We start from the raw sequence: 576,716 nt of genomic DNA on the forward strand, positions 1-576,716 counted from the left end.
CCAGCACACAGGATGGAGCCACCCCAGTGTGGGATTTCTCTGGTCCTTCCTGGCTGTATTTCACAGTCTGGTTCAGGGCTCCCCATGGTTTCCCCCTTCCAACCTCGAGGCTGCACCTCCAGCCCCACCAAGGAGATCCAAGAAACAACAGAGGGAATTCTTGTTCCATCTCCCCTGTGCCATCCCTCAGGATATTCCTGATGGACACCAGCCCTTCCCCCAGCAGAAATCCAGCTGCTGGAACATCCACAAGAGGGGTATAATGTGGGATAACCCACACTAGGAGCTGCCAGCCCCTGGCTTCAATCCATGGCAGCATGCAGCCGCAAACATCAACTTCCCATCCCTTCTTCTTTGTGGGTGCCCAAACTCAGCAGCCCACCCCAGATTGATCAAATAAGGCGCTTCTAACTTCATCCTTGGGCAGAAAAGCTCCAAAGAGCTGACAGGGCTGGTGTTTAAAACCCCCTCATCTCTGCTCTCATGCACAGGGAAACTAATTTGGGTAATTCTGCCCTCAATCTTGCCGACAGCAGAGCCCTCCTCTGCACACCAGGGCTGACAGCAGGGCTGGGGTGATGGAAGGAGCACATTTCAGGAGGATGTAAGCAAGCCCATTAACTCATATTTCAGCAGCTTCACTGCAATCTCAACAGCAGAGCAAGAGCAGCTGACTGGCAGCATCCATCTCTGGGGCACAGCGAGGGTGCTGAGCTTCCACACACCTCCAGGTTTGGCCAGATAGGTACCAGTTTATGGGGAAAAAACAACAAAAAATAAAATTAACCAAACCAAACCAAACAAAAACCAACCAACCAAACTAAAAATTAAAAAAAAACAAACAAACCAAAACAAACAAAAAAAAACCAAACAAAAAACACAACAAAAAACACCCCCAAAAATCCCTAAAAAAAAAAACCACAGAAACCCCCAACCCTCCCCTAAAAACTCCCCCCAAAAAACAAAAATAAACCCAGAACAAACCCAAAACCCACCAAAAAACTCCCCCAATCCCCCCCAAAAAAACCCAAGAAAAAAAAAAACCAAGAAAACCCCAAAACCCACCGAAAGACTCCCCCCTACCACCCCAAAAAACCCCAAAGCCCCAAAAACTGCCCCCAAAAACAAAAAAAAACCACCAAAAACCAACCAAACAAAAAAAAAACCAAATCCCCCAAAAAATCCCCCCAAACCCCCACAAAAAAAACTTCCAAAACCAAACAAAAAAAAACCCAAAACCAAAACAAAACAAAAAACCAAAACCAAAAAAACTCCCCCCACCACCAGCCCCCCCCAAAAAACCCACTAAAGCACCAAAAAACCCAAATAAAACCAAGAAATAAAAGGAGAGAATGTCTCCTTTAGGTGTAGCTTGCACTGGTGGCTGCTTGCATTTCTTTCTCTCTGAGAGGATCCAGAAGCCCCAGCTGGTTTAACAAACAGCTCCAGGGGTGCAGGAGGTGACAAAGGGATGGGGAAGTGTTCCAGGCCAGGCTGGATAAGGCTGGGAACAACTTGGGACCCTGGAAGACGTCCCTGCCCATGGCACAGCGTGGAACTGGATGAGATTTAGGGTCCCCTCAACCCAAGCCATCCCATAAAGCAGAAAAGCTCTGCCCCCTCCTCTTGTCACTGTAACAGTTTCTGAAAAATCCCTTTGCCAGGATTTCTTCTCCTGGGAAGCTGAGAAGCCTCAAAGAAAAAGGAAAGCAGTATTTTCTCATTTGCTTCTCCTGTGTTTTGCTGCTTTGGGATGTGGTTGGAGATTGTTTATCTAACAGGTGAATTGTTTGATTGGTGTAATGTGAATTGTTTTGACTCAATGACCAATCACAGCCAGCTGTGTCAGGACTCTGGCGAGTCACAGGTTTTTTATTATTATCTTGTTAAGCCTTCTGTAAGTATCCTTTCTCTATTCTTTAGTATAGTTTAGCATAACAATATAATAAAATAAAATAAAATAAATAAGATAAATAAAAAATAATAATGAAATAAAAAATAAAATAAAGAAAATAAAACATTAATAATAAAATAAATAAATAATATAAAATTAAAAATAATAAAATAAAATAAAATAAAATAAATAATGAAATGAAAAATAAAATAAAAATGGAATAATAAAATACTGAAATGTAAATAATAAAATATAAATAATTAAATAAAATAATAATAAAATAAAATAAATTTTATTGTATTTTATTACATAAAATTAATATCTTATCATATAGTATCCTTCTAAGAACCTAGAGTCAGATTCATTCCTTCCTGCCACGAGAAACCCCAGAAAACATCACAAAAGGGGAGCTCTGGGGGACAGCAAAGAGGGGCCAGGCTGCTGTGCCTGCTGGTGTGGAGGTGGCAGCAATGCAGCAGCAGCAAAGCTGAGAGGAGAAGCTGTCATGCTCATTTATATATGGAAGTGATCTAGAGAATGATCAGCTAAATTATTTAAATGTCCCATTACTATTAAATTACTGGGCATTCATTGTAAGAACAGTCATAATACAGTAACTAATTTGGTATTAATGTGAATGTCAGCATTTCATTGCAGTTATTTTGTACTTCATCATCAGATAATTTACCAATAAATTAATTGCCTTAATTGCTTCCTGCAAACTCGGGAGAACTACATATGACATGACTTTTAGAAAAGTCTTGATGCTCATTCCCCCACCCTCTAATTTTAACCACACCAAGCAGGAACCCTTCTTTGGAACACCTGGGAATTTCCTGCCCTGTAGATTTTAATGTGCTTAAAATGCAGCCCCCAAGACCATGCCTGGAGTAGGACACAGGGAATGGCTCCCACTGCCAGAGGGCAGGGCTAGGTGGGATATTGGGGAGGAATTGTTCCCTGGGAGAGTGGGGAGGCCATGGAATGGAATTCCCAAAGAAGCTGTGGCTGCCCCACCTCTGGAAGAGTCCAAGGCCAGGTTGGGGCTTGGAACTCCCTGGGACAGTGGAAGGTGGCCCTGCCCATGGAAAGGGCTGGAAATAGAAGAACATGAGCTGCTCTGCCTACTCACCTGTGCCAGCCCAGAGATGGAATCATTGGGATTGCCCCTGCCTGCCTAACAGACACAGCCCTGGGGTTTTGCTACTAGGATATTTTCTGAACAATCCCTTAGCCAAGATTTTCCTCCTGAGAAGCTGAGAAGCCTCAGAAAAGAAACATAAACAACAATTATCTGATTGATTGGAATGTAGTCTAGAAGTTACTTACCATAAGTTACTTCCCAACAGGTGCATCTTTGATTGGTTCCATGTGAATAGTTTTTACTTAATGATCAATCACAGTCCAGCTGTGTCAGACTCTCTGATCAGTCACAGGTTTTTGTTATTCATTCCTTTCCAGCCTTCTGATGTCTCCTTTCTCTTTCTTTAGTATATAATTTATTTAATATAGTATCATAATATAATAAATCAACCTCCTGAGAACATGGAGTCAAATTCTCATCTCTCACCTCGTCCTGGGGACCCTCACAACACCACAACAGGGATTCACCAGCAGCACTGAAACTCTGTTCTAACAGAGCTGCCACCCTCCTTCCCCCAGGAGCTCACAAAAAGTTTTCTGCTGTTTTCTTCTCCAGGAGATGAGGGGGAAAGCCTGCACTGGGAGCACAGTGGGGAAGGACAGCTCCTTTCCCTGTTTCTGGCTGTAAATGTTTGAAATGAGTGCTCAGGGCTCCTCTGCAGAGTGCAGCAGGCTCAGAGCTCCGGCACCACCAGGGATGGATCAAAGGGACTGCAAAGCACTAAATCTTCATTGATGCTGATTTCCCTGTTTCTGCAGCACACCAGGCTGGCAGCTCCAGGTGGGAACAAGCAGGGAACACATCCCAGCCTGCCTGAGCCCAGGCTCACAGCACCCGTGGCAGCCCGGGATTGAAGCTGCCATCAGAATTAAAAACAAGCCGAGGTTTCTCAGCAAAACCCCCCAAATCCGGTAACACAAAGTGAAGCTGACTGTTCTATTAACTCCCATCCTGCATCAGCAATTTTCTAAAGTGTGGAAACATTATAATTGACTTTTCTGCTAGTAGCAAAATGTCATTTTTCCTTAATACTCCCCAAGTCAGTAACGCATTTCAAAAGCCTCCGATGCCACTACCACAACAGGACTTACAAATTAGCACATTTTTAGCTTTTCATTAAACACAATGCCCCCAAAAAAAAAAAAAAGAAAGAAAGGGAAAAGTCTTCTGGTATTAGGGTTTCTCTCCTCATTATTGAAAGTACTGCGACTTTGGAACTTCTGGCAGCAAATTATAATGCACTCAGCCTGGGGCCATTGTAAATCAGGGCTTCAAAAAAGGTGTCATGTAGTCGGACCCTCTTCAAGCACTGAAAATATCAGAGTCTATTTGAAAACACCTTCTGTAGTCTCTCACTAGCCTTGCAAATCAGCACAGCACTGGGTAGAGCTGCCTTTTATTTTTTTTTTAATTTTTTTTTTGTGCCTCGTGGCATCAAGCCATTTCTATTCCGACCAGAAAAAGAGGATTATTTCGTGCTGGGATTTCAAATTAAAAAAAAAAATAAAAAACCTTACACCTAAGATAACAAGCTGCACAAAATCCCCAAATGGTTTGGGGCTCTTGTTGGGGTTTGGACAGTGCCCTGGGCTGAAATCCCTTTTTTGGTATAGTAGGGAAAGCCCCAGGGGATGTACCAGCATGGAGAGACCGCCATCCCACCCCAAACCCCCCAGAGCAGGTGCCACCCTGGGGCAGGGCACTGCCAGGCTCTGCACACACCTGCCCAACAGCCTTAAAGCCAAAGGAGGGAAATGCCAACCCCAAACCCTTCCCAGCTTCCCCCAGTCCTCTGGAAAACTACTTATCCCACCCCTAACCTCCTCTGAGCATCCCCAAACAAACCCACTCAGCTTCCTAAGGCTGGAATCTCCTCTCCTGACAAGTGTGAAGCTTCATGTTGCTCCAATTAGCAAAAAAATCATCTTTAATGACACAACTAAAGCAAAGGGGGAGAGAAGCCCAAAATAAAGCTGCTCCCTTCCAGGAGGCTGTGGGGTTTTCTGAGACCCCTATGGAAGGGAGGAATGATGAATCTGACTCCATGTTCTTAGAAGGATAATTTATTATTTTATGATATTATATTAAAGGATACTAAACTAAAACTATACTAAAGAATAGAGAAAGTATACAGACAGAAGGCTGAAAAGATAATAATGAAAAACTCATGACACTTGCCAGTGTCCTGACACAGCTTGGCCCTGGTTGGTCATTAAATCAAAATAATTCACATGGAAACAATCAAACAATCACGTGTGGATAAACAAGCTGCAACCACATTCCAAAGCAGCAAAACACAGGAGAAGCAAATGGGATAATATTGTTTTCATTTTTCTCTGAGGCTTCTCAGCTTCCCAGGGGAAGGATCCTGGGCAAAGAGGATTTTTCCAGAAAATGTGACAGTAACAGGAGGGCAGCTCCAAACCAGCATTCCCTAACAGCCTTTCCCACTTTCCTTGCTTTAGGATGACCCTAAATCAGTTTTTCCAACCAGGAAAAGGCAACCAGGAGTGATGGAAACGTGGGAAGGGGGGAAGGCACCCACAGCAGCACAAAACAAGGAATGGAGCAAGGAGAGCCTGGAGAAGACAGCCAGGTGCCAGCAACATGGAAAAACACACTCCAGGAACTCCCCTTGTCCTGGAACTCATCTTCTGCATGGAGAGAGCTGGGCTGTGGTTGAAAAGGATTTCCAGTGCTGCTTCAGCCACCAGAAACCAACAAAACCCAAGGAATTCTGGCTCCAAGGCTGTTATCCTCTCCCTCAGGGTGGTGGGAAGGTCACTGGTGTGGGCACACCTGGCCCCAAAAGCTGCCCCATCCTCTCACAGGTCCTGCCCTGAGCCACCATTGCATTTTATGGAATGGCTCAGTGGATCACGAGCAAATGGGAAGCCCAAACCACCTGCTGCCCCCACAGGACAGACATTCCCACATTCCCACCCCAGGCACAGCACTGTCTGTGGGATTCTGGGGAGCAAGGAGAAGCCACCGTGCCTGCCCACCCACGGAGGGGGATGCTGGCTTTCTGAGTCAAGATAACTCAAGTTCAAACTCCGGGAATCAAAAAACACACACAAAAAAAAAATCAAAAAAACCCAAAACCAACCAAACAAAAAAAAAACCCCAAAAAACCTCCAAAGAACAAACTCAAAAACCCACCAAAAAAAACCGACACAAAAAAAATACAAAAAGAAAACAAAAATCCACAAAAAATCCAAAACAAACAAAAAAAATAAAAAAAAACCCCAAAAACCCACAAAAAAACCTGACACAAAAAAAACCCAAAAAGGAAACAAAAAAAACACAGAAAAAAACAACACAAAAAACCCCAAAACAAACAAAGCAAAACAGAAAACAAAAAAAAAATACTAAATAAAAAAAAAAGAAAACCAGGGGGGAAAGAGAATGGGGTGAAATGATGAAAAAATCCACCAAGAAATTCTGTTTGGACAGTAAGGGAAGTCATCAGTCGGTAGGACTGGCCTGGGCATGGAGGGCTCTAAGCCCCAGTGAAGGCTTAAGGAGAGGTCAAGGCCTGGGTACAGCCCTGGGCTCTCTTTAGCAATAATTGGAGCAGTGAAAGGGCTGGGGGATCAGCAGGAGATGGGAACGGTGCCAACGAGCCATTGGCACCTCTCAACACAAAGTTCGGGAAGTGACACTCGTAATTACCCTAATTACTCCCATCCCCATCCCAAATGCCGCCACTCTTCCCAAAAAGCTTCTCGGGGAGGGAGGGGCTGCTGGGCAGGGAGAAACAGGGCACGGGTTGGACTCGATGGTCTTGGAGGGCTCTTCCAACCTCATTATTCTGGAATTCTGTGCAGTGCTAACAGGTATCAGGCCCGCCTGGAATTTGGGGGTTTGGTGGGCTTGGAATGGAAGCCTCACATCACCTCCTCTCCCTGGGGGTGGTTTGGGACACACGCACGTGGCCCCAAAACCTCCCCACCCTCACTGGGTCATTTCTGACCCTAAAGCAGGTCCTGCCCCTTTTCCCACTTTTCCCAAAATTTGATATTTCCAACCCCATCCCTGCTCCCTCCAATCCCCCAGCCCTGGGATGTCACTGCCCTGCTGGTGACACCACATTGCAGCCATCAGGGACACCCCAAAGCCCTGTCCCCCCATACCCACAGTGGGGTCAGCTCAGGGGTGGCACTGGGGACAATGCGCTGTGACACATGAGCCCAGGAGCAGCTGCTCTGCACAGCACAGCACAACCAAACCTGTAATTTGCAGCCCTTGCCCCACCGGTGACGGGAATGAATGGGGACAGAACCAGGTGCTTCCCTCCTGGAGCCCCAAGGAGAGGTGGGAGCCCTGATGAACCTGGCCAAGGCCCCACTAATTAACCCTGACAGGCCCAGCTCTGGTGGTGTGTCCAGTGGGAAGGGATAAATCAATCCCCCAGAAACGGGTGTGGGATGGATGGCCGGGTTTGTTCTCCTGCACCCCAGAGGGCAAGCAATTATCTCAGGAACTTTCTGTTGAGGCTGTGCTTGGGAAACACATCCCCCAGCCCATAAATAACCCCCACAGCTGCCTGGCACTTCCAGGTGTCAAACTCTAATTGTGCTCAGGGGTGACACGCCACCAAGGGAAGGACTTGTTGGAGCTCGTGGTGGCCTTGCACCTCCCAGGCCATGGCAGTGCTGGAATTCCCTTGGGTTTTGTGTTGCTGAAATGGGATAAAAGAGGTACTAAAGAGTCTCTTTTTCTCCCAGCTCCACGCTCGAAGAAGTCAGGATTCCTCAGTTCTGCTTTCCAAGGTTGTTTATTTTCTCTTATCTGTAAAATTCTTTCTCTGACCTGCTGAGGTCTGTCCAGCAGGTCGGGTCGTGGCACAGTGACCACTCTCAGGGTGGTGTTAGCTTTTTATACTAAAAACTACATGTACAATATTTACAATTACTTTCCAAGACCTATCACCTACGTTAGACAGTGAGCTTCTACTCTAAACCAATCCAGAAGTGTCGCCATTCCAGTAGAAGATGGAGGACAAGAAGAAGAAGAAGAAGAAGAAGAAGAAGAAGAAGAAGGGCAGGACACACCCAGATTCCTCCATCTTGCCCCTTGAACCCCCATTCTAAATCCCCAAAATTCTACATTTTCACCCTGTGACAAATTCACTATCATTCTACTCAAACTCTGGTGGTTTGTAACTCCTCACACAAGGTTGGTAATTGTTTTTTCCAAGGGCTCAATCAAAGGTACAGGGATCCTGGGCTCTGTGCCAAGGTCTCTGAGCCCCCTGCCAGGGTCTGGAATCACCCAGGGCAGCCAGAGGAATGTCCTGGGTTCTGACAGAATTCCAGCTGGGAATGGGGTGAACCTGCTTCAGATTCCACAAGCTGGGGGGAAAGAGCTGGGCTCTGAGTCCTGCAGTGCCCAGTGCTGTGTCCTCACCCTGTCACCCTTCCCAAAACCCTTTTTGGTGGCAGTCCATGAGGGGTGAGGGTGCCACACAAATCACAGATTCGGTGTCTCCCATCCCAGGAGGAAATCCCACATTTTGGACCCCACAAGGAGCCTCCAGTCCTGAGCCTGGGTGGGGGGACACGTGATGAGGGTCAGCCCAGCTGGTTTTCCAGGCTGGCACCCAGGGTGACATTCCATGAGCACATAACTCAGGGGGTAAATAACTGGGAGGGCTCCACCTTGCACAGAGGATGTGCCCCAGGACTGAATTCCCAGGGGATAATTAACAGCTCTTCGGCAGGGAGGTGGGGACAAATTGCATTTTTACTTAAGCTAAGAGCAATTATTTTTTATTATTATTCCTGTAATTGATGGGGAAAAGGGAAAAAAATAAAAGGAAAACTCTGCAGTTATAATTGGAAAGAGTTTGGAGAGGGGTTTATTGAATTATTTACACCTGACAAAGATGAGCCACTATAAACCAACTGTAGCACGAGACCTTTCCATGTTATATAGAGCTGTTAAAGGGAAATGCTTAAATATCATCTCATTTCCAATAAAAACTGCACAAAATCAATGCAGCCTTGGGACGAGTTTATATTTCACCAGGCAGCAGCTCCTAAAGAGGAGCAGCAGCATCTGCAGAAGTGTTTTGGGGGGAGTTAAAGGCATGTCCCCTCCCCAGGCACAGGGACAGGGACAGGGACAGGGACAGGGACACGTGTGTTGGCACAGGCACATAGCTGGGCAGTGCTGTCACATGGAGAGCTGCAAATATAAACGTGGGGACGTGCTGGGCACGGGGTGGCCCTTGGCAAGGTGGCACCATTGGAGCTCACCCCTCGCTGTGCCCGGGCAGGGATGGGGACACAGGGGGAATGAGGGAGCAGCAGCCAGCAGAGCCCCCCTCCCATGGCCCCAAGGTAGGTGTGGGGCACTGGGGGCATTGCCAGGGGGTGCTGGGGGGATCCTGCCATCACAGGGACCCCGTTTGAGCTGTTTGGGGGGGCTGGGAGGGGATGCAAGGTTTAAATCAGCCCCTGTGCAATGCAGGAGGCAGTGCTGCAGGCCCCTGCGCCACGCTGGAAACCTCCCTGCAATAATAATGATAATAATGATAGCAATGATAATGATAATGATAACAATGATAATGATAGCAATGCCATGCCTGCTGCCAGGGGCCAGCTGTAAATCGGGGTGGTGGTGGCAGGGGCTCTGCACATCTGGGTGTTTGACCACAGCCTCAGCAGGGCCGAGGTGTCCCCAGAGTGAGGGCTGAGCGCTGTGGCAGCAGCACACCTGGGACAGGCTCTCTGCAAACCCTCCTGCTGCTTGTGCCAGGAATGAGTTTTGCCAGGGATGGGGAGCTGGAGCAGGCAGTGGAAGCTGTTATTAATGGGGAAGGGAAATGCAGCATGTTTTGTTCAGAGAGAAGGGGCTGGAGATCCATGAGGGGGAGGCTGCAGGGGCTCCCTGTCACCCTTTTGGGCTCTGGGGTGTGCAGGGGCATCCCTGCTTGTGGAAAATCACTTGGTCTTTTTAAATTTTAAAAGTTTAATAGTAATAAAATGGTTATGAAAATAGCAATATAATTAGACTAATAAAAAATTGGGACAATTTGGATTAGGACAATATGAGACAATAAAAACAAAGATTTAAGGACGGTCCAAGGACCTTTTCTGGGCAAAATAAGCCCGAAAAAGGACCCACATTAACAGAGGATTAACCCTTAAAAAGCAACAGCCTGTTGCATATCCATACACCTCATACATGGTGCATAAATTCCAATCAAACACAGGATTCTGTCTGGGCAGTGCCGGCTTCTTCCTCTGAATCCTGACAGCATCTTCAGGGCTGAGCGAGGTGAGAAGAAGTTCATTTCTTCTGATAATGGAGCAATAAATTCTCTTCCTCTGAAAGATTTGGGTGGCTGCTATGCCAGTGCAAGTCCTTTCTTATATCTTACATAGCATAGTTTCTATTTTAACATTATGCTATAACCCAAAACTATATTTAACACACTACTTAAGAGAATTAATACAGCATCACTTTCTAACACAACACATGTAATTTTCATTTTAATATTTGCAGAAAGCCAATAGTAAAATACATGCATTTTTCACACTGCTGAAGTAAGGCCACAGCAGGATGATCCCAGGCTTGATTTTGGCAGGGCCCGGCCCTCAGGGATCACAGAGCTGTGCTGGCAGGGATGTGCCCCAGGCACACAGCAGTGACATAGTGCAGGCTGTGGGGTTTCCTCCAGCACCCAAACTCGCTGCCTGAAGGCAGCAAGTGCTCTATAAGCTGTTGGAACCCCCTTGTTTTCCTTCCACACCCCACCAGGGGGTTCTGCCCCTGCTCTGGGCAGCCCCAGGCTGTGCCCAGCTCTCCTGGCCCCTCTCTGCAGTGAGCCCCACCTTGTGCAGCCGCATTCCCTTAAACCCACAGCAGCATCCCCACAGCGCTCTCCACATCTCACAGCTCTCAGCTGGGCTGGCAGGAGCCCAGCCCCAGGGTCTGCGTGCCAAGGGTCCCTTTTCTCTCCTCTCCTGCTGTCCCAGGGTATTTTTAACCCTGGCACAGGCTTCCAGTGTTTATATGCAAATAGATGCAGATTGAGAGGGGTCACGGGGAATTAGAGCCCACAGTGTCTGCCCTGCCTGCTAAATTTACCCAGGGAGGCAATCCCTGCCCGGGGAAGGTGATCCCTGCCCTGGCTGTGAGGCAGGATTGTCACCACAGAAATATGTGACAGGGTCACCAGAGAGAGGAGAGGGACAGGAGCCAGGGCAGCTCTGGGAATGCCAACCCAGGGTGAATGATCCCTGGCTGTGCCTCTCCCTGCATCTCCAAACCCTCTGCTGGGCTGGCTGGAGGAGCCCAGGGATGCCCAGGGGGGTTTTCATGTTTTCAAATGAGGGCTTTGGAGGCTCCAAACCAACACAGAGGATGGGCACAGCAAGGTGTCCCCAACCAGCCTTGAGACCAAGGGGAAAAGAAGGACAAAATAGGAAAAACCACATAGGATGGTCTGAAATTATCTCCCAGTGCTGCTCCCATGAGCAGGGGCCATAAGGGGAGTCCTTCACCAGGAACCCCATCCCTCATGTGTGATGGTGTTTGCAGGGGTCCCAGGACGAGGGGAGAGATGAGAATCTTGACTCCATGTTTCAGAAGGCTGATTTATTATTTTATGATATATATAATATTAAAATAAAATGATACATTAAAACTATACTAAAAGACTAGAAGAAAGGATTTCATCAGAAGGCTAGAAAAGAAAGGAATGATAATGGAAATCTTGTTACTGACCAGAGAGTCTGAGCCAGCTGATTGTGATTGGCCATTAATTAAAAACAACCAGCCAAAGATGCACCTGTTGCATTCCACAGCAGCAGATAATCAATGCTTACATTCTGTTCCTGAGGCCTCTCAGCTTCTCAGGAGGAAAGATACTAGCAAAAGAAATTTTCATAAAACATGTCTGTGACACTGATGGACACACCAGGGAGTTTTTGGGGCTCCAGGGCCAGAGCTGGGTGTCACCACAGCCATGCTGGGGACACACACACACACAGAGGGGACCCTCAGGTGACTCTGGCAGCACGGGGGGTGCTGGCTCAGGGATGCTCAGGATCCCCAGGAAGGTCCCAAAATGTTCTCCCAGCCTCAGGTTGGCTCCACACAGAGGCAGTTCCAGCTGTGGTGTAACATCCCAAAATGTGCTCTGAGCAGGTTTATCCCCACAGAGCTGGGTGGCAGGGCTGGGAAGGGCAGGTTTTGTCACCCAGAGCCTCCCAGTCACGAGATGCCAGTCTCTATTCTTGTCCCCAGCACAGATCTCTCCGGTGACCTTGGGGAAAGGGGAAGTGGGAGCAGGGAATGCTCTGCTGGCATCCAGGGCAGCTTTCTGTCTGCTATACAAGGCACTGTCTGGGAGTGCCAAAGCCCCAGGAGCATTTGTACCTTGCTGCAAGGGCCATCCCAGCGTTCCAGGCTGGGCCAGCAACACGTAGCCCAGATTTTTCCACACTGCAACCACAGGACTGGAATCTCGTATGAGCACCTTCATGAAAAAAAAGAATGTAGAGGGTGGAAAATAAAATCCTCCCAGAGCTCAGAGGACACAAATAAGGTTATTGGGTGAGAGGACACAAATAAGGTTATTGGGGATGGACAGACAGCATGACTAAATTTTTTAATATTTTATTTTTCTTTTTTTTTTTTTTAGTTTCCTAAACATTAGGCACCGTTTTCCTCCCAGCCTAAACACTTCTGTCTCAAGTTGGACCCTCCAAAAATCCAGCAATTTTATTCAAGAGGTGCTGCTGCAGCACAGCCCAGTGACCACCTGACCCTCATTGTAGCCCGTGTCCATCATGCTCCAGCCCCTCTGGAGTTATAAATACTCCACAACAGAGCCTCTACTGGATTATAATTAGACAATGAGCCAAGAGGATGGAACCAATGGGCTATAAAAGCCTGGCCATTGCCCCAGGCAGGACCTGCACACCAGGAAGCACTGGCATGAGCCAGGCACCAGGAGCTGGGACAGGAAAGCTGAGGATTTCCTCCAAGTTGGACCTGGAGCATCCCTTGGGACCTCGTGCTCCCATCGCCAGGTTCTACACAGCCCTGGTCACAGGGGACCTGAGGAGCCTGCAGCTCCTGACTGAGAGGTACCACCAAGATGTCAACCTGGTCTTTGAGATCAGTAAGAACCAGCTGGAGTGGCAGGTGAAAAGCCAAGCCTCCTATGGACTCTCAGGTACTTTTCCTTTGAAGGAAATGAAAATGAAGTCAGTGGGTATTTACTAACGCTGAACAGGAGAGGTGCAGTGCATCTTGGTGCCTTAGGTGTGCCCAAGGTTTCTGGTTAGCCCACAGTTCTGGCCATTAATATTCATCACTTTTAATATTTTCTTCTCTTCTGCTCCCACTAACCCAGTGGAAGTGTAAAATCTGTGCATCCACAAGATTTCTTCAGGCTGGGGTTATGCATTCTGTGTTTTGGGAATGCTCTCAGGAGGGCTCACAGCCCAAATTCCTCATGGTTCTATCAGGAGGGATAAGATGCCCTGAGGTGATGCTCCCCATGGCTCCAGGTGCTCAGGAGATGGTCCAGGAGGTCCTGGAGCTGCAGGGAAATTCCTCTCTCTGGCTCATCCCAAACCCAGCACATCCCAAACCCAGCCCTCCATCACCCTCCCACCTGCTTGAGTGCCTTCACTCCCAGCAAAGTCAGCTTTTCCTTTCCTGGGGAATTCCTGAGCTCCCTTTAGCTCCTGCCAGCCACTTGGACATGGGGCTCGGTGCCCTGATGGCCAGCAGGGCATTGGCTTGCCCACCTGATTCCACCTGGAATGCCACTCCTGGATGAGCACACGCTGAGGGGGTTTTGTTTCCCCTCCTGCCAACTGCAGTCAGAGCCACTGAGCACAACCAGCCCCTACAGCTGCCAGAGAAAAATGGGAAAAGAGGAGTCAGGAGCTGCTTTGGGCACCAGGCTGCTGAGCAGGAGAGGGAATGCAGGGGCGGGACTGGACCAGGTGCCATCAGAGCCCCATTTATTGTATTTGCTGGGAATGTCCCAATGAGGGCAGGAATGATGAATCTGACTCCATGTTCTCGGAAGGCTAATTTATTACTTTATAATATATATTATATTACAGAATGATATACTACACTAAAGAATGCAGAAGGGATACTTACTGAAGGCTAAAAAGATAACAATGAAAACTCCTGACTCAGTCCAGAGTCTGACACAGCTTGTCCCTGATTGGCCAAAGAGCCAAAACAACTTACCGCAGAACCCAATGGAACAATCACCTGTGGGTGAACAATCTCCAAACACATTCCACATCAGCACAGCACAGGAGAAGCAAATGGGATAAGAATTGTTTTCCTTTTCTCTGAGGCTTCTCAGCTTCCCAGGAGAAAAATCCTGAGCAAAGGGATTTTCAGAGAGTGTGCATGCCACACCCATTCAAGGGTGTGACACCCCATTCAGAGGGGTGAATGCCATTCAGGGCTGTGAGTGCCACACCCATTCAGAGATGTGAGTCCCACCCCCATTCAGAGGGTGTGAGTGCCACGCCCATTCAGAGGTGTGAGTGCCACACCCATTCAGAGGTGCGAGTGCCACACCCCTTCAGAGGGTGTGAGTGCCACGCCCATCCAGGGCTGTGAGTGCCACACCCATTCCCGTGTCCCGCAGGGCTGTGGGCTCTGGAGGAGCGCCTGGAGCTGAGCTCCCCTCTGTGCCTGGCCGCCCGCCACGGCCACCCCGACTGCCTGCGGCACCTGCTGCGCCACGGGGCCGACCCCAACCTGGCCCCGGGGGGAGAGGCCCCCCTGCACCAGGCCTGCCTGGGGGCGCACAGCGACTGCGTGGAGCTGCTGCTGGAGTACAGGGCCCAGCCCAACCTGCTCAGCGAGCGCGGCACGGCCCCGCTGCACCTCTGCACCTCGCAGGACTCCCTGCGGTAAGCACGGCACCCACCCGCTGCTGGGGCTGCCCTGCTGGGGCTGGCATGGGGCTGGGACAATGGGAGGTGTCCCTGCCCTGGAATGAGGTGGGATGGGTTTGGATTTGAGGTCCCTTCTGTTGTAGTTGAGATGGAGACAGATGGAGATGCTCTGTACTAAAGCAGGCAGCCCCGATGATGAGGAGGAGTGATGCATCTGACTCCATTGATACCAGAAAGCTAATTAATTACTTTATTATCAGAAGGCTAATTAATTACTTTATTACACTATATTATTCTCTACAATATTATTCTATACTATATTTCATTGCATCCAAACTGAATCTGCACAAGCACCCGACTCAACTGCCCAGAATCTCGCAACTGTCAGCCAGCAGTCCCAACACACACATGTGGATTCAATTGGCCAAGGAATCCAAACACACCAGAATCCAATCACCAATTGCCTTCAGGTAAACAATCTTCCACAATACATTCCACTTGTGAACAACAGGAGGAGCAGCAAATAAGATAAGAATTGTTTTTTTCTTTCTCTGAGGTTCAGAGAATGTGAATTCCAGAGATATGCTTGGGAAACTGGGCCTTGCTTTTCTCTGTGAAGAGAAATGAGGGCACCACACTCCATTTCCAGATGGCTTCAAACTGGTTTTATTCTAGCAGGCATGCTTTTTAGACATTCTTACAAAGCTCAGAACTTTACACTTTACTCATTGGTTAGAAGAGACAAACAAAGGGATTATTTATTGTATTTGTGGGGTTCCCAGATGAAGGAATGAATGATGAATCTGACTCCATGTTCTCAGAAAAGTAATTTTTATTATACTATATTATATTAAAGAATACTAAACTAACTAAAGAATACAGAAAGGATACTGAATGCTAAAAAGCTAATAATGAAAACTCCTGACTCAGTCCAGAGTCTGACACAGCTTGGCCCTGACTGGCCAAAGAGCCAAAACAACTCACAGCAGAACCCAATGGAACAATCACCTGTGGGTGAACAATCTCCAAACACATTCCACATGAGCACAACACAGGAGAAGCAAATGAGAGAAGAATTGTTTTCCTTTCCTCTGAGGCTTCTCATCTTCCCAAGACAAAAATCCTGGGCAAAGAGATTTTATCAGAGAATGTGAATGCCACAATTATTGGAATAGGCAGTTGCAGGTTTCTCTTATTTATTGTCTTATTTATTCTCTCATTTATTCTCCTATTTATCTTTCTTTCTTTCTTGGTTTCTATGCCAGTGACCTTGGTAGGAAATTCTTTCAGGGGTAAACATGGATCCTCTTATCAAACATGGATCCTCTTATCAAACATGGATCCTCTTCTCAAGCTTCTCCCTGGCTCACAGAAGTTGCTGTAAAACCTCTTCCACCCAAACCTTCCAACCCAAACAGTTCTGACATTCCGTGATAACCTCTCTGTGCATCCCCTGTGCACACAGCCCAGGAGCTCTGCCTGTTGGAGGCAAAAAAGATGAAGCACAAAAAGGTGCCATGATCCATGGCAAGGCTTCCCACACACTCCCACATCTCCCCACTGCCACAGCAGAGACAAAAGGGGCATTTTGGTGCCAGGCACATTGCACAGCCTAAGTCTTCTTCCAATGGACAGCCCAGCCTCAGCCTTTCCTTCCTCCTCTTTCCTGACTATTTCCCCTAAAATCAGTGTGTCCTGCAGCCCAGATCCAGCACACTTCCCCAGGAGATGCTCAGGATGGGTTTATGGGATGTGGACCAGTGCTCCCACCCTCTCACCACACACAAGCCACAGAGGGATCCCCCTTGGTTCACAGGCAGGGCTGAGCTCCTCCAGGTGCACCCACATCCCACCCTGGATCAACATCACACAGATGAGCATAAAAATTGCCTGGAAAAATATGGAAAAGCACAGAAAAATATGTTTCTGTAGGACTTTAGGTGCCTGGATAGCTAGACACATGGAACCAGGATATTTTGCTCTTTTTCTTTTATTTCTTTTTTTTTTTTCTTTTTTTTTTTAATAAAGAGCTCAGCCACTTGATATTATCCTGATGAAATTGCTCAGGGCCACAGTGAATTCCACCACTTGTCAGCTTCCGTGGAAAGCCAGCTTGTCTTCCATCCTCTGCCCTCCAGGCAGGCAAGATTACCTGGAAGCAGGTGGTGAAAGCAAGGTTCCAGCATATCATGGGCAGGGAGAGAGTTCTGGAGAAGGGAAGCAGCCAGAGAGGGAAAGGTTTGATCCCTGCTCATCAATAACAGCCTCTGCAGGATGTCCAAAACTCAGCTATTAATCAACTCCTGGTTCAGCCAAAAACATCCAGGGATGAATCCAACACATCCTTGGTGCCATGAGGGATGGAAGGAGTGGGATGGGAGAGGGAGAATGCTGCAAGCACCTCTGGCTTTAATTCCTTCACCTGAGCTCCCTTTCCACCTCCAACCTCATCCTAAAACCCTAGTGCTTCCCTGATTTTGGGCTTCTCTCCCTAAAGAGATGGAGCCACCAAACCACCCCAGGGTGTGCAGAGGATCTTCTGGACCACAGAGGTCTTTGCTTCCAAGCTTGGAAAAAAAATAATACTATTTTATATAGATGCACTAAAAACCGGATCTGCTCTCACTGATTTGCATGTTCCATTCCCTTGGAAGGCAGAGGGGGATGGCAGCACAGCCACCAAGGGGATCAGACAGCCCCGAGGTGGCAACAACTGAGTTGTAAGGCCTGGAATATTGGGGCTTTATAATGGAAATGCTGCGAGCCCCTTAACTGCGGCGCCCGGCGCTACGGGGGCTTCTACAATAACTGAGCCAACTCCCTTGAAAGATCAAAAATTAATAGACATTTCAGACAGGGTTTGAGGTTTCGACCACTGCTTTTTCAATAGCAAAGACTTTGCTAAAGTTAGAGACTGAGGAGGTCAAGCTTTGGGTAACACAAACATTTCCTCTTTGATTAGGGGGAGACTACTTTACCTCGCCTCCTTTTTTTTTATTTTATTATTTTTTTCGTCGAGTAGTAGATTTTAGGTCATCCTTAATTTTTTACTGACAACAAAGAGCAGGTCATTGACCTACATAGAGAGCTATTTTATTTTTCTCCCTCTCGATAACAATGGCCAGAACACCTATGTGCCAGGTTCCTCTGTATTCCCATATACTCGGCAATTCACCATGGGGGCAGGACTTAAAACCTTTGAGCCTCTCAGTGACTGGGATAAAAAAAAATTATCTGGGCTTCCTTCCAGCCATTTGAGCTTCAGAATCCATGAGATTTCAACAAAAAGGATATCAGAGCTTTAATCTAGGAGCTTTTTGAAGAGATGGAAAAAAAAAAGTTCCAGTAAAGTTCAGTCTTGCCTTCTTCACTTTAGGAGCTGTTCATGCCAACGTCGGCCTATTTAGTAGAGTTCCTCTCCTTGACCTCTTTTTTACAGCCGAGATAATTAACATGGTGGGGTAAGATGAGTCTCTAAATTCACTGCACTCTCTCCCTGGCGCTCTCCCTTTTCCCTCTTAAAGCTGGGGATGATTAAAGGAGCCTGCCTTTATTGGCACCCCGAAAAAAAAAATAAAATAAAAATAATTGAGGGGGAGAGGAAGAGCCTCGGCGGCAGAGAGGGGAGGGGAGAGCGGGCGTGGGCCTGGCAGGGATGCAGGACACGGCTCCTGCCTCCCATCACGGCAGGGAGGGATGCTGAACATCTGCAGAGCCCTCCTCCAGAGCTCCCTGGATGTCCCAGGCTCCCCTCGAGGCCAGGGAGAGCCTGCCTGGAGAGGAATTTCCCCTCTCCAGCCTCACACGGGAGGACAGAGCTCGGCAAGGAAGGAGCTCTGGGAAGCCAAGGGATGGGACATGAAGGCGTCACCCCGATTTCCAGCAGAGCAATTCCCTTCTCCGAGCCTTCCCCCCACCCTGGGAGCTGGAATCAGAGCTCTCCAGCTCCTGCAAGCCCCCAGAGGTGAGGGGTGGGGGATGAAGGGTGGGATGACTCCATGCAGGAGCTCAGGGGCTCCACGCGAGGAGCACCGGGATGGGGAGCAAACACCAGGGACGGGGGGAATGGGAGGAAGGAGCAGGAAACAGGAGCTGAGCAGGAAGGCAGGAGCCTGAAAAGGCCAAATCAAGGCTCCCAAACACCAGGAGATGGGGACTCACCCAGAGGAGCCCGCTCCAGACACTTTCCAGCTGTTCCAGCATCATCCTGGGCATCTGTGGGAATGCCCGGGGCTGTGGGAATGAGCAGCACTGCAAGGGAATAAAAGCCCAGGGATATGAAAAGCCAGCATTTAGCATCATCTAGTGCTAAACCTCATCCTCTGCTGTGTTCAGCCTTGCTAAATACAGCACTCGGAGCGTTTGGGGCCATCGTTTTGGGAACCTGGGCAAGAGCAGCTCCTGGCTGGGTCCTGACAGAGAAATGAAGAGCCCAGAAGCAGCCACAGGGCTGGCCCTGCCCTCTGAGATGTGACAAAATGGGGGCTTTCACAGATAAACCTCGGGGATGGGAGGGAAGATCAAACAGGAGGTTTTTCCTTAAGGAAGCTGGAGCCTGAGCGGGGTTTTGGGACTTTGGGAATTTCCCTGCAGCCTCCGCTGCCCCAAGCTCCTGCTCCTCCTGCTGGCTGTTCTTCACATCCCATTTCTAACAAATCCCACTTTCCCAGCCTGGTGGTTTTCATCCCACCCAGTGGGAGCCATAAGGAGGGAAATGGGCACATCCTGCCCTGACTCTGTGATGGGTGAAGAGATTAAAAAAAATCAATCCCAAATCATTTTCTCCCATTCCATTTGATCCAGGAGCTCAGAGCAGGGAGCACCAGCACCACTCACCCCAAATTTAATTTACCTTAAGAGGTGACTTGTCTGGCAAGGGGATGTCACCCATCACCTGCAAATTACTTGGAAGTGAATTTAAATTAGTCAAAATTAAGCACCAGGCTGGATGGAAAACAAACTTACCTATTTTGCCATGGAATTTCTGCTGAGATAAACAGAAAGCTGAACTCAGTGTGCTCTTTCAGTATCCCCAGAAAATTGTAGAGGAGTCCTTGAAAAAGCAGCAAGCCATTGCTGGGCCTTATTTAATGGGATTTTAGTCCAATCTGGTGGCAACAACCAGGCTGAGAGTGAAAATACAGGAAGCCAGAAATGCTGGGGAAGTGTTGGAGCTCATGAATTCATCAATAGAGATTTTAGAGTTTAACCAGAGCATCTACCCAGAACCTGCTGATGCCCAGATATCCAAACAGGAGGAAAATGATCCTCCCAGGCTCCCACCTTTTCCATTCACTGGAAGAGATCACTCCTTGCTCATAAATCCCAAGAGAATAATCATAATCAGGGCCTCAAATTCCCTGCTGACAAGGATAGCCAAGACCAATAAAAGAGACCAAGAGTCTGAGTGATCCCCTCAACAGCAGCCAGAAAGCCCCAAAAAAGCCTCAGGGAGACAAAACACTCCTGAAGAAAGGGATTCAGCATCCTCGTGCAAAAAATGAAATTGGAAAGTGGGGGCCTGAGGATTTGGGAATGGCACAACCCCACCTAAATCCACTCTCAGGCAACCACAGCCCAAGCAGAGCATTTGTGCTGGAGCCTCTGGTGAGGGCTGGCACCCCTGGGAGGTGCAGAAAAAGATCCTGAAGGGATTTTTCCTGGTATCTCAGGCTTGAGGTGCACAGGAAAAGCAGCTCAGGGAGGTGTTTGTAGGTTCTGCTCTGCCAAGGACAGTGAAAATCCTCCCAGCAAACCCTTGTGGAGGTGATGAGGCAGGTCCACAAAAAGTCGAGTATGTTGTTACTAGTATTAGCATTATTAGCATTATCTCATTATTTTATTATTGATATTTTCCCCACATTCATTAGCATTCCCCTGGGCCAGGAAAAACAAGCAATATCCCGGTGCTATCCTTCCTCCCTGAGGTTCCTCTTTTCCCCATTCCTGCTGCTGGAAGGGTCAGGCTGGGACTTCTCTCTCTCTCATGCTGCTTCTGTGTCAGCCCAGACCCTCCCCCAGGGCTCCAGTGGCACCTGAGCTGACAGAAAAGATGAAAATTAGAGAGGCAGGAGGGGGTTAAAGGTTGGTGCTTCTCCCTTGGACTCCATGATCCTCGTGGGTCCCTCCCAGCTCGGGATATTCTGTGATCCTGTGAAAACACAATCCTCTGGAGCAGGAGCACAGCACAGGTGTGAGGTCCCTCTGAGGGAGAGGGAAAATCCATTTTTATATCCAAGCAAGTGAGGCTAGGGTGGTCAAGGGGTTCAGAAATGGTCAGGGATGGTCAAGGATGGACCAGGACACTCAGGATGGTGAGGGGTGATCAAGGTGGTGAGGGATGGCCAAAAACGGTTGAGGATGGTCAGGGTGGCCAAGGAGAGTTGAAGGCAGTCAAGGATGGTTGAGAATGGTCAAGGTATTCAAGGATGGTCAAGGCATTCAAGGATGGTCAAGGCAAAGGACAGTCAAGGATGGTCAAGGATGGTCAAGATGGCTAAGGACAGTCCAGGATGGGCAAGGATGACCATCCATGCATGACCCTGGTCAAGGGGCAGAGGGAGATACTGCCGAAACCACCACTGCCCTCACTGTTGAGGGCACCAGGGCACAGTGCCACCCTCCCAAAAATCCCACCTCCAGCATGACTTCCCCCCTCACCCCCCCCCACCATCCCTCATGGCTCACCCCACACCACCCCAAACCCCTTCCCACAGGTGTGCCAAGCTCCTGCTGCTGCACGGAGCGGCCGTGGAGCTGCCGAGCGAGGTGGGAGGTGACACTGCCCTGCACGTGGCCGCCAGGCACCGTCTCTGCCACCACGCCCGCCTCTACCTGCGACGCTGCGCCCACGTCGACGCCCGCAACGCGCGCCAGGAGACGGCGCTGGGCGTGCTCTGCGGGCAGGCCCCGGCCCAGGACGACCCTTCCCTGCAGCTTTTCCAGCTGCTGCTCAACCACGGCGCCGATGTGGAGGCACGGGACGAGAGTTGGAGGCGGCCCCTGCACCGGGCCTGCGGGGTGGCCAACGCCGAGCTGGTGCGGCTGCTGCTGCGGCGCGGCGCCGACGCCAACGCCATCGACTACGACGGCGTGTCCCCGCTGGGCTGGGCCCTGCAGGCCGCGGCCTCCCGCCCCGAGCTGCGGCCACACCGCACCGTGCAGCTGCTGCTCAACCACGGATCCCAGAGGATTTGGCCATCGGCCTTCAGAAAGGTACAGGCCCCAAAAGGGCTCCCAGAGGATTTGGCCCTCAGCCTTCAGCAAGGCACAGGCCCCAAAATGGTGCCCAGAAAATTTGGCCCTTGGCCTTCAGAAAGGTACAGGCCCCAAAATGGCTCCCACAGGATTTGGCCCCAGGTCTTCAGCAACATACTGGTCCAAAAAATGGCTCCTGGAAAATTCGGCCCTCGGCCTTCAGAAAGGTACTGGCTCCAAATGACTCCCAGAAAATTTGGCCCCAGGCCTTCAGAAAGGTACAGGCCCCAAAAGGGCTCCCAGAAAATTCATCCCTCGGCCTTCATCAAGGTACAGGCCCCAAAATGGCTCCCAGAGGATTTGGCCCTCAGCCTTCAGCAAGGTACTGGCCCCAAAATGAGTCCTAGAGGATTTGGCCCTCAGCTGTCATCAAGGTACAGGCCTCAAAATGGCTCCCACAGGATTTGGCCCCAGGTCTTCAGCAACATACTGGCCCAAAAATGGCTCCTGGAAAATTTGGTCCTTGGCCTTCAAGGTACCGGTCCCAAAAGGGCTCCCAGAGGATTTGGCCCCAGGTCTTCATCAAGGTACCAGCCCCAAAATGGCTCCCAAAGAGCGGCTGGCATCCAGGGGGTTGAGGTTGGATGTAGTTGTTAATTGCTGTGGTGTTGTTGAGGGTCCCCAGGAGAAGGTGAGAGATGAGAATTGACTCCAAGTTCTCAGAAGGCTGATAAATATGATATGATATGATATGATATGATATGATATGATATGATATGGTATGGTATGGTATGGTATGGTATGGTATGGAATGGTATGGTATGATATGATATGATATGATATGATATGAGATGATGATATTATTATATGAAAATTATATACTAAAACTACACTAAAAAAAAGAGAGACATCAGAAGGCTAAAACAGGAATGATAATAAAAAAACCCAAGACTGACCAGAGTCCCGACACAGCTGGACTGGGATTGGTCATTAAGTTAAAGCAATTCACGTGCTGGGTAAACAATTCTCCAAATCACATTTGCTCCATGGAGAAAATCCATGGAGCACAGGAGCATCCGTGTCTGTCGGGGTCACTGCTCACCATGGTGGATGGATGGCTCCATTTTTAGTCCTGGTTTTCCCAGGACTGAATTGTGCTTTTGACTGGAAATTTGTATAGGTTTATTTTTTTCCCCCTTCTAATTGTGCTTTAAGTATTGCAGTCCAGAGGACCAACACATGGAGAAGCTGAAGCTTCCCAGCTTCCCAGGAGAAGAAATCCTGCCAAAGTGATTTTTCATAAAATATGACAGTGACAGTTGGGAGATTTGGGACATCTGAAGGTGGCAGGGTGGGAGAATTTGGGAGAGCTTCCCAGTCTGGGCAGGGGTTGGGGAGTGATGGAAGTCAAGGCCCAGCAGAAGGGCAGGATGGAGCCAGTGTGGCTCAGAGGGGTTTTTCCCTGCCTAGAGAATATCAGAGACAGGCTTGGCACATCAGCTGCCTCGTGGCTCTGCGTTCCATTGGTTTTACACCAAACCATAAAGAAAATATTATCCTGCCTTGTCAGGCACAAGCCAAAAATGTAAATAAGGAGCAAGGGCTGCATCCAGAGGAAAAAATGCCTCAGCGGGGTGGGAATTCCCACTGCTGCAAAAGGCACCAGGAGAAACTCCACACCTGCCCCATCCCAACACGGGGCTGTCCCAGCCTGGAGCAGGGTGGGGTGGGACAAACCCCAGCTGTTGCAGGTGAGTGTTGTCCTCTCTGGCCCTGCCTCTCTGTCTGAGCCCTCCCACCATCCCTGGACAGGTGCTGAGATCCTGTGCAGCCGTGCCAGAGGTCATCGAGGTGCTCTTCAACTCCTACTCCCAAATCCCGGTGTCCCAGGAGTGGAGAGAGGCCGTGCCACAGGAGGTATTCCAGGTGAGGCAGCCCTGCTGCTTTGAGACCCTAGGAGAGGGTTTTCCCCACAGAATTAGGGTTTATTTTCCCACAGACTTGTTTTTCCCCCCCCCACCCAGACTTCACTGGGATGGAAGAGAAACAAAAGAAATTTTCCCTAGAGCAGCACCACACACCTGATCCCTCCAGGCTTGCATCCCTCCACCTTCACCATGCTCAGACCCCACATCCCTGCCCCAGCCTGCCATAAAATCCACTCTCAGCCTCTGGAAGTGAGCCTGGAGCCAGAGCACTTCCCAGCAGGAGCCCACATCTCTCCTATTGGTTGGAAAAGCTCCTCCTTGGATGTGCAACAGGTACAGGCAGCCCACTCTGGGGTGATTTGGGATGACTCCTGGCCCCACAGGCTGTAAGGAATGGCTGGAATGCTAACAAAGCCTTCACCATGCTCTGAGGAATGGGACAAAGGATTTTATCCCCCCAGATTAAGGAAAGGGTGAGGCTGCACAGCCCAATCCTGCTTTGTTTCCCAGTTCCCTCAGGGGCAGGCTCTCTTCTCCATCAGCTTTCTGTGGGATGCTGCTGCACCCTCTCCGAGACTGGCTTCCCCCAAGGTGCTCCCAAAGGAGAACTGATGTCCACAAGGTCCCAATTCCACAGGAGAATTGCAGTCCAAAAGGCCCCAGTTCCACAGGAGAATTCCAGTCCACAGGGTCCCAGTTCCACAGGAGAATTCCAGTCCACAAGGCCCCAGTTCCACAGGAGAATTCCAGTCCACAGGGTCCCAGTTCCACAGGAGAATTCCAGTACAAAAGGTCCCAATTCCACAGGAGAATTCCAACCCACAAGGTCGCAGTTCCACAGGAGAATTCCAGTCCAAAAGGCCCCAATTCCACAGGAGAATTCCAACCCACAAGGCCCCAATTCCACAGGAGAATTCCAGTCCAAAAGGCCCAATTCCACAGGAGAATTCCAACCCACAAGGCCCCAATACCACAAGAGAATTGCAATCCAAAAGGCCCCAGTTCCACAGGAGAATTCCAGTCCCCAAGGTCCCAGTTCCATAGGAGAATTCCAGTCCAAAATGCCCCAATTCCACAGGAGAATTGCAGTCCACAAGGCCCCAATTCCACAGGAGAATTCCAGAACCCCTCACCCACCCTTTCCCTGTTGCCCGTTCCCCATACCCACAGCCACACCTGAGCTCCTTCCCTCCAACCTTCATCCCTGAACACCTCCAGCTCCTCTGGCAGCCAGGAGAGGTGTGACCCCGGGTGGCAGAGCCCCTGTGGGTGGCACTGTCCCCGTTGTCCCCTCTCTGCAGCAGCACCAGGCATTCTACGAGTCGCTGCTGGGGCTGGCGGGCACGGCGCGGAGCCTGCAGCACCTGTGCCGTGCCACCATCCGGGCACACCTTGGGGACAAGTGCCACTGCCTCATCCCCCTGCTGCCCCTGCCCAGGGGCCTGCAGGAATTCCTGCTGCTGGAGCCCCAGGGAGTGGTGCTGTGAGGGGGCACAGCCAGGAGCACATCCAGGAGCATCCGTGTCTGTCGGGGTCACCGTGGTGAGTGAATGGCTCCATTTGTAGTCCTGGTTTTCCCAGGAATAAAATGTGCTTTTGGCTGGAAATTTGTAGAAGTTGATTTTTTTCCCCCCTTCTAATTGTGCTTTAAGAAGATTACAAAGAGTGATAAAATTATTAGTGGCTGGTAAGAATAATGCTGATCGTAGGGGATCCCTGCAAAGCAGCGGGGGCTGCTCGGGTGTGGGAAGGGAGGGACAGGGCAGGGGACACAAAATCAGCCCAGGGGACACAAATCAGCCCAGGGGACCCAAAACAGCTCAGGGGACCCAAAACAAACCAAGAGACCCAAATCAGCTCAGGGGACAGAAATCAGCTCAGGGGATCCAAATTAGCTCAGGGGACCCAAATCAGCCCAGGGGACCTAACCCAGCTCAGAGGAACCAAACCAGCCCAGGGGACCCAAAGCAGCTCTGGGGATCCAAAACAGGGGATCCAAATCACCTCAGGGGACTCAAATCAGCCCAGGAGACCCAAAAGAGCTCAGGGGACCCAAATCAGCTCAGGGGACCCAAATCAGGCTAGGAGACACAAATCAGCCCAGGGGACCCAAATCAGCCCAGGGGACCCAAACCAGCCCAGGTGAGCATCAAATCCCCTGGGATAAATCTCCCCTGCGAGTGGTGCAAGCAGAGGGGCTGTGTAGAAGCCCTCAGCATGTTGCAAAGTCTAGCAGCATTAATAAAGACCCTAAAATTGATTTAAATTCGATTTTTTAAAAAAATGTAGGAGCCACCTAGAATGTTGTGGCTGCTCCATGCAGCAGGGTGACACAGCTCCCTGTATGTCCCAGACCCTCCCATACCCCTTGTGCCTGTCACTGTCCCCAGGCTGGCACGGAAGGGGGCTGGAAAACCCAAATTTGTGCAGGTTGGGCTTTCATTTCCCACAGTCACCTGGCCAAAGGGAGCAGGACAAGCCAGGATTTACCCTCAGGCTCGCCAGGTTAATTCCTGCACACGTGCATCCCTTGGGAGAACAGCTGTCCTCCTGCCACAGTGCTCCCCAAAATTCTTCCAGCGCTCAATTACACCTGGGTTTGGTGTGGTTTAAAAAAAAAAAAGAAAACCACACAAAATTATATGTATTGTATTTTTAATATATGAATATACATAGTAGACATAATTGTGTGTGTATAAATTCATATATATACATATATACACATACATACACATATATACATACATACACACATATACACATATAAATAAAAATATATATTAGATATAATTGTGTGTATATATTCACATATGTATACATACACATACATGCATATATTTGTAAATAATTATAGAGAAATATATAAATTTCTATTTTGCTATATTTATATATTTATAAATATAGATATAAGTTTATATAGAAATGGATATTTTTATATAAAATTTTCAGTATTTATTTGTATATATTATCTATTTTTTATTATATATATAATATATATACATTATATAAAATAAAATTTACATATATTATATATAAAAATTTTTTATATATTTATATATATGTTAAAATATTTATATATATTATAAATTAATTTATATTTTTCTATTATTATTATTTATATCTTTATATAAAATTTTGTATATCATATTCTATATAGAATTTTTATTTATTTATATATAAGTAATATATAAAAATTATTGTAATATAATTTTTATAATTTTATGTGAATTTATATCTAAATAAATATTTTATATTAAAATTTATGTTTATTTATATATAAAAATTAAATATATTTTGTATATAACTATTTATATTTTATATGCAATATTTATATATAAATTTTAATATAAATTTCTATATTTATTTATATTTTAAATTTTTTTTTTTAATATGGATAATTCATTTTTCCTGTCTGGCTGGACTTTGCATCCCTGGCTCACAGAGATGCGGCCCTTGGAGCATGGAAATGAGGAGGAGAAGGAATTAAACAATTCTTTCCCTCTCCCATCTCCCACCTGCTGCTTCCACAGCGTCCCTGTCCCTCCATGGACAGCCCGAGCGCTGCCAGCCCTGCCCCGCGCTGTGTCCCCAACATTTTGTGCCTCCCGGGTGCCCCCATCCCAAACCGCCGTGCCTGGGGGACTCCGGGATTTGTTTGGGTGGGAATTGTCAGGGATTCAGGCAAATCCCATCCTGGCTGAGCCGTCACCCTCATCTGAACCAAGCCAAGCTCAATGTCGCTGCTCTTTGTCACCTCTGTCACCTTTTACCTCCGTGTGGGATGAGGGGGACACGGAGAGCGCCAGCAGGACACCCAAAAACCCCCAAAACCCAAAAACCACAGGGGTGGAACGGGGAATGCACCTCAGAGGGGACACTAGGGGACAGAGGGAGATAAGGGGGGACAAGACGGGGACAGGAGGGGATGGGGAGGGACAGGGGGTGACAGGAGGGGACAGCAAGGGACAGGGCGTGACAGGAGGACAGGAGGGGACAAAAGGGGACAGGAGGGGACGGGGAAGACAGGAGGGCACAGGGGGGGGAACAGGGGAGGACAGGAGGGGACAGGAGGTGACAGGGAGGACAGGAGGGGACAAGAGAGGACAGGAGGACACGGGGGTGACACTAGCGGGGGGTGCATTGCTCCCCGCGGCCGGCAGGGGGCGCGCTTTGCTCGGCCGTCGGGGGCAGCCGCGACGCCCCAAAAAGAGCCGAAAAATGAGATTTAGAGGCCAAAAAAACCCCTAAAAAAACGGACTCCGAGCCCCCGGGGCTGGCGAGGGAGGTTCTGCCCTCGGTTCGAGCCCTTCTGCCCGCGGCGGGGGCAGCGCGGCGGCCGGAGGATGCTCCGGGCGGGATGGTGCTGGTGCTGGGGATGATGGTGATGATGCTCCGGGTGGGATGATGATGATGATGATGATGATGATGATGAGGCTGATGATGATGATGCTCCGAGTGGGATGATGCTCCAGGCTGGGGTTGATAAGTTTGGCGGGTGTTGTATATATATATATATATATATATGTATATGTATATATATATATATACTCTAAATTATATATACTCCAAATACAGATTTTTAGATTTTTTTTTCCTTCCTGTCAGCGCCTTGTTTTGATGCAGATGTTGTCGGTTTTTCGGTTTTTTTGGAGGTTTTTATTATTATTGTTATTATTATTATATTTTTGGCTATTATTATTATTATTTTCCAGCAGCTAAAGACGGGAGGTCACATTAACTTCTAATACGGAGACACATAAAAATGCGATTATGCCTGCTAAACAGAACACAGTAGGCTGCTAGTTAAGACAATGAGATTTCCAGGAAGCGATGCATAAATTCTTCAAAAAATGACACATTTTTCACGTTTCATTCCAATTAAATTACTGAGGCAGCTAACACAGCGCTGCGCACGCCATACATTTGGGGGAAATGAAGGCTTTCTGTGTTTTTTCTCTTCTTCTTTTTTTTCTCCTTTTTTTTTTTTTTTCTTTTTAAGTAGATCTGGATGTGCGTGTTTTATGAAAGACGTTTAATATTAAGCTGCTATTAAGGCAAAAAATGTCAGAGACCTTCCTCTCTCCTCGAGGATTTTATTTTTTATTTTTTTTTCCCCTCTGTGTGTGTGTGTGTGTGGTTGGGCTGCTCCTGCTCGTTTTCCCACCCTGCGGTATTAAAGCACCGATGGTCCAGCTGCAAAACAATTTCCAAATAATGGGAATTCCCCGCCCTGCTGCACACACCTCTCTGATTGCGAGGAGCTGGGGAGAATTAAGGAGCGATGCGCGCCCTCCCACCGGAAAATACAAATAAAATCACATAAAAATAATAAAAATAATTTGAAAAAAAAGAAGGTTTTGCCGTCCCGTCGGGTGTTTTGTCCCCTCTGGAGCAGGATGGAGCCCCCCCCGGGATGCAGGGGGTGGTGATCCCGGTGGGAAGCCGAGTTTGCCTCTCACCATCCGAGCAGGGGCTCGTCAGGGCGATAATCAAACCCCGAAGTGGCCCCGGTAATGAAACAGCGTTTGATTTCCTTTATTAATTTATTTATTTATTTATTTCAATTTTTTTTATTTTGATTTTTAAAGCTCGGGCTGCGCCGGGCGATCCGCAAAGCGCAGATACGAATCAGAAATGAGATTTCTTTTTCTTTTTTTTTTTTTTTTTTGAAGTCCTAATGAACCTGATTGCAGGAACATTTATAATCCCCCATGGCTTTAAATGAAATCAGATATAATCAGGAGCTATGGGGAAAGGGAGTGTTTACAGGCAGAGATTGGGAAGTGCTGCTGTATTAGCAAAGATGCTGCTCCTTCTATTGATGTCTAAAATGATGGATAATGTGAGAATGGCAAATATACTATTTGTCTAATGGCTCTGCAATTAAATTCCCCTGTAAATGACCCATGCCTCATTTCATCCTAATCTATGGAATTTTGATTGAATTCGTCAGCTCTAATTGAAAAATACTGCACTTTAATGTCTGCACTGCAGTTTCAGGACCGCGCTGGTTTTAATGAGACGGTGCCCCTCTGACCCGGGAATATTTTAGACTTTTAGTCGGGATTTTTTTTTTTATTTTTTTTTTTTTTTCTTTTTAACCCGGCCGATTTCTCAGCTGGATTCCACGAAAAGCCGGGATCGAGAGGGTGCGTGGGGTTCGCCAGCACTGAACTCTCCGTGGCGATGTGTTTGGTTAAGATCTCCTGTAAGGCTCTTAAAATACTCGGACTCCGCTAGTTTAAATATGTATCCATTTAAAATAATTTTTTAAAGAGCCTATTTGCCATTATCCGAACGAATTTCGGGATGAGAGCCGGGATTATGGAAGTCAAATTTCTATTTTTTTTTTTTTTTTTTACCTGCACCGTCTTATTTTTTACCCTTTTAGCCTCTTTTTTTCCCCTTACCCGAAAATCCCGAGCACCCTCAAGTTTGTTAAAAAGGGAAGAGGGAGGAGGGAAGGGGGAAAAAAATTTAAAAATAAAACCAGAAAAAATAAGAAGCGCGGAGTGAAAATTGGGGAACCCGCGGGAGGGGCTGGAAGGAGTTCAAAGGGGAACACGCGAGGGAGTTAATGGGATTAGGCGGGGAATGAGGGGTTTGGGGACTGTTTTGGGGTTTGTTTTGCCTTTTTTCCCTTTCCCCTGTGCAGGGCAGGGGGGAGCAAGGAGGGGGTTCCACGCATCCCTCCGTGCACAGCCAGGGGCAAATCCTGAAATCCCTGAAATCCTGCCCTCCCACCCTCCGGCTGGCAGCTCCCAAAACTCTCCCAAAATTCCGGAACAACCCCGGGAGCTGCCTCCATTCCCCGCGGGAGGAGGAGTGCGAGCCGCGGCCGCATCCCTGATTTTGGCTCGCACCTGCATCACTGATAAGAACTCGCTGATTTTGGGGGGTAATTCTGCTAATTCTGCTCAGGTTCTCCTCTCGTGCTCACCTCCCTTTCCTAGGGGGGGAAAAAAATATAAAAAAAGACTTTAAAAGCGCCGCAGGGTGATGCGGTTTGGGTGATTTTAGGGACGTTTCCCACGCCATTAAAATTTCCCCGGCAAACGCAAGAATGAGCTGGAGAGAGGCTCTGGGAGCCCGGGTTTCGCCTTGGAGAAGACCAGCAGCTGGAAATGGCAGCTGGGGGTGCCAGGGCAGGGTGGGCAGCGATCCCTTGGCACGGCAGGCGGGATGTGCCAGGCTGGGGATGCTGTGCCCATGTTGGGGATTCTGTGCCCGGCTGGGGATGCTGTGCCCGTGTTGGGGATTCTGTGCCCGGCTGGGGATGCTGTGCCCATTTTGGGGATGCTGTGCCCATTTTGGGGATGCTGTGCCAGGCTGGGGATGCTGTGCCCGGGTTGGGGATGCTGTGCCCATTTTGGGGATGCTGTGCCCGCATTGGGGATGCTGTGCCAGGCTGGGGATGCTGTGCCCGGGTTGGGGATGCCGTGCCCATTTTGGGGATGCTGTGCCCGCATTGGGGATGCTGTGCCCGGTTTGGGGATGCTGTGCCAGGCTGGGGATGCTGTGCCCGTGTTGGGGATTCTGTGCCCGGCTGGGGATGCTGTGCACGGCTGGGGATGCTGTGCCCATTTTGGGGATGCTGTGCCCGGTTTGGGGATGCTGTGCCAGGCTGGGGATGCTGTGCCCGTGTTGGGGATTCTGTGCCCGGCTGGGGATGCTGTGCACGGCTGGGGATGCTGTGCCCATTTTGGGGATGCTGTGCCCATTTTGGGGATGCTGTGCCCGTGTTGGGGATTCTGTGCCCGGTTGGGGATGCTGTGCACGGCTGGGGATGCTGTGCCCATTTTGGGGATGCTGTGCCCATTTTGGGGATGCTGTGCCAGGCTGGGGATGCTGTGCCCGGGTTGGGGATGCTGTGCCCGGTTTGGGGATGCTGTGCCCACATTGGGGATGCTGTGCCAGGCTGGGGATGCTGTGCCCGCATTGGGAACGCTGTGCCCGGGTTGGGGATGCTGTGCCAGGCTGGGGATGCTGTGCCAGGCTGGGGATGCTGTGCCCGGGTTGGGGATGCTGTGCCAGGCCGGGGATGTTGTGCCCGGGCTGGGGATGCTGTGCCCGGGTTGGGGATGCTGTGCCAGGCTGGGGATGTTGTGCCCATTTTGGGGATGCTGTGCCAGGTTGGCGATGCTGTGCCCGTGCTGGGGATGCTGTGCCTGGTTGGAGATGCTGTGCCCGGGGCATTCCCACCTGGAGAGGTTCCAGCACATCCCAGCGCTCCCTTCTCTCCAAACTGCGTCTCCTCCCTGCAAGGAATTGGGGTTAAAACCCCAGGAGGGGTCACACCCACCCCACAAACTCCCAGCATCGCTGCTGCTCCTCCCCTGCGAGGTTTTTTGGGGACAAACTCTGCCCGAAGCCTCCTGCTCCATCCCGGGTACCGCATTCCCTGCTGGAGCTGGGGCTGCTCCCTCCCCACGGCCCAGCCTGGGGGAAAAGCGCTCCCCCAACCCACCCCGACCCTCTGGAGCGCTCATTCCCCCCAAATCTTTGGGGTTCGCCCCCTTTTTTTGCCTTTTTTCCCCCTCGCTCCTGCTCCACTCCCTGCCACAATCGTGCCCCGCTTGCTCCTGCCACAATCAGGGATCGCCGAGTTTGGTTGGGTTTTTTTGGCTTTTTTTTTTCCTTCGGGAGAAAAAGAAAATCAGCTAATTATGTGCCGAACAAAAAGCCCATTCTTGCCCGAAATAATGCTGCCGTCCTGCAAAGGCACTTGTTTGTGGGCAAATTTTGAAGGGGGCTGACAATAAAAACAGCTGCAGGAGCTGCCTGTTGGTACACATTGCCATTCCTAATTATCCCTGCCCTTCCCGCAATCCTGAAAAAAAAATGGGAATTTTTTTTTCTTTTTTATCTTTTCTCCCAGCTAGAATTCCCAGGTTTTGGGGGGTTTTTTAGCATGGTGTAAAGGGAGGGAGGAAGGAGAGGGATGAGATGCCGGGTGGAGCGCGGGGAAAAGGGGGAAAAAAAATGGGAGAGGAAGAATCCACGAAGCATCCACGGGGGAAACGGGCAATCTCCGGAGCTGCTGCACATATGGTGGCCTCCGCAAGACGGAGCCAGGACATATGGAAATGAGCTGGGAAATCCAACTTTTCCCACTCCCTTCAAGTCGGAGCTGGGCCCCAAAAGTGTTTGTGCACGCACATCACACAAACCCCCCTGCCCATCCCCGGCCCAGCTGCTCCCCTGGCCGGGGAAAATCCTTCCCGCAAAAACCCCAAAATCCTGATGGTGTCAGCACCCCAAAAACTGCAGGGTAGGGAGGGGGATGCAGCAAAAAAATGCGCCGAGACCTTCAAGAAATAACCTGCCCCCCTGCTTTAATTGCAAAGAACGTTTTCAGATGGTGGCTGGGGGATAAACTGACCCAGATATCCGGGCAGGGGCCGGGGGCGATCCCACCCCCACACACTGAGCGGGATTTGGGATGGGAACCTGCGGGAAGGGGGATTTGGGATATTGGGGGGCTGGGAGGGAGCAGCAGGGCATTCCCCAGCGGGATCTCCCGCTGATCCCGGGGTTTTGGGGAGCCTTCCCAAGCGGGATCTCCCGCTGATCCCGGGGTTTTGGGGAGCCTTCCCAAGGGGGATTTCCCACTGATCCCGGGGTTTTGGGGAGCATTCCCAAGCGGGATCTCCCGCTGATCCCGGGGTTTTGGGGAGCCTTCCCAAGCGGGATCTCCCGCTGATCCCGGGGTTTTGGGGAGCAGTCCCAAGCGGGATCTCCCGCTGATCCCGGGGTTTTGGGGAGCCTTCCCAAGCGGGATTTCCCGCTGATCCCGGGGTTTTGGGGAGCCTTCCCAAGCGGGATTTCCCGCTGATCCCGGGGTTTTGGGGAGCAGTCCCAAGCGGGATTTCCCGCTGATCCCGGGGTTTTGGGGAGCCTCCCTCCTGCCACAGCCGCTTTGAGGCGGGGTCTGCCCGCAGAGCCCCCCAGAGCCAAGCGCAGGGGCACAGCCAGCGCCATTGTCCCATTGGGAAATCTTCAACTTGCCAAAGGCAGGAGGGATCCCACCCACCCCCAGGCAAGTCCCCTCCTTTCTCTTTTTTTTTTTTTTCCCTCTCCTTCTTTTATTCTTTTTTTTTTCCCTGCATTTAATTTTATTTTCCAAACCACTTGATCTTTGCTTGGGAACCTCCATTAATTGCCTGGGTTTGCCTCTTCGCCTGGTCCCTTTATCATTATTTATGGCCTTTGAAATTGTGTAAAGTTCCCTTGACGTTCAATTTACAAGTTTGGGGGCTTTTTTTTTTTTTCCTTTTTCCCCCCTTTTTTTTTTCCTTTTTTTTTGTTCCAGCTTTTGTCCTCGCCAAAGACGTCGTGTTGGAAAAGGCTTTGAGCCGGCCAACATGAGAAGCTCGCCGGAGAAAAAGGGAGCAGCCCCTCCATCGCTTTTAATTCCGCCGTGTTGCTGAATGGCTCTTTTACATAATTGCAGAAGCAATTTCAAAGCCAAGCCAGGGGCTGACTTTACCCAGAACCACATGGAGCCTATTTGGGGGCTTTTCAAAAAAAAAAAAAAAAAAAAAAAAAAAAAAAAGAGGGAAAAAAAAAAGAGAGAAGAGAAAGAGAAAAAAAAAAAAAAAAGAAAGAAAGGGGGGAAAAAAAGAAGGGACGGGGAAAAAGAGGAGGTGAGCGTGAATTAAAATAAAAAAATTTTTAAAAAAGGGGGGAAAGGGGGAAAATAGGAAAAAAGGGAAAAAAGTGGAAAAAGCGAAAAAAGGAAAAAAGGGGAAAAAAGAAAAAAAGGGAAAAAAGGGGAAAAAAGGGAAAAAAGGGGGAATAAGGAAAAAAAGGAGAAAAAAGGGAAAAAATGGGAAAAATGGGGGAAAAAAGGAGAAAAAAAGGGGAAAAAATGAAAGAAAAAGAGTAAAGGAAAAGGTTTAGGGAAAGCAGTGCTCCGGGGTTCGGGAGGCAGCGCGGGGCTGTCCCGGTGTCCCGGCCGGAGCCGCGGAGGTTCCGCGGGCGGTCCCGCGTGGGCCGCGCCGTCCGGGGCGCCGTGAATGGGGCGTGCCATCGGGGGCGTGGCCTCGCCGCCAAGCCCCGCCCCCTACCCCTCTCCACCAATGGGAGACGGCGGCGGCGGCCACGTGGGGCGGGCCGGGTTCCCAGGCGGCCAAAATGTGAATGGGCGCGGGGCAGCGCGGGCGGGCAGAGCGGCGGCGGCGGCTCCGCGGGGGCGCAGCGCGGGCGGGGCGGCCCCGAGGTGCGGGAGCTGCCGGGCCGCGGCCCCGCTCCGCCCCGGCTCGGCCCAGCGGCCAGCACGCCGCCGCCGCCGCCGCCGCCGAGCAGCGGCAGCAGCCTCGGGACGAGCGGGAGGAAGAGGAGGAGGAGGAAGGTGCCGGCTCTCCCGCTCGCTGCCGCCGCCGCCGCCGCTCCGGCATGAGCGCAGCTTTCCAGCCCTCGCTGATGATGATGCAGCGCCCGCTGGGAAGCAGCACGGCCTTCAGCATCGACTCTCTGATCGGCAGCCCCCCGCCGCCCGCCCCCGGGCACTTCGTGTACACCGGCTACCCCATGTTCATGCCCTACCGGCCCGTGGTGCTGCCGCCGCCGCCGCCGCCGCCGCCCGCGCTGCCGCCCGCGCTGCCGCCCGCGCACCCGCAGCACCACCCGCTGCCCAGCCTGCCCTCCGGCTTCTGCTCCAGCCTGGCGCAGGGCATGGCGCTCACCTCCACGCTCATGGCCACGCTGCCCGGCACCTTCCCCGCGTCCCCGCAGCACCAGGAGGCCGCCAGGAAGTTCGCGCCGCCGCCGGGCAACTTCGAGAAAGCCGAGGGCATCCCCCCGGACGGCGGAGGCGACGATGGAAAAGCTTTCCTGGGCAAGGACGGAGCGCTGCTGCCCTTCCCCGCCGCCGACGCCGTGCAGGCTTCCCTCGGTGAGTGATGGAGCGGGGATAACGGGGGGCAGCGGGCGGCAGCGAGGGCTGAGCTCTCGGTAGCATCGGAGCGAGCGGAAGGTAGGGGAAAAAAAAAAGAGGGAAAATACAAACTAAAAAAGGGGGTGGTCAGAGCGTGGTTTTTGGGGCGCCGGGACGCTAACGCGAGGCCTCTGCTCCCTTGCAGCCGGGGCTCTCCGCGGCCAGGGCAAGGAGGACGCCAAGGCGGAGGAGGAGGCGAAAGGCAAGGAGGAAAGTTTCTCCATGGACAGCGATCTCGATTACAGCTCGGACGACAACATCGCCGGGCAGGCGGCTCACAAGGAGGAGGACTCGGGCGCGGCGCTGGAGGAGAGCCCGCAGAGCGCGCCCGGCGCCGGCAGCACCACGGCCACGGGCAAGAACCGGCGGCGGCGAACGGCCTTCACCAGCGAGCAGCTGCTGGAGCTGGAGAAGGAGTTCCACTGCAAAAAGTACCTGTCCCTCACCGAGCGCTCCCAGATCGCGCACGCCCTCAAACTCAGCGAGGTGCAGGTGAAAATCTGGTTCCAGAACAGGCGGGCCAAGTGGAAACGGGTCAAGGCGGGCAACGCCAACTCCAAGACGGGGGAGCCCTCGCGGAACCCCAAGATCGTGGTGCCCATCCCGGTGCACGTCAGCAGGTTCGCCATCAGGAGTCAGCACCAGCAGCTGGAGCAAGCCCGACCCTGATCGCTCTCCATCCCTCCCTCCCTCCCTCCCTCCCGCGCTCCGTTTTTCACGGGAAAACTTCCCAAACCCGGGGTTTGAAGGCGACCCGCCCGCATAAAAACAAAAACGAGAGAAGCAGAAAAAACCCCAAACCCACAAAACCCAACAACAACAAAAACGCACCGCAAAAAACAGCACGAAAAAATAAGAACCCCGCGTTGTGAGCGCCCGGCGAGTCCCCAGCACGGGCGAACTTTAAAGCGAAACTTTGCGCTCGCGAGGGGAAGAGGCTCGGGAAGTGTTTGGGAAATGTCGGAGCGGGGATATCCCGGCTGGAAGAGGCGCACAGAGCCCTCCCCGCCCCAGAACAGAGATATTTATTATTGCCAGGCCGCCCTGGATCCCCCGGCCGGAGCGTCCCCAGCGAGCCCCGCCGCGCCTTTTGGCACCTTTGGGGTTTTCTTTCTTATTCGGGGGCGAAAGGTAAAAAAACATAAGCAAAAACAAACCGACAAAAAGACGAGAGAACAAACAGACAGACAAAAAAAAAAAACGGAGAGAAAACTCAGAGTTTCATTTCATGCCTTTTTTATTGTTTGGTTTTATTGCCGATGGCTGAGTGGCAGGCACTGGGGAATGAGTTTTTAAAATCTTTTCTTTTTTCTTCTTTTTTCTTTTTTTTTTTTTGCCTGGCTTTCTGTCGATTTGGTTTGCCTATTCTACCAAGCCATGTTTAAAGGAGAGAAGGGGAGGGAGGGTGGGAAAAAGGCAAAAAAAAAAAAAAAAAAAGAAAAAAGAGAGAAAAAAAAAAGCAGCACGATCTTCACTATTGTGTTTAATTTATTTCAATGTAGCTTATTTCCTTATAAGTTATGAAATTTAAAAGCAAACTAAGTCTTGTGAATAAAAACCGACAAAGAAACAAAAAAAGACTTTAAAAGGAAAAAAAAAGAGCCAAAAACGCCCTCCAGCCCCCGGCTGCTCTGCCCAGGATTTGGCGCTGAGCTGATTTTCCTTTCCCCTCCTGCGCTGCCGGAGCGGAGCAATAGCTGCTCTCGCCTCTATTTCCGATTTTCTGCTTTTGTGGTTGTTTTTCATATTTTCCTAGCCGCGTTTATTGCCGGGGAGGGGGGAGCCGGGTGGAAAACTTTCTCTTTTTTGTTGTTTTTTTTTTTTTTCCTATTCCCCTTATTTTGAGGGTTGAGAAAGCTCCAAAAAAAACCCCCAAAAATCTGTTTGGCAGTGCCTGCTCGGGACTGGGGGGCAGAGCTCCCCGCACCCTCCCGGCTCTGACCCTGCCCGCGTTTTGGGGGTGCCGCTTCTCCCTCCCGCCCCCAGCCGGGGTTTGGGGTCCCTTTGCTCCCCCAGCCTCGTTTTTGGGGATTTTTTGGGGGGTGCAGCCGCTGCCCCAAACCCCGCGCCCGCTTTCGTTGCGGCGGGGCTGGGAGGGCTCGGGGCCGAAGGGTCCCGCGTCTCCCCTTCCCTTCCCTTCCCTTATCCTTTTCCCTTTTCATCGCTTATTGTTTTTTCCCCTTCCCCATTATCCCGGCTCCATCCGTGCCGGTGCCGCCGTGACATCGGCGGCGGCGATTTGGGATTAAAAATGAAATTTTCCCCAGGAAAACGGAGCGGCGAGGGGGGGTTTTGGTGGGAGGTGAGGTCTATTCAAATGAAACAATTAAATCTGGGGATGGGGGGGGGTTCGCTCTGTCCCGGGACAGGCTCCCAGGCTCGGCCGCGCCACGCCGCTCGCGCTTCATCACTAATTTATTATAATGATTATAATTAATGCTGTTATTTGATGTTGTTTGGGTCGGAGGGGGTTTGGCCGTGGCTCCGGGGGTGCACGGGGGTGAATGGATCCGTTTCCATCCCCACCAGCCGCTCCCCAAAAAAGCCAAACCCCGGCCAGCATCGCCCCACGGGCAGCGCGGACACGCGGGGAAACGCGCGCCGTTCCAGCCTGCTTTAAAAAGCTTCAAAACGCTCTAAAAAGCTTTTTTAAAAGCGGAATATTCATGATAATGAAGATCATATTTTCGGGGGTTCGCCGGGAGCCGCGGGAAAACACGCGTGGGACCAACCCCCCGCAACACCCCCGGCGCTGCTGCTGCTGCTGCTGCTGCTAAAAACAAAAATAATCATTCTGGAATTGCTGGGATTGATCCCGGCCGGATCTCGGGGCTGCCCGGGCAGCGCGGAGCCTGCAGAACTCCGGGCTGTGCCCCCAAACCGGAGGATGCGCCCCGAAACCGGGGCTGCATCCACAAAGTAGGGAATGCACCCCAAAACCGGGGGATGCATCCACAAACCGGGGATGCACCCCAAAACCGGGGGATACACCCCAAACCGGGGTGCGCTCCCAAAACCGGGGCATGACCCCAAACTAGGGAATACATCCCCAAACTAGGGGATGCACCCCAAAACGGGGTGTCCCAAACCGGGCGATGCACCCCAGAGGCGGGCCGTGCACCCCAAATCTGGCTGTGCCCCCTGAAAGCGGGGGATGCACCCCAAATCTGGCTGTGCCCCCTGAAAGCGGGGGATGCACCCCAAATCGGGCTGGATTCCCCAAACGGGGCTGTGCTCCCCAAAACTGGGGGATGCGCCCCAAACCGAGATGTGCTTCCCAAACCGGGCTTGACTCATTAAACCGGGGTACGACACCAAACTGGGCTGTGCTCCCCAAACCGGGCTGTGCCCCCCAAATTGAGCCGTGCCCCCAAACCCGGCTGTGCCCCCCAAATTGAGCCGTGCCCCCCAAACCGGGCCGTGCCCCCAAACGGGGCTGCCGGTGCTGGGTTTTGGGGAGGAGCGGCCGCCGCTCAGCCCCGTTGCCCCGGGGATCCCCCCGGTCTCCGGGAGTCTCCGGGTCCCCCCAAGCCGGAGCGGGGCCGGAGGGGAAGCCCCGGGCCGGGGGCCGGAGGAGAAGGAGATAAACAAGCGAGGGGGTTGATAGCTGTCATCATCACCATCATCATGGCTTTCATTTGGCTGCCTAATGAGTCAGATCACAGGCAGAGAGAAAAATTGTCAATCGCCCGGGCTCTAATGAATTTTTTTGCAAATTGTAATCAAGCCAGGCCGTCTCAGCTCGCTGATTAATGAGACCCAGGAGGCCCGGCCAGCACCTCAGCTTTTTATTCCATCCCGTCCTCCCCGCACTAAATTAACAGCAACTTGTCTGAGCTTCAAATTAACTCCCAATGATTAATTCTGATGGGGGGGTCTGAAGAATAGCTCGTCCTAATAGGCGCTGGCCTCTGATGCTGTTTGAAATTAATACACTTCCCCTTTGGCTGCCGGCTTTAATCCAAGGCTGGGCTTTGACATCACTATATTTGTTGTTACAATAAATTCCTCTTACATCTGCAGATCAAATAATCGCGGGGCTCGGGGAGCAGCGGCGGCAAACCCGAGCTCGGAGGGGACGGGGAGCTTTCTCCTCTCTCTGCTGCAAACCCGGCTTTGCGTTTAGCCACAAATGGGGATTTTTAAGGCAGCGGGGCTGGGATGGCGCTGGGATGTTAAATGAGACATCATCGCCTTTAAATCCCCCCCGCACCCAGCGCGGCTCGGTTCTGTGTGTCCCGCATTAATTGCTCTCATTATCCCAGCCCGGTCCGGCTTTTCCTGCCTTTTCCCTGCCCCGGGAATGTGCCAGGACCCGGCCGGGGCTGCGGAGAGGGACGGGGGCTGCGCTCCCTTGGGAATGCCCTGCCGAGGGACCGAGCGTCCCCCGGTGCCCCCCGGCACTGCCCCCACCCCCGAGGTGTCCCGGGGCCGTGTCCCCTCCGTCCCGCACGGAATCGCATCCCGGTGCCACAAAGCACCGCCCGAGCAGCGCCGCACGCACGGAGACAACCTGTGTGAATCCGTAAAAATGGATCGCTCATCCCAAAGCCTCGGGCAGCGCGGAGATCCCGCCGGGTCCGTGTCCCCCCGTGTCCCCCCGTGTCCCCCCTGTCCCCTCGGGGGTGCCGGGTCCCTTCCGTGCCCCGCTCGCCCGCCCCTCGCTTGCTCTTTTCTCCCTCCCGCTACGCCCGGCCCATAGAGAGCCTTAATCTGTTTATTTCGAGCCACTTCATCCTCCTGGCCGCCTTTGTGCCTCTGGCTTTGTGGCAGCACCGCGGAGGCTTGAAAAGCGCCTTCCCCTAAAGCCCGAGGTCTCCTTGGCTGCCGGCGTGACAATGGCTGAAACAGGATTACACTGACCTGATCCCATTAAACTCGCCCGTGCATCGGGGCCGCCCTCGCTCCCTCCCTCCCTCCCTCCGGCCCCAACTTCGCTCGCACAACTTTCCCCGGGCCGGAGGGGAAGCCAAAAGCCGTCCCCCGAGCAGCCCCGATGATGGAGCAAGGATGGAGGGATGCAGGGACGGAGGCTGCTCCTGTTTTCTTGGCTTGTTGCTCTTTTTTTTTTTTTAATTTTTTTTTCCCTGAACCACGTGGATTTTAAACCTCAGCTTCATCTCCCAGGGCTCATAACTAAAAGGCGGCGTTTCCTCGGCTGCCGGTACTGGCAGGAGATCGAGTTAAACCCGCACAGGGCGATTTTAGCAATAACCAAAACCTACAGAATTCCGTGCAATTCCTACAGATTTAAACCCTGCCGTGAGGGGCGTGTGGGGCACCGCGTTCCGCTTTTTCCAGCCTGGGGGAAACCCTGGGGATGCTCATCCCGCATCCCTGGGGGCATCCCCGGAGCATCCCCGGGCACGGAGCGAGTCCCGGCTGCTCCCAGGATGCTCCCAGGATGCTCCGAACGGGAATTCATCCCCCGGGGCAATAATCGCCAGGCAGGGGGATCGGGCGGTGGAACCGGGAGTGTTTTAAGCTGAGCTGCCCTGAGTCAGAGCCCTAAAACCACGCTGGAAATGGGAATTTCAGCCCCGAGTGGCAAAGGGCCCACGGCCGGCTTTTAGTGCTCACATCTATTAATGAACCCAGCAAAAGACAACCCGGGGATTCCCGGTGATCATTTTCATCATACCACTCTCCTGTGTGGTGCCACCTGCCTGGGGCTCCCAAGTTTCTCTAAAAGAGCCCAAAAATGGCCTCCCCAACAGGGCCATTTCGGGTGATTTAGGGATTTTTTTGGTTTTTGTTTTTTTTTTTTTTTTATTTATTATTTTTAAGTTAGCACGTCTTGATGGTACCTGAAGTGATAAAAATTGCAACTTCTTGAGTATAAACAGAATTTTTATAAACAGAAATTTTTACTGTTTTCCTCCCCATTTTCATCCTCTTCAGGATTTTCGGTTTTGCTGCAAAAGCGTCCCTACTTGGGAATGTTATGTGAAAAAGGTGAGTTTGGCCCCAAAAGCGCTTTAAGAAGAATCTGCATCCCTTGCTGGCATTCCCAGAACAGCCAGAAGAAGCCATGGGAATGGGTTATACAAATCACCCATGCAGAGAGTTCCCCAGTGGGAGCAGCTTTCTGTCCCATCCCCTCTGAATCAGGCTCATGGCCATTTTTAAAACACACATCTGTATTTTTTCCCAGCCAGATGTTGGGCTCCTAAGCCCACAGCTGCCGTTTCTGCCCCCTCCCCAATTATTTTCAGATTTCCCCATTTCCAGAGAGGCAATAAGTCCCCGCCAGAGGAGGGTAATGGGAAGGCTCTCTCCGAGAGAAATTGTTAATTTGGGATTTATAAAGGACTTTCCTTAATGAATAATAGTTGAGATCGATCTGTCTTCCTGCCTGGTGCTGCAGAGTAACATTTGTAAAGTGAGGTGATCCCAATTACTCCCTCTAATGACCCTTTCCAGGAGAGATTCCAGAGCTGCAGCCAGGAACCCGCTGCTCCCCTGGTGCCAGGAGCATCCCCTGATCATTTCAGGGGTCTCTGGATTTACCCAGCTCCCAATCCCCTCATTTCCCTGGATCCATCCAGCTCCCAATCCCTCATCTCCCTGGATTTATCCAGCTCCCAGTCCTTCACCTCCGTGGATTTATTCAGCTCCCAGTGCCCAAATTTTCTGGATTTATCCAGCTCCCAATCCTTCATCTCCCTGGATCTATCCAGCTCCCAATCCCTCATTTTCCTGGATTTATCCAGCTCCCAATCCCTCATTTTCCTGGGTCCATCTAGCTCGCAATCCCCACCTCCCTGGATTTATCCAGCTCCAATCGCTCATCTCCTTGGATCCATTCATCTCCCAATCCCCATCTCCCTGGATCCATCCATCTCCTAATCCCTCATCTCCCTGGATTTATTCAGCTCCCAATCCCCATTTTCCCTGGATTTATCCATCTCACAATCCCCAATTTCCCTGGATCCATCCAGCTCCCAGTCCCTCATCTCCCTGGATTTATCCAGCTCCCAGTCCCTCATCTCCCTGGATTTATCCAGCTCCCAATCCTTCACCTCCGTGGATTTATTCAGCTCCCAGTGCCCAAATTTTCTGGATTTATCCAGCTCCCAATCCCCCATTTCTCTGGATTTATCCAGCTCCTAATCCCTCATCTCCCTGGATTTATCCAGCTCCCAATCCCCACCTCCCTGGATTCATCCAGCTCCCAATTTCCCATTTCCCTGGATCCATCCAGCTCCCAATCCCTATTTCCCTGGATTTATCCAGCTCCCAGTCCTTCACTTCCCTGGATCCATCCAGCTCCCAATCCCCATTTCCCTGGTTTATCCAGCCCCACCTCCCTGCCTGCCGTGGCTCAGCTCCAGGATGTGCTGCAGGATCCTGCAGGACCCACAGGAATGTTTGGGTGGGGAGACCCCTCCAAGCTCATCCCATTCCCAACTCCCACCAGCCCAGGTGGCTCCAGGTGTCCTGGCCTGGGACCCTTCCAGGGATGAGCTTGGCATCCCAGAGGGGAGGGAAGGATGGGGAGTCCCCCCTGCCATTGTTACCCCTTGTCCCCAAGGTGCCAGGCCCTGACCCCCACCCACCTCCTGCCTTGGCAGAGAGGGGGGAAATTGGCTCAATTATTACTAATTAACTCAATTATTACTAATTACTGCCCAAAAGTGTCCTCTTGGGAGAAAACACCGGCACTGAAGGGCCCTGGGACCAACAGGAGGGGAATGGATCCAGCAGCTCGAGCCTGGCAGGCTCCAGTGAGCAGCAAGGCCTTTTCTCCTTCATTCTTTTTGCTTAAAATATGGATCCGTGACAGATCAGAGCCAGCCAACGAGGTGTGTGGGGTCTCTCCATCTTCTCCAGGGCTTCAGCTGGAGACTGGGTGCCTTCAGGGCATTGCTGGGTGGAGTCTTGCCCTTGCAGGTGCCTTCTCCAGATGTTTCCTCCCTTTCCATCCTTCCTCTCTTCCCTTTGCTTCCTCTCTGCAGCAGGGAAGGAAGGTGTGGAAATCCCATTCCCTTCCCTCCTTTTCTTGCTGTCCTGCCACATCCAGAGGCTGGTGGGGCATCTGGAGGGCCAGGAGCCAAGGATGGGAGTTTTTTCCCATCTCTGCTTCCCCGCTCCCCAACTCTTGGGACAGAGGTTCTGTCTGGATTCCGCCTGCCCCACCAGCAGAGCTCCCTTTCCTCCTCCTTTGCCTCCACCCCAAGAACATCAGCCCAGAGATGTCCCAGCACCCAGGGAACACCGATGCCACTTTCCCAGTCATTCCAGTGGAAAAGGAAAATCCAGGAAAAAAATTACCTCTTAGAAAAAAAAAAAAAAAAGCAAAATAAATTTCTCTTTCCTCACCTGGCACAAAAGCTCGGGGATGCCAGCGTGAACTGGCCGGGCCGATTAAAGTGGCAGCAGCCACCAGCCAATAAATAAATTGGAAGCATCTCCAGAGCTGATTAGCTCGCTAATTAAGCTCAGTTACGGGGAAATCTGCGGTCAATGAGCCCGGCCGTTACCAGTTGGATCCGCAGAGCGGGAGATGGGGATGGTGCTGCTCCTCTCTCTGCTGGGGAGAGCAGGAGCAGGAGGAGGAGGAGGGTGGGGACGAAGGTGCTGCCCAATCCGCTTTCCCCGGCAGCAGTCCGAGAGGCTCATCCATCCCGGGTGGGGGAATCCTGAAAATCAGAGGGTTTTGGGAAAGCTACACAAGGCAGGCCTCAGAGTCAGCCAAAGTGAGATTAGACTTAAGCTGGAGCCATAAAATTTGTCAGCAGAAAGTTTTTATAAGAAGTAGAAAAGTAAGGACAAATAGAACAATGGCCTGTGTACTAATGCTTGGCTAGAATACCTCCCTAAGCTACAGAAAAGTTTATCTACCAAGATATTAAGAAGTTTTAAGCTTAATTATGGAGCCCTGTGGATTGTATTTTAATGCTTACAAGCAGGTATTATATTCAAAATAAGCGAGCATTGTTTGAAGGTACGTGTGCTTACAGTCAGATAGAACTCTTGTCAGTATGCTTTTGCTTTGTGTGATTGGTCAAAAACTTTTAAATTGTAACTTGAAGTTCTTTGTCTGCTGGTGGGGCTGTGAGCTGCTGGCATCTTCCCACTGCCATAACCATGGAATGAGACTGATGCTGGAAGATAAACAGCTCGAGACGTGTTCCCCAGCAGTCCCGTCCCATTGGTGATTTGTGCAGAGACCCCCAGGCAGCGATACTGGGGATGCCCCACAGCTCCCCAAAACTGCAGGGTGCCCCCAAAGAGAAGGGTAGAACCAGGGCTGGGGGGTTTAGTCGATTTTCTGGCTGGGACAAGTCTGTTCCCCATGGGAATTTGCAGTTCTATCACCTCCCTTGGCTCCCAGCTCTTGCCAGGCAGCAGCTGGGGACCCTCAGGAGATGCTGAGGAACATCTCCACCCCCTCTGGGGGGTTCATTTACCTCCATCTCGGGGGTCTCCGTGGTCAGAGTGACCCTAAGATGTGTCAGAGTCTCTTTTCCCAGCCTGGCAACCGAAGAAGGAGTCAGGACTCTTCTGTTCTTCTTTTCAAGGTTGTTTATTTGCTGTTATCTATAGCATTTGTTATCTATAACATTCTTTTCCTGACCTGCTGAGATCCATCCAGCAGGTCAGGCCATGGCACTCTGCCCACCCTCAGGGTGGTGTTATCTTTTTGTACTAAAAGCAACTACATGTACAATATTTACAATTACTTTCCAATACCTATCACCTACGTTAGACAGTGAGCTTCTACTCTAAACCAATCTAAAAGTGCCAACATCACAGCAGAAGATGGAGGCCAAGAAGAAGGAGAAGAAGGACAGGGCACACCCAAATTCCTCCAGCTTGGCCTCTGAACCCCCATTCTGAAAACCCCAAAATTCTGTTTTTCCACCCTGTGACAAGCTAACTATCATTCTACCTAAACTTTCATGGCTTGTAATTCCTCATATAAAGGTGGTAATTTGCTCCATGGGTCAAAATCAAAGGCACAGGTGTCCTGGGCTCTGTGCCAAGGCCTCTGAGCCCCTGGCAGGGGTTGGAGACATCCAGGACAGCCAGAGGAATTTCCTGGGTTCATTTCCCTCCAAGGCAGCCCCAGCCTGCTCGGGCTGCCCCAAAGCTGAGCTGGGATTTCCAATCTGGGGTCCCTCCAGAGCTGGCAGCACTGCAGGGTGAGGTGCTCTGGTGCGATAGATGAGGAATGCCACGACTGACTCTCATCATTAATCGACAAATATCATGTATATGGGTTAAGAAAAGTTTTATAGATTTATAGTTATGCTGTACTGCCTCGTGTGGTTAACAAGGGACAGCTGGGGTTGGGACTGGCTTGTCACTGTGGAACGCCTGAGCTCCAATCAGGATTTGGGGGAGAGATCTCCACCACTGGACAGCAAAGAAGGGGTTGATGGACAGAACTTTGGGAGGGGTTGAAAGGGTTAAAAAGGGAAAACCCCCATTGTGAGGGGGCTGAGCGCATGGCGGGAAAATCTTTTGCTCCCTGCACCGTAACCTTTTTTCTTCTGTTGTGTTTTTGATAAGGTTTAATAAAACTTCCTAAACTATGAGAAGTGAGGAGCTATTTCTCACATTTGGCATTTGGGAAGCCCTTGGAGCTCTTCTCTCCTCCTCCTCCTTCCCCTGGCCCTGGCAGCCTGGGGCTGCTGCAGATCCCAGCCTTTCCCTCCTTAGATCCACATTCCCGGCCTTGGATTCACACTCATCCTCCATCAGTGTTTGCTCCTGCACCAAATCAGCAATAAATGGGTATTTTTTACTGTAAAAGGTGATCAGGAGATTCTCTTCAGCTGAGCAAGGAGCCCTCGGTGGCAGCAGCACCAATTCCTGACAGGCTGGAGCCAGCTCCAGGGATTTTTGTGCATTCCCTGGAAGCCCAAGGTCAATCCCTGAGCAGCAGCAAAGCTCTGTGGAATGGCATTGTGAAAAATGTGTATTTTATGATTGGCTTCTGGCAAATATTCAAATGAATATTATTTGTGTTTTGTTAGAAAGTGATGCTGTACTAATTTTCTTAAGTAGTGTGTTAAATATAGTTTTAGGTTATAACAAAATGTTAAAATAGAAACGATGCTATGTAGGATACTTATTTTTTTCTAAAGAGAGGACTCGCACCAAGATAGCAGCCACAGGACACCCAAATCTTTCAGAGAAAGAGAATTTATTGCTCCATTATCAGAGGAAATGAACTTCTTCCCACCTTGCTCAGCCCTGAAGATGCTGTCAGGATTCAGAGGAAGAAGCTGACACTGCCCAGACAGAATCCTGTGTTTGAATGGAATTTATGCACCATGTATGAGGTGTATGAAAGTGCAACAGGCTGTTGCTTTTAAGGGTTAATCCTCTGGTAACGTGGGTCCTTTTTCAGGCTTATTTTGCCCAGAAAAGGTACCCAGACCATCCTTAACTCTTTGTTTTTATTGTCTCGTATTCTCCTAATCCAAATTGTCCGAATTATTATTACTCTAATTATATTGCTATTTTTATGACCATTTTATTATTATTAAACTTTTAAAATTTTAAAAACCGAGTGATTGGCGTTTTTCACATCATCACCGCACCAGAGCTCTTCATCCTCCCCCTGACCCCAGGGAATCTCCAAACAATCCCATCTGGGAGTTGGGAGATCGGTGCGGGCAGGGCACAAATAAATAAGAGCAATAATAAATAAGTGCTAATTGCTGGCGCTGGGCTTCAAATGGTTACTGCCCGCTCATTTATTGGGCAATTAAAGGCTTTACTGGGCATTCGGAGAGATCAATGACTGCTTTTCCCTCTGCACTTGGAGTGTTCCACCAGGAATGGCCACGTTTCCCTCCTGGTCACCCTCACAGGCTGTGCTTTCCTTTAGGGTTGGATTTGGGCCAAACCTGAAAGGTTTTTCCCAGCCTAAATGGTTCTGCAAAGTCACCTGGGTGGAAATTGTGAGGTTTCATGTGGAAAAAGCAAAATTCCTGCCTGAGATCCATCCCAGAAACAGAAGGAAAAGGGATGAGCTCAAAACCCAGGCTCAGAAGAGCTCCAATTTCAGCTGGGCTTCTCCTCCCAGCCATGCTAACACCAAATTCCAGTGGCAGGTGGGAACCAGAGGAGCTTCCAGGTCCCTTCCAAGCCAAGCCAACCCACATCCCATGGCTGGGATGTGGATGCTGTGGGGGCTCAGAGCTTTCCAGGGGTTCTGACATCAGCCAAAACGATGGGAGAGATGACACCCACTGAAGACTGAGAAACTGATGGAAGAGATGAAACCCACTGAAGACTGAGAAACTGATGGAACATAAATCCACCGAGGATTGAGAAACTGATGGAAGAAAAATCCACTGAGGATTGAGAAACTGATGGAAGAAAAGTCCACTAAGGTTACTAAACTCACTGGAAACAGGTGACTCAGAAGTTCCTGCATTTTCAACTCCCAGGCTGGAAATCCACAGCGAAACCTCCACAAAATCAGATTTCAGACACCTCCAGCTCTGGCTTTTGGCCACTGGTGGAGAAATAAAGACCTGGCTCTTTAAGGTCACTCCTAGCTGACCTCCACGGAGCATAAAATGTTTTTGTTTAAACACCAGATGGATCTGGGTCTCTTCTGGAAAACAAAGCTGGTGGTCAGGAGACTCAGCCCCATCCCACCAGCTCTGAGCTTCCTGTGCTCATCCCCTCACCAGAAATCAGGAATTCTGAGCAGGCTAAAGGAGAAGTCAAGCGGGAGGTGATGGAGAGGGAAGCAGGAGGTGATGGGTTTCCACCAGGCCAGACTGGGAACTCACTGGAAGAGTCCCTGCAGGAAAAAATGTGCCCATCCCATGGCTCCTCTCACCAGAAATCAGGAACCTACTGATTTTATAATACACACCCAAACCAGTTTGGATTTGTATTAAAAAAAACACAAATAAAAGCCAGCAGAAGTGCCCAGGGAATGTCCTGGATGTGGTGCCTACAGAGTGAGAATCTTCTGGGCCACGGAGGAGCTTCCCTCAGCTGGTGCCACCAGGGTGAATCCTTTGGAGGCCAGGGTGGAAATGCACAGCAAGGCCCTGATGGCAGAGCATCACTTTGGGCTCTTTAGGAATTATTTTTTCTCTTAAAAAAAAAGCAAAAAAAGGGGATGTTTCCCCCACTCCCATTATGGGAATCAAGAGTTTTCCTTCCCAACCTCTTCCTGCCCCCCGTTGCTTTGCTGAAGGATTATTTTCTTTTTTCCCCAGGCATCAGTGAGTGCCACCAGCTGGGAGCGTTCCAGGGGGACACAGGGGTGGGCTGGGGGTAAGGTGAGGAAGGTGGGCATGAAAGGCATCCTTAAATCTGCTCCTGCATCCCTGAGCACCTGGATCTTGCAGGAGAAGCCAGATCTTAGGAGGGTTGTGAGGGAGAGAGAGCAGCCAGCCGTGCCCATCTCGAAATCAAAACCCACATCCCTTCAGGAGAGCAAAGGAGGGGAGGGACGGATGGCTACGAAAAAGAGGAGCTCTACTACGGCTGTACACCCAGGGGGAAGCCAAACAGAGTTCTGCCAGGCTGGGAGTTCACATTTCAAATCCAGGAGGGGCGAGCACAAAGCAGCACCTCCTGCCTGGGTGCTGGGGGTTCAGCAGGGTGGGGAAACCTCGCAGGAACAAAGGGGAGCGGCTGCTGCCTGGCAAACCAGCCATGTGAGCCCAAAAAAGGGGGGAAAAGGAACATCCACAGCAGCCCTGCAGCTTCTCATCCCTCACAGTGCTGCTGGAGCACTTGGAGAGGAAGAGCAGGGAAGGAAACAGCAAAGTTCCCCAAATCCCAGCGGGACAGGAGAGCTGGGAGGCTGGATGGGCAATGGCAGATTTAGGTCAGGGCACAGCAGGCTGAGAGGAAAAACCTCAAACCTCAAATCCCAGGCTGTGGCAGCCCCACTCACACCATGAGGACACAATTTCACCTCTCCAGCCCTGGCCAGGTTTTCTCTGGAGCAGGATCTGCACTGGTGCCCTCTGGGGCATCTTGTCCCTCCTGGTTGGCTTTGAGGTCACCGGGACTGCAAGGTTGGGAAAATCCAACCCCAATCTGCTGCTTCTCCCTCTTTTTGAGGGAAATCCCCCACTTTTCCTCATCTCTGAGCACCCCTGATTTCTCTGTGAGACCAGCACAGACTGGGCAAACCACAGCACTGGTTCTGTCTCTGTGGTGCCCTTGTAGATCCTAAATGTCTCATTTCATTCTTCACTCCAGGGTGGTTTAAATCATCCTTAAATCATCATTTCCCCCCTTTCCATGCACTTCTATGGAATCTTGCCTGCTGCTCTCCAAGGACCACACAGCTCTCCCAACTTTATGTCATTTTTTTCCTGCAGGGATTCTTCCAGTGGGTTCCCAGTCTGGCCTGGTGGAAACCTCATCACCTCCTGCTTCCCTCTCCATCACCTCCTGTTTCCCTCTCTATCACCTCCTTCTTCCCTCTCCATCACCTCCTGCTTGGCTTCTCCCTGAGCCTGCTCAGACTCCTGATTTCTCCTGGGGCTGTACTCAGGACAAGACCTCTAAAGCCGTAAATAAATGTCAAATACCTGCCCATTGCTCAGGGATTTGAGCTGTTTCAGAGGAGCCTCATGGAGAGCCACCATTTCCCTCCAAAGCAGGGATTAGGCCGTGCCACATGCTGACCTCAGAGATGTTTCATTATTCTTACTTTAAATGATCATTTGGAGCAATTTAGCAGATACAGATGTAACCATTCCCAGCCTAATTCCTTGGATCCCCTCCAGAGAGCCTTAAAGCCAAGGTGCAACACTTAGAGCTCCCTTCCTGGGGGAGAAGAGCTGTTTTTAATGGAAGTTCCCATATTTTTGGCTGGCAGATCTGTCACTCACTCCACGTGCACTCTTAGATACACACCCATGATGGCCTGGCTGACTTATTGCTTTTTAATTTATCAATTTGCACCATTACTGGCTCCTCTGCCATCCCAGCTCCTGGACCATCCCTCATCTTTATGGCTGGCAAAGAGTGACAGGAGCTGGAAAAGGAAGCAGTGGAACCACGAAGACTCAGGCAAAGAACAAGCTGCAACCAACAAGTTTTCTTGTCTTTATTAGAAAGAGACCTATACAATATAGCAGCCTCTCTCTGCAGTACTTTACAGCTTTTTTGTTCCTTTTTTTTTTAATTTTTACTTTTATTTTTAATTATTCAGAATACTGTACAGCTGACACAAAAAATCTCGACGTGTAGAGAGAGAGAGAGAGAGAGAGAGAGAGGAAGGGGGAACATAATACAAACTGGCATACTTAATCAAACCCAAATAATAGGAAACAACAAGCAAAGTGAAATGTTTGTCAATTGGTTTAATTACAGTACAAACAATATAAATAAAGCATCATCGAGTCATTGTAAAACAAACTTGCTGGATGAGGTAATATAAAAACAACAACAAAAGACCTTTTTTTTTTTTTGCCTTTTTTTCTTTTTTTTTTTTAGAATTTCCACACTGTCTCATCATCATTTATACATTATTATTTACAGAAACAGAAAACAAACAAAAATAAACCCAAACCCCAACAACCCAAACCTTGCTTTGAAGCCTGCCATGTGCCGGGTCCCTCCTGCTTCTGCCCCAGGCAGGTGCTCCCTGCTCACCTGGGCTCCCTCCCTGCTCAGCTGGACAGACAAACACCACAAAGCACAAGGACCTGGAGGATTTGGGGGCTGAACACAAAATCTGCTGCTCAGGGCTGGGCCAAGCTCTTGGGAGATGCTCAACTCCTGCTGAAGCTCGGGGGTTTTAAGGCAGCAGGAGCTGCAGATCCGAGCTCTTGGCTGTTCCAAGAGTCAGGAACATCACCAAAGGAGTCCCTGGTGTTTTGGGGGACACTCCTGCCCCAAACCCCCCTCAGCCTGTGCACCCACATGCAGCCACCAGTGAAAGGGGCTCCTGACAGTGACACAGCAAGAGGGACACCTGGAACTAGCAGAGGATGGGCACATCCTCTTCTCCTCAGCAGATTCCATGGAGAATCCAGCTGAGCCCCTGCTTACCTCAGGAAAAAACACTGGGGGGGAGGTTTCAACAGCACTTCCAAGGAACTGAAGGAGTGGGAAGGGCAAGATCCTCCCATTGTTTCCAAGATCCTCTAATTTTTCCCCACAGCTCCTTCCTGCCCTCTCCCTGTGGAAGGACAAGACAGCACAGCCAGGGCAGAGGTGGTGGCAGCAAGGCTGGCTCAGCTCCTCCCAGCCTGCACACCCCAGGTTTGTGGCACCCCCACTGCAAAATTCTGGGGCCAGTCACAGCCAAGGACACCTGGAGGGAGGGATGAGGAGCTGGAGACAGCTCTTAGAACATCTCCCTTGGAAACATCTCCCCAACAGCCCCAGAAGGCAGCAGGACCCCAAGGGCTGCTCAATCCCTGACAGCTCACTGGTCCCACAGCCAGGTTCAGCCAGAAAGATGAGTCTCAAGCAAATTGGTATTTAAAACAGCCTCTGAAATGCCAGACTCTGTCCCTTCTACCTTCAGGATCTCCTTCCCTGGAGCTTCCCACCCTAGGGCTGGCCAGAGGGATTTCCCCTCTCCAGCAAGGGAGGATGTCTCCCCTCCAGCCCTGCAGGCCAAGCTCAAGGCTTTCTCAAGCTGAGTGCTGCTGCCTGAAGGAATTGGATTTTTGGAAAATCCCTGAGGCGGCAGCAAGCCTGGAGCTCATCTCCCTGCACCTCCCCATGCCTCCAGCCAGTGGCTGGTGTGACTCCAGCTGGGACAAACTCCCATCCAGAGGCTGGCTCCAGCTCCTGGTGGTGATTAGGGCATTCCCACAGTCCCTGACAGCACTGTGGCACCAGCACACACACACAGCAAGTGCAAAGTGACCTCCAGGTGACACCTGAGGGCTCAGGACACCCTGGCTGCACTTCACCCACCAGTTCAACTCAGCTCAACCCCTACATTTGGGATGCAGATGCCAAAACCCCCACACTCAGCACCAAAACCCTTCTTGGGCCCTGCAGGAGGAGTCTGGGCTTTGGGGCACGGAGGAGATGTGCATAAACTCTCTCTGTGAGGGGTTTTCCTCCTTGTACCCTGCAATTCCTGAACACCAGGGAAGTGTTTTCAGCTACTTCAGGAAGCACAAAACCCCCACATGGATCAGTTCTGGAAAGAGGGGAGGAGCAGGGAGCATTCAGTGCCAGCAAGCAGGGTGCCACCGTCCCCAAGGCATGCCATGAGACCTCTGAGGTGTCCCCCACCCACCCCCCTCACATCCTGTACACAACACACAGATGGAAAAATGAGTAGCTCTGAAGCACTGCAAACCAGCCAGGCCTTAGCACTGGAAGCTAAAATAAACCACATCCAGAAAATCCATGGCTGAGGGGAAGCTGAGGCTCTGCCTGCCAACAGAACCCCATGTGCCACGGGGGTTTGGGGTGCAGGCAGGCACGGGGAGATGAAGAGGTTAAAACTGCTGAAATGCACAAAGACAGCTTTATTTTATCCACCCACAAGCAAAATCCTCCCCCCTGAACATGGCAGGAAACAATGGGATTTCATTCACCCACATCTTGCTGTCACCCTGAAATGAAACATGGGGCCAGAAACATGCTTGGCAATTTGGGGCTGAAGATGGCCCTAAAAAAAACCCCGGACTGATCTTTTACTTTTCAGAAATCATGCAATTCCCCTCTCTAAATGTGAACTATTCACAGCTCATGACAATCCTGGCCAAAAGCCCTCAAACCTCCCTTTAAAGTGTGGGACAGAGTCACTCAACTCAAGGTAAACCGTCCCAATATTTACTGTAAAAACTGGCCCATGCTAAACAACAAAGCAAAACCTACAAATATCCTAAACCAACAAATCCACCCATCTACAGCTCTGGATGTTTTACTCTACGACCTCTATTATTATTTTCCAATAAAACCATTCAAGCCAACCTTCCTTTTTTTTGGTAGCTTAGAACTCAAAACTCACTGCAGAACCTCTTGATTTGGGGTAGTTCAGTGTTTATTTTTTGCCTTGAAAAGAACTTTACTCCGGAGCAGTTTTGGGTTTTTTTCCCTCTCGTGCAGCAAACACAAGAACATCCAAACCTGGCTATTCTGTGCAGTAAATGTTACCCACAAACCATCCAGAATGGAAGGTGTGGAACTGAGGGTCCACAGGCAGAGATCCCACCTAAGGACAGGATTGCTGCAGCAGCCCCCGGAGGGGGAAGGAAGATGCCTGACAGTGAGATGAGGATGGGGAAGTTGTCTCCTCTCCAGCCAAGCTGCCCCAAAGTTCGGTCCCCAACGCTGCCCTCAAGTCCCCCCTCTGACAAGAACCACGTAACCAAACATGAAATGACCATTTCACCAACAACAAACCCCACAAACCATCCCTGTTAAGGTGCAAAGGCGGCTCCCCGAGACGTTTGGGAAGGGCCCCTTGGGGACCCCCTTGTGAAATCTGTGCTTGTCTCCACTACCACTACTCTGAACTAGAAACTACAAATTACTTCATTTCTCCCGATCTCCATACAAATATAAAAGCTGAAGCTATTCCAACCCCATAGACTCTAATTTTTCTACATTACAGTGCCGGAGATCACTTCCAAACCCGGACCTGCGCTCCCACCTCCGCTCCTCTCCCCACATGACTCTGCCTTCTCTGGCCCAGGCAAATCTCCAAGTGCAGCTAAAGCTTCTTCTTGCACTAACACACATAATTTAAGGGAAGGGGGACAAGACAGTGAATTAAACAATGTTTACACAGTTATTTTACACTGCACCCAAATGCTTCAAAATCCTCTCCACCTTCCAGGAGATCACCCGGCTTTCCCAGCAGCACCAAGGTTCTCCAAGCTTTCCTTTCTTTTCCCTGCTCCTTTTTTTAACCACCAAAATTGGAAATCTGGCAATGGGAGCCCTTGGCCCAATCTCTGCATTCAGGGCAGAATTTTCCCATGGTTGGGTCTTTTTCCTTCATGAAGAGCAAGGAGAAAGAAGGGAACTGTCCTGGCCATATCCAGGTTCAGCTGTGACACATCCAACTGAATTCCACAGCAATTAGCCAAAGGGAGGAAGAAATATGGAAACACCAGTGGCTGACCTGCTCATAGTGTTTTAGTCATGGATAAAGTGCAGAGGAAGGGGGATTGCAAGGAATCTGGGATGAGGGGAAGGGTTTGGAGGTGCAATGCCCACCACTGCCACAGCCTCCAGAGAAAACAGCTCTGGCTGCTGGGTTTCTGCTGGGATTTATCATGGACTGGGTCACAGCTAGGGCTTGTTTTGTTCCCAACATGCTCCAAGGGTGTGAGGGTTCCAAACAAGCAACAAGAGTGGCTAAACACGAGCCAAGGAGCGGCAAAGGGGTGGAGAATGGAGTGAAAGCATCTGGAACCACGATTCCTGTGGGATCTCCAAGTGCCAGGGGGCCTTGCTTGATTCCGCACCTGGATGGCTCCAGGAGCAGCCTCTGCAAAGTGCAAACACATCCCCTGACAAGCCTGGGAGCTCTCCAAGCCAAGCCCCACCAGGATCCAGCCAAGGAGAGCTTCCTCCACCCCCTGCCTTTCCCCCCTGCCAGGAGTGACTGGGTGACAACAGCCCTGGGTGACCTCAGCCAGCAGGTCCCTTCCAGCTCAGGATATTCTGGGATCTCCTGACCTTCCAAGGGAGCTCTGCCAACTGCAGGGCTGGGAATTCTCCCCACAGACCCACAGTCCACAATACCTCAACACAGTTATGCCAACACTTAGGGGGAAAACCACATTTAGGTTAAAAGCAACCACGCTACCACTTAATTAAAGCAGCACTTGGCTTGCCTGGATGCATAATTTTTCCTGTAATAGACTGGAATTTCCTCTCCTAAAAATATTCTGTGCTTTTTCAAGGGCTGGCCTCAGAAGATTTTTAGGAAAGGACCATGAAATTTGTCCTCCTGCAATCTGCCTGGTTGCCCTTGTTTCTCAAACATCACCCTCAGCCTTGTCAGAGGAAGGTGGCCCAAAGAGAGCATTAAACAATCTACAGAAAATCATCTCAATTAAGGAAAAAAAAAAAAGCCAGCTCTGAAAAGGAATGTGCACTTTGAACCCTGGGTTTGAAACACTGGACTTGTTTTTTGGGATACAAATGCCCTGGATGCTCCTGGGGGGAGCTCTAGCACCTCTGGGATTGCCATTCCCGAATCCCTGCTGCGGCAAAGCTCCTGAGCACCAGCACACAGAGGGGGCTTCACAGCATCCCACATCAGCTGGGCTGTCCCCTCCCTGAGGGACCACCTCCAAGTACCAAATGTCAGGAATGGTGGAGAAGTGGCAGTTCAGACAGACACCTTTTCTGAATTAAAAAAAAAATAAAAAACCTCAAATATTTAGAAGTATCCCAGGGGGAAGGGAATCAGCTGTGTCTGGTGCAGTCAGCCTTGGCTGGCTGGAGAAAGATTCCCTCCCCCAGATACTCAAAGGTCTAGAATACAACAAAGTACAAAAGGACAACACCACCAAAGAGGAGAAGTTGGTCAATATCCCTGTGGTTCCACCTCAAGGCTTGTTTTTCAGCCACAATTTTGCCTCAAATCCATAATTTTTAATTTTTTTGGTTTTCCTTAAGATAACCACGTGGCATTTCTTCTTTTGCATTTTGTCCACATTCAGTTTATTTAGCAACACCTCCTCCCATTTGTGTGCGGAGTGAAACCCAGAGCCCTGAGGAAGAGCACCACCAAAGGTTTGGGAAATACACAGGAGCAGGCAGATCTGCAAATTATTCTGCTGTGTGCACCTCCCTGCCTTCACATAATTGCTCCTTTGCCATCCAATTCAGTTGAGTTTTCAACTTTCTCCATGATAAACCATGCCCCCATCGCCACACTGCCATAAGCCACTTCTAACGAAAAACAACAAAAAAAAAATCACTTTTCTGCCTGCCAAAACCTCTGCTTCCCCACGCCAGAATGCTGCTAGTGGGAGGCAGGAGAAGCTGGGATGCAAGACCAAAATGGCCCAATCAGGTATTAAAAGTTGGAATTGAAAGGAACTGTCCAGGACACTTGCACAAGCCATTTTTCTCGCCGAAAGCAGCCCTGCCCGCCGTGCTGAAGGCTATCAATTCTGAACTTAATCAAATCTGATCTTTCCCCAGCCAGAATGGGCCTTTTTGTCTTGGCTTGTGAAAGCTTCCTGACTTCTGGAGTAAAATATATTTACAGTGCTGAGGAACAGCCTCTTTTCTCCTTCCTAAATGCTTTTTTTTTCTTTCCCTGATCTCCTTCTGATATGTTGTTCCTCACAGGCTTTGGAAAGAAGAGTTCACTGCTGGGAATATTATCAATGTACAATAATGATCTGTAACCCACAGATCCTACCTAGTTGCACATTATTTAGTTCACATCCATTACAGTTTATAAATTAACAGAGATGTAATTTTCTGTACAAAAAAAAAAAAATCAATGTATATTTACGGTCCTTTTTTTTATTCAAATAGATTTTAAATACATAGAATCTAGAGACACAATACAAAAATCTGTATAAGTTAGGCAATGCATCACAGGAGTGACCAAAAAACTCAACACAATTTACCTTGGCAAAATGACAGAACCTATTTCTGCTGGCTGAAAACATAAAAAAAAAAATTTAAAAAAAATTAGCCTTTATGCATTTATTAATTTCACCAAACGCACTTGAAATGTTGTTTTCCACAGCGGTATTCATTATTCCTTTTTGTGTTTCAGGCTTACCCTTATTTATTTTTTCCATTTTGTTTTTACACCAAGGAGACTGCAGTCAAATAACACTCAGCAACTCATTTCCTCTCTTTGGACTGAAAAATTAAACAGATACTAAATTATGACAGTGAATTTAGAAAGGAGGGCTCCAAGGGCTCGAAAGAACATGTCTGAGATAATATGATGCTTCTAAGAATATTGCAATCACATCCAAGCAATCACCGAAGCGTGCCATGTAACTACCTCCTCAGCTAATATGCTTTTTTCTCCGTGATGACTAATCATGTTCTATTAAACAGCAGTAATGCTGGAAGAACTCAACTATACAAGTGTAATGAAGCCAGTATTCTCCCCGGACAGATTAGCTACAACTGATTTGACACATACCATCATAGGAGCTTCAAACCTGACAAACTCTGTGCTTGCTTCTGATTTATGCCGTCAAGCTCTTCGGGAGAAGAGAATGGAAATCCAGGCGCCGCAGAGGTGAAATGTTCTGATGTGCTTCACTGTCACTTAGGGAAAGTCACCGTCTCTCCTTCCTTCTTTCCTTCTTTCTTTCCTTCCTTCCGCTCCGGCTCGCCTCTCCCTGCGGTGCCGGTGCCACCCGGCACGGCCCCCAAACCCAGGGCCTGCCCGGCACGGCCCCCAAACCCAGGGCCTGCCCGCAGCCCCCGCGCTCCTCCCGGGCCCCCCGCGCTCCGCTGGCACTTGGGATGGACGCAGGGAAAAGGGAGGAGGAGGAGGAGAGGCAGCGGACTCACAGAGCGGAGCTGCGATGGTGATGGAGGAATGTGAGGCTGCGGCCGCCGCCGGGCTCAGCCAAAGCGCTCCCCTCAGATGATGGTGGGCATCCTCCCGCCGCTGTTGTTGCGGTTGTTGTTCTTCCTGGACAGGTTTGGGGTGGCCATGAGGGCGAAGCGCTCGTCGGGGCAGCCGTACTGCAGCAGCACGTCGATGCACTCCTGGCTGGAGGCCTGGCGGGCGTAGGCCAGCGCCGTGTTCCCGTGGGCGTCGCGCGCCATCACGTCCACGCCGTACTGCGGGGTGACAAGAGGGGGAATCACAAACCACAAATGTCACCTGAGCTTTGGGAGCTGGGGTGTGACAATTTGGGGAGGGGGTCTGGGATTGGAGGTGAGGGAGGGTGAGGGAGCAGCCTGGCAACAAGAGCACGGCAGCGCTGAGCCACATACGGAAAAAATGTTTCTGAGGGAGGGATAAAATCTGCCCTAGCAGACTCCAAGCTAAGGGAATCTCTCCTTCCTCCTTTCCCATGCTCTCCTTCGCTTTCCAACAAGCAGCAGAGAGGCAGAAATGTGCTTTTCTACCACCCTCTGAAAGCATGCAGTGAGGAACACCCACCCCGAGGCCATGGTGCCCTGAACCCCTCCAGGAGCATCTCTGGCCCATCCTGCTGAGGGACACAGTCCCTAGCAGGAGTCCTTACCCACATGAGGAGGCCATGAAGCCCTCCAGGAGCAGCCCTGGCCCATCCTGATAGAGGGCAGCAAGTCCTTACCCAGATGAGGAGCTTCAGCAGCTCCACCCTGAGGCCATGGTGCCCTGAAGCCCTCCAGGAGCAGCTCCAGCCCATCCTCCTGAGGGAGGGCAACGAGTCCCTACCCATGTGAAAAATGCATATTTTGTGATTGGCTTTTCACAAGTATTAAAATGACTATTATACGTCTTGTGTTAGAAAGTGATGCTGTATTAATTCTCTTAAGTAGTGTGTTAAATATAGTTTTAGGTTATAAAAGATGTTAAAATAGAAACAATGCTATGTAGGATACTTTTTTTAAAGAAAGGACTCGCAGCAAGATAGCAGCCACAGGACATCTGAATCTTTCAGAGAAAGAGAATTTATTGCCCTCTTATCAGAAGAAACGAACTTCTTCCCACCTCGAAGGCACCGTTAGGATTCAGAGGAAGAAGTTGAGGATGACCAGACGGAATCCTGTGTTTGAATGGAATTTATGCATCATGTATGAAGTGTATGTATATGCAACATATAAGGTTTTTTTTTTTTAAGGGTTAATGCTCTGTTAACGTGGGTCCTTTTTCGGGTTAGTGCTTGTACCGGGACGTCCATAACTCTTTGGTTCTATTGTCTCCTATTGTCCTAATTCAAATTGTCCAAATTATCATTGCTCTAATTGCATGACTATTTTCACAACCATTTTATTACTATTAAACTTCTAAAATTTAAAAAAAACAAGCGATTGGCGTTTTTCACACCCACAGGAGGAGCTGCAGCAGCACCACCCTGAGGCCATGGTGTCATGAACCCCTCCAGGAGCAGCTCTGGCCCATCCTCCTGAGGGACACAGCCCCTGGCAGGAGTCCTCACCCACATGAGGAGGCCGTGAAGCTCTCCAGGAGCAGCTCTGGCCCATCCTGCTAAGGGAGGGCAGCGAGTCCTTGCCCACATGAGGAGGCCATGAATCCCTTCAGGAGCAGCCCTGGCCCACCCTCCCGAGGGCCCCAGCCCTGGCAGGAGCCCTTACCCAGATGAGGAGCTGCAGCAGCACCACGTTGCCCTTGCGGCAGGCCAGGTGCAGGGCCGTGCGCCCGTCGCCGTCGCCGCAGGTCTCGTTGACCTCGTCGCGCGTGCCGTGGGCCAGCAGCAGGATCACCGTCCTCAAGTCCTCCTCAGCCGTGGCCCTCAGGAGGTGCTGGCCCAGAGAGAGCTCCAGGCACTGCAGAGGGGCGAGGAAAAGCTTCTGCTCGTACTTGGCGCGTATCCAGAGCTCTTTTTCTTCCCTAGGGGAGCCAGAGGGGACAGGTCACTCTCAGCTGGTGTTGCAGCCCACAGTGCTCAAGCAACAAGGAGGTTGTTTCCCCTTTCAAATTTATGTCAAGAAAGCCCTCACAGGAACAGTTCAGCCAAACCTTAGGAGCAGTTCACCCAAACCTTGTATTTTTAGCAATATTTGTGTTGTCCACCTTGCTGTTCCAGCGCTCAGGACCCTCCTTGATGGATGCTGTGCCAGCATCCATGGGGTTGGAAGATCACAACAGCCAGGAGGTCTTAAAAAGCCCTGGGCCAGCAAGAGTTCAGGGCAAGAGCTCTCACTTTGGTCACAAAGACACGACAAGGTTCCACTTCAAGGCTGGAAAACACAGTGCAAAAAAAATGCACCCAATTTCTGTAACCCAGACCAGAAGTAACCAAATGGGGGCTTTGTCCCCCTCCAAACTGAGTAATGCTCCCAAAGGCATAAGGATGATTCCTCTTGTTTTGCCAAAATTCAAACCAGTGCTTTGAAGCACCTTTTCCTCCTGATATATCAAAGAGCCATGAGAAGCTTTCTGGTGCTATCAGGTTACAGCAGAACAAGGACTACAAACAAGGCCCTCCACTCGCCCCATTTCAAAAATTACCATACAATTACATGATCTGAGAACAGCAGCCCCAGACAAAAAAGTCCCATTTAGAGGTCCCTCAGGTAATCTGCTCAGCCTGTGAAAACCACAAACATCACCTGAGCCAGGCAACTGGGTCCTGGTGACAGATTCTCTCCTCTGGAGTACAAAAGGCCAAGCTCTGTTTACGCCTTTCAGCCGTGTTTACACTGCTCCCAGTAATCTAGTGTCAGGTTAGCCCTAATCTGTTTTTAAATACTTATGTAAACATCTCCTTCCACCAGCAAATCTGGATTAGTTTTGCATCATTTCCTGGGACATGTGGAGTGACCTTGCTGTGACCTGCCTGGATGCTTTCAGGCACAGCTTCCCAAAGCAGGCACAGCTTCCCTGCTCTGGCCACAGTTTGCCCCACTAAGAGGGCCAGGCCTTTTCTTCAGAGCAAAAGTGCAAACAGAAAATTAGCACAGAGAGTGCTTCTTTTACCTCAAGCCTCTGAATGGCTCCTGCAAAACTAAAAGACACACGAAAAAAAAAAAGCCCCCCCACAACCCATTTGGGCAGTTGCAAATTAACCTTTGATGGCAGGATCTGATAAATGGAGTATGGCTGCAGGTATTCCAGATGGAGAGGAGGAAGAAAAGGAGTTCTGTTATCAGAATCTTTAATTCATGGTTTTTCTAATTACATTTTTTTAAGGTAAAAAGCTGAACTGGAACCAGTGCCATGAAAGGGATAAACTAACACATAATTATCTACAATAAAATGGGCATTCTTGCAACAACTCTGCTCCCAATATCCAGCTAGATTATCTTCAAGGATGTTAGCAAAGATCTCAGATGATTTTTAAACTCACACAGAGGTACTGAGAGTATAACCAACACATCCACTCCATGTTTAAAAAGTGCCAGACTGGAAAATGAGGTGACTCAACCTGCGCTGTTCACCCACAATAATGCATACCAGGGCTCTGGAAATTTGTTTTTCATATGTCCATACATCCTAAAGGCAAAATACTCCTCAGATATGTAAGCAATATATTTTTTTTAGCTTAGTGAAGGGTCTGCAAATGAAACTCCCTCTCCCCCAGACCATCTTTGGAGTGAGAGAAACTTTTGACTCCTATCAGAGCACGGGTGGCTCAAGAAAAAGTCCCTTCCTATCGAGAAAAAAAGCTGTTTGACACAAATCTCCCACTTCCAATCGCCATTCAGCCTAAACTGTAACAGTGAGGCTAAAAGGAGAGAATAACTGCTTAGTTCAGGCAGAGGCTCTCCAAGCTTGAGGCTGGCAGGTTCAAAAACCTATCAGCACCAATTTCACATTTGCTGTGTGTTGTGTGGGCAACCCTGATGCTCCTGGAAGGATGCAAGAAAGAGAGACAGGGATATCCCAGTCCTGTTCAGCTTTGTCCTACTGCCTCAAAAGGCTGGGGAAAGAAGAGGAACCTCTTTAAAAGCCAATGTCACAGGAAGGGGAATGTGCTGCCACCTGCCTCAGTGCTGGGCACCAAATGAATTCACTCAGTAAGGTCCAGTTCCACCTCTGGAGCCACATCAAGGATTGTGGTGGAATTATAAATCAAAATAAAGGTGTTTCAGAGGCCCCAGACATTTGGGGCAGCACATCACTGACATCAGTATGGAGTGGGATTCAGGTCTTTTTCAGCAGTACTAACTGGGCACGAGGAAGATTTGGATGTTAGGGATGAAAACAAAACCTCATCAGAGGTGGGAGGAAAAGTACACTGGACTACACCTCATGGACAGCCACAACACACAGGGATTGCTCTCCAACGAGCATGTCCACAATCATCCTGCCTCCATCTCTGGCACAAACCCCTTCATTTAGATGGGAAGTCCTGGGGACTTTCCTGCTCCACTGCTTGCATTCATCTCAGAAACCCTGACAACAAGACATAAATACTGCAATTGTTACTCTGATGCCCCAGTTTCACTTCTGGGATCCACAGCTTGTCTTGGTTGAGGTCTCATTTCCCCCAAGGAAGGCCAGTCCAAGAGCAGAGTTGTCAGCAGTAGATCACTTAACCTCATTGCAGTTCCCTGGAGGACCACTGCTCACATCCCCTGTTAGTTAATGAGCTAAAAAATGAATTATTGGAGCGGTCAGCAATAAGCAGGAAGAGGAGGCACAGTGTTTCATTTCAGCCAGCACTGACATACCTTTAAATAAATCAACTGAAGAAGAGCATGAGGAAGTGTGAGGGAGAGCAACTCATCAGGAGAAAGACACTGAACCAGTCCCTAAAATAAAGGCTAGTAAATATTGCCCTCTTTTCCTCCCTTAATTGCAAGCCTGGCAATTCTAAAGGACCCTCTCCGTACCAGGCACTTCCAGCTGTAGTAGTCAAAGCCAAACCAGGACTCTTTCAGTAAACTTTCACCAGTGGAGTCCTTGTCTCAGGAGCAAATCAAAGCTGCTGTGCTGTAGAGGGAACATATTCATGTGCTCTGATGGTCCCAATGACACCAAACACTGGAGGAGGTCTGAGCTGCCTCTTCCTCATATTCAGAAAAACGAATACATTATGAGCTCCTTGATAAACTTAGAGAAATGAGCAACAGAGCCCTAAGGTCAGAAGTTCTTTGAGCCTTTTCTCTCTAAATATCTGTGTTCAAACCCTGATCTGTATCTGCTGGTGCAGACTCCAAACCTCACTGAGCTTGCCCCTCACACAAGGGGCACATACAGCAGAAAATCACTGCAAAACACCCCACAGAACCAGGAATGAGTCACCAATGTTGTCCAGAAAGTGCCACCAAGCTCTCTGCTCCTGCAGGAGCCTCCATCACTCGTGAACCCCAAGAACACACAGTGGTGTGAACAACAAAATCCCTGCTGCAGCAGCAGCACTGTACACAGGTAAAAGGTTATTAGAAACAGATGAAAATTTCAGTTCTCCGTTTATTTTGATCTAATTAGGTGCTTGCTTCTCAAGATAATGTCCAATTATTTAAATTACTCTGCCAGCCACATCACATCATTATTATGTGGAAACATAAATACTGGGCACTGGAAGGGGGGAAGGTAAGCAGGGAGCATCAGAGAAGAGGAAAAGCAGATTTGCTTCCAGCACAGCCTCGCTCCAGGAGCTGCCCTGTGCTCCCCAGCTGTGGGCTTGCACTGGAGATGCTCCTTGAGGAGCCCACATCCCACACAGCTCAGCCCCATCATGTGCTGCACTGGGTTTTCCACCCTACCAATGCCATCAGAAGCCTCATCCTGCTGGTACCCACCCTCCATCCCGACTCCTCCTCGCTCCCATTCACCTCTGCCTTCACCTCCACTTGCCCCTCACAGATATTTGGTGGAGTCACATCAGCAGGCAAACAAGAAGAGGATGTGCAGGGTGGGAAAAGAAGTGGTGCTCATGCAGCGACCCAGAACTGCCTGAGTGGGCAACAGCACGTGGCTGGAGAGCCTGGGAATTGGCCATCAGAATTCCACAGCTCCAGAGCAAGAGCAGCCTTGCTCTTCCCAAAGCATGACTAAAAGAATGACTAAAATGTCATGTCGTTATCCAGAGTTACTCACCACTTGTTAAAAAGCTGGAAAAAATTCTGAAGGTTGAATTTAGAAAGACAGTGGACAGCAGGTATTTACCATGGCCCAGCATTGATTTCCCACCACCAGAAATGAGAGCAGGCTCCTTACAGGTGCTTTGAAGTGAAGTTTTATCCTCCACACCTCTGACAACACTGAAAAGCTCCTGATTTTTTTTCATCCTTTCTTCTCTCCTGCTACAGGAACTAATTCTGTAAGGGAAGAGGCCTCTCAGTGGTGTCTCCACGGTGGCTGTGCAGGTGCTGTGCCCGTGTGTTGCCATTTCTGGTTGCTCACTGAAGTACAACCCTTTAACGCCGTGGTAACCTGGCCAGCTCAGCAAGAGCTCTGCCAAATTTCCTCTCCTGTTGGCCAGCTGACAAGGTTAATGTGTCTCTTCCAAGAAAATGAAGTAAATCTAAGCCACTGCACCTCCCAAACTCCTGGAAGAGCCCCAGGATGTGTCATTAGCTTCGTGGTCCAGCACACAAGGAGCACATATCACCTAATGACCAGCTGCATGTGTGGGGCTTCCCCATTAAACATGATCCCAAAAAATGGCACTGCTTTGGACAGGGCTGGCGATGCAGGCTTGGGATGGGTAAAAGGAAAACACTGAGGGTGGGGGCAGGATTGCAATGTTGGAGAAAGGTTAAACGCAATTAAAATGATGCTTTTAATTGCAACAGCAAAAGCGGGGAGGAGAAGAAGAGAGGGCGAGAAGAAAGGGGCTAGCAGCAAGGAATTTCCAAAGTGCCTTCCTGCCCCGAGCAAAGCAGGAACTGGGAGGAGAGGCATGGAAGAGGGGCTGGGAACAATGTGCTGAGAAAACACAGGGGCTTCCTCTCTCTCTGCAGGACAAGACCCCTCTGCTGCATTGCAAAGGCAGCGCTGGGCAGCTGAGCGGCTCCGCGCCCCGCATGCCTCCCCGCCCCGCCGCGTTGCTAAGGGGGAAGGCACGAGCCCACCGGGAATATCCAGGTCCCTGGCAAACAAGAGGGCTCCAGACAGCAAACAAAGACCGATGGGTATTTATCCCTTAATTACTGAGAGCTTTGAAGAAACCCACTGTAAATCCCGCCCGACCGGGGAACGGAGCGCAATTTATGCGCGCCGGGGCAAAGAGGAAATAAATATCTCTCTGGCTCCTGATCAATATTATGAGTGTTTTGCCAACCTACAGGGTGTTTTATGAGCTGTAAGGACAGAAAGGGATCATTAATAATTAAATAAAGTCTATCTATTAAGCTTATTACTTCTCACAAGTTAAACATCCCTGATGGACGAAGGGCAGCCCCATAGGAAAGCGTGGATCAGCCAGCCCGTGTCCTGCCTTGGACTCTGGTCCAAGTGAGCAGTGTGGTAACCCAGCCTGGAAATGATTTAGGTGCTGTCTGATGGGCAACTTATCTGCCTGAGGACTGTGTTCAACACACTCTTCAAATTTTGGTCCAGGAGACAGACAATTCAGTGCTGCAAAGTCATGCCAAATTCAGGTTACTTCTACTCTCAGTCCTTTTCAACCAAACCAAATGGCACAAATCCCTGAAAGAGTTCAAGGCTAGGATCTGAGCCCCCTGGGATGCTGGAAGCTGTCCCTACCCATGGCAGGAGGTTGGAAGGAGATGATCTTGGTCCTTTCCAACCCTCACCATTCCAGGATCCTGTGAAATGAGGGCGGTTTCCCACCAGCAGCACCTCGCACTGTCAGGGACTCGTTTCCTGCAGCCCCCAGCTCTGGACCTTCTCCACCATTAACTCTCCTATTCAATTTTTCAGTTTTCCTTTCACAGCTGTGTGTTTCAGGGAAAAAAAAAAAGCAAGCCCTGCTGTGTGTGAGGGACAGAGATCACTCATTTGTGCAGAGCTCAACGTGCTTCTCAAATTAATCACGGCTTGCCTGCCACTTACCAGGATCATCATTACTTGGATTTGGAGGAGTTCCTCCACCTTTTTCCTTCTCTCCTGACAGCATTCCCCTACACAGGGCTCCAAACCAGCTGCTATTTCTGCACTTGTGGGTTACCCCTCCATGGAGTAAGCAGCAGCACTCCTTGAAGCATTAATACACCCACAGGATTTATCACTGCCCAACATTAACGACCAGCCTGGCCAAGACATCAAGGTTTACTGACTTCAGGCCTTTCAGATAAATACCCTTCAATTGTGGGCTCTGATTTATCACAGAAAATTGCAGCCAACTTCTGTTTTCATTGCATGACACTCCATCTAATAATTTTTAAGGTTTCCTCGATAAAATATATCACACCTGAGGTTTACTCCGTGTAAAGTTAAGGAAAAACTGTGACATACAACAGCAGGGGATACTGTGGGTACTAAGATAAGGCTTATTAAGTTGAGAATAAAGATCCTAAGGGTGACAACTCTAAGCCCAGCAAGTTGTTTAAATCTTTTCTTAATAAAATACCAGGTTTTTCCTTTGTTCTGTACCATTATGTGAAATGAAAACAGTCCCTAGAGATTTAATAAAAACCTTGAAGAAGCCACAAGTTGTCCTTTTCCTCTAACCGCAAAAGCCCTAGAATTTTTTGAAACAGCATTGCCAGTGACATTTCAGAGGGAAAACCCTAACAATGGTAAACTCTAAGGATTTAGAGCTCACCCCAGTCCTGAGATCACAAAGACTATTAGAAGTCTGGAACACCTCTGCTATGAGGAGAGGCTGAGAGGATTGGGAATGTTTCCATTTACTGGTTAGTCAACCTCAACACTTGGGCACACCACAAATATTACCTAAAAAAAGCCAAAAGCTGCAACAGTTGCACAGAAATGCTAAAACCAAGGAGTATATTTGCTTCTTGCCTGTTTTCAGTAATAAATATATATATATATATATATATATATATATATATGCAGGGAATAGTAATTGGAAACACGTACCTAATGCATTTCATTACTCGTGTGTAACCACACTTAACCTGATGTCTTAAGTGTATAAATCAAACTGCATTGTGCCAGTACCTAAACACAGACTGGAAATTTCAATTTGCCATTTGATTTACAGTCACTCAGGTCAGAAGATTCCATTAATCTCCAATTTGTTAACACTAATTTTCTCCTACAGCAAGGCCTTGCTCAATGCAGCAGTGTTTTAAGTGGAGCTCAGGAAACCATTACTTACTAAAAAAAAAAAAAAAAGAAAGAAAAAAGAAAAAGGAAATTACCTTCTCTTTTGTGTTTTTGGGGTGCCCTGACGTTGGAAGGAAATGATGAATTGATGAATCTGACTCCATGCTGTTAAAAGGCTAATTTATTATTTTATTATCTATATTATATTAAAGATTGCTGTAATAAAACTATACTAAAGAATACAGAAAGGATACAGACAGAAGGCTAAAAGATAATAATGAAAAACCCATGACTCTCTCCTCAGAGTCCAACACAGCTTGGCCATAATTGGCCAATAAGTAAAAACAATTCACAGGAGAAACCAATGAAACAACCACCTGTTGGTAAACCATGTCCAAAGCAGCAAAGCACAGGAGAAGCAAATCAGATAATTCTTGTTTTCATTAATTCTTGTTTTCACTTTTCTCTGAGGCTTCTGAGCTTCCCAGAAGAAGAATCCTGGGCAAAGAGATTTTTCCAGAAATTATGGCGGTGACACTTCTCCAAGGCGGCGGATGGGGAATGACACACAAATACTGCAAGGCATAAATCTCAATAGTGTGTGCCAGGAGGGAGATGGAGCGAGGTGGCTGTGTGAGTGTCCCCATGGCTGAGCAGTGTGGCATGCAGCAGGGCTGTGCTCCTGCCATCACACAGCATTAGGGATACCACAACAGTGCCTGATGTGAGCGGCTCCGGAACGCGGCCCGCGGCAAACACGGCGAGGAAGAGAAATGGAGCTCCTCCTCTGCTCGCCCTGCTGGGAAGTGGAGGAGCAGCAGAACTGAGAGTGCCTTAAAAATAATGAGGGAAGGGGGAAAAAAACACTTGGAGGGGGTTGACAGACTTGCAGAGCAGAAAGATGTGGGAATCCATAAAATCAGGGCATTTTGGGAAAGCTACAAAAGGCAGGCCTCAGAGACAGCAGAAGTGTGATTACAGTTAAGCAGTAGCCATGAGATTTGTCAGCAGAAAAATTATGTAAAAAGTAGAATAGTAAGGACAAAAAGTAGAAAAGTAAGAAAAGTATAACAATGGTCTATGTATTACCGCTTGGCTAGAGTAACTCCCTAAGCTACAGAAAAGTTTATCTACCAAGATATTAGGAAGTTCTAAGCTTAATAATGGAGCCCTGTGGATTGTGTTTTAATGCTTACAAGGAGGTATTGTATTCAAAATAAGGAAGCATTGTTTCACTGAAGGTATGTGTGCTTACAGTGGTTGGATAGAACTACTGTCAATATGCTTTTGCTTTCTGTGATTGGTCAAAAAATTTTTAAAGTAAGTTGTAACTTAAGGTTCTTTGTCTGCTGGTGGGGCTGTGAGCTGCTGGCATCTTCCCATTGCCATAACCATGGAATGAAACTGGTGCTGGAAGATAAACAGCTCGAGACGTGTTCCCCAGCAGTCCCGTCCCATTGGTGATTTGTGCAGAGACCCCGGCCAGCAATAGAAAGAGGTCTCAAATTAACATTTGCTTGAGGCTTCCATCATAGAATCAATAAGGTGAGAAAAGACCTCTAGGATCATTGAGTCCAACTGATCCAAAATGGTAAAAACACGCTGTGGGCTCCAGGAGAAGCCAATCTTTACCAGAGGATCAAAAACTGGTCTAATTGCAATGCCTCAGGAAGACCTTCAGAAATGTTTCTTGATCCTTGGTTAACAGTAACTCCTACAGTTTGATTTGCAAGGAGAAACAAAAGTCCTTTCACTGGGCTTTAATGGCATCTTAATTCCAGTAGAAGCAGTAAGATGATGCTCTTTGGAGTATTTGGGAAAGAAGAACACCCTCCAACCATTACACTGAATTTATGTAAGACATAAAAGAGAAAATACAAGTAATAAACATTGTATTTGAGCACAGACTCTGAAGAAAAACACATTTGGAGCAGCAAGGAAATAAAACCAACTGCTTGCTCTGCACAAGTCAGCAGTGGGAGGCAGGCAAGCTTGGAGGGGAAGGTCCAGGGGCTGGGAAGCAGCTGGACAATCCCTGTGGGCAGCATTTCTGGGATCCACATTCCAGAGATGCTGCAGGGACCTCTCTGCTGTTCAACTCTTCCCAAGTGACTTGGAGCTCTCCCTTCTGCTCCCCTCACCTTCTGATGTCTCCCCATTTGCATCCCAAGTCCCACAGAATCCTGAAGTTTGGAAAAGACCTCCAAAATTGACTACAACCTTCAACCAAACACCATGGTGCCCAAGGCACTTATTTCTGTGTCTGCTCATTCCTTGAACAGTTTTCCAAGGATGGTGGCTCCTCCACCTCCCTGGGCAGCCCTTCCAATGCTTAACCACTCTCTCTGTGAAGAAATTTCCCTAACATCCAACCTGAACCATCTCACTGATGCCAAGGACTCTACAGAAATTGTTGGTGTCATCAGATCCTTCCATCAGTCTCCTTTATTAATGGCTGTTTTTATTTAGGAAAATGATGTCTTTTTTGGCAAGGCAGAGATCCCAAAGTATTCCCACTGTTCAGCAAGTGATGGGACTTCCCTCCACCTCTGTTTTAGTGGGTTGCAGGTGTTTGACGCCCGTCTCAAACCATAAATCACAATTAGTTAAAAAAAGGCCATTGGTAGACCTGCTCATGTTTCTGGAAAAGCCAAGGGGATGAAGAATTTCCTTGGAATAAAAAGGGATGAAGCCTTGAGAATCCTCCACAGTTAACACCCAGAGAAATCCATGAGGTTCCTCTGACTAAAAACCTGAAATCTCCTGACTAAAAACCTGAAATCTCAATGATTTCTCTTTGTTTGTTTGTGTATTTCCAACAATGGGATGCACAACACAGGGGTCATCCAAATGTGTCCCAAAAAGATGAGACTAGAGATGGATGTGGCTTTCAGAAGACATGGAACTGCTCAGGTCCTGCTGAAGTTTCCCCAATGCACCTCAGCCTATTAATCACTTGCAAAGCTTTGGGCTTTCATGATTTACAAGCCATAAGATGGATGTTTGACGGTGGGAAACCCACAGAAATCCTGACAGCAAAGAAAATCCACACCGGGGACACCTGCCAAAAGTGACAGCAAGTTCCACTTGGAGAGCAACTCAGAGAGTGCTGTGCAGGGATCTAAAGGCTGAATTAAAGCCAGAATTGAGGAATTAAAGCCTCTTGCCCAAGTATTCCTGGTGCATAAGTGCTCTCTCTCTCTCCCCCAGCTACCTCCCTGCAAATCCCTCTTCAGGCCACATTTGGAAATTATTTAAAAAAAGATAAAGTATCCCTAATCTGTTACCAATTAGAAGAAACATGTGAATATTATTTTCTAATTTGTGACTCAGTCGTAAAAGTGAACTCACTGAAATAATTACACTGGCTCCTGAATATTCCTATTGTGCTCCTGAAAAAAAAAAAAATCCAAAAATGAACAGTGGGTATATCCTCTACTTCTCCAGATACCCTGGGGCTGAATGTATCAATAAGAACCATCAAAGCCCTGGACATGGACTGCTAAAAACCTGTAATTTCTGCTCCCAGGCCAGGGGTTGCCAAACAGACTCATTTCCCCCTAATGGTCTTTGTGCACCTTGGGCTTGTGGCGAGTCGGGACGAGCCAAGGAGGCCCGAGCTGAGTGGCCAACACAAGGTGTCCAAGCTGTCCACTGCACAAGTGACCCCTTCCAGCTGCAGGAGCTCTGAGCCAGGATTTATGAGAGAGCAGCAATGGAGATTTCTTTGTAAAACCCAGACACAGCACGACTTGAGTGAGTAACTCCTGAAAATTGGTAATTTCCTGGTGGTTAGCAGGAGAAGGCCCACCAATGGCGAAGCAGAGGCTGCTAATAAATTTATAGTGCGTTATATGCCAATTAGACCCCCTCAGCCCTTCAAGAGGCAGCACCACCAATCAGGTTATCACTCCACAAATGTACTCTTTAGGGCTGAGCTCATCACAAATCAATCCTGCATTTCAAGTGCAATTTTCATTAGCGTTACCCGGGACCGCACTGGTGAAACAATGCAGGCAGGTATTCTCCTTCTCCCCTCAGAGCACCCTTCCCTGATGCCTTGTGCTCAGCTATTTTGCTCCTCCTGGTGCACAGCCACGTCTCAACTTCAAATGGTAAATAATCACTTTGAATAGCACATTAATCGTGCGCTGGAGCAGATTTATTACACGCGTCACACGCGGGAGTTTCGCCGTCACTCGCAAGCCAGCCGTGAACCCCGTGCTTAAATTACATCCTTGTACCTGACCATGCACCATGCAAGGCTCTGTCAATACCAGCAATCAGCAGCTCCCTCAGCTTCCCACCCTGTGACATCCACAAGTGTCATTTGGGAATTCAGAGAGAGAAAAAATACACCAATAAATACTCTAAGGTTTAGCATCTGCTTTAAACCTCTGGTCACAGCTTGAATCACAGCTTCTCCTCTGTGCAAGCAACGCTGCATTTTGGATGCTCTTCTTTGCTTCGTTTTTGCTGAACAAGGCCAGAAACAGCCTTTAGTTTTAGCTTTGTAAGCTATGGCAGCACGGAGTGCCTCCTGCTCAGGAACACAAGTCACCAGGAATGTATTTTCCTTTTCTTTCGCTTCTCAAGCTGGGTACAAACCTTGAAGAAGCACATGCAGAAACCTATCAGAGAATATCCTGAGTTGGAAGGGACCCACAAGGATCATCAAGTCACCCCAACAATCCCACCCTGTGCCCTGAGTGTGATATCCAAATGTTCCTTGAGCTCCTGCAGGCTTGGGACCATGACCAACCCAACCTGACCCAAGCCTAGGTGGGGTTACAGATGTAACATCCATGTTGGGTGGACTTAAAGAACAAGGATCTCCTAATGCAAGAATCCCCAAAGCAACCTTCACTTCCCTGATTCTCAGCCAGGCAAGGTCCCCTTGAGTCATGGCAGGACCAAAATTTACTTCCTAAACCTCCCCTGCCCCCAGTCATTCTAAATTTTTATGGAGTCTCTTCACAAAAATACCTCAACCTAGGAAGAGCAGTGCCTGATGCCCCAAGCCTTGGGCTGTCACCTGCATCTTATTTCTACTTAACCTCTTAAATAACATTGGAATTCACTTTGTCCCCTGATGGGCTCTGTAATGAGAACCTCCTGTCAATCAGGGCTCCATTAGCCGGGACAGACTCCCACTTCCTGAAACAATTTATTGCATTCCCAGCAGCGAACGGGCCTGGCTCCTTTTGAGCCCTTTGGGTTTTTTGGGGAGCTATTCACTGGGAGCGGGTGTCCCTTGTGTCCCTGCTGAGCGGGGCATTGTTCCCCCCATTGTGGCTCCTGGAAACGGCTTCCTGAGCTGACCCACCTCTCCTTGTCCTGCCCAGGCCCAGGGTTTGCCAAAAACTTCCTTGGGCTGCTCAGTTCAGCGGCCCAACACAAAACCCACCAGCTGTTTCCAGCCACTGGGGCAGGGGGAGAAGCCAATCCTGCTGTTAACCCCTTCCCAACAAAAGCCCGGGGACCTGAAGCCCGTAGCTCCCTCTTCCTTAAAGAGCAGGATCTGCTCTCATTTAGCATGAAACTAAAGGCAATTTTGTTTTCCTCTTCCTCTCTCTTGGTTACAAACTCAAATTGCAGCTCGAAGGAAAAAAAATGTTACTAATAGAGGCTAAAACCACTTTGGTTGGAACATTATCTTGAGAGGAGAATTTCCATTTCCCTAAGTGTGTGCAGTCCTTACGAGGTTCATTTGCAATGAGTCTATCTGTTTTGATGAGATAATAAAATGCATTTTATTTAAAAATATCTCCATTTCCACAACCCCCCCCCCAAAGGAATTTAAATGGTCAGTTAATCTTTCTGCTTCAGAGTAGAAGCAGAGTAAATAAAAGAGGGCTGAAGATTATATAAACCAAGATTTTTTTCCTATTCTAACACTGGTCTCAAAGACTAAAATACAGATGTACCTGGGCATTGGCTGTGTGTCTTTTTAGTATAAATCAGTTTAACTTTTAGCCTGGGAAAGGGAAAAAAAATGGAAACAAGATGATAGTTATCTCCAGCCTTCTGTGATTCTCGAGTCAATAGTAAATGGGGGGACTCGTTAGTGCCATAGTGATCCAATCAGGATGAAATTATGCAGTCATGTAAGAAATAATATCTATTAGGCTAATTTAATCAACGAATACTTTACAGATGAATTAGAATGCAGAATCCAATTATTTCAAACATTTGGACTGTCAGCCGCTGTGTTTTTGAAGCGGTGCAGGGGGGGAAAGGGAAGGCTTGAGGATCCTTTCAAGGCCAGGGTGGCAGGGCTGTGTTTGTGGCAGGAGGGCTGAAAACAGCAGAGGAACTGACAACCACAATCAGCACCTTCCCTGGCTCCTGGGGCATCTTCCTCTGGGATATTGGCAGGGACAGCTCCATCTGCTCTTTGCACTGGGTCTCCAGTCTTGGTGATTCCCCTGGCCAGCCACCCTTTAAAATGAAAGTTCACCCTCTAATGCCAAGGGGTGTTTTGTTACTTGGAAAGGAAGGTGTGCCCCTGGTTGGTGCACAACACCCTGGTGCTGCCCAGCTCCATGGATGGCACGTGGCATTTATTCCCTTGGAAAACCAAGGTGCTGCTTTGTGGCACCATGCAAAGGGAAATGGGACAGACACAACTACTGTCAGAAGGGGAAACTGGCTTAAAACAGCACTTGACTCAAAAAGGAGTCATATTTTTAATTAAAATGCATTTTATTATCTCATCGAAACAGACTCATTGCAAATGAACCTCATAAGGACCTGCTCTTTGCACTGGCTCACAATGACTGTCTCCAGTCCTGGTGATTCCCCTGGCCAGCCACCCTTTAAAAGGAAGGTTCACACTCTAATGCCAAGGGTGTTTTGTTACTGGGAAGGGAAGATGTGCCCCTGGTTGGGGCCCAGCTCCATGGATGCCACGTGGCATTTATTCCCTTGGAAAACCAAGGTGCTGCTTTGTGGCACCGTGCAAAGAGAAATGGGACAGACACAACTACTGCCAGAAGGGGAAACTGGTTTAAAAACTGGTTTAAAACAGCACTTGACTCAAAAAGGAGGGGACAAAACTGGGGGCTGTGAGTACACAAACCATGATCCAGTCTGATTCAACATCTGCTCTGCTGATGCTCTGTCAAACCACGACAGGACCATGAAGCTTGCCAGAAAACCATCACTGCTCCACCAAGGAGACTCAGGGATTGGCTGCTTGCTGTAGAATAAAGGCACATCCCACCCTCTCTGTGTGGAGAATTTTCTCCCCAATCCACTGGAATTGCTGTTTCATAAAGAAACAAGAGCAGCCACCCTCTGCATTTTGAATATCAGAATGGCTTGGGCTGGAAGGGACCTTCAAGACCATCTCATTCCAACCCCTCTGCCCTGGGCAGGGACACCTCCCACCATCCCAGGCTGCCCAGAGCCCTGTGGAACAGCTCACACACACAGAGATGGTTTGATGATCCCATTTATCATCAGAGCAGCTATTTCAAGAGCTGCAGATGGCAAAGGTGCATGCTTTAGTGTCAAGCCTACAGCACAAAGTGACATTTTCTCCCCCTCTCTTGTTATTAGTAGATGTTACTTGTTTGTACAGAGAAAAACACAGAAGTGATGGATACTTTAACCGTAATAAACTGAAAAAATCCCTTTCATTCTCTGGGCTCCAGCATTTCTTTTGACTATTTGAGAGATATCATGAGGAGCAGAGCAACCCTGGTGCCTGCTGCAGAGCATGGATGCCCCGCACTGCTCCGTGAGCTCTGCGTGCCATTCCCAACGTACCTGGGATCCAAACATTTCTCTGCCCTGTCATCTGGAGCAGTAAATGGACTTTCTTGCTTATTTATACATTTAATGCTCTTCTGATGCCCAAATTATGCCTGTTTCCCATGATGGATTAGCACAGGATACAGCAGTGACAATTTTCTGCAATCTGTGGAATATCAAATTTTGATTACTTCAGGAGGAAAAAGTAAAGTTATAAGCAAACTGATTGATAAGGAGCAGAGGAATCCTTCATGTGGTGGCTCATTGGGAGCCTTGATGAATGCCTGGCAGGACTGTGATGAGTCCCCACAGACGACATGCAATAACTCTGAGGAGATTTAAGGTATTTATTGCTCAAATAAAACAAAACCAAGTGACACGAGTAGGTGAAACAGCACAGGGTGATTACAATCTGCTGATCAAGACCAAGTGCAATTCTAATTTTTTTTGCAGAGTAAAAAAACAAACCAATTCTCCAGCTTGCCTACAGAACACTGATGGTTATTTTGGGAATTTTGGATGCTGGCTTTCTTCAGTGAGCAATGGGGTTGTTTCAGTGCCAGGTCTTTATGAAGGATTATCATCCAGTAAATGCTGGCAGCTGTTCTACTTCTGGATGTCAAATTATTTAGCAGTACCTTCATAAGATAAAGTGATAATAGATATATTTTTATCTATCTATCTATCTATCTATCTATCTATCTATCTATCTATCCATCCATCCATCCATCCATCCATCCATCCATCCATCCATCCCATAAAGCTGCAATACATATAAAATATATAAGGTGTGACTTGGTGATCATGGAGGTTCTTCCCAACCTTAACAATTCTATGATTTTCTCTCTCTCTACATGCACACACATTCCCTGGGCCCCATTCCCTTTCCAGCTGTGAGACTGAGGAGTTCCCAAAGGAGCGTCCCTAACACAGTGCTCCTCAGCAAGGTGTAGAGAGAGCTCCTCTGAAGGAAGAACTGCTCTCTCCTCAATCACAAATCTCTCTTCCAAGGCTTCCCCAGCAATGTTATTGCCAACAATCCCCCAGTGCTGGCAGAGGCAGATGTGACCCTTTCACTCTGGAACTCTGCTGAGCTGTGTCTCTGTGAGAATCCCTAAAGCTCTCCCTGAGTGTGAAGGGGCTTTGTACTAAAAGCATCTTCCCCAAAACAGTTCAGACTGAGGGAACTTTCTGAGAGAGACAAGGGAGGGAAAAAGCCACCAGAGGAGAGCAGGATGCATTTGAGTGGAGGGTTGGACCAGCAGCACCTTCTCCTTCAGAGAGGGGAGCTCATCTGAGCCCACAGGGCTGTTCTGCTATTTGAAAAGGCACTTGCAGTTAAGCAGTGAGGAGAACAGATTTTTTTATTTTCAGTTTGCTATTTCTGGGCGGGGTTGATGGATGTTTCAGACAGAAGAGGCTGAAAGGAGGCTTTGTGAGCCAGCATGATTAAAACAGTTGTCTTGAGCTGAGTTTGTCTATTGTGAAAAGAAGTGGGGGAGACTCCAGCCAATCCATCAGCAATGCACTGCTGGCAGACAGAGGCACTGATCAGACACGACAGCTTTGCAACAGGTCTGAAACCCAAGTGCAGTAAAACCTCCCTGCCTGTCTGTGTCTGTGTTTGCTACAAGCATCCTGAAGATTTTCAGCTTTTCCAGCTCCAGGAGCCAGCATGGGAACACCAGTGGCTTTGGTGGCACTCCAAGGAGGACAAGGAAGATCCTGGTGGTAAAACAAAGGGTGCTTAAAGCTCCCAGTGTGAAACATGGCAGATTTGGAGGATTCTTTGATGTGGTATTTAGGGACCTGGCAGTGCTGGGTCAAGGGCTGCACTCCATGATCTTGGAGGGCTTTCCCAACTTTAGCCATTCCATGAATTTATGATATTTTAGATGCAAAGGACAACCCTAAGGCAGGCTGTGTATTTCCAGTTATACAAACAGAACAAACACCAAGGATCTGCTACCTTCTCTGAAAAATGCTTGGACTTTCCAGGGCCATCCCATATCCCAAATCACTTGCCCTCTGCTGATCATTCTTAGGATGAGACTCCTAAGCTGTATCAACCCATTTTGTTTCCTGTAAAATATTCTTCCACCCTGAAGGAAAAGGAATTAATGATTATTCTGAAATCTAAACAATGTGACCGACTTTGCTGGGTATTTTGCACAGCTTTTATAATGGGAAAAAAATATTGCTAGCGCTGATGTGACCTGGCCATTAAAATATCTTCCATCTGACAAACACCAGCAGTCAGAAGGAGCTCTGTAGAATTCCTGAGCACTTGTTTTTTAGCTCCTGGATGAGACCAGAATGAGAACTGCTGGGTGAGCCCCTAAATTACATCTTGGTGGGCATCTGATCCCAGTCCCTGCAATGCTGACGTTTGCTTATGCTCTGTCTTTTGGGGACGGCTTCTGAGGGATCCAACAAGCTGGCAGCCCCCTCCAATCCTGCCTGGATGCTTGGAAAAAAAGCTGCAGCTCCCTCAGAGCTGAAGTGGGCAGCAGCCCCTTCACAGGAACTGGTCTGTGAGCTACCACCACATGTCTAATTAATGACCCTGCCGGTCGCAGCTGGAAGAGCTGAGCTGGGGGTGATTAATTAAATTAGCTGGCAGAGGAAATTACAGTGGAAAAGCCAAAGTTTGATTGCTCCATAATTAACCACAGTGCAAATAATATCTGCATCTATAACTTCCAGCCATGAGATCAGAAGCCAATTGAATTTGGCACTGATTGAAGCTGTAAATATCCTGTGGTGAAAAATGATGGGTTTGTTCTGAAGGGAAAACTTACAGAAATGGACATCCAGCAATGCAGGAGGGGAGCAGGGCACAGGGAGGAAAGAGCACTGGAATGAGATCCTGAGCTCAGCTGATTTCTGCAGTGCTAACAGGACTCAAGGTGAAACAGGAGGAAATATTTTAAAGTTGGAATGGTGTGAGATTCCTTAGCAGAGCTTTGGTGAATCCAGAAAGCAAAAAAGGCACTGAGATCATTCCATCCCCTGCTCTGCTCCACAGCCTGTGGTGGGAATCACTGCTTTGCTTGGGAAAAGACTGCACAGCTGAAGAAATACCCAGTCCTAACAGCTCCTCCCTGCTCCTGCATCCTCCATCCCCCACTCCTGCTCTTAGGAGCACTTTGTTGAACTACAAGACCCCATTTTTCCAGGGAGATCACCTCCAAATGCCTGCCAACCCCTCCATCCCCATCTAAATCATTAACACTTTCTTAACCCCCTTAAGCATCTCCTGCTACTCACTGAATTCTTATCATTCTTATAATATATTCTTATCATTCTTCTCCAAAATTCTCTATTTTGCCAAGTTATGTACCCATCTCAATCCTGCATCATGTTGGATTGCTGGGAGTCTCATCCCTGTTCCACTGCAGCTCAGTTCTGGCTTAAAGAAAGCTCAGATTTTTAAACTGTGGCCTGAAATGCAACCCCTCAAACCCCAAAATGAGCCAAGATTTATTTCCATGCTTTTCAAACTGCTGTCCAATGTACTCTTTCACAAAAACTGCATGATCCAGGAAATATTTAATTTTCATTTCTTTAAAGCAGTGAAACCAATTTTCCTGAGTGTTAAGTGCACTATATTCACATACAAAATAGTATTTCATATTTTGTGTGTTTTATTTATATTTTTACATTAGATATAAAAATATTATATTTATATTTTTACATTATCTTGAATTTATCAAGGATATTATGCTTGATAAATCCTTGATAAATATGAAATATATGCCCGACCATATGATATTTACCTGATAATTATGTTTCTCCAAAGGGAATCCCCTTTGTGTGGACCAGAATCATCCCCTGAACCAAATTTGTGCCTTCTCCTGCCCCAGACCTGAACACTCCTGTGGATATTGGCACCTACCTGGCCATCAAACCCTCCTCACCAGGGCACACCAGTACAAAAACATTTACAATTCCACAAAAACAGCACAATATTTAATTGTGAACACACAAGTCCTGCTCTGCTTTGCCCTTTCTTTCTGAAAATGTGGGGAAATCACAAAACCAGCTCATTTTTATGTACTTCATCACTCCTGGCTGACAACACAATTTTTGGAGTGCCCTGAGAGCCTTCCCTGTAAGCTGGGCTGGTTCCCGCATGTCCCATTATTGGTGTGGCTGTAAAAAATGCAAACCAAACCTCTGCCCCCAGAGCACTTTGCCCTCACAAAACACCACATTTGATGGTGGAGGCTATTTTCCTTCTACTTCTGAGGCATCCCATGTTCTCCCCTGCCTCTTGTTCCACATCTTAACACACACACTGGTGTCAAACGAGCTGTGTGACTCCACAAAAATGCAAATGCGGCAACAAAGACCAGCTAAAAATCAGCTTTGGACATGTATGAAGGTCAGGAGTCCCAAAACTCTGTCAGAAGAGCCATTCTCATCTCTCATTTCACTTGGAGCATTCCCACCATGCATCCTGCACATCCCTAAGCCTTGTCTGCTCCTCACACCTCCCAAACACCCCTTGCAAAACATACCATGACTTAAAAAAACCCCATTTAAAATGTTAGTGACTCATTTTTAACAAAAAAAACCTCTGCATTTCAAAGGGTCCTGCAATTGCTGAGTTTATCCAACCTCCAAAGGAATTTTGTGTGATGGTGTCCACAGCTGGAAGCAGAGCTGGGAGCACCAACATCAACTCAAACTGGAGTTCCACCACTCAAAATTGCAATTGCAGCAGCATTTCAAATAATATTTACTTTAAACACTATTTTAAATAATAATATAATTTTAAAGAATAATTTAACTTTGACCACAAGTCCGAACAAGTAACGCTGATTATTTTCTGTGGTTGATTCTTTATTTTTCCCCTTTTTGCCTGAATGCAACAGGTGAACCCAAGCAAACCCAGGAATCCATTTAGGACTGGTGTGAGCTGTGGGAGGACGAGTGGCCAAAGCAGATGTGGTCTGGAAAGGCTCAGCCAGGAGCACACACATGACACTAGCAAAGGATAAGAGATGTAAATTTTGGCTTCTTGAGATGAACAAGTAAAAAAGTCAACTCCTGAATATCATCTTTTCATAAGAGAGCCCTCAGTTTTAGCATACAGTGACACAATCCTGCTCTTTCCACTTGCAGAGGAGCCTCAGAAGCATTCCTGGGCTTGTGATTTAATTCAGCTTCCCAAGCCTGGCTGCTGCTGCACAGACCAGTGAAAATAAAATCAAAACATCCCTTTGGAAATTGTGACCCGGATGAAGCCAGGCAAATGTAAATCTTTTGGAGGAAAAGCCAAGTTAGCAGGAAGATTTCTAGGCCATGACATAATCATCTGTGCAGCATGAAGGCTTTTTGAAGCTGGGCCCATGCACACCTTTGAGGCTCACCAATTACCAGGACAAGGCTTCTCCTCCCTCGCTCCCCAAATTCTCACACAAAAAATGCCTCAGCCACAGGACTTTGCTCTGTCTGCACAATCTGCTTAATGGGCACAGGCAGGGATTTCATCTCCCTCTAACTCCTCACCTGTGCTCCCCTCAGCACTTTAATTACTCCAGAGCTGCTCTGGTTTCTCCTGGTCACTCATTTCTGCTGGGGCTTGGCTGCTGCCCCCACTCCAGCACCCACACATGGAAAAATGCAGCTGGAAGAGCACGATCCCAGATGAACAGAGAATATTTGAGAGCTGTGGGGAACCTGCATTTGGGCTGCTGTGTATATCAAGTTTCAGTCCAGTCAAAAGCCAGCACCATCTTTTCACTGCTGCCCTTTTCATTTAGTTATCTTACTGAAGTCTTATCTCCCCAGTCCCTTGCCATAGGCTACCAGCTTCCTGCAGAGCCAGAAACAAAGCTCAGTCTTAAACAAAGGGGGGAAAAAAGGGAAAAAAGCACAAAAGAAAGTTGGTCACAGTTACTGTTAGGGAGCCCTGCGGGTTCTGTAGGCAGGACCAAAGCGAGGGGATGCTGCTGCCTCTGTGCCTCGTGTCACCGGCCAGCAAAGCCACCAGGAGCACACACAGGCACTGCCTGCCTTCAAAGCATCCCACCACCGCCTTCAGCCACGCTCTGCTGGCCCAGGAGCTGGAACAGATCCATCCAAATGGCTGGAAGAGGCAGAAAGCACAGGGGGAACACAGCCACCATCACCGGTGACAGCCGCCGAGAGCTCGTGTCACAGCCCCCCTGCGCCATCCCACCCATGGAAAACAGGATCCTGGGGAGCACCTCCCACCCTCCCTCTCCTCAGATTTACCCACAACCAGCTCATGCATCTCTTTAACAGCAGAAAATGCAGAAAGAGCAGAAGGAGTTTACACAGCAAAGCTCCCACAGCACAAACCAGGACTGAACTGGCTTTAGCTCAGAAAGGAATTGGAATTCTGTTTGGTTCAACTGTGCACAGAGGCAGATGGGAGCTCAGGGCAGGAGGAATGAAAGGAACAGGTTAAACGTCAACCACACAGAAAAGCTGCAAATAAGAAGAAAATATTTTGCATAAGATTTCTTTCTAACAGAATGGGTATTTTCCAATCTGCTGGGTGTTTCCCCACGTGCTTGACTCACAGCACTTCCAAAATTCTCACAGCCGAGCCTTTGCATCTGATCTGGGCACCTCATAATAGCTGATGCTTGGCATTGGACATTTTTTAACTCAATGGCTCTATTATTATTACATGTTTTTTATTAACATGTTTTTTAACTCAATGGCTCTACTATTATTGTTTTTATTAACATGTTTTTAATTATTACATGTTTTTTATTATTAAATGTTTTACTATTATTACAAGTTTCAGCCTTACAAACAGCTGAATTTCCAGAACAAACAAGTGTCCAGTGATTTTCCTTTAAGAAGTAACTGATAAAAAGAACCTTTGCCCAATGCTTCAGACAGCAAACTTCATTTTCCAGTTGCTTTTAGCTTGCCATATTTAAGATGAAACTCCCCACACGTATTCTCAGGTGCTGTGGAGTAGCAGATATGTGCATCCACACATGTGCTGTGCAATTTAATTCCAGTGTCAACGATGCCAAGGAATTTTCTGAGGGAAAACTAACCCACAGTGGTTTCCATCTGATTCCTTTTCAGTGACCCTGGCCATCAGCCTGATCTAAGCCATGTTTCCCCCCAAGTTATAAATTCACCATCCATTTTTCCCCATCTGAAATTAAAATTTTGTTCTAATTAGCCTCTTTCATTCCTCTGCTGTAGTTCCACACTGGCCTGAGCAGTTTCTAATAAACACAGTGATGTGGTTTTCTCTCTGTTAGTGAGCTCTGAGTTGACCTTTTCAAGTGGCTTTTTGGACAAGCAGATGTGAAGTCCACTGAAAACACATTGGTCTTCAACCTCTCTAGTCTGGTAGGTGTTTGGGAGAGAACTAACACAAAAATAGAAATAAACAGTCAGAATCCAAACAGAAAATTAAGCTTGAAGCCAAGATCCTACATAATTTTGAGACCTTCAGGACAGGCAATCACCCACCCACCAGATGGGTTCTTATTCCAGCAAACAAAAAACCAAACCAAACCAAAAACCAAAGCAAAAACTATTTTCTATTGCTGATTATCAACTTACAGACACTCTTTTCCCCAGAAAATCCCCCTTGTTTGAGTCCTGAACTCAAATCCTAGATTTCTCCAAGTTTAACAGCTCATTAGCTTCTTTTTTTCTGGGGAATTCCAGCTTAACTTGGTATTTTTCAGCACGGCAGGCAAATCCACAAAGAAAGAGAATCCAAATTTGTCAAGGATCTCACCAGAACAAAGGAACCTGGAGCTGAGTGTTGCTCCAAGCCCTGTCCAGCCTGGTCTTGGACACTTCCAGGGACTCAATGAAGTGGTACTGGTGCTATTTAGACTGAAAAGAAGAACAGCACTGTGGCTCTTTAATAAATGCTTTCCTAACCTGCAGAAGGAGACAGCAGCACTTCCTTTTCAGGTTTCTCTTTCCCCACCACCACCAAGGAGGAAAATAACAATTGTAATAATTATTACAAACCAGGCTCCTCTTTACCCAGAGGCTGAGCTTTTATCAGAGGCAGCCTTGCACACAGGAAAGGTGCAGCTGAGCCAGGGAGCATTTCATCTAAAGCACTCATTAACTTGGACAAGCAGGGTCGAGGGTGTTGTGGTTGTTTTGTTTTGATTTTTAATCATCCAGGCATCTCCCAGGCTGCCGTACAGGCACCGGTGTTGCACCGGATCAGCTCCTGGGTGACAAGGGCTGCCAAGCAGCTGCAAGGACAATAAAACACAGTATTACTACTACTGCTACCACCTTTCATCTTTGGAGTATTGTATCTGAGCTTCCAAGGCCTCCAAAGGGCTGAAGTCTGAGCAGCAGCCACCCAAGCTGATGTTCACTCACCTCACTCAGCTCTTCCTGTCAGAGGCATTTCCTGCAAGCTACTGCTGAGTGACAATTTCATTTTTTTTGCTTCAATTTAATTGCAAACCAGCCCAACATGGAAGCACACGAAGGGCTCACTCCTCCAGCTGTATCCCAGAGTTTCCTGGCAGCACTGAATCAGTCTCTTTATTTATGCCTGCGTTTGAGGATGCGATGCCGCCGCAACCAATAATTTATCCATTTTCCTCATTATCCCCGTGAAATATCTGCTGTCCAAAACACAGCTAATAGAACTGCAGCTCGCTGAGTGCTGCTCAGCGGAGTTCAGCCACCAGGAGTGAGGTTTTACTGATCCCCAGGTCCAAGCTGGAAACCTTAAGCCAAACCTTAAGGCAAACCTTAAGGCAAACCTTAAGCCTAAGCTGCAGTCCCGGAGCAGCTGTTGGGCCGGCAGCAGCCCAGCTGTCTAAACTTTATTGGCAGCAAATGTCATCCTCGCACACAGGAGCTGCCTGCCTGGCAGAGCCAAAGGCACATCTTGGGCTATCACATCCCATCACGTTCCCCTCCAGACGAGATGTGAAAACCGGAATGGGAAACGTCAACAGAGTCCGGAGCGGGGCACGGCCGCTGACAAGCACAGCACGCCGTGACAGAGATGGGCTTGGAGTTGCAATTAGTGGCACTGTCATTTTCGGGCCCTCCTGCCAATTAATTAAGCCTGTCAAATGGAAAAACAGCGGCATTCACATGATAATTTATATCGGGAGAGACTGGCCCGGCTTTGCCGCTGCTGCCGCTGCCGCCGCCAACAAAATCCCCTCCGAGCGCTTCAGGAAAAAAAAATAATAATAAAAAATATATATAAAGAAGTGGAAAGGGGAGGGGGGGGGGATAGAAAGAAAGAAAGTTAAACTGTCCTTGTTATAATTGTTAACTCTGATCGCTCAAGTAGAAGACGGGCTGATTAAAACTCCAAACGAGCCCCCAGCTCGCTTAAATCTCCGAGTCCGGAATGATAGAATCAGAGGAGTTTATTCATACCATTAAGCCCCAGAGAACTTAATTGAAAGAAGAGCATAGCCTGGACCTTGACAAGCGGGAGGTCACAGTAATTGCTGCCGGACATATTTAACATTAAGATAATCAGGCCATTAATTACCCTTTGGATCATTAAATCAGCCAGTTGCAAAATGAAATTTCTGCCTCTATTACTCACTTGAGAGACCACAGGGGTGGCTTTTAATTTATCAGTGAGCTTGAGATACAAAGGACCAGGCTTGGGGAGGAAGGAAAAGGGGGAGAAAGGAGGGGGTTTGCTTCAGCAGAGGCAGGAATATCAATCCGCCATGCTTGGTGATCGTGGCAAATTAACTAGGTAAGATAACCTCAGCTTCTAAAGGCAGAAGCTGGGGGTATGTAAATAGATGAGGGCAGACAGGGAGATCAGAGCCTGCACACCACTTAGCAGGATAATAAAGGAAATCATCCTTGATTATCAGTGCTAATTTGGACACTGCCGGTAGCTTGTTATGCGTGTTCTGAGTAGCATTTAATTAATTCAATTGCTTGTTAATGAGGGAAGTGACATGTGGGGAGCAGATGCCACCCAACTGCAGATGGGTTCTGGTCAGCCCTTCACAATAAAATCTTTTTTTTTTCCTTCTTCTTTCTTTCTTTTTTTTTTTTTTAATTTATTTTAAAAAGCCCCTTCCCCCAGCCCTGGAACTGGAAAGGTGTCAGGCGTGGAGGAGCACTGAAAAGGCACAAAACACTGACCTCATCAGGCCAAGATCTGCCACGGAGCCAGAGCTGATAATCAGGGCTGGAGAGGTACCTGTGCTCCCCCAGAGGCCCCATCCATTCCCTGTGCCAGGAATCAGGAGCAGCAGCAGCACAAACTGCTGGCCAAAAGGAGCAGGGGCTGAGCAGGAGGGGAACACAGCAGCCCTACAAGAGCCAGGGTGCACAGAGGGATCTGAGGGGCTCCATTTCCCTGGGTTCACCCTTCATCTGTGATGAAGGATTCATTATTTTTACCAAGAAAAGGATGAATATTTGCATGGAAGGCATGGGGTTTTATTTTCCATTTTGGTATTTTTCATCCAAGTCACTCCCAGTGACCAGCAGCACAAGCCAGGCTTTGGTGCAGCACTGTAAAACTCAGCTCAGTGCAGGGCAGCTGCAGAATGCTGTCCCTGACACCATTAGAGTGAGTTCATGATGAGCAAGGATCAAAGTGGATCTTCCCTGGGAAGGTGAGAGTCCATTCCCAGCACTGCCAGCTCCCAGCTCAGCCAGTGCTGGATTTTCCTGTAGCCCTTGGTACCCAGGATAAACAGAGAGTGCTGGGCAAACAGAGCTGAGCACAACTGCTGCTCCAAGCCCCACTTACAGAGCTTAAAACTGTGCCTGGACTTCTGCAACCCACTCACCCCTCAATTCAAAACCAGAGTTTTAACGGAGTTGGAAATTCCACCTGCTTGTGAATGCTCTCAAGGAGATGCTGGGATGGTGGAGCCCTGTCTGTGTGCAGCCAGTGCAGATATCTGGCATTGTCTGAGCAGCAGAACAACATCCCAGTGTGGCTGGGAAGGTGCCTGGACATGAGCCTGCCTTCCCCCAGCTTGCCTGGCAAGCTCCAGCTGGTGGAGGTGGCACATCCATCCCAACACTCCCAGAGAGATGGAGCTCAGGGAAGGAGGGTGAGGGAGCAGATAAACAACCATCTCCTGGAGGGGCAGAGGGATGGGGGCAGCTTGTCTCCTCTGGAAAAGGCCAACACCACCTTGAGAAGCCAAATGAGTCTGCAAACCAGAAGCCACAGGAACACGAGGACAAAGCAAAACAAGTGAGGCACGTCCAGAAAAAGCCAAATATCTGGTAGGGGATGGACACCCCAGTGCAACAGGCAAAGAATTCCCAAGCTGGCTTCCCCACATCTCCAACATTCCTCCACAGAGCTGCTGAGCCCCACAGGGCTCCTCCAGCGCTGCAGCACTCCAAAGCAGCCCTGTGAGAGTGTGCTCAAACAGTATCAATAGCAATTAGAGGGAAAATCCTGATCCCATCCCCAGCCCCAGTTAATTGTTGCAACATTGATTTACTCTAATTTGACTTCTCACTCCAAATTAAAGCTGCATTACCCAAGGAGGGACTGCAGGCAGGCTCCCCCTGCTCACCCCCTCCCCTCTGAGACAATAAATTTCATATTGAATACACTTGCAAAAAAAACCTGGCAGTTGTTGCAGGATCCATACCCAAAGATCTTTCTCCTTTTTTTTCGCTCTTTCTCTTTTTTTCTTCTTGCTGGGAGTAATTAAAAGATGCTTTTCTTGACTAATGATGCCCCTGTTTAGGAATGGGAAGTCGATACTCCTTCAGCAGCAGTCAGCTCCAATTTGTCACAGGCCTCCCCAAGTTGGAGCTGTGTTCTGGGGCTGCTGGTAATTGCTGGAACCAATTACTGACCTAATCAGGGACCCACGGACACCACAGCTCGGGCCAGCTGCTCCCTGCTCCCTCTCACACTCCAGTGTTTGGCTTTTCCACCATTTCCCCAACTTTCTGTGCTCAGCAGAGCTCGTGTTTGTTCCTCCTTCCTCCCAAAATCCCAGGAACACCCTCAGCCCTGCCTCAGCCACCTCCTTGGGGATCCCAGCACACCTGTGCTCCCAAAGCCTTCAGGTCAGTGCCAGAGGCCATCCTGGGGGCTGCTTTTCACTGACAGGGGCACTGAACACCCTGGACATCTGCCTGGAGAATCACAGGATGGTCTGGGTTGGAATGGGCCCTAAAGCCCATCTCATCCCACCCCTGCCATGGGACACCTTCCTCTAGACCAGGCTGCTTGCCTCTCCAGGTGGATGTGAGCTGGAAAATATCAATATCAGAGGATACAGCTGGGCAATACTCCTGCTCAGTGCAGGAGGGATAATGCCTTTTGCTGAAGGCTTTGATTTTACACACTCTCCCATCTCAGAAGGGAGATGGGAGAGTGTGTAAAATTTTCCCATGATTTGCTTGGATGAAGAATCTGAAGTGCATGTGAGTGGGCTAGAAAAGGACAGCAGCATTTCACACGGTTTAATCACAGAATATGCTGAGCTGGAAGGGACCCACAGGGATCATGGATCCAACCCCTGGCCCTGCACAGAATCCCAACAATCCCACCCTGGGCATTCCTGGGAGAGTTGTCCAAACCCTCCTGGAGCTCTGGCATTCCCTGGGCAGCCTGGGCAGTGCCCAGCACCCTCTGGGGGAAGAACCTTCCCCTAAAATCCAACCTAAACATCCCCAACACAGCTCCAGCCATTCCCTGGGTTCTGTCCCTGTCACATTGGAGCTGTCCCTTATGAGGGAGGTGCAGACCATAAAAAGCTCTTGAATTTGGTATCTTATTTGAGAGTGTGCAAAATGACTGAAGGCAAGCTCTACTCACAGCTCTGCTTTCAGAAATACTGGTGCCATTTTCCTGGGTAGGATTCCTTCATTATGCCACGATCTGGAGTAGCCATGTGGCAATTCCTCCTGTCAAAAACCATCTCCAGCAACCCCTCCATCCTTTCCTCCACTCCACAGAAACACACAGGATGCCACTGCCAGCACACAGTGATCAGTGCCAGCCTCTCCCAGGCTGAAGGGACTCCTTTGAAAGCCACATCAGGACTTTCAGGTTCCTTTTGGTCCAGCCTGTGAACACTCCTTGAGCCTCCCAGCTCAAGAATTCAGTATTTGTGGAGCAGCTCATTACTTCTTTATTTTTTGGTGTCCCTAGAAATCTATGGGTTTCCATTGATGGCTTTATCCACAACATGAACAGGTGAACCCCACCTGATCCCCTCTAAAAGTGTCTGTTGAGGGCCCATCACAGAATCAGAATCCCAGAATGGTTTGGGCTGGAAGGGACCTGCAGGACCACCCAGTGCCACCCCTGCCATGGGCAGGGACACCTTCCACTGTCCCAGGGTGCTCCAGCCTGGCCTGGGGCACTGCCAGGGATCCAGGGGCAGCCACAGCTGCTCTGGGCAGTGCCAGGGCCTGCCCACCCTCACTGGGAACAATTCCTAATTCCCAATATCCCATCCATCCCTGCCCTCTGGCAATGGGAGCCATTCCCTGTGTCCTGTCCCTCCATGCCTTGTCCCCACTCCCTCTGCAGCTCTCCTGGAGGTGCCTCTTCCCCCTTCAGTCCCTCCACAACAACAAAAGGAAGATTTATTTAACCCTCCTTTCAGGGCCATTTCACCTGCTTCCCATAGAATTCCTCATGCAAAACTCCAAGCAGCAGTGGGAACATGGGGAGCACAGCCTCTGCCTGAAGAACTTGAATTTATTTTCTCACCACAGCTTGGAGAGAAGGATTGTGATGCTAGCAGAGCCCAAAGAGAAGCACAAAAGCAGGCACACACTTGGAAAAAGCAGAACTCTCTTGTATTTATGTAAAAAATTGCATTTCAGTCCCTGCTGCAAAGAGCAGAGGAATGGGAGCAGCAAAGCAAGACTGCAATTGCTTTGTGGGAGAATTTCCACATCATCCTAATTCTGCTTTTTCTAGCACCTCTTCTATCACACAAGCGTGAACCTGGACACAGAGCTAGAAAATCCTATCTATAAAATGAATCTTTTTGTCCAAAAATGTTGCAGTGCAGGAGAGAAAGTGCAGTGATATCAGTGGCAATCAGAATCAGCTGAATATAACCATGAAGATGCACAGAAACAAAGTGGGAGAATTAAAATAAGCCCTGTGTATGAAATACTAAGAGAAAAATAGTTGATTTTCTAGAAGTAAAATTCAATCCTGAGTGAATTATTAATTGAAATGGATGGTGCTCTTTTCATCACAGTCACATGGATTTTAGATTTTTCCTGATGATTATTATATGACTACTGAAATAAAGTGATTTTTCTTTTTTTTTAATAGCATTCCAATTGAGTGCAAGCATTTTCCTTTCAGCTGTTTAGAACCACTCACTCAGCAGTAAGGAGCAACATATCTTTGTGAGGTGCAAGAATATAAAATCTCTGTACTGAAGTGATAGCAACGACTGAAAGTTCTTTTCAATCTACCTGATGAAATCATTGTGCCCAATAATACACAGGTATAGAGCAGCCACCCCATTTCTGCCTGAACAAAACCTCTCTTTGGGGCTCCCTGAGCACTTTTAGATGCACAGCCATTCATCTAAGCAGCCTGATTAATGCAGTGGCTTCATTCTCGAAGATGAACCAAAGGTGGCACCACAAATTCATTTTTCAGGGCTAACGAAATAATGCAAGAAGGAACAGTTGACTTTTCTACACTCAACAGCACAAACCCAGCCCTCTGCTGCAGGAGCTGGCCCAGGCACAGTGATCCTTCCACCTGGTCCAAAACTGGAATAAGTATTCTCAACACATCTGTCTCTGACACTGATCAGATTAATTCAGCATTAAAACCCCCCAGTTTTAGGTAGGACAGCACCTCACAGGAAGATTTTCACTGTGTGGGATATGAGAGGCAGGTAAAGAGCTGTTCTCAAAGGCGACACCCCCCCAGCAGCTCATGGTTTCACATAAATCACACACAAAAAAAGTCAACAAGTCCATGGCTGTCACCATCATATTTTCTGGAAAATCCCTTCACCAGGATTCCTTGTCCTGGGAAGCTGAGAAGTCTTAGAGAAAATGAAAACAATAATTATCTGGTTGCTTCTCCTGTGTTTGCTGCTTTGGAATGTGGTTGGAGACTGTTTATCCAACAGGTGAATTGTTTTTACTTAATGACCAATCCCGATCAGGCTGTGTCAGGACTCTGGAGAGTCACAGGTTTTTCATTATCTTGTTAAGCCTTCTGTCTGCATCCTTTAGTATAGTTTTAGTATAGCATTCTTTAATATAATATAATAAAATAATAAATCAGCCTTCTAAGAACATAGAATCAAATTCATCTTTCCTTCCTGCCACGGGAGACCCTGAAAACACCACACATGGCCAGCACGACTTGGAACACCCCTGAGCAGGACCAAGGACCTGACAGCCAGGTACAAATCCCCTGACACTCCGAAGGGACATTGTTAATGACAAACTGACAGGCCAAAAGGCAGGAACTTGGTGGCCCACTGAGACAAAGGAGCCCATGACAGGACAATTTGGATGGAGGAAGAAGCAGGTGGGAGGTTCCCATCTCCCACTGAACAGAAAACTGCAGAGCTGCCGAGCAAACTTTCACAAGAGCAAGAAATCAACGAGGTTACTCAACTTTTGCCACCTCCCGCTTTGGCACACGTTCTCCCTGGGCACACAGGGAGGTTACAAACAATGTGAGGTTATAAACAAGGTGAGGTTATACACAGTGTGAGGTTATAAACAAGGAGAGGTTATACACAAGGTGAGGTTATAAACCATGACTTTCCCACAAGGGAGAACTCCGAAGCGGCGGCGGCGTTGCGTGCCGGGCGAGGCGCGGCGAGCATGAACCCACCTGGTGGAGTCTGGGGAAGGCTTCACGTGGCCTTGGCTGCTCTCCTCCCACACACTGTTGGCCAGCTCGTTGCCAATGGCTGACATGACCTTGATGAGCTCGATGGGCCAGTCGTCCAGGTCCAGGGAGCGCACGCGGGACAGGTGCGTGCCGAGGTTGCGGTGGATACCTGAGCATTCGATGCAGATGAGGGCCCCCAGGTTGAGGCTGGCCCAGTCGGGGTCTGCAGGGCAAGGACACAGCAGTTAGTGCAAGGGAACATCCCACAGGACTTCCCAGCTGTGGTTGTGCATGAAGGTTTTGGTTCTGGAGGCGTCTTGTCCTAAAGAGCAGCTGGGAGGCCATCCAGGGTCAGTGGGGATGCCAATCCTTCAAGGGGTACAGAAAAATGAAATGTGGTGTCTCAAAGGATGCATCACTCCACCTCCAGCCAAAAAACCCCAATGAATTAGAGGGGAAAGGAGAAACAGAGGCAATATAACCATGGGGGTGGGTAAAGGATGATGGAGCAGTGAAGAAAGTCCCTCCCTGGGAACCCAGAGCTGCTCATAGTCAGCAGAAAGGGGAAAAGGAGAAAAAAACAAACCCTAGAAACAATTATCTCCTGCTAACTCCATCAAGCTATGTGTGGCTCTTCCATCTGACTCTTCTTACATCTCCAGCACCAGCGGGATAATAAACACCAAGGTGGAAATGTCCCACCTGGAATGTGCCTGGTCCCAGGGCATGAGCCAGAAGGATTGCACCCATCCCAAACAACCCCACAAACAGTGACACTGGGACAAACCTGGCACAGGATGGGAAATCCCATTTCCCAACATGGTTCAAAGCTCTTTTGCCACTGTCCTGTGTGATTCAAATCTAGATTTGTATGGATTGCCTCCTCTCCAACAAACATTCACCCTAACAAATGCAACTGAAGACACATGAAAGGAATTCTGGTTGGTTTTTCCTAACCCCCTGCTGTCAGATCTTTTTTTTGTGCCTCACTCTGTGCATCCCAAAGAACTACCCCAAATGCCATGCAGGAAAATGGGGATTAATTAAGAGGGCAGGCAATTCTTGTTCCTATCTAAATAAAATTTGGAGCTGACAGAAAATGAATTTCCAGTGTTTCCTTCTGTTGTGAAAAATCCATCCAAAGACTCGTCTCGACTTTGTGAAAAGCTATTTCTGGCAGCCAAAATATGTGCAAACAAAACATTTTCTAGTTCTTTCCCATGTCATGTTTGGACAAAAAATAGGAAAGGAAAGCTCATAATTTTAATTGTGAAGTCCCACATTTCACTGAAGGCACTGACTGACATTTTTCAACGAGTCCATTGAAATCTAAAAATGCAAGCAAGAAGAAAAATCCCCCATCTTATTCCACTTGAGCAGAAAAGCACACCTTTGTTTCAAAGTTCCTGTCCATAACAAGTCCTATGTTATACATAATTTAATATCCACATTATAAATATACAACATTTCAGATCTCCAAAAAATCAGGTGAGACAAAACTCCTGCCATGCTTTCCAAGCTTTTGGTACAACAACTACAACGAACTCTTTCAATTCCATAATTCTTCATATACCCCCACTGTTGTTTTGCCAGTGGGGGAACCAGTGGTGTACCAGAAACACACTAAAACCCCCTCAAAATCTCAATTTGTTGTTATAAATTTGAACACAGCAAGTAATAATTTGAAATTTGCAAACTGTGACTCGGATGAAACCCCTGACCTGCAAAGGTCAGGGTTATCCTCACAAAAATCCAAAGTGCAATGAGCTCCAAGAGGCATGAACTCGGAATGAAGCAGGAGAATGGAATAGCAACTCACATTATTCCAATTATTCTGACAGAACTGGAGTTAAGGACCTGACCTCCCTCCCAAACACCTCTCTACGTGATGCACGTGTAGAGCATCTCGTACTGAAAAAATTCTTTAAACACAGAATGGTTTGGGTTGGAAGAGCCTCTCAGTTGCCAGCACTGCTAGGATTGAAGCAGTCCCCCAAAAAAAAACAACAACCAGGAGGTTCCATGAAATTCTAGCAAGATATTATTTTCAATTTCAACAACCTGACAACACAGAGCTGGGTGGTAAAGTGGCAAACGAGGCAAGGCAAGGGCTGAACTCGTTACAGAAATAAAAATTGTTATCACCAATGCACACCACAAGTTACAGCTTTCCACCTGTAACTATTCAAGGTTGGTTTTTTTTTTTTACTTTAAAGATGATACAAACCCAGCTCCCTTTTCCTGCTGGTGGTGAGAGTAACTCTGAATTGGAGGATGTTCACAAACATGGGGCAGGCGTGGCCATCAAGGTTTGACAGCAAAAAGAAGAAAAAGCTCACTCAGTGCAGCTAGAGGTGCTTTACTTAGAATTGGTCAAACAAAAAATGAGCTTTTTAGCACCACTGAATACAACCAGATTACAATTTTCAGCTGTTCATAGCCTCAAAAACGCTCAGCTCACTCCTTCCCTGAAAATTCTTCCCCACTCTGACTCTCACTTCAATCAGCTTCACCATTTGGAGGTGAACACTCTCTTAGGGGAATAACCCCTCACCACTCCTTCATCCCTTTGGATTCTGATGAAAGGCTGAACCTTCCTGAGGTCAGCAGCTGTGAGATATCCCTGGGCTGAGCAGCAGGAATTGCTGGAAGGAGGAGCAGAAGAGCCAGGGAAAGAAGAAGCAGGGGTGAAGGCATGTCCAGTTGCTGCAGAAGGGGGAGAAAAGTTTGCAACTCTCCTATTCTTTCTTTTATCCTATTCTTTATGAAAAACTGAATTTTGTGATGGGTAGGACAAGATTGTCCAAATATTATTATCTCAGTGTTTGGCTTTCAAATACAAAATACACCACAGTATGTGATCAGACTCCTGGAATGGAAAGCTCATGATGAGAATCCATGTTTTTAAACCCTCCCTGTTGTCTTCTACAACAGCAAAGATCTGATGTTCCATGTTCTCCAGGTATCTTGGAAGAGGTGACTGCTATTTATCCTCTGCTGAGCCCAAATCCAGAATTCAGCTGGGTTTGCCTGAACTACTGGATCACCCTGGGTGGCTTTTCCAGAGTCAGTACCGGGACTCTGCTGCTTTGGGAAAAGGCAGCACCAGCTTCCTTTTGAAACATTTAATGAGATCCTGGGCACAAACTTCAGCTCCTAAAGAGTATTTTGCCTCTTTTCTTGCTCTGATATAGGAATGTTGGCAGGAGAATATGGAATAACTTTAGCTGGAGGCTGCCAAAGGGCCGGGATGCTGGTGGCACACAGCTGCTGGATCAGCATCCAACAAGGCAGAATTCCCTGGTGAAACAAAGTGCTCAAAAGGCAAAGAGCTCCAGAAAGAGGGAGAATGAGACTTCTGAAGTGGAAGATTGATGGCTCCTGAATAGAGCTGAGGGATGGCAACATCTCATACTCCTGTGCCCCCAAACATCTGGCTCTGTGGAGATGCAAACAGCGTGAGGCTTCCACGGAGTGCTGGGGTTTGTGATGTTAAATGCTCTGGGATAAGGACCTGCCCAGGCCAGGCAGCAAGGGAGGCAAGGGAATAAAGCAAAGCCCTGCAGAAAAAGCAGCAGGCTGAGGTTGACCTCCTCTGTGTGTGTTTACACTTTAAGATCCACAGCTTTGGAAATATCTCACATTTTTCCAAAGGAATGACAGCGGCCTTAAAATCAGGAAGGTCAAACAGCAAGAGGAGTCAAAGAGGGTATAAATCACCAGTGAGAATGCAAACAGGTCCAGCTGAGATTCCAAAATCATCCCCCATAAAAGCCACATGACAGAGTGTTGCCAGAATGGGCTGTCCCACTCTGCCCTCTCCCAGCAATGAGCTCCTGGCACATCCCTGCTTCTGGCACCAGGCACAGGGGCCAGCTTGACCCATGAGCAATCTGGCTGAGAACCAGATTGGGTGGGGGGGAAAAAAAAGCCCAAAAAGGGTAAAAAAATATGCTGTTTTCTTGTACAAGCATTTTCTTGATGAAGCATCCATCCTGGCTGCATAAATCCTGGGATATCTGCATGGCTGGGGAGAGAAACACCAGCCTTGGGGAAGTCTGGGCAGGGCTGAGGTGGATCAAAAGGATATCGTGGAAGCTGTCTGCACTGAAGGGATTGCATCTTATGGATATATAATATAACATCCCATAAATAAATAAATATAAATATAATTGTATATTTTATATATAAATATCTAGTTAGCAAGGCTAGGAGTGTGGAGTCTGGGTGGGGCTGAGGTGGATCAGAAGGATGTTGTGGAAATTGTCTGCACTGAAGGGATTGCATCTTATGGTTCTATAATATAACATCCCATAAATAAATAAATAAATAAATAAATACAAATAAAATATGTTTGTATATTTTATAAATAAGTATCTAGTTAGCAAGGCTAGCAGTGTGGAGTCTGGGTAGGGCTGAGGTGGATCAGAAGGATATTTTGGGTGTGGAAGTTGTCTGCACTGAAGAAACTGCATCTTATAGATACATAATATAACCTCCCATAAATATATATATATAAATAATAGAATATGTTTGTATATTTAATAAATAAGTATCTAGTTAGCAAGGGTAGGAGTGTGGAGTTTGGACAGGGCTGAGGTGGATCAGAAGGATGTTGTAGAAGTTGTCTGCACTGAAGGGATTGTATCTTATAGATACATAATATAACCTCCCATAAATATATATAAAAATATAATTGTATATTTTATAAATAAATATCTAGTTAGCAAGGCTAGAAGTGTGGAGCCTGGGTAGGGCTGAGGTGGATCAGAACGATGGTGTGGGTGTGAAAGTTGTCTGCACTGAAGGGATTGCATCTTACAGATACATAATATAGCCTCCCATAAAAAAAAAAAAAATAATATGTTTGTATATTTTATATGTAAATATGCAGTTAGCAAGGCTAGGAGTGTGGAGTGTGGGTAGGGCTGAGGTGGATCAGAAGGATGTTGGGCGTGAAAGCTGTCTGCACTGAAGGGATTGCATCTTATGGATATATAACCTCCCATTAAAAAAAAAATATATATATTTGTGTATTTTATAAATAAATATCTAGTTATCAAGGCTAGGAAAATGCCACCCCCAGTGGAGCAGGACCCAGCACCACTCCCCCCATGGGCTGCTCAGAGGCAGCAGTGAGTACTTCAAATGAGCTAAATATCCATGAATGAGCTAAATATCCATGCAGGTCACTCCCAGACCCCCTCCTCACCCACAGCACACACCCTTCCTGCCTTTTTCCTCCTCAGCTGCATCAGAGCTCTGGGGGAAATCTCAATGGCTGCCAGGTCACTGTGAAAGCACACCAATAAATAAGACTTGCTTTGGGCTCCAGGTGCTAAAACACCACTCAAACCAAGCTTTTCCCTGGTTTAGCTCATGCAGGATCACTTAGAGTGAAAGCAGGGACCAAATTATTGGTGCAAAAGCACCTGCACTTGTGTACAAATGTTCTTTTTACACTGGGGGGTCAGAATGGCTGAGACCAGGAGTCAGAATCCCGAGCAGCCAATCTTTAAAACTGAAAATCACACCTGAAGAAAAGTAAGCGAATATTTTTCCATTTTAAGCATGTGTCAAAATCGCAAGGAAAGTTCTGACTTCCAAATATCAAAGAAATAAAAATGCACAAGTTCTCAGTCCTTTAGCTCCTACAACTAATTGCTTTAGAGCAGGAGAACTTCCTTTCTGTGGCTTTGTTGCAAACCCCTGGAACTAAAGAGCACCAGAATAATGGCCTCAGTCGGGGTTAGTGAGGTGAAGCACAGCTCAAAGTATTCCTGAGAACACTCTTCTGAACACTAAGCATATGTTTCAAAAAATAAAAAAAAAAAAAAAACGGGGAAAGAAACACAAAGGGGAAGGAAAAAAAAATCCAAAATCAGTTTTCTAGTATCCAGATATAATGAGCAATGACTTTGGTTTCTTCTGACAAGCAAGCCTGAAAAACCAAACCAAAAAAGCAGCAATCAAGCTCTACCTCTTTGAAAATATTACCATGGCACGTGTGCTCTCACCACACAAAACAGGAGGGAAATGGAAGGGACTGGTGTCAAACAGCAAACTTTCTGCCTTTTCTTTGAAGGGAAGTACAGAAATGCTGACATTCAATGTGAAAGAACGAGGGGGAAAAATCAGGATGTGCTTGATGCGGCAGATATTGAGCATAAATTAAGTTCAAACAAGTCTGGTTAAGCAAATCCTTCACGAAGCAGAGATGTGCAAACAAGGGAGGGGATGCCACAGCAGGGAGCTGTGGAAACCCAGGGCACTGGGAATATTTCTCTGTGCGCTCTGGGGTGCCCTGACCCCCAGGGGAGCACTGACTTTGACCCTCATTCATGGAGAAAGTTTCCTAAAGATTGGAAGATAGACTAGATAGACTATTATCCACAAAAATGTGAAGTAGATTGTAGAAAGCAGTGTAGGTGTATGACTTGGTGAGAAATTGAGGTTTTTGGGATTTTTAGTATGTTGTGGATGGAAGCAAGATGGAGGGCACAGGGTGTCATCCTGGGTTTCTTCTTCATGCTGCTTCTTCCTCCTTCTCCATGGGTTTGGGTGGCATCTTGGGATCAGTTATTGGGTTAAAAGGGGAAATCTAAGTGTAAATTCCTAATTGAATAGTTTAGCTTCAAAAGACCTTGTAACAAGAGATTGTTGGCCATTTTGTGCCTTCTGATGAAAAGCTGCTGAACTCATGGTTGTGAGACTTTTACTGATAAGAAATAATAAACACCTGAGTCCAAGCAGGAATTACTGTCTCGAGTGCCTTCAGTCCAGACCCAGAGAAACAGAGAGCTGGTATCCCCCCAGGGAGGCAGGGCTGGGTGTTGCCAGGGCCTGGTGGCCAAGGGGAAGGGGTCAGAGGTGCAGTCAGGTGCTGTACTCACTCTGTGCCTCGCAGTCCACGCAGTGGGAGTTGCCTCTGATGTTCCTGATGGACTGCAGGGCCATGGCCTCGTTCTGGCTGGTCAGGCGCGACTGCGGGGAGCCAGAGACACCAGTGAGCAGCAGGAACCCAAAATAACCCCCACGACACCACTGTCAGCTGAACGAGCAGCCAACCCCACAGCCCAGACCAAGGTCAAATTAATACAGTCAAGGAACCTCAAGTCTTGATTTGCCCCTCAAGGAACAGTGCTCCTTTGGCACCTCCCAGACTTTTGGGGTCCCCAGCCTGGATTCTAACAGAGGGAAATGGAGCTTGGGAATGACCCCTTCTCTCCCCAAGAGCAGCAGCCACACTGTAGGCTTGCTTCTTGAGATAAATGAGACAAGAATATTATTTTGCAAGATCAATTTCTTTTATTGATGTGTGTGCTCGTGCTAATGAAGACTAAGGGATGGTTTGCAGAAGGGGCTGGAACTTTTTCATCATCCAAAGGTCAGATTTCACCCAGTGGCTCCCCTTTAAATGCTCCCCACGATGACCTGCCCATGACCTCTGCTGGGAGCAGACTCTCCTGATGTACAGGCAGATTAGCTCTAGCCAACTGGCTTAGGCTGGAAATGCAAGATGTGCCTGGGGGTGTGAATTCTATTCTGTATCTGTTAGAGCTGGGGCAGTTCTCTCCTCTTAATGGGGCAGTTTTCTTTATCTGTCCCACAGACCAGTCCTGCCTCAGGGAAATATCTTGTGTTCGTGGGCCATTGAGTGTCACTGCATGGCTGATAGAATTACATCATCCCATTGGGAGAAGCTGCGCCCAGGGGGAGGAGCCAAGCATTCCTTCCTGGATATAATCTGACAGTTGGAACACCACAGCACCTTTCCCACTGGATTCCCAGAGGAGCGGCCCTTTCCCACTGGATTCCCAGAGGAAGACCAGAACAATCCACACCACCACTGGATCTTCAGAGGAAAACTCCACTCTTCTACAGGATCCCTGCTTCAGCAGAACCACACCTGTCTCTGCAGGAGGACTGCAGCCACCCTTTAATGGGACTGCTACCAACACTCTGACACACAGGGAGTCAGGCCATATTCTCACTCTGTCACTGTTGTTTTGTATTACTGCTTTGGTTTGGTTTATTTTTTCCTTCCCTAATAAAGAACTGTTATCCCTGCTCCCATATCTTTGCCTGAGAGCCCCTTAATTTCAAAATTACAACAATTTGGGGGAAGGGGGTTCACATTTTCTATTTCAAGGGAGGCTCCTGCCTTCCTGAGCAGACACCTGTCTTTTCAAACCAAGACACCAAGTAGGACTTGTGGATGTCCACCTGGAAACACAACTTCCATGGGACACCTGCTAAACCTGTCTACCCAACTGCTCTTTGCTGTTCCAGCCAGTTCTTCTGACATGCTTTGGGAACCCAGTGAGAAAAACCTCTCTGAGCCATTGCCCAGCCACTCTCTATCCTTTTGTATTCATCTTTTTAGGCAGGTGTTAATGTACAAACTTCCCCTTCTGTGCTCTCATAACACACATTCATTTCAGAATGTGTGAACCCATGCTAAGCAAGAAACATGTAAGCTGTGATTTTCCTCCATCTCAGGAATATATGTTGGAAAAAACCCATTTTTAAACACAAAATGGGAAGTAAATTGTGTTATGATGATGGTAATTACTGGTGTTTGATCCAGTCTGTCACACCAGGGCAATGAAGGCAGCCATTCATTTAAAAATGAGTCTCCCTTGCAGTATAAAATCATGAAAGACAACTGTTAGGTGGGCAATATTAAAGGATCTACAGTTCTGGACTGAAATGATCAACAATCATTGGCCATTTCTGTCCTTCAATCACCACTCAGCACCTTGCTCTCTCCTCTGAAGTGTTTACAGACAATTGCCCTCAAGACACACAAGTTCTCCCAAAATGAGTGTTGGCTGAAGACTTCTCAGATTTTAAACATTTGTTTTGACAGGAAAGGTGAGCAGATTCCTTCTGTCACCAGAGGAAAGCACTCCAAGGGGGAAAGCTGCTCCTCCCAGGCCACGTTCAGAGAGCTCTGACCCTGCTCAGCTGTGGGGGGAGCACACACAGTTTGGGGGATAAGGGCTTAAAATCCAGAATTTGCTGTCATCCTAATGATCCCCTGATCCATTGCCAGCACTGCTCTGTGCCCCATACCTTGTTCTTGCTGCTCTCACAGGACTGTAAACTGGCCAGGATCTGGCTCTCTATGGCTTGGACCCACGCGTCCCTCTCTTCGTAGGTGGTTGCTTCAAAGTGCCAAGTCTGGCCCGTGAGAGAGACAATGATAAACTCAAAGTTCTCTTCTTGCTCTGGGAAAAAAAAAAAAAAAAGAAAAAAGAAAAAAATAAATGCAATAGGAAGAAAAGATTAAGTTAAGGACAGTGAAAAGAACAATCTTGGTTGGTAAGAACTTGTATTACTCAATGGTTTTAAGCTGAAGGAGGGTAGATTTGGATGAGATACTGGGGACAAATTCTCCCCTGTGAGGGTGGGCAGGCCCTGGCACAGGGCGCCCAGAGCAGCTGTGGCTGCCCCTGGACCCCTGGCAGTGCCCAAGGCCAGGCTGGACAGGGTTTGCATCAACCTGGGACAGTGGTGGAAGGTGTCCCTGCCCATAGCAAGGGTGGCACTGGATAATTTTGAAGGTCCCTTCCAATCCAAACCATTCTGGGATTGTGCAAATCCTGTAAGTGCAGGTGTGGGCCCTGCCCTGCACAGTGCACCAGGAAACAACCAGGATCCCCTCTTTTCTGTCCAAATGCTGTGCAGGTAAAGCAGTGGTTTGGGTAAATACTCAGTGCCTGTGTTTGTGAGCTTGGAATCGAGTCTGTGCCTTAATCAAACATAAAGTGGCCAACAAGCATCATTCAGATTTAAACCTGAGGTGCTAAAAGCTGCATAATGTAAAAATCAAAGGGTGCCACAAAATAAAAGATGAATGGACCACAAAGAGCTGACAATACAGAAAATGTAACAATTTACCCTCCTCTTTCAAGCAGTTTTTACAAGCACAGATATATTAAAGCAGATGTGGACATTTTCTCTTCTACAGCATAAATACTGGGATAATAATAATAATTACTGGGCTATAATACAGGATTAAAATCAGTTCAACCTATTCAACATCCACATCTGACATGGGAGATGAGAAAATGATCTGAGAAGCCAGGAGAGAGGGTCAGTGAAATATCCTTAGGGCTGCTGGAGGAGGAGGACAAGTATTCAGGCCAGAGGAGCAGCACATGGAAATACTAGCAGCACTGAAATAAATGGACACACACCCCACCTACACATGGGACACCAATGCCAAATTAAAAAAAATCAAGGAATCTGAAACACAGTAAAGTGCAATTGGGGCAGGCTGGCACGAAGCATGAAAGGAAAAGAATAATAGAGCACAAAATTCTGGTGAACATCAGCCCTAACGAGCTTCAGAAAGAACATTGTGTCTGATAATGACTGATTATATATTCAGAGCCATGGCACTACTGTGTTCCCTCATCATCCATAAACATGCAAAGATCAGGGACGAATCCAGCAGCAGAGTTAAGGACAGCACTGCTGGCAGCTCTGCTCCCAAACTGGGGACAAGGGCTGTTCTTGGATAAGCTCCATGTCATGCTGTAAGGATGCCTCAAAGGCAGCAGGAGGTGACTTGGCACCTCCAGGTGGGGATAAACACAGAGCTGAATGTCATTTGCAGGTGCAGGGAGGTACCTGAGGGTCCAGTTAATTTACTGGAAAACGGTGCATGGGGTAAGTGGGAAAAGAAATCATGGGATGTCCAGAGTTGGAAGGGATCCAGAAGGATCAGACCCCTAACAATCTCACCCTGTCCATCCCTGGGAGTGGTGTCCAAACATTCCTGGAGCTCTGGCAGCCCTGGGGCTGTGACCAAACCCTGTAAAGCCTGGGCAGCGCCCAGCATCCTCTGGGGGAAGAACCTTTTCCTAAAATCCAACCTAAACATCCCCTGGCACAGCTCCATGTCATTCACCTGGCTCAAAGATGAATGATGCACAAGTGTTCCACTTTAGCAGCACACTGTTCCAGACAAACAGGTAGAGACATTACCCAAAATGCCATGAATTAATCATGGCCAAAGGCTCGTTTATCAAGCAGAGCTTTCAGGGTTTCCTGAGGAAGATCCAAGAGGAACTACTCCACAAAAAACGAAGTCACATCCAGCCCTGTGCACAACACAGGAGGAGAACACAGCAGTTAAGGTCTCTGCAGCACCACTGACTCCTCTGATCTCCTCTTTAATGATGCTGATCACACACTTGGAGCTGATTTGCCCAGGAGAAATAAGCCCAGGTGAGCTGCTGCACCTTTTCAGGTGGGGCTGGAAGGACATTTTGAGGTCCAGAGAAGAAAACAGAGCTGGGAAGGGTCTGGAGCCCCAGGAGGGGCTGAGGGAGCTGGGCAGGGGCTCAGCCTGGAGCAAAGGAGGCTCAGGGGACCCTTGTGGCTCTGCACAGCTCCTGACAGGAGGGGACAGCTGGGGGGACAGGCTCAGGAGCAGAGGGAACGGCCTCAGGCAGGGCCAGGGCAGGCTCAGGGTGGGCACAGCAGGAATTTCCCCATGGAAAGGGGGGTCAGGGATTGAAGGGGCTGCCCAGGGAGGTTTGGAGTCTTTAAAAAATTTGTAAATGTGACACTTGGGGACATGGATTAGTGGTGAACATGGCAGTGCTGGATTAACTGCTGCACTTGATGATCTTGTAGGTCTTTTCTAACCTTAATAATTCCATGATTCCATATCCACTGAAGCTTCAGATTTACTCCCCAAAAAGCTGTGCTGGTTGAAGGCATCCTCCTTAATTTTTTCTACTTAATCACACCAATATATTTCCCCCCCCAAGCTCAAATGTGAAACAAAGCAGCAGAGCCTGCTCTACATCAGCCCCAGGGCAATTCCTTCAGAAGACAAGGAACAAACCTGTTCCTGTATGTCCTTAAGCACAGCACACAGGAACAGGAAAATCCAGGCAGGAGGATGAAGTTGTTCACTTTTTACTCTTCAGCCAAATTATAGCTTGTGCTATTTAAATCCCTGTGAGCCCAATCACAAAATTTTATTAAACAGTTTTCCATGTTTAACAGTTATTCATGGAAAGGTCCACTATAATAGTATTTTAGCACCATCAACCTGTCGAAATCAACCTGCCCAATTACTCCAAACTACATTAATAACACCGGATATTACACTAATTGTGTCCAGTTTCTATGCAGACGAGGTCCCACGGGGCTAATTTTGCATCCTCAGGGGCAAGCAACTCAGCCATCAGCCTGATTTCACCAGGAATCCCTCCTCATTACACAAGTCCAGGCTGTCAAACTTTTTTTTTTTTTTAAAGAAAAAAAGGTTAATGGGCCAATCAGTCATCAATTATTTCCTGGAAGGGCAGCAGAGGAAGGGTTAAAGTGTGAAGAACCAGCTGCCACTGACTTCCATTTGGAAGTTATTATCAACAGGAGATGTCTAAAATGCTGTTGTTGTTTGTTTTGCCTGTTTTTTTGAAGAGAGAAAAGTGGCTGGGGTGGGAAATGAGCCAAAACTGTGAGATTGTGATGATATGGAGGGAAAAGCACAAGGGGTTTTTTCTTTTAGTGGAAGCCCACATGGAATCAGTGAATTTTAGGGTGCCCAGATGTGGCTGCTCCATCCTTGGAAATGTTCCAGGCCAGGCTGGACAGGGCTTGGAGCAGCCTGGGATGGTGGGAGGTGTCCCTGCTCCTAACAGGGGTGGAATGGGATGGGCTTTAAGGTCCCTTGCAAATCAAATCATTCTGGGGTTCCAGGGACACTTCTCACCATCATCTTTTCACACCCAAGTTCACAATTTATTTTGCTCTGCCAAAAACCCAGGCACTGCCACAGCCCACCCACTTCTGGAAAACAGAGAGATACAATTTCTCAGGAGAAAGGGATTGTGGAAGGAAAAACAAATGTGCAGGGCATGGCCCCCCTGCCTTCCCCATGCCACGTGTTTGTGATGTGGGACTGGGATCAGGTTTAGAAACTCTGAAAATTACCACAGGATACAATTAGTCCATAACTTGTTCCAGAGAACTCCATTTTTAGTCTGTGGAATGCAGGGAAAACACATGTCCAGGAGCACTCCCACCTCCTGGTGTCTCAGGAGTGGCTCTGAATAATGTGCACAAATCACTTGGTCTCCATCCCCACTCCCCTCCTATTTTACTCTCACTATTAAGAACTGCATAAATAACACCTTGCACCAGTGAGGGGCACAATTCCAAGTCACAAAATCCTAGGAGATCAGGTTGGGAGGGACCTCAAGGATCACCTGGTCCAACCTTTCAGCAAGGCAAGGGCTCCTTTCTGCTGCGCAGGAATCACACCCATCCTGAAAGCTGCCCTTTAAATAAATACATACGAAGGTATATCTAAGAAGCATTTATGAGTATTTTGCCAGAATAAGACTGGATTTTCAGGCTTCCAGGCCCACCAGGCTGTGCACTTGTATCTCTGCCCAGCACAGCTGTCTGACAGCAGAGCATGCTGGTGCTGCTGCTAATTAACAGCACTCATCATGCACATCTGGAGGGTGGTGCCACTCACACAGGAAACACTTCCCAGCAAGAAGAAGTCAAGTGCAGCACCAGAACCCCTCGTGGGTGTGTTTCAAATGCTCCTGAAGCACCTTCAAGAGCTGAGGTTGCAGCCTGAATCCCAGCCAAGCCTGCCTCGAGTAACACCCACACCTATTTCAGCTCCTTTTTCATCTCTCCTGAAAATCTCTTCTGCTCAAGCACCACAACCCTTCACCATTTCAAAAGGAGGAGGGAAGAGCTGCTGGGGTGCTCTGGGAAGCAACAGGAGTTGTTTACAAGCACAATTTGTTTACAACAATTGTGTTATTTATGTCCCACGTGTGTTGGGTCAGTCACCTTTGCCACTCAGTGAGAATCACCCCCCTCACTTGGCAGATAAGTATGTTTATTAGCAGCCTCAATTAAGGAAATATTTGTGCCATGTCCCACTGGGCATGGCTATGCTAATACTTCTTTCCCCTTTCCAAACCCAGTGTCTAAATCTAATTAGTTTTGAAAATCAACCCCATCAGGACAAGGCAGCTCTGCTGTCACTTACCCACAGTTCTTGGTAAAGGTTGTGTTCCACTGGAAGAGTTTTATTCTGGTTTATAGCACATTTCTCTGAGTGGTGGGGAAAGGCTGAAGGCACTGAAGCCCTCTCCCTCTTGGGCTCGATGTTTTATTTGGATGCCAAGACAACCCAAGTTGAAAAATTTTTAAAAATTCAGCTTAGACAGAAAAAAAAATAAAAAATCCAGTTTACATGTAACTTCCTGCATGGCAGCAACAGCATGACTTTAAAACCAAAGGTAGCTTGGGGCTGCCAAGATGCTTGAGTACCCAAACAAAAAGGTTTTCCCTCAGTGCTCAGCAAATCCAACCAAAATCATGCAACAGTAAGGAGGGGGAAAATCAGGATTTAATAACTTTATCCACACAGAGTACAGGTTTTTAGTTCTTTGAAGATAATCCTTCCTGCTGTGCTGCAAAATCATAGAATCACAGAATGGTTTGAGCTGGAAGAGACCATAAAGCTCATCCAGCTCCACCCTCTGTCATGGGACACCTTCCACTATATCCCAGGATGCTCCAAGCCCTGTCCAACCTGGCCTGAAATCTGTTGGTACAGGAGAAACTATCCTGTATTTTAATGATACTACAGAAATACTACAGAAATTATTCTGTATTTTAATAATAATAATAATGCACCCATGATAACAGGTGCAAGGTACCCTTAAAACCAGAGTGGGGTTTGTTTGAATTAGAACTCACTGCTATTTATATACTATATAAATATTATATACTCACTGCTATTTATATAATATGCTATTATATACTGTATACTATTATATAATATTATATACTCACTGCTATTTATATACTATATAAATATTATATACTCCCTGTTATTTATATACTATATAAATATTGTATACTCTGCTATTTATACTCACTGCTATTTATATAATATACTATTATATGCTATATACTAGTATATAATATTATATACTCACTGCTATTCATATAATATACTATTATATGCTGTATACTAGTATATAATATTATATGCTCACTGCTATTTATATAATACACTACTATATAGTGTATACTAGTATATAATACTATATACTCACTGCTATTTATATAATATACTATTATATAATGTATACTAGTATATAATACTATATACTCACTGCTATTTATATAATATGCTATTACATACTGCATACTAGTATATAATATTATATATTCACTGCTATTGATATAATATACCATTATATACTGTGTACTAGTATGTAATATTATATACTCACTGCTATTGATATAATATACTATTACATACTGTGTACTAGTATATAATATTATATACTCACTGCTATTTATATAATATACTATTATATGCTGTATACTAGTATATGTTATTATACACTCACTGTTATTTATACAATACTACCTATTTTTCCCCCTAAAGAAGCAAAGGATTGCTTCAAGCCTGGCTGCCTGCAACAGGGAGCACGTGGGACTCTCTCATTTGGCTTCCTATGGAAAAGCACCCAAAATCTGACAGCTAAACTGTTCAGGCAAACTCTAACATGAATGAAAGTGAGATTTCTTGTAATGAGAGAGATCTGATGGAGGAGGTAACTCTGCAATTCTTGGGCAAGGCAGGGGTTGGGCTGTGCTCCAGGGAACAGGGACAGGAGGGGAGGGAATGGCCAAGGCTGGCCAGGGCAGGCTCAGGGTGGACAGCAGCAGGAATTTCTGCATGGAAAGGGTGCTCAGGGATTGGAGTGCAGTGCCCATCCCTGGAGGTGTCCAAGGAACAGCTGGAGGTGGCCCTCAGTGCTCTGGGCTGGGGACAAGGTGGGCATCAGGCACAGCCGGGCTCGATGGGCTGGGAGGGCCTTTCCAACCTCAGTGACTCTGTAACACCCTCAGAAGGCTGAGTCCTTCAGCTGGGATCCCACAGCTGGGGAAAATCCCACCCAAACCTTATTTTTGCTGTGAAACAGCCAGGAGTGAGCAGCCCCTCTGATGGGGAAGCCCAAGCACAGAGTCCCCCCATGCAGGGGATTATTGAGGCCTTACGATTTCAGCTCTTCTCTTTTTCCTGTAACTGTAATCCTGCAACTCTTTAGTGTATAACTCTGAACTCCATATAAAGTGTTCTCTACTGCTTTCCCATTTTGGTCAGACACAATTCCTCTCCAGGCCTGGGAATCAAGGACACCCTGAGAGATGTAAACAAAAGTGAGCTGGGAAAACAAACTTGGGGTAAATGATTTCATTACCTGCAGCTGTAATTGAGAGATTAACCCCCAATATGCAAATGGCCCAAACTTATAAAAGTATGAAAACCTTTGTCCATTTTTTGGCTGTAGCTCCTGAAGGCCCTTCAAGAAATAAAACTGCTTTTTATTCCCTTAATTCTGTCTGGCCTTTAGGTAGCACAAAAACCACCATCAGCTACCCAGAGCAGCACCTGGGCTGCAGCTTCCCCCAGCCCCAGCTGAGCTCTGCCCACCTGGCAGGGCACCTAAAAACACCAGCAGGGAGCTAAAAATGATTGGAGAGCTTTCCAAACCAGGGCTGAAGCTGAGGGAATTTTTTTTTTGGTGTGTGGATAGGTGTGAGTGGCACTGAGCAAGCGTGTGCCAAGGAGCAAAGCAGATTTGTTATTCTGGACTGTCATTTCCCATCATCGTTCTCTTTTTTGAAGGCATAATTATCCAAACATGTGGTTTTTAATACTTACAATGCTCATTAACTCCACATTTGCATGTCTCACCATTCCAGCTCTCTCACAGTACCAGCTCACAGCTGAGAACATTGAACCTCCAGCTTTTGGGGGGGGATAAAACATCCAAAAAATGATACATTTGCCCAATTTTACAATTTCATTTTGATGTTGTGTCTCAAAACTTTCTGGGCCATGGCCAGCACGACTGTGTTTCCATACCAAGGTGCCTTCAGTACTCAGTTTGCTCAGTAAGATAAAATTTCCTCAAATTAGACAGGCCCTACAAAACCTTGATCTGTAAAACACAAGGGAATTCCAGATATTTGTTCCTCTGCTGCAGTTTATGAACAGGTAAATAAAAACTCACAAGCTTCTCAAGCACTAAACCTGTAGCAACAAACACACCTGATCAGAGGAAAAATAGGGTTGGGAGGTATAAACAGCAAGTAGAAAATTGAAAATTATTAAAGTGTCTTTGTGGAAAAAAGACAACCCCAAGACTTATGAATATCTGACAGTCACTCTCTGTCTTTTCATATTTATTTGAAAAGACAATGAAAGGATCAAACCAGCCAGTTTAGCAGCTCTGAAAAGCAATGATTTTACACTTGGGCTGAGAAATGAAATAAAATTATAGTTAAAAAAAAAAAAAGCCGCCTTAACAAGCTGGAATAAAACCCCACTTTTGTTTCCTGTGCACACTTTGGCAGGGAGAGCCAGGCCCCCAGCAGCAGCCTGGGCTGTAATTGTGCAAAAAGAGGCTGGTGATATAAATCACCAAAGGTTAATGATCAGGATGTGAACAGAGGGACTTGTTTACAGAAATAGCATGCAATTTAAAATTTACAAGAGATTTAATGCCACCGCTTGGCAATCACTAAAATCAACAGCCCAGAAAACAGTGACATTAAGAAAAATATTACAGTTCTAATCATTCCAAAATAAGTCAATTAGTGTTAGGGCATGAGCTGGCGATTACTTGACCCATTTGGTTCGCACTTAAGTGAAGAGAAAAAAAAAATCCCCCTCCCTTATAGCGAGATTACTGAGTTGTGACCTATTTTGCATTCCCTGTTCCTTCCACCATCCCTCTTCCATGCTGCTGGAGATGCTGCTGGTGGGGTTTTTTCCTCCCCCTCCCCTCCTCCTTGCTTGGTTTGCGAGTTGTTCTGACCTTTGACATTTGTAATAATAATAAAAAAAAAAAATATATATATATATTAAAAAAAAAGGAAGTTTGTAATTGTGTTGTTTGAAGGTGGAGAGGGGAGGGGGGGGGAAATAAATACATAAAATTCCTTGTGCTATTATACAGAAGGCATGACTGGTGCCTTGGGTGGGGGAAAAAACCAGCAATGTAAGTCAATTTGTGAACTTTGGCACTGGGTGACCTTTAGAAATACAACAATATCCAGAATTTACAAGCAAGAGTAGCACATGCAAATGACCCGGCACTGTCTCGCCTCTGGATTAGAGCTGCAAAGAGCATTATGGAGAAGGCTTGCACAAAACAAATTAAGATTGTTACTTAAATGTCATGGCACACTATTGTATTTGGCTACAGATCATTACACCTGATACTAACACTTTTAAAAACCGTAATAACTTGGGAAATATTACATTGAGTGCCCACATGGAGAAAGGGAAAATATATATATATATGTATCTCTTAAAAAAAAATAAATAAAAGGAGAAAATGGGTTCCTGAAGTAATTTAAACATCACCACTCCACGACTAGAGGGAAAGGTCAAAATTTAAGTAAGCTGAAAGGAACATGAATGGCAAAACAAAAGGCACGAAGAGAAAGATGAAAAGACCAAGTGGAATGACTCTGCAAACACAGGGTGGAAACAAACACGCATGCTTGGGGCAAATCTCATCTCCAGGGGCACAGGGAGAGGGGCAGGGAGGGTGAAATTCTGCAGAGGTGGGTTAAAAAAAGGGGGGGAGAGAGGAGGTGTTTGGCTGGGACAGGTGGGGTTGTTACCTTCGGTGTTGGTGCTGCTGCTGCTGTAAATATTTCGCAGGCTACCAACACGGTTTAGTTTCCAAGCTTTGCGTTTGGCTGCGTCCAGAGAGCAGGAGGGGAAGAGAGAAAAAAAAATAATAATAAAAAAGAGAATAAAAATAAAGAAAAAAAGAAGGGGAAGGAAGAAAAAAATTTTTTTTTTTTTTTGTTTTTTCAATGAAAAAGGGGAGAAAAGAAACATCAAAAAGCATGTGAAGTAAAATCCAAGCACGAGCCTGTTCACACGTGAAGAGCTACACACAGAAAATGCACACAAGGACCACTCAGCCCCTGCAATCCATGGCTAGTGTGGAAAACCTCATATTCAGAGTGATTCTTCTTTCACTCACCACAACATGACACGATTTGACAAGATTAAATGGATCTGCTATTGGAATAGACAAAAACAGACCAGTAGAAGTCAAAAAAAAAAAAAAGAAAAAAAGGCAAAAAAGAAAAAAAAAGGCAGGAAGTGTTTGTGCAGAAGATACAGGACTGGACAAAACAGCTACTGTAAAATGTGATTTACTTCATGACAAAACACAGCCAGACAAGAGCTCCTTTTCCTCCAAAAGCCTGTGGGGATCACTTGGTGCCTGGAGTTCACCCTTAAACCTCCTTTTTACATCACCACCTTTGGAAACAGAGGTGATGATGTAATGACCTTAAACCCTCATCCCAGCAAATGTCCTTTGTAGCACTGAGCTCAGAGGAAGCAGAACCATAAAATAAATCCCAGAATGGTTTGGGTTGGAAGGGACCTCAAAGCCCATCCTGTTCCACCCCCTGCCATGGGCAGGAATACTTTCCACTATGCTAGGCTGCTCCAAAAATTCTCCCCCACTGCAAAATCAGAGTGTTTATTTGGAAAGGAGGGAAAAAAAAGCCTATTTTTTTACATAGAATAGCAGCATCCTTGTTTTATTAGAATTGACCCAAACTTTGAGATCCTCTGAGCTGCTGCTTCACAATGAACAGAAAATCTGGCTCAAAAGCACCCTGCTCCCAGGCTCATTAGGGACAGCACATTGTCACCCTCTTTAGAATCTTTAAGTTAGGCTGGGTTTCCTCACACAGGAACCAGATGAAACATCTGAGTAGACCAGGATACCTGAGAGCCACTGGAAGAGGGAAGTGCTTGAATTGCCCTGTCTGGAAGTGTGTAAATGGCATTTGGATGTGGGACAGGGTTTAGCAGTGATGAGCTGGTGGTTGGACTCAAGAAATCTCCTAAGGGACCTCAGACCCTTCTACCTCCCACCACAGATGTCCCTCACCCTTTAGGATGTCATCCACACCCCACAGCACAGCCAGTTCCAGGATACAATAATTTTAAAAAATTTCCTTTAATATTTATGGGGGAATTTCTGTAGTGCCTCGGGGAGCTCAGACCAGACAGCTGCTGACAGGGAGAAGGAACAGGACACAAAGTCATCCCAGGCTTTAACAGAAAGCTCCATTTTCAGCTGAAGAATTAAAGCTGGAAGAGCGCTGCCTGAACCCCCTGACTGTTAAGCCAGGTATGATTTGAATAAATCTGCAGGTTTCAATGCTCCATGCTGAAGAGGAGGACACATTCTCAGTGACATCACCAAATCTGAAAGTGCTTCCATCGGGTGCATCCTTCAAGCTGGAAGATCTTTCATTTAAACACCTGTTTAAGAAGTCTCTGCACTAGAGAGGCACAATTGCCCTGCAGAAAACTTGTTTTTCCTCTGAAGCATTTACATATAAATAGGCAAAATCGAGGTTTGGCACCCCTCTGAAAGGGAAGATGGTCTCCAGTGCACAGAGTCCCTTTCCCAGAGCCTTTCCCATTTTTCACACTTTAATGGCACGTTTTGTGTGCAGGAGTGATCCTGCAGCCTGCTTTTCTATTAACCTATTGATGAAATAATCCATTTTAATGTGTTAAGTGTCAGCCTTTCCCTTCCCTTTCAACAAATGGACTTTTCCCACCGAGATGCTGAGGTGCTGACACATCCACATGCATCCTCTGGCATCCACTGAGCTCCTGCCTGCTTCCTCCAGGTGCCTTTAAGGATTCAGTGATGCTTTGGACACTGCCAAGCAAAGGCTCTGCAGAGTGATTGATGTGCCAGGAGAGCAGAGCCATCCCAGCCTGCTGCCTCTGGAATGACACACTGCTGTTAGCCACAGCCAGGCTGCAACAGGCCCTGCAGCCCATTAGCTGCCTGCGTTGTCTTGGAATCATCTCCCAGGATATTCAGTTTGTCTGCTCTGCCTTCACTTCCTGGGCCCCAAAGGAAAGCCAACAAAAGCTCTGTTGCCAGCTCCAGAGATATCTATATCTATATCTATATCTATATCTATATCTATATCTATATCTATCTGAATCTATATCAGTATCTCTAATCTATATTTATATCTGCATCTATCCCTATATCTATATAATCTATATTTTATCTATATCTATCTATCTATCTATCTATCTATCTATCTATCTATATCTAATCTATATCTATACCTATCTCTATATCTATATCATCCATATAATCTATATATATGTACATATCTATGTCTATTAGCCAAATCGATTTTTATATAATATATATGATTGAGGTTGGGGTTGGAAACCAGTATATTTTATAAATAAATATATAAAAAGATATATCTATATCTATATATCTCTATCTATCTATCTATCTATCTATCTATCTATCTATCTATCTATTATCCAAATAATTTTCTATATCATATATATAGAAGATATGTATTTTCTATATATATGATATAGAATATAGACTTGGATATTTTTCATATATATATTATTGAAATATATATTTCATATATATATATATGATTGGTGTTGGAAACCAATATATGATCTATCTATCTATCTATCTCATATATCTATAGCTATGTCTATATCCCTATATCTATATAATCCATATAATCTATATATATACATATCCATATCTATTATTCAAATCTATTTTCTATATTATATATATATATATGATTTGAGTTGCAAACCAGTATATTTTATATATAAATATATATAAAAATATTATATCTATCTATCCCTATATCTATATAAACCATACTATATATAGCTACCTATCTCTATAGATATATATCTATATATCTATTATCCAAATAATTTCTTTTATTATACATATACAGAAAATATATATTTTCTATATATATTATATACAATATAGATTTTGATATATTTCATATATATATATATAACTGAAATATATATATTTCATATATATATATATATATGATTGGGGTTGGAAACCAATATATGATATATTTATCCATCTATCTCATATCTATCTATCTATCTATCTATCTATCTATCCATATATATATATATAAAATATGTATATTTTTATATATATATGCTTAATCAAAGAAACTCCAACTGGTCATCAATAAAATGCTGTAGGAAATACTTCATTATCTAACAGAAAAACTCAAATTAAAAATGTAAAAAAAAAATCTTTAATTTTTAAAGATTTTAATTAAGATTGATTTTTGAATTTAGATTGATTTTTGAATTAATTTCTGGAAGTGCGTTTTCCTCCAAAAATGCCACCAAGAAGTGTTTCTAACTAAAGATTCCAGGAAAAAACCCCAACCAGGCAAACCTTCTCAAACCTCAAACATCTGGAATGAAGCTAACAACCTCCCAGCATTTAATTTGACTTTTCCTGAGTGAGAAACAGCACTGGCCCTGGATATTGAGGATGCAGGGGAGCTGTGGCTGCCCCATGCAGACCAAGCCCAACACCGAAGCCAACACCTGCATGGCCACTGCGCCACACCCCAAAGTGCCCCATTTACCCCCATCCTGAACCCTCCAGGCATGGTGCCTGCAGCACTGCCCTGGGCACCTTTCAGAGCAGGAACTGTCCTTGTCCCTGGCAGGGGGGGTGGCAGCAGCTGCAGCTGGGGCAGGACACCCAGCAGGATGTGGGGACAGATCAGCCCTTGGCTGGTGCTTGAGTGCCCCCTGGGAGCTGAACTACCCCCATGGGTGTAGAAAAGCTTTTACACCTGCACATCGGGGGGAGAAGAGCTATGTTGGAACAGGAAGGAGGAAACCAAGGTCCAGGACAGCCTTTTGAAAAGATATGGAGGAACTGGGAATCAATTAAACTTAATCACTCCCAATTACCACCTCTCTGTATTTCCTCAGGACATAACTTTACAGCTGTGAGCAGCCAGAATTTCTGTGTTTGCCTTCTGTAATGGGGCTGCTGTTTATCCTCTGCTAATGCACCTGCTTGTCCTGGCCAGTTTTGATTAGCCAGGTTCTGCACTAAATGTGTTTAGTGCCACCACCATCCCCTGGCATTGCTCCCAAAGGCAGGAGGGGTTTGTGGCAAGGGTTTAAACCCAGGTGTGATCTGAGGACACATCTGTTTGTTACCTGGGAAGTTCCCTAAGGATGCTCAGGATGCTACAGCTAACAAACCCCTGCGTTAACCCTTTCCAACCTGCTCCAATATCACTGCCTGGGATCTCTGTATAAACCACAAATGGGACGGGACTGCTAGGAATGTTCCTTGAGCTGTTTATCTTCCAGCATCAATCTCATTCCATGGTTATGGCAATGGGAAGATGCCAGCAGCTCACAGCCCCACCAGCAGACAAAGAATTTCAAGTTATAACTTACTTTAAAAGTTTTTGACCAATCACAGAAAGCAAAAGCATATTGACAGTAGTTCTATCCAACCACTGTAAGCACACATACCTTCAGTCAAACAATATCGCTTATTTTGAATATAATACCTGCTTGTAAGCATTAAAATACAATGCACAGAGCTCCATTATTAAGCTTAGAACTTCCTAATATCTTGGTACATAAACTTTTCTGTAGCTTAGGGAGGTATTCTAGCCAAGCATTAGTACACAGATCATTGTTTTCTCTGTCCTTACTTTTCTAATTTTTACATAATTTTTCTGCTGCCAAATTTAAGGCTACTGCTTAACTCTAATCGCACTTCTGCTGACTCTGAGGCCTGCCTTTTGTAGCATTCCTAAAACCCTCTGATTTTTTGATTCCCCCAATTCCCCGTTCCCACCACCATCCCCTGGCATTGTTCCCAAAAGCAGGAGGGGTTTGTAGGAAGGGTTTAAATTTAAACCCAGGTCTCATCTGAGGACACATCTGTTTGTTACCTGGGAAGTTCTCTAAGGATGCTCAGGATGCTACAGTCAACAAAACCCTGCATTAACCCCTTCCAACCTGCTCCAATTCAGCTCTTTTCCCATTTTGACAAGCAGAAACACACTTTTATTCCTGGCAGAGTGCTCACATGCACAGACACCTCACTCCAGTGCTGCAGCCAGGCATTCCAGATGTGCTAATGTCACCTCTGGTGTGGCTGTGACAGATCAGACAAGCAGTCCTCAGCCAGCTGATGAAAAGCTGCTGGGCTGTGTGTCCGAGCCTGGGCAGCCATGGTGGAGGAGGAATTCCATGAGTTACATCCCTGGAGCGTGCTGAGCAGGGCTGATTAAATGAGGCACGCCACAGCCCTCAGCATCAATTATCAGAAATAATAGGATCTCTGCACCCAGGCTGGGGGAAGGGGGCTGCAGTGTCAGCTGCTTCCCACAGCATCCTCCCAGTGCCCAGTGCCAGGAATAAAACCAGCCAGGCACCCCAGCACTGCAATTCCACACTGGGGAATGGCAATGAGGAGAATCCACCTCCCACAGCACAGGGCAGCTGCTCCAGGTAACACCTGCCCAGCAAAATGGATTTCTGACAGGAGGATGGAGGCAAAGCTGAATATTTAGGGATGAACTTCATCCTTTCTCCTGCTCTTCCTGGAGTTTTCCTGCCCCACGTGTGGTTCCATCAGGGCAGGCTGGGGAGTCTCCTCTCTTCTGGGGGAGCAGCTTGTCCAACCAGACCCCACTGTGTGGCCAGAGGATTGAAATGATCTCACTGAGAGGCAGCTCAGGACATCCTCAGATCATCCCAATTTGCAAATTCTCAGGTGCAAATTTGCATGCAAATCTGTCTCTGTGGCTGTGAAGGGGCTGGACATTGTCTTACCCTATGTGAAAGCAGGAATAACAAAAATTCCTCAAAAAGGGTTAAAAAACCACCAAAACAAACCTCAGACCTATCTAATCTAGATCTATACATAAATATGAATGTCTAAGTAAAATGAACTGGATATATTGCCCTTCAAGATCTGTCCAATACTGCATTTAAAATGAAAAAATGCCACAAAGTGCATGGATCTTACACAAATGAAACGCTTTGGGTTGGATGGGACCTTGAAGACCCCTAAAGATCTGGTTTCAACCCCTATTTTAAAATATTATCATAAATATCATTATAAATATTATTATAAATATATCATAAATATTATTTTAAATATTATCATAAATATTATTATAAATATCATTTTAAATACTATTATATTAGCAAAATATTTTTATACTTATAAAATTCACTATTTTTCTATTTATTCAACCAGATTTCCACAATGAACCATCTTGAAACACCTGAATGTGATTCTGAAGTTTCCCAACGTTTCTGTTTGGATCAGGAGGGATTATCAAGATGCACATCCCAAAAGACAAAAAAAAAGGGGAGACAGAAGATATTTCATATGGCAACAGTTCTTACTATGCCCAGACTCCAGAACACTCAGAAAAAATAATCTGGTGTGAAGTAAATTAATAAAAGTGCTGAGTTACAGAAATTTCCCCAAATACAACTCAAACTGTGTGGTACAAAAAACCCCAACTCTTTCCTCTGCCACTGAAATCCTTTCCCATGCTCTATTTCAAACCCAGCAAACACTCTAAAAGCAATACTTCAAATCACATGAATAGTTAATTACGTTTGCCTTCTCCTCAGCTTTGAACATTTCAAATGAAGGGGGAAAAAAATGAAAACACATTCATACTTCTGCTGGTGACAGGGGAAAAAAGTTACTTTAATTAAACATTTCTAAAAAATTCTTTTTAGTTCTTTTTTTTTTCCCCCTTCTCTTGCAATATTTCTCCACCCAAACTTCTGCAGTAGGTAAAGGAGCCACTAAATGATTTCGGTGCCTTTCCAATGCACTACAAACATACAAGGTTCCAATTGACAAAAAGGAAATGGTAATTGGAAACATTTTTCTCAGTTTTTCATTATCTGAAGCAGAAAATTATGGCTCTTTTCTACACACACACACAAAAAAATCCTTTTCAACCACCTAGAAAAATTGTCTCTTAATAAAAGCTTTAAATTATACTATCATATTTCAAAGGCAATGAACAGTTAAAGCAGCTAATCAAAGGTATAATTATTTAATGACTCTGAGTGCTGCTATGTGGCAGGGCTGGGATGGCTTGGCTGTGATCAGCAGAGCCCCAGCTCCAGCTCTGGAGCATTCCAGCCTCCCATTCCCAGGGGAAGCTCCTCCAGTTTGGGGTGACTTCACCAGGCCAGCTGAGCTATTATGGAATTAAGGGAATTTCACTGCTTTTTTGTACACATCTGGACTAAAAAAAAACCAAACCAACCCACAAAACGACCATAAGAGATTTTCCTGCAGAGGAAACGAAAATATTTCCCTGACAAAATGGGATTTGTCAAGATCATAACTGATTTTTTTTCCTTTCACTTTTAATGCTACATGACAGTTTTCTGTAAAGCCCAGGTGCCCCACTCTAGTAATTCAAATGTAAAACACCCCCTCCCCAAAAGGTGCTTATTGAAAACCTGTCTTAAATGCATTTTAATATTTTTATTGAGAGGAATCTGTATTAATTTAAATATATAAAAATAATTTAAATATATTAAAAAAATTTACTCCAGGTGAGTGAAGCTGTGAGCAAGCAGAGCTTCTGACTCCATTCCATTGCTTTTCTCATGTATTTTACAACTGGAAATACGACTGGAGTAACATGCAATCATCAGGCATTAATTAACACAGCTATCCAGGAGTGTACAGTGTACCTTGGCTTATTTTTAATTTCCAACAGAGCAGTTTGTGCCATTACATCTGAGCCTTCACCCTAAATATTAACTTCTACTATACTTTTTTTTTGTTGTACTAAATTACTACTTTTTTTTTTTTGGCTACTCAGCTAGATTTCACAGAATCACAAAGGTTGGAAAAGACTTCCAAGATTATCAAGTCTCGACCAAATGTCACAAAGCCCAACAGCAAAGTGCCACAAATATTCATTTTTTGAGCACTTCCAGGGGTGGTGACTCCCACCACTACCCTGTAAGACACTGGAGCCTCTGGAATCTCAAGGATATTCACATTTCTCCCCAGTTGCCCTGATCCTGGGGTCAGTGTCATGCTTGTCACCAGGATCATGGGAGCTCAGGTGACACCAGCACTGGGGTGGCACTGGAAACCAGACACGGTGGGGGAGCTGCCCCTGCCAGCTCTGCCTTGGGGCACCCCGGGATCAAAGGGGACACCCAGGGACACCACACCTGGCACGAGTGGCACCTGTGACAGCAAACCCTGCTGGATGGGACACCAAAACCCGCTGGATTTGTGGGGAATGTTCCAACAAGGCAGGAATGATGGATTTGATTTTATGTTTTTAGAAGATTAATTTATTATTTTATGATATATTACATTATATTATAATATATTATATTATGCTATATTATATTATATTATGATATATTATATTATATATTATATAATATCATATTATATCATATTACATTATATCATATCATATTATATTACATTATAGAATATTATATCAAAGAATAAAGAAAGGATATGTATTTAATGTTAAAAAGTTAATCATGAAAACTCGTGACTCTTCTTAGAGTCTTGACACAGTTTGGTTTTGATTGGTTAAAGAGTTAAAACAACTCACATTAGAATTTAATTAAATAATGACTTGTGGGTAAACCATTTTTAAATATGTTTTTTATGAGTAAAACAGGGGAGAAGTAAATGAGGTAAGAATTTTTTTGAGGCTTTTTAGCTTTTTAGGAGAAAAATTTTGGGCAAAAGAATTTTTTCAGAGAATGTGAGTGCTACAAAAACCACCTGGGTTTGGAGAGCCCTCCTGGCATGGAATGGCTCTGGCTGGAAGGGTCACCCAGCCCAAGAACAGTTCTGGAACAAAAAAAAAAAAAAATGCACCTTCACTAAAGCCCTCTCAATGCACTTGAAGGAGATGAAGAAAAAAGGCTGAAGAGGAAGCAGAATTTGGGGGGAGAATCCAGGGAACTCCTGCCAAGGTGTCTTACAGAAAGCAAGCCAAGACTGAGCACCAATGTTTATGGAATTCTTCCAGCTCTCATTTCCTGGAGATCTTTTGTAGATTCAAGTGATGAAGAATTTGATTTTCCCAATGCCCAGGTTAGGCATCAGTGTCGCTTTGATATTCCAGCTCTGACTCACCCTGAAATGTGAACTACTGAACAGAAATCAGAATTATCATTACCACCTCCCACTTTGCTCACCTTTAATCCACATCATCCACCCTACTGCAGAAGGGAACTTCACACAAGGTAAATATTGGATTTGCAGGGAATGCCCTGACAAAGGCAGGAAGGATAATTTATTAGTTTATAATACTATATTATATTAAAGAATACTATACTAACTATACCAAAGAATAGAGAAAAGATACTTACTGAATGCTAATAATAACAAAAATTAATAAATATAAATAATAATATATAATAATAAATATTAAAAAGGTAATGATGAAAACTCCTGACTCTGTCCAGAGTCTGACACAGCTTGGCCCTGACTGGCCAAAGAGCCAAAACAACTCACAGCAGAACCCAATGGAACAATCACCTGTGGGTAAACAATCTCCAAACATATTCCACATGAGCACAGCACAGGAGAAGCAAATGAGAGAAGAATTGTTTTCCTTTTCTCTGAGGCTTCTCAGCTTCCCAGGAGAAAAATGCTGGGTCAAGGGATTTTTATCAGAGAATGTGAGTGCCACAGGTAAATGAAAACTGAGGAACAACCAACACACAACCCTCAAATTTGTGTATATCTAACATAAAAATGAGTCCTTTGTGACTTTGCACATATGTGAAAATGATCAGGAGCCAACCTGCCAGAGTTGGGTGTTAATTGTTCAGCATGTCACCCTTGTTAATTGTTCAGCATGGCCACCCTGCTTGTGGTGCAACTTCTGTGAGAGCGGGGATTCTTCATTGGAAAAATCCAGCTTGGAGAGATTCCCTGTGCTCACTTCCCCCACAAAGTGCTCAGCCACCTGTGATGATTATTTCTCTATAAACCTGAAGGATCATGCAAAGACAGGGGAATGATTTAGGCTGGAAAAGACCTTTGTGACCATCTCTCTTTGTGCCTGAGCTTCCACATCACCCTGCACTGACAGAGCAGGAGACTCCCAGTCCCTTGCCTTGGCTGAACTGGAAACCACAGACCTGCAGATGTTGGGCCCTTCAGTATGAGGAGGACAAGCTGAGCATGGAGGGTTCACTGGAACTCTGAGTTTGGCAGAAGCTCCTACCCAGGACTGCACCCACAGCACCCACAGGCTCGGCTGTGTCAGCAGGAAACTGGACAGGACATGGGAGAATGCTTAAAACAGAGGGAAATTGGCATATTGGGAAGGAATTGCTCCCTGTGAGGGTGGGCAGGCCCTGGCACAGGGTGCCCACAGAAGCTGTGGCTGTCCCTGGATCCCTGCAGTGCTCAAGGCTAGGCTGGGGCTTGGAGCAGCCTGGGACAGTGGAAGGTGTCCCTGCCATGGCAGGGGTGGCACTGGATGGGCTTTGAGCTCCCTTCCAAACCCAACCACTTTAGGCTAAATCTATTAATTTGCATTTTAGAACTCCTCCTCAGAGCCTGCACAGTTAAACAGCCAACTCAAATGGGACAAAGCAGCATGGAACTCTCACAAGGAGTTTACAAACTTCCAGTTGATCTTTCCAAGCAATGCTTACTGCACAGGTCTCCATCTCTTTGGGGAAGAGTCTTAACCCAGCTCTCTTCCTAGGGAGAAATTCAGTACTGAGACACCCCATGGGAACAGAAAAATTCTTTCCAAGGGCAGAGACAACATTTTGTCTCCTCTCCACAGCCTGCATTTCCAAGGGCTTCCCCCACAGGAGTTGCTACCACCTATGGCTGCCTTGGGTGGGCTCCTCAGATTTGGTGTTAATTTGCACAATACCAATGAAAAATGTAAAAATCATTAGGTTGAAGATGTTTGTGGCTTGCTACTCCCCAGCATCTGCCCACAACTTTGCACAAATCCATCCAGCTCAGGGCTGTGGCTGCTCTTACATGAAGGTTGTCATCCCTGTGATTTGACTTTTGTAAATTTGACTTTTTTCCCAAAAGCTGTGGTTGCTGGAAATCCCTCGGGAGCTGCTGTGGTTAGCTCTGGAATGAAGCTGAGAAAAGGAGGATGGGATTTGCTATTTGGATGTTTTGAACATTAGGCAGGGCCCACACAAACACCTCAAGGGACCAAACCATGAATTAAGAGATTTGTGCCAAAGTCGTGGTGCCTTTCACCTTTCCAGCAGAATCCTGAGTACCAACTCAGAGAGATATTAAAGAGAAATATGAAATCCTGAATTTACATCAGCTGCTGGTGTCCCAGGCTCCCTCCCAAGCCACAGCTCTGAGCTGTTCACCACTGACTGGCTCAACCACAGCGCCTGTTACTGATCACTTATTGAATAATGGAAGTGACACAACTGATAAAAGCTTTCAATCCTGGAAAAAAATGATTTATAGGATTTCACTCCACTGGCACTGTTATTTGTGTGACAAATGGTTGGACAGACACCAGTTAATCTCCACACAGCTCCAGCTCAGATGGAGCAGCCAAGTGATCAGGCCCTGCTGACAACAGAGCCACGCTGTGGGGAGGGGCTGAATGCTGGCATTGCACCCAGGCTGAGCCCCAGACCAATGCACCCAGAGGGTTTTGTTTTAGTTTTGGGGGTGGTGGGGCAGGCAGAGCATGGCTGGGATGAGGAGTATCCTGTAAAAGCAGGAAGGTGCAGCTGGGGAGAGCAGCCCCGCTCCTGCAGCACAGAGATGAAACCATCAACACCAGGGAGGCATCAGAGATCTCAGGAGGCTCCAGATCCTCCATGGATTCTTCCTGATGGCCAAAGCTGAGCTGCAGCATCACCCACAGCTGTCAAGGCTGCAATACTGCAGTGTAATATCAGTGAGAGCTGCAAACCCCACCTTGCTGTCAAGGCTGTTATGCTGCAGTGTAACATCACTGCAAATCCCACCTACCCTCAGCTGGGAGAGAGGGATGGGGCTGCTTTTGAGGCAGAATAGCCCAGGATTTCTCCCCCTTGAGGAATGAATGGAGTTTAAAATTTACAAGCAGCACATCACCAGCAGCTTTATCTCACTGGTGGCATCAGCAGCATCCTGCTCCCTGTAGAAGTCAGGCCTATTTTATCATCCACTCCTTCAGAAGCAGGAAACCCCTCAGAGTGCTGAGCTGCCACGAGTCTGCATTATTCTCTTGGGTTGCTTTTCAGCTTTGCAGCCCAAATCTGCCATTTCTCTCATTCAAAATAATCATTTCCATGTCTATAAAAATAATTTCCATGTCTATAAAAATCATGGGCAGGGACATCTTCCACTATCCCAGGCTGCTCCAACCTGGCCTTGGACACTTCCAGGGATCCAGGGGCAGCCCCAGCTGCTCTGGGCACCTGTGCCAGGGTCTCAGCACCCTCCCAGGGGAGATTTATTCCCAATATCCCACCTAAACCTGGGTAGAGAACAGAAAGCCCCAGCAGATGAATCTCTGGGTTGGCCACAGAAAGACAAGAGCTCGGTCTGCACACAGGAGAACATTCAAGAGAGGGGGATAAGAGGACCTGATAAAGAAGAAGCAGCAAGAATTTTCTTCAGAAGGCTAAAAGATCTCTGGAGTGGTAAAAAAACCCCACAGGCTGCACTGCCAGTAGCAGGAGAAATGCAGATGGAGTGTGAAGATGACTGATTCCATGGGAAGCAAGGAGAAAATCCCCCTTCACAGCTGCTTCTTGTGATCTCAGGCCTAACTCGGTGTATTTGCTCTTGAAAGACACTTGTGATAATGTGGCATTAAAAATTGCCCAGCTTTTTATCCCCTGACAATCTCCTGGGAGAGACTTGGACAGTTCTGTTACTGTGCCAATGGAAATTAAGTTTCTAGGCAGATCCCACATCAGCCTTCCCAGGATTTCACACTGGATCAGTGAGGTTAAATAACACACAGGTTCTTCAGGATCCCTTCCCTCTTTCCAAATTTCCAACTCCAGTAATATCCTTTTTGGATTTTTCCAGTCTTCTGCAACATTCTCACTGCTACAAGATCCCTTCAAAATTGTATAACCTTTCCAAATGGAGTTAACTTGGAGAAATGGCACAAAAAACCCTCACGAAACACCAATACAAAATGACTGCCAAAACACTGTGCAACCAAATGTAATAAAGCTTGATACAGATTATTTCCTTCACTGGGCATAGCTGGACTTGCTTGGAGGGCAAGAACAAATGGGTTTGGTAAAGAAAGTGAGTATGAAAAACCAGGTAAAACAAAGTGCAATCAAAAGAGAATTTTCATGAGAAAATCAGAGTTCTTAGCCAGACACTGCACCCCTGGGTTCCCCCAGAGTGGCAGAACTTTGTCCCCAGATGAGCTGTAATGTCACTGAGAGGATTAAAGCCCTTAAAAATGCTGTGCCAAATACAGGGAGCTTTTCCTGCTTGGGATGGGAGCAAGCTGGATGTGCTGAAAAACTCTGAATAATCAATTAATGCTCTGGAGTTACTGTGAGTGGCAAAGAGGAGATCCTCTCCTCATTATTGGTGCAGCACAGGGAAGCAAATTCACCCCAAAAATGGAGGGGAAACCATGAACCCTGTCCCCAGAGATGTACAGCTGGGACAGAAACAGGCCCTTGGGGGGAATTTCTTCCACCTCATCTCCCAGCATTCCCACAGCTCCCATTTCAGCCTTGTCCATCCCTTGCAGAAGTGGCTGGACTGCTGACTAAAATTGCCAGCATGGAGGTGTCTGGCAGTACCATTTACTGCAGATTAAAATCTCCATCATGCCTTTCCACAAAGCTCTTTAGGAAGAAAACAAAAATGAGACGATAAAAAGAAAAATAAATATATATATTCATGTTGAATTTGTCCATCAAACTGGAGTTGATGTGTTAGGACAGACCCACAAAAAATGAGCACCCAGTGGGGACTAAGAGCCAGGAGGTGACAATTCCACAATTCCAACATGTGTGATGTGGCACTACCTTGAAATGACAAAACCCTTTGTGTTTCACAGGGTGTCCAGGATTTGCTTCTCCCTGGAAGGATAAGTGGAATGAACAAGAATCCTCTGAATGTTCCTTGGATATTCAGCATCCTCCTCAAGCAGGAGCAAAGCCCAGCACAATTCTCAGAGAGATCCAACGTGCTGCCTCCTTTGCTGCTCACAAAACCATCTTGGATTTTATTCTGGCTCTGGGGGACAGTTTATGTCAATCTTTTCTTCGTTTCTTTTTTCTCCCCACAAGTGTTGCAGGTTAAACTTTGTGCCTAACAACCCTGACAGAGTCCCTTCACATTCTTTACATGAGCTATTGAGTAGCATTATGACAAATTATGGGGCCTGATGATATGGAAAAGGAACATCTCCTCCACTCAGAGGCTGTGGAGGAAATCAAAAGACTGAAAGAAATATTCCTGGCCAAAAAAAACCAACAAAAAACCTCAGAACCATGTGGGGAAGCAGCAAGGTTCATTATGAGCAGATTACTCATGACTCAGGAGTTCATTATTAATGGATTATTTACAAGAATTTCCAATGGGCTGTCAGCTGTTCCCCTGGGAATGGCTTTTCAATAATATCCACAACTTAGAGAAAGAATGATGGGCTGTATTGATATTTTTATTACTAAAGGCAGCAGGTAATCATCAATATGTTTTAAGAGAAAAGCAAAGACCTATTTCCAACCTCCTCCACAGTTATTTTTACATGTCATAACAGCTCTGGGCATATCCTGTACTCTTTAGTTAGCAATAAATGACAGGGCTGCACTTAAAACCTTGTGTACATGGTATTCTGTAGAAGCAGATCCTGAGGTTCTGTGACTCTGGGATTCTATGCAGACCTGCTCTGTTAGTACTCCCTTAAAAATAAAATAAAATAAAATAAAATAAAATAAAACCAAAAGTAAGTAATATAAAATAAAAAGAAAATAAAAAGAAAATATTTATTAAAAAGAAATAAAAATTAAAAAAAATAAAATAAAATAAAACTAAAAGTAAATAATATAAAATAAAAAGAAAATAAAAAGAAAATATTTATTAAAAATAAATAAAAATAAAAAAATAAAATAAAATAAAATAAAACCAAAAGTAAATAATATAAAATAAAAAGAAAATAAAAAGAAAATATTTATTAAAAATAAATAAAAATAAAAATAAAAATAAAATAAAATAAAATAAAATAAAATATAAATTAAAATAAAATAAAATAAAGTAAAATAAAATGACTTCATGTCTAAGATCACACCATAAATTGAAGCCCAGATCTCCTCTTTCACAGAGGGAAACCTCGCCATCATCCCATTCCTCCCCAGGTTACCAAAGCTCAGCTCCTCACTTCACATCTGGGATCCAAAGTTTAACCATAAGCAGTGGTGACCAAATTATTGACTTTGCCTGGACAAACCAGTGTCTAAGTGTACACAGAGAGACTGAGAAATAAAGATTACAGCTGACAGATCACTAAAAATTAATCAATTTTCACATTCTCCTTATAATCACTATGGATCCTCACACCAGAGTCTTCAGGTAATCTGGTGAGCATTAACTTACATTTTACCTTATTAAAAACACTAAGCACATATTAATCTATTATTTATTACAACTAGGTTTGTTCTAATTTAATTAAACACTCAGGCCTCTTAAGTATTGTATGAAGCTCAGGTATGTTGCCTGGCAAGTGGGGTCTTGCTGAGAATAATTTTTCAGGAATCCTCAGTGATATTTCAGGGATTTCCAAATGGGAACTATTACCCCAGATGAGAGCTCGGTTTCAGGATGAAAATGTACATTTAGTCACTGGTTAAGTGCTGCCAGACTTCCTTCCCCACCTCCACCTTTCCAGGCTCAGATTGCTGGGTCACTCCTGTGTGATAAACACCAGGTCTCACCATAAAATGGTGTTTATTTACAATAAAAAAAATAAAAGCAAGCAGTTATTTCTGACTGCCCACTCAGAGCCACCACTGAACGGTGGCCAGCCAACCAAGAAGTGATTATGTGTGTGACAATGCTGATGTGAGCCCAATTTTAAGGTTAAGGAAACCATGAACTGCCCTTTTATGTATAAATATGTTGGTTAAAGCTGGAAGTTGTCTGGAAAGGGACTGGATCCCTTTGGCGTTTTGTTTTTTGAAAAGCCCCAGTGTTTATGATCATCACAAACCAGCCAGCATCACCAACAACTTTCAGATGAGGATTTAAATACTAAAATATCCTTCTTTAAAACCATTTTCCCCTTGAAAAGCTTGCAGGACCCCTGCACACCGTGCATGCAGGCACTGGAGTCCCAAAGGGAGGAGCAGAAGGAAGAGGGAGCCAGAAGAGTCTTGGAGCTGCCAATTCCTTGTCAAGGGAAGCAGGGGCAGAACCTCTCCAGCCTGGCTGGGTCACCCACCCCCAGGGAGGGCAGGACATGGATTCAGGACATGGATTCAGGACATGGATTCAGGACATGAGATCTCTTTTTGCCTTCCTTTGGAAGAGAAGCTGCTCTGAGTCTGTGTTTGCTGAGCTGTGTGTGCTCATCCCTGTGCCTGCAGCCAGGCTTTGCCACCCTGAGAGAGGAGAGCTTTAACTCTGGGGCAGCTTTGGTGCCCAAGTCATAACAAACCTGAGGGGCAGCTCCACATTTTCCATCTTGGTCTCCATCAGGGAGGTGAAACCCTTGGAAAAGTCAACTTTGCAAGGGGAGGAGTTGTACTTGGTTGGTTCTGTTGGCTCTGTTGCAGTGGGAGCTCTGTTTGAGCTGCTGCCTGTGGGAATCTGTCTTGGAGCTGCCAATTCCTTGTCAAGGGAAGCAGGGACAGCACCATTCCAGCCTGGCTGGGTCATCCATCCCCAGGGAGGGCAGGACATGGACTGGGAGACGTGGGGAAAGAACCAAAGCCATGGCAGTGCCTGGAGGGCCCAGGGGATGAACCTCTCATGGGATGAACCTGCCTGGGGACAACCCAAAACATCCTTTCTGTAAAAATTCCCACATCCCATATCCAACATCCCACTCCCATGGGAGATCTGCCATGATTCACAGAGCTGTGATGTCCCTGCCATGTCCTTGTGTGTCCCTGCCATGTCCCTACTGAGCAGGGTGTGTCACCACAGAATCTCTTCCCTGATTGCCTCAGGTGAGCAAAACCAAGGATTCCCACAGGCAGCAGCTCAAACAGAGCCCACACTGCAACAGAGCCAATGAGGGAGAATTCCTCCCCTTGAAAAGTTGACTTTTCCAAGGGTTTCACCTCCCTGATGGAGACCAAGATGGAAAATGTGGAGCTGCCCCTCAGGTTTGTTATGATTTGGGCACCAAAGATGCCCCAGAGCCAAAGCTCCCCTCTCTCAGGGTGGGCAAAGCCTGGCTGCTGGCACAGGGATGAGCACACAGAGCTCAGCAAATACCTCAAAACAGGCACACATCCCCCCAAACCAGGATCTGGAATTTCAGACAACAGCTGAACCCAAATTCATTGGAACAAACTCCAACAGCTCTGTTTCAAAGAGAAAAAAACCAACATGACTTTTTTTTTGCTGTGATTTCTGGTCTGGCCCTTATGTGGGAGGTGAGAACTGATTTAAAGAAGACAAAGATTTTAAAAAAGAAATTAAAGTTGCTTTTTTAGGGGTGAGGCTGGTCAATTTGAGCTTAGTTTTAGGGAAAAAACCAAACCAAATAAACAATCCAAATAAAAGGGAAGCAGTAGAAGAGGGGCAGTACCATGAGGGGAGCAGAAACACCTTCAGGAAAGACTGGGAATTTACAGAACTGCAAGAATTCCAGGCAGATGGAGAAAAATTGTATTGATTAATGGCAATAAAAATTTGGGGTGATAGCAGAGCAGAGTTTTAACTGCATTTTTCCATCCCAAACATAAGCTCTTCATTTGATGCATGGATAATACAGCATTGTACTATAAAGTAAAAAGCTTTAAAGCTCATCTCTGAGCCACACATGCATCCAAAAATTAGGAATTGCAGGATATTCATGTGTGAGAAAGCAGAGTGGTGCCACTGAGCAAGGAGCATCACTGACAATCAATTCCCTCCTCTGGCACCTGGAGTTCGGCTTTAATGATTTTACTTTTATTTGAACGAAGGAAGATGTGACATTTTCATAGGGGAGAAATAAACAGCAGCCTAATCAGCCTCTGAGACACGAGGAGCTAAATGAAGGAGCTGGCCAGTGCCCCTCTGCCTGTTTTAAAGGCCAGGGATTTATCCTCATTATTGGGACAAAATTGGGATAAAACCAGCTCGGAACGTCGGCTTCGCACCTCGCGACGTCTGCTGGCACGGGTGCCAAACCAGAGCCACGTTCTGGCAGCCTGCAGGTTAAACTGCATGAATCCCTAAAAGCTGAATGCTGATCTGCTGTCATTTAGCATGTGCTCAACATGTGTGCTCAGCAGCAACTGGGAATGAAATATCTTAAATATTATCAAACGCTACATCATTAAATATAAATTAGATGGAAACAGGGGAAAGCTAAAAATTGACTAGGAGTTCAGCTCCTCTAAATGGCTAATACGGCCATTTTTCACCTGAAGCCCTCTCCAATCCAGTTTTGCCATTAAGCACAAACCCAAAGAAAGGTAATCAATTCCAACTAAAAAGCACTTCTCCCGCAATGACTGCACTTCAAACCCCTGGCTGGCTGCCAGCCTCCCCCTCGCCAGCCCCAGACAACAGCCATCAATGTTTCTGACTATCACAGGAGCACGAGGGGCCATGCATAATTGACTGGAAGATGGGCTAAAACTGTGCCCAATCAGTGTGTGATCAGAGCCTGTGGAATATTCAGCGCCACTTGATTACACGGCGGTGCGGCCTCGGCGCTCTCCTCATGAAATCTCTTCAAGGTCCAGAGTACTGTAATAAGATCATTACTGTCAAGCGCTACCAATCGCAGCCAATGAGTCTTGGGATAGGAAGTCATACTTCACAAGCTCCTCTGGTCTTCTTTTTTTTTATTTTTTTTTCCTCTCTCCCCTTCTCTCCCTCTCTTTTTTTATTTTTTTTTTTTTGTATTTTACTGCGTGTTGAGGCAGCAAGGCGACGAGGTGACAGATAATGATCACATCACTGTGTGGCAACTAGAAAGGCACTTTTAAGAAAGAGCACAGAGAAATCAGCTTAAGAGAAACTCAAACAATTTTTTTTTTTTTAAGGGCTTTTTCTTTTCCCCCCTCAAAAATTAAATAGAATTAAACTGTGCAGTATCCTCCTTTCATGAATTGTGATTTAATGTCATTGAATTTAATCATTTGATAGATTTTCATATTATCCCAAAGCCTATTACCTCACAGACAAATGGCCAATTTTCTCCAGCTCACGCTCACAAAAGAAACCTTTATTAATTTTTTTTTTTTCTTTTTTAGAGTCAGGGGGGAGAACTGGTGGAAAATGTCAATGATGAGGCCTGTTCAAGTTTCCCTTTTTACCTAGTGCTTCCTGGAGTTACACACCACATATGATGCATAACATCTGTCACAAGTAACTGGTCTGTAAAGAGAAAGGTGGAGGGACAGAAAACAGGAGATTAAAGCACAGGGTATAAAATAAACATAACAGCCAGCTCAGCACTGAAACCTCACACAGGGCATGCACATCTACAGCGAGGACTTAAGGCTTAAAACTTGACAGAACAACGTGGGTTTGAAATGACTGACAGGCCAGGGGCTGGAAATGAAGAGCTCAGCATTACTGCAGCAGGGATGACATCAGTACCACAAAGGATGGGGACTGGAACGGCTCCAGTCATGCCTTTGAGCTGGAGAAGGCTCCAGGGCTGGGACAATTGCTGAAGGGGAAGGGAGAGTCCACCCTGCCCACATCTCCAGCAACTCCCACCATCAGCACCTCCATCACCTCCTCCAGGCCTAGCAGCTCCCATCATCTCCAGCAGATTAAATCCCATTGCACAGCATTTCCCACTTGGTGTTCCTATGGAGAGCCCCATCCTCATGGATCTGTGCCCTTTCAAACACATTCCACTGGCACACTGCTCCTCAAACCCACCCTTTGCATGAAAAGTCTCCATTTCCACAGGATCCCAGAATGGTTTGGGCTGGAAGTGACCTCAAAGCCCATCCAGTGGCACCCCTGCCATGGCAGGGACACCTTCCACTGTCCCAGGGTGCTCCAAGCCCTGTCCAACACTTCCAGGGATTCAGGGGCAGCCCCAGCTGCTCATGGCACCCTTCTCCCCTCAGAGGGGAGAATTCCTTCCCAACATCTGACCTGAACTTACTCTTTCAGTCTCCAAGCCAATAAATGCATCTTCAGCCATATATTTAGTACAGTTGTTCATATTTATCACCACTCTCCTCAGTTTTGGACGTGTTTTTTAAAACATGTCACAAACACTTTGACAAAGAATCAAAACAATAAGGGGCACAAATATTTCTTGATTTCCAGGTTAATATTTCTTGATCTACAGGTTGCTATAAAATCCATAATTGACTAAAATGTAGGGGTTTGCAACTAAAAAACTGTTATTGTTCTGTGTGTACCTCTTGATTATGAGCTCTTATCAGCCAACAGTTGATATGTTTAATAAGCCTTGGGTAGATCAGACATGACACAATCCCCCTTGAATTCCAGGACTGAGCTATCCATGGCAATCCTCCACAAGCAGGGCTTCTGAAGGGAATTTTTAAGACTTGCACCCTTTAAAGAAAGCTGTTTCTCACTGGTGGGACAGTTCCAACAAGCTGATGAGCCCAAGTGCACAGGCATCCTTCAAAAACTAGATTTTCCTTCTACACCACAATACCCTGTTTATTGAAATTGTGACAATTTGCCTTGAGAGGTGAACAGGAGGACAAAGTTACACTGAGCACCCAATTTTAGCCTTTTCACTGGCTGTACCTTTGTCATACATAATCACCTAATTTTATGATATTTTAATTTAGGTATATAAGCTCATAACAAAATGAAGTTGCCCTACGCTCCAGAAAAACTGGAAGGCACTTGTAGAACAGATATTTTTCTTTAAGGAACAGAACTACCAACCTCTCTAGCAGGATTAACATTTTACAAACAAACTCATTGCTACCTCTATGTTGGTTCCTGATGTCCACAAGGTGATGTTTGCTACAAGGTGATTGCAAACATCACCTTGTGGACATCAGGAACCATTTTCATAACCAAAATCTCTGTGTCTAGCTGGCAGAACCTTGCTGAGGACACTAATTACCCAAAGCCAGTGAAATGCTAAGGTGTCACTTGTTTTTATTCAGTTACCAAGCTGCTCAAAACTTCCTCCTTCCCCAAAAAAATCAGGCCAAATCCCAGCATGGCACTGGATACCCAGCGGGCCCTTCCGCTGTCGCGGCGCTCAAAACGGGACTAATTTTTAGGGAAACTTTGAAAATAAAATAAAGTAAAATAAAATAAAAATAAATGTTCTTTCTCTCTAGATGTGCCAGTGTGTGCAACCAGCACCAATTCATCCCAGGCCTCATCCTCTCCAGAATCCCTTTTCCTGCTGACCACCACTGTGACACTTTTCCTTTCAACCAGGTGGGCGGAACCGGCCGCCTCCACCGACCCCGGCTTCTGAAGGGAAGCAGGAATCTTTCAACTTGTTTAGCCTGCAATGAAGTGGGTTAAAACAATAGATGAGCTTCACCTCCCTTGTCTTTCACTCCTCAGCATCAACATAAGTGCCTTGCAGCAGCAGCAGCCCTTTCATGTCAGGGAGGCTGTGGCAGCCGAGGCTCGAGGATTCCCAAGCACTGACCTTTCTGCCTTGGTTGAAAGCCAGGCTCTGAAGATTGGGGCTGGATTTTTTAATTTCTGCCCTCCTGCCTCCTCCTGCACAGGACTGAGCTTCCTTTGGTTGAGCTTCCTTTGGGTGAAGTCCCAGCTGATGGGTGGAATTAGAGCCCAGGAGTGTTTTGACAGGCAGAGGTGATAAACTCAGAGATGCCCAAACGAGCATCTGGCATTACAGATATGGGCACACACTGCTGGGGTTTCTTCTTGAAGCTCTCTTGCAGGCAGGAAAAATGCAGCTAGGCATTTTGCTTATTTTTAATGCCAACTAAACCCTAAGACTTTTTTTGTTTTGGGAGGTTTTTAAAGAAATTCTTTCCTAAAAAACAGCTAGAGCAGAGAATAGTTGGTCAGGGAGGCTTACAACTCTTCTGAGATAATCTACAAAATGAGGATGCAAATACCTAACTAAACACACTCCTAAAATCTCACTGATAGCAAACTCATTAAAGCCCAGGTTTAGAAAGTGGGTTTTTTTGTGTCCAATATGAAATTCTGCAAGATTTGCTGAAGTTCCTGAAATGTTTCATGTACAGGAAGACCACACAAATGACACAACAACCAACAAACTGTACACAAAGAGAATTCAGCAGTAGCCCTAAATGCTAAACCTATTTAACCCTAAAATACAAACCTATTTAAACCCTCCAACCTTCCTAGGAATCTGCTCATCCTGCCAACCCCTCCAGTTCCAAATAAATGCTTCTTCTCTTCATTCAGCATTGCACACAAAATGCCACTTTTGTATCCCTCTCTCCTTAAGCCCTGAATATTTTTTAAAACTATGAACATTTACTTCCTGAAACTTCAGGCACCTAAAGAGGCCAGAAATAGAAGCAAAACCTGCTGTCACTAAACCCTTTATCAGAAGGTGCACAGAAACACTGCACGACAGGATGGGAACATACTCCTCTTCTGTGTGATTTGGGATTTTAAATTTTACATTTATGTCTTTATTTTTTAGAGGGGAAAAGCTTAAGATACCTCTTATAATTTTAAGGAGGGTATAACTGAAAAAAAAATATAGGGTATTATTAAGGAATTACTGTTTTCCCCTCGTGATTCATGCCCAGACTTTGTGTTGTTGCTGTACCCCAATCACACAGCAGGCTGTAATTATTGATAGCTGATACATAGGGATCAGCTAAAATTATTAGGATGGCAAGATCACCAGGAATAATTTTTGTGGCATTCCTTCATGGGCAACACCTGTTTGCTGTACATTTAATTACCCTCCAATGGACTGCAAACTCTTTCCTTGAAGAAGTTTTGGTGGCAGCTCAGTTCTGGGCATCACTTCAAGCAACACAATCCATCCAAGGACCTCCACATCCAATGGATTGGATTCCAAAGGTTACAAACTCTTTAATAGGTGAGTGGCTTTGCCCTTGCTGCAGCTGCAGGTCAAGATATTACATTTCAGAGAAAAGGCAGTGACAACGCTGTGGCTTTTTGTGCTGGAAAGGTTTGTGAACATGCTGTCCTCTGACAATGTCAGACAGTTTCTTCCAGACCATAAAAAGCAAAAAAAAAATTAAATATATATCTAAGAGCAGCAAGTAAAAATACCTTCCTTCATCCTGGTGCTTAATTCAGTGCATGATAAGTAAGTATGGGCATTAAAAATGTCTAGTTCATCTGTCAAAGGAGGAATTTGCTCTCCCACTTTTGCTTCTTGAGTTGTTTCCACTTAACTTCCAAAAACCCCAGATGACATTTTTTTTTAACATGCTTAGAGAGAGAGAATTTTTTAGTTCAGTGTGGCCACCACACTTCCTAAAGGAAATGTTTGTTACAATTGTGTGGAGGACAGCACAATGTGGTACCAAGAACATTTAAATCACCTCAGGGTATGATGCCAGCAGGTAAATCACCAGGAAAGCTCAGGGTGGGAGGCTGCAGGGGAAATGCCCACAGCTTTTCCATGCATTTCTGTGACCCCTGTATTGCTTCTGGTTTTTTCACTTACAAGAAGCAAAATTTCAGGTGTTATACAGAGAACTGCATTTCTGTAATTCTCCTTGTCATTCTGGTTGTGGGGTGGCTGAAAGGGACACAGGGAGACACCAGCTGAAAGCACTGATGGTTTTGCTTATTGCTAAAAGAACAAATGAGAGGTGTTACTAAACCTTTGCCACAGAAAACAAATGAATATATTTTAATTTCCTGCTTAACCAGGGCTCATTTTCAACACACAGTGACACAAAATGTGTGTTTTAAAAAACAAGGGTTTTTTAAATAGCTTCACCAGTTTACCCCAAGAAAATAAAAAAAAATAGGGTTTTTCAGTAAAGTGGGGTTCATCCTTTAGCTAAAAGCCAGAAAGTGTAAACCTGGAGCTGGGTCTGGACTGCACAGAGCAGCAAAGCACCAGGAAAAGCAATTACTGCACAAAGGGCAGAGAACAAATATCTTTGTGCTAACAAAACAGTTCTGAGAAGAAACATGAAAGGTCCTTCTTTGTCCTTCAAAACCTCTTTAGAACCAAATGATGAAGAAGAACATGGCTTTCAGAGAGTTTGGAAAGTCTCCCTGCAGTTGGAGCTCACCCTTGCTGCTCCCCAGGCGCCGTTTCCCAGCCCCAGCTGCTTGTGCAGGGCAGAGCTGGGGGATTTGCCCCAGGATGCTGAGACAGGAGATGGTGAATTCTCTTCCCTGTGAGGGTGGGGAGAGGCTGGCTCAGGGTGCCCGGAGCAGCTGTGGCTGCCCCTGGATCCCTGGCAGTGCCCAAGGCCAGGCTGGATGGGGCTTGGAGCAGTGGAAGGCGTCCCTGCCCATGTCCCATCCCAGGGGGTGGCACTGGATGGGCTTTGAGGTCCCTTCCACCCCAGCGCAGTCCATGATCCTTTGGTTTTCCCAAGGGAAGGAGTGGATGTACCCATCCCACTGGGATGTGGTGGTGCTGGCCCTACAGCCCACACTGGCTGGATCTCCTGTTAATGAAAAACTTAAATGTACGTTTGATAAGGAGGTTAACACTGGGATGGTCCCAGTGCTGAAAGGCAGCTTGGGGCCTTCCTAAAATCCCAGAGATGGATGGAGGTGAGGCAGGCTCAAGCTGGCACAGCCATCAAGATTTAAACCAACAAGAGTAAGAAAAACACTGGGAAAGATCTTTCTGTGAAGAGCATTTCCAAGAAAGCTTTTTAATTTTTCTGCTTGTTTTCCAGCTGAAAAGCCTTCCTATTATCCCTGGCTGTTCCAGGAAGTGCAGCAGCACAAGGGGACCCAAACAGATGAGGCTCTGAGCAGCCATTCCTCTTTGAAACACAGCTCTGTCTAATCCTGCTCTGAGCAACTTCAGGCAGCGTGGTGGGGAAAAAACTGCTGCTTGCTGGCACCTTGCCTAATGTAAGCATTCCTGCTGCTACCCTCAAAAACACCAAGGGATTTTTTGTCAGTGACAAGTTCAGCACAGAGAACTGAAAAACTTCTCCCTGGGAAAAAAAAATTCACAAGAATCTGATTTTCTGAGATAGGAATGGAATTTTAATTTTCCTCCAAGCGCAGCGCAGGTGCTGCAGCATTTGTGTTGCTGTGAGCATTGTCTCAGAAAAGCTGCAGGAAGATAAACCAAGTGAGATGAAAGAACCCATCCCAGAAAGAGAGGGCTGTGCACGTGCAGATAGTGTGGAGAGAGAAGAATCAGCATGACCTTTATGGAAGGGCATAAAAGGGATGAGCACCAGGCCTTGGAATTGGTGAACCAGCCTGAGCTCAGTGTCCATCATCGTGATATCTGAATACTTGGGCAGAGGTCAATGATCAAAGCAGGCACGTTCAAGGAGGGGAAAAAAGCCCTGCAAAGTGCAGCAAAAATGCTCCAGTTTGCTGAAGACCAGATTTAAACCTCATTGAACACCTCAGCTTTGGTGCAGACGAAAATGAAGGAACTCAGAATTCCTGTTTGAAAGCTGACACTTGAAATGTGTCTGGAGCCAAAGGAAGGCAACACAAAATCTAGAATTACCCACACCATTTAACTCTGATCCATTGTACCTGCCTGGGAACAGCGACTGCAGGAGGATCCTCCTCCTCTGCACAGGGAGCCCAGGATTTCCAGGAGAAAGGAAGGAAGGAAGATCATGGTTGTCCCACAATTACCACCACAGGCTTCTGGAGCCAATTTGCAGCATCTCAAACACTTTGATCAAAGTGTTGGAATCTCCCAGAACACCTTTGATGGCCTAGTTTGGATTTGTGGTCTTCAAAAGTGCAGCAATCCTCTGAGGGTATAAATCTACGTTATGGTGGGGGGAGAAAAATCCCCAAGGGAATTTTTTAGGTCACTGGACAGATTTGTAGCCAAGCACTGGAGAACAGGGAAATAACTGGAAGTGAAAACAGCTTTGAAGTGCAAGACAGATGTGGAAACCATAGAATCATGGGATATCCAGAGCTGCAAGGCACCCACAAGGATCATTGATCCAACTGCTGGCCCTGCACAGACACCCCAACAATCTCACCCTGGGAGTGGTACCCAAACACTCCTGGAGCTCTGGCAGCCTTGGGGCTGTGCCCAATCCCTGCACCCTCTGGGGAATGAACCTTTCCCTGAGATCCAACCTAAACTCCTCTGACATTCAACTGCTTGGAGAAAACACCCAGCACAGCCTGAGCCTGGCTGGACTCGAGGATCCTTGAGGCCCTTTCCAACCTCAATGATTTGGTGGCTCTGCCTCACACCAACACAACTCCCAGAAAAGCCCAAAACTGCCAGGATTTGGGCAGAGCAGCCCCCCCAGCCTTTCTGAGTCTTGCTAGGACGTCCTTAGTGGCAATCTCCAGCCACTATCACTCTTTGTGAGATGCCCTTCTCCTAAAAGGACAGGAGCTGGAGCACGCCTCATTGCTTCTCCTTCAGTCGCGCTGACGGACGAGGCTGTCTGTCCTCGCTGTCAGCCATCCCCTCCCAGCCCTGCCAAGGATTCCAGGATTCAAGGACCAGCCAGATTAGCTGTCTGCTGAAGGATGCCCAGAGCCCTGGCATGCCCAGAGAGAACTCCTCATTCTGCTCTTGTGGCCAAAGTGCTGCTTTTCAGCAGCAGGGCTGTGAAAGAGGATGGTGTGAAATGAAAGAATTTAACAGCCACGGAGGCCTGCCTGTGTGGCATCCACATCCTCTGGAAAATCCCTTCACTCAGGGTTTTCTCCTAAGAAGGTGAAAAGCAGCAAGAGAGGCCTCAGGGAAAAGGAAAACAATTCTTCTCTCATTTGCTTTTCCTGTGCTGTGCTGATGTGGAATGTGTTTGGAGATTGTTCATCCACAGGTGATTGTTCCATTGGGCTCTGCTGTGAGTTGTTTTGGCTCTTTGGCCAGTCAGGGCCAAGCTGTGTCAGACTCTGGAGAGAGTCAGGAGTTTTCATTATTATCTTTTTAGCATTCAATAAGTGTCCTTTCTGTATTCTTTAGTATAGTACAGCATTCTTTAATATAATATAGTATTATAAAGTAATAAATGAGCCTTCTGAGAACATGGAGTCAGATTCATCATTCCTGCCTGGGGCCAGTCCCTTATGGGACCCCTTCCTGGATGTGCCAGTCCCTTAAATACCTGACTGCATTTTGTAACACACTTGCATGTTCAGCTCCACAGGAAGGTGGTGTGGTGGCTGTAACTGTAGAGTTTGAAATGTGCTCTTGACTTTAGTCTCATTTTTGAGTTGTTTTGGCTCTTTGGCCAATCAGGGCCAAGCTGTGTCAGACTCTGGAGAGAGTCAGGAGTTTTCATTATTCTCTTTTTAGCATTCAGTATCTTTTCTGTATTCTTCAGTATAGTATAATATTTTTTAATATAATATAGTGTAATAAAGTAATAATTAGCCTTCTAATAAGATGGAATCAGATGCATCAGATACATTCCTGCCCTTGTTGGTGGACCTGCATTTTATGATACTCCTGAGACACAACTGCTAAGTCCCAAACAGAACAGAACACTCTTCTCTCCACCCAGCAGAGTGAACCTTCTGCCTCAGAAGACATGTGAGAAGAGGCAGGTGACAGGAAGCTGATGGGCTCATGCAGAGGCACAAACACTGTAAAAGGAGGGGTTGGATTGTTGGAGAGTGTCCAGGGCAGGGAATGGAGCCCCAGGAGGGGCTGAGGGAGCTGGGCAGGGTCTCAGCCTGGAGCAAAGGAGGCTCAGGGGGCCCTTGTGGCTCTGCACAGCTCCTGACAGGAGGGGACAGCCAGGGGGACAGGGACAGGAGCAGAGGGAACGGCCTCAGGCTGGGCCAGGACAGGCTCAGGGTGGAAACTGGGGAATATTTCTTCACAGAAGGGGCTGTCCAGCCCTGGCATAGTGGTGGAATCCCCATCCCAGGAGGGATTTAGAAGATGTGAGGATGTGGCACCTGGGGACAGGGATGAGTGGTGGCCGTGGCAGTGCTGGGGAATGGCTGGACTGGAGGATCTCAGAGGGCTTTTCCACCCTAAATGATTCTACCCTTTGAGCTCCCTGGGTGTTACTGAGCTGCTGCTTGCCAACAACCTCCTGCCTTTCTGGGAGCACACTGATCCCATTTCCATGAGAGGGGACAGTTTTGTTGAGCTATTGCAAGAGGATTTCAGGTAACACAGTGTGATGCTGGAAGATGAGGAGAGGAAGAGGAGACCGAGGAGGATGAAGGATGGACTCTGCAATCAGAACAGGGACATCAGGGACAAGAGAGCCACGTGCAAACTGCTCCCTCTGGGTCTGTGCCTGCAGCCCAGGACCACACAGGCTCCAGTGCCTTGTGAAAACAATCTCCCCAGGAGAAAGAAAACATACACCTATTAACTGCTCAGAAAGAGATTTTTCAAAGGCTCTCGATATCCAGCTGGTCTTGATTCATTTTGACTTCAACAAAATATTCTTGGGCCAATGGTGAAAGCTCTGAAAAATCCCCTCTGTAATTTGCCATTGAGGTTTGAAAATAAGTGGTGTAAAAGGGTTTCTTTAAAAGAAAAATAAAAAGAAAAGGACAAATTAAAAATGAAAGGTTGAACTAAAATTTGGCTTCGGGCCATAAACTAGGGGGAAACTAACAGCAAAGATAGTTAAATGACTGGAAAGAGAACACAACAGGAGCTGTTATGAAAAAAAGCTGATGGCTTTTTAAAAAAGGATTTGTATAGATAGCTAGGGAAATAAATTCCGGATGTGATAGAAGTGCAATTGAGAAATTAAATAAATGGAAAATAAGGATGACTAAGTAGTAGTTAACATGCCCCTTCTCAGTTGTATACTATTATCACATCTATTTTTAATGTCTCTTCAGCTGTCTGCAATTGTCATCCTTTTTTCAGAACTTGTTCCAACATTCTTTGATACTGAATTAGCTGTTTTTTACTCTCCCATGCTTACAACCACATCTTTTTCTTACTCAACACTCCCCTTTTCCCACAATGTTATTCCATTGTCTCCCTTTTTCATCTCTCCTTATGTGTTGACTCCCCAGTTTCTGAGCCCTCCAACCACCCTTGTTCATCTTTCTTTTTCTGGAGCTCTTTTGGTTGAATCCTAGCATGTTTCTTTTCTTCTTTTCTAAAGCTGCAAGCATGTTTTATATCATACCTGGCTCCTGTACACATTGTTACCCCTTCAGAAGGGCATTGAACAGCTACAGCAGTGTGGAAATAGTAAGCTAAACTAAGGGAGAAAAAGAAGTTCTTTTTGGCTTTTGCTTTCTGGCTCGTAAAAAAAAGAACCCAAACATTTAAACTCTCCCCTTTTCCCTTTTATCCTCAAATAACACAAGCTTTTCCACAAGCAGCTGAATATTCAAACAATGAGAGGCATCAGAAGTGTTGGCCATTCTAGAGCTCAGGATGTGCCTGAGGAGATGTGATAACACAAGATTTAATAATACTGAAAAAAACACACAAGTTCTGACGTGATCCGTGGGCTGGGGAGTGAACCTGAATTTTTCCTCCTTGTGAACCTTCCAAGTGTGCCTCTTCCTTACCTCAACAGCTAAATGATGCTCCATACTAACTTGGGGACTCTGATTTATTAAAAAAAAGTTCTAAACACATTGCAGGCAGCTGAATTCACCACTGTGATGCCTCAGCTGCTTCAGCTCCATCCTCACAAGCTCACACTTTAATTTCTCACAATTCCCTTTCTCCTGTGCATTCAGAGCCGAGGTTGGTATTTGTCACCTTGGTTTTTAAAGATTTGCTAAGTCTTCTCATGTTTACATTCCTCCACCATAAAAGAATACAAAACAATAAGTTATTTACACTTTCTGTAAATAACTCATTGTTTTGCATTCTTTTATGAAGGAGGAGAAATTTTTGATGGACTGTTGGTTTGCCCAGTGTCAGTGGAGAGGTGGCACTGTGACCCTCCAATCCACTGTCACTTCTGGAAATCGATAAATCCTGGGGTCAGAAATAAAAAAATTCCCTTTTCACTTTGGAAGAGCTGTATGTGTGCGGTGTTATTTCGTGCCCTCCAGTGACAGGTGCTGAACTAACACCACTCCTTGGAAAGGCCCAATTTCCAGGATTCAGCCTGGGACTGGGATGGGGACCTACCCTCAGCCGTGCCCGAGATGCCGTCAGCTTTGAAGTTGCTTGTGCTTTTCTTCCGGCGGTGCTTCTTTCTGTTGGCGTGGGGGGAAGGAGGGGGGTCCAGCTTGGGGCTGGTGGTGCTGGAGATGCTGGGGCTGGAGCACACTGAATCTCCCAGGCCCGTGTCTGCAGCAGAAAAGATCAAAATGCTGTGAGATTGAAAGGAGGTGATGGTTACAGTCCAAGCTTACAACCCCTGGCTGCTGGCAGATACGTTCTTGAGCTGCTTCAGGAGATTCTCCAAACAATGTCCATTGTTTTTTCCAAAAAACGGATCCAAGTCCTCTTAGATTAACAGGACTCGGCAGCAATTTTAGGGGCAGGCCAGCTGGAATGCACAAAAACAATGGGAAAGCACTTTATTGCTTCTAGTTCCTCCAAAGATCCTCCCTAGCCTCAAATTAATTTGTGTAGCACTTGGACATTTTAATGCATAAACAGAGATATCCCTGGATCCTCTGGATGTTCTCTGCTGTCATTAATATCAGACAGACACTCACTGAAAAGCTGGTGATGGCAGTAAAGGTGGGAAATAAGGTAAGTAATGTGCACCTGGTACAGGTAAAAACTGTGTGATAAATTCCTACCTGCTCCACACTTCCTACCTGCTCCCAAGGAAAATAAATAATCCCACCTTACTCTGTTCACTTTCCTGCTTTATTAACTCCAACAATTTTAAGAACTTGGGTCCTTCCACATAGTAAATATTCAAGTAACCTTAATCCAGGATTTCCCCCCAAGGTTAGTAATGTGATTTTTGTTTAATTACTGGCTTGGTTTGGATTTTAATTATAAAATTCCACATAAAACCTACACTTAAAGGAAAGTGCTTGCTATTATGGAAAGTGAAGCCATTTCCAGAACCTTGCTTAAATACCATATTGCACCTTAGTGCAGTATCAGGACTGCATTTATGTGCCATATCCTTAAAATCTCCCAGACAGATATTCAGCAAATACCTTCCCATTATTGCCTTTTGGGGTTAAATACTTGGTGATTGGTTTCAGAACAGTAGACACAGGGAAAAAGAATAAAAATTCTTATTATAAAGCTTAAGTGTAATAACAGGAGTGCATTTAACTTAATATGTCAGAAAAATATCAAGCCAAAGATTATTAAAAAATTAGCTTTTGATTCTTTTTGCATAGTTAAATTCCCACAGAACTGCCTCTTTGAAAAAAGCCAACTTATTTTGCTTTCTTTTTCCTCCTAATAAAGTTTATTTACTAATTACCCCCTAAGCACAGTTGTGCTCTAAGTTATTAGTGGGGGATGAATTATGTAGCTAATTGCCTGGCAAGAGAGACCAAACCAAACATTAATCTTTATATTAAGGATTTCTGTTCTTTTCCCTGCATCCACTAGCTTGAAACCAGCTCCCAAGAATTTAACCCCAAAAGGGAATCATGGGGATGTATTTACCCTGTATCAGTGTAGGAGATTTTAAGGATTTGACCCACAACTGGTGCAAGTGGCAGAGTTTGCTGTCTCTGCAGGAGAGAAGGGAGATGAAAGTCAGGTGAAAATCCTGGTGGGAATTCTCTCAGAAAAGGGGACAGAGATCCCTTTGGATCCATGGCACAGGAGAAGGTGCAGAAGAGGGTGCCAGGAACACAAAGGCGTGAGCACAGCTGCACTGGGGTTTCTGCCAGCCCCAAGTAGTGACCTCCAGCTTGACTCTGCAGGTTTCCAGTGGTGAGACTTCAAAAGAAGGAGAAAACCCCCAGGTTGTCCAGAGAAACCGTGGCTGCCCCATCCCTGGGAGTGCCCAAAGCCCAGCTTGGAACAACCTGGGACAGTGGATGGTGTCCCTCTCTGAGGTGTCAGAACCAGGTGATGCTTGATATTCTTTCCAACCCAAACCTTTCTGGGATTCTAAGATTCCAAATGCTTCATTTCCCCCCCACCTCATTCCCAGCTTTCACTTTGAAACAATCACACCCATCCGAGTTCATCCCCTCCTGCACCCGCATGCACCTGGTGGAAAAACCCCCGCAATCCTGAGGCAGCAGCACAGAATACACCCTGTTAAAACCCATCAGGCTGCATCCACTCACTGGTGGCAGCTCTGTCTAATTTCCAGGCCGTAAATCCCCCCAACAAAACCTGCTGGAGAGCTCTGAAAAATGAGGGCCGTACGGGGCTGACGCCCGGCGTCGCGGAGCTGAAGAATTAACCTCCCGTGGTAAATCCTCGTCATCCCCAGCCCCTTCCAGGTAATCACCTGCTGTCCTTGGGTCAAACTGCTCTCAAGTGGGAGCCTGGAGCTCTCCCTCCCCCTCGAGCAGCAAGGAAGGTTGGTCCCTCACGAAGGGAGCCGAGTCAGTCGCGCCGCTGCCCCGGATCGCCGGATTGCGAGCCCACCCTTTGAGGATGGGAGTTATTTAACATTGCCCTGCTTTAAAATATGAGCAATCAAAAGGCACCGGGCTTCCACGCTGTGCTCTCCCATTTCCCACTCCTTCTCGTGCCTGACAAGGTATTCTTCAAATTGAAAAGAGGGCTCCTGAAAGCTCGGGCTTGGGGAAACTGTAAATGAGTTCAGGCTTCAGCCCGCTGAATGCAATTTCATCCTCCTGACTGAATACAAATAATGCATTTTATTTGGTATCAATTACCACGCCTGAGAACAGACGACCACTGCCAGCACTATTAAATATATATTTAAAAAAAATAAAAAAATAAAAAAAAAAAGAGGAGGGGGGATAAAAGGCAAGGATAAAGGCATGGCAAATTAAAAAAGCAAGCGCCTCATTACTCCCCATCTCAAGCAGCTTTGACAGAGGCACTGGAAGCCATAAGCTGCGTTCCACTGGGCCGGGATGGGCTGTTTTGCAGCCATCCCGCACGCTCAATGTCAGCCATTAGTTCTTCCCAATCGGGCATCAATGTTCAACACACACCCGAAAAAATATATAATACTGGTAATAATAATAACAATCTGCAGCCTCTCCGAGCTTCAATACTTGAAGTATGAGTCAAAGCAGCAGTTTCACTTTTCACTCGGGAAGCTGACAAGCATGACTAGAGGGGGAATAAAATAACATTCAGTTCGCATAAATATCAAGCGGGCTGCTTGAGACTGATGGGCCAGGAATGTATTCTTAGCCATCATTCTGGCAGACAGGCCCAAGGACACTCATAACTTATTTTACAATCATTTAGTTTCAGCTCAAGTGGAAAACGTGACAACTTATCTCTGCTGACAAGATGCCATATCGAACCTTACAATTAACTCTCCCCCGATTATCTGCCCAGCCCATCATTAGCTCTGTGCCTCTTGATGGACTGCAGGGGCACAGCTTCCCTTGATGATGGTCATCATTTGCAGGGTGCACAGCTCCATGACACCACAGCGAGGACAAAACTCTCCCCTTGCCACGGAGCTGGGCTTGTCCTGGCCGGCACAGCCTCGTTTTTTGTGACTGCTTTGAAGTGATGAGCAGCAAAGCGCTGCTGGAAAATGCCTTCTCCCCCCAAACGGAGCATGCTCGTGTTTCAGCCCACGCCTGCTGCTGCTGCAACCTCCAGGAGGGAGCCAGAGATGCCCACGCTGTGTCCCAGCTGCCAGGAGCCTTCCTCGTGCCCTCCATCCCTCCCCAGGGCCAGGATTAACTCCTTCAGCTGGAAGGGAGAGCTGACACAGCCACATCATGGAATTGTTTGGCTTGTGAAGGACCTTACACCCCAACTCCTGCCATGGGACACCTTTCCCTGTCCCAGGCTGCTCCAAGCCCTGCCCAGCCTGGCCTTGGACACTTCCAGGTTCATAAGTATGTGCAGTATCTCACTCCATGCCCAAAAGCAACAAGTGACCCTTGGTGACCAAACACCCCTCGAGTTATGCAGAGATGGGACATAAAAACCCCACTCCTCTGCTCTTCACATGGGGATTTTTCTCTGCAGGTGCAGGACAAGTGGATTAAGACAGAGACTGTTCTGCTTGTGCAAGTCCAGCCCTCATTTGTGAGAATTTACCAAACAAAACAAAAAAGCCAATGCAGCTTTTACTCCACAAGGCAAGTGCCATGTCTGCCTCTCTCCAAGATCCATTTTGCAATTATGGTCATGAGAGAAATTCCTTTCAAGTATGACAAACTGTGGTAGAAGAAAGGAGGGGTGGAACACAAGAAACACTTTGTCTACAACTACAACCCAGAGTCAAGAGACAGAACATTAAATGAAAACCAATCCTCAGAAGAGTCTCAAGAGCTGTGCTGTTGTACTGGGCTTTATTTGCTGTTTGAAACAATTTCATATCCTCTCCCAGTGTTAAAAATATTTTGTAAAAGGTAACAATTCTCACTTCCTATCTTTTCTATTATTTTGCTATTTGGGAGCTGCATGTGCTTGACAAATGGATCTCAAGAACAACTCCATTTGTGCCCCCTAAGGACTTTGTGAGTGTCCTCCTGGATTTGAAAAGAGTGGAAAATTAACAGAATCATCATTGAATCACAGGACTGGAAGTGACCCAATTGACCATCTCATCCCACCCCTGTCATGGGCAGGGATACTTTCCACTAGCCCAAGGTGCTCCAAGCTCCATCCAGCCTGGCCTTGGGCATTTCCAGGGATCCAGAGGCAGCCACAGCTGCTCTGGGCAGTGCCAGGGCCTGCCCACCCTCACAGGGAGCAATTCCCAATTCCCAATATCCCATCCATCCCTGCCCTCTGGCAGTGGGAGCCATTCCCTGTGTCCTGTCCCTCCATCCCTTGTCCCCAGTCCCTCTGCAGCTCTCCTGGAGCCCCTTTAGGCCCTGCAAGGGGCTCTGAGCTCTCCCTGGAGCCTTCCCCTCTCCAGATGAACACTCCCAATTCTGAGCTGTCTGAAACTCAATCCAAACCCAGACTGTGCTTCCTGGTGCCCCTAGAACAGAAAAACAACTTCCTTGCATCCAGAATTCCCAAGCCCCCTCACCAAACCCGTCCGAGATACGACTCCTTCAGCACCTGCAGCAGAGGTGCAGGAGATGCCAGCACAGGAACCAAGGAGGCCAAGGAAACGAGGGCCAATCAGCCAGGATGAGCACCCCAGGCCAGGGCAAAGGAGCTGGGGGTGGGAAAAGCAGGAGAAGAGGCAAGGTGTGAGGGACGGGAATAGCACAGCACAAAGGCTGGGACACAAAAGTCCCAGAGCGGAGCTTCGGCGTTGGCCCACGGCTGCTATTCTCTGTGTCACACACACAACCCTCTCTCCTGTGTAACCATCTGCAGAGGAACCAAGCGTATTCTGACCCCTTCTATCCCCGTGCCTTTTGATTTATTTCATATTTTTGTCAAATCACCTATTTACAAAAACTTGAAACAAACTCAACAGGTGACGCTATTCTCCGCAGACCAAAGTCGAGCTTGATCTGGTTTACATTTTTCTTGCATCTTCTTGTTAAAATTTTCCAACAGGCTTTCAAAGTGAAATTAGACTTTTTTGTCAAGCCCAGCTCCCCAACACGGCCTTATTCTCAAGTGGCTGGAGATTGATTAATTTGGGTTTTTGATTTGCCCAAGTGACAAGAAGTCAGACGTTACAAAAGCGGGAGCGGTGAATGGGATCAATTAAAGAGCAGAAGCAGCAACACAATTAATAGCACCGGGTTCAGGAGCAGAGAGAAAGGGCTGATGACGAAAACAACAGCAACAGCTCTGCCTGCAGCAGGAATCTTTGCTGAGACCCAAGGAAGGCTGAATCCAAAGAGGGTGTTTCAGAACTTTCACTGTGCCATTAGTGCTGAAATGAAATAAGGCAAAGATGTCGGTAGCTGGTGGACTGAATAATAAAAAAATAGCTGGACACTTTCATCTTCCACACATGTGTTTTAAATAAAGGTGAGAAAAGCAATCCTTTTATTTAAACAGAGACTATAACTATCTGTAGTTTGTATTTCAGACCCATTTCCCTGAGCTGAGATTTTTCTGGCTGTGAAATCCACTGCTCTCCAGCTTCCCTTTACAGCTATTACCATAAATGTTCTATCAAGTTCTTTATGTTCCTCCTCTGCCTCAGACCGAAGTGAAGGGATGCAGCAATCTCACAGTGCAGATGTACAGGACTGACATTAAAATCCTGTCAGAACTGCAGCTTGGCACAAGTCCCTGGATGTAATAAACACTTGGGAGTGGGGGAGAAGGGGTGGGCATGAGACTGCAGCCTCCAGGATGAAAAAGAAAAGGCAAATATTTGTCAGGTACAGAGAGCTCACATCTTTGGAGGAATTAGGTGCATCTGGTCATTGCTGAGCTGAGCCCAGCTCAGGCACTCAAGCTATGGAGGGCTTAAATTAACCTGCTGCACTGAAGGAAATTAAAGGAGGCTCTGGATGGACATCAAGGAGCCTTGGGAGCCTTCCCTTTCCATGGCATCTCCCATTTTTGCAGCCTTCTGCCCAGAGCCTGCAAATCTCAAAGCTGTCCTGTCATCCTCAGGAAGCCCCACTGAACCACTCCTTTCCTCTGAGAGCAACTTCAATTAAACAAGGAAAACAAAAGTTCCTTCTAGGCAGCAGGAGAGGGATCTGCCTGCTTTTGGAGGCTCTGGCTCTTGCACCTCCAGACCCCAGGGCACGAGCAACCCTTCTGCTCTGTGACAAGGGAGGGACAGCATGCACAGCCTTGGGAGAGACAATCAGCCTCAGGATGCTCAGGCACAGATATTGGAAAGCTTCAGTAATTTTGGAAAGACCCTCATTACCATCTCCCTTATCTAAAGGGAAGACACATCACCTCCAGCTCATTCCCTAGCAATGCACAATGTTGGGCCATCATAAAGGAAGCACGAGAGCAGAAAATGCAACAATAGAGCTTAAAAAAACCCCACAAAAGTACATTTTCCCTCCTAAGGAGCAACACATTAGAGTGCTGGCAAAACAGCATCCTGCTCCCTGGAAGTTGAAGGATGGCTAGGAAGAAAAGAAGCTCCCTTTCAAAGGCAGCTCCTCGTTTCCAGGAGGAATTCAGCAGCTCCCACAAGGAGAGCACACAACTGCTCCTACACAATTCTCTCCTGTGCTGCCAGGATGGTGACAAGCAAAGCAAAGACTGTGTTTTAGAGGACCTGCAACCTGAGAACGTGAACTGGGGATGAGATCCTAATCTTCCTCCACACATCTTGCCTGCAGCAGGTTTGGGTCAGGGGCAGGGATGATGCAAACTGCTCCCTGAGCGAGCAGGGATTGTTAATTTATCTCATCCCCCATTACACAGACACATCCCTGCTCTGGATGCCCTGTGGAAAGATCAAGCCTGACAAGTTGTTTGAACACATGAGGACAACAAAGCAGGAAAGAGAAGCCAGTCTGGGATGCTGCAGGATGCCACCACACCCTAGGCAAAGTAACTTGGTGGCTCCTGCTGAACAGACCTGCAGCTGAGATGTACAGAGAGTATCCCTAATTCTTGTGGCAGGAGGTTTTCACTGGGCAGCACCAGCCCTGTGAGCCCTGTGTGGTGTCACCCTGAATTGCTGCCAAGGGGGTGTGCAAGGCTGTGGGTGTCACTGCTTCCCCCAGCCATCAGCTGGGATGTGGAACAGAGAGGGGAAACAGCACAGAAGGCAGAAATTCTGGGGATTCACTGCAGGTACCTTACTCATTTCAGGGAATTTGCTCCCTCCCCACGAGGGAGAAAGGAGATGGGTGGTCCTTTTGAAGACACACCTCAGGGCAGAAGCTCCTGGTTCAATTCCAGGTCAGGTCTGGTCTGTCTGGGCCAGTCTGGATGGGGCTTGGAGCAGCCTGGTCCAAGTGGAAGTTGGACAGGAGGGTCTTTAGGGCCCTTCCAACCCAAACCACTTTGTTTGTGATTCAATTATTCACATTTCTGTGATTCTATTATTCATGTTGTAACTGGTTTCTATGTCCCCTTTCTGAAGCCAGGTAGATGATCAGGCACCTCAGGAACAGCTGCCAACTGCAGCACCCCGGATGTGGCAAATCCACCAGGACCATCCCCAGGAACGGTGACGGGGAACAAACAGACCCTTGGAGAACACTAAAAGAACACATTTTGGGTGAACAAGCTCCATCATGGTCAGACACATACAAATTCTATTTTAGATCAAAATGAGATGCATTTAAATTCACCTTAATTACACAGAGGGGGGCAGAGCTCCACCCTGATCTAACCATCAGCGCTGTCTTCTCATTGCATAAAAAAATATCCTCAATTAACAACATTTTGCTTTGAAATAGAGCCTGCAGGTCAGCAGGCACTTGGAAAATAATGAATCCATGGCTTACTGAATCACTTCCTACTAAAATATTTACCTTGTGTTTCAAGATAGGCAAAGTAAGACAGAGAGGAAGAACTGACTCTCTTCAAAGGATGCTCAGAGCCAGAAAGATGTCTCGTCTCTACTCCTGTACTTTAACCTTCCGTCTGTATAACCTGTGGATAACTTCAAGCTTCAAACCCACTCTGTGGTAATTGAGAAGAGGTTAGGAAACTCTCCACTGTCAGTCCACGAGACTTCAGTGACAAGCCCTAATATCAGTGTTTTGGAAGGGAAAAAAAAAATCAAGGGACTTTCACTATTAACATTTTCCAATTAAAGCTGAATAATTGCTGTATAGCAAATTGGCTGTTAATTGCATCATGCTAGGCAGGAAAAAGCTAAGGCTTTCCTGGTAATGTATGCCATGAGCAGCACTGTCAGAAAGGAAGAGATATAATGGCAGCAACACCAAGCCTGCTCTTAATCAAAGGCAAAATCAAACATTTTCCTATCGCAGACACCCAGAGCTGAAAAGCAAAGCTCTTAAAACACAAAGCTCTGTCTTTCAGAGGTGTCAGGTGGCGTAACTACCATCCACAAACTTTTTTTTTTTAATTTCCAATTTTAATCAAGCCTTCTTTCTAGCTCTGGGACAAATAAGTGGGGGCCCTTCCTCAGAGAAGCCCCCGGTGCACTGGATACTGCTCACAGCCCAGCTGCATGAAGGGATGAGATCAACTGTGACAAATGAAGGGCCAGGGCACTTGAAAGGGAGGGGAAGCTCTCCCACCTGCAGCAAGGGAAGCTCTGAGCTCCAGCTGGCCCCCAACAATCCCCAGGTTGTGGCCAGGGCCCTGCACAGAGGCTTCTTTCACTCCCCGAGCCGCGAGCGCTCTGAGGTGGCTTTGAAGTGTTGGGTTCCATAGGCAAGGAATACACAACATCCCTAAAAAACCCAAGCTTTGAAGTGTTGGGTTCCATGGGTAAGGAATACACAACATCCCTCAAAACCCACTGCTCTGATGTGGGCTGGGCAGAAACCCAGCCTGGCAGCAGCCACGCTTGAGGAGGCAACTGCTCTGCTCTTAATTGAAACAGAAACTTCATTAAGGCCCAACAAGGGATAAAAGCACTGAGTGTGTTTCTTGCACACTCTTCCTCCAGACCTCACAAAACAAAGCACTGCACTCCTGGCTGCACACTGAACAAGAATGTAACATTAAACATTAAACAAGGATGGGACTGTTAGAAGCATCTGCTGGAACTTGTGAAATGTGGATGTGCAAAGAAATCCTCAAATCAGGAATTACTCCCCTGGGACATGAACATTTCGCTTTCTCAGCTTCGTGTTTAAACCTTTACAGCACTTAAAATAAATTTAGAATTTACATTATTAAATAAACTGAGCTTATTTACACTAAGATAAAAAGATTAAGGAAAAATAAAAGCTTGCTGATTTGGGAAGCTTATTTATTTCCCTCCTTACGTCTTCCTTATAAAGTCCTTAAATACAGAATTCAGTGGGCTTATGAAATTTGTTAAGGCACACTACTTGAATCAAAGAGTTTATAAAATGTCACATTCTGCTCTTGCAGTATTATGTCTTTCCTCTATGTTTACTTGAGAGTGTGTCTCTCGATTTATAATGTTCTCTGCAAACGTGATTTTATTTTCCAAGTCCACAACCTCCTGCAGGATATTGTGTGAATCCAGCTCATGTATTTAATTCCCTGCAATTACTGCAAACATTTCAGATTAAAGCAGCCTTAAACTGCAAACATGCAAAATAAAAACCTTTAAAACTTACACTCTTCTAAATACAAATGAGATTACAGGACAGCCTCCCTGATGAAGAATTCCCTTGTCCAGAGCTGTGATCATCTCCAGTATTACATATTACATTAAAATGTTTTTATGCAATGATTCAAAATAATGGTTCTAATACAAAACCAGAGAAGAGAATGCATTTTTCAGACTCTAAGACTGTCAAATGTCTGAGCTACACAGAATCCATGCTGGGTATCCAGCTGCCTTCCTGGAGAAGCCCTGACTTTGGGAAGTCTTTCTTGGACAGGAGCTTGAAGAGCTGATGAAGACAACATTCACTCTCCTCACTATTCTGTCAGGTTAAAGCCTAAACTCCAGGAATAAAAGTAAAGTGCTTTTTCTTGAGGGCTTTTCCCTCTTTTTTAATCCTGAGTGGGGATAATAGAGAAGGTGTGACAACAGGCAGAAAAAGCACTGATTTACTGAACACTGCCAGATAATCAAACCAGAAATCAACATCAGTAACCCGGAATAAATCACCTTTTCCCCCTGTTATAAAGAACATGCTACTTGCATTTTTATCTCAGTGTAAATCCAAAATCTGTATTTAAACATCCATGAGTAAATGCTGGAAAAACCCAGAGCTTTATAGTTCAGTCAAGAAGTTCATTTAGTCCCACGAACAATTTACTGACAGACATTTGGCACTCCGGGCTGTGAGCAACATTAAGATCAGCATCAGGTTGCCAATGCCAAATTACCTGAGGATGCAAACTCATGTGTCTTGGAATCAAGAGCAGGATTTAATTGCTGAATGCAACAATTCTTTGTGTTTTAATGAGGGGGAGAGCAGAAAAAAGAAGATCTTCAACAAGAAAAGCAGATGGAAAATTGCAAAAAGGATTTAAGCAGCAGCACTGGATAAACAGAGGAGCTGCTGAAACTCAGCCAAGCTGTGCAGAAATGCCCAAAGTCCTCCCTAAACCAACATCATGGCAGAGTTCAAACCTCAGGGCGCTCTTGGTGCCGCCAGAGACACAAAGGGAAGAGCTGCTTCCACACCTTTCACTCTTTGATGCCACCTCTCTGCTGGACACCAGGCCCAGATGGCAACAGCTCATCTCCAGCTTGGTGTCACCGAGCTGCCACCATGGCCTGGGTGGGCAGGAGAGAGGCACAGCCCCACAGCATGGTTTGGGGTGGAAAAGCCCTCTGAGAGAGGCACAGCCCCACAGCATCATTCAAGGTGGAAAAGCCCTCTGAGACCCCTGGGTCCAGCCCCTGATCCAGCACAGGTTCCTAAGTGCCACAGAGTTTTCAACACTTCCAGGGATGGTGCCCCCAGGGTTTCCCACTGAGCTGAGATTCCCCATGGCTGCAGAACTGGAGGGGTGAGCACTGGGTGCTGCTGCTTCCAGAGGGTAACACATTCCCAAAAACCCCAGGCAGGCAGCACCAGCCCCTTTCCAGAGCATTTATTTATCAGCACTGCCCTCCAGGCCTTGCCTTACTTTGGGGAACCACAGGTTGCAAAACTCCATCGTCCCCTGCCTGAATTAAAACCAGTTTGAAACCTCAAGTCCTGCAGGATCAGCAAATCCAAAAAATTACCAGTTGCCTCTGCTACACAGAGTTTTTTCATATTTCTGGCTGACTGGGCTATTTCAGGTGAGAGCTTGTCAAGAATGCCAGGTAAATTTAAATACTGGAAGTTTCTCAGCACACAACCTCATGCTGAAAGGGGATGGCTTTGCAGAGATTGTTAGAAAATAGTGCTTTACAAGCCAAGTTTCCTCAAGGTATGCTGAGAAAACAAAGGAAATAATAAGTTGCTGCTAGCAGAGTTTACCCTGCTCAACTGCAATAGTTTCCCTCTGGAAACATTTTGCCAAAAGCAATCTGTGGATCACAAAAAGGTATGAAAAGGAGAAGAATGTTCCCTTTCCTGTCTTGTGTAAAATAATGTAAACTATGTGTACATATTATGCATGGTGAATTTTATTATATTAAGTAGTAAGAACTACAGAAAATCCCAGAGTAGCTCTAAAGCAGCTAGGAAAAAAAAAGGAGAAAATAAATCTGTATTTGCTTTTCAGTAACAATTTCCATATTTTAAAAAGAGGAAAAAGCTCTTCTGACCCACACCGTCTGTATACACCAACCAAAAACAATTCCAAAATTCTACAAATCTATTTGAAATTGTATAATTGATCCTGGTCAAGGGCTTGCCTATGGAATTCCAAGAGCTCTAAATGGCATTTTCTGATGTCAGGTTGAACCATTTCCTCTCCCAAGGCAGAGCAGAAGGCTCCATCATTTAATCATTCCCAGCACTTAGGATCAGACAAGGAAGGCAAGTTGCAAGGTCTGCATTAATATCAACACTCCAGCGACCTCTCACACCCCATGGCACAGTGAGAACTCAATTTTACATTAATAAACCCTAAGACCAAACTGTGAGGAACTCAGAAGACACCAGGTATTACAACTGCCATAAATTACAGCCCAGCTCAAATGGCCCGTACAAGCAATTGTACAGTGATAAAGCCTAAGTGGATGATATTTAAACAGATATTTGATTTACTGCAGAATTTTACATCATGCTGGAATTCAAATGACAATTTACAAGTGCAGGGAGCAGAAATCCCTGTCCCATGCAGAGTGCTGTTTGCAGGGCTCTGTCAGGAGAGCTGGATGCTGAATCCTTGCCTCTGATGGTCTCGGGGCACAGAAGCCAAATGATAAAGCAGGACATTGAAACAGAGAATGAGGCAAGCTGCTGCTTCATCCCCAGGTGGGAAATGACATCCTTGGTCTTCTCAGAGTGATGGCTCACAAACCTCACTTTTGCAAGGCACCACAAAAACTTCTGATGGCAAATGGGGGGTCTGTCTGTCTGTCGGGTTCCTCAGAGATGCACAAACTGTGAAGACTGGAGAGCACACAGACACAGCTCTTTAGGGACATCAGCACCACTAAAATCATGGAATTAGAAAAGCCTTCCAAGACCACAGAGTCCAACCTGTCACCGTCCCCAGCCCAAAGCTCTGAGTGCCACATCCAGGAGGTCCTTGGACACCTTCAGGGATGGGGATCCAAACCTCCCTGGGCAGTTCCAAGCCCTGAGCACCCTTTCCATGGGGAAATTCCTGCTGATGTCCAACCTGAGCCTCCCCAGCCCAGCCTGAGGCCGTTCCCTCTGCTCCTCCCTGTTCCTGGCTCCCCTCCTGGCAGGAAAATTTCCTCACTGGCACAGGGTGCCCAGGGAAAGGGTGGAACACTTCCATCATCCCTGGAAGTGTTCAAAGAATGTTTGGATTTGGCACTTAGGGACAAGGATTAGTGGTGGGCTTGGCAGTGCTGGGTTAAGGGTTGGACTTGATGATATTTGAGGGTTTTTCCAAGTAAAAATCACAATTTTCCAAGTTGTGATTTTATGCAAATAACAGCTGGATTTACAGAGGAGGAATTGTGGGATGAACAATCCAGAGCAGAACTTTAACACCCAAATGGGTCAAAAATATCTCTCCTGAGAGCAGAAACCCTCCTGTGCCCCAGCAATGAGCAATCACAGATAATTCTGGGTGATAAAAGGAAAAAAAAAAACCAACAAAACATCAAGGAGGAGATTTATCAGAGGAAAAAACATCGCAGGCTTCCAGTGGGATCCAGGAAAACCTCTGGGCCAATAGCTGGAGCAGCAGTAATTGTTCCAAATCTATCAATAAAGCTGAGCTGCTCCTTCATTGACTGCAAACACCAATTTCTTTCATGGGGGATTATAAGTTGATGTTCATGGTCTCTCTACCACCATTAGGGTGATAAACAGTTGAAACTACATCAGGATCTGACATGCAGATCAATTCTGGCTCCATAAAGAATCTACACAAGAGGTTCCTGGACAGGGATTTACTGCCCCCAGTTTTTATTCTCTCTTGCTGCTAAAATTACTTCTGTCAAGCACTTACAAGAGCATGGAGGAGAAGGGGGAAGGAAAAAAAAAAATAAAAAAGATGAAAAAAGGCAAAAAGAATTAATTTTTCATGTGCTGCTGGAACAGCCTTTTGAAATTTGGGGAGTTTTTAAGGCAAATATGTTCCTGCATTGGAAATGATGCTGAACAGCAGGTGGGAGTGAGCTAAATAGTGAGCCAGCAGCACGAGCTGCTCACTATCCAGCACGCAGCAATTTGAAACACCAAACTAAGCTGTCGAGATTTTCTCCCAGGGCAGGCACAGGCTTCATGTTACCAGCACCAAATTATATTAGACATTTAATTTTAAACCTCAGGTACTTAAATGTAAAACCTTACAACAGTAATAGTCATAAAGCAGTGGGGCATTCCATTTCAGAGAATGGATTTTTCTATTTTTCCCCTTTAATTTAACCAGCACCTCCTGTTTTGTGGCTCTGCCCACTACAAAGTAATTTATCTAATTAGGAGATGTTCACAGCTGCTTGAAAGACAGAAGCCCCAGGAAACCAAAGGTCTGGTTTGGAAGACTTTGAAAAGTTCTCTGGAGCCACACAAAGTATTAATTTAATGTGAAAAAAAGGTGCAGAGAAAAATTGAATCCCAATATGTTATTTTGTCTACAATAAAACCACGTGACAATAAGCAGGCATATTCTCCAGTACATTGGCATTTGAATTCCAAAAGATGCTTAGCTTCTTGCCATACCTGCTGCTTTCACAGTATTAGCTTTTTATGACTAAAATTCAAAAATCTTTTAATGGAGAAAAAACCCCCAGAAATTAAAAAGGGTTTTTCATGCGTCAACTTGCCAACATAAAGGCCACATCTCTGAGCTTACCCGAAGATGATACACTCAGAGCAATCAATTATTCTTGAGGTTTTGTAGGAGTTTTTGTGCGATACTTCTGAGTCTGCTGCCTAAAACTCGTTTTTAATCCAGTTTTCCCTCCATATTTATAAAAAAACAACCCCTCAAAAAATATTTTAAATATTAGAACCTCTGCAAGAAATTATTTGAGGTATGCTTCTTCAGAAGCACCCAGCAGTCACGTGCAATTTCAAAATAAGTATTTCATAGGTAATTCTGGCTGTCATCTCTTCTGAGCCAGAAGTAATCCCACATGAATGTCAAGTCAGAAACAGGTACTGCACATATGGGAGAGCGCAGGGCTGGGGTGGGAGAACAGGTTCCCTTCACCAGGAATTGCAAACCAGCTCAGGATCAGCAGCAGGAGCAAAAGGCAAGTCCAGCAACCCCAGCATTGTGAAGTCAAGGGGATGGCAAAGGCAGGAATTCAGGGGATATTTCTCATTTTTAAGATTCTATTTCCACTCCAGGGTAGGAGTTCACTGAATTTTGGAGGTTTTTCTCCCCTGCAGCCTCACTTGGGACATGTGGCACAGGGATGGCACCTACTCACCTGCCTGCAGGAGTGTCAGGGTGCACAGCACTGCAGCCTACAGCCCCTGCTTTCCCCTACAGCCAGCACCCAACAGTCCTCATCTTGCCTTAGAAAAGCCACAGGACAAAAGGCACAAAAAGCCCAAACTTTGGTCTAACCTTCCAGAAGGGAGGTGGAGCTGGGGTGGATTGAAATGACCAAGCAATTCAGGAAAAGGAGGCAGAAAATGTATGATTTAAAGATGGAAACCAGCTCGGCATCCATGCAGGGCAATGCTGCCTCCCCTAAAGCTTCACCACGAGTGGGTGAGCTGGGGGGACACAGAGCAGAACAGGGCTGGAGCATCTGTTTCACTGTGCTGCTTCATAACACCCCTGCCTTCCTGCAAGGCTCACTCAGAAAACTCTCAGGCAACATCTGGAGCATTTTAATGCCAATTCTCCTGGAGGTGCTGCCCCCATGTTTGCAGCTCCAGGAAAAGGTCTGTGCTGTGCTAAGTGTGAATTTGATAGTTAATGTCACTCTGAAACACGGTGGTCATGGTTTTAAACCCTCTGTTCTCCTAAGGCGGCACTAAAAACCTGCCCAGAGATGCTCTCAGGGCTATACTCAGGTTCAGATCCTCTATAGACACAGAGATATATGTGGGACATGTGAAACAGTTCCCATATTCCCCTCACTGCTCCCATTTTAGGGGCAGCCATCAGAAACAGCATTCCTCCCCTTTCTCCTGACCTGTTCACCCTGGTCTGGTAGCAAACATCACATCTACCCTTTAAAAACAATTATTGCTACAACCTAATAATTCCAAAACACCACCAGGAATAGTGCCTGCTCCTTTTAATGCTGTTCAATGCTCCACAGAGGAAACACTAAGAGTGTGGAGCAGGAGCACAGCAGAGAAAGGACACGCTGAGGAGAGGATCTGGAGGGTCATTTACTGCTAATATCCATCACACAGGGCAAGGAATCTGAGTTTCAAGCAAACAACACACATTAATTATGTGGCTGCTCCATCCCTGGGAGTGTCCAGGGCCAGGCTGGATGGGGCTTGGAGCAGCCTGGGATAGTGGAAAGTGTCCCTGCCCATGGCAGGGAAGATGGGTTTGAAGGTCCCTTCCAACCCAGACCATTCTGGGATCCTATGATTATGTACCTGAAATTAAAATTAAGCAGTATTGCAACTACATTATTGCACCTTAATGTTGAAAAGAGTACAGCAGAATTCTCTCAGGCTGCTCCAAGTCCCATCCAGCCTGGCCTTGGACACTCCCAGGGCAGCCACAGCTTCTCTGGGCAACCTCTGCAGGGCCTCACCATCCTCTCAGGGAAGGACTGCTCCCTAATAGCCAAGCTAAACCTCCTCTCTTTCTGTTTAAAGCCATTTCCCCTCGCCACATTAAAAAAAATTAACGTTTAAAGTTAATCCATTCCCCTTCTTTCTAATTCCAATTTTTCCCTCTGCAAGTTCAGTACCCAACAGCACAATGGGGTGGGCACCATTTTGTTTCCTTTTTTTTCCCCTTTTGGAAAAAACCAAGAGCACCAAAGTCCCCCTTCATCCCAAGGCACATGAACCCCTGAAAGCTGCAGGTTTCTTACCACTGCTAATGCCACCATCCTATCAAGGAAGGATTTCTCCCTAACAGCCAAGCTAAACCTCCTCTCTTTCCATTTAAAGCCATTCCCCCTTGCCCTGTCACACAAAAGTCAAAGTTAATCCATTCCCCTTCTTTGTAATTCCAATTTTTCCCTCTGCAAGTCCAGCACCCAACACCACAATGGGGTGGTACCATTTTGTTTCCTTTTTTTCCCTTTTGAAAAAAACAAAGAGCACCAAAGTCCCCCTTCACCCCCACAAAGCTCCAGGTTTCTTACTACTGCTAGTGCCACCATCCTCTCAGGGGAGGACTGCTCCCTAATATCCAAGCTAAACCTCCTCTCTTTCCGTTTAAAGCCATTCCCCCTTGCCCTGTCACACAAAAAATTCAATATTTAAAGTTAATCCATTCCTTTCTTTCTAATTCCAATTTCCCCCTCAGACTCTGCCAGTTCAGCACCCAACACCACAATGGTGTGGGCACCATTTCATTCCCTTTTTTTGCCCTTTTGGAAAAAGCCAAGAGCACCGGAGTCCCCTTTCACCCCAAGGCACGTGGGACCCCCAAAGCTCCAGGTTTCTTACCACTGCTAGTGCCACCATCCTCTCAGGGAAGGACTGCTCCCTAATATCCAAGCTAAACCACCTCTCTTTCCATTTAAAGCCATTCCCCCTTGCCCTGTCACACAAAAAAAAGTTAAAGTTAATCCATTCCCTTCTTTCTAATTCCAATTTCCCCCTCAGACTCTGCCAGTTCAGCACCCAACACCACAACGTGGTGGGCATCACTTCATTCCCTTTTTTTTCCCTTTTGGAAAAAACCAAGAGCACCAGAGTCCCCCTTCACCCCAAGGCACATGAACCCCCCAAGCTGCAGGTTTCTTACCACTGCTAATGCCAGAGTTGGCAATGACTGTGGCCTCACTCCACTGATCTGCACTGGAGACCGAGTAGGAGCGCTGGTGCAAACCGTCCGGGCGGCTGTTGAAGGACACCAGACTGATCCCACTGGCCATCTGAGACACAGATGTGCTAGTAGTCACGTTCCCTAGGCACAAAGGGAAAATAAATTGTGTCAATAGAGAGTACAGGAGGGATTTTGTGTCAGGATGGATGGGGGGTGCTTAATGAGCAGAAAGAAGGGGTTACTTCACCCACACAATGACCCTCCCTGTAGTGCCGGAGCTGACGGTCCTGAGACCAGCTCCAATCCAGCTAAGAAGACCAAAAAAGCCAAGTTTTTCATGCTATCACCTCATTCTGTTCATTCACCTTCTGGGAAACATGGTCTTCCACCACTCTGCTACCAAGCATTGTCTCTGCAGCTTCTCTGCTTGTTAGACTGGGCACAGAAAATCAATTTTATTGTATTTGCTGGGAATGCCCCAATGAAGGCAGGAATGATGAAACTGACTCCACGTTCTCAGAAAACTAATTTAGTACCTTATCATACTATATTATATTAAAGAATGATATACTGTACTAAAGAATACAGAAAGGACACAATGCTAAAAAGATAACAATGAAAACTCCTGACTCTCTCCACAGTCTGACACAGCTTGGCCCTGACTGGCCAAAGAGCCAAAACAACTCACAGCAGAACCCAATGGAACAATCACCTGTGGGTGAACAATCTCCAAACACATTCCACATGAGCACAGCACAGGAGAAACAAATGAGATAAGAATTGTTTTCCTTTTCTCTAAGGCTTCTCAGCTTCCCAGGAGAACAATCCTGGGCAAAGGGATATTATCAGAGAATATGAATGCTGCATCATTCATATTCATATCAAGTTTATTCCTAAAAGCCACTGTTTCTACAACTGAGCCAACTCCAAGAGTTTAAAACAATTTGCCTCTAAATAATACCTGACACAGGCAGAGCCCCAAGAACACACTGATGGGGAGCAAAGGACTGGCAGCAGTGAGAGACCAAGGGGGGGAAAAAAAAAAAATTCTTGGGCATTTAATCTTAAAACAACATTGTGACACAAAGCAGAACTCTGGACTGACTGCAAGTATCATTCCTGGGAATGGTCCCTGGAATGTGACACAAAAGGGGACACACAAAGAACAGCCTTTACCCAGCAAACACTTCTGTATTTTCACAATCACTGAGGCCTGGGACATTAAAATGCTGGGAGCTGTGTGCAAGGGGGAGTGACAGGGACGGGTTTCTCACCATAAAACAGGACAAGTGGGATCTGGTTGAATACATTTTAGAGCAGAAACAATTAAAACCTTTCCAGAAACTCAGGTTTCTGATGGTCTTACTCACAACTTGCTATGGGCCAAAACCTGCTCCACTGTTTTGGGTTCTGAGCACATTTTACTCCATCCCTAGCCACAGGCCTTGCATATCATAAAGCCACAAAGAATTTACAGTTTCATTCCTTGTGACAGGCTCTCTAAAGGTGCCCCACAGGTCCTCCCTGGATTGAAGAACACTCTTAAAAAACACATGCAAAGGGAAGGGAACAGACGCAGTGTTACAACGCACCCTCACACTTTGCATTTCCATTGCACCTTCTACTGATGAGTTCAGAAAAATTAATGAATTAATTTTCAATGCTCCTGTGAGGTTGTTAATTATCTGCTATCATTTCCCCCATTTTTCAGAGGTTAAATGACCCAGGGCCACAAAGGAAGATTGTGGCAGACTTGAAAATAAAACCCAGATCTCCTGACTCCCAGTTCTATCATTATGTCTTTTCCCAGAGCAGCCTTTGGGAAGACAGCACAGCTTAGTGAACTACTTTGTGTTTATTAGAGTTGGCATAATTGTCCCTTTCTCCCCTCCCCTTTCCCAAGACAAAATCTCCTCTTTAGTCCTTAGCACAGATCCATCACAGTATCTGTGTCTTCAATGAACTTACTCAGCCCTCCAGAATCTGCCTGGCAATTCCTGCTTTGCAGATATGAAATTTATAGACAGGAAAACTCATTTGTTTCTTTATGCAAAGTCTAAGGTGGGTTTTGGAACCTTGTTGGGACCTCCCAAGGCATGAGACTACAGAGCAGAGGACTAAACTGCAATTCAGTATTTTAAAACCACAACAGGAAATGAAAACATGAGCTGACCAAAGTTGTATTTTGGCTGCCTTAAAAGAAATCTCTCCTTCCAAATCAGCTTCTTTGATGCTCGCTGTGAAATCCTCTTTTCCTCTGCATTTCACAGTCCAGAAAAATGATGAATATTAATAAATTGTTTTGATGATCCACCAAATCAAAGGGAATGGCTGATGTGAGTGAGTGACAAGAGTTTGAGATTAAGTGGGTTCTACCAACTTGAGATTGAGGCCAGCACAGACACAACACAAGCAGTGATATTTTTGTGCTGACATCTCCTACCTAACCCACAAGCCTTTGAACACGAGTGTCCCGTCGCCTTCTGACAATGATGCAAAACCAACACCTTGAGAAGAGGCCATCAAGGTTTCTGTGCCATCGTGCCAGCACCAAGAGCTCTCCTCTCCCCTCAATGCCATCTGAGGCAGCTCCAGCCCCACACTGTGACATGAACCTGTTCAGAAGTGACTTGTTCTGGGAACCAAAGCAGAATTTTTCTTCCACTGCACCTCTCTCAAAGGTTGCTAGCACAAAACAGGTGCCAAGTGCATTCATGTGACACTTGAATGAACTCTGATGAACCCAGCCCAGCTCCCTCTTTCCTACTGCCACAGCCTGGGAACCTTTATCCTGCAACTTTTATGGTAATATTTATTCAGGATTAAATCCCACTTTGTTCAGGTGCTGCAAGGTGTGTATTTTCACGGCATATCAGACCATCAGGCCAGCATCCCTGAGCTGACATCAGAAGTGCCAGGCTACAGAAAATAGCGTGCCTTTCCTTTCCTTTCCTGTTCCCCTCCTTGATATGCTCAGCTCTAGCACAAACTTGTTATTTAAAACACTTGTTATTTAAATCATTATTTCCCAATCCAGCTCTGATTTTCCCACTTCTCAGTCCAACTGCACGACATGAACCCCACACCAGGCACTAAAGCTGCCACCCCAAAACAAGGACTGCTGCTCTGGCCAGAGCTTCTCCAACAGAGTCCCACAGCTCTTCCCGTCTACAATGGGCAAACCCCAAACCAGACCCGGCAAAACTCCTTTAATTTTCCTCAGGGATAAATCCTTGACAGAATTAAGACCAGTTCAGCCTTTCAGCAGCCAAGCAGGAGACAGTGAAGAAGAGGAGGCCAGCAGCATCAGTGGAAATGCTGCAGATGTCCCTACCCAGGGCAGGGCATTGGACCAGATGAGGTTTAAGGGTCCTTCCAGCCCAGACCATTCTGTGATTCCCTGATCCATGACCAGCAAAGCCTGTGTGTTGGGTCAGCCTTTACATCCTGCACCCCTTGTCCCCCAGCCAAGGACAGATTCCCATCTCCACACCGACCCCAGGCTCCTGCTCTGCTACCTGGCCCAGGCTGGAGCTGTGAAAGAGTTGCCTCTTCAAATGCATCCTGCATGCATCAGCTGGTAGCTTAAGTTGATTAGCAGGGGGCAGTTAAATTACTATGCTAATCCATGTATTCTCAGCACTGTTTCCTTGATATGGATATGTGTATATGCTTACTGGGAAGCCTTGATTAGTTCAAGCTTCAATGTGTCAAAGGCTCCAGATTCTTTCCAAAGAATAATTTTAGCTGTACTCACATCCCTAAAGTGTGGGAGCTGATTTGAAAAGGTACTTACCTCTACCATATGCTATTTTTCTTTAAACAATTTGCATTTCAAAGGGAATATGGCATTTATATTTGAATGAATATCAGTATGTTGCCAGAACTTGTCTCAAATGAGCAAAAAAAAAGATGCTGGTCTCCTATTGAACAAAAATGTTTTCATCTACCAAAGGAGCATCAAAGAAAGAGTTCCTCTTTCTAGCTCTAGACAGCTTTATTAAAACTATCTTTTCTGATGTTATAAAACACCCCGTTACGGCCGCGCTTACAAAACGTTCAAACAATTAAGCCCCACAAAACCCATCCAAATTAAGATTCAAGGTAATTTCCAGGTTTGGCCACTGCTCAGCAGAGCAGTCCCTAAGAAAAGCGAGCGTGCTCACACGAAATCCCATTTAAATGCCCATTTATTCAGTGTAAAATGCTGCAAAGAGCACGAGGAACGAAGGCAAGGAGAGTGGAGAAGCTGAGGGAAACACACATGGGGGCACAAGGAGAACAAGAGCAGAAATGCAAGACTTAGAAATGAAATTCAAATAACCAGGATCCACCCAATCAGGGGGCTTGACAAGATGTGAACAGTGTGAGTCTAACAGGTAAAAGCCAAAAGGTCTATTGTAAAAATGGGATTAAAATATGCACTTAAGGTTAATATAAATGCTGGGTTACATATGTGGAGTGACTTGTCCAACAAAAAATAAAGCACTCATGGTTTTGGTCTTGTTTGCTCCTGTAATGGAACAGTATGAGGGACAGCATGTCTGCAATCCCACATTTGATGGTTTTTAAGTTAATAATCCTGTGAATCATCACAGGTTAGTGGAACAGACACATCAGTTGAAGCCTTCACCAACTACACCACCCACTAATCCCAAATGCAGAAGGAATACAATTCACAAGCAGACCCTGAGAAGTGAGACACAAGATACTGGGCACAAATTATTTCCATTCCCTGCTGCAGACACATTTCCTCCAAACAAATCAGCTACCAGAAGTTACATTCACAAGTGCAACTAATACACTCCTGGATTGATGAGATGAGCAGCCAGAGCAGGAGTTGTGAAGCAGAACTGTATTTTTCCATGAGGCAGCAGCGTGTGAGACTCGCAGGGGGCTGCACAGAAAGACTGAATCACATAAACTGCAGCCCTACTGCTCTGCTTTCACCATGTTTCATTTGTGCCAAGCTCCTCGAGCTCATGACGAGTTTCTCTTCCAGAAAAAAAAGAGAAAGAGAAGGAAATAAACCTCTTAAGGCCAGAGGGCTGCGCTCACCAGCTGTTAGAACTAATGAAAAATACATTAGAGTTGTGGGTCAGGAAATCCTGACTCTTGATATCAGAGGGTTAATTGTTTCAAATCATGTTGGGTCAATTTGTGTTGCAGGAATTCTGCCTATTCTTGAAATGCCCTCTAATTCAGCACCAGGCACTCTCAAGTAGGTTAGATTGGCTGTGGATGCCCCTTCCAAACCCACACTGCTCCCTGGAGTCTCCTCAGGGTGGAAAGGGAGAAGCCCCACTGCTGGCTGCAGAAAGATGGGAAGCATTCCCTTCCCACCCTCAGCTCTGCAGCACACCCAGAATGAATTCCCAGAGCTGAGCAGAAACCTTTCCAGTGGTGGGCAAACCTTTCCTGGGAAGTGTGTCACCATCCCAGCATTCCCTTCCCGCCCTCAGCTCTGCACCATGCCCAGAATGAATTCCCAGAGCTGAGCAGAAACCTTTCCAGTGGTGGGCAAACCTTTCCTGGGAAGTGTCTGACCATCCCAGCTGTGCTTCCTGCCTCTCCCTCACCTACCAGGAATATTTGGGGATGCTCTCCTGGGTTCCATTAGTTTGCTGCCTCAGCACCCACCTTTTCCAGGTGCATCCTGTGCCCACTTTGGAGATTGTATGCTGCACTGAAACCTGAGCAAACATCTCCTTGCCTCTCCCACTGAGGAGAGCCCCACACTGGGAAGGGAGGCATTGCCCAGCTGTCTGGCTGTGTTCTCAGGAGACTGTGGGACCTGAAGAGCTCTAAATTTCATAGCCAGGTTCTTCAGGGGGGTGGAATTTCCTCAAGTACTGCCATGGATTCTGTTCTATCCCGACGGAAGAGTGCAAGCAGCACAAGGTCCCTGCCCTGCTTCATCAGGCACCTGAAATTACCTGAGGCTCCTCACACATGAAATAAGGAGGAGTGAGGGGCAGGGTTGGACACAGATGATTCTTCAGGTCCCTTCCAGCCCAAACCACTGTGACTCTGTGACAAAAATCTTTCCAAACCACGCTGGTTCCAGCACTGCAACTCTCCCCCAACACGCTGACAATCACTTTCAGCACTGCAGCAGCAAACTTGCTCATGAGTTTAACTTAGTTTTAAGACTTCTTTCTTCCAGAAGCATTTATTTACTCAACAGGATTCCTAAAGACAAGCAGCTATTCCTCCTAGAGGAAGCCCTTCCACGTCCATCCCTGCCGGACTGGCTCGATCAGCAGCACACAGACCGAGTGGGGTCAGCACTAATGAACAAACAAGGCAGTGCCAAGAAATATCCTGGCAGTGAAGGACGTGGTGCTGGGAGTATAACGAGGAAAGCTATTATTCTCAGAGCATGCCAAAGCAACACAGCAAGTGTGGAGGAAAATTAAGTCATCAGAGGAGACATCTCTTCTAAAAGAAAGTTAAACCCAAGATCTTCACCGCGGGCTTCTGCTCGAGATCCCCCACTATTTATTCTGCTGGGATCAAAGGCTGCTTTCCTTCCCTGGCAGGCAGATTATTATTATTTTTCTGTAGTTTTAACAAATAACAGTAATAAATAAGATATGCTTGACATCCTGGTTGAGGCTACCTGCTTGTTCAGGGACGGCAGCTTTAAGACCCAGAAGTGAGTGCTTTGCTGGCAAAAACTGCTTTTTGTTGCTCTTATTTGGCTGAATCCCGACAGGAGCAGTGGATTTAACTTTGTGAAAAATAACAGCAGAGATCCAAACCATTCTGAGGCAGGTACAGCAGAGCATGTGCAGGCCCTGAGGCAAAGGATGTAAAATGCTCCCCAATCCCTTCGACTGTCTGTGGAAATGATCAATGACGGGGCTGGAGAGGGGGTGGCAGGTCCTACCTGTGGGCTGGATCTAACTTTGGGAGCTTCCCACGGGCTGCAGCCCTCCCCAAGCCCTGCCAGAGCCTCCCGGGCTGGGGAGGGCTGGGGAGGGCCCACTGCTGGCATTCACCGCCTCCCCGGGAAACAGAACAAAGAAACTTTATTTTCGCAAAAGAGACAATAGATACCAACGCGAGATGACTTTTTCCCTTTTTTTTTTTTTTTTTCTCTCCCCCCTCTTTTTAATAGCTCTTGCCACTGTAACAGCAGCTAAGTGAATGCATGTCTGCAGTGTGAGCAGTTTTGATAAACAGCCTCTGCGGGCCACACAACGGGGATAATGTATCCTTAAGTACTGCCAATGAGCTGCCATTCTGCACAGCCAATTACTTCTGTGCGTCTGTCACTCAAAGGAAAAATGACTGAGCCCATTAGATCAAACCTTTGTCACTGTTCCTAATGCACTCTTAGGCCTCATTAATCTGAGGGAGCAGCAACACAGCCGCCGGTGCCTCATTGCCTCCCCCACAACAGGCCCACGTGAATCTTCTCATCTCTCCCCCAAGTGCACCACGTTAATCAAGCTCTCCTTATTACCCCGGTCCCTGTCACGCCGGAGAGCGCTCTCTCTCTTAAATGCTCTCATTATGGTCCATCTTTAGAGCCGGCTGAGTGGAAAAAAAAAAAAAAATTAAAAAAAAAAAATAGAGGGGAAAAAAAAGAAAAAAAAACAAACCCGAGCCAGAGAGAAAGAGAAGAGGAAAAAGCAAGTCCGATCACATTAATATTCATGACAATAATTAGTATTCTAGGTCACTGAATATTCATGCTATTAGTTTGGTTTTTTATGGGTTTGCTGGATGTCCTGATTGCTGGAGTGTGGAGGAAAACAGCATGGTTGGGACTTTAGATGTCAACGGCAGTTCAATACTCCAAACACATTTGTGAATTTATTTTTTTTTTCCTCCCCCGTTTGGTAAATCAGCTTCAACCCTCCCGATGGCTTTAATACCTTCAAATCACTGGGGGAACAGCACAGACATCACCTCTTTTTACTCATCACTTGCCAAGGTCTGAACACCCAACCAGCTCATGCTGCTCCCTGTGACCCTCAGGACACTGGGATGGCATCGGGTGCACAGGGCAGATCTGGGATTTTATATGGTCACAGAGCCATGAAAATCATCCAGAGGGAAAGAGGCACTGCCTGCAGGCTCCAGTCACCTCCCTGAAGCTCTGGGACACATCCCCACCCTTCATCCACCTCAGCAGCATCAGGAGTTTGCCCACCTCCAGAAAGGATCCTCACATAGCTCCTTTTTCCCATTTTTTATCCCTAAAGAGAAAAGTCTCAGCACACTAATTTTCCTCAATATTTAACTAATGCAGTTAATTTTATCCAATATTTATTTCATTATTGCTAACATGTGCCCTGCTCCTTTTCTCCCATTATTAAGGGATATAGCATACTAACTAAATGAAAGTTTGTATTTCTGTAGTTGTGGAAAGGGCAAATCCCAGTCCAGAGGAAGCAGAGAAAATGACCTTGAGGGATCCCCCTCTAGTGGGATGAAAGGGAAATCTCGGATGCACTTGAAATTGGGCTTTTTTCCTCTGAAACGAGCAAACTGCCAACTTCTCCTTCCCGTTGCTGCAGCTGTATATCACTGAGCCAACAGCAGAGCCACCCAGATGGAAAATTGACTGGGGTGATTGATGACAAAACGAAGTCCCAAACTTGCATTTGTGATCTGTGGCAAGTGCATAAAACCAGTGCTGGAGCTGGAGTGTAGAAAGTGTTCTGCACCCGACTGCAGAGTTAGTGACAGACAACTCCCAACAACCACACCAGGCCACCTCAGCCACCTCCAAGCAGGGAATTCAGTTTTTAGGGCTCAGTCCAGCATTTATTTGCAAAGGCACCCACAAGGCTTTGGGAAAACTGCCCATGCTTCTGAGCTCTTGGCTTGATAAATATTTTTACTCATCACCAGCCTGATCGTAACATCTGAATCCTCACAGTGACCCCCCAGTTGAAAAAGATGATTACATGACCTGCAAAAAGCACCAAAGATTTGATAGATGATCACAATTAATGACAGACAGGAAGCTCTCAGTGGTAAGAAGGTGGAGCTGCCATTCCTGCAGCATCTGAAATGTCACAAGCAGTTAGCAGATAACAACCTTCAGCACACTTAACGATGGCCCAGGCACTAACACATTTTGGGATACTTCACATACTGTACACTCACCATTTTAAGGAAATTTAATAGCACCAAATTATTTAAATGAAGTGTTAATCAGGAAACAATTTATCTCTACACCATAAGCTATTTTTAGTCGTGAACTTTCTACATCAGCGGCTCTTGCTACAGCTCGGGCTTTGGGTTGTTTGGAGAGGAGAAGAAATAAATGACTCCTGGGAGAGATTTCAGGAATAAGTTCACCTTCAGGTCAAGCACAGCAAATCCAACCCAATTCAGGAGTGATGAAACCTGGACCCACTCCTGGCTCCCAAGCCAGGCTGAGCCAGCTCCTAAAGGGCAGAGAGACTGGCCAGTGAGATGGACAGGACAGGACTCTGGCCCTGCTCCCAGCTCTTGGAGAAAGCTGGAACTGAGCAAGTCCAAGAATTACCCTTTTCTGAAGGACTTCCAACCGAGCTGCATCAACAGAATGATGCTCAGTGCCATGTAAATTCAATTTAAATTTCACTGTTTGTCAGCTTGGAGTGAAAATACCACAGAAGTGACATAATTTTGGATTGAAGGCAGTAAACATCCATTTCCCCCAGCTCAGTTTCCTACCAAGTTAGCTTACAAGTGTGAGCACCTTCCCTGAAGCCACAGTTACCAACCTGTTATTTAAAGTCTATACAACATAAATAACAACCCTGCACCTCTCTGTGTTTTCTGGGAGAAGCTGCCACACAGAATCCCAGTTCTTACACAATAAACCCCACACTGCACCTCCAAGAACCCAAGAAGGGACCAGATTTCAAATCAAAGTAAACCTTTTTCCAGGCAAGGTGCTTGGCTTTGCAACAGCAGGAGCAGCCCAACCTTCTACTCCTTTCCCTGCTTCCTGACAGCACAGAAAATATTCCTTTGTCCTGCTGCTGTTTCACTTCCAGTTTGTTCACTGTCCCGCCATGACTCTGACAATGGACTGTGACTTGATGTTAAGGGAAAATTGTTTTTTTTGTTTTTCCCAAGCCCTTGTGCCAGTGGAAACCCAGCAGGGAAGAGTAATCCAGACTTTTTAAAACTCATATATTTTCATAAAGGTGGGGATTTTTCTTTTTTCTTTTTTTTTTACATCTCTGAAATGGAAACTCTCAAGGACTGGAACTGAGTTTGTACTTCCCAAATTCCCAATATTGCCCTGATCAGCCTCATTCCCCCTATTCTGCTCACAGCACTGTTATGGGAAGCACCTTGGGAAAGACCCAAGGTGGGAGGAAATTCAAGGTGTCTGAGGCATCACTGAGGTCCAAAAAGGCTTCAGAGAGGGAAGGGGATGAGGAGGAGCTCGAGCTGCTCTGCTGCCTCACAGACTGTGGTGGGAGCAGAAAAGTGGTTGGATCATAATAAATCACACTCAGAGAAAACTATTTGCTGAAATATGAACTTAAAATATCAGTTACAGGCAATTGAATGGGCATTTTATCCATGGATTTCTTGGCAAAGTTGGCATGGAAATCCATCCTTAAGGGGCATCTTCCAAGCAGTGCTTAAGTGTCAAATGAAGGCACCAACCAAGCCAAGCAGCATTTAACATTTGGGGATGAGGTAATGTGAAGCAGAGAAAACAAAGTGAATTTACAGGCCTAAAAATCAAAATAGAAAGTGCTGATTTTTCCTGTTTGGTCCAAGCCTCCTCCACATGGCAGAGCTGTGTACAAAACCCTCCCAGTGTAACCAGTAAGTGACAAACTCAGCCCTGTGGTCCATTTTAAGGCACCACAAAGGCTTAAGACACCACTTTTCCACCAATACCAAGTGAGGGGAAGCTCTGAGGCAGCAGCACAGCCTGCAAGGGATGATTCCCAGGTGTTTTGAGCTGCGTGGGAGATAACCGCAGATATTCCAGGGTCCTCCTGCCCCTCCAGAACTCAGCCCCAAGAACCTCATCAGAGCTCAGATGAAGAAGGCAGGCACAGCTTGGGACAGTGCCCTTCTTTTCTTTATTTTCTTTCTTTCTAGTAATTATTAACTGATTAATCCTTTTTATGTTTGCTTTTAAGCCAGTAACAAGCAGCAGCTGCTGCCCAGACATCAACAGCAGCAAAGTCTTTCAGTATTTCTAAGCAAGAGGATGAGGAAGCCAAGAGGGAGGAGAGAAGCTCCAACTATTCCCACAGTGTTATTTGAAATTCACTACCTGAATTTCCCAGCATTTGGAATTTCTGGCATAATTGACTTCTTTCTGTGTGATCAAACCTCAGGCTGGCCAGGACACACACACACACAGAGTGAGAGCTGCCTGCTGCAAACTCTCAGGGAAAGTTTCCCTCTGACCTGGCAAACCAAGAAGATGCCAAAATATGTAAATTCCATGCTACAAACCTTAAATTCTTACATGTCTCTAAATATGTTTCCAGAAACTTGCTTTTCTGAAGCTATCAAGTAATTTTTGACTGAGTTCAAATGTGTTAAAAGCTGAAATCTATTTAAATGTCTTCCCTGCAGTTTATTGACTCAGCCCAGCACTTTGCTTCCCTAAATTAGGAAATATAGTGAAAACCAAAGCACACCCCACACCTGGTCATCTAAACTGTACAGAAAACTGGAAAAAAACAACACCAACCATAAATAATTTTCTCCTATGAGCTCTGCCAGGTCAAAACCTGAAGGGTTTGATGAAATCACGGCTTCAGACACCTCAGGGCCCAGCCTGGGCTCTCCAGGAGTTTCTGCTCAGTGGCACCACTTTAAAAACCCATCTCAAACAGCACCATTCAGAGTTGGAAGGAAAAAAAAAAACTTCTCAGTTTTCTCCTAATAAAGGGAAATGTCTCAAAAATGCAGGGAATTCCACCTTGGCTTGAAGGACTGAGGTTTGGAATTAGATGATGTTTAAGGTCCCTTCCAACCCAAACCAGCCTGATCCTATGAAGCATGAGGTAGATAATTATCATTATTATTGTCCAAGAGAAGACACCTGAATATCCAGGAATGCCAGGGCTGCTCACCCCAGTGGGTTTTGCACAGGGACAGGAGTGTGGGGATGGTTTTGCTGGCACATGCAGGAGGTGTCTGCATTACCCATAAATGCAGAAGGCACTTGGCACTTTTATGGATGTCATCCCAAACATGCTGACAGAACTTCCACTAGCCCATTATGAGTTTTGTACAAGCTGTGCATTTTACAAGATAAATTGTCTCCAATGTTTTCCCTTAATGCAATTTTTTAAAATCCACTTAGCTGTATGGACAAGTACTTCAGCAAACAATAAACATCTTTGTTTAGAGCTCAGAAGGAGCTATAAACCACTTCCACCAACAAACTAAAAAGCTTTCCACAGAAGAATCTTGCTGTTAGAAGAATGCATAATACTGAACTTTCCAAAAGTGGAAAGAAGGGCTGTGGGTCTCACCAGGAAGCCATAAAAAGCCCTTTCAGATCATACAGTGTTTGCTTTTCCTAAGAATTAGATAAGAGATCATAGATTCCTCCCATATGGTAACCACTGTGAAATTATGTAGGGCTTTGGCAAGTACAGGGTAACAAATACACAAAGACAGACACTGAAGGCTACCCAGAAACTCAGAATCTCTTGTGGGGGATAGATCAGCAGTCAGGGCTCAAAAACCTCCACATCAGTGGGTTTGTAAATCCCAGAATGGTTTGGGTTGGGAGGCATCCTACAGTTCAACTAATTCCACCCCTACCATGGGCAGGGAGACCTTCCACACCACCAGGCTGCTCTGAGCACCACCAGCCTGGCCTGGAACCCCTCCAGTGATGGAGAGATATCCATCCCTGTCCCAGCTGCTCATGCTAATTCCCTACAGACGCTGCAAATGCAGATTGTCTCCCATTTCCCCCCATGCCAGGCGCTCCCTTACCTGAATTTGGCGAGATGTGTAAACTGCTCATGTCTTTGGAGAGGCCGTTGGTTTTGGGGCTGGAGATGGGGGCACAGGCTGAGGTGGCTCGGGGCGGCCTCTTGCCAGGGACCTTCACAGTGGTTCTCAGCAAGTCAATCTCTTTGCCATGGACATTCTGCATGTAATCCTGCAGAGAGAGGAGAAAACCCCAAACACAGCATCAGACAGGGAGTTCTGGAGAATTAACAGAATTAACACAGCATCAGACAGGGAGTTCTGGAGAATTAACACAATTAACAAACCTGGTTTCACAAGGCTCTGACCCTACACCCTCTGCCAGCACCCACCATATGGTTTTCCCCTTCCTTCCATGCTCCTGATAATCCCTTCCACACTTCACATTAACCCTAAAAATCTGGAGCTTTCTCACAGACCCTCTAACTTCCAGCTGGGTAAGAGGTGATTCACAACACAGCCACGTGTGGGAATTCACCAGCTGAAGGTCCCAAACATGAGGAGCAGACCAGGCTGAGTGTCCCTCCTGAGCACATTCACTTGTGTCTCCTCTCTGCCAGTGTTTTATGCCCTCATCTCCTTCTCCCTCAAATTTAGCTGGAATGGGTCAGCAGGCACCAAAGTTACCAAAGGGCACCAACAGGGAAGGTTTCAGCAATTCCAACATTATTTCCTTACAATATGGACCCTTCCTGCACCTACACAAAACATCATCCAAGGGGAAAAAATCATGCAAATTACATCTGATTAGAGCAAACACTGGGAGCCAGAAGTGGAAAAGGATTTTGCTAATTCTTGCTTGGAAAGCCCACAAAGGGGAAATAAACAGAAAAGCAAATGGACATGGGTGTTTTTATCAGAGGGCAAATTGATCCTGGGATACACCAGCACAGCTATTTCCAGGAGAGATGGTGAATGTTAAAGGCAGCACACAAGACACCAGAGCTCCCATCTCCTGGTACACAGGGCTGTGGTCACTCACATTCCAGAAAAAAATAATTGAAACTGGGACAACTACAGTGACATGGAAAGCAACAAAAGAGACACTCTCCTAAAGAGGACATGCAAGAGGGGCAGCACAGGAGAGGAAAATCAGGGGTGAAAAGGGGCAAGGGCACTGCACAAAAAGCTACCTGGGCTGCCCAGAGAAGCTGGGGCTGCCCCTGGATCCCTGGAAGTGTCCAAGGCCAGGTTGGATGGGGCTTGAGATGGTGGAAGGTGTCCCTGGCCATGGCAGGGATGGAATGGGATGAGCTTTGAGGTCCCTTCCAACCCAGACCACTCAGGACTCTGGGATTAAGGACCCCGAGAGAAAAACAGCGATTTGAGGTGGCTGGGAGAAGATCTGGGCTCCCACTTTACAAGAGATTTCCTGAATTTACCCAAAATCTCTATCACTGCTGCCACAATCCAGGGAGCTGATTGCTCCCTCATCAAGATTCTTTCACCTTTGGCAGTTTTTATAGCACAAATTATTTATTCTGCTCAAAACCCATCAAAAACCTGTACCAGCAATAATTTCTTCATAGTTAACAGAAATCAGTGATAAAACCCTTGAAGTAAGCCATCACAGCAGCTTATTTTTCCCAAGCTGAGAATTACTAACAGGAAAAGGTGGTGTCTGAACAATTAGTGGGGAGAGGACACGGTGCTCTGCTGCCAAGAGAAAAACAAAAGCAATCCACTCAGGAAAATTCCTTTACTAGGTGCTGGAGAACACCTTTCATCCATAAATCATTAACTCAGTAGAACTTTCTTGTTCGGGTGTCACTTCTTCACAAATTAAAATACAATAAGCAAAAGATAAGTGAGCATTCATTGCTTGTGGGCTGTAAAGTGAGGTTTAATCAGGGAGTGACTAAACCTCAGCATGTGCCCTTTCCCAACAGTTTTATTTAACCTACAACCAACTTCAGCTGGAGAAGGGGGTTTTGGATGCAGCTCAGATGAAGGCTGGTGGTGATTTCCCAACTTGAGATGTGGCAGGGTGTTGTTAAAGGCCTTTTGGCTGGGTGCAAAGCAGGCTGAGGTGAGCCACAAAACCACTTGAGGAAGCAAACACAAAACCAATGAGTTGCCGCCGTGGGAGCGAAGCGCCCGAACCACAACAGATGCTGGGTAGGTATTAATGTCAGCTTAAATATTTATGGGGATATATCAAATGTAAATAATAAAGGCCCTTTCATCGTGGGCAGGGTGCAGGGCGATAATCTGCCGGTCTCCCCGAGGAGGGGAGGGCAAGGAGAGCGTTCCCAGCCCCCTCAGATCCTCGGCTCGCTCGGGGAATGAAAGTTCAAACTACAAAATGATGCCGGGGCTTCAGAGGAGCAATGGAGGGTTTGATCAGATTAGAACAGATGAGGGTCTTGCTGTCATCTGGAATATGCTGCGTTAAAGAGAAGACAGCAAGCTGGATTTTGATATGCAAATGGTACAGGGATAACTCCCCAAGATGTTAGTTGTAGAAAATGCTGATCCGAGAAAAAAGGGGAAAAAAAAAACCCTTTAACAAGGCATGAGGGTAATTCAAAGCCAAGTACTTTTAAACAGCACTTAACAAGTCCCTGGAGCCCACTCAACAGTGGGCCACCCCAGACGTGCCATCTTCTGCCCCTCAACAGCTTGAAAAAGTAGTAATTGCGAATCCATTTGCATTTTTCTTCTCAACTTGTCCGCGTTCATCATTCGGCAAGGCAGGGGGAAAAAAAAATAATAAAAAAATAGAAATTAAAGGCAGCAGCAAAGCAGAGGGACCCCTCCCCAAACACGTGGCGCAGAGGAGACGCGGGCGCCTCGATCCCCCACGCCCCGCGCTCGCACCTCCGCCGCCGCTTGTTTTTTACATTTCGCTCCTAATTATGTTGCATCTATTGCCATACACTTAATTAGCTGCATTAATGTGATTTCTTTTCACATAGTCAAGCAATTAAGAGCTATGATTGAGTTTCATTCAATTAGCCTCAACAAACATGCTAATTGATGTCCCAGATGCAAATGAGGTGCAGTGAGAGAAACCTGCTAGCAATTGAGAGTTGTGGCAGGGGGGACCCGGGGCTCGCAGCTCGCTGGCAGCAGCAGCACGGCTTAACGCGGCTCCCCCTGCTCCTCCCAGGGCAGGGGGGACACCAGCCATGTCCCAGAGAGATCCCTACAGGACTGAATGCAGGAAGCACAGGGCTGAATGCCGGAATCACAGGATTGAATGCAGGAAGCACGGGATTGAATCCAACGGGCGCCGTTCCATTGGATCCAACGGGCGCTGTCTGTGGTTCTGGCGGCTGGCGGAATGTTCTGCTGATCCCAGGATCCGAGGGCTACCCAAGGTCTCCATCCTGGCTCAGAGCTGTGAGACACCAGGCAGGCCATGGCCTGCAGTCAGCACTAACTGGCAGCTCCATCTTAGTCAGAGCAGGGCGATGCTGCCTCGGCATCCATCAATCCATAATCCCCAAATCGCGCTCCCCGCGTCGATCCCCATCCCTTCTCCTCCTCCCCAGGTTACCGCCCCGCTACGGCGCCACCGAGGTGTTAATTTGACTACTCAAGGCCATTGACCATTATCTACAGGACTAAATAAACTGTTAAAATATCAGGGGGAAATAAAAAAAGCTGCATTGACTGAAGATGACGCCAAACATTACTTGACAGCCCCACAAAATGAATTGCCTTGAGTAAGAAAGGAACGATGCGCCATGACACAGAATAATGTAAAGTAAAATTACTTTAGTCCTGCTCCTCATACAGCAGCTTTTTTTTCTGTTTACAAGAGCAGAAATTAATTTAACCAATTAACTGAGCAGGAGCCTTTCAGACATGCAAATTGAGCAAATGGGTATGATCATGTTTTCTAAACAAGCCTACCCAAAAAGTGACACCCCCGTTTTGGGGGGGGTCTCTGGATTTTGAATGCCAGCAGTTGTTGAATTTACAGCCGCACATCACAGTGATTTCAGAGACACTCCACCAAGGGCCACAAGCTGAACCCAGGCTATGTGTGGCGCCAGCTTGATGCCTATGTCCAACCTGGCCCTGAGCACTTCCAGGGATGAGGCAGCCACAGCTTCTCTGGGCAAGGGCCTCCCCACCCTCACAGGGAGGAATTCCTTCCCAATGTCCAATCTGAATCCACTCTCCTTCAACTTAAAGCCATTCCCCCTTGTCCTTGTGCTCTAGAGCCATCCTGAAGTTAAAGACATGGCTCAGATTATCAAAAACATGGATATAAAAAACGTTACAGAGTTTGAGGGTTTTCAAATAATACAAGAGTGGTGGAGAGGGAGAAAGCCCTTCACTGGGGTTACAGTTTTACCCTGGGCAAAGTGGTTTCCAAGCTCACATTGAAATCACTCACCTCGGGATAAGCCATGTGTCACAACACTAAAATGCAAAATAATATCTGCTCCTTCCTCGAGGTCTCCCCATCTTTCTTCCATCTGTCCCACTGCCATCCTTTTCCAGTGCACCACATATGAAATGAGAGACTCTCCAAGAGCAGTGACTTTCCAAGGCTATAATGGTATACAGGTATGAATATCACACTTTTTTGGTCCTTTTCAGCTATTCTGAGCTCTCAAAAGCCTGTTTTTCCATCACTAGGAACAGGTCCAGACTAAAAATCCTCCCCAGATCTCTGCCTGGTTTCCACTGAGAGATGATGAGCTTCTAACCTATCCCTGGTAGTGTCCCAGGCCAGGTTGGATGGGGCTGTGAACAACCTGGGATAGTGGAAGACATGGCAGGGAGGTGGAATGAGAAGAGCTTCAAGGTCCCTTCTAACCCAAACCATTCCATAAAAAACACCTTCATTTTGTGGCAGTTGTCCCCCACTGTTCAATCAGATGTAACACTCCTAAGGCTCCACTTACTGAGGTTGAAATAGTGTTTCCTGATCTGAGGCGTAATAAAAATTATTATGGAAAAGGAAGTTTATGGTTGCACCTCTGGATGACATTTCAAAGACTGTGTGCAGCGTATTTTTTGAAAGACAATTCCAATTTTGTGAGCTGACCTATTGGAGGCACAAAACCTATTGTTCACCCTCAGCAACAACCAAATCCTCTTCCCCCCAAACCAAGAGCAGCCCGGGAAATTGGATGGAGCCCTGACTTTTGTGCCTCTCCGTGGCAGTCAGACATTTTTATTGCAAAACGCCGTCTGGAAAAGATGCAAAACAAAATTGCTAAACTGCAAAAAGAAGAAAAGGGGAGGGGGGGGGGGAAAGGAGAAAAAAACAAAAGGCCCCCTTCCCTTTGCTTATTGAGTTCAAAGGCATAACATGCAGCACCCTGCAGCAAATGGGAAGCTACACTAATTTTAAAGCCATAAAATGCTATAAAGTGCCCTGCGGGGCAGGACTACACTGGAGCTAGTTGCACCTAAATAAGCCATGGTTCATTTACTTCGCAGCTTAGCCTAATGTAATCATCAGCAGATTCCTAGCCTAGAGTTGTAACAGGCGCGGAGCCGCGGCCGCCGAGGCGACACTCCCAGCCATGGAGGGGCCGCCGCCACATCGCCGTTGATTAGAAAATTTTTCAGTTTTGACAAGCCCTTAATGAACATAAATCGCTCCTTGATTGGTTTCCGTGTGGGGCCACGGGCACACCTAAGAAGGAACGGCAACAAAAAAAAACCCCACAAGTCTCCCCAAGTCCTGAGCCTCGCTGCTTTTCCCAGGAAGGGCCTGAGCTGTGGATGGAGCGTCGGGATGTGAGCCACAGTGGAATAAATTCATCAAATGGTCCTGGGGAATTAGCTGTCCCCCCCTCTCGCATATAAACACGGCCATAATGTCATTCAGCTTCATAATACACAGTTAATCTTAAGGAGAGCCATGAAATGTTATTTTCTGAGGAGAAGAGAGGAATGGGAATGCGTTCTGGAAAACACTGATCGCCCCAATGTGCTCTGTCCTGACAAAAGGAAGGGCATCATGAATCTGTTTGCTTCACGTTGGGAATCAAGAACATTAAATTTCAGTAATAAAAAGCACTGGCTATATCTATAGCGTGGTGTTAACCAGCTCCATCAGTGTTGCAGGAGCAGGGGAGGAAGTCAGGGCAAGACTTGGAACACAACAACAAAATGTTGGTCCTTCTGTAAATGGACCCCTTATTTGCATAACATTTTAAGAAAACTCTTCCCCTTGCACTTCACTTCTCATTCAGCCTTTGTAACGAGAGCTGCTGTAAAAGACAAACCAGAGTTTTACCATCCTGAGTAATTTATGAAGCATTTATACCCACAGCAGTTAGCTCGGCTGGACAGGAAGCTCTAATTTTATAAACCCCCCTGATTAATTATTAGCTTGGCTTTTGCCTTTTAAATTGCAACTTATTCTGACCCTCAGAATTTCCCTTGGCTTTCAGAAGGGGCAGACAGACACTGGAATGTGTGTTTGCTCCAGCCTGTGCAGCTCTGCCAAAGCACAATTGTGTTTGCCACACTACTGAGTGTCAACTCCCTCGGGGGCACAGAGGCCTGGACAGATCCTTGTGGGTCACTTCCCACCTAGGATATTCTGGGCTGCTGTGATCTTCAGTTTTATATTTTTCTCCCAAATTTATCTTCACTCCATTACATCTTTCAGATTAAGACAATAAAGAAGTTTTCCAAGAAGCTCGAAAGTGACTGAGTGATCTGTACAGCTACAGCACTTTATAAAAATCAGGAATTACTGTACTCATATTTAACTGTTCCTATCATTAATTTTCTTCTATCCTAACCAATGTTTTAGGCATGCTAGTTGATGCAACAGTAACTAAAATAAAGCTTCAGATTTATCTTCATCAATACTCAAGCTGCAGGATGTGTTTTTTTGATCACTGCTCTCTCAGGAGGGAGAGCCACATCACATATGAAAAGTACCACAGAATCCCAGAGTGGTTAGGGTTGGGGCAGACCTTAAAGCTCATCCTGTTCCACCCCCTGCCATGGACAGGCACCTTCCACTATCCCAGGTTGCTCCAAACCCTCTGCAGCCCAGCCTTGAGCACTTCCAGGGTCCTTTTGTCAGCCTAAAGACTGATTTGAGGATTAGCTGTTTTTAGGAAATGCCACTTGAAAGGCCCTTCAGAGCCAGCCAACATCCAACTTTACGTTCCTTCAGAGCAAAAACAGGGGGGAAAAAAATGGACATACATGATGGTATTTTAGAAATATGTGAGCATGAATATTTTTATTAAAGCAACACAAACAACACACTTCAGAGCTATTGAACTGCCTGAGGCAACAACCTGGAAATAAAGCTGAGCTGCAACGATAGCTGTGGGGGATATTCCTAATGGGAAGGGGAGCATGGTTCCTTCGCTGGAGTAGCACCAGGCTCTGGGGGCTGACTGACCACACAGGAGAGCACACTGCTCTCAAGGATGAGGGGAGATGGGATCCTGCATTTGCAAGCAGGCTTTCTGTTTCCAAACAGTTCAGGAAAATCACAAGAGCTGGTAGCAAAAATTTCAACTGCAGCTCTGAGAGAAATGCTGGGACCTGAGAAAAATGCATGGAGGTACAACACTTCCAGATACCAACACAGAGGACATTCTCTAAAGCCTCCTGCTTCTCACCATCTGCTTTTTCTGGAAGAAATGGCCAAGCAGAGAAAGCTCAAACAACACCTCAAGCCTTAAGGAATTTTAACTTGTTTGTAGGGTCTTCCCAGAGAATGTGTCCATATAATGTATTGCTGAAGGTCTTGTGCCAAGTTTAGCCTAGTGTTGGATCTGATTCTCCATCAGGCTGAAATGCTGCCTTTTTTTAAAAAAAAAATCCAATCTATTTGAGGATAGAACAACACTGCTAACGCTCACATGGGCTGCTCAGCCAGCCAGCACTGTATTTAGGGGAGAATTTGGAACTGTGGCTCCTGTCAGATGAATTGAGCAAACCAGGTGAATCCACACCTCCCTCATGGAGATAAAGCCAGATTTCCCCCCTCAATCACATTTGCAATCCCCAGGTGATCACACTAGACCAGTGAAGGCGAAGGTTAAAGGCTGCAGCCAGCAAACACCAACCCTGATGGGCACATGGGGTTTGTGTACCCGCTGTGTTCTAGGTGGGCATCACTAGGGGAATGGGCATTCCTTCTCATGTATTTAAGAAGCTCTTCTTCCCCCATAAGGTGCCCCAGCACTGAAATCAAATCTAGACCAAATTAAACATAAAAGGGGAGAACTCCCCTTACCAAAACATAGCTGTTTTCAGCCTTTTTTCCCTTTTTCCTTCTTTTCATAACCGAGGCGCAGCGATGGTGAAGACACGAGAGCAGAGAAGGGACATCCACAGCTAAAGCTGTGTCACGTGCTGACCCGTGGCACGCTGGCAGCCCTGTGGCAGGCAGCCAGTGGTGAAACATCATCAGCTATTCATCAGGAGAAGGCTCAGATAAAGCAAGGCTGCCCAGCAGGTATCCTGGTGAATGCATTCCGGGAGCATCCCGCCATTAAAAAGCCAGGAGATGCCTCGGCGAATTCCCCCGGGGCCCTTTGGGGAGGCTGACACGGAATTTGCCGGCCAGAATTTTAGTGATCCACTCCACAGCTCTGCTCCAGAAGCCCAAGATGAATAGGGAGCTCTGGTGAACTTTGAAGCCTGAGGGTCAAAGTTCTCTCTCATTATCCCCAACCATTTTCTATCGGCGCAGCTCCTCGGCGTCCCAAGGGACGGGAAGGTTTGAGGCTCTTGAAAAAACCTGACACGACCAAGTCAGGAAACAGTAGGGTGCTTATGTACACATATTTTTCTTCCCCCGTTTCCCTCTCCCCCCACTTTCTTGAAAAGAAACGAGAGGGATTTTGCTATTGTGTCAAACATCAACCTGGTGGCACCGGGAGTCGCTCGTGAGGCTGGCACAATGCCGCGCTCGTCTCAGCACGCTGCCCTGCCAAACAGCCTGACCCTCCCAGGGACACCTCCTCTGCAAAAAAGGGCCTCATTTGATTTTTCCCTCCCCACCCCAAAACCTTTCATTGTGCAGGCAATGCTTTCAAGGAGGATGTCAGGGCTGGATTCTGCAGTACCTATTTTCTGTGTTTAAACCACTGCTTCCTGCCTGAGCTGCTACCGAATGCATCTGGCAGAGACAACTGATGCACCTGTGGCCAAACCTCGAGCAATATTTAACACAGTGCTCACTATCAGCCACTAAACATTGTAATTGGCCCTTCAAATTGGCACCGGGTGTTAGGCTCTGACTCAAACCACAGGCCGGACAGACCAAATGATCCCCTAGATTTCCTTTTTCTGCCACCACCAGAGGCCAGCCCACCTTTCACTGCAATTAAAAATTCACTCCAGAATAAAAAAACCAACATTTTGATGAACTCAAATGATATACACATTTGAAGCAACCCAAATCTGATTAGAGCTAGGCTTTGCACAAGTTTGGGAAACTGACTTTACACAGCAAACAAAAGCTCTTTTCTTCACTGCTGCTTAATGGGAAACTTGGTAGGAATAAGGTCTGATTTTTCAAAACAATGTAAGAAATTATCCCAGACAGCAATGCAAGCACAGCATTAAAAATTCATCGCTTTCTTGTGAAAAAAAAAAGGAACAAAAAATTACTGACAAACAAAAACCAGCAAAACCAAACCAGAAACACAGTATCAGAGCTCTGGTTGGGGGAAGACCCTCTCACCTGACAATCCCAAAGAAGAAATTGTGATGCTCCTGCCAACAAAGTTTAGTACAAAGTGTACTGGGAGTGTGACTGAAAATATCTGTGGTTCCCCCACAAACCCTTCTGATCCACACAAGGAGGAGAAGGCAACACCGAGCCCAGCACCTTCTTCTTGGGGTGGGGGGGCACGGTGGAGGACAGAGGGAAACAATTACAGGCTGGTAATTACTTCTTCTTTAAATGGATTCCCTCTAATCTCCGATGGATTTACCTCTAATCTCAAAGTAATTACGTGTAACCTCAGTGGATTCTCACTCTGGGGGCGCCGCCGCCGCTCCGGGGGAGCCTGCACAGGAGAAGTTTCTCCATTGTCTGCCAGAGCAATGGAAAGCTCACACGTGCACGGCCCTGCCAGGAACAATAGAGCCTTTTCCAGCAGCCAGGAAGGGGCCAGGGCACACACAACAGCCTCATCCTTGCTTGGTGACCAGCACAATCTGAGGCACACTCAGGTGTGCTCCATGGAACATGCAGAATCCCTGCTTCCCTTCTGGGAGCAATGCCAACACACAAATCTGAGTGTTTCAGGGCTACTTCACAGCAGAATTAGTCACGTTTGGGCACTAAAATTGGGCAGAAAGACATGAGCTCCATCACACAAAGGAGCAGTGAAAACCCTGCTCCAGAACATCAGGGCTGAGGGACAAGGTTTTTGATGGGAAGCAGCAATGCCTGGAAGCTACTTGTCATCTCATTTACCACATAATGTGTAAGAGACATGGACATCACATCAGAAACCACAGCAAAGCATCATTATGGCAGGACCTGAGACCATAAAACCTTGTGTCAAGGCAGGGAAAAAGTGCTAATATTCCACAGACAGGGGCAAGCACAGCATCAGCGTGGCCAGACATGGATGTGGCACTTGGGGAGGGGGTTTAGTGCTGGGCTGGATGACCTTAGAGTGCTTTCCAACCTTAATGATTCTAGGGCTCCATGCTCCTCAGACACCACCCAGCTAAAGCAGAAGTTTCCTGCCAGTTCCAGGTGCAGGTTTGTAAACCCCAAAATTAATAGAAAATGCATCAAAACCTTAATTTTCACTCCTTAATAAAAACGTGACCAGGAGCTCAAGATGCCACCAACAGGTTTAGAAACAACTGGCCCTAAAAACATTACAAGTGGCAACCCTCTGATTTGCTTGTGTGGGATGATGATAAAATACAAGATCAGATATTATATAAAACCACACATACATGTGTATCTTTATATATATTTATATACTTGTATTTATTTTTATATATTTATATATGTAGGTAGATATTTCTATCTATATATCAAATATCCATATATCTCACATCTTTATCTTTATCTATCTATCTATCTATCTATCTATCTATTATATATGTATGTATGTATCTATCTATCTATCTATTATCTATCTATCATCTATCTATCATCTATCTATCTATCTATCTATCTATCTATCTATCATCTATCTGTCTGTCTATCTATCTATCTATCTATCTATCTATCTATCATCTATCTGTCTGTCTGTCTGTCTCTATTTTTATATATGTATAATACATATTCTACCTTGGTGAGGGTCACACCATGATTTCTGGGGTGGGCTAGTCGTGAGTGGGATCTCTGTGCTCCTTCCACCCCCGACTAGGAGTTGTGCCACACACTCTGAGGGACAGACAGCATCCTTGGGACAAGGATAGATGCCTCAACATGGAAAAGTTGTATAGTACAGTTTCTAATGGCTATGCAACTTCCAAAAAGCTGCTCAGAATTACTCCTGAATAAACCACAAGCCCTGCACACTGACAAAGACCTCTCCTCACTCTTTACTACCTCTAGGAAACTTTTTCTTGTGAAACCAGTTGGTTTTTAACCCTGGGATCAACAACAAGCCCATAAAAGAAAATAAAACAGAAAACAAAGCAGGAAATGAAGGCTTTAAACAGTTCCAGCAGGCTCTTGGGATGCAGGGAAGCCCCAGTCCCAGAGGAGTCAGAGGAACTGGGGCGCACTCAGACCTCAGGTGATGGTTCCCTGGGAGGGAGGGCAATGAGGAGAGGGCAGGAAGCTCCTGAGCACAGAGGTGCCACCAAGGCCTGGCTGAGGCTGCTGCCAGGGCTGGGGCTCCCAGGGCAGGGGTACTCACGTGCAGGCTGGGGTGGTAGGTCAGCACGCCGTTGTCACACAGCGTCACGTACTTCTTCTTCCACTCCTTGTTCAGGGACTTGCCACTCCGCTTCAGCAGCATCCCCTGGTGGGGCACAGAGAGGGAAAAGGTGAAATGGCAGCACAAACAACACACAACTGCCTAAGACACAGAGAGAAGAGGAACTGCCTTTCCAGATGAGCATTTTCAGACAGGCTTTCCCCTTCTTCTCCCACAATGCACATTCCCTCCACTGGCTTTGTCCAGTGGGTAGAAAAACCCTCTTTTTCCTTGAATTCCATGCCTCAGGAAAGCACACTGTGGTGTGACCCACATGGATTCCCAATGGATAAACACACCCTGCTCTGCATTTCCTAACCCTCTAAAATAAATGATGAGCCCAGGTTGAGGGATTACCCTGCTGTGTGGCCTCTTCCTCCAGCATCTCCTGGGGATTCCATGCCCACAGAAGAGCACACAGCTGTGTTCTCATTCCCTCTGCAAAAGGGGGACACCACCATGGAAACCCCTCACTCCAGCAAAAGAAACCCCAATCCCAGGCAAGAGTAACAAAACAGAACCAGAGCAAATACAAAGTGTTTCAAGTAAATCCTGGAAAATTTAATGACAGAGGAGTGACTAGAGAAGAAAGGAGGTGGGCAAAGTGAATCTCCTTTCCACAATATTCAATCAAGGATGAATGACAACAGTCACAGAATCCCCCCCAGAATGGTTTGGGTTGGAAGGGACATTAAAATTCAGTTCCAACCCTCAGCATGGGCAGGGACACATTCCACTGGATCAGATGGCTCCAAGCCCTGTCCAACCTGTCCTGGAACACTGCCAGGGATGGGGCAGCCACAACTTCTCATCAACAGCAAAGATTAAAAGTCATCATTGTGTTCCAACAGACAAACAGACAGGAACTGCTACTGTACATTGACCTGTTCTCAGCTGCAAAACCGAAATTCATTTTGAAAGATAAAATACCATGTGCTGTAGAACTCTCCAGGTAGTAAACGAAGGATGCGCTTCCTTAGGAAATTTTAATTTTCAACCCAAGCCAGAAGGCAGTTCCTAATGGATCCAGGCAGTGTTGTGGTTGTGCAAAGCCTTACTGGAGTGTCCAGTGGAGATCCCATGCTCAGTACCCACCACAGGGACACACTGGTGTCACAGATCAAGCTCTGAGCAAAGCAGACACATATCCATTTCAATAAATCCCAACCAGCAATCCACCCAACACAAACTTCAGCTCCCTAATCCCTATAAAACAAGTTTTCCCCTTCTCACTGTGCAAGGCAATTAAAACAAAGGGAAAACAGAACACAGAAAGATGCCCTATCAAGCACGGCGCTTCCAACTCCCGTGGAGTCATTAAAAGTGGTTTAAGCCTTGAAAACGAGTTCCACTGTTTGTTTCCCCATTAAACTTGCAGCTTTATGAAGTGATCCCTCTGCAGACCCTGTCCCAAAGCCAGGAGGGGACACAGGTCAGCTCCACTCAAGCAGAAGCCCTGCTCCTGGCCACACAGCTGGAGCAGAACTTCAGAGGAGAACCCTTCCCAACACACTCCATCCATGGTGGGACCATGAAGAAAAGCTCTGCTGGACACTGAACAGCACAGTGATCCAAACTCCCAACTTTCTGCCTGCCTCTGGGCCACACGTCTGTATTTTTTATTTTATTTTTTTTTTGTTCTGCTCCTTGCTAGAACTCAAACTTTTTCAAGGAGAACGGGGCTTCTGAAACGCCTCCTCACAAAAGCTCCCGCTCATCCCAATTACTGCCAGCCGGCGCCTGCAGCCGTTGTTTTCTTCTATTAAAAAATGAAAGCTTATTTCTGCCTTTGACTCTCCTGTTTGTCTATAGGAGGTGATCTGTCTCTTCACCTTTCCCATCTTTCATACCTCACCTGCAGCACAGCACTGGTGTTTAGGGGGACCCAATTCTAGTTAGTGCTGTGCCGTGGGGATCAAAAATTACTGTTTCTCTTCACTGGTTTGTTCTTCAGACCTTCTAATGGGGGAAAAGGACTAAGGATCACAATGGGGATTTTTTTTTCCCTTTGCCTTCTTTTTTCAAGTTTTGAAGCCAGTAAAATGTACATATTTCATAACTTTTTAACTGCCCCTTTGTTATACAGAAAACATGTTATTACTTACATAATTTTCAATTTGTGTCAATTATAGTCTCAATAAAGAGTAAAAAATCTATGACCGTCATGATTTTTACTACTTAAAGTTTTGCTGCTATCTAAGTAGGAATTATGACATTCTAGTTTTGGATCTAAATGAAGAAAATTACTCAAAATGAGGTTTTACCATGTTTTTAAAGCAGAACTCTGTGCTTTGATGTAAAAAAAACCAAACAAAAACCAACCCACCCAGCTCAGAACTGAATAGGGATGATGGACCTATTTGTGCCTAGCTCACAAACCAGACTTCCCAATCCATTTTCTTCAGGCATTCCTTTGGCAAACAGAATCATTTTCACATTATGTGATAATTAAAAGTATCTTGAAGTACCTGGAGAGCAAACTGCTGTGAATACAAGGAGCTAACTTAAAGTGCTATAAAGCAAAGCAGCCCATATAAACCACAGATTTTATCCCCAAGGCCACCACTTTGTGGTAATTTTATAGAATGGTCTGGAGAAATGGTCTTAGAATCAGAGTTTAGATCAGTTATAAATGCACTTTAACGTTAGCTACACGTAAAAAAAATGGCCCACATGACAGGAAATGTTATTTAAAAAAAAAAAAAAAAGTCCCTTGCTTCAGTCACATTGTGGCTATGTTTGAGTCACATCAGATCCTGTGCTGAGGAAATGAGATCCAGGGGTTCCTGCTGGCCCCTGGCACCTCCAAGGCAATTCAGAGGCAGCTTGGGCACGTCCCCAGTCACTGCCAAACACCCTGGAAAAATCCCATTGAGTCCCCAAGCTAGGCAGGAAGAGCCTACATAAATCTTCTACTCCAAATACCAATTTTTTGGGTCTAAATAGTCCCTGCCTCAAACAGTTATTAATTGGATGATGCTGTTTTCCCTAACTTCTAGGAAATCTTTAATTTCTCACAGCCCTCCACGGGCAGTTGGGTGCAGCTCCAGAGCCTCCAGACTCAACACTAAGGATTTAACACCTCTGATTTCCACACAAACCCACAAGAACTTCACACCTCCAATAGATTTTTAATTTTTTTTTTTTTTACCACCTTCCCTCCAAAACTACAACTCTGTGTTGAAGGGAGGAATGGTGAGTCCTCCAGCTTGTGGTTTGAAGGAGCTGGAGGAAAAAGGCTCCAAGTGGAGTGCATGGAGCTCAGTCCCTGGGTTTTGCTGGAGGATCCAGGGAGCGAACGGAGCCGGCTCTCCATTAGTAATGTGTGTGCTACATCTACTCCCAGGAGGTCATTGCAAGCCAAAAGCAATGTTAAGTGTACAAGCTTTAAATAACTTACAAAGTTAATGTAATGAATGCAAGTGTGATCTGAAATCCATCACTCAGTGGCTTGCTGTAGCCTCAAGCTGTGATAAAACACCACTCATAAATTTATATTAAAACTCTGTTCGATAGCAATTATTTACCAACAAAGATTTATTGATTGCATTTGCTGTTAGGGACTGGGGCCCTAACTGAGTCAATCAGCTTAGGCTGCTGAGCTCCAGGGCACCTGGGGAAGTTACAGACTGCCAGCAGGCTCTGCAATCCCAACATTACCGTGGGAGCAGCAGCAGCTAATGAAAAGCCGCCAGCCCCGGATTGATTGGAGCCAAGGTGGAAAGAAAACAACACACCCAGCGCTGGTGAAGGGACCAGGGCTTGTGGAGCACCCAGCTCACCTGAACACACAGCAACCAGCAAAATCTGCCTGCTCTGGGTGCCCTCTGTGAGCTCCAAACCTTGCCTGCTTCAGTAACGACTCAGTGGTGAAGCGATCATCAATTTGTTCTACTGAAATATTTTAGGTTTTAAATAGCAAATTATCAATGTTTCAAAAAGTGATCCCTTGAAGATGCTGGCAGGTGAGAAGCCTTAAAAATGGTTTTTGAAGTCAGCAGAGCCAAGATTGACCTTCTGGAAAAGGAAATATAGTACCTACGAGGCAGGGGTTGGAACTAGATGAGCTTCAGGATCCCATCCAACCCAACCATTCCATGATCTCACTTTGGTTTCTATTTCCTTTCAGACATTTACCCCACTGCCATGGCTGAGGTGCAAACTTCTGCCAGCCTTTTGTTCCTTCCCCTCCCTAATTTTTAGCTGACCCCATATTGTTTCCCTGATGCTGTTCTGACAGAATGAAACAGTCATCTCACACTTCATCATTAACAACAGAAATTCCTGATTTTCCACTCAGGGCTGTAGCTCCCATAGCCATGATTAGCAGCTAGCGCTGCTAGGAATTTTCTTCAGCTCCTGTGCATCCTGCTCAGAAAAGAAAAACTCTCAGCCATGAAAAACCACCTCCTCCAAATAACTCTGAAGGCAGCCACTCAGCCAGGATCACAAACTAATTGTTACACACAAATTCTGGCCAATAAAACACCAACACCCACTCCTGTGAATCTATTAACGTGGGGAACAAATGCTGGTGAAACACCCAGGATTCCGTGACCAGCCAGCTCTGCACAGTCTGTCCAACACCACTGAGGGCACCCGATAATAAACAAGGGATTCTTTTTTTTTGCCTCCTGAAGGTTTAGTTGTAACAGGTTTCTGGTGGTAAAGTCCATTCTTCAGCAGCTCAAACTGCTTCACCCCCAAACGATACCTGCATGCCAAAGGGAGATTTTGGTAATGACTGAATCATTGATCCACAGAGAGTCAGAGAATCCCAGAATGGTTTGGGCTGGAAGAGACTTTAAATTTCATCTCATTCTGTCCCTTATCATGGACAGGGACACCTTCCACTAGACCAGGTTGTTCTGTCTTTAAACCTAAAATCCTCTAGGGAATAAACTGTTGAAGATTCCCAGTGTATGTGGAATCCTTCCATAAAAATGTAACTTGTTTTGTCAGTTTCTTAAACTGAGATCTTTTTTCCCCCAGGAATTTAAGGGAATGCTGCTTGGTCTTTTGGTCAATGAGACATGAAGCTGGTTTAAGTTTTTATACTTGGAAACCTGTAGCAACCTCCTGATACTTAAAGGGAGCTTATAAAAAAGAGGGAGAGGGACTTTGGATAAGGGACTGGAGTGCCAGGACAAGGGGAATGGATTCACACTGCCAGAGGGAAATTGGGATAAATGGGATATTGGGAAGGAGTTGTTCCTGTTGGGGTGGGCAGGCCCTGGCACAGGTGCCCAGAGCAGCTGTGGCTGCCCCTGGATCCCTGGCAGTGCCCAAGGCCAGGCTGGACAGGGCTTGGAGCACCCTGGGACAGTGGGAGGTGTCCCTGCCATGGCAGGGGTGGGATGGGGTGAGCTGCGAGGTCCCTTCCACCCCAAACTATTTTGGGATTCTATGGCCTCTTACAGTAGCAGAGCACAACTGGGGACCAAATGAACCACAAAACAAACAAAAAAAAAAGGTTACAAGAGCATGGAGTGGCTCTGAAGAGTTCTGAAAACAGGAGAGCTCAAACATTCTCCACCTTCAGTATCTAACAATAACATTGCAAAAAACCCTCCAAAACCTTGTTCTTACTACTGTTGTGCACAAGGAAAACCCCTCCCACCTCCCTTCAAAACTGGCACAGCAGCAGCAGCAGAGTTTTGCTACAAAGCTGCTCCCACACTGCAGAAACTATTCAAATTTATGTTCTGCGCCTTTAGGAGAAAATGAAATCAGAACATTGCACCCAATTCTCTTGTAGCATTCCCTAAACACCAGGCAGTGAGTGCACAGCAGGTAATTACTCCATGAATGGTTACCTAATGCTGGGGCTCATCAGCCACGATTTCCATTTGAAGACCAAGAACAGAGAGGATCTATCACCTGACTTGGGGAGCAGAAGATAATGGCTTTGCTTAAACTTGAAGGACAATCAACCTGCAACTCGTTATTTTCCAAGCTCTCTGCACACAAGCTATGAAAGAAAATTAGAAAGATGTACTGAAAAAAACCCCAGTGCTGATGAAGCAACTCTTACAGTTCATCACAGCACCAAGGAAGACTGCCACCACAGGACAGCCCCCAAATTCCTGCAAGGAACAGCAGCTAAGGACAAACTCAACGGGAAGAACAAACTTAGCTGCATCTCACTGTCACTGCATCTTTATTTTTAATCCCAGAATAGTTGGAAGGGAGCTGAAAGACCATCTCATCCCACCCGCTGCCATGGGCAGGGATACCCTCCATGATCCCAGGCTGCTCCAAGCCCCATCCAACCTGGCTGCTCCAGTATTTCACCCTCTGGATCTTGCCAACACAGGTGATGCACGAGTTCCTCCAACTCTTCTCGAGTTCTCCTTCAGCGGCAGCTTTGGCACTCTTTGCTTAGCCCTGCTTTATGACTATTTCTAAAATGAGACTAAAGTCAAGAGCACATTGCAAACTCTACAGTTACAGCCACCACACATCCTTCCTGTGGAGCTGAACATGCAAGTGTGTTACAAAATGCAATCAGGTATAAGGGACTGGCACATCCATTGCATTCGCTGGGAATGTCCCAGGCAGGAATGATGCACCTGACTCCATGTTCTCAGAAGGCTCATTTATTACCTTATCATACTATATTATATTAAAGAATGCTATACTATACTAAAGAATACAGAAATAACACTTACTGAATTATAAAAATTAAAATAATAATAATAATGAAAACTCCTGACTCAGTCCAGAGTCTGACACAGCTTGGCCCTGATTGGCCAAAGAGCCAAAACAACTCACAGCAGAACCCAATGGAACAATCACCTGTAGGTGAACAATCTCCAAACACATTCCACATGAGCACAGCACAGGAGAAGCAAATGAGATCAGAATTGTTTTCCTTTTCTCTGAGGCTCCTCAGCTTCCCAGGAGAAAAATCCTGGGTGAAGGGATTTTATCAGAGAATGTGAATGCTACACACATCTTTCACTCTAACCCCAGTTTACCTCTCTGAACACGACACAGTACAAGAAAATCACATTATTTTCCTGCCTTGCAGTAGTTTATGCCTCTGTTGCCTTCCAAGACTTATTCTGCTTACTCTGGACTGCTAAAAAAATAGGAAAAAAAGGAATCCCAGCCCTTAATAATCTCCAGTAGTTGGTTTATTAACCCCTTGGCACTGGCAGCTGTGGTTTCCCTGACACCAGTGAAATGCACTTGGATGCAAATCATTACCTTGGGCAAAGGAAAAGCAGCATTGGGGAGAGAGCAAACACCACTGTGGGAAAGGCTCTGGCAATGGCTGAAGGGGCAGGCATGAAAAGGGAGCCCCAAAACACTGACTTCTCTCAAGAAACAAACAGCCTTGGGTGGGTGGAGGAAAACAAGGACTCCTCGTGCAGGCATGACCACTCCTAGGCGGAGGATCTGCTCTTCCTCGCAGGAGCACTCCCCAAAATTCTCTTTATCATGGTTTATATAAAGTAGGGATTTGGCTGGGGGAGCGGAAAAGGGAGAAAAGCCATGAAAAGCTTAAAACCCAATTTTAACTTTCTCTCCTGACACTATAGTGTTTCCATAGAAACATCAGGAAGACCACTTAAGAGCAGCTTTTTTTTTGCCTTTTTTTTTTTTTTTTTTTTTGTAGCCATGTTTGGCACCATACCCCTCCCCTGGCCAACCTATTATTTCACAAATGGATGCGTTCCGTGCAGGCTCCGATGGAAAAGGGGGGCAAAGAGAAAAAGAACCCGGGATCTTTAACCAGTTCCCTTGTGGTCCCCTCCCTTTTTTGTTGGTAATATTTCTGTCGTTCTGCCGGGGCTGTATGGTACAAAGGGTTACACTTTAATTGAGCTGTCAGCATCTCCAACAATCCTATAAAACTCCGATTATGCACGGCGGGGTTAGTGACACACTTGTTATTGTGGATGCCCTATTTGCTAAACCCGGCCCCCCCCCCACACAGGTCACCTCACCCAGGCGACCTTCCTGTCATTAGCCTCGTCTATTCCTACCTCACCGCTGTGAAAATCACACAAGGAAAGGCTTCAAAGCCCTTGCCAGGACTGAATTCGACCAGGAGCTAATCACCCACAAATCCAGCTCAAATGGCAATAATTGGCTAAACTGCTCACCTCTCCAGAGCTCAGCAGTAATTTGGGATAATAAAGAAAAGAATTATTCAGCTAACTGCCCTGAAATGTATGCTTTGTGACCGACACACTTCACATTTTAATAATGATGGACACAAAATCCAATTTAATACAGCATCGGCTGAATAACAAACCCAAGAATGCTGGCAGGAAAAAAAAAAAAGTGTGTGAGTGTGTGTTCCTTTTTTTTCCTTAAACTGTGTTCCATGTTATTGTACAGAAAGGATTCGCACTTCATGTCAGGAAATTTTGGGACCAAAAAGGCCTTCGACAACCAACCTCAGAAACTCTGCTCCATAATGGGATTTTGAAATTTAATTTAATTTTTTTTTGAACCCAAAAGAGCGTCCTCCTTGAAAAATAAATTTTGCTGAACAGTTAGTTATACCTCTGGTCCTCAAACTTTTGTAGGGGTAGGAGAATAAATATCCTTTTCAAAAAAAAAAAATCTGTATTAGAAGGCCACCTTCTTCATAACTCTGATTAACAATATTTCCTGATTGTTCCATTTTTCTACTTTTTGCTCCATTTTTCTACTTTTGTTCCATTTTTCTGCTTTTACACCTCGTCCTGTGGTCAAGGACCATCAGCATCAATGACCCCACCAAAGAAGGGTCTGCCAGGACACACTGAACTGGTTCAGCACTGCAGTGCTCACAGAATCCCAGAATGGTTTGGGTTGGAAGGAACCTTAAACCTCATTCTGTGCCTGCCATGGGCAGTGACACCTTGCACAGGACCAGGGTGGGTGAGCAGGGCCCATCAGGATGCTCCAGCACTCTTTCATGCACACACCCAGCTCCCTTTCCTCCAATCTCTCCCAAGACCAAGAGAAATAAAGGAAAACAGATGAAACAGGCATTCCTGGAGGTGTTCCTCGGATGTCCAGCTCAGCCAGAGGGGTGAAGGTGGTGATGTCCTTCAGAGATGCACTCAGTGTATGCTGGGCACTGTCCTCTCATCATTATAGCAGCAAACAAATCAGGAACGTAGCGAGGAAAAATGCTTTCCCTACTGGATCCTGTTTCCTGGAGTTCATGAAATCATGTTTCACATTCTCAGAAAAAGCTGTAAAAAATGTAAATTCCATCTACAACACGAGGGAAATACCTTAAGAAATGCAGAACTTGCCAAGACACACAGGACAAGTGCATAAAGAGAGCTCCAACCACATCTCCCTGCTGCTTGCTGAGTGTGTGAGCAGTCATGGAGCTAAAGAGCTCAGGAAAATGATGATTTACCTACTGCTGCAGCAGAGACACGGCTTTTTAAACAACCCTTTTCACAACATACACAACTGCCTGCTCTTTCTTCTTATGAATCAGTCTGTACTTTATCACCTGAAAACAAAATCATTTTGGCTCCAGCTGGGAATACATAAAAATGTGCAAATAATTCATTCAAAAACCTTCTGGTCTTGGCCAAGAACCATGACTTGAGTCCCACTGGGAGAAGATCTCTGACAGGGTGTAAAATTTGGCTCAAAATCCACCCCCACACCACCTCAGGTGGTTGGGGTGTCTGAGCAGGGTCAGGAGTTGGGCTGAATGATCCTCATGGATCCCTTCCAGCTCAGAATATTCTGGGATTTGATGCCTCTTTTACACCAAGGCATCTCCACATCTCCAACACCTCCCTGAACCCAGGGAAAACCTATCCAAGGCCATTTCCCAGGATTTAAGGGTACAGCCTAAAGGCAGCTTTCAAACACAGGTTCTTCACCCCTTGTTCTTAAATTGTGACAGCAAAAAGGCAAAGTGACTGCTGTGAGAAGCAGAACTCAGTTGTTATAGAAATTAGAGTTAATAAAATATGAGACATTGCCAGTGCCAGTCAACTGCAAGAACTTTTCTGAGAAATTATAAATCAATGGTCTTGACAAGGTAATTATTAGTAATAACCTGAGACACCCCAAAATTTGTTTTTTGTTATTTAATATTCCTCTTCTGAGAAGAAAAGGTTTTGTCCTGGCCTGCCTTGCTTTATACACAGCACTCACTCCTCCTTTCCCCCACTTCCCCAGCTTAGCATTAATCAGGGCAATTTCAAAATAAAGGATTCTGCATATTGTGTCAGCAAGTTAAGAATTGTAATATTGTTTTAATGTTAAAATCACTCCAGATACAATACTTCCTGTGTAGTGTATTTCACGGCTCATTTGCTTCAACAGATATTAAGCTTCAGTCAACAATTAACTACTGACACCTTTATTTATTTATTTTTTTAAACCGAGAAGATTTAGCAGAAGAGCTAAAAGCACAGCTTGGATTTATTAGATGGATGCTAATTTGATGTCACCAGTTTATTTCATTTCTATCAAGTATCCAATCTTGTGAATGATAGGGTCACTCAGCCCACATTGCAGATGAACTGAAACTCAGATTTGAGCACATCCTTCAGCCCAAGAATTGCTGCAGAAGGGCACCAGTTTAAAAGACCATTTGAACTGTTAATTGTTTATCACTTAGCACACGGGATCGTTCGCAAACACAGCCAATGTTTAAATGGGGTTTTGGACTCAGCACTTGTGGTTTTCTGCAAGGACCCCACTGGCACTGCCTTAGCCTGGCTCCACCTGCAGTTTCATGGTGCTGCCCCAGGGACAGAAGCCAAACCAGCCCATTCCTGAATCAAAAGGCATTTCCACGGTGACAGCAGCAAAATCAAGCTGTCATCAGAAGACTTCACCTCCCTCTGTCCAATCCCCATCAGAGGGATGCAGAATCCTGGAATGCTTTGGCTTGGAAGGGTCCTTAAACACCATCTACTTCCAACCCTTGCTAGAGATGTGAACCCAAGCCATATTTTACACTTCATGAGGCATTTCCATCTCTCAGAAGCCTTGGGACACGATTTTGGATCACTGGCTTGTACCCAAATGATGTCAGGAACACAATGTGACACCAGCCAGGGAGGTCTGGCATCAAGTCCAGAGCAGTACAATTAACAGGATGTTGTAAACATATTGTAAAGATCTTTGTCAAAAACTAAACCCTCTTGGAAATCTCTACTCCTAGAGAAAACCGAGCTATAGTTCCGTGGCCAAGTGTGATGCACCACAAAGAGTGACAGACCACGTTCCCCTCTGAGCATTCCTGGAAGGACACCTGGGAGATGTTTCTGGAAGAAATGTTTCCCTGATTTCCCCACATTTCTCCCTGCAAAGCCTTGAATTTCTTCATCTGTGATCTGTAAGGCAGAACACAGGTTGCCCTGGGAATTTAATGCACTGGTCACTCAGCTTTTTAATGTTTTGGAATACTCATGAGGGACAGCAGGTATGGCAAAGGTCATAAGGTTTATTAAGCCTTACTCACTTATTAAGACTTATTATGTGCTATCTGTTTATTAAGACTTATTCATCTATTTACTAAGACTATCTGTTTATTAAGATTTATTCCTCTGTTTATTAAGGCTTATCAAAAGGAGTCACAGAATCCCAGAATGGGATTAAAGCTCGCCCTGTCCCACCCCTGCCATGGGCAGGGACACCTTCCACTGTCCCAGGCTGCTCCCAGCCCCATCCAGCCTGGCCTTGGGCACTGCCAGGATCCAGGGGCAGCCACAGCTGCTCTGGGCACCCTGTGCCATTCTCTATGCCACCCTGCTCACCCTCACAGGGAACAATTCCTAATTCCCAATTTCCCCCCAACCCTGCCCTCCTTCAGCTTAAGGAGTCAATGCCTAAGTTGTTAAAGCAGAAACTCAAAAGATGCTTCCACAAACAAAGATATTTGTTCCTTCCCCAAATCATGTAAAGATGCACACTTTATTTCCCTTTAAAGAGTGGTCTCACACACATGTTGATCCCTCAGTTTGCACCTCATTAATATTTCAGAGGGAGAGACAACAGGAGCAGGAGCTGCTCCAGAGGCTACGATTGTTTTACGACAGAGTATCCCAGATCCAAGTGGCTTGCAGGCAACACAGACAAACACCACGTTCACAAAAGGTAATTTATAAAGCTCATTTATGGATTTCTCTCTGCAAGCTGTAAAGTGTTGGAGACAATCTCCCTCAAAAAAAACAACCCAATATAATCCATTATTTATTAAGTGATCAGCCATGGACCAGACAACACACTAATTTTTAACCACCTTTCCCAACTTCCTATAGATAAAGAACATGTTTGTAAAGACAAAAAAATTAAATAAATATATATAAAAATAAAAATGCAAGGTACCCAGAGTGCAGCTAATGGGATTTGACGCTGGCTTTAATTTTAATGAAGAAAGTTGCCAGTAGCAACAAAACTGTCAGCAGCAGCCAAGCACCATTAATAAAGACCCAGACAACATTAGTGGCACGGCAACAGTACAAAAGGTTCCCCCCGGTTCATGCTGTGCTAAATTGGCTGCCCAATTTTTCTTAAGTGTCCATACTATTTAGAAGACAATTTATTAATTTTTGTCATCCATTGTCACTTGACAGGCCATCATTTTGCATCCCGAATTTGAGATGAAAACTAATTGAAAAGACTGGCAGTATTTATGAGGGGTATTATTTGTCAATTATGGCTGCTGATGATCCCAGGTCCTACCAACTTTAACACCCCGTGCCTGGGTGGTGTCAGCCAGACCTTTTTTGATTTTTTCTGGTCATTTCCATGTTAGTTCTAGGAAAGTGACAAAAAGCAATGATAAAATCAATTCAGCAAACTCGTTAAGAAACAGGGGCCCATCAATCCCTGCTCTGAAATCACTGGAGTGGGGGAAAAAAAGCACTGGAGTGGCCTGGGGAATCACAGCTTTCCAGGACACCTTCCAGGGAAAAATCCCCATCCCTTTGTTCCCTACAAGCAGGACACATTTTCAAATACTCCATAATTGAAATTAACCCTGCAAATTTACCCAGAAAGGGAAGGTTTTACTCTCTTCTCACTGCCCTTAACTGCTTCTCTGCAAGTCTGAATGCCTGAAAAGCCCTGAAATTCCTAAATGCAGGGAGTCACAGAAACACAGAATATTGTGAGCTGGAAGGGACCCACAAGGATCAGAGTCCAGTTCTTTCATCCCAGCTTTATTTGCACTGATAACTCTTGCCCAGCCTTTCAGAAAGGTTCTCCTGCTTCCCACCTTCACAGACTTCAAACAATGATACAAAACATCCCGGGAAAACCCCAGGGTCAAAACAGCAAAGAAAATGAGGTTACACCACCCATCTCAGGCCTTGTCTGCTTCCACCACCCGTGGTGGAGCCCAGGGTGAAGCAGCTGCGCCCTGTAGGCCATGGTGGGGCTGAGATCCACCTGAATCCCACAGAAAACCCCACACCTGAGCAGGGAAAGGCCCAAAGGAACCTCTGCCCCATGGGAAACTCGTGGAGAGGACCCATGGAGCAGTTCCTGAATGGATAAAGGGACCCACACTGGAGGGATCCTGCAGGACTGAGCCCATGGATAAAGGGACCCACACTGGAGAGATCCTGCAGGACTGACCTCATGGATAAAGGGACCCACCCTGGTCAGTTCCTACAGCACTGACCTCATGGATAAAGGGACCCACCCTGGTCAGTTCCTACAGCACTGACCCCATGGATAAAGGGACCCACCCTGGAGAGATCCTACAGCACTGTCCCCATAAATAAAGGGACCCACCCTGGAGAGATCCTACAGGGCTGAGCCCATGGATAAAGGGACCCACCCTGGTCAGTTCCTACAGCACTGAGCCCATGGATAAAGGGACCCACACTGGAGAGATCCTACAGGACTGAGCCCATGGATAAAGGGACCAGATGGTGAAGGATCTCTCCCTACCCTTATCCCAGTCTATGGGCCTGTTTCCTAAGTTTTAAAAGCCTACAATATTTATCACTTTCCTCCTTAGTTCTCTATTTAGCATCAGTAAATCTTAGTATTGATTTAAATATGGATATTCTTTAACTTGTCCTGTAACATGCTCCACTTGCTTCTGAAGATCTGAACACTTGAAGATCACAGCTAAAACCTGATTTAAACATTCCTTTCAGTATAAAGCACATAATTTCCTTTACCAAAAGCAATTAGAAAGCCTGAAACTTTCATCTACTATACCAAGTTTTCTCTAATACTTATAGCAAAATGGGCATTAAGGAAAAAAAAAAGTGCATTTTCAAAAGAAAAACTTGAAACTAGAACTGCATTAACATATATTTCTTAGTCTATATTTCAATGATAGCTTTTATATCTCTATTTGCAATATACTGTTGATTAAATAAAAGAATCCAGTCACAATTAAACAAGAAGAATTTTCTTCTATGAGAAAACCAAACATGTAAACACCAGATCAACCCAGCTGAATCCATCCCATTAATCCACAGGTTTTCCAGAAGACACTGCCAGCTTTGCTTTAAAAAAATTAATTCAGGGATAGAATTGCCTCATCTCTTACATTTCAGAGGCAAATCCAAAGCAAAAGCTTTTTCCCTCCACTGTTTCCTAGAACAAAAATAATGTGCATTTAGTTAGCCTTCTGCATGAGGTAACACCATCCAAGGCTGATGCTCATTTGCAATATAAATCCTCAACCTGGAAAACATTTTGGCACAGTTCTTACATCGGGGATGATAATTATGTTCTTGCCTTCCACTGTGTTCATGCCTGGCTTCTCTCACTCACAGAACACACAACTGAGTGTCTGGGGCATGAGAAGGCTCTTGGCTCCCTCTGGATCACCTCCAGCGGCAAGATGCAAACCCAAAACTCTGAGGAGCTTCATGTCCCCCCTGGAGCCACCTCCAATGGTGGAGATTTCACAGCCCCTTCAGCTGTTTGCTCCAATATTGGAACCTGGTGGGAAATAACACTTTTCTGCTTTTCTAATTGGAATTCCTCCTGTCTCAAAGATGTCACAGACTCCCTTCCTCCACCCTTCCTATCAATTAGCAGGGAGGTACACAAGAATTTGCCTTTCTGTGCTGGGATGAGGTGCACATCCTGCACAACTGAGGGGCTTCACCAACCACAGCACAGCAGCTGCAGGGCTCTGTGACCCACTTGGACAACCTAGAAGTTATTCCAAACTGGAACAGCTTCATTCTGCCATCAGCAATGCCTTTTATGCAGTTACACTGTGACATCTTAATGCATATGTTACTAATTCAACTTCCAGGAAGATCCTAGAATGGGGTAGGTGTGCACATGGAAGTTTGAATCCCTAAAGAATTGTATCCAAACCAAAAATGTATATTGCTGCTGAAACGCCAAAGAAAGAGGAAAAGTTGACCAGGCTATTAAAGAGAGCAGAGAAGAATAATGCTTTATGTACTTTCAAAAAGAATCAAGCCCTTCTGGCATTGAGAAGCCTGAGTTACATTTCCTAGTGCTGACACTGAGATTAAGGAGAACCAGAGCTCATTCGAAGCTGGAGTCGATGCCATAGGACACAGGAGTCTTCATCTGCAATTCAAACACTCCAGATGAAGGCAAAACACACAGACTCACTGGGGAACCTTGTTCTCCTGCAGCAGCCAAACCTGTCTACAAACCCAGCCCAGTGCCACAAGCCTACTGTGAACACAGCAAGGAAGCTCCTGTCCCCAGTGCATCCAGAGAAGGACACAGCTTTGATGGAGGATCAATCTGACATCCCAGTCCCCTTCTGATGGGGTCTCTGGTGTTGAGATGACCCCGAGGTGTTAGAAAGTCTCTTTTTCTCAGCCCTGAGACCAAGGAAGAAGTTAGGATTCCTTGGCTCTCATTCTCAAGGTTGTTTATTTTCTGTTATCTATAAAATTCTTTCTCTGACCTGCTGAGATCTGTCCAGCAGGTCGGGTTGAGGCACAGTGACCACTCTCAGGGTGGTGTTAGCTTTTTATACTAAAAACTACGTGTACATTATTTACAATAATTTTCCAAAACCTATCACCTATGTTAGACAGTCTGTCTCTAATCCAGAAGTGTCACCATCCCAGCAGAAGATGGAGGCCAAGAAGAAGAAAGACCGAACACGCCCAGATTCCTCCATCTTGCCTCCTGAACCCCCATTCTAAAAACGCCAAAATTTTACATTTTCACCCTGTGACAAATTCACTGTCGTTCTGTTCAACCTCTTGTGGTTTATAACTCCTCACACAAAGTTGGTAATTGTTTCCATGGGCTAAAATCGAAGGCACAGGTGTTTGTGACTCTGTGCCAAGGTCTCTGAGCCCCCTGCCAGGGGCTTGAATCACCCAGGGCAGCCAGAGGAATCTCCTGGATTCTGACACCCTTCATCCACCTCAACAGGCAGGAACTCAACACCTTTTACAACCCTGATGCTTTTAAGATACGTGGCTAAAGTTTCTCCCCTACTGCAAGCAAACCAACTCAGCCCACAACATAAAGGTGGTAAGGCCACCAAAAGAAAACAGAGCAAAACCTAATTTATCTTCCCGGTATTGTCAAGGTGAATTAGACGGCAGAAGAAATTAAGGGTCCTTTGTCAGCAGCCCAACTTTGTGGAGAAATGCCCCATTCCTCTGGCTAAATGCACCTCTGTAACCTCTTTGTTGGGAAGTGTCAGCGGCGGATCAGCGCCGGGCCGGGTGACGGGCGCACAGAAGCTATCGGGGCTCCGATCTGGAGCTCACCTCCACGTTAACTCCTACTGCTAATTCATCATCCCACCGCGACAGCCCGGCTGATTGGGGTGCTGGCAGGACAATACAGGCCCGGGCTGACCACCAAAGCCCAGCCCAGGGGAGGAGGGGCTGACGGGCACGCTGTGGAGAAGGCCTGCGATAAGTGCTGGCTGTCAGCGCAAGGACAAAGAAGGGCAGGCCCTGGGGAGAGAAAGGAGATAAAAAAAAACCTCGACAACTGCTTTATCTGATGAGGGTTATGGCTAATTAATTATAAACTCAATTACCTAACCCTTACTTCAGCAGTCTCTATTCATTAAGAGATAAAACCTGACTGACTGCTAACTTTCCCTTGCACGCCCGCACGCACAGCACGCCGCATTCCGGTTTGCACGCTTTGCCCCATGATTCCTAAAAAAAGCTCTGCAAAAGCCTTGTCCCTGTCAACTTTGTGCTGGCAGGATGGAAGATTCCTGCTTTCTTTCCTTCCCCCTGCCACCCAAGGCACCCTGTGTGGCGCCATGAGAGGGCCAGGCCTCCGTGCTGTGCATTGGCATTTAAAAGCAAAGCCCTGGCATTAAACAATGGGCATTAGGGACATCAAAGCCCCCTTTCCTCACCAACTCCCTGCTGCCTCCCCGGGCTTCTGACCTGCTCCACATTTCCAACTGAGCTTTTAATTTTGGGTGCTAGAAGCTTGGTGGAGCAGCTCAGCGGCATCAACTGACCGTGATTCTTTCAAAGTTTGAAGGTAGCCAGGAAAATGAGAACCATGAACTCTAAAACCCCTCAGCCAAGCTGAGGCTGGCTAATAACACGAGCAGAATTTTGCATGTAAGGTAACAAAGATGTCTGTTTCATCAGTGCTCAGATTCCAGCCGCGCTCCTGCCGTGCTTGGCCTCTCCTCCAGCTCGAGTTCTTGCCCCCATGCCTCGTGCTTGACACGGGCTCAGACATCCCTGTGGAATCAATGCTGCCCATTAAAGGAAGGCTCCTCTTAATCTCTTTCCAAAGCTGCAGACCTGGCTCGCTCCCACCTTTTGAATCCACGGATATTCTCAAATCCACGTTTTTCTTTGGCTGCCCTTTGCTCTGGCTTTTCCATTTCTACAGGATAATATTCTTCACTCACATGTTTTAAAGAGAGAGGTCTCATCTACGTGTGTGTGTGTATATCCATAATTATCCATATTTATATGAAACAACAAGGTGATGACACTCACACAATGCCTCACATCAGAACTTTTCAAAGAATAATTTCTTCCACCAGAACAAGGGATCCCAGCTCTGGGTCTGCTTCTCGCATTTAGTCATTTTCAAATCCCTGTAAAGTGTATTAATGACCCAAGATTTTGGTTCATTCATGGTGTATGGCCTCTTAGGTCATTTTCCATAATTTATATGCACCAAATGGAATAAGACAACACAGTCAAATAATCAGGCTGGGCAACATACATTATTTAAGCCCTTCACTACAAAGACATTACTACTACTACTACTACTACTACTACTACTACTACTACTACTACTACTACTACTATTATTATTATTATTATTATTATTATTATTATTAGTCCTTGATTATGATGATTATTATTCGGTCTTAGTAAATGGTCTTGGTTATTATACTAACACTCATGGTTTCGGACTTGAATGATGGGGTCCAGTGGTTCACTTCACTCCTGTGATGCTTAGGTGTGGCAGTGCTTTTCTGAAACCTGTTCCAGCATTTGGCTCCCTTGCTCCTTTGTCCTGCTGGCACCCCAGGCCTTCCTTACATCCCACCTTGCTCAGCTCCATCTTTCAAGACTTCCCAAAGAAGATAAAAATATGTTGTTATACAAACTTTACAGAGAGACTTTTTCACTCTGTAATTTAACAACTTTTGTCTCATGATTTTAAAGTGTATCACAAAGACAAATTCAGCTATAATTAAAGGCTGTCCACTTTGATGGAGCCTTTCAAAATCTGAAAATAAAAATTTTTAAACACCATAACCCTATGGAGCAGCCAATTCACCTTTGTTTATCTTCTAGGTAACATGACAAAAAATATCCCCTACCATGAGCTATTCTGAATATCAACTCCATACCTTCCCTCACCATAACCAATTCCAAATCCAATTCATATTCACTTCCTTGCTCCCCTTTTGCATTAAGTTGGAAGGCTTATACCATGCTTTTATGGTTGAGTTCTTCCCACTGAAATTCCTCATAGATCCCTGTGAGCTTTTGAACTTCTTTTGAACTTCCTTGGCACACACACCACAATGCAAAATCACCCACATCTGAATCACCCTGTATTGCCTCTACCCCCTCTGACCAACAGTTCTGAAGATATTCCAAAATCACAAAATGGTTTGGGTTCAAAGGGACCTTAAAGATCATCTCCTTCCAATTCCCTTGCTCCATTAACAAAGTTTTTAGATCAATCCTATTCCGGGCAGCTCTCACTTAATCCATCACCCAATAAATGCAATTACAGGTGATTAGAATACCTTGAATAAAAATAAAAGTTTTCTGTTTGCATTCTGAAATATTAAGAAGGTCTGCACTGGCTTTATTTGGAGTTATTTATCTGAGGTTGCCAAGGTAGCTGACACCTCTGCTCAAATCCCAAACTGAAGCTGCTGGGAAAGGCAGATTCACCCATCCCCTTCCCCTTGTTTCCCATAACTGTAACAATCCCATGAAATCCCTACAGCAAAGGAATGAGGGTGCACCAAGCCACAAATCAGAAGGTCTCATTTGCTTCCAAGCTCCCTTCCACCACCCTTCTCCCTCTTTTCTGGGGCTGTAACTCTCCCCTGTTTTGACACGAGCATGAGTCCAGCTGTGCTCTGACCTCCCTCTTCGGCAATGTGTATGGAGGAATTCACTGCTCCCTCTTTATCCAGCTTTGCTGCAAATAATGAGCATTTTGAGTCTCTTCCCCTACACATATTCACTTTTATGCACTCCTATAACTTTTTATCTAAAGGAAGATGACTGTACTTTCAAGAAATTACAGCTTAAAAGAAGGAAACAGAAACATTAAAAAAACCCAATGCCATTTTCCATCAACAATTCCACACAGCTCCTTCACTTAAAAATATAAACTAGGCTTGAAACAACCCCACACTCTGCAAAAACTGTCCTCTCAACTGCCTTCCCATCACACCAAGAGGATTAGGGGAAAAAAGGAAGACTTGTCCCATTCATCAATAGAGGAGTTATTCATCCGAAGTTTATTATCTCAGGTAATTTGATCAATACACTTCACCTTTATAGTCCCGTTGTCCTTGTGAGCAAAGCATTTTGCCTTTTATAGTGAGCTGGTTATTATGAAGGCTATTCACAGGGAAATTCTCTGCAGTTAAAAGTTTTTCCAATTAACTACATTTAACACCACTGGAGCCATAAAGCGGCGCTGCCATTTCCCAGCGTTGCTGTCGGAGTGTGGCGGCGCTCGGGAGGCAGGCACGGCACATTTGGCACAGACATCCACCAACACTTTGGGGTGGCAGGCAAGGAAAGCCTGCCAGCTGACACAGAAACACTTCTGCAGTGCAGACTCAGGAGTGTGCACCACAGAAAAAATAATAAATAAAAGGTGGATCAGTAGGAAGCCTTGAGAAATCACAGAGAGGCGCCTGAGCCCTTGGAACGCTCCTCAGATCAATCCTCCTCCTTTCAGGCAGTGTCAGAAGCAACTCCTGGAGTGCTCTGGATTGGAAAGGACCCCAAAGTTCATCTGGTTCCACCCTGCTGCCATGGGCAGGGACCCCTCCCACCAGGCCAGGCTGCTCCAAGCCCCATCCAGCCCAGCCTTCCTGCATTCCCGGAGTTTTCTCACCCAGAACTTCCAGGGCATCACAGCGTGTGAGGACAAATTCCCTGATGTCCTCTGGGTTAGGTCCTCCAAACCCCTCACCCCACACATGAGCTGCCTCCTCCTCTCTTCCTAACCCTCACAAAGGACAGAACCAAAACACCAAATTCTCAGGGATCAGCTGTTCTAAGGAGAGGAACCTCTAAAAACTCGCTCGAAAATAAAAAATTATTATTCCTTGTGAGAGATCCTCAGAACAAACTAGTTCATTAAAGTCGTATCAGCACTTGTAATTGGCCCTTGTTGGCCAATAGAAGGAGACATTTGCAACTTTTCCCAGGAAATTATATTCTAAATCCTTCATAAGGTGGACCTTGTCCTTTTCTGAGGAAACTTGATAGCAGTCTTTAGTATTCACTGGCATAATTAGGACTGCAGTTAATTTCATTAAATTCTCTTGCTGCTAAATGAAGCAGATTATGAGACATCTTTTATTGCAAGGCATGAAATTACAGCCTGTCAGCTGCCAATGGTAGAGTAAAACTAATGAATTACAGGGTAAATAACACCAGAATTAACCAGCCAATTTAACATAGCAGAGAACAAAGTCATTTTTACTTGGAGCCACCACTGCTGGGATCCCTTTCAGCTGAAAGGGAACCAACCTCAAACCCAAATAACCAGGAAAGCCACGTTTCTTGGGCAGCAATGTTAAAAAACCAACACTGCCAAGAAGTTGGGAGAAAATTGGTCAGATAGGTACAGAAGGGCATCACTAAAATATTTAAATTGTGCTATGTCCAAGTAGTTTGTGCTGATGTATTATCCTTTACCCAGCCCAGGAAAAAGGGCAGGGGAGCATTAATTTGTTGCCATTATAACTGGTTTAATGGGGCCAGCTCTTCCCAGGCAGCACGAGACACAATCCCCATTAATGAGGGACAGACACACTGAGGGGAGATAATTAAAGGAAACGGAAAGCAGGTGCCACCAGCCACTTCCATCTCCTCCTCCTGTCCTTCCAAACCTCTGGTACAGGGCTCAGGAGGTGCCTTGTCCCTGCACAGAGCCCAGGCCACCCTCCCTGCCTGAGGGAAGGATGGATGCCCCTCTGAGATCCAACCAGGAGCTCCCACAATCCAGAACTCTTCCCAACACACTCCTCAAGCCTGTCAGGCTGTTGGACACACACAGATTTTTGGGGCTGAGGAGAGAGATTTGCTCTGTGTAGGTTGGTGTCTCACCCCCACACCACCTATTTTTAAAATTGCCTTAAATTATTCTTATTTTAGAATTTTATTTAGGAACAAACCCCTTCTCTGCACTTACCCAGAAATTTTGTTATGTGGAAACAGAGGCTGAGGAGAAGAATGGCGAAGTGCTCATCCCCACTCCAACAAAGGGAGATACCCGAGTGCCTGGACAGCAGGAAGAGTCCCACAACCCTGGCTATAAAAACCCAATAAACCCAAGGGAAATGTAAATAAAGCTTTCATCTCAAATTAATGATCTCACTTTTCTGATGTAACCCAAGGATTGTTTTTCCTACAGCACATTTCTCCATCTCCAGGGAACAGACTCAAGGTACATCAGGGGTCAGCAAGAGAGAGAAAGCCCCTGTTACTGAAAAGGCTGATCATTTCCTCATTTTAGCAAACATTTCAGATCTGTCATCACTCCTACACCAACAAAAAGGGTTAAAAATGCTGCTTCTGCTTGCATTTCCAACAGGCTTCTAAGAGGCAACACCTCAAGTCACCTTTGCAGCCTTTCAGAGCTTTAAGTTCAACATCAGCCAAGTTTGATGGAGGGGCAGGAACACCAAGGGGGTGATCTGGCAGGTTTTGTGAAGTTTCATATGTGCCTGCAAGACTGAAAATTCCTGTTTTAAACAGACTGGAGGATGGAGCAGGAGCCCACCTGCACTTGGTACCAGCACAGCACACATTGTTTCTATCTCACAGGTGAGGCAGGGTAAAAAAACTCATGCAATTTATCTTTCTAGTGGAAAGTGTTCCAGGGGGTGGAATGAGATGAGCTTTAAGGTCCCTTCCAGCCCAATCCATTCTGTGATTCTCTGTTTGACTTCTGTTTTTAACAGAAAAACCTGACCTTCAAAAAAAAAAAATTTACATTTAAAACTCCATATGTAAATCGACAAACCCTACCTAGAACAACTAAAAGCAAACAAAAGAAGAACCACAGAGCAGAATCTGTGAACACCTTGCACTGGAGGGGCTGCTCCAAGCCTCAGCCATCCTCCACCTCCACCCTTGTGTCCATGCTGGGGTGGGAAAAGGAGAGAGCAGGAGCCCAGGGCAGCCAAGCAGGCACTGAACACTGCAGAGTGGTACAACAGCAAAATTCCTGTGCCACCACTGCTGATGCCACCCCAGAGCTCTTTGGGACAGGACACCAGCACCATGCAGAGGGGCTGGGGGAGAAATCACCTATGGAAAATAGCATTTTTGGCCACAGAGCAAACCTTCAAGCAAACCTGATTTTAGAAGTTCCAGTGCATGCCATGAGCTCAGGAATGGGGTTTCCCTGACAACCAGGTTCTCCAGGCACACACACAGGTGTTACACAGGAGAGATTTACTCCAGGCACACACACAGGTGTTACACAGGAGAGATTTACTCCAGGCACACACACAGGTGTTACACAGGAGAGATTTACTCCAGGCACACACACAGGTGTTACACAGGAAAGATTTACTCCAAGCACACACTTGTGTTCCACAGCAAAGATTTACTCCAGGCACACACCTGTGTTCCACATCAAAGATTTACTGCAGGTACACACACATGTGTTCCACAGGAAAGATTTACTCCAAGCACACACACATGTGTTCCACAGGAAAGATTTACTCCAGGCACACACATGTGTTACACAGGAGAGATTTACTCCAGGCACACACACAGGTGTTACACAGGAGAGATTTACTCCAGGCACACACAGGTGTTACACAGGAGAGATTTACTCCAGGCACACACACAGGTGTTACACAGGAGAGATTTACTCCAGGCACACACAGGTGTTACACAGGAGAGATTTACTCCAGGCACACACACAGGTGTTACACAGGAGAGATTTACTCCAGGCACACACACAGGTGTTACACAGGAGAGATTTACTCCAAGCACACACACATGTGTTCCACAGGAAAGATTTACTCCAGGCACACACATGTGTTACACAGGAGAGATTTACTCCAGGCACACACACAGGTGTTACACAGGAGAGATTTACTCCAAGCACACACATGTGTTACACAGGAAAGATCTACTCCACGCACACACACAGGTGTTCCACAGCAAAGATTTACTCCAGGCACACACACAGGTGTTACACAGGAGAGATTTACTCCAGGCACACACCTGTGTTCCACATCAAAGATTTACTGCAGGTACACACACATGTGTTCCACAGGAAAGATTTACTCCAGGTGTTACACAGGAGAGATCTGCTGTTCCCTGGAGCCTCTGTCCAGCACACCCAGCTCACCAGACCCCTTCTCCAAGTGTGTCTGAGAACTGACCCTGCCCTGCAGCCATCCCCAGCCTGTGCAGGTCCTTCCACACTCCAGGCAGAGATGCTGCCTCTCCTAATTTCCCCTTTCTTTACTCTCTGTGGTTTCAAACTCCCACCATATTTCAGGCAAACTCTTTAAGAGCTCCAGAACTACTCTGGACCACCACTGCTGCCTTGCCTCCAGCAGCATGAATGCATCAGCTCCAGGGGTGTCCCTGAACTCCAGGAATGATCAGCTGGAACCAGCTCCAGGCACCAGGAAGGAGCTCCAGAGGCACCCAAGTGTAGCGTCCAGCCAGGAATCCATCATGGTGCTTCCTGCTTGGAGCCAACACCACCTCTGGGGACTGCTGGGCCACTTTCTCAGAGACCCTCGAGATTCCTGATGTTACTGAGAGCATCGCCTGGTTTTTATTCTCACTTCCCATCTCCTTCAGAGTCTTTGGTCAATGTTTTCCCTTCTCCCTCTCACCTGTTTAGTACAGATTTTGCTTCTCACAGCAGCACAAGTTTCCATTTCAGCTCTGTCCCTCCAGTTCTGTTTTTCAATCCCACTGTCATTTCCCCCTCTTCTCTCACCTCCAAAGCCCCTTGAGTTTGTCTGCTTTCAGCTGCTGCAGAAAATAGGGAGCTTGGAATCCCTGTGCTGCACAAACAGGTAAGAATCTTGCTTCAGAACACAACATCAACATTAAACAGTGTCACTTAATTGGAGCTAAGTGTGACTTAATCTGGATCAGGAATTACTCAGAGCAATCACTGTGCTGCAAGATTAAAGCACCAACAGCAGTGATTGTGCACCTGTTATTTCTCAGCTACAAATGCAGCATTGCCATGAATTCCCAGCTCACAGCAGCATTTGCTGTGCAAAGGGCAAATTCAGAAAATGATCCCAAGTAGTTCCTTGCCTTGCACCACCTTCAGCAAACACAAAATGTCAATGCTCAGAATGCTGGGCACATTCAGCACTGGGGGGATGCACATCTCTCCTGCCACAGCAGGAAGGGGCTGGGCAGCTCACCTGCCTGGCACAGCACAGGAAACCTGAACATCTGTATCTTCAGGAGATGTGGCTCACACAAAAAGTCAATATACACACAGAATTCCAGATCTGCAGACTCAGACTTGAGTATTTGTTTAACATGAAACACACCAACCACACATATCTCTGCATTTACTCAGTTTGCATCTTGAAGAAGAGTTTTCACCCAGTTTGCTCAAAGCTCAGCTTTTAGTCAATGATTTCCAGTGCATCTCTCCCTCCAGATAAAATTGTTTTGGTTTTAATTTGGCCATGAAACAGCCTGTACAATTTTGATTCCTACAGTGATACCTGCCATCTTAAACAATCCCTGCTCTTCAATTCTCCTCCATTCCAATGTATTGCTCACTTCAGACAGCACAATTTCTAAACAATTCAACCACTTTGGTAATTTTAGTTGATTTTTCTTTTTCAATACCTCCTGCACTTGAGGATTTCTTAATTTCCCTCCCCCCCAAATACTCACAGAGAAGAGAGCATGAGATGTTAATCTAGCTCCTTGATTTGTAGCAGTTCTGCACTTCTCTACCCAACCATTTAAATGCTGTCATTCATAATAGGGTGATATACTGTACTATAAACCCTTTTGCAAATGGTACGTCTTGGTATTTTTCTTATGTGACAAAGACTCATATTAGCTATAAAGGGGGAAGAAATAGACTCAGCTCAGATCTACCTACATCATCTCACTGCTCAACAGCCTCTCCCCTTCTTTAAAAGAAAATCCACACCCTCTTCCTTAAAGAAAACCGAAATCACTAAGCTTTTATTTTTCCTGGTAGAGAACATTCCTTGGTGTGACAGCCCCCGGAGTTCAGCAGCTTCCTCCTGGAGCATTAATCCTGAAACCACACAATCCCAGGCTGGATTGGGTTAGAAGGGACCCTAAAGTCCCACCCCTGCATGGGCAGGGACACCTTCCACTGTCCCAGGTTGCTCCAAGCCCTGTCCAACGAGGCCTTGGGCAATTCAGGGGATCCAGGGGCAGCCACAGTGTGTTTGAGGCTCATGTCAGGTCCTGGCCTTGATTCCAGGGACAGGAACCTGGAGAAGTGTCTTGGTGAGGTACCCCAAGCACGCAAAAGCAAAAGCTGCCTACAGGTCCTTCTCCATCCAACCCACAGGTCTGACACCATCTCAACCTGGAGCTCCTTCTCCACCCAACCTACACATCTAACACTGCCCCAAACTGCAGCTCCCTCTCCATCCAACTTTCCAAATTTGGGTTAAAGCAGCACAAGTTTGAGAGGGTTTTAGTCCATGTTCCGTTCCAGTTCGTTCTCTCACACTGCCCTTGTTTTCCTTTTTTTTTTGCTTGCCCTTGTTTTTCTTTTAAACAAGGATGAACATACACTTTTCAAGCAGACACATGGCACTGTCCCCAGAGCTGAACAAAGTTTAGTCCCCTCTGGCTTTAGGGCTTGTTAACACCCCCACAGACCAGATCCAACCCACATGGCAGCTTTCAGCCAAACACATTTGGTTAAACTCTCAATTAAGATGTAGTGAGGCTGTAACAAAATATTTTACATCTGCTATGTTTGCTTCATGCACTCAGTTGGAAATTCTATCAAAAATCCAATTGAGTTTTCCTGGCAGGTTTTAGTCTGTGTAAAACCACTCTGTCTGTTCCTCACTGGAATAGCTTCTGTCAGGAAAACTAAACCCCAAAGTGTGTGTTTGCTTTACTTTTGCCTTCTCCCTAACAGTAGTAACAAAGTTCATTTTAAGCATTACAGCTTTAGGAAGTCTGTGAGTGAAATATATCCAGGTCATCTGATCATGACACTCATTCCCAATTTATCACCATGCAAAGGATCCTTTACAATAAACAAAACACTAAATTACAAAATTTTTTTCTCCCTGTTTTAACTCATGCAAAATAATCTGAGATTTTATTTGTAAGAATTGCACTTTAATTGTAGAATCCTTGAGAGGTTTGTGTTGGAAGGGACGTTAAGGAGCATACAGATTCCACCCCTGCCATGGGCAGGGACACATTCCACTATCCCAGGTTGCTCCAAGCCCCCTCCAACCTGGCCTGGAACATTCCCAGGGATCCAGGGGCAGCCACAGCTTCTCTGGGCAATCTGTGCCAATCATTCTCTTTAAATTCAAAATATTGAAGTACCAACATCTGGCCTGGCTGCTGAGACTGTTCTAAAGATGTGCTGCTAATTACAGTAGTAACAAGATTTTTTTTTTAAAGCAGGTTTAGAGAAAACAGTATTTAAATCAAATGCAAGGACTTCCACACATATTTCAAATATCCAAACCAGTTATAGTCAGAGTACCCATGTTTCAAACACTCCCTGTTCCCCCCAAGCAATATTCCTTTTTCATGCCATTTATTGGTTTCAATTTGCCATTCTTCACTATGCTCTGGGAAAATATTTCCTCACACATTACACACACTGAAGTGCCAATGCTTTAAAATAAAAAACTAACACAAACCCACAACATAAAACAGGAAACTAGGGATGCTGGGCCAACACCCCCAATCCAGATTCACACACAATTACCACACAATCAAATGGGAGCAAAAGAATCATGAAAATACTTAGAATGCCCAAAGTTTGCTTTGTTCAAAAAATTAGGCTAAAGGGCTTTAACTGCGTGCTGTTCAGTTTACTCTTTTGATTGCTTTACCACTATGTAAATCAATTTGTTAATGTTCCTTACAAAATGCATGAGCCAGTTATACTGACAAACACACAAAGCTCATTCGTAATTAGCAGTTAATTAGTACGAAGGAACAGATGCTGTTAGAGTTTCAGCAGCGAACAGGTTCTGTAAACAATGCTTATAAATCTAAATGAATTTATTAACCACAATGCAACTGTCAACGTTCTGCTGGCAACCACACAGATATGGTGGAATCCCCAAAACATCTTTACAACATATTAATAATCATTGTGTCAAGCCCAGTCTATTGGGCAGCCTCACTTGCTGTCATAAGCTTCCTACTTAATCTTCTGGTGTCACTCCTCAGGACTAATTCCTCATGCCCTGGGAGGAAGAAGAGCTGCAGCCACCAAAGCCAGCCCAGATGTGCATGGATTCTCCTCAGAACAAAGGTGTTTTCCCACTGCCTGCCATCGTGCTGGATGGCACATGGCCTAGGCCATGGGCACCCTGCTCCTTTGGGGTTTGGCTCCAGGTGATCCTTAAAGGTCCCTTCCAACCCAACCCACTCTGATTCCTGATTTCACCCACCGAAAATAAGAAAAGGCTGGTTCTTCCTGCTCTCCTGGCTGATTTGGGGATGTGCCCCCATGCCAGGGCTGGGCTGCTGCTGACACAAGGGATTGCAGGGACAGGTTGGAGATCAGGGAAAGGTTCTTCCCCCAGAGGGTGCTGGGCACTGCCAGGCTCCCCAGAGCTCCAGGAGCATTTGGAAGCACTGCCAGGGAAGCCCAAGATGGGATTGTTGGGGTGTCTGTGCACAGCCAGGGGTTGGATCCATGACCCCTTCCAGCTCTGGATATTCTGATTCTGTGGTTATAAACTCATGCACTCAGCCACTGACTGATGCCATTGTTTTGTGGGGTTTCTTTGATCGCCTGGGGAGATGAAGGTGGCTCAAATAAAGAGATTGCATCTTGTAAAGCAGTTTCTACATGCAGCTGCTGAAGCACCACCTCCAGTCACAGGCTTTTGGCCAGGGGCCAGCTCAGACCCTCAGGGCAACAGTGAAGATCCCTCAGTGCCCTCACTGCTGTCACTCTGCATGTCACACTGACATGCCACCCTGATATATTACACCATCTCAGCACTGGAAAATTCCAATAAATTTTTTAAAGTCATATTACAGCTTTTTTTATTGATGTTCCCTTTTACACCTCCATTGCTTTTGCTCATTGCCTCCTCCTCCCCACCAAAGCACTCTGACACCTCTTCCCCATGTTCTGGCCCATGGACACTCCTGGATTTGCATGAGAACATCCCAAATGTATCAAATCCTCCACAGTCACACCAGAGAGACTGCTTGGCTTGCTTCCTCTAGGCTCCAGCCTTACTGCATTGGTAGTGGATCCAAAATCCTGGAATTTGGGGGAGTCTGTTCTCTGCTGGAATGCAGCACCAGCCACAAAGGGAGCATATTCATGGTACAGCCTCAGAAAAATACAAATACTCTCTCCCTTCTCTTATGAACACTGGAAAACAGATCCTGACTGGTTTGTGCTAGACTGCTCCTTTTATACAATAGGGATCTTCCCCCCCCCCTCCCCTTTTTTAAAAAAATATATATTTTAGGTAAGGGAAACTCTTTCCCTACTATTTCTGCATAGGCTGATGATCCCCTGGCACTCTCCTCCTGCCTGCTTCCATTCTCCTTCCACAGCCTCTTCAAGGATGCTCAACCTGATCAACACTTTATTCCAAACAAAAGCTGGAATGTCTCCTCTTGAATCTTGAGGATGAACAAGAGCTACAATCACCCCTGATGTGCCAGCTAGGAAATCATCAGCTGCTACTCAAACCCACAGGTTTGCCCCTGGCTCTTTCACAAAACATCAAGAGCATTGCATTTGGACAGGATTTGAAGTAAATCATTAATTAAATAAGGAGGATGGAGTTGAACACTCCTTATTGGCAGCCATAAGCAATTATGACCCCTTATGGCATTAACATATAAAAATTTAGGAAACACATTTATAAAACACAACATTTCCCTCTGTTTTTGAAGTTGGTGATCTGGCTACCTTCCATCATTGCCCTACATGTCCTTTGCTCACTTTGAAAGCTGGGTCACTCAAATAAATGGAATATTGTGTTTGAAATCGTGTGCTCCCTGCCCAAATCAACACTAATAAACATTTAAATACACACGTGGCTCCAGGTCACTGCCATGGGAAGTAAAAAAACATGACAGAAAGTTAATTTCTGTGAGAAGTTCATTGATAATATTTCATTTATGGACCCTTAAGTGCACCTGTGAACAGCTGTAGAGGGCTCACCTTGCTCTAAGAATGGTTGGGACTACCACAGTATGACAGTCCTGGGTATTTTATGCATGACAGTCCTGGGTGTTTTAAGCATTTAGAGATAAAATAACAACATTTTATCAGATGTGAAACAGAAAACCCATGTTTTAGGGACTCTGAAAAATAAGGAGACTAATTAAAAGAAACATATTAAAAATTCAATCTCGATAAGCCAAAGGACCAAACCCCAGCTCCTTCCTGGAACCCTCAGACATGGCAGGAGGGGAAAGCAGTGAACCCCAGAAAGCAGGAGGGAGCAGATGGACAGCAGGACAAATGGATGCATGAGGAAAAAGAGGAATTCTCTCAATCAGAGGGGCTGAGGCTCGTGCCCAGCTCTGCCTGCTGTGCCAAGGGGCAGAAGGGGCCATGCCCTTGGACTGAAACCACATCCTTGGGCAAGGGAAGGGTTTAACACCAGGAGCTCCCAGCTCCACATGTCCCAAAGAGATTTTCACTGCTATTTTGTTGCAAATTCTAAGGACTACAGCTTTTCTTGGGATGGTATCTGCAACTCATCAAGTGGAAAAACCCACAAACCTGGCTTTCACAGTCAAATGAAACATTATTCCAGGCAGGTACATGGAGCTGAAGCCATTCTTCTGATGTAGGGGCACATTTGATCTAATTGGAAAAAATATTTCAAGTGCACTGGGAATAGTCACTGTTAACTGAATGCAACAACGAAAAAGGAAAAAAGAGCATGCAGACCCCAGGGAATTACCAAATCAATTAACAACTAATTCAGGAACTAATTTCTGTATTGCCTCTTAGCACAAAACTGTATCTTTAATTTCTCCTGCAATAAGCATCACCATGATAGTCCTAACACACTCTGACGCTTTAAATGAGTTTACAAGTATCTCTTTTTGATTGGCTATATAACATTATTTCTTCACAGTTCAATGCAGCCATAGCCAAGTGCTCTGAAATATTTAATTATACTGGTAGCAACCAGTTAACAATTTACAGAACCACGGTGAGTACAAAACATTTTATAACTGGTAATCAGCTAATTAAAAAAAAAAAAAAGCCAGCAAAATGTGTATGTTCTGATTATAAACAATTGCAGAGGAATTACACAGAAGATTTCAGCACTAAGAGTATTTGGCTCAAAACCATACCCTGGTGTTTGTACAAGCTGATCTGGAGACTGATTACTGTGATTAGACAGACGTGTGACAGAGGAAATTACACCTCACGCTGCAGATAAATAAATCAAACCATGTCATCTGCCAGTTCCTTGTAAATCACATCAGCTCTGACTTTGGCAGAGCTGCTCCTTGGAGACTCCCAACCCTGGCCTGCAACCAGCAGCCCACAAACCTACCTGAGCACCAGGAAGGAAACACACAAACAGGAGGAGTTTTGGAGAAGGCTCCTTCCAGGAGCTGAGGGGACAAAGTTGGAGAGGGACCTTTCACAAGGAGTGCCAGGACAAGGGGAGTGGGTTCACATTGGCAGAGGGCAGGGATGGATGGGACATTGGGAATTGTTCCTGTGAGGGTGGGCAGGCCCTGGCACTGCCCAGAGCAGCTGCCCCTGGATCCCTGGCAGTGCCCAAGGCCAGGCTGGATGGGGCTTGGAGCAGCCTGGGACAGTGGGAGATGTCCCTGCCATGGGGTGGGACTGGATGGGCTTTAGGCCCTCCCAGACAAACCATTCTGGGATTCTGTGTTCTGGAGCAGAAGCAGCAGCACAGGGGGCTGGGTGTGTCTGTGGGCAGTGGAACAGGGGGTTCAGTGCACAAACACACAGCTGTAAGGAATGGAAGCAAATCTGGGCTCTGTGTCCCTCCACATGTTTGCTGCCATCCTCCTCCTGAAATGCTTTTGGCTCTTGCCTGCACGAGCCACTTTTATTTCAAAGCACAACCTGATGGTGAACTCAGAGGGAAGAGAGAAGCCATCAGATAAGCCCTGGCACCAGTGGCTGTAGCATCATCTGTCTGTCCTGCTCCTCTGGATGGCTTTTTTCACCCTGTCAAGTCAGATGAATTAAGCAGGAAGAGCTGCTAAGATCACTGCTTGTTTGTTCTCTCTTCTGGTGGGCTCCAAGTAAACATTTGCAGCCAGGAAAGAGCAAAGAGCATTTGCTGCTTGTGAGGACAGCCAGTCTTGGATGTGACACTTGCCTGGAGCACTGGGGTGCTCTTGTGGGAGTGAGGATGACTAAGGACATCACTCTGACTGAGCAGATGTGGCAGATGATCCCTTTTCAGAAGCCATTTCCCAGACACTGCCGTGCCTGCTGAAATGCTCCCACAGCTGGACAGACAGCTGTGGGTATTTTAAGGGAAAACAGGTTTCAGGTAGGATGATCTCACTGCTACAAGTGAAGGAACAAGGTAACAAGTGTTGTGTGCTATTCCATGCAAGGTTTGTGGAACTGGTGCTTACACATCCCAGCTAGGGCTAAAAATGAACAGAAATGAGGTTGGGAAGTTACCTACTCAACAATGAGGTTAGGAAATCAGTAGTAGTGAGGCAGAGGAAGAAAGAGATGATCCCTTTTCAGAAGCCATTTCCCACTCACTGCCATTCCTGCTGAAATGCTTCCCCAGCTGGACAGACAGCTGTGGGTATTTTAAGGCTCCAGGTAGGATGAGCTCACTGCTTCAATGGAAGGAGCAACATAACAAGAGTGTTGTGTGCTATTCCATGCTAGATTTGTGGAACTGGTGCTTACACATCCCAGCTAGGGCTAAAAATGAACAGAAATGAGGTTAGGAAGTTACCTACTCAACAATGAGGTTAGGAAATCAGTAGTGAGGCAGAGGAAGAAGCAATGATCCCTCTTCAGAAGCCATTTCCCACTCACTGCCATTCCTGCTGAAATGCTCCCACAGCTGGACAGACAGCTGTGGGTATTTTAAGGGAAAACAGGTTTCAGGTAGGATGATCTCTCTGCTTCAATGAAGGAGCAACATAACAAGAGTGTTGTGTGCTATTCCATGCAAGGTTTGTGTAACTGATGTTTAAACATCCCAGCTAGGGCTAAAAACGAACAGAAATGAGGTTAGGGAGCAACCTACTCAACAATGAGGTTAGGAAATCAGTAGTGAGGCAGAGGAAGTAGAAAATCACTACTAAAAAAGAAGCAACACTGACCTACACCTGCAAGGAGCTGAGCAGAAGTGACAGGTTTTTTATGCCAGGTTTGACATTTGATGAGAGCATCTTCAAAGTTACCTTTGCCGAGTTTAATGATTTTTAAAATGAAATTAAAATGGACATTGGGAAGTGGGAGTTTTCTTTATGCCCATCTTAAGGAAAAACTGTAACTTGTACATCAAGGAACCAAACTCTTGTTCATGGACAGCAAATCAGTGGTGCCACCCCCGTGCCTTGAGATAAAAAATATTTGCCATTTTTAGGTCAGAGTAAAGGAAAAAAAAAAAAAAAAAGACAAAATACCTAATTTCATTAAGATTACTTTAATGTACTTAAATATGCCAAGCTGGCAGGCAAAGAAGGTCATTTGAAATATCACCTAAAAGTAAAGCCTGAATAAGATATTCCACTTTCTCCATTAATCCAGCCATTTGCAAACTGAGGGAAGGGAATGGATTCTGAAGTTCACCTTTGCAAGTCATGGATGGCAAATTTTTCACTGTGTCATCAATACAGCACTAACCATTAGAACATTTATTTCTAAGCCAGGCTTGCAGTTTGTCATCCCTAAATGATGCAGCAATTTGGGGGCACGAGAGGGGCAGCACCTCCCAGGGTAAGCCAAGGGGGGAGGCAATGTGGCAAACACTGATTTTGGCCAGTTTTTGGTAAAACAACAGCCAAGGTTACATGGCTGGAGTATGTAGTGATGTGAGCATCTGTGATTAAGTGCAAAGGGCAAAGAGAAGAAGGGCTGGGAGCAGGAAGTCAAGGCCAGCTCTGATGTATTTATTTACACTCCAGTCTGGGGGGGATGGGGGCAGGACAGAGGGAAAAAATAATAAAAATTATAAAAAGAAAAAAAAAAAAGGAAAAAAAAAAGAAAGAGCACACAGCTGCCATCCCAAAAACAGACCTCCCATCTGCCACCCACGATTTGCATGTCACCTTCTCCAGGCTCATTTGTACTTCATTAACTGCCATTGACTTAACAAGATTTATGCAAATGACACCATAGGAGCTCGCTAACTCCCACTGCAATCAAGTGATTATGTATGTACAATTCTCCACAGCAATGAAAAATTAATACATGACAAGCCCCCTCACCGCTGAGCTGAGCTTCTTGCTTTTATTTTTCTTGTTGTGTGCATTTTTTTTTAATTTGAATATGCCCTACTGATAAAGATTTCCCAAACCCACAAAAACCAAAGTAATTTTCCCAAAACACCATAAAACCTCCCATTCCAGAAAGTCAATTCCCCAAAAGTGGGCAGCCCAATGTGTGCTTCAAAATATTCACTCAGGATACCAGGAACAAGATTTCTTTTCCAGAATAAACGAGTTTGGAGGGAGGATTTTCCAAGCCACTCACTTTAAGAGCATTTGTAGCAATGCTACAGAAAATAGCTTAAATATTCTTAGTTTAAGCATCTCTTTCTCAGAAGTACAGAACTTCCTGGGGATTTTAACTTGAAGCCAATATTGCTCTGATTTCTCTTTTTCTGATTTCTCTGATTGCTCCTTTTCTGACTCTGATTCTATCAGACTCTGATTTGCACAATATTTTTAAATAGCACACAAGTGAAATTTTGTGTAATTTTTTAAAATTTCTGATATTCCCAGTTCTCAGAATCTTTTTAAAGTCCAGGATTTAAGACATGCTGATGTGGCTGTGCATGCACAAGGTACTGGTACCTCCCCAGGAAACCTGCCTTCCCAAAATTTCACTCACTTTAAGAGTATTTTGGCAAGAACAAGCAGCCACCCTTTAAAAACAAACCTGCTTTTCATTGCCTACATTTTGGGTTTCTGCTGGGAGCAAGGAAGGGCCATCAGGACAGTTTTATATGGCTTAGCCCAATAAAACCAAATTTAGCACTGCAGTGAAAAACCAGCTTTACCACGTAGAAAGGACACAGAGAATAAGAACATTAACTCTTTTTCACCAGGCTGCTCTGAAGGAATGAGGTGTTTCCTTGGAAGGAAGCAGGCTATTCACAATTTCACCTCCATCATGGAATCCTGGAATGGTTTGGGTTGGAATGGCCCTTCCAGCCCATCTCATTCCAACACCCTGCCATGGGCAGGGACACCTTGCCCTAGACCAGGTTGTTCCATCCAAACTCTCCCAAACTCTCAGGGATTTCCCTTAAACCCACAGGGATTCAGGCACCAAGAACAGGAATGCAGGAGCAGGTTGCAATTCCTGCCTTCTTTTGACCCAAACCCACTGGCAGCTGTGCAGGTCCATTCCTGGGGCCCAGAATGATCAGCATTCCTTTCACTGGGACAGATTCCACTTGTTCCTCAAAACCAGAACATTTCCAGCCTCCAAGGAACTTGTTTTGAGTGGAGGTTTTATCATTTGTTTGTGGGGTGTGGTTTGGTTTTGTTGTTTGCTTGTTCTTTTGGTAAAGCTTTTGTTGTTGTTGTTATTGTTGAGTTTTGTTCTCCCACAGCAATCCTAGGAATGCTGCAGCCTGCAAGCAGATTTCTGCTTCTATCCCAAGTATCCCAAGCAACAAGAGACAGGACAAGAAGAAACTGCCTCAAGTTGCACCAGGGAAGGTTTAGGTTGGCTCTTGGGAAAAATTTCTTCAGAGAAAGAGTGGTCAGGCATTGGCACAGTTGCCCAGGGCAGTGGATTTAAAGTCCAGGAGGATGTGGTGCTTGGGGACATGGGTTAGTGGTGGCCTTGGCAGTGCTTGTTCCAACACTGGACTTGGTGATCTTACAAGGCTTTACCAACCTTTATGGCTCTGTGACTCCATTTGCCACAGAAAACATCAGGATGTTTCTCATCTTAAGGAGAACAGCAGCATGAAGATTTTTAGGTTGAGAAGTTCCCTTCCACATCTGTCTTATTCCCAGTTAAGGCATGACATAAAAGGCACCAACTTTCCCAGCAGGAATTTCTGCTGCCTCAGAGAACTCCTGTCACTGTCACATTTTCTGAAAAATCCCTTTGCCAGGATTTCTTCTCCTGGGAAGCTGAGAAGCCTCAGAGACAAATGAAAACAACAATTATCTGATTGCTGCTCCTGTGTTTGCTGCTTGGGAATGTGGCTTGGACATTGTTTACCAACAGGTGAATGTTTGATTGGTTCCATGTGAATTGTTATTAATTAATGACCAGTCACAGGGTGACTGAAGAGTCAGTCACGAGTTTTTATTATTTCATTCTTGCTAAGCCTTCTGATGTATACTTTCTCTTTCTTTAATACAGTTTTAGTATAGCATTCTTTAATACAATACCATAAAATAATCAATCAGCCTTCTGAGAACATGGAGTCAGATTCTCATCTCTCACCTCCTCCTGGGGACCTCACAAACTCCACAAGCTCCCAGGACCTGGCACCTGTCGAGCCCCCAAGAACGTGGGGCTGTATCAGCAACTCAACCTGGAGCCACCCCTACTGACCAGGCCTCCAAAATCTCTGCTCCTGACATCTGAGAGTGATGTGACATCCCACTGGGAGCAGCCACCCTGCAGCACTGCAAAAACCACCAACTCCCACCCCAAAGAACAGGAGGGACCTGCTGAGTTGCACGTCAAGGGTTTGTGGGTAATGGCCTGTACGTGACAAAATGAAATTACCATAACTGGGCTTAGTAACAAGGGGGACACGTTCCCAAAATATTGGTCATATTTGGTACACGAGCAGGGCTGCAAGGAGAGCTTTTCCATACAGAAATTCCAGATATTGTAAGGGATATTTCTTTACAACACACCGTGGCACAATCACACTCACAATGTTTAGCTTACAATGCTCTTCCTATGAGTGTATTTTCAATCAAATAATTTCCATACAACAGCATTTTAGGAGAGAATAGTAGGTATGCCTGGAATAAATACTGGCACATCTATTCCTCAGTTTTACATTCTCAGCTGCACTTTTGTTTAATTAGCATTACCCAAAAGGATTGCAGCCGGTCTAACCCATCCTGTACCATACAAAAGCTGTAGGAAAATAAAATTGCAGCTTGTTTTAAATGCCTGGAATCTCCTCCCCTGAATGCAGAGCCAAATACTGAACTCCTCTGCTTTCAAACTGCTCTTCTGGATTGCAGCATGCTTGATTAAAATTTGCCTACTAGAGATTCACACACCACAGCATTTTTGCTGCCTGATGGTCCCAAAAGGTCTTTCAGAGTGACTTTAGGAAGAAGAATCACAGCTGATAGCTGAGGGTACAAAATCAACTCCTCCTCACATCCAGAAACAGAGGAAAAACACAAAACACCCCAAAATATGCAAACCCAGCTCCACACAGGACATCCAGGGCTGCCTGGCAGATAAGGCACAGGCTGAGGGAAGATCAGGAGAGGCAAATGAGCTTCTGGAAGGCAGGAAAGGCACCAAAACAACTGGAAAGAAAATAAGTGGAAAAGAAAGGGAGCTCATCTCTAGCAAGGCAACTCTAACACGTGAGTAAACACTTGGAAACACTGACAGAGAAACTGTGTGAGAAGCATTCCATGGGAATGTGGAGATCTCAAGCACACGGACCCAGTGCCATTTCATTTGAGCAAGTAAATCATCTCATTCCCCAAACACTTCCCATCCAAGGCTGGCACTGCTTTTGCCTTTCAAAGGAGTGTTCCCAGCTACAATTTAGCATCGAGTTTCCAGGCTAATGAAAGTGCATCTAGGCTAGTAAAAACAGACCAAAACAAATCCTCGGCTTCAAGTCCTGTTGTGTAATGAGAAAGTTTAATTAAGGCCACACATTACAGCTGTAAACGTTCTCTTATATAATAAGGTCTAAATGAAACTGAACCTAATCAAAGTTACAATTCCTTCATTAGCAAATTACAAACAAGAGCGCGCAGCTGACACACCGGCCATGATTATCACAACTAATTGCCTCGTTGTTAGGGAGCAGCCTGAAACTGTGTTCAGATGTCCGTCTGTGGTAGCAAATTAGGGCCACATCAGGCTATTCCTGCCATCACAAGGGGCTCTTGTCGAGCGATCTGATTTACCCTGCGCCTGGCAGCACTCGGCCCAATCAAAGCCCCCTCTACAAAGGCAGCTTTGAAGCCAGCACAGCCTAGAAACCCGCTCCATATGCAGGCCGGCAGACTGCACTTCATTAGGCCTGTTGTCACATTTTCCCTCTTCTTATTCTAATGATCCTATTTTAATACACATAGGAACCTCTCCTAATTGATGTCAAGTGAGTGACTTCCACATTCATCAGCGGCGCACATCAAACGCAGCTCGGGCGGCCGCTCGGCCTGCCCGGACCCGAGGTGTGCGTCTTGTCTCCCAACTATGGAAAGCAGGCAAGAGAAAAAAAAAATAAAATACAACTATTTCGGCATTACCTGTTTAATTGGGATTGCACGGCCGCTTCCAATGCTGTCTGTTCTGCTCTCCAGGACCTTCTTCTCTTTGTCTGGGTCACTCCCTTTCCGAGACTGCAGAGCGAAAAGAAAAGTTTGTGCTCCATTAAATGCACACAGAGGATGCTTTTATTTGCCTTTTTTTTTCTTTCAGGGCAATTAAAAAATACTGTGTCAGGTAAATATAGGCTCAAAATTGAATCTACATGAGTACACAACCATCCTGAAAATGAATAAACTTCCCATCCACCACCCATAAATTTCAACCATCCACTAGTTTGAAATGCATTTGGGTTTAAAGAGTTTCAGCTTCGCTGCCTGAAGACCCACAACATCAGAGGACACATTTCTGAAGTTTCCAACAGCAGCTCCAAAGGGGAATGAATGTGCCATCTCCTCATTAAAAAAATTTAAAATAGCCATGCATAGATTTAATTCACACCTGTGTGGCTCTTAGAAATGTCAGCAACTATTTGGAAATATGATTTTATAATGCTGGATTGGACCATATGGACTTCAAATCATTATTTTTTTTTCTGCTTTGGGACGGTTAGAAAGTTGCAACTGCAAGAAAAGCCAATGACTGGAAAAAGTTATCTGAACACAGTGTGAAAAAATTAGCACGAGGAGAATTCTACCAATGTCTAAAACCCGAGTTGCTTTATCCTGGCTTCCTCCAAGGCTGGAAGGAGTGATGTCACAGCGCTCCCTTCATGACTTTCTCAAGTTCTCTGGGAATGTGAAGAAGTTATTCAGATCGCAGCCCGCTATTGCGACAGAACGCACGGGCGCAGCGGTGAATTTGACAGATTTATTTTATTACAAAAAGAAGACCTGAGAGTCATCCTCCTTAATAACTGCGCTGACAAGTGACAACTTCACTCCATTACTTTCCAATGGGAACATTACTCACACAATATGGGAAATGGGAAAACGGTTCCGCGTGCCTTTCAAACCGCGGCCGCGCCAGAGCCCGCTCCGGCGGGAAGAGACGCCGAAATCAGGAGAGAAGCGGGAGCGTGGATCGCTCATGCCCCTTTCCCCCGTGCCACAAAGGGGTGGGAGGAAGAATAAAACCCAGGAGCAGCTGCCCTGGGGGGGTGAGGGGAGGGAGGGGAGCGAGTACGAGCAGCACATTCGCGCAGCGGGGATGCCGCGCTGCCGGGAACGGGCTGCGATGGCCAGTTACTATGGTTGGGGGCAATGGAATGGCGTGCCGGGGAATTAAACAAAGAACAAATGAAAGCAAGCAAAACAAGTGGGAGGGGTGAAATCCAGCGTGCAGGATAACTATTGTTCCTCGTCCTTCAAGACAGATTTCTGCCTCTCAAAGTGCCACTTCCCAAGAATACGAGGCAAAACAAAGCTTCAATGGCGCAAGGCGCCCGTAAGTGACATTGTAAAGAAACTCAGTGAAGGTGCCCAAATCCTTGGGAGGGGAGTTGTCAACTTGAATGTTTCTTTTTTATCTGACTTTTTTTTAGAGAAAGAAGCCTGCCTCTGAAATGCAGGCTGAATATCTACACGCTGTTTTTCATTTCTGGTTTTAAATCATCACCATTCCCTAAAAGTTACTGCAGCTGGAAATCACATGCTGCACATGGAAGGGAAAAGCCTACATGCAAAACACTGGTAAATGCCAAAAGTACAGAAATGTAGGGATTTCTGCTGGGCAGATTCCCTTCTAGCTGCAGATTCCCTCCAGTCACAGAATCCCTAACGTTTCCAGGGGAGAATCTTCGCACGCTCCGCTATTTATAAAGATAAATTGTGCAGTGAAACAGAAATCTGATCTTTTATGCTTTTGTACCTATGACACACACAATATGTCTTATATCCTAGCAGAAAAAAATCCACTCCAAACCACACTGGAGCAGTACTTCCCAGGACTTTTTCTGATGGCACATCTACACAATAAATGGTTCTATTGAAAACTTGGTGCCAGCAAACCAAAAAAGGTCTGGAAAAATTAAAGCACCTGCACAAATATCATTGGAGTGATTTCCCCTGCAAGTCACTCACAGATTAATGCACATAAAACTTGGCCCAAGATGTCACATCTGAGTTTGGGCACAACCAGACCCAGATCAACAGTGCTGAGCACCCCAAAAATAAAATACTCATCTCTAACAGCAGATACTGAGACATGGAGCTCATTTTAAGTCTGGAAAACTCCCTTGGAATTCTGTAAATATGTAAAACAGGTAACACTGAATGTGGGAAAGGTGATGCACCTTTTGATGCCAGAAATTCCCTCACCCAGTGTGGGATCAGACATGGTCAGAATCAGCTCAGTGAACCTCATAAATGCATTTCAAATTCTCCCCTGCCCTATACAGGATTATTTGGTGGTCCTGTTATCACACTGTCCAAACAAAGGACATAAACTCTTCTAATACTTCATCTATCTTATCACTTAAGGGGAAAATCAGCTGCTGCAACCACAGCTTTACAACAAACATTAATACTCAATGTAAAAAGATGAGATGCTGCATTTAATGCACTGAACATGCTTAAAAATTCTCATCCCTATTCCAACTCAAAAACTGTAATTAAGAGGAATCAAATATTTTCTACTTAGCCCAGTCCTCTTCCAACAACAAAAGATCTAAAGATCACTGAACAGATTACCTGTGCTAGATAACAAGGGGTAATTTGCAATTATTAAACAGAAATAGATCTGATTCTGTAAGAGATAAAGGCACAAGTGACTGGGAAGGGAAGCACAGCAAGAAACCCAGAGCTAAACAGTAAAATACTTTAATTACACACTCTGTTCATAACCACCAGTTTCTGTGTAGTTGTCTATTTATTCAATTAAATAATTCCAGGTTGTAACTTGGCACAGAAGCTGGGTTACAGCAGAGTGGGTGTTAAGTACTTCACCACATAGATTACAGGGCAACTCATTAAACAGCCTCACTACACCCACCTTAAAAGACATAACTAAATCTGCAAAGGCAAATTATTATTATTTTTCCCAGTTATCAGACACTAAGACAACTATCAACACCCTCTCATGTCAGTAAATATGGCTCTCACTAATTATCACAAACCAGAGATTTAGTCTGTTTACAGCTGACTTAACATTCTTCTCCACCCTTTCCTGTGACTGTAGATGGGTCTGTTTTTCTCTCCTCCCTTTCTCAGATTTACAGCTGCTCCAAACGGAAGCATTCCCAGTTTCCCAGATGCCAAGAGCACCTGCAGAGCCCTGGCAGCCCCTCACACATCCTCCAGCCCGGCCATGGATGGATGGTGATGTTTGCAGGGATGCAGCAGCAAACCAGCTCTGCTTCCTGAGCTCTGACGCTGCTGGTTTCTGGGCTGACACTGACATCTAGTGGGGCTGGGAAATCTGCAGTTCTCCCACCCAGCTCCAGGTTATTCCCACCAAGGGAAGGAATCTGCACGGCTGTTATCAAATATCGGCATCAAAGCTGGGACTCTTTTTCCCAGGCACTCATCTGCACCCAAACACAAATGCATGATTTCCCCTCCCTTCACAGGACTGGGAGATGTGGGTTTAAATCAGAATACCTCTGCTGGGAGTGACACAGGATCCCTGGGGCTCTGTGCTGTCACTCAGAGCTCCAAAATGGTGCCAAAATGTTCTACTTGCTGAAGGTGGAGAGCTCAGATTTCCCTCAGTCTGAGGAAATGGTTTTTACAGGTTTGTATGTGGGAAGTGAGCATGATATCACCTTTGGAATAAAATACATAAATTCTCCATGTTGACAGGAAAGTTGTGGGTTCCTAAACACAGCTAACATGTAGCTACAGCCCCCAAGGGAGTTACATGAGAGCCCAGAGCCATTCTGAGTTTGCTGTGACATGTGTGACCTGTCAAAAAACTGCTTACAAACCACAGTTACACCTGCAACAGATCCCAGAGCTTTCAGCAAGAGGCTTAAACCAAGGCAACCTTCACTCAGGGCTTCATTAGCATCTCCAAAACTACTTCTGCACAACAAAGATCTGTCAGATTGCACCAGGCAAATTTTTATTTGATTTTTTTTGATTTGGGGATTTTTGGCCTCTCAGTGAAGCAAAAAACAGGGGGTTTGGAAAGAAAAAAAAATTTACTTTAATCTCCATCTTTTTAGCCCTGGAGAAGAAAAGAGTAAACTGATTGTATATAGTAATAAAAGCAGAACAGGGTAGTTATGGAATAGTTTGGTTTGGGAAGGAGCTTAAAGCCCATCCAGTGGCACCCCTGCCATGGCAGGGACACCTCCCACTGTCCCAGGCTGCTCCAAGCCCCAGTGTCCAGTCTGGCCTTGGGCACTGCCAGGGATCCAGGGGCAGCCACAGCTGCTCTGGGCAATGCCAGGGCCTGCCCACCCTCACAGGGAACAATTCCTAATTCCCAATATCCCATCCATCCCTGCCCTCTGGCAGTGGGAGCCATTCCCTGTGTCCTGTCCCTCCATCCTTGTCCCCAGTCCCTCTCCAGCTCTCCTGGAGCACCTTCAGGCACTAAAAAGGGCTCTAAGGTCTCCCTGGAGCCTTCTCCTCTCCAGGCTGAACAACCTCCAGCCTCTCTGCCTAGGAAAAGCACTCCTGTTTAAGTCTCAAACAGAACCACCCAATGACAATTCCAGAATGTTCTTGTTTTTGAGTCCACAGCTCGGTTGCAGCACTCCTGTGCCATCAGAGCAGCCCAGCAGCAGAGGGGTGAGGCTCAGTGTCCCCAGGGCAGCAGGGACTGAGGCTCAGTGTCCCCAGGGCAGCAGGGACTGAGGCTCAGGCTGTCCCCAGGGCAGCAGGTCCCCGTTTAAGGCTCAGGATGTCCCCAGGGCAGCAGTGACTGAGGCTCAGGATGTCCCCAGGGCAGCAGTGGCTGAGGCTCAGGCTGTGCCCAGGGCAGCAGGTCCCTGTTTAAGGCTCAGGCTGTCCCCAGGGCAGTGTCCCTGGCTGAGGCTCAGGCTGTCCCCAGGGCAGCAGTGACTGAGGCTCAGGCTGTCCCCAGGGCAGTGTCCCTGGCTGAGGCTCAGGCTGTCCCCAGGGCAGTGTCCCTGTTTCAGGCTCAGGCTGTCCCCAGGGCAGCAGTGGCTGAGGCTCAGGCTGTCCCCAGGGCAGTGTCCCTGGCTGAGGCTCAGGCTGTCCCCAGGGCAGCAGTGACTGAGGCTCAGGCTGTCCCCAGGGCAGTGTCCCTGGCTGAGGCTCAGGCTGTCCCCAGGGCAGTGTCCCTGTTTCAGGCTCAGGCTGTCCCCAGGGCAGCAGTGGCTGAGGCTCAGGCTGTCCCCAGGGCAGTGTCCCTGGCTGAGGCTCAGGCTGTCCCCAGGGCAGTGTCCCTGCTGACTCACCGTGAAGAGGTTGGAGCGGCGCTTGGACTGTTTGCGCACAGGAGTTGGAGTGTTGGCAGTGGGAGGAACATCGATCCGCAGCTCCTTCTGGCTGGTGCTTGGAGTTGATGGGACAGAGGAGGAATAATCACTTAAACTCCCTCCTCCATTACTGGTCTGCAAGGATTAAAGGGAGTTTTAAACAGTGGCAGGCTGCTTTCAAGCAATGACAATCCACAGCTGTATCTTATTTACTCCTGATTTACTCCAGATTGATGCAGAAGTGCAGCCAGGGCTCAGGGGCTCAGCAGGGCTGCCCTGCTGCCACTTTTCCACACATTTCTATTCCAAGCCTTTGAACATCTCCCCCACCATTAGTTTTGAATATTCAGATAGCTCTGTTTATACAGCAGGCACATTTTCATTCTACACAGTACAACCTTAACTGGGCAGCAACAGTTTCATTTGTTTTCTAGTGTACAAGTAAGCAAACATTGGGGAAAACCTTCCAAATCTGGATTTCTACTAAACTAAATTGTAAATACCCAGTGCCATGGAGTTACACCTACTCTGGAGACACCAGATTATTGAGAGCTGATCAAGAAAATTAAAACAATTCAGGGTTGTAAAATGGCTACCAAGGGGTTGGATAAATCCCCACATATTCCAAGCACCACAGACTCTCCCACAAGGACAATCGAGTCCAACTCCAGGCCCTGCACAGGATTTGCTGAAGCCACTGGTGCAAAGATACAAAACTTGTGAGTAAGAGATTCCAATTTATTTGAAGCAGCCAAAACTCTGATGTTACATCCTAGTCCTGAAAGAAATAAAGCTTTGAGCCTATAACAGAATAAATGAACAGAGGTAACAAATTCCTGAAAGGAGGAAGGCGAGGAAACCAGACAGAATGAAAAGGACCAAAAGGTGATTAAGAAAAAAGTATTATTTTTTTCTAGACATGACATAAACAAGTACTAAAAGCACCACTGAAGGAGGAGATGCTCTGTGTGCTGATGGGGGACTGGGGCAGGACAACAGAGAACATTCCGCCTGCTGGGGATGGAGCAGCAGTGGATGAAGGGGCTGGGCAGTAACTCACAGGTAATTCTGGAGGGAAAAGAAATGTCTGGGATGCACAGAGAAGGGGGAAAGGCCATCTTTAAAGCAGTCAAGATTCCTGGAGGAAGTGAGCAAAGGGGGTAAGAGGGTATTTCCAGAATTCCTGAGGAGAAAGATGCTTCATGGCACTTCCCCCATGCTCCTTGGGGGTGGGGACCTCAAGCTGTAACCAGTGAGGATGGTGGAAAAGCAGGAGACAACCCCTTACAGCCCCAGCTGAAATCCTGCATGTCCCAAGCTCTCCTCTGGTCCTTGCAGCTTTCCCAGAGCAGGGAGCAGAGGGGAAGGCACTGCAAGGGCAGGGCCAGAGACATTTCCTACAACACTCTCAAGTCCCAGAGGAAGCAACAGCAGAACTGGGAGATGTGTACAAAACAAAGGAGATGAAATTACATAGCTGGAATGATCATTTTTAGTGTCCTAATGGAGAATGGTAACACTGGACAGATGAGCAGGACAAGCTGGGTAGAAGTGGCCTCAATTACCCCACATTTGCTCTTCCTGTCTCTGTAGCAGCTTGTTCCCAAACCACTGGATGTGTTGCAGTTGAGAAGGGTGGCAAAGAAATCTAATTTTTTTTAATTGAAATTAACAGATTTATGCCCTAAGAGCCTACTTTCCAGGTGGAGACCATGAAGGATTCCCTACAATTTTATCTTTTAAATCCTTCATCAATTTATAGCATCATTTTACACTTTTTGCAGCTGTCTCCTGGATTTCTAAATGATTTATAAGTAACTCCTAAAGGAAAACACAAACCTGTTGGATATTCTATTCCCCTAAGACACAGGGAGTTTCTATAAAAGAATTCCTGCAGGCAATGCTTCTCTTCTCACACACCAAGCCCAGTGGATTTCCAACTTTGGAAATAAAACTCTGAGGTGATTTCAAAATAAGCCACTGGCTGGGACAATGAGAAACACAACCAGAGAGAACGGTTGCAAAAACCATAGAATGGTTTGGGTTGAAAGGGTCCCCAAGGATCATCTAATTCCAACTCCTTGCCATGGGCAGGGACACCTCCCACTGTCCCAGGGTGCTCCAAGCCCTGTCCAGCCTGGCCTTGGGCACTGCCAGGGATCCAGGGGCAGCCACAGCTGCTCTGGGCACCCTGTGCCAGGGTCTGACACCCTCACAGGGAGCTATCTACAATGCTTGTTCTAGATAAATATCAGGTTACTTAGAAACAGCCCTGTAAATTCAAAAGGACTGTGAAATATGTGGCATTAAATACATTATCATTCCTTGTTTAGTTTTAGTTTTAATATTCCAGAAAATTTCTAAAAAGCTTAATTAACAACAATCAGGTCTCACACAGAATGAAATAATGGATGGCCAAGCTGACTGCACTTTGCTTTTAGTAATTTAATTTACGTTTTTGGACAATCGTGTTGTAGTGAAAACTGTCTGAAGGCATTGTGCAAACATGAATAATGCATCATACAGGTTTACAACAGGTAGTAAGGAGAGAGCTTGTGTGGCAGCCACACCTGAGCTGCAGCACTGTAGTGGCTGTTAAGCTCCACATCTTCCCAGGAACAATGGAAATCTCCTTGGAGAATGGCACTGCTGACCAGGACACACAACTCCTGGCACTGCAGTCCCCATGGATGGGCACTGAGGGGCTGGAGTGTGTCCAGGGCAGGGAATGGAGGGGCTGAGGGAGCTGGGCAGGGGCTCAGCCTGGAGCAAAGGAGGCTCAGGGGGCCCTTGTGGCTCTGCACAGCTCCTGACAGGGGCCTGGAGCCTTCCACACCAACAGCAACAGCAGCTGATGTGCCAGAGGCTTCTCCAGCTGTTTTTCCAACAGTGCAATCCCCAGCCCAGCTGCAGGTAACCCCTGAGCAGGTTATGCTGCCCCACACTGAGGCACTGAGCACCAAAGGAGGGGCAGAGCAGCCTCAGGGGTTTGGGAACCAGATGATCTCCACTTCCAAGGGCCTGGGCAGAGGAAACAGCCCTTTGGAACTGTTTTATTGGCACTATTCTGCTAAGTTAATAGCTTAAAATTGCCTTCCTGATATGTCAGGTGTAAAGGACAAGCAACTCCTCTAGCACCAGGATGAATGTAGGGAAAAGGAATGGTTCTGTGGGGCTTTGTGAAGTAAAAGGGAACTCAATTCTTCTTTGAAATTAGGCTTAGCATGGTATACAAGCATATCATGCCTAGGAAGATTGTCAAGGCACAGGGGAATGTGAGAATGAAAAGAGGGATAGACATACAGAGCAGAGAGATACAGAAGTGACTGGTCTGTACCTGTAAAAAGTAAATTAAAGACCTATTCCAAGATGCCCTGTGGCCAACAAGAGGCCTCCAATCCACTGCATAACATTTCTTCCCCTCTAAACAGCTCAGTCTACCTCTTGAAGTGTTCCAAAAAGCCAGACAGTGGGCTGTGACTGGAGTTATTAACTCAGGAATACCTGAATGTAAGCAATGTTGCACCATCCCTCTTGTTGACGGAGCATACAACAGCTCTGTCCATCATGCTCATGAATGATAATACTTGGATTTGAGAATAAAATTCTTTCCATGCTTTCTGTGCTGCCCTGAAAGCCAAGAGAGGTACCTGAGGTACTTAAAAGGTTTTCAAGGAAAACCTTTCCCTTGACTGACATACATGTTAAAAACTAAGCCAGAAGGAGAATTAAGCAGCATCTACTACAAAGAAAAGTGGATTTTGTCTTTGGAAGAGGAAGCATGTTACTGTGTGGGACAGGCCTGTGGAAATATGTAACTACAGATATTCCTGAGAGCATTTTCTGAAGGGATCTCATTTTCTGAAGGCACCACCTCAGACTCCTGGGCATGCAGATGGAGAAGCACCCACGCACACAGGCCAGTCTGTCACAGCATCCCAGGGTGGTTTGGATTGGAAGGGAGCTCAAGGCTGATCCTATTCCAACACCTTCCACCAGACCAGACTGCTGCAAGCCTGCCCAACGTGGCAGACTGAAACCACAGGAGCCCTGGATGGTGCTGAGCCTTACAATTCCCCCCAAGGTATGCCAAGGACTACTCTGGTTAAGGTGACACTCGATACCTTTTTTTTCCCTCTCTAAAGCCTAAGCTTTTGACTGCAGAGTCATCTGGAGAGTTTGCAGGAGTTCAATCCCCGGGATGATCCAACCAGAGAAGGAACAATATCTGACTCTAGCTGAAGTGCTGTGTGCAGGCAGTGCCTCTGAAGGCCTCTGCTCCTGTGGAGAATGCAAGTGGCAGGGCACTGCACCGCTAACGGGGCTGATTCATGGAGGAAATCTTCACAGCAACATCATTACGCCAAGAGAGATGTTCCAAAGGGCAAGACACCAGCCAGTCTTCCAGCCAAGATCAGAGATGGCAAATCTTGCCCCAGATCATCTTAAACTTGGAATTGCAGTTGCAAAGTTCTTTCAAGTCTGGGATAAGGATTCAGCTTCCTTCCCTTAAACAAGGTCATACTGCCTTTAAGTGTAGCACAAAGGAGATAAGACATGAAACAGATTGCTGGCCTCTACTTTTAGGCATGACATCAGTCTCAGAAGAGAGACATCTTTGACTGGTGATGCAATTGCCCCTTCAGGTAATTATGACACCTGCCAAAGGCAGTAAAGAACATTATTTCACTTTTATTGGAACGGAATCTAGGGAGCCTTATCACAAAAGCTACCTTGCCTTGATTTTCCCAAACAGCTCTTATCACTGGCAAGAAGTTTGCTGCATAGGTGATGGCACTGCTCTAGAATTTGGTGTTTGCTGTTGACCTTCACACTAGACTTGGGTAGGAAGCCAGTGAGCCCCCAGATATTTGATGTCCTTCATAAAAAAAAGCTTCATTAACAAAAAATGCCCCCAGAGAGGGTGAGATCCAAGGGCCTGTGGTCAGAGACAGACCAGGTGAGGAAACCTGGAAAGGGGTGAAGGTCTCCCATGGGAGAACTTGTTCTTCACCAGGAGGTGCCAGGGCTCTTCTAAGGAGCAACACACCTCAGTCAGGACTTGCTTTAGAAAGGGGGGGCTGAACTCCAGCATTCTCTTTGGGCTCATCAGCAAAAGCCACAGCCACAGCCTGAGGTTGGATCAGGACTCAGTAAGTCACAGCAGAGAACTCTGCAGACTAAACTGGCACCTGCATCTTTAGGGTGATAACCCAGTGGGACAATTTACTCCCTTCTGCCAAAAAGCAGGCACTGTGTGGGACAAAGGTCCACAGCCAAAACAAATCCTCACATGGCTGGCTCAGGACTGCAAAATAACCTGTGCACTATTGAGTTTAGACTGAAAACCACACCAGAATGGCTGTGGGTGCCTGACATCATTCAGTTCATATCCATCCCAGCTGGGGACAAGCCCAGTTGACACTAGAAAACAAAGACACTGAGGAAGGGCATTGTCAGGAAAACACAGGGGAGCATGCAACACACGTGGGTAAAAGTTGGTGTTAACCATATGTTAATGTTCAGAAATAGTTGGTATTAACCTCATGTTTCTCAAAATACCATTGAGTGTAAAATTCCAGCACTCTACCACAGGGATACACCAGCTCAGCACAGCTGAGTGAGAGTAACCACCAAAAACACAGCAAGGGGATGCTGAACCACAGCACAGCAAATCCTGCAACTGTAATGACTGGCCTGCAGGCTGCTGGGTATCAATGAGAATGATCAAAGCAGGCTTATCAATCCAAGCAGGCTTTAAAGCTAAATTATTCTGCTTTGCTACTTTGTTTCTTGAACTCAAGCCAATCTTAAAAAAAAATTCAAATATCACTTCAAACCACAGAGCGCTGGCAGCATGAATAAAATGACAGCTACCTCTCCAGCAGCAAGGAGAGCACTTGAAATGGCAGGAAACACACCAGAGATGAAAAGCAGCTTATCAGCCCCTTTCCCAAGCACTGATTTTGTCTGTACCTGGCTGATATGCACGGCAGAAACCTGGGCAGAACACACGGAGGAGTGGCTCGGAGAGTTGGGCAGAGACTTGCAGGGTCCGATGGAGAGCTGCTGCTTCTTCTTGGTGGAAACGATCTTCTGGGCCACTGAGGGGAGACACAACAGCCAGGCAGGTCAGGCAGGGGGCAAACACACAGCGAGCAGCACACACAAACTGAGGGGCACCACCAAAGCCTGCTCCAAAAGCTCAGTGTGGTTCAGGGAAGGGGAAGGATGCTGGTTTTCCACGGTGCTCCACGGGAAACTCCAGCTGGGAAATGTGACTCCTTCTCATTCCTGGTGGAATGAGACTTCTGGAAAATGTGCCTCCAGAAGTCTCATCCCACCACGTGAGCACCACAGGACTCAGGGAAAAATTACAAAAAGCAACACCAGGAATTCTGTACCAAGTCCCCTCTGTGTTTGTGATCCCACACTACTAACAAAGCTCATCACTCTCAGATGAGAGAGACTCATCTGAGGCTTGTGTCTTCCATAAAAGCTCATGGCAGCAAACATTTCCCATTCTTCTTTGGGATATTCTCCTGGCAGACAGGAGATACCTGCTCTCTGCTGCCAAGGAATAAGATGGATTTCCCTTTTTTTTTTATCAGCCATTGCACCAGGGCAATCCACTGTGGAGCCCAAACCAAAGAGAACTGGAATATTAGAACTGCAATATTAGAACTGATAAAGGGTTCATGACAGTGAATAAATACCTAGATTGGTGGTACCACACATCCCAGTGAAATTCTTTATGGAAAGAAGCTGTATCATTAGTTCTAATTTTAGCTTTTATTCTTTCACAGCAGCAGCACAGCTGGAAAAATGCCTTTTTTTTTTCTTTTTTCTTTTTTTTTCAATTTATTAAGACATTCTCTTCAGCATGGGAGAAAAAGCAGCATTTATCAAACAGATACAGGGATCAGAGCCATTAACATCTCTATACACAGCCTGGCAGACCCATAATAAAAAAAGATCAAACAGAACTAATGTGGAATGCAGCAACTTCCAAACCTCTCCTACAATCTTTCAATTTAAACAACTCAAACCATTTCAGAAATCATCCCATCACACACTGGAACTTGAGCTCATGCTGCTAATTCAGCTAAAGCCTTTGGAAAGAGCTCTTTTTTATGTCATAAATACATAAAAATAAAATGTATGGCTACCTTTTGAGCCACAAATGAAAAACTAATCAAAATTTCAGGCTTTGGAAACAGGTACTTGTGTAGTGGCTAATCAAAAATGGCACTAACTAAATTCAGCTTCCTTGCATGCAGGTTTCTCCATGAAGGGAAGCACTTCACAAAACTTGTGCCAAGGCATTTGCAGTCACTTGCAGCACCTCCACCAAAGCCAGTGACATTTACTGGCATCTCCTTAAAAAGTTCCCCAGGAAATCCTTGGAATTAAGCCAACAGAGCCCAGTCTGTCTTGTTCAGCAAACACAAAAGGACAATTATGTAAATTCCAAGATTATTTTCCCTCACTACATTACAGCACAGGCAGGGACAGTGTAAGCATAGTTTCTTCTCAAATTAATGCAATTTTAATAACAAACTGGTCTGTGGCTTATGTTTTTCATGTAAATGAATGATGGCATAACCATGATTTAGTGAGAATACATTGGATAAAGAATGGCTCATATATATGAAGAAGCAGCTTCATTAGTTACATCCCACCTCCAATAGGCCTCTTATCATCCTGAAAGGATGATATCAATTAATTTATCTTCCCCTAGCATATTGATCATAACCTTCATCAGCTAATCATGTTTAAATTAAAGGGGAATATCGTAGCACTCTGTCATTTCAGACCCATTGGGTTATTGATCTGGGGCCTGGGAAGCTATATATTAAAATATTTTAAACCACATTAGCGAGTGAAGAGAGCAAACCAAAGGTCAGATTTTAACATATGCACATGGATTTGTCTTCATCCTATGTGGTACAGACCTAAATTAAGACCCAAACTGAACAAAAACCACACATGGATGAAAACCACCTCATGTGCAAAAGCTCCTGCTCTCACACGGCACAGATAATTAGCCAAGGAATATATTTACCTCTTCCCTGCAGTGTGGGTACAGGGGTGCTGGCAGCACTGGCACACACAGCACAGTCTGGGCAAGAAGGGGAAGGAGCAGGGGAAGAAACCCAGGGCAGTCTGAACTCAGTGACTGAACACAAGCAAAGCACCAGGCTGCTCCCAGCCCTGCCCAGCCTGGCCTGGGGCACTGCCAGGGATCCAGGGGCAGCCACAGCTGCTCTGGGCAGTGCCAGGGCCTGCCCACCCTCACAGGGAGCAATTCCCAATTCCCAGTCTCCCATCCATCCCTGCCCTCTGGCAGTGGGAGCCATTCCCTGTGTCCTGTCCCTCCATGCCTTGTCCCCAGTCCCTCTGCAGCTCTCCTGGAGCCCCTTTAGGGGCTCTGAGCTCTCCCTGGAGCCTTCTCCTCCCCAGGTGAGCACCCCCAGCTCTCCCAGCCTGGCTCCAACCCTTGGAGCATCCTCATGGCCTCCTCTGGACTCACTCCAGCAACTCCACATCATTATGCTCGGGGCCTCAAACTGGACACAGGTGGGGTCAAAATAAACCATTATTCAGCCCAAATTTCTCAGCTCCTTGCTCTGTCAGAACAATGATCTTCTATGAAGTGAATAAAAAATTCAAGAAAGCAGAGATATTTTTGTCCCAAGCTGCTTCTGAACACAATATTTGAATTTTATACTCTCTAAAAAATATTTTTAAAACAGATGAATACCTACTTAATCTATGGCAGATATCAAAAATAATCCAGAGTTTGAGAAGCATTTCAACTCTTTTTAAAATCAGTTGAATTGTCTGTACTTTTACATACTCAATTTATCAGTTGGGGACAGGTTTTATTGTAATACATCAGAAGAATGAAAAGCTAAACAAAATTTATGCGCAAAGTCAAGAACTCTTCTGCAAACAAACAGGGATTTGCCATGGATACTTAGAGTTGTAAACAAAGAGAAACTGATATTTAGCAAATATTTGGCCTTGGAGGGAGACTGACGCTTATTTTTTATACATTTAAATTTAATTCCACGAGCCAGAATGACTGGGAGTTGTATTCTGCTTGAAGGCATTGAAAATCAAAAGCATGTGAAATTCCCACTCTGAGTTGGGAGGGAAAGCTCCTGGCCTGAATGCCTCTCCTTCCATGCCTGACCTAGCTCACCACAACAAAATTAACCTTCCCACCCCCTGCCACTTCCATCCCAAACGCTGCTTTTTGTTAGGGAAAAAACCCACTCATTCCTCAGCATCTCCTGCTCCCTGCCTGCCCATGAGGCTTTCAGGGAGCCCTGAGCAGGAGTGCTGGGAGCTGCACATGGAATTGAGGATTCCCCAAGAAAGCCCTCCCACTCCGAGGAGCACAGGACTGAATTCCCTGGGGATGAGGAGCACAGGACTGAATTCCCTGGGCATGAGGAGCACAGGACTGAATTCCCTTGGGATGAGGATCAGAGGACTGAAATCCCTTGGGATGAGGAGCAGAGGACTGAATTCCCTGGGGATGAGGAGCACAGGACTGAATTCCCTGGGGATGAGGAGCACAGGACTGAATTCCCTTGGGATGAGGAGCAGAGGACTGAATTCTCTTGGGATAAGGAGCACAGGACTGAATTCCCTTGGGGATGAGGAGCAGAGGACTGAATTCCCTGTGGGATGAGGAGCACAGGACTGAATTCCCTTGGGATGAGGAGCAGAAGACTGAATTCTCTCAGGGATGAGCAGAGGACTGAATTCCCTCGGGGATGAGGAGCAGAGGACTGAATTCCCTCAGGGATGAGGAGCAGAGGACTGAATTCCCTCAGGCATCAGGAGCAGAGGACTGAATTCCCTGGGGGATGAAGAGCAGAAGACTGAATTCCCTCAGGGGAGGACCAGGGTGGTGCCTCCATAAGGAACTGGCTCCTCCTGGTGCTCTGCTTGGAAGCTTATCCCCTTTAGGAAGGCTGGTGCCAGAGGATTGCCCTGACAGAGCTGTTTGCCCTGGTTCCAAGAGCTGCTCACACACCAGCCCATACTCAACCTTGATGCCTTGTGCAGGCTGCCCTAGAACAGAGGCCAGACAGAGTTACAGAATAAAGTAGGGATTGATTAAAAGGATCTTCTCAATGGACACATCTTGGGCAGCACAAGAGCCCAGCCAGGGCTGCACCCAAGACGAACCAAAATGGCCACAAAATGGATGACTAGTCACAGGGTGTCTCACTTTTATCATTTCTGCTCCATTTGCATATTGCAGTTCATTGTCCCATTACAGCTTTAGGTTATGAATCTCATCCTTCTTGTTTTTCTCTCTCCAGCCCGGTGTTGGTGCTCTTAGGCCTGAGATGGATCATTTGTCCCTGGTTCCCAGCTAGAGCAGGAATTGTTTTGTCTCCCTGCTCTGGGCAGAGAGCTCACCATGCCCTCACATGAAGCCCAGAACTACACATTAAAGCAGCACAGAATGTGAAAAATAGAAAAACTCAAACCTGAGGCATCAACCTCATCAGCACAGCTCCATCCAAGGACAAGGATGAGAAAGGCAGAGACTTCAGAGGAAAATACTCCCTAGGAGGAGTTCAAGGCACAAGGTGAGAGTCTGCTCCAGCCCCACATCTCAGAAAACTGAGACCACTGCAGCACCCCAGAGAGGAGTGGAGGGAAACCTCATCCTGATCTCTCCCTGCTCCTAAGATGGATCCTGGAAAACACCCAGAGGTACCAGCAGTCTGATCACTTTTCATTCCCAAAAGACAGGGAATACAGCTCTTCCTGTGCTCTTTTTCATACACTAAAATTGTTCAACCAAGGAAAGCTTGGAATATTAAAAGGGCAGACTCCAGGCATACAAGACATGTAACATCTGGTGCTATTTCTCTTCTTAGTGATCACAGTCCAGGGGTGCTGCATATTTTAGGAGATGCAAACACTCAGTTCTCCAATTACCACTAATTTAAATCAAAACTGGTTTCTCATCAAAACCTGCGTAACACCATCCATCTCCTCTGCACGTCCAAGAAGGAGTAAACAGCAGGTTCAGCTAAAACCTGCCACTTGTGCAAAAGATGGGAATGCAGGAAATTTTCCTTCACCGATGGGCAGACAGAAAATGGCCTTCAGTTGAAGCTGGAATGCTGACAGCTGAGTGAAAAACATCAGCAGGGATAAACATTTGTTTAAATAAATACCTGTTTTAATTACTTGGGGAAAAAAAACATTGCAAACTTGGGATTTTTGTGAGAGCAAAAATTGTTGTGTGTGCTTATACCTTAAAAAACACAAGTGAAAGATGTTAAGATATACAGCAGCTTACATTTTTACAGCAGCTGCCTTTTAGCTTAACATTCCATGTTTACAGGATAAGTAAGGGTTCAATAAAAGCAAATTTATTCCACAATTACATACTGCAGGAGCGGCAGTAATAACTACCAGAGCAAGCCTTAACCACAAATGCTTCCAAATGGGAAACATTCATGTAAGTAGCCACTATTAAGGCCATTGTGCCTGTTATTTTAAATTCAATCAATTTTCTAGGCTAAACAACCTTTATATTCTTCTGTTTAAAAGGAGAGCTTGGCATCCCACGTGTCAGGTGTAATACAGAAATGAGTGCTGGACAATTCTAAAGCTGGGGTTTGGAAATGGCAATTTATCCAGCTAATTTGGAAATGGCAATTTAACCAGCTAATTCCTGGCCAGGTGCAGCCAGAAATGGCTGAAGTTACTCTGCCCTGAAGAAGTGGTGCCACTGTGAAGTCACACCAGGGAAAGGAGCTTCTGCTCTGCACTGAGCACAAACCCCCTCCATGCTCTGACAGCCTGTGGCCAAAATGGCCAAAAAAAAGAGTCCAAATGGACCAAAAAGATATAAATCTGTACCGCAAGGCACCAAAAGCATTAGGAAGTCTTACAGGACAAAGTGCTTGGTTAACAAATCTTGCTTCTTAAACCTTGTCTTACAAGATATGAAAATGCAGCTGTAAATCAGGCTCAGTATTAAATATCTTTCATCAATGCCAACACATATTTTTTTTCCTCCACAGGTAACTCTAATTAACACTGCACATCACTTATTCCCAACTTCCATGCAAATCACTGCCTTCCAAGCCTAGGTAAGCAAATATGCCAATAAATCCACTGGAAACAATCTGGCATCTGAAGCAATTTAAAAAATAACTGTGCTCAAGCAGTGAAGAAAACAGAAGTAGAACCACACAACTTGAGGATTTAAGGGGAACATTGTGCCAGACACACAGGTAAAGTCTCCTGCAAATGGATTTGCCTGGAGTTCTGCTGACCTTTCCATGAGGGCAGAATAAAGTCATAAATCCTGTTATATCCCACACAGAGTTGTGATTTTAAATGCAAAGATTTAAAAAAAATGTTGAAACAAGAAAAAAAGTCAAACTGTAAAGACTCAAAGAGAATGCTGTAAAATTGATGTGTTTTGTAAAATGTCCATAAAGGAAACAACTGAGTTGTTAATTACCCTTTAAGAACAATATTCTTAAGGATAACATTGAATATAATAATTGCATTGTATGAAATAATCATTGTGTGTATTTAATTCGATGTCAAAACACAGCATTGCTTTTAAATCATATCAAACCATAGGTTTAAGTCACAGAAAATTATATGATTCTTCAGGATGTTACCACCTTAGTGAGTCATTTCCTACTCCCATTTTGAGGCAGCTTCATGAAAAGCCCACTTTGGGGCACACACCACCAAATGACTGCTTTCATAGAGAACATTTCTGCTCTCTGAAGGGTCCTGCACACCCAATGAGCTCACTAACAGAGCACAGAGAAGGACACAGTGACAGAAAGCTGCTGTTCTGGCAGTGCATCACAGATGCAACCAACCCTCTAGAAAGAAACAAACTAATCACATTTACTGAATCACATTCAACTTAACTCATGCCTCATCCAGACGGTTCTATTAACTCAACTTAAAGAAAAAGCTCACCAAAAAAACCAGAAAAATCAATGGTTTTCTTTCTGCAACTGCCAAAATGACACAAAATTGTAACCTAGCAACTCAAAGTCTGAAGTCAGAGGCGCAACCACACCATGAGATCACAGAGCTACATCCAGACAGGGCACAGCTGGTTCCATGATTAGTGGGGTATCTAAGAAAAAAGTTATAGTCACCCAGTACTTTGAACAAATATCACCTTTTTCACATTAAATATTCAGAAATACTATTCCTCAAGATGTCAGCATTCTCCTCAGAAAAGAGCAACCAGGTTTACGACAGAAACACCAAAAAAGGTGCACAAACACATCACTGCTTCTGAAGCACAGCTTATCCATGCTGTTCACCAAACTCATGCTAGAGAATGTTCTTGTCCTTTAAAGAAAAACCTCCCTCAAAACAAACTCCCAAGCACCTAAATAAGATTAAATAAACCACCTCAGCCCATGAGCTCGCTGCCCACTGAGCTATCACAATCCACCTCTCAGGCACACAGAGGCCTGCTGGAAAAAGAGTTAAGCTGTGTTAGCAACACCACAGTGCAGGTGGAATAAATCCTGCTCCCAAAACACCCTGCAGAAATCCAGCAGCACGTAGGAAGGCATCTCCTCCACCACTACAAGCTAAAAATCCTCTGGGTATGTGGGTTTATGCACATCCAGCTGTCACAAAAGCAGTTCCCTGCCAGAGCAGAAGCATCATGGAGCATTTCACATAAATCTCCCAAAACACATAAGCCCCCCCTTTGCACTTTAATCATTTGCTAACAGTTACAATAAGATTGTATTAAAAATTTAAACTGCCCTACTTAATGCAATTTACCTTCAAAGGTCCATTTCCAGAGAATGAAGTCGAATGATATAAATGTCGAACACTTGATCAGATTTATGGCGCCCAAGAATATTTCTCTTGATACAGATCTGACGAGTGAAGGCTAATGGCTTTAGTTTTATTACTTTTTAAGCACTTAATGGGAAAATTTAGACATTTTCACAAGACTGAGCTGCACAAGAATGGTGCATTTAGAGGATGACAGCAGAGGAGAGAGCTGTGTGCTCCGGTTAAACAGTGAGAGATTAACGCCGAGTATTTATCCTGATCATTTGTCACACAACAGTTAGGCCTGAGTGCCCCTGTTAGGGCACAGCAGCACAAAGTGCTGACTCCACAGCCAATTCCCAGGTGGAACTGGGGCCAAACTCCCAGGGAAAGACAACTGAAGGCACAGTGGGACTGTAAAAGCTGAGTGAGAGTGCCAGGGTGCAGATCAGCCAGTGCCTGCAGGTGATTAGCAAATAGCCCTTCCACTCTTCAGGGAACCCCACCTTTTCACCCCAGCCATGTTCTCCAGAAATGCTACAAAGCAATAGTTTCACCACTCCAAAACCACTTTTTTCCCCCTATTTAATTTTTTTTTTAACTGAAAGACAGCTGGGAGTCCTCAGATTTCAATTAATGTCGAGGTACTTGGCCAATCAATCAGCGAGTGCTATAAATTCCCCTCTATTTCTCATTAGTTACACTATTGCACAGCTTAAATCTAAACACACCTTTCTAGGAGACTGTAAATTACCAGCCTAAGACACAAGTGAGTGCATCAGGCATCAGGAGGGGCATAAATGATGGCAGTGAGGCCATTGTGTGTGCGCTCCACTTGGGCTGATTTACTCCTCACAGGGCTTGTTTCACACCCCAGGAGCAGCAGCACAAGTGCCACCAGCAGCACTCCATCTCCTGCAGTTTGCATAGCTGACTTGAGACCAGTAATGACCTGTCTTTATTAACATTAACAAGTTTTATGCCCCAAATCCAATTTTCTATGGGAAAAAATATTTCTTCAGCATCTGCCAATAACGTTCTTTCATTAAGTGCAGATAGAGCTTGAAGAAAAACAAACCTCTGCCTTAAATTAAAATTAGTTCTGTGGCTCTGAATGCCACTTCAGCCTTTTCAAAGTTGAGACACTGCAGAAGTTACCTGACACAAAAGGATCTTGTGCTGAAACTAAAAGGAACAAACATTCAGACATTTGTTAACAAAACTAGTCAATTTTAGTCATGTACCAGCTTTATAATTTGTGAACTAATGATCATAAGTCAGCACTCCACAGAGGTTGCTGAGGGAATGCACTTGTCACAGATGACAAATATGTTCCAAAAAATGTCTTCTATCAGAATTTGAACGTATTCAAAAATTTAATTTGACGTTTTGAAAGTTGCAGGGAATAATGAAGCGAAGTCACATGTGGGAACTGTCAGGGATCACAGGAATCACAGGACCCTTTAGGCTGGAAAAGCTCTCTAAAATCAAGTCCGAGCATTACCCCAGCACTGCCAAGGCCACCACCAACCACATCTCCAAGTGCCACATCAAGAAGAGTGCCCCAGTTTTCCTAACCCTTTAATAAAATCTGTTGAGCCCCTGTGTTCACATTTAATATTTGGGATCATTTTCATAACTGAGGCAGCACATGCAGTCCCATCCATCTGCCAGCTAATTTTCCTCCCTGATTTGAGCTTGCTTCCTCACCAAAACACAGCATGCACTGCTGAAACAAGTCCACATAGATCCCAGACTGGTACCTCTGCAAAGACCAAGCTAAAGAAGTACCCAAAATCTACAGAGGCTGTTCAAAAACACCTCTGTGCTGCAGATTCATCTCTTGAGTTGTACAAAATGACGTTGTGCTGGATTTTGTCTTTTCCACAAAATACTGACCAGATCTGCAGCAGGATTTTGCATTGTACAAAATGATTTTGAGCTGGATTTTGTCTTTTCCACAAAATACTGACCAGATCTGCAGCAGGATTTTGCATTGTACAAAATGATTTTGTGCTGGATTTTGTCTTTTCCACAAAATACTGACCAGATCTGCAGCAGGATTTTGCATTGTACAAAATTATTTTAAGCTGGATTTTGTCTTTTCCACAAAATACTGACCAGATCCCGCAGCAGGATTTTGCATTGTACAAAATGATTTTGTGCTGGATTTTGTCTTTTCCACAAAATACTGACCAGATCTGCAGCAGGATTTTGCCTTGTACAAAATTATTTTGTGCTGGATTTTGTCTTTTCCACAAAATACTGACCAGATCTGCAGCAGGATTTTGCATTGTACAAAATTATTTTGTGCTGGATTTTGTCTTTTCCACAAAATACTGACCAGATCCCGCAGCAGGATTTTGCATTGTACAAAATGATTTTGTGCTGGATTTTGTCTTTTCCACAAAATACTGACCAGATCTGCAGCAGGCAGGACCTGACCTTGCTGTGTCTGGCTCACACAGAACTCCAGTAAAGAGAAAAGGAAGAGTGAAGAGTAAAAGAGAAGGAAGAGCAAAAAGGGAAGAGTTTGATGCAGAGAACAAGTCTCAGTGTTTAAGACTGGCCAACAACAGAAACTGAAATGAGAGGAGGAGCCTACAGATAAAGTTGTACAGATATTTGACCAAAACCACACAATGCTATTCTTGCAGAGGAAGAAGTTCCAGCTTTGGTGGGCACAAGCTGCCTAGTGCAGCACCACCTCATCGGACCTAACCCTCCATTTCCAAGTCCATCATACACAATTAAAGATTCTCCATAGAGAAGGAGGAAGGAAAAACGCATCTCCTAAGCTGGGCTGGAGGTTTGCTGGCGCAGGAATTCCGAGGGGAATGCCAGCACTGTGTGCCCTGCCCCACACTCCACCCCCGCATCCAGGGAGGCTTTTGGAGCTGAATCCAGCCGCTAATCCGGGCCAGCAAACAGCTCGATGGGATTTGCATATGCATGGGGATTAGCTGAAAGGCAGCGATTTGCAATGCGCTGCTTCCGAAGTGGCTTCTGAGGAAGCAGCTATGCTAATAATCAACTTTGATGTTGAAAATGTGTCTGTTGCACAACAGAGGAGGCTACAAAAGGATTATGTTTATTACACCAGTTTTAAACGTTTGATAGCTCAGACAAAAGCATCTCTTCATTATAAGGGGGCAAAGCGGGATTCTCTTTAATAAATGCTGCTAAACACATCGAGAACAGAATGAAGTTACAGAAAGGGCATTCTGCCTTCCCTTGCTGTCTTCACACAACACATCTCGTGGGTTAGCTCTTCATCTTCCATTCATCAAGATTAAACCAGCAAAGCTTTTTTTTTTCTCTCTTTTTTTTTCTTTTTCTTTTGCAAGCAAATTTAAATAGAAATCCACAAAGGACACTTAAAACCAACAGCCAAGGGAAGACATATTGAGGATAACTAAAAAAAAAAATTGAAAAATCAAGCTTTAGGTATTTCATGCTGCCCTCTGTGTGACAAGGCCTGCTGGAGAAGCTGTAGAAAACAAAGTGGCAGATGAGGTGTGTGGGTTTTAAGATTTGTCAATAAAAAAATTAAGAAGAAAATGTCAGATTAAATGATCAAACCACAATCACAGAAGTGTAACAAAGAGCACAGCAGTAGGAGGAGAGGCAAGGCAGAGCATCCCCCAAAATGCAGCAAACAAGGCACAGTTTACACAGAACGCTCAGAAATAAAGCAGGCATGAGGATGATAAAGGTTCTGGCTGAGATAAAGCAAATACAAACTGGCACTTTGAGGGGGTCATGCTCTGCTGAAGCCCCTCCTGGCCCTCACTAACCTTGTGGTCATTTCTGCAGCAGCCAAAGCATCCTCACTCTAACAGGTATCACCAAGCAGAATTTCATTTTGTTTGTTTTTAAAGCCTCCCCTCTGCCAGCAGCTCTGCTGTGCTGTCAGTTTGCTGTTCAGCTCACTTGGCTCCAAAAGAATGGCAGAAATTGTCACTGCTGCTTTCAGCTCCACCAGGAACTGCAGCATGACAACATTTATTTGTGGCTTATTTCTGTTCTGCCTTTCCTGGTGTCTTTACTGAGAAAAGGAGAGTTTTGAAAAATAAGGAATTTTCAAACTTTCTCCTTCTTCCAGAATTTTTTGCTTCTGTTTCTAGGAAACAATTCCAACTTACTTGCCAGACACTCCACAAATGTGTTTATAACACTTTATCTGCCAAGTACAACACACATGAGTCTGTCAAACACACTGATTCTGCCTCTTACTTTCATGTAAAATTTAAAAAAAAGGCAATTTATCCCCAACCAACCACCTTATTTCCCGCCCCAGGATTTCAATTAGAGTTTACATTATATAATACGACTTTACTGGACTAATTCTGAATCTTCACTACTGAAAACCTGAATTCTTCTGCATTTTGAGGGGATGTTGATCAACATTCTTGCTGCCATTTAATGAAGAATTCATCAATGTTGAACTAGGTCTTGCATTTATTGTGCTCTCCAAAAAATTTAACAGCTGTTACTTATTGCAGAGAATCAGCAGCTCTGCTCTAGGTTTTGAGTAACCTGCCTTACTGCATACACTTCAAATTAAGACTTAAAGGAAGTGCCATGAAATAACCACTATAAAATTAAAAGTCACATAAAAAGTTCTGCAAGACATTATGGTTTTCTACAAGTCACCTACTGAATAACACATCAGAGCTAAAATCAAAACCTCCCTGGAACTTTTACTGGCATTAAATCATTCTATTCCTCCATGCTCATTGTAGCACTTTTAAAATTCCATACCCTGGAGTACAGCTCCTCATCCCATTATTTGATTCTAAGGTTGAAAAAATGGATGCAGACGAGTCACTGGAAAACCTCTTTTCTTTCCTTCACACATTTGTGGATCCAGGTGCAGTGTTGAAAAACCTGATAGAGCAGTACCAGTCTCAATGTCCCCAAAGCCTGCAAAATTGCTGCCATTTTCACCCAAAAATTGACAAAAAGGTGAAGTCTGTGCCCACCAAACAGCATGGCAGCAACACTGGACAGCACCAAGCACGAGGGGAACTGCACAGAGACCTATTAAGTTCTCAGGGACAACAGAAAAAGAATTTTGAATGGTAATGTGTAAAGTGTGAAATTTGGTAATCAGTCAGAAAATATAAATCCAAGGACTTGGATCCATTTTCCAGCCCAATCCTACTGATGCCAACTGCTCCCCAGGATGAAGGCTTCCGCACACCTGTCTCACCAGGCAATACTCAATTCACACAGCTCATTTCAAGCCTGTGTTATATAAATTTCAGATATTGGTTAGTATCTGGACATTGGTTAATATCCTGCTAGTTCACACTGGGCCTTGCTACAACAACCTGCAGCCTGATTTATGGCACCAGAGCTTGTCATCTGCTGAATGGGGCTGAGGGATTACCTGGAAACCAGAAAAAATATCTGTGCAAACAAAAACAGCCACCAAAATAACCCAAAGAACGGTGGAGTGAAATTCTTGTTTCCAAATTAAATCTTCTTGTTGTTCAATGGCCCATAAGAGTTACAGGTCGAGTGAAATTCTTGTTTCCAAACTAAATCTTCTCATTTATTAATGGCCCGTAAGAGTTGCAGGCAGGCAGGATGGATAAAGTTAAGTGTAAGGGCAAAGCATGAGCAAGGGTAAAGCTGCAGCAAGTTCAGAATAAAACACAAACAGAAACACCTCAAAAGACGAAGGTGACCAGATTTTTACGTTTATATTTTTTTTTTCACAGCCGATTTTGGAACGTTTGAATGTCCCCGAAGGGCTCCGCGGCGCCGCCGCCATCACGGGCGCCTCACGGGCCCCTCACGCCGCGGCTCCGGCGCCCCCTGGCGGCCGCTCCCGCCGCGCTCCGTTATTCCCGCGGATTAATAAAATCAAAACGTTAATTTTACGTTCAAACAAATGCCTTAAAACGAATTTAAAACTGAAACGACTTAAAATGAACAAGGGATTAAAATGAACGCGGTTGGAGCGTTTGTTGCTCCAGGCTAAACTATGATGTCGAGGAAAAGAAATTGACTGCCTCACGTCACTTTCTCATTAGAAAAACCCGAAACGAACAAACCAGGAAGATACAAATATCTAACCAGCCAAAATATTGATTTCCCAGCCGTTGTGAAGCATGGAAGAATCAGCAGGCTGATAAAGGCCATGTGTGACCATCCTGAAGCTCATCACTGCAGGTGCCACATTCCCAGAGGCCTCAGCCAAACCTCCAAGGAAACCCAAGGAAACCCAAGGAAATCCAAGGAAAAACAATGAAACCCAAGGCAATCCACAGAATTCCAAGGAAACCCAAGGAAATCCAAGGAATTCCAAGGCAATCCAAGGAAACCCAAGGAAATCCAAGGAAACATAAGGAAATCCAAGGAAACCCAAGGAAATCTAAGGAAACCCAAGGAATTCCAAGGAAACTCAAGGAAACCCAAGGAAACCCCGAGCTGAAGGAACCACGGCTCATCCTGCCCTGCACTGAGTCCCCACCAGCCCAGTTCCCCAAGCAGAGAATCCCTCAGGCCACCTCCAGTGCCACAGTGCACATTGATCTTCCCAAACCAGCTGTCAGGATGGGTCCCATTTACTTCCTTTTTATTTACTTCCCATTAGGCTGATGAACATTTCCTAATGAAAACACATCTATAAAAGCTGACTTGATAATGCTGATGGCAAGTGACAGCCCTTCCCCTCAATGCCAGCAGGATTAATTTGTCATCTCCCATTCCTTAACAGAGAAATGGTGCTTTGAAGTTCTCCTTTTAAGACACCTTTGTTCAACACCACACTAAATACTATTTGGATCTGGAAATAAAATATCCTGGTAGATTTTTTTACACAGAGTGGACACGTTCCTTAATAAAAGACTAGTTAATTTGCAAATAATCACCCAAAAATACTGGCAGCACCAGATCAAAGTGCAAATTGTGAGGCAGCAGTGGCCTCTGCCACCAAATACCTGACACTCCTGCCTCAATATTTGCAGGTTTATTGTTATTTTGGGCAGTATTAGATCAAAATCTGGGTGTTACAGCCATCTAGATGAGGTAAAACCCCCTTGGTTGAACTGCTGAGCTACAGAGACTCAACTCTGAACCCAAATTAGACTGAAACCCTTTTGTTTCACACCCTGTGATAGTAAAATTTTATCCTCTAAATATTTGAGCACTTGCTCCTTTGCGGTGTCAGAGACTCGCATGGCCCACAGCTAAATGGGTCAGGGAAAATCCAAACATAAAGCAGGGCAAGATGTGTGGTTCTGAATACACCATGAACAGAAATAAAAGCAATTCTCATGCATTAATGGTACATCAAGCTAATTCAAGAAGGCTAAAGCCATTAAAAAGGCATCCTGGGGCAGTACACAGTCATTACAATACTGTGCTGACAAGAAGTATTAAAATAATCATTTTCAATGTCATTGATAGAATCCGTTCTGATAAGCAGGGGGGGAAAAATCTCTAATTCTTAATTGGGAATATGAAGCAAAATGGATCTTATTAGCATTTATCTAATTCTTAAAATGCAATTTTGTTCAACTATTTAGTACACCAAAAATAAGAAAGTATTTATTATCCTCCAACGTTGGATATATTACTAAACTAAATCCTTGAAACACAGAACTCCTCTTTTTTACTTCAGCCTGAAATTCAGGTTTTACTTCCCAACAGTATGAGAGATTAAACCTCAGTGGGACATGGCTGAAGGTTAAAAAACAGCCTCTAAAACAGCAGAATGTAAAGGAGGATTTTGGCTTTCACTTTACTCAGCTTTCCTCTCACAAAATATGAACGAATGGACTTGATGATCTTAAGGGCCTTTTCCAGCCCAAGTGATTCTATGATTCCATCTCTGTTACAATCAATAGTGAGCTTATCAGCTGTAATGAAGCGTTGGAAACGAGGTATTTGGATTTAACTCGAGAATAAAGAAGCATTTTCATAATAACAATAATCATTCAAGTTAAATTATTTTCCCACTCAGCTGTGGAGAAAATGGGAAATGAGTTATCACAGAAGAATTGTAACAGATGACCACTAAGTTCAGTAGCTGCTTGCAGGGGACAAATTAGAAATTTAATTTCTAAAGTGTGTGCAATGAAGGAGTAAAAGGCTCTTCAATGCCATTTCCAATTTCTTCCTCCAAAAGGTATGTCTACATCACAGCAAGGCACAACACAGAAACAAGAAAAGAGATTTTAAAATAAGCTTGCAAACAAAGCAGCCCAAACCAGGAACTGGTGTCAAAACCCACCAGGTGTGTGTGGAAGAAAAGTCTGTGGGCTGGAACATCCTCAGGTGAATTTTATTTTTTTTTTTATCAGAGAATCCCAGAATGGTTTAGATTGGAAGGGCCCTTAAAGCTCATCTTGTTCCAACCCCTGCCAGGGCAGGGACACCTTCCATTACCCCGCTAATGTGAACCACAAAAAAACCATTAAAGCTATGCTGAACCTGAACACCCCAGAGCAGCACAAACCAAGGGACATTTAATCAAGTGCTCCCTATTAACAGCTTGCACTGCTCATTCACACCCCCCCATTTAATGGGGTTAAGAAGTTGCTTTGTTTCCTGCTAAAACAAACAGCAAAAATTATCAGGAATTGGATTCGGTCCCAGACGTGTCTGGCAAGTGTAACCCATTCATACAAAGCATTTCTAATCCTATTAGCTGGCAAATATTAAAGACTTGGTTGGCTGCCACCAGGGCAAAACAACACCCTGATATTTCTTAAAACACATGAGCCCTGTCAATTCTTTCTTACCACCAAAGAGAGACAAATGAACCCCCTGAAAGCTTACAAGTTTATCACACCAGCTTTGTGCCAAGAGACTTCTCTGCAAATCTCTGAGAAAAGGGGAAAAAAAAACCAAGGAGGAGGCTGCAGACAGAGCCACAAACACCAGGACTTGGAATATATAATTAACAGTCTAACTATAGCCAGCACTCCAAAATAAATGTGCTAAACAAAACCCCCTAATGGCTCTTTGAAACTCCTAATCAATATAGAAAATCTAGGCAGTCAAAACAGTAATTTTTGCAACTGGTTCAACAGAAAACAGGGAGCAAAGCAAGAAGATGCAGCTTGAAATGCTCTTCTCCAAAATCTGATCAACAGCATGGGTAAAAAAGGGGTGCAGGTCAGTATTTTCCACATAAAATGTACAAAAGTTTTGACTCTTTTTATCCCATGCAAAAATTACCACCTTTTTTTTTCCCCTCGAATGTAAACATTAGAGTGTATCTCCTTTTTATTCCACGTAAAAATTTGGTATTTATGCCTTTTTTTTAAATTTGAAGTGTCTTTTCACACCCCATTGCAAGGTGCTGCTGTGACACTGCCTTATGTAAGCACAGGCAGACAGGACTTTGCAACGAGAAGCTGGCAACAAGAGGCCCCAGAACTAGGGGCTCTGAGAAGCATTAAAATTTAATTAATTAAGGAGGTTTTTAGACAGAGAAAGCCGCTGTGAGGAGGGGCTGACACGTTCAGCCACCAGAGGAGCATGGTGAGAAGGGAAGCCAGCCAAGCCGCAGGACACTTGATTGCAATTCCACTAGAGGGGGCACAGATCCCATCTCATACAACTCCAGGACCACGGAATTATAGAACATCCTGATCTCAGAGGGATCCACAAGGACCAAAACCCCTACACAGGACTCTCAGAGAGTCCCAGAATGGTTTGGGTTGAAAAGGAGCTTAAAGCTCACCCTGTGCTGGGGTATGACACCTTCCACCATCCCAGGCTGCTCCAAGCTCCATCCAGCCTGGCCTTGGGCACTGCCAGGGATCCAGGGGCAGCCACAGCCGCTCTGGGCACCTGTGCCAGGGCCTGCCCACCCTCACAGGAACAATTCCTTCCCAACATCCAACCCAGCTCTCCATTTTTAACACCCCATGAACATTACAGTGCTCAAATGTTGCATTTCCAGCTACTCTGCACAAACAGCCCCTCAGCCTCTCCACGAGCACTAAAACCAAAGCAGAGAAAACTTTGCTACCATAAAGCAAGCACCAAAGAAAACTGAAAATTAAATAAGAAATAAAAATAGCTTAAGATGCTTAAGAGTAAAGGTGCTGGTGGAGAACACATCAGCGCACATACGATGTGTTAAGGAGTCATCTTAGAAAGTTAGGGAGCCATCTTAGAAAACACAACAAAAATGCCCAAAAATCAGGGTTTTCTTTAACTGAGCAGGCAAGTCTCGGCGCTATCCCAAAGGGTCAGTACTCGGAGAGGACAGCCCGGGGGTGGGGTGGCGTGCTGGGTGCCCGAGGGCGGCGGTACCGTCATGGAAGACTCTCTCCACGTTGAGCCCGTAGGTGGCGCAGGTCTCGTAGTAAGTGCATCTCTTGAGGTCGTTGGACAGCTTCCTGGCCCGGGCATCGTCGATGACACGGGGGTTGGTGGAGCTGATGGCATCTGCAGAGCCACAGGGGGAAAACACCCATCAATGGTCACTCGGAAACACCAGCCTGGGGCTCACACAGTCACGGGAGGGGCGGGGAAGGTGGGAGAGACCTCTGAGATCACCGAGTGTAACAACAACCCTCGGTCACCACTGACCCGTGCCCTCAAGGGCCACATCCACGTGGTTTTGGAGCACTTCCAGGGACGGTTCCAATGCTTGACAACCCCTTCCATGAGGAAATTTTCCCTAATATCCAACCTGAACCTGCCCTGGTGCAAATTCAGGCCAGCTCCTCTCATATTGACTGATACCAAGCAGTGAGTTTAAATACAAACCATGAAACAGGGTGTACATCACTCTGATTTACATTTCCTTATTAAAATTACCAGTACACTGATTCTAAAAACCAGGGGGAAATCCTCCAAGGCTTTTTGCTTTCCTTAAATACATATATTGAGCTCAGACATTGCCAAAAAAAAAATACACAATCACATGAAAGAGCATGAGCTCTGCTGTAAAATATATTTAGGGAAACAAGTGGGTGATTAGTACAAACATGTCAAATGGTTTTTACATCTCTGAAAGTATTAGTGACTACAGAGTGTGAAATATTGAACATGATGTATTTTAAAGAAATAGAACTTAATTGTAAATTACTTTCTCAAACTGCTGTAAAGGCACCCAGAGATGTTGTGGGAACATACTGCAAAGCTGATAAAAATTGTATTTTTCTAAACTATCATACTTGGAATTCTCTCCAAGATCTTCTTCTCATGAAAGCAGAAATTTCAGTTTCTAGAGCTTATCCAGAGGAGCTGGAAAAACCTTACAGCAGAATAGACGAAGGAGAAGCTTCTTCCTTGCTACTCCATCATAGTGATGAACTCTGTATACAAAGGTCATACTATCTGAAGTGATAATCTTATTAACAGACCTTGAAAAGGAATTTTTTTTTCCCCAGGAGTATTGTGTTACTCTTCTGCCCCATGCCTGGAAGTGTTCCAAGCCAGCTGGATGGGGCTGGGAATAACCTGGCATAGTGAGTGGGAGGTGTCCCTGCCCACAGCAGGGGATGGCACTGGATGGTCCCTTTCAGCCCAAACCATTCTGGGATTCTACAACAGGCAATAATTTCAGCATTCACAGCTGCCCAGAAAGCCTTCCTTAAAATCTGTAACCATCCACAGCAGCAACACAGATTTGTTCTTTGGGAAAAAAGCATTAAAAAACCCCTAAACACGGACTCGGTGCCTCTTGCAACGCTGTGTGTGAGGCTCTGCCCCGGGCACAACGGGACCAGACCTCAACTGCTGCTGTCATTACCTCCTCATCAGAGCCAATTAACAAAAACAAAGCAGCAATTAGGGAAAGCAGGAGCCCGTTATTTCTCAGCAGAGGGCGCTGGCAGCATGTGCCCAGAAGGGAACAGCGAGGGTTCAGCTCCAGAACACCACAGCTCCCCTGAGTTTGGCTCCTTGTCCTGAGGGGGGTCAGCCTGGGGCTGAGCTGCCTTTGGAAGCCAGGGGAGAACGTCTGCAAGTGTTCATGTTGTGGGAAAGGTTTCATTGCACATCTCATTTCAGGAACACCTGATACAACCAACGAGTCCAGGTTGGAGCAACCAGGGCTAGTAGAAGATGCCCATGGCATGGGGTTGGAATTAAATGAGCTTTAAGGTGCTCTCCCTCCCAAACCATTCTGGGATTCTAGGATATGAAAGGTTTATTTCAAATATGTATTTTAACAAGTGTATTTATGTATTTCAATCTTTTATTTCACTGTAAAACACAGACCAAAAGCTGTGGTTTTTCCTGATGCTTATTCCTAGAGTTAGCATTATTTTCACCTTTTTTAAAAATCCCCTTTGCATCAATGCTGCAACAGAAAATGAACTTTTCTTTTTCTGGAAGTAACAGGAAGGAGATGGCAAACCATACCCCAAACCATACCCCAGAAGGGGGTCAGAAGAGCACAAAGAAATAAAAAAGTTGGAGAAATGTTTCCCCTTCACCTTTTCAACTCCAGCTTCAAGCCCAAACCGTGGCCCTTCAAAGCAGCTCCTTTCTGCTTTTTGGTGGAGTTTCTGCTGTCCTAAGACTTTTTCTGTTCCTACTTCCCCTTTCCCTTCTCATCATCTGTTTCCTCCCTCCAGCTGGGCTGTGATTCCTCCTTCCCTGCTGCCCACACACCCCCTCTGTGCTGTCACCCCTGGCAGGAGGCAGGGGAAGGCCAAATGCTCCCTGACCACATGGCTGAAAAACACCAAAAAGCTTCAACACCCCCAAAAACCACTGGGACACAGTGACAGGGAGAGTGCCCAAAATTGAACCAAGAACAATTCACAACACCTCTAACACACAACAGCCACCTGGTGGGGCTCAGCCTGGAGAAAAGGAGGCTCAGGAGGGACCTGGCTCTGCACAGCTCCTGCCAGGAGGGTGCAGCCAGGTGGGCTCTGTACCCAAGGGACAAGGGACAGGACAAGGAGAAATGGCCTCAAATTGTGCCCAAAGGGTTGGTCAGCCCTGGGCAGTGCTGGAGTCACCATCCCTGGAAGGACATAAAAGTTGTGTGGAGGGACATGGTTTAATGCTGGCCTCGGCAGTGCTGAGGGAACAGCCGCATTTGGTGATTTAAAAGTTTTTTCCCCAACTTTAATTATTCCATGGTCAGGAACAGAACAGCCTCAGCTCCACCAATGCAGCAAACCAATCACAGGATGGGAAACTGGTGAAATGTTACTGGGCTATGCTGGCACAAGGAGGCAGAGAATATTCAAAAACCACTCAAATGCCAAAGAAACTGAAATATTTTGGGTACCTTTCCCTTGCCATATTTCCCTTCAGGACAGCTGCTATTTCAGAAGGAAAAACTGGGGGGATAGGTTGGCTCAGGTGACAAAAAGCTGCATTTTTACTTGATTTACAGAGGTCTCCCAGGGTCACAGCCTGAGGCTAGGCTTCACCTCTGCCTCCTACCCTGCTGCTGGAAGTTCCCCACCTCTCACTCACCCTTTTGCCTCTCAGCAATGCCAGGGTGTTGAACCCTCCCAGACTGCCAAGCTGATGGAAACTGGTCTGGCTGCAGAACCTCCCCACACAACTGATTTACCTGCCCAAATTCAATGAGGGCATCTCCCTGCTGGGCAAGAAAACCACCAGCACACGTTGAAAATATTATTTAAAATTGCCTTGCAAGCCATAGAATCCTGGAATGGTCTGAGTTGGAAAGGACTTTATAGCTCATTGTGTTCCACTCCCTGCCATGGGCAGAGATACCTTCCACTGTCCCAGGTTGCTCCAAGCCTCACCCAGCCTGGCCTCGGGCACTTCAGGGATGCAGAGGAAGCCACAGCTACTCTGGGCAACCTCTGCAGGGCCTCCCCACCCTCAGAGTGAAGAATTTCTTGTGCATATCTGACCTAAACTTCCCCTCTTTCTTCTCTGCTGAGGTCCCACACTCTCCCTCTCCAAGCGAGCTGCCAGGACATTTTCCTCTCACCTCAAACACTGTCCTTGCAATGCCACAGCCCTGTAGCAAGGGGGAAAGGACAGGACATGGCTTTGCCATCCTAAAAGAGTCAATATGGTCTGAAAGGGCCAGCTGAGAGCGTTCCAGCTGGGAGTGAGGGCTGCACTTACCCTGGGTGCCCACCAGGACCATGGGGATCTCGCTGGTGTTGCGGTAGTTGGCCATGCGGCTGTAGTAGTGGTAAACGGTCTGGAAGCTGACCTCATCCTCCAAGCTGAACACAAAGATCACAGCATCCACCCACATGGCAAACTGCAGGGAAAAATGGGAAAGGCCAACTGTGAGAAGAGCAGTGAGGAGGGGGAAGGAAGGAAAACCAAGAGAGAAACGTTCTTACCATCCTGCAAGGGAAATACACACCAGAAAAACTCACACACAAAAAAGGCCTCAACAGGGTCAGGATCAGCTGCTAAAATGATGAATGTCATCACCCTGCACACCATGAGGATCTGGGACACACAAGGCATTTCCCCACATGAGCAGCCCTGCTTCAGTGGGGTGTGTAACCAGCTACTGTCAGTGCACACTGGGTTTGATGCCCAGCAAACACAGCAGGCTGAGGCTGCTGGCTCTGTGCATTTGAAAGGAGCAGCACTCATCTGCAGAGCTGGCTGAGCCCCCACGCTGCCATCTGCATGCATGCCAGGACAGGCATGGCTAGGAACTCTCACATCCCAACCCCATTAATGTGAGCCTTGCAATTCTCCACCATACAGACACTGTCAGCTGAGGCAGCAGCACCAAGGGCCTCCTTGTGCTTTCAGTGAAGAGCAAACTGCTCTCCTGGCATCAGGAACCTGCTGACAGACATGCAGCTGCTCCTCAGTGACCATGCAAGTGAGAAGCTCTTAGCTCACAAGTGAATGAAGACATTTAACTCAACAGTGAACATGAACAGGACATCAGGAAAAACCTCCAGCTTACCTCACTGCCTTTATTTTCCCCTAAGCGACTCCATTCCTACCCAAATTCAGAGCAATGGAAACAAGCTTCAGCCAGGGGATTTTCATGCTTTGTTATTATTACTACAACGTGCCAGGGGACACACTGAACACAGAGGTTCACTGGGGAAAGGCTCTGCATATTCATGATGATTGTATTGAAAGCAAACACTGCCTGCGCTGTTATGGTGTAAAAACAGACCAAAAAATTGTTTTGAGGTTTTCAAGACAGTCAGGAGGACAGTCTTGCAGAGGGGAAGGACAGGGCTAGTTAACACACAGCAGAGTCACTGCCAGAATAAGGTCAACCACCACACTGTTAAATTGTTCAAACCAGAAGATGAAACCACAGGAACTGGAGACAGCATCATTATTTGGGAGATGTGGGCTTGGGTCTCATTATAAAATGGTTTTTGTTGACTGGACTCAGCAGCATCATGCCAAGGACTCTTCCCAACAACTGGGAATGTCCCTAAGGCATCCATTTGGAAGCCAACAGTCTTTCTAAACCCTCTGAATGTTTGAGCAGTGTGTACAGCAGCCTTCTAATAAAGATTATTTCAAAACACTCCACAGATTTACACTGTGCAGTTCCTGCAGACACAAAACATTTCTAGCAATTCCTTATTTCACTTTTCATATTGAAATGCAGCTTAATCATTGTGGATATCAGACCTGTGCTACAAAGAAACCAAAGGAATTTTGGGGAACACAAGGTCTGGAAACCCTGGATGTCTCAGCCAGAGTACTGTGCAGGAAATGGCTTGAAACAAGGATAAATCAGCTGCTGGTACAGAAATCCACTCTCAGACTCATTACTGTGAATGAGGAGAGCTGTTAGTTCAAGGCAAGCCCAAAACCATATCATAAAAAATGTTTTAAATTTAAAAAGTTGCATGCAGCAGCTCATTGTAGGTCAGTTACTAGGTTAATTTGGTTTTACAATAGAAAATTGAATTATTTTCATCTTTGAACCATTTCATCTTAGGCAAAGAAAGGAGAGATCATAGACCCACAAATAGAGACTTTAGGGAAGTTTGTTTTTTCTCCCTCCCTGCCAAAAAGAAGGGGACAGTAACCTGGGGAGTACCCATGACCCAGTGCCAGAGCTCCACATGTCAGCTCCTTACTTACTGCAGGTGGAATTCAGTCCCAATTATTCATGAACACAAAAGCAAACTTTTCATTGCAGGAATTAATGAACAGATTAAAGATTTTTAATAGACATGTAACTTGAAATGACACCCAAAAACTCCAAAGGGAATTTACAGGAAAGCCTCGTGCTGAAAGGTGAGACAGCACTGACACCTCAGACCTCTTCAGCAAATCACGAGGATGGAGAACAAATCTCAGCCACCACAGAATCCCAGAGTGGTCTGGGTTGGAGGGACCTTAAAGCTCATCTCATACCAGTGGCTGTTGTCCACACCTTCCACTGGACAACAGCAGCCAAAGCCCCAAATTCACCTGGCACATCCCAGGAGCACACCCTGTGCTGTTCGTCAGCCTGCAGCCAGCTCCTGTGAGCTCTGCAAAGCCAGGCACAAACCACCTCAGATTGCTGCATGCACCTTTGCACCTCCACTAGTCACATTTTAGCTGAGTGAATGTTCTCTAAGCATCACAGGCTGGAAAGCAGGGGCTGCTGCCAGCCCCAGACAGCGCTGTCCTTGTTGCTCCTGCTGCCAGATGTGCCAGTGCTTTATTCTGCCCTGTGACTTCCTTCCATCCAGGATGTCTCTCTGAGCCTCCATTTCCTCCTCGTCCTTTCTCTTCCCCTTTGTCCTGGCACCTTCCCCCACGCTCTCACCCTCCTGGAGCTGTGCTGCTGCATTCAGACCCGAGCTGCTGCTGCTGGCACTGCTCGCCCTCAGCTGTTTGGCAGCTCCTGGTGCTCCATTATCGCTTGTTTGGAAGCTGATCCCTCCCGGAAGAGCCGGGCAAAGCCAGGCAGCAGCAGCCAGCACGCAGGAAATCCTGCCAGTGCCCAGATGAGGAGAGGCAGAGGAGGAGGAGGATGCCCAAGACAAGGCTGCTGCCTGCAGACAGCACAGCTGCTTTAATCTGAGGTGATTTAAGCAGCACATGAGCAAACTCTTGCTCAAAACAGAGAAATGGTCAAGCACTCAAACCCCCAAGTGTCTTCTCCACAGCCAGTGCCCTGGACAGGCTGGGAGAGCTGTGGGTGTTCAATCTGGAGAAGAGAAGGATCCAGGGAGACCTCAGAGCTTCTTCCAGAGGGCTGCAGAGGGACTTGGGACAAGGGCTTGGAGCAGGGCAGGACACAGGGAATGGCTTCCTACTGCCACAGGGCAGGGTTAAATGGGATGGGGGGAAGGAATTCCTCACTGTGAGGGTGGGCAGGCCCTGGCACAGGGTGCCCAGATCCCTGGCAGTGCCCAAGGCCAGGCTGGATGGGGCTTGGAGCAGCCTGGGACAGTGGAAGGTGTCCCTGCCATGGCAGAGGGTGGGAGTGAGATGAGCTTTAAGGGCCCTGCCAATCCAAACCATCCTGTGCTTCTGTGAAATCCTGATGTGTCACCAGGGGAAGCACAATGCTTGGGAATTCAGTGTAAATGAGCTGTACATCCTGACTTGCACAGTCTCAGTCAGAATCCCAAATACTCACTACACACACTCATCCATCCATCGTAGCTGAAATCCCAACCATTTGCTGGACAAAATCTTTTCCACCTGAGGGTGATGCTGGAATTCTCCAGGCAGGAAGATGAGAAGGAGCCAGGGCAGAACAAAGCAGAACCAGTTCTTTGAAAGGAAGTTCTGAAAAACAAGGGAAGGGAGGCTTGGGGCTCACCTGTGCCTCTGGAGGGCCTCCTTCATCTCTGATCAGCAGCAGGTAGCTCTGGCCATCAACCACTATCTCCTTCTTGAATCTCCCACCTGCCACACAAAGCAGCTGGTTACACACAGCAGAGGGACAGAACACACAACAGGAAAAGGCTTCGCTTGTGGAAACAAAAGCTCTTTGCAAATTCACCAGCAACTGGAGTGTTACTGAGGTTTATATGCACATACATGGGAATTGCTTCAAGTTAAGGCATGTACTTGCCTTATTTATATATATATATATTTTTTTTTTTTAATATATATATAGTGGGAAAAAGCCAAGAATTTCATTACATCCCACGTTAGGTGTCCTTGGGTTGATACATACAATTAAAACCCTGTATGTGTCACCTTTGTTTTTAATAATTGTCAGAAGTGTCTGCAAGGAAGGCAGTGCACACAAACATGGTGTCTCCTCCCCAAAAGCAGTTTCCTGTGGCACCCAGCATTTCCCCAAGGGAAGCCCAGTTCTCAGAGCACACAAGAGTGGGATGTTATGGGATGAGAGCTCCACACTCACACACCACAGTTAGGGGAAGGTACCACACACATGTTAGACAAAAAGCTACGATGGTGCTGCCTCTGGAGAGATGTGCTAAGCCAGCAGAGCAGCCTGTGCTGCTGGCTTGGGAGGAATCCCACACCTGCTCTGGACACCTGGATAAAGAGGGGGCAGCCACAGCCTCCAACCACATCCTGTTCCTGCCCCTGGATTTCCAGGGAGTGCAGATCAAGGGTGCCTGGCACCACCAAGGAGGCTCCCAGCCCAGCACTGCTCTGTCACCTCCTGTCCCCTGGCTCACAGGGACTCAGCCACCACCCAGGGCAGGGCTGGGATTGCTGCTTTTGGGGCTAAAAGCGTATTTTGGGCACTCTGCTGCCTCTCTCAGAAATGCCAAATCCCATTTAGGGCTTCTGGTGTGGCAGAGCCTAAGCCAGGATTAGCAAGCTTGGCCTAAGCACTGGGGAGGCATTTAGGCTCCTCTCCTGGAGCAAACCCACTCTTATCTCCCCCCCTAAGCCTCAAAGCCCCAAGGCCTCCAGCTCAGCATCACCTGCCCTCGCAGCTGAGCTCACCATGCTGAGATAAAACACATCCACTAACACACCCCAAACTTCCCTCTTTGTCCTATTTGTAAAAACTGGAATTAGTTCTGATTTGAGCCCTATTTCTCAGCTCCAAAATGTGTCATTCCACAAAAACCAATGGTAGAGAGCCAACAGCTCTGCCTTGCTCTCCAAACAAGCTCCCCAAGCAAGTAAGTCAGCACTCTCAGACTAATGCTGATCCTGAAAACACAACAATCTGCACAAAAATTGCTGCCTTAGGGGAACCCAATGCTGGCTTAGACCCACCATTCCCCCCAGCCCAACCACAACAGCAGCCTTCAAACCAAGATTACTCCACAGCAACGTTCAAGCATGTTTAAACACATTTTGTGTTCAATAAAAGATGTAAGAATTAGAGGTTTTTGTGGGTTTATGCTGGGGTATTTTTTTAAATCTTTTCTTTATAGACTTATCCTATTAGCAGTATTAAGCATGCAGCAATGAAGGCTATCACATTTCTGGTTGTTTAATGGCACAGAAGGAGCAGAAGAGCCACGAATGGATTTTCATTATCTCGCTCACAAAGTGGATTTCAATCCTGCCCTCGCAGATCAAGTGGCAGATAGATATCTATGATTACTGAACCTGAAGAGAACAATCCCAAACAAGTGTAGAACTTGTAAAGGAAACAGCCTTAGCTCTCAGGAACTGGATTTCTATTAATCAGGCCATTATTTCTATACGCTGTCGATTAAATGTGCTTCCCAATGAAGTGTTAACTAAGATGAATTACTTAATATAGAGCCCTCCAGAGAGGGGCTTTAAAGCTGTAACTAACAATGGAAACACACTGTATGCCTGATCAGAGAGGGAAAGTTCTGCCTAATTGCCATTTCCTATTTCCTTTTTTTTTAAACACTGCAAGTTCCCCCAGCTAATTACAAAATACCACACACCGAATGCGTTTGGGAGCCAACTCATTATTCCCATGGTCAACAGGATGCCTTGCCAGCCTCACTGTACCTTCAAACACTCCTCAGAGGCACAAAGAAGGTACAGACAGGGCGGATTTAAAAGCTTAAGCAGAGAATTGAAAAATAAAAAAAAATATTTCAGTGTACAGCTCACAAATGTGAGCCCTACAAGATTTACTCTTCATGATTTGACTGTTGAGAGCAGCTTGGAAAAGGGTATTGAATTTAATAAATGCAGTGCAAGTTAGCCACAGCTCTTCTCCTGTGTGAATCCACACTAAATTATCACCTTGGGGACCTGCTCCTTGCCTTCCCCAAAACCACTGGGCGTGGAGCTCAGTGCAATTATTGTTATTTCCAGGATTAAATTCAGATCCTGATGTGCTGTCCCACTTCACCAAGGGCTGTCACCCTGCTGCAGCCAACAGCCACAGTCAGCTCAAATCTGCTCAAGTGCCTTCTTCACCCTTGAAAGCAGGATGTGCTCATTAGCTGGAACAGGCACATCCTCACAATCCTTGATTTCTGTTTGGATATAAGTATTTCATGGCAAACAGTTTGAATTTAACACCCCTCCAACCAAACTGTTTCAAAGAATGCCCTGCATTTCCAAGCTGCACTAAATATTTCAAAACAAATCTGAAGGCTCAGAAATGGAACAGCAAACTCACGCCCATCCCTCGAGTAAGAATTATTTTATGCAAATCTCAGCTCACAGCAGGACTCATCCCTAATAACTTGTGCTTCTACACCATTAAGGAGCCCTTATCATGAGCACAGCACAAAATTAGGGGCTGCCCAAGACAGAGATTAAGAAAACCGACCTCAATATCAAGAATTTACACAAACAAAAGCATAAACAGTGAAGAATGGAAAGGGCAAGGCTGTACCCTGCAGGTATCTGTGGTTGTAGGATTAAGGCAAACAATGAACTGCTTCTCCTTTGATTTGATGAGCCTTGAGGAAACCCAGGAGCACTTTGGGCAAGGGCAGTAATTTTGGGGTGCTTCAGCTTGGACAGCACCACATTCTTTTTTTGTTCTGTTTTTAATATATCCAGGGGTTTGTAAAGCACCACAGGCAAAGAGGAATTACAGAGATCAGCCAGTTCAAATACTGGACTACAGCAACCCATGAGGAAGCCAAACACTCTCCCAGGGCTACAAAATACCCCCTATTTTCCTAAATATCTGCCTGTGTGACAGAGCCAGGAATTGCTGTCTAAACCAACAGCACTGAGAACAAAGGAATGACCTTCATAACACAGAGAACGAGCTCAAAACCCACAGCACCACTCCCAGGGGAGGTGGCTGCCTTTGCTCTGGTCCCATCAGGATTATGACACACGCAGCTTTTTAATGAGGGAGCTGCTCAGCTCCCAGATGTACCTGCCAGGGGAGGGGATGACTGGTGGCCAGAGGATGGGGCACCATGGGCACTTCAAGGCACTTATTCCCAGCTTTCCAGGGCTAGAACAGTAGCCATTCCCACAGGGTCGCTGTCAGATGAGCACAGGATTTTTGCAGGTGACAAATCTCCTCCCTGTGCCCGAACTCGTGAAGCAGCCCCCAAACCACCCCGGCTATCCCAGGTGCACCTGGCCACACTCCTGCTGTAAAATGCCCCACGTGAATACACAGCTTTGAGCAACACAAAGCTAAACAAATGCTGTGCATCAGCAATTTACAGCCCTGGCTGAAGCCCCAGCACAAACTGGAATAGAGGGGGGATCAAGCACAGCTTCCTGATCTCATTGTCATGCACGACCCTCCGCAAGGCGAGCGCGCGGCATCGGCGGCGGCGCAGAAATGAACCAGCGAAAATCAGAATTCAATTTAAACACTGCACACACTGGCAATCAGAGGTGCTCTCTGTAACAAAAGCTGGCTATGACAGGGGGAATTCTGGGCATGGAGGCTTTAATCCAGGCTCTGACAGCCTGGCCACCCCCTCCTCTCGCCGAGAGCCGTTCCAGCGCGTAATTGCTCAGCGGAGCAGCCGCTGATTTTGCTGCTGCATCCCCAGGCTCCACTGTGCTCACCAGGCTCTTTATTCAAGCAAATTGCCACGGGGATGAAGTTATTTAGCCATGTGAGAAGGATAAATTCGGGGGGCTGGCCACACGACAGGCACGGGCAGCAGCTGAACGTCTGCTGTGGCAGGGCAAGACACAAGGGAGGGCTGAGGCAGCTCTGAAGGACTCAGGCAGCTCCTGGATTTCAATTCCCAGTGACATGTGCATTTTGACAACAGCAGCCAGTTGTCTCACACATGCATGTTCTCTCCCTTTCTTTCCCCCCCATCAGTGCCAAGAACCTGGCTCCTCTTCAGGGAAACACGTTCAGAAATCCTCTGTTCAAACAGATGGCCACATAGTGGTCTTCTGGTTTGCTATTCACATTATTTTTTATTGAAATAAACTAATTTTAAAATGTTTTTTGCAGCATTGCCTTAAAAGGAAAAAAAAAATTAAAAAAAGGAAAAGGTTCTTCCCCCAGAGGGTGCTGGCACTGCCCAGGCTCCCCAGGGAATGGGCACAGCCCCAATCCTGCCAAAGCTCCAGGAGGGTTTGGACAGCGCTCTCAGGGATGCACAGGGTGGGATTCTTGGGGTGTCTGTGTTGGATCAATGATCCTTCCAGCTCAGGATATTCCATGATTCTATGATTTTGGGCATTTCCTGAATACAACCACTGTGCTAAACAACAATTTAGAAACTGTGAGCAGCTGAGCTAGGTCAAGGATCAAAGACCAAGGAACCATCGCTGCCACACGAGACTGAAGCTGCAAAAAGAGCCCCGGACCCCCTTTCCAAAGACTACCTGGGTAAAACAAACCCCAAAAGCCAACAAAAGCAGCCTAGACTGACCTCTTCAACCCCCACCATCTGCTTTTCTCAACAGGTTTAGGATATAGTCCAGGAAATCCATGGAGAGGTCCTGGAACTATCAAACCATACCCAACTGCAGCAAGGTACCCCCACAGGGACCATCTATAAATGCAATATTACATCTTATAATCTGATCTTTACCTAAAAACTGCCAAGGAAGCACTAATACATCATCTTGCAATTCCATGGAAAGAGGGTTCAATGCTGGAATTTTAGTGGCAGCTGCAGTGACATTTGACGACTGAATTCTGAGATGCATTCACTGATGTATTTGCAGTGCCTCTCCAGAAGGGCAGATGCAATGGGTTCCTAAAACTGGCTGTGATTTGAAGGGAGATCAATGGAATTTTAGAGTTTTAACTGTTTAGGAAAAAAGCTTACCCTCCAAAAATATATCAAAATTACCTCAAGCTGCAAAGAACCTCCAGGGTTGGATAGGACAGTGGGAAAAACCTGTGAGGGTGGGCAGCTCCTGCCACAGGGTGCCCAGAGCAGCTGTGGCTGCCCCTGGATCCCTGGCAGTGCCCAAGGCCAGGCTGGACAGGGCTTGGAGCACCCTGGGACAGTGGAAGGTGGAATGGAATGAGCTTGGAGATACCTAGGACAGTGGAAGGTGTCCCTGCTCATGGCAGGGGTGGAATGGAATGAGCTGAAAGGTCCCTCCCAAGGCAAACCACGCTGGGATTCCATGATAAACAGGCTGAGCTAGATCCAGTGTTTTATCTCCAGCAGCAGGAGAGGAGGTGATTGATTAACCACCAAGATAAATGGGAACTAAGCAGAGCCGGCCTCTGAGCAATTAAGATTCCCTCATTACCCAGGGACAGGGCTCACTCAGGAGCAGTCCATGTTCTACTTTCACTGCAAAGCTCCTGACAGCCAGTGCAGACTGGGCTAAGCCAATTAGAGAGGGCCAGCCTTAAAAAAATCACTGTAATGTGAGTGCAGCCAGAGAGGTAAGGCACGCTCTGTCCCCATCAAATGACTCATCTGAAAGGAGCAGCACGATAGTAATCCAAGTTTCTGCAGCAGTTTCAACCCTCCTGCACCCACTTTATTAATAACCTAGAAGATGGAAGTAACAGGCTATTTAGTTTCTAGATAATGAAGCAGGAGGGACTGCAATTATGGGAGAAAATTGGATTGTACTTCAACATGACCGTAATGAGCTCGAGAAATAGAGGGGAAAAATAAAAGCAGCATCACAGGGACAAAAGTGGGGACAAAGCAGCTGTGGAAAGATGGGGCAGGATGGCAAAAACCTCTGGCACAGGGGAGAAAAGCAGCTGGGAATTCCTGCAGAGTGCAGAGAAGGGGACAGCCTGTCCCAGCCCGTGTCACCACGCCAGCCTCAGCCTGTGCTGATCTGGACAGGGCATCCATGGCAGATAAGGACCAAAATCTGCCTGCAAAACACCCAGGCAGAAAATTAAACATGTGCACCCTGCTTATTTAGGAGAACAGACTAGGAAGGGAGAAGAGGTGTGAGTTCTTAGTAAGAAATAAACTGCTGATCCCATTTTAGGCAAGGGAAATACTTTTCCCATCTTTCCAGTTATTAATTGTTATGGTCCCAGGTAAACAGGCAAGAACATCAAGTGGGAGCAGACATACAAAGCACCAAATCCCAATTCCAGGGATAACCCTTGGGTTCAGACACCCCTGAGTCCAACATGGAGCAGGAACCCATCTTTATCAGACACCCACTGCAAAAACTGTGGCACTGAGCAGGAAAAAGCTGAACATGTTGTGTGTTCTCCTGGTTCAGAAGCATTTCTGACAGATTAAAGGGCAGGAAAAACAACCCCCAGGAACCTGTGGGAAGGCCTCTCCTCTGAAACCCCCCCAGAGCCCTCACACCCACCCACCCACCCTCCCCAATATCAGGGACATTGTCAGCCACAAGCTGACACAGACCCACAATTCAATCACTGCTCCCGTTTCTACCAATAGCTCATTTTTCATCTTTTTTTTTTTTCATTTCCTTCTCTTGGTTTATTTTACTGACAGCAGGTGCAGAGAGTTGCTTACACCTCACACCTACTAATTGTATATACACAAGTCTAATTTTAAAAGCTTATTTTTATCAAAGCAGTCAGAGACACAAAAAAAATAAAAACCAGCGAGTCAGCTCCTTCAGGCAGGATGTGATCCCACTTTAGCACACTCCCACCTTTTCCACCACCAGTCTTTTCCAGTTTTAAACACAGCCCAAAACACCACTTTCCAAACAGAGTTCCTCACAAAGCCAGCCCCATGATTTAAAATATCATCCTTTATTTTTGCTGCAGCTCCTTCTAAGTTGGCTTCTCAGGCATTTCATCTTCCAGGCAAACCCATCCCAGCTTTCACTCTAACACGAAATTCAACTGCTCAAAATTTCTGCTTGACCTCACAAGCTTCCAACGTAATTGCTAAATCCCAATGTGCACTAACAAACCCTAAACAGCTCACCGAGACAGCCCAAAATGTAAGCACTGATGCACACATCTCAGATCTTTCCAAACACCCCTCTGCTCTTCATACCCACACAGCTCCCCTAATACCTGTCCTTTCACTGCAGCTTTACATCACCAACAGCAACCGAAGTTAAAACTGGACTTAGCAGAGATTACACCATAATCAGAATTTTACCCTTCCTAAAGTGGCAACAAACTCCTGGTGACAGCAAATTGAGGGGTCTGTGAGAATTCAAAATACTGTGAATATTTCTTTTTGATACAACTTCCCATAACAACAACAGATTCAGTGAAGGGGGGGATAAAAGCTCACAATAAGAAATCAAATACAAGCTGAACTAGGAACATGCTCAAAGAAAAATATTAAAACCTGGCTTTGAGATCAAGAGTTATACAGTGGGCTGTGATTTTGTAATACATCCAGAAGGAGTATTTGAGAAATATTGGAAAAATAAAAGCACAGGGTAGGTCCAGCAGGAGCCACTCTGAACTGGCTTCAAATGCAGCAGAGAGCAGGGAGCAGTGGAGACCCAAAGCCATGGAAAGCCAGAGGAGGGGGGGCTGGAAAAGCCCTCTCACATCACCAGTGTGACCCCACCAGCACTGCCAGGGCCACCTCTAACCCCTGTCCCTAGTGCCACATCCACATGGTAATTTTTAACATTTCCAGTGATTCCTCCACTGCCCTGAAGAGCCTGCTCCAATGCTTGACAACCTTTTTGGTGAAAAACTTTTCCTTCCTACCCGACCTAAACCTCCCCTGGGCACAACTCGAGGCCATTTCCTCTTGCAGCATCACCCACTATTGGGAGAAGTCACTTGTACTCCTGTGAAGAGCCTAAATTTGTCAGAGAAGTTCTATAAATCTGCTTTACAGATTGCCCCAGAGACACAGCCCTCAGAGCAGCACACCAATGCTGCAGACATTACTTCCCAAAAATCCCTGGCCATTCAAGGTGTTATAGAGAACACCTCGAGGACCCTCAGGGAACACAACCTAAAAGGGAAGCTTTTCTGGCAATCTGCTTCCTCAGCACCTCCTAAAGAGCAAATACTTGAGTTTTTTCCTTTAATTAACAGAGCCCCTCATTTGTGTGACACTTGAAGCAGTCCCCAAGCTGACAGCTGGAACAGAGAGGTTTTCAAAGGGATTTTTTTCCCTCTAACCCACACAGGCAGTCCCAGGAGGGTGAGGAGAGGGAAGGGCTCCAGAGGGGAGAGGGCAGAATGCATAAACACCCCCTTTTATGCTGAGCCTGAAAGGCTCCAAAAGCCCAAGAGAACCCTCTGCAGCAGTGCTTTAAAGGGATCAAAAAAGAGACAAGTGTTGGTTTATAGCTGGGTGTCAGCGTGAAATGCCAAATAAAAATAATCACTCAGTGCTATTACAGCAAAAAGGCAGACAAAGAACTGGGAAGAGGTAATTTTGAAACACATGTCCCAAGTCATCACTGGCTTCTGAACACGAGACAGAGCCTGCCTGTGGGTTTGCAGGCCAAAAAAAACATTCATCTGCCCCAAAGTGCTGAGGGGGCTCCTGAAAACTGCACCAAGGATTTGAAACCAGCACAGAAAATTTCAGCTGCCTCGGGTTTTGCAGTGCAAGAACCACAAAATGGTTTAAGGTTTATGTGGCTTTTTAAAACTCATGTTGGGATTCTTGCAAAGCCTCCCTGTGTAAATTCGTACATGTATGATGGGGATTTTCTGGCATTCCAGAAAATGCTGAAGGAAAAGGCATGAGTACATCCTCACAGGACACATTTCTCTGCTCTTCATTTCCACTGCAGCCAGCTGCTCACTGAGAACAGAGCTCACAGATTAGTCTGGGACACATCCTCCCTTTATTCATCAAAGATCAAATTGGGGTGTTCAGTAAATATGGCCTTCCTACGTATCTGAGAAATATGAACTGGACAAAAATAGCAATGGCTCCTGTGAAGAGAGTGGGAGCCTGAGGAACCTGATTGCTCACAGCAGGCAGAACTGCCTGAACCATGTGGAGAAGGGGACAGGAGCCCCAGGGCTGCAGAGGGGACAAACTGCCCAGTTCTGCTGCAGCCCCCATGATCTGTTCAGCCCAAAACACAAACCCTGACCCAGCCTGAGGATAAATCTCCCAGCACAACCCCAGCAAGCAAAGAAGGATCCCAGAGGGGTTTGGGCTGGAAGGGCCTTTAAAGCCCATCCCATTCCACCACCCCAGAGTGCCCAAGCCTGCCCTTGAACACATCCAGCCATGGGGCACGGTTTTATCCCTTTTTTTATCCCTTTGGGTTTTTTTCCCAGGTGAAGCAGGTCCACACTCCTGGATGCAGGGCAGGCTCAGGCCTGAATGAAAGCACCTGGCAGGTCAGCCCAGTTCACAGATTATGGCTGAACTTTCTGCATCCACATTGTGTAAGGGTCTGTGGCCAGCAGAAAATCTCTTAAGAGGATGTGAACAACAGCAGCTGAAATTTTAAAGCACTCTTCCTCAATCCTCCTTGCATAATTACCCTTTGCTGAGGAAGCAGCAGACAGGAATAGTTACTCGAGATAAACTGAAAAACACGGACATGCATTCCTCAATACAGAATTTCTACACAGAATCAGAATCCTTGAGGTTGGAAAAGGCTTGAAGATCATCAATGCATGCTTTTGTTACAGGCTGGCAACTTACTTTCATGACATGCTTCAAAGGGAAGGCTGAGGGTGACACTTCATTTGGTATTTTAATATTAAACATGGCCATTGCTGCCACTCAAGTGACACCCTGCTCACTGTGGCACTGAAAAAGTTATGTGGTGAAGGCTGAAACAGCATAAAAATATTTTTAGGTCAAATTTGGAAAGAGAGTAAATGATCACAGCTTTCTGAAAAACACATTAAAGGCTTTATTCTGTATCTTTTACTGGGGGAGATTTGATTTCTAGTGTAAGTTCCTTCACAAAGAGAGATGAAACCTCCCCTGACTGCAACAGCTACTTGGGATGGTGGATGGCTTTTATGCTTTTTAAAACACTAAAAATAATTGCTCCACATGAAATGAATATATAACTCTTAAATATATCCCAGAGTACATGAGAAAAAAAACCCTCCTTTTTTTGTCATCCCAGCCTGGGCCACAGTTTGTCTACTTTTTTTTTTTGTTGTTTTATTAGACTCACTGGAAAACAAAGTACTGAAATAATCATGACATGACTTAAAATATTCAGACATGCCAGAGATGTGGAAAAGCCTTAAAGTCATGTTTCACACCTCTGTGGCTTTTTGGAAACAAAAACCCAAACAAGTAACAGAATCCTCCTGCCACTCACTACTCCTGTAAACTCCAGTTCACCTTGGTCTGCAAAGAATTCAGTCTCAAATTCCACCACACAATTCAGTCTCAAAATACAGCACACATCTCACTTGGCTCCTACAGGCAGAATTCAATTCTAGATGGGGGAAATAAAGTCACAAAGAATCCAAATTCTGATGGGGGAAATAAAGCCACAACACTTTCCACAGCTCACTTGTTGTTTCAGCAGGTAAAGCAGTTTTTATTCCAATTGCTTAGAAGGTCCTTAGAAGATCACAAATCCCTAGGATTCCTTATCTCCCATCATTTCTGTGAAAAACACATTTCCTCTCTGGTGAAAATTTAAAAAGGATAATAGGAGATAAGGATTATAGAGTAAATGTTATTACAGCTAAGAGCACACTGTTATCTTTGGGAATACTCTTTAAATACTTTTTCTTTTATATCAGCTTGTTGTATATTCATAGGCTCCTTAGCATAGTAAACTTTTCTTTAAATCAGTTCATATGTCCTAAGAACTGTTTAGTAAATCTTCTTTTTGGGTCTTTTTTTAGAGTATGTGTATTCTTTGGTTATGGTTTCAGTCTTAAAAAATATCTTTAGTCTTGTTCTTATCACCTCCAGTTCTTGGGCTTGGGTCTACACTGCCTTCAGACATTGAGTGTTCATAGTTGGCATATTTGTAGTGGGTGTCTTCTTTATACGTTTATTAGATGTTATCTAAGTAGGTATTCATACTTATATCAGCTATTTCACTGCTATGGCTAAGCTTAATTAACAACAGAAATAAAAACTAGATCTTCATAACAAAGTTACTTTAACATCACACATATAGAATCCATTTTAACATTTGCAAAAAGCCAGTATTAAAATATGTATCTATAACAATTTCCTTCTTGTATCATCACAGAAAAGTCCCAGAGTACTGAAATTCCCCCCTGACAGCAGGGTAACACATTGCTGCTTTTCTTACATCTGATTTAAAACGTGTCACTCAGCAGCAGAGCTGAGTGTGTGTTAAATATGCAAAGGAAAACTCTCAAGGCCCTTTTTCTTCCTTATAAAAACTTATTCTTTGAGAAAACAAAGGTTTGCAAGTTGCAAACACAGGAGGCACTGAAAAGTTCTGAGCAGAAATCAAAACTGGGGCAGGCAGTGCAAGAGAAGCGCAGGGTGAGGTGCAGGTTCCTCCTCCTGGTGGGGAGGTGGTGATGGGCACAGAGAAATCTCCCACTGGGAGAGCTGAAGGAAGCCTGAAACCACCTTTCCACGGCTCAAATTCATTTCCTGGGATGCTGGAGCCCCCAAGGCCTGCAGGAGATGTGGATGCAGGGCAGGTTTCCTGGTAACTGCAGCCATTTAGAGGCAGAGGAGAGCAGAAATAGCAGCCCCTGGCCCTAATCACCACTTGCACATGAAGCAAATATCCATCACCTCACCCATTAGGCACTGATTTTATGATGCCTGTTAAATTTAGCTGTTAGGAAGCCATTCCAAGCCAGTAAACTCAGGTTTTCCTTAACTGATCAAGCAGCTGACACCTTCACATCCGACATGCATCCTCTTCTTTATCCAATTTAACAGCCTGACACATTTATAGTCCCTCAGGAAAGGAGAGAGGGGAGGACCCACAAGGGTTTCCAGCATGAAGGATTTTCTAGGGACTTGTTTGAAGGACCTAAAAGTGCTCAGGACCAGGTTGGAGGGGGCTTGGAGCACCCTGGGATAGTGGGAAGTGTCCCTGCCCATGGCAAAGGTGGAACAGAGTGAACTTCAAAGGCCATTCCAACCCAAACCTCTCTGTGCTCCTGTGATTCTCTGACAGAGAAGTAAAACACAAATCCCCCCCTGCAGATGTTTACTGAGGGTAATTTATGTGGGTTGAATTTCCTTTCATGCTGACTTGATTGGAAACCTTGACCTGATCCCTCACAAGGCAAATCAGAGCTCTTAATTATTCCAGTTTTCCTCCTGTTAATGAAATGCAACAGTGTCATTAGTGAGGCTTGTCAGGCACACTTATGTGCACAGAAATGATTTGACACAGCTTTTGTCATCTAATCCTTGCAGGAAAAACAGTCCCAACGTCACTCCAGCACTGTAAATAAAAATCCTTCAAGACAAAGGGGACAGATGGCAACACTCCCAAGGAATATCACCTAAAATATTCATCCTTCAGGAGCAGAGGAGGGCTAGCCCTGTCAACAGTCAGGAGATTTGAATCTTCTAAGGGAAAAAAACCCCAAAAACATAACCAAATATCCTCTGTTCATGAAGTGGAGGAAGAGATCTGTCAAGACAGTGATTTTTGCTGAAGATTTGCTGCACTCAGTGCCTCTGCAGCCTCTGTCAGCATTTCTCACTATCAGCAGCCACAAGAGGATCCACACACACTTCTGTGCACAGCCTCAATTGCTACCATCAATTATTATTGTCAGCCCTAGCTACCAACCAGCAAAAGCATTCAGGGCAAACTTACAAACTGCAGGAGCTCCGTGTCAGTGCAGCTCCACAGGAAAATTCCTTGTCCATCCCTCCCTTCCCCTCTCCTCCCATTTTAACTGCAATCCCAGGCTGTTAAAATGTCAACTACCAAGCTGAACCAGCTTCCTGTGGTAAGAGTTAATTAGAAACAAATGTTATCAGAGATGCATGAAACTACAAACTACTGCTGAAGAGACAACTACAGCAAGAGACAACAACAGTGAGATGCACTAAAGACTTGAAATCAAAAGGGAACAACTCAAAATGATACACAAAACAAGGGGGAAAACGCTCTAGTACAGAAACCACCGTCTGGCCCTTCCAAACCAGAGCTGCCATGAAGACAATGTATAGTTACCTGCATCCATATCTGCAAAGAAGGGAACAGCCAGTAAGGGAAAGAAGGAACCAGAAATTCAGTGTCTCAGAGTTGGATTTAAAAGTTGATAAGGAGAACAGATAAAGAAAAATAATCAAAAAAGTATTTACTGTAAGATAAACCTTGATAAGGTACTGTGATAATTTTTGATTTCAAGCTATAAACTGGGATTAATGTTAAACACTACAGCGTACAAATTAATTTTCTATGCCATAAAAACATTTTTAAAAAACCACAAATATTTAATATATTAAACAATAAGTAAGTTACACATTTTTAGGTGAAGATTTTTATTCTCCTAACAGGAAACCCACCACTGCAGACAGTAACTGAGGCTTTCAACAGCCCAAGTGAAATCAGCAGCACTACTGAGAGCAGCCAACTCCTCTCCATCAGGACTAATTCCCATATGGACACTCACTGGGGCCCAAAGTATTTAAAGGATGCAAAGCAAAGTATTTAAAGGATGGAAAATCCACAATTTTATTGTGCATACTTAGCCCGCTCTGGAGAATGTTAAAGCAAAAAATCCCTGTGCATTTTGAATAGCACATGGGATTTTTTTTTAATCATTTCTGCATGATCAAAAATGAGCAAGGATGTGGATTGTGGGGGGAAAGCAGGCTGGGAGCTGTGGATGCACCTACCTTCAGGTGACTCCTCCTGGACATAGGTGCCGGTCAGGTAGCGGTGCACCAGCGCCGACTTCCCGCTCGCCAGGTTCCCCACGATCCCCTGCATGCAACACGGAAAGAAAGCAACAAAGAGCTCAGCTGCAAGCCATCCCTGCAGAAAGCTGTGTCTGCTGGCAAAATCTTCACCTGGAATAACACCCCAAGCAACAGACACAGAGCAAAATGTGCCCAGAGATAAACAAACTTTGATTGTGTTTAGTGTGAGGAAACCGCTCGCAGTTATTACAGCGTACAGGTAGAAGCTGAGGAGGGTAAGTTTAGGGTTGTAGATAATAATGACTGCTATTCAGCCTAGGTGGGAGATGGAAGAAAAAGCTAGGATTTTTCAGTTTGTGTTTGGTTGAGTCCTATTCATCCTCCTAGGGCTGCTGAGAAGATAGCCAGGATGGTTAGGAGTGCAGGGTTTAGTGAGGGCGAGGTTATGAACAGCAGTGGTTTGGGGTGGGGGGACCTGAGAGATCATCTTGTTCCACCACCCCAGGGTGCTCCAAACCCTGCCCAACCTGGCCTTGGACACTGCCAGGGATGGGCCACCTGTGCCAGGGCCTCCCCACCCTCCCAGGGAAATATTTCAGCCCAGCCCCACAGAGTATTCTTCCTGGAGGTGCTCAGCGCCCAAGGGCTGGGGAGATTTGGGGTTCATGGCTTCAAAGGGGAGCACAGAGCTGAGGACACCCTGCTCCCTTCTTGGGGGAGGGAGGTGATGGAAGCTTCTCTCCCCCTCTGAAACAAGCCCAGCCTGCTCTGCTCTCTGCTGTTTACTTGACCCTCACCAGAGGTTCAGAACAGAAGGTCCCTGGAGAGAAGATGAACTCTGCTGATCTGCCTGGATTGCCAAAGGGCCCGAGGCAGCAGCTACGAGCTGCACATTCCCCACCCACCCCAACTTCTCACCCCATCCCATCTTCTCAGCCCCAGCTGGCAGGACAGCACCCCCCTGACCAAAGCTGGCTTGGTGGGACCCAGCCAGGTGTGCTGGCACCCCGAATTCCCCCAGCCTGGGGCTGCTCCCACAGCGTGGGCAGCAGGGGAGGGAACGAGGGAGGGATGCTGGGATGAGTCACGGGGAGAAAATGACATCTCCAGCATTGTCCCTCACCCCCAGGACATGCAGCAACCTCTCCCATTAATGCCTTTTCCCTCCATTACATGCCCATGGGCTGCAGTACATCTGTCTACTCCCCCTCACACCACAAACCCACTGAGAGCTGAGGGTGAGCAAACAGCTTTGGCCTGGCACCTCCTCTCATCACCAAAGTGACACCAGCTCCCCTTCCACACAAAGCTTCCCAAGGAGAGGCTCCTTCCTTTTTTCTTTTTTTTGCCTACAACAATGTACGCAGTCCCCCACACTCAGGATTCACCACTGAAAAACAGTTATTTTAGTGTGTGAAAGCTGAACTGTGTTTTTCATGGTCTACACATGTGGCCAAGACAACAATTTTCCAGTAAAACCTTCACTTAAAGTGATTAGATGGAAATTAATTTTATTTTCTAGTACACCCGTGCCAAAACTGTAACTGGCAGGGAGAACAGAACAGCATCAACCTGGGGGTCCACTCAGAGGCAACATCCCATGGCTGGGATGTCTTGTTCTATCCAGAGACCCTCAAAGTTTAAAAGACATCAAGATTCAAGAACACAATTTTATATTTTAATTGTTTTTAATATCCCAAAGGTCACACCAGGTCACACCATTTGACAGCACTTCAGGTTCTCTGACACATTCCTACAAAGTAGGAGCAATAAATTCCACACTGGGGAAAAAAATCTGACTTCTGATACAGTTTCTCTGTTTGTCAGCATTAATATTTGCTTTAAGGCTGATCCCCCACAGCATGACAAAAATGCCAGCCTGTTTTCACAGCAGTCATATTCCTCTCTCCCTGCTTTACACACAAACAATCCCAGTCATCTCCATTTATTTATGGATATGTCTGAAATGCACCAAGTTATGACAAGCATGTTAGGGAACAAAAATACCACCCTAACCCAGCTCAGGGAGGAGAAAATTCAGCTCCAACTCACTGCTCTTTTCAGTTGTGACTTGTGCAACACTGAATCATTTATTTCCATGTGCCAGACATGCTGTAAAACAAACCCCAGCCACTTTGCCCACACCTCCTAAAGTCTGGTGGGGAAAATCAGCAACTGTACTGATGGCACTTGGCATTTTAAAGCTGTCCAGGAGAGGAGCCTGACTGCACTCTGCAGATTTTTCTGCAAGAAATTTGGTGATTTTATTCAGCAATCTCTCATGTTTATCCTGCCTAACACATCCTCATTTATTATTTGAGCAAGCAGGAGCCAGGAACACCAAAGGCAGAGGTCTCACCAAGCTCTTGGCCACAATAAAAACGTCAAAATCCATAAGTAAAACCCAAGTGCTGGATCAGCAGGACCCACTTACAGAATCGCAGACTGGTTTGGGCTGGAAGGAACCTCCAAGCCCATCCCATCCCTCCTCCTGCCATGGCCAGGGACACCTCCCTCTATCCCAGAGTGCTCCAAACCCCTCCAAGGTGGCCCTGAATGTCCTTCTGAGCACTGGAAGGAAACCAAGCTAAAGAAGAGAGGCAAAGACTGCTGTTCTTTCCTCAGAGGCACACTGAGAAATACCTCCTTCTTCTATTGCAGCCCTGGGGGCTCTCTCTGCTCTCCCAGAGCCAGTTTCTGTTCCCTTTTAAAAAAAAGGGTACAACACAGCCACTCTAGAAATAAACCAAAGATAAATAACAACAATAATCCAATTAAGGACCTCCCAGCCTGTACAGGGGGACAACCTCTCCCTTTACCATGGCCCTGGTGTTCCTCAGCCCCAGGAGCACCCAGGATGAGGCTGAAGTGAGGGAATGGCAGGGGGCACTCACAGCCCCGAGCCCTCCCCAAGGGCAGATGTGCAGGAAAGGCAGAGCAGATTTCAGCTGGCCTTCCTGATTTACCCTTCCTCTTGGAGCACAAGCTCACAGGCACAGCTGGTGCTGCTGGCTGCCATCACTTGCAGGGCTATAATCAAATTATTATTTTTGTAACAGCAGCAGTTGTGCTTTTCCCCTTGGGCAGCTCCCCTGGCACGCTGACCACTGCAAATCCATTCTCCGCAGCAGCCACACAGCTGAAATCTGGAATTTCCCAGCCCTGCTCAGACAGGTCAGGGGCAGGACACCCAAGGGAACTCTCACATGGTGCAGCCAGGCTGGCACAAGAGGAAAATATACCCTGAGACCATCAGCTGGTGCTCAGCCATGGTTTGTGCCCTGAATCCCAGCAGGGAGTGCCTGCAGCTCTGCTCTCACCTGCAATTCCCAGTTTCCTTGGGGGTGCTGTGAATTAGCAGGGCTCAGAGGAGGGGAAGGGATGGGCAAGGAAACCCAGGAGAAGCCAGCTACTCCCAGTCCTGAATTCCTGGTTTTTCATTGCATTTCGGGCCTTCCAAATGACACCATCTGTTTAACAAAACCTGGAGACCCTTCCTGAATTAGGGAATTACATCCACTGACTGCCAGGTTTTTCCTGCACTCACCTTTCAAAGCAGCCACAGAAGTGCAATTGTGAGGATGCCATTAAAATGCCTTTATTAAAAGTGAATTTACCCTGCTAAGTGTGGCCTTGCAGATTCTCTCACCTCCACAAAACACTACTGTCAACTCGGATTTTGGGAAAAGCTTTAAATTCTTTAAAGAGAGGGAGAACAGACATTTGCTCATTGCAATCATGGAAACTTAAAATGGGGAGATGAAATGAGCTTTACATGTCAGCTGCTAACTTCCACTGCCCTCCTAAGACTTCCCTGCTGAGAAGATCCCCCCTGGAAGCTGGTTCATGGAGCAGAACAAATTCCAGCAGCAATAAAATACTGAGAGATCTCTCAAGTATGAGTAAAATGAATACTGAATATAGATAAAGGTAACCTCAGCCCTGGAAGTGTTCAGGGTCAGGCTGGAGGGGGCTTGGAGCAGCCTGGGACAGTGGGATGTGTCTCTGGAATGGGATGAGCTTTGAGGTCTCTCCCAGTCCCAACCCTTCTGAGTCTATAATAGATATTTACAGGAAAAATCCTTTACTTATTAAACTGATTTTTACATTTTGCCCCAGCAGCAGCTGGGGTGAAGCCTGGGAGGTCCCCAGTGGTGTGTGACATTCCCAGCATGTCCCAGGCAGGAGCAAACACAAACTCACCACTTTCAGCTCGGGCACAGAGCGGCTCAGGGTCCATTCCTGGCTGTTCACAAAGGCATCTGTGGAAAAGGAGAATATTCCCAACATCAGGATAATGACATTTCATGCTCTGCTGCTCACAATTTCACTCCACAGCTTCAGGAATGTGAGACCAAAAGTCTGATTCCTGAGAGGCTGACAGTCCGACGTGACAAAAACCAGGGAAATTGTATAAAAATCCCAAGAATTCCCATTCTGCACGGATCTGCTGCCAGCAGCAGGTGCTCCCACATCATCCCAGAGCTCAAACTCACTCCAGTTAGAGCAAAGGCTCTCCCAGTGTGTACATTGTCACAGACAACTTTTATGAAAAATCATTCCCTTAGGATTTTTCCTCCTGAGAAGCTGAGAGACCTCAGGAACAAAATGTAAACATTGATTATCTGCTGCTGTGGAATGCAACAGGTGCATCTGTGATTGGCCCATGCTGGATGTTTCTAATTAATGGCCAATCACAGCCAGCTGGCTTGGAGAGTCCAAGACAGCTGCCTTTGTTACCATTCCTTCTTAGCTTAGCTAGTCTTCTGAGATGAAACCTTTTCTTCTATTCTTTTAGTATAGTTTTAATGTAATATATCTAATAAAATAATAAATGAAGCCTTCTGAAACATGGAGTCAGATCCTCGTCTCTTCCCTCATCCAAGAACCCCTGTGAACACCGTCACAGTACCTGGTTAAACCATTTCCCATCCACAGGAAAAGCCCTGGGTTTGTCACAGTCATGTCCCCACTGCAGCTGCAGTCACTTTTTCCCCCAGGTAAATCAGGAACTCTGCTGGCTCTGAAACCTGTTATTTCCTGCTGCACATCACATTTCATGTCAGCAGCTGCAGCAGCCAGTCAGTGGGAACAGCCCTGCTCAGGCAAGGGAAAATCTCTTTTTATTCCTCAAACACACCATTTTTTCAGGAGTATAATCTAGGCAGAAATAAACCACAGAGCCATTTACTACGAAATTAATTAAAAACTACTTGTGGCAGGGGTTGATTCCTTGAAGAAAGGCAGGTTTATCACAGAAACTGAGCTCTTTGGGCTGCACCTGGCTCCTGCCTCACTGACAATCCCACACCAAAGCACAGAAATAACGCTCCACTTTTCTGTATTTAAAAACATTTATCGCTTAGTTCCTTCCATAAAGGCCTGGTCAGCTGTAAGCAAACAGAGAGTGATGTTTGTGTTACAAAGCCAGTGTGGGTGCTGATTTAACCCCTGCAGAGCCATGCAGAATGGCTGTGCAGCACAGGGTGCTCCTGCAGAGCAGAGCAGCTCCAAGCCCACAGAAATGGAGCAGCACTGAGGTTCCTGGTGCTCCAATCAGCCCCTGAGCCCACAGGAGACAAGAGCTGCAAGGTTAAAACCACCCTGGTTTTAAACAACCCTCTCAGGGCCCTGCCAGCCACTGCTTCCCCTCCAATGCACCCATCAGCAGCAGGAGAAGGCTGTTCCATTTGATGCTTTTCATCTGGAGAGTAAAGAAATTGGAGGCAATTTCCTACTCCAGATGTGACCCTCACTAACTCCAGAAACCATCCAAGCTCTCCCAGCACCCACCTAAAAACAATCACAAAGCAAACTCGTGTTTTCCAGTCTATCTCCATTAAATATATTGCTTTTGCCTCAACAGCCCAAAAAGACCTCTTAGCCAGGAATGAGGAAACCTCCTCCAGTTTTACCTAACACATCCCTTTGTATTCCAGCTGTGAATAAACCCTGTATGAGAACACAGGGAGAATAATCAATATTTTGGTGCAGGGATGAGCTGCCTCCCACACACTCACGGGCAGGGGAAGGAAAAACAAAGCTCAGAGTGAAATTTGGTTTAACCTTTGGCATTGCAGGTGCAAGAGAAGACCCTGTGCTCATGCAGCTCCTGTTCCATGGCCTGAACTCCCACTGGATCAAAAAAGGGAGGGGGAAAGGGAAAGGGAAGGAGGGGAAAGGGAAAGGGAAGGAGGGGAAAAGGGGAAAAGGGGAAGGAGGGGAAAAGGGGAAGGAGGGGAAGGAGGGGAAAAGGGGAAAAGGGGAAAAGGGGAACCTTTCTGTAGCACAGCCAGAACTTGAGATGGGGCCAGAAGCAGCAGCAGTTTCCATTTGGGAAATGGGAATGACTGAGGCATTCCAAAGGGACCCCAGCTGGTCTGGGATGTTCTCCTGCCTTCCTGGGGGAAGAATGTTTGCCCAGACAGGGAGCAATGGGATGGGAGCTTTAGAGTGGGTACTGGGGGAAAAATATCATTGCCCTAACAGGAAACCATCAGCTCCCATGGTTTGCTGTGGGTTTGGGAAGGAGCAGCCAGGGCTGAAGGGGATGAGGAGGTTCCAGCTCAGCTCCAGACTCTCAGGAGTCAAGGAAAACCATCAGCCTCTTATCCCTGACTTGTGGAGGTTTAGGTGTGTGAAACAAACTGGGAGAGCTCCCCATTAAATGTCAACAAGCTTCCATGTAGGAGAACCACTGGATTTTATCACCATGGAAGATTAAAAAATGGTGAGTGAGCGAATCACTGCTGCTGACTTGGAGATCTGCAAAAAATGAAACCTGCCAAGGCAAAGGGGAGCTGCACGAGGGGAACAAGAACATCAGAAATCCTGTCACTTTTCTCTGTAATAAAAACCTTTTAAAATATTGTTTTGGAACACCCGTGCTTTCCAAAAGGACAAACCAGGGAGGCAATGAAAGCTGAAATCCCAAAAAGCACAGAGGCCAAAAGACAAAGCACAAGGTGGGCAGCTGCAGAGAGGAAGGATGATCCAGCCCAAGGTCTTGAATTTATTCCTCGTACTTGGTTCTTCCTTCATCAAAATGCACCAAAATCCCACACCAGGACCTTCCAAAACTGTATCAGATCTCAAGGACCCTCAATGTGGGCAGTATGTGCATTTTAGTCCCAATTACCAATACAAGAAATAAAATAAAATTCACTTGACAAGGCACAAGAGTTCTTGACAAAGCCACCTTCCCCTTTTTTACTAAAACCCTGAGTTCCTGCCCCCACACAGGTTTTGAGCATCCAAAATACTTGAGAATGGTTGAAATTCCATTTTATTGCCAAAATATGCCTGTTAAAGAAACAAACAAAACCAAACAAAAAAAAGCCCCAAAAACCCCAAACAATCAAAAAAACCCCTCACACAAAAACCCAAACACCTTGACCTCAACCCAACTAATTTTAACTAAAATCTCCCACTTCTATTATCCCTAATTTGCAATTAATTAACATAAGGTCTCCCAGTGCCCTTTAAAAAAATAAAACCAACTTGTTTCTGTTAGGAGATCCATGAGATTGCTCTACACTGGCATGTTTAGAAGGAATTACCACAGCCAAACACAGAATGTGGCATAAAACAGCACCTGGTCTGTTCTGCAGTGTGAGGTTTGTGTGCCACCATTGGGATGGACATGGAAGCAGCCTCTGCCCAATTCTTTGTAGGAATATCTCAGGAAAAAATGATTTATTCCTAGAAGTCAAGGTGAAAAGGTCAAACACTCACAGATATAACATGACAAAGGCTTGGGGGTTAGTTTCCTAAATAAAACTAAGTTATAGCTACAACATGAACCACTGGATCCATCAAACTGGAGCAAGCAGAACCCAAATTGTGCAGCCCACAAAAACCCTCTGAAGCTGAAGCTGCCACCCCCCCATCAGCACAAGTTGATTAAACTCATTGGAAGAGATTTGCATAATAAACAGAACCACATGGATGAAGCTGATGAGCTGGGGTCTTGTTTGCATTACTGCCCAGCCCTGGAATTCCAGTGAACTCAACCTCCACACATGCAAGAAATGGCTTTTGTCAATAATTAATCACACTTGCATCTGCTGCTCCTTTCATTTCTGCACCACTGATCAAAAGCTTCAAATATTCATGGTGTCACTTGCGTCTTCTTAAAACGTGCACCAAGACCACTGAAGCTGCATTTCCTTCACAAAGTTGACTTTGCCACAACAGAAGTCTTCTTTTTTTTTTTTTCCTCAATTCTTTTGGTTTCATTTCTACCCCTACAGCAAAGCACAAACTCCCAAGAGGATCCTCACCTATTTTAAAACCTCAGTTTAGTGATTCAGCCCCATCCAGAGGAACCTTCTTAATTCCAGTATTGAGATGTTGGTTCCACCACATGAATCCCAGACCCCCCATGATGGGTTTCAGGTTTGGATTTGGTGTTTTGGGGTCCCCATGCGAGGTTTGGGGTCAGTTTGGGGGTTTGGGTTGGCTGTTTTGGGGTCACTTTAGGGGTTTTAGGGTTACTGTGTAGTATGGGGTTGGCAGCAACCTTAAAGCCCATCCATTGCACCATGGGCAGGGACACCTCCAATATCCCAGGAGCCCTGTCCAACCTGGCCCTGGACACTCCCTGGGATGAGATCCTGGGGTTTGGTGGCCATCTGGCCCAGGTCCATGCACCCCATGGCACAGGAGTGCAGCTGACCCCAAGGCCTGACTGTTCCAGTATTCCATACTTAAAATTTGCTTAGAATTTCCCCACAGAAAAATCTACTTCTTCAAATGCAGGAACGACCACTAAAATCTAAATAAATCTCAGCAAAACAATGCAAATGAGAGAACACGGGGTCAAGGGCAATCCCAGCACCCATGGCTCAGAAGAGGGGAGGGAAGGCATGAAAACCAGAAATGGTTCCCAGCAGTGACCCCAGCAAGGGCCTGGCTGTCCTGAGTCCAGAGTCTGGCTCATCCCATCCCTGAGTTTTCACACTGGAAACCTTCTCCTAAATTAATTCCATTTACTCTCATGGAATCATGGCAGTGAAGTGAATTAATCAGCAGCAGCGAGGCAGCTGAGGGGAGCTGTGGGGAAAAGGTTCTAAAAGCTGGGGCAGTCAGATTTACAGCACCCTCTCCACCCTCTGGGACCATCCCAGCAGCCAGAGCAGTTTGACTGTTGTTTATTATTATTATTATTATCATTATTATCATTATTATCATTATTATTTTAGGAGAGCCTGGGCAGCCCCAATATTACCCAGCCCTGGGCAGTGCCAGCACATCCTGCCCATCACCAGCCTTATTCCACTGACCTTGTTCTGCCCTTTTTCCACCCAAATCTCTCACCCTTGACAAGCAAGAAGCTGAGAGGCTCAGAGCTTTCTCCTCCTCTGATCCAGAAGGAAACCCAGTGGCAAAAGGAGTGGTGAGGGCTTTCCTCACCACTGGGCAGATACCTCTGCAGGATGAAAGGATTTAAATCTTTCATAATTCTTGGAAAGTTTCTCAGCAAAATCTTCCCTCAGGCAATCCCAACGTTACATTGCTGTCCCTCTAAATGAGGAAAAGCTGTAAATAAATAAAATATGGAGAAGCCAAGGGGTTTCTCTGGAAACTCTCAGCTAAAGATGCTTTTTGCTAAGAACAAGAGCCCTCAAAAACACAGGGATGAATTAAAAGCACCAACAGCCACATCATGTGCTGCTCTCCCCCTTCAATAATTCCTGCATTACAAGCAATATTTAGAGTTTGTTCTGCTTTGAAATCAAAACCTGAGAGTGAACTGGTACAGAAAATATTCCTACAAGCTGCCACTTGCCCACAAGGATGCAGAGCAGGCCACACATGGCTCTCTTGGAGCTGTATCAAAGCAGCACTTTCAGGATGTATTTCCCAAAGCTCCTGTGCTGATTTTCTGAGCAAAGAGGGAAATGTGCAGGTTTTGGGTTGAGACCTGTGATCCTCCTAAAACATGCATTTTTCACATTATCACACATTAATCTCACAGCACATCCTCTCCAAGCCAGCCCCCAGCACTTTGGCTCAAAGCATTGAGTCAGTTCCAGCAGAAAACAGCACAAAACCATCCTGACATGTTGATTTCTAAGCTTTACATAAAATATTATTTGGAAGATCGTGTCATGTTTCAAAAGGTTCTTTTTCTGTGTTTTATGAGGCTCTGAGCACCCTTTATGGGTGGGAGGTGTTCCTGCCCATGGCAGGGGGTGGAACTGGTTGGGCTTTAGGTCCCTTCCAACACAAATCACCCTGGAATTCTATGAATTTTTATACCTGTTGTGTTAGGGTTTTTCAAATCAGTTTTTTATATGAGTCCTCTTTGCTTATTCACTCTGTTCCATTACACCAAACAATAACCACAAAGCAGGAACAAATAAAACCTTTAGAAAACCCACCAGGATGATTTAAGGTTTTATTTCCTCCCTGCTCAGTGTGACAGAATCATGGATTCTATGGAATTACTGCTGCAAGCATCCAGCTCCAAGCAGTCCCTTTTTTCCTTCCTGAGCTGCAGATGTGTAATTTATAATTCTCAGGCAGTTTGGGCAGAGAGCAGCATTGCAGCTCCTCCTGTGGCAGCACAATCTCTATTTACACCTCACCAACAGCAGCAATGCCCAAATGCAGAGTAAACCACCAAAGTGCCCCAGAGAATTCAATCCCAGCCCTAAACCCAGAGGGATTTCAGGAGCTGGCAGCTCAGGGCTCCTCCCATCCCTGTCAGGATGGATAAAACCCCACCAGCCCCAGCAGAAATGCTGGATATTGGGCAGATTAATCTCTGGCCATGCCCAATTCCTAATTCCAACCAGGAGAACGAGGCTGAGCTCTGAGCAGTTCAGGCACCAGGAATCGCAGCCCGTGCTCATCAGAGCCTCCCTTATCTGTGACATCTGAAAAGCCTCTCCCAGTAACTGAGAAGTGTATTAAAGAGATATTTAGGTCAAAGCTGTAATCTCTCCCCAGCAGCATCTGGCAGCTGCAGCAGCAGCACTGTTATCCTTTGTGCTGCCATGGAAACAAAAGGAGGACCAGGGATGCACAGAGCTGCACGAGCTCCCCAGCTCAGCCTTTCCCAAAATGTGCTTTGGGTTTGGGAGCTGGGGAACACTTGGCTCTCTGCACACTATTTGGGGTTTGGCATCAATTTTCTAATTGTTCCAATCAAAAGGTTTTTGCTGCTGTGACTATTCCCCCTCTCTCAGCTTTCAGCTGGGGGCAGAGGTGTCACCTCCTTAAGGATAACCCCTTGTAGGATGCTTCCTACAAAAGAAATGATGAATAATGGACCCAAGTATATTCCCAAACCCAATCTCATGCACAAACTTCTACATCCAACACCACCAAATTGTTTGTTTTGCCCTTAAATAAAAAGCAGCTCCAAGCCTGACTGCTCATCCTAAGCCTCCCCACCCCACAAAACAAATCCCAAAACCAAACAGAGCAGATATTTTGGCTGCAGGCTTTTTACAAGGAAAAATAAATTACATGCTTAACAAGGACAACTTCCCATTGCCTGTATTTTCCCAGTGGGTTGGGCTCTGGAGCTGGCACACACCGTGAGTGTAAGAGAAATTAAAACCCCCCAGATGAAAGCCGAGTTTTCTGCTGTGGGAGCAGCACAGAGCAGGGCATGTTGTGGGTGAGGAGTGTCAGGACCATCATTCCAATCAAATGCACATTTCCCAGCACATCCCTCACAGAAATGGCACTGGAAGCTGGGCCAGCCCCTTTTCCAGCAGGCAATGACAATCCCACCAAGAGGCAGAAAGGAACATAAAGAGCAGACAAAGAGAAAATGAAAGCAGCCCTGTGGCACAACTGCTCCCTGCTCCAATAAAACTGGGAAGGGAAATGATGGAAATGATCATCTCTGCAGTGCAGTGCAAGAACATCTCTTATTTCAGGCAATAAACAAGATTTCCTAAAGGCCAAATCCCCACAGAAATTCAGCTAAACACAAAACTACAGCAGTAGTGGAAAGCAGGAAGAAAAAGAAGGCACTGGAGAGGAGAGGGAATGGTTGGTAAATGCTTCATTTTGTTGTGTCTGCCCAAAATCAGGGCAGGGTGAGAGGTGAGATCAGTTTTCTCCCATCTCCTGCCTCGGGGGAAGGGCAGTGCCAGCACAGGAAAGAGGATCCCACAGGGAACTCACTGAAAATCCAGAGATAAAGTTTTCACTTTGAGACAGGCAGGAGGGAAAACCCACAACTAAATCCACGTCCCAAGGAGCAAGGATGTGCAAAGCACCCAAAATGAGAGAGACCCTTCAAAATCCACAGCCTGGGCTGCCTCTCCTGACTACACACACAAACCAGGAATCAGCCTTTCTTATTCCAATCTGAATGTTAATGAGGAACCTCCCTGAGAAGCATCAAAGATGAAAAGGGACAGCTTCTGCAGTTGGCACCACAAAAATCGACATGAAAGAAGAAATTAAAAGAGATGAAGTGGGGGGAAAAGAGCATTTTGAAAGAATATAGGAGCAGATTTATCTGGCAAGAAGAAAGTCACAATAGAGATTAAAAAAAATAAAAAGAGAGGGCAGGCTGCAAAGACTTTTAGCTTTTCAGATAGGTAAGAATGGCTGCAACTCAAAAAACAATGAAATAAAAAAGGCAAGGGGAACTTGGTGACTATTTGATAGATAAGAAAATGGAATCATGGAATGTCCAGAGCTGGAAGGGACCCACAAGGACCATCCAGTCCAAGCCCTGGCCCTGCACAGAATCCCAACAATCCCACCCAGAGAGCATTGTCCAAACCCTCCTGGAGCTCTGGCAGCCTGGGGGCTGTGCCCATTCCCTGGGGAGCCTGGGCAGTGCCAGCACACTCTGGGGAAGAGCCTTTTGCTAAAATCCAGCCTAAACATCCCCAACACAGCTCCAGAAGCAATGCTAAGTAAAACCCAGCACACAGTAAGGCAGCCTGGCCAGGATTCCCACCCCTGGCATTCCCAGGGGAGTTTGTTCTGGGGTAACACCTGAGCATCACCAACAGTTAAGCAGCAGAACATGAAGCAGATGGCAGTGAATGAGCAAAACCACAGCAGCCTTGGGGGAAAAAGGTCTAGGAGGAAGGGGAGAATGGGGATATCAAGGCAGGCTTAATGGAACACAAGTACAAACACCTGAGAGTGTTTAACACCAAATCCCAGACTAAAAACTGGCAGGGGCCTGGAGTGCCAGTACAAGGGGGAATGGCTTTAAACAAAAGGAGGGCAGGGATAGATGGGATATTGGGCAGGAATTGTTCCCTGGCAGGGTGGGCAGGCCCTGGCACTGCCCAGAGCAGCTGTGGCTGCCCCTGGATCCCTGGCAGTGCCCGAGGCCAGGCTGGATGGGGCTTGGAGCAGCCTGGGACAGTGGGAGGTGTCCCTGCCCTGGCAGGGGTGGGATGGGATGAGCTCTGAGCTCCCTTCCAGCCCAGTCCAGGCTGGATTGTGTGAACAAGCAGCTCAGCCTCTCTCCATAGCCACAGCCCCTGAAGTGTTTCACTCACAGCTGCACATCTCTGCTGAGGACACTGCCAGGTCCTGCAGGCACTCACAGCTCCATTGTCCTTGGGATTATAGCAAAAGGGAAAACTACTGGGCTGGGCTTTAATCTGCTTCTTCCCAGTTTCACAATGTGCTTCTTAATCCTCAAGTAAGCAGGGATGAACAAGACCGACTCCATCTTTAGCTCCCCTCCTCTCTCATGCAGATCCCACCTGGCTGCCCCACTCCTCAGGGGGGTGGCTCTTGCCTGGAGCAAGTTCACCTCCTCCTTCTCATCCCACACTGACCCAGCTCCACCTCCCTCCTCATCCCCACACTGACCCAGCTCCACCTCCCTTCTCTCCCCACACTGACCCAGCTCCACCTCCCTTCTCTCCCCACACTGACCCAGCTCCACCTCCTCCTTCTCATCCCACACTGACCCAGCTCCACCTCCCTCCTCATCCCCACACTGACCCAGCTCCACCTCCTCCTTCTCATCCCACACTGACCCAGCTCCACCTCCCTCCTCATCCCCACACTGACCCAGCTCCACCTCCCTCCTCATCCCCACACTGACCCAGCTCCACCTCCCTTCTCTCCCCACACTGACCCAGCTCCACCTCCCTCCTCATCCCCACACTGACCCAGCTCCACCTCCCTTCTCATCCCCACACTGACCCACAGCAAGCTCCAGCCACCAGAACATCCAGCACCAACCAGCACCAGGTTCTTCTGTAGCTCTGCACAGCCAGCTCCTGCTTTGTGCTTTCATCAGAACCTTAACCTGAAGAGAAGTTGATTCCTCCAGGATTTGCTGCTGGGTCTTTTCAACATGAAAAAAAATCAATTATTTATTCCTAGACATGATTTCCTACTTTTAAAAACGTCTATGCACAAGAGGACCTTCCCTCTTACCTGCTGGCAGCTCAGCTCAAGGCTTTAACAAGAGCCATCAAAATGAACAATTTCCTTTGTCCCCCCTACAGAACCCAAGTAGATGTGAGCTGGGATTTCCCCATAACAGCCAAGGCTGCCCCAGCCCAGTGCCTCATTCATCCATCCCCTACAGACCCCACTCTCAGTCCCAGCTCAGTGGTTGCACTCTGAGTGTGACCAGTGCACACAGAGGCAAACTCTGCCCTTGGCACGCCCAGGATGGAGTCAATGTGCTTTAGTGGGTGTGATCCTACACCCAGCTGAGCCTACAGAAAGCCCTATAATCCAACTGAGCCTACACAAACTCCTACAACCCAGCTGAACCTCCAAGAACTCCTACAACCCAACTGAACCTCCAAAAAACTCCTATAACCCAGCTGAACCCACAGAAACTCCTACAACCCAAACCCAGTTGAACCTACAACCCAAACCCAGTTGAACCTACAACCCAAACCCAGTTGAACCTACAACAACCCCTACAACCCAAACCCAGCTGAACCTACAGCAACTCCTACAGCCCAGCTGAACCTACAAAAACTCCTACAAAAATTCCTACAACCCAGCTGAACCTACACAAACCCCTACAACCCAGTTGAGCCTACAGAAACCCCTACAACAACTCCTATAACCCAGCTGAGCCTCCAAAAACCTCCTACAACCCAAACCCAGCTGAGCCCACACAAACTCCTGCAACTCAACTGAACCTACAACAACCCTTATAACCCATGTAAACCTCCAAAAAGCCCTACAACCCAGCTGAACCTGCACCCTTCCCACCCCAAAAGGCCCCTGCCCCCTGCAGAACCAGCAGAGGAGTGATGCTGCTGCCATGGAGGATTCCTCATCCTGCTGCTGCCCTGGGCCACCTGCTGCAGTGGCAGCACCCAAACCCTGCAGATTGGCACAGTTCACCCCAATTTCCCTGCCTGCCCACCCAAACCTGTGCTCTGACATCATCTGACCTTTGCCAGTGCCTTCAGCTGGGGCTCCAGGAGGTTTGTGCAGAAACACATCTAGAAAAACATTTCCCCTCTCCACCAGGGAAATGATGACTTGTTTATGCAACACATTTCTGCAAACATTTTTTAGAGCTGCAGTCATGTCTCCCAGATTGCTATGCTGGTTGTCAAAACAGAGCCTCTTTTTCCCTGACTGCACCATATGTAATCCTAAATCCACTTTCCCTAACTTGATATCACCCATGCAAGGTTTGGAGCTGATTAGTGGAAAACACACAAATGAGACACTGTTCTCCAGAGAACAGCCCAGCAGGGATAATCTGACTGGGTTTAGATTTATTAGCCTGATGCACATCTCACTTTGTTTAAACAAAGCTTTTGTCAAATGTCACCAAAAAACTAAAAGAAGAGAGTTAATGCAATCCAAGGCATGGTCTCAAAGGGAATTAATGCTGATCTGGAAGCAGAGCAAAAGCCTTGGTTACAGCAACAGGGAAACAGTGCAGAGGGGCCCATGCTCCTTCACTTGCACACAGATCCACCGGGAGAGAAAGGCTGATTTCCTAAAAAGTGGGGTGGGGAACATGCTCTGTGTGCCTGAGAGCACCTCCCTGAGCTGATGGGGAGAGGAGAAGGCCCCATGAGGGTTCCCAGCACAGGCAGTGCCCTGCATGCTCTCCCTGCCCTGGCAGCACCCTCACCTCAGCTGCGCAGTTGGTTTTTATTTTACCTTCCTGCAACAAGGCTGATAATACCCACTCACTCCATTTCATTTCCCTTTCACCAGGACATGAAACCAGCCCTAAAAACCTGGCACTCAGCACAGCTGAGCCAGGGCTGCATCCTGCAGGCAGCACAAAGCCAAGCAAGCAGGGAAGGGCTCAGGTCAGCCAGCACCTTGTGCCTGAAAAGTGCTCAAAAACAGTTAATAACAATCAGAAAAAGATAATCTGTGGCTAAAAGCTCCATTAGGAAAGAGTTTCCTTCCACAGCTGCCTGTTTAAAAAGCACCTGCTACCACCACCAGGCCCTGTGGAAAGCACAGGACCCGTGCAAGCCCCAAGTATTTATTTTGGAAACCCAAACCACTGCTCACATGACCTTTAGCCCCAGAGGCTGCAACACAAAGGCTCTCTCAGCTCTCCTGCAGATAAAACCAGGAGGAAGGAAAAGGCACCAGGATGCCAAGTCCATTCCCTCCCATTCCTGGGGCTCCTCCTCCACACAGCACCTGGGGAATTACTGCAGTGCCCGAGATCTAAACCAACACAGAACCACTGCAAACATCCATTTCTTAATCCTGCTCCATTTGAGGCTTCTAAAGCTGAATATTTACTTTGCCAGAACTGGTAATATGACATATTTAAAAAAAAAATACTCATGCAGGAATCAGGCTGTTGTGGGTCTCTGCAAAAATCCTGCCCTCTGGCTATGCTCTTATTTGTGTTTCCTAGGTGAACCAAAAAACCCAAGTGTGTTTTCCAAGCTCCAGCAGGCTCCCAGCACCTCAGGCACATACTTAAAACTCAAAGCCCTGCACTAGAAATGATCTCTTTAAAGGAGCCTATGCAGAGCTCAGCAATCAGAAACCAATTTTGTTCACCTAAGAGACCAAACCCCTCTGTCCTTAAAGTCCTGGCCCTGGTGCTTTTCACATTTGCTATTTTGCAACATGCAAATGAGGCCTGTTAAAGGATAATTTGGGGAAAATGAGCTATTTCTGCACAAGCTCCATCTTGACCTGAAATGTGCTCTGGCAAAACACACTGTAAACTGAGTCTGGGTTTGCTTGTTGAACCCCTGCACCCAAACACTTGAAATTCTCCCTTCAAATTCTGTTCCCTGCTAATCCTATGACCTCCTATTTCCTTTATATGAGCTGAGAAAGGAGAGGTGGGGGCCAGTTTATATTCTTTGTCACCTCTGTGCCACTTCCTCAGGTAAACTCCACCCCATCAGCCACTGAAATTCAGTATAAAAAAATTCTTTTCATGTTTAGGGGGGAAAAAAAGATGCCAAAAACCCACCTAGAGATCTAAAATGTAGTTCAAAGCCAACAAGAAGGGTGTCAGCCTCTACTCCAGCAACACCACCAGCACTCACTGTTCAGACAATAATTAACACAATCCAGGGCAGCCTTAAATCCTTAATAAAGAGCAGCGACTCGGGAGCAGGACAGGGGGGAAAGAGTCTCCAAATCTCCAAAAGATGCCCCCAAAAGCAGCACAGAAGGTGTGCCACTGAATGCAGAACCCAGAGTTCCCAGAGCCAGGGAGCTCTGTCCTTGGGCTCCCTCACACACAAGATGTGCTCAGCACATCCCGGCACATCTGGGGCACATCACAACCACCTCTGGCTGCTCCTCCCCCTGGAAGGGATTGGTTTTTTCCCAGGCACAGGCAGGGGAGGATGACGATGAGGAGAGCAGTGCAGGCTGCTGCCAGCACAGCTACAGCACTCTGGGTTTGTTTTAAACTGCAGTGCATCAGAGTTCACATCCCAGAATGAAAACAAGGCAAACCCCAAAATAAACTTCACTCTCTTACTAATTAAAGGGATTCTTTCCTCCAGGAAGGCCAACACAAACCACTGCTGTGGGGTTAAGGATGTATTTTTAGCACTCAGTCCCTTCCAGCACTTTTATGGAGGCTGTGCAGGGAAACCAGAGCCTGACTGCCCCTGCAGCATCATCAAAAGCTCTGTCTAGGAAGGGGTTTTTTCCCCCCTTAAATTTATTGGAAATGCCACAAGACATTTGCATAAGCTAAATCCCAACAATGCTGGAATTTCCTCTCCAGCATCCCCATTTCCATTCCCTGTCATGGATCCAGTGAGTTTTGACAGGCACCAGAGAATGGTTTGGTTTGGAGGGGACCCAAACCCATCTCATGTCACCCCTGCCATTTTCACCACCACCTTCCACTGGACCAGGATGCTCCAAGCCTCATCCAACCTGGCCTGGAACACTCCCAGGGATGCAGCAATTTCAGCAGATATTTAATAATTCTGGCACATTTTTAATGGCCCTTGCTGCCCTTTCCACTTCATTCACAGCAGTGATGAGGGCTCACCATACTGCAGGTCACACAGCCAACAAATAATGTTATTTATAAGATAAAAGCCTGAACTTACCAGTGACAGGCATGGGTTTGAAAGCAAAGGAAAAACAAGCATTTCCAAATTTACTGGCTACATCTAAAGGTAGAAAACTGAGCCTCTCCCATTCCCACTTCCAACAAAGGAAGGCAAAACACCTGATGTGACTTTAAAGATGTTTTCAGACAGCTGAACTCCCCAGAGTCAGACATTTATCTTTCAAATTAAATAGACATGTCACCACAATCCTTACTGTTAAAAAAAAGGGGAAATATGCTGAATTTCAAAAAGGCACTATTGGAAATCACAGCACAAGAAAAGGCACAACATTTGAAAATCTCACTCTCCCAGTGCAAGTTCACTGCTTTTCTAACAAGCCAACATGTTTCCACTTGTAACTTGGTCCCAAATGATGGCTGTAGGGTTGTTCCAAGCACATTCCAGATTTTTTTCTCTTGACTGCTCAGGACCTGTAACCCCAGGATTACAAAAGTGGCACCAAGCTGTACCTGATGGAAGCAGAGCTGGGAAAGTGGGGTGTGCCCTGCTCTGAGCGTTCTGTTTGGGGAAATCCAAAGCTGGTTTAACACAGAAATCTGAACAATTAATTCAGATTTGCTAGATGTGCTTATTATCCATAAATGCAAAAAAATGAGGGGACAAAGCTTTATATATGGTGGTAAAGCAACCCCAGCAGTGAAATCTCCTCATTCCACAAATCTCTAAGGTTTTTCCATGTTCATGGATAAACAATTTTATCCTTAACACCAACAAGAAAACCCAAATCATTTCATAGCAGTGGTTTGGGTGACTCCAACACTGAAATCCAAGTCTCCAGCCCACTTTAATAGAAGGCAAAGGCAATGCCAGCTGTACCAGCTGGCCCCAACTAAACCCCTCACCTGTATCAGCTCTGCAAGCATTTCTGGGTGGGCTGAGGAGCTGAGCACCACCCACCATTCATTCGTGTCTCTGCTGACTCACACCAACATTAATCAGCCTTTAAAGGTGGTGCTCTACCCCTTCTGCAAATTGCAGCCAGCTCAGGGAGATGAGGAGAGCACAGCGAGGGAGCTGACACCACACACCTGGATGTGCACCAGAATATTCTCCATTCAATAAAAGCAGAATATTCCCCATTCAATAAAAGCAGGGTGAACAGTTCTAGCAGCTCCTGCTCATTTATGTAAAAACACACTGCCAGTTATTAAAAATCACTGAATAATTTGGCTTGGAAAGGGCCTTAAAGGATCCTCTGCTGCCATGGGCAGGGACAGCTCCCAGCAGAGCTGCTCTGAGCTCCACTCACCCCGTGCCCTCCAAGGAAAGGCACAGAACAGATTTCACATAATCCCTCCTGCCCAACTCATTCTCCCCTTATCCACACCATAAAATGAATATCTCAGGACAATTTGCTCCCTTTATCTGCCTCGGTGCCAGCCTCCACAGCAAGAGCAGAATATTTACAGATCATTTCAGGACTGGCCATTTCCCAGTTTATCAGGGAGCCTAAAGGAGTGGGAGGATCACATCCTGCTGCCCTTCCCTCTGGCAGGACCCACAGGAGGCTCACAAAAAGCTCACAGCAGCTTTAAGCAGCATCACCTTACCAGGCTGCATGACAAAATTAAAGTCTGCATGCAAACCAACTGTTTTTATAGCAGGAAAAAACTGTTTTGGTAAAAAAGCTGCACAGCAGACAATCAAACTGAAAATATTACCTTGCATGGGCTCAAACTGCCCTGTCCAATGAAACCTTTGCATCCCTGCTTCCAGAGGTGCCTCCAGGCTCCTTAATCCTGCCTCCCTGGGAGGAAATGCTGCCCAGGTGCTTCTGGTGAAGGGATTTTCTTTTAAAAAATCACTGTGATGCCCAGTATCACAGCTGAGCATCATCAGCATGCCCTGCTCTATCCCAAACACAGGGACACACATCAGGAAGTGTCTGCATGCCTGTTAAAACACAGGAAATTCAGGGTGGAGGAGACCTCCAAGATGATCTGGCCCAAGAAGCAAAGCCAGGTGTGTGCTTACAATCAGACATGTTTGTCATCTGTAAAGCTCTAAAGCAATTATCATGGTGAATTATACAAAAAAAGAAAAATACAAATCTCAAACTAAATTGCTTTAGGCACTGTAATACACAAGAAGAATGAACAGAATGATCCAGGGAAGCATTAGATGAGTTTTTCCCCATTAAAAAGGCAGACAGGCACTCTGAGGGCTCCCAGAGTCCCTGCATGAAGAAATCTCTGCCCAGACCAGTCTCCAAAGGAAGGAAAAGCCTGAGATAAATGCACTAAAAAACCCAGTGTGGATTTCAGGCTGGAAATTGTTCCTGTGAATGAAACCCTTGCTCAGGATTGCACCTGGCAGCCAGAACTGCAAACCCCTGGCTGCTCTCACCACCCCTGCACCCTAAAATATCCATGAGCTGCCTGTTTCCAAGGCTTTGCTCAAAGGCTGTGCCTCCATCCTCCCCCAGAATGCAGAACCTGCCTCCCTCATTCCCACTTCCAACAAAGGATTGAGCATTTGCACCTGGAGGCAAAAAACCTCCCGTGATTTTAGAGGTGTTTTCAGACAGCTGAACTCCCCAGAGCCAGGCATTTATCTCTGAAATTAAATAGAGATGTCATCACAATCCTTATTGTTAAAACAAAAATAAAAGGGGGGGGAAAGCATGCTGAATTTCAAAAATTGGAAATCACAGCACGAGCAATGGAAAGCTGACATTGCCCAGCTGATATCTGGGGAGTGAAATGTGCATGAGGAATGATGAGATTTTCTGCAGAAACCAAAGAATAAGCAATATAAATTTCCAGTGCTTTGAGACTCTTTTTGCCAGCCTGTACTCAGTGTCTCCCCCAGCACAGTGAGCATTAAGCATTCTGGAGCTAGAATGAAGCATTTGGCAATCAGCCCCTCAGAAAGTCACTGATTTACCCCAAACCATGACATCCACCTTAACCACACCACAGCACTCCAGTGAATAAATCTCACCAGCCAGACCAAAACCTGCTGTGGATGGAGAGCCCCTGGAGCTGGGAGCAGCTCCTTCATCAAGAGAACAAACCCCAAACCTGAGCTGGGGAGCCCCAAAGCACACAAATCCCCTGGCTGCCCCCCACAGCACCAGCAACAAAGGAGAAATGTGATGCCCTCCTTCCCAGGCTGCTCCACACAGGATGTTTCTCCTCAGGAATTCCCAAATTATTTCCAGAAGTGGTTTATAACATGCCCAGGGACCCAAGCAGCACAAGAGTCTACTGAAAACTTGACCTTTGGGGTTTTTGCATTGATCCCCCAGCCCTTATTGGTATTTTCCAAGAAAATCCTGCACTGAAATCTCACTTTAATATAAACAGCCACAGAGTTTCCAGCTCAAAAATCTGCTGTAGGAATTAAAGGCCACACTCCTTCCTGAAAACTCAGGTGACCAGAACCTCAAAGAGCCAAGATTACAAAAGCGGTGCTGTAATTCAAGCTGCACTTACACAAACTGGCTCCCACTCCATGTAGCAATTAGTCTCCTGGAAATGCTCCTCAAAAATGCTGCCAAAATCTGTGACAGAATCAGTAAAAATGCCCTTAAAACCCCCAACAAAACAAAACCAAACAAACAAAAAAACCACCCAAACCAAACCAAAAACAACCAAAAAAAAAAAAAAAGCCATAAAATCCCAAAACAAAACAAAAACAAAACTAAACAAAAAAAAATCAACCTAAAAGCCTCACAACCACTTTGAGGCCCAAGGTTTTAAGCACAAGTCATCCACTGGAAAAAAACATGACATTGAAATGAAGGAAAAAAACCCAAGTGAGAATGCTGCAAAACTGCTCATTTCAACACCCAGCTGATTTTATTGGTTCTGCCATCACTTTTTCCTAGGTTTGGCCTGCTGGGTGCATATTCCACTAAACAAACATGAAGAAATAAAGGTGGTAAAATTCACTTGAAGTGATTTCATGAGTTGGAGTTGAACACAAGTGCCTTTATTACTCAAAAATTCCCAGCCTAGAGAGCAAGGACACAGCCTGACTCCAAACTCCTATCACACAGCTCACCAGCTCAGCCACGGCCGTAAAATTATTAAATAATATGCTTGAAATAAAGGCATTGCAAGCAAACTGCATTGGACATGGATTTCTACATTATATTTTAAAAATATGTGTGTATACATACATATATATATATATATATATATATATATATATGCATTATATCGATGTATTTATATATGTAAATAAAACATATGTAATCTCCCCAAAATGCCATGCCATTGAAAAAAGGGAATTAAGGAAAAAAATAAATTCCTCTGGCTGAAAAGGGTACAAGAGCTGACAAGATAAGCTGAACTCCAGTGGTGTGAGCCCAAATTTAGCCTTGGTTTATCTGGGAAGCCTTTGTGGAGGTTCCATGGGGCTCCTTGGGCACCCACTGCTTGTTGGTCAAGTATTTATCAAAGCTCATCATCTGAATGACTGAAAAAATGCACAGAAATCCATTTTTATTCATCTTAGCAGGGAAAAAAAAAAAAACAGGTTTGTGTTTTTGCTGATTTTTGTTCAGTTTTTACTGCACAAAACCCTTCCTTCCTCCTCCCTGAGGAGCTGCTGGGGACAGGGACAGCAGATGTAAACAGCAAAGGGCAGCAGTGTTTGTGATGACTGCAGTGACACATTCCTGGGATTATTCTGCAGGAAAGGAACTCAGCTTGGATCCAGAAAGAAATCAGCTTTTCACTGGGAGCATGAACCACACACAGCCCTGCTGCAGCAGTGGAATGCACAGGGGGAGTGGGAGCAGGAATTTTCCATCCCAAATCTGCAGAGCTCCATGGAGCTGGGCTGGGGAACTCAGCTCCAACCTCTGGGCTGGCAGGGGCTGGGCAAGGAGGCTGCAAAAGTCAACAGGGACCCCTCAGAAGCCACCAGAAGCCACCAGCAGTGGCTGTTTGGGGACAGGGACTGAGCTGGCAGCCAGCTGCAGCTGCAGGAAAGCTGTGTGAAGTCCTGTGCTGCTGGGAACAGCATCAGACACATTTTATAAATCATTGCTGCACCATAACTGTGGTGTTTTCTGGGTCCCCAGGACGAAGGAGGAATTGAGAATCTGACTCCATGTTCTTAGAAGGCTAATTTATTATTTTATGACATTCTATTCTATTCTATTCTATGCTATTCTGAATAGTATACTAAAGATATTATACTATAGTATAAAAATAGTATACTAAAACTGTACTAAAGAATAGAGAAAACATACATCAGAAGGCTTAACAAGATACTAACTAAAAACTCGTGTCTGACTCCTCAGAGTCTGACACAGCTGGCTGGGATTGGTCATTAATTAATAACAATTCACATGGAACCAATCAAGCATTCACCTGTTGGTAAACAATGTCCAGACCACATTCCCAAGCAGCAAACACAGGAGAAGTAATCAGATACTTAATTCTTGTTTTCATTCCTCTCTGAGGCTTCTCAGCTTCCCAGGAGAGGAAATCCTGGTGAAGGGATTTTTCAGGAAACATGACAGTGACACATAACCAGCTCCATCAGCCACTAAAGGCTGTCAAGCCCCCAGCACCAAACTGGTTTTCCATCCAAACTGGTTTTCCACACAAAAACTACCTGTCTCCATACTTCACCCCCACTATTTATGGGCAACATCTCACTGACACAGCTGATTCTCAACCCTAAAAATACAGAGCAGGCACACTCAGATCACACTCCATGTCTTCTTTATTTGGGGATGGAAGGGGATTTGTTATCAGCCAATTCCTGGCATACTTTGCAAGGGTAGAGGTGAAGGCAGGCTGTGACAGGAACATTCCCTGTGAGGGTAAAGAAGAGGAGCTGCACCTCAGCACCTCTGCCTGGTTACTGCACACCCTCACCAGGCATGGCCTGGGCTCCTCCTGCCACAGAAACCCCCAGGAGGGACTCCAAGAACAATTCCCTCAGTGGGCTCATTTCCCTTCCAAGCCAGCATTCCCAGGTGGAAGCCCACAAGGTGCCCAGACACACAGTCAGGACCTGCAGGGATTTCACACAGAAGTTCCAATGGTACAGTGTGAAATTAAACATCTGGGACTGCCATCCATAATCCACAAGGAAATCAGAGCTTCCATTGTCATGGCAAAAGACACCTAATCATCAACAGCATCATTTAACAGCTACCTAGAACAAAACTGTGATTAACACAGCAAATAAATCCCACTTTGCTCTGGAGTCCTTTATTTTAAATGCAGCTTTCTGTTGCAGAAAAAGCAACCCCAGGAAAGCCCTGCTTCCCAGATGCTTCCTTGCAGAGCCTCCCACTGGGGCATTTTCTGGGGTTTCTCATGGCAGGAAGGAATGAACCTGACTCCATGTTCTCAGAAGGCTAATTTATTATTTTATGATGCTATATTGTATCAAAGAATGCTATACTAAACTATATATATATGTATATATATATATATATATATATGTATGTATATATATATATATATATATAGTTTATATATACTATATATATACTATACTAAAGATACAGACTGGATGCAAACAGAAGGCTAAAAAGATAATAATGAAAAACTCGTGACTGCTTCCAGAGTCAAACACAGCTGGACATTGGTCATTAAGTTAAAACAATTCACATGACACCAATCAAACATTCACCTGTTGGATAAACAATCTCCAGACTACATTCCAAAGCAGCAAAACAAGGAGAAGCAAATGAGATAATGTTGTTTTCATTTTTCTCTGAGGATTCTCAGCTTCCCAGGAGAAGAATCCTGGCAAAGCGATTTTTCAGAAAATATGATGGTGACACCACAGGTCATTCAGAAGAGACACACAGGTCACACAGGTCCCTCAAAATCAAGCCCTGCTTTCACCACCCAAATCAGGGTTCCAAAGGGATCAGATGAGAAGAAAAGCCACCCAGCAGACAGGTTCCCTGTTTGAAACAAAGGACAATACAAATCCTGCTGCTGCTCTGGCTGAGATTGAGGTGGGAACAGGAGCTGAGCGGTGCTGCCAGCACCTGCAGGAGGAGCTGGCTCAGAATGCTGCAGCGCAGGAGCCTCTGTGAAGCTCCAGGAGCACAGAATGCCCGGGCACAGCCTCTGCCCTGCCCTGCAATCCCCATCCTTCAAGGGAGGACGATTTGTTCCTGCCACACCGGGAAGGGCACCTGGGGTGGGAACTGCTCTCACACAGCCTGGGAGGGCTCCTGCAAAGGTCTGCTCTGGCTTTTGGCTTCACCACTGAAGTGTGACCTGGCACTGAGGCAGAAATGCACAGAAGCAGGGCAAGGACACACTGCACATCCACCTGAGGACAGAAATAGCACATCTGCCCGGGACTGTGACATCTTAATCAGAGCTAAACTCAATGAAACCATCTGCCAAACGGGAAAACAGAGCTCTGCAGCCTTCATAGAAAGTAGCAGCCATCGTGTTTCTGCTTCACAGACACAACTGAACTGAAAAACTTTCACATTCCATGACTAAACATGTATATGAAAATATAGATTCAAGAAATATAAATATATACCCTATAATGTATAATTTATTTATATTTTCTTTGTTATCAGAAATGTGTATATTATATATCATATATAATATATATAACATAATATATAAAATATAATCTATAATATATATAATATAATATATAACAATATAATATATATAAAATATAATATAATATATTTATATATTATTAAATATCGTGTATATAATATATATTATTATACAATCTATAATTATACAATATATATTATATAATATATAACTTTATAATACATTATATTATATTACCTTATATTATATTATCTATTATATTATAATATAATATATATTATACTGTACAATGCATATTATATTTTATATAGTATATAATTTAAATATTGTATATAAATATTGTATATAATATTTATAATATATCAGTATATCTATATTCTAAAACATAAACATATATTTACATTATATGTAAATATAAATAATTTTTATTGTATAAATATGAAAATAAATATAAAGATATAAAGATATATATTATATAATTATAGAAATATTAAATTTACATATATTATGTAATATATTTCTATATATTTAATATAATTATTTTTACATATTTATTTTTCTAGTTATATATAAACAATACAGATTCTTTATATTAATTATCAGTTCTTTTAATTTTTGATATTTTAATATATAAAGTATATGAACATAAATCAAACACTAAAAAAACCCTCAAAAAACCTGAAGGTTATAAAACTTTGTTTATGAAAATAGATCATTTTTATTTATACAGTTTACATCCATATATATATTTATTTGTTCTACCTTGGGCATCCCTCAGAGTGCTTTTCAGAACCAGCTCTCCCACGGCAGCAGCTGTGTTTCCCGGAGGAAGAGGGCATTAGAGCACAAACACGTTTTATCTGCCGGCAGCGCTGTGTGAGCAGCCCCTGCCCAGGGAGATTCTCCTCCGTGCCCTGGGTTAAACACAGGGCCGGTTCCAAGGGCCGCAGCCCAGGGCACAGCACTGACTCGGGGCCAGGACACCCCCGGGCCTCGGTTCCAAGGGCCGCAGCCCAGGGCACAGCACTGACTCGGGGCCAGGACACCCCCGGGCCTCGCAGTAAAACCCGGCCATCACCTCAGCAATGCCCAAACCCACCAGAGAGCAAAGCAAGGGCGGGATTTCGCTTTTCACTCCCCACCCTTTGTGTTCACAAGAGCAAGAGATAAGAAAGGGCAAAAGGGAAGGATTCCCACGAGTTTTCAAGGCAGCCAAAGGGAGTCCCGGCATTTCCATGCCTCTGGTGCACACACACAGAAATCACCAAGCTGTTTGCACATCTTTATGCACAGCCAAACACACGTCCCTCTTATCTGATCCCAACCTGCTCTTTTCAGAGCCTGTCATTCTCCAACAACCTCACCCTGAGTCACCTGGGAAGCTCTGCAGATCCCTACAGTGAAAATAAAGGAATTTTTTTCTCTGAGAACTTCGGTTCCCCTCCTTGAAGGCCTCATCCCCACCTCACCCAGAAGCTGAAGTTCAGCTCCTCATTCACAGCAACCTTCTAATCTCAAATACCATCATCTGCCCTGAGCAGTGACTTTGCAGCCAACTCAGAAATAGCCAGGAATTCTGAAGAATTAAGACATGCTAAGATATTTCTGAGAGATCAGAATCAGATACAAAAATAACATATTTTGGCCAGAACTGCTCACATTCAAAGGCATTTCACCAGCACCCAGGTGACCCCACAGAGACAGTGCCCTGCAGAGGGGAGCTGAAAGAGGCCCCTCACTCCCAGGGACTTCTCAACACTGCTTTTAAAACATCTTTTTTTTCAGAAAGAGCCCTTTAGTGCTGCCCTCTTCTTCCTCTGACCCTTGGGAAACAACCCTGCTATGCACAAATCTACATGGAATTAAAAACATCTCTGGTTAACTCTTGAATAGCACAAGGCTGCTCAACACCATGCTGGAAATCTGAGGAGATTCCTGGCCACCAGCACAAAACCAGCGATAACACCTTCTCCTGAGGGCAGAAATTAGCCTCTTTTTATTAAAACAAACCCTTCATTGACAAAGTTAATTGTTAAGGATGTAAGAAGGCTCTGGGGAAAACTCTCTGTGGACTTTGGGTACCTAAAGGGGGGTTTACACATGAGCAGATAGTGACAGGACAAGGGGAAACTGTGTAGAAGTCAAATATTTAGATGAGATATTGGGAATAAATTCTTTATTCAGAGGATGCTGAGGCCCTGGCACAGGGTGCCCAGAGCCGCTGTGGCTGCCCCGGAATCCCTGAATTGTCCCAGGCCAGGTTGGGCAGGGCTTGGAGCAGCCTGGGACAGTGGAAGTGTCCCTGCCATGGCAGGGGTGGCACTAGGTGGGCTCTTCATGGGGAGGGGACAAGAGGACACACACAGTGACCAGGGTAGCAGTGACAGCCAGCGAGGTTCTGCCATCCTGTGAGTAAGGAAAGCAACAATCTGCACCAGGGATGAGGCAAAACAGGTGAATTTCAATTCATCTCAGGGTAGAGAAGACAAAATTCTCATTTCTCTCCAAAGCCTGAGCACAATCCCCTGAAAGCTGTGAAGAGCAACACATGGTCAATTTTAACAGCTTCAGTAATTAAACTGGAGAAAAGTTAAACCTTGTCTCCTCCATGAGCACAAAATCAGATTTTCCCTGTGGGACACAGAGGTCGAGGCACAAAAGCTGTTGCCTTGCCAACACAAATATTTCTGTATCTGTGAGCAGAGGAGCTTCTGAATTAGGATGCTGCATAAAGACCAGTTGGGTCAACATCCCAGTTTCCCAGGCATTTAACCCCAGACAGGAACACCACAGGAGCCCTGGAAGAGCAGGGGATGTCTCAGGCACTCCTGTCATTGTGAAACTCACCCCAAAGAAAGCTTTGGGGTTTGGGAGCCTTGGTTTTGGTAGCAGGGAGAGCTCAGCTCTGCAGGAATACCCAGAAGAGCATTCTAACTATCATGATTAGATAGATAGATAGATAGATAGATAGATAGATAATAACTGGCAGGGTTAAGGGCCACTACTGATTTCTCAGGGCTCAGCCTAAGCAAAGCAGTGCCACTTAGCAGAGAGGACAAACAGGAACTCATTAAGGTGAAATATTGTGCTTTTAACACCCAAATAACACCCAGAAGCAGCAGAGAAACTAAGGAGGGAGGCAGCTCCATAAATGCCTCACACATCCCTGCAAATCAAATCAATCCAGCTGCACTGAGTGGCTCAGCACCCACTTCTGCAAGAGTTTTCCCTTATGTTTAATACATTGGCACTGCTGACAGGCAACTGTTTGCATGGGAATAAGAAGGGAAAAAAAATCTTTCATCAGTGGTGCAGAAGCCTGTTCTCAAACCCCACACATGTATATGTATTTGTGTACACACACCAAGTCCTAAAGCAGCATTTTCAGGAATCCAGATCCTCTGTCAGAGGAGCCAGACAAGCTGACTGACAAACACATGCAAACAAAGAGGGATTATAAATCACTTGGAAGCAGCAGGAGCTGGCAGCACTCAGCACAGTATTTGAGCTCCCCTTCATATCTAAGTAGCAAAACAGCAGCATCTAATCCTTCCAAGTAGGAAAGATCTGCTGGGAGGCCTCATTCACAAAATGGGAGCTGGGAAGAACAAGAACCCTCTGCTAACACTGGGATTTTCCCAAGAAACTTTGAGTTTATTTCTTATTAAGTACCTTGAAGGCTGCAGTGAACTTCCCCAAACTCAGCAGCTGAGACACATCATCAAATCATTTAAAAATCAAAGTTGCTTGATGGAAGCAGAAGTGACACTGCTGAATCTTTAATTCCACAGCTCTATCTATAGGTTAATGGAAATAAAGGTACAAATAAGGGGTGTCAGGCAATGCAGAGGGAACATTTCTGAAAGCAAGGAGACAGACCTGGAGCACCACCCACGTGGAACATTTACAGCCAGCAAACACAGACCTGCCTGCCTCGTAAATAAATCCCAGGGCTGGCCTGGCATTGCAGCCAGATCCTGCAGGGCTCCTCACAAAGCCCCTGCTGTAACATCTCCGTGCATGGGGAGATTACTCTGGGTTATCACCTCAGACAAGTGACCTTTACAGCTTCACCTGGGCAGCCTCAGCAGCACCCACCCCACGAGCACGAGGTTAAATGATGACTGAGGTGAGCCCACTCCACAAACTCCCCTCCAAGTGAGACCTCCTGACCAAGTGACCCTGATGGCAAACACCAGCCCCTGCCTGCTCCAAAGCCCTTCCAGCTGCTCCTGCAGCCCAACAGCTGCACTGCAGGTCTCTCTGCCTTGCTTCCCTTCTTGTTCCCAAAGGAAACCTCAACAAATAACAAGGCCAACCATTAATGCTGCCTGTGATGATCAAAAAGAGCTTGCAGAAAGCTGCAGCGTGCTGTTTGCTTATTCTCTCGCTGGCATTCCCCTCCTGCTTTGCTTTGGAGCAACATTTGGTACTATTTTGTCAATAAAGCACAAGTATTTGTCACACACTGTCATTATGTAGCAGCCTGAACCATCCAAACTCATCCAACACCCCTTTTTCAACTCCCATCAAGATAATAGCTTTATGCTGGATGCTTTTCATGAGCAAAATAGATGATAGGGTTCAATATAGTGACATTTCTTTCTCCTCACACATGAAAAAAGCCATTCTGTGGTTTTTGGCAGAAAGGGCCTCTCACTGTGTGTTTACTGCAGTTGCCATGGGGAAATCCCAACACCACTTATCAAAAGTAACACCAGCACATTAACAGTCTGCATTAATGATTTCTTGTTACATCCCAGGCAGCCCAAAGTGCAAAGGAATATTCAGGCATTTAAAACATTTGCTCTCTGCTTTCCAAACACCAACTCCTGAGGTTATGGCCATGCCAAAGAAAACCCCACACCTGCCATGGTTTTACACTCGTTCTAGTGACTGCAGAGTTGAACTTGGGCAATCAGTGCTCGACTATTGCTGGTCCTCAGCTCTGTGGGATCAAAACTAGCTCTGCCCTGCAGCAGAGAGCCAAACTGCTCCTTCAAATACACCCAAGTGGTTCTTCAGGGCTGATCTAGGAATCCAAGACCTGGATGCAGCCCTGCTGATGATCTTACACTGCTTTGAAATTGTATTTTGTGACATGGGAGTGATGGCAGGCTCTGGCTGCTTCACTAGAGGAAGGGTTCAGCATCTGGCACCAGTGATTTCATTTTGCAGGGCAAAATGACCATTTCATCCAGCACAGAACTGCAGCCAGCTCATGCAGCAACTATGAGCAACTAAAAACCTCCCTCTGGTCTCAGGAAAAAGCTCATCTGCCACCTCACATACAGACCCCACCTCTGAAAAACCAGAAACTGTAAAGTCACCAGGAGGAGCAGAGAGTTCCAGAGGAGCTCCATGTTCCTTAGAATCACAGAATCCTCTAGGTTGGAAAAGCCCTCCAGGGCCATTGAGCTGAACCCCTGACTGATGCCCACCTTGTCACCAGCTCAGAGCTCTGAGTGCCACATCCAGGCATTCCTTGGACACCTCCTGGGATGGGCACTCCAAACCTCCATGGGCATCCCCTTCAATCCCTGAGCACCAAATTCCTGCTGTGCCCACCCTGAGCCTGCCCTGGCCCAGTCTGAGGCCGTTTCCTCTGCTCCTGTTCCTGTCCACCCAGGCTGTCCCCTCCTGGCAGGGAATTCCAGAGAGGGAAAAGATCCCTCTGGAGCCTCCTTTGCTCCAGGCTGAGCCCCTGCCCAGCTCCCTCAGCCCCTCCTGGGGCTCCGTTCCCTGCCCTGGCCATTCTCCAGTGTCCCCTCAGGGTCCCTCTGGCTGTGAGTGCCCAGAACTGGCCCCAGCCCTGGAGGGGCCTCAGCAGGGCCAGCCCTGGGGACAATCCCTGCCCTGGGGGTGTCACACCACGGCTGGCACAGCCTGGGGGTCTCCTGCCCACCTGGTCCCATTTTCAGCTCCAGGTGCTTTCCTTAAGGAACCTTTCCAGCCACCCTTCCCTGAGCCTGAGGTGCTGCAGGGACAGGACCTGGCACTTGGCTTCTCCTCACACTGAGCAACCTCAGGCTCAGGGCAAGGAATTAGGAGGCAAGGAAAAGGAATTTTGTGTTCTGAATGTTGCTTTTCCTTGTGCAAGCTGTGCTTTGGTCATCTGCATGAGACCACACATGGTTACCTGGAGTGGTAAACAAGGAACAGGCAGATCTCTGGCAAAACAACAGAGCACTAATTCAATTTACAGGAGGGAATGGAGATGAATGCCTGCACAACACTTTGCAGAAATATTCAGTGGTCTGCCCCAACAAAGTTACCCATTACTGCCATAAGGCATTTAACTGCCAACTTTATAGCAGAGGCATTAAAATTCTACATTTCTTTTCAATTTTAAGGGAAAAACAAAGACCATGGCTGCTAGCAGCTGGCACATACTTCAATATTGTGCACACATTAATCCATCTCATTCTCTAATTCAGCCAGTGACCTTAATACCAGTTCAGTTCTTAATCACCTGCCTCTATCAGTGCAGCTGGCATTCATTTTGCTTGACACAAGACCTACCCAATAAGTAATAAAATAAAAAAACTCTTAAACAATGCTTGAAAATGTTTAACCCCAACTACAATCCATTTATCTGCTGGGTTTTATTTTCATAACAACCTCCAGACAACACTCACAAGAACTGAAACAGCTGAAAGAGTGCTAGGGGGCTTTTACTTCATGACATCAGGGACTCTCCAGTGCTGAAAAAGATGATGCTGATGGCAGCAGAGCCCCACAAAGCTGCAGCTCCATGCCAGGGAGGCACAGAGCACCAGTGCCAGTGCATTTGCATCTCCCTGCTGAAATCCCATGAGCTCCAGGTCTGTGCCCAGCCATCCATGCCCAGCATGGGGATGCCAGCAGCACAGCAGAGCAGGGGCCAGGGCAGCAAGGAGATGACACAGAACTAACAGGAATTATCTCAAGTGGAGCTTTGCAAGGAAAAGGCTGGAGGCCTCCAGCAGAGATCACTCAGCAGCTTCCCCCTGCTTCCCACGACTCTAAGCTGCAGAGAATTTGAGATAAGAGCTTAAAACTAACTCCTCTAAAACCTCGGGGGGAAAACCCTCACAAGAGCATTTATTATATTATAATGATACTCTTTTTGATAGTCAACAATTTTGATACTCAAATCTGCTTAGTGTATCCCAAAGAGAGGTTATTCAAGCAAACTTATCTCAGACCAAAAGCAGCAAGTGAGAACCACTGAAAAAGGAACTGTTTTAACACCACCCTCAGCCTCAGGGCCATCCTCCTCCTCTTCCTCCAGAGCAGAGAGGGTTCCTCTCACCAGGAAAGAATAATGAAAACTTCAAGGAGAAAAAAGTTTAGATGAGGAATGACATTCCCCTTAAGGACTTCTTCTAAATGGTTTAAGGCAAAAATAACTCCTCTGGCTTGAAGTTTATGGGAGTTTCTCTTTCTGCCTCTGGGGATAGTGGTCATGCACACAGAAAACCTTTCTTCCTTCAAATAAATGGATCCCCTGCTTCCCCTTGCAAGTTTTGGGAATTGTTACTTGCATAGGATTTGAGGCCAACAATATCAGAGCAAATGGGGTTTGCAGGTAGGAAAGGAAAAGGCTTTTGAATAACTATGGAGACTCTAGGCTGATCCCAGCCAAAAATCAACCTTTACTGACTCCACAGCTAAGTCAGACTCAGTAACATCAAAAACATGTAGATTTAAAAATTCTTGACTCTTCTGCTTAAAAACTTGTCCAAAGCTATGTTACACCTGACTGTGGTAGGTAAAGTAAGGTATTTCTTTTCAGGAAATATCATCCAAGCAGATATTGCAGTACCCAGGTGAATATTTGAAGCTAAAAAATACCAACAAGCAACATTTCTTTAAACTTCTACTTTCTCTTAAAACCCTGGGCAGGCTTTTTGTGGCAAGTAAAAGAAATCAAATAACTCATGCACAGCAGCAACCACAGAGAATACCAAAACCACAAGGGAAACAAGTGTAAAATCATAAAATCACAGCATGATTTGGGTTGGGAAGGACCTTAAACCTCATCCATCCCACCCCTGCCATGGCAGGGACAACTTCCACCATCCCAGGCTGCTCCAAGCCCCATCCAGCCTGGCCTTGGGCACTGCCAGGGAACCACAGCTTCCCTGGACACCCTGTGCCAGGGCCTGCCCACCCTCACAGGCAAGAATTTCTTCAAGTTTCTGGGAATAAAACCCACACTGAAATTAAGGTTTGGTCCAGAATCTGTGCACAGGACTGTCAGGAGCACACCAACTCCACATCAACTAAAAGAGGCAAAAAAACCAAGTTCTGGCCAAACAGCTTGTTCCAACCTTAAAATATTAAAATATATTTGGCATGCTAATTGTGATAACTAATTAAATATATTTTTTAACATACAGTAGGAGAAATTAAAGACAAATTAGTTCAAGTTCAGCTTTCTAACAGTCACCAATGAGCAACAGCTGGAGCAGTGCACAAGCTGCAGTTTTGTGGAAAAAGGGAAGGAAATCGAGCACACCAGGCCTGCTAACCCATAACACAAGGCTGCCACACTGCTGCTACTGCAGCCACACCACTGGGACTCGCTCTGGGCAGAAGAAATCCTTGCCCCAGACAGATTAGGTGGTGGCACGCACAGAAGAACCTCTCTGGAACATCTCAGTGCTGTTTACCAAGAGTTATCGATTAACTGAGGTCTCCTCCCAGGCTGGCAGGACTGTGCTCCCAGAGCAGGAGCTGGGGTGTGCTGGCACAGGAGAGGCACCAAGAGCCCCGTGAAGTAATTCCCTGTTGTGGTTACCTTGAACTTTAACCAAGGGCAGGCCACAATTTCCGTCAGGGTTGTTCCAAGCCCACATGAATGCCTCCACATCAATAAAACCTTACAGTCCTCAGCTACCAGGTCTAAATACTTGGCTCTGCTCCTGGTGCCTCAGACTCTGGGCACACTCCACTCGCAGCAGGAGCTCTGGATAGGCAAAGAGCTGACAGCAAGTTATTGCTTTCCCCAATAAACCACACTCCACACCATCCCCTGCTGTACCTGGGCCTTTAGGAAAGCTTAATCTAATTTGGAATTGTATTTTTCAGAAAAGCAGCAACTCGGAGATCATTTGCCACCTGATAAGCACTTGGTGCTCAAAGGGGACTGTAATTGCTGGTTAAATGTTTCATCACAGATACTTATTAAAGATCTGAGAGCACAGCTGGAGGAAAGCACTGGCTCACAATGAAGCTCCACAACCAGCATTTCTGGTTTGGCACGTCCCAGGCAGCGATACCGGGGTGCTTGCAGCTCCTCACAGAAAGCAGCTCGTCAGCTCTTCCCTGCCACCCCACAGCAAGGCACCTCCATCCCACAGCAAGGATCTTCTTCAAGTTTTTCTTGTATCTGAGGGATTCACAAACCCCCAGAATTCCCTATCCGATTTCCACCTAGACTAGAAATGCTCTGGCTAATTTGTACACAGCTATATAAAATTACTCAAATAATATAATAATTCAAAAGTGTGGCTTCTGAGACTGTACTGTGTTTTCCAAAAATACCTAACTTGGTTCAAGCTCTTTTACTACAATGAATGTTTAGGATTTATGAGACATTTGCACCAGTATTCACTCACTTCTCCAGCAGTGCCATTGCTAACCAACACAACCCATCCTTCAGATTATAGAAGCCTTTCCAAAAGGACAAAGTCCCAGCCTGTGCAGCACTGGGCCACCCAGTGACCTATATACAGCAGCACTCCAGACCAGCTTCTATTCCATAATTAAACAAGCCACACTTGCCTCACTCATCCATCCTAGAACGCACAGCCAATCACCCCAGAAAGAGATTTTTGGTTCAGGAGGACACACAGCCTGACCTGCACTCTGCACAGCTGCACTACCATGTGCTTCAAAGCACGCTGCATCCATAGAATTAGGAATGGTGTGGACTGGAAGAGACCTTAAACATCATCTCATTCCATGTCCCTTGCCATGGGCAGGGACACCTTCCAATAGCCCAGGTGGCTCCAAGCTCCATCCAACCTGGCTTTGGAAACTTCCAGGCATCCAGGGTGAGCCACAGCTGCTCTGTGTGTGCCTCCCCACCCTGATGTAGCCCAGCGCAGCGTCTCCCTCCCCTCGCACCCAGCAGCCCCCTGACCCCACCGTCCATCCCCCAGCACCGACGCCGAGCACCCAGAGGCGACGAGGACGGGCACCTTTCTGGGGGGACCCATTGATGCTCTCGGAGCTGGACTGCATCTCCACGGCGGCTCTCCTGAGGCTGCTGAAATAAGCCCTGGACCTGGAGAAGCTGCTGCGGGGGGAGCGCCCGTGGGGGCTGCCGAAGAGGGCGGCGGGCCCGTCCCTGCGGGCGAAGATGCCGCTGAAGAAGCGCAGCAGGCGGTGCTCGCTGCCGCCGGCGGGGCCCTCCCGGCCGAGGCGCTCCGAGAGCCGCTGCAGGTCGCTGTTATCCAGGGTCCGGTTCTTGCTCTTGCTGCGCTCCCAGCGCTCCAGCCGGGACAGCGGCTCGGCCTGGCTCAGCACCTCGCCCACGTCCAGCGTGTTGCGCTTCTCGGGGGGCTCTGCGGGCAGCGCGGCGGGCGGCGAGGGCGGCGGCGGCGGCCCGGGCAGGCAGCCGGAGCTGCTGTGCCGCCGCACCCGGGCCGGCTCCGCAACGCCGCCGCCGGGGCCGCTCCAGTGCCTGAAACTGAAGCTGCGCCGCAGCAGCCCCGAGTGCCGCCGCGGGCTGTGGCCCCGCTCCGCCGGGCCCGGCTCCTCCCCGGGCTCCCCGGCCTCGTCCCGCTCCTGCTGCCCGGGCGGGGATGCGGCGGCGGCCGCTCCGGGCCCGGCGCTGCCCCGCGGCGGCCCCGCTCTCCGGGGCACCTTGAGGCGGCCCAGCTCCAGCTGCCCCGTGCTCAGCGTCCGGAAGGTGCGCAAGCCGCAGGGGCTGGGCACTCTGTCCCGCTCCTCGCCTTCCTCCTCGCCCTCCTCCTCCTCCTCCAGCAGCAGCAGCCCGGCCCTGGTGAGGCTGGAGGAGCCCGGCGGGCGGCTCCGCCCGCGCCGGGGCAGCTCGGGGCCGGCGCGGCCGCTCTCGGGCCCCAGCAGCTCCTTCTTCACCATGGTCACGGAGATGCGGTACACCGTCTTCCTCTGCGGGGTGCCCCGCTGCATCCTCTCGGGGGAGGAGGCGGCGGCCGGCGGCTCGCTGCTGTCCAGGAGGTACATGACGGCTCTGCCCTTCAGGCGGGCATCGGCGCCGAGACGGACGGACGGACGGATGGATGAATGGACGGATGGAGAATAGCTGGAAACGCAGAGCCACAATCCACTGCAACCCGGTTTAAAAAAAAATAATGAAATAAATAAATAGTAATTTAAAAAAAAAAATGCTCCGGTGTCACACCCCGCTCTGCGGCGGGGTCAGGCTGGGCTCCGGTCGCGCTCCCCGCAGGCGGCCGGCGTCCATGGCAGCGGCATCCCGGAGAGGCGCCGAGGCACGGCTCACATCCAGGGGACGGCTCACATCCACGGCGCGGCACGCATCCTCCTCCCGCGGAGCCCCGCTCCGCTCCTCACGGCACGGCAGCCGCTTCCCAGCTCATTGTTTACAGCGCGGCCGCACGGCAGCGGAGCCGGCCGGGTTTCTCCCTGCTCTCTGGGCCGGCTAAATCCGATTAGCATCCGCGGCGGGTCCGGCGGGCGCGGGAAGGGCCGGCGGGAGCGGAGCCGGCGGTGCCGGAGCCCGGCGCACGCCCCGGGGCGGGCAGCGCGCAGCGGAGCGGCGGGGCCCGAGCGCGGCACCGGCAGCCGCCAAGAGCCGGCCTGGAGTCCCGCCCGCCCGGAGCGGCGGCACAGAGCGCCAGCGTTCCCTCAGCCGGATCCTCTCGGGAAAGGGATGGGCATCACACCTCCCTGCCAGCAGCACCAGGGTTCCCTCAGCCGGATCCTCTCGGGAAAGGGATGGGCATCGCACCTCCCTGCCAGCAGCACCAGGGTTCCCTCAGCCGGATCCTCTCGGGAAAGGGATGGGCATCGCACCTCCCTGCCAGCAGCACCAGGGTTCCCTCGGCCAGCTCCTTTTGGGAAAGGGATGCGCATCACACCTCCCTGCCAGCAGCACAGAATTGTCCTCTGCAGGTCAGCCAGTGCAAGCCCCTGGCCCGGCAGGGGTACCCAGAACACGCTTGTGTTCTCACAGGAGCACAGCCAGGTGAGGCTGGAGCGGCTCCAGAGAGGGAAACCCCCCAGCCTCCCCGAGCAGCCTGTTCCCATCCTTGATATACTTAAGTTATTCCTCATGTTGATATGAGCAGCCTGTTCCAATCCTTAATATACAGAAGTTATTCCTCGTGTTGATGTGAGCAGCCTGTTTCCATCCTCAATACACTGAAGTTCTCTCTTGTGTTGATGTGAAACTTCTCGTGGTTTGTGGCCACTGCTCCTCATCCTGGCGCTGGACAGCACTGCTAAGTCTGCCATCACCTGCCTTTTGGGATAATTATACGTGTTAATGGGACCCAGGATTTATCCAGGCCCATGAAAAGGCAAGGTGTGTGCTGCTCACCAGCTTGGACCACACTGTGAGCTCAGATCTCAGCACATTCTGCATCTGAAGCAACACTTCCTCCTCAAAAACACTCAAAACGACCCAGAACCGATTTGTTTTTTTATCTGTGACCCTCCTTAATAAATGTTTGTTCCCAGCAACCCTCTGCACGCTTACCAAGCCCATTACTAGAGTGGTTAGTCATGCAGGAGCCCTTCCCGAGCAGCGGTTTCATCAGAACCTGGCTCTGGTGCACAGCTGGAGCAGGGTGTGGTGCACACACCCCCTTTCACACCCACTTGCCAGCGCCTTTGCAGGGATGCTGAGGTCATTAACAACCAGTAAATGCCCGCTCTTAGTCGCTCACAGACCAGGCTGGCAGAAAAAAAAAAAAAAAAGTTAGACAACCATAGAGAAAATGTGTTTAGGTTTCATGCTAACGTCCCATAAAAAGTCAGGCTTGAAAAATCACCTACAGCCGCCTTGCACCTCCCTCCCACGTCTACAATCAAAACATTCCTCACCAATGCCAGTGAGGGTCAAAAGCAATAAAAAAGCAGGTGTAAAAAGGTAGGAAAGCACTGCCACTTCCACTACTAAACCCCAAGAGCCACCTCTACAGGTCTGAAATCCCCCAGGGATGGGGGCAGCTGTGAGGGCCTGACCCCCCTTGGAGTGAGGAACAGACCTGGAGGCACATCTGGGAGGGCACAGCCCCAGCAGCAGGAGGCTGCACTCTGACACAGGAATCAGGGATGCTCTGCTCCCAGCCTCTGCACACATCCATTTATCAGGGACACTGATCCCACACACTGCTGCTCTGTTAGCACAGAGAATTCCTGATTTAGCTCCTTTCTCCAGGTATCAGTGTTGTCTTTAACGCTGACTAATTAACACTGATTATTCCTCTTAGCTCTATTCACCATGGAATAGAGCAGCACCTGCATCATCTCAGACATGGATTCAAGACCAGGGGCTTGGAGCAGCCTCTCTAGTGGAAGGTGTCCCTCCCCATGGCAGAGAGCTGGAACAAGGTGATATTTAATGTCCCTGGGATCCTAAGAGGTCTCCCTTGGCCAGCCTGAAAACAAATTTCCAGTCCCTTGTAAATGTTGTTTACTGCCATAGAATGATGGCACAATTCTCCATTTCTCTGACACCCAAAATGCCATTTCCAACGAAAAAATCCCAAAGGGAAGCGTCGCAGACACCATTTATGGAAAATCCTTTCCTTAGGATTTTTCCTCCTGAGAAGCTGAGAGGCCTCAAAAACAAAATGTAAACATTGATTATCTGCTGCTGTGGAATGCAACAGGCGGATCTGTGATTGGTCTCGTGTGGTTGTTTCTAATTAATGGCCAATCACAGTCAGCTGGCTGGGACAGAGAATCTGAGCCACAAACCTTTGTTACCATTCCTTCCTATTCTATTCTTAGCCAGCCTTCTGATGAAATCCTTTCTTCTATTCTTTTAGTATAGTTTTAACGTAATATATATCATAAAATAATAAATCAAGCCTTCTGAAACATGGAATCAGATCTTCGTCTCTTCCCTCATCCAAGAACCCCTGTGAACACCATCACAGGGAAGAGACGAGGGAAGGAAAGACCTATTACAAAATATGAGCATGAGAGTGAAAAATTGTTTATGTTTTCCTCAAGATCCAGATCTGTAATCCACCAGCGCTGGAGCGTGCGGGGCTGATCCCGGCTCCAGATCCAGGCCGCGCTTTGCAGCGCGCCGCGCGGGAGCGCAGCCTCCTCACCCGGAGCGGGATCAACCATTTTTCATCCTCCCGGCGTGACAGATCCCTCCAGAGGAACCACTTCAGGCGCACACAAACAGCCGGCACATTCCTGCAGCCCTCTCCGGAGCATCCCACACCGCTCTGCTCCCTGCTCCCCGCATCCCGCCCCGCTCGCACCGGGGCGGGAACGCCGGCATCCATCATCCCTGGGATGCTGCTGCTGCTGCAGCTCTTCCTACGGGCACTAAGCGGTACTCCAAGGTTGCTCTGCTGCTACTCATCACAACTTACCACGCTGCAACTTCTTGTAAGGCTTCCTGTAAACAGGACGAGCTGGTTTGCAGCCGCTGGTGCAAAGCCCACCATCACCTGCTGGTCCTGCCATCCATCCCCCTTCACCGCGGCCAGACACACTACAGGAATCTGCTTTAACAGCGGGGTAGCTCAGAGCAGGGAGCTAATTCACGGGGCAAGGGATGGCATGCTGAATATTCCGGACGGGCTCCAAGCTGTACGGAGCAGGGGGATGCTGCACAGAGCAGGGGGATGCTGTACAGAGCAGGGGGATGCTGCACAGAGCAGGGGGATGCTGTACGGATCAGGGGGATGCTGTACGGAGCAGGGGGATGCTGTACAGAGCAGGGGGATGCCGTATGGAGCAGGGGGATGCCGTACGGAGCAGGGGGATGCTGCACAGAGCAGGGGGATGCTGTACGGAGCCATGGGATGCTGTACGGAGCAGGGGGATGCTGCACAGAGCAGGGGGATGCTGTACGGAGCCATGGGATGCTGTACGGAGCCGGGGGATGCTGCACAGAGCAGGGGGATGGATGCTGTAAGGAGCCGGGGGATGGATGCTGTCCCAGCCGGGGGATGGATGCTGTCCCGAGCACAGCATCCCGAGCCCGGCCCCCGCCGCTCCCGCCGGCCCGCAATCAGCACAGATCCGCTCCCAGAACGGGAGAAGTCCCTCGGGCCCGGGACAGGAGCAGCCAGAGGCACGGCAGCCAAGGCAAACAAGGCCTTTGGCTCGCAGCCTGCGCCGTGTGTCCTGAAGGGCCCTCGGCAGCCGCTCCCGCTCACCTTTCATCATTGCAGGGCTGCCCGGGAGCAGAGCAGGATGCACAGGCTCCACAAACACCGGGCTCTGCAGGCTGGCAGCCTCTCCGGGGGCTGGGGAACAGGGGTTACACCCTCCATTCGCCCCACAGCGTTCCAGCACTGCAAACTGCTCCGTGACCCTCTGCCAAGGTCACAGAACCCAGAGGATTGTGCCTGACAATGTCCTGCTGTCCCTCCAGTGTAGTCACACTGGAAGGTAGAACCATGGAAACCCTGCATCCCATCCAGCCAGGAATGGCACCTCTGCCATTTCCCACGCAGGATAAGCTCTCTACCAGAATTTGGAATTTCACAGTTCTCAGCAATGAGAATTTCTTTTCAACCAGTGAAACACAGGTGTCTCAAACACACCTTCAGAAAGCCTCCAGCAAAGCTGGTGTGCTCAGAGGGAGTGCAGAGGGAGCTCTCTGAACACTCCATCCACTGATGCCCAGCCCAAGGATGTTCTGGAGCTCAGTTTCACATCCCCAGCACTCACTGCCTGCTCTCCATCAACAACTGCAGCGATGACCCTGCTGGCAGGAGGAGCATTGCTGCTCTCCAGCAGCTGCACAGCAAGGTCACTGTGAGCAGCAAACACTGCTGCTGCTGACTTTGTAAAGCCAACACTTCTTGTGTCCCTCCAAGCGATGCAAAATAAGCCCTGCATCTTCTCTTTTCCCAAGAACTCTTTGCAAAAATAATTATAATCATCATTCTTTGATTCCTTGTTCTTATTTCCTTACAGGTGTTTCACATTCTGCCAGCAGATCTAACACAATCTGCCAATTCACAAATGTAAAAGCCCAGACATTGAGAAAGAGCAGTTGGACTTGCTGATCTTAAAGGTCTTTTCTTTTGCAACCTGAACAATCCTGGGATTCTGTGAAACGCCTCCTATACACCAGCAGCATCTCAGAATAAACATTTCCATGCTGAGACAGACTGGACAGGTTTGTCAAAGCCTTTCAGGAAAACAAGTCCTGTGAAGCTGCTTGTTTGTATGCCCATGTTTTGGATTCTATTGGACACTTCATTGCCTTCATTGTCTTATTTTTTTTTTGGTAAGAAAAACAGCCCTAAATGTTACCATTTTTGCAGACTGCAGGCTCAACTATAGTGTCACAAACACTTTTTACACAAAATCTTTTCCTTAGGATTTTTTCTCCTGAGAATCCGAGAGGCCTCAGGAACAAAATATAAACAATGATTATCTGCTGCTGTGGAATGCAACAGGTGCATCTGTGATTGGCCCATGTGGTTGCTTCTAATCAATGGCAAATCACAGCACAGCTGTCTGGACTGCCTCAGTCAGTCACAAGCCTTTTTTATTCATTCTTTTTCTATTCTTAGCTGGCCTTCTGATGAAATCCTTGTTTCTATTCTTTTAGTATAGTTTTAATGTAATATATATCACAAAATAATAAATCAAGCCTTCTGAAACATGGAGTCAACATTCTCATCTCTTCCTTCACCCTAAGACCCCTGGAAACATCATCACACTATAGAACATTCCAAGTAGTGATTCCTTTGACAAAGGGATTGTGGAAGGCAAAATTGGGTCACCTGAGCAGTTGTGAGGAGCAATTTGGCCAGGATTCCCCGTTGGTCTCCCAGAGAGGCCGCGCTGCAGCCGCTGTTTGTCAGCACGGATCAGTGCCCAAGCAGCACACAGGAGAGGGCATCTGGACCAGAACAACATTGTGCTGCAGGGGAGCAGCAGCACAGAGCCCAGGCTGGGGGCTCTGCATGAGGGCACTGAGCTGTGCTCTCCTGTCACTCTGCACTTGTCCATTACACGCGCCGGAGGTCACTGCAGGCGATTCTCTGCTCACGTGAAGGACACAGACATCTCACAACAAAGCACACAACAGGGGCTGCCAGCATGAAGGCAGCACTTGGCACCAGTAATGATCCCACTGCCAGCACAAGGAAACCCATTCCTGCCCTAAAAACACTGGGTGCTGAGCAGGAAAGGGAATAGGGGCCACGGGTGCTGAGTCTGTGAGGTCCCCAGGACAAGGTGAGGAATCTGACTCCAGAAGGCTGATTATAATATAATTAATATAATATAATAACATAACATAACACATAACATAACATAGCATATAACATAACATAATATAATAACATAACACATAACATAACATAGCATATAACATAACATAATATAATATAATATAATGTGATATGATGTAATGTAATATAATATAATATAATATAATATAATATAATATAATATAATATAATATAATATTTATATTAATATAAATATATCAATATATAAATTATATATCTAGAATACAATTATATTCATATCTAATTTATAATATAATTATTATATTATATTATATTACATCATATCACATTACATTATATCATATCACATTACATTACATTATATTGCATTATATCATATCATATCATTTATGCTATACTAAAACTGTACTAAAGAATACAGAAAGGACACACACCGAAGGCTTCGCAAGAATGAATAATAAAAACTCGTGACTGACTCCTCAGTCTGACACAGCTGGCTGTGATTGGTCACTAATTAGTAACAATTCACATGGAACCAATCAAGCATTCACCTGTTGGCAAACAATGTCCAAGCCACATTCCAAAGCAGCAAACACAGGAGCAGCAATCAGATAATTCTTGTTTTCATTTCTCTCTGAGGCTTCTCAGCTTCCCAGGAGAGGAAATCCTGGCGAAGGGATTTTTCAGAAAATGTGACAGTGACACATGGGATGCACAGTAAAAATGCACCTCAATAGTTTGTCCCATCAGGAGAGAGGTAAAAGGTTTGGCATTGCTTCTCCAGGAAGACCATGCCTTATTGCCAGGGACATTCCACCACATGGGATTATAAAAGTCACAATAATTTTCATTTTCATGTCTCAGCATGGATAATGGTGCTTCCTTTCACATCAATTATGCCTCTTATGTACTTCATAGTCTAAAAGGCTCTTGCTTCATAAGACTACATTATTTTATAAATACAATAATGAAATACCTTTGACTCATATTCATTCATTAAAGATGAGGGTAAGGATCACTCATCTTTATGTGAAATAGAAAAAAATGAAGTTAAGTCAATTATTATTTTTTTTAAACCCTGACACATGCTAGCATTATTATTTCTTTAGAATTATCTTCAAGCAAATTCCAAATTCCATACAATTTCTGATGTCCAGGCATAGCAGGTTTGATCCCTGCAATTTAAAAGAGCAGAAAAAACCCCCCCCTTTTTAAAGGGAAAGAGCACTAAACCTCTTCAATTCTTCTGCATGACTGAGATCATCCTTTTGATTTCTGCCCCCAAGCTGATGGAGCTGTTAAAATTAATATATTGTGCCCATCCATCAGCTTAAAAACAAACAACACACCTGACTGCAGCTGGATTTTCACTGAATAAACCAGGGTGGTCCTCGCTTATCTTCTCACTGCACAAAGAGGCATCCTGAGAATTAAGTGTGAGATTCACTTGCCCATTTTAAATAAAGGTTTTTCTACATCACATCACCCAACAGAGGAGTTGTATCCTTCTGTTGTATTTAACTGAAGCAGCAAAAATAAAACAGGAAAAATGAAAGAGATCATAGAATCCATATTAATACTTCAAGCTAAGACACTAAAGCTTGTTGTCCTGAGAGCTACACTGTTGAATTATAGACACAAAACTTGATTTGTACTTCTATAAACTTGGTTTATCATTCTGCCGAGAGAAGAGAAACTTACAGTGTAAGAAAGTTAAAGGCAAAAGTTTAAGAGCAGAGAGCATGTAGAAAAGAGAAAGTAAAAAAGTGCAAAAGAAAAGACAAAGGGACAGAAAAAGAAAAGAGCGCGAAGAAAAGCGCGAAAGCGAGCAAAGAGAGATACGAGAGAAGAGAGATAAGAGAGCGCAAAAAGAAACTAAAGTTCTTGTTACAATACAATAAATCATTTACAATATTCAAATTCTCATTAATTAACCTACTACAACATACATATCCTATAACATTTCTATACAACTTATAAGAATCACTATATTACCATACTATATTTACATTTTAAACCCTAAACCTTATTCTTTGAACCCCATTTACTAAGCTGCAAAGCCTACTCTAACTCTTAAACCTACCTACTTCCAAAAAGAATTGTTTCCTCCAAAAGAGATTACATTCAACTAGTCACATCGTTATTTTTCAGCAACTAAAATATCTCAAAAGTTGCTTTCATTTCAATCTCACTTATAGTTTCCATATTCTCAAAATCTTCTGCCAAGCAACCATATTTATAAAGCTTTCTTGTTTCATCCTCCCCAACACCCAGGGCCTTGGGGATGGAGCAGCCAATGCTAAAGCCATTCCCACAGGGCATCCCAAGACTCTGCTTCCACTTCAATCCCAGCTGCCAGCACAGATCTGCTTTTATTCACAGGGGTGACCGTAGAAATGAGAATTCTGTGACTTTAATTTGCTCCTAAGCAGCTGCCAGTGCCAGCCAGGAGCTCTGCTGGCTGCTCCTTTCATCTCCTGAGCCAGCCAGACAGACAGCCAGACAGCAGCAGGGCAGCTCAGCCATCCCAGGGATGCTGGGGAAAGCATCACCTGATCCAGCAGCTCCAAGGGCTGCTCCTGTCACCTGCCTGCCCTCCCAGCTGCTGGCAGGCACAGATTCCAGGAATAAACTGCAAGAAAACTCATCTTCCTGCACAGTCAGCCTTCCCTGAGGGGGCTGCCAACAGCCCAGGTTTGTGCACACCACTGCTTTGGGATCTCACCTTAAAATGAGGTATTTATTAATAGATCATGTTTGCTCCACAAGAAACACTGCAAATCTCAAATATCTTACCTCATTTTGGATCTCATGTCTGTTTTTTTAGAAGCAAAATCCTTTTTAACTCAGGCTATCATACATTTCCTTCAATCCCCTCTCTGGCACAGTAAAATATTGTGACAGACAGCATCAGCTGTAACCCAGGACTGCACCTTTTGCTCATTACTTGTGGTGTTCCAGTACCTCTCACAGGCAGGAAGATTTCCAGATGCCTGCCAGCTACTCAAGCTCCTCATTTTTAGGCAGGTTGTTTTTCACCTCAAATCACCCAGACACTCCAACTGCACTGCAGCAAGGCAAAGAGAACTCAAGAAAGCACTTTTGGCTAAACTTTCAGCTCCCAACTATTGGAAGCAGGTGAATTTGTCACTAGCAAGGATCTAGGTGAGCACTCAGGCACAGGATGATCTGACAAACCTGGGCAGGCTCTGAAGGGCCATGAAGACAGGGGGTTGTGTGTTTATGGAAAAGGATTATTCCAGAAGCACAGCATTGGATCCATCAGTGGTGGTGTGAGGTTTTCAGGGCAAGGTGAGAGATGAGAATTGGACTTTGTTTTTAGAAGGCTGATTTATTATTCTATTCTATTCTATTCCATGCAATTCTATGAAATTCTATGAAATTCTATGAAATTCTATTCTATGAAATTATATACTAAAATTATACTAAAGAAAGAGAAAGGATACATCAGAAGGCTACAAAAGAATGAATAAAAACTCATTACTGACTCAGTCCAGCACAGCTGGCTGTGATTGGCTATTAATTAAAAACAATTAATATGTTTGGATAAACAACCCCCAGACTACATTCTAGAGGAGTAGAACATGGAGAAGCTGAGGCTTCTCATCTTCCCAGGAGAAGAAATCCTGGCAGAGGGATTTTTTAGGAAATATTATGGTGAGATCCATCAGTGTAAGGAGCAGGGAGGACATGCTGTGACACTGCTCCTGCCACAGCCTGAGCAGGGCCACTCTTTGGGAGCCTGGTTAAACTGCTGCCACTACTCAGCACTGCCCTGCAAAGCCAATGTCACAGCACACAGCACAGATTGACTCTGGGTTTTTTAACCACAGGCAAGAAAACGAAGCAAGGAGCAGGAATGGGATGGGAAGGGTGGTCTGGGCTCATCTACAAGGAGATGGCAGAAGGACTCTCAGCTATGATGTTCCATTCTGGATACAGACATTCCACAGGCACAAAAACTGGATCTACCTCAGGGAACAGAGGCTTGGGGTGCAGTCTCAACTTCACAATCCCTTTTACAGCCTCAGAAATGGACTGTGGCTTCCCCACAGGCTTCAGGGAGACCTCAGGGCACACAAAGGGGGCTTAGAACAAGGATGCAGAGCAACACTTCACAAGGGCTGGTAGGACAAGACAAGGGGGATGGCTTTAAACAAAAGGAGGGCAGGGACGGATGGGATTTTGGGAAGGAATTGTTCCTGTGAGGGTGGGCAGGCCCTTGCACGGGATGCCCAGAGAAGCTGTGGCTGCCCCTGGAAATGTCCAAGGCCAGGTTGGACAGGGCTTGGAGCAATCTGGGATAGTGGGAGGCGTCCCTGCTATGGCCTCTGAGGTCAAAGGAGGGCAGGGATAGATGGGATATTGGGAAGGAATTACTCCTTGTGAGGGTGCTGAGACCCTGGCACAGGGTGCCAAGAGAAGCTGTGGCTGCCCCTGGATCCCTGGAAGTGTCCCAGGCCAGGCTGGACAGGGCTTGGAGCTTGGAGCAATCTGGGATAGAGGGATGTGTGCCTCCCATGGCCTCTGAGCTCCCTTCCAAGCCAAACCACTCTGTGGTTGTACACCACCACTGCTCTGTCTCTGCAGGGTATTTTGTGGGTACACAGCTTTGTGTGGGTTACACAACCATGGCTTTGTGGCTGAGGACAGAGAGATGGGAGCTGCAGCCAGCCCTGAGCCTCAGGTGCTGCCCTCAGTGAAGCCACCCCAGTGTTATGCAAGCCCTGCATTGAGTCTGCCCGATGCCTTTCTGCCACTGAATACACCATGACGTCTGTAAAAGCTTCCAACAATCACCCAAACTCTTCAAAAAGCTTCTCCCTTTATAAACACAGTGCAGCAGCAAAGAAAATGTGATGTGAAATCAGCTTGAGTGGCCGTGTTTTCAAGCCAGCCTCGAGCTAAGAAGCCAAATAGGTTCTAAAAAACACAAAGAGAGTGGGTCTGGGTAAGGCACTTTTGTGCAAAGCATGCACCGACCCAAGGGGCACTGCAGGACACAGGCAGGCTGCTAAAAGGAACCATGCAAAGCAGCAAAGCCAAACAGGTTCAACTCCTGCACAGCTTGCTCGAGTCTGTCCCAGCCCAGCATCCACACCTGCACACCTCCTTGGGAATGGAGGCACCACTGGGCAAGGGGAAGAGAAGGGAGGCTCCATTTAGGGCAGGAATTATCCTTAGAAGGACAATTTCTGGTCTAAATGGAGTGAGGGCTGTAGGTGTTGGGGTGCACAAGCAAACTCAGCAGGCGCAGTGTGAGAGCAGCCAGGGAGCTGCTCTGCAGGGGCTGGGCTGTTCCCTGCAGCTCTGCAGCAATGTTCAACAGTGGCAGGAGGCAGAGATCCAAACACCAGCCTGGATCAGCTGGGAAATGCCATCTAACACCAGCACTGCAGTGATCCCAACAGATCTGGAATTGTAACATCAGAGTGGGTTGGGAGGGAGGTCAGAGCTCATCCCATTCACTCCCTGCCATTCCAGGGACACTTCCCACCATCCCAGGGTGCTCCAAGCCCCATCCAGCCTGGCCTTGGCACTGCCAGGGATCCAGGGGCAGCCACAGCTGCCCTGACACCCTGTGTCCCCCCTGACAGGGAGTAATTCCTTCTGTTTGCCAAATTTCTGTATGTTCAGCCTGTCTCTAACCAATAGACAAAGACACCACTTGAACAAAAGATTAAAATCTGAAGAACAGCCTTTCCCATGGAGGAAATGCATTTCTTAGCAGTAACTTCTAATACACAGATTTGCCTCAATGCACTACAAGAGCACACAAATTCTCCCTTCACCACCTCACATCCCACTCTGTGCATCCCATTCCTGCTCAGCAGCATTTCAATGCACAATCTGCCTGTTATATGCAGCCCCAGCATTAGCTCTAATGCAGAAAACCCATCCTTTAGCACTTCAGAAGATCTGCCTGAAACAGAAGCACTCATTAAGGCAGAGACCAGCAGGAAACACAGCTCTATATGAATTTTGATTAGTCTGGCTCTGAAAGGAGAAGCTAATTCCTGAAGCCAGCCCTTTCACCATGCACAGGGCTATAAAATGTGCCATTTCCTCCTGCCCCTGTTATTCCAATGGTTTCCATGCCATTTCATTAACAGGATAAAAAAAAATTAACATAATTTTCTAACATGCCAAAAAAAAAAATTTAAAAAAAAAGGGGTGGGGGGTGGGGAGGGGGCTGGAAAATTCACTTCCTTGCTTTTGCTGTTTTAGCTCCAAAGCTAAGCAAGCCCAGCTGCTCAGGAAATACCATTGGAATGAACACATTATTGAACATGGAAGAATCAATCGAGATTGCTGTCAAAAATTTCACATGCTGCAAGCAGGCCAGCAATCAAAGGCCCTTACGAAATACTTCTCAACCATGTTGGACAACTTCATCTTTCAAACCTCAGGCACATGATCAAAATTACTTCCAAAAAAAGAGAAAAAAATAGAAATCACAGAGAAAATAACTGAATTAGAGGAATTTCACCAGGAAGCCAGGAGCTATTATTTGTTATTAACACCTGACATAACACGGTCCTCTAGGCACTGCATTTATTCCAGATCAAATGAAGAGGGAGGGGAAAAGAAGTTGTAGCTCAAGATTCCTTCTTTCCAAACAGCAAAGCCTACTCATTTTGTGACTGATTTCATGCTGGATTCTTTTCACTGACACATTTGCTGACAACACACAAAGAACACTCACTCTTTTAAAGGACAACCTCAGCCTCTTTTGCTGTGAATATTTGAACCCCACAGAGGTTTCTCTCCATCAGCTGACACTGATGGACACTTTGGCCATGCCAGAGTTGCTCAGGGCTCTCCTACAGCCACAAGGAGGAAATATCAGGGCTTGGAGCAACCTGGGAAAGTGGACGGTGTCCCTGCCCACGGCAGGGGGTGGAACTGGGTGAGCTCTGAAGTCCCATCCAACTCAAACCATTCTGGGATTTTATACCAGGTTTCACATGTCCTGGTGCAACAGATTGGTTTGTTTATGGGTTTTTCCCTGCATTTCCATAATGCTGTGCCACTCTGAAGTAAGTATCTGCAGCAAGTCTGCTCTTCCTTGCATCAACAGATGGAATGTAGCTGCCTGTTCAGCTCCTTTTCCAAGCAAATCACTTGGATTCTTCCTTATTTCCCTTAAAGAACCTTTTGGTGGCCTTCATCATGTGACAGTGCAGAGCTTGCAGCACACAGGAGGACACTGGGAACCGAGGCTGTTCTTGCAAACTCTGTATTCCTCCATCACTAAGCTGAAATAAGCAATTTTTGCTGGCTTTTTCTTATTTTTTTCTCTTAACTGTGTTGACCACAATGCATTATCATCTCATGGAATTTAGCTCTGGGATATCCCATTTGACAATATCTGAAGCTCTTCGTTTCTTTAGTGTCTGCTGTCATGTGCTTTTAGTTACTGAAATGTTCCCAGAAAAGGAGGCACTTCATTCAAAAACCCTCCACAGGAAATAGAAAATGAAAAATCACAAAAAATGAACAACCAACCCTCAGGGTACAGTGTATATAAAACAGAAAAATACCCTCAAGCACCTCCTCTTTTCCCTCCTCACCCCAACATCCCCAAGATATAAAGAAGCTACAACCTTCATCATTCTGTAACTCCCCCAAGAACATAAAAACACATTAATAACCACCATTATCCATTTCTGGCACCTCAAAACACTGTCCCCAGTGTGTATTTGAATCCTGGCTCAAATAAATTGTTGCACAAGGATGATGCTCTGCATCCTTCCATTTATACCCCAGACAGGGGGCTTGAGTAAATTTCTTATAAAAGCAAATAATTACAGAAAACTTAAGCCCCCTGCTGCTCCTAATTTGAACTGTTCTTTCAGCTCCAAGCCACAGCAATTGCTAATGGCCTGGATTACTTAGCAGAAATTAAGTTTTGTCTCAGAATCTCTCAAATTAAGTTTTGTCTTATAATCTCTCAAATTAATGACCTCAGTGTGGAATAAGATTTGTGAATAAGAGTCCTGAGGATCCTGGCAACCACAAGAAAATAAAGAGAACACAGGTTTTGAAGCTGAAAACTAAAATTAAGATTATTTCTAACACATGAAAGCTGAGCAGATAGTGTATTTGCCTTCCTGAGTAGAGAGAATGCACTATGTCAAAAATTCATTCAAGAATTCAAGTCCTGTCCACCTTGAACAACAATGAATGTCTTTATTTTCTCTTCCCTTCTTATCAGGAATGGATTTTCAAGTATGCTCCTTCAGCTTTTATTATGGCTTTTATGTCCAAGTCAAATAGTTTGCTCTTGGCATAAGTGAAACTAAATCCTGACAGTTATTGACTGTAAAAGGAAATTCTAATTGGATGAATTACACCCTCTAACAACAATTTTGTAGAAATGTTAAATCACACACAATTGCTGGCACCATGATTCCCACTTTTTATTACACAGCTCAAGTTCCCAGAATTATACCTTACTGCAGTGAAAGAAGTCTATTAATTGAGTAAAATCACATGAAGATTTCTTTTATTCATATGAAGATTTAGGCACTTTTAAGGTGTTTGTTACCTCAATAACTTGCAGAATTATGAATTGTACAATCAGAACACTCTTGAATAATGTTTAATTAGGACCCAAATGTCACAACAAAGGTTATCAGAGGTGTATTTAAAAGCATGTTTTACCTGGGAAAAGCTCATCTTGATTCAAGCTGTGAAGTGATTTGAAATTCAGTGAACTGGGGGAATTATTATTAAAGTAGAAGGCACAGATCTTCTGAAGAAATACTGAATCCCAGAACACAGAGCTGGCTGAGCAATTAACATAAATCATCCTGACCTGTCCCCTTCCCTTGTTCACTGCAATTGGGACGCTCACAGCAGAAGGAATATTCTCAGGAGAGAAAGGCTGAGATTTGTTGTTCCACCCAATGAGCACCTCAAGGAGAAAAGTGCCAGGTGAAGAGTTCCAAGTGTAGCTGGGATTTTTCACAAGTTAAAACAATCCCGGTTTCATGCAGCAATAAGAAACCTAACTGAATGATGTCCTTCTGTCCATGAGGAAGGAGTGAGGCCACAGATGGCTGCCAAGTGCACCTTGGTAAGAAGCACTTGAGTGCAAAATTCTTTACCCACCTTACATATTCTCTGGTCTGTCTTCATCAGGCAAGAAAGTGAAGTAAACTTGTCTTTGCAATTCAAATCATTATGTGATCACAAGAGGGTGAGACCCCAAGAGGAACTGACTCATCTAAAATTTGGATTTTACCCCCAGTTTGGTGACTGCAGCTCCCCTGAGTGGAGACTGTCACTGTCACATTTTCTGGAAAAATCCCTTAGCCAAGATTTCTTCTCCTGGGAAGCTGAGAAGCCTCAGAGAAAAAGGATAACAATAATTATCCCATTTGCTTCTCCTGTGTTTGCTGCTTTAGAATGTGGTTGGAGATTGTTTATCCAACAGGTGAATGTTTGATTGGTTCCATGTGAATTGTTTTAACTTAATGACCAATCCCAACCAGCTGTGTCAGACTCTGGAGAGCCATGAGTTTTTCATTAGTATCTTGTTAAGCCTTCTGTCTGTATCCTTTCTCTATTCTTTAGTATAGTTTTAGTTTAGTATTCTTTAGTATAATATAGATCATAAAATAATAAATTAGCCTTCTGAGAACATGGAGTCAGATTCATCATTTCCTGCCTGCCACAGGGGACCCCGAAAATACCACAGGAGACCACCCAAAGCTCTGAAGGGCCCCAAAGGACACAAAACCAGTGAGGGAATCATCAGGATTCCCTAAAGCACAGGGCAGTGCAAAGCCTGGCCTCAGAAATCACACAGTGACAAATCTGGCCCTTCAGCCAGCCAGCATGAGGGAATTTTGGGCAAACAGGCTGCAGCTCCTGCACTGAATTTTACCCAATTTGGCAGGTCCCAGTTGCAAACAACCTCAGCACATTTTGAAGGCCCAGCATTGGGTTAGATGTGCTGGGTTAGAGCCACAGGTGGAGCACTGCTGTCACCCTGTCCCTGACACCTTTCTCCAGGCAGATTTGGCTTTTCCTGGGGCTCCTGGGAACCTGGGGCAGACAAGGCTGGACAACCAGCAGCAATCTCTGTGTGTCTGCCTCTGTCCCCAGAGATCAGGATCACATTCAAAGCAGTCAGGAAACACAGCCAGACAGGTACCTTGGCAATCCTTTAGCGCCAAGCCCACAGCTCAGCTTCCTCCTGGGCCTGGAGCTGATGTGGGAATCCAGGACTCCTGGACAACTCATCAATATGACTGAGCAGAAGCCATTTATTGTTCACCTTACACACATATTTATTGATAGGTTCCACCAACTGCTAAGTATTCACTTCTTGGTTGGTGCCTTTGTCTTGTTCACCCCTTTTCTGCCTGCATTTCTCAGAGTGTGAGATTGGTTACACTCCAGCTGTTTCACAGTCCTCTATTATCTACTTCTTGCTGTCTTGGTATTCAGTTTCTCAGCCTCTTCTTCCTTAATTTAGCACAATTTCTGTTTCAGAAGTCTGGATGAGTCCTGAGGCTTTGCTAACACACTTAGAATCAGGCTGGCTGGTGCACATTATGGCCTAATCCTGCAAATACATTGCAACAACCTGATGTGGGCTTCACTCCTCTCCAGCTTCACTTTTCATGGATATCTTTGCTTACACACAGCAGGGAAAGCAACAGCACAGAAACCTACCTGAAACAGGCTTGCAAAATCCCAGAGTTGGGTGTTTTACATGCTCCTGCTGCCTGGAGTTGAGGGCAGAGCACAGGAGAGCTAGAGAAAGGGAAATACTTCCAGAAAGTTTTGTCCAACATGAGGAATGCAGGCTTTTTTTGGTTTGTTTGGTTTTTGTTTCCCAGGTCACACACCAGACAGGTTTTACACAGGCTTTGGCCTGACCTTGCCTGGTGCAGGAGGTGAGAGTAGATGACCTCCTGTGGTCTCCCCCAGCCTGAATTTTCCTGCACAGGTAAAGGTTTTAAAACTGCTCAAATATGATTTTGCTATATTAAGTTTCATATCAAATGAAAACAATTTAAAAATTGAGTATTTCTCTAAGGAAAGCAAACTCATATCCATCCCTTTCACAACATTCTGTGTGGTATAACAAAGTGAGAGAATAAAGCAATTGGAGGGATTTTCCCCCTCATAACAAGCACACATAAATGATGAAGGTTCAAGCTTAAGAAAACAAAAAAACCCTAATCATAACATATTCATGTTACATGAAAAAAAATCTCATTAAATCCATAAAATATGGCAACAATGCCTCCTGACACAAGTAATCACATATTAATAACCCTCAATCATATTTTAGACTGGAATATCACTTACAGAAGAGAAGAACCATATCCAAAACAACATTCTTTAAAGACACTGAACCATCTTCTTTAAATATTTTTAAAGCAAAACCAAACAAGTGCAGGGTAGCCGAAGGAAAGGGGCTTTACCCCAACACCAGCAGAGGCCACCCCAGGATGTGCTCCCCTGGGAAAGGCTCCTGGGCTCAGCTCCCAGCACCTCCCAGGGACAGAAGTGTTCAGGGAGAGAGGGAAAACTTTGTCCTCACCTATGGACAAAGCCCTGAGTGCTTTGGTGGAGGAAACACTTACCCCAAAACCCTTCCTGTTCCCAGTTCTTCTCCTATCACTGCAGACACTGCTCTCTCTCCTTTTCCACCCAGAAAACCCCAAAAGTGGTTTGGGTTTTTTTCCCCAGCAGCTCTGGAGCAGGGGCAGCAAAGCCTGGGTTGGATTTAACATGGAGCACAGGTATCCATCCCTTCATGCCTCAAAGCAGCCTCCCTCTTCTAATCCCTCCTTTTTATTTGCCTATAAAAAAGCCTAATTACTCAGCTGCACCATTTTCTGCAAAAACAGCTGAACACTCCCACAAGATGTACTGGCTTGTTTAAACACCAGGTAATAGCAGCATTAAAAGATTCATCCTTCCATAAAAAGCAGGTTCAGTCCTATCACACAAAATGAAATTCCAAGACATAATTTATCCATTAGCAAAATGAGTTACCTTAATGTACGGATCACCAAAACTCCCACTGCAGGGACTGCCAAGTTTTTCTCTCCGCATAAGTTCCATGACAGCTTTCTTTAAATAGCTGAAATTTCAAGTGCTTTCCAAGTAAAACACAAACTGTGAATTACAGTTCGATCATAACCATACAATAAAAATCATCTTTATGCAACCACCAGCACTTTCAGGTCATTCCCCCTGTACACCATTGTTCTGTGAGGATGCCACAGGACATTTTCATTTACAAAACCCAGATGAGGTGAGGATTTTCCAGCACTTAGTCCAATCAGAGCAAGATTCAAACAACTTCTGGGAGAAACTCAGAGTCACTCCTAAACACTGAACTTTCTGTTTAACACAAAGTTTGCTCTTCACCCAGGCCTCAGTGAGCCACTGACAGAGCAAAAGGTGCTGCTCACAGCTGGCATTTTCACAAACTAGAAATGCTGATTCATGTCCATGAAAAACTTAATTCATGAGGGGTTTCATGCAGGTGCTGAAAAACACCTCATGAAGGGTTCATTACTCACTTCAAGAGATCTTGTCTTTTCCAAGACAGAGTTAGGGCTCCACATGTTATTGAAAATATATATTCCTACTTTACAGCAAATTAGAACCCTGCTCTTTCACTGCTTCAAGTATTTATATCCACAATGGAAAGAATAATAAAAAAACTCACACAGTTTCGCATGTATTCATTACTTAACTGTTCAGCAAATCTAATGCTGAAGGTTAATCTTGAGGCAGGGAGCAGATGTTCAGTGAGAAGGAAATTTTTCTCAAGAGGAGATACCCAGGAAGTCTGTCTCTCCAAGCTGCTCCAGCCCACAGAGTTTCCCACCACATGAATCCAACTGGGAAAAGCTGTGACTCAGCCTCCAAGTTAACCATGTACAGAGCAGACACCAGCACAGAGCCTGGAAAGCACATGGAGCACTCAGAGTTCTGAAGCAGTTAGGTGAGCATCACACCAAGCACACACAGCTCCTGCCAACATCATGATGTTTGTTACAAGCTTCAGAAGGAACTGTTAATTCTCTAAAATCTGAGCCATGGGGTTGTTTTAAATGCTAAACAGAGCAGTCACTCTGGATTCTCACCAGCAGAACATTTCACAGGCCAGTTTAACACCAGTGGATAAGCTGGCCGAGTGTTCTCTTCTCCAGGATGAGCAGTCCCAGCTCTCAGCCTCTCCTCACTCCATCCCTCCATCACCTTTCAGTCCCTCACCAGATTTGCTCCAGTAAATCCGTATCTTGCTTTTACAAAGCAGCCCACAATGAACAGCAGGAGTCCAGAGGAAGGATCAGCTCTCTCTCTGTCCTTCAGCCTTCCTTCAGGAAAGGAATCCTATCACAGTCTGGTTTGGGTGGGGAGGGACATCAAAGACCATCCCATTCCACCCCTTTCCACCATCCCAGGCTGCTCCAAGCCCCATCCAGCCTGGCCTTGGGCACTGCCAGGGATCCAGGGGAGCCACAGCTGCTCTGGGCACCTGTGCCAGGGCCTGCCCACCCTCACAGGAACAATTCCTAATTCCCAATATCCCACCCAACCCTGCCCTCTGGTAACAACAAAATTGTGCCTTTCACTTCTTAAAGCCAGAGGAATCATTAGGAACAGGGAACCCAGGGCTGAGGCCTGGCTAAGGACAGGCTTGGCATGGGCTGCCACACACACTCCTTGCAGTCAGGAGAATTTTAGTTCCTGCTGAATTTAACCTCCTGTACTTGGCACATCTTGTGTCCCTCAGCATGAGCAATAAACCTAAAACCCCACTGTCCTGGACTGCCAAGCAAACTGTATTCTATTTGCCATCTGGATGGCAGCTTTCTTCTGTTCAGTGGGCAGTTTCCTTATCACTTCCACACCCACTCCTCCCTCAGGGAGACACCTGCTGATAACAGCTACTGAATGTCACTGCATGGCTGATAAGAACTAGAACACTCCATTGGGAGATGTGAGCCCAGAGGGAGGAGCCAAGCATTCCTGCCTGGATATAATCTGGAGATTCTGGAACACCAGCAGAGCTTCTCCACTGGATTGCCCAGAGGAACAGCAGCTGCCTTCTCTTCCCCTGGATCTTCAGAGGAAAACTCCACCCTTCTACAGGATCCCTGCTTCAGCAGAACCACACCTGTCTCTGCAGGAGGACTGCAGCCACCCTTTAATGGGACTGCTACCAGCAACCTGACACACAGGGAGTCAGGCCATATTCTCACTCTGTCACTGTTGTTTTGTATTACTGCTTTGTTTATTTTATCTTTTTTCCCCCTTCCCATTAAAGAACTGTTATTCCTGCTCCCATATTTTTGCCTGAGAGCCCCTTAATTTCAAATTTATACCAATTCAGAGGGAGGGGTTTCACATTTTCCATTTCACGGGAGGCTCCTGTCTTCCTTAGCAGACACCTGGCTTTCCAAACCAAAAACCCCACTTAGGTAAGCCCAGAGGAACAAGCCATTATCACAGCACACACTGCTGACTCCCAAACAGCACCCAGCCCCCCTGGCTGGAGCTCAGCACTCCCCAGTTGCCAAAATGCAATGTATATCCATGTATATCCATGTGCATCCCTGGGTCTGGCCTGGCAAGCAGCCAGCTGCAGATGCTCAGAGATTTTCAGTTACTTGCAACAGTGCAAGGCCGTGTTTCAAAATGAGGATAAAACATCTATCCCCAGAAAGAAGAGGATTAGATATTCATTTAGGGGTTTTCATATTAAATCCAGATCCTGCTAACGATGGGATGCCCTCTAAACCAATCCTAAATCCCCCTGTGGCCCCAGCATGTCCTAAGATATCTTTAAGCTATTCTGCAACCCAGCAGGACAGAAAAGCCCCCCCAAGCCACTGGGAGTGAAGAGGGCAAAACACAAACAGCACAAAGGGAAGTTTATGGCTAATTACACAACCTGTGCTCACCTCCTGCCCTTCCACAAGGATCTTATGGCAAAGTCCCTTAAAAACAGAAATTACTTGCAGAATAATTTAAAACAGAAAAGAAAGGTGTTAAGAAGACTGAAAATACCATTTTTAGTGGCTAAAAAACCAACCCAGGGTCCCTACACTACTCTCATGAGAGCTTTATTTGACCAAATCTTCATAGGACTTTTCTGCTCACACACTGCATTTTGGGGACAACCACAAGCCTTGCAAAGGCTTTGAACACAAATTATTAACACTGCCAATGGCATTATGGTCATCAGGAGAAATTGACCCAAAAGCTTCAGCTGGTTTTGGATTTTTTCTGGACTGTTTTTGGGCAGAGCATGGCAGTTCCAAGCTGTATAAATCCACCAGAGCAGGACATGCCTTGGCTCAAACATTTCAACAAGCACCTAATAAATAAGATATAGGGAAGCTGTATTATCATACCAAGGAATGATGATTTTACTCACCTGACAAGTATTTTTCAACAGCCTCCTGAGTAGCTTAAGGTTGCTAATAATACAATTATTGATTAAGACTGGAAAATATATCAACCAAGCCACATCATGGAGTGTAAATCTTATGCCTTGACCTTTCTGAAATGCTCCAGCCATAACAAAATAAAACTGACAAATATTTCATTTGGAAAAGCACACCAACATATTTTAGGTGTCACCTGAAAATCCACAGCCCTTTCCAAGCGTTATATGAGAAATTATTTGATCATTAAGGTTGGAAAAGACCTCCAAGACTGAGTCCAGCCATTAACCCAGCACCAGAGCAGATTTGCATATCTATAAATATTGCAGGTTCTACAAGCACAGCAACATCAAACTACCATGGGATGTGCTCACCTACCAGCAGATCCACTGCAGGAAATACTTCCACTATTTGATACAGACTGAAAAAGCTTTTAGTAAGGATCTGCTTCAACCTAAGCATCAATTTCCTTCAAATTGGAAGGTAAAAATGCCTCTATTTGATGTTTTCCAACATAGGCATCAGGAGTTTCATAGCAGCAAGGATTGGGAGCAACTGATCTGAGAGGTACAACCAGTGCTGCCTGCGTTCCCAGGCAATCTCTGGGACAAAATATGGCCATTTAGTGGCCATTAACCAAATATTGCCAATAACCAAACCATATTTTGGCCATTTAACCAAAATATGGTTAAAGCTGTGAAAGTCCATTTCCCAGCTGGCTCACCAACTGCCTCACCCAGGCAACTCCCACACCCGTATTTGCCTCTAATATTCACTTCAGCCATCTCTCCTCAGGCTGGCACAGCCACCTGACCCTCACTGCTTTTGCAATATTACATGATTTTACCCAGCATCCTGAGGACTGTGTTCAAATGCATGCACTCAGTTACTCAGTTCCAGTCTTACATGATTTTTTAAAACCAGGCAAGAAAAGCCATTTATATTTTATTTTTTTTTTACCATCAGCCCTTCAAGGCAGGTTTCAGCAGTAGGAGAACACTGCAGGTAATTGAGATTCTCCTTCAGTTCCCTCACTGCTCCAGCCAACATGAGGGACAGGGAAGATGGCACTGATGTGCCTGCTGGAATACCAAAGAGTGTCTGACCTTCCCACCCAAAGCTGCTTTACAAGTCTGTTTTGTGATTATCCCACCCTTCAGGTGGATGTAGCAGCTACTTTAAATTACTCTCTCAGCTCCTTGCCCATCAGTCAAACAGAAACCAATTCCTCACTTCCTCATCTGCTTCCCAGTCCAGGAGCATTCATTTCATTTTCAGGTATTTTAAGAATTTTCTGCTAAATTCACTATTTATTTTTCTGTCCTTCCCCCCAGCTCTTCAGACACTTCCTATGCTACAGTGAATGCAGGGAACATTTAAAGGTTCCCTTCCTTAAAACTAAATTAATTCAACTATCTTAGAGAAGTTTATTGGAACGGCTTCCCATTTTGTTCACAATACCCTGACAGAAGAGAAATGGCCACCTAAAACAACAATCAGGTTTTTCCCAAGGCCTACATGGCTGCTTTCCCAACTTTTTCAAAGCAATTTCAGAGGATGAAAACAAACTGCAGGAAAAATACCTTTTTCAATCATCAAAATGTTCAAATGGAAAAAAAAAAAACCCAAACAAAAAATAACATTGTGTAGGGTTTTTTTATTCACTCCAGTAGCCTATAAAAAGCTTCTTTTCCAGTCACAAGGGACAAAAGTGACATTTCCATTGTCTACAGGCAAGCCAATTGAATTTGATGTCTGTTGATAAACACTGAACAGAAATAAACAGCTTGCAGAAGCCATGCACTTGCTAGAATGCAAATCTGAGGGTCTGACAGCCAAAATCAAGATTGACAGTGCCCACGGCCACACACAGAGGGCAAGATCGGGTGCTGAACAACGGAAAAGAGCCCCAGATATTCCTACAGCTGTAAGGGAACCACTCCTTAGTTCTGGTTATGTGGCATTCACATTTTCTGGAAAAATTCCTTGACTCAGGATTTTTCTCCTGGGAGGCCGAGGAGCCTCAGGGAAAAGGAAAACAATTCTTCTCTCGTTTGCTTCTCCTGTGCTGTGCTCATGTGGAATGTGTTTGGAGATTGTTCACCCACAGGTGATTGTTCCATTGGGCTCTGCTGTGAGTTGTTTTGGCTCTTTGGCCAGTCAGGGCCAAGCTGTGTCAGACTCTGGACAGAGTCAGGAGTTTTCATTATTCTCTTTTAGCATTCAGTAATTATCCTTGCTGTATTCTTTAGTATAGTATAGCATTCTTTAATATAATATATATTATAAAGTAATAAATGAGCCTTCTGAGAACATGGAGTCAGATTCATCATTCCTTCCTGCCATGAGAGTCCCCACAAATACAATACTGGTCACATTCCAGGATCTGAGATGTTCTGCCCAGCAGAGATCAAAATGTTAAAATTACATGACAAAACACAAACCAGATCAATTCCAAGGGCAGGTCTGAGCCACCAAAAACTGGAGAAATGGATTTTCACCCTGCTGATTGGAGAAAATGCCAGCCTGGTGAGGAAGGAGAGGAGGAAGCCACTGGAGGAATTGCAAAGCAGAGCAACACAAATTGTGCCTCAGCCACTGAATCACAAACAAGGAGGAGCTGCCAGGGAAGCCAGGGCTCAGCCAGCCCCCAGGGGATGGGATGGGAAGGAAGCACAACAGGCCTGATAAGATCAGCCTCCTGCCCCCAGAAGCTGAAGTCACTCCAACTTTCAGCCTAATAAAGAACATCTCTAAAACCAGGACTGAACATCTACAGAGAGCGTTTCAGCCCAGAGGCCAGCCTACAAAACCAGCCTCAAACTCCACTCCTGAAAGGAGAGAAAATTCATGTTCTTGTTCCCCACCCAGGGGGGACAAGGTGAGATTTGGATTCAATTTTTGGAAGCAGTCTGAGTGAACAGACCCACTTCAAACCCATGGAAAGTACAGGAACACACCATTTCAGAAATCAAAATCATGACTGTAATCCAGGGAGCTTCTGGAAGGATTGGATTCCATCCTGCTGGGACAAGGATGTGACTCCTCCATCAGAGAGCTGCTCCTGTCCCGCTCTGGGGCAGAGGGAATGTCACAGGGCTGTGCAGAACAGAACACAATGGTCCCAGGAAACCAAAGAGATGGCAGGGATGGCTGCAGCCAGCCCAGAACAAGGAGCTTCTCTCTCCTTAAGACATCCACAGCTCTTCCAAGACATTTCAACAAAGGCATCATTCCCACTGCAGTCTGGAAGCAGATGTTTTTTAATGCCCAACAGTTTGGGAAACCATTCTAACCACAGCCAAGGCACAGACCTGCTGCTGATTTAGCTGGTTTGATAACAAACCAGGTCTCCTCTCCTGTCTTCTGTTTCCAGGTGATGGTTTGAGATTTAATCCAACATTCTGCAGCAATCTTAAAGTAAAAACAATTATCCCTTTGAGACTTGTTTAGGATAACTTCACCATTTCAGTCAGGTACCTCAGTCCCCTGAGGGCTACTGAACATTTTCCATTTCCTTACTGTATAATTAAACCTTTAGTATGCCATGAATTTCTGCCTCAACCCCTCTGCTTTACATTTGTCAACACACTTCACTCTGTCCTCATTCCATTCCTTACATTGGTTTAACCTGCTAAATGACATTCTTAGCAAAAAATGTTGTTCTTCTTAAAATGCAAGCTTCTCCAACTCAACAAATACCCACATTGTCAGACAAAAATGTTGTGGAGGAGAAGGGTGACCCCACCAGGATTTTGTTATGCCCTTAAATCCACCAGGAAAAATGCATCTAAATACAAATTAAAACATGACACAGAGCAAAGTGTCCCCAGAAATACTGACATGAACTCAGGAAGAAGTGATAAGCAAGGAAGAACTACTGGAGGGGGAGAGGAGAAGAGCTAGACACAAAAGGGAATCTTACATTACCCAAAACTGTGTTTTATGACAACTCAGCATAGGTAAGTCATAAATCTGCTTCATGACATCTGGTGTTGGCAAAGTTGAAATCAAATAAGCAAAGAACAGAAACTCACTATTCCTAAAGAGAACTGGGAGTGACCTAAAACATCAGTTAAAAAAAACTTAATAAAAGAAGATTTTGCTCATAATTATTCCCTGTACTCCAGAAAGTATTCACACAGTTGTTATGCCACCTATTGCTTCTGTATTCTAGTTGCATAATATCCCAAATTATGCTTCTCTTCACATTTGTATGGCATTAAACCTGCAAGAAGATTGCCTTTCCATGGAAGGGATCTGGGAATCCACAGAACCCAGGAAACAGCCAGAAGGCAAATGCTTCTAAGAACTAGGTCACTCCTGCTGCTTCCAAATTATTTACAATCCCCCAACAAGGCTGCATTAACATCAGGGGCACTACGGGCAGAGCCAGCACGTGCACTCAGAGAGGGGAAGGAAAACACTGCACTTCAGCACTCACTGCCAGACCATAGATAACTCTCAATAACAGTCCCTGACTCCAAAAAGCCACTTGTCTTGCACTGACACAACAGCAGTTCATGTAACATTTAGGCACAGCTTTAGTTCAATGAGGTACAGCTGTCCAAAGCGTGTGACACAAACATCCACGCGCGCTCCAGGAGAGTTTGGCCTCATGGTTTGGAAAATGTACATTGACCTCTTTAGAAAAGGTTGTATTTGATGCTTTTCACTGTTTTCTAGGCAAGAAAAAGCCAATTACTTCCAAACCTCTGCTTTGCAGGGGCCCCAGACATTCTGCCAGCCCCTCATTAGCTTCAGCTGATACCCACTAACTCTTCTGGGATACCACCAGCACTTGAAGGAGCCAGCCTTCCCACACTGCTCTCAATTTTCTGCCAGCACTGTGGCAGATCACTGTTTCCAGCCAGCCATCCTCCACTGGAGAGCAAAACCCCCATAAATTATAGAAGGCAGCCCGTCAGAGCTTCTCTCTGTACCTGCAATAATTCCGCAGTGCGACACGGCTCCCCTTGGAGCCCCTCTCCCCCTCCCAGCCCCACAGCACAGCACACTTGGAGCAGAGACTCCTTAAAAACCAACAAACCGAGGTCAACTCGCAAAAGAAATGTGACTTCCTAATATTTCATTCTGCTGGCAAAACAAGATGCCTCTGCAGCTGTAATTGTCCTTGGAGCTCAGCCATCTACGTGCTTTCACTTTCCAGATAAAAATGACCCTCGTCTTTCCAGGATACAGGAGCAGCAACAGGGAAAAAACATGTCAGCAGCACCATTTATTCTACATAGGATGTATGTGTGGGGTTACCTAGGATGACCTTCCTCAGGCCTCTCAGCTCAGCACCAGATGGGATTTAAATACACATACCCCCATCCTAATGCTGCTAAAGCATTTCCCGCTGTGGAAAATGCAGGAATTAGTACCTGCTACAGAACAAAGGAATTGTGGTCCAGACCAATTCCTTCCTGAAATGATTTGAAATGGTCACACAGAAAACAACAGATGATAGAGTTGCTCCATGAAAAACAGTGAAAACCAAAATCCCTCCTTAATTCAAACAGCGATAAAAAATGCGGAATTAAAACTGCACAGGTAGCACCAACACACTTTTAATTCAAAATATAAAATATATATATTCTCCCCACAGGCATGCAAGGGGTCTGAACACAAAGGAACTTTCCCTGGCATGGTCCAAGCAGTTGGCTATCACCAGCTGCAAACCAAGCAGATTTTGGGGACCCTACAGAACTGCAGTCCTACCTGCCCAGTGGAATAAAAATCACCACAACCTTGCAAAGGTCAAAAGCTTTCTCTCAGAGCCAAGATCACCCAGCCTGCTTGCTACAGGTCTTACAACTTGACACAAAAAATAAGTCAAAAGTGCCTTGTGGTCTGGAAGGTCAGTGAGGCCAACTACAGGTACCTCACAAACAGAACAGGAGACCTGAACCACCACAGAACTATTTTTCCTTTTCAATTACCACAATGTATGACCTTATCAAAAGGAAGGAGACTCTCAAGGGAGATAAACATCAACTGATAAACCCGACCTGGAAATCCTTTTACTATAGAGGCAGAGAAGCAGATTCACGTTCAGGCTGCAGGCAGGCCAGGGAGGGCATTGTCCCTCCCTGCAGTTTTGGGCACCACAGCATCAAAAGGATCTGAAGCTGCTGGACAGCATCCAAAGGAGGGACACAGAGATGCCAAGGGCCCAGAGGGGAAGCTGAATGAGGAACAGCTGGGCTAAACTGGCTGGTTCTCCTGGAGGAGGTTGGGGTCAGGCCCCATTGGGGGCTGCAGCTTCCCCGCGAGGGACAGCTCCCACCTCTGCGGCCAGGGAACAGCTGGAACTCTGCCAGGGAAGGGTTAGGGGGGCTGAAAGGAAAAGGTTCTTCTCCCAGAGGGTGGCTGGGCACTGAACAGGCTCCCCAGGAAATGGTCACAGCCCCAGGCTCACAGGAGCCCAGGGTCAGCGCTGAGGGATGCTTGGACTCAATGACAGAGGTCTTTCGCAGCCTCAGTGATTCCATGACTCTACACTGCTGCAGCACATGAACCAGGTGACCATGCAGAGCTGGGAGATCATTCCAAAAGCAGAGGGGAACACAACAAAACAGGAATCTAGTAGGTGTCACCCTGGATTTTAGGTTTTTCTAAGCCTTCTAATGTTTACATTCTTACAACAAAGTTTCTCACATACTTTCTGTAAATAACTCATTGTTTTGCATTCCTTTATGGAGGAGGAAAAATTTGATGGGCTGTTGGTTTGTCCAGTGTCACTGGAGAGGTGGCATTGTCACCCTCCAATCCACTGCCACTTCTGGAAATTGATAAATGTTGGAGTCAGAAATTAAATACTCTCTTTTTTACCTTAAGAGAGCTGCGTGTCTGTGTCGTGTAATTTCATGTCCTACAGTAACAAGTAGGAATCTTTTAGCATACTCATCACACATGCCTGGGATCTTCCATTTTCATTTGCTTCTGAAGTGCTGTTACCCCTCACTGCCTTTCCAAACCACAGCTGACCACAATGGTGATGAATTTGGTCTCAGTCAATCTGAATGGCCAAAAGTCAAGTGTCTTGTGCTGTATTTTAACTCCCACTGGCAAAACTCAAGGCAGCTCTTATCTCAGTCTTGACATGATTTTGCTGAGGTCCTCCCAGCCCTGCTTTCAGGTTGTGTGTATATTCCACGGGGTGCCTGCTCTGTAAGCACAGCTGTATGTGAAATTTAAATACCACTTCCAAATCCCTGGAACGCTTTTCTAGCCCCAGCTAAAATACCCACGTATTCAATTAGCACTTCTCTCCTAGGAGTAACATTTATTTTCATCATTAACCGAGCACGTGTCCATCCATTTTTAAAGCTCTGCTTCCTCCAAGGGAGAGAACAGTAGCTGAAAGAGCTTTTATTTTCTTGTGGTGAAGGCATGCTAAAATAGACATAAAACGCCTGGCATAGTGCAGAGCCAGGTGTCCAATTTTTCCTCTTAATGGCTGGAGGCAAAGAGCAAAAATAGCTTTGACCCACTTCTGCAGGAGCCCATCTGACCATTCTGTGTTAAGCTCACTCGAAGGCAGACCATGCTCCTGCTCTGTTAATTTATTCTCTGCAGAAAACAGCTGAACCAAAGGGATTTTCAACTCGCTTCGCTTGCCATACACACTCAGCAGAGTTCACCCCGCTGAAAAAATTACATTTGTTTTAAAATATTATTATTTTCAGACAAGTACCATCGCATGGTCTTACTGGGAGGAAGTGGAATTAAAAAAAAAAAAAGGAAATCAGGAGTTTTTCAAGCAAGAAGCTTAGATAAAATCCTCACTGTATCAGCAGTGCCTGTATGATTCCCACCAGGCTTACTCTGCTGCAAAAGCAACACTTACAGTGAATAATCATCAGCATACACACAGAATACTGATAAAGGCTTTGGAGAATACAGAAGCTAATCAGGATAACAGAATTATGAGAATAAAGGCCAGTTATTTACATATATTGAGCTATCCCTTCACATCCTGCTTTGTCTTTATTCTTTAGGCAACCCATCTTCCAGCTGATTTTTTAGCATTATAAGGGCAACACCAAACAGACACCTGCCTACAAGCAGAGTGGCTCATGAACTATTTCCAGACTCAGAAAGAGCAATGCCTTTTTATAGCACAGGTGATTTGGACAGATCAAGCATATTTTCAATTTTTCTCCTTCAAGTTGCAGACACTGAGAAGAGTGCCCTCTAATAGAATGGCTGGGTTGGAAGGGACCTTAAAGCACATCCAGTGCCACCCTCTGCCATGGGCAGGGACACTTTGTAGTACCCCAGGTTGCTCCAAGCTCCATCCAACCTGGCCTTGGACACGGCCAGGGATGCAGGGGCAGCCCCAGCTGCTCTGGGCATCTGTAACAAATCCATTCTTGTCCTCTCTCTCTTAGAAGCCTTAAGAGCCTCACCCCTTCTCTGAGGTCAAACACCAGAGCTGCTTTCCCCAGGCTGACCTCAGCTGACTTGAAGCCCCAGCAGCCACAGACACCTGATCTACAACAAGGCCCAAATCACCCTCCTTGGGTCCAGCTCTTCCTCTGTGGAACAGCATGGTCTTGAAGGTCCCTCCAGCCCAAAGCAGGCCATGAATCTGTGATTTCATTACATATGGACAAACATCACTGTCCTGGAAGTGCCCTGCCAAGAGTTAGCCTGGAGAGAGGGAAAGGACACCACCAGCACCAAGAGTCACAGCAAGCACTGTAACAACCTGCACCCAAGGGCTGCGGGGAACTGCACTTCCACACACACTCCAGCTCTGCTCCTGACAGGGATGGCATTAAACAAAAGGCTGGCAGACATCAGCAGAGGAGAAGCACAAGGCATCCCAGCAGATCCCTTTTCCCTTTCTGTTATGGAGGGAGCACACCCAAGTGTACAAAGCAGATGATAATTATTTTAAAGTTACAAAACCCCCACCTCTTAGTTGCCCAATTATGAGGTGTGGATTTTAAACCTTCTGGAAGGGAAGAACCAAGAACTCCTGTTCAACACCCTCAGCAGATCCCTGCACAGAAGACTGACAAGCCAAGTGCCATGAGCAGATGGTTCAAGGTTTAGCAGAACCATTGTCATATGCTAATTTGCTATTAATTACAGAAGCTGTCATGATTACTGCAGCACTGTGCACTGAGGAAGGCTGCCAGAAAGCACAGCCGTTAAGGAAGGTTTCTGATTAATAAAGTTTCTGATAAAAATAAGGCATTTCTAGTGACCAAAGAGTGAAGAACATACATTGTGTTTGCTACTACACACACAAAATCTGACATTCCATGTGCAAGGCATCAGCACCAGTGCTAAACCAAACCCTTACTGGCTTAGGGTGGAATCCCAGACTGGTCTGGGTTGGAGGAGACATTAAAGATCATTTTATTCCCTACCCCATTGCCATGGGGGGACATTTACTGTCTCCTACTCCCAGATAATTGTGTTTTCTATCAGTCACCTTTACCCAAGTTTTGAACTGCTGACTTGAAAGCTCAAGAGCATCACCAGATTTTGAGCAAATGCTGTCACTCATCACTTTTCTCACACATAAGTTGGTCAGAAAAATGCCAGCAGGTGAAACTAAAAGCTTACCTCACAATTTCTTGCCTCAGCATCCCATCAGTTGTGGGACAGAACACGAATGACTTTGTCCTGCTGAAGTTTGCCTAAAGGGAGGGATAAAGCTACCCAAGTCTCCATATTCTCAAAAAGTTTAATGTGTATGTAAATAGATGTTTTTTATTTCCATCAACGTTTTTGTGACCCTCAAAGTATAGAAATACCAACATCTCTCTGCCTATCAATTTTCCACCCTTTCAAAGACAATTTCCATATGGATTTTGTACAGAGCAGGTAGTCAATAACAGCATAATAGAGATTTATATCACTACCTCTGTCAATTCCTAGAGGTTTGCACTCAGGGGTGGTAGTCATTTGTCCTTCCAAGTCTTTTCAGTCAGAGCTGCTCAAAGCCCAGGCAGACAGGGAAAAGAGATATCAAGAAAGGATAGGAACAACCAAAAAACTTCAGGAATTTCCTTCCCCTCAACACACAAATCCTATTAGCAACTAAGTAGTAGTCAGAGTGAATGACTAACAGCAAATATTTCATATATCATCTGGAAAGAGCCAAGCCCCTGAGATCTCATTATCAGAACCAAGTGCCCCAGCTGACATGAATTATTTACTGCAAACCAGTGTTTCTGATTATGCATATGCATTATATGCTGAAGGTACATCTGTGCCCCAGTTTTAAAGCACCACTTGAAGACAAAGCCAGAAAGAGCTAAAATCCAACATTCATTCCACAGAACAAGGTGATGCTCTTGGCTGGTAAGCTTACCCATCACAAGTGATAGTACACAGATGTTTGCAATACAACCCAAAGGGAAATTATAGCAGCCTGGAGAATACAGGCATTTTTCTTCCTTCTCTTTTTGACACCCTGACAGAAAAGGAAATTCTTGGTCTTAATCACCTGTACCCAAAGCACCAGGTGATCCATTTCAGTTATCTGAGTGACAGCACACAGGGAGACACAGGCACATCAGAACACACTCCTTCCCATTTCCCTCATCTGTTTCAGACCTGTTTCTATCCTCTACAGTACAATTTCAGAAGGAAATCTATTACTCATCCAGAAACCAACAGCTTGTGGATTGCAGCATCCAAACTCTGACCATGGGGTTTCCCCCATTTCTTCTCCTTCTCTGACCCCCAGAGAGCAGCCCTAAGTGGGTTGCCTGACCACAGCTTCATCAAAATAGAGAGATGCCTCACTTGCTTCCTTTTTTAGGACCACAACACATTCATTTCCTACTTCCATTCCATTAACATCCAACCCTACAGGTGTTTTCACCCTGATGCCTCTGACAGCCATGAAGGGGCCTGCAGAGCAGGTAGAGTGGCAGCTTCCATTTAGTGTTAAATTCAGTCTTACCTTTATGCAGAACCATTATTTTCATGCAACAGAATTTAGAATATTTGTAACACTAGTCTGAAAAACAGCCCAAGCATGTAAGAATACAACAGGCTTTGCTGATGGAAAACAGACAGCAATTATCACCTCAGTATTGGGGGCTCATTCCCAGCACTTCATTAGGCTGATTTAAGACAGCTTTCATATGTATAACATAAACCCCTTGCTCCTATACAGGGAACTCTTCTTGCTTGTGCTCCAAGTCTTTCTTCCCCTTGTTTAATCAACCAGACCCTGACCTGAAGGAAGAAATCACAGGTGTAATGTACACAAAAAGCAGCTCAGCTCCCAACACCTCTTGTAAAGCACAACTCACCCCTGAACACTTAGATACATTCAGTGCATGTGTTTACATTTGTTCCCACTGCTCTTTACAGCAACTACCTGGACTTTTTCTCAGAGAGAAAAGTAAAGGGGATTGGTGTTGCTGTGGTTTAACCCTGGTCAAGGAGGAACATCTGTTTACAGCACCTCTCCCTTATCAGCTTGGAGATACTGACAAGCAGAACAAAGCACGGAGCAATTACCAAGCCAACAAGGCACAGAAACGTCCTCAGGGGATCTGTAAGCATCCTACACTGATAATTTTAACCACCAAAGCAGACATCTCAAAGGGGAACTCTTAAAAGCAGTGGGATTTGATGTCCACAAGCCCTTCTGGAAAGCTACCCACAGGCTGAGAGTATCAGCCAGAGAGAAACAGGATACAGGCAGGGAATAACACCTCAGTTACCTCCTGCCTGTGCTGAGGGCAGGAACAGAGTTAGCACCTGAAAGCAAAGCCACATCACCTCCCAGGGCTCAGGGTTAAGACTGATTTTCTCCTAAACCACCCAAATCTACATTCACATTCCAAAGAAATACAAAGAATGTGAGTTTGCAAACATAAGTGAAATAACGTTTTCTATCTGGTCAGAATAAACCAAGGTCTCTGCTCTGCTACCAAATACATCTAAACCTGGTAGTGCACTTGAGACCAACGCTAGCGACCCAAATCCTTCCTCCTTTTGCCTTCTGTCTTCCAAATCTTCCCATTCCCACCAGTGGCATCCTCCAGCCCCTCCCAAAACCACCACCTTCCTCTACCAGCACGGTGCCAAAGAGCTTTCCCTGCAGAGCCTCCTATCACATCCTGTCTCTCCACAGTCCCCAGTTGTGCTCCCAGGCTTCCCCCCAGCTGGAGGCAGAAAGGAGCCTGCACATGCAGGGAACAATCCCCACACACAGCAGCCTCTGGGAGCCCCGGATCTGGAGGCTTCCCTGGCACAACTGTTCCCATGGCAGGCGCTGCCCATCGCTCTCCTGGCTCTGCAGGCAGGAGAAGGGAACTATTGAGCTCAGCTCCTGCATCTGTACAGAGCTGCATCTTCCCAGCTCACTGCTGCCCTTGTCTGAATCACAGAGTGGGGGCTGAAAATGCAGGCAACCATTTCAATGAGCTCCTCAGCATTATTTAGCAGCACTGAGAAATACAGTTTGCTACCAAGCTTAGCCCCAGATTAATGGCCAACACGCCCCACATTCCTAATTTATCACTGCAAATTTACAACTTGATTCAATAAGCACTATAAACACACAAGTGTAATAGATCAGTTACTGGTGCTAGAATATTTTAACCTGGAGCAAGTACAAAATATGAAAGCTGAGGTTATTTTGATTATAGATTTCAGCTGTGGGTTTTGATGTAAAGAGGAAAGTTAGGCACTAATTCACCCCCTGAACTGAATGGCAGGAGCTCAGAAACAGGAACAGTCACCAAAGGTGCCCCAAAATGCCAGGTTTTAGAGCAGCAGCCCAGAGTCCCCTGAAATTCCAGGTCTCCCTTTGCCACAGCCAGGGGCTAGCTTTTTCCTAGCAGCAGTAAACCCACCACCTAAACATAAGACCTGAACTGAGAAAACACAGGAAAAGCTGCCCTAATCAAACAAAGCAATGATAATAGCTTGCAGTCAGAATTTCTATGCCATGCTTTACACAATAACACTGAATCAGGAGATTTAGGAAACTTCCATGGATTGAGCCCTACTCCTGAGCGCACAGGCTGATACAACACTAGAAGGGGAAAGACTCGGCACTGTGTTTTGTGAATTGTTCTAGTTCTGTGATTTCACAGAAGGACAGAATATCCTGAGTGGGAAGGGACCCCTAGGGATCATCAGTCCAACTGCTGGCCCTGCATGGACACCCCAACAATGCCACTCCCAATTTCAGAGTTGTCCCAGCCCTGCTGGAGCTCAGGCACCCTTGGGACTGTGATCATTCCCTGGGGAGCCTGGCCAGTGCCCACCACCCTTCAGCCTTGCACTATTCAGCTGCCTCAGGGCCAGCTCACAAACCTTTAAACAGGGAAGATTCCCGAGACATCCACAATCAGAATTCCACATACCCAGCCCTTAATCCCTTCTTTAACACATTCATTCTTTCTCTGCTCCCCCTAGGTGTGAACCCTGGACGTTTAAATATTCCTTTCACCCTTAACCCAGCCTGGGAGGCATTCTCATTCTCAACTCCCAGTACATTTATTTGCTCTAGAAATCCTTTGTACAGCATCCCCAGACACCCACAGCCCCCTGACACACACAAGTACATCCTAAAGTCTGAATTCCCTCTTTTGGGAAGGTTACTCACACAAACTAATGACTCCAGGTGCTATTTCCATATCAGCAAGCACTCCTTCCAGGGCATTGTTTTCCATATGGTCCTGCACAAACAAGCTTCTAGAAAGCTCACAGTTACTCTCACTGCTGTAAAACAGTGGAAGGAACAATACAGACCCATAAATTGCTTATATTAAGTTCATTTATGCTATGGACAGTGCATAATTGTCATAAAACAGTTCACCATGAGTGGGAACTTTCCACAAAGCTGACAGCCAATTTATGGAGAGTTCTACTTTTGCATACGAGGGAAAAAGAGTGAGTGCCAACACCTATAAAATCTGTGACAGTGCTAAGAAAAATTACATCTCCTTAGGCACTTTTCCTTTAAAAAAAGAACCTCTGAACTCACAGTCATACATATCTCACTAAGCAAAAACATGCTGGGAATGTTCAAACTGCTCTCGTGCTGCCTGAAATCTCTCAGCTCTGGGTTTCTGTTTTGGTTTTGTTTAACCTTGGCCTGTGAACTCTCAGTGTCAGCCACACCTCCCATAACTCTTCCCATGGAAAGAGATTTCAAAGTTGAAGCACAGGGATCTGAGCTCTCTCTCCAAAGCAAGAGCTGAGCATGAAGCACAAGTCCCACAACAGTTATTTATTCTATACCATTACTCTGGACACCTCTGGGCAATTTTCTAATTAAAGTGAGTAACTGAGAGGTTCAGAGGCTTCAGTTTCATCCTGTGAAGAAGCAAAATAAGGTGAGAGTGGAATAATCTCTCAACCGAAAGGCAGCAGTGCAGCACATGGAAGTTACTGTGCACCAAGTTCTGTCCTCTGAAGGCTCTCTCAAAATGATGCAACTTAAAATTCTTCACTTAGAGGACTGACTGCAAGGTGGGAATGGCAACATACAAACAATTTATAGGGGCATCCTCAAAATTGAGTTTAAAAACTGTCCTCCTACTCTTTAGGCAAAGGCAGCACTATGCTGCTGCAACTACTACCCTCTGTGAGGTTAAGCACATGTAACTACCAAAAAGGGGATTGACTTGCAGGTTCTGAGGTTACCAGGAGGATTTTACACTGTAAACAAGTCTCTGGTCTTGTCCCACAAGATAAACCCCCACAGAACTCGGACACTCACCCCCAGAGCCTGCACGCAGCTAAACCAGCTTCCTTCCTTCAGCTAATTTTAAACAACAGGGTGGAATGTTATAAACCAAAAGGCAAACTAGAAAACTGCTGGGAGAGAATCAATTCTCATTGTGACTCACACTGTTAGAAGAGCCCCAAAACACTCTTACAGAAAGAATACTAATTACTTGCATAAACCATGCAGAAAATAGAGAAAAACCAGGAAAATCCCCCTGATGCAGGAACACTTGTACAGCAGCATTTTGAGTCTCAGTCCTGTTTTAAACTGGCTTGCTTAATTTCTTCTGCAAGTCCTACAAAAGGCAAAAACAAACTACAAGTTCTCCTTTTCCCTACACATCACTTGGCTTTCATCCCATCTTCAAAGGAGTAGAGACTCCAGTTTGACTTCTGTATCTCATTACCTCCATCTACTGGCAAGAGCTGCTCCGGGTTTATAAACCCCCTCCAGACCCAGCTCACACTTAATTCTTTTTAAAAACCATAATTTCAGAAATAGTGATAATTAAATAAGTGAGAAGGAAGAACACAAACAATTCAATTCCAAACCACCTGAAGGTACAGGCCAACTTGTAGACCTCACACCACTTCTTTTTCTGTTGTCTAGGATTTATTCCTCCCTACCAGTGTGTGAAATTTATCTTTGGGTTGAAAATCAAGAACAGGAGCCACAGCCCAAGACTTAATTTGAAATATTAATGTGATTTCCCATTAAATTTCACAGCCTTTACTGGTAGCAGATTAGACATAAAATCAGAAAATCCTGGAGTACTTTGGGTTGGAAGGGACCTCCAAGCCCAGCTCATCCCACCCCTGCCATGGCAGGGACACCTTCCACTATCCCAGGCTGCTCCCAGCCCTGTCCAGCCTGGCCTTGGGCACTGCCAGGGGTGGGACAGAAGAGTAACAGAAGCAAGAACAGCTCCTGTTTAAAACAATTCCTGGACTAGCACAACATCCCAAGGCAATCCCACTCCCAGCCTCTATTCCTGCACAAAGCCACAGCTCATCTGCAAACCAGTTCTTCAAAACAAGGTAGCAACTAAATAAACAACACACTACAATTCAGGCACATCAAAACATACTTTTGACACTAATGAAGGCTGCTGGTCTCTACAATCTTGCTTCCCCTACATTAACCCTTATTAAGGGATCCCATGAATCCCTTATTAATGGGATCCTCAAATGTGCCTGCAAATTTTCCTTACATTCAGCTGTTCTCTGTAAAGTATTAGATTATTTTAAGACATCAAAACTATCTGTTCTAAAGCAAAATAAAATGCATGCATTCCTTTTTCCCAGACCTTTTTATGTTATCTATTGTACTGCTCCTCATCCCCAACTCTCACAGTTGCCAGCAGCCAGAAGAGGGCAACATTTGAAATATTATGTAAAACCACAACCAATTCCATCAGCTGCACAGCACTGGGATGTGCTTAGTCTTACCAAAAACCACCAGGTTGTCCCAAAGCTCCCCACTTATCACTGTTACATGATATAAAATTTCCATTTCCTCTTTCTACAGATCCAATATGTCCACTGAGTGATTTGATCAGATTTTTGTAAGCAGTGAATTACTTTCCCATCAGCACTGCAGTATCATGATGCTTCAGCCCAAGCAAAACTGTTCTGCAGACACACTACTGTAATTTGTATTATTTTATGCAGTCAATTTAAAAATTAGACCTTTTCTGAAGCATTTCTGACTCTATTTACCACCCCATGTTCCTAAAATACGTTCAGTGTGCACAGTTCCTTACTTAACTTTCACAACAAAGTCAAAGTGATGATTCACTTAAGGGAAATGCAAAACCTTTTCATCTCATGATAAATAACATAGATTCAGTTATTCTTTGAAATTCAGTGAGCAAAACATGCTCTGATCCATCCAAGACAGTGCTGCTCACTGATCCACAAGCAGAGGCACAAAATTCTCTAAGAGACTGCTGCTATGGTGATGCCTCTTCAAGAGTGAGCAACATCCACAAAAACACCGCGCAGAAACAAGGCAAAAAAACTCCTTTGGGTTTTAAATAGTAAATTTCAATTTGGGGAGTGAGAGAGAAATGTTACCATGGAAAAACAGTTTCAAGAAAGAATGTGAATGCCCTCAATCAAAGTTAAATCTGGGATTCACCCAGAGGTTTGTTTTTCCTTACATGGATGCCAACAGGCTGCATTACTTTAACCTTTAAAAAGTGTATTGCTCCTAAATATGATTTTTAGCTGTTTCTCAATGCCTGGCATAGTTTACACCTGAGAATGAACCTGTGTTTATGAGTTTGTTCATATTGTGCTTGATCAAACCTGCTCTGACTTTACCTGGTCCAGGGTGGTGCTGGCTGAGAGGAACCCCACAAGGAACCAGCACCTGAAGGCATCCAGCACTAATTCCTGCCTGAAAACAGAATATTCCCAACTGGGGTTGATTTGGGGGTAAGGATGAAGGTGCTTGGCATTCTGTATCAGAATCCTTCAAGATTTCAGCCCAGTTTCCATGAGAACTAACTACTTACTGTTTAAGTCAGGCTGATGTAATTTAAATTCTCCATGGTTTTACAGATGTGTTGAGTTTGAAAATACAATAAAATATTTTCAAGCTGTGACATAAAGACATTTTAAAACAACCAAATTTCACTTCATAAGTAAGCTTCACGTGTGGGGAAAAAAGTCAAAATTTTGTAACAGGAAAGTAAGCAAAAAAAGGAGTCAAAATTAGTCAGAGAAGCAGGGGAAAGGCCACAGTGATTTACTAATACTGATTTAAATATCCATCCCAGGCTGATCTTTCCCAGTGATCTAGGAGGAAAAGGAACCCAAAGTGCCCTTTTGTTCTAACTCCTGAATACCAAGAGTTTGGGACAAGAAATGTCACATTTTTTTCCAGCATGTCCAGATAAACTGGCCCTTAAGGCTGACTAATTAGGCAGCTGTTTAAGGGAATGACAGATCATGAACCAAAAAGCTCCTGAGCCAAGATCAAACAGTTTTGTGTGTGCATGATCCCCCTCAGATGCTTTCCCAGAACTGCACTTCCTGTGCAGAAGCTGCTTTAAGCAAAATATTCACACAGACTTCAAATTTAGAAGGTGGGACAAGTTTTTGTTAATCAAAAAGCTTTTAATTTATCTTATTGTGAAAAAATTAAATATGTAATTAGTTCTGCAGTCTCATATTTCATGACAACAGAGCACACACCATCCTCATCTTTCTTCAGGTTTCTCCTGCACTCATCCCTGTCAATAATCAAATAACCAGATCTGGAAATACTGAGAGTATTATACTGAGTCAGACATCAATATTGATAGAGGCTTTTTATTAAGTTGGAAGTAATTTGTATTCTTACTCCTCTGCCAGGATTGTATGCTGGTTTTCATTTATCCATCTACTCAAGTACCAGCATTGCCATTTTCTCAAAAAAGCACTCTTTTAACATGTTCATAACTCAGATTGTTTCTTCCCATATACACAGCACATATTTATACATTTCCCTTCAGCATATTATACATGCTGTTCCAGCTAGAGAAAACTGACTACATTTAAAATAAAATATTGTATTTCCCATCAAACCAAGACCTGCAGGCCTAGAGCCAGTATTAAAGGTTTAAAGGATTCCAAACCCCTGGATACTCATCAGCAAATGAGTCTCCAACACCAGGTTCTGTAAGATTTTAGCCTCACTTGCCAGTAATCTTTGGACTGTCACTGGTCTGACATCACAGCAAACTCTCACCTCAACATCCTTCTGCTTCCAAAAGTCACCTAATTACTGGTGTTTGAGTTCCTCATGTACCAACCAAATCTGCTTTTATTCATATGCAGTTATGAATGTTAATTACTTTGTTATATCCCAATTCATAGATGGTCATAGCTGAGGATACTGGAAAGGCAAAACTCCACAAAATAACTGAAAATGAACCCAGAATAAGCCCAAGTGTTCCCTTTTTTAAAAGGTTATGAGACAAGGTCAGGCAAAGCTACTCCAACTAACACAGTGCTTCCTCATGGAAGAGGATTCAGGAGGGGGAGCAATATTTCACCTTCAGAGGTCATGAGAACATCTGCATCTCCTCTGCACAGGCACAACCCACTGACCAAGAATGATCTGCCCACAGGATTTATTATTTATCTTTCTGCTCTGCTCTCCAACAGACACATAAATATAGTCACATAAGTATTGTCTGGTTAAAAAAAAGCATCCATCAAGCCAAAAATTACTTTCCAATATTTTAAGATTATGAATATTGCTAATTACAGTAAAACAATCTTGCTCTGTCCTTAGTGCAATGTTTCATCTCTATTCACAAACCAGTGAGAATTTTAATTTTAAATTTTTTTTTAGAGATTAGGCACACTTATTAAAAGCACCTTGATGAACTGGGAGGTTCTTTGTCTGGTTGCAGAGCCCCTCCTCTTTCTTTAGTTCACTGCCCAGTTCCCAGCACCTGAGCACTTTCAATTAATCACTGAAGTCCCTGCAAAACTGAAATGCTCCATTTATTCTGCATAGCCTGGCCCTTCAGAAACTTATCCAAATTGCTCTTTTCCATTTGCAGAGTCAGGATGCTTTTAGCAGCTTGACAATATTACTTTGGTACAGAAGACTTCATAAGAACCTCAAATTCATTTGTAACTGCCACTCAGAGAATCTCAGACTGCTTTGGGTTGGAAGGGACCTTCAAGCTCACCCAGTTTCACCTCTTTCCACTCTCCCAGGCTGCTCCAAGCCCCATCCAATCTGGCCTGGAACACTCCAGGGCAGCCACAATTCAAGACCTCATGTTAAGCCTGCCTCTCTTAAATTCTGGCTTGGAAAGGACTTATCACTTATACATGAAAGGACAAATTTTTCAAAACCCACTCTAAAAACTCTTATTTCCTTTCCTAGCACCTAAACTTCTGAAAGTTAAGAGAATTCCCTGCTATCCATTTTTCAAACCGTGTGGTTGAACTTGGTCACCACCAGGATGTCCAGGATGCAGGATCCAAGCAGGCCCTGATGCTGCCAAGAGCTCAATTGACAAGAGGCTGATGAGCATCAGGCAAATCCTCCAGAGCCTCATTTCTCATTTTTAATAAAAGCTGACACTGGATCATATTAGCTGCAGTTCCAAACACAGCAAATACCACCAGCATGTATTTATATTTACCAAGAGCCCAATTTTTTTGTGTGTTATTAACATTATACAATTAGCATGTTCTTTTGACAGGCACCAAGCTCAGATGAGTTCATATTGGGCAGAAGTTAATTAGTGTTTGATTCCAAAAGCAGAAAATGGAGCAGTTTGGGGATGGGATTTATGTAGCAGTATTTTTTGCTGCTGTTGTTGCTACTGTATTGGGGGTTTTTAAGGTTTCCATATTTTTGTCTCCCCAAAGAGACTGCTGGAAGCAAAGTCATGGATCCTGTGTATTATCAGCTCCCTCAGCAGGCAAGGAGCACTGCTCATTATCACCATCTTTGCATTTACTTGTACCTGTTGCTCCTGGGATAACAACAATGTGCCTGAGGCTTACAATACCTCTGAACTCCCCAAAAAAGGCATTTCTTAATGTGGATACTCCCTAAAGGAAAAAAACTGAATATCCTTAAAAGCACAGGCATCAATTTTTGTGTTATACCTATGAAGTTTATTCATCATTAATGCCAAACTTTCTGTCACATCACATTTTCATTATTATCCCCTAATTTAACATTCAAATCCATCTGCAGACATTAACTGAGTCTTCACTGCTGCCACTATGTTTAAGATGCTCTCCATAGGAAATGTTTCTGAAAAAGAAGCTCAAATGAATGGCACTGCAGGATTGTCTCTGCATGGGGCACTCAGGTTCTGTCTGCTTGACTGGCCAAAGGTGACCTGGGTGATCCTGGAGCCCTTTTCCAACCTTACTGATTCCATGCTCAGGAACAGTGAAACCACAGCACTCTGAGCTCTGCCAGCCAAAAGTTTCATTTTGCTATTTTTTAACTACCTGAAGATAAAATATAAGGATAATAAAGTAACTGTGAGTTGCTTACAGCACACAGGTAACATGAGGCATGTGAACTCTTCAGTGCAAATACTGAAACTCTGCCATAAACAATTATTTAATGATTTGTATTTAACCTGCTAAACCCTCCCAAACTCCCACTCCCCCCTAAAAAATTACATTTCCCAGATTGTGATGTATTCCATGTGCTCATTTTGCCTCTACCAGCGGAAGACCCTGCTACCATTACAGCTGTGCCATGAATCCATACACTCAGATTTCAAGGATTTCTTTTAGAATGGATGCCTTAAGCCTGGGGGAAAGAAAAGAAGAGGAGGAGAGCTCAGAGCCCCTTGCAGGGCCTAAAGGGCTCCAGGAGAGCTGGAGAGGGACTGGGGACAAGGCATGGAGGGACAGGACACAGGGAATGGCTCCCACTGCCAGAGGGCAGGGATGGATGGGATATTGGGAATTGGGAATTGTTCCCTGTGAGGGTGGGCAGGCCCTGGCACTGCCCAGAGCAGTGGATCCCTGGCAGTGCCCAAGGCCAGGCTGGACAGGGCTGGGAGCAGCCTGGGACAGTGGAAGGCGTCCCTGCCATGGCAGGGGTGGCCCTGGATGATGTTCAAAGGCTCCTTCCCATCCCAAACCAGTGAAGGATTCTGCAGTGATTCCATAAATGCCTTTACCTGAATCACTCCAGTCACACTCAAGTGACATTTCCAAACCTTGGCCTGATGAGAAACAACCATTTTTAATCTCCTCCACAACAGACTATGCTCAAGCACTGGGAAGCTGACTTCATCAGCTACAGAATTCTGGCCAGCAAGATTCTGGGTAGTCTAAAACTGTGAATATCACAGTCATGTGAAATGCCAAAACTTCACATTCCCCACAACTAAAACTTGATTCCATCTTGGGCTATAGTATACACAGGATACCTCTAAGAAGGGTTTGAAGAAAAGTAAACAACTTTGAGAAGTGGGAGTTTTACTGTGTAAACTTCTTCTTTTTCTCACTCAGCAAAAAAAAAAAAAAATCTATGAATAAGCAATTCTTTTCAAACATTTCAGAAATAGTGCATCTTTTCCTTTAACCAACCATTATCACAAAAAATGCCCTCAGGGGGCTTCTCTGGAAGTTTTCAACGTGAGGAGGAGAAATCAAATGTCAGAGAGGTTTCCTTTGCCAGAGAGTAAGGAAAGCCAAGGGAAGCACATCACTGAGGAGGATTCCAGGCCCCACAGACTGACAGGAGTTCAGGTTTCCAAGACTTTCTCAGACAAAGCATCATGTTTTGGAGCCTGTTACATTCAGCATTCATTCTGCTGCATCCACTTGCCTGCATTCTCTCCATACACAAGTTTTGTGCTAAACCCCCACAATATCTTCTTGGCAGTAACAATCCCAACAGCAGCAGGCAGTGAAGCTCTGCCTGACCCAAGCACTCATTCCAGACCAGCTGAAGCAGCATCCTGGGCAAGTCATTCAGTTTCAGGTCCCTCAAAATTACCTATGGCTGGAGAGCTCACAAACACGAGAAGAAAGCACCAAGTCAGCCTGCAGCAGGAGATTTGGTGTCTCAACAGGAAGATAAGGAACCCATCTGACTTATCTCCATCATGCTCTCACTGAAGCAGCCTCACAGAAATAGAGCAGGTCATGAATTTTCTGTAAGGAGAATTGTAGAAGCCCATCAAATATTAAAAAGCACTGCAGATGTCTGCAGTCCTTTCTAAAAGCTTTTCTCAGATGAGCAAAGAGGACACATTAATTAATTCAATTAACTGTTTCCAAACATTCCCACTGTACAGATCATTACCTTTCTTCAGATGTTTTTATTACAAAATTAGTCCGTTCCTCCAGGGTTTTCACTGCAGAGCTTCTCTCTAACTGTAACACTGTTTGTTTATCCAGGCTTTCAGAAGAATTCACAGAACCTTACTGCCTTCTGCACAACCTAAAGCAGTAGTTCCATCTCCCTGATTTTCAGAAAGCCTCTGCTATCAGCCACATCTCCAGGTTACCACTTGCACAAGCAAAAACCTTAAGTACAAATACGAAATTACCTGCAACGCAAAAACAGCCTCTTGAAAATGATCAGGAATGCATATGAATCACTTCAGCTTATTGAATTACTGCATCTACCCCACAATCCGCTTAATGGGGTTTCTTAAATTAAATTTCTCTCCACCAAACACATCTCTCTGTCACATGACACGAGCTGAATACCTACAGAGAGTACTGAATTTTCATCAGATCCAGCAGCAAGGTACCTGCCTGAGTAATTCTGGCAAGATCAACTTGTTTGTGTTCCAAGAAATCCTTCATTAGTGCATTACTTACAAATCAGTCTGTTTCTAAATAGGAAACCTGCTCAAAGCCATTACTGCAGAACAGAAACTGGACTGAAAGCTGAAAAACATCATACCTATATTGGAAATGCCATCTTCCTCCAGTTCCTTTGCAGCAAATAACATCCTTTCCAAAGCAGCAGCTGCAGAATCAGCCTGTGCACCGCTTAGATGCCCCTATGCTGATGGAAGCACATCTCCAAGGCTTCGGTCAGGGAAGGACAGAGCTCTCCGAGTGCCACCTTCAGCCACCCAGAGCTCCCCAGCTCCTTCTGCATCATCCAGGCAATCATTTCCTGCTCTTACATAAGAGCAGAGCTCCCAGGTGCCCCCGTTTGCAGCACGGGGCTGGCACTGCAGGCAGAGGCTGCGGCTGCCCCGTGCCAGGCCCAGCTCCCCATGCACTGACCTAGGAGGCAGCAAATCAGCACTTTGGGTCCTCTGCTCCTCAGGGCCTCTAAAAATAGAACAGCAGCTGCTATCAGAGCCTGGGTGCTGATACCCAGCACCACTGACCACATCTAAGACCTCCCATTTCCTTAATGCCACAGCCAGACTGATTTATACTGCACTCTGTATCTGACAGTGAAAGGCTGCCTGATATCAATGTGGTTCTCAGCCTGATAAGCAGGGTAAAAAAAAACCAAACAAACCTTTTTTTAGCATAACCTTGCATGCCAGCTGTGCTTACTTCAGGCTTTAGATGCTACCAAGTGGAGACCCTGCTCAGATTTTCCCAGCACGAGTGCAAAGGACCATTTCTCAATGCACAGACCTGGCATTGACAATTGGCACCGACACTCTTGGATCCAACATGAATTTATGATGAATTGAATCAGCTTTCAATTAATCAGATTAGCACCCCAGCTGTGAACACATACACTTCAGAACCTTATTCTTGGACTGTGACCTCCTGTTATCTGCCACTATCATAGAAATTTAATCTGTCAAACAATCCAGTACAAAGTCCATGCAATTACATCCGCTTAAGTACAAATCCACGCTTGGCCGTGAGCCCTCAGCAGATACATCTTGTTCATATGTCAGTCAAGTTTTGTTCAAGTAATTACAGCCTCTCTCTTACTGGAAACAGCCACTGCTATCTGCAAAGCCTCAAATTTCCAAAGCACTGAAGGGCAGGCCAGGATTGGGACTGCCAGTTTTACAAACAGCAAGTTGGAGGAGGGACATGAAGGCAGGATGGCTGAGGCTGCTATGGATCAGCCAGTCCATCCCAACTCAGCAGGGACACTCCATTAACACTCACCACTGACGGTAAAATGCACATCAAGCTGAATCTTGCCATGATTCACAGGCTTCTCCACTTGTACCTTCCCTGACAGAGAGAACTCGATCACTACACCTTCCATCTTTCTGGTTGTAGCCAATGCACACCTCAGATGGTTTAAAACAGAACAGAGAGGACCAGAAACACAAACTGCAACACACTGGAGAGGCACAATACAACCTGAAGCAAAAACCACATTGTCTTATTCCTTACAAAAATCCCTTGTGCAGGTCCCTTCTTTTATTCCTTTCTCCCTCTGTTCTCAGAATGGTGCTTGTGCAGAATTCAGCTCAAATAAAGTGTATGCATTGTACCATAACTAGTTTCATAATAGGCAGCAAGGAAGCAAAATTGGACCTCAGTTATTTACAATAGCACATAGGCTACAAGATACCTAGCTGTTTAAGTCAGAAAAATTAATAAAAGGATCCCACAGAACTTTGCCTTCTGTCTATTCACTCCTCAGATTACAAATGCCCCACAGATTCTTTTCAATGTAACCAACTTTATTCAATAGAACTCTGATTGTAATCTCCTTTAACAGTGTTTTAAAAAAATATACAAGCCAACAAATACTCTCATTACCCTCCATCCTTTGTACAAGACACACATAATAGCTTTATATTTGTTAAATTAAATTAGATGAAACTTAATACACCAACCTACAGAGGAAAGCTAGTTCAATCAGTTCTTCAGTCTTGTTCCTCTATTCAGTTTCTACTTATCCAGGTGTTAGTGGGTCAAGTTTAGTTTCTTAGTTTCTGTAGTATAAGAGTCATGTAAGGAGATTTATTGACTCAGAGTTGCTACTTATTTCTAGCAGAAAACGTGTTCAAAATGCTGTCATTTCACTTTACTCTTCAATTACCACCATTTGGTTAATTTTGAACCCTTTAGCAAGTGTTACACCATGAGAGCGTTGCTTCATGTCTTTAAAGCAGTCATGATCAACCACAGAAGACTTTATTCAGTTTTACAATGATAGATAATTATCTAGGCTAAACACTCCATGCACTTTTTCAGTTACATCTGTTACTTCAGTAAACCTTCCCAGGTAGGAGCTAGTGATTTCCTCTAGCATTATTTATGAGTCATCAGTTCAGGAAGCTGATTCCTCCTCGCTGGAATTATTTTATAGCTGATCATCAGAACGTTACAGCATCAGCCAAGCCAATGGCATTAACTCCTCAGCATTCTTTAAAAGGCTTTCCCACTATTATCAACTGATAAATGTAATTCAGCCATTGCACAGCACTGTTTATTCACTGCTTTGGCTGTTTGCTGCCCTTTGTTGATGCAGCACAGGCTTGCTTTAAGCTGCAGGGAAACACCTGCAGGGCTAATCCTGGAGCAACAACTTCGGCTCCTGCACACGTCCCCACGCTCACAGCAAAGTTGGCTTTTCTGTTTTCCATACATGAGACATGACAAAATTTATCATGGAATGGTTTGGGCTGGAATGGACATTAAAGTCCACCTTGTTCCAGAGACACCTTTCACTCTCCCAGGGCGCTCCAAGCCCCATCCAGCCTGGCCTGGGCACTGCCAGGGATCCAGGGGCAGCCACAGCTGCTTTGGGCACCTGTGCCAGGGCCTGCCCACCCTCACAGGGAACAATTCTGGACCAGAAATTTCAAGTCCTAAGTTTTCTTGCTCCTACACGTCAGCTGTGCTCCTGCTGCTCAACACAGAGCTGCAGAGAACAGGCAGCTGCCCTTGGCTGCTTCAGCCCAGAGGTCCGGCAGAACTAAACCACGGGCTGGTTTGGAGCTCTGCTTTCCAAGTGCATTTGTAGCCACCACATCCAACAGCACTTCCCACAGATGCCTTGGATGTGAGGCAAACCACAGAATGCTCACTCATGAACTGAGCAGCTTATCCTCAAAATACTGCAGGCTTTCAGAGTGACCTAAACCAACTACGTGGGCAAAAATGAGCCCCTAGCAGCAGCGAGTCTTGGGCAAATGGTCAGCACAATCCATTCTGTGTATTTATCTTTTTATTACAAAGCTCCAATCTGACCTTTCAAAAGCTTCTGATATCCTGCTTAACAGGGGTGGCAGACAGATATTTCTTGGTGTATTGTTCCAAAATAGTATGAATTTGCTTTACATTTTACATACTTTTTAGGTTTGTATCTATACATACTATAGATCCTTTTGTCACCATCCTGGCTTACACTTCACATCAATATTTCAACAGTTTTCATCCTCAGCCATTGTTATGCTAAAACCTAGGTGTTAGCAGAGCTCTATTTTTGAAGTTGTCTGCCAGAGCATGTCTCACTCAAAGCAGCCTGTCAAAGAAATTCACCCCCAACACGAACAAAGAGAGATGGAAAAAGTAGTTGATGTCATTTTATTTTCTTCAATATGAGAACAAGTCAGTGAGACAGATCTAGATTATTATGAAACATAGTAAATTAAGCTATTTTCCAGGTCTACTGAAATTCAAAATTCAGGAATCTGCCAGGAAAATGATTTTGAAATTAATTTTATTTAATTAATCCATATTACATTTGGCACAGCCATACTCCATGATCCTTACCTCATCCTTATAGGGAATTCCCCTGTAACAGAGTTCATTTATGGAGAAGACATGGCATTCATTTCATGGCATCTTTATTTTTGAATGACAAATTTGCCAATTAAAATGAAAAAAAACAGAAAGGGACAAGAATTCAAGGAAAGCCTGAATTCAATCAGGTAGTTTGATTTAAGTAAGTTGAGGCTGAACTGAAGTCACCCCTCACTGGAATCTACTCTAAAGAGCAGCAATTCCTGGTAGTTTAGGATGTTTCCTGCATTTCCTCCTCAGCCATCAACCAACTCAGGCTAATCATCACCTTTTCCATTAGCACAGGGCTGGAGAACGCTCTGGGAACATCTGCCTTCAATAATTCATCTCTCACACTAATAAACTCCTGAGCCAGTGGCTGCAGATGCTCCTCACTCTCCCCTTCCATACAAGCCCTAATTACTGCTCGGAGTGTGTTTATTAGCTTGGACAGGCGCCCACCTCCCTTTGCAGCTCCCTGCTTATCCTCTGCCCTCCCATGCAAACAAACACTCCTAAAACCTGCAACCTCCCCAAGATCTCGTGGAGAACCTCAGCCCATCTCCATCACGAGCTGGTAGCACAAAGGAGGCATCTCACAAGGACCCTCATTAGAAGGTTCTTCCAAGAACTGGGGGTAACCATCAAGGCAGTGGCCCTCAGTTATTTAACATTTGCACTCCTTTTCCTTCCTGCCTGGGGTTCTCCCTGTTCCATCACATGGGCAGCAACCAGGGTCCCTTCACTTGTTTCCATTTCAGCCACTGCCTGAATTTCAGATCAAAAACCAAACAGCTGATCTGTAAACCAATAAGCCAAGTTATTTTTCAAGCACATGTCTTTAACATCATCAAGTCAATATTGCTAATGAAGCAAAAGGTATAAAGCTCTTATAGCTGAGCCTTAAAGCTCTTTTTGTGTACTCTTTTTTCAGTTATAAGCATAACCTGAAAACACTAATTCAGAGCTGAGTATCAGCCCCTTGGCTTGGTTCTTATACTGTATTTACCACTATTTAAAAAGAAGCATCTGAGATCCTTCCATAGCAATTTCACTGCTGCTAGGCAAAGGTTTAATAATTATTAGCCTGATTCTGTCATTTCTAAAAATGAAACCAAACAAACAAATAAACCCAGCCAAGTCCCAATTCATTACAGTAGTACCAGGCTCCCCTAGTATTGTGACTTTTTATATTTCACTTCATTTGCTCAAAGTCAATATAAATTCTTTTCACAGCACAGTTACTAGGCCAAAGTCAAAATGCTTTTTTCCCAGTTCAGCCACATCAGGCTGATCTTCATCTCTTTCCCAGAACTCTAATTAAGTCCTTCTCATAACTGCTCAGAGAATGCAATAAGATCCAATTTCTTTGCAATATTTATTATTGCAGTTATCATCTTGCAACAGCTACAGCCAAGTGAGCATCTGACCAAGTCCTAAAAAGTACCATTGTTTGGCTTAAAACCTTCTCCAAGTGCCTGAGTCCTGATCGATGTGAGACATGACTCAAGAGTGAAGGAATTCTGCAGATCCACAAAAGTGAAATCAAAATTTGCTGTGAGTAGCAGCCAGCAGCCAAGGCAAATCGATTGCTGCCCTGATCAGCACACAGATCACAGCTCTGCTTTCTGCACAAACTGAAGGTGTCCAACTCAGTTTTGGTCTGAAACGACAGCGACTGGGCACTTCTGCAGTGTTACAGCTCAGCCAGAAAAGAAACAACTCTCACTGTTCACTGCTCTGCCCTGTCCATCTGGCTGTGCCCACAAACAAACCAAACCAGCCACACTTCCAGTGCCAAATGGAACATTCCCACCAGAAAACACTTCCTGTTGACAAACAAAGCATCAGCCCTTCTCACTTGCTGTGTATTTCTAGGAAATAAAGCTGCATTCTGCAGATTTGTTTGTAAAGATAATCGCTGTGAGCGATTACAGGATCAAGCTCTTGATCAGATTTAAGTGTTCAATACACACTGTCTGTCTATTTACAAACACCTGGTGATAATCCCCTGTTGTCCTAGACAGAGAGGAATAAAAACCAGTTCTGAATAGTGAGTGTTTCTTTCTAGGTAACCTGAGGAAAAACTGACCTTGAATTATACAGCAAATAATTAAAATTACCAAAGGCCCTGAGGAGCAGCACCCAGCCCTCTGCTCACCCAGATCACATTTAAACCAGGACAAACACTGGCGCCTCAGCTCCTGCCATCAGGAAAAGGATGTCATTTCCAGAGCTTTCATTCCCCTCAGTCTAGGACAACAGGGGATTATCACCAGGTGTTGGCAAACACTCCCCCCACAAAGCTGTGAGGTTCTGCAGGTGCTGTAACACAGGCAATGGTTGATCTCAGCCAGCTTTCACACTAACACTGCCAGAGCCCAAGCAGGAATTATTCAAAATTATTTTCAGACATAAACCAGTAGCAACCTGCTATATAATTCTTCACTCTGGTTCATGACAAATGGAAGTTCTAATTCTCTTAGGCAAACAGTGAATTATTGCAAACTGAAATAAGCTTTCGGCGAAGTGGTTCACTTCAGGAAAAATGCACTTGTTAGATTAATTCCTGCTAGGTTTTCATCTGGATGCAACACAGGGGTCACTTCCAACGTGCTGACCCTTGTCCCACAGGGTCAGGACTTGCATTTAATCCACATTCTGGCACAGCTACAGTGCCTGAAGCCTGCACAGCCTGGGCAATTGCTTGAAACTGCACAGAAATCCCAGGGCAAGTCAGTTGAGAACTCCTAAGCTTCAGCCACGCTGGAATTCAATACAAAACTGCTGCATAGCACCATGGCTTCTTACACATCTTGCAGGGAGTGAAAAGTCCCTTTATTTTCAGTGTTATTAAGTATGTAGCTACTAGTGGCATTTCAAGAACACAGGAGCTAAAATTAGCAGCAGCTGCATTTTTAAAAGGCCAAGGCTCCTAGCAGTAAGCCAGAATGTGTTTTCATTAAACCTCACCTAGAAATGAAGATCCAAGTCATCTGGAAGGTGCTGGAGTTTAATGGGGATGAGCATTCTTTACTGAATGCTGAGATGCCTAAGAATACTGATCAGTAGAGATTCACACTGAGGGACAAAGCCACCTCTGCAGCGAGAGCTCCCTGCCACTGCCAAAACACTCGGTCTGGTGTTTTACTCACACCTCCAAGCCATTCTTCCATCCCCAGGAAAAAAAATACAAAGTGGAAAATACATACTAACAACTTGAAATCTGTTTTAAACAACAAAAAAAAAAAAGTTACACAGCTTAACTAATAGCTATGTAGCAGAAATTCAGTAACATTATATCAACAGATTTGTCTCAGATGTCTCTCACTTCCCAGAGGACACAAACTTTGTAAGAGAAAACTTCCTCCTGTTTGCATATTCTGAATATTCAAGAGTAACACATTAGAAATCAGATTGCCTTGGATTTGGCAACACTGTTCAAAATTTGCAGCTCTTCCCTCATTGCAACATTTTTCTGCAAGTTTAGATTTTAGAATTTGAGAGTACCAATATGAGAATCACAGGTTATAGGAAAGGTTTTAGAACAAGTAGAGGGAAAGAAATTGCACAGAAATGCAGCACAGTATTTGTAGCAGACATGTTAGAGTTAGTGAGACCATTTATCTCCACCCAGCACTTCTACATTAAAAAAAATAAATCTCAAGACATGATCTGAACCCTGACTATTTAGAAAATAATGTAAATGAAACTTCCAACACTCCTAGCTTTACTGTGAGTACAACAGCAAAGAAAATTCATTAATTTACCCTGAAATCCTGTGAACTGTGCATTCTGCTCACAAGCACTTGATGCTTCAAGTTCCTAACCCCTGGTATCATACCTTCAACATAAAAGGTGAAAATTGTAAGGGTGACTGTTCAGCAATGCAGAGAACATTTCACTAAAGCTTTGGAAGCTGTGATGCAAATTTAACATGTACAAAAAGCTGAAGACATGAACCCTGTGTTTTTCACTGCAATACAAGATGGCATTTCTGAAAAGCTGGTGATGTATGCTCTGAGCAGGGTGACTGCTCTGACTGGGCTCTATCTGCACTCATCCATTATCACACTACTCAAACACCTCAGTATCAGGTTAGCCAGGCAAAAGGAAGCATTAGGACAACATGAGAAGGCTGATCTAGGCTGGCCTGTTAGCTTATTTTTTCATTCAATTAAATTTCCTGATAAATGTTTCCATGGAAAGTTTATATTGGCAGAATTCTCATCTCCACAGCACTCCGTGGTTTCCCAGAGCCACTGGCAGAGGAATCAGCTGCAGAGCCCTCTGATTTTGTAGGAGGGAAGAGGGACTGAGTGAGTCAAACCTACTTGGGACTCAAGCACTCATGAACTTGGGGATAAATAATCATTTTCCACAAAATTCCAGCTACCCAATGCAAAACTTAATTGTGGATTTTGGCCAACAGTTGCTCCTCTAAGTGCTGCAATTATCTCTCCATTAAGGGATTCCTACAGTCACGCATTCATTACAAAATTACTTAGATTACACCATCCAAAGTAGCCAACACCGAGCAGCAGTGGCATTACATGACTTCAGGAACACACTCCTGATTTCACTCAAACCTAAGATACAGATTTTCCAAGTTCGAGAAATCCTTTGTTCTCCACTACAGGGGGTGCTGAGATGGTAACAAACTGGAACTTTCACTCACAAGGCTAGCAGACAACCTGACCATCCTCCAAAAAGCTCTGCATAGTCAAGGTTAATCAAACACTTGGAATGAAGACTAGATTTCCTTCCCTCAACGTGGTTTGGGTTGGAAGGACCTTCCCTCCCAGAGAAACAGGTTTGTTAGGGCCTGGGAGTTATTTTACACTGAGGTGTTCAGCAGCAAGAGCTTCTGTGCAGCATCCTCCCCTGCTCTGCTCCTTGAGTTTTCAGCACACTGAGGTGTAAGACAGCAATTCAGCAAACAGAGCCCAGAGCCCTCCACCAGCAAATTAAATTAAATATCACAGGCTCACCCACTCTTCAGCTATGCTCTCAGAGGGCTGTGAGGATCTGCATCTGTTTTTAGCAAGTTTATATTCTGCTGCTCAACTTTACCACAAGTCTTGCACATTTCTAGTATTATTTCCAGCTAAATCCAACCTGGGAATGAAGCAGCACATCACCTCATTTTGAATTCAAGCTGAATGGAGGTTGTAGTAATTCTAAGGCACAAAGGAGCAGAGTAATATAATCCTCAGGTTACAGACTATGCTTACCTGACTACCTTAAAGAGGCTTTACTCTGTGGGGGTTTAAAAAGAATTAAAATAAAAGCTTAATTCCCCCCCCCCCAAATCACTCTCAGCATCTTTATTTATTATTAATCAGGTCTCATCTGCTCAATACATCATTTCCATAAGATTAGCAATCAGCCACATGTTATAAGGAGACAACAAATTCTGGGTCCTTTTCTCAACATAAAGCTTCCACTTCCCCAAGAGTAAACAAAAAGTAGAAGCTCAAACAGTTTGTTGCCTTTATGCAAGTCAGCCCCTGGATGAAAAACATGTTCCAGAGAACAGACCTGATTTTCAATCTCAGTTATTTCCATCCTGTACCACAATTTGTCATTAGCCCTTATCTATGCCTTCTTAGGAATACTCCCCATCACCTCCCACTTGAATGCAGCATAAATACAAGTAATTTGATTTACTGTTCTTTTAAAGGAATTAACACACTGGGTTTTATTTTAAACAGGTAAAAGTTAACTCCAAATTCATACATGTGCTGACAAGTGGATGCAGGGTCCAAATTAAACAAGGGCCAAGCAGTTAAAAATATTTGCTTTTACATCAGCTGCTCATTATCACATAGCACACATAAATGTCTAAATATAGAAACTGGTCTGAAAGTTGGCAATCACAGGGACCGGAAGCAGAACTGGATCCAGCAAATCCCTTCACAACATTCAAGCACACCAAACTGATAATCCAGAAGCCTTCAAAATTCTCTCAAGTTATGTCATTTCAGTTCCTATCTCAAAGTCTCCCAGAACAGCTGTTTGTCCTTGACTATTACAGGAATTTGGCTTCTTTTTGCTTCCAAAAGCCAACAGCCTGCAAGCACTCAAGAAGTTTGGGGGAGTAAAAGCAATGTACACTGAAGCTGCTGCATTCCAGCCACCACCTATGCTCAATGGCCTGTTTGTCCTGCTTGGAGGCAAACTGAGCAAAAAATGCTCCTTGCAAGTGAGGAAACCACTCACTATCCCATAGCTCAAGCATATACAGCTACCTTGACCATTAAAATCCATTTTTACAGCTCCACAGGAATTACTCACAAGCTATTACAGCCAGAAAACAGATCTCACACTCTCTTCCCATGATGGTCACATCCCTCAGCAGCACCAGAGCTTCCACTTGCCCACATTCCCAAGGACATCAAACCTGGTTCTCCATACACAGCTCCCAGCCTTTCCAAGCCCATTGCTCTTCCCTCAGGTGTTTTGGGGTGCAGACAGACATGTCCATGCACATTTTTAGCAACTGATTCAAGCTCCAGGGCTAGCAGCAACCACACTGTGCTTTCAGTTCCCCCTGCTCAATGTGGAACTGCTCCTGCAGTAGCTTGGCCACAGCACCCAGAACACAAAACCCACCGTGGAAGCCAAGAGATGAGCCACTGTCACTGCTACAGAGGCCACATTTTCAAGTTGCTTACTGTATTGTCTCCTGAGATTCAGGTTTTACATTCTGCTTTAAAAACTGGACTAAAATTAATCTTGTCTAATTCTTTGCTTTTTTTATTATTTGAGTGTGTATAGGATGGTAATACAACAACAATTTGGCAATACACAATCTAGAGGACAATTCATAATCAGCATTATCACTGCTGCTTTTCTAGACCTTTATTTAATTTCACTCAGGTATCTTCAAGTTCAAGCCCACTTGTTCTTGATTTTAGTTTTTAACTCCTGAATGTGTAAGAAGTGCCTGTTACACCCACAGGTAACAATTTTCCTCAATCCAGAGGTGATCCTGGAGATCCATCACACAACCCAAGGACCTAAGAGTGAAAGCAACAGAAACCAACCCAAACAAAGAGTCACAGGGTAGGAGAGGGATTTTCTGACACTCTGTAGTGTTCTCCACACACTATTCCCAGTGAAATCTGACTTAATCCCTGTCCAGGGAATACATTACCCTGAGGACAATAAGTGTCCAGTCTCTGCTGACACATCAAGCTAGGAACAGCCTTTTTATTGATGGCATCAAGTTCACAGAGACAAACCCTGAAATAACAGACACAGATCATACTCAGGAAGAACACAGATTTACAAGTGTGTTCATTCCTGTTTGTAGCAGATTGTTATTTTGGATTTTTTTTTTTTTACTTTCATCCTCAATGATCTTGTTTGAAAAAGATCTAATCCCATCTGTAATTGTAATTTATCCATAATTGATTTCCCTAATGTGGCATCACTCAGCAGCTTTTATCAAATATCACCACTTACCTAGCAGGCAATATTTCCACCTACTGAGTAGAAACAGTGTGAGAACTACACAAAACCAGCTGCAGAATGTCAGGCAGGGAGGAGGAATGTCTCCACGTTGCATGGTAACACAGGTTCCTCTGACAGCACCTTTCACTGGAGTTCAGGAAAACCAGACAACTTCTGAAACACTCCAGTGCTGCTTTCCTCCAAGATGATGGTGTTTGTATTCGAGCTTCTAGCAGGTAGCTGGTTCGGCCTGAGCACACCACCTTATTTACATAATAATTTAAAAAATAATCATACAAAACACCAGCAGCAGTTACCTGCGTCCCTACAAATTCTGACAAAATTCATTTTCCCAATTTATCAACCAGGATTTTAAAAAGCTATTGGCCTACTTAGCAAATCAAGGGATATAAATGTGAGCTTTAATTTTAATAACATGTCATTACCTAACAACAAGTAATCCCTAAAGGGACATATTTGCACTTTTTAGGTCACTGAGGTATTTTGCCTCTTGCTGTTGACAGCCTATATTCAAATCACAGCCAAACACCTGTATTTAAATGCTTTTTGCTTCCAAATGGACTCATTTCTTTCAGCTGTCTGTAATCTCATTGCAGTGCTTGCTGTGAGAGCAAGCCAGTCAGGCTCAAATTAGAAAATTTGATATGATTAAAGTGTCTAAATCACCTTGAAATATGAAGTTTGAGATAGATTAATGTTCGTTTTGTCAAACACCCACTTTAATCCAATATGTTACAGAAGCACAGCAATCCTCCCCATTCACACAGAGCAGCCAGTACAATTCTCAATCTGAAGAATCAGCTCCCCTCCCTGAAACAGCTCTTGCCTTATTTAAGAAAAGGTAAAAGTCATCTCTTCAGACTACTGCATTCCATAATCTAACATCAGGATTTTCCCTAACAGCCTGGAAATACAAAATCTCTCTGGTTTATATTAGACTTCATTGGTTTGCACAGTAAAATAGTCAAAGCACATATCCTCTACCAGAATCACAGCCAAAATACCTTCATTATCCCAACACTGCATGAATATCTGCATTTTATCTTCCTTATGTTTTCCCACTGCAGTTTCTGCTGCACTGACATCACCAGCACCAACTCAAAGGCACACGGTGTTTTCCATTACATAAAGCTGCACAGACAGACATACTCTGCCTTCACCATACAGATAACACACAAAAACTATTACCATATAGATGATGGCAATTTTCCAGCTTAAAGGGGAGGGGAAGCATGTTCTGGAATATTTTTTCAGCTGTTGTTTAAACCCCACAAAGAACAACAATGAGACTACATGAAAGCCACTGAATTTCTCATTTAGCATTACAGTGACTAAAATGGACCGGCACTTGAATTCGGCATTTAAAGCAAAACAAGGGCCCCCAATTGTTTACATTGGTCTGCAGACCAGTTTTAAAACACATGTAATGCTCCATCCTAAAAGCTTTTGTCACATAATTTGGAGAGGATTAGCAAGTGAGCAATTAGTACCCGCAGTTCACATCAACTACCACGCCAATTAGCACCATAAATCAAACTCTGACTGAATCCTATTATGCGGGGAGCACGATGTTCCATAAGCAAAGTATTCCCAGGGAAGTGATGTGTTCCTGGAAGGCACCTAGGGCTCCTGCTCGGCTCCAATCCTACTGGTACCAGCTCTTGGGCAGCTCTGGAGGCAGGTCTGCTGTAGGAACCGATCACCGGGCACCCAGCACCGACACACAGCCTGCCTCCAGCCCAGAGCTCACACCCGGGTGCTCAGCCCAGCTCATTTCCAAATAAGCCAACAGCCACATCCTTCATCCATGACCTGATGCACTCTTGTACATCCAGATGCTCTTAAATGCCACAACCTCATAGCGGTGAAACCTAATTAATGCAGGTTAAAATCAGATTCTTATTTTGCATGAGAAAAATTATGAAAGGGGACTGAATGGATGAGTTGCCTCGGGGTATAGGAATCGCTTTCCCCAGCTTGTTTCTGCTCCTCCCTGCTTTCATTTACTCAGCTCCAAGGGTGGAACTACAGACTGCCATGCAAGCAGCAGAACTGCCATGGAAAAATGATAAACCACTCCAGCAAGGCCCCACCTGCACTCAGGCTGCAGCTATAGATTCTGCTGTACTCAGAACATACCAGCACAATTGTCAATTGTCACAGCCTCATCATCCATGTCACCACCCTGGGCAGGGGCTCACAAGCTGGCCCAGGGACTCCCAGAGATCCTTCAACCCCAAGCCTGAACAGCAATCCAAAACTAATTTTAGGCAGGAAAACTATTACTCGGCTTTATTCACAGTGGAAAGAAAATAATCCTATTAATTCTTTAGCATGTATTGAAAATATGAACAAAGCTTTACTACAAAAGCACTTTAAACTCTGTTACATCATTGATTTTATGTTCATGACAGCAATGGTACATTATTTTCCTTCATTGTCATTATTTATTAGATTTGATAGCTGACAATTGTACCCTTGGCAGCACAACCAATAACACCTTCTGGCCAGAAACAGAGATAGTGCAATTCATGACAGAGTGATTTTTATTATCAGAATCCTCACAATCAAATACTCACATCTCTTAAGACTTTCCAAGCTATCATTCCAGTTTTAGTGCTCAACAGTGATCCAAATCAGAGATTTACAGCCCATCTTTCTCTGTCTCCACACCTGCTCCATAGCCTGCCTCCCAGAGCAGCAGATATTAAGCTGTATGTCACTCCAGTGATAGTAAGTGCCTATCTCTGCCTTTTGATTATTTCTTAACAGGCCAAATTTGTCATGTTCACATCATCTCCCCTGAATATAAACACCTTCCAGGCCTCTCCAGGAGCTGTGCTATGGCTGTAACAGTTTACTATGACCCAATATTAATTAATGTTTTCTCTTTCCACATCAGGAACAACTCAGTCACTGAAGCCTAACCCAGACCACTACATAAAATTTACAAAAGAAAAGACATCAGTATTCTAACCTAAGAATCCAATGGCAGCTCTATTACTCCCTCTTACTATTCCAGCATTACTAAATGGATGAAATGAGTTTCCAAGAGATCCTTTGCACCCTGCAGTCAGATCACCTTTTTGAAAGCAACACAGGTAATTTCTTAGGCCAAGTCTATGACAAGAAGTGCCATTGGTTCCTGCCATAAATTGGCTTTATGGATTTCTTGGCTGCATGTGTGTGCTACAGCTGCCACAGGAAAGCTGAGGGATGACCTGATTTTTGCCTTGGAGACATGAAAATTACTATAAACGTTCAAGCCACCTCAAGGCATTTCACTGAATGAGTAATTCTGGCTGTAACAGTATGGAAAGCAGGTGGGAAAAGGACCATTCCATCAATTTGTACCTGCTAACCTAGTTCAAAGCAGCAGATTTAAACTGCAAAGCCACAATCATTTTTCTGCTTTGAGAACCCTCCTAGATCCTTTCCACAATGCATTTACATAGCTCTAAAACTACCCTCCCTAAGTTTCCAGGCAAGCCTACTTTAGATTGTTTCCTGGACCTGGACATGTATTTCAACTTCGTGTTTATCAATCCATCCACAGCCTTAGACACTTCAATCACCTCCTCACCTCCCTAGCTATGGAGCATTGCCCTGAGTTTGGCTGCTGTGTCTTTGAGGAAATTCACTGCTGGATGAAAAACAGCAGCTGTCCAAACACTGTCTGATTTGCACAGCAAGGTCACCCTCCAGAACCACAGGATCTCCTGAGCTGGAGTAATCCTGATCCACAGGGATCATTGATCCAGCCCTTGGCCCTGCACAGACACCTGGGCATCCCTGGGAGCATTGTCCAAACCCTCCTTGGGCTATGGCAGCCTCGGGGCTGTGCCCATTCCCTGCCAGCACCCTCGGGGGGAGAACCTTTCCCTAAAATCCAACCTCAACATCCCCAACGCAGCTTCAAGCTGTTAGAGATGCTCTAACCAAGGGTTCCACAGATACTGGGGAGAATTTAGGGGGGGAAAAAAGAAAAATAGGAGAAGCAACCTCTCTTCAACACTACAGCTTTAAAGTCCAAGGTGATTCTAACCAGGCAGAAAACTCTTTATTTGTCCACTGGCCATCTCCAAATTCACGTGCCAGACACCCGAGCTGGGATGTTGCCTGAGTGATGCAGACAGCTCCTGGCACACAAGGGGTTAACTCAGACACAGCAGCACTTGCCAGGTTAAATAGGATCCATTTAAGTGATTGCTGTCCGGGCATTCCAGTGCCATGCTTTTAGCATATTTCCTCTGGAGAGCACAGTTGCTGTGATACCAAAAAGCCAGGCGTCCTGGCTGCTGTCCTGAGCATGAGAAGCTCAAACAAAGATAAGGATCTCTCACACTGGAACCTGCTGCATCTGTGTAACCCAGCCCTGATGCCACAAAACCCTGCCACAGAGACTGCCTGGCTGTGTCACTCCTCCCTCTGCTTATGGCACTGGAGAAGGCAGCTGGAAATTATAGACAGTGGTAGAATTAATAAGGAATTTACTGAAAGGAACAACATCTGTGGTTTTAGTTTAATAGAAAATGCAAGCACTACCAAGTCGAGGTTTGGAGTTAAGTCATGTTGAGCATTGATTTGGTCTAAGCCATAAACAGTTCCTCAATCCCTTTAAAACAATGAAAAAAAATTGAAAATGTAAGCTTCTCACAGACAAACACAAAGCAATCCACACAAAGCTGGAGATTCAATTCCAGTCCTCCCCAGAGTCCCTTTGCTTGCCTGTATCTTTCTTTGGGATAAAAGAGGAAATTACCAAACAAAGTCACTGCCTCACCATTGGGTTTGCATTCATTATCCAACTATGTAAACTAGTAAGGCTACAAAGGAAACGCTGAAATTACATCTTTCACACCGATCAACCCTGTGGTTTCAGCTCTGGCTTCCTCAAGTGGTTAACTGAAGCTCATTTAAGCAGTAAGAAAGAAAAGTGAAAGAACAAGTCATTCTCTGGTTTAGAAATGCACCACTATCTTAACACCCTGTCATCTGCACCACTATGCAGGCTCCAAATAGATTAGTCAGGATCCTGAAATTGCATTAATGAGGCTGAATGTGCACATACTGATTAAGTAACACATCTGCTTCTACCCACTTAAGAAAAAAAATTATTAAATACTTCCAGAGGGCTTTGGAATTGCCAGCTGCCCACAATGGACTCACCAGCACCAAGGAAACCTGACATCCTCACCATTTCCACCTTGGGACTAAAATTTAAAACGAACTTCCTAAGAAATCAAAGATGCCTGGTAGCCAAAATATATCTAAGTGAGACATTACCTTATTTCTAACATGGATCACCAGATTTACGCTGCATTTATAACCTTAGCACAATTACAAGAGAAGCACAAACTAACTGCAAACAACTTCAGATCAAAACCTACTAGGAAGTGGTTGAAAAGTCTCTCCTTACAGACACTAGGTTAAAATCACCCTCTCCTTTTCAGCCTCCATTGGTACAGAAATCACAAAAGTCAAACATCAAAAATCAGCAGCATCCCAGCTTGTCCACATCTGGCACTGTCTTTGCTCTGTTTCATGGTGTGAGGACAGGCAGGAACACAAAAGAGAAGCTGAGCCACAGTTCTCCCTCAGTACAGGTGACTCAAAGTACAAACAGTGCTTGAAGGCAGTCAAGGACAAAAACTGATATAACAGAAGACAAATCTCTTACCCCCACAGACATCAGGATTATCAAAACTATTGAATACACCACTTGCTGTCTCAGAACAGAAAACTTTATCCACTGTAGATTACCAAGCAATCACTTTGGATTTGTTCCACAACTGACAGAAAGCCGTGTGTACGAAGGTCACACAGAAAGCCCCTCACATAAAAACTGACAATTGCAGAAAGGGATGTTTGAAATGCACTGTCAGCAAAGGGTCACACAGTTGAGATGGAACTGAGTTCTCAGATTTTTCTGGAGTTTCTATTACCTTTTCTTCAAAGATTTGCTAAAAATATCAACACTGCCATTCACCTTGCTCACTGGAAAGGACAAAACCCATCCCAGTGGTGACGCAGTGAGAACAGAGTATTCCTGAAGTCTGGGGAGTTGTTCAACTGCCTGGAACTAATCCAAGCCTCTTTCATTAGCCAAAAAGAATGTGGGATTTTTTAACTTCACTTATAACTGTAAGGCTGCAGTATGTTTGCAAGTGCATCCCTTAAATATTAGCAATGAATGACATAACTGAGGTGGGGATACAAGGTTTCACAGCATCATCAAAGATACAAACCTATTCCTTCAGGGGGCAAAGTTAAGGCTAAGCCCATGGGTGCTCCAAGTGCTGGGAAAGAAGCACTTCTCCTAACCGGAAGCCAAGTCCTGTGAAGACACTTAGCCTGAGCACCGCTGTCACCTCCAGAAGCCACAACTGCCATTTGTTAGTGCTCAGTACAATGCAGAGCACACACACAGCAACCCAGCTCCCAAAGCGTTCCCTTCTCCCAAGAGCTGAGCAAAAGCAAATGCAACGTCCTGTCTGCTGCACTGCCGAGTGCCCCTCTTAGGGAGCAGGACTCATTCGCCAATTTCAACAGAAATAAAAACAGTGGTGTGTATACACAGCAGCACAACCCTTGTATCAGCATTACTGCCTGCTGCTTTCCGCTAATCCCCCAAAGCAAACGCTGGAGAAGGCCCGGCACACTCCCTGAAACTCCAAAGTCTCGCTGCACGTTTGCTCCACCAACATCATCTGATCCACAGCAGGTCTCCTTCTGTGCCCCGGGGAAAGGAGTTATCCTCACAGTTGATGGTGCAAGGCTTTCCTCTTGATCTGCAAGCCTCCTGCGCTTGCTCAGAAGCAGCTGATATTTAATCATGCAGCTTCTGCAGAGAACAGCAGTGAAGCATATAATTTAAAGCCAGAATAAGACATTCCAGGAACTTCAGACACAACTATCAAACCTAGTTTTTAGTTTGCCCTGCAAGTACAGTTAATATCACACACTTGAATCTTCTCATTTACCTACACGCTGGAGTCTGACATCTTCAGCATTAAAAAGAAATACCTTTCATTTGCATATGAGCCACACAAACAGCAAAACGTGCTGCATCTCACCAACTTCTTCACACTGGAGGTCTACAGACAACAAGAGTAGATCACAGAATGGTTTGGTTTGGAAAGGACCTTCAAGATCATCCAATTCCACCCCCTGCCATGGGCAGAGACTATCTCACTATCCCAGCTGCTCCAAGCCCTGTCCAGCCTGGCCTTGGGCCCTGCCAGGGATCCAGGGGCAGCCACAGCCGCTCTGGGCACCCTGTGCCAGGGCCTCAGCACCCTCAGTGCTAAGCACCCTCTGAAGCTAAGCACCCTTTAAGGCAGGTTAACCACTCAGGGCACAAAGCTGTATATGCACAATCAGCAGAAAAGGGCATTAAGAGACTCGTCCCCAGCACGCTGCCCTGGCTGTGACAGAAACAACCCTCCCCCAAGTCCGTGCTCACTGTGTTCGTGCAAGCTCAGAATCCACCTGGATACACTTCCTCACCAGCTCTGTGGGCAGATTCCCCACTCTGAATCACCTGGATTTAATCCCCCAGCAAACCAACACGAGCAGCACACTGCCGTGCCCTGCTGTGCTCAGCCAGCCATCTGAAAGAAGATGGCTCTTGGGAGAATCACACTGAGCTGTGCAATCACACAGGCTGACCACAGCTCCAACACGCAAACATAACAAAAGCTCAGAGGCCGGTTGCTACTATGGCTTCTGGATGCAGTTGTTGTATGTGCTATCTGAGGGTTTCTTCAGCTTTGGCCAGTGATGCCTGAAGAGCTGAACTACGCCACCATTCCTGTGATGTATTGAAATAATGTAACAAGTACCCAGAGACTGCCACAACGGTCTGGGCTGGAAGGGACCTTAAAGCCCATCCCATCCCGCCCCTGCCATGGGCAGGGACACCTCCCGCTGTCCCAGGCTGCTCCAAGCCCCGTCCAGCCTGGCCTGGAACAGCTGTATTTCCCTAGAGAGCACAATGCTTTGGCAGCACATCCACTTTTCAATAACTTGTCTCAGCCTTCAGTAGCAGCAGAAGCGTTCAGACACCACTGCTGCCTCAACTCAATTCTGAGAACAACTCCTGCTGTAACATTGTTCTCAACACTCAGTGCCAGCACCCAAGGGCTGCAAAGTTGGAGAGCTACAGCAGATGCCTCCAAGGCTCAGGTACTCCAAGAGTTTTAGCTCCATCCTGAATTACTTTATTTTCAGCAAACAGTACTTTCTAAAGTGACCAGAAGGAAAAAAATAAAGCAAGGTTTGTACCTTCTCCCATTTTCTCCCACCCACACACTTGCCAGTGTATCTTTGCACAGCCTTGAGCAAGTTATTTCCAATGTGCAATCTCATTTCCCCTAAGACTTCGAGTATTTCTTCACAATCACTTAATAATCATCATTACAAAATTAAAATTTACACTTACAACATGCTTTTTAAAAATTTACTTTTAACAGAAAAACTAGAATAAAGATCACAAAATGCTCTGGAACACAGCAATTCATACCTACATGATGTCTGGTATAGTATTCTTACCAACTAAAGCAATAATTTCCCCTTAAATAAATAAATAAATAAAAGCTATTTGAGATGCTCAACACCTGCTGCATCAGCATGTTAGTACTACTAATATATTAATATTTTATAGACTATTAATAATGTGTGCATCATCTTGGCCAAAGTGTTTTAAAGTCTTTTTATGAAGCATTAAAAATTAGATTTTTCACCATCTTTCCTTGATTTTCCATCTTGCTAAAGTTTACAAAAACATAGCGCTGGTCTGAGCCTGGATGGTGAGAAACTGGAACTGACAAATTCAGCTCTTACCTACCCTTGCCCTTGCACATCACCACACCTCAGGATATTTGCAGTACCCCAAAGACCACAGAACGCAATCCATATTTTCTCTCCCTGTTTCTAAGCACACAACATCCTTGGTATAAGGAATGTTTAATGTTGACCAAGAAGTGGTGCTGTGAACTACAGAACATGGGAAGGCAGATCTGACTATGGTAAAGTCTGTGTAACAGACTAATAATATTAATTACACTGTCATTAAACTAATAGAACAGTCTAAGTTACTCTAAAACTGATTGGCTACTTAACATTTATAGAACTTTATATGAAAAATACAGAATAAATGCTGTTCCACTGTTGGCTCTGCAACTGTGAGACATGCAAGAACCTGGGAGCAGCTCACTTCTATTTCAGCACCTTTATCCACTGAGGAAAAACTAATGAAGCATTATCACCCAAACTGTTTTATCCAGTATCACATGTAACTTAGAATAACACAAGGCAAGAAATCTCTGCAAAAAAGGACAAATCAATTCAGGACCCAGTTGAGCACTTGCTCCCTTCATATTAGACAGCACTCTTGCACTTGAATATAAACAACTGCTGCTGAAGGGAGAATTTGAATTTCAGGTTATTTCAACAGTCCTTGGTCCAGCAAGCATGCCCAGACACCCCCATGGGCTCCAAATGTAAAAAGGAAGAGGGTTCACACTGCCAATAAAACCTGAAGTTTTATTGAGTGGCACTGGAAAGACAGTGCCACTCTACATAGGAAAGAAAACTCCAGGAATCAGTAATAGGAACTCCACTTCACTGAAAGTCCCCAATTGCTTAAAATTCCAAGCATGTTCTTCTCCAGAGCTGTCAAACCTCTCTTGAGCAGAGGAGCATTAAATGAGCAGTTCAAGGAGCACATGTAGGTTGGAGCTGGTGTTTAAAGCAGCCTGCACTTAACAAGACTATTCTCTTATCTTCTCTTTACAGGGTTCAGCTCTCCTTGCAGTGGAAGGAACTCTTCCAGAAAGTCACTTGGTATTTTCTCACAGCAGCCACATGCCAACCACACCACAATTCCTGTCACTGAACCTCAAGCACCCTGAGGTTAAAAGATTTTGTGATTTGGGGAGTTATCAGCACAACACCAAGCTCTTTGCAGCAAAATTGGAAGGCAACCACCACAAGCCAAATGTCTGTTGCTCCTACATGCAACACATGGCACTGCCACACGGATTTACAAGCTGCTATCAGTGAGAAAGAGTTAGCTAAAGGAGGTTTACAAAAAAATACAGCCTGGTGGAGCTGTAATCCAAAGGGGCGAGGAGTTGTTGTTTACCTCTAACTCTGTAACTATTCCATTTTGAAATATTTAAGAGCTAGCTGAAGAGCCCTCAGAAGACATACAATACACTCATTTTCTAGATAAATCGTTCCCAGCTATCAGAGCTGCTGCTCTCATGACTCAGTGTCCAATAAAAGTTAGACAGCAAATTATCTGTGAAGGCTTTACTCATCCTTTCAGCTCTTGAAACATGATTTTAGACTGCTATTTTGGTTTTCAAGTCTTTGTGATTGACAAACGAGCTGAGGCACAGTTAGGTAACAGAAATCATTAATACATGAAAAGACTATCACGTGCTAAGGAGATAACTACATCCAGTGCTCCACATCCTCCTCCCACTTTCCACACCAGCCTGGCACCTCACTGGAGCCCGAGCATCTTACTCACAAACACATTTATACCACAGAAACATGTGTTAATTACCACTGGAAAAACACTCTGCTGCAGGCATCATCCATCCCACGGAATTGCAAACAGCAGCAGCACGGAGAAGGGGACAGTGCCTCCCACCAGGTGTATTGATAAGTTTTAAACTCCTCAGGAGAGGAAAGAAAAGGCAAAGCACCCCCAGGAGGGGACAGCCCCACACCATAACCTCAGCATGACTGGTAAAGCAGAGAATGTGCACAAATCCCCAGCACACACTCGGTTTGAGTTGGGGAGTGCTCTGCAATAAGTGACAGGCACTGCCAGCCTCCCTGCCGTGCCACACAGCACACCAACCCCAAAATGTTAGCTGCGAGAACCAGCATCTGTCTGCTCAAGCTCCTCTGCTCCAGAGGCACACAAATAAATCTTTCAGGCAACAACCTCAATAGCAGCTTTTCCATCGGGACTTTTGGATTACATATCACTTAAAGAGCAGCTAGGCCACCAACACAAGTGGGTTTTAGGCAGCTCTGTCTCAGCTGCTGTACATCACACTCCGCTACCTTGAATCCCTTCCAAAACAGCGACAGGATACTCCAGTTGGAAAAGCACACGATGTGAAGCTCAGCAAGTTATCGTGCAAAATAAGCCATAAATTTCTCCACAAAATACACATTCCTAGCCAATACCGTTTGCTCTTTTTAACTCCAGCGACAGTTAAGAAAAAATATCTGCAGACTTCCCTACGCTGGTGATTTCTTTCCTTATTTTGTGCATCCTAAGCAGTTCAAGCCTCTGTAGTGCTCCTGCGGGGATAGACGCACATAAATCTAAGCTTAGAGGGCTGTTATCTCCATCTTGCCTCCCGACCTGTTTTCACACTACTGCACAGACCGACACCGCTCTGTAACCCAGCTGCAAGTCTTGTTTACCCGCTTCACACCACCAAACCACAGCCCCACACTGTCTCCATCGCATGCTGCAGGGAGCGCCGGAGAAAATTTCATTTTCCCGAACCCTTCTGCAGGCAAAGCGAGCATCACCCTTCCCACTGCACCCCAGCCCGAAGGAACACGCTGCTCTCCCGCACAGCAGCAGCGGACGAGTAGCAGAACAACTTCTAAACCCCACAGATCCCAACAGAGGGGCCACCTGGGGCATGCAGCGCCGAGGAAATGATGGGGACCAAGCGGGAACACCTCCTGCACCCCGAAAACGAGGGGTGGAGGAAGGAAGGGCAGACAGCCCGGAGAGGAGAGGCGGCTGCTCCCCACGACCCGCGGGCTGGTGGGCACGGGGAAAGGGGGAGATGGAGGGAAGTGGGGAACAGGACCACGGGCTTGGGAGATGAGGGGGAGCAGGGCCATGGAGGAGGCGGAGCGGCGGGGACAGGGCTATCCACGGGATGGCAATGGTGGGGGGGAGGAAGGGGAGCGGGGAGGGAGGGGTAAGAAACAGAGCCGTGGGCTGGGGGAGGATGGATAAACAGAGCCGTGGTCTTGGGGAGGGCTGAGAGGGGATGGATAAACAGAGCCGTGGTCTTGGAGAACGGACGGGGGGGGTGGATAAACAGAGCCATGCGCTGGGGGAGGCTTGAGACGGAGAACAGGACTGGCAGACGTTTGGTGCGGGGGAGCAGAGCAGCGGGCTGGGGGAGGGTTTCGGGGCGCAGGGCCATGGCCTGGGGAGGTTTTGGGGGGAGCACAGCGCCATGGGCTGGGGAGGCTTTGGGGGGAGCACAGCGCCATGGGCTGGGGAGGCTTTGGGGGAGCACAGCGCCATGGGCTGGGGAGGCTTTGGGGGAGCACAGCACCATGGGCTGGGGAGGCTTTGGGGGATGCCGGGCCAGGGGTTGGGGGAGGTTTTGGGGCACCCCTCGCCGCTCGCTGCCTCGCCCCGCCGTGCCGGGGCCGCCGTCTCACCTTCGATGGCGATGACATGCTCGCGGATCTGGTTCTGCAGCACGGGCTCCTCCACCCGCTCCAGCAGCTCGTAGATGGAGTAGATGTTGGGGTGCACCGACTCGAAGCGCTGGATCTCGGCCCGGATGGCTGCCGAGTTCGCCAGCTGCTGCTGGTAGTTCATGGCGCGGCCGCTCCGCTCCGGCCCCTTCGCGCCGAGACCCCCGGGCGGCGGCGGGGGCGAGCCCGGGCCGCCGCCGCCGCCTCACTCACCGGACACCCCCCCGCGCCCCGTGCCGGGCCGGCAGCAGCGCCTTGGCCTCGCAGCGCGCTGTCACTTCACGACGGCGGCGGCGGGGCGGGGCAGGGCCGCCCCCGGCCCCATGGAGGGAGGGAGGAAGGACCCGCTCCCGGTCGCGGTCCTGCTCCGCCGGTCGCGGTCCCGCCGCCTCCTCAGCCCCTCACGGCTCCCGTCCTCCCGGTCCTGCCGCCACCGCCGCCGCCCCCGGCGCGCGCGCCCCCCCCCAGCCAATGGCCGGGCCCCCCCCGGCAGGCGCGCGCCCCCGCGGCAGCCAATGGTCGGGGCCCGCCGCGGCCTCGCGCCCTCCCGCGCGCTCGCCCCGCGTCCTTCTCCGCTTAGCCCCGCTTCACGCTGGCGCAGGCCACTCCCCCCTCCCCGTGACGTCACCGCGCAGGGCCCACACTGCCCCGCCCTCGGGCACGCTGGGAAATGTAGTCCCGGAGGGAGGCACTGAGAGAGGGTCGGGCTGGCGCCGCCCGCGTCCCCTCAGGGACACCGGACCCGCCCCCGTCCCGCCCTCGGGAGCGGCTGGCAGCGCTCATCCCGCCGGGAAGGACGGAGCCCCTCACCGTGAGTCCGGCCCCCGCAGCCGCTGGAGCCCTGAAAGTGTTAAAAGTAGCAGTTTGTGCCCAAAGTCCGCCATTCACGCCTGGAATGGCAGCCGCAGCCCTGGGAGGGCTCCAGGCCCGGTTGGACGCTGAGGCTTGGAGCAGCCTGGGATAGTGGAAGCTGTCCCTGGAATGGCAGGGATGGAATGGGATGATCCTTAAGGTTCCTTCCAGCTGAAACCATCCTATAATTCTATGGCGTGTCACAAATATTTGTCTCGTGGAGTAATGAAGCACTGTTGACATTACACAAGCAGGGTTATTTGCAATATTGCCAGCTGTGCACTGTCAGCCCCTGACCTCGATTAATCCATTTTTGGGATCGATACTCTATGGATCTAAGCTCCAAAGCTGTGAAACGTGGAGCAAACTTTGCTGTAGGAAACAGCATGAGGACAACTTGGTATAGGATAGCCCCAGGATAACTGTATCCATCCATTCTAGTGACATATACCGCAGGAAGGAAAAGAGTTATTTCGATAACTTCTCCCCCAAAATATCTTTATTTGGGCATAGAGCTCTGGCTGTGGTGGAATGAGGTGAGCTTTAAGTCCCTTCCAAGCCAAACTGCTCCTGATATGATGGTTTACACCAAAAAAAGAAAGAACTATAGAGGTGACAAATCAAGCTGGGATATGGGATTGAGTCTTTGGATGCTGCTGGGACTGGAGCTTCCTCAGCAGTGGTCAATGTCTGCTGCAGGAGTTGTCCTCTGCTCATCTGAACAGTTCAGGGGCATTCTGCCATAGATGCCTGTGTCTTCTTCCCTCCTCCTTCTCAGCAGAAATTGGTATCATTTTTATCACCTTTCTCGTTTTTATTTTCTAATCCTAGGAGGAAATTCTTGAGTGGATAAAGAAATAAATTTAAAACTTAGGAAGAATATAGCCCCCTTTCCACCAGTGAGTGCCACTCAGGGCATTAATGATGCTGATGAAAACTTGTGAAACATAAGAGGATTTTTGCTTTCATTTGCCCTAAACTGTTTGAATAAGCTAAATGTATGTAGAAATCTGGATGAAAGCTGTAATTCTCCCCTTTTCCTCCCTCTAGTGTGATGTGGAGCAGAGGCACTACCTCACATTGTGTCTCAGAAAATGCCAAAACAAGCAGCAGAGCCAAGAGTCAGGCAACAGCCTCTGCTGTATGTGGGGCTGATTGTTTCCACTGCTGCCATATGCTTTGTGTTCTTCCAGCTCTAAAATTCATGGAAAATAACTCCCAGAGTAGTCTCAGCTGTAAATGAATGCAGCTACTGCACACAAATAACTGAAGCATTAAAACCCTGTGTTAATAGAAAGCCTTTTTGTGATATTTTCATCTCTAGTCCTCCCATGAAGCCTTTGCTACCCTGATTTTTTTACTACATAATAGCTTTTGTGTAAGCTTTGTAAAAATCACAGCAAAATATAAGCTACTATTGCAGCTTACATAGATTTCTTGAGGAAGAAGGCTTTAACAATAAATATTTTGCTTTTGCATAGATTTCTTGAGGAAGAAGGCTTTAACAATAAATATTTTGCTTTTGCTTGCAGCTGAGGTTGGCCTGAAATGCTGCTGGTGGTGCACAGGAAGATGCTGGATCCCTCTCTTTGCTCTCAGACTGTGCTATGAGCTTCCAAATTTTCCACCAACCTTTAGCGTGAGCAGGCACAGAGTGACTTGGGCAGCTCTGCTGAGGAGGAATTCAGGTTTGTTTTTCTTTGCTCTAGTGTGGGCACTTCACGGCTTTTTGGGGTCTGGTTTTGTCGAAGGCAAGGTGAGCGTGCTCCTCTGGGGAGGTGATGAAGCTCAGCCAGTTTCACAGGTATGGAGGGGCTGCAAGAGCAGCAGGCAGAGTGGTCCCAGTGTGGGTCACCCTGCTGGCACTGGCTTTCCTTGCTGAGGGTGAAAGCTTGCCAGGGGTGAGGCTCCCCACCGCTCTCCCACGCAGCTGGTTGTGTGCTGGAACAAAGTTCCATCTGTGCTGGCTTCCTCCTCCTCCTCCTCCTCCCCATCTGGCACATCACTCACTGCCCTGCCTACAGAGAGCCAGCCTGCATGGGTTCCTTCTGCTCCTGCTGCCTCATTCCTGGAGGTACCAGGAGCTGGAAAGCAGCGCTGAATCACTGCCCCAAACACTTCCATCTCCCATCACGTGGCAGGGCTTATCCTCTTCCTGCTGTGCCCACCAACCCAAACCCTACAGAGAGTGGGGGAAAGGATTTTGGAGAGTCACAATTGATGCACTTGGACTCAAGGCACAGGGACAGTGACATTTTGCTTTCTAACTGAGCCTGGCATGTCCATATTAATGGAAACATCATTGCACAAAAGTTCCTCAGAGATGTTCATGAGCCATTAAGGTGATGTTTCAGCACAGATCTTGGAAATGGAGAACTCTAGTGGAATTTCATTTAAACCCTGCCTGTACCTTCCCCTAATGCTTTGTTGGGATGTGGAAGAGCTTTCCTGGCTGCTGAAATGGGAATTAGGCAGCACTAGCTTTCAGTTACTAATCCAGTAGCTGAAATGTTGATTGGAGGGGAAAAAAATGTCTAAAAGGTGTTCAAGCATCCTATCCTGATCTGTGCCTGAATTTAACATAAATTAAGCATCACAGACAGCTTGACACAGGGACTGCATTGTGGGCCTAACAGGAAAGGGATTAACTGAAAAAGCTGAGAGCATAAGGACTCCTGCACCATCCAGGGGGTGTTGTAAGAGAAATCTCAGCTGATGTTTGTCAGCAACATTTCACATGCCTGGGACTCTTTCTATGTCTGCTTGTCACTGACATCTTTTCATAAAAATCTTTTCTTTAAGATTTTTCTCCCTTCTGAGAAGCTGTGGCCTCAGCAACAAAATGTAACCAGTGGTTATCTGCTGCTGTGGAATGCAACAGGTGGATCTGTGATTGGTCTCATGTGGATGTTTGGATTTACTGACCACTCACAGCAGAGCTGGGTCTCACTCTCTGCTGAGACACAGCCCTTTGTTATTCCTTCTTTTCTATTCTTAGCTTAGCTAGCTTCTGAGAACTTTCCTTCTATTTCTTTTAATATAGTCATAATGTAATATATATCATAAAATAATAAATCAAGCCTTCTGAACATGAAGTCAACATTCTCATCTCTGTCTTCATCCTGCAACCCTTGTGACCACTGTAACATCTGCTGACAATCTTAAAGCCTGGCTGTTCCTGGGATGGCTGTTGGTGTGAGCAGTGTTTTGTTTAATAGGCAGGGAGTGCCTGGAAAAACACAGCAGACAGAGTCTCAGAGATGCATCTTTGTGCCTACTACTACTGCTGATATTGCTGTGGAGATTGAAGTCAAACCCATATGAAAAACGGATATGGAAACATCAAGTTTTCCTGAATGATCTTCACTGTAATTTTCAGTGAATATGAAAATTTAAATAGGTTAAGCTTCCTCTCCTAACAAATTGGGATGAAATTCTGTTATTTTACTGGGTAAATATTTGGGTCAGTCAGTTACTATTAGAGAGTGATTAGATTGCTCAAGAGGCTTTGAAACAAATGTAACTAATGAATTAACCTCATTCAGGGAGTGTGAAATCTGTTCCAGGAGAAATGCCAACTAGTTCAAACAATCCTAATTATGGAGCAGCAACAACAAGCGGCTGTGGGAGCTGTAGCTCATTCCCCAGTGCTCCTGTCAGACCTGGGGAAATGCTGCTCTCTACCCAACCTGCCTGGAAAAAGGTGCCATGGCAAAAGCAACCTGCATTTCTGGAGGTGGGAGCACCAGATCCAATCCCTGCTGCAAGGTCAAATTATCCTGCTAATCAGAAGTGAGCTACACACCAGCATGGAGCTGCAGAACAGGGAACTAGCAATAACTCTGTGTGTTCACCATATGGGGAAAGGAATCTGAGAGTCACTCCTCAATTCTAGCCCCAGGCACTTGGATTTCCACTAACCTGGAACTTTCTGAAATGTTAAAATGAGCCATCTTTTAAACTGCCTGAGTTTTGGCTCCTTGTTGATCAAACTTTCACTGTAAAACCATTTACAGCATTTGCAGATTTGCAGAACTACTATCTTCATGAAACCAAAGTCGTTGCTCAGATCTGGAGTTGTGCTGTGGCTTTGATCAGGCTGCTGATGGTCTGTGCTCCAGCTTTAAGTTGTTTTCAGTGAAAATAAATGGCTTCTTCACACAAGGCAGGTTTTAGGTGCTAAGTTCTACCCAAGCTATCCAAAGCTTAGAAAGCTTCATTGCAGCAAAGACTCAACTCACATACAATAAAAAAAAAATTGTTCAATTGGTACCCCTGAGTCAGGGCTCAGCTAACATCCTGAATTTTATAGCAGAGCAAATCCAGTGACAGCTTCATATGCCAGCTCCAAGATACTCAGCACTTTATTGAGCTCTTATCATGGCTAAATATGATTACACTGAAAGTGTCTCTAAGCTTGTTGCTGTTGTCACTTCCTTGACAGAGAATCAATATTTGATTCGCCACATAATTCCATGTTAAGCTCAGGTCTCACTTCAGCTGTGGCATGCTGACAGGGCTTGAAAAGTTGTGGAATACTGTAGGCTCAGTTGTTACCTTGGAACTTTCAGACACAGGCTATTGATTTAATGCAGGAAAACCATGGGAGAGGTCACTCTGGATTAGTTCAAGCTCATGTTTTAGAACAATTGCCTTAATAGCACGTTCCATGCATAAAGCTGTGACATCCAGTGGTAAGGAATTAAGAAACAGGATAAAAAAATTGATACAGTAAAGTCAAAACAAGTAGGTCTGGCAAAACCCTTGCTGGTGGAGGTCCCACATGACTTATTTTAAGAGCATGACATTGGCCAACTGGCTAACCCAGCACTGCCTGAAATGCAGGTTTTCAGTGACAGATTGCACAGTTTAAATAGCAACTTGAAATCATTCCTCTGGTAAGAAAACAAAACCTTTTCTTAGGTGTTAAGGGGAGTGTGAGCTGTTACTGATCAGTGAAGGGATGCAAAAGAGCATGAAAACAAAGCTGAGGATGGTGGTCAGGGCTGGTCATGGTACTTCCCTACATTTCAGGTGAGAAATGCAGTTCTTTTTGCCTTTGAGACTTGTGCAGGTGAGTGCAGACATCACAAAACCAGCCAGCAGTAGCTGTAGCTTCTTAGAACCCCAGGATCATTTCAGCTGGAAAAGACCTCCAAGATCATCAACTCCAGCCTTTGACTGTCACAAGCCCAGAGCTCTGAGTGCCACATCCAAGTGTTCCTTGGATACCTCCAGGGATGGGGACTCCTGACTGCCCTGGGCAGCGCATTCCAAGGCCTGAGCACCCTTTCCATGCAGAAATTCCTGCTGTGCCCACCCTGAGCCTGCCCTGGCCCTGCCTGAGGCCGTTCCCTCTGCTCCTGTCCCTGTTCCCTGGAGCACAGCCCGACCTCCCGGCTGTCCCCTCCTGGCAGGAGCTGTGCAGAGCCACAAGGTTCCCCCTAAGCCTCCTTTTCTCCAGGCTGAGCCCCTGCCCAGCTCCCTCAGCCCCTCCTGGGGCTCCGTTCCCTGCCCTGGCCATTCTCCAGTGTCCCCTCAGGGTCCCTCTGGCTGTGAGTGCCCAGAACTGGCCCCAGCCCTGGAGGGGCCTCAGCAGGGCCAGCCCTGGGGACAATCCCTGCCCTGGTGCTGCTGGCCATGGAGAAGAGAACAGGCACTCTGCTACAGCTGTGCAACAGGCAGCCCGCCCAGGAAGGAGAGTGCTGTCACCAGCACCACGTTCTGTGGGAAGCTGTGGATGTGTAGAACTGCTCACTTCAGTGTCTGCCAGAATGCTGATGGGCTCCCTGCAGCAGCACTTGGAGTACAGCCCTGCTGCTTGTTACACACGGGCTGAGTTTTCCACTCACTGTGTTTATTTGGGTGTGTGTTTGACATCAGCATCCCCTGAGCTTGCCTTTCCTTGGAACTTGTAACTGCAAAATCAGTGAGATTTGGCTGGTGTAGGAAGGCCAGCCTTTCAGCTTTCCCATGGAAGGAGTTCCCCCAGGGATGGCTGCAGGCCAGGCAGCCCCCCACCCTAGGGGACAGTATTCCTGAGCACTGTGGGGTCTGAAGGGGGTCTCCAAAGGGCTGCCATCTAGGACACTGTCACCATAGAAACTGGGGGGATTTGCTGTCAGTTCTTTGAGCTGCTTAACAGCTCGCTCCTAGCAACTCACACTCAGCTCAGGGAGAAACTCTCACAGCTCAGGGAGCAAATCACACTCAGAGCTCAGGGAGAAACTCTCACACAGCTCAGGAAACAACACACACAGAGCTCAGGGAGCAAATCACATTCAGAGCTCAGGGAAAAACTCTCACACAGCTCAGGAAACAACACACACAGAGCTCAGGGAACAACTCACACTCAGCTCAGGGAGCAGCTCACACACAGCTCAGGGAGAAACTCACACACAGCTCAGGGAGAAACACTGACAGCTCAGGGAGCAGCTTACACACAGCTCAGGGAGAAACTCACACAGCTCAGGGAGCAGCTCACACTCACACAGCTCAGGGAGCAGCTCACACTCACACAGCTCAGGGAACAGCTCACACACAGCTCAGGGAACAGCTCACACTCACACAGCTCAGGGAGCAGCTCACACTCACACAGCTCAGGGAGCAGCTCACACACAGCTCAGGGAACAGCTCACACTCACACAGCTCAGGGAGCAGCTCACACTCACACAGCTCAGGGAACAGCTCACACACACACAGCTCAGGGAGCAGCTCACACTCACACAGCTCAGGGAGCAGCTCACACTCACACAGCTCAGGGAACAGCTCACACTCACACAGCTCAGGGAGCAGCTCACACACACACAGCTCAGGGAACAGCTCACACACACACAGCTCAGGGAGCAGCTCACACTCACACAGCTCAGGGAGCAGCTCACACTCACACAGCTCAGGGAACAGCTCACACTCACACAGCTCAGGGAGCAGCTCACACTCACACAGCTCAGGGAACAGCTCACACACACACAGCTCAGGGAGCAGCTCACACTCACACAGCTCAGGGAACAGCTCACACTCACACAGCTCAGGGAGCAGCTCACACTCACAGCTCAGGGAGCAGCTCACACTCACACAGCTCAGGGAACAGCTCACACTCACACAGCTCAGGGAACAGCTCACACTCACACAGCTCAGGGAACAGCTCACACACACACAGCTCAGGGAGCAGCTCACACTCACAGCTCAGGGAACAGCTCACACTCACAGCTCAGGGAGCAGCTCACACTCACACAGCTCAGGGAGCAGCTCACACTCACAGCTCAGGGAACAGCTCACACTCACACAGCTCAGGGAGCAGCTCACACTCACAGCTCAGGGAGCAGCTCACACTCACACAGCTCAGGGAGCAGCTCACACTCACAGCTCAGGGAACAGCTCACACTCACACAGCTCAGGGAACAGCTCACACACACACAGCTCAGGGAGCAGCTCACACTCACACAGCTCAGGGAACAGCTCACACTCACACAGCTCAGGGAGCAGCTCACACTCACAGCTCAGGGAGCAGCTCACACTCACAGCTCAGGGAGCAGCTCACACTCACAGCTCAGGGAACAGCTCACACTCACACAGCTCAGGGAGCAGCTCACACTCACACAGCTCAGGGAGCAGCTCACACTCACAGCTCAGGGAACAGCTCACACTCACACAGCTCAGGGAGCAGCTCACACTCACAGCTCAGGGAGCAGCTCACACTCACAGCTCAGGGAACAGCTCACACTCACACAGCTCAGGGAGCAGCTCACACTCACAGCTCAGGGAACAGCTCACACTCACACAGCTCAGGGAACAGCTCACACACACACAGCTCAGGGAGCAGCTCACACTCACACAGCTCAGGGAGCAGCTCACACTCACACAGCTCAGGGAACAGCTCACACTCACACAGCTCAGGGAGCAGCTCACACTCACAGCTCAGGGAGCAGCTCACACTCACACAGCTCAGGGAGCAGCTCACACTCACAGCTCAGGGAACAGCTCACACTCACACAGCTCAGGGAACAGCTCACACACACACAGCTCAGGGAGCAGCTCACACTCACACAGCTCAGGGAACAGCTCACACTCACACAGCTCAGGGAGCAGCTCACACTCACAGCTCAGGGAGCAGCTCACACTCACAGCTCAGGGAACAGCTCACACTCACACAGCTCAGGGAGCAGCTCACACTCACACAGCTCAGGGAGCAGCTCACACTCACAGCTCAGGGAACAGCTCACACTCACACAGCTCAGGGAGCAGCTCACACTCACAGCTCAGGGAGCAGCTCACACTCACAGCTCAGGGAACAGCTCACACTCACACAGCTCAGGGAGCAGCTCACACTCACAGCTCAGGGAACAGCTCACACTCACACAGCTCAGGGAACAGCTCACACACACACAGCTCAGGGAGCAGCTCACACTCACACAGCTCAGGGAGCAGCTCACACTCACACAGCTCAGGGAACAGCTCACACACACACAGCTCAGGGAGTAGCTCACACTCACACAGCTCAGGGAACAGCTCACACTCACACAGCTCAGGGAGCAGCTCACACTCACAGCTCAGGGAACAGCTCACACTCACACAGCTCAGGGAACAGCTCACACACACACAGCTCAGGGAGCAGCTCACACTCACACAGCTCAGGGAACAGCTCACACTCACACAGCTCAGGGAGCAGCTCACACTCACATCTCAGGGAACAGCTCACACTCACAGCTCAGGGAGGTGGCACAGACAGGGCTGCACTGCAGATCCCAGCTAGAATTCCCTGGAAAGGCTCTCCTGCTCATGCCTTGTGTGCATCACCTCGTATGCCCCCTTCCTGTAGCTGCAGCTTCCTCATAAAAATGTAATAAAACCCCATGGGCTCTTTGTCTAGAGACAATGAAGGGCTCCTGGCACGTTTGCACCATCCCATTTTGCTTATGGTTTGACCAGGTTTGTCTGACCTAGTTCTGTTCATAAACTGGGCTTAATGGTGGAGCCCTGGAAACGTTCCCAGCTGCTAAAGCCTGGCTATTCCCTCTGCAGTAATTAATTGCAGTTCAAAAGCCCTGCACCAGCTATGTATCATAACATTAACATAAAAAAACATGTTCTCTGGGAGTCTAAGCTTTGAACAATCTTCTTATGGTGCCCAGACTTCTATTCCATAGCACAGGAGCACCATGGGACCCTGCTCATCAATTGCTTGCTTCTAAGTACAGACTGAACTGGAAAACCTCTTTCCTGTGTACCCATTGCAGACCTGTTATCACAGCACAAAATGAAGCTTGGAATTGTTTTTATTAAGCTGGGTGTGATTTTTCATTGCAGTCTAACTTTCCATCCACTTGCAAAAAAAATAAAAGAATTTGAGAACAAGTATAATGAGTTGAAACTCGATGCCCAATAATAACTTCAACACCATGAGGCTCCTGGAGAGTGTTCAGCAATTATTAGAGACAGGGAGAATTTTTAGCTCTAACTGCCTGACAAAGAGATAACTTTTGGTTGAGCTAAGGGTACCTAAATAACACATCTTCAGCAGAGAGAGCAGGTGACTGCTGTAAAACCTATTGATGTCACTGCTTTATTAAAAAAAAAAAAAAAAAGAGGTTTGAGCAAATCTTCATGTGCTTAGCTCCTGACCGTGTGAATTGTAGAGGAACCTCGTTTGGCATTGCAGTTCCTGTGATGGTTCCTTTGGGATTTCCTGGCCCTGAACTGTGTCAGCTGCACTTGCTTCCAGCTCGCTGAGAAATGTGGAGCTAAGGCCAGGAGCTGGCCAGAGCTCAGCCTGGGTACCTGCCCTGGCCAGGGGGGAAGGCTTTTCTGAAATGCTGCACTCTGGGGAGGGGAGGCTGCTCCTGCCCGAGGTGCTCAGCCTGAGCTGTACATCTGATACCACTGCAGACCAATTCAATCCACATAATTTCCTGCAAAGGCCAGAAATCCTTTGTGTAAAGAGCTCTTCTTCACAAGGATGCAAGTGACTGGAAGTTACAGTGAATCCTCCCCTGCATAATTTATAACCCCCTCTTCAGTGCTCACCACATCATTTCTCTTTACATGCAGTTCTAGCCCCTCAGCAGCATTCTTGAGGCTCCTTAGCTCATGTGCTGCCACTGAAGCAAGCTGAAGGATGAGATTTTAAAGCCTTCTGTTACCAAAGATTAATACAGATTTTTTTTTTCCCCCCCAAAACAATCAGCTGCAGGGCAGTGCCAGGCTCAGATGTATTTTGTCTGATGGAAAAACATTTCCTCTGCTTTGTAGAGGCTGCTTACATCCCTTCTGCTGCCCTTGAGGTATTTGTTCCAGCTTTCCTGACACCTGGAGCGGGACAAGCCGGTCCCTTGGCCCCCATCTGAAGGTGGACGGTGTTAAAAAGAAAGGTCAGCCGTGCTTCAGTAGCTTTCAAAAGAGGCCTTGGGTATTTCAAGCACAACGCTTCATTTAAAGTCAAAAGACTGAGTTGCAGCACTCTTCAAAGGAAGAGCAGTTCTCACTTTTAGGACAGCTCCAGTGTCCCTGAAAGCGTTCCCGAGGCAGCAGCAGCGGAAGCACCTCGGATCTGCAGTGAGGAACGCTTTGCTTTCAAAGCCTGCAAAGCTGAAACGCCTCAAAGCTTAGCCTCAGCTTTGTCTACAGTTTCAGTTTGTGCCACTACTTTGAAATGCAAGATAAAATGTAGGCTTAGGTCTCCTTGAACTCAAGCGACTTGAGGAAAGTACAGGCAGGATGGAGCTGCATTCTGCAGGCAGGGAAGTGGCATGGAGGCATGTCCCTGCCCTTTGGCCTCAGTTCAATACAGAATGCAAGAGCCTGCTATTGACCCAGGTCTCAAGGGTCAAAACCCAGGGGAGTTTGGCACTCGTTTTCCCAAGAGTAGCTGGATGGAGTAAGATGAAAGTATGGCATGGATTCTTACTCGCTCCTCTTCAATCGCCCAAGCTGTCACAAGTTTTTGCCTCCTTATCCCTGGGCCCTCAGCTGAATTTTGATGACCTGTGTGGGGAGTGTGTAAAGCTACCACTGCAGACTCCTCACTGCTCCAGACGAGGCTGAAGAGTCTTGGTTGCACCAGAAACGTTTAAAGTCAAATCAACCATCGTAAAATTTAATAAAGCCACTGGAAAAAATTCTGCTGCAGTCTCCAGCAGCAGCACTGCAGGTGTACTGTCTTGAGAACTATAAATGCTTATTTGTGTTTTATCTCCTCACTACTTGATTTTAAAAAGGTGTAGCAGACTTTTAAATGTTCCCTAGAGAATCCTGGGAGTCCTGTAGCATTAGGATATATGGAACCTGGGGTAGAGTACTCTGAAAGCTGAGATAAACTACTGCAGCAGTGGTTCTGTGTCTGAGCCTGGAAAACAGGATAGAAATATCATTCCTTGTGCAGCTGACAAGCACATGTGCACATCTGCTGGAGCTGTGCATGCCAAAGAGACCTGGAACTGCTGTTGCCTTGCAGAACATGAAATCTGGGTGGGGAATAGTTACCTAACATGAAATACTTGGCAGAAGCCTCAAAAGCTAATTTCATTTTTATGCTTTGTTCTTTAAGGGAAGCAGGTTTAATTGGAAGCTAATACTTTTGTTAGAAGTGTACTCTAGAGGGTATAAATGTTACTGGTTTTTAGGAATGGTATAAATCCTGTGGGTGCAGGCTGTGGTCAGTTGGAATTAACAGAGTTAAGATCTCAGACAAAAGGGCTCCAGGATGCCAGTTCTCAATGCCAAGCCAAATTTCACATATCAAGTGCTTTCCTTCATGGCTCTCACATCCAAATAAACTTGTGAGTTCAGTTAAGAACATACTCCAAGGATGTTCCAGTCCTGCCTGTAAGCTTGGTTATCTGATGCCATTCTGAATAACTTACATGGATGGAAAAAATTGATTTCTTGGTCCCAGACTCCGCCTTTGGGGGACAGGAGTCGAAGTTCTACCTGGGCTGGGTGCACCTAAGGATCAGTGGCCTCAGGAGGTTACAGTTGCACTGAGTTCTGCATTCTGGGAGTAAACTGGCTGCTCCAAGCAGAGAGAGGGATCCAATCTTTTCTCTAGGATAGTGGTTGGAGTCCCTTGAATGTTACAGTTCTCATGGCAGCCTGATCTTTTTTAGGTTCTTCTGAAGCACAAGGCATCATGTGGTAACTCTGCATCTTGAATTTTGTGAAAACGATGCCAAGAGGAAGTGAGCCTCTAAGTGAAAATGGGGAAACCACTGGGAAGCACTAAGTGAAGTAACTCCATACCCAAAACAGCATTACAGCATTGCAGAGAAATACAGTCACTTCCCAGAAAAATTTCCCTCTGAAACAGAGAGTATTAGAGTGACTTGGAGCTTTCCTTATTGCAGCAACCCAAACTAACATGTAGTAAAGTTGTTGATTCCTCTAAACAGTCCACCTAGAGACCTTTCAAAGGGATTTCAGATATTTCTGGGAAGTGTTTAGAGCAAAAAAGACATGAAAGCTGTTCCACAGATTGGTCAGTTTGGGGCTTGTAAGGACAAACCATGGCACACATGAGCTTGCAGCGTTCCAGTGGTTATGATCCTCCACTGCCCAGCTCAGGGATCACCTGGCACACGAATGCCCTGGGAAAGGAGTCTGGCCTGTTGTGGCCCCTGGCACAGAGCACTGGGCAAACATTTGCTGTTGGAAGAGGGGCTGCCTCCTTCTGTTGGGCAGCTGGAAAACACCAGGGTTCCTCCTGTGTAAAAAGGGCAAGCACTGCAAAGTGTTCCAAAATATAAGGAGAGCCAAATTTGAGATGTCTATCAGGATAGAAGTGCATCTGTCTTGTTGCTGAACTGTGCTGAACCTGCTAAAAGTGCTCTGAGCTTCCCTCAGGTGTGCAACAGTGACAGAAACAGGGCATTGCTGCAAAAAAATCATCCCAGCAATGGCCAAAGTGTGCTCTGCAAGGAATTTAACACCAAAAAAGTGACAAAGAGGTACAAGGAGGGGAATAATTCACTGTGCACGTCATTGAACAGAACTTTTTGCCCCAAAGAGCTTAATTCAAGAAGAGGTCATTTGGCATTTGAGGTTAACAGAGTTATTGTGAGAGCTTGTGACTGATGCTGGCATAAAGTAATGGTCCACTTTTAGTCCTGTTTCTATCCATGATGCAATAAGATGTAACAGAATGATGAGTTTGTCACAGATCTCAGGCTTTATTAATCATCTGAACAATTGCTATAACTTGGCATCATGGACATGATGGAAGAGCAGCTTTTGTGTCCTGCCAGCCTCTTTCCATCATTCTAGCCTGCTGTTTGAAGTAAGGAGCCTGGAATTCTTAGTGGATATGAGCAGTCCCAGTGTCTGTCTTGAGGCTGCCTTCTCAGAATAAACCATAAAAATGTGTTAAAAGTTGACTGGATCAGGTCTACCCCAGCTAATGATGAACTCTTACAAGCAAATCGTTTTCTCTGTGAATTAGACTTTAGACTTCAATTCTCTCAGCTGAAAGGAAGAAAACATCCCAGTATTTCATGAGCTCTTGCTCTGGGACAAATAGTTTCTCATCTCATGCAAACTGCTTGCAGGTTGTACAATATCCTTGCAAGGATAAAAACGGGAAATAAAATAACTGGGGAAGTATTTGAGAGTTTCACATTCTTAGGTGTTTTTTTTTTTTGCAAGGAAGTCTGTTGGGAGGACACAATTTCAAGCCTGAAAGCAATCAATCTGGAGGCTGCTGAAACTTTGCCAGAGAAAGTTTTCTGTAAACACACGTAAACTCAGTCAGTGAAAGTTCTTGTTGGTTTTAACCAGGTGCCACATTTCATCTGCTTAGCCCTGGCAGCCTCACTGCTGCAGCCCAGTTGCACATTTTTTGCAAAGTGACTGGAGAATCCCCCGCCTTTTTTTTTTTGTTAGAAATGACAAGGTGCAGTTGGTTCATGTGGGCACAAGGCTGAGGAAATATGAGCCTACACTATTCATGATCAGTCTGTCAGTGTGGTCCCCTCCTGTGTTTACCTGCTCTGAATTTTCATGTCTAATGAGCTCCCTTCAGACCATTTAGCATTCTGAAGTGAGATGTTGGGTAGTTCTGTGGAAACATGAGTTCTGTGATGACCAAACACAAAAAGGGAGTTGAACAGAATATCATGCTACTTTTCATAAGTCAATAGTCCATGTGCATTTGAATACTGCACATCTGTCTAATGGCAGGAATGGGAAGAGCTCTGAAGGAAAAGCAAAGCTGGAGACCTGCTTCAATTTTTGTTGTTGTTTCAACCAGAGATTTCTTAGGTAAGCTACTAAATACCAAAAACTGTACCTAAGCTGAAGCTGCTTGTGCCTGGGGGAGTCATGGAGTGAGTCTTTCCATGTCCTTAGCTAGGCAACTTCCTTTGGCCACACCAAACTGGGCTGTCAGACTGAACTCACCTTTTCTGGTTGGTGCTGCAGTGAAATCCTGCTGAGCACTTCTGAGGGGCTGTAGCACAGTGACAGCTTCTCAGTCACAGTGGTGAGCTGGGTGCTGATTAACTTGGGCTGGGCAAGGGAACAGCCAGCCATGCCAGTTTAAACCTTCCCAACATGCAGCTTGCCATCTCACTAATTAGGAGGATGTATTAATTTGCTGGAAACAGAACTCTAACCACATCCAGAGAGAAAAGCATGCACTGTATAAAAAGTGTACACTTAGACTCCAGCACTCTGCTAAACTAATTCTGTCTGATGAAGCATACAGTGACATTTGACTGACCTTGTCAGCTGGAGGGGTGAATGGATAAAAGAAATGAGCTTTCAGTCTCTGGCTGAACATATTTAATATGCTGGGTAGGAGGTCAGTATGACTCATCCTTTCCGTTTGCTGCATGGCCTGGGATTTGCAGAGAAAAATCTGTGCTCCTGTCAAATCCTTCCAGAGATGTTAATGCTTTGTGGTGCTTGAATCCTCCACAGGTGCCCTTTCCAAACTGATACCAGGTTCTGTAGTGCCACTATTGGAGCCAGGATTCCCCCATGCCACAAGGCCAGGAGCTGCCTGCATGCCTTAACGTGCTGTGGGCCACTGCAGCTTCAGAGGACACCAGCCTGGATCCTGCCCTCCAGATCATGGAGCTGCTTCTGGAACCTTCTCCCCTAGCTTGCTCCTGGTCTAAGTAACACTGCCCTGAAGATGGAAGATGCCACGTGGCTTTTGTGCCGAACCAGACCCCACATGTCATTTACTGAGACTGGCTTGAAGAAGGCAGCGGGCTCAGCACGGGTCTGGTGCTGCCCAGGTCACAGCAAACTCTGAGAAGAGGCAGCACTTAGCTCTTCCTGCCTCACTCAGAGGTGCCTCTGCTTCATAACCTGCTTCTAAAAACAGGGCCCTGAGGAAATGGTGCGCTGTACATGAAGATCTCCACAGGAGTTTAATTAGGTGCTGTCCGTTGAGAAATGCACTTTTTTTTTTTTTTCTCAAGACTTTTAGAGCCGGGCCTCTGGTTCCTAATTATCTTGTTCTTTTGACTGGGACAGCTAAATAATTATGATCCAGGCTGGGAGAATGAATGTTGCTGTTCTTACAGGCAATCAGCCACCCATTGCTCTGACAAAAAGTGTGATAACCAAGCCTTGCAAGAGAGAAATGGGAATATAAAATGTAGAATGTTTGCACAAGTTTGCCTGGGAATTAATGGAGTCAGCTCTACCTTGGAAGAGGATCTAAGTCCTCCATGTCCCAGCTGAAGCTGTAAGTGATTTCTAAATGAGCATGACATCAAGTGAGCAGAAACCTAATCAGTAATTGATAGATACAGTTGCAGGTCCCTGTCACCGCTCTGTCTCGGATCCCCAGCCTGGATTGAGCCTCTGAGCTCTCAGTGCAGCCTCTCAGCAGCCTGAGCTGCACTCCAGTGCTGTCAGAGGCTTCATTATGCTCACAGCTATGAAAGCTGAACCCCCAAAGTGAGAAAGAGGGCAGCAATAAAGTACAACTTAGCCAGCACCTCGGCCATTATCAGCTTGCACAGAGCTGCTAAATGCAAAAGGAGGAGACACAGGATTTACCGTATGCAAAGGGATAATCTTTGCTTTTTTTTTTCTTTTTGTCCCAGCTGTCTAGACAGCTAGACAAATGCCAGGTTCATTTCTCAAGACCCTGACTGCAAGATATTTTAACATTTCATCCTTTATCTTGCGTACAATCTGCCCAGATTGTCTGGTAGTTATTGATCGTATCACTAACAGACTTGGAGGTTTTCCAATCCCTTGAAAAAAGTAAAAAGTACCCCTGACCACGATGATAGTGAGTTTGGTGTGCTTCTAAGCTGATGAATGAAATATAAAGGTGGCTGAAGTTGTGAAAATAGTATTGGAGCAATGAAACACTTGAGCAGATTAATGTGAGTGCCAGCTGTAAGCCCAGATCCTTGTACTGATAGACAAGCTCTCGGACTCAGAAGCAAAGCAGAAGGAGAGTTCAGGAAAATGGTAAGACTCAGCTTTACCCAGTGCTCATCCTACATTGGAAATGAGAGTCTGGAGAAATGGGAATACCCTCATAGCTGTGCAGCTCTCTGTCTCACCCTTCTCCCCCCCAGTTCTGCTGTCAATGTCAATCTTCACCAATCTGGTGCATGAAGAAGTGTTTTCTAGGTGTGAGAGCAAACACCAGACTTCCCCAATATGTTTCTCTGTGCCGTGTGTCTGTTGCAGTCTTGCTCAGGGCTTCGTTTCTGCTTCTGACAGACTGCACCAAGCCCTGACTGCAGTGGTAGTGTTTGAAACTCTAAAGGTGGCTGCTGGGGAAAGCCTTTCCAGGACAGAAACCCAGAGTAATTCACACGGTTCTGCTTGAAAAGAGTTGTGTTTGGATTGAGCACCAGCATTTGGCACAATATGATGGAGCAGGAGGCAGCAGCACTGCAGACACAGGATGGATAACAAGCTTGTGGCTCAGAGCAGTTGCTCACATCAGACCCATGGAAATTCATAGCGTGTGATTTAACACTTGCTATGAAGCAGAGTCTCAAAAAGCTGTTCACAAAGAGGCAAGGAAAGCTGATAATGGCCTGTAATGATGGCTCTCACAGAGAACTTGCTGCCCAGCCCTTCATAAGGAGCCATCTGCCACACTGAGGGAGCACAATGGAGCCGCATCCTGATCCCTAATGTGGGCCATGGCCTGCAGGGCAGCGATGGAAACCTGGCTATGACATTCCTTTGATGTAGCCGGGATTGTGACCCCCACTGAGTCCACAAAGCAAAATTTAAATGTTCTTTTCCAGGGGTTTGTTGTGCCCAGCATTGCAGTGCCACAGCTGAAAGTGCTGCATGGCCTCTGCAGATGCAGGAAAGGTCATGGAATCATCAGAGAATGCTTGGGCTGGGAAGGGACCTTAAAGATCACCTTGTTCCAACCCCCTGCCATGGGCAGGGATGCTCCCATGTGTCCCAGACTATTTTGTGCCTGTGCCCTTTGCAAAACTAATGAGGAAAACCTAGGCATGCTGCACTCCTGCATCTTAAACTCTGGATTTCTGATTGGCACCAGAAGATTGTTCCCTTGCACGGATCATGGATGTAAGGATGCAGTAAAGCACAAACTTTGACACATTTAGGAGCAGAGATGTCAGGCTCAGACAAACAGCACCCAGGTTTGGTATGACAGAGAGCACCAGTTATGGTTCTTAAGGCATCAGGTTGGAATACAGGATGGGATATTAGGAGCAGGAAATAATTAGCTGGTGGGCTTTCATGCTGTACTTGAAATTCGTTTTCACTGTTCAAGCAAAACCACTCCACTGTCCCTACATGAGAAGAAACCATTTTTCTTCAGCCTCTGACTCTGTTCCTTGCTTCCATTCCCTTTCAAGTTTGGATTTTAGCTTGAGTTTCGAGTGCTGTTGTGTTCCCTAGAAAAGCTTATGTGTAGGGCAGCTGTGCTTTTCAGCAGGAGGCACTTTTTTGGTTGGGGGGACCCCAGAAATTAATTTCCAAATAATCAACACATAGGGGACATCCCAAGTAGAAATCTGCCCTGGCTTCAATGGGAGCCAGGAATTAATTCCTTAAAATGAGGGAATGTTTGTTCTTGGGAGCCAGGAAACAGCACTATCATCTGTAAGGATACTGGAGAGGTGTGAGCAGGGAGTCTGATCTGCTGGATGGGAATGCTGTGGTGGTGGTCAGTGTAGCTTAAGCCTGGCTGCCAGACCTGTCCTAACCAGAACTGGTTTATTTCCCTTATTAAGACAGATTAGAAAGTAAAACTACTCATATGTTCAAACACTCTGAACTGTCTGAGAAATGATCCTGTTTCAAGAGCACATCTGTTATCCCCATTGATGAGCTTGTGCTTCCAACTGCAGTTTGCCTTTTTATTCTGGATGTTGGCAATACCCACTTCTCCCAGACTTTGTTGGGGATGGGCTGCCAGCTCCAGGCTAGCTGTGCACCACAACAGCCATTCTTAGAAGCCAGTTATGTACTCACAGCCTCACTCAGACACTCCTGAACACAGTAAGAAGACACCTTTTGAATGAAATGGACTGAGGAATTGAAGCACAAAATTGTGTCTTTTTGATCCGTTCTCCCCTGAAATGCTGAGTGCTGTCTTTTTAATTGTCTGGGAATCAGCGACTCCTCTGTGAATGGGATGGTCACAGCTGACAGCCCTGCCTGTGAAATCTCTTCCCTGCTCTTCAGATACTTCTAAGTCATTTCCCACAACCATATGGCTGTCATGAGGATTTAACCTCTATTCTCAGAGGGGCTTTCACTTCCACGAGCAGCAGAGAAGCTGCCCTGTGCTTTCCCAGCAAATACAACAGCACGGATTTGTAACAGCACCAGAAAAGATGCAAGCTCCTTTCTGAGAAATCCAGCCACTAAAAGGATACAACATGAGGAAGAAGAAAGCTGAAATGAGCCCCTGGCACAAGCAGGGAGATTCTTGTCTGTGACAAATGATGGGAACTACCCAAAAATTTTGGTAATGAAGGTCCAAATGTAGGAAGTGAAGTGCATCATAATTCCCTGGGTCCAGTGCTGCTTAGTTTCTTATGGCTGCATCTCATTTTCAAAAGGCTGTACCATAACACTGCTATGGGCTCTGTAGCCATCCTGTCAGAGGCTTGAGGCAGAGATAAGTCACTTAATATTTTTATCTCATCAGACATATGTTTGTTATGAGACTCTCACACTGGAAGAGCTCTTCTTCCAAATCTGCATTATCCCACCTTGACTGATGAGTTTAGGGCTGATGTGGGGAAGTGCCTTTATGCCAAAGCTCAATGAATTTCATAAGTTTACTCAGCCCATATTTTCATTTAGTCTTTCACACCAACTCCCCTTAATATTCATCTTTGTGTGCAGGTTTTGGGGTCAGGCTCAGACTGTCAGTGTAATGTGCTGTGTGTACATGAAAGGAATATTTTCACAGTGCTAGCTGTGGTGGCAGCAGGGGGTTTCTAAGAATACATCTCATAGTAGGTGTGTTGTACCTTCTGTGTCTTCTCAGAGCTCTGTAAATATGGGACTGAACTGTTACCAGCAGCTACTCCCCCCCAAACTGGTATTACTTAGGGAAAAGCAACACTAATTTGTTTCTATATAATAAGGTTTACTCACTGCTTGATGTCATTGGCTTCACAAACTTCTGAGCATGCTAGATTCAGACACCTAAAGCACAATATTATAAATGTGTTGTTGAAATTTGAATGAAAGAATAAGCAAACCAGCCTGGAAAAGGAATTCTCTCAGAGGCACAAGGCATTTTGTGCTGATTCCATTAAGGATTTTATGAGTTTAGCTATGGCTAAGCATAATGCTTTTACAGGGAGCAGCAGCGTGATGGATGATGATTTTTAGAAGTGAAATAGCAGTGCTGCTCTTCAGCTGTGCTTAGAGCTGCTTACCAGCTCTTCTCCCGAGGCTTAATTAAAAGGAATATACTGTCCATCTCCATATGGAAATGCTGGCATTCTGGAAACATCCGCTCACTTTGATCTCAGTGATTGGTGCTTAAAAAGCAGATGGACCCAGGTGCCATATTTTTGTGTAATATGGCTGATTATCATAAATACTGCTGCTTTCTGACATCTCCTGAGTGCCAGCCTTTCAGCCCTGGGAAGCTGCAGGAGGTGCAGCCTTGGTTGCAAAGACAACATCCCCAAAACAAGTTGTTCAGTGTCATCCATCATCACAAAGAAATTCCTCTGCCCACTCCTTCCTGCTGCCTCCTGGATGGGAGATGATCCTGGGAGCCTGTGGGAGGCTGCTGTCAGCTCCTCAGGGCAAGGCTGAGGTTTCCCCCTCCCCTGTGCCCCTGCTGCACTGCAATCATAAACACACACCATGGCACCAAGCAAAATTCACAACTGGGGCCCAGCTGGAAATTTCCCTCCAAAGTGAGGATGCTGCTGGCTTTGCAAAGTGTGTCTTAGGAGGAGGATGTGGGATTTGCCATCCCTCTTCCCTTCATCCTCAGCACCATTCAGTCATGGAAGTGGTGCCAGGATGCAGCATGCTATCCACACACAGATCTTTCTTGGGAAGAGTAAAGCTTGGGACTTACAGAATCCTGGAATGCTTTGGGTTGGGAGAGACTTAAATCCCATCTCATTCCACCCCCTGCCATGGGCAGGGACACCTTCTAGTAGCCCAGGTTGCTCCAAGTCCTGTCCAACCTGGCCTTGGACACTTCCAGGAATGGGGAAGCCACAGCTGCTCTGGGCAACTGTGAGGAGGAGGAGGCCCAAGTCTGAGTTGGGAAAATCCAGGAATTAAGTGTGTTAAAATTAAGGGGGCAACAAGCAGGAGAAGTGAGTGAGGGAGAAAATATGATTTAGTGTAGAGTAAAGCATCCAGAGCAGAACATGTGAGGGCTGGGGAAATGAGAGAGGCAGCTTGGTGCAAGAGGGAGTGACTTCAGCTGGTGTGGGGCTGGGGGGCACAGGCAGGATGCTTCTCTCCTCCCTGCTGTCCTGCTGTGGCTGTGCAGACTGCAAACCGTCAATGCCAGCACCTGACAAGTCTGTTCCACGACAATCACATAACCAAGGAGTTTGAACCCTCTGTGGCCTTAGAGTGATGAAGGTAAATAAGCTGATAAAGCTAAGGCAGATGGGATGGAATTGCAATGAAATAAGAAAAAGAGGCTTTAGCTTTTAACTTTGACTGAAATGTATTTGAAGGACAAGATTAGCTTCAGGACAAGTGTGGTATCTCCTTAGTGAGTGAAGCTTTCACTTGACTGCCACAAGAAAGCCACAATTTTTCATATCCCTTCTATAGTGGCTGTAAAATGTATAGCTGGCACATATGTGTTAGTGATGCATCAAGGCCAGCTCAGCAGCAAATTAGTGACTATTTCTGTTGCTGAAAAGGCTGCTCATTTTTATAAGATGCCTGTTGTTGCATTCTGCTAATCAGTATAAACAACTTGTTTTCTAATTTTCTGCTATTTGGGATGATTATGCTTCTGAAAGTTCAATCTTAGCTTCATATTTCAATTTCAAGCCCATGGAGCTGGAGCAGGTCTGCCTTGGGAGCAGAACTACTATTTTTCAGTGCTGAGCATTCACTAAAGACTTCCCCTGTATTCCTGACTGTGATATTTGGAGTGTAAAAGAACAATCATATCTGCTCACATCTTTCAGCTGCATCTCTTGTAGCTGCTAAATTGAATCTTGTGATAGCTTAAGTGCTTGATTTATCCTAGCCAGCCCTTGAGATTTCTAATAAAGTTGCACAATGCCAGGCTGCTGTGCAGAGCCTGCTATCTGCAGTTCCAGGACAGCATCATTTTCCTGTAGGAAAGGTGGCTGAGGTGACGTCTGAAATGTGACCTGAGGGAACACTGCTGGCTGAAAAGGAGCAGCTGAGTTTTGGTTATTCTGGGAGGCTGAGCATATGGTGCAGCACAAGGCCAAACAAGTCTCAGTCTGTGCTTTGCCAACCTGTCTCTTAGTGTTCCCTGCAGTCTTCTCTCCCACCTTGGCAGGCAGAGGTTTTGCATTCCTCTTTCCCAGCTCATTAGATACAGTGTTCAGGCATTGCTTTCCCCCGTGAAATGGGCTTTGTCAAACATGCTCAGAAGCTGTGGCCATGGGGGCAGCCTAATGCCTGCATTAAATGGGTGCATGCCTTTCATTTCACTGCACTTTGTTGAACCTATTACTGTATTTTTAATATTATGATCAACTGTGCTGTCCAGATCATCTTCACCAGTGGCAACTCTGCTCCACTGGTTCCTCTATGTCACATGGCTCTTGGAGCTCAAAGATGAAGGGACCATTTGTTCTAGACTGAAAAGAAGTCGCTTTTAAAAAGCAAGGACAACTGATTTGAGCCAAGACCCTTCTCCAGAAAGCCTTTGCTAAAGAAACCTTTATGTTTCCTTGGCATTGGCTGTAGCTGGAACGTTGGGTAAGGCTGGCAAGGAATTTATTCTGTTGCAGTTCTGTGAGACTGAAGCATGACACAAGGGTATTACACAGATCCTGTGAAATCAAGAACATGGGAAAATCTAAGAAAAGAGGAAATGCAGGGATGTAGCAGTGGATTCACAATTCATTTGATAAGATTTTCAGGCACTGGGTTAATACCATGTGGTGGAGAATTGATACTTCCAGCAGTGAGCTCAACCACTGAACTGTGTTTATGGGGATTATGCTGATGCTGGGTATTCTGCACAAGGCAGAATCTCAGCTCTCCAGGCAAACATACACTCAGGGATGATTTTTTTTCCACAACTGCAATGTTTTTAATCCCCAGTGCAAATGGCCTGATCAGTTTTCTAATAGTTCAAACATACTGGTTTTGGTTTGGGGACAGCATGTCCTTTTCATTACAGCACCGTGCCTGTTGCATTAGCACAGGAAGCTGAGGATTGCAAGTGGTTTCTCAGAGGCAGAGACACTGTCAGCTCAGCTCATGAAGAGTGTATCTAGCTGAAGGCAACACAAAATTGTGCAGCTTCTTTCAGAGTGTTGTGCTGATGATTGATTAAAAACCAGGAAGAAAACAAGAGCAGATCAAGCCAGAGGGGGCTGACAGTGCCAGCAACACTGGTTCCACTCTAATGATATAAATTTAGGTATCAGGAGTGACTAATGCAAGGGATTTGGGCAAGAGCTTGCCATGACTTTCATGGTTCATCCTTCTAACTGGGATGTAATACAGTGTGTCTGAGACCAGCAACATCCTATTAGCAATGCATACAAGACATTAATTATTCAAGCTTGTTGCGGTGAGCCTTAAATTGGTTGCAGCCCAGCATTGTAGAAAAGAACTTTATCATTCCCTGGTGCAACGTAGATGTTTTAATAAATATCTGCAGACTGTGTACAAATGTACTCCGCTGATGATGCCTCACTCACCTTGTGCTGCTTACTCATGTTCTGCTTTTGTCCTTGATAAGAGCAGTAGGGCATGGTCCTGTTAAATAACACCTCCATCCTGAGCTAGAGATGATGGGATCCTCCTGCCAGAAAAAATAGAAGGAATCCAACCTCCCTCAGCAGGCTGTTGCCTTCTGAAGCTGAGATCAAACATTAGAGCCATGGGATCAGAGAATGGTTTGGGTTGGAAGAGACCTTAAAGCCCATCCAATTCCAATCCCCTGCCATGGGCAGGGACACTTTCCACTAGACCAGGCTGCTCCCAGCCTCATCCAGCCTGGCCTGGAAATTTTCATTCTTTCAAATTATTTTCTTGCGTTTCAGCTGCATAGTTTTGGACTCGTTAGGAATGAAAATATATCTAAGCAAAGAGCTTTGTTCATTTTCCTTCTTATCTGCCTCAGCAGGGCAGTCTGATTAGTTTTCTGTAGTGGTTATGCTTCTTCCTCACTTCAAAATATCCTTCATTGCAAAGTTTCCTTCCCTCTCACCATTTGGGCACTTCTGTCCTGCAGAATGTTCCAGTCTGTGAACCCCTCGGGTTGTGCATGGACAGCCTCAGTCACCAGCACAATGAAATGTGCCAGTCTGACTTGTCAGAGAAATGATCCATAATCCCCTTTAGCAGCTCTGCTCTGCACCAAAAGTACTTTAGCTTCAGTGAGGTTAAACCTGAAATGGGTTTGGTCCCTCTTAAAATCAGAGATGGCTTTTAAACAGACCTAAATGAGTCCATTTGCAGAGCTGAGAAATGGTCTCTTGGCTTCTCCTCCTTCTGACCCAGAGTGGTAAATTGAAAAGCCATGAAAAACAGGTTTTGTAGTCATGGCTGATACTTTGGGGGTTGTGATAATGCCCCAAGCACTGGGGTAGCAATTCCAGCAGCTGACTCTAGAGAGGAATTCTGAGTTTGCATTGGGTTCTGCTGGAGACAGACTGCTGTTAGCTTGGAGCTACACTGTCTACAATAGCACTAATTAGCATTCAAGGCAAAAAATCATTACTTCTAAAACACAGCTTTTATTCTCTGATACTTCTGGTACCAGCTATCATGTAATGTGAACCTCGAGAGAAATGCTTTGTAAGTAAGAATTGCACTTTAGCTTGTCAGACAGACTTGCACCACTGAACTCACTGAACACATTTAGAGTCAAAAATCTCTTGTTTCTCTGACTCCTGTAGCAAGTATTTGGTATAATTTGCCAGTATATACAGGGCATTAAAAGACTCCAGCCTGAAATCTTCTGGCATTATTACATAAGTCAAGTCTGACTTAACCAGAGCTCATATGATCTCCTTCCTGGGGAGAAACAGAGGTGCCTGACTAAAATTCCCTAGAAATTTCCATAGTTAGGGCCATTGGGATGGCCTGCTGGTGAAATCAAGAGAGCTACAGTTCCACAGGACATGGGCCAGCTGGAGATTATGGAGAGCATCAGGACAGGAAAAAGAACAAGTTCTTCCTGAAGAGAGCAATGGAAGCCTCAAAGAGGTTCCTGAGAGAGGCTGTGACATTTCCATCCTTGGAGTGTGAAATTTCCATCCTTGGAGATGCTCTGAATTCAAAGCAGATGAAGTCCTGAACAATCTGATCAAACATTGAAATTAGCCTGGTCTTGGGCAGGGAGTGAGGGCCCTTGACCCTCCAAAGGTCCCTCCTGGCCTACAGTAACCTGTGACTGTCCCATTCCAAACCTCCTGTGGCACGTGGGGCTTCCTGAACCACATTCACAGGGCTGCATTCAGTAGCCCTTCATGCCTTAATTCTCTTCTATGAATTTGTCCATGGGGTTTTTCTTTTTTTTGGAACATCAAGACTTCTGCCTCCCATCACTTAGGAGCAAAATGTTCTGCAGCCTGTGTGTGCTGCCAGCTGCCACCTTCAGCTTTCCTGGAAGCTGCTTGTTCCTGGGGTGCCTTCTGCCTCCCCTGTGTGAAACAAAATCAATGTCACATGTAGATGTTCCCTGTTTTTCCTACTCCATGGCTACAGATAATGGTTTCCCTGGGTCTGTCTGACTGTAAAGTTGTGTGACAAAGGTTGTGTCATGGGCCAAAGTGTATTCCTTGGGTCAGTGCCCAGGAAGCCAAGCCTGGCACATCCCAGCCTTTATTTGCATGAAGAAGTTTAATACGAGGAATTGTTGTTTAGGCAAGAGACATGGGAATATTCATCCAGTAGCCATAAAAACTCCAAGATAATATTCTGATTCATCCCCTGTGTGGGTGAAAGGAGGAAATCAAAACACAAAAGGATGGCCTGTGCTGGCTTTGTTTTCCTGGTGCAGACAGAGCCGGAGCTGGGCATCGCATTAGCAGACCTGTTCATAAAATATTCCATAACAACCAGAGCAGCTCATGCTTAATGGAAAAACATTAAATGTTCCATTGGGAAACAATTGCCCTTTATACAAGATGCATTTCTTCTCCCTCCCTTTTGTTCAGGGAATCTGACTGGGAACAAAAAAAAGCTTGTCCCTTCAGACACCCTCTGTTCGTGCTGCTCCCTCCCCAAATCAGGGTCCTAATCCCTTGTTTGGACCACATAATCAGCTACACAAATATCAGTCCAGATAGCACAGACAGATTACAGCTCCCAGCAGGACCAGGGAGGATGGGTCAGGCTTTAAATACCTCTGCCTGTATGCAACTGTTTTTCCTAAGGATAAAGCAAGAGGAATATAAACAGGAATTCTTTAGGCAGATGGCCTTTAGTAACCTCTGCATGAGGCATCAGCAGCTTGTAAATAATGAGTGGTCCAGTGAGCCAGCCCTGACTGGAAGGGCTTTCCAGGCCTGGATTGGGAAGCCTTGTGCATGGCTGAGGGGGAAGATGTTATTGGAGGGAAAAAAGGGATAATAGAGGCTGATAATTAACTGTAAAGAGTGAAAGCCACTGTAGAAGAGAAATTTGTTTTCAGTTTTAAACCACAGTTGAGAGCTGACTCCTGCAGCTATTTACTGCAGTCATGGCTAACTTGGGAAGATAGGGAACACTCCAAGGAGCCATAAACCATAAGTTGCTTCATTCTCCCATTTGGTGAGGCACAGAGATATCCTGCCCTTGGTGTGGGCCATGCCTCTCTTTCCTTCTCTTTCCTTGGGGAAGCAATATTGCTAAACTTGTAAAGAAAAAGGGAACTTTGACCTGTTGAGATTTAAGTACTGGATGTAACAAGTACCTGTTTCTAATCCATATCTAGGTCCTTGAGAGTGCCCACAAATCCAGCCTGTTTCCTGACAAATTTCTCCATATATCTGTTTTGCTTGGCTGAGCTCAAAATTGAAAGGTTGAAGTGCTTGCCTGATACATATTTTCAATTATTGTCATTTTCCAAACCAAGTAAGGGATGCTCCACCTGTACAAATCAGCATCACTATTTCTGGGATGCATCAATATGAGTAACAGCTCCAGAGAGATCTTTAAAGATTCCTCTTGGGAAAAGGACTGGGACATCTCAAAACTGGCTCACCTTGATTACTATCTGTTCATGTGGCAGTCCAGCTGGCTGCTGTCCATGAATATTTATCTATATATATCCTATATATTTCTGGGGACAATGATTATCTCTTTAATATTGGGGCTGAGATTTTATGTGCAGAGCTGGGAACAGCAGCAAAGCATTTCAGGTCCTCAAATTGGGTGGGAAACCTGGAGCTGAGCAATCACTGCCCTCTTGGAATAGGTTTAAGATTAAATGGGCCAGGTTAGATGGGATATTGGAAAGGAATTGTTCCCTGTGAGGGTGGGCAGGCCCTGGCACTGCCCAGAGCAGCTGTGGCTGCCCCTGGATCCCTGGAAGTGTCCAAGGCCAGGTTGGAGAGGGCTTGGAGCACCTTGGGATGGTGGAAGGTGTCCCTGCCCATGGACAAGATGCGATTTAAGGTCCCTCCCAACCCAAACCAGTCGTGACTAGGACTCTGTGATTATTACTGGGGGAAAATTAAATCATGCAGAGTTAGACATCCACTTTTGCAAAGTGTTTCCACGATTAGTTGAAAAATTGTAGTGGGTAGTTATGCCTATTTTCCCATAAAATCTAATAATAATTTTAAAAGCCACATTTGACTGCATTAAACCCGAGGCTCTGTGAGCTGTAATTCTAAATTAGCCTTTACCTTTAGCCTGGCACAGTAAAAACTGGGCACTTGGGGAAGAGATTGTGAGAAAAGGATTAGGAAATTTGTCTGGAAAAAACCCTTTCTTCACCTTTTACCAACACACATGTAAACTGTGCAGGCTGCATGCCCAGTGTGGGGGTAAGGCTTGGTTATGATTCAGCTCAATGGAATGTAAATGAAGGCTCCTATAATGAAATGAGTGGGAACATTTTGGACTTCCATTAACTTCACACTGTAAGAAAGAGATAATTCAAAGAGCTGCTTCTCACTTCTGAGAGATAGTTTTCAAAAACCTGATTAGAGACTCATAGAATTGGGGCTTTTGTTGAAACTAAACCTTCAGTGAGAAATGCCTGTAACATCCTCTTCTCCTCGGTGCCGAGCAGGATTTAAGAAGTGAAATCTTGAACATCTGAAAGGCACAGACAAATTGAATTTAGCACAGAGAGGTTGCCAATAGCTGCAGTGAGGCACTGGCTGTGAGCTGAAGGCTATTGAAACTGGGAGTAATTTTTAGTGAAACCAGTATTCAAGTAATGACACTTTAATAACTGCAGCCAAGGGCCAAAAAGAATGGGGAATAAAAATGGGTTGGTGGAAGGTAAGTACAAGTCAGCTGGGCTAACTCTCTCCCCTTGGAGTTCTGAACCACTTGAGCAGGAATTGAGCCAGGAGATCTACCCACAGCCAACAGCAGTCAAATTTTAGGGGAAAACCCCATCTTTAGAAGCTGAAACAATCAACTCTTTTCCATCCCCAATGGCTTTTGAACTGCAGTTTGTGTGCTGAGCAGGTAGAATAATGCAAACAAAACAGTACCTCATGTGAGGAGTGATTGTGCAGTCCAAATCAGATTACAGCACCTCCAAACTGACAGAGTTTACTTTAGACACATTTGCTGAAAGGATCACCAGAAAACATCAGGATAATCATGTGTGTTGTACCACCAATTGGCTGCTGGTGAGGGGAGGATGCAAAAGAAATATCAATATAATTGTGGTTGGCACAAAGAGGCACATGAAGCTGAGGTAATTTTGTAGAGCCTGTCCACATTAGTGTTGAAAATTAGCTGTTCCAACAGCTAATTCCAGGAGGAGGAAAAGCTGGTTGAACTCAAAGATGATGGGGCTGGAGGAGAAGCTGTGGCCATTTGCAGCAGCACATCTGCCAAGGTACCTGCCCTGTGCTCTCGTGCTGCAAGCCTGGGCAGTGGCATGGGAGTGCAAACGGTGCCAGAAGTTTGAAAGTAAATTAAAATTGGAAATTAAATGAGTAGATAGTTCTCTGCAGAGCAAAGTGAGGGTACAGGGTAAATGCTGCCTGGTGAGTTCACTGTCGTGCTCACATACACAGGGACAGGCAAACATGGGCATCACTCAACACCTACCATCCTAAAATAACTTGCCTGTATGAAAGGAAAAGGTCTCACAGGGAACAGAGGCTGGGTAGTCCCTGTGTCTGAGCTCACTGCAGGCATGAGCCATTAGATAAGGCTGAAGAATCCTCCCTTCACTTTATGAAAGCATGCAAAAATAATTATGCTCTTTCCTTGGTGAGTAATAGCTCAACAAAGTAGCAGCTTGGAGCATGCTGCTCGCTCTCCTCGCTGAGATTTCCCTTCCTGCAGCAGTCCAGGATGCTCCTGCTTGTCAGCCTTGGGACTGGCTGATGCATTTACATTTAGAGATCCTGTTACAGCACAGTGTCCTGTTTAATTGGAGTGAAGATGCCTGAAAATCAACCTGATATCTGGGAGTTTGTCCTTATCTTTAGGTGCCAGCACGCTGCCTGATCAAACTGAAGTGATCAAGTTAAAATTCTGGAGCCTTTCTGGGCTAAAATTTAGAAGTCACAAATGGAGCTGGCTGGAAAAAAACCCAGCTGAGGAGGAACAGAGTCTGGGACAAGACAGAGTCGAGGTTGTTTCCCTGAGCTGAGAAAATGGCCAAGCCGCAGCTGCTGGTCTTGTCTGGAGCAGACAGCTGTAGAAAAAATTTTGCTGTGCAACAAAAGGGCAAATACTAGGATGCCATGAGACTCATGTAGAGTTTGGCTTGCATAGCTGAACTCCTGCCCTCCTTTTGTACCAGAATTATTCTTAGGGGCTGAAGCAAGAGCAGGATTTGGAGCAACCTGGTCTAGTGGAGGGTAGGGGGAATTAGGGCTTTAAGGGCCCTTCCCAAACCATTCTGGGATTCTGTGATTCTATGGATTTGCTCTGCTGTCAAGCATCCATAAAGCTCCTGATTTAATAGTTCAGTGATAAAGAATTCATTAATATTGTACCACAATCCCTGTGTGGAGGCTGTTGCCAAACACCTACATGGCAACAGGAGCAGCAGGGCTGTCTCTCAGTGCCAGCCTTCAGTAAGTGAATTAAAGAGAAAAGCAGGAACAAAAAAATCCTGCTCTGTGACTTTCAACAGTGGTCAGACAGCCAGGTGAAAAGATACTGGCCTGCTCTGCTTTTAGCTTGCAACATAAGAAAATAAATCTTGGGCTCCTGTGGGCCGTGTCTATATAATAAAATTAAAAGGATTGAAGCTAAACTCTTGCTCAAGGGAGCATCACTGCATGGTTGCAAGAGAACATCTGCACCTGAGAGACTATTTGGATGCAAATAATGCTGCAATTCACAGGAGCCTTTTCAGAAGACCCTGGTTGATGTGCAGCCCTGACTGGGGCTGGGCAACCACACGGAAACAAAAACCTCTCCATGGAGGCTCTGCCGCTCCAGTGACCCCGGGCAGTCAGTGTTCATGCTCCTCATCAGAGCAGTGCTGGGAAATGCAGCTGGGCAGGCAGCAAGTACTGAAATTCAGTACAAATCCATGATTCTCATCACCTCAGAACCCATGGAATACAAGCACAGGCCCTTAAAATGTATATTTTTCCTTCATAGATTAGCAAAATGTTAAAACTTACAAAGAGCATTGTTGCAGTGTTGGGTCCCCAGAACGAGGTGAGAGATGAGATTCTGACTCCAAGTTCCTAGAAGGCAGATTTATTATTCTATTCTATTCTATTCTATTCTATTCTATTCTATTCTATTCTATTCTATTCTATTCTATTCTAAAGAAAACAATATATTAAAACTATACTAAACTATAGAGAAAGAACACAGACAGAAGGCTAGAAAAGAATTAATAATAAAAGCCCATGACAGACTCAGAGAGTCCGACACAGCTGGCTGTGATTGGCCATTAATTAATGGCAATTCACATGCTGGGTAAACAATTCTCCAAATCATATTCCAAAGCAGCAAAACATGGAGAAGCTGAAGTTTCCCAGCTTCCCAGGAGAGAAATTTTGGCAAAGAGATTTTTTAGAAAATATCATGGTGACAGAGTATGAAACTCTAGACTTGCTCGTGACATAGCATCTGTTCCTTGTCATATTTTTCTTTTTTATCTTCTTTCTTTGGCACTGGAATAAGGTCCTAATATTCAGAAGTGTCCCAATGTTTTCTTCCTGTGGGTTTGTGAGAGTGGCCGGATCTGGGGGTTAAACAATGGCAGCTTTTGAAAGGAGAATGGGTCGGGAGCACCAGTGTCATGATGCACAGCCGGAAAAGAATGTTTGCAACTAAAAAGATCTGTAAATGAATTCTGAGTATTTATAGCTCTGTGAGCTTTCCTGCAGAGTTCATCTCCATGGGAAGTTATTAGCTCAAAAGTGAGCTTAGTCACAAGCCGCTTATGGGGAATATTTCTATTTATAATATTCTCATTTCAGTGACTGGTACTTCCACAACAGGGCTATTTACTCATTGAGGTGTCCAGTGCTGCTCAGGTCAAAATTTATCACTGCAGATACCACTGCCTTGATGGAGAGAGAGCTCTGCAGCCTTGACAGGCACAGAAACACCTGCCATGTGAGGCTGGGATGGCCAAGGAGAAAGGGAGGGGTTGCAACCCTATTGCTCACCCAGCAACCCCTTTCACACTGAGCAGCAAACCACGGCACAGGGAGCAGAATATGGGGAATGCATTGGAGCTGATGCTGTACACACTGTTTTACCATCCATTCCCTACTCTCTCTGGTTTCAGAAGCCAATCTGCCTTCAGCAGCACAGGGTGAACAGGGGGTACATATGTCAGCACAGGAGAACAGCTTGGAGCATGAACTGATATTAAGGCCACTCATGCATGAGGTAATTTGTTTTATAATAGCAGCAGAAAGGCTGCTTATGCATCAGTGAGATGCAGCAGCCTGGGAGCCATGGGGGAATTAAAGTAGCACTGTGCACTGGAAATGCTAATAAATATGAACTTATGCCCAGATGGATTTTATTTGGTTTATGGCCATGCAGAGCCTCCCTGCTTCCTGCCACTGCCAGGGGCTGGGAGATGAATCTCCGGGCTGCTGTAGCAAGGATCTCTGTGCACAAAGTCGTGTGTGAAGAATCCTCTGGAGTTCCTTCCCACAGCCAGAGCTCGTGCTGTGGACGTGGCTGCCCTGCTGCTGCTGGAACGCTCCCACGCAGCCACCAGTGGCAGCTGCAGCTCAGATGATGGCAGGGTTTCTGCTGCTCTGGGGCTGCTAATGCCCTGCAGGGAATGGCAAAGGGGCAGAGCAGGCACAGGGAGAAAGGAGGAAAAGGAGGGATCGAGCCTGGGCAGGGCTTGTGAATGAGCAAAACTTGACTCCTTCATCTGGATTCTGGATTTGGCACGCTGCTTGTATGTGTCTGTGTATGTCTGTGCCTGCTGAAGGCTGGTTTTAGGTTTATTTGTGGGGTTTGACTCTGAGAAAGGCCTCAAAATTGAGCACTGGTTAGTGGTATTTTCAGGGTCCCCGGATGGAGGAGGAAGGAAACGATGAATCTAACTCCATGTTCTTAGAAGGCTGATTTGATATGATATGATATTTATATTATAATATATTATATTGATCTGATATTATATTTATATTACACTGATATTATATTACACTATATTATATTGATCTGATATTATATTTATATTACACTGATATTATATTATATTATATTATATTATATTATATTATATTATGCTATACTAAAACTATACTAAAGAATAGAGAAAGGATACTTACAGAAGGCTTAAGATACTAATGAAAAACTCGTGGCTCTCCAGAGTCTCGACACAGCTGGCCGTGATTGGTCATTAAATAAAAACAATTCATGTGTTGGATAAACAATCTCCAAAGCAGCAAAACAGGGAGAAGAAAATGAGATAATATTGTTTTCATTTTTCTCTGAGGCTTCTCAGCTTCCCAGGAGAAGAAATTCTGGCAAAGGAATTTTTCAGAAAATATGATGGTGACACTGGCTCTGTGACATGCTGCCCTTCTAGAGCAGCTTTCAGTGCCAGTATATGAATAAACATTGAGCTTTCATTTTGAGTAATGTTAATTATTATTTTATTGAATAGTAGAAGTTATTTGATCTTTCACAAGGTGCAACATCACCATTTGTTACTTGATGGTCACTGGAGGTCATGCCAAGAGGGTTTCAAGCAAGATTGGCTTTAAATGTACCCATTTAAAGTCACTCTCAGGTACAAAACTTCTGCCTGAAGGTGAAGAAACACACTGGACTTACAAGGTTTAAGATGTCCTTGCATCATTCATGATTGTCAAAACATGGGTGATTTACTGTGTGTCCTTTTCCCCCTCATACAGGGAGCTGTAAATGCTGACTCAGCTCACAGAGTTTATCACTCAGTGCTTGGACTGCCTTAGCAGTTGCAGAATCACTGACAATTCCAATACCAGGCTCCCACCAAACCCAGCTCCCAGCAGCCTCTCTCTGCTGTGGTTAAAGCCATTAGTTGAGTTCCTTTACCAAAAACTCTCTGTTGTTACTCATTTATTGTCACTGGAGGTTACTAATGGTTGCTGAGGGCCCTTGAGGGGGTATTTTGCCTTTATTAAAAATGCTAAACAGCATTTTAGCAACCTTTTGGGAAGCTGAGGCTGGTTTGACTTCTTGGTTGATGAGGCAGCACCATGATTCATGAAACCACAGCAGTTCAGCTAAACCCTGCCCTGCAGGGTTTTGTGCCAGGAAACCTCTCAAAATGTGGCTCAGGAACCTGAGATATCTCCATTTGCAATGGGATTCACTGGAATGTTGACCAAAGTCTGAAACCCCAGATTCTGGGCTGTAAAGCATCCATTTTTTATCCATTTTTATCAGATTTATTTTGGGTTTGATGCAGGCTGAAGACTGTGTGCCTCCTTCAGTGTGAGTGAGCATGAACAGACCATCAGGCTGATGGTACAGAGCGGGGAGCTGGAGCTGCAGATGATTTTCCAGCTGAAAGGGCAGCTGGAAGCACAGCCTGCCACCAGCAGCCCTTGTCACAGGCAGGCCCTGCTGTCATTCCTGCCCTGATGGCTCCCTGGCTCCAGACAGAACATGCTCTGATGGTCAGCCTGAGAAATAAAGCTCCAAAACTTCATTTGTCTACTTAATATCACTCCCAATGGCTCTTTTTTCTCTCATGACTAAAGGAAACTTGCTGCCAGGTGTTCCCAAACATCTCCAGCCCCTAAATGCAGGGAGATGTCTGTCAGCCCCAAAAAAAGCATGTTGTGCCAACCCTGATAATGAAAAGCTCCAAACAAAACAAAGCAGTGAAAGAATTTTTGATGCTGCTATAAATCACTTTGAAATGAAGCATGTCAATGCCTTATGTGGAAAACCAAAGTGATGCAAACAGCACTCAGGAGCTGGCAGCATTTCATGGTTTTTTACACTCATCCCACACAGAACTGGCTTTATTTCTTTTGCACAGGCAGGTTTTTACCCATCATCCTTGCTGGTGTCTCATGTTGACATCAGCAGGAGCCTTCATCAAATACATTTGTCTTTATACAGATACTTTTTATAGAATTGGGCTGCTTGCCACTCAAGGAAATTGTAGTTTCAGAGGAGTTCAAGTGGTTCCTCAGTATAATTCATTCCCAGAGAAGATTAAGAAAAGCTTAACTCTGGCAGCATGACTATTTGCCTGGAAGAAGCAGGGAGTATTTCTTACTCAATCTGACAGAAGAAAACCAAGACTCGTTGGGGTTTTAATGAAAAACAGAGTGTGACTAAATATAAATCCACACTTCAGCTGTCTTCTGCAGGGGAGAAACATCTCAGGGTAACCTCCAGAGTTACCATGATTTGCCCTGAGAAGTTCAAGCTTGGAGTGGATGTAGAGCACGTTCTGAGAGTTGTCCTGTCAGAGCTCCCAGCGTGCTGCACAATTCATGCAAAGCAGGAGGAGTTGTGCAAAGCAGGAGGAGTCAGGGCACAAATGTCAAGTGCTCCTCTCTTGCCTGCTGCTGCTTGTCAGCAGAGGAATATCCACATGGCTGAAGGGCAACTGCTTGGTTATCAGTCAATCTGAGGGAGCAGGCTTGCTCTGACAGCTGAGGGTTGGTAACCAGTACCCAGCAGGGATGAAAACTCTCTGATTAAAGCCTGGCAGCTTGGGTAACTTGTTGGCTTTGTATGGCACTGAGTAATGTTTGATAGAACAGACAGTGCTGTGCCTCTGGAAGTCCCAGAATCACAGAATGGTTTGGAATGGAAGGGACCTTAAAGCTCATCTCCTAAACCCCAGCATGGGCAGGGACACCTTCCACCAGCCCAGGCTGCTCCAAGCCCTGTTTAACCTGGAAAACTTCCAGGGGCAGCCACAGCTTCTCTGGGCACCCTGTGCCAGGGCCTGCCCACCCTGCCAGGGGAGCATTCCTTCCCAATATCCCATCTAACCCTGCCCTTTGTCACTGTGAAGCAATTTCCCCTTGTCCTGGTGCTCCAGGCCCTCATAACTAATCCCTCTCTATCTTGCTTGGAGCTCCCTCAGGCACTGGAAGGCCACACTTCAGTCATCCTGAAGCTTCTCCAAGCTGAACAGTCCCAGCTCTCCCAACCTTTCTCACAGCAGCTCTGCTCCATCTTTCTGCTCATCTTTGTGGTCTCCTCTGCCTGGCTCCTGCAGCTCCACATCCTCCCTGTGCTGGGAGCACGGGGCTTGGGGCAGCCCTGCAGGGGGGTTTTACCTGAGAGGGCACAGAGGCACCATCTGCCCCTCCCCTGCTGCCCATGCTGCTTTTGATGCTTCTTTTTGGTTCTTCTCCATGATTCCACATTTGTGTGTGCTTTTGCTCCTTTTTCTGCTTGGAACTGGAAGTTCAGTCAGATGCTTGTCCCTTTTTTCCCTGCAGAAGTTGTTCAGCTTTCAAATGCTATGGAAGAAGGTGGTGTGCGCAGCACTGCCTGAAACCTGCCCCAATATTCTGAGGGAGAGAAGTAATTGTTTGCTTAGCTGGGCCCTCCAGGAGCCAAAGTAGCACTTCAGGTGATAAGGGCAGCCTTAAAATTGGCTCTTAACTATTTGTAGGCTGTAAGAAAACAGCATGGAAAGAATATTTTCTGCTGGAAGGGGAGTCAGGGTTCCAATCTAAGCATGCATAGAAGTTACAGTGAATAAATATGAATAAAAACTGATTAATGGGCGCCAATAAAACCAGTCACTAACTAAAGTCTCCTTGTTTGATTCCAGCTAAATCATCAGAGTCAAGAGCCTTCCTCTGCCTCTGTGGCAGAGGTTGCTGGCTGAAACCAGTGGGAGTTTTGCAGCACTTTTTCTGGAACATGTGAGCTGGTGTAATAAGTTTACCCTACTTGCACTTAGCAGAGTAAACCTTCAGTGCCCCTGTGTAATCCTGGCTGTGCAGCTTTGCCCTGTCTGGCTGAGCTGGTCCTTGGAAAAATGGGAAGCTTGGAACTAGATGTAATGCAAACCCTTTTTCCCAGCTCTGGACAGGACTTGCCATGTGTTCATGGCTAAGGATTAGCACTCACTCCACTCTCAACTCAACATTTCAACTTTTAGTTGCAGATTTGCAGTCTGAGGGAAGGCCACTGTGGAAAACCTCATTCTCCAAAGGGAAAGCTGACATGCAAATGTCACTTTGGTGAATAGAGTAAGAGTTTTAAGTAAGTGTTTCTCAATTATCAGTGATAAGCTTTGAAGTGCAAAGCTGAATGACTAAGGCTTCTGTGCTCAAAAGTCTCCAAGTGATCTGCAGCTGGAAAATGTAACAAGGATCAGTTTTCCAACATGACAGAACCATACTCTGTTCTACTTATATGATGATTCATGACCACCACCTCTCTGTGTGGGCTTGTCCTTGCTCTTTCCTTGTCCTTCCACAGCAGCTTTTATTTCTTTTCCCTGCAAAGTCTTCTTTTTGCAATGGTGTGTGTATATCACTGTGGAGAATGCTTAAACATCTGCACTTGGGGGCTGAGACCCAGCTCCCAGTGCCCTGGCACAGCACAGAGCCAAATCTGGGCCAGACCTAGGAGTGAAGTCAGTCCTTTGGCTCTGGGAATCAGTTCAGTGTTGGACCAGGCTTTATTCAAGCCTTGATTGCTTCACTGTTCAAACAAAAAAAAAAAAAAGGAAAAAAAAGGAGAAAAAAGTGCACTAAAATGGGCTGAACTGTAGCTCTGAACAGTTGAACTATTTAGCTGGAGTTCTTAGTACACTACAAACTTCATAATAGCTTTCATAACTTATGTTTTGTCCCTTCCCTCCACAGAGATGAAATGCACTGATTTACATTTACTTTTTTTTTTTTTTTTTTTTTTTTTTTTGTCATTAAGAGAAAAGAATCAAGCACTTTGTAGGCTGTGCAGGAAAAAGACTAAGTTATTTACTTTTTTTTTTTACTCCTAAATACTATGAGTTGATGAATATTTAAATGGGATCAATTCTGCATTAGCTTGGGGATAATTTGCATAATCTCCAGCTTTCTCACCAGTGCAAGTGACACTGATGCCATGCAGGACAAAGCTGTGCCAAAGGCTGGGACATGGTGTGCAGAGTGACTGCCTGTGGCTGGCCAGCTTCCAGCCTCCCAGGCTTTGCTGGCACCAGCCAGGAGGACAGGAAGCCTGGAGAAAAGGAGCCCAGGGGGGACCTTCTGGCTCTGCACAGCTCCTGACAGGAGGGGACAGCCGAGGGGAGGCTGGGCTGTGCTCCAGGGAACAGGGACAGGAGGAGAGGGAACAGCCTCAGGCTGGACATCAGGAGAAATTTCTTCACAGAGAGGTGCTCAGACCTTGGCAGGGGCTCCTCAGGGCAGTGTGGAGTGCCCATCCCTGGAGGTGTCCAGGGGAGCCTGGATATGACACTCAGAGCTCTCTGGTCTGGGTGACAGGGAGGGGATCAGACACAGATTGGACTCAGTGATCTTGGAGGTCTTTTCCAACCTAAATGATTCTGTGATTCCATAAAGTATGAGAGATAAAAAGGTTTGTCCCAAGCTTGAAGTACTTTCAGCTGGTGGCCTGGGAAGAGGGGAAAAGGCTTTTATTGTCAGCTCAGATTGCATAAAATACCTGTAAAAACAGACAGGGGGTAAAGCTGCCCAGAGAAGCTGTGGCTGTCTGGTGCCTGGAAGGGTCCAAGGCCAGGTTGGAGGGGTTTGGAGCAGCCTGGGACAGTGGAAGGTGTCCCTGCCCATGGCAGGAGTGGTATGAGATGAACTTTGAGGTCCTTCCCACCCCAAACCATGCTATGGTTCTCCAGTGACCTATCAGACCAGTGTTCTGCACTGCATGGAGGCTCTCAGTGCACTCACAGCACTGCTGCTGCTGCTGCATCACACAAGGGGTTTGCTACAGCCCAGCCTCTCTGGATGGCCTTCAGAGAAGCTGCTGAGCCATGAACAGTTCAGGTTAGGGTGACCCTACTGATCCAGTTCCTAGTCCCAGTGTTCAGCTGTTTTTATCTCCTTACCCAGTTGTGCACAATGTGTGGCTTTCCAGGCGTGCTTGTGTAACCTGCTCCGGTGATGCACTTTAGCAGTCAAGTGTATGAAGAGCCTGAGTCTGCACAGCCCTCACTCCTGGCACAAATAACAGTCCAGAAGCTGCCCAGCTGCTTGACCTGCCTGGCAATGAGAAGGATAAATAAAGAAAATGCACAAGACCTGGCAAAAGCTGGAGCCTGCTTTTCAATTCTTCATAGCCACTGCAGGAGGATGAGGGTGAAGAAGACAGCATTTCCCTGTGTACCTTTTGGTACTCACACTTCAAAGTGCAAGGAATGGTGAAGTACAACTTTCCAATGTGTGTCTGTGCATCCTGGGAATGTGTCTAAGGGATTGCCTTTGTGGATTTGCAGTGAAAATGCTCCTAAGGACTAAAATCCCACAGTACTGTATGCAGAGAGAGAGGGTTTTGCCAAGAACAAAACAGGGAACAGGAGGATAAATGTGTTGTCCTTGTTCTCAAGTGGAAGGCAAGCCACAATCTCAAACACCAGGAATGGGAGGTGCAAGGGTGAAGCCACTAAAAAAGTGGAATGGATGGTAAATGAAGGGAAGAAACCAAAATGAGAATAAGCCAAGTGCTCAGGCTGGACTGCAAACCTATCAGTAGGTTTTTGCTTCAGTCTCTTCAGCAAGGACTTGAACTGGAAGGAATTAGTGACTGAAAACAGCTGGAAAGGGCATACTGGGATTTTGGTGTCTGGGAAGAGGGAGAAAACAAAAAGCAATTGCTAGCAGCGAGGTGGGATAATTTGCACAGCAGTGAGCAGATCAGTTCTAAAGGGCAGTCTTTCCTTTTTCAACAGTAATTGCTTATTTTCACTTCATATCAGCTATTTATTGCTAAACAGAGCTTTGTTTCAATGAGGAGGGACTGGAACATGTCCCCTCACTGCTTGCCCATATAAATGCACATAAATAAACCACTTGACTGGCAAAAGTATCTAGAAAAATCAGTTCAGGCTTCCATGGAAAAGACACTGATGGTGTGGAAGGCAGCAGAGAGCCGAGGGGCAGCTGGAGCAGCAGTGCAGGCAGTCTCATCTGTATGAGGATGGGGACAGGGCCCCAAGCAGCAGAGACAGGTTTCCTGGAACACGGACGTCTGTGCTCCTTTTTAAATTGCTAAATGCAAATTTGTGTGCTTCACTGCCAAGAGACATGAGTTTTGTGAGCAGGAGGACAGGACTATCAAGCAGCTTGAGAGACAGAGGTTAAAAGGCAGGTCAGCCCAGGTCATGGGTAAAATCTGAAGACAAACTGAGATTCACTGGAGGAGAGTTGGAGAAGGAAGAATGACCAACAGGAAATGAAGCTCCAACAATAAACCTTATCCTGAAAAATGCCGGATTGTTTTGCATTCCAGGAGGAATATCTGCCTTGGTTCTCAGGGTAGGATGCTGCTTGGTGGGACAGTAAAGAAAACAAGTAGTTCTCTGGGGAAAATGTGACGTGCCAGACATGCAGACACTGGGTGAAGTGCTGAAGGAGAAGAGGGAGAGAGCTGCTTGTCATTCCCAGCACTCCCTTGAGCCCAGGGCTGACTTCCTCCAGCTCTCAATGCAGCAGGCTTTGCACCCCATGGTTTCCTTGGACTGATATTGCTGAAACCAGGCTCTTTTGGAGAATAACAATTGTGTGTTAGCTTGTGTGTAATAGTTACAGCTCGCTGAATTTGAACAGGCCCATCAGCTGGAGTGCAAAGCCCTTCAAATCACACATTCCCCTGCAAAAACTTGGTTTAGAAATGGCCTAGTTGCTTCTTTTCCTGCAGAAAAACACAACATTCAGCAGTAATGGTTTGTAGCACAGCAGTTTGGGTTTGGATGCTGCATGTCTCAATGCTGGATACATTCACTAAGTACTAAGGCAGAAAATATCTTAATCTCAGCAATGGTGTCCAGCCATTGATACTCTTTCCATTTTCAGGATCAGGTTTTGATCATTTTGTGCTGGATTAAGGACCAAGTGGGCAAGTGAAGATGTTTGAGTCAAGTTAATAATAATTAGGAGCAATAGTATGTACTTATACCTCTGGTAGGAGATCTAACTTGGAGTTCTTCTGAAACAATGGGAGAAAGGGACAGGGAGGAACAAAGGGAGATGGAACAATGCTCCATTGCCCATTTGTTTGTTGTCAGCAGCAGAACTTGAGGAAATACGAACTCTCAGGTTGACAAATGATTTAATTCTCCAGGCTTGAGGAGGAAAACTCTTTGATTTGTTTTGCCAGCTATATATCTAATATCCAGATATTAGAACTATAAACCATCATGTGACAGAACTCTTGCAGAAATTTGAGTAATTTCTTTGTTTGTCACTCTTCCCTGGTGACTTTATAGGCCTTGCAGCTGCAAAGGGCCACTGGGAACATTAAGTCATGGTTTCCAGCCTTTGACATGAACTAAAATGTATGCAAAGGCTTTTGGGACTGAGTCTTAGGGGATATCATGCCAGGACATGCCAAAGAAGCTCTAGGAAGATGGAAACACTTGTGGGTTTATTAAGAAATCTAAGGAATGTGGAGTATTTCACTTCAATAAATGTCAGTCTCTAGCTTCCGGCTCACTACTGCTGAGACAATTTCCTCTTACTTGAGCACAGCTCTGGAAGGATAACAACCAAAGCTAGAGAATGTTGGCTATCAGCCTCTGCCGTGAAATGGAGGGAAATCACATATCGACCTTCTTTTCTTTCCAGTAATTCCATCCTCTTTGAGGTACTGCCACAGGAGCAGAAATTCTGGTTAGCAGTACAAAATAAAGGTGCCTTTCTATGACCGTGTTCACAGGGGTCTCAGGTTGAGGGAAGAGACGAGGATCTGACTCCATGTTTCAGAAGGCTTGATTTATTATTTTGTGATATATATTACATTAAAACTATACTAAAAGAATAGAAGAAAGGATTTCCTCAGAAGGCCAGCTAAGAATAGAATAGCAAAGAATGATAATAAAGGTTTGTGGCTTGGACTCTCTGTCCGAGCCAGCTGGGCTGTGATTGGCCATTAATTACAAACATCCAACATGGGCCAATCACAGATCCACCTGTTGCATTCCACAGCAGCAGATAATCAATGTTTACATTTTGGTTTTGAGGCCTCCCAGCTTCTCAGGAGGAAAAATCCTAAGGAAAGGATTTTTCATAAAAGATGTCTGCTACACCTTTCAGCACCCAAAGTTCACCCTGGATAACAAGGCAGCACATACTGCTCCAGGGAATTCACTGCACAGCTGAGCAGCAAAGGAGACAGAGGAAAGCCAAAATCTGCACCTGTGGTTCATCAGCACCTCCAGCAGAATTGTTGGGGTCACTTTAGGAGTTTTGTGTTCAGTTCTGGTCTCCACAGTTCAGGAAAGACAAGGGGCTGCTGGAGAGGGTTCAGCAGAGGCCACAATGACGATGAGGGGTCCTTAGCACCTCTCTGATGAGGAGAAACTGCATGAGCTGGGCATGTTTAGCCTGGAGAAGAGAAGACTGAGCGTGGATCTCATCAGTCCATACAAATCTCTCCAAGGTGGGTGCCAAGAGGGCAGTGCTGGACTCTTTCCAGCAGCAGGACAAGGAACAATGGCCATAAACTAAACCACAAGAGGTTCCACCTCAACATGAGGAAGAACCTCTGTTCACTGAGGGTGGCAGAGCCCTGGAACAGCTGCCCAGGGAGGCTGTGGAGTCTCCCTTTCTGGAGGCATCCCAAACGCACCCGGATGCACTCGTGCGTCACCAGCTCTAGGTGACCCAGGGGGTTGGACTGGATGACTTCCAGAGGAATTCTGTGGTTCTGTGAAAATGGTTGGAGGAGAGGCAAAGGGTGTAGAGGGAAGAAGGAGACAGAGAGATGGATGGCAGTGAAGTATCTGATAAGCTGCATTCATTCCCTCAATGACAATTGTGTCCTGAAATAGCTGTGTCAACCCAACAGATATTTCCCTAGGTCAGGGTGTCCTTTCCCAGCTCCTCACTGCAAAGTTGTCTGTATTTATCATCCATGGCCACAACTAAAGGATAAGAGTCATAGAATATCCTGAGTTTGAAGGGATCATCAGTCTCCTGAGTCTGCTCTGGCCTCCCTGGCAGAGCCAGGTACCTCCAGCATGCCCACCTGGCTGCTGACTGGGACTCACCAGTAACCACCACACGTGGAAGCAGCTTCCCAACAGGCATTTTGGGGTTTTGGCCTTCCCTGCAATCAAGTGGAATTTGCAGCTCTGTGCCCAAACACTACCCAGACAGTGAAGGACATTTTAATACCAAATCCACGAACAAATCAATTTACTGCAGTAAAGCTACTTAGGGGGCCCATCTGGTAACTGCTAATTTACAGACTGGGCCATCTGCCACTATCACAAGCTGAGAAGACTGGAAAAGTTACCCAACATGGCCAACAGTTTGGCTTTGTTTTCTTTTTTTCCCCCCCTCCTCAATGCTGTGTTTTGTTTCGCTGCTAACTGACAGCAACAGAGAGGTTTCTGTTCTGAAATCCAGATTTTTCAAACCTTGGATAATCTTGTGCTGCTGCTGTGACTCAGCAGTTGTCCCTGGGCATGTTTGTGCAGCATTGAAGCTGCTGACAACAGGATGGTTTGGGAAGCTGGGTTTCTACCCAGTGCCTGCATATTTTAGGTTGGTGGGACGGGATGTGTGGAAATTTTATTTTAAATGTATGTTTTTGAAGCTCTAGTCCTCTGGAGTTGCAGAATGCCTCCAGGTCCATGGAAGCAAATTGATCATAAAATCATGGAGTGGTTTGGGCTGGAAGGGACCTTAAAGATCATGCAGTTCCAACCCATGACATGGAGAGCAAATCCTCTAAGAGCTGCAGGTTTGTTCTGTGCTTGAGCTGGTTTGGACCATGTGTGGGGAACTTGAAATTCTTCACACTTTACCCTGCTTGAGCAATACAATGGTTGGTTTTGTTCAAGGTCTTTGTGACTGGGACACAATATTCTGGTTGAATGTGATGTGGGGAAGCTGAGCTAAGTGGCTGGATCTGTGTCAGGGCAGGTTTAGGCAGGATTTTAGGAAAAAGTCCTTTCCCCAGATGATGTTGTGGCGTGATGGTCAGGCAGTGGTCGTGGTCCCAAGCATGTCAGAGCCCAAGGAGCATTTGGACAATGCTCTCAGGGATGCCCAGGGTGGGGTGTCCTGTGCAGGGGCAGGGGTTGGATTCAGTGATCCTTGTGGGTCCCCTCCAGCTCAGGCTGTTCTGTGATTCTGTGACTCAGTGATAAATACTACAGCAGAAAGTTCCAACTGGGCAAAACCTTGGACAGAATACAGCTTTCCTTTGAGAATTCTGCCCTTCAGAAAGGGTTGGGATTTAATCCATGCTTTTTCCTCTACTAACTGGATAATGTTTTAGGCACCTGAGCAGTGGAAGTGGTGGCATATAGGATTTACATATTCTTCAACAGATGGGGGAAACCAAATGAGCACAACAGACCCAACACTGATCTTCTGAAGGTTTGACCCTGAGAACTCCTTTGGGCTTCCCTGGATTAAGATGGCAGATCACCCTAAAATGGAGGAAATTCAGCGGCAGCAAAGATTATTTTTACCAAGGCAGAAACCCAAAGCCCTTCCTTATTTCATGAGGCTAATGGTGTTCTGCCCACTGGGACACAGAAGTTTGGAGCTGGAGTTTCTTTTCCATCTGAGCATGCTTTTCCTCAATTATTGTGATTGAATGTGTTGTCCTTGGGGGACACATTAATTGAATTCTCTAGCAGCCTCTGCTTTAAGAACAAGGAAGGCCCAGAGGACCGACTACCAATAGGGATTCTGTGGCTGAGGTGATTAAAAATTATTTGGCTGTGGAAGAGAGAATGTTGTTGTTCTCCATTGTGTTTCTGAGCAAGGAGATAACACTGGGACTGACTACAGGGTGACAGGTCATACATGTTTAATTTGATCAGCTATAAAAAGAAACTTGCAGTAGGGCTGCTCATTGGAAATCTAATAAATAAAAGTTAATATCATAGCTCAGTGTAATCCCAAAGATAGCTCTTCATGAGCTCTTCTTGGAATCCAAGCTATCAAAAACTTAAGATGGGAGGCTGTTGTCAAGAGCAGGGTATGTCTGAAAGGCAAAATTCTCTATTCATATGGTGGAATTTGTGTGCTGAGCACTGATTGGTTTTGTGCCCACAAAGCTAAAACGTGGACAAATCATAGAAAAACAGAATATGCTGAGCTGGAAGGGACCCATGGGGATCATGGAGGCTGACCCCTGGCCCTGCATAGCCAGCCCAACAACCCCACCCTGTGCATCCCTGGGGCATTGTTCAGATGTTCCTTGGGCTCTGGCAGCCTGGGGGCTGTGCCCATTCCCTGGGGAGCCTGGGCAGTGCCCAGCACCCTCTGGGGAAAGAACCTTTTCCTGATCTCAAACCTAAACATCCCCTGACACAGCTCCAGCCATTCCCTCAGTTTCTGGACTGCTGCCAGGCTGTTCTATAGCTGTGGAGCAGAGGCTGAAACAAAACGACCCACCCAAAGCTGCCCTAGGTCCCCTTGCTGTGGTTGTGGTGGCTGCTGTGTTTATCAATGTCCCCTTATCTCTCAGCACTTCCCTGCTGGAGCCATGGTGCTGTGATGGCTCTTGGTGCTGCTGGAGAGCTCCCTCAGGTGCAGCTGTCTGGGTGCAGGCAGCTGGGAGGGCACAGGCTCTGCCCCGGCTGTGCTCATCCCTCACACGGCTATAAATGAGGCTGAAATGCAGTGTGGGGCTGTAATTTGGGTAGGGATAAGAAAAGGGGGGAAGCTGCAAGTCCTCAGCCTAGATCTGGTTTCCCAGAGTCTTGCCTCGCCTCCTGGATGGGCTTTGTGTGCCTGCTGCCCCTGGATGCTGCTGGAGGCCCCTTGGCCCTGTGCCAGGCTCCCTGTGGTTCTCTGTGCTGCAGGGTTTTGTCAGGAGCCACTGACCCTGCCAGGAGATGCTTTAATGTTCCTGATCCTGCCTTAAATGTGCAGGCAGGAAGGCAGGTACACATCCTGCTCTAAGCCTGAGTGCTGTAAGATCACAAAATGCCTTGTAGGGGTTTGAGGCTGTTTTATTGAAATCTGTGGTTTGTTTTTGCCTGCTTTCCTCAGGAATGCACTCCTGGGAGAGGCATTGCATCTCCTGCAGCGTTGGAACCTGAGGAAATTGGCCACCAGGATCTGTGATTTCCTTCTCCTGTGATCCTCCAGCTGTTCCACCTCTCTGTGTGCTGTGAGTATGGCATTGCTGAAATGATGAAACACCTGATGCAAGCAACTCCCAGCTATTTAATCAGTGCAGTGAGGGAAAGAGTTGGATATAGGTGCTACGGTGGACTTCCTATTTCTGAAAGTAAGTGAAATAATTATCCATTGCTTTGCAACTTAGAAATAATGGTGAGAGCTTCATTTGTGTGAATTCAGCCTCATTTATGTGAATTCTGATGGAATTCTGCAGTGAGAATGGACCAACATGATCTCATTATGTTTCTTGCTCTGGAGGATACTCCACACACAAACAAGGTTCCTTTGTCTCCTGAGTAAGTTAATCACTAACTAATATTTGTGGTTATTCCTTTCCTTATTGGAAGGCTCTTTGCTCAGTAAAATTTAGGTGTGTCCTTAAACTGTGCCTTTCAACTGTAACTTCAAAGCTTTGTTTCCGTGTTTGTGGCAGGAGCAAAGTCTTGCCAGTGTAAAGTATCCTGAAACATCTTGAGCAGAGATATCCACAAGTACAGCTTGAGCTTCAGAACTGCAGGGAGCTGTGCACAATGGGGGGGTGGAGAAAAGATCTCTGCAGGAGGTGGACTGTACCTTTAAAAACTGCCTAAGAAAACAAGTCATTTCCTCATGCTGAGCCTAGGCCTCTCTGTTTGTTTTTGAGAATTATTGCTGCCTGGGTGTTATGGCTTGTAAAATAATCACATGGGAACTCAGGGGACTGGCAGTGCAATCATCCAACAAGTTCCAATAACAAGCTGTCTTTGCCTTGTCCATCAGTGTTTCACTTTGCTGGTCCCTTTGATGCAGGGAAGAGCCAAGTGCCAGCTGGCAGTGCTTGACTTCTGGGCACCTGGAATGTCCCATCAGCACTTGCCTCAGGAGCCAGGCTTAAGTTTGTCTAGCCAAGAATTCCATGGTCATGCTGAAGCCAAAAGCCTGGTTGGATTTGGGTTTCTGTGGCTGGGATACCTTTGAGGCAGGAATGTGGAGTGGGGCTGTGACATTGTCCTGCTCTTCCTGCATCCTGTGGTGGAGCTGGGCTCAGTGGGACAGCCAAGCTGAGAAGCTGTCTGTGTTTGTCAGATAATCTTTTCAGAAGGAAATCTCTTATGGCATGGCTTTTCCAGACCTCTAGATAGATCCATCTCTTGGAAGTGCCAAGCTTCTGTTTTTCAGAGGGTGTGAGCACTCAGCTCTTAACTGCAGGTTTGTTTAGAGGTTAGGGAGCATTTCCCCCAAGCTTAGTAAAGAAAAAGCCATACATAGCAAAATCACTTATTTTAGGGTTGGTGTAAATCTTGACATGAAATGGTTTAACCTAATCAAGCAATGCAATGTTTTAATAAAGCTGCCAAGAAAGAAGTAAGGGCTGTGGTTGTGCTCATTATTGCACAGAATAAATCTTTCAAGCTCTGCACAGAAATGGGCAGAAGAGAAGACAAGCTGACTCTCCTATTTCTAGAATCAGCAGCATATCAAGGCTTTAGGAGTGGCTGCTGCTCAGAGTGTGAGGAAAGGTGTCCCTTCCAGCCTTCCCCAGCAAGGTGACATTGTCCTGTCCCTAAGGGGACTGTTGGAGCTCTGAAGTATTTAAGAGGGAGTCTGTGACTCGAGGTTTAACTTGGTCCTTGCTGGATAACCCATCCTTCTTGGGGCATTCCCTTGGCACTTCACCCATTCTGCTGTTGCCCAGAAAGTTGGGGGCTCCCCATCCCTTTAAAGTGTTCAAGATGGGTCAGGGCTTGGAGCAAACTGCTCTAGTGGAAGGTGTCCCTGCCCATGGCAGGGGGTGCAATGAGATGGAGCTTTAAGGTCCTTTCCAACCCAGCCCAGGCTGGGATTCTGTGATTTGCTGTAATAGAACTCCCCTTGCTTTCCCTCTTGCCAGGGTTTCCTGCCGAAGCTTTCCATAAAGCCAAGCCGGTGGCTAGGACTGCTCCAAAGCCCTTCATCATCCTCTGCCTGGAAAGGGATGTGTTTTTATTCCATCACATCTTCAAGGGCTTTGAGCTGTGCTTGTGGGCTCTTGACAGGTTGTCTTGGTTTGGAAAGACAGGAGTCTGCTAAGGAAGGCAGGAGCCTCCCCTGAAATGGAGAATGTAAACCGTCCCCACCCCTCCCAATTGCTATACATTTTAAATTAAGGGGCTCTCAGGCAAAAATATGGGAGCAGGAAATAACAGTTCTTTAATAGGGAAAGGGAAAAAAAAAAAAGGATAAAATAAGCAATGCAGTGCACTAGAACAACACTGACAGAGTCAGAACCCAACCTGACACCCTGTGGGTCAGGGTGTTGGTGGCAGTGCCATTGGAAATGTGGCTGCAGCCCTCCTGCAGTGTCAGGGGTGGTTCTGCTGGAGCAGGGGGATCTGTAGAGAAGGATGTATTGTTCCTCTGAAGATCCAGTGGAAGGAAAGGCAGCTGCTGTTCCTCTGGGGAATCCCATGGAGAAAGCCGTGCTGGTGTCTCACAAACCTCTGGATTATATCTGGGTAGCAATGCTTGGCTCCTCCCTCTGGGCTCACATCTCCCAATGGGATGTTCTAGTTCTTATCAGCCATGCAGTGATATTCAATAGTCTGTTATCAGCAATGTCCCCTGCCCAGGGAGGTGTGAATGTGGTCCCTCAGAGAGAGAGATAAAGCAAACTGCCCACCTGACAAAGGTAATCTGCCACACAGATGGGAATGGAAAACATCTTGCATTGCAATCTTCGACACAGGTGAACTGACGCTTGTGAAGAGATGAGAAGCACAAGCACTTCTGTGCAGGTTCCTCTGCTCCACATGATGGCCACAGAATCCCAGAATTCTGAAGGCTGGAAAAGACCTTTCAGCTCATCAAGTCCAGCCATCAACCCAGCACTGTGTTCACCACTAACCCATGTCCTCGAGTGCCACATCCACATGGCTTTTGAGCACTTCCAGGGATAGTTACTCCATCCCTGTCCTGGGCAGCCTGTTCCAATGCTTTACAGACCTCAGTGTTATCTCCTGGGTGCAATGAATAATTTGGATTGATGGTGTTTATGTAAGAGTTGTGAAGAGGAGTTGTCTTTGTTGGCAGTTCAGTGCTGTCAGGCTTTGGCTGAGTCACACACTAGGAAAGGAGGCATCTGGCAGCAGCAAACCCCACTTTTGTTCTGTTCCTCACAATTAAGCTTTTGTTTACCTTGAGGTTTCCTGAGGTATTATTAGTCCAATTTTTGTTCTTAAACCTTTCCTAGGGGAAAAGTGGATTTAAAGTGTGATTTAAAACCAAATTGGTTTTATTTCTTCTTTCAACTGTGAGTCAGTCGAGTGCACTTTGTGACTGCATACAAAGGCCTTCATTTCAACTCTGACTAAAAGGGGATATTTTTGTACTGTCTCTGTTCAGCTTTAAAAAAGGAGCTCAGTGAGCTCTCCTGACTCAAGGTGTGCAGTGACTTGTGTCAGAATGCAGCTGTGGTCAAAGCTGCTGGTCAGGACATCTAAGATAAGACTCATGAAATAAAACCAGGGCCCCTGGAAGTGTCAGATCCTGCATCAAGGAAGCTGCAGTTAAGTCAGGTGCTGAGCTTACTCGCTGTGGCATCTGGCACAGATCCATCATTGCTGTGCTGGAGAGCTGAGCCAGCCACAGGCAGCTTTTGGAAACAAACAGGGGTGAAAAAGGATTTGTCCTGCAGATGCATAAAATCTTCACTCTTCAAACAAGGGTGTGGAAGTGGCCAGCATCTTTTTCTGGACAGATAATCATGTTTTTTATTCATTGAGCCAGAGTGCAACATCATGTCTGTTGCCCACACACACACTTGTCCAAAGCTGATCCAGATGCTGTTCAAGGCAAGCTGACTTACCCATTTCTTTGGGGAGGGATGTAGCTGAGCTCTGAGAAATGCACATCAAAAGCTGCACATAATCAACATTCCCCTCCAGTGAGGAGAAGATAACCCCCATGCTATTGGCATTTCCATAAGTCCCAGAAAGGGCTTGGGTGAGGGTTTGGGTGAAGCTTGCCAGCTGTTCCCTGGTCAGGGAATGAAGGAGGCTGCAGGACTGTTTCCTGCATGAACTGGATTGCAGCCCTGGTCCTGCCTCAGAGCCATGGCTGGAACTGGTGGGGCAGTGTCACTGTGTGGGTTTTTGTGGTGTTTGTGAGAGTCCCCAGGATGAGGTGAGAGATGAGAATTTGACTCCATGTTCTCAGAAGGCTGATTTATTATTTTATGATGTTATATTATATTAAAAGAATGCTATACTAAAACTATACTAAAGAAAAAGGACACATCAGAAGGCTAGAAACGAAAAGAATAATAAAAACTCATGACTCCTCAGAGCCTTGACAGAGCTGGGCCATGATTGGTCATTAAATTAAAACAATTCACATGGAACCAATCAAACATTCACCTGTTGGTAAACAATGTCCAAGCCACATTCCCAAGCAGCAAACACAGGAGCAGCAATCAGGTAATTGTTGTTTTCATTCCTCTCTGAGGCTTCTCAGCTTCCCAGGAGAAAATCCTGGGCAAAGAGGATTTTTCAGAAAACATCATGGTGACAGGTTTTAGCTAATCTCTCAGATATTCTCACCTTGAGCTTGTGTTTTTTGGGTTGGAAGGGATCACCCAGCCCAAACCTGCAGCTGGAGTGGGGTCTCTGAGAGCCGCCTGTCCAGTTTGGATCTGAATATCCCCACAGCTGAAGATCCCACAGCCTCTCTGCTGTTCCAGTGTGTGACCAGCCTCAACAAGGTCAAAAAGGGTTTTGTTTTGCTCAGATGGAACTTCATGTGTGTGTTTGTGCCTCATTCCTTCCCCTCATATCATTGATATGATCATCCCTGAGCCTTTGCTCCAGGCTGAGCAGCTCCTGCTCTCCCGAAGTGTCCCCACATGAAAGATGCTCCAGTCCCTTCATCCTCTTTTGGTTCTTTGCTGGATTTTCTCCTGTAAATCCATTCTTGTACAGAGGGAACCCACATTTAACAACACTCCTCCAGGTGTAGCTTCCTTAGTATTGGGTGGAGAGGCAGGATCACCTCCCTCCCTATCCTTCAGTCTCTTCTGAAAAGGAATAAAATTGTGCCTTTAATTTGCAAGCATGGTAATCATTAGGAATAACAAAACAAAACAAAAACAAACTAACAAACAAAAAAACCCCACCAAACCCAGTTGTGTAGAAGTTTTATTTCCAATGCTGCTGGGGTATGGTTTAAGAATATTTTCATGCACAGACTTCTTGAATTAGAAAAGTACAAGATAAAAAGAGAGGGAGAAAATGGAAACTACTGAGTATAGATTTTGTGAGTGGTGTGCATTGCAGTGATGGGTTGTAGGGGGGCAAAATGCATTTGTTTTATGAGGAAATAATAAGAGAAAGGGCAGCAGGGGAAAAGGAATGCTGCAGGAATAAATGGCCACTAGGAATTGCAGATTCAGACACTGGAAAGGGTGAGAATTTGTTCTGGCTAAATGAATGGATGGAAAGTACTATTGTCCAAAAGTGTAAACTTAAATATTGCTATTTTTAGACTTGTTATTCCTGTTTAGTGTGGTTTTGGTTTTGGGTTTTTTTTTCCTCAGTTGGTTTTTTTTGGCTCTAGTGACCTGGAGGTGTGATTTTGTAGATGCCTCAGATATGCAGTCAAACTTTCTTTGCAGAGAAGAATCTGGTCTTTGGTGTAATTTTCTGTTCATTCATCCTATCCCTCAACAGCTTTCCTACCAGCACCTTTCAGGCTTTGCTCTGGGCAAGTTTTACACACGCAAACAGACTACCAAAATCAGTGGAACATTTCTTTTTTATGCATAGAATGGCAGTTTTGTTTGTCAAGGCTCTTGGTTCCTGCTTCCTTTGCCAGCTCTCCACAGCACTGATGTAAATTTGCCCTCCTCGAGGCCTTAATTTCTATTTAGCTGCTATCATGGAAGCAACAGAGTTCTTCCCTGTGAGTGTGGGCAGGCCCTGGCACAGGGTGCCCAGAGAAGCTGTGCCTGCCCCTGGATCCCTGGGAGTCCTCCAGGTTTGACAGGGCTTGGAGCAACCTGGAAGAGTGGAAGATGTTCCTGCCCATGCAATGAGATGAGCAACGTGGAACTGTGGAAGATGTTCCTGCCCATGGAATGAGATGAGCAGCCTGGAACAGTGGAAGGTGTTCCTGTCCATGGAATGAGATGAGCAATCTGGAACTGTGGAAGATGTTCCTGCCCATGGAATGCGATGAGCAACTTGGAACTGTGGAAGACAATCCTGCCCATGGAATGAGATGAGCTCCAAGGTCCCTTCCAGCCCAACCCACCCTGTGAGTCCAAATATTCACTCCAGCAAGTGTTCACTGGCCATTACACCTAAGCTGTGTGTTTACAGATCCTGATTGTGTTTCAGCTGGAGAGCTTTAACAGTCCCCCATCTCAAACCCTGCCTTTTGAAAGCAGTGTTATATTTAGCTGTTTTTTATTACCGGCAACTCCAGCAGTTGAAATTGGACCTTGGGGCTTCAAAGCAGCTGCTTGGTTAAGGAAGCGTCCCTGAATAAAAGCTCCCTGCTCCGCTGCCCTCCCCCTGCCTTACCACACTCCCAGCTGCGTGAGCCCGGCAGCAAGGAAGGGAAGCTGGCCTTGAAGTGAATCTAAAGAGGAAAGAGAGTGGGAAGAGGAGAGGAGGAGCCAGCCGGGGAAAGGCAATAGCAGCCCGCAGCGTGGGAAGATGAGAAAGCAGCAGCAAAGGCACTGATGGCTGAGCTCCGCCGAGCAAGGGCTGAATGGAGGGGAGGACCCAGGAGTTTAAAGAGTGAGTACACTCGCTGGAAAGGCAGGGATTAGCCTCCTGCTTCCACCTGGAGTGCGAAAAACGCCAACCACTTGGTTTTAAAATTCGTAAAGTTTAACAGTAATAAATTGTTATAAAAATAGTAATATAATTATATATATATATGTGTGTGTGTGTGTGTATATTACTATATTATATATAGTAATATAATTAGATATATTTTGTATATATAGGTATATAGATACCTATAGATGTAGGTATATAGATACCTATATATCTATATACCTATATATTATAGATATATAGGTATATAGATATATAGATCTATATACCTATATATCTATAATATATAGGTATTATAGATATAGGTGTTATAGATAGAGATAGATAGATAGATAGATAGACAGAGATATAGATACAGATATACAGATATATATATAATATATATCCACATATATGTAAATATATAATAGTAATATAATAATAAATTTTGGACAATTTGGATTAGGACAATACAAGATAATAGGAACAAAGAGTTGCTGACAGTCCAGGGACCTTTTCTGGGCCAATTAAGCCCAAAAAAGGACCCACGTTAACAGAGGATTAACCCTTAAAAGCCTGTTGCACTTTCATACACCTCATACATGGTGCATAAATTCCATTTAAACACAGGATTCTGTCTGGGCAGTGTCAGCTTCTTCCTCTGAATCCTGACAGCATCTTCAGGGCTGAGCAAGGTGGGAAGAAGTTCATTTCTTCTGATAATGGAGCAATAAATTCTCTTTCTCTGAAAGATTCAGGTGTCCTGTGGCTGCTGTCTCAGTGAGAGTACCTCATTCCTCTCTTTAAAAAAGTATCCTACACAGCATAATTTCTATTTTAACATCATTATAACCTAAAACTATATTTAACACACTACTTAAGAAAATGAATACAACATAACTTTCTAACACAACACATATAATATTCATTTTAATATTTGCAAAAAGCCAATCATAAGATAGGCATTTTTCACATGGAGTAACAATCCAAGGGAAAAGGTGAGGGGTACAAGGAGAAAGTGAGTGAAATCAGTGCCAAATTCTGCTTCAAACATGAGCCTTTAATAAACAAGGGGTTGTGATAGCTGAAGGCCACTTGGAAATGTCTTTGGTGCCATGCAGGAAGCAAAGAATACTAAACAGGGTTGTGAGAATCCTGCAGGCATGATGCTCTTATTTCATTGTGTCCTTATTTTGGTTGTGTAACTATGCTCTAAGCTCTCCCTGGCAATACATGTTTTAATCCTTAGTGCAGCTCAATTGTTACTGTATTTCATGGCATGAAAGTGACTGTCAAATACAAAATTTTTTTTAAATTTACCTATTTTTTTTCCTAAGGGATTAGCAGAAACCTGGAGACAATAGGATGATATTTACTCTCTATAGCACTCCTGCCTTCAATAGAGGATAAGGTGGCTTTTAGCCAAGTCTAACACGTTCAAGTTGAACTCCACGTATTTTAGGCAGCTTTTGGTAAATAAATCAGTTTTTAAATGTACTGAGTAAAAGTATCAGGCATAGGTCTCTTTGATCTGCTAAAAATGACTTGACTGCAACTTTGAAGGCTTGGAGGGAGTTGAAAGTATGTACAAAAGGGAACAAAATGGGGGTAAAACTTTGTTTATATCTCTCAGGGTAGTGCAGTACCTACTCTGCAGTCCCACTTTGTCAGAGCACTGCAGGTGCAATTATCCCTGCAGTTGCTAATGGCCCTCACCTCTCAGTGAGGGAGTGTTCCTTGCTCCCTTTGAACCAGAGGGAGGTGGAGCACACAAGCGGCTGGCTCAGCTTTTCCACGGAGCTTGAAGCAGACCCTCAGTGTGGGGCCCTGTGCCTCAGCCAGCATCTCACCACAGAGACATCTCTTTTATCTGAGATTTATGGGGCTCAGTGGTTGTGCAAACAGGGTGGCCACTGGCACAGGCCTGCAGTGCAGCCCCTCCAGTGCAGCTGTATCTCCCCTTGGTTACCAAACCCACAGCTATTTAGGTAGTCCTGGGTTACAGCAGGGCTTTGCCGACCCTTTCTTTCCTTTGGCAGTGGTAACAGACCAGTGACTCACTAGAAAAGACACAAAAATTTATCCCAAAGATTTTCAGAATTTGATGTGACTCTGAGCCTCATTTTGCCAGCCAATTAAATGCTAAATCTTTCTTGTAGGCTCCTTTTGGGTAGTGGAAGGCCACCATTAGGTTACCCAAAGCCTTTTCTTTTCCAGGCTGAACTATCCCAATTCTCCCAGCTTTTCCCCATGGCAGAGGTGCTCCACACCTCTGATCATCTCTGGACCCATTCCAGCAATTCCAGATCTTCTGCTGTTGTTCCCCAGGGCTGGGGCAGCTCTGCAGGTGGGGTCTCACCTGGGCAGAGGGGCAGGATTTCCCCTCCCCTGCCCCCCACACTGGGGGTTCAGGGCTGGGGCAGGTCCAGCTCTCACCCACCAGCACCCCCAGGTCCCTCTCCCAGGGCTGCTCCATCCCAGCCTGGATTAATTCTAATTCTAGGCCTTGCCAGGACCCAAGTGCATGGGAATAAATCACAGAGGTCTCCATCTGCTTCATGGTGGAAAAAGCCCATTCTTTATTCACATAACTCACATTTTTATACAGTTTTACAGACCTCGTGTGTGACTCCAGTTGGTCAGGAGCTTTCTTGCCAATTACTTTATTTAGTAACGAGATGTTATTCTGTATTGATTGGTCACTCAAACCAATCAAACCCAAACCAATCAAACCCAAGCTGGTGTGTTCATGCAGGAAAAGCTGTTTGTGAGAGATTGTTTTCATGTTTCTATCTAAGGATGTAAAAGCAGTTCATACAGGCGCTGCTTGTTTTTCACCCAGGAATAGATTGCTATGCTAATGAACTGCTCACACCAGGATTGCTTCCACGTGGGAACTTGCAGAATGTTAGCTTGACAAGGCCAGCCATTGGTTTTAGGAGAGCAGCCTTGATTTTATGAGGCCTTTCTTTATAATTTTTCTCCCTTACCACAACACAAGTCTTGTTAAACCTCGTGGGACTCCCATGGCCCCAGTGCTGGAGCTTGCCCAGGTCCCTGTGGATGGCCCCATCCTCCAGGTGTGTCCCTGCCCCTCACCTTGGTGAGCTCTGCAAGCTCCAAGGGAGATGATAATCTGCATGTTTTATCTGCAGGTTTACACTTCCCCCTTTGGGATCAGCAGCTCTGTTTTCAGAGGAGCTTGCTGTTTATCCTGATTCCTCTGTGGGCTCAGTGAGCCCACACACCCCACTCCCTTCTTGCCTGTGAGTAGCAGATCCACTCTGTAGGAGCAGCTTTCACCGAGCTGCAGCTCAAGGCTTCATTTCCATATGGCTGCCTCACAAGAGAGCAGCTTTCCTTGGGCTTTCTCTGGTGGCAGAGTGCCAGGCTCCCCCACCTTCCTGCTGGGGCTCTGGTGCCTTGCTGAATGATAGGATAAATCCACTTTTTTCCCCCCTCCTTCCCAGCTTTCCCTCTGTTGAGGGCTTCATGCAAGCCCTTCTCTCTGAAAGACACATTAGAAGCCATGAAATGCATAAGAGTATCAAAGTGTGACGTGAGAGAATAATCTACATAATCAGATTTTGGGTTTTATCTGGGCTTTTTTGTACAGAAAAGGCCATGTATGACATGTTCAGTGCTGAAATCTGGACTGTGACCTCCTCTTTTCATCCCTTTTTCTGTTTATTTAGCTGCAAAAAATGTCTCCTTTTGGCCTAACTGGCATGGAAAAAAATGATGGGAGTCCAGAGGAGAATTTGATGTGACTCTTCAAGTTGTAAAGGCCTAAAATAAATGAGGTGGATTTTTTTTAAGTATCCATGCTAGCAAAGGGGTGCCAGTTGAGAAATAGGGAATAATTCAGCTTGTCTGCTCTGCTGAGATTTCAGGAGACAGTGGACCAGGTGAGTGTGGATGTGGATGTTATCCATTATCAGGCTTGGCTGATTTTAAAGAAGGGTTTTGCTGGATGGGGCTGTGTTGTAGCTGGACTCAGGCTGTGGGTACAACACCTCCAAAGCATTTTCTCTTGGCAGTGGTCCTGGTGCTGCTGGCCTGGGCAGAGAAGTGCTGCCTGTCCTGCAGGGATCAGTAGCAATCAGGTACATTTTGTGCTGGATGATTTCAAATTTGATGCAACCCAGGCTGGACTCACACTGACTCACCCTCGAGGTCTCAGAGCAGATGGTGAGAAGGTAAAAAGGTGATTCTGAGCAAGACAGGGGTTGGCAGCCTTCGAGATTAATTTCTTTGAACAAACAACATCATGAATGGGCACAAAATTCAGGATGCCATAATGTTCTGTGCCATCTGTGACCTATTAGATGATGATCATGATGGGAACAACTCGTGTTTAGTAACTCCCTGCCTCAGACAGCCTGGGAAGGGGAAATCCAGAGTCATCCATCTGTGCTTTGCTGGAGCTGCTCTTGGGGAGGATCCTGCAAGTTGTATCCTTTGAGGGAGCGAGGAATGAATATACAATGATTTCTCTAGCTGAACTTGTTTGTGAAATGCTGGCTTTTCCCAGGAAAGCACATACAAAAATAGCAGCCAGCCCTCCCTGGCCACGGAGCATATGTCTGTAGGCTCAGCTTTGAAATGCACCAGTTGCTGCAGCTCCTCCAAAGAGGTTGAAATGCTTCTGTAATGGAAATGACCTGAGCTCTGGGGTTCATCACTGCATTCCCCCACCTCTAGGCTGCTGCTGGGAGTCGGAGGCATTTAAATGAGTTGTGTCAAATGAAGTCCTTAAATTGTTCAGTGCCTCTGATGCCAGTGTGGGAGAGCTCAGCTGTGCTTCCCGGGCTGCTCCAGTGTCCCCAGCAGCAGACCCTCCCAGCCTGGGCTGTATAAACCCCTCTGTGGGCACTGCACATCCTTTCCTAGCCTTCCCCTCTCATCTGCCTTATTCCTCAAGCCCTTTTACCTGGCAGAGCTTCACCAAAATGCATAGACATGAAGCTGCTCCTCACCTCTGCAAGGTCTTGCCTCAGCTAAAAGAACTGCATCTATTGTTCAACTGAGCTGAATGTTTCCTTCTGTAACACAGAATGACTCCTGCTTTTGGCTGAAGTCTGTGTGAGGCCATTAGAGAAATTAGGCAGCTGCCCAAAAGTCTGCCAAGGGGCAAAACCTACTTGCCATTAAAGCTTTTAACAAATGAGATTGGTAGGTAAGTCCATGACCACCTGGGCTCTTGTGCAGCAGGATTCCTGTGGACATCAAAACCCTGAACAAGTCTCATGTTTTGGATGTGACCTAATTGAAAATACAGCCAGTAATGTAATTATCATCAGGAAACAGCTCACCTTCTGTTGCTTAATTATATTTTCCTTGTATATTTAGTCTGTTTCAAAGAAGCTGCCTTGGATGGCACACAGGGTTTCCCTTTAATTACTGCTGTATGGTAATTGTCATGTAATTATGCTGTTATGAATATCATGTGCATGTATTATTGAGGGGCAGTGATTTATGGCATGTAAGCATTTTTTTAAAGTGTCATAGATGTTCTCCACACAGCCCTTTAATGACAGGAGTCTCTCACATCCATGCAGTGTTTTAATTTCCCTGTGTTTAAGGTCTCCTGTAATAATGCTACTCATCATCCAGTCAGCACGATGGGAATTACAGCACTTGCTTGTGGTGAGGTATTTGATGCTTGCAAAATTTGCTAGTGCAGAAATAAATTGGGCATCATGAGAGGACAAAGGGGAATGGCTTTAAGCTGAAAGAGTTGATTTAGATCTGATATTGGGAAAAGTTCATTCCTGTGAGGGTGGGCAGGCCCAGAGAAGCTGTGGCTGCCCCTGGATCCCTGGCAGTGCCCAAGACCAGGTTGGATGGGGATTGGAGCACCCTGGGACAGTGGAAGGTGTCCCTGCCATGGCAGGGGTGTAACAAGATGGGCTTGAAGGTCCTTTCCACCCCAAACCATTCCATGATTCTGTGATGCTACCTTTGCATTAACTGCTGCCATCAATGGGTTATGACCCCAAAGATGTGACAGAAAAGGTTTTGAATCCCTGACTCCAGAAGATTCCATGAGGGGTTGTGGCACTGGAAACCTGAGCACAGAGCTGATGTGGTGGAGTCACTGATGGCTGAGTGTGCTGAGCACTGCAGCACCAGTTGCAGGGGGAAATTTGGGAGCACAGTAATTAGTCTATTATTAACCTTCAATCACAATTTAAATTGCTTGTGGTGGGTTTTTTTGCTCCAGGATGTTTCTTCATAATTTACTCTGTGCTGCAATGTGCATTGTGACAGAATTTCTGGTTTATCACAAGATTTGCCTTTCTTTTTAAGGTTTTTTCAGAAGTTTTGGGCTATGCTGAAGGGACAACAAAAACTGTGGGCTGTGTTTGAGTGCTGGTCCCTGAAGCAGCAGTGAAACCCTTGCTGCCCTGGTGGTAGCAGAGGAAATCAGTCCCAGAGATTCCTGGCTGGTGAAATAAACTGCCAAGAGGAGAAGCACCCACTTGGCAAGACCTTGTACAGTGAGTGCTTTATGATGGGTGGTTGTGAGTTGTCAGGGACAGTCTTTCTGAGCACACCATAGTTCCTGGAGTTAACATTTTCATCCTGGATTTGTGGCACATATCGTGCAAATGAAAGCTGTATCAGGGAAAATAAATCTTCAGTTTTGTGCCAATGCACAAATGCTACTCCTGTGTTATATTCCCAAATTTAGCAAAACCAAAGTGACTGGACAGAACTCAAGTGCATCTGCCTGTTTGCAATGGAAGCAAGCAGGAGCAGTGAACTATGACTAAACTGTGCTGGCAAACACATTTTTATCCTGAATTAAATTTGTCTGTGGGCTCTGGCTCACTGCTCTGCACAAAGGGTGAAACTGGCTGTGAAGAGGACAAAGAGCTCATCAGGAGCACACAGAATTGCCCTGACACGCTGCACTGTGGCTCTGCTGAGCCTGGCTTTGCTGCACACCTGCAAGAGCAGGCTTGGTAAGTTCGTGGTCCCAGCTCAGGCAGCAGGCAGAGGATGCCATGCAAGTCCCATGCTCACTGTCCTGGTGTGTCAGTGGTCACAAGGGTTGCAGGATGAAGAGAGATGAGAATGTTGACCTCATGTTCAGAAGGGTTAATTTATTATTTCATTATATATTTTATTATAATATAATGTCATGTATTACATTATGACTATATTAAAAAGAAATAGAAGGAAAAGTTCTTGGAAGGCTAGCTAAGCTAAAAATAGAAAAGGAATGAATAACAAAGGGCTGTGTCTCAGCAGAATGCAAGAACAGCTCTGTCATGAGTGGTCAGTAAATCCAAACATCCACCTGAGACCAATCACAGATCTACCTGTTGCATTCCACAGCAGCAGATAACCATTGTTTACACTTTGTTGGTGAGGCCACAGCTTCTCAGAGGGGAGAAAAATCCCAAGAAAGGATTTTTCACAAAAGATGTCTGTGACATCCTGGTGGCTGCATAGAGCCATGTTTGGAGCAGGGGAGATGATAACCAGGGTCACTCTTGTCCTGCTCCTTACTGTCGCAGACATATTTTATTAAAAATCCTTTCCTTAGGATCTTTTCTCCTGAGAAGCTGAGATGCCTCAGGAACAAAATGTAATCATTGATTATCTGCTGCTGTGGAATGCAACAGGTGCATCTGTGATTGGTCTCATGTGGTTGTTTTTAATTAATGGCCAATCACAGTCAGCTGGCTCAGACTCTCTGGTCAGTCACAGGATTTTATTATCATTCCATTCCTTTCTATTCCTTGCTAGCCTTCTGATTAAATCCTTTCTTCTATTCTTTTAGTAAGTTTTAATGTATCATTTTATTTTAATATAATATATATAATAAAATAATAAATCAGTCTTCTGAAACATGGAGTCAACATTCTCATCTCTTCCCTCATCCTGGGACCCCTGCGAACACCACCAAATTTGGTGACCCGAGTGAAGAAAAAGTCCACACCTTACCCTTGTCAGGCTGGTTACTCATTGTTTTGCATTTCCCCCTCCACCCTGGAAATGACAGCAGTGCTCAAGTAATTTTATCCCTTTATTACTTTTTTTTTCTCTTCAAGACTTGTGTGTTTCCAGGCCTGTGGGGTTCTGCCCCACCACACACAGGCACAACCCCATGGGTTTGCTAACCCAGCATCTCTGGTACCAGCCTTGCAGGAGACATGAGCTGAGCTTCAGAGGATGCTGAGCTGCCAGAACAGCCAAGGACTTCCCCCAAGGCTGGGGGAGCAGCTGCTTTTTCATATTGAGCCAAACTCTTCTCTTGTGCAATGTGCTGCCCTCTGAGGATGAGCAGGTCAATCCCTTACAGATGTAGGAGCTCTGCCCTCTTCCCTGCTAAGCCAATGTACCAGCCAGCTTTCTCCAAGCTGATCACCAAGCAAAATATCTGATTGCTGAAATCTGATCTGCCAGAGCTTCCTTTTCATCTGGCAGGCATGAACCTCTGCAGCAGGACAGGGGAGAAAACGAGGTGAAAAAATCTTGTGTGTTCATATAAGGGCAAGGAGATCCTTTGTGGGATTTTTGGGCTGTTCAGATGGTCTGGGGAAAAGCTCAAAGATGGCCTTGGGCCCTCGGGATCGAAAGGACGAGAGGAAACTTCAGATTTGTTCTTGGTCTTGGTGTTTATTAATTGCTTATCTAAAAGATTTTCTCTTGGCCTGACAGAGTTCTGCTCAGCAGTCAGCCATGGGCACACACTAAAGCCCCTGGGGCGGTCACCTATCTTTATACTCGGAGTTACGTATACAATATTTATCATTTTTCTCCAATACCCTCTACCCTTATTAACCAATGTTCCCCTAGTAAGGTCCAATCCTGGAGTGCCAACATCACCACAGAAGATGGAGGCCCAGAGGAAGAAGAAGAAGGAGAAGGGCACGCCCCAATCCCTCCATCTTGCCTCTCTAGACCCCCCTGTACAGGGATCTTAAACCCTGTATCTCACACTCCAATTAACTTGTCCCTTCACCATTCACCCCAGTGAAATCCTCTCGTCCTCATACTGATGTCATCTCCCATGTGGGATCAAAGTCCAGCCACCAGACATCTCTGGCAGCATTCCAGGACTCCCGAGCCCCCCAGGGGGGGTCTGGTTCACCCTGCACCCCAGTTCTGAGAGACTGAGATCCCACATCTCCCCCTTCTGTTTGCACCAAAAGACTTTTTTTTTGCTTTTATGTGAAAACTCTCTAAAGTCTTTAGTTTCTTTTCATTTCTCTTTTGGGTCGTTTTTCGCAGCTCGAGTCTCGACTTCTGTCTGAGTACTCGTCTCTTTGTTTCTTGGATCAGCATTCTCGTGTTCTCGCGTTCGGAATGGCTTCACGTGCCGCGCTGACACCCACTTCAGATCTCGATCTGTGGAGATACAAGCGAAACCCTTTCTCCAAGTGATTAGTCTGAAAGGACCTTCTATTTGTCTGGTCTCTGGGTTCTTGATCAAAACTAAAGGATTTTCCTTTAGCTTTGCTTGTGTGTTGTTTAGAAAATGTCTCACGATCGGTGGATCAGATGGATAATCTCTTTGTTGTGTTAACATTGTCTTCTTCGAGGTGCTTCTCTTTTTATATATTGTTGGAAAAAATTGCTGCATTGTTGCAGTCTCGCCACGAGATGGTGCTGTGGCTCCGCCGAGCCGACCCGGCATGTCGTGCACTTCTGCCCTCCTGCCACTAGGTGGCGCTGTCACCGGCCTCCCTGGCTCGGATGACGGTGCAATCTCGACTACCCCACTTCTTCTTCCGGCTCGGCGTCTCCCATGAAGGGAAGGAACTGAAACTCCGAGGCTCGGGACCAAAGGCGCCAGATCTGGAGACGGAGTGGAGCCCTGGGACGTAGAATCTCTAGCACGGCCCCTCTTCACCCGCGACGTCACAGGGGACCGGGCTCGGGCCCGCCCGCGTCTTACTCTCTGCGCGTGCGTGCTCTCTGAGCTACTTCTGGTGTCTCCCAAGGTGACGTCATCATCGTCTCCCCCCTGTTTCACCTCCGAGGTTCCCGCCCCTCGGTCTGTCTCGGAATCTGACCCTTCCTCTTCTGACGTTGTGTTCGCCTCCCCCGCCGGCACCCCGGCTCTACCCGCGATTCGAGCTGACCGTCGCACCGGCTCTGACGTCACACCCGCGCGCCTCTTGCGTCCCGCCGCGGCGGCCCTCTGAGGCTGCGAATTTTCCTTCAGCCCGCCTTCCGCGTTCGCGTGTGAGTCTACACCCCGGTTTTTGCGAGTTTCGCCCTCCGCGCGCGTTTCCTCATCTTCACCCGCGCTGCTCGCGTTTGCCGCCGCCGCCGCGTCGCTGCTTTCACCGCGAACAGGCCCCCCCCCCGATCCTTTATCTTCCTGCTCCCCCCCTTCTGCTCCTGACTCCTCTACACTCTCTGGAGTTTCAGGACGCCCTTGGGGTTTGTTGCATTTTTTGATCGGGGGTTTTAATATTTTTTCCCGCTCTCTTTTTTCGAGAGCCCTTTCCCCCTGGCTTTTCAAAGCCAGAGCAATTTTTTTTCCGGAGCTCTGCCGCTCCGCCCCCTTCTCTGAGGGTACCGCAGCTTCTCGCTGCTTTTCCAGCCTTTTAGACTGGACTGAAATACCTTGTAACATGATTCTTGCTGGCGAGAGTAGCTTTAACGCTGTCTCATCTTTTTTTGTTGCTAAAATATATAAATGCCTATTAATCTCTTGCCAAAACCCGACTTCGAACAAAAGATATGTTTCTGCAAGTGGGTAATTGAGCCTTGCCCATAATAACAGCTGTTTTAATTCTTTCTTTGGGATCCCTTCTGTATATAATTCTGCTACACTTTGTAAGGTGGATAAGATTTCCCGTTGTTCTTGGGAGAGTGTTGCCCCCATGATCTTATTTTGGCCTTCTTACCGAATCCGTCGTCAGCGTGGTCTGGAGGCCCTTGTTCTCCGTCCAGCAGATCACGAGGGATGGATCAGAGGCGCCTTTCTGGTCCCAGTCCAGGCCGCTCTGCTACGAGCTGTCTTCAGCAGAAGCTGAGAGATGGGATTTCTCAGTGACTGCTGATTTTTGCAGCTTCTCCCGGCCGGTTTTTTCTTTTTCTTCTTTCTTTCTTCAGGCTTCCCTCCTCTGGAGTTATCAGTGCTGTTCTCTTGGCTCTTCAGCTCTTCAGGGCTTTCCCCCCCCCCGAAAGGTTTGGTGGGAGATAGCCCACCCAGGGACGCCAATTGTGGGATTTCTGGGCTGTTCAGATGGTCTGGGGAAAAGCCCAAAGATGGCCTTGGGCCCCCGGGATCGAAAGGACGAGAGGAAACTTCAGATTTGTTCTTGGTCTTGGTGTTTATTAATTGCTTATCTAAAAGATTTTCTCTTGGCCTGACAGAGTTCTGCTCAGCAGTCAGCCATGGGCACACACTAAAGCCCCTGGGGCGGTCACCTATCTTTATACTCGGAGTTACGTATACAATATTTATCATTTTTCTCCAATACCCTCTACCCTTATTAACCAATGTTCCCCTAGTAAAGTCCAATCCTAGAGTGCCAACATCACCACAGAAGATAAAAACCCAGAAGAAGAAGAAGAAAAAGAAGAACACGCCCCAATCCCTCCATCTTGCCTCTCTAGACCCCCCTGTACAGGGATCTTAAACCCTGTATCTCACACTCCAATTAACTTGTCCCTTCACCATTCACCCCAGTGAAATCCTCTCGTCCTCATACTGATGTCATCTCCCATGTGAGATCAAAGTCCAGCCACCAAACATCTCTAGCAGCATTCCAAGACTCCCGAGCCCCCCAGGGGGGGTCTAGTTCACCCTGCACCCCAGTTCTGAAAGACTAAGATCCCACAATCCTTCACCCATCAGTCATGGGCAAAACAGACTGTGCCTGGGGAAGTTTAATTTATTGCTAATTAGAAATACAGCAGCATAGTAACAAACTGGAGCTAAATTTTTGCCCTCACTTCCCATTCAGAAACTATGAGGAAAAGGTTTCTTGCCTGTCTGTTTTCTCCTTAGTAACAACCAGGACACATGAGCCTCTTCCCCAATATCTGAAAATAAACCAATAATCTCCAATTTTTCGCTCCTCTTCTAGTCCTGTTGCTAAGCTGGAAATGTGAAGTGTGAAATGCTGCTAAGAGGGCTCATTTACACTCTCCGGGGTTGTATTGGCAACAATTAATTACAGCCATTGCCAGAAGTGACTTTGAAGCGGCATTTTTCAGGTGAAGAGCACTTCGAGCCGGCTGGAGCCCCTCGCACCTGGAGTTCTCTATGTCCTTTAATCTGGGAAAGGATCATCTCTTCCCTATTCACCTCTTTGTGGACTGGATGTTCTGCCAGTGGTGGGATGGTCACAGGCTCTCCTGACTGCTTCTTGTGCTGTGATTGTGTCAGTTTGTGTAGGGGTGGCAAGAACCAGCATCTATTTGACAGGAGAGGATCCATGCAGCTGCGGGGTCCTGACTCTGAGGGGTGTGTCGCAGACATCTTTTATAGAAAATCCTTCCCTTAGGATTTTTCCTCCTGAGAAGCTGAGATGCCTCAGGAACAAAATGTAAACATTGGTTATCTGCTGCTGTGGAATGCATCAGGTGGGTCTGTCATTGGTCTGTGTTGGTTTGTTTGTAATTAATGGCCAATCACAGCCCAGCTGGCTCAGACTCTCTGTTTGAGACAGAATCTTTGTTATCATTCTTTCTGATTCTATTCTTAGCTTAGCCGGCCTTCTGATGAAATCCTTTCTTCTATTCTTTTAGTATAGTTCTAATGTAATATTTATCATAAAATAATAAATCAAGCCTCCTGAAACATGGAGTCAGATGCTCGTCTCTTCCCTCATCCAAGAACCCCTGTGAACACGGTCACAGGGGTGGATCAAGCTGATGGAAAAAGGAGGATTCCACCCAGGGATGAAGCTGGTGGGAAGAGAGGGTTGATAGCTTTTCCCAAACAATCGTTTGTCTGTTCTCTCCTGACACCACCGAAGGGCTCATTTCAGCAGCAGCCCTCCCACAGCACATTTGCTGTAGTAAATGCTGTGCTGTGCCCAGCAGTGCCTTCGGGGGGCTTGGAATGCTGGAGGGACTGCAGGGCCCTGGCTGCTGTGATCAGCTGTCCTTGAGCAAGGCTCCAGCCTGCAGGGCTCCTTGCTGGCACTCAGCATCTCCTCTTTCCAGTGCCAGCTCCGTCTTCTGCCCTGGGAAGAAAAATACAGAGGAGAGCAGCAAGCAAGGAACAGCTGCTGGCTTTGCAGTCCTGCTCATTTAGATCCTGCTGTTTGATTCCACCTCCTGCCTCCAGTGCAAGGATCAAGCTTTCCCAAATTCTCTTACACAGGTTATAAGAATAAACCTTCCACTTCCTCTGTAAATAATATTGGTGTAAACCCACTACAACTGAGCTTTCTTTTTACCTCTGCTCCTCTAAATGGCATGCTGCAGTAGTTTATATCAGTGCAATAGTGAGCAGCTGCAGGATTGCACCCTTCTGACCTTGGGAAATCATTCCTGGCTGCCTTCCACAGGGGAGTGATGCAGCTGGATCTGCCTTGATCACTTGCTTAGTATCTAAAAGTTCCTGCAGTGTTCTTTCAGGTGATGGTTTAATTTAAACCTCCATCCTGCTCCCAAATATCAAAATATGCCAAATAGGCCACGTGCAGCTGAAGCAAAATATTTTTTATGAGCCTTCAATGGGAATTGAGGCTGAACACCTTTGGAACAGTCGGGATTTATATTCCTTCCCCCCCACCTTCCTCCAGTCATTTGCAATTCATGTGGCACCCGGGTGATGAGTCTGCAAGTGTTACTCAGAAATCATTGAAACATTAAAAAAGAGCTTGCGTATCTGTTTTGCCCCAAAACTGTTTCTGTTTTATGAGCTCAGAACACAAGCTGCTGATGGAGTGAATTTGAAAACTAGGTCTTGCTCCATTCCCAGGGCTTTGCTCCCTGGAGGTGAGTTGGTTTTGAAGCAGGAGTTGTGTGTATTTGACACTAAAACAGAGTAGTTTTGTTATTTGTTTCCTCTTGCCCTTGAAAATAATTAGTTAAAACCTTTTGGGGAAACGTTAACAGTATAATTTAACTAAGCAGGGATTTTTCCAGGCTGGCAGGAAACAAAAGGGGAAGGTGTCCCTCCTGGAACTAAATGGTTTGTGAGGTCTCTTCCAATCCAAACCATTCTGTGATTCTGTGATCCTATGGAGAAGTCTGGTGATAACTGTGTCAATGAGATGCCTGTGGAAGAATAGTGATCTGAAGCAGTTTACAATTTGAGTTTAATGCAGCTCAATTAGAATTATGGAAATATTTTTTTCTTTAACTGAGAAGGAAGGGATTTATTTTGAGCTCATCTTTCCCACAAAAAGCATTACCCTTAAGCTATAGATCTAGACAAGAGATTTAGAAAAATAAGGAATAGACAGAATTTATGAGCTGATGTACAGGATTTGCCAGCAAAAGTAGCTGCACTTTAATCACACAGTCCAGTAACTGCAGGCTGTGCATAGAGAATCCCAGAATGGTTTGGGTTGGAAAGGGCCTTAAAGCTCATCCAGTTCCACCCCTACCATGGGCAGGGACACCTTCCATTATCCCAGGTTGCTCCAAGCCCCATCCAACCTGGCCTTGGGCACTGCCAGGGATCCAGGGGCAGCCACAGCTGCTCTGGGCAGTGCCAGGGCCTGCCCACCCTCCCAGGGAACAATTCCTAATTCCCAATATCCCATCCATCCCTGCCCTCTGGCAGTGGGAGCCATTCCCTGTGTCCTGTCCCTCCATCCCTTGTCCCCAGTCCCTCTCCAGCTCTCCTGGAGCCCCTTTAGGCCCTGCAAGAGGCTCTGAGCTCTCCCCAGAACTTTCCATCCTCCACTCCTCCATCTCTCCCAGCCTGTGGAGCTGGACCAGGTCAGGGATTTGAGGAGAGCCCTCCTGAAGCAGATCCACCTCAGGGGTGAGGTTCCTTTGGCTCTGGGCAGGTGACACTGCTGGTGACAAGTGTCCCTCACTGCCATGAGCAGATGAATCCAGCAAGGGAAGCTGCTCCATTGCACTGCACCCCAGCCAAATGCCAGACCTTAGGGTTTTTGTTTAAATACCAAATAAGTTCCTGTGGTTGACAGTGTGCTAACAGGCATGACCCCAAACTGGCTCAAACAAGGGGATGTGAGCACTTTATCTAAATAAACTTGCAAGTATTGACCAAACCAGATCCAGTCTGCCCAGCAGTCTCATTAATTGTAGTCATTAAGTGGATTTTAAATCAGAATCATCAGATCAACAAAAAAAGGATGAGGCTCTCACTTTTCAATAGCACAAACAGTATTATATTCTGTCAGCTCTCCCTGTTGGGATGAAATTACCTGATCTTCTGCTTTTTCTTTATTTTTAGTTTTATTTTTTTATTTTAAATCCGTGTGTGTCATTTCATTGAACTTGCACCCACTATTTTGTGAACCCTACCCAACCCACTACTAAATGTAGAGACTGACTTCCAACTGGCTTAGGGGGATTTGGACAGCACTGGCACAGCTCAGATTTGAAGTTCAGAACTAAAATACTTTAAGCCCTGTGTCAGATGTATTTTGAGTAGGGCTCAGTACTGTATCACTTAACCTCTTCACTCAGGCAGGCATAAATCCTCTTTTTTGACTTTTATGGGCCCAAACTCTCATAAATAATGGTGACCAGAGCAGACATTTGTTCTGCATGCACTAATGGGTGATAAAGGAGGTAGGGAGAGTGAGCTCTGAGTAGTGCTGTGCCCAAACCAGAGAGAAGAGACTTTTAACCTGCTCTTAGACATGAAGGCCTTTCCCTGGCATACACTGGACTCAATCCCTTGGCCTGCAGATGAGGAGGAGAGTGTTCAGTGGGACTTTGATGTGTGGCTAAAGGAAAACAAAAAGGTAGAAAGAGAAAGGGAAAAGGGGAACCCAAGCCCTGTTTAGCACTGCTTGACCCTCCTGTGCCCAGCAGTGATCATTCCCAATGGACTTTGTCCTTCAGCATCTCTGGATCTCTTGCAGCCTCTGTTGATGAATTCAGTTCCTAGGGTTTAAGTTGGATCTCTTTTCTGTAAATAGGAATGAACTGTCAATCTTAGTCTGTCACAGACATCTTTTCATTAAAAATCTTTCCTTAAGATTTTTTCTTCCTGAGAAGCTGAGAGGCCTCAGGAACAAAATGTAATCACTGATTATCTGCTGCTGTGGAACGCAACAGGTGGATCTGTGATGAGTCTCATGTGCTTGTTTGTAATTAATGGCCAGTCACAGCAGAACTGACTCGGACAGAGAGTCTGAGGTAGCTGCCTTTGTTATCATTCTTTCCTTTTCTATTCTTAGTCTAGCCTTCTCAGATGAAACCTTTTTCTTCTATTCTTTTTAGTGTAGTTTTAATATAATGTATATCATAAAATAATAAATCAAGCCTTCTGAAACATGGAGTCAGATCCTCGTCTCTTCCGTCACCTGAAAACCCCTGTGAACACCGTGACATTAGTCTCTTGTCCTGTAGAAAAATTAGTTGAGTTTAAGTCCTCACTTCTGCCAAAGCACATGGATATAACACCTCTACCAAAATTTCTGTGTGCTTTGGCACTTTCTAGTAGGGTGCCCAAGTGTGCCTAAGCACAGATGACTGGTTTTGGTGGAGTAACTAGAGTCAGTGGCATTCTGGAGGAGCTGGGGCATTGCTCTGCTGTGCTGTCCTCCTTCAGGTTTGGGTTTTAGTGGCTGTGACAATGACAAAATGACAGTTTCCCTCCAGTTCAGGCTCTGCCTCTTGCTCCTGCAGGTAAGCTGCTTTTTGAGCTCACAGCTGAAGGGCTGGGGAGCTCCCTGCCCTGCATTTGAGGAGGATTCCCATCTCTTATCAGGTGTAAAAGCTTAGCATTAGCACAGTTAGTGCTGTGGTGGAAGGAATTTGAAATGTTTTTGCTCTTCAGCTCTTGGGGAGCTGTGAGGAGGGAGCCCCAACTGGATAAACAGTTTGGGCAGTGGTGTGCATCTGGTGGCACATCTATGTCCTCCAAAAGGCTGAGAATAAAACAAAGGAATAGGTGGAAACCCAGAGAGCTGCTCATACAGATTTGTTGTGGCTTTCATTTGGGGTTCCTGGGATGTCGCCTTGATTTTTTAAGATTTTCTAAGCCTTTTGATGTTTACATTCTTGTAACAAACTTTCTCACACACTTTCTGTAAAAAACTCATTGTTTTGCATTCTTTTATGGAGGAGGAGAAATTTGATGGACTGTTGGCTTGTCCAGTGTCATTTGAGAGGTGGCACTGTCACCCTCCAATCCACTGCCACTTTTGGAAATCTATAAATCTTGGAGTCAGAAATTTAAAAGTCCCCTTTACCTTAAAAAGAGCAGCATGTCCACATTGTGTTATTTCATGTCCTATAGCAGTAACACTGGGATAGGAAAGAAAAATGGAATTGGATTTCCAAGGAAGGCAGAGGGCAAGGGAAGTCAAGGAGGCCTGGGAGAATCTGCTCTGGTGTTACAGGGGGACACTGGAGGCAGGGCAGGTGGAGACACAAAAGGGCTGCTTCTCCTTCAGGGCTAAACAACCCTGAGTCAGGATTTGGTACTTGGAAGGGAAGACTCCTTCTAGGTGGGTGTTATGTTGTGGATCAGAAAACTCAGGCTGATCTCAGAGGAGAAGAAAACATCTTTGTCAAGGGAAGGACTTGGTGGAGTGGCTTCTGGCAATGCTTCTGAACTCAAGCAGTGAACACCTTGGCACAGGTGATGGCTTGCTGCCTCTCAAGGCATGGACTGGATAATCTTGGGGCTCTTTTTCAGCCCCAGTGATTCAAAGACTCTGTGACAGCATTTACCAAAAGCCTTGAAAAGACTGGCTGAAACAGCAGGGACTCGGGGAAGGAAAACAAACAATGGCAACTGTGAGGCAAACAAGGGAAGAACAAGCACAGACTGATCTGGACAAGGAATTCGAGCTGGCTCTGGGGTGGGATGGTGTGTGAGCAAACAACTGCCCAGAATGTGCTGGGCTCTGTTACAGCCTGAGAGAGGGAGAGAGCTCTTCTTTCCAGAATGAGACCCCCTGTTTGGCTGGGAATGCCCTCTGCCTCCCAACTTTGGTGGGGCAGATGACACTGGAAGCTTGATGGTCACAAATACTCCATAGTCATGGGCCCTTCCAATGAGCTGTCAGGTAGTGGGAAGTGAGCACAAAGTCAATTAGCAGAAAATGAAAGGGCACATCTGTTGTACCTGGAGGGGCTCGGATTTCTGAGCTGCTGTGTCCTGCTCTGGCGAGGAAGCTTTCTGGATGGATGAACAGTACAGGTTTTAAATTTTAAAATCTCATTTCTACAGATGCACGAAGGCACCAGATCTGGGCTTAAAAGCATCATCTACTTTGCAAGCTTGGAATGTAAACAAGAGGTTTCAACTTCCAGTGTTTTCAAAGGAGGTGGGCAGATAGTGACAGCACCAGGGGCAATGGTTTTAAAGTGCCAGGGGGCAGAGTTAGAGCAGATGTCAGGTGTGGGGGTACCAGTTGTGGGTTTCTCTGGGTCTGGATTGAAGGCACTTGAGACAGTAATTTATGTTCAGACTCAGGTGTTTATTATTTCTTATCAGTAAAACAGCCTCACAACCATGAGTTTGGCATTAGAAGGCTCAAAATGGCTAACTATGTGTTGTTACGAGGTCTTTTAAGACTAAACTGTCCAATTAAGAACTGACACCTGGATTATTTTCCCTTTTAACCCAGTAACTGATCCCAAAGAGCTGCAATGGGGGCTTTTCTGCCCAATTACAAAATGCCACCCAAACCCATGGAGAAGCATGAGGAAGAAACCCAGGATGCCACCCTGTGCCCTCCATCTTGCTTCCATCCACTACACACTAAAAATCCCAAAACCTCAATTTCTCACCAGGTGATGCACCTACACTGCTCTCTACAATCTATTTCACACTTTTGTGGGTTTCAGTCTATCTTGAACTGTAGGAAACTTTCTCCATGAATGAGGGTCAGAGTCAGTGCTGCCCTGGGGGTCAGGGCACCCCAGAGCAGACACAGAAATACCAAATATTCCTGGTGCTCTGGGTTTCCACAGTTAGGAAGGAATTGTTGTTCCCTGTGAGGATGGATGGGATATTGAGGAGAAATTCTCCCCTGGGAGGGTGGGCAGGCCCTGGCACAGGGTGCCCAGAGCAGCTGTGGCTGTCCCTGGATCCCTGGCAGTGCCCAAGGCCAGGTTGGACAGGGATTGGAGCAGCCTGGGATAGTGGGAGGTGTCCCTGCCGTGGCAGGGGGTGGAACAAGATGAGCTTTAAAATCCCATCCAATTTAAAGCATTCTGGGATTCTACAGGCACAAGATCATGGACACAGCTCTGGGAAATGCTGAGCTGGAGCATGGCTGGAACGCTCAGGCTGCTCCCTAGCTGGGGTGCCAGCTTCCCTTGAGCTGTAATCCTCTCTTTATCCGCAGCCCTCACTCAGCAGGCTGCAGAACGCAGGGATAACCTCGTTCCCTCCCTCTGCAGGCTGCCGAGCGTGCTGGCAGCCCCGTCTGAGCCGCTTTGTGGCTGGGCTTTGTTAAACCCGGGCGCTCCTTCCCCGCAGCTCTGCCCGGGATTTGTTTGCAAATGTAGACACTCACTGGTGAAACAAGGTATGCCAGCCCTTGCCAGCCGGGGGATGCAGCCAGAGCTGGGCCCTCAGCACTGTGAAACCCCAATTGAGAGCTGGGGAGTGCTTGGCTGATGGAGCCTGTGAGCTTGGCAGGGGAGGAAGGGGTTGTGTTCCCTGCCACGCCAAAGATTGTGACCTAGTCGTGAAAAATGTGTATTTTATGACTGGCTTTTCGCAAATATTAAAATAAATATTATATATGTTATGTTAGAAAGTTATGTTGTATTCATTTTCTTAAGCAGTGTGTGTTAAATATAGTTTTAGGTTATAACATAAGGTTAAAATAGAAACTATGCCATGTAAGATACCTTTTTAAAGAAACAACTCGCACTGAGATAGCAGCCACAGGACACCTGAATCTTTCAGAGAAAGAGAATTTATTGCTCCATTATCAGAAGAAATGAACTTCTTCCCACCTTGCTCAGCCCTGAAGATGCTGTCAGGATTCAGAGGAAGAAGCTGACACTGCCCAGACAGAATCCCGTGTTTGAATGGAATTTATGCACCATGTATGAGGTGTATGAACATGCAACAGGCTGTTGCTTTTAAGGGTTAATCCTCTGTTAACGTGGGTCCTTTTTCAGGCTTATGTTGCCCAGAAAAGGTACCCAGACCATCCTTAACTCTTTGTTATTATTTCGTATTGTCCTAATCCAAATTGTCCAAATTATTATTACTCTAATTATATTGCTATTTTTATAACCGTTTTATTATCATTCAACTTTTAAAATTTGATAAAACAAGTAATTGGCACTTTTCCCATTGCTCTCCTTGGTGTCAGGTTCTGCTGCAGGGACACAGAGCAGTCCTGGAGATCCCGATGTCTCTTCTACAGCTTGGAAAGGAAATGAATGTTTGTTTGTTTCCTGCATTCCCGGGCTGTGTTGCTGCTGCAGTGTCCCAGCACCCTCCCAGCAATGTGTGAGGTGACTGAGAAATATCTGCCACATGCTGTTTGCCTTGTCATTCTCTTCCCAGGAATGAGTCCTGAGCAGTGGCCTTGCTTCAAATGTGCACAGTCTTGGTATGATATTATTTCAATCTTTAAGTCCCAAGGAACCAGGTATTGTTGTTTTCATAGTTTGTTTTTATTTTTTTTTTTTTTTTACCTCTATCCCTCTTACTCCTCTGGGGCCTACTGGACCCTCAGAGCCCTGAAAGATAAGTGAAAAAAATGATATATTTCTGTATATTTAGATTTTGTCAAAACCACTTTTAGGTAACTTTTTACCAAGGTGTCTTATTTAGCTATCTTTACATTAAAATCAAAACTAAATTTAAGAGAAGCTCAGCAGCCACAAAGTATTAAATAAATATTTTTAAATTGACTGATAATCAAAATAAAGCATAATGATTAACATTATCAAGGATCAGTAGTCCAGGATTAAACTCTATTTGAAATATTTAAAGCAATTATGCACTAAATCTTTGAGATTGGAATTAGAAATCTTGTTTTCATTTTTATGTCTCATTCCCTTCAAGCTTTCTGCCTTTGTTAGAGTTTTACTTTGTTTCAAACAGGCTCAGCCTAGGGCCAAAAAAGGAATCACATGAAAATGTAGAAAGAGCTCAGAAAGTTAGTAAAAATGGTGCCCTTGCTCACTACATAATTCCAAACTGTCAGATGTCAGTTTACCTCAGCCTTATGTTAAAGGCAAGAGGGACACAGAAATGGATATTCACCCAAAGCTGCTGAGGAGCAGGGGTGAGCACATTGAAAAGTGATGCTGTTTGAAGCAGCACAGGTTTGTGGCCACTGGCACTAGCATTTAATTCGGCTTAGGATTGGTCTATAGTGCAGAGGAGTATTCAATGTGTAATTAAAGAGCTCTTATGATAAGACTGGGGGTGAAGGAGTCCCCTTGAAGTGGGCTCTGCTTCTCTGCAGTGCTTGAAAGCCCTTCCTTTGTTGCCTGCTGCCAAAGTTTGAGAAGCTTCGTGCTGAACCTGTTGGGGGCATTCCCATGCCGGGATGGGAAGACAGGGAGGAAAATCCCTGCGAGGCTGGCAGCTGATCCCAGCCACAAGGAGCACTGCTCCAGGGATTTAGCTGGATTGCTGCACCAGAGGGCTGGAGGTGGAGAGACACTGAGAGTACATGCAGATGGGCTGGAGACTCTCCTGGGACACTCCTTTGTCCTGACTCAGGCCAGGACTGTCCTGGTGTGGTATTTTCATCCCCCAGATGAAAGGAGGAAGGATGAATCTGACTCCATGTTCTTAGAAGGCTGATTTATTATTCCATTCCATTCCATTCCATTCCACTATACTAAACTATACTAAAGAATAGAGAAAGGATACAGACAGAAGGCTAAAAGATAATAATTAAAAACTCGTGACTCTGGCCTCAGAGTCCAACACAGCTGGACAGTGATTGGTCATTAAGTTAAAACAATTCACATGAAACCAATGAAACAATCAGCTGAACCTCTGTTTTGGATAAACAATCTCCAAACACATTCCAAAGCAGCAAACACAGGAGAAGCAAATGAGATAATATTGTTTTCCTTTTTCTCTGAGGCTTTTCAGCTTCCCAGGAGAAAAAGCCTGGGCAAAGAAGATTTTTCCAGAAAATATGATGATGACAGTCCTGGTTGGAGTGGAGATGCTGCTCTGTGGGTGGAGGTCCCAGGTGGGGCTGCTCAGGCACTGAATGCTCACTCTTCTCTGGTTTCTCCAGGTGAGGAAGGGATTGTTGGTCCCTGCTGCTGTTCAGTTCACTGCTGGATCCCTGGAAGTGTCCCAGGCCAGGCTGGACAGGGATTGGGGCACCCTGGGACAGTGGAAGGTGTCCCTGCCATGACAGGGGGTAGAATAGGATGAGCTTTAAAGTCCCTTCCAACACAAACCATTCTGGGACTCTCTGATGTTGTGCTTAGCACTAGGAGCTAATGGAAAATAGGAGGAAGGGGGGATGTGCAGGTAAAACTTATTTTCCTAGGGACATTGTGGTGGTGTTTGCAGGGTCCTCAGGATGAGGGAAGAGATGAGAATCTGGACTCCATGTTTCAGAGGGCTGATTTAGTATTTTATGGTATTATACTAAAAGAAAATGATATATTAAAACTATACCAAAGAAAGAGACAGAAGGAAAGGAAAGGAAAGGAAAGGAAAGGAAAGGAAAGGAAAGGAAAGGAAAGGAAAGGAAAGGAAAGGAAAGGAAAGGAAAGGAAAGGAATATTCTGATTGCTTAGAGTCTCAATACAGCTGGACTTGTGATTGGTCATTAATTAAAAACAACTACATGAGACCAATCAAAGATGCACGTGCCACATTCTACAGCAGCAGATAATTATTGTTTACATTTTGTTTCTGAGGCTTCTCAGCTTCTCAAGATAAAAAGCCTAGCAAAAGGATTTTTCAGAAAATATGGCTGTGACAGGACATTAAACCTTGCATCATAAAAATCCACACATTTCCATATTGCTCCTTTGGCACCTGAGAAAAATAGAGGCAGAATTACCTGCTGCACATCCCTCCAGCTGTGCTAATAAACATCTCCCCGAGCCTGACCTCGGGTGCAAGCCACATTCTTCTGTGAGAATGTTTGCTGTAAACAATGTACTTGTTATCAGGGAAGTTAAAAAGAGCCTTGTTGGATACTGAAGGGAAGGAGCACTTGCCAAAAGATAAACACCCAGCCGTGCCTGCTTCCCATTCCTAGGCTGAGGGAAAATCGCTGCAGCACCAAACATCAGCTGCACTGACAGGAACGTGGGAATTACTTGAGATGTAGGGGCTGTGTGTGGTTCTTCCTCTGGCTTTTTAAAGGCTTGGTTGGTATGCTGTCCACAGCAACCCAGGGCATCTTGCAGAATTTCAAATCCTTAGTCAAATGCAGCTGCACTCTCTGAGAACTTCTTTTTCTGGCAGTTAAAAAAAAAAAAAAAAAAAGGGGAGGAGTGGGAGAAGAGATGGTCCAAAAAAAAAAAAAGCAAAGATAGAAAGGATTCTGATAAAAGGGAATGGCTCATTAAAGGGATTCAGGAGGAGGGAGAGTAAGAAGAGATTGTCTCATGGGAGATTTTGTATGGAGTACTTGGGGGAGAGAACTGCCCCAGGGCTGGGAGGTTGAATCTGTTGGGTTTTTTCTTTAATTTGGGAAACCAGGATTTGCTACAGTGCCTGGATCAGTATTAGACACTGGACAGTAGCAGAGAGACCTGTGTGGGGCAGAAGATGACAGGACATCTGTCTGTAGCCCACTCTGTAGGAAATGGCACATCTCTGCATCTCAGTCTCCAAACTGAAGGCTGGACCACATTCATGGTCTCATACCATGGAGCATACACTTCCCCTTTCAGTGCAGAGGAATCACCTGGTGTCTTGTTGGTTTTCACTTTTCAGATTTTTTGGTGGATAGTTTCATCATTTCAGGTTTTTGCTCAAGATTCCTCCACCAGCAGCATGTGTGGGGTTCTGCCTCTTGCTTGCTAATGTCTGCTTAAATATTTTTCACTTGCATGAAAAGGCAGCCTAGCAAATTAGAAGCATTTCGTAGGCATTATGCTGCTGTTAATTATGTAGGAGCCCAGACACTATTCACAACAGTAATAGGAAAACTACCAAAGCAAATGCAGCAGTCTGAAATGCCAAATTAAGGTCTCAGCTCTTGAATGCAGCTCAATTTGCAAGTGGCTGCTGTACACAGTCAGTGTGGGGGTCCCTGCTTCCCTGAGTGGTTCCCAAGCTCTGTGCAGTGCAGGACGGGGTTAGAGCTGCGCTTGCAGGTGGGTTCAAACCTGAGCTGGGAGCCAGGGGAGCCCCCAGGCTCTGCACTGAGGTTTGGTGGAACACTCTGTTCTCCCCTGGGGGAAGGAGAACCGCTCCTGCTGCTCCAGGCCTGCACAGAGCTGGGTGACACTGCTGGCAGTGTGGCTCTGGTGGTGGCAATTGTCCAGCTCATTGTCGCAGACTCATTTTATGGAAAACCCTTTCCTTGGGATTTTTCCTCCTGAGAAGCTGAGAGGCCTCAGGAACAAAATGTAAATAGTGGTTATCTGCTGCTGTGGAATGCAACAGGTGCATCTGTGATTGGTCTCATGTGGTTGTTTGTAATTAAGGGCCAATCACAGCCCAGCTGGCTCAGACTGTCTTGGTCAGTCACTTTGTTATTCATTATTTTTCTATTCTTAGCTAGACTTCAGATGAAACCCTTTCTTCTATTCTTTTAGTATAGTTCTAATGTAATATATATCATAAAATAATAAATCAAGCCTTCTGAAACATGGAGTCAGATCCTCATCTCTTCCCTCAACCTGGGACCCCTGTGAATACCACCACATCTCATGGCTTCAACCCGTTCCAGGCTCCTGGGGCAGCTCCTGGTCAGCCCAGCAGCTTTTAATTCCAGGTGAGGTCTCAGTGAGTGCTCGCTGTTTTCTGTCAAGGTTGGTTATGCAAGGGAGCCACTTTTACAGTTCTCACTGCACACAGTCCCGGCACTGGTCAGTTTTATTTTCTTTGCTGTTGTAGGCTCTGTTTTCATTTCATGGCTGAGGTCCATGGCCGAGAGGATTGCCTGGGCAGACAGTCGTGGGATAAATTAATCTTCATTACAGAAGGTGGGAATTCTTAACATGAGAGCTCTGCAGTGATGTTTACATCAGATTTAGATTTATATTTGGAATAATTTATTGACTGTGAGGGTGGGAGGGACCTGGCACAGGTTGCCCAGAGAAGCTGTGACTACCCCATCTCTGGAAGAGTTCAAGAATGTTTGCTGTGGCTAGATTGGCACAAAACACTGGTGCCTTGTCAGTGATTGAGGAATTGCTTTCCTTGTTTGCCACATGGTAGTTTTCCTGCTGGCATCCTGGATTAGGGGTGGGAAATTCAGCCAGCAGTGCCAGGATCTTGTTTGAGTCCAGGTGCTTTGGGTAACCATGCCAGTGCCAAAGTGGACTGCAAATTCAGCAGGTCCTGACTGAGTTTTGTCATTCATGTACTGGACACCCCCAGACAGGATCAGTCATCCAGCATCTGACTAGGCAGGCATTCCAAGAGAAAACTCCTTTTGATATTAGGTCTGCTTTGACCTCTTTCTTTTTATCCTGTAGCTTCTGAGCATGAAAAGCATGCACTCTGATAATATTGTTCTTAGATACCCTGTTATAGTGTGATACCTTTGTGGATAACTATATATTCATATTTGCAGCAGTAATACAAAAAATATGCACTTGTATGGGGGGGAAAACACCCCTCTACTTTCAATCTTGATCAGACTTACTGGATCTTTTCCAGTAAAGATTCTTCAGGCACTAGGAAAATATTCCTGCTCTTCTTTTAGGACTGAAATTGCCACAGGACAGAAATAACTGTCATTAATATTGTATGCATATTTTGCCAGAGGATGGCAGTGTGGAAGGGCTTGGATTGCTCTGGGAATGCCTTTGTATCAGCTGGGGAAGGAAAATGCCATCTGCTTTCACAGGCCAGTCAGCTCACGCACCCAGACAGCTCCACCTGCAGCCAGATCAGAAAAATAAGGTTGAGGGCTGGTGGGTTAAATGGGTTTAAGCTTAAAGATTGCCAAACCAACAGAGCTGTTGTTAAAGGGAGAATAATCCATTGAAGAAAACAGTTATTTGTTAAAATACAAAGTTTGTGTGGAAGGGGAGAGTTAAGTATATGTAAACCAGAACTGGGACTAGAGCACTTAAGTAACACTATTCCAAAAAAGTTCAGCTAGCAATCTGTGGGCCTCTTGGGCTAATTCATAAGAAAGTAATAATGCAAAGTATGTGGGGTTTTCCCTATTTGTGTGTTCCATCAGCTTGTGTTGGTGCAGCCTTTAGAACATTTGTCAAAATATTCATTGCCTGCTTCTCCTTTCAGCTTGCAGAGGTGGCATATATCTAGGCAAGAGACTGAAATATGTGCTCAACCTCCTTGTTACCAAACCAATGGGTTTATTCTGTCTGCAAGGCATTGATCCAGTGCTTACACACAATTCCATGTGCAGTTCAGACCAATCCAGTTCCCAAGGTGTTGAGTTTGTGAGGTCCCCAGGACAAGGTGAAGAGATGAGAATCTGACTCCATGTTCTCAGAAGGCTGATATTATATTATATTATATTATATTATACTATATTATATTATATTATATTATATTATATTATATTATATTATATTATATTTAATTGAAAGAGAAGGATACATCACAAGGCTTAACAAGAATGAAATAATAAAAACCCATGACTGACTCCTCAGAGTCTGACACAGCTGATGGTGATTGGTCAATTAATAACAATTCACATGAAACCAATCAAACATTGACCAGTTGGTAAACAATGTCCAAGCCGCATTCCAAAGCAGTAAAACGGGGAGAAGCAGATGAGATGATATTGTTTTTTATCTGAGGCTTCTCATCTTCCCAGGAGAAGAAATCCTGGTGAAAGGATTTTTCAGAAAATATGACAGTGACCCCAAGGAGCTGTCTTGCAGCCTGATGTTGGAGCTCCAGATGTTGGCCCGTCCCCTGTCCCTTGCTCTTACATGGTCACAGGGGCAATTTGGATCCACAGGGTGTTCCCAGAGCTGAGTTTGTGTCCAGCTGCCCCAGTTCTGTTGGCTTTGGGACAGCAAATAGCAAGTGACCCTTTGGACCACGAGCCAAGGTGTTTGCAGGGTGGTGACACCTGCACAGGAGTGTCTGGGTGCTGGGCAGTGGCCAGGTGAACATCTCAGTGAACATCTCAGCAGGAAGCTGCTGCCCTCACCTGTGCCTCTGGGAGCTGGCAGGGGTGTGTGTGTGAGAAATGGGGCCAAATCTGCATCCACCTGAATCCCAGTGAGAGGAACCTTGTGGCTCTCCAAAGAGCCAGGAGTATCAGGAAAAGGAGGCAGGGGGAGACCAAAAGCCCCTAGAGGGACTGTACAATAAAATTAAAGCTTGAGGGGCTCAAAAGTGCTTAACAGGGGCTTCCTGGTGCTGACAGCCAGGTGAAACCTCTTTCCTGTCCTTTGGAAGCCTCACTTCCTTGAAGGCTGTCTCCAGTGGTGCTGTGCCTGTGAACTGTCTGTGAAACTTGTGAGCACTTGAGGCTGGTCAATACAGCTGCCAGTGTCCCCTGCAACCCATCCACTGGGACAGCAACAAAACACCTCCACCACCACCAGAACCACAGGAGGGCTGGGCTTTGCCACTTGAAACCTCCTCAGGGCCCTGGGGATGCAGCAGCAGAGCTGGGTGCTGCTGGAAGGGACTGTGGAAACCCAAGTGAGGGGATGCAGCAGGATCCGTGCAGGGCTCCAGACAGGAGCAGCAGGGACTGAGGCTGCAGATGGGTCCAGGGGTCACCTACCTGCCTGCCAGCTCAGGAACTTCCAGATCAGGACTGGTGCCAGGCATGGAGCTGAACAGGACCCTCTGGACAGTGACACCTTAGGTTTTCCTGTTCTGTTTCAGTGTGCAGCTTTTAGCTGTATGTTAAGTGTCACTAGGATCTTTCCACAGGATGGCGAACAATCCTACTCTAGCTGGAGACTCAAGGACAAGCTCTCCAAACTTCAGGCCCAAAGCATAAACAACATGAGAAGAGGAGGACGGGCAAACAGGCAAGGAGGATGAAACTTCATCATTTGAAGCTGTTAATTGGCTCCTATATGCAAATGTACTAAAACTTATAAAAATGAGAGATCCCATGACCAAGCCCTCTTTTGCTTCCATCTTGGAGCCATCTGGGCAGAGCCACGGTACTGCCAGGGTGTGGCCTTTGAATACACTTCAATAAATCTCCACTTCATTGCTCTGAACTCCATCCAGCCTCTGTTCCAGCTCCTCAAAGCATCAGCAGGACTGCAGGCAGAGGCTGCTCAGGGCAGTGAGGGGCTGTTGGTGCCATCAGGGTGCTGGTTCTTGTGGCTCTGCACTCAGGCAGCCTCCTGCCTCCAGCTCCATCTTCATCTCCTATCTCCATGTGCTGATACTGTTGGGACATTTGCTGTTCCTCACTGTCACAGACATCTTTTATGAAAAATCCTTTCCTTAGGATTTTTTCCTCCTGAGAAGCTGAGAGGCCTCTAGAACAAAATGTAAACAATGGTTATCTGCTGCTGTGCAATGCAACAGGTGCATCTGTGATTGGCCCATGTTGGATGTTTCTAATTAATGGCCAGTCACAACCTAGCTGGCTCAGACAGAGAGTCCAAGACAGAGCCTTTGTTATCATGGCTTTTTATTCTATTCTTAGCTTTGCTAGTCTTCTGATGAAATCCTTTCTTCTATTCTTTTAGTATAGTTTAGATGTAATATCTATCATAAAATAATAAATCAAACCTTCTGAAACATGGAGTCAGATCCTCGTCTCTTCCCTCAACCAAGAACCCCTGTGAACGCCGTCACACCTCACCTTTGTGAGAATGGGGAATGTTTGACAGGTAAACATTGAACAGGCCATGCATCCCTGTTTCTGACTTTCCTCAGTCAAGCAGTGCTCCCAGCCCCACTTGGAAAAGCAAGGACAAATTCAACAGCAGATTTTCTGTGGCTTACAGAGGCCAGCACTCCAATTTAATGAAGCAGGAGGTGGGTCTGAGTTTAGCTGTGTTCTGACAGTCTTGAGGGCAAAGCTCCTGAGCTGAAAATGCTGTTGTTTATTTGCAATGGCTGAAGAGAAGTGCTGCAGAAATAAATCCAGGTTTACGAAGGGAATTGTACAGTGTAATTTGGCATCTGTCAGCTGAATCCTGGGCCAAAGTCACTTCCTTGGCTTCCTTCTCACCTAATCCTTAGCTGGTCACTTCTTAGCATTGGATTAAGCAGCTAGAATGCACAAAGTAGAGCTGGGACCAAATTCCAGCCTGACAGTGGATGACAGAAACCTCTTCTCTCACACACTGGCCATTCCCTGTGCATCTTCTGCCGAGTTTGCTGTGCTGGGACTTGTGACACTTTCCATGAGATGCACTGCACAGCTCCGTGCCTGCAGAGGAGACACCTCAGGCTTCTCAGAACTCAGCTGGGCTTCGTACTCATGAATAAAATATCTCTTTCCTTGGTTTGCTTAGGGGTTTCGTGTGCTGAGGCATGAGTGGTGACAGGAAATCAGGAAACTGTTCTGTGAAATGAAAATAGGGTTTATTTATGTGGCTGTCGAGTGTTTGGTGTCCACACTGGGCTGAAATGATCCACCCCTTGTAGCAGAAAATCTCTGTTGAACACGGGGCTGTGCCAGCTGTGGGATGAAATCCTGTTGCCTTATAAAAGTCAAGCTGCAGGGGTTGAGTTTTCTGCTGTCTCTGGAGTTCTTTTCTGTCCTTTCTTACCTCTGTTCTCCTCCTGGAAAACACACAGAAGCCCCTGGGATATTATACCCAGGCAGGGGTGAGAAGCTTCTTGCATGGCTGGGACATTGCCACTCCCCACATGGAAAACACCTTCACTGCAGGCAGAGTTAATTGTGTTTAATTGTGGGGCAGCTTTCCATGGTGCAGTTACTCAGTGGTAACTAAGTAGGACCAATTAATTACCAGTAGGTAATTAAGGAGGACCAATGTCTACCTCAACTTCACTAAAGCCTTTGGTGCTGTGTCCCACACCATCCTGACAGAGGGGCTGGCAAAGGGCAGCTCAAGGAAGTTGTCGCAGACATCTTTTATGGAAAATCCTTTCCTTAGGATTTTTCCTCCTGAGAAGCTGTGAGGCCTCAGGAACAAAATGTAAACAATGGTTATCTGCTGCTGTGGAATGCAACAGGTGCATCTGTGATTGGTCTCATGTGGTTGTTTCTAATTAATGGCCAATCACAGTCAGCTGGCTCTGACTCTCTGTCCGAGACACAAACCTTTGTTGTCATTCCTTCTTATTCTATTCTTATCTTTGCTAGCCTTCTGATGAAACCTTTTCTTCTATTCTTTTAGTATAGTTTTAATGTAATATATATCATAAAATAATAAATCAAGCCTTCAGAAACATGGAGTCAACATTCTCATCTCTTCCCTCACCTTAAGACCCCTGGAAACACCATCACAGGTGGTGGCCAGTGGGGCAAACTGAAACCTGGACAAAGGACCAGAGGGTGCTGAACAGGGGCACAAAGCACAGCTGCACAGGAGGTGCTGCTAAGGTACCCAGGGGATTGATTATATTCATTGTCATTAATTGCCTGCCTGATGGGACACAGCACATCCTCCGTTTTCACTGATACTTTACAGTTCTTGCTCTGATGTTTATTTTAATGCTGAAAAAAACATCAACAAAAACTGTTCCCATGGGGTAATAGCTTCATTAAATGCTTCATTATAATGCATATAATTCCCTGCTAGAATTGCATTATATTTAAAAGTTAGAGAACTAAAGCATAGAAACAATTTGAATATGGGATTGACATCTAATATTATACCATCAAAATTGCTGTTAAATTATTATATCAATCCAGCAAGAGTCTTTTGTTGTATTTACACATTTGAGAAAGCTTTCACTGAGTTGAATAATACATTAAGAGTTTAAAGCAGCTCAAATTAAAATAAATCCAAATTACAATTAGTTTACAGTGCTCCCCTCTGGATTCTCCCCTTACTTGTGGGACATCTAGTGGCAGAAAGGAGACTGGATCTTGGCAGACAAAATTACATTTTAAAATGTGATTCTTGCTTTTAAAAGGGACACTGAAACCTTTTTCTTTGCTATAGCAGGAGGTTGAAAGAATTGTGTGGGTTTTTAGTATTGATATTTAAAAGCAGGTTTGGCTTTTAGTCACAAAAGCAGTTTGTGTGGGAGCAGCAGGGCCAAACTGCAACTTGCTTTCCTTAGTGCTGCTCCATTGGGAAATAGCTTCCAGAAAAGTTTTCCCTGATCAAGACTGATCCCTGTTCCAGCTGACGTCTCTCTGTTCCAGCTTCCCTGAGTCTCATTTATGACACCCCAACTGCTCTTCCAGAAGCTGTGTATACATTTTATTTCCCCTTGATGGTTTCTTGCTGGCATATTCCACTGTTGTACTGTACTGTACAGGTGTGGGGGTCTCCAGCAGACAGAGCAGAACTCTGAATTTGGAAATACAGCTGAGTAGTGAGGTGAGGGCAGGAAAAATGAAGTGTTGTGCTCAAACCTTGCTATACCTGCAGGATATTCAATGTAGTCTGCTAGAAATATTTTGGAGGAAGAAGCTCAGGTTTTCATGGGTATGGCCTGGGATGGAACAGCTCCCTTTTCCCTTTTGTGTTCCTCCTTCCAGGCCAGGGAGAGGTGCAGCACAGGCCAAATAATGGGTGCAAGAGGAGCTTTCCAAAAGGCAGCAGCCCTGGGCTGAGGGTGGCAGTGAGCTGGCACAACAGGAGCTTTCCTGGGTGTTGTTCTGCTGTCCCACTCCACTGGCTCTGCAAGAACAATTGTGCAAACTGTGGAATGTTCTTCCTTTTTCTCTTTTATTTTTTTCCCCTGAACTTTCCTCTCTTCTTGGCAAAGCCCATGCAAACATTCTTTCTTGATGGAGCTGGAAGAACTAATGAGAACTTCTGTAACAGCCTTGGGTATTTCACAGCAGCATCAGATCAGGTAGAATATGTACCTGCCTTTAAATCTCTTACTTTAATGGTGTGGGGTTTATCACCTTTCTAGTACTTGGCCTGTTTGAGGGCTTTTTCTGTTTTTTCCCCATTATGATCTGTAGCCTTAAGGGCACAGAATCCACTCAGAAAGCATATTGATACTCCTCTGACCCTCAGTTTTGGGAGTTTGTGCAGCAGGGCCCTAATGGAAGGGTTAGCTGAAATTTCTGAGCTCTCTCAGTACATTTCTGCACTGAGAGTCTGAAGAAGGTCATGGCTCTGCCCTTGCGATCAGCCAGGTAACACCTGGGCTCTGAGATGCTGGGTGACATCTTCAGAGAGGGTGGGACACCTGGGAACCAGCAATGCTCTCTTGTGACAAACCCCACAAGCTCCACCCTTGTTCCCTGCCCCCCTCAGCAGAATGGGGAACTAAATAAAGACCCCAAATATTTTCTTTTTCTGGGCTGAGCATGGTGCTACATGGTGTGGGCTATCCCTTTGGTCAGCTGTGCTTGTTCTGAGGTGATCCAAGGTCCAGTATTGATACAAGGTGCCCTCAACGTGAGAGGAACGTGCCCTGACTCCACGATTCAAAGGCTGAACAAATGCTTTAAGCTGTACTATATTACATTATATTACTACTATGATATTAAATATCATAGTAGTATCACAGTAGTATGATACTACTAAATATCATAGTAGTTATGATATACTAAATACTAAAACCATATACTAAATACTAAATACTAAAACTATACTAAACTATACTCTAAATACTAAAACTATACTAAACTATACTAAAGAAATGCTAAATGCTAAAACTATATTAAATACTAAATACTAATACTAAAACTATACTAAAGAAAAACCCATGACCCTTTCCAGACAGTCAGGACACAGCTTTGACCCAACTGGTCAACCAGTCCAAACAACCATCAGCAGAGTCCAAGTAACAAATTCACTTTCAGTAAACAATCTCCATAACACGTTCCACATGTGCCAAAGAACAGGAGCAGCGAGTAGAGATAAGAATTGTTTTCCTTCTTCTTTCTCTGAGCTTTCTCACTGCCTTCTCCAGGAAAAATCCTGAGAGAGAATTATGTCTCTCTCTGTTCAGAGAATGTGAATGCCACAGCCCACCACTAGCACTGGTTGCTGAAGCAAGGAACAAGGTGGGAGGCTCTGGAGCTGTGCCCATGAGAGAAGCCATCTCCACTGATATTCAAGGCAATTTTCCACCCAAAAGAAGCTGGAGCAGCAGTCAGGTCTCTTCTTGTGCCTCTCTTCCAGTTCTCTGAGAGGCGACTTGGAAAAAGCAATGGCAGGGCATGAGCAGAGGTTGTCTGAGGTGGAACAGAGGGAACAGCACCTGGAAAAGAGAGGTGCCTGGAGGCAGCAGGGTTGCATGGAGCTTCCTTCCCATGGGCCAGGAAGGCTTCAGGAGTGAAGTCTGGTGGCTTTAAAGGCTTCCATCTAGGCCTCCTACACTACAAGACATTTTTGAGAGATTCAGAATGCTGAATCTGTTATCAGATCTGTTATCTGACTCAGAATGTGGAATCTGTTATCACTGGGAATGCTGGGGTTGGAGAGGTGGTGGCCTCCACTGCAGGCCAGGACAGAGATTTCCCTGCAAACTCTCTATTCCCATTTCCCCTGCCTCCCTCATTGGTCAGGTAGCACTTGCAGATCACACTTTGATAACATCTAATTTTTCTCATTTCAAATCTCTCTGAATGTTTAGGATCAATCCAATTTTTAAACCAAAGAACTATGTAGGCAGCCCCACCATGGATCTCTGACTTAATTCTTCCACATCCAAAGTTATGGCCCCTGACCTGACCCAGGTTCAGCCACATTGTCACAGGTTTTACACAGCTGAGCATTCTTGGGCTCCAGTCTTCACTGCTGTGCCCCTCTGAGCAATCCTCCTGTTGTCCAATGTCCTGATAGCCAGGAGCACCTGTAAATCTGCAAGTTCAGCTTTAAAACCTTCCAACCTGTGGTTGTGAAGCCTCATTTGAAAATGAGCTCCTTGAATGTGTGTGTGTGTTTGGGGGAAAGTGTATGAGTGGCATAAACACTGGGTTTTGAGAGAAATCTTGAAATTACAGCAGTTTGTTCTCCACCTGGAATCCAGGGTTAATCAGGTAAGCTGTTGTTGCACAGCTCTGGCAACTGGTGGAGACAAAAGGGAAGGCTGAGAGAATTGGGATTGTTCAGCCTGGAGAAGAGAAGGCTCCAGGGTAACATAACTGACCCTTCCAGGGCCTGAAGGGAACCCACAGGAAAGATGGAGAGAGACTTTTTACACAGGATTGGAGTGACAGGACACAGGGAATGGCTCCCACTGCCACAGGGATGGGATGGATGGGATATTGGGAAGAAATTGTTCCCTGTGAGGGTGGGCAGGCCCTGGCACAGGGTGCCCAGAGAGGCTGTGGCTGCCCCTGGCTCCCTGGAAGTGTCCAAGGCCAGGTTAATGGGGTTTGGAGCAGCCTGGGACAGTGGAAGATGTCCTTGACCATAGCAAAAGGGATTGGGATGAGAAGAGCTTTAAAAACCCTTCCAGCCCAAACCATTCTGGGATTTTGTGATCTGCTCTGAGGATGACGCATGCACCAGCCTGCTGAGTTCGAGGGCTCTCTGGGACAGAGAACAGCAGGATTTACTGCAATAGCAGTTGTTTATTTATTTATTTAGGCTGGGACTCTGGGGCTTTTGGGAGTCTGGTCACTCTTACAGGACTGATCATGGGACAAGTCCATGAGCAGCCTTTGGGCTCGGGGAGGGTCAGGTCTGGTCTTTCTGGCCCTGTAAATCCAAACTGCTATGAAGGGAACTGCCTGCCTCTCCTTTTCTGTTGGGATGTTTCTTTTCACAGGATCACTTAGATGGAAAAGACCTCTGAGATGGAGCCCATTTCCTGCATTCCTGCCAACTGAGCCTCATGCACAGGTACACTTGCTCCTGGTTTTCCTCTGTCATTCCTGAAATTGTGACAGCTGGACCCATGAGAAATGGAATTTCCAGCTCTGGCAGTGGGAAAGGCAGTAAGGCGAGGAACAGGATGTTCAGATGTTCAGCTGACTGCCGGGAAGGGAGCAGAGTGGCAGAGCACAGCGTGGATTTGGGTAACAAAAAAAGGTCACCAGAGTTCCTGCTGTGCCGAAAATTTGCTTTAGAGGTGGACTTGATTTGCAGATACCGCGTTCAACTCACCTACTGTGTGATGGAAAATTACTGCCCTCACATTCTCCCTTTGTCCTGTTGTAATCCTAAATACTCGCAGAGATGTTTATCCATGCTGTTAATGTGTAGTAATGGGATTGCTATTTTAAAAATCGATACAAATCTCACACTAAAAAAGAAAGGCTTAAAGATTAGTCTGTCAAGAGCTGTCTTAATAGATCTGTCTGACATTTGAGACACTTTCCCCAAAAGTACTCTTGCAGTTTCAAATTACTTCTTAAATGTTGCTGCCTGCAGATTCCAGGCCAGCTAATACAAGTTGTCAGAGTGAAAACCTTTCTCTGCAGCTTCAGAGAAGCTGGAAATCATAAATGTTTTCATTCTCTTTTTTTCATTTGATCGAGAATGTGTTCCCTCCTAAATCAGGGAGCGGTGGTTTCAAAGACATTCTTTACTTTTGTGGTTTCAGCCATCTGGGAGGCTGGAGAAGCTGGAGAGGTGGGGATGATGGGGAGGCTCAGAATGGATCTTTCTAATACTGCCACTTGCAGTGTGTGAAAAGCTGAATGGTGCTGACTCGATTGAGACTCCTTTTCGAGATGCAAAAAATTGCTAGCAGATGGTATATGCAATTATAGTCTAGGTAATTGAGGCTGCGTTTAATATCCTTTTCATATTTTAACAGTATTCCATACCCTTTCATTTCCTTCCACAGCTCTGGCTGGAATGTCTCTGGTCCTCCTCTGTCAGTGTACTCACTTCTGACTTCTTCTGACTCTTAAAGGCCTGTTAATTAGCAATAATTGCAGTTATTCATCAAGTTCAGGGCCATGTCTTTGTGGGGTGTGTGTCCTGGTGAGAGCCTGAGACCAAAAAACATTCCCAGTTGCAATAACTCGCAGATTTGCAAATCTTTGGAGAGTTACTGCTGCTGTTGCTCTCTACAAGACTTTGGTTCAGGGACATGTTTGACTTCTCTGCATCTCAACATTTACTGCACCTTCCACTCTCCAACGGGGAGGAACAAGGAACTGGCACAATTACCCCACTCCCTGTGGAGCCCACAGCATCAGTGGCAAGCAGGGGGATGAATGGAGCACATGGAGAGGTGGCAGTCATTCACTGCTGTAGCTGGGTGGTTCTTCACTGCTTTGGAGGCTCTTTCTGAGCCTGGGCAGGACTTCCTGCACTAGATCAGGATGTTTTGTCCTTAATTCAGCATTTTGCAGAGAGTGGCTGTAAAGCGCTGCTTGCTGTAGGGTCTGTCTGCAATGGCTGTCAGATCTAGGCTTTCCCAAATAACCTATAATCCCAATTATTTTCTTTGAAGTCTTCACAGCACACAGCTCTTGCCATAAACGAAAGATTCCACAACCTCTCTGAGGTCCTCAAACTCTAATCAACATAGAACTGGATGTGCAAAATTTGTGGAGTGATGGTAAGAAAATCCCAAACCTGGGGTGTTTGGTGCTAAGTGCAGTGAAGCAGTAAAGAGTAAAAAAATCTGGCTTCAGATGTTTGCAGGGAAGCAAACCCTTGGAAAATTGATGTTTGCAGGGAAGCAAACCCTTGGAAAATTTGGCCATCTTTGAAAGATTTGCAATTGTAAAGAAAGCTCCAATGTGTTACCATTACTCTGATTCAGAAATAGTTGTCTGAAATTAGTCTAGAACTGCTAAATGTCTCTCCTCTCCCAGGTAACAAGTGGCAGGACCAGAGAAAATGCCCTCCGGTTGCCCCAGGGAAGGTTCAGGTTGGATATTGGGAAAGATTTCTTCCTGAGAGGGTGGTCAGGCATTGGAACAGGTTGCCCAGGGAAGTGGTGGAGTCACCATCCCCAGAAGTGTTCAAAGCAATGCAGTCTTGGTGCTAAAGACACCATTTGGTGCTGGGTTGATGGTTGGACTTGATGTTCTTAGAGGGCTTTTTGAAACCTCAGCAAACACCTGTTTAAAATCTCTCTCTTCCTTAAAAAGCCCAGGCAGCTTCAGCCCTTCCTTATCTACATTTTAAAGCATTTTTGAGTTCACAAACCTGCTGTAGGGTTTGACATCCTGGAAGGTAACTTGAAATCTTATTTCTCTCTAGGCAAAGTCTGCCCGCAGGCAGACCAAGGCCGAGCCTAAAGGCCTTCACCCTTGGTATTGCAAATAGGGTGGTTAACCCTGGCAAAATTCTGTTCATGTTTTGTAGGGTTTATTTATAGCCTGTTCCTCTCCACCACTATTCCAAGGCTCCCCATTCTCCCCCAGTAGCTGGTTTTTAGGGACACCGACCATTCCTGCCTGATGCTGATCTTGCTGGAAGTGGTGCCTGAGGTGTCTGAGCAGCCCATCCATCAGCAGGACTGGCAGAGTCTGTTCCTTGTCAGTGTTTCCATGGTGGCTTTGTCAGGTCTGTGACTACATTTCTTTGTGGTTTCTCCCTTTTCCCCTCGGAATTATCAACTGGCAGAATCCCCAGTCAGATAACCTTGCTGGAGTAAATATTCTCACCCTCATCAATTGATGTGACCACTGTGGGGATGAAGATATTTGCATTTTTTCAACCCCCATCTTGGCCACATTTTCCACCTGATACTTTTTTTCCACTGTTTTTTCCAGGCTGTGCTTCCAGCTGGGACTAAGGCTGGTGTCAGCACAGAGGACAGCCAGGACAGATACAGCACAGAATAAATAAAGTACACTCAAACATCCTTGCTGGCCTTAGGTGGGAACTTCTGCTCCTGGGATTTTGAGTGGTCTCTACCCTTGTGAACAAAATATTTTGGGCAAAGAATGAGTGAATGCTTTGCATTGCTCTTGTGCTAAGGATAGTGGAAAAAAGGCAAGCAGAGGATCAAAACATGAGAGACTTTCAGTGGGAAAAGTCCAAGCCTTACAGAAATGGATATTCTGGAAGCAAGACTAAAGGGTTCTTGAGACATTGATGAGTCAGTGGTACCTGTCCAGGCAGGGAGAGTGAGACAGCTGTTTGTGGTGCCCTTTGTGCAGCTGGCTGGGACTCCAGGGAGACTTTGGCTGGGTGAAAGTGATGCCCTGTGTCCTCCAGTGCTGCATGGGAAATCTGGGGGGTCTCTCAGAAGCAGAAACTCTCCAGAAGTTTAACTCCAGACAAGTCATGCACTTCTCCTTGGTGCCTGACCTTGGGCTCGTCCTGTTCTTATCCTCAAAGTCAATCAAAGCCTCCCCAGGCACCAAGCTCCTTGTGGGCTTGGGAAAGCAATGAAATACATGAGTGAGTGGATCAAATTCATGGTTTACTCTAAATCACTTTTCTTTCATTTGAATGCTGTGTGATGGACATAAAATCAAGTTGATAAACTGCCCTTTATAAAGAATGTTCCACTCGGTGTTTTTAAGCACACAGGCTTGACAGCAGCAGCTGATTAATAATTAATTAAAATAATGGTCAGGGAAAGAAATACAACGTTGCCAATCTATAATTACTTGGAAGCTTCTTCATACATTTTCCATGAGAGTCTTTTCCTTGTAAGACTCTGAAAAAGTATATTTAGTGTTTGTTTGCTTTCAGCTATGGTTTTCAGCGGATATTGACTGAAACAGCATCTTAATCAGTCTGACCTCAGCCTCCAGGGGATTATTTTCCATTGACTCTATCTCTTCCTCCTTGCCTCTCCCTGTGTGCTGAAATTCTTGTCAGAGCTGCTAACTCTGTTACCTTTAGTGCTTCCTTTTTAAAGACTCTTTAGCTCAAAACTTTTCCTACACATTCCCATCTTGGGGTGGAGGGGGGACAGCCAGTTATTGCTGACTGTGACCTGAGCTAAATTTCTTGGAAGCAGTTTCCTCCCATCCTCCTACTTTCCTCAAACTGATTTTCCAGCACCAGCTGTGCTGAGGACAAATTATTAAGTAATGCAGAGCAGTTTAGAGCCTTAAGGAGTGAGGTCTTCTGTGTGAAGACCACTCAAAATGGATAATTCAGCTGGGGTTTCCTACTTCAAGCCTGCAGTGTGGCTGTTTTACTTTTTGCCTGCGAATTTGGCAAGGGTTCTTGTGTTGTTTTCATCTCTGAATGCTCTGACACTTTGTTTTTCATTGCTTCCTATTTCAGCAAGTTCAACTGAATCCAGCTTTTTCATTTCAAAACTCAGAGGTGTCCTTGGCCTCCCATTCCCTTGTTGCTTTTTGTTCAGAGTGATCTGGGGCGAATGTCACAGCTCACTTGATTTCCAGCCACACTTTCCAGCTGAGAATTTCTCCTGGCATTGTCTTTATATTATCTCCATGGGATCAGTGATTCACTATTTCTGTCCCTATTTCTTCTGTGGCAGCAGGAAAGCAGAAACCAACAGGACTTGTACAGGTTTTCTCTCAGCCTGGTCAGGGATTGGGAACAGGCAGCATATTCCTGAAAGCTGAAGGGTTTTTCCATAGTTTAGCTAGAGATTTGTTAATGGCTGACTGCATGTTTTTGGTCCCCTCCCAGGTAAATAAAATATCCTGGAATCTTCCTGGTTGGAAAGTACCTTAAATATCATCTAGTTCCAGCCCAAGGAGAGCTTGAGATGGAAATGTGCTGTGGGATCTTCATTGTGTCTGCAACTTCTTCATGTGGGAATGTGGAGAGAAAATGGATCCAGGAGTGTCTGAGGTGTGCAGGAATGGGGCACTGGGCACAAGCTGGAACAAAGGAATAGGCAGGTGAGCAGCCTGGGGTAGTGGAATGTTGGAACCCTGGATGCTGAGAATTTTAGGCTTTCTGTGTGTTGAAAGACACAGATCCTAAAGAGAACACTGCATTTGACCTGCGGCCATGGAGAAGACTTCCAAAATAGAATGATAGAACTGGGATTGTAGGTGTGTTGTTTGAATGGAAATGTGTAATATCACAGCGTGGAAAACTTGAAGTTTAAGGGTTTAGAATATACTAATATAGATAAAGATAAGATGGAGATTTTAGGGTGGAGTCTGGTCCTTCTTCTTCACCTTCTTCTTCTCCTTCACCTTCTTCTCCATGGGTTTGGGTGGTTTTGTGTAATTGGATAAAAAAGTCCCCATTGCGGGGCACAGGTGGTTGGTTATTGGGTTAAAAGTGAAAATAATTTAGGTGTCATTTCTTAATTGGACAGTTTTTCCTTAAAATATCTTGTAGAGATAGATACAGGACCATTTAGTAGCTTGTTAGTGCAATGCTGTAAAACTCACAATTTTTAAGACTGTAACATAGGTAAGAATTAATAAACATCTGAGTCCAAACACAAAACAGCGTCTCGAGCACTTTCAATCCCAACCCTGACCCAGGCAGGAAAAGAAGAAAGAAACACAATAGTGAAAGGTGTCTCTCCTCAGGGCAGGGGCTTGAAATGAGATTGACTTTAAGGTCCCTTCCAACCTAAACCATTCTGGGATTTTCTTGTCATAGGAAAAAAATCCACCTGAGGATGTTCAAGTATTGTATTTGCTGGGAATGTCTCAACAAAGGCAGGAATGATGAATCTGACTCCATGTTCTCAGAAGGCTCATTTATTACTTTATTAATTATATTATATTAAGAATACTATACTATACTAAAGAATACAGAAAGGACACTTACTGAATGCTAAAAAGATAATAATGAAAACTCCTGACTCTCTCCACAGTCTGACACAGCTTGGCCCTGATTGGCCAAAGAGCCAAAACAACTCACACCAGAACCCAATGGAACAATCACCTGTGGGTGAACAATCTCCAAACACATTCCACATGAGCACAGCACAGGAGAAGCAAACGAGAGAAGAATTGTTTTCCTTTTCTCTGAGGCTCCTCAGCTCCCAGGAGAACAATCCTGAGCGAAGAGAGTTTTCCAGAGAATGTGAATGCCACATTCAAGCACTAGAAAAGACTCTGGAGAGACTGTGGGATTTCTGTTCCTTGAGCTCTTGAGTCATGTGTAGTTTATTCTGACTTATTTGGACCTCTAGAGGTACCTTCCCATTTACTCTGAAAACTCTGATTTCCATGGATTAAAGGCATTTTACCCAAGATAACTGTGGATATTTGATTAAGTGTAGCTTTTTGGGGTGGGATAATCTACTGCCTGCTGCTGACACACACCATTATCCACACAGTGGTGTGAGATTGGAATGGATGTGCAAGGTTTGCACGTTACTCCCAGAGAATGGAGACTGAAATAGTCCCAAGCATATGTTAATTTTCACTGAATATCAGATGAATTTGACAGCGTGTTTTAGTCATATGGCTCTGTGGAAACAGATGTACTTCTTCACTGGAGGAGTTTCTAAGAATTAAATGAACATTTGAGAGCTTTTTCTTTGGTGTTACCACTTGTCTTTGTACTGTATGGCTTTGATTTCTGTATATGATCTCAGTGCATGCAAAATAGGCGCAAGAAATTATGCATAAACTCTTAGAAAGATTATACAGTTTGGTTGAATTCTGAACTTTGCAACAATGAGTGACAGCAGCCATTACTAAGGATAATACTCTGAATCTTGCAACAATATTATCATGAGCCTTGAAAAATTAATCAACTCGGTATTTTCCTTAAATATTCTAGCCATATTCAAGTATACTTGATTATTGAAATGTGTCCTTCCTTTACAAGAACGTGGTTTTCATGAAGTTTTGATGCAAATGTGAGAAGAATTTAATTTATTTATTGCTTTTAATTTGAAGGTTTTTTTAGTTCTGAAAGTTTTTATTGCTGAGGCTTTCCTATGATTGTCATCAATAGGAATATTCTGGATTAATGCACATTTTTATTTCGATCCTGGCTAAATTCTAAGAAATCCATGGAACTGTAGCTAAGATGTGAACCCACACTGGTGGAAGTGAGTCTCCAGTTGACTGCTGTGTTGATTAGAGCCTCCTTATTGCTTTTTCTCTGGGTTTTGGGTGCTTTTTTAGCTCATCTCAAGCGTTCATCTCCTCTCCTCACCTCTCCTAATTTTTAAAGCTTGATGAACACTTTCTCAGAACATTTCCATCAAATAAAGTGCATAAAAGCCCGAGGTGCACAATTTCTAGTCACTCAACACTGATAAGCTGAAAATTACATAATTCTTTCTGGTGGATTTATTTTTTTTTTTGCTTATTTTTAGGGCTTTTACAGAAAGAATCTGCCAGTGTTCTGTTCCTACCTATTAATATTTCACACCAAAATGCACTTTCAGAGCTTTCTGGGCTGACATGCACATCGGAATGATTTCATTGTTCTTCAAATGCAAAGCACTCTCACACTGAAAGGAAATACAAGTGTCTGCATTTAGGAATGTAAATTGTGAAAAAGGGTTTTAAATGCTTGTGGACAGCAGGATGGGTGATGAGGGAGGGCAGGACCACAGCTCTCTGCTTTGTTGTATCCCCATTTTCAGCGTTCCACAGCATTAGGTCTTTGCAGGGTCACATTTAAATTTTCCAGGAGACTTTTGTCTTTCAGCTAGGCTAGTTTGACATTCATACTAGTCAGAAGTGCTTCTGATAGATTTAAATCCCATTAAAAATCCCCTTTTGAACAGTTCCAACATCACTAATTGCCAAAATATTGCCATTTTGCACCAGCTTGTGTTCTCTTTTCTCTTTGGTGTGTGCTTTAGTGTGTCATTGCAGGCTTGATGGAATGTTCTGCTACATCCTTAGGTAAGTGGCTAAAAATTGCTTTCCGTAATTAATATTAAATTAAAAATCCCTGTGACTTGAGCAGCCAGATGGAAATATGCCATTCCACAATATCTGCCATTCAAAATGAGCAAGAGTCACTGGAGCTGGGATCTTCTGTGACATTTGGTTTGTGCCCAGCAGTGCTCCTGCCTTCCTGAATGCAGAAGAAAGGAGGAACCAGAAAGTGTTGCCTGCACACAGAATTTGAGCAGCTGTCACCACAGATAAGTGCTCTTTAGGCTTTTCCAGGATTTTTAAAGACCCAAACCTCAAAGAAGTTGTGATGTCTGTGTTTGTTGTAGTTGAGACAATACAAAACAACACACTCCATTTTCAGAAAGCTTCAAAACCCTCTTTTATTTTAGTATGCATGCTTTTTATACATTCTTATAAAGCTCATAAGTTTACACTTTACTCATTGGTCGGAAGAGACAAAGTACTCATTGGAATAGGCAGTTGCAGGTTTCTCTTATTTATTCTCTTATTTATCCTTCTTTCTTTCTTGGTTTCTATGTCAGCAACCTTGGTAGGAAATTCTTTCAGGGGTAAATATGGATCCCCTTATCAAACATGGATCCTCTTATCAAACATGGATCCTGTTATCAAACATGGATCCTCTTCTCAAGCTTCTCCCTGGCTCACAGAAGTCGCTGCAAAACCTCTTCCACGGGTGCTTTTGTTGCCAGATTTGTGTGTAACAGGAGTTATCCCACCTCTGCTTTGGGTAGGACTCCAGTCTGGTTTGAGGAGTTTCATTGACCTTTCTTGCACTGAAGATTCTCTGTGGCTCCTCATTTTACTGTGCCTCCATATAACCCAAAATTAGGACAACAAATTGCCTGTATTAATATGGCAGGTAATTCTCTGGCAGATAATTATGGCAGATAATTCTCTGCATTTCTCCTCAGGTTTGTTTTGCTCATGCTCGTTATGTTTCAGATGCTTCTGAGGATGAGGAGTGCTCAAATGTTGTCTTACAGTTCCCATTTAGGCTATGAATCCAAAATCCCAACATGAAGGGAGTGAGGAGCCACACACCAGCTCATATCCCAGTTCAAGGTGGACTTCTGCAGCTTGGATAAAAAGGGGAGAAGTGGATTTTTGTACAAGCAATAAAGGGGTGCAGAAGGCAGGTCATGCACAGCAAATGAAATTCTGTGTGCAGCTGCATCAGTGCCAGTTTCCTGCTCAGAAACAGGAGCAGTGTTAACAGCTTGCAGCCAGAGCAAGAGAAATCCAGAGGGATTTTGGGGATAGAAATGTTCTTTGTGAATCTCCATGTAAAGCTTTGTTTGAGCTGCTGTAATTAGTAAGTGCCCTGGCTGTTCTACGACAGTGTTTGACATTTTGTTCTCTCTGGCAGTCCATGGGGAGAGCTGAGATGAGGGAGTGGTCATGATTAGCACTCCACAGATTAAGTATTAGGGTTTTTTTGCCTTTTTGATCCATCGTACTTTTAACCATTGGATTCTGTGGAGCCTAAGCTTTGAAATCCCACACACAAGCCTCCAGTCAGACACTGCCTTGCAGCAGTGGGATAATAATCACAGAACCCCACAATGGTGTGGGTTGGAAGGGCCCTCAAAGCCCATCTTCTTCCACCCTCTGCCATGGGCATGGCCACCTTCCACTATCCCAGGTTGTTACAAGGTGTGCCCAACGCTTAGCCAAAAACCCTTTGCTCCTAAAAAGGCATTTCATGGCCAGTAATGGTGATCTCAGTGCTGTCAGCCAATGATTTAGTAACAGGACAAGGGGAAGTGGTTTTAAAATGAGAGAATAGAGATATAGATGAGATGATAGCAAGAAATTGTTCCCTGTGAGGGTGGGCAGGCCCTGGCACAGGGTGCCCAGAGCAGCTGTGGCTGCCCCTGGATCCCTGGCAGTGCCCCAGGCCAGGTTGGATGGGGCTTGGAGCACCCTGGGATGGTGGAAGGTGTCCCTGCCCATGGCTGGGATGGGATGGGATGGGATGGGATGGGATGGGCTCTTAGGTCCCTTTCAACCCAAACCATTCTGGGATTCTCTGATGTCACTTGATTTCACAGGTACAATTGTCAATTCTGCTCTCACCCACAAAAAGCCCCTCTCAAGCTTTCACAGGTTCTGGGAGAGAAAGTGATTTCCTGGCAGCCACTGAATTAAATCCCATTGTAGCTATTTTTGTGCACAGTGGGGGCTGCAGGGCTCAAATCCCCGTAGCTCTTCAGGCACCATTTTCCTTAAAGCTGCTCTCTGTCTTTATACTTCATTTTAAACAATCAGAAGGCTCATTCAGATGCAGAAGCTTTTTTCTTCACAGTCTCTTCACTGCTCTCAATACAATGGAAAATATTTTTGTATCTATGTGAATTCCCACTTCTTAGTGATACAAGTGCTTGCTGCATTTTGATTCCTGCATAGAGGACAAGGATTCTGATCCTGAGGATGTAAAGCTTTTGCTTGTTCACCAGAAAGACACAGAGCTCTTTGGCCAGGATCCATAACAACACCTTTTCTTTTGGTTGTTCACAAATAGCTCTGTCTGATCCAAACCCAGAGTTACATAACTTCTGTAAATTGGGAGAGAGACGAGTGCTGTGCAGTTTGGCAAATTCTCACTGAAATCTCTGCTGGAGTCAGCCCTGATTTTGCTGGAATACAGTAAATATTAACATTTTCCTGTAGATTTGGAATAGCTGTATGTGTATCCTCAAAGCAAGAGTGCAGGAATGCTGGAAAGTCTGAATTATTGCCCACGGAGGTGCTCTTGTCTTTGGGAAATATTGATTACTCTAAGAACTGTCAGGAAGCATTTTTTACTTATGTCTGGGATACCAAATTTCTTACTTGAGAACAGTCAAATGGCCCCAAAAATCTGTCTCTTTTCTAGGTTGGCTCTACCTAAGAGGACCGGGCAGAAGGGTTTGTTCCTCAACTGTGCATTAACATTTTTAGAGGAATATCTGAGCTCTCCATTTATGTACTGAGTAGTTATTTTTCTTGAGAGTTGCCAGCCAGGCAGGTTTCACAGGGCAGTGATTAAGGGACTCTCTGCAGGTATGAAGCACAGATTTGTGTTCAGTACTTCAGGGATGTTGCTGCATGACCATGGTGCTGCTGTCCATGAAAACTCTGCTTTAGGGAAACAAGATGCCAGAAAATGAACAGGAGCTATTTAGCTCCTCCTCAGGTTTACCTTCAAGTCCTTGAAATCTGTTTTCTTTATGTTCCTTGGGAGCAGAGGATCATTGGATGTGTTCTGTCTTTCTCCATGCACACGTTTTAGGGTGCTGTTAGATGCTGTCATGTGGGGTGAAGGCCCTAAGGGATAGTTCATGAAAATGCAGATGTGCACATGCCAAGGTAATGTGAGATTTAAGACAAATAAACCTACCTTCCATCACAGAAGGAAAGATGACTCTGAGACATAAAATCCTGAAGTGATTTAAGTTTGAAGGGACTCTCAAAACTCAAATTTTCCACCCCATTCTATGGGCAAAGACCCTTCCACTAGACCAGGTTGCTCCAAGCCCCATCCAGCCTGGCCTAAACTGGTCCAAACTGGGTGATTGAAAGGCAGTAGAAGGTTCTCCAGCAGCAAATGGGATAGCACAGCTTTCTGCAAGGAAGGCAGCCTGGGAGCAATCCATCTCTCCATGGAGCCACTGCATATCACAGCAATAGAAATTGCGTTTACCTGAGTGAAAAGCTTTAAGTCAAAGGTAGGAGAAGACCAGATTACTCCATGCCAAGTGTCAAACAAAAAATTAAGGAACTGAGTCTGATTTTTGTTGAGTAAAAACACTACTAAAATCCTCTATTGCACTCAACAGTGCTTCAACAACCTTGTAGTAAATTGGATTAATAGGTGTTGATTTTACAGCTGCTTCATTATCATCTGCTACATTAAAATCTAATTATTTATTCCCACAAGCGTTTCCTTCTACTCCTGGCTTTTTACTGGTGCAAAGGAGCTGCAGTGCTATCTGTTCCTGCAGCCCCTGGGTAGCAGCCGGTGGGACAGCAAACATCTCTGTCACAAACAACCTGAACAGCCATCCCTGCTCCCTGCTGCAATTAAGCCTTCATTACGAGCTGGTGAATAACTCTGCTGCTCCTGGCCACGATCCCTCCCTCCCTTAAAAGGCAGGCATGACACAGATAAAGGTGGGGCTTTGCCCGCCCGAGTATTTCAGAGCATCCTCTCGGAGTCATGATTGCAGAAGGAGTCCTGGGGCACGTTCTAGACACTGTGGTGAGTCTGTGCTGCTGGTTAAATGTGGGGTTTTCTGTTCTTAAGTGAATATACTTTGGATTTGCAGAAGTTGTGTGAGAGGGTGCAGCTGAAGTTCGGCGCATCCTGTGCTGTAACCTGGAGAGGTTTCATGTAAAGCCAATTTTGGGAATTGTTAAAGCAAATAGTGGCTAAGTGTGTCTGGGAGCTTCCTGAGAATGGAGCTGGTATTGCTTTTTTAAATTACAGGCAAGTTTCTAAAAGCCTCTTAATTTCTCTCTTTAGAACTAGATATTTTTGTCTTTTCTTTTATCTTTTTTAACATCACCTCAGGCTGAAGATTTCCTTGGATATGCTCCTTGAATCACCGTGGAAGTTACAGTCTTACACTTTAGAGGATTATTTTGGAGTTTATCCAATGCTTATTATTCTCAATATATGTTGTTTTAAGAAAGTTACACTTCAATGCTTTGAGTGTCTTATATATTTAATTTAATGGGTTGGAAATGTGTTAGCAAAAGAATAGTTTGCCTGTTCTGTGGACTGCAGCTGTGTCGCATATTTAAAAATATGTATAATTGCTGTGTTACTCCAACACTCACAGAGTTAATGAGCGTTGCTCACTGATATCAGCTAAACACTGTGCTATCAATGAGGCTTTTCAGAATTTAAAATTAAATACCAGGTTTTCAGGGGGGCTCTTTGCACTCTCGCTAACTTTCTTCAGTTTGTTTGTTCATTCTTATAAATTATTTACGAAAGCAGCAAGGCAAACTTGAAATCCTGTAGTGTTTGGAATTAATAATTTAATGCTCTTGTTCCCTTTTAATCTCCTTGCTGTGCAGTTATGTCCACAGTCACTTTTCTGGTGTTAAATTTTATTAAGCAAATCAACAATGAAAGTAAAGCTGTCAATAAATAAGTTGCGTAGATCCAGACTTAAATGTTATTTCCCTCCGTGGAGCTTTTATCTTGAATTACAGCTTTAAAACCATCTTTACACTGAACATTAATCATATGAAATATTAAGAATGGCTTTCTGGGTTATTAGGAAATACATCTCCCAGTGGAGAATTGCCTGTGTCCTTAAACCAAGTTGCAGTTTCATGGAGTTTCTTGATGCCTGTGGCTGTCAAGGTGTTTTTTCATGTCCCTGTGATGTGTGCCAGCCCTGAGCCCCTCTGTATTTTGTGTACAGCTTCCCCCTTCTTATTATCCTATTTGACAAGCCTGCCCTGTCAGAGATAACGGTTTTGGAGTAAACATTCCCACGTTATCAATCAGTCTTGCTGACCAGCTTTGGGTCCCTTATTCTCTGCCAGTCAGGTTTTCTTCCTTGGTCACTCTGCGATCACAGATGAGGAGATCACCCAACAAAGGGGTTCAGAGTAAAGGGGGTAGTAGCTGTTAAAAACGGGACCACACTCCTGGTGCTAAAAGTGATTTCAGCATTTATTACGATAAAAAGAAAAGGCCTAAAGCAAGGGGACCCACAGGCTGAGCAGGAGCGCTCCCGTTGAGGATGGCACTGGGGCTTCTTCAGCAGCCCCCATGTTCCCGGTGGAGAGGTACAAATTCAGTGGGTCAGAAGCCCCTTTTTATCCTGTTTTTTATCCCTTGGGATTGGTTTCTTTTTGGATCCTTCATTTGCATGAAGGTTTTAGGCCTTGAGTGGCCCATGACAGTTCTGTCCAGGCTGGCTCGTGGTGCATTTTACTGAGGTGTGTCATGGTACGTTGAGTACTGAATTTCTTATAACTACCCTTTTAACCCCTTTTACAATATAATAACTCAACTAACAGTACATGCTTAACAATTATCAACTGTTTTACAACAGTTTCTAACCTATTTTTAACAGTAGTTATTGTTCTTCTGGGCTCAGGATCCCAAATCGCTGTGGTGGGGCTCTGTGGAAGGTGATGCCCTCCACTGGTTCTGGTGCCTGCCAACCGTTTCAGGGATTCAATTTATCCCAAAATCCACCCTGAGCCTGCCCTGGCCCTGCCTGAGGCTGTTCCCTCTGCTCCTGTTCCTGTTCCCTGGAGCACAGCCCAACCCCCTGGCTGTCCCCTCCTGTCAGGAGCTGTGCAGAGCCACAAGGTTCCCCCTGAGCCTCCTTTGCTCCAGGCTGAGCCCCTTCCCAGCTCCCTCAGCCCCTCCTGGGGCTCCATTCCCTGCCCTGGCCATTCTCCAGTGTCCCCTCAGGGTCCCTCTGGCTGTGAGTGCCCAGAACTGGCTCCAGCCCTGGAGGGGCCTCAGCAGGGCCAGCCCTGGGGACAATCCCTGCCCTGGGGGTGTCACACCACGGCTGGCACAGCCTGGGGGCCATGGCCTCGTGTCCAGCCCTGTCACCTGCACTGCCAGAGCCTTCTCCAGCCCTGTCACCAACACTGCCAGGGCCTTTTCCAGCCCTGTCACCTGCACTGCCAGGGCCTTTTCCAGCCCTGTCACCTGCACTGCCAGGGCCTTCTCCAGCCCTGTCACCTGCACTGCCAGGGCCTTTTCCAGCCCTGTCACCTGCACTGCCAGGGCCTTTTCCAGCCCTGTCACCTGCACTGCCAGGGCCTTCTCCAGCCCTGTCACCTGCACTGCCAGGGCCTTCTCCAGCCCTGTCACCTGCACTGCCAGGGCCTTTTCCAGCCCTGTCACCAACACTGACAGGGCCTTCTCCAGCCCTGTCCCCTGCACTGCCAGGGCCTTTTCCAGCCCTGTCACCAACACTGACAGGGCCTTCTCCAGCCCTGTCCCCAACACCACCAGGGCCTTTTCCAGCCCTGTCACCTGCACTGCCAGGGCCTTTTCCAGCCCTGTCACCTGCACTGCCACGGCCTTTTCCAGCCCTGTCACCTGCACTGCCATGGCCTTCTCCAGCCCTGTCACCTGCACTGCCAGGGCCTTCTCCAGCCCTGTCACCAACACTGACAGGGCCTTTTCCAGCCCTGTCACCTGCACTGCCAGGGCCTTTTCCAGCCCTGTCACCTGCACTGCCAGGGCCTTCTCCAGCCCTGTCACCAACACTGCCAGGGCCTTCTCCAGCTTCCCAGCTGCTCCTCCCTGAGCCTGCAGTGTCCCGTGGGCTCACAAGGAGCTGGCCCTTGGCCTTGCTGGCCCATGGATCCCTCTGCAGAGCCTCCTGCCCCTCAGCAGATCCACATCCCACCAGCTCTGTGTCTGCAGCTTCCTGAGGGTGCCCTCCATCCCCTCAGCCACATCCCTGGTAAAGATAAAAATATTAAACAGAGTGGGCCCAGTACTGAGCTCTGGGGAGCCCCACCGGTGACTGGCCACCAGCTGGATTTAATTCTGTTCCTTCCTTTCTGGGCCCAGCCTTCCAGCCATTCACTTTCCAGCCATTTTTCATTTTCTTGGGTTGAAATCATTCCTGTTCTGTGCAGGAGCTAGGAAGGAGGAGGAGGAGGGCTTTTTTCTGTGCTCTTCTATCACTTATCAGTGATAGAGTGGCACAGATCCCTGGGCATGCTGCAGAATTTAGGGGAAGCAGCTGAGGGCTTCTGCCATGCACAGTGAACAACATCCAAATTGTGTTTGGATCCTCGATTCGTGTTTGGATCCTCGATTTGAATTTGGATCCTAGATTTGTGTTTGGATCCTCAATTCGTGTTTGGATCCTTGATTTGAATTTGGATCCTAGATTTGTGTTTGGATCCTCAGTTCATGTTTGGATCCTCGAATTGTGTTTGGATCCTCAATTTGTGTTTGGATCCTCTATTCGTGTCTGGATCTTTTTTTGTGTTTGGATCCTTGGTTCATGTTTGATCCTTTTTTGTGTTGGATCCTTCCTTGGTGTTTGGATCATGCTCCCCCTCAACACGAAATGTTTTTCAAAGGATTTTAAAACTAACCATAACACATAAATATTTGTGTCTTTGTGGAAAGTTGCTGTTTCTTACTGCTTTGGGGGCTTGCTCACATCACATCCCATCAATTCTGTTTACTGAAGCTGCAGCTTCCCACTGCCCGTGCCATTGCTCCTGTGTTGAGTGCCCCAAGGAAATGTTCACACTTGCTGGTTCCTGGCCCTCAGGAGCTCTGTATTTACAGGGTGATGCTTCAGTGATGCTGTGCCTGGGAGGGGTGCTTTGTGTGCCATGCAGTGGCAATGTTACCCCAGGGGCAAACTCAGAGCACACAGGCAGGAGAGAAAACAGTGATGGAAGCACAAGTAGGCTCTGAGCTCCCCATGTTCACTGGCTGACAGCTTTTCTGTCAGGAAAAGGCCTTTGCCAATATTATTCACAGAGTGGCATGAAGGGAATTGAAATATTTATATTAGAATAAATATGATTTTGTTCTGTGCTTTGCTGCAAGTGCAGTGATGCTCCTTCAAAGACAGTGACTTCAACACAGAGACCTGCTTTGGAGGGCAATTGAAATGTGTTTGCTTCCACAGGTCACTCCCTAAATTTTGGATCCAATATCCTTTAAATCCACTTGTTCTTTGGTTTGCACATTGACTGTCCTTGTTCCAGGAGTGGGATCAGTGGTGGGTGCTGCTTCTCTAAGCTCCCCTGCTGGGCCAACTGCTTTAACACTGCAGGTTTTCCTCTGTGCCTGAAGCATTTCTTTAATATCCCCTTTAATTTGCAAATACATTGGATTAAGGACTGTTCATGTATATAAGCCCGAGCTTTCTTATCAGAGACAAAAGAGTTAAAATATGGGAATGAACTGAATGAGATGGCTCTTAAGGTATGTTCCTTTCTCAAAGGATGTTGACTTTGGGGAGGGGAAAGATAAAAGAAAGTCTCTTTGTGGTATGGAATAATAGAAAATATATTTTCTGAATTTTTGTTTCTCACTTTAGGAATAATCTCCTTCCTAATTCTTTTTCCTGGATTCAAACAACCTCTTCCTTGCCTTTCTAGGGCACAAAGTGCCCTTGCTGTTGTCTGGTTCTCCACCATCTCCCCCTCTACTGTGCTTTTCCAGGCTTCCATGGGCAGCATGAGGCACCGAAGGAATGGCAATTTTGAGAGCTCCAGGCTCCTCTATTCCAGCATGTCTCGCAGCATAGATGTGGCTTGCAGCGATGCTGTGAGTACCTGGGACATTCTGCTGTCTTGGGAGGGGCTCACGGTGGTGAATTCGCTCAGGTCAGAGCAGGATGTGATGGATTTGTCACTTTCCCCTTTGTGGAGACACCTTCCTAACCAGTGACCCTCAAGCAGCAGCTGGCACGGTTAAACCGTGAGGGTGTATTGCCTTCCTTTTGAGCCCTGTAGCTCTTTATTGTGCTTTCTCCATCACTTCTGGCTTTAAACTATGTCCCACGTGGCAGCAAGAGACAAATTTGTCTGTGTAAAGAACCAGCCCAGCTTGATGGCCAAGGCAGCCAACATATGGTTCTGTTAAACATCCTTTCATGCCTGAAAGATTGCTGATCCCAGCAATTGTGTGGCAGATTCTCTGCTCCTGATGGGTTTGCAGAACGCCCTAATATGGCCAATCCTTAGGACTTCAGCAATTGCCTCCCTCTCCTTTTATTTTTTTGGTCTTGGACTGCTGTGACTTTTACTGGTTGAATGTGTTCCCTTCCATTTTCCTTTCCTTGGATATAATGCTTGTAATGTTTTCTTCTGCTTGGAATAACTTTTTCTACCTGCTGTTTAACCACAAGTGTTGCGTCAAACTAAACAAAAGTGCTGTGTCGAACAGCTGAACTATGGCTGCCTGTCTTCCCTTTGTGTCCCAGGTGAAATCTTGCCCTCCAAATCTAACTGTACTTAAAAGCAAACAAAAAACCCCCAACACTTCATGAGCAAGTGAGAATTTTGCTTTGCTTTCTTAGCTCACAGAGGCAGATGAGGGATGAATTTGAGTTTCAAGGTTAATAGCAGAGTTAATGGTTAAACAAGCTGGAGAGACTTCACATTCCACTGAGCTCCCATAAAGGAGGACTTGAAGTTGTTCTGGGCTCCTGCTGGGGTCTGTTGAATTAAAACACCCCCTACCCTAAGGAACGTTCCAGTGTTCTCTTTTTCATCTTTATTTTTTCTTTTTACCATTGGGAAGAATGTTTGCCATGGTGTTTTGAGCAGTGTCTTTGTTTTCACACTGACCATGCTGTTACTGAGGTCTCTTCTGTTTCCTGAGTTATCAGATATAAACGTCTAAAATTTATCTTCCAGGATTTGGCCAACTTCATCCAAGAAAACTTTAAGAAGAGAGAATGTGTCTTTTTTACAAAGGACACCAAGTCCATGTAAGGAGATATTTTTCTCTTGTTTTTCAAGAATGGTGGGCTGGTGCATGAGGGGATTTCTGTCTGCAAAGGCAGGGAGAAAAGTTTTGGGGTTTTTTTGTTCAGAGCCTGGATCTAGCGGTGCAATCTCACCTCAGTCCCCTTGTTTGAGTCACTCCACAAGTAACTTGATGCAAAACTAGGGATCTCATCTTCCAGCAGCTCTGTCACAGGGTTTAATATCAAATTCTCTATTTGAAGCATAAATGGGGCAATGGGATGCTTGAAGGATGCAGCACTGGTATTGGTGTATGACAAGGTGTATGCATCACAGGTTTGCATCATTTAAATTTTCCTTTTAAATCCAAATCACAAATTTTGTGCACAAACCACGAAGTTTTGCTCAGGCTGATGTTCTCTTAAGATGGGCATTAAACTGGCTCCATTGTCAGGCCCAGGTACCAGTGCAGTGCTGGTTTGAGGACCATAATGTTGCTTTGTGGTTTTGGGGTGGTTTTTTGTCTCAGGAGAAAAGTGATCAAACAAATACAGCTGCAGAAATGCTGATATTGAGCTCTGAGGGCTCTCTGACACCACTCTTCTCTGAAGCTGGGAGGGAAATTAGTCTCATTTCAGAAAGTCTCACTCGGTCCTCCTCTGCCACCAAAAATGGGATGTCTGGCAAGGCACCAACAATGGATGGAGGAGCTGGTGCTCATCAGCTTCTCTTCCTGCAAGCCCTCTGGGAGAGGATTGCAGGACTTGCTGGGTTATTTTTGTCTAGGTATTTTTAAGGTAAGCTGGTTTCATTTGCAAGGTACAGCAGAGTAAAAGAAACCTTTCTAAAGGAGACAAGCAGTTCCCCCTGCTCCATGTCCTGTGTGGAAGCAGGAATGTGGGCTGTGGAGAGGACCTTCAAAACCAAGTCAGCCCAGCACCACCACTAAAGCATGCCCTCAAGTGCCACATCCATGTGATTTCGGAATACTTCTAGGGATGGTGGCTGCACCACCACCCTGGGCAGCCTGTGCCAATGCCTGACACCCCTTTCCATGCAATTTTTCCCCCTGATATCCAATCTGAACTTCCCCAGGCACAACCTGAGGCCTTTTCCTCTTGTCCTGTCACTTGTCACCTGGGAGAGGAGATGCAGTGAACTCATCCTGTGTGGTTTAAGGGCACAAAGAGGAGAAGAAACCCCTGAGCCCAGCCTGGTTCCTGAGCTGTGTCCCTCTTCCCAGTGCTGGGCAGAAGCAGGTTTGGGAAAGGAAGCAGCATCAGGTCCTGCTCTGCTTTGTCAGGTGCTAAATCCCAGTAGAGTCCCACGCACAACTGGATCTGTAGCTCCACCTGCTGCTTTCCTTGCTGGCAGAGCTCACTTTTCTGTGCTCAGGGTTTCCTCAGGAATGCCTATTCCCTCTTCTTTCAGGGGTAACTTATGTAAATGTGGATACCCTGAAAATCAGCACATAGAGGGCACACAGGTTAACACCACTGAGAAATGGAACTACAAGAAGCACACCAAGGAGCTGCCTACTGATGCCTTTGGGGACATCCAGTTTGAAAACTTGGGAAAAAGAGGAAAGGTAAGTGGAAATATTAAGGATATTCATGAGGGCCCTGTGGAGTACCAGTGGGAGCCCCTCAAAAGCAAGGAAGGTGAAATGGATTTTATTCTGATGGCAGGAGAGAAGCTACAAAGGACAAAAGCTTGTTTTTCAAGCCCTGAAAATAGGTAACAAAGGATAATTCCTTCTGTGTTACTTGCTGGTTAGGCTGGTCATGGGAGTGAAAAGAGATTTTCTCTTTCCAGGCATGGCAGAAGAATGAGTGAATGGATATAAAATAATCCCTGAATTATTTTATATCCACATAGACCAGCTTGCTCAGGCCTATAAACAATTGCATATTGAATATTTCCCATGGTGGAGAGTTCTGGAGGGATGTAAGATTTCTGTGGAACTTCAAAAGTTTTATTCCATTTGTTGGGTTTTTTCCCTTGTGTCTTTGCTCTGAGCGTGGACAGTGGAGGTGTGGGAAGAAGAAAATAGCTGCTGTTGCTGTTTTTGGTGATTTATACTGATGCTTGTGAGGAGTCACACGTGGCTGAGCTCATCTGCCTCCTCTAAATGGCTGATATTTAACACCAGTGCAGGTTGCTTGGGACAATCAAAATAAATGAGGAAAATCAGAGCCTGCTATGTAAATGAATTTGGTTTGTTTTATGCAAAGGAGCAGAAATAAGAGGCACTTGAGTGGGAAATGAGACTGCAAGTTTCAAATCAGGCTTTAACAGATCCATGTACTTCACATATTTTTTGATGTGCGCTTTTTAGCTTTGTCCTGCTTTGTTGTAAGATGCTGTGTGACTGTACTGGAACAAAAAGTGCTTTGTTCTCTTGCAATATTTCAGACTTCTCAAAGGTTAAATGTTCTTTCCTTAGAGTGTGTCTTCCCCACTTCCAACTCTGGGAATCAGTTCATGGGCCCTCACTTGTTTCATGTGGACTCTCAAGGCCACTGTGCATATTTCAGAGCATTCTTTGTTCAAACACTGCACATAGGTCTCCTTGTCCATCCCATTGGAATGTTGGCTGGAATCACATCGTAATTCCCTGTTCTTATTCCCTGCACAGCAAGGCACCTGCTGCTCCTGAAGATTGCCAAGTATTTTCTGTGGATGCACAGCAGAGATGACATAAATCTCAGGGTGACCTGAGAATTGCTGTCAGTTATCAGTGAGGGATGGGAAGTTTTATACCCTGCACTGTGCTTCTTAAGACACACCAGTCCAGAAAAGTTCTGAGCAGAAATGAGACGTGAACAAACCCATAAAGAGGTTTGAGGACAGGCTGAGAGAGCTGGGGGTGCTCACCTGGAGAAGAGAAGGCTCCAGGAAGAGCTCAGAGTCCCTAAAGGGGCTCCAGGAGAGCTGGAGAGAGACTGGGGAGAAGGCATGGAGGGACAGGACACAGGGAATGGCTCCCACTGCTAGAGGGCAGAGATGGATGGGATATTGGGAAGAAATTCCTCACTGTGAAGGTGCTGAGGCCCTGGCACAGGTTGTCCAGAGGGGCTGTGGCTGCCCCTGGATCCCTGGAAGTGCCCAAGGCCAGGTTGGATGGGGCTTGGAATACCCTGGGATGATGGAAAGCGCTCATAGCAAGGATGAGACTAAAGCATCTTAAAGCTCCCTTCCAGCCCAAACCACTCTGGCATTCTATAAAATCCCACCCTCTGTAAGTCCAGCTTTTGAGCTCTTCGTTTCTGCTGTGCTGCTCAGACCCTGTAACACCCACGAGCATCTCAGTCGCTGCATTTACTGTTCTGGGAGCCCAGAGCCCAGAAAGGCTTCCCGAATCCCATCCCTGGCCTGGAGCATCATCCATCAGCACCACGAGATGGCATCCTTGCACTTCGCAGGAGAGAGGGGCTGAGCACAGCAGTTTGCCAGCTGCGCTGGAGCTGACACTTTGCTGTGGGCAGGGCTGACCCCAGGTATTTTTCCTGGTAGCTCCCCCCTCTCCTATAGGGGATCCCCTCCAGAAAAACACCCAAAGCTTCATGAGACTGAGACTTCTTAGGGCAGAAGGTGTGTGAGTCCCTCAGCTCTCCTGTGTAGCTGCTGGAGCCTGCTCAGCATCCTCTGCGATGCCCTGAATGCTTTAACTCCTTCTGGGAACCTGTCTTGGAGCACAGGAATATTTTTATTCAAGTTCAGTGTCTCTTAGGTGGAGACATTTCCTTCTCGAAGTAATCCTTTCATTTTGCTCTCCTGCAAGTACTGGGCAATCCATATTAAATCCTCTATGGTTCAGGTCCAAGCTTCTCCTTTTCATCTCCTGATTTGGCTTGTGCAGCCATGAATGTCTTCCAAAAGTGATGAAAAAGTGAAGGGGCTTTAAATAGCAAAGCATGACAAGGCCAGAGAAGCTTTTAAATAAATGGAGACATGTTAAGTCTACCTGAAGCTAAATTATGTCTCTTAGGTGCTTTTTGGCATCTTTGTAGAGTGTTCAAGCTTTACTACAAATTTGATGTATTTGTTTTGCCTCGTACTTGAAGCACTGGAGTGGGTAAGTGTTGTGATAGGGACACCTCTCACACGGAGCCTGGAATTTATTTGAATAGTGTAATCAAAATACAACTGTCATTATGATTATTAGTTCACTTTCAACAATGCTGCCTCTGATTCATAATCCAAGCTTTAAATAGCACCACTGGAGTTAGCTGCTGTAGCGGTGGTGTGTTCATCCTTGAAGAGCTCCTCTGAAGCCCAAGGTCATTGTTTATTGTGTTTGCTGGGAAATGCCCCAGTGAAGGCAGGAATTATGCATGACTCCATGCTCTCAGAAAACTAATTTATTATTTTATAATACTATAATATATTAAAGAATACAGAAAGGACACTTATTGAATGCTAAAAAGATAATAATGAAAACTCCTGACTCTCTCCACAGTCTGACACAGCTTGACCCTGATTGGCCAAAGAGCCAAAACAACTCACAGCAGAACCCAATGGAACAATCACCTGTGGGTGAACAATCTCCAAACACATTCCATGTGAGCACAGCACAGGAGAAGCAAATGAGAGAAGAATTGTTTTCCTTTTCTCTGAGGCTCCTCAGCTTCCCAGGGGAAAAATCCTGGGTGAAGGGATTTTATCAGAGAATGTGAATGCCACAACTGCTCTTGCCCTCTCTAGAGGAAGCTGGGCTGGGTGCCTGGTTGTAGGGGAAGGATAAAGGTGCTTCAGGGGAGGAAACAAGGATTTCATCATCACCTTTCCTTTCATCTCCTGGCTGCTGGAACAAGGCTGAGCTGCAGAGAAGAAAATGCAGTTGCTGGGTTGTTCCCAGCCACCTCAATTTATCTCCTGCTGTGTTTGTTCTCCTGTTTTCTCTCCCCAAGTACATCCGCCTGTCGTGTGACACAGACTCTGAGACCCTCTACGACCTGATGACCCAGCACTGGAATCTGAAGACCCCAAACCTCGTCATCTCCGTCACCGGCGGCGCCAAGAACTTCGCGCTCAAGCCCCGCATGCGCAAGATCTTCAGCAGGCTGATCTACATCGCCCAGTCCAAGGGTGAGCACCTGCTGCTGGGCCTCTGCCACCTCACTGCTGCACTGCAGGGCTGCAGGGGCAGCAGCTGCAAGGGTCTGGGGGGGAGCAGAGTGTTCATTTGCCTGCTGCACTTGTGATTTATTAAAAATATGGATGTTGATCTAGTACCGATATCCAACTGTGACGGACAAAGACTCTCTAGCAGTTTAAAGCTAGAAAGTGTGTGTTTATTGTGGGATGGCTCCCAAATACACACTGCAATATACAGGTGATTACAGAGTCCTTTTATCTATGCAAGTATTGAATACCCAAAATACAAATGTATATTCATAACTTTGGTGCATCCCATTCTCTGTTTCATATGGTAATTAGTTCAAATTCATTCATATGGTAATTAGTTCAACCATTAAGCTTGCACAGTTTGTTCCTTGGAAGGGGTTGGTGATCCCTTTCATGGGGAGGGGTCCCAAAATGAGGAAGCAAATGAAGTCTTCCTCGTTCTGACCTTTCTGCCTTTTCAATGCAGATATGACAAATGAACCCTTGGTAGAACTCCCATTCCCTGTCTTCAGTTGGTTTCAGAACAGAGGAGGCCCCAATTGTCTTATGTTCCTAAAAGCCATTTATCAGTTTCTATATTCTTCATTATAAACCCAGCTAACCAAACATTATGTTGACAAGCAATCAATTATTACTTAACTACTGGGTGATGGTGTGATGGTGTTTGCAGGCATCTCAAGACCAGGGAAGAGATGAGAATCTTGACTCCATGTTTCAGAAGGCTTGATTTATTATTTTATGATATATATTATATTTAAACTATATTAAAAGAATAGAAGTAAGGATTTCATCAGAAGGCGAGCTAAGAACAGAAAACGAATGATAACAAAGGCTTGTGACTGACTGAGACAGTCCGGACAGCTGGGCTGTGATTGGCCATTAATTAGAAACAACCAACATGGGCCAATCACAGATCCACCTGTTGCATTCCACAGCAGCAGACAATCACTGTTTATATTTTGTTCCTGAGGCTTCTCAGCTTCTCAGGGGAAAAAATCCTAAGGAAAGGATTTTTCAGAAAAGTTGTCTGTGACACTTAACTTCATCAGGGCCTACCCATTTACTTTGATTAACTCCAACAAAGCTTATCTCTAACTAAAACCTCAGCTTCTCTATAATCCCTAAATTCCTTAAAATTCACGTCTCACTTGGGACATGTGTGGCATTAATGGTTTGGAAGTAGCGGGAGTGGGATTTAGGGGAGTGGACTCAGGGGTGCCTGTGATAGCATAAGTGAGTTGTGTAGCATCTCTCTTGTGCTCAATTGAAGAGCCACCCCCAAGGTCACAAGAGGGGTTTGGTTATGTCTTTGATGCCGTGGCAGGGTGGGTGTTGGGCTGTGCTCCCCCAGGTGAGCGCGTGTTGTTCCAGGAGCCTGGATCTTCACCGGGGGAACGCACTACGGGCTGATGAAGTACATTGGGGAGGTGGTCAGGGACAACACCATCAGCCGCAGCTCCGAGGAGAACGTGGTGGCCATCGGCATCGCCGCCTGGGGCATGATCTCCAACCGGGAATCGCTCATCCGCACCGCCACCAGCGACGTAAGGAGGGCGCCATGGCGTGTTGGGAGGGATGAAAGCTTCACAAGACAGTCTCACAGATATGTGTGCTTGGCAGAAAGATTTTTACATGTAGAAGAAGGAATAGAAATGAAAGCAAGTTTTGATATAGAAGAAAAGAATTGCTGAGCCAGTCTCACTGGATAACCAAGGAGGCAAAGGGTGTGTTAGTTAGAAGGGGTTTTTATGGCTTAGAGCAAAGGATAAACCCACCCCAAACAAGAAGATGTTTTCACCAAGCACAAAGATAGCACAGGCAAACAAGTCAGCAAATGCTGCAAGTAGAAAAAAAGTCTCAGAATTTTCCTCTGCAAGAAAACTGAAAAACAACTTCTAGCTTAAACTGTAATGTGCTGACTTTTAGTGATTGGAGAACAGTAACATGAATATGGTAATTATAGCAGTTATGATAGGCTGTAGGTAAAAATTAAGGTATAGATTGATTCTACTGTATAAAGATGCTCAGCAAAGAAAAGTATATAATGCAATGTAACCAAAACCAAAGGGTCTCCAGGCCTGCCTGCAGCTGGAGCTGACACCTGTAGGCACAACTCTGTCACACACAACCCTGGATTGCTGTGACATTTTGGATGGAATAAACTGCATTTTGAAGAGCTGCCTGGAGTCCCACGTCCCTCATTCAGGCTCCTACAATGGGGTTATTAATGAGCTTAAAATTAAGGTTGGACAAACTGGGACTTCTAAGAGTCCAGCTGTCAGCCCAGTGCTACCACCACATTCACAGTTTAACCACATCCTCAAGTGCTGCATGGACGGGTTGGTGGGGAAAGAGAGAGGAGGCTCGGCCTCAAAACATTGGGAATTCTTCCCAGAATAGTAGCAAAGTAAAATTTTCTCATGCCCAAGTTAGTCACACATCAGGCCTGGTGAGGAGGATTTCAGCTGTGCCAGGTTTTGGCATGTCTGTGTGGGAGTTCAGCTGCTCTAACTCTGTGTCTGGCATTGCTTTAGGGAATAACCCACTCCCATGGTTATTCCAGCTCTGAAATCCCTGTGCACTCCCCTACAGCAGGGCTTCCCATGAGCTAAGGCACACGGTGGGTACCTGCTGCTGCAGTTTAGGATCTTCATTACAGAATCACAGAATAATGAGGCTGGAAGACACTTCTAAGACCATGAAAAAAGGGAAATCAAAGGTCTTAGCAGGAAATTCTTAAAAAGCTTTTGGGTGTGTTATTTTTTGGATTTGGTTGGTTTGGGTTTTTCTTTTTTTTTGGGTTTTTTTTTTTTTTTTTTTGGGGGGGGACTGTCTCTCAAACACTAGCTCCTAGAGTTACAGAATTCTTACCTTTCTTTTATGACAGAAATGTGAACTCAAAGGTTCTGTATCTTGAGTTTGTGATAGGACCCTTTCTTCAAGACTCCTAACACCTCGCTTAGACTATAGCACCAAGTGCCACGTCCAGTTTTCTTTTAAACACATCCAGAGATGGTGATTCCACCACCTCCCTGCAAAGAGCATTCCAGTGCTTTATTATTGTTTTGGTGAAAAATTTCTTCCTAATTTCCAACCTATCCCTTCCCAGATGTAGCTGGAGATTGTGTCCTCACTGACCCTGCCATCCTTCCTGTCAGAAGCTCTGGGATAGCCCCCCTTGTCTCTTGTCCACCAAACACGACAGAACAGCTCTAAAAAAATGTCCCACCACATAAATAAGGTGTGTGTGTCCTTGAATCTTTGTCAAACACATTGTGTGCCCCCAGGGGAGCTACTTGGCCCACTACATCATGGATGACCTGAAGAGAGACCCCCTGTACTGCCTGGATAACAACCACACCCATCTGCTGCTGGTGGACAACGGCACCCACGGGCACCCCACCACGGAGGCCAAAGTGCGGACCCAGCTGGAGAAGTACATTTCAGAGAGGGTCATCCCAGGTATCCTCCTCCTCCTCCTGCTGTCTTTGCATGCTCTGGGGCACAGCCACAGTGATTTCCTTGGAATCAGAAAGCACTGCCAGCATCCTGTGGCTGCTGAGCTGGAAGGTTCACACTGTGTGTGTGAACTGCAGTGCATCTGGAGCTCTGTCAGGAGCAGCACCTTCACTCATCTGCTTTTCTGTGTGTCCTTTGTGTCACAGGAAATGCTTCATTTCAGCCACACAGCCCTTCTCTCCCTTCCTCTTAAAGCTGGCCCTTCTATATCCATCCCCTCTGTCACTGAATTCCAGGTAGCTGGAGCACAGTTACACAGGAGCTGAAATTTGGCTTTTCCCAAAATATTTATTTATGAGGGTGATTGACCCACCTGCAACCTACTGCTAAATAATTTCTCTTTCATTCACTTCTTTACAAAAAAAAAAAAAAATCAAACACCTTAGCTATAAATTCTTAAAAAGCTTTTTTGAGTGTTGTTGTTTGGGTTTGGTTGTTTTGGGGTTTTCTAGAATGTCTCTCAGACACTAGCTCCAGTTACAGAATTCTTACTTTTCTTTTACGATTGGAAATGTGAACTCAGAGGTTCTGTATCTTGAGTTTGTGATAAGAACCTTTCTCTAAGACTCAAAATTTTATTGTGTTTATCTGCTCCTTTGACTCTCTGAGTCAAAGGAGCAGATAAATACAATAAAATTGCATTTTAAGGCCTTCAGAGATAGCAAGAATTAGGCTTTCTAGAAGGGAAAAGCTTCTGTTGGAGAAGGGTGTCTGAATGTTAGGCAAAAATGAGTTTTTATTAAGAACAGCTGTTAGTAACTCTGGCAAAATCAGCAGCAAACTAGTATTTGCATGAATGGCTTAGAAATTCTTTCATTTTAGCCAGGAAAAATAAGTTGTTCAAACAGCATTAATTGATTTAATATTTTTCCTTCTTTTTTCTTTTGGCATATTTCACAGAATCTAATTATGGTGGGAAGATCCCAATTGTGTGCTTTGCCCAAGGTGGTGGGAAGGAGACTTTGAAAGTAAGTTCATTTCTTTTATTTATTTCCAGGAGTGACAACAGGGACGTTGCTCTGATATTGAAGACTGATTGCTCCAAAAGAAACTTGATGAAATAGACAGTGCTGTTATTTACAGAAGCTTGCCTTGCATTTGCTACAGAAGGACCTTGTTTGCAATTTAAGCTTTTGAAGTTTGTTTCTGTTAATTTTTTTCTGCTTTGGGCTGACATCCTGGAAAAGTATTGGCTGGGACAGTTCAGTTGTCTCAGTTTTTCCACACCCCAGAATGTGAAGGGACATTAAAGACCACCCAATTCCATGGGCAGGGACACCTTCCACTATCCCAGGTTGCTCCAAGCCCCGTCCAGCCCAGCCTTGGACACTTCCAGGGATCCAGGAGGTTCTCTGGGCACCCTGTGCCAGGGCCTGCCCACCCTTACAGTGAATCATCTCCTAATATAAATATAAATTTCTCCCCTTGTAGTTTAAAACCAGACCCTCTTGTCCTATCACTATCTACCCATGCAAAAAGTTTCTCTCCCTGTTTCTTGTAAGTGCATTTTAAATACATTTGGAGTCTAGTTTAGATCTAGAGCTGGTTTAAGTCTTGGCAGCTGAGCAGGGCAGGAGGGCTCTGCTGACTCTGACCCTTCCAAGCCTACATGGAGAAGGACCAGACATCATCTTCAAACAGAAGACAGGCAGGAGGAGGCTGAACAGAACAAAGAAATTCCTTGAAAATTCTGGGACTCTGAGGGGAGGGGGAAAGGGAGATCCCTTCTAAATCTCTCTCAGGGTTAACCCAGGGTTGGAACTTGCCCATCCACCTTGCCAGAGTGAGGATGAGTGGCCTGAGGGAGCAAAGGGACCTGCCCAGGGCTTTCAGAGTGAGGGGATGTGGAGTCAGGCCGTGTGGGAAGGGAACAGGAACAGTGAGGACAAGCTCTGACCAACTGCAGGAAGAGCTGGTTTAGCCTGTACAGACAGCTGGATTGTGCAAGAGAGTAGGATGCTGCAAAAATAAAGTTGAAGCAGCATTATATTTATGATTTTGTTTTTGTAGGTGTTATCTTGGTACTTCCTGTTCTCACCAGAGCTGTGCTGTTACTGTCAAGGTTAATCAAATTTTGCTTGTCAGGAGGATAAACAATGTGATTTCAGAGCACGATCTCTGCTACCACTCTGTTGCTGGTGTTAATCAGTTGGTCTGAATCAGTGTGTGAAATTCCAGATTGCTATCCCAGCCTCCCTGTATGTTCCCTGGGGGGTTGGCTCCATTAACATGATGAATTTTGTCTTTGCCCAGTTGTAGATAGATTCAGATGTTAATCAGAGGTCCTGAAATGAAATGAAGCATCCAGTCAGGTTTTAGAGGAAAGCTGTGCTCAAAGGGTTGTGTTGAATATGTCCATTTCCTTTTAGCTCCAAATTGCTGATGTTTGAGAAAGGATTCGGGCATCACTGAAGGAGCTGACTGACTGCCAGGTGCTGTAGCTGTGCAGACTTATGATTTCACATTTTTTGGAGAGACCTCAAACACACTGTTCAGCAGTGATACATAACACAGACTCAGTAGCTGCCTAACCAGAATGAGTAAAAGCCTTGTTAAATCAAATGCATAATTCCTGGCAAGAGTTTCCTCTGGGAAGTACCTGGATGATGGTTCCGTTAAGGGTTCAGGCCTCTCTCTTGGCTCTTTCATAGGATCATAATAACATTGAAGTTGGAAAAGATCTCTAAGATCCCATATTCAATCTAGCACCACTATCATGTTTACCACCAAACTGTGTCCTCAGGTGCTACATCCACACATTTTTTGAACACTTCAGGAATAGTGACTTCCATAAGCAGCCTGTTTCAGTCCTTGATAACCCTTTCAGTGAAGAATTTTCTGTGATATCCAACCTAAACCTCTCCTGGTGCAACCTGAGGCTGGTTTATGTCATGATGAGATTTTATTTCTCAGTGTAGGCAGTGAACTGAGCTATTCTGAGGTGAAGCCTTTTTTCAAGGAGTAAACTGAGTCTCTGACCAGCCCAGATGACTCAGCAGAGTCCATGCTGTGGATGTCTGTCCATGCCATGCCTTGGTCCTGGCAGGGCTGGCCAGGAAAGGCTCCCCCTTCCTCACCTTCTGTGGCTGGTGCATGGTGACAAGAATCAGCATTGGTGAGGGAGAGGTAAAACTGCTCCAAGCTTCTGTTTGAAATTTCCCTGTGATGTAAAACATGCACTTTAGCTGAACCCTTCTTTAGAAAACCCCTTTCATCTAGCTGATAAGAAAAGCCTCCTTGCCTTTGTCAGAGACCTGCTCCAGTTGACAGGAGGAATGTGTGCACGGTTTTGATGACTGAGGTGATTTTTTTTGTTTGCTTTTGTTCTCAAGAAACTCTCTTAACTAATAGCTGTTCTGTTTTTTCAGTGCTTGGTGATAACTTGCATTGACTCCATTTGTGCAATTTGCTGGCAGCCAGCTCATGCTGTGACTCTGTTCTCAGTGTAGGGATGCAAATGAAATCAGTGTCTCCTATGGTCTTTGCCTTAATGGGTTAATGGTCCTTCCAGCACGATTCCAGCAGATTTTTGTCTTGCTGTTAATCCATGGACAATGTTGCTGTGTGAGAAATCATGTCAGTGGCTACTTGGAGACTTTCAGTAAAATTAGAGTTTGATGTTCTTGTGATGCTACAGAAGTGATCTCTCTGTAAAACACTGCTGCTGCTGCTGCCACCAGCAGATAAATCCAGAGCCCTTGGTCTCAGCTGAGCAATGCTGAGCCATAAAGCAGCAGGGGCTGTGGCAGGGCAGCACTGTTGTATGACCTGAATGCCATTTCCCCTTGGCTGCTGTCCTGATCTGCTGATCCACCCTCAAGCTGAGCAGCCTGGCCTAGTGGAAGGTGTCCCTGCCCATGGCAGGGGGGGGAACAAGATGTGCCTTGAGGTCCCTCCCAACACAAATTGCTCTGTGATTCTGTGAAAGTTTGGCAGACGGTGATTTCTGACCCCCAGTCTCTCTGGGGCTCTCACAGCCCTCTCTCATCAGATGATGGTGCTTTAAAGCGTTGTCACTGGTAAAGTATCAGTGGATAATAATAAAAATACTGCTGTGGGCTGTGGGTTTCTGTTGTTCTCCAGCTTTCCTTACTCAATAGCAGGCTCCAGCAGCACTCATGCTCCTCTCCCTGTGTGTCCCCAGTCCATCAACGTGGCCATCAAGAGCAAGATCCCGTGCGTGGTGGTGGAGGGCTCGGGGCGCATCGCCGATGTCATTGCCAGCCTGCTGGAGGCCGAGGGCACGCTGGCCTCCTCCTGTGTCAAGGAGAGCCTGCTCAGGTTCCTGCCCCGCACCATCTCCAGGCTCTCCGAGGAGGAGACGGAGAGCTGGATCAAGTGGGTGAGTTGGTGCTGTGGGAGGAGCTGCAGGGAGCAGATGCTGCCTTCCAGGGCAGGGGTGTTGCTGTCTGGTGGTACCCACGGGCTGTACAGGGCTCCTGGCCATGCTACAGCTGTGCAGATTCAAAAAAGGAACATTCTCCATCTGCAGGGACTGGAACAAAGGCATTGTGGGGGCTGCAATCAGGTCAGCAGGTGTGTGGTGACAGGAAAGCGAAGAAGGTTCCAGAAGGATCTCTTCCCTGTGGAGGGGGGAGCTGCTGAAGGCAGTGTTTGTTCCCTGTCTGGCCCCACTCCTCACAGCTTCTGCTGGGCTGCCTTGGAGTGCACCTCCTCCTGCATCAGAAATGGCCAAGATTATTTGTCTTCTGTGTGCTGAAATGAAGTGAACTCTACAAAGTTTCGTTATGGGAGAAATTATCTGGTTTTGACAAAGCACAAGGAGCTAGAGACTGTTCTCTAACAAGCTGCTTGACATAAGTTGAAACTTGTGCTGTCACAATCTTTTCTACTTTAAGAGTCACTTCTAATTACTGAGATTATATCTTCTTGTTAAAGATGATCTGCATAGGGGAATAACAGTTATTTGCTGTATTTTCAGACGATAATTAATGTTGTCCTTTGGTGACTTTAAAATCAAGCTCATTATCTACTTCTATTTGGGTTTGTTTAAATTTGTTAAAACCCAGGACTGATGAGAAGCAGCTTTGCTATGATGTGGTGACAAATTTCTTTTTAATAGGAGATCTGCTACTAAACAGCCTTGATAGCTTTGAAACACAACTTTTTTTTTTTTTTTTTTTTTTTTTTTTTTTAGATCAAAGAAGTCCTTGAGAGCCCTCATTTACTGACAGTGATCAAAATAGAAGAAGCTGGAGATGAAATTGTGAGCAATGCCATTTCCTTTGCCCTGTACAAAGGCAAGTAATTGTTTTTCTCAGTTTGTTTGGGGATTTAAAAATGAGTGGGAAAAAGGATGGCTGTTTATTCTCTAGAAGAGGTTTCCTTAGAGCAGTGCCATCTCTCTAAAGCTAAGCTAAGCTCCTGCCACAGTGTGGAACCTGCCTTCCCCTGAAGGGGTGTGGGCAGGCTGCAGCAGCAGCATGGGATCTCTCAGGGAAAGATCCAAACCAGGTAATTGGGAAGGCATTTTGGAAGCCCTGGGGATGCTGACAGGGCCCCACTGGGAATCCTGCAGGATCTCCCTTGTGTAGAGAGTGCAGGACTCTGAGGAGCCTGAAGGAAGCATTGTGCTGTTCTTGGTCATGAGGTGCTCCTGGCAGCTCCTTTGTGGCCTGTCTTGGGCCATAAATACATCCCTGAGCCTCCAGCATCCTCCAGCCCCCAGTTGGGAAGATGTGCATGAGTCGGGGGAAAGCCCCTTGGAAGGAGTCTTGTCCTGGCAGTGTGTCACTGTCACATCCTCTGAAAAATCCCTTCACCCAGGATTTTCTCCTGGGAAGCTGGGAGGCCTCGGAGAAAAAGGAAAACAATTCTTATCTCATTTGCTTCTCCTGTGTTGTGCTCACATGTGGAATGTGTTTGGAGACTGTTCACCCACAGGTGATTGTCTGATTGGTTTCACGTTAATTGTTTTGACTCTTTGGCCAATCAGGGCCAAACTGTGTCAGGACTCTGGAAAGAGTCAGGAGTTTTCATTATTATCTTTTTAGCATTCAGTGTCCTTTCTGTATTCTTTAGTATAGTATAGCATTCTTTAATATAATTTAGTATTATAAAGTAATAAATTAGCCTTCTGAGAACATGGAGTCAAATTCATCATTCCTGCCTTGTTCTGGGAACCCCACAAATACAGTAGTAGTGAGAAGCAGAGATGATAAATATGCCTGGCCTTGACCAGGGGTTGTTCCTGCTCTGCAGCTTTCAGCACCAACGAGCACGACAGGGACAACTGGAACGGGCAGCTGAAGCTGCTGCTGGAGTGGAACCAGCTGGACCTGGCCAGCGACGAGATCTTCACCAACGACCGAAACTGGGAGGTACAGCCCCCTCTGAGTGAGTGCAGGGGCTCTGGGGAGGGACTCAGCCCAACAGGAGCCCCCCTGTCCCAGCACCTCAGCCTCTGTGCTCAGAGTGCCTCCTGCTCCTGCACTGACTGTCACATGCCATTCAGCCTGGAGAAGAGGAGGTCACACCTCCTTGGGAGCTGCTGCTTCCTCACAAGGGGCAGCTCCCATCTCTGCTGTGACAGGGACAGGACCCGGGGAGCAGCTGGAGCTGTGTCAGGGGAGGCTCAGGCTGGATATTCTTTCCCCAGAAAAGGATATTCTTTCCCTGGGCACTGCCCAGGCTCCCCAGGGAATGGGCACAGCCCCCAGGCTGCCAGAGCCCAAGGAACATTTGAACAATGCCCCAGGGATGCACAGGGTAGGATTGTTGGGCTGTCTGTGCAGGGCCAGGGGTGTCAGACTTGATGATCCTTGCAGGTCGTTTCTAACTTGGGGTATTCCATATCCATGAATGATCGTTTTGGATCATTCCAAAATGATCCGTTGTCACTCTGTTTTTTTAAGTTCTTCTAAACCTTCTGATGTTTACATTCTAGTAATGAACTTTCTCACACACGTTATATAAATAGCTTATTGTTTTGCATTCTTTTATGGAGGAGGAGAAATTTGATGGACTGTTGGTTTGTCCAGTGTCATTGGAGGGGTGGCACTGTGACCCTCCAATCCACTGTCACATTTGGAAATTGATAAATCTTGGAGTCAGAAAATAAAAAGACCCTTTTTACCTTGGAAAGAGCAGTGAGTCTGCATCGTGTTTTGTGTCCTGTAATGACAATCCATCATTTCATGATGATCCATTGTATGATCAGTGGCTGCAAAGGTGATCTGCCCATGCCAGAAATGCTCTGGGCCATCCAGCCAAGGCAACTCTGTACAGAAAAAAACCTGATTCTGATGAAGATGTGACAGTGACCGTGTGTCAGGCCCTAGATAAGGTGTACCTGTCTCACATGATCCCCAACATTTGCTTTTCCATTCCTCCCCAGTCTGCAGACCTGCAGGATGTGATGTTCACAGCCCTGGTGAAGGACAGGCCCAAATTCGTCCGGCTCTTCCTGGAGAACGGCTTGAATCTGCGCAAGTTCCTGACCACAGAGGTCCTGAGGGAGCTCTACACCAACAACTTCAGCAGCCTGGTGTTCAAGAACCTGCAGATTGCCAAGAACTCCTACAACGATGCCCTCCTCACCTTCGTGTGGAAGATGGTGGAGGATTTCCGCAGAGGTTTCAAAAGATACTACAAGAACAGCAAGGATGAGATGGAGATACAGCTCTCAGTGAGTGATGAGCACTTTGATCCTGCTCTGAGTGAGGTTATCTGGCCGCAGTGGTTAAAGCAGCAAGTGCCTTTTACACAAATATTCTTTAGTACCAGCTTCAGGAAAAACAGGGAGGCTGATTCTTCCTTGTCAAACACAAAGCTTTAAGAGAAACATCAAATACAGCCTAACTCACAGTAGTGTGTGGCAAGCGACAGAGAGCTGAGAGAAGGGATTGGTGAGGTGGCTGTGAAACGAAGAAAATACAAAAAGAGGAGAGTCCATGCTCAGATTTGTTCCAGTTGAAAACATTTGGTGATCTCAGGCCTGAATTCTTGCTCTCTCTTTCAGGAGGAGTGTCCTATCACAAGGCACCCATTGCAAGCTCTGTTTATTTGGTCAGTTCTTCAGAACAAGAAAGAGTTGTCCAAAGTCATTTGGGAGCAAGTGAGTTCTCCTTTATTTCTCTTTGCAGGCAGTGCACTGGGGTTTTGTGTCTTTGGTTTTTTGGCCTTTGAAGGCTCCACATCCAGCTTCAGGCACAACACCTCAAGAGATGATTGCTAGATGACTCTCAGTAGGTTTTATATTGCCCATTTTGTGTCTGGGTGTGGACTTGATACTTAGATTTCCTAAGGCTGTGTCAGAGTCAGTAGTGCACATCCACTGTCTGTTGTCACCTGTGCCTGACCTGGGATGCTGAGCTCCTGCCCATTCCAAAGCATGGATGGGTTCTGACTCCAGGGGTTTGATTGAAATCCAACTTCTAATTTGGATCAGACAGTAATTGAATGGTTGTAGAATCAAATAGATCATTCTGGACTGGGAACTGAGAAGGTGCAAAATGGAAAATAATTTTTAAAGGATTCCACCTGGTGCAGTGGAAGGTGTCCCTGCCTGTGGCAGGGGGTTGGGATGAGATAAACTTTAAGGTCCTTTCCAACCCAAATCATTGTGGTTTCAGGGTTCTATGATCATGTTCCCTTCTCAGAGGGATGTGCGTGACTTCATTCTCTCTCCACAGACCAGAGGCTGCACTTTGGCAGCCCTGGGGGCCAGTAAGCTCCTGAAAAGCATGGCCAAGGTGAAGAATGATATAAATGCTGCTGGTGAGTCCGAGGAACTGGCTAACGAGTATGAGACAAGAGCAGTAGGTAAGTGCCTGCTCTGTGAGTCCTTTAGAAACTTAGTGGGAAGGGTCAGAGACCAGGGAATCAAAAACTAGAAATCCCACATTAAATAAATTTTTCCTTTTATGTCAACCTGTGGTTTTACTGCTTGGAAATTCCTTCCACACCATTTGTTCCCAGTAGAAATTTTGTGCCCTGTCTTAAGAGCTTGGCTTCAAAAGGTGGATGTTGTGAAGTGGGCTTTTTTTGGGGTGGAGAATTTCTTTTATGGGGAAGAAAAGCTACTTAGCTCCACTGGCAAGGCTGAAGAAGGATGCCCACAAACAGGAAGGAGAATATGGAAAAGGGGAAACTTTCCTAATGAATACTGGTTGGGAAAAACCACTCTTCAGATTTGTGAGAGCACTTCTGGGAGTGAAAACAAGTTGCAGGTAAAAAGTAGATTGATTGTTCTGTGACTTTATAAGGACCAGCTCAAGGCCATGCTGGAAATATCTTGCTTGTTTCCAGAGATTTCTCTTATTCCACAAAGCAAAAACTGTTTAAATAGACTTTTTAAAAGGTATCTACATCCCTCAGGCCTGATGATTTAGCAAGACACTAAGGAGGGAGCAGTGCATTTCCCAGGGAAAAAGCATCAGATTCTGACTATTTCAACCCTACTGTTAATTTTGGACTGACTATAATTCATCAGATCAGTGCCAAACAGAATTTAAGAAAAGAGGATGAAGCAAATAGATTTACTGAGTCATTTAAGGAGAAATTCACATTTTTTACTCAATTTTGTAGTGCAGAACTAAATGCTCTCTGTGTAATTTAGTGTTACAGTTTTCCATCCAGGCTCAAACTCTGTATCAAAAGTTGAAGATGTGCAAGTGGGGTTGTAAAGTGATTTCAGCACAGTCATTCTGCAGTGCTGAAAATGTGACATCACAAATATTACACTAAAGATATTTGCACCCAAGTTGGTGGGAAATTGAAGTTGGAGCTGCCTCTTCCTTGCAGAGCTGTTCACCGAGTGCTACAGCAACGATGAAGAGCTGGCAGAGCAGCTGCTGACTTATTCCTGTGAAGCCTGGGGAGGCAGCAACTGCCTGGAGCTGGCAGTGGAGGCCAGGGACCAGCAGTTTATTGCCCAGCCAGGTGTGCAGGTAATGGCTGTGAGGGAAAGGTGTGCAGGTCACTGTGGCTCTTGTGCTCTAACAGGGGCTGTTGGCTCCTCTACCCACAAATGTAAATCAGGAGGGGAAAAAAAAAATCTTGACTTGGGGCTGTAAATCATAATTAAGTGGGTAATAAAGGCTGCCTGAAGTGATTTCTGCTCTTGGCTTGCACAGTGGGGATGTAATGCCCAGCATGGATGAGCATTGTATAGAATGCAGTGGTTTATGAGTGTTTTATCAATCAGGTCAAGTCCTGCTCAGCCTCATTTTTAACTCCTCATCACATAGATGGAGAATGGCTGCCCTAAGGAGCCAGCATTGCTGAGACCCTTCTGGTTTGTTGCAACAGAAATCTCTAGTATTTTGACTGAAATATCAAAGTTTGGGGTATATTTTTACCAAATCAAATGTTCTAAATAGCATTCCTAGGTGATTTTGTTGCTGTTAGCACAAATGAGGATGTTTCCTTCTTCTTGCAGAATTTCCTCTCCAAGCAGTGGTATGGAGAGATTTCAAGAGACACAAAGAACTGGAAGATTATACTGTGCCTGTTCTTTTTCCCTTTAATAGGCTGTGGTTTCATCTCATTCAGGTAATCAACTGACTTTTCATCAGTGGGAAAATTTTCCAAAGGGAAAGCAAGTTAATTAATTGTAGAATCTTAGGGCAAGTCAGGCTGGGTGGAGATCATCCAGTCCAACCCTGTGCTCAGGCAGGGTCAGCTGGACTGTGGACTGTGCCCAGTTTTGGATCTCTCCAAGGGTGGAGACTCCACAGCCACTCTGGGGAAGCTGTTCTAGTGTTCAGTCAGTCTTAGATGAAGGTATTAAAAAGCCAAATGAGCTTTTGACAGGTTGTGTTTCACTCTGATCTTGGATTTAAGATCACAGAATCACAGGATGGTTTGGGTGGGAAGGGACCTTAAAGCTTACATTGTTCCAACCCCTGCCATGAGCAGGGACACCATCCACTATCCCAGGTGACTCCAAGCCCCATCCAAGCTGGAAGATTGCCAGTTTGCTGGAGTGCCTGAGGGCAGTGGATACAGGATGTCTTTACCTCTGAAGTAACATCCTGAGCTAGACCTTGCACCCTTTGCCCTTTCTCTTTTAAGAACACAGATGTTTCCAGGCATTAAAAGCTATGCTTTGAGGCCTTTTCCCTCTTTTAATTCCTCAGGAAAAAGCCTGTGGAGAAGAGTAAGAAACTCTTCTTGTATTACGTGTCTTTCTTCACCTCCCCCTTTGTGGTCTTCTCCTGGAATGTCATCTTCTACATCGCTTTCCTGCTGCTCTTCGCCTACGTGCTGCTGATGGATTTCCAGAAGGAACCCACGGCCCTGGAGATCATCCTCTACGTGCTGGTCTTCATTCTGCTTTGTGATGAAGTGAGACAAGTAGGCAGCTCCTGCAAGCCCAGAGAGTTTAGTGTTAGAGCCACAGCCCTGTGGCTTTTCCCCTCCAGGGCAGTGCAGGTGCTCAGGGGAGCCATTTCCCAGCAGAGCTGCTCAGGGCTCACTGAGGGCTTTTCCCTCTGGTGTTTAATTCCTGTCTGTGCACCAAGAGGATGATGATGCCAGTGCAGATGTTCCCCAGGAATGCCTGGCTTGCCAAGCTAGTTGGCAATAAAGGGTTAAATTCAGCACATTTATCTCGGTGCAGAGCTTTAGATTAATCATTTAGATTAGCTTTAGATTAAGTCGTGCCTGCCTCCCTTCCCTACATTCCACCCCCTTTATTTTTTATTTTGCCAGTAAGCTGCATACCTTTGTGCATTTCTACTTAGCTTTTAATCATCTGTACAGTTTTTGGTGGCTCAGTGCAGGGACCAGCTGTGATGTGGGAACAGCATGTGTGGCTGCCTTTATAGCCAGCCACTTAGCTGGTATCTTCTCCTCCCTTCACATGGAATCTGGTGGGTTTTGGGCAAGCTGCTCTCTGCCAGCCTGTGGCCAGAGCAGTGGGAGGATGCTGGGGCAGTCAGAAGAGCAAAGAGCAGTGGGTCTGTGGGTTTGGTGCTGCTTTCTGACTCTGCTGAGTCCCCTCATGAGTGTTTGTGGGTGATCTGCTGGATCATCCCACCCTGCAATAATATTTTTTAATTTGAGCTCAGATGACATTTCTGATGCTGCTGTTACTGTGGTGTTTTCCCTTTTTAGTAGTCAAGGTGGAACCCTGTTTGTGGCAACTTTACTTGCTAAGAAAATGGGGGAAAAGTAAAAGACTTTTTTTTTGCCATGAAAACACTAATGGAGTGTTTGTTTCTGCTGATTTAGGTTGTGGTGTCTCTGGACCTGTCCTTGCACGTCCTGTGTGTACCCAGCAAAAGTCCTGGGGAAAACCTTAGGGATAGAAACCTTTTTTTCCTATCAATGTCCCTTTTCTTACTACCCTGAGCAGGTAGAACTGCTGCAGTTCCCTTTAGTAAGGGGATTGCAGTAGCCAGGCAGTACCAATTTGGCAGTGGAGGCAGCTAAATTTGAAGATTTCAAGTTATCTGCAGACAGTGTTCTGGCTCCTGAGGAGGAACAGAAAAGCAGAGCAGTGTCCTAGTCCTCTAAACTTCTTGGGGAAATTCCTCCCTGGCTTCCCCTGAGATAGACCATGTGTGCATTGCTCTAACTCGGCATCAAAATTGGGTCTGTGTCCTTTGTATTTAAAGAAATAAAAGATAGGGGTATCTCAGATTGTGCTTTTACATCCAAAGCAAGTAAGAGCAGCTTGCCTGGGGTTCCTGCAGTCAGATACCCAGTCCTGGAGAGAAATCAGCCCTTGATCTGGAGCAGTCTCTGAACTGTAAGGCACTGGCTCAGCCCTGCTTTCACTCCTGGTGCTCCCAGGGATTTGTAAGTAGCTGGAGCTCTCCCAGTCCTGTTTAGAGCCCTAGGGAAAGTGGAGAGGCCTTTTCCCTGCTGCCTCCTTAGGCACATGGAGGTAGCCTCCAGCCAGGTGAGTGGGTGCACTGGTGGGGTGTGAAGGAGAGCCCTGTTTTCTCCTGTGGAGGAGGAATCTGGACAGAACCTCTGTGCACTTCTCAGCAGTAGGAACTGCTTGGCATTTGGAGAACTGCACCTCAGTCCCAGATGTTTCGTTTGATTTAGGGAGCTACTGGGCAGAAACAGCACCTAGGAGAAAACTCCCTTTCATTTCTGTTTGTTTCCCATAGAAGCACTAAGGGCAGAATTGCCTTCCTTGGATATGCCAGTTAGAGATTCACTGAGCAATACTCTCCAAAACTTTGATTATTTCAGTTAAAATTGAAATTCAAAAGAATTATGATTGGGGATGCAGTTTATTTCTCCAGGCCTGGCAGAGGTTTGTCCTGGTGAAACTTCTTGTCCTCATGAGTCACCTCTGAATTGACTCCTGAGGTTGGTTCTTGCACAGATCCAGGATCTGTGGGGATCCAGGCTGCTGTGCCAGTCAGTCTGGGAATGAGCACTAGACCTGCAATTCAAAAATAGAGTGCTCTGTAGTTAAAAGAATAAATTAAATCTGCATCTTGGATCCAAAGCATGTCCATGCAGCTGGGGGCAGATCAGTCAATGATCTCTGTGAAGGGAGAGAAGCCAGGATGCATCAGCTGCCCCTAAACTGTCACCCCCCTCCCCTCTGCAGTGCTTCCCGGGTCACAGCAAGACCCAAAAAAACAGCTTGCCAGTAACTTGTGGCATTGCTGAATACACTAAACCCTTCTTTCTGGGGAAACTGAAAGCCATCTGAAACTCTGGTGTTATCTGTTGTGTGACAAAAAGCTAATTGGGCAAGGAAACTGTGCTGTGTGGAGGTTACTTTCTGTTCTTTTTCCTTCCCAGTGGTACATGAACGGCAGCAAGTATTTCTCAGACCTGTGGAATGTTATGGACACCCTTGCAATCTTCTACTTCATAGCAGGGATTGTGTTCAGGTGAGTAGTGCCTTCTCTTGTGTCCATCTTACAGCTTTGCTTCCCTCCCTTAAGGTGGGTTTTGACTACAACCTGCAATGAAATTCTGGGGAGCAGTCTGTTCATGAAATTCCCTTTATGAAGGCCCCAAATACTGATGAAAAAAAATGAAAAGTCAGGGGATCTTTAGGATTTTCTGTGGCTCCTGTTACTGGCTATTTAGTATGACCACGTGGGCCTTGCATTCTATTTAAGAGGACTGTGATTGTCCCTACGGCAGCCTAACAATGCCATTATCTCCCAAAGCTGTTCTACACGATGGGGTCAGTTCAAAACCATGGCAAAGAAATGACGGAAACACGTTTTCCAAAGGAATTGTTCAGTCAGCTGTAACTAAGTCCTTGTTGCCTCAGGGCAGTGGAGTAGTTGTTGCACTGTGCTGGTTTCCCAGGGCTGTGGGAGTAGCTCCAGCTACAGATTTCTGTGCTGTTAATGGCTTTAAGGGTAAGAGAAGAAATAAGAGAAGAAATGAGCAGGGATATGATGCATGTCAGGAAGGAAGGGTGTAAACAGAGTGTGCATTAACCATCTCTGTCACCTGTCACTAGATGTGGGAGGCCATGGGGCCCTGCATAGCTGTGCTCTGCTTTCCAATTACTCACCTTCCACTCTCCATTTCAATGTTTCTGTGTGGTTTTACCTGATTTCTGCATGATTCACCCAAGGCTTCTCTTTGTTTTCTTCTGCTGTCTCCATCAGGCTTCACTCTGATGAAAGCTCTTGGTATTCCGGGAGAGTAATTTTCTGTTTGGACTACATAGTTTTTACCCTGAGGCTCATCCACATTTTCACAGTTAGCAGGAATCTAGGACCCAAAATTATTATGCTGCAGAGGATGGTAAGATTCTGGCAGCTATTCAAGAGAGTCTAAATAAATGATGTGACACTTTTTTTTCCTTTCCCTCTTAAGAGCAAAATCACCATGTTCTGATGATGGCAGCAAGTTAAATCTGCTAAACAGGATGAATTAAGATTTAAATGGGATCTAATTAAGAGCAGGGCATTTTTCTGTGTCAAGAGAGAGAATAAGGATCAGGCTGAAGAACAGAAGAGGAAATTTGCTTTCTGGTAGCTTTTGTCTTCCATACCTCAAACGTTTCAGCAGTATTTCTATTGCTCCCATGAGTATTCCTCAAACCAGACAGTGATGATAGAGGGTACAGGGGGAGGATTTTGGTCCTCCACTGCATCCATCACACGAGTACCTAAGGAAGAGGGTGGTGAGGATCCTCTCATACAGTGCTAGAAATTCATGAAACCATTGGCCAGAGTTACTGTGCTGTAAATGCTGGCTGGAAGCCATCCAGGGTGGCATTTCCAGAAGCTTTCATCCCACAGGGATAAGGTGAGCCACAGTCCTTTTTACCTGGTTCTGGCTTTTGTGGAGCCTGTGTGATGCCAGGGGGATATCCTGTGTTCCAAAACATGCCTTGCTTTTGTGGTTGCATAAATATGTTTGAAGTTCTCGGAATGGGAGCGGTCAGTTGCTACCATGTGTGTTGGTGAAATGAGGAGCAAAAAGCCCTCCATGTGTGGATGCAGAGGGGCGCTCATTGATGTCTGTTGTCCCTTTTTCAGATGATAGATGTCTTCTTCTTCCTCTTCCTCTTTGCTGTGTGGATGGTGGCCTTTGGTGTGGCCAGGCAAGGCATCCTGAGGAAGAACGAGCACCGCTGGGAGTGGATCTTCCGCTCGGTCATCTACGAGCCCTACCTGGCCATGTTTGGCCAGTACCCTGATGATATTGATGGTATTTGCCTTCTGGGGGTCTCTCCTGGCTGGGTCAAAGGCTCTGTACTCCTAAATGTTGTCCAGACTGTGCTGGCCCCTTGCCTCCAAGTCTAAAGGGGAGCAGGGATGGAGGGATGAGGGCAGGAGCTGGGGCTGGGCCCATGTCTCGGTTTGGGAAGAGAGGAGTCTGCTAAGGAAGGCAGGAGCCTCCCCTGAAATGGAAAATGTAAAACCACCCCTCCCTTTTCTGAATTGCTATAAATTTTAAATTAAGGGGCTCTCAGGCAAAAAATATGGGAGCAGGAAATAACAGTTCTTTAATAGGGAAGAAGATAAAAAAGATAAACAATGCAGTAAAGTAAAACACTGACAGAGTCAGAACAAAACCTGACACCCTGTGGGTCAGGGTGTTGGCAGCAGTCCCATTGGAATTGTGGCTGCAGCCCTCCTGGAGTCTCAGGGGTGGTTCTGTTGGAGCAGGGATCCTGTAGAAGGGTGCAGTCTTCCTCTGAAGATCCAGTGGAAGAGGCAGCTGCTGTTCCTCTGGGAAATCCAGTGGAGAAGCTGTGCTGGTGTTCCAGAGCCTCCACATTATATTCAATTAGGAATGCTTGGCTCCTCCCTCTGGGCTCACATCTCCCATTAAGATGCTGTAGTTCTTATCAATCATGCAGGGACATTCAATAGCCTCTTATCAGCAGGTGTCTCCCCAGACAACTGCCATGCAGATGGCAAACAGAACACAATTTGCTTGGCAATCCAGGACAGCCCAGCAGAAGAGGAGCTCACTGTTGGCTCTCCCCTCTCTCTCTGAGGTACCACCTACAACTTTGACCACTGCACCTTTTCCGGGAACGAGTCCAAGCCCCTGTGCGTGGAGCTGGATGCGAACAACCAGCCCCGCTTCCCCGAGTGGATCACCATTCCCCTGGTGTGCATCTACATGCTCTCCACCAACATCCTCCTGGTCAACCTGCTCGTGGCCATGTTCGGGTGCGTACCCCAGGGGCCCTCCCGGCCACCCCCACACTTGCATTTCCCTGGGAAGGGGAGTGCACTGATGGAAAACAGCAGGAAGCCACCCCTTGCCTCTGCATCTGTCCCTGCAGCCTGGGGGAGCTGGTGCCGTGTCCTGGGGAGGGATTGCTGCCTGTCCTCGGCCTCCACCTCTGAGCATCCTCTGAGCTGTGGGCTTGGTGTGAACCCCCGTGGGTCACACAGGGATGATGCTGGGTCAGGGCCTTGCAAGTGTGAGCTGCTGCCCCAGTGACCTTGCTAGAGTGAGTAAACGAGTTATTCTCACCCTTCTGCCCCAGTGACCTTGCTAGAGTAGAGTCAATGAGTTATTCTCACCCTTCTGTCCCAGTGACCTTGCTAGACTGAGTAAATGAGTTATTCTCACCCTTCTGCCCCAGTGACCTTGCTGGAGTGAGTAAATGAGTTATTCTCACTCTTCTGTCCCAGTGACATTGCTAGAGTGAGTAAATGAGTTATTCTCACCCTTCTGCCCCAGTGACCTTGCTAGAGTGAGTAAATGAGTTATTCTCACCCTTCTGTCCCAGTGACCTTGCTTGAGTGAGTAAATGAGTTATTCTCACCCTTCTGCCCCAGTGACCTTGCTAGAGTGAGTAAACGAGTTATTCTCACCCTTCTGCCCCAGTGACCTTGCTAGAGTAGAGTCAATGAGTTATTCTCACCCTTCTGTCCCAGTGACCTTGCTAGACTGAGTAAATGAGTTATTCTCACCCTTCTGCCCCAGTGACCTTGCTGGAGTGAGTAAATGAGTTATTCTCACTCTTCTGTCCCAGTGACATTGCTAGAGTGAGTAAATGAGTTATTCTCACCCTTCTGCCCCAGTGACCTTGCTAGAGTGAGTAAATGAGTTATTCTCACCCTTCTGTCCCAGTGACCTTGCTTGAGTGAGTAAATGAGTTATTCTCACCCTTCTGCCCCAGTGACCTTGCTAGAGTAGAGTCAATGAGTCATTCTCACCCGTCTGCCCCAGTGACCTTGCTAGAGTAGAGTAAATGAGTTATTCTCACCCTTCTGCCCCAGTGACCTTGCTGGAATGAGTAAATGAGTCATTCTCACTCTTCTGCCCCAGTGACCATGCTGGAGTGAGTAAATGAGTTATTCTCACTCTTCTGTCCCAGTGACATTGCTAGAGTGAGTAAATGAGTTATTCTCACCCTTCTGTCCCAGTGACCTTGCTGGAGTGAGTAAATGAGTTATTCTCACCCTTCTGTCCCAGTGACCTTGCTGGAGTGAGTAAATGAGTTATTCTCACCCTTCTGTCCCAGTGACATTGCTAGAGTGAGTAAATGAGTTATTCTCACTCTTCTGTCCCAGTGACCTTGCTGGAGTGAGTAAATGAGTTATTCTCACTCTTCAGGACTCTGTGGTTTTATTAACCTGAACTTGCTCCTGTGGTTGAGGCCTTGCTGGGTTCATACAGTGCTTTGTGCCCTGGATTTGATCCATGCCTGGAATGTCCTTAATACCTCTACTACAAATCTTAGAAGCTTTTAAATTTTTTGTTAGTGTTCTAGGTTTAGATTTTTTTTTTTTCCCCTAAGAAGGGAGTTATCTGCTCAGTTAATAAGACACAATATCTTGTGAAGAAGCATCCTGTTCTCATATGTCTAGGCTGGAAGAAGATTGCTTAGAGCTGAGGTAGTAAAAGTACATGGAGCATTTTCTTCCTATTCAGATTTTTTCCAGTTCATTTGTAACTTCAAGGGTTTTTTTTTTTTCCTACTGTCTTAGTTCCACCCATTTGCAAATTACGAAGAAGGAGAACAAGCTAAATAACCTCCTAGTCAATAAATGAATGATTGGGGCCCTAACATCAGAAGCTGCTGGGATGAGTCCAGAGGAGAGTCTCCAAGGGCTGGAGCCCCTCTGTTCTGGAGCCAGGCTGGGAGAGCTGGGGGTGCTCACCTGGAGAGGAGAAGGCTCCAGAGAGAGCTCAGAGCCCCTTGCAGGGCCCAAAGGGGCTCCAGGAGAGCTGGAGAGGGACTGGGGACAAGGTATGGAGGGACAGGACACAGGGAATGGCTCCCACTGCCAGAGGGCAGGGATGGATGGGATATTGGGAATTGGGAATTGTTCCCTGGGAGGGTGGGCAGGCACAGGGTGCCCAGAGCAGCTGTGGCTGCCCCTGACAGTGTCCAAGGCCAGGTTGGATGGGGCTTGGAGCAACCTGGGATGGTGGAAGGTGTCCCTACCCATGGCAGGGATGGATTGGGATGAGCTTTAAGGTCCCTTCCAAGCCAAACCACTCTGGGATTCTGTGACTATAAAACCATGCCCTGGTACAGTAGAGGAGTGCTCTGTTCTTGGCTCTGCTGCAGCTCTTTGGTGAATAACTCATGCTGGGTGTGTTCTCTCTTTCCCACCAGCTACACGGTTGGATCAGTGCAGGAGAACAACGACCAGGTGTGGAAGTTCCAGCGTTTTTTCCTGGTGCAGGAATACTGCAGTCGCCTGACCATCCCCTTCCCCTTTGTCATCTTTGCCTACATATACATGGTGCTGAGGAAATGCTTCAAGTGCTGCTGTAACAAGGAAAGCAAAGAGCCATCCATTTGTTGTGAGTTGGATTTTTCCTTGTTGCCCAAGGAACCTTGGATTTGGCCCTTGTTGCCCAATGCAGCAGGTGCATTGCAGATCCTCCGTGGCATCCTGTGCTTATTCCGGGCATTTTGTGCTCCCCTGGGAAATTTCCAAAGGCCATGTAGACCTCTGTCATGCAAATCCACTGTGCTGCTGGAAATCTCTTCAGTAGGATTCAAGTTTTCAAATGAGATTTATCCAGTGCTCTCTTGTCCAAGCCATTTCGATGTAGAATTGCCTTGTCTGTGTAAATCATTAAAACTTCAGATTAATCCCAACTCTTTAGGGCTGCCTGTGCTGTTTCCCAGCCTTGCAAGTTTTTTGGACACAGATAGGAATTGTTTTAACAAGCTTTCCCCCCCATCTCTCCTGCAAATGTAGTGTTTTCTCAGCTGAGAGAGCATAAGTTGAGTTAATTGACAGGCCTGTTCCCATTCATCAGCAATCTGCCTGTTGCCCTGCAGCAGAAGCTGGATTTGTTACCAGTTAAGGAGGAAGAGCCTGCTTTGGGCTATAAAATTGCTTAGCACTAAATCACTTTGGCTGCCCAGACTGCTGTGTGGATTCCTTGCTGGGGAAGCTGTTGGATGGCAGAAATTCCTGCTCAAATGATGCACAGTGGATGCTGCAGCTCTGAAAGAACGGGAGAGTTAATTAGAGCCAGAAAATGATTGTGGTTTTGCTGATGATAGGAACTGAAAACTATGTGGAGGAAGCACATTGATGTATTGACTGTTGTAAAATCCTGGCTTCCCCATTTAACTCTTAAGGAGATGGTTGGGATTTGGGTGCTTAAATGCTTGTTGGAATGTGGGAGAACAGCTGAGGGATGTGTGAGCTCAGAGGAGCACTGGGTGGAAGAAAGGGACTTCAGCCATTCACTACCTCTGGGCTTCTTTTGTCTCAGTTAATTTTATTTTTTTATTTTAAAAAATGTGGTTTATTCCTCTTGGAACATGATAAAATGCTGGAGTATTACCCTGGAGGGCTTTGATGCCTCAAAGTGGGCTCCTCTGTATCAATTCTTGAATTCACAGCACCACCACAAAATGCTTCTCAGAGAAGACAATTCTTCATCGTTCTGGAGGGTTTCAGTTCAGTGAAAAATCCTACACTGTGGTTCTTAGAAGTGTTACTCTTAATGACCCGATATGGGATAATATAGAAACAAATTGAAAGCTCAAACCCAGATGGGAACTTGCTAGAATGTCCTGTACCTGCTGAAGCAGAGGCACCTGTGTTAACCAAGACCCAGAGAAGCCCAGAAAGACTTTTGGAGCTTGTAAGGTTGGGGAGGAGGGGGGTGTTTTGTGTTTGTTTGGCTGGTTTGGGGTTTTATGTTTGCTCATATTTTGTATTTTTAAGTGACTCTGGTTGCCAGGAGCATTCAGTGCAAGGTGTTGGTGTCACATCTGTCAGGGGTGGGCAGTGGGGCTGTGAGTGCTCAGGAGGTGGGGAAGGGAATCATTAACCTCAGAATGCACACACTGACCCAGCCTTTATGCACCTTGGCTTTGGAAAGACAAATTAAGTGTTTTTTCTTCAAATACATTTCGCAGGCTCGAGAAATGAGGACAATGAAATCCTGGCATGGGAAGCTGTCATGAAGGAAAATTACCTTGTCAAAATCAATACAAAAGCAAATGATTCATCAGAAGAGTAAGCCTGCCCATCTTTGTCTTCCTTCTCTTAATTTTCTCTTGAACATTTCTAGTGAAGGCAAGTTTTCAGCAGCTCTAAATGTTTTCAAATTAATGAGGAAGTAAGCAATCTCAGCATAAACATGCTTTTTATTCCTAAGGTGAAATGGTGCTTTTTTGTCTGCTGAAGAGAAGAAAATGTCTTCCCGTGGTGTTTTGAGATCTCATCATGGGAAGCAGTGCCACAGCTGACTCTTGCTGTAGCATTAGTTTAGGTTGGATATTAGGAAAAAGTTCTTTATGGAAAGGGTTGTCCAGCCTGTCCAGCCCTGGAACAGACTGCACAGGGCAGTGGTGGCACTCCCACCCCAGGGTGGGGATTTAAAAGCTTTGTGGATTTGGCACCTGGGGACACAAGTTAGTGGTGGGATTGGTTGGACTCAATCTTTTCCAACCCAGATAATTCTATGGTTATACATTTAGCAGAGAATGTTTGCTATTGGATTTGGAATCTCTGATGTTCCCACTGCAGTAATCCAGATGGAGATGTGTACTTAGTCTGGAAGACCTCTGAGGAGGGAAGATGATCTTTAGAATAATGGTATTTGGAGCTTGGACACTTAGACTTGGATGTTTCTTTGACTGCCAGCTCATGGAAACATTATCTTTGGGATCTGTCTCACTGTTTTCAGAGTAATAGTACAAGAGAAAAAAGAAACAGAAAGAAAGGAAGAAAACAGAGCACTGCTAGAGAGCAAAAACTGCTCTGTATGATTGCTTAACTTTGCTAACTTCTGACAGCTTGAGTATTTCCCTTAATCAGAGAGAGCTGTTAGGAATGGGCAAGAAAAACCAGACCCTTTCTATCCGTGGGCATGAACATTGCTGTCCCCAAATAAGTGTTTAGTTAAGACTACCCAGAGACATGCAGCATTGGATAAGAAGCCAAACAAATACCAAAACCATCTCCTTGGTACTGGAAGTAAAAGTGTCTTGAGAAGGAAAATGGAATAGCATCCTACTAATAATAATAATTTGCATATTAGTTCATTTACTTTTACTAAAAATGATGCCAGTCACGTGCAGCCCTGCCTCCCTGGGAGGATGGAGCCCTGGGGGAGGTGGGATGTGGTAATTGGCCAAGTTTTCCTTGGTATCCAGACTGATCCCTTTGCTCCGTGTTCTCCTTCTGCTTCTAGGATGGTGCATCGATTCAGACAGCTGGATGCAAAGGTACTTCTGTCCCAGACTGCTCTGGGGAATGTGATTCTCTCTGGTGAACAGGGGGTGTGCCATGGCAAGGAAAATGAGCTCCCAGAGTCATGTGCAGTCTTTGTCACTGTCACCAGGACCCCATTTTAACTGGGCTTTTTTACCATGGTGTTTTGATTGCATGGACAGGAACATGTAGGGAGTGTAGTGATTAGGACAAGAGGGAATGGGTTTGAACATAGAGCAGGATTAGATGGGATAATGGGAAGAAATTCTTGGCTGTGAGGGTGGGCAGGCCCTGGCACAGGGTGCCCACAGAAGCTGTGGCTGCCCCTGGAACCCTGGAAGTGCCCAAGGCCAAGTTGGATGGGTTGGAGCAGCCTGTGTCCCTGCCCACAGCAGGGGTGGAACACAATGAGCTATAAGGTCCCTTCCAAGCCACAAGAGCTTCATATTGTGAAGGAAAATGAAACAAATGAAACAGAAAGACACTTGCTGGAGGAGTGTTTCTCATTATTCCTTGTGTGATAGAATAAAATAAAAGTAATTTCCACCTTAAACTGCAGCATTCAGCTGTGTAACAGGCCCATGAAACACCAATGGGAAGAAGGGGTATCACACACCTGATATGTGCCCTTCCCAAGGTGTCTGTCAAGTTTAGCTTCTGGTGCTGTTGGCATGGGGTAATTAAGCAATAGAAAGCTACCAATCTGCCAGAGAGCACATTACGAGAATTGCCACACAAATAATCTTTTTATGACTGTGATGCTGAAAAGACATTCACAGTGGGTATTTTCTGAGGCTTGACTGAACAATCTATTTGGCCTCTGAAGTGGGGAGTGGCTTTGACATGAAGCGCAGACTTTTGAGAAGCTCACAGGTGAAAAGAGCCACGTATACTTCAGAATACATATTTTGGTTGCTGTCAAATAATTTAGATTACAAAATGATAGTTTGCTTCCCAAGACTGAAAGGGAAGTGGTGAGCCAGTCTGTGGCTAGTGATGCTGCTCTTGAAACTGAAAAGAGATCCTCCTAACCTTAATTCCCTCCTGAAAAGAAATACCCATCTGCTTCTCTCTTCTGGTAACTGCTGGTTAACTCACTGAAATACAGAGGCATCAGGGCTTGCTGCATTAATTGCCCTGATGACCATTGTAATTGGGAGTGTCCTCTCCAGCACTCTTGCATTTGATGCAATACTTGAAGAGGCAATTAGTCATTACTTCCTTTTCTCATTAGCATTGCTTTCCTTCAGCTAGATAGACTTTACCAAAATAACCTCCTTCTTCTTTTTTTTAAAGCTCTCTGATTTGAAAGGCCTTCTGAAAGAGATTTCCAGTAAAATTAAATGAGTGCAGCTGAAATCCAAGAGCAGCTACTGGAGCAGGGTAAGCCCTCTTTAAATCCATTCGCTGCCTTGAAAAAGCCTACCAGAATTTGTGGTGTTCAGTTGGTGTGTCTTTGGAAGAAGAGCTAGTATTAATTGTTGATGCTTGTATTCATATTGTCTGATACTGGGAAAGAAAGGAGACCAGAATTCTGTTCCTCATTTGTGTTTTTCTTTCTGAAAAATACAGTTTTCCATCTGGGGTTTCTATCAATTTTGGCACTGTTTAAAATACCTTGTTTTGCTCACTTCTCTTTGAAAAACTGTAACTAACCCAAGGTCATTTTAGTTGTCTTTGTGTTGGAGGGCCTCTAGAAAATACAGGGCTGCTGTGCTGGATCCTCTACCCTTGGTACCTTTTAACTCTGAAGAGCATGCAACCCAAATAGAAAAGACAGGAGTGAGGGCAGGAGTAAGGTTTATTTTTCCATTATCAAAGTGGGGCTTAGGCTGGATCCCTGTAGCCTTCCTGTGTCCTGTACAATAAGCTGCAGTGTGAGGAGCTGACCCAAAGCCTCTGGTCTGGCTGAGTTTCTGGTCATCAGCCTTGTGTACTTTCACCTCCAGTTTTAAGGAAGAATTGGCTTGGATCCCACAGTGGGATGTGAAAGGCAGACAGAACACTGATGGATGCAGAGAACACTGTCATCTTTAGAGACAGCAGGTAAAGAAGAGTAACTGTTGAATGAGATAATCTGGAAAAACTTGATCAGCCCGGACATTAGGGCCTGGCTCTTCCTTCCACAGAGTGGTTTTGTCCAGGAGAACTTAAACCTGTGCCAAACACTCCCCAGTCAGCTCACTGTTTTCCTGGGAAAACTGAATATTCATTTGACCTAAGTTCCATTTAGTCATGAATGATTTGCAACCACCTAATAAAATCTACAAGGGTCACCAGTTCCTGGGCTGGTTGTAGGAGGTGCTGGACTCCAAGTTGCCTAAAAACCAGGCTGTAAATAGTGGAACTCTGGAGGCCATTTAGGCCAGCACAGATCAAAGGGAGCTGCAGTGTGGCTGGAAAACCAGGCTGTAATTCAGGCTGTAATTAGTTACAGTGGGGCAGCCTGGGACAAGGGACAGCAGTTTATGATGGAGCTTGTGGAAAGGGATCTCTCATTACAGATGATAGTGCTTTCAGAAGAATCCTAGAATCCCAGAATGGTTTGGGTTGGAAGGGACCTTAAAGCTCATCCATTCCACCCTCTGCCATGGGCAGGGACACCTCCCCCCGGACAAGGCATCCAAGTCACCTGAGCTGATGTGGAGAGGATGAAAGCAAAGCCTTGAGGTGGGCTGGGAGCTCTACTCTCCAATTCTTTCTGTTGCTCACACAGGTACCAATTCATGAAGAATAATTGCTCGGAGCTGGCAGTAACCCCCAAGCAGATGGCAACAGAGGCACCAGACTATCAATGTCTCAGCAGGAGTCAGCAGGATTTTCTTGCTATTTTTATTTTCATTGATCAAACAGCCCTTTCTGCTTGTTGCAAGGTTGTGGGGAAACAGGAGACGACTGCTTATCTCCTGACATGATTCCTGCATTACCCAAACTCTTCTCATCTGCCCTAATGTCCAGTGGCAGCAATTAGTCCTAGTAAGCTGCTGTATCAAAGCACTCCTATTTCCAAGAGTTCTGCTACTGTTGCCAAAATCCTTTTGCTTTTCCATTTCACTCAAAGGGACCTGTGCATGGGTTTCCTTCAAGCACTAATTGCTTGTCTGAATGAATCCATCTCCCTTCCCATTCCATCCTCTAGTAGCTGGATCTTGCTTGTTCCTTGCATGGGCTGTCTGTCAGACCTGCTGGGGTCTGGAATGCTGGTGTGCCAGAATGCAATGGATTTTGGCATCATCCCCCTAAGGAAAGCCTTTGGTCCAACCCTGCATCCCTATTTCAAACTGTACAGGAACATTGTGGACTTGTTCCCACTCTACCTGAAACCTTTCAGCACTGCAGAAGTTCAGCTATTACAGCCCTGCATGGAAGAGACTTTAATTCATCTAGGAAGTGATTCCAAAGGCTTTGTGGGCAATCCTTGCTTGGTTTCATTAGTGAAAATTTGTATCCTGGGAATGTTGGAACTCATTTGACTTTTGCAACCTGTGTTTGCTGATGTTTCCATCTGGAAATGGAGAAGAGATTGTTGGAACCTTTAAATAGAGCAATGCTCGATATGGTGAGGTGGCGCTTTGTGCTTTCTGTCTAAAACAGCAGCTGAATTCTGTCACATTTGTTTGGTACAACTGAGAGCACAGCCAACTGAAGGCACTACAAATAGCATTTATTTACGTGGCAAAGCATTGTAAAAAAGCAATCTTCCTTCCCAGGGTCTAGGAATCATGGAATCATAGACTCACCAGAGAAAAGGACCTGCAAGGATCAGGAGCCCAGCCCCTGGCCCTGCACAGACACCCCAACAACCCCACCCTGTGCATCCCCGGGGCATTGTTCAGATGTTCCTTGGGCTTTGGCAGCCTGGGGGCTGTGCCCATTCCCTGGGGAGCCTGGGCAGTGCCCAGCACCCTCTGGGGAAAGAACCTTTTCCTGATCTCCCACCTGACCCTGCCCTGACACAGCTCCAGCCATTCCCTCAGGTGCTGCCCCTGTCACAGAGAGCAGGGATTGGAGCTGTCCCTCGGGAGGAAGATGCTGAGATCTCCTCCCCCTCTCTCCTCCTCCTCTCCAAGCTGAACAAGCCAATTGACCTCAGCTGTTCCTCAGACAGTTTCCCCTCCTGTCCCCTCATCATCTTCATGCCCCTCTTTGGATACTCTCTGCTAGCTTTATATCCTTATGATATGTTCAGAGAGGTTGCTGCTCTTCTCTCCCTGCATCTCCTGACCCAGCTGTACTGTATGCTGTGCATGACACCATCCTGGGGGATCCAGCACTAACAACAGCACTGGTATCTGTTTACATGGGGAAATACTTCCTGCTGAAAACTAAAGGAGCCAGGCTTTCACTGATTCACATGGCAGTTAGCTTGCATCATAAATTCTCAAGATAAGGTTCCTTACTGGAAATTATTTTCCTCATATAATTTGTCTGCCTTGGATGTGAAAATTGTGCTTTTTGTTCACTCCCTTCCTATATAAAACCTGTGGAATCCTTTGAACCCTTCAGGGAAATCCCAATGGCCTTGCCTTGGAAGAATATACAATAGTCTCCACCTAGGCTGAAAGAAAAGACTTCTGCCACGGAGCCTTGACACACTATGATCCACCCCTGTTCCTTTCTCCATAGGTCCCAAATTCTCATGGTTTCTCCTTTCTGTGTTTCCTCATTGGTTGGGGTACCCCTGGTGTCCGGCCCTGTCTTCCCTGAAAGCCAATCCCCTTTGCATTGCAATTTGTGCTGCCCCATTTGCCCACTGACCCCTATGTAACCTGGTGCAGAGCATACGTCCAGGTCTTTCTCCCTGATCCCTTCGGCATGATGGATGCAATAAACCTTTGCTGGAATACATCATACAAAGACCCTTCCTGTCTTTCCTCTGCTGAGCTATCTGTGTGTGTGTGTCTGTGTGTGTGTGCATGGACTTGAAATGGCTGCTCTTGTGGCCTTGCTCCAAGCGGCTTCTGAAGGAGATGCTTCAAAGAAGACTGCAGCATTTCTGCCACCCCGCCCCGTGGAAACAAAAACCTGCTGTGTGATTGCCCGAAGGTCTGGAGATCTGTTCTTGTGTGAATGTAATAACTGTGAAGCCATGTTCTGTCAGGTCTGAATTCTGGACTCAGTCCAGGTCCAGTGCTGCAGCCAGGGGCACCAGCCTGCGCCTCACACGCCACTCCCTTCCCTGGGTGGCGCAGCCTCTTCTCCAGGCTCCCGTGGGCCCGAGCCGGGTGCCCATGGAGCCCCGGCCCGGTGGGGCTGCGAGCCAGCACCGCGGCTCCCCGGGCAGCAGCCGGCCCTCTGCCCCCTGCCCTCGGGAGCCCTCGGCCAGCGGCTGCTGGCCGCGCCTCAGGGCTGTGCAGCCAGGGGAGGCCGGGGCTGGGCGCAGGCAGCGCCCGGCCCAGGGGCTGAGCCCGCGCCAAGCCTTCCCTCCTGCCGCTCTCTGCAGCTGGCACAGGACAGGAGCCGAGCGGCCGAGCACCTGCGCCGGGCCCTGCGCTACCTGCGGAGCCCACAGGAGCCCCTGCGAGAGGCGGCCGTCAGGTTCATGGGTGAGCCACGAGCCCGGGCTGCCCTTCCCCTCCCCGGCCTGGCCTGCCGCAGCTCGGCCCCAGCCCCGCCTGCTGCCCTGGCAGCGCCAGCCGGGCCCGGCGCCGTGGAGCCCTGACCCCCCAGTGCCCAATACTTGGTGTCAGCACCTTCATGGAGGGCACGGGCCCTCCAGGGGCTGCTGTCTGGATGCTGCCAGTAAGGGGCAGAGGCAGAGCTGGCGGCCAGGCAGGGCTGGCAGCTCTCCGGACCACGGTGCCGTGACCGAGGCCCCCTTGACCCAGAGCTCTGGGCCCGCAGAGCTGCTGCCACCATGGGGAGCGTGGCCGTGTCTCCTCCAGCAGGGCTGTGGAGTCACTGCTGCCCCGGCGCCTCTGGACCCCACAGAAAGAGCACCAGAGCGGGCTCAGGAACGAGCACAAAAACAGCAAGTCTATTTTCAGCACTTGCATTGGCTGCTCCTTTAGGGTGCTTGCACCATACTCAGAGACACAGAAAACCTCTTTCTCCTCTGAGAGTTATCCCTGTCTTCTGCACTTTCCCAATGCAGGGGATATTACGTGCTAGCCTCAGACACACAAACAATGCTGCAATAAACTTTAAACTCAACTGGTTTTTTATTCCAGAAGGCATGAAAAACTTGCAGAAAAGTCCAAAGAGACATATTTGTGTCTCTGTAGAGTCCCTCTAGTCTGTGAAATGCAGTAGCTGTTGCTGCATTTTGTGCAGCTGCTGATCCCTGCCATAGAAAAATTCCTTTCAGGAAGGAGCAGCATTATCTGACAGAGACCAAGTGCTGCCAGCAGTTGCTCCAGGTGCTCCGGTCATCAGCCCCTGCAGGAAGGAGCACAGCCCCCAGTGCACGTGGGCTTTGGCTCCCTGTGGCACAGAAGCCCCCCAGGGGCACAGGTCTCTGGGGCAGGAGACGGGCACCAGCGCTGCCAGGGCTCGGGGGGTGGCAGCTCTGCTTGGGCAGGGACTCTGCCCCAGCTGCTGATGGCAGCGCTGCCCGGGCCCCAGGGCTCAGAGCAGCATTGGCGCCCGGGCCCACACGTTCCTTGTGCCAGTCACACCCATGGGTTTAGGATGGCCACGGGCCGGGACGTGTCCCAAGGAGGCCGTGCCAGCGTCCCTGGAAGGGCCCGTGCCCTTCCCAGCGCGGCTGCGTCAGCAGCCCTGGGGGCTCCTTCTGCTGCCCTGCGCCCGCAGAGCAGGGCAGCGTTTGCTGATGCTCTGAGCCCTTCCTAAAGATCCTGTGGGGCTGCCTTAGACACCTGGGGCCAGGCATTCCTTCCAGCCTGGGCCACTTTGGCTGGGCTGGGGGCGGCCCCAGGGCAGGCGGCAGTGTGTGCTCTTGGTGACACGGTGCAGCACGGTCACCGTGCCATGGAATGGAACCCGGTGTCCAAGGGCCCTTTGTGACACGTGGGAAATAGAAGCTTGCCTGGGTGCTCGGAGTAGGTGACGGGACAGGACGGGACAGAGCGGTGCCGTGAGGAGCCCCCGCACAGTGCGCTCGTTCCCGTCTGACGCGGAGCTTTCCCGAAACGTTGTGCCTTTAGCTGAGCTCGAGGCCAGACCACAGGATTGCTAACCCGTGGTCTCCCCGAGGTTCCGCTTTTGCAGCTGCCCTTGAGGGCAGAGTGTGGGACTTGGTGCCCCGGAGCTTTTCCAACGCATCTCTCCTGCAAGTAGCTCCAGTCACTGACATGGAGCAGAGAACCCCAGGAGTGCCCAAGCAGGTCTGGGTGGAGGACGAGGAGGAAGAAGGCCCTGGAGCTGCTCCAGCATGGGGGACCAAGGAGGTGGTGCCATTACAGCCACCACAGGAGGGTGAGTGGCAGAGGTGGGCAACAGGAATGGTGCCTGCAGCCGGCTTGGCGCCATTCCATGCCATGCCATCCCCTGGGGACATGCCCAGAGAGAGGAGGGAAGAGGGGCTGGGCAGACACCCCGCAGTGGCCGTGCTCCATCCCCTGGGCCATCCCGGGGCTCTCCCTGCCTGGGCAGCGCAGGGCTGGGCTGTGCTCTCCGGCCTCTCCCGCAGCCCCTCAGCTCTGGCTGCACTCGCTCTTTGCCAGATGCAGCCCTGGAGCGCACACAAGAGCAGGAATCCAGCCATGGCCGCTTCCGCAGCACAGCGCAGGTACCTGCAGCCACCCCCACCTGGGCTGGGCCTGCTGTCCCTGCTCAGCCCAGCACCGTGTGTGCAGCACTCCATGCAATATCCCCAGCTTCCTGCCCTTCTCCTAACACTTCTTTACAAATTCATGAAGAGAATTCAGGAGGAAGAGACCATCTCCATGGGCACTGGGCCCAGACCATACTTGCCCATCTTACAAACCAAGACCAGTGCTGCCCTCCGGCCTATGCTTGGAGAAAACAAATTTTACAATCCAAAGCAAGTAAGCAGCTTGTGGGAAGGATTTGAGCCTCCCAGGAATTGCTTGGCCTCCCAAGCCACGCGTGCTGGTTGCTGTCAGCCTTTGGGGCCACATGGCAGTGCGCTGGGAAGGGAAGCACTTCTCTGGGGAAGCTAGGAACATTGCTCCCTCTGGCAGCTTTCCAAGTCTCCCTGTGCCTTCTCCAGGTGCCCGCCATGGTGAGGTTCATCCACCAGTGGATCATGGCCAATGTTTGTGATGAGCACAGGCTGGACGAGGCCCTGCTGGATCTCACTGAAGCACAGCCACATGACGCAGTGGTGACGCTCCTGCGTGTGGCCCCGTCCTGTGACAGGTATGGGGCCCACCTGCCCAGAGGGCTCAGGCCTCCCCAGCCCATCACCCTGTACAGCCTGGCCCAGGTGTCTGAGCAACAGAGACTTCCAGGGCCCTCTGGCTGCTGCCTTTGCCAGCCCTGCCACGTCAGCCCCTGAGCCTGCTGCCATGCTCCCTCCCTGCCCCTCAGGGCTCTGTCCCCACAGGACTGGCTGCTGCTGGCCAGGGCCAGTGGGCAGAGGCAGAACTGGCAGCCAGCTCAGCTCCCCCCGAGGCTCTGTCTGAGACGCCCCTGAGACAGAGCTCTGACCCCACAGAGCTGCCATGACCATGTGGAAGACCATCATGGGCTCAGCCAGGACTGCGGAGCTGGCACTGCTGATCCTCCTGGATGTGCTGGAGAGCTGGCCAGAGCACAGCACGTGCACCTCCGATAGGGATGAAACCTGTGTCTTTGCCCTGGCTGTGAGTTTCTGTACATGGTCTTTGCTGGCCCCAAGGCCGCCCCTGCATCAGCTCTCCTTCCTCCTTCCTCCACTGCAGCTCCCTGCCTCAGGCGCTGGCCTGAAACCGTGCCCAGGGGCAGCTTCAGGCCCACCAGGCCCCGTGCTCCCCCTGCCTCTCTGCCGGCTTCTCCCTGCCACGCTGGGGCCCTGCCACACGGACACCTCAGCACTGAGCACTGTCTCGGGGCCTTTGTCCTTTGCAGGTAACCGTGGTGATGTGGAAGATCCTCCAGGAGCTCCCTGTCCCATGTATGTTGAAGGTGTATTTCCCCCGCCTGTTTGTGCATCTGCTATTCCAAGTGTTTCTAAGCACAGATCAGATGCCAGAGGAGGTCAATACACTCTGGAAGCGATGCCAGGAAGAGCACGGCCTTGCCACCAGCCCCAACAGGTGCTCCATGCCACTCCTCCTGTCCCTGCCACATGGCCTGCCAAGGAGCCAGTGCTGCCAGTGTGACCTGGGCTTTGCTGTGCTCACAGGTTTGCAGTGCAGACCCTGAAGTCCCTGCTTTGCCAAAAGCAGTACAACGATGTGGTGGTGGCAATGGAACGTGGGTGTGGCTGGGACATGCTGCTCTCTGTTGACACCCGCCACTATGCTGTGGGTCTGCTGGCCAGGTGAGACTCCCTTCTCCCCACTGCCTCTGACAATTGTGCTCTGTTCCCAGTGTGACCCACACAGTCCCCGTGGTCATGGGCCAGAGGGCCTTGTCACTGAGGGAGGGCCAAGCAAACTGGAAAGGCTGGGAGAGGAAGGTGGCCAAAAGAGCCGCCTCTGAAGTAGCCCAAGTGTGCTTACAGGCTGCTGGAGAAAGACCAGACCTGTGTGAGTCACTCCTGTGACAGGTTTTATTCTCCTGGCTCACAGTCTTGCTGACTTTTTCTGCTGCCAGGGAGATGTCCTGTGTCTCCATACCCTCCTGTTCTCGGATCTTTCGCTACTTGCTCCGGCTGCTCAGAACACGGGAGCCACGCTGGGATCTGCCCACCCTGGCGTTCCTTGTGGAGGTGAGCCTCAAGGCCAGCGCTGCCTGGCTGAGCTGCCTCCCAGCTCTCTGCCCTCTCACAGCCACAGCTGCCAGGACGGTCCCCGTGCCCTGTGCGGCTCTGGGCTCCTGCCGGCCGGCTCCCTGTCACTGCCCTGTGCCTTGCAGGTCCTCGAGTGCCTGGACTTGAGGGAATGTGATGCTGAGAGAGTCCTGCAATTATTCTCAAGGTACCTGCAGAGCGAGTGCAGCGAGAGGCGTCGTCTGGCAATCAGGGCCCTACTCAAGCTCACTGATGATCCCTCGATGGTGAGAAGGGGGCAGTGGCTGAAGCCGTGCAGGCAGCGTGGGGCTGGGCAACGCAGTCGCTTGGCCTTGCCTGGGCTTTGGGCGCTGGGGCAGCTGCTCCCAGCTCTCCTGCCTCCCGCTTCAGCTGCCCCAGTGCTTCGGGACAGGCCTTTGGCCTCTGAGCCCTGCGGGAGCAGGGTGGCCTTTCACAAACTTGTGTTCCACACAGGCTGAAAAGATGTGGAGTGTCATTGAAAAACTTGTGGGGCTCCTGCGGGATGAAGATGGAGAGATAGTTAAGATAACAGTCATGGTGCTCAGCTTTATAATCTTGGAGAAGGACACACCAATACCCACCCCCATCGCCCTGCAGCTGGCTGAGGGGCTCCTGCCACTCTTTGACCATGTAAGGCTCTGTGCCCACAGCCATGGCCACTGGCTGCTGCCCTGACACTTGGTGCCCTGTGCAAATGCAGGCCTGCAGCCAGGTGAGCCCCTCACAGCCCATGCTAAGATCTTCTTTTCTTCTCTTCCTACAGGATAATAGCCAGGTGAGGCAGCTCTCCATATTGCTCTTTCGAACATTGCTGGCTCTTCCAATTGGAAAGAACAGAAAGGCCCTGGAGACACAAGTGCGCCACACCCTTCTACCACTCTTCTTCCACTGCCATGATGGGAATCAGCGTGTGGCACAGGTGAGGATTCGTGGGCTGCTGTTGTCCTTTTGGGAGGGGACTCAGCTGCCTCCTGCTCTGGTCACCTCCCAGGCTGCAGCCTCCTCCAGGCCTTGGCACAGAAACAGAGGTGCTGTGTCCTGTACTCTGTGGACATCTCTGCATCTCTGCTACTCTCCAGGCTTCTTTGGAAACGCTGCTTTGTGTGGCCGAATTCCTGAAGAGGAAGGACATTGACAAACTGGTGAAGAAGAAGAAGCTCTGGATGTTCACACACAGCCTGGTAAAAGCAGACGACAATCCCCAGCCTCACCCCGGAGAAGGCCCCTGAGGGCGGTGCTCAGTGTGCAGGCCGGGCAGCTGTGCCCCTGCTGGTGGCCGCAGCCAGAGGCCACGCGGGCTCTTCTCCAGGCTCCCGTGGGCCCGAGCCGGGTGCCCATGGAGCCCCGGCCGGGCAGGGCTGCGGGCCGGCACCGCGGCTCCCAGGGCAGCAGCCGGCCCTCTGCCCCCTGCCATCGGGAGCCCTCGGCCAGCGGCTGCTGGCCGCGCCTCAGGGCTGTGCGGCCAGGGGAGGCCGGGGCTGGGCGCAGGCAGCACCCGGCCCAGGGGCTGATCCTGTGCCAACCCTTCCCTCCTGCCACTCTCTACAGCTGGCACAGGACAGGAGACGAGCTTCCGAGCACCTGCGCCAGGCCCTGCCGTACCTGCGGAGCCCACAGGAGCCCCTGCGAGAGGCGGCCGTCAGGTTCATGGGTGAGCCACGAGCCCGGGCTCTCTTCCCGGCCCGCGGCAGCTCGGCCCCAGCCCCGCCTGCTGCCCCGGCAGCGGCAGCCGGGCCCGGCGCCGTGGAGCCCCACCTGGGCTGGGCATTGCTGCCGCCGCCCTCTGGCAGCCGTGCCCTGGGGCGGCAGCGTGCGGCAAGGGCCGGGCTGAGCCCTGCCGGGCCAGCAGCCCCTGTGGCCACAGCGCCGGCAGCGCCGCTGGCAGGGAGCTGTGCCGCTGGGGCCGTGACAGGCTCTGTGTTCACAGGCATCGCCGGGCGGCACCTGAGGGGGCAGCAGCGAGAGCTGCAGCTGATCTGCACTGGTGAGTGAGGGCAGCGCGCTGACAGCGGGGGCTGTCAGAGGGGAGCTGCAAGCCCTGCCCCGGCGATGGAGGGCTCTGCTCCCGTGGGCAGAGCACACTGACATTTCAGGGCCACGTAGGGGATTTGTGGCCAGCAGCTTCGTGCTGATCCCCTTGCTCCCTGCTCCCTCCTGGCCATGGAAAGAGCCGGCTGGGATGGCCCTGGCAGGGGCCTCTCCTCAGCTCCCCACAGATCCGGCACCTGACCTTGGCTTTGTTCCTCTCTCTCGCAGCCCTGGAAGAAATGGCAAATGACATCAGCCTTTCTGTCAGAAGCCTGGCTCTTCAAACTTTACACATTCTCAGGACAGAAGCTATAGTTCGATATCCCATCTTAGAGAACCTGGAAGATCAGCTCCGCAGGGCCTGGAGGACAGGGCTTCGTGTCTCAGGGCTTGGCCGCCTGTGCTGCTGGAGCTCTATGGTAATCTGATGCCAGGGGCTCTGTCTGCTGGGACCACCAGAGCCAGCAGGGATTTCCCTTATGTTCAAGATTGTTCCTTTCTTATTTTTGCTATTTTTATATGTAAATATAGAATGTGTTACAATAGAGAAAAGCCCAGGATCTTTCTTTTGCTGCCCATGGTCCGTAGGGCTTAGGGGAGGAGGATGAATAGGGTGCTCGTGCTCAGCCAGCTGCCCAGGCGTGCAGTGTCGCAGGGAAAATGGCCAGAAGCCCCTTGGCCTTTGGTAGTTCTGCTGAAGCCTTTGTGCTGCCCACAGAGCGGCTGGGCAGGGGCCGGAGCTGCGGGGATCCCTGCCAGAGCCGTGCCTGGAGATGGCCACAAGCCCTGTGCCGGGCAGAAAGCGCCATCCGTGTCCTCCTGCCCGTGTGCTGCTGGCTGCCTTGCTGAGGGCTCCCAGCTGCCTCTGGATGGGGCTGCTCTGGAGCTGCTGTGGGGCTGTGGCGCTGCTGCCGGGCAGCTTGGCCAGGCTGGGGCAGCCCCTGAGGGGCTGGGGCGCTGGCAAGCCCTGAGCAATGGGCTGTCAGAGGCCACAAGCAGCCCCCTGGCAGCCGCCTTGTTCCTGACAGAGTGACTTGCAAGATGGTTCCTGGGCACTCTGGAATTAACAGCATCAGTGTTGTTGGAAACAGAAATGCAGGGGCCTCTCAGATCTTTGGGCCTGTTAGCCAAGGCCTAGAGTTAAACACAGGATATGAGCTGAGGCCTTGGAAAGGGCTTCCAAACTCAGGTGCTAGAAGCGAGAATGTAGATTTCTAGTATAAAGCAGAGAAACCTTAAGCTAAGTGGAGGAAAGTTTAGCATTTTAGTGTTTAGGATATAGAAAAAATAAAAGTAGTTGAATCAGTAAACACGAAGTTTAGACTGCAGTGCTGTAGGTTTGTGTGTCAGAACATGATTGCCTAAGAAAGCTTACACTGGAGCATGAGTCCATAAGATGAAATCTATAAGAATTGGGTCAGAAACATACATATCCTTGTTGGCAATGTTTTATTGGCCAATAAATCCTTTAAAGGTCTTGTAACCAGAAGTCTTGTGACCTTCTCAGCCTTGTGGTGGAGATGTGAGCCAAACTCACCCTTCCTATCTATGTAGAAGATAAGAAAAAGAAATGGCATCATCTAAAAAGCTCAGAGGTCTGGTCTCTCATTCGTTCCAAATGCCTTCAAATGCCCCTCAGCATGATTTAGCTACAAATAGATGACAAGGACTCTTAGTGCTGGCTGTTTGACTCCAAAGCACCTGCTTTAGAAACTTTCACATAACCCTGTGGGGTTAGGTGCCAGAAATGGATCATTTGAAGAAACTTTCCCAACTGACTTGAATAGAGGTTGGATTGAAGGGTATTTGGGGGGAAACCCTCCCAGCAGGGTCTGGGCTTTGGCCTAGATGTGTCCCCTGCTGATTGTAAAGTATGCCATCAGCTGCATAGGGGTTTCTGGGCTAAAAAAATAATTGAGTCACTTGGACTTGCTCTTTTTGGCCTATAAAAGCTGGACGCACTTTTGGGGCAAATTTGGAGACCTCATCTCTGGGGGAATGGATGACGTAGAATTTTCCCAATTGCTGGGACTGCTTCCTAGTTCCTTAATATAAAATGCAAGTGCAGATCTTCAAGATGATAATCAATTTAGGCAATTGGTGATGCATCTTTCTGAATCGTTCTCCTTTCTCTCTTATACTACGGATTCAGGTGCATTACCTTGCTTGTCATTGCTTGTCACTAAAACCAAAAGCACATTTTTTATTGAATGTATCATCTTCCATTGTGGTTCCTTCATACTCACGTAAAAGAAGATCATTATTTCCACTGCTGTGTCCTTTAAATCGCCTCTGACAATTGGCAGAACAGCAGGAGGCCCCTGAGGAGCCGGGGTGCTGGGAAGCCCTGAGGAACTGGGTGTCAGAGGGCACAAGCAGCCCCCAGGCAGCCGCCTTGTCCCTGGCACCCGGCTGCTCTGGCGCTTGCCCAGAGCGTCTCCCAGGCCTGCGGCAGAAGCCCTCGAGGCCGGGCCTCAGCAGGAGGGTGGGGGCACCCCTGAGGTGCCCAGGCTGGGCTGGCTGGGCACAGGGAGGGCAAAGCTGCCCTGCTGGGGCATGGCATGAGGGAGCGGGAAGGCAGAGAACCTGAGATTTCACCCCCAAATGTTCTGGCTTTGCCCTAACATTTACCTCAGGTTTTGTCACAAAATGATCTCTATGCGCCCTCTAGAAATTATTCCGACTTCTCCTCAAAAGTAATTTTTTCCCCAAGAGATCACCACAGATCTGCTCAAACATCCACTACATGTACTCGACATATCACCTCCAATATCATTACTCCCACACTCCAGTGATTACCTCAACTTGAAAGTCCAAATGTTCATTCTGTGCCCTACAGGTGACACCAGGTAATTCCAGCATTCCTGTGCTAGGAAGTTCTGTCCCTCTAAGCTACTGCAGCTTCACCCCTGGCAAAGTGAAACACTCCCTGGCGCTGAGCCAACGCTGCCCCATGCTCCTCGGTGCGTCTGAGCGCAGGGCAGCCCCGGGGCAGCTCCCCCAGGGCTTCTGGAAGGCCGCCCGGCGCCCGGCCCCGCGGGGCGGCCCCAGCGGGTTCGAGTTGCCGCCTGCGGCTGAGGGGAGCGGCGGGGCGGGGCCGCCCGCGCCTGGGCAGGAAACGCTCCCTGCGGCTGAGGGGAGCGGGCGGTGGCGGCGCAGCGGGGACCGGCCCGGCCCTGCCGTGTCCCTCAGGGCGAGCCCAGGGCCCCTCAGCGGCCCTGGCGTCCCTTCAGCCAGCGGCATGTGTGCTCAGCCACACGCGGCGTGCCCGTGTCTCCCTCAAGTGACGCTCCCGTTCCCTCAGTGACACCGCTGTACCCTGAGGGACACGACAGACACTCGCCTCCCCTCAGGGACTCTCGCTGGCCTCAGTGGCATGCAGGGCATCTGCCTTCCCTTCAGTGACACAGAAGGCACCTGCAACCTGCTGGGGAAGCCTCAAGTCTGCTCAGTGACCTCTGTGTGCCCTCAGCATTGGGACAGCCACCTTTCCCTCAGTGCCCCTCATGTCCCATCAGCAAATCAAGAGACATCAGCCACCCTGTAGGTGACTCAGAGCGAGTGCAGTGGGTCACGGTTCCCAGGGGCCAGCAGCAGGCAGAGATCCACCAGGGTTAGGGAAAAGCCTCCGCTCTGCTTACAGGGTGGGCTGAGGGCCGGGAGAGCTCCATTTCCCCCTTGAGATGTTGGAGACAGGGCCTTTCACCCTCCTTATAGGGCTGCCCCTCTCTGCAGGCAGCCAAAGGAGCATGATTGCAAAAGGCCGAGGACAGCAAAGCAAAGAGCCAGCCCTGCAAACAGGGAGGTGGCCCAGTGCAAAGGCAGCGTGGCACCCTGAAGGTACCTGCCACACTCTCATGTGTCCCTGCCCTGGGAATGCCAGGAATGCCCTTTGTGCAGAGGGCCTTTCTGTGGCCCCTCTGGGCTCAAAGCTTCTGCACTTCTGGCTCAATGAGGCCTAAAAGCACAAAGCTTGGCCTCCCCCACGGCAACAGGAACAAGACTCGGCAGGCAGGCAGTGGTGCTCAATGCCTAAGGCTGAGGGGCCAGGCGCTCCAGTCTGGAGCACAGGGAGGGCACGCGCCCAGCCCCACAACTCCTGGCCTCACAGGCCTGAAAGGCCAGGACCAGGGTTCCACGCCTGATTCCAGGGGGTCCCTCCAAACGCCCATTGAGGAAACGCCAGAGCAGCCTGCTGTCAGGATCAAGGGGGCTACCAGGGGGCTGCCTTTGGCCTCTGACAGCCCATTGCTCAGGGCTTGCCAGCGCCCCAGCCCCTCAGGGGCTGCCCCAGCCCGGCCAAGCTGCCCGGCAGCAGCGCCGCAGCCCCACAGCAGCTCCAGAGCAGCCCCATCCAGAGGCAGCTGGGAGCCCTCAGCAAGGCAGCCAGCAGCACACGGGCAGGAGGACACGGATGGCGCTTTCTGCCCGGCACAGGGCTTGTGGCCATCTCCAGGCACGGCTCTGGCAGGGATCCCCGCAGCTCCGGCCCCTGCCCAGCCACTCTGTGGGCAGCACAAAGGCTTCACCAGAACCACCAAAGGCCAAGGGGCTTCTGGCCATTTCCCCTGCAGCACTGCACGCCTGGGCAGCTGGCTGAGCAAAAGTACCTTTTTCCCTTCTTCTTCTTCTCTGCCCTACGGACCCTGGGCAGCAAAAGAAAGATCCTGGGATTCTCTCTATAATAACACATTCTATATTTACATACAAAAGAAAAATAAAAAGAAGAAAAGAACAGTCTTGAACAAAGTGAAAAAATCCCTGCTGGCTCTGGTGGCACCAGCAGGGATCATGTCTCTGCAGAGCTCCAGCAGCACAGCCAGCTGAGCCCCAGCAGTTGTGGCCCTGTCTTCCACACTCTGCAAAGTAGGTCGGGCGGATTCGTAAAAGTGAAATATTGAGTTCTGTGTAGTGCCCTGAGAATATGCAAAGTTTGAATTGTCAGGCTTCTCACAGAGAGGCTGATGATATTTGCCATGTCTTGCAGGGCTGCAAGAGAGAGGAACAGAGCCAAGGTCAGATCCCGGATCTGTGGGGAGCTGAGGAGAGGCCCCTGCCAGGGCCATCCCAGCTGGCTCTTGCCATGGCCAGGAGGGAGCAGGGAGCAAGGGCATCAGCCCGAAGCTGCTGGCCACAAATCCCCCACGTGGCCCTGAAATCTCTCTGTGTGTGAGCAGCCAGGCAGGGCCTTGCAGCTCCCCCGGCAGCCCCCGCTATCAGCGCGCTGCCCTCACTCACCAGTGCAGATCAGCTGCAGCTCTCGCTGCTGCCACCTCAGGTGCCGCGGGCCATGCCTGTGAACACAGAGCCTGTCACGGCCCCAGCGGCACAGCTCCCTGCCAGCGGCGCTGCCGGCGCTGTGGCCACAGGGGCTGCTGGCCCGGCAGGGCTCAGCCCGGCCCTTGCCGCACGCTGCCACCCCAGGGCACGGCTGCCAGAGGGCGGCGGCAGCAATGCCCAGGCCAGGCGGGGCTGCACGGCGCCGGGCCCGGCTGGCGCTGCCGGGGCAGCAGGCGGGGCTGGGGCCGAGCTGCGGCGGGCCGGGCCGGGGAGGGAGCCCGGGCTCGTGGCTCACCCATGAACCTGACGGCCGCCTCTCGCAGGTGCTCCTGTGGGCTCTTGCGGTAGGGCAGGGCCTGGTGCAGGTACTCGGCCGCTCGGCGCTTGTCGTCTTCCAGCTGCAGGGAGCGGCAGTAGGGAAGGGTTGGCGCGGGCTCAGCCCCTGGGCCGGGCGCTGCCTGCGCCCAGCCCCGGCCTCCCCTGGCTGCGCAGCCCTGAGGCGCGGCCTGCAGCCGCTGGCCAAGGGCTCCTGAGGGCAGGGCCAGAGGGCCGGCTGCTGCCCGGGGAGCCGCGGTGCCGCCCCGCGGCCTCGCCGGGCCGGGGCTCCATGGGCACCCGGCTCGGGCCACGGGAGCCTGGAGAAGAGCCCGCGTGGCCTCTGGCTGCAGCAGCGGGCAGGGGCACAGCTGCCAGTCCCGCACACTGAGCACCGCCCTCAGGGGCCTTCTCTAGGCTGAGCCTGGGGCTTGCAGGCTGTCCTTACTAGGCAATTGGCGAAAATCCAGAGTTTCTCCTTCTTCACCAGGTTTTCTAGACCTTTCCTTTTCAGGAACTTGACCAGACGATTTAGCGTTTCCCGCGAAACCTGGAGAGCAGCAGAGTCCCAGATATGGCCACACAGCCCAGGGTGCAGGACCCATGTCCCAGTGCCACAGCCTGGGGGAGGATGCAGCCTGGGAGGTGACCAGAGCAGGAGGCAGCTGAGTCCCCTCCCAGGGGCACACCAGCAGCCCACAAGTCCTCACCTGTGCCACACGCCGATTCCCATCATGGCAGTGGAAGAAAAATGGGAGCAGGCTGTGGCGCACTTGTGTCTTCAAGTCCTTTGTTTTCTTTTCCAGTGGAAGACTCAGCAATGTTTGGAAGAGCAATATGGAGAGCTGCTTCACCTGGCTATTATCCTGTAGGAAGAGAAGAAAAGAAGATCTTAGCATGGGCTGTGAGGGGCTCACCTGGCTGCAGGCCTGCATTTGCACAGGGCACCAAGTGTCAGGGCAGCAGCCAGTGGCCATGGCTGTGGGCACAGAGCCTTACATGGTCAAAGAGTGGCAGGAGCCGCTCAGCCAGCTGCAGGGCGATGGGGCTGGGTATTGGTGTGTCCTTCTCCAAGATTATAAAGCTGAGCACCATGACTGTTATCTTAACTATCTCTCCATCTTCATCCCGCAGGAGCCCCACAAGTCTTTCAGTCAGCCTCCGCATTTTTTTGGTCTGTGTGGAACGCAATTTTGTGAAACACCACTCTGCTGCCGCAGGGCCCACAGGCCAAAGGCCTGTCCCGAAGCACTGGGGCAGCTGAAGCGGGAGGCAGGAGAGCTGGGAGCAGCTGCCCCAGCGCCCAAAGCCCAGGCAAGGCCAAGCGACTGCGTTGCCCAGCCCCAGGCTGCCTACACGGCTTCAGCCACTGCCCCCTTCTCACCATCAAGGGATCGTCAGTGAGTTTGAGAAGGGCCTTGAACGCCAGGCGACGCCTCTCGCTGCACTCGCTCTGCAGGTACCTTGAGAAGATTCGCAGGACTCTCTCAGCATCACGTTCCCTCAAGTCCAGGCAATCGAGGACCTGAAAGGCACAGGGCAGTGACAGGGAGCCGGCCGGCAGGAGCCTGGAGCCGCACAGGGCTGGGCCCAGGCAGCAGAACTGGGCACGGGCACCGTCCTGGCAGCTGTGGCTGTGAGAGGGCAGACAGCTGGGAGACAGCTGAGGGAGGTAGTGCACCTGGAGAAGGCATGAGGAGACTTGGAAAGCTGCCAGATGGAGCAAAGTTTCCAGCTTCCCCAGAAAAAGTGCTTCCCTTCCCACTGCACTGCCATGGCCCACACTTTCCTTGTGCGAGTCACACCTGCGGATTCAGGATGGCCACGGGCCGGGACGTGTCCCAAGGAGGCCGTGCCAGCGTCCCTGGAAGGGCCCGTGCCCTTCCCAGCGCGGCTGCGTCAGCAGCCCTGGGGGCTCCTTCTGCTGCCCTGCGCCCGCAGAGCAGGGCAGCGTTTGCTGATGCTCTGAGCCCTTCCTAAAGATCCTGTGGGGCTGCCTTAGACACCTGGGGCCAGGCATTCCTTCCAGCCTGGGCCACTTTGGCTGGGCTGGGGGCGGCCCCAGGGCAGGCGGCACTGTGTGCAAGGGCCCTTGGTGACACGTTGCAGCACGGTCACTGTGACATGGAACCGGGTGTCCAAGGGCCCTTTGTGACACGTGGTGACAAAGGAGCTGGCAGTGACAGGAGCAGGCCACAGTGCCCAGAGCACACGACGGGACAGGACGGGACAGAGCGGTGCCGTGAGGAGCCCCCGCACAGCACGCTCGTTCGTGTTCCCCCCGGAGCTTTTCCGAGGCGTTGTTCCTGCAGCTGAACTCGAGGCCAGACCACAGGACGTGGTGCCCTGTGATCTCCCCGAGGTTTTTCTACTGCAGGACCCTTCGAGGCCAAACCACAACCCTTGACAGGAATCTCCTGTCCTTGTTGTGGCCGGAGCCCTTGAGAGCAAGTGCAGGACTTGCTGTCCGGCAGCCTTCTAGAGGCTTTTCTCTTGAAGGTGCCTTCAAGGTACAACTGCAGGATTTGGTGACCTGGAGCTTTTCCAAGGCATCTCTCCTGCAAGCTGCCATCAATCCAGTCAGAGATATGGAGCAGAGACCGCCGAGAGTGCCCAAGCTGGCCTGGGTGGATGACGAGGAGGAAGAAGGCCCTGGAGCTGCTCCAGCACTGGAGACCGAGGAGGTGGTGCCATTCCAGCCACCACAGGAGGGTGAGTGGCAGAGCTGGGCCACAGGAATGGTGACTGCAGCCGGATTGACCCCATGCCATGCCATGCCATGCCATGCCATGCCATGCCATCCCCTGGGGACATGCCAGGGGACAGGACGGAACAGGAGCCAGGCAGACACCCCTCAGTGGCCGTGCTCCATCCCCTGGGCCATCCCGGGGCTCTCCCTGCCTGGGCAGTGCAGGGCTGGGCTGTGTTCTCCGGCCTCTCCCGCAGCCCCTCAGCTCTGGCTGCGCTCGCTCTTTGCCAGATGCAGCCCTGGAGCGCACACAAGAGCAGGAATCCAGCCATGACCGCTTCCGCAGCACAGCGCAGGTACCTGCAGCCACCCCCACCGGGGCTGGGCCTGCTGTCCCTGCTCAGCCCAGCACCGTGTGTGCAGCACTCCATGCAACACCCCCGGCTTCCTGCCCTTCTCCTACAGCTCGTCTGCAAATTCATGAGGAGAATTCAGGAGGAAGAGACCATCGCCAGGGAGACTGGGCTCAGACCATACTCACCCACCTTCCAAACCAAGTCCAGCGCTGGCCTCCTGTCTATGGTTGTAGAGGAAGGGTTTTACATTGGAAACCAAGTAAGCAGCCTGTGGCCAAGGTTTGATCCCCCCAGGAATTGCTTGGCCTCCCAAGCCACGCGTGCTGGTTGCTGTCAGCCTTTGGGGCCACATGGCAGTGCGCTGGGAAGGGAAGCACTTCTCTGGGGAAGCTAGGAACATTGCTCCCTCTGGCAGCTTTCCAAGTCTCCCTGTGCCTTCTCCAGGTGCCCGCCATGGTGAGGTTCATCCACCAGTGGATCATGGCCAATGATTGTGATGAGCACAGGCTGGACGAGGCCCTGCTGGATCTCACTGAAGCACAGCCACATGACGCAGTGGTGACGCTCCTGCGTGTGGCCCCGTCCTGTGACAGGTATGGGACCCACCTGCCCACAGGGCTCAGGCCTCCCCAGCCCATCACCCTGTACAGCCTGGCCCAGGTGTCTGAGCAACAGAGACTTCCAGGGCCCTCTGGCTGCTGCCTTTGCCAGCCCTGCCACGTCAGCCCCTGAGCCTGCTGCCATGCTCCCTCCCTGCCCCTCAGGGCTCTGTCCCCACAGGGCTGGCTGCTGCTGGCCAGGGCCAGTGGGCAGAGGCAGAACTGGCAGTCAGCTCAGCTCCCCCCGAGGCTCTGTCTGAGACGCCCCTGAGACAGAGCTCTGACCCCACAGAGCTGCCATGACCATGTGGAAGACCATCATGGGCTCAGCCAGGACTGCGGAGCTGGCACTGCTGATCCTCCTGGATGTGCTGGAGAGCTGGCCAGAGCACAGCACGTGCACCTCCGATAGGGATGAAACCTGTGTCTTTGCCCTGGCTGTGAGTTTCTGTACATGGCCTTTGCTGGCCCCAAGGCCGCCCCTCCATCAGCTCTCCTTTCTCCTTCCCCCACTGCATCTCCCTGCCTCAGGCGCTGGCCTGAAACCTGGCCCAGGGGCAGCTTCAGGCCCACCAGGCCCCGTGCTCCCCCTGCCTCTCTGCCGGCTTCTCCCTGCCACGCTGGGGCCCTGCCACACGGACACCTTGGCACTGAGCGCTGTCTCGGGGCCTTTGTCCTTTGCAGGCAACCGTGGTGATGTGGAAGATCCTCCAGGAGCTCCCTGTCCCATGTATGTTAAAGGTGTATTTCCCCCGCCTGTTTGTGCATCTGCTATTCCAAGTGTTTCTAAGCACAGAAGAGATGCCAGAGGAGGTCAATACACTCTGGAAGCGATGCCAGGAAGAGCACGGCCTTGCCACCAGCCCCAACAGGTGCTCCATGCCACTCCTCCTGTCCCTGCCACATGGCCTGCCAAGGAGCCAGTGCTGCCAGTGTGACCTGGGCTTTGCTGTGCTCACAGGTTTGCAGTGCAGACCCTGAAGTCCCTGCTTTGCCAAAAGCAGTACAACGATGTGGTGGTGGCAATGGAACGTGGGTGTGGCTGGGACATGCTGCTCTCTGTTGACACCCGCCACTATGCTGTGGGTCTGCTGGCCAGGTGAGACTCCCTTCTCCCCACTGCCTCTGAAAATTGTGCTCTGTTCCCAGTGTGACCCACACAGTCCCCATGGTCATGGGCCAGAGGGCCTTGTCACTGAGGGAGGGCCAAGCAAACTGGAAAGGCTGGGAGAGGAGGGTGGCCAAAAGAGCTGCCTCTGAAGTAGCCCAAGTGCGCTTACAGGCTGCTGGAGAAAGACCAGACCTGTGTGAGTCACTCCTGTGACAGGTTTTATTCTCCTGGCTCACAGTCTTGCTGACTTTTTCTGCTGCCAGGGAGATGTCCTGTGTCTCCATACCCTCCTGTTCTCAGATCTTTCGCTACCTGCTCCGGCTGCTCAGAACACGGGAGCCATGCTGGGATCTGCCCGCCCTGGCATTCCTTGTGGAGGTGAGCCTCAAGGCCAGCGCTGCCTGGCTGAGCTGCCTCCCAGCTCTCTGCCCTCTCACAGCCACAGCTGCCAGGACGGTGCCCGTGCCCTGTGCTGCTGCCTGGGCCCGGCCCTGTGCGGCTCCAGGCTCCTGCCGGCCGGCTCCCTGTCACTGCCCTGTGCCTTGCAGGTCCTCGAGTGCCTGGACTTGAGGGAACGCAGTGACACTGTTCTGCAGATCATGGCACAGAACCTGCAGAGCGAGGACAGGGAGAGGCGTCGCTTGGCACTCAGAGGCCTCGTAGTGCTGGGCAAGAATCCCTCCATGGTGAGAAGGGGGCAGTGGCTGAAGCCGTGCAGGCAGCGTGGGGCTGGGCAACGCAGTCGCTTGGCCTTGCCTGGGCTTCGGGCGCTGGGGCAGCTGCTCCCAACTCTCCTGCCTCCCGCTTCAGCTGCCCCAGTGCTTCGGGACAGGCCTTTGGCCTCTGGGCCCTGCGGCAGCAGGGTGGCCTTTCACAAACTTGTGTTCCATACAGGCTGAAAAAATGCGGAGGCTGACTGAAAGTCTTGTGGAGCTCCTGGAGGAAAATGAAAGCGATATGATCAGAATGACCATTCTTCTACTGAGATATTTGCTGCTGGATAATGGTGCCCCAATACCCACCCCCATCGCCCTGGAGCTGGCTGAGGAGGTCCTGCCACTTTTTGACCATGTAAGGCTCTGTGCCCACAGCCATGGCCACTGGCTGCTGCCCGGACACTTGGTGCCCTGTGGAGATGCAGGCCTGTGCCCTGGGGGGCCTGAAGCAGCTGATGCTGATGTTATTTGCCCTTCTTCTCATACAGGATGATATCCAGGTGCAGCTGAGCTGCATGAGTGTCTTCCAAGAGATGCTGGAGTTATTAACAGAAGATGGAAGAAAGGCCCTGAAGCCCCACGTGCGCCAGAGCCTGGTCCCACTCTACTTCCACTGCCATGATGAGAATCAGATGGTTGCTGAGGTGAGGTATTAAGGCCAGCTGCAGTCCCCCTGGGAGGGGGCTGGGCTGCCTCCTCTGCTGGTACCTTGCAGGCTGCAGCCTGCTCCAGGTTGTGACACTGCTTCTCAGGTCTTTTACCCTGGGTTGTGCGGACATCTGCACATATTTGCTGTTCGCCAGGCTTCCACGGAAATGCTGCTTTGCTCGGCCAAATTCCTGAAGAGGAGGGGCCTTGTCAAAATGGTGAAGAATAAGAAACTGTGCATGTTCGTAGACAGCCTGGTAAGAATGGCCTGGAAGGCCCAGGCTCAGCCTGGAGAAGGCCCCTGAGCGCGGTGCTCAGTGTGCGGGCCGGGCAGCTGTGCCCCTGCTGGTGGCTGCAGCCAGAGGCCACGCGGGCTCTTCTCCAGGCTCCCGTGGGCCCGAGCCGGGTGCCCATGGAGCACCGGCCCGGCGGGGCTGCGGGACAGCACCGCGGCTCCCCGGGAAGCAGCCGGCCCTCTGCCCCCTGCCCTCGGGAGCCCTTGGCCAGCGGCTGCAGGCCGCGCCTCAGGGCTGCGCGGCCAGGGGAGGCCGAGGCTGGGCGCAGGCAGCGCCCGGCCCAGGGGCTGATCCCGCGCCATCCCTTCCCGCCTGCCACTCTCTGCAGCTGGCACAGGACAGGAGCCGAGCGGCCGAGCACCTGCGCTGGGCCCGGCGCTACCTGCGGAGCCCACAGGAGCCCCTGCGAGAGGCGGCCGTCAGGTTCATGGGTGAGCCACGAGCCCGGGCTCCCTCCCCGGCCCAGCCCGCCGCAGCTCGGCCCCAGCCCCGCCTGCTGCCCCGGCAGCGCCAGCCGGGCCCGGCGCCGTGCAGCCCCGCCTGGGCTGGGCATTGCTGCCGCCGCCCTCTGGCAGCCGTGCCCTGGGGCGGCAGCGTGCGGCAAGGGCCGGGCTGAGCCCTGCCGGGCCAGCAGCCCCTGTGGCCACAGCGCCGGCAGCGCCGCTGGCAGGGAGCTGTGCCGCTGGGGCCGTGACAGGCTCTGTGTTCACAGGCATCGCCGGGCGGCACCTGAGGGGGCAGCAGCGAGAGCTGCAGCTGATCTGCACTGGTGAGTGAGGGCAGCGCGCTGACAGCGGGGGCTGCTGGGGGGAGCTGTGAGCCCTGGCCCGGCTCTGGACGGCTCTACTCCCGTGGGCAGAGCACACTGACATTTGACATGGCCCACGGGGGCCATTTGTGGCCAGCAGCTTCGGGCTGATCCCCTTGCTCCCTGCTCCCTCCTGGCCATGACAAGAGTCGGCTGGATGGCCCTTGCAGGGTGCTCTCTTCAGCTGCCCGCAGATCTGGGATCCGACCTTGGCTCTGTTCCTCTCTCTTGCAGCCCTTGAACGCCTGACGAAAGACATGAGCAGTCCTGTGTCCGAGCTGGCATTTCAAACACTGCATGTCCTCCGAGCAACACAGCATGGCCGATATTCCATCTTCCAGAGGCTGCACGATCAGCTGCGCAGGGCATGGCTGACTCGACCTCGTCTCTCAGGGCTTGGGTGGCTGCACTGCTGGAGCTCTGTAGAGACCTGATCCAGGAAGCCCTCTTTGCTGGGGTAACGTCAGCCAGCGGGGATTTTCCTTTTCTTTGTAATGTTTCTTTTCTTTCTTTGCGTTTTTTATCGTTTGTAAATATAGAATGTCTTTTAATATACAGACTCTAAGGTGATTTCTTTGCTGCCCAGGGTCCATAGGGCATGGGGGAAGAAGGGAAAAGGGTGCTTGCGCTCAGCCATCTGCCCAGGCGTGCAGTGCTGCAGGGAAAATGGCCAGAAGCCCCTTGGCCTTTGGTGGTTCTACTGAAGCCTTTGTGCTGCCCACAGAGCGGCTGGGCAGGGGCCGGAGCTGCGGGGATCCCTGCCAGAGCCGTGCCTGGAGATGGCCACAAGCCCTGTGCCGGGCAGAAAGCGCCATCCGTGTCCTCCTGCCCGTGTGCTGCTGGCTGCCTTGCTGAGGGCTCCCAGCTGCCTCTGGATGGGGCTGCTCTGGAGCTGCTGTGGGGCTGCGGCGCTGCTGCCGGGCAGCTTGGCCGGGCTGGGGCAGCCCCTGAGGGGCTGGGGCGCTGGCAAGCCCTGAGCAATGGGCTGTCAGAGGCCACAAGCAGCCCCCTGGCAGCCGCCTTGTTCCTGACAGAGTGACTTGCAAGATGGTTCCTGGGCACTCTGGAATTAACAGCATCAGTGTTGTTGGAAACAGAAATGCAGGGGCCTCTCAGATCTTTGGGCCTGTTAGCCAAGGCCTAGAGTTAAACACAGGATATGAGCTGAGGCCTTGGAAAAGGCTTCCAAACTCAGGTGCTAGAAGCGAGAATGTAGATTTCTAGTATAAAGCAGAGAAACCTTAAGCTAAGTGGAGGAAAGTTTAGCATTTTAGTGTTTAGGATATAGAAAAAATAAAAGTAGTTGAATCAGTAAACACGAAGTTTAGACTGCAGTGCTGTAGGTTTGTGTGTCAGAACATGATTGCCTAAGAAAGCTTACACTGGAGCATGAGTCCATAAGATGAAATCTATAAGAATTGGGTCAGAAACATACATATCCTTGTTGGCAATGTTTTATTGGCCAATAAATCCTTTAAAGGTCTTGTAACCAGAAGCCTTGTGACCTTCTCAGCCTTGTGGTGGAGATGTGAGCCAAACTCACCCTTCCTATCTATGTAGAAGATAAGAAAAAGAAATGGCATCATCTAAAAAGCTCAGAGGTCTGGTCTCTCATTCGTTCCAAACGCCTTCAAATGCCCCTCAGCGTGATTTAGCTACAAATAGATGACAAGGACTCTTAGTGCTGGCTGTTTGACTCCAAAGCACCTGCTTTAGAAACTTTCACATAACCCTGTGGGGTTAGGTGCCAGAAATGGATCATTTGAAGAAACTTTCCCAACTGACTTGAATAGAGGTTGGATTGAAGGGTATTTGGGGGGAAACCCTCCCAGCAGGGTCTGGGCTTTGGCCTAGATGTGTCCCCTGCTGATTGTAAAGTATGCCATCAGCTGCATAGGGGTTTCTGGGCTAAAAAAATAATTGAGTCACTTGGACTTGCTCTTTTTGGCCTATAAAAGCTGGACGCACTTTTGGGGCAAATTTGGAGACCTCATCTCTGGGGGAATGGATGACGTAGAATTTTCCCAATTGCTGGGAATGCTTCCTAGTTCCTTAATATAAAATGCAAGTGCAGATCTGCAAGATGATAATCAATTTAGGCAATTGGTGATGCATCTTTCTGAATCGTTCTCCTTTCTCTCTTATACTACGGATTCAGGTGCATTACCTTGCTTGTCATTGCTTGTCACTAAAACCAAAAGCACATTTTTTATTGAATGTATCATCTTCCATTGTGGTTCCTTCATACTCACGTAAAAGAAGATCATTATTTCCACTGCTGTGTCCTTTAAATCGCCTCTGACAATTGGCAGAACAGCAGGAGGCCCCTGAGGAGCCGGGGTGCTGGGAAGCCCTGAGGAACTGGGTGTCAGAGGGCACAAGCAGCCCCCAGGCAGCCGCCTTGTCCCTGGCACCCGGCTGCTCTGGCGCTTGCCCAGAGCGTCTCCCAGGCCTGCGGCAGAAGCCCTCGAGGCCGGGCCTCAGCAGGAGGGTGGGGGCACCCCTGAGGTGCCCAGGCTGGGCTGGCTGGGCACAGGGAGGGCAAAGCTGCCCTGCTGGGGCATGGCATGAGGGAGCGGGAAGGCAGAGAACCTGAGATTTCACCCCCAAATGTTCTGGCTTTGCCCTAACATTTACCTCAGGTTTTGTCACAAAATGATCTCTATGCGCCCTCTAGAAATTATTCCGACTTCTCCTCAAAAGTAATTTTTTCCCCAAGAGATCACCATAGATCTGCTCAAACATCCACTACATGTACTCGACATATCACCTCCAATATCATTACTCCCACACTCCAGTGATTACCTCAACTTGAAAGTCCAAATGTTCATTCTGTGCCCTACAGGTGACACCAGGTAATTCCAGCATTCCTGTGCTAGGAAGTTCTGTCCCTCTAAGCTACTGCAGCTTCACCCCTGGCAAAGTGAAACACTCCCTGGCGCTGAGCCAACGCTGCCCCATGCTCCTCGGTGCGTCTGAGCGCAGGGCAGCCCCGGGGCAGCTCCCCCAGGGCTTCTGGAAGGCCGCCCGGCGCCCGGCCCCGCGGGGCGGCCCCAGCGGGTTCGAGTTGCCGCCCGCGGCTGAGGGGAGCGGCGGGGCGGGGCCGCCCGCGCCTGGGCGGGAAACGCTCCCTGCGGCTGAGGGGAGCGGGCGGTGGCGGCGCAGCGGGGACCGGCCCGGCCCTGCCGTGTCCCTCAGGGCGAGCCCAGGGCCCTTCAGCGGCCCTGGCGTCCCTTCAGCCAGCGGCATGTGTGCTCAGCCACACGCGGCGTGCCCGTGTCTCCCTCAAGTGACGCTCCCGTTCCCTCAGTGACACCGCCGTACCCTGAGGGACACGACAGACACTCGCCTCCCCTCAGGGACTCTCGCTGGCCTCAGTGGCATGCAGGGCATCTGCCTTCCCTTCAGTGACACAGAAGGCACCTGCAACCTGCTGGGGAAGCCTCAAGTCTGCTCAGTGACCTCTGTGTGCCCTCAGCATTGGGACAGCCACCTTTCCCTCAGTGCCCCTCATGTCCCATCAGCAAATCAAGAGACATCAGCCACCCTGTAGGTGACTCAGAGCGAGTGCAGTGGGTCACGGTTCCCAGGGGCCAGCAGCAGGCAGAGATCCACCAGGGTTAGGGAAAAGCCTCCGCTCTGCTTACAGGGTGGGCTGAGGGCCGGGAGAGCTCCATTTCCCCCTTGAGATGTTGGAGACAGGGCCTTTCACCCTCCTTATAGGGCTGCCCCTCTCTGCAGGCAGCCAAAGGAGCATGATTGCAAAAGGCCGAGGACAGCAAAGCAAAGAGCCAGCCCTGCAAACAGGGAGGTGGCCCAGTGCAAAGGCAGCGTGGCACCCTGAAGGTACCTGCCACACTCTCATGTGTCCCTGCCCTGGGAATGCCAGGAATGCCCTTTGTGCAGAGGGCCTTTCTGTGGCCCCTCTGGGCTCAAAGCTTCTGCACTTCTGGCTCAATGAGGCCTAAAAGCACAAAGCTTGGCCTCCCCCACGGCAACAGGAACAAGACTCGGCAGGCAGGCAGTGGTGCTCAATGCCTAAGGCTGAGGGGCCAGGCGCTCCAGTCTGGAGCACAGGGAGGGCACGCGCCCAGCCCCACAACTCCTGGCCTCACAGGCCTGAAAGGCCAGGACCAGGGTTCCACGCCTGATTCCAGGGGGTCCCTCCAAACGCCCATTGAGGAAACGCCAGAGCAGCCTGCTGTCAGGATCAAGGGGGCTACCAGGGGGCTGCCTTTGGCCTCTGACAGCCCATTGCTCAGGGCTTGCCAGCGCCCCAGCCCCTCAGGGGCTGCCCCAGCCCGGCCAAGCTGCCCGGCAGCAGCGCCGCAGCGCCACAGCAGCTCCAGAGCAGCCCCATCCAGAGGCAGCTGGGAGCCCTCAGCAAGGCAGCCAGCAGCACACGGGCAGGAGGACACGGATGGCGCTTTCTGCCCGGCACAGGGCTTGTGGCCATCTCCAGGCACGGCTCTGGCAGGGATCCCCGCAGCTCCGGCCCCTGCCCAGCCACTCTGTGGGCAGCACAAAGGCTTCACCAGAACCACCAAAGGCCAAGGGGCTTCTGGCCATTTCCCCTGCAGCACTGCACGCCTGGGCAGCTGGCTGAGCAAAAGTACCTTTTTCCCTTCTTCTTCTTCTCTGCCCTACGGACCCTGGGCAGCAAAAGAAAGATCCTGGGATTCTCTCTATAATAACACATTCTATATTTACATACAAAAGAAAAATAAAAAGAAGAAAAGAACAGTCTTGAACAAAGTGAAAAAATCCCTGCTGGCTCTGGTGGCACCAGCAGGGATCATGTCTCTGCAGAGCTCCAGCAGCACAGCCAGCTGAGCCCCAGCAGTTGTGGCCCTGTCTTCCACACCCTGCAAAGTAGGTCGGGCGGATTCGTAAAAGTGAAATATTGAGTTCTGTGTAGTGCCCTGGGAATATGCAAAGTTTGAATTGTCAGGCTTCTCACAGAGAGGCTGATGATATTTGCCATGTCTTGCAGGGCTGCAAGAGAGAGGAACAGAGCCAAGGTCAGATCCCGGATCTGTGGGGAGCTGAGGAGAGGCCCCTGCCAGGGCCATCCCAGCTGGCTCTTGCCATGGCCAGGAGGGAGCAGGGAGCAAGGGGATCAGCGCGAAGCTGCTGGCCACAAATCCCCCACGTGGCCCTGAAATCTCTCTGTGTGTGAGCAGCCGGGCCAGGCCTTGCAGCTCCCCCGGCAGCCCCCGCTGTCAGCGCGCTGCCCTCACTCACCAGTGCAGATCAGCTGCAGCTCTCGCTGCTTCCCCTTCAGGTGCCGCCGGCCATGCCTGTGAACACAGGGCCTGTCACGGCCCCAGCGGCACAGCTCCCTGCCAGCGGCGCTGCCGGCGCTGTGGCCACAGGGGCTGCTGGCCCGGCAGGGCTCAGCCCGGCCCTTGCCGCACGCTGCCACCCCAGGGCACGGCTGCCAGAGGGCGGCGGCAGCAATGCCCAGGCCAGGCGGGGCTGCACGGCGCCGGGCCCGGCTGGCGCTGCCGGGGCAGCAGGCGGGGCTGGGGCCGAGCTGCGGCGGGCCGGGCCGGGGAGGGAGCCCGGGCTCGTGGCTCACCCATGAACCTGACGGCCGCCTCTCGCAGGTGCTCCTGTGGGCTCTTGCGGTAGGGCAGGGCCTGGTGCAGGTACTCGGCCGCTCGGCGCTTGTCGTCTTCCAGCTGCAGGGAGCGGCAGTAGGGAAGGGTTGGCGCGGGCTCAGCCCCTGGGCCGGGCGCTGCCTGCGCCCAGCCCCGGCCTCCCCTGGCTGCGCAGCCCTGAGGCGCGGCCTGCAGCCGCTGGCCAAGGGCTCCTGAGGGCAGGGCCAGAGGGCCGGCTGCTGCCCGGGGAGCCGCGGTGCCGCCCCGCGGCCTCGCCGGGCCGGGGCTCCATGGGCACCCGGCTCGGGCCACGGGAGCCTGGAGAAGAGCCCGCGTGGCCTCTGGCTGCAGCAGCGGGCAGGGGCACAGCTGCCAGTCCCGCACACTGAGCACCGCCCTCAGGGGCCTTCTCTAGGCTGAGCCTGGGGCTTGCAGGCTGTCCTTACTAGGCAATTGGCGAAAATCCAGAGTTTCTCCTTCTTCACCAGGTTTTCTAGACCTTTCCTTTTCAGGAACTTGACCAGACGATTTAGCGTTTCCCGCGAAACCTGGAGAGCAGCAGAGTCCCAGATATGGCCACACAGCCCAGGGTGCAGGACCCATGTCCCAGTGCCACAGCCTGGGGGAGGATGCAGCCTGGGAGGTGACCAGAGCAGGAGGCAGCTGAGTCCCCTCCCAGGGGCACACCAGCAGCCCACAAGTCCTCACCTGTGCCACACGCCGATTCCCATCATGGCAGTGGAAGAAAAATGGGAGCAGGCTGTGGCGCACTTGTGTCTTCAAGTCCTTTGTTTTCTTTTCCAGTGGAAGACTCAGCAATGTTTGGAAGAGCAATATGGAGAGCTGCTTCACCTGGCTATTATCCTGTAGGAAGAGAAGAAAAGAAGATCTTAGCATGGGCTGTGAGGGGCTCACCTGGCTGCAGGCCTGCATTTGCACAGGGCACCAAGTGTCAGGGCAGCAGCCAGTGGCCATGGCTGTGGGCACAGAGCCTTACATGGTCAAAGAGTGGCAGGAGCCGCTCAGCCAGCTGCAGGGCGATGGGGCTGGGTATTGGTGTGTCCTTCTCCAAGATTATAAAGCTGAGCACCATGACTGTTATCTTAACTATCTCTCCATCTTCATCCCGCAGGAGCCCCACAAGTCTTTCAGTCAGCCTCCGCATTTTTTTGGTCTGTGTGGAACGCAATTTTGTGAAACACCACTCTGCTGCCGCAGGGCCCACAGGCCAAAGGCCTGTCCCGAAGCACTGGGGCAGCTGAAGCGGGAGGCAGGAGAGCTGGGAGCAGCTGCCCCAGCGCCCAAAGCCCAGGCAAGGCCAAGCGACTGCGTTGCCCAGCCCCAGGCTGCCTACACGGCTTCAGCCACTGCCCCCTTCTCACCATCAAGGGATCGTCAGTGAGTTTGAGAAGGGCCTTGAACGCCAGGCGACGCCTCTCGCTGCACTCGCTCTGCAGGTACCTTGAGAAGATTCGCAGGACTCTCTCAGCATCACGTTCCCTCAAGTCCAGGCAATCGAGGACCTGAAAGGCACAGGGCAGTGACAGGGAGCCGGCCGGCAGGAGCCTGGAGCCGCACAGGGCTGGGCCCAGGCAGCAGAACTGGGCACGGGCACCGTCCTGGCAGCTGTGGCTGTGAGAGGGCAGACAGCTGGGAGACAGCTGAGGGAGGTAGTGCACCTGGAGAAGGCATGAGGAGACTTGGAAAGCTGCCAGATGGAGCAAAGTTTCCAGCTTCCCCAGAAAAAGTGCTTCCCTTCCCACTGCACTGCCATGGCCCACACTTTCCTTGTGCGAGTCACACCTGCGGATTCAGGATGGCCACGGGCCGGGACGTGTCCCAAGGAGGCCGTGCCAGCGTCCCTGGAAGGGCCCGTGCCCTTCCCAGCGCGGCTGCGTCAGCAGCCCTGGGGGCTCCTTCTGCTGCCCTGCGCCCGCAGAGCAGGGCAGCGTTTGCTGATGCTCTGAGCCCTTCCTAAAGATCCTGTGGGGCTGCCTTAGACACCTGGGGCCAGGCATTCCTTCCAGCCTGGGCCACTTTGGCTGGGCTGGGGGCGGCCCCAGGGCAGGCGGCACTGTGTGCAAGGGCCCTTGGTGACACGTTGCAGCACGGTCACTGTGACATGGAACCGGGTGTCCAAGGGCCCTTTGTGACACGTGGTGACAAAGGAGCTGGCAGTGACAGGAGCAGGCCACAGTGCCCAGAGCACACGACGGGACAGGACGGGACAGAGCGGTGCCGTGAGGAGCCCCCGCACAGCACGCTCGTTCGTGTTCCCCCCGGAGCTTTTCCGAGGCGTTGTTCCTGCAGCTGAACTCGAGGCCAGACCACAGGACGTGGTGCCCTGTGATCTCCCCGAGGTTTTTCTACTGCAGGACCCTTCGAGGCCAAACCACAACCCTTGACAGGAATCTCCTGTCCTTGTTGTGGCCGGAGCCCTTGAGAGCAAGTGCAGGACTTGCTGTCCGGCAGCCTTCTAGAGGCTTTTCTCTTGAAGGTGCCTTCAAGGTACAACTGCAGGATTTGGTGACCTGGAGCTTTTCCAAGGCATCTCTCCTGCAAGCTGCCATCAATCCAGTCAGAGATATGGAGCAGAGACCGCCGAGAGTGCCCAAGCTGGCCTGGGTGGATGACGAGGAGGAAGAAGGCCCTGGAGCTGCTCCAGCACTGGAGACCGAGGAGGTGGTGCCATTCCAGCCACCACAGGAGGGTGAGTGGCAGAGCTGGGCCACAGGAATGGTGACTGCAGCCGGATTGACCCCATGCCATGCCATGCCATGCCATGCCATGCCATGCCATGCCATGCCATGCCATGCCATGCCATGCCATCCCCTGGGGACATGCCAGGGGACAGGACGGAACAGGAGCCAGGCAGACACCCCTCAGTGGCCGTGCTCCATCCCCTGGGCCATCCCGGGGCTCTCCCTGCCTGGGCAGTGCAGGGCTGGGCTGTGTTCTCCGGCCTCTCCCGCAGCCCCTCAGCTCTGGCTGCGCTCGCTCTTTGCCAGATGCAGCCCTGGAGCGCACACAAGAGCAGGAATCCAGCCATGACCGCTTCCGCAGCACAGCGCAGGTACCTGCAGCCACCCCCACCTGGGCTGGGCCTGCTGTCCCTGCTCAGCCCAGCACCGTGTGTGCAGCACTCCATGCAACACCCCCGGCTTCCTGCCCTTCTCCTACAGCTCGTCTGCAAATTCATGAGGAGAATTCAGGAGGAAGAGACCATCGCCAGGGAGACTGGGCTCAGACCATACTCACCCACCTTCCAAACCAAGTCCAGCGCTGGCCTCCTGTCTATGGTTGTAGAGGAAGGGTTTTACATTGGAAACCAAGTAAGCAGCCTGTGGCCAAGGTTTGATCCCCCCAGGAATTGCTTGGCCTCCCAAGCCACGCGTGCTGGTTGCTGTCAGCCTTTGGGGCCACATGGCAGTGCGCTGGGAAGGGAAGCACTTCTCTGGGGAAGCTAGGAACATTGCTCCCTCTGGCAGCTTTCCAAGTCTCCCTGTGCCTTCTCCAGGTGCCCGCCATGGTGAGGTTCATCCACCAGTGGATCATGGCCAATGATTGTGATGAGCACAGGCTGGACGAGGCCCTGCTGGATCTCACTGAAGCACAGCCACATGACGCAGTGGTGACGCTCCTGCGTGTGGCCCCGTCCTGTGACAGGTATGGGACCCACCTGCCCACAGGGCTCAGGCCTCCCCAGCCCATCACCCTGTACAGCCTGGCCCAGGTGTCTGAGCAACAGAGACTTCCAGGGCCCTCTGGCTGCTGCCTTTGCCAGCCCTGCCACGTCAGCCCCTGAGCCTGCTGCCATGCTCCCTCCCTGCCCCTCAGGGCTCTGTCCCCACAGGGCTGGCTGCTGCTGGCCAGGGCCAGTGGGCAGAGGCAGAACTGGCAGCCAGCTCAGCTCCCCCCGAGGCTCTGTCTGAGACGCCCCTGAGACAGAGCTCTGACCCCACAGAGCTGCCATGACCATGTGGAAGACCATCATGGGCTCAGCCAGGACTGCGGAGCTGGCACTGCTGATCCTCCTGGATGTGCTGGAGAGCTGGCCAGAGCACAGCACGTGCACCTCCGATAGGGATGAAACCTGTGTCTTTGCCCTGGCTGTGAGTTTCTGTACATGGCCTTTGCTGGCCCCAAGGCCGCCCCTCCATCAGCTCTCCTTTCTCCTTCCCCCACTGCATCTCCCTGCCTCAGGCGCTGGCCTGAAACCTGGCCCAGGGGCAGCTTCAGGCCCACCAGGCCCCGTGCTCCCCCTGCCTCTCTGCCGGCTTCTCCCTGCCACGCTGGGGCCCTGCCACACGGACACCTTGGCACTGAGCGCTGTCTCGGGGCCTTTGTCCTTTGCAGGCAACCGTGGTGATGTGGAAGATCCTCCAGGAGCTCCCTGTCCCATGTATGTTAAAGGTGTATTTCCCCCGCCTGTTTGTGCATCTGCTATTCCAAGTGTTTCTAAGCACAGAAGAGATGCCAGAGGAGGTCAATACACTCTGGAAGCGATGCCAGGAAGAGCACGGCCTTGCCACCAGCCCCAACAGGTGCTCCATGCCACTCCTCCTGTCCCTGCCACATGGCCTGCCAAGGAGCCAGTGCTGCCAGTGTGACCTGGGCTTTGCTGTGCTCACAGGTTTGCAGTGCAGACCCTGAAGTCCCTGCTTTGCCAAAAGCAGTACAACGATGTGGTGGTGGCAATGGAACGTGGGTGTGGCTGGGACATGCTGCTCTCTGTTGACACCCGCCACTATGCTGTGGGTCTGCTGGCCAGGTGAGACTCCCTTCTCCCCACTGCCTCTGAAAATTGTGCTCTGTTCCCAGTGTGACCCACACAGTCCCCATGGTCATGGGCCAGAGGGCCTTGTCACTGAGGGAGGGCCAAGCAAACTGGAAAGGCTGGGAGAGGAGGGTGGCCAAAAGAGCTGCCTCTGAAGTAGCCCAAGTGCGCTTACAGGCTGCTGGAGAAAGACCAGACCTGTGTGAGTCACTCCTGTGACAGGTTTTATTCTCCTGGCTCACAGTCTTGCTGACTTTTTCTGCTGCCAGGGAGATGTCCTGTGTCTCCATACCCTCCTGTTCTCAGATCTTTCGCTACCTGCTCCGGCTGCTCAGAACACGGGAGCCATGCTGGGATCTGCCCGCCCTGGCATTCCTTGTGGAGGTGAGCCTCAAGGCCAGCGCTGCCTGGCTGAGCTGCCTCCTAGCTCTCTGCCCTCTCACAGCCACAGCTGCCAGGACGGTGCCCGTGCCCTGTGCTGCTGCCTGGGCCCGGCCCTGTGCGGCTCCAGGCTCCTGCCGGCCGGCTCCCTGTCACTGCCCTGTGCCTTGCAGGTCCTCGAGTGCCTGGACTTGAGGGAACGCAGTGACACTGTTCTGCAGATCATGGCACAGAACCTGCAGAGCGAGGACAGGGAGAGGCGTCGCTTGGCACTCAGAGGCCTCGTAGTGCTGGGCAAGAATCCCTCCATGGTGAGAAGGGGGCAGTGGCTGAAGCCGTGCAGGCAGCGTGGGGCTGGGCAACGCAGTCGCTTGGCCTTGCCTGGGCTTCGGGCGCTGGGGCAGCTGCTCCCAACTCTCCTGCCTCCCGCTTCAGCTGCCCCAGTGCTTCGGGACAGGCCTTTGGCCTCTGGGCCCTGCGGCAGCAGGGTGGCCTTTCACAAACTTGTGTTCCATACAGGCTGAAAAAATGCGGAGGCTGACTGAAAGTCTTGTGGAGCTCCTGGAGGAAAATGAAAGCGATATGATCAGAATGACCATTCTTCTACTGAGATATTTGCTGCTTGATAATGGTGCCCCAATACCCACCCCCATCGCCCTGGAGCTGGCTGAGGAGCTCCTGCCACTTTTTGACCATGTAAGGCTCTGTGCCCACAGCCATGGCCACTGGCTGCTGCCCGGACACTTGGTGCCCTGTGGAGATGCAGGCCTGTGCCCTGGGGGGCCTGAAGCAGCTGATGCTGATGTTATTTGCCCTTCTTCTCATACAGGATGATATCCAGGTGCAGCTGAGCTGCATGAGTGTCTTCCAAGAGATGCTGGAGTTATTAACAGAAGATGGAAGAAAGGCCCTGAAGCCCCACGTGCGCCAGAGCCTGGTCCCACTCTACTTCCACTGCCATGATGAGAATCAGATGGTTGCTGAGGTGAGGTATTAAGGCCAGCTGCAGTCCCCCTGGGAGGGGGCTGGGCTGCCTCCTCTGCTGGTACCTTGCAGGCTGCAGCCTGCTCCAGGTTGTGACACTGCTTCTCAGGTCTTTTACCCTGGGTTGTGCGGACATCTGCACATATTTGCTGTTCGCCAGGCTTCCACGGAAATGCTGCTTTGCTCGGCCAAATTCCTGAAGAGGAGGGGCCTTGTCAAAATGGTGAAGAATAAGAAGCTGTGCATGTTCGTAGACAGCCTGGTAAGAATGGCCTGGAAGGCCCAGGCTCAGCCTGGAGAAGGCCCCTGAGCGCGGTGCTCAGTGTGCGGGCCGGGCAGCTCTGCCCCTGCTGGTGGCTGCAGCCAGAGGCCACGCGGGCTCTTCTCCAGGCTCCTGTGGGCCTGAGCCGGGTGCCCATGGAGCACCGGCCCGGCGGGGCTGCGGGACAGCACCGCGGCTCCCCGGGAAGCAGCCGGCCCTCTGCCCCCTGCCCTCGGGAGCCCTTGGCCAGCGGCTGCAGGCCGCGCCTCAGGGCTGCGCGGCCAGGGGAGGCCGAGGCTGGGCGCAGGCAGCGCCCGGCCCAGGGGCTGATCCCGCGCCATCCCTTCCCGCCTGCCACTCTCTGCAGCTGGCACAGGACAGGAGCCGAGCGGCCGAGCACCTGCGCTGGGCCCGGCGCTACCTGCGGAGCCCACAGGAGCCCCTGCGAGAGGCGGCCGTCAGGTTCATGGGTGAGCCAGGAGCCCGGGCTCCCTCCCCGGCCCAGCCCGCCGCAGCTCGGCCCCAGCCCCGCCTGCTGCCCCGGCAGCGGCAGCCGGGCCCGGCGCCGTGGAGCCCCGCCTGGGCTGGGCATTGCTGCCGCCGCCCTCTGGCAGCCGTGCCCTGGGGCGGCAGCGTGCGGCAAGGGCCGGGCTGAGCCCTGCCGGGCCAGCAGCCCCTGTGGCCACAGCGCCGGCAGCGCCGCTGGCAGGGAGCTGTGCCGCTGGGGCCGTGACAGGCTCTGTGTTCACAGGCATCGCCGGGCGGCACCTGAGGGGGCAGCAGCGAGAGCTGCAGCTGATCTGCACTGGTGAGTGAGGGCAGCGCGCTGACAGCGGGGGCTGCTGGGGGGAGCTGTGAGCCCTGGCCCGGCTCTGGACGGCTCTACTCCCGTGGGCAGAGCACACTGACATTTGACATGGCCCACGGGGGCCATTTGTGGCCAGCAGCTTCGGGCTGATCCCCTTGCTCCCTGCTCCCTCCTGGCCATGACAAGAGTCGGCTGGATGGCCCTTGCAGGGTGCTCTCTTCAGCTGCCCACAGATCTGGGATCCGACCTTGGCTCTGTTCCTCTCTCTTGCAGCCCTTGAACGCCTGACGAAAGACATGAGCAGTCCTGTGTCCGAGCTGGCATTTCAAACACTGCATGTCCTCCGAGCAACACAGCATGGCCGATATTCCATCTTCCAGAGGCTGCACGATCAGCTGCGCAGGGCATGGCTGACTCGACCTCGTCTCTCAGGGCTTGGGTGGCTGCACTGCTGGAGCTCTGTAGAGACCTGATCCAGGAAGCCCTCTTTGCTGGGGTAACGTCAGCCAGCGGGGATTTTCCTTTTCTTTGTAATGTTTCTTTTCTTTCTTTGCGTTTTTTATCGTTTGTAAATATAGAATGTCTTTTAATATACAGACTCTAAGGTGATTTCTTTGCTGCCCAGGGTCCATAGGGCATGGGGGAAGAAGGGAAAAGGGTGCTTGCGCTCAGCCATCTGCCCAGGCGTGCAGTGCTGCAGGGAAAATGGCCAGAAGCCCCTTGGCCTTTGGTGGTTCTGCTGAAGCCTTTGTGCTGCCCACAGAGTGGCTGGGCAGGGGCCGGAGCTGCGGGGATCCCTGCCAGAGCCGTGCCTGGAGATGGCCACAAGCCCTGTGCCGGGCAGAAAGCGCCATCCGTGTCCTCCTGCCCGTGTGCTGCTGGCTGCCTTGCTGAGGGCTCCCAGCTGCCTCTGGATGGGGCTGCTCTGGAGCTGCTGTGGGGCTGCGGCGCTGCTGCCGGGCAGCTTGGCCGGGCTGGGGCAGCCCCTGAGGGGCTGGGGCGCTGGCAAGCCCTGAGCAATGGGCTGTCAGAGGCCACAAGCAGCCCCCTGGCAGCCGCCTTGTTCCTGACAGAGTGACTTGCAAGATGGTTCCTGGGCACTCTGGAATTAACAGCATCAGTGTTGTTGGAAACAGAAATGCAGGGGCCTCTCAGATCTTTGGGCCTGTTAGCCAAGGCCTAGAGTTAAACACAGGATATGAGCTGAGGCCTTGGAAAAGGCTTCCAAACTCAGGTGCTAGAAGCGAGAATGTAGATTTCTAGTATAAAGCAGAGAAACCTTAAGCTAAGTGGAGGAAAGTTTAGCATTTTAGTGTTTAGGATATAGAAAAAATAAAAGTAGTTGAATCAGTAAACACAAAGTTTAGACTGCAGTGCTGTAGGTTTGTGTGTCAGAACATGATTGCCTAAGAAAGCTTACACTGGAGCATGAGTCCATAAGATGAAATCTATAAGAATTGGGTCAGAAACATACATATCCTTGTTGGCAATGTTTTATTGGCCAATAAATCCTTTAAAGGTCTTGTAACCAGAAGTCTTGTGACCTTCTCAGCCTTGTGGTGGAGATGTGAGCCAAACTCACCCTTCCTATCTATGTAGAAGATAAGAAAAAGAAATGGCATCATCTAAAAAGCTCAGAGGTCTGGTCTCTCATTCGTTCCAAACGCCTTCAAATGCCCCTCAGCGTGATTTAGCTACAAATAGATGACAAGGACTCTTAGTGCTGGCTGTTTGACTCCAAAGCACCTGCTTTAGAAACTTTCACATAACCCTGTGGGGTTAGGTGCCAGAAATGGATCATTTGAAGAAACTTTCCCAACTGACTTGAATAGAGGTTGGATTGAAGGGTATTTGGGGGGAAACCCTCCCAGCAGGGTCTGGGCTTTGGCCTAGATGTGTCCCCTGCTGATTGTAAAGTATGCCATCAGCTGCATAGGGGTTTCTGGGCTAAAAAAATAATTGAGTCACTTGGACTTGCTCTTTTTGGCCTATAAAAGCTGGACGCACTTTTGGGGCAAATTTGGAGACCTCATCTCTGGGGGAATGGATGACGTAGAATTTTCCCAATTGCTGGGAATGCTTCCTAGTTCCTTAATATAAAATGCAAGTGCAGATCTGCAAGATGATAATCAATTTAGGCAATTGGTGATGCATCTTTCTGAATCGTTCTCCTTTCTCTCTTATACTACTGATTCAGGTGCATTACCTTGCTTGTCATTGCTTGTCACTAAAACCAAAAGCACATTTTTTATTGAATGTATCATCTTCCATTGTGGTTCCTTCATACTCACGTAAAAGAAGATCATTATTTCCACTGCTGTGTCCTTTAAATCGCCTCTGACAATTGGCAGAACAGCAGGAGGCCCCTGAGGAGCCGGGGTGCTGGGAAGCCCTGAGGAACTGGGTGTCAGAGGGCACAAGCAGCCCCCAGGCAGCCGCCTTGTCCCTGGCACCCGGCTGCTCTGGCGCTTGCCCAGAGCGTCTCCCAGGCCTGCGGCAGAAGCCCTCGAGGCCGGGCCTCAGCAGGAGGGTGGGGGCACCCCTGAGGTGCCCAGGCTGGGCTGGCTGGGCACAGGGAGGGCAAAGCTGCCCTGCTGGGGCATGGCATGAGGGAGCGGGAAGGCAGAGAACCTGAGATTTCACCCCCAAATGTTCTGGCTTTGCCCTAACATTTACCTCAGGTTTTGTCACAAAATGATCTCTATGCGCCCTCTAGAAATTATTCCGACTTCTCCTCAAAAGTAATTTTTTCCCCAAGAGATCACCACAGATCTGCTCAAACATCCACTACATGTACTCGACATATCACCTCCAATATCATTACTCCCACACTCCAGTGATTACCTCAACTTGAAAGTCCAAATGTTCATTCTGTGCCCTACAGGTGACACCAGGTAATTCCAGCATTCCTGTGCTAGGAAGTTCTGTCCCTCTAAGCTACTGCAGCTTCACCCCTGGCAAAGTGAAACACTCCCTGGCGCTGAGCCAACGCTGCCCCATGCTCCTCGGTGTGTCTGAGCGCAGGGCAGCCCCGGGGCAGCTCCCCCAGGGCTTCTGGAAGGCCGCCCGGCGCCTGGCCCCGCGGGGTGGCCCCAGCGGGTTCGAGTTGCCGCCCGCGGCTGAGGGGAGCGGCGGGGCGGGGCCGCCCGCGCCTGGGCGGGAAACGCTCCCTGCGGCTGAGGGGAGCGGGCGGTGGCGGCGCAGCGGGGACCGGCCCGGCCCTGCCGTGTCCCTCAGGGCGAGCCCAGGGCCCTTCAGCGGCCCTGGCGTCCCTTCAGTCAGCGGCATGTGTGCTCAGCCACACGCGGCGTGCCCGTGTCTCCCTCAAGTGACGCTCCCGTTCCCTCAGTGACACCGCCGTACCCTGAGGGACACGACAGACACTCGCCTCCCCTCAGGGACTCTCGCTGGCCTCAGTGGCATGCAGGGCATCTGCCTTCCCTTCAGTGACACAGAAGGCACCTGCAACCTGCTGGGGAAGCCTCAAGTCTGCTCAGTGACCTCTGTGTGCCCTCAGCATTGGGACAGCCACCTTTCCCTCAGTGCCCCTCATGTCCCATCAGCAAATCAAGAGACATCAGCCACCCTGTAGGTGACTCAGAGCGAGTGCAGTGGGTCACGGTTCCCAGGGGCCAGCAGCAGGCAGAGATCCACCAGGGTTAGGGAAAAGCCTCCGCTCTGCTTACAGGGTGGGCTGAGGGCCGGGAGAGCTCCATTTCCCCCTTGAGATGTTGGAGACAGGGCCTTTCACCCTCCTTATAGGGCTGCCCCTCTCTGCAGGCAGCCAAAGGAGCATGATTGCAAAAGGCCGAGGACAGCAAAGCAAAGAGCCAGCCCTGCAAACAGGGAGGTGGCCCAGTGCAAAGGCAGCGTGGCACCCTGAAGGTACCTGCCACACTCTCATGTGTCCCTGCCCTGGGAATGCCAGGAATGCCCTTTGTGCAGAGGGCCTTTCTGTGGCCCCTCTGGGCTCAAAGCTTCTGCACTTCTGGCTCAATGAGGCCTAAAAGCACAAAGCTTGGCCTCCCCCACGGCAACAGGAACAAGACTCGGCAGGCAGGCAGTGGTGCTCAATGCCTAAGGCTGAGGGGCCAGGCGCTCCAGTCTGGAGCACAGGGAGGGCACGCGCCCAGCCCCACAACTCCTGGCCTCACAGGCCTGAAAGGCCAGGACCAGGGTTCCACGCCTGATTCCAGGGGGTCCCTCCAAACGCCCATTGAGGAAACGCCAGAGCAGCCTGCTGTCAGGATCAAGGGGGCTACCAGGGGGCTGCCTTTGGCCTCTGACAGCCCATTGCTCAGGGCTTGCCAGCGCCCCAGCCCCTCAGGGGCTGCCCCAGCCCGGCCAAGCTGCCCGGCAGCAGCGCCGCAGCCCCACAGCAGCTCCAGAGCAGCCCCATCCAGAGGCAGCTGGGAGCCCTCAGCAAGGCAGCCAGCAGCACACGGGCAGGAGGACACGGATGGCGCTTTCTGCCCGGCACAGGGCTTGTGGCCATCTCCAGGCACGGCTCTGGCAGGGATCCCAGCAGCTCCGGCCCCTGCCCAGCCACTCTGTGGGCAGCACAAAGGCTTCAGCAGAACCACCAAAGGCCAAGGGGCTTCTGGCCATTTCCCCTGCAGCACTGCACGCCTGGGCAGCTGGCTGAGCAAAAGTACCTTTTCCCCTTCTTCTTCTTCTCTGCCCTACGGACCCTGGGCAGCAAAAGAAAGATCCTGGGATTCTCTCTATAATAACACATTCTATATTTACATACAAAAGAAAAATAAAAAGAAGAAAAGAACAGTCTTGAACAAAGTGAAAAAATCCCTGCTGGCTCTGGTGGCACCAGCAGGGATCATGTCTCTGCAGAGCTCCAGCAGCACAGCCAGCTGAGCCCCAGCAGTTGTGGCCCTGTCTTCCACACCCTGCAAAGTAGGTCGGGCGGATTCGTAAAAGTGAAATATTGAGTTCTGTGTAGTGCCCTGGGAATATGCAAAGTTTGAATTGTCAGGCTTCTCACAGAGAGGCTGATGATATTTGCCATGTCTTGCAGGGCTGCAAGAGAGAGGAACAGAGCCAAGGTCAGATCCCGGATCTGTGGGGAGCTGAGGAGAGGCCCCTGCCAGGGCCATCCCAGCTGGCTCTTGCCATGGCCAGGAGAGAGCAGGGAACAAGGGGATCAGCGCGAAGCTGCTGGCCACAAATCCCCCACGTGGCCCTGAAATCTCTCTGTGTGTGAGCAGCCAGGCCAGGCCTTGCAGCTCCCCCGGCAGCCCCCGCTGTCAGCGCGCTGCCCTCACTCACCAGTGCAGATCAGCTGCAGCTCTCGCTGCTTCCCCTTCAGGTGCCGCCGGCCATGCCTGTGAACACAGGGCCTGTCACGGCCCCAGCGGCACAGCTCCCTGCCAGCGGCGCTGCCGGCGCTGTGGCCACAGGGGCTGCTGGCCCGGCAGGGCTCAGCCCGGCCCTTGCCGCACGCTGCCGCCCCAGGGCACGGCTGCCAGAGGGCGGCGGCAGCAATGCCCAGCCCAGGCGGGGCTCCACGGCGCCGGGCCGGGTTGGCGCTGCCGGGGCAGCAGGCGGGGCTGGGGCCGAGCTGCGGCGGGCCGGGCCGGGGAGGGAGCCCGGGCTCGTGGCTCACCCATGAACCTGACGGCCGCCTCTCGCAGGTGCTCCTGTGGGCTCTCGCTGTAGGGCAGGGCCTGGTGCAGGTACTCGGCCGCTCGGCGCTTGTCGTCTTCCAGCTGCAGGGAGCGGCAGTAGGGAAGGGTTGGCGCGGGCTCAGCCCCTGGGCCGGGCGCTGCCTGCGCCCAGCCCCGGCCTCCCCTGGCTGCGCAGCCCTGAGGCGCGGCCAGCAGCCGCTGGCCGAGGGCTCCCGAGGGCAGGGCCAGAGGGTCGGCTGCTGCCCGGGGAGCCGCGGTGCCGCCCCACGGCCTCGCCGGGCCGGGGCTCCATGGGCACCCGGCTCGGGCCACGGGAGCCTGGAGAAGAGCCCGCGTGGCCTCTGGCTGCAGCAGCGGGCAGGGGCACAGCTGCCAGCCCCGCACACTGAGCACCGCCCTCAGGGGCCTTCTCTAGGCTGAGCCTGGGGCTTGCAGGCTGTCCTTACTAGGCAATTGGCGAAAATCCAGAGTTTCTCCTTCTTCACCAGGTTTTCTAGACCTTTCCTTTTCAGGAACTTGACCAGACGATTTAGCGTTTCCCGCGAAACCTGGAGAGCTGCAGAGTCCCAGATATGGCCACACAGCCCAGGGTGCAGGACCCATGTCCCAGTGCCACAGCCTGGGGGAGGATGCAGCCTGGGAGGTGACCAGAGCAGGAGGCAGCTGAGTCCCCTCCCAGGGGCACACCAGCAGCCCACAAGTCCTCACCTGTGCCACACGCCGATTCCCATCATGGCAGTGGAAGAAAAATGGGAGCAGGCTGTGGCGCACTTGTGTCTTCAAGTCCTTTGTTTTCTTTTCCAGTGGAAGACTCAGCAATGTTTGGAAGAGCAATATGGAGAGCTGCTTCACCTGGCTATTATCCTGTAGGAAGAGAAGAAAAGAAGATCTTAGCATGGGCTGTGAGGGGCTCACCTGGCTGCAGGCCTGCATTTGCACAGGGCACCAAGTGTCAGGGCAGCAGCCAGTGGCCATGGCTGTGGGCACAGAGCCTTACATGGTCAAAGAGTGGCAGGAGCCCCTCAGCCAGCTGCAGGGCGATGGGGCTGGGTATTGGTGTGTCCTTCTCCAAGATTATAAAGCTGAGCACCATGACTGTTATCTTAACTATCTCTCCATCTTCATCCCGCAGGAGCCCCACAAGTCTTTCAGTCAGCCTCCGCATTTTTTTGGTCTGTGTGGAACGCAATTTTGTGAAACACCACTCTGCTGCCGCAGGGCCCACAGGCCAAAGGCCTGTCCCGAAGCACTGGGGCAGCTGAAGCGGGAGGCAGGAGAGCTGGGAGCAGCTGCCCCAGCGCCCAAAGCCCAGGCAAGGCCAAGCGACTGCGTTGCCCAGCCCCAGGCTGCCTACACGGCTTCAGCCACTGCCCCCTTCTCACCATCAAGGGATCGTCAGTGAGTTTGAGAAGGGCCTTGAACGCCAGGCGACGCCTCTCGCTGCACTCGCTCTGCAGGTACCTTGAGAAGATTCGCAGGACTCTCTCAGCATCACGTTCCCTCAAGTCCAGGCAATCGAGGACCTGAAAGGCACAGGGCAGTGACAGGGAGCCGGCCGGCAGGAGCCTGGAGCCGCACAGGGCTGGGCCCAGGCAGCAGAACTGGGCACGGGCACCGTCCTGGCAGCTGTGGCTGTGAGAGGGCAGACAGCTGGGAGACAGCTGAGGGAGGTAGTGCACCTGGAGAAGGCATGAGGAGACTTGGAAAGCTGCCAGATGGAGCAAAGTTTCCAGCTTCCCCAGAAAAAGTGCTTCCCTTCCCACTGCACTGCCATGGCCCACACTTTCCTTGTGCGAGTCACACCTGCGGATTCAGGATGGCCACGGGCCGGGACGTGTCCCAAGGAGGCCGTGCCAGCGTCCCTGGAAGGGCCCGTGCCCTTCCCAGCGCGGCTGCGTCAGCAGCCCTGGGGGCTCCTTCTGCTGCCCTGCGCCCGCAGAGCAGGGCAGCGTTTGCTGATGCTCTGAGCCCTTCCTAAAGATCCTGTGGGGCTGCCTTAGACACCTGGGGCCAGGCATTCCTTCCAGCCTGGGCCACTTTGGCTGGGCTGGGGGTGGCCCCAGGGCAGGCGGCACTGTGTGCAAGGGCCCTTGGTGACACGTTGCAGCACGGTCACTGTGACATGGAACCGGGTGTCCAAGGGCCCTTTGTGACACGTGGTGACAAAGGAGCTGGCAGTGACAGGAGCAGGCCACAGTGCCCAGAGCACACGACGGGACAGGACGGGACAGAGCGGTGCCGTGAGGAGCCCCCGCACAGCACGCTCGTTCGTGTTCCCCCCGGAGCTTTTCCGAGGCGTTGTTCCTGCAGCTGAACTCGAGGCCAGACCACAGGACGTGGTGCCCTGTGATCTCCCCGAGGTTTTTCTACTGCAGGACCCTTCGAGGCCAAACCACAACCCTTGACAGGAATCTCCTGTCCTTGTTGTGGCCGGAGCCCTTGAGAGCAAGTGCAGGACTTGCTGTCCGGCAGCCTTCTAGAGGCTTTTCTCTTGAAGGTGCCTTCAAGGTACAACTGCAGGATTTGGTGACCTGGAGCTTTTCCAAGGCATCTCTCCTGCAAGCTGCCATCAATCCAGTCAGAGATATGGAGCAGAGACCGCCGAGAGTGCCCAAGCTGGCCTGGGTGGATGACGAGGAGGAAGAAGGCCCTGGAGCTGCTCCAGCACTGGAGACCGAGGAGGTGGTGCCATTCCAGCCACCACAGGAGGGTGAGTGGCAGAGCTGGGCCACAGGAATGGTGACTGCAGCCGGATTGACCCCATGCCATGCCATGCCATGCCATGCCATGCCATGCCATGCCATGCCATCCCCTGGGGACATGCCAGGGGACAGGACGGAACAGGAGCCAGGCAGACACCCCTCAGTGGCCGTGCTCCATCCCCTGGGCCATCCCGGGGCTCTCCCTGCCTGGGCAGTGCAGGGCTGGGCTGTGTTCTCCGGCCTCTCCCGCAGCCCCTCAGCTCTGGCTGCGCTCGCTCTTTGCCAGATGCAGCCCTGGAGCGCACACAAGAGCAGGAATCCAGCCATGACCGCTTCCGCAGCACAGCGCAGGTACCTGCAGCCACCCCCACCTGGGCTGGGCCTGCTGTCCCTGCTCAGCCCAGCACCGTGTGTGCAGCACTCCATGCAACACCCCCGGCTTCCTGCCCTTCTCCTACAGCTCGTCTGCAAATTCATGAGGAGAATTCAGGAGGAAGAGACCATCGCCAGGGAGACTGGGCTCAGACCATACTCACCCACCTTCCAAACCAAGTCCAGCGCTGGCCTCCTGTCTATGGTTGTAGAGGAAGGGTTTTACATTGGAAACCAAGTAAGCAGCCTGTGGCCAAGGTTTGATCCCCCCAGGAATTGCTTGGCCTCCCAAGCCACGCGTGCTGGTTGCTGTCAGCCTTTGGGGCCACATGGCAGTGCGCTGGGAAGGGAAGCACTTCTCTGGGGAAGCTAGGAACATTGCTCCCTCTGGCAGCTTTCCAAGTCTCCCTGTGCCTTCTCCAGGTGCCCGCCATGGTAAGGTTCATCCACCAGTGGATCATGGCCAATGATTGTGATGAGCACAGGCTGGACGAGGCCCTGCTGGATCTCACTGAAGCACAGCCACATGACGCAGTGGTGACGCTCCTGCGTGTGGCCCCGTCCTGTGACAGGTATGGGACCCACCTGCCCACAGGGCTCAGGCCTCCCCAGCCCATCACCCTGTACAGCCTGGCCCAGGTGTCTGAGCAACAGAGACTTCCAGGGCCCTCTGGCTGCTGCCTTTGCCAGCCCTGCCACGTCAGCCCCTGAGCCTGCTGCCATGCTCCCTCCCTGCCCCTCAGGGCTCTGTCCCCACAGGGCTGGCTGCTGCTGGCCAGGGCCAGTGGGCAGAGGCAGAACTGGCAGCCAGCTCAGCTCCCCCCGAGGCTCTGTCTGAGACGCCCCTGAGACAGAGCTCTGACCCCACAGAGCTGCCATGACCATGTGGAAGACCATCATGGGCTCAGCCAGGACTGCGGAGCTGGCACTGCTGATCCTCCTGGATGTGCTGGAGAGCTGGCCAGAGCACAGCACGTGCACCTCCGATAGGGATGAAACCTGTGTCTTTGCCCTGGCTGTGAGTTTCTGTACATGGCCTTTGCTGGCCCCAAGGCTGCCCCTCCATCAGCTCTCCTTTCTCCTTCCCCCACTGCATCTCCCTGCCTCAGGCGCTGGCCTGAAACCTGGCCCAGGGGCAGCTTCAGGCCCACCAGGCCCCGTGCTCCCCCTGCCTCTCTGCCGGCTTCTCCCTGCCACGCTGGGGCCCTGCCACACGGACACCTTGGCACTGAGCGCTGTCTCGGGGCCTTTGTCCTTTGCAGGCAACCGTGGTGATGTGGAAGATCCTCCAGGAGCTCCCTGTCCCATGTATGTTAAAGGTGTATTTCCCCCGCCTGTTTGTGCATCTGCTATTCCAAGTGTTTCTAAGCACAGAAGAGATGCCAGAGGAGGTCAATACACTCTGGAAGCGATGCCAGGAAGAGCACGGCCTTGCCACCAGCCCCAACAGGTGCTCCATGCCACTCCTCCTGTCCCTGCCACATGGCCTGCCAAGGAGCCAGTGCTGCCAGTGTGACCTGGGCTTTGCTGTGCTCACAGGTTTGCAGTGCAGACCCTGAAGTCCCTGCTTTGCCAAAAGCAGTACAACGATGTGGTGGTGGCAATGGAACGTGGGTGTGGCTGGGACATGCTGCTCTCTGTTGACACCCGCCACTATGCTGTGGGTCTGCTGGCCAGGTGAGACTCCCTTCTCCCCACTGCCTCTGAAAATTGTGCTCTGTTCCCAGTGTGACCCACACAGTCCCCATGGTCATGGGCCAGAGGGCATTGTCACTGAGGGAGGGCCAAGCAAACTGGAAAGGCTGGGAGAGGAGGGTGGCCAAAAGAGCTGCCTCTGAAGTAGCCCAAGTGCGCTTACAGGCTGCTGGAGAAAGACCAGACCTGTGTGAGTCACTCCTGTGACAGGTTTTATTCTCCTGGCTCACAGTCTTGCTGACTTTTTCTGCTGCCAGGGAGATGTCCTGTGTCTCCATACCCTCCTGTTCTCAGATCTTTCGCTACCTGCTCCGGCTGCTCAGAACACGGGAGCCATGCTGGGATCTGCCCGCCCTGGCATTCCTTGTGGAGGTGAGCCTCAAGGCCAGCGCTGCCTGGCTGAGCTGCCTCCTAGCTCTCTGCCCTCTCACAGCCACAGCTGCCAGGACGGTGCCCGTGCCCTGTGCTGCTGCCTGGGCCCGGCCCTGTGCGGCTCCAGGCTCCTGCCGGCCGGCTCCCTGTCACTGCCCTGTGCCTTGCAGGTCCTCGAGTGCCTGGACTTGAGGGAACGCAGTGACACTGTTCTGCAGATCATGGCACAGAACCTGCAGAGCGAGGACAGGGAGAGGCGTCGCTTGGCACTCAGAGGCCTCGTAGTGCTGGGCAAGAATCCCTCCATGGTGAGAAGGGGGCAGTGGCTGAAGCCGTGCAGGCAGCGTGGGGCTGGGCAACGCAGTCGCTTGGCCTTGCCTGGGCTTCGGGCGCTGGGGCAGCTGCTCCCAACTCTCCTGCCTCCCGCTTCAGCTGCCCCAGTGCTTCGGGACAGGCCTTTGGCCTCTGGGCCCTGCGGCAGCAGGGTGGCCTTTCACAAACTTGTGTTCCATACAGGCTGAAAAAATGCGGAGGCTGACTGAAAGTCTTGTGGAGCTCCTGGAGGAAAATGAAAGCGATATGATCAGAATGACCATTCTTCTACTGAGATATTTGCTGCTTGATAATGGTGCCCCAATACCCACCCCCATCGCCCTGGAGCTGGCTGAGGAGCTCCTGCCACTTTTTGACCATGTAAGGCTCTGTGCCCACAGCCATGGCCACTGGCTGCTGCCCGGACACTTGGTGCCCTGTGGAGATGCAGGCCTGTGCCCTGGGGGGCCTGAAGCAGCTGATGCTGATGTTATTTGCCCTTCTTCTCATACAGGATGATATCCAGGTGCAGCTGAGCTGCATGAGTGTCTTCCAAGAGATGCTGGAGTTATTAACAGAAGATGGAAGAAAGGCCCTGAAGCCCCACGTGCGCCAGAGCCTGGTCCCACTCTACTTCCACTGCCATGATGAGAATCAGATGGTTGCTGAGGTGAGGTATTAAGGCCAGCTGCAGTCCCCCTGGGAGGGGGCTGGGCTGCCTCCTCTGCTGGTACCTTGCAGGCTGCAGCCTGCTCCAGGTTGTGACACTGCTTCTCAGGTCTTTTACCCTGGGTTGTGCGGACATCTGCACATATTTGCTGTTCGCCAGGCTTCCACGGAAATGCTGCTTTGCTCGGCCAAATTCCTGAAGAGGAGGGGCCTTGTCAAAATGGTGAAGAATAAGAAGCTGTGCATGTTCGTAGACAGCCTGGTAAGAATGGCCTGGAAGGCCCAGGCTCAGCCTGGAGAAGGCCCCTGAGCGCGGTGCTCAGTGTGCGGGCCGGGCAGCTCTGCCCCTGCTGGTGGCTGCAGCCAGAGGCCACGCGGGCTCTTCTCCAGGCTCCTGTGGGCCTGAGCCGGGTGCCCATGGGGCACCGGCCTGGCGGGGCTGCGGGACAGCACCGCGGCTCCCCGGGAAGCAGCCGGCCCTCTGCCCCCTGCCCTCGGGAGCCCTTGGCCAGCGGCTGCAGGCCGCGCCTCAGGGCTGCGCGGCCAGGGGAGGCCGAGGCTGGGCGCAGGCAGCGCCCGGCCCAGGGGCTGATCCCGCGCCATCCCTTCCCGCCTGCCACTCTCTGCAGCTGGCACAGGACAGGAGCCGAGCGGCCGAGCACCTGCGCTGGGCCCGGCGCTACCTGCGGAGCCCACAGGAGCCCCTGCGAGAGGCGGCGGTCAGGTTCATGGGTGAGCCACGAGCCCGGGCTCCCTCCCCGGCCCAGCCCGCCGCAGCTCGGCCCCAGCCCCGCCTGCTGCCCCGGCAGCGGCAGCCGGGCCCGGCGCCGTGGAGCCCCGCCTGGGCTGGGCATTGCTGCCGCCGCCCTCTGGCAGCCGTGCCCTGGGGCGGCAGCGTGCGGCAAGGGCCGGGCTGAGCCCTGCCGGGCCAGCAGCCCCTGTGGCCACAGCGCCGGCAGCGCCGCTGGCAGGGAGCTGTGCCGCTGGGGCCGTGACAGGCTCTGTGTTCACAGGCATCGCCGGGCGGCACCTGAGGGGGCAGCAGCGAGAGCTGCAGCTGATCTGCACTGGTGAGTGAGGGCAGCGCGCTGACAGCGGGGGCTGCTGGGGGGAGCTGTGAGCCCTGGCCCGGCTCTGGACGGCTCTACTCCCGTGGGCAGAGCACACTGACATTTGACATGGCCCACGGGGGCCATTTGTGGCCAGCAGCTTCGGGCTGATCCCCTTGCTCCCTGCTCCCTCCTGGCCATGACAAGAGTCGGCTGGATGGCCCTTGCAGGGTGCTCTCTTCAGCTGCCCGCAGATCTGGGATCCGACCTTGGCTCTGTTCCTCTCTCTTGCAGCCCTTGAACGCCTGACGAAAGACATGAGCAGTCCTGTGTCCGAGCTGGCATTTCAAACACTGCATGTCCTCCGAGCAACACAGCATGGCCGATATTCCATCTTCCAGAGGCTGCACGATCAGCTGCGCAGGGCATGGCTGACTCGACCTCGTCTCTCAGGGCTTGGGTGGCTGCACTGCTGGAGCTCTGTAGAGACCTGATCCAGGAAGCCCTCTTTGCTGGGGTAACGTCAGCCAGCGGGGATTTTCCTTTTCTTTGTAATGTTTCTTTTCTTTCTTTGCGTTTTTTATCGTTTGTAAATATAGAATGTCTTTTAATATACAGACTCTAAGGTGATTTCTTTGCTGCCCAGGGTCCATAGGGCATGGGGGAAGAAGGGAAAAGGGTGCTTGCGCTCAGCCATCTGCCCAGGCGTGCAGTGCTGCAGGGAAAATGGCCAGAAGCCCCTTGGCCTTTGGTGGTTCTGCTGAAGCCTTTGTGCTGCCCACAGAGTGGCTGGGCAGGGGCCGGAGCTGCGGGGATCCCTGCCAGAGCCGTGCCTGGAGATGGCCACAAGCCCTGTGCCGGGCAGAAAGCGCCATCCGTGTCCTCCTGCCCGTGTGCTGCTGGCTGCCTTGCTGAGGGCTCCCAGCTGCCTCTGGATGGGGCTGCTCTGGAGCTGCTGTGGGGCTGCGGCGCTGCTGCCGGGCAGCTTGGCCGGGCTGGGGCAGCCCCTGAGGGGCTGGGGCGCTGGCAAGCCCTGAGCAATGGGCTGTCAGAGGCCACAAGCAGCCCCCTGGCAGCCGCCTTGTTCCTGACAGAGTGACTTGCAAGATGGTTCCTGGGCACTCTGGAATTAACAGCATCAGTGTTGTTGGAAACAGAAATGCAGGGGCCTCTCAGATCTTTGGGCCTGTTAGCCAAGGCCTAGAGTTAAACACAGGATATGAGCTGAGGCCTTGGAAAAGGCTTCCAAACTCAGGTGCTAGAAGCGAGAATGTAGATTTCTAGTATAAAGCAGAGAAACCTTAAGCTAAGTGGAGGAAAGTTTAGCATTTTAGTGTTTAGGATATAGAAAAAATAAAAGTAGTTGAATCAGTAAACACAACGTTTAGACTGCAGTGCTGTAGGTTTGTGTGTCAGAACATGATTGCCTAAGAAAGCTTACACTGGAGCATGAGTCCATAAGATGAAATCTATAAGAATTGGGTCAGAAACATACATATCCTTGTTGGCAATGTTTTATTGGCCAATAAATCCTTTAAAGGTCTTGTAACCAGAAGTCTTGTGACCTTCTCAGCCTTGTGGTGGAGATGTGAGCCAAACTCACCCTTCCTATCTATGTAGAAGATAAGAAAAAGAAATGGCATCATCTAAAAAGCTCAGAGGTCTGGTCTCTCATTCGTTCCAAACGCCTTCAAATGCCCCTCAGCGTGATTTAGCTACAAATAGATGACAAGGACTCTTAGTGCTGGCTGTTTGACTCCAAAGCACCTGCTTTAGAAACTTTCACATAACCCTGTGGGGTTAGGTGCCAGAAATGGATCATTTGAAGAAACTTTCCCAACTGACTTGAATAGAGGTTGGATTGAAGGGTATTTGGGGGGAAACCCTCCCAGCAGGGTCTGGGCTTTGGCCTAGATGTGTCCCCTGCTGATTGTAAAGTATGCCATCAGCTGCATAGGGGTTTCTGGGCTAAAAAAATAATTGAGTCACTTGGACTTGCTCTTTTTGGCCTATAAAAGCTGGACGCACTTTTGGGGCAAATTTGGAGACCTCATCTCTGGGGGAATGGATGACGTAGAATTTTCCCAATTGCTGGGAATGCTTCCTAGTTCCTTAATATAAAATGCAAGTGCAGATCTGCAAGATGATAATCAATTTAGGCAATTGGTGATGCATCTTTCTGAATCGTTCTCCTTTCTCTCTTATACTACTGATTCAGGTGCATTACCTTGCTTGTCATTGCTTGTCACTAAAACCAAAAGCACATTTTTTATTGAATGTATCATCTTCCATTGTGGTTCCTTCATACTCACGTAAAAGAAGATCATTATTTCCACTGCTGTGTCCTTTAAATCGCCTCTGACAATTGGCAGAACAGCAGGAGGCCCCTGAGGAGCCGGGGTGCTGGGAAGCCCTGAGGAACTGGGTGTCAGAGGGCACAAGCAGCCCCCAGGCAGCCGCCTTGTCCCTGGCACCCGGCTGCTCTGGCGCTTGCCCAGAGCGTCTCCCAGGCCTGCGGCAGAAGCCCTCGAGGCCGGGCCTCAGCAGGAGGGTGGGGGCACCCCTGAGGTGCCCAGGCTGGGCTGGCTGGGCACAGGGAGGGCAAAGCTGCCCTGCTGGGGCATGGCATGAGGGAGCGGGAAGGCAGAGAACCTGAGATTTCACCCCCAAATGTTCTGGCTTTGCCCTAACATTTACCTCAGGTTTTGTCACAAAATGATCTCTATGCGCCCTCTAGAAATTATTCCGACTTCTCCTCAAAAGTAATTTTTTCCCCAAGAGATCACCACAGATCTGCTCAAACATCCACTACATGTACTCGACATATCACCTCCAATATCATTACTCCCACACTCCAGTGATTACCTCAACTTGAAAGTCCAAATGTTCATTCTGTGCCCTACAGGTGACACCAGGTAATTCCAGCATTCCTGTGCTAGGAAGTTCTGTCCCTCTAAGCTACTGCAGCTTCACCCCTGGCAAAGTGAAACACTCCCTGGCGCTGAGCCAACGCTGCCCCATGCTCCTCGGTGTGTCTGAGCGCAGGGCAGCCCCGGGGCAGCTCCCCCAGGGCTTCTGGAAGGCCGCCCGGCGCCTGGCCCCGCGGGGCGGCCCCAGCGGGTTCGAGTTGCCGCCCGCGGCTGAGGGGAGCGGCGGGGCGGGGCCGCCCGCGCCTGGGCGGGAAACGCTCCCTGCGGCTGAGGGGAGCGGGCGGTGGCGGCGCAGCGGGGACCGGCCCGGCCCTGCCGTGTCCCTCAGGGCGAGCCCAGGGCCCTTCAGCGGCCCTGGCGTCCCTTCAGCCAGCGGCATGTGTGCTCAGCCACACGCGGCGTGCCCGTGTCTCCCTCAAGTGACGCTCCCGTTCCCTCAGTGACACCGCCGTACCCTGAGGGACACGACAGACACTCGCCTCCCCTCAGGGACTCTCGCTGGCCTCAGTGGCATGCAGGGCATCTGCCTTCCCTTCAGTGACACAGAAGGCACCTGCAACCTGCTGGGGAAGCCTCAAGTCTGCTCAGTGACCTCTGTGTGCCCTCAGCATTGGGACAGCCACCTTTCCCTCAGTGCCCCTCATGTCCCATCAGCAAATCAAGAGACATCAGCCACCCTGTAGGTGACTCAGAGCGAGTGCAGTGGGTCACGGTTCCCAGGGGCCAGCAGCAGGCAGAGATCCACCAGGGTTAGGGAAAAGCCTCCGCTCTGCTTACAGGGTGGGCTGAGGGCCGGGAGAGCTCCATTTCCCCCTTGAGATGTTGGAGACAGGGCCTTTCACCCTCCTTATAGGGCTGCCCCTCTCTGCAGGCAGCCAAAGGAGCATGATTGCAAAAGGCCGAGGACAGCAAAGCAAAGAGCCAGCCCTGCAAACAGGGAGGTGGCCCAGTGCAAAGGCAGCGTGGCACCCTGAAGGTACCTGCCACACTCTCATGTGTCCCTGCCCTGGGAATGCCAGGAATGCCCTTTGTGCAGAGGGCCTTTCTGTGGCCCCTCTGGGCTCAAAGCTTCTGCACTTCTGGCTCAATGAGGCCTAAAAGCACAAAGCTTGGCCTCCCCCACGGCAACAGGAACAAGACTCGGCAGGCAGGCAGTGGTGCTCAATGCCTAAGGCTGAGGGGCCAGGCGCTCCAGTCTGGAGCACAGGGAGGGCACGCGCCCAGCCCCACAACTCCTGGCCTCACAGGCCTGAAAGGCCAGGACCAGGGTTCCACGCCTGATTCCAGGGGGTCCCTCCAAACGCCCATTGAGGAAACGCCAGAGCAGCCTGCTGTCAGGATCAAGGGGGCTACCAGGGGGCTGCCTTTGGCCTCTGACAGCCCATTGCTCAGGGCTTGCCAGCGCCCCAGCCCCTCAGGGGCTGCCCCAGCCCGGCCAAGCTGCCCGGCAGCAGCGCCGCAGCCCCACAGCAGCTCCAGAGCAGCCCCATCCAGAGGCAGCTGGGAGCCCTCAGCAAGGCAGCCAGCAGCACACGGGCAGGAGGACACGGATGGCGCTTTCTGCCCGGCACAGGGCTTGTGGCCATCTCCAGGCACGGCTCTGGCAGGGATCCCAGCAGCTCCGGCCCCTGCCCAGCCACTCTGTGGGCAGCACAAAGGCTTCAGCAGAACCACCAAAGGCCAAGGGGCTTCTGGCCATTTCCCCTGCAGCACTGCACGCCTGGGCAGCTGGCTGAGCAAAAGTACCTTTTCCCCTTCTTCTTCTTCTCTGCCCTACGGACCCTGGGCAGCAAAAGAAAGATCCTGGGATTCTCTCTATAATAACACATTCTATATTTACATACAAAAGAAAAATAAAAAGAAGAAAAGAACAGTCTTGAACAAAGTGAAAAAATCCCTGCTGGCTCTGGTGGCACCAGCAGGGATCATGTCTCTGCAGAGCTCCAGCAGCACAGCCAGCTGAGCCCCAGCAGTTGTGGCCCTGTCTTCCACACCCTGCAAAGTAGGTCGGGCGGATTCGTAAAAGTGAAATATTGAGTTCTGTGTAGTGCCCTGGGAATATGCAAAGTTTGAATTGTCAGGCTTCTCACAGAGAGGCTGATGATATTTGCCATGTCTTGCAGGGCTGCAAGAGAGAGGAACAGAGCCAAGGTCAGATCCCGGATCTGTGGGGAGCTGAGGAGAGGCCCCTGCCAGGGCCATCCCAGCTGGCTCTTGCCATGGCCAGGAGAGAGCAGGGAGCAAGGGGATCAGCGCGAAGCTGCTGGCCACAAATCCCCCACGTGGCCCTGAAATCTCTCTGTGTGTGAGCAGCCAGGCCAGGCCTTGCAGCTCCCCCGGCAGCCCCCGCTGTCAGCGCGCTGCCCTCACTCACCAGTGCAGATCAGCTGCAGCTCTCGCTGCTTCCCCTTCAGGTGCCGCCGGCCATGCCTGTGAACACAGGGCCTGTCACGGCCCCAGCGGCACAGCTCCCTGCCAGCGGCGCTGCCGGCGCTGTGGCCACAGGGGCTGCTGGCCCGGCAGGGCTCAGCCCGGCCCTTGCCGCACGCTGCCGCCCCAGGGCACGGCTGCCAGAGGGCGGCGGCAGCAATGCCCAGCCCAGGCGGGGCTCCACGGCGCCGGGCCGGGTTGGCGCTGCCGGGGCAGCAGGCGGGGCTGGGGCCGAGCTGCGGCGGGCCGGGCCGGGGAGGGAGCCCGGGCTCGTGGCTCACCCATGAACCTGACGGCCGCCTCTCGCAGGTGCTCCTGTGGGCTCTCGCTGTAGGGCAGGGCCTGGTGCAGGTACTCGGCCGCTCGGCGCTTGTCGTCTTCCAGCTGCAGGGAGCGGCAGTAGGGAAGGGTTGGCGCGGGCTCAGCCCCTGGGCCGGGCGCTGCCTGCGCCCAGCCCCGGCCTCCCCTGGCTGCGCAGCCCTGAGGCGCGGCCAGCAGCCGCTGGCCGAGGGCTCCCGAGGGCAGGGCCAGAGGGTCGGCTGCTGCCCGGGGAGCCGCGGTGCCGCCCCACGGCCTCGCCGGGCCGGGGCTCCATGGGCACCCGGCTCGGGCCACGGGAGCCTGGAGAAGAGCCCGCGTGGCCTCTGGCTGCAGCAGCGGGCAGGGGCACAGCTGCCAGCCCCGCACACTGAGCACCGCCCTCAGGGGCCTTCTCTAGGCTGAGCCTGGGGCTTGCAGGCTGTCCTTACTAGGCAATTGGCGAAAATCCAGAGTTTCTCCTTCTTCACCAGGTTTTCTAGACCTTTCCTTTTCAGGAACTTGACCAGACGATTTAGCGTTTCCCGCGAAACCTGGAGAGCTGCAGAGTCCCAGATATGGCCACACAGCCCAGGGTGCAGGACCCATGTCCCAGTGCCACAGCCTGGGGGAGGATGCAGCCTGGGAGGTGACCAGAGCAGGAGGCAGCTGAGTCCCCTCCCAGGGGCACACCAGCAGCCCACAAGTCCTCACCTGTGCCACACGCCGATTCCCATCATGGCAGTGGAAGAAAAATGGGAGCAGGCTGTGGCGCACTTGTGTCTTCAAGTCCTTTGTTTTCTTTTCCAGTGGAAGACTCAGCAATGTTTGGAAGAGCAATATGGAGAGCTGCTTCACCTGGCTATTATCCTGTAGGAAGAGAAGAAAAGAAGATCTTAGCATGGGCTGTGAGGGGCTCACCTGGCTGCAGGCCTGCATTTGCACAGGGCACCAAGTGTCAGGGCAGCAGCCAGTGGCCATGGCTGTGGGCACAGAGCCTTACATGGTCAAAGAGTGGCAGGAGCCCCTCAGCCAGCTGCAGGGCGATGGGGCTGGGTATTGGTGTGTCCTTCTCCAAGATTATAAAGCTGAGCACCATGACTGTTATCTTAACTATCTCTCCATCTTCATCCCGCAGGAGCCCCACAAGTCTTTCAGTCAGCCTCCGCATTTTTTTGGTCTGTGTGGAACGCAATTTTGTGAAACACCACTCTGCTGCCGCAGGGCCCACAGGCCAAAGGCCTGTCCCGAAGCACTGGGGCAGCTGAAGCGGGAGGCAGGAGAGCTGGGAGCAGCTGCCCCAGCGCCCAAAGCCCAGGCAAGGCCAAGCGACTGCGTTGCCCAGCCCCAGGCTGCCTACACGGCTTCAGCCACTGCCCCCTTCTCACCATCAAGGGATCGTCAGTGAGTTTGAGAAGGGCCTTGAACGCCAGGCGACGCCTCTCGCTGCACTCGCTCTGCAGGTACCTTGAGAAGATTCGCAGGACTCTCTCAGCATCACGTTCCCTCAAGTCCAGGCAATCGAGGACCTGAAAGGCACAGGGCAGTGACAGGGAGCCGGCCGGCAGGAGCCTGGAGCCGCACAGGGCTGGGCCCAGGCAGCAGAACTGGGCACGGGCACCGTCCTGGCAGCTGTGGCTGTGAGAGGGCAGACAGCTGGGAGACAGCTGAGGGAGGTAGTGCACCTGGAGAAGGCATGAGGAGACTTGGAAAGCTGCCAGATGGAGCAAAGTTTCCAGCTTCCCCAGAAAAAGTGCTTCCCTTCCCACTGCACTGCCATGGCCCACACTTTCCTTGTGCGAGTCACACCTGCGGATTCAGGATGGCCACGGGCCGGGACGTGTCCCAAGGAGGCCGTGCCAGCGTCCCTGGAAGGGCCCGTGCCCTTCCCAGCGCGGCTGCGTCAGCAGCCCTGGGGGCTCCTTCTGCTGCCCTGCGCCCGCAGAGCAGGGCAGCGTTTGCTGATGCTCTGAGCCCTTCCTAAAGATCCTGTGGGGCTGCCTTAGACACCTGGGGCCAGGCATTCCTTCCAGCCTGGGCCACTTTGGCTGGGCTGGGGGTGGCCCCAGGGCAGGCGGCACTGTGTGCAAGGGCCCTTGGTGACACGTTGCAGCACGGTCACTGTGACATGGAACCGGGTGTCCAAGGGCCCTTTGTGACACGTGGTGACAAAGGAGCTGGCAGTGACAGGAGCAGGCCACAGTGCCCAGAGCACACGACGGGACAGGACGGGACAGAGCGGTGCCGTGAGGAGCCCCCGCACAGCACGCTCGTTCGTGTTCCCCCCGGAGCTTTTCCGAGGCGTTGTTCCTGCAGCTGAACTCGAGGCCAGACCACAGGACGTGGTGCCCTGTGATCTCCCCGAGGTTTTTCTACTGCAGGACCCTTCGAGGCCAAACCACAACCCTTGACAGGAATCTCCTGTCCTTGTTGTGGCCGGAGCCCTTGAGAGCAAGTGCAGGACTTGCTGTCCGGCAGCCTTCTAGAGGCTTTTCTCTTGAAGGTGCCTTCAAGGTACAACTGCAGGATTTGGTGACCTGGAGCTTTTCCAAGGCATCTCTCCTGCAAGCTGCCATCAATCCAGTCAGAGATATGGAGCAGAGACCGCCGAGAGTGCCCAAGCTGGCCTGGGTGGATGACGAGGAGGAAGAAGGCCCTGGAGCTGCTCCAGCACTGGAGACCGAGGAGGTGGTGCCATTCCAGCCACCACAGGAGGGTGAGTGGCAGAGCTGGGCCACAGGAATGGTGACTGCAGCCGGATTGACCCCATGCCATGCCATGCCATGCCATGCCATGCCATGCCATGCCATCCCCTGGGGACATGCCAGGGGACAGGACGGAACAGGAGCCAGGCAGACACCCCTCAGTGGCCGTGCTCCATCCCCTGGGCCATCCCGGGGCTCTCCCTGCCTGGGCAGTGCAGGGCTGGGCTGTGTTCTCCGGCCTCTCCCGCAGCCCCTCAGCTCTGGCTGCGCTCGCTCTTTGCCAGATGCAGCCCTGGAGCGCACACAAGAGCAGGAATCCAGCCATGACCGCTTCCGCAGCACAGCGCAGGTACCTGCAGCCACCCCCACCTGGGCTGGGCCTGCTGTCCCTGCTCAGCCCAGCACCGTGTGTGCAGCACTCCATGCAACACCCCCGGCTTCCTGCCCTTCTCCTACAGCTCGTCTGCAAATTCATGAGGAGAATTCAGGAGGAAGAGACCATCGCCAGGGAGACTGGGCTCAGACCATACTCACCCACCTTCCAAACCAAGTCCAGCGCAGGCCTCCTGTCTATGGTTGTAGAGGAAGGGTTTTACATTGGAAACCAAGTAAGCAGCCTGTGGCCAAGGTTTGATCCCCCCAGGAATTGCTTGGCCTCCCAAGCCACGTGTGCTGGTTGCTGTCAGTCTTTGGGGCCACATGGCAGTGCGCTGGGAAGGGAAGCACTTCTCTGGGGAAGCTAGGAACATTGCTCCCTCTGGCAGCTTTCCAAGTCTCCCTGTGCCTTCTCCAGGTGCCCGCCATGGTGAGGTTCATCCACCAGTGGATCATGGCCAATGTTTGTGATGAGCACAGGCTGGACGAGGCCCTGCTGGATCTCACTGAAGCACAGCCACATGACGCAGTGGTGACGCTCCTGCGTGTGGCCCCGTCCTGTGACAGGTATGGGACCCACCTGCCCACAGGGCTCAGGCCTCCCCAGCCCATCACCCTGTACAGCCTGGCCCAGGTGTCTGAGCAACAGAGACTTCCAGGGCCCTCTGGCTGCTGCCTTTGCCAGCCCTGCCACGTCAGCCCCTGAGCCTGCTGCCATGCTCCCTCCCTGCCCCTCAGGGCTCTGTCCCCACAGGGCTGGCTGCTGCTGGCCAGGGCCAGTGGGCAGAGGCAGAACTGGCAGCCAGCTCAGCTCCCCCCGAGGCTCTGTCTGAGACGCCCCTGAGACAGAGCTCTGACCCCACAGAGCTGCCATGACCATGTGGAAGACCATCATGGGCTCAGCCAGGACTGCGGAGCTGGCACTGCTGATCCTCCTGGATGTGCTGGAGAGCTGGCCAGAGCACAGCACGTGCACCTCCGATAGGGATGAAACCTGTGTCTTTGCCCTGGCTGTGAGTTTCTGTACATGGCCTTTGCTGGCCCCAAGGCCGCCCCTGCATCAGCTCTCCTTTCTCCTTCCCCCACTGCATCTCCCTGCCTCAGGCGCTGGCCTGAAACCTGGCCCAGGGGCAGCTTCAGGCCCACCAGGCCCCGTGCTCCCCCTGCCTCTCTGCCGGCTTCTCCCTGCCACGCTGGGGCCCTGCCACACGGACACCTTGGCACTGAGCGCTGTCTCGGGGCCTTTGTCCTTTGCAGGCAACCGTGGTGATGTGGAAGATCCTCCAGGAGCTCCCTGTCCCATGTATGTTAAAGGTGTATTTCCCCCGCCTGTTTGTGCATCTGCTATTCCAAGTGTTTCTAAGCACAGAAGAGATGCCAGAGGAGGTCAATACACTCTGGAAGCGATGCCAGGAAGAGCACGGCCTTGCCACCAGCCCCAACAGGTGCTCCATGCCACTCCTCCTGTCCCTGCCACATGGCCTGCCAAGGAGCCAGTGCTGCCAGTGTGACCTGGGCTTTGCTGTGCTCACAGGTTTGCAGTGCAGACCCTGAAGTCCCTGCTTTGCCAAAAGCAGTACAACGATGTGGTGGTGGCAATGGAACGTGGGTGTGGCTGGGACATGCTGCTCTCTGTTGACACCCGCCACTATGCTGTGGGTCTGCTGGCCAGGTGAGACTCCCTTCTCCCCACTGCCTCTGAAAATTGTGCTCTGTTCCCAGTGTGACCCACACAGTCCCCATGGTCATGGGCCAGAGGGCCTTGTCACTGAGGGAGGGCCAAGCAAACTGGAAAGGCTGGGAGAGGAGGGTGGCCAAAAGAGCTGCCTCTGAAGTAGCCCAAGTGCGCTTACAGGCTGCTGGAGAAAGACCAG

At 47.4% G+C, this 576,716-nt stretch overlaps 4 protein-coding genes across 13 annotated transcripts; 3 read left to right on the forward strand and 1 right to left on the reverse strand.

Moving 5' to 3' along the window:
* The first annotated feature begins 12,932 nt into the window (after positions 1-12,932).
* Positions 12,933-25,547, forward strand: ASB18 (ankyrin repeat and SOCS box containing 18). Its single transcript, XM_054277703.1, has 5 exons — positions 12,933-13,233; positions 14,683-14,950; positions 21,652-22,150; positions 23,945-24,058; positions 25,362-25,547. Exons 1-5 carry the CDS (start codon positions 12,933-12,935, stop codon positions 25,545-25,547), a joined length of 1,368 nt encoding a protein of 455 aa, XP_054133678.1.
* A 9,910-nt stretch (positions 25,548-35,457) lies between these two features.
* On the forward strand, positions 35,458-36,667 carry GBX2 (gastrulation brain homeobox 2). Its single transcript, XM_054278345.1, has 2 exons — positions 35,458-35,956; positions 36,144-36,667. The coding sequence occupies exons 1-2, from the start codon at positions 35,458-35,460 to the stop codon at positions 36,665-36,667; spliced, it is 1,023 nt and encodes a 340-aa protein (XP_054134320.1).
* Positions 36,668-57,376: 20,709 nt separating this feature from the next.
* Positions 57,377-378,771, reverse strand: AGAP1 (ArfGAP with GTPase domain, ankyrin repeat and PH domain 1). Of its 10 annotated transcripts, XM_054277880.1 has the most exons (20): positions 378,554-378,771; positions 277,026-277,084; positions 272,799-272,886; positions 272,131-272,142; positions 258,602-258,687; positions 254,956-255,097; positions 251,191-251,325; positions 233,062-233,189; positions 227,065-227,220; positions 221,738-221,830; positions 183,189-183,293; positions 171,397-171,565; positions 158,431-158,592; positions 140,554-140,715; positions 109,969-110,046; positions 100,330-100,484; positions 98,145-98,235; positions 91,252-91,474; positions 60,176-60,431; positions 57,377-58,708 (listed from the first exon to the last, which is right to left on the reverse strand). In XM_054277880.1, the coding sequence occupies exons 1-20, from the start codon at positions 378,714-378,716 to the stop codon at positions 58,505-58,507; spliced, it is 2,667 nt and encodes an 888-aa protein (XP_054133855.1). In that variant the 5' UTR covers positions 378,717-378,771; the 3' UTR covers positions 57,377-58,504. The 10 variants fall into 10 exon arrangements, with proteins under 10 accessions (XP_054133855.1, XP_054133856.1, XP_054133859.1 ...); XM_054277881.1 differs by lacking the exon at positions 272,131-272,142; XM_054277884.1 differs by lacking the exon at positions 227,065-227,220.
* A 105,083-nt stretch (positions 378,772-483,854) lies between these two features.
* TRPM8 (transient receptor potential cation channel subfamily M member 8) lies at positions 483,855-518,576 on the forward strand. Its single transcript, XM_054278011.1, has 25 exons — positions 483,855-483,944; positions 485,039-485,112; positions 486,521-486,677; positions 490,003-490,180; positions 491,591-491,763; positions 493,507-493,681; positions 494,639-494,706; positions 497,883-498,080; positions 498,897-498,999; positions 499,961-500,079; positions 501,096-501,386; positions 501,726-501,815; positions 502,393-502,522; positions 503,504-503,649; positions 504,141-504,253; positions 504,841-505,057; positions 507,476-507,567; positions 508,306-508,444; positions 509,185-509,356; positions 510,153-510,330; positions 512,739-512,929; positions 514,512-514,611; positions 515,792-515,825; positions 517,108-517,194; positions 518,528-518,576. Exons 1-24 carry the CDS (start codon positions 483,855-483,857, stop codon positions 517,156-517,158), a joined length of 3,279 nt encoding a protein of 1,092 aa, XP_054133986.1. The 3' UTR covers positions 517,159-517,194; positions 518,528-518,576.
* The last annotated feature ends 58,140 nt before the right edge of the window (positions 518,577-576,716 follow it).

The sequence above is a fragment of the Melozone crissalis genome, unplaced genomic scaffold (genome assembly GCF_028551555.1).
Source record: "Melozone crissalis strain CALT ecotype California unplaced genomic scaffold, PUWL_Pcris_2 ptg000023l_1, whole genome shotgun sequence".
Taxonomy (NCBI): domain Eukaryota; kingdom Metazoa; phylum Chordata; class Aves; order Passeriformes; family Passerellidae; genus Melozone; species Melozone crissalis.

Excerpts from the sequence above, each read along its gene's own strand:
- GBX2 (XM_054278345.1), top strand. The coding sequence starts at position 35,458 with ATGAGCGCAGCTTTCCAGCCCTCGCTGATGATGATGCAGCGCCCGCTG. Across the intron at positions 35,957-36,143 it reads CGCCGTGCAGGCTTCCCTCG|CCGGGGCTCTCCGCGGCCAG; the intron begins GTGAGTGATGGA and ends GCTCCCTTGCAG.
- AGAP1 (XM_054277880.1), bottom strand. The coding sequence starts at position 378,716 with ATGAACTACCAGCAGCAGCTGGCGAACTCGGCAGCCATCCGGGCCGAG. Across the intron at positions 98,236-100,329 it reads GTGAGAGCAGCAAGAACAAG|TCGCGCCTGACCAGCCAGAA; the intron begins GTATGGGGCACA and ends GGCTCCCCGCAG. Across the intron at positions 58,709-60,175 it reads TGCTGCAGCTCCTCATCTGG|TACGGCGTGGACGTGATGGC; the intron begins GTAAGGGCTCCT and ends GTCACCCCGCAG.
- ASB18 (XM_054277703.1), top strand. The coding sequence starts at position 12,933 with ATGGGCTATAAAAGCCTGGCCATTGCCCCAGGCAGGACCTGCACACCA. Across the intron at positions 13,234-14,682 it reads AGCCTCCTATGGACTCTCAG|GGCTGTGGGCTCTGGAGGAG; the intron begins GTACTTTTCCTT and ends CGTGTCCCGCAG. Across the intron at positions 14,951-21,651 it reads ACCTCGCAGGACTCCCTGCG|GTGTGCCAAGCTCCTGCTGC; the intron begins GTAAGCACGGCA and ends CCCTTCCCACAG.
- TRPM8 (XM_054278011.1), top strand. The coding sequence starts at position 483,855 with ATGAGGCACCGAAGGAATGGCAATTTTGAGAGCTCCAGGCTCCTCTAT. Across the intron at positions 502,523-503,503 it reads GTATGAGACAAGAGCAGTAG|AGCTGTTCACCGAGTGCTAC; the intron begins GTAAGTGCCTGC and ends TCTTCCTTGCAG. Across the intron at positions 503,650-504,140 it reads TTGCCCAGCCAGGTGTGCAG|AATTTCCTCTCCAAGCAGTG; the intron begins GTAATGGCTGTG and ends TTCTTCTTGCAG.